The 576716-nt window shown below is 41.0% G+C and overlaps 3 protein-coding genes across 8 annotated transcripts; 2 read left to right on the forward strand and 1 right to left on the reverse strand.

Moving 5' to 3' along the window:
• The first annotated feature begins 5220 nt into the window (after positions 1-5220).
• LOC124613164 (venom serine carboxypeptidase) lies at positions 5221-140224 on the forward strand. The gene is made up of 7 exons (XM_047141794.1): positions 5221-5625; positions 27212-27395; positions 47659-47805; positions 65722-65796; positions 118235-118401; positions 131136-131381; positions 139723-140224. The coding sequence occupies exons 1-7, from the start codon at positions 5308-5310 to the stop codon at positions 140023-140025; spliced, it is 1440 nt and encodes a 479-aa protein (XP_046997750.1). The 5' UTR covers positions 5221-5307; the 3' UTR covers positions 140026-140224.
• Positions 140225-190041: 49817 nt separating this feature from the next.
• Positions 190042-346218, reverse strand: LOC124612241 (guanine nucleotide-binding protein subunit beta-5). Of its 3 annotated transcripts, none has more exons than XM_047140316.1 (11): positions 346017-346218; positions 330970-331081; positions 285549-285678; positions 277578-277714; positions 264692-264810; positions 237826-237952; positions 218910-219053; positions 205269-205409; positions 205083-205179; positions 197855-198021; positions 190042-190310 (listed from the first exon to the last, which is right to left on the reverse strand). In XM_047140316.1, the coding sequence occupies exons 3-11, from the start codon at positions 285670-285672 to the stop codon at positions 190299-190301; spliced, it is 1068 nt and encodes a 355-aa protein (XP_046996272.1). In that variant the 5' UTR covers positions 285673-285678; positions 330970-331081; positions 346017-346218; the 3' UTR covers positions 190042-190298. The 3 variants fall into 3 exon arrangements, with proteins under 3 accessions (XP_046996272.1, XP_046996273.1, XP_046996271.1); XM_047140317.1 differs by lacking the exon at positions 346017-346218 and adding an exon at positions 331166-333835; XM_047140315.1 differs by lacking the exon at positions 330970-331081.
• Positions 346219-347473: 1255 nt separating this feature from the next.
• On the forward strand, positions 347474-450636 carry LOC124614037 (bromodomain-containing protein 3-like). Of its 4 annotated transcripts, none has more exons than XM_047142866.1 (4): positions 347474-347578; positions 351862-351967; positions 405952-406209; positions 442277-450636. In XM_047142866.1, exon 4 carries the CDS (start codon positions 442290-442292, stop codon positions 446367-446369), a length of 4080 nt encoding a protein of 1359 aa, XP_046998822.1. In that variant the 5' UTR covers positions 347474-347578; positions 351862-351967; positions 405952-406209; positions 442277-442289; the 3' UTR covers positions 446370-450636. The 4 variants fall into 4 exon arrangements, with proteins under 4 accessions (XP_046998822.1, XP_046998819.1, XP_046998823.1 ...); XM_047142867.1 differs by lacking the exon at positions 347474-347578 and adding an exon at positions 347618-347848; XM_047142863.1 differs by lacking the exon at positions 405952-406209.
• The last annotated feature ends 126080 nt before the right edge of the window (positions 450637-576716 follow it).

The raw sequence follows: 576716 nt of genomic DNA on the forward strand, positions 1-576716 counted from the left end.
GGTTACGCAGGCTATCTGTAACTGTGATGTCAGAACTCCAACCATCAAGTTGGAGGCGTATAGTATGTGTAATGTGCTCTTAAATTAAAAAATATTTTTTTGTATTCTAGTTTTTTAGCTTGGCATTCTTAAAATATGCGAAAGTCCTCATTCCTATTAATTGTACCAACAACCGATATGAACAAGACTCAATACCGTGTTATACAAATTTTCAGAGCAGTATCAAACTGGATATTCCTGATAGCATATTACATAGTGAGTAAGTTATCATTCAATTTTTTACTTTGAACTTTAATCTTTACAATAACATGAATTACTATTGTCTTGCACCTGTCGACACGTGGAGTTCATGGCACGAAACGTCAGCGGCGGAATAATGGACTGTCTGGTGCCTAGTGACGTTCGTCTGCTCTCACTTGCTGCTCTCTAAAACTTATAGCGCCTTCTCAAAACCCTGAGCTTGCTGAAACAAGCAGAAAAAGCAACACAGATAAATTACGTACTGTAAATATTTTATTGGAACGTTTTTCACAATCAGAGAATTTTTCGTGATTCTTGAGTTTCTCCCGGCGTATTTGATAATCAAAATATCCACGGGTGTACTGCCGGTCCACAGTGTCCAACGGGCATAATATTTCGGCGATCATACATGTCGCCATCATCAGGTGAACTGACGGACTGAGCTCCTGTGAACGTGCCGGCACGCTGAGAGTCTACCCCAGGAATTGGAACATCTGAGAACTGTATTTCGAAAAAATGGGTACTCAGAGTGGCAGATTCAACGTGCCCTCCGCCCACCCACTACAGCACAACCTGTGGAGATGGATGAAATCACGAGGGAGGAGGTAGGCACTGCGTTTATTCCATATACAGGCGCACTCTCGGGGAAAATCACCCGCATTTTGAAGAAATACCGGGTCCGAACTGTGTTTTGTCCTCCGAATAAAACTCGTATACTGGTGGGGAGCGCCAAAGATGACCTCGGTTTGAGGAAGGCCAGGGTGTACCAAATTCCGTGTCAATGTGGCAAGTCGTATATTGGTCAGACGATGCGTACCGTCGAGGATCGATGCCGTGAACACCAGAGGCACACTCGACTGATGTATCCGAGCAAGTCGGCGGTCGCTGAACATTGTTTGTCGGAAAATCACGCTATGGAGTATGAACGCACGAGGATTCTGGTACAGACGTCGAGATACTGGGACAGCATTGTTAGAGAGGCCATCGAAATTCGCACCAGTGACGACCTCATAAACCGTGACTGTGGCTATAATCTTAGCAAGGCTTGGGAGTCGGCGATTGGGTTAATCAAGAGTAAATCGAGCAAACGTACAGTTGTGACGACCACGGCGGACAGAGCCATTACTCCGACGTCATCTCAGACGCCGTCGCAATCTGTTCCACCGCGCGACCGTGGCGCGGGGCGCGGACAGCGGAGGAAGCACGCCGCGGGCGGAGGGTATTTAAATCTGCCGCCGCCGCGACCGAACCGTCGACCGAACCCAGTTCCCTTTGAGCAGCCATAGCGTACGGATCTCCGTGCCGGCACGTTCACAGGAGCTCAGTCCGTCAGTTCACCTGATGATCGGGACATGTATGATCGCCGAAATATTGTGCCCGTTGCTCACTGTAGACCGGCAGTACACCCGTGGATATTTTGATTAGAGAATTTTTAGTTTAGCTCTTTTTAACTAGCTCGACTTCACAAGCATACTCTTATTTTATCCTATGTAGCTCTATAGTGTGCGAGATGTGAAGCTTCGGAATCTCATTAGAACTGGGCAAACGTGTTGTCTTCGGTCTTGGCTTCCTTGTACTGAGGGCAGCTACTGCGTCAAGAAGTTTTTAAAAACCAATTTTAAACTCTTCTTTATGCAGCTATTTGAGCCACATTTCAGCAAAACAATGCCTCACCATATGTAGTGACAAGAGTGCGAGCCTTCATAAAATTAAAAAAAAAAGTTGGTGTCATTGCTTCTCTGACCGGCACGTTCCCATGTGCGCGAGGTCACTGACCGATCATCCAACTGTTCAAAATGGTTCAAATGGCTCTGAGCACTATGGGACTTAACTTCTGAGGTCATCAGTCCCCTAGAACTTAGAGCAACTTAAACCTAACTAACCTAAGGACATCACACACATCCATGACCGAGGCAGGATTCGAACCTGCGACCGTAGCGGCCTCGCGCTTCCAGACTGTAGCGTCTAGTACCGCACGGCCACTCCGGCCGGCCATCCAGCTGTATTTGTTCACATATTAATTACGAGGAGGAAGATTCACAGGAATATATCCAGGTCCTCTTTGATTAGGAGCCGCGATATTTAGAGGTTCCGACTTCCGATTGCACCTTCGCTACATTATTGAACCCTGAGATTCAGATGAAGTGTCCAGTTCTGTAATCCTAATAATTTGTGTAACGTCATGTACTGGTACTGCATCTTTCTCTGTTCTGCAATTCCGCAAACATTACATCATTATCTAGATGATACCAGTAGTCTGTGTAAGGAAGAGCCTTCATACATTTATTTATTCAGGGCGACAATTATTGAACTACATAAAATAAAGCCGTCATGACTTCTGAACTGTTTGCGTTAAGACTTTCAAACTGCACAGTTGGCCACGGGGCATAGTAGGAATTAGTTTGTATGCGACTACGAAGCCCACTTTCATTTGGGTGGCTTCGTCAATAAACAAAGTTGGTGCATTTGGGGCACTGCGAATCGACATTTCACGATCGAGAAGTCTCTTCACACTCAAAAGGTGACAGTGCAGTGGGCAATATCCAGTCACAGAATAATCGGAGCTATATTCCTTGATGGCACAATGACTGCAGAACGGTTCGTGGTTTCTGAAGATGATTTCATCCCCATTATCCAAAGCAATCCTGATTTCGACAAGATGCGCTTCATACAAGACGGAGCTCGACCCCATCGAAGCAGTAAAGTGTTTGATGCCCTGGAGGAGCATTTTGGGGACCGCATTCCCGCTCTGGGGTACTCAGGGGTCTCGATTGGCCACCGTATTCTCCGGATCAGAACACACGCGACTCCTTTTTGCGGCGTTATCTTAAAGACACAGTGGGGCATCCACAATTTCGCTATTCGTCTGCGCCACACCATCGCCAATGATGGCACGTATATCTAACACGTCATAACCTAAATCTGAATATCTGTAGTGACGTTTACATGTTGAATAAAGTGTGTGCACGCCGTAGTTTGTAACTAATTTACGTTTATTTTTCATTTAGTTCAATAATTGTCACCCTGTACATGCATTTATTTTACATGACAAAATTAGATTATACAGAACTTTTCTTATATCTAGGTTACAAATAACAATAGTAATACCGTAGTAATAACAGCAACGAAAGTAGTTAGTCATGAACATAATCATTACAGTAATATCAGTCTATTAACATTGTACTTGAATTACTAAAAAAATGGCAATGCCGATAAGAATTAAATCTGGAGAGCCGACTATAAAGCATAAACCAAGAAGAAAAACAGCAGTATGGCTGACGAAGTCTGTTGCATATCATGACGATGACTATGGAAATGGAAATGAGCGTATGGCATCGCTGGCCGGGAGGCCCCATTCAGGGAAGTTCGGCCGCCAAGTGCAAGTCTTACTTCAGCCGACGCCACATGGAGGTGATGAGGATGAAATGATGATGAGGACAACACAACAGCCAGTCCACGAGCGGAGAGAATCTCCAACAGGGCCAGCAGCCGAACCCGGGCCGGTTGCATGGGAGGCAAGGACGTTACCACCCTGCTAAGCAGGCGGACGATGAGGGCTATAATATACCGAGAATGAGTTCCGCCAATGATAGCAGATAAAGTTGTCGTCTCCTCTTGAGTACACTATTGTTTGTAAACAGAAGGAAGTCAATGAGTATTTGGTATCTGAGATATATAGTTGACATGCACAACGATATGAAAAAGATTTTGAGCGTATCATGTTTCGTATTGCAGTTATGGAATGGTAATTGGCGTTTTCTTATCTAGTAAGGTGACTGAAAAATCGATGAAGAATATAGAGATACAGAACGGCCAAAAATCACATCCCTCGTCTAAAATGGGGATAAGAAAGACTAAGATTATGAAACAACACATGTATGTCATGCAGTCATTCATGGTTAGGTTAAGTCGTCTCGAATTTTCACTGTTCCTGCCATATCGGCCAGCTAGACGTTCACTTAAATTTTTAATTGCACGCCAGGATCAATATTTCGTACATGTTATGACAGTTTACGTATTCATCTAGAAATACATTGTGGCCGTTTATTGTTTTTTGGTAGGATAACTGGGTAAGTTATTATCACCATGAGTAGGAGCTTCACTAAAACATTATCTGATTGCCTACAGAATTTTTGAGGATTTCAGTTGAGATCTAACGACAGAACTGCTTTAGTAGACACAGAAGGCGATATAAACTGCCGACGTATTACAGTTGAGGTCATCATGTCCTTTATTTTGCCCTAAACTTTTAACCTGTTGTGCATCAGTCTGTTTCTCATCCTTTGATTTCACTTATGTTCGGCGATGTATATCAGTTACTTTTAGCCACTTTAATAGATCCATTGTTGCTAGAGTTTGGTCAACTGTTTCCTTGGACTGCTCCTCTTCTTAGTGCTCAGAGCGAAAACCGACTGATTCCATTGCCTATTTGAAGTACCGCTGTATTATGCTCAGTAAAGCAGTTTCAACGTGTGTAATAATCCGAACAGTGATATCACTTATTATACAGAACACATAAAGAACGTATGCGTTGACATATAGAGCACTGCCAATTTCACAATGGAGAGAGCAACTAAGGGAATAACATTCTGGACGAAGAACTTTGGGAAAGAAGGCAGAAAAATACCGATTTGTGTTTTATTCTTTTATTTATCTTTTAAAAGAAAAAGTAATTAACAAAAGAAAAAGAAGCTAACACAATATTACATGAACCTGAGCGTGTGGTTATCTGTTGCAGCATTGAAACCTCACGGCGATTTTGACACCATATGTTAGAATTGTTGAAATAAATGCAATGTTTCTGCTCAAGTGTAGCTATATCATGCTACTCTGTAACATGTGTGTAGCAAGACATTATTTGAGTCAACTATCAGCACGCACCCCTTGAACTCTTGTGAATTGCTAGTGGTTTTTGTTTTACCGCACGATGTGTTGGCAGCACTGAAGATGTGGAGCTACTACTTGGGCGCAGAGTCGATATTGCCTGTCAGCTGTTTGCTGTGTCATGCGGAGGTACTTGTAAAGCGTCGTAACAGGAGTAACAGTGCGTTCGTCGGTTGTGGTACTATGGCACGGACCCAGGAAGTTGTTTATGGCGTCTGTTTCGTTTTAGTTAGTTTTTGTGCATTTCATGTAGACTCTCTTTTCAATGTTTATCCGCGAATTCTAACTCGCCCGGTTGAGGGGGATCCAGGAGAACCACTTTTTCTCACCCCGCTCATTGAAGAAGGAAGAATAAAGGAGGCACAGCGGCTTGCTTTAGTAGGCGTAGGCATTAACGAAGGATGGACCGAAAATTGCCATAGAATCAAGAGTTATTCCGGTTATTTAACGGTCAACAAAACGTTCAACTCCAATCTTTTCTTCTGGTTCTTCCCTGCTGAGGTAAGTAACACAGCCACATCTAAGTAGCAGTGTGAAGAAAGTGATATTGTTAGAAGTAACATGGCCTGATGTAAGATTTGTTAGTTACAGTTTAAATATCGTGACAAAAATGTCATGAAAAATGTTGGGATGTTCTTTCATTACCGAACGTGACTGTGTTTTTACGCTATTTTTAATTTGGCGCTGTTTTTTTCCACTTAGCTTACATTTACATTTTGAAACTGTGAATTATTTTTGACTAACCGGCCCTATTATGGTGGGTGCCGTATGTCGTATCATTGAACAGGACAGGTTTTTCATTTTGTAAATTAAATTCGTTATAATCATTTTAATTTATTTAGCGTGGGTTCTTTGTGAAACATTGTACTCTGTATAAACTAAACGAAACACGTTACCGTGTTCTGCAAAACTTTATTTTAGTACAACATAGGTTTAGTGCTGTGAGCCTGTGTTCCAGTGCTCAACTGGATCAGTTTTTAAAAAATTCGTGGGATTTTATAATATGGCTGTAACACAATTGCCTCCTGTAATTATTTTTACGTTCATTCACTTGATTTAAACCTTCCAGACTAGTAGATCCTTTCCAGCTGAAACGAAAGACTTATCGTTGTCTAGATCTACTTTTTAAAAAACTTTATCGATTAGGGGAATTACCTAGAGGCGTAGAACGATCGAAATGCCACGACAGTCAGCACACTGGCTCGCATAAGGATGAAATTGTTCATGTCTTCGGTTTTCTTTGTGTAGGCTTGTTTCATCTGCAGGGAAGCTTTTTAAATTTGGAACGGCTCGTACTTGCCTCCTGACGTCGCTGAGACAAAACTCTAAATGCTCTTCCTTCCGAGTGAGTTGGAGAATTATGCCTTTCGTATTAGAGTGCAAATTGAAACTTCATTATTTTAAACTTCTGTGGTGAGGGAAAAAATAATTGGTTGGTAAAATTTTAGTTCAAATGGCTCTGAGCACTATGGGACTTAACTGATGAGGTCATCAGTCCCCTAGAACTTAGAACTACTTAAACCTAACTAACCTAAGGACATCACACACATCCATGCCCGAGGCAGGATTCGAACCTGCGACCGCAGCGGTCTCGCGGTTCCAGACTGTAGCGCCTAGAACCGCACGGCCACTCCGTCCGGCAAAATTGTAGTAACTTTCACCGTAGGCGATTTTCCCATTTCTAAATAGTTAGTAATCCATGCAGTGATTTTCAGTATACGAATGTAAAATTTCAAACGTATGAGCGTTACATTTCCCAACTACATCGTACATTAGTGCATCAAGCTGCTAAAATTGTTAACAGCGGCTACCTTCAGGTATTACTTCTGAGCTACCAATACCGACATTGCAAAAATATACGAATTCTAGAAGTAAGCGTCTCTCGCGTAACTCTGTTAATCTATGCTAATTATCATGTACCGCTACACAGGTGATGGGTTTTTGCCAGTGGCTAAAGAAACAGCGTAGCTTGTCTTTGAGTGTGAATGATTAGTTTTATTGTGTGAATGAAAAGTGGTTGCATGAGCATAGTTTTATATTTTTATGTTTAAATATATTTTTATGTTTAAAAGTGAGCAAGATAATGATTCCTGCTATATATTTGTCCGAGGGATTTCTCGATGCTATTCCTGAAAATAGGCTACTGGCCTAAATAGTTTTGACCCAGACAGGTGACCTATTCTAATGCGTTTGTGACACATACCCGCATCCAGAGGTAGTTGCGAGAAAATCCGTGTTTAGTCAGTCAGACATTTTCATTATGGAATGCGTGTCAATTTTCAGACCAGTAAATTGTCAGCGTGATATTGGTCTGGCTTTCAATGTGAAATCTGCTCGTTGCGTGACCTAGATATGGAAAGCTATGCAACATCGTTAGAAAAAAGAAAGCTATATGGCATTGTTGGGTGGGGATTCCTAAGGGATTCTACATCTACATAAATAGTCCGCAAGCCACTGTACAGTGCATGGGGCAATTTTGTTTCCCACTAGCTGACAAACGCGGCGTGCCTGAGTATTCAATTTGCCAAATTTTTCTTAGAAACGGAAAAATAACTGTTTTTGTAGTGTAATAGCAAAAAAATTCATTTCCATGTGTTCGTGGAAAGCACCTTTGAAATTATGAAACAGTCTTTCAGAGAAATTTGTATATTGTGCAAGTACAGCTCCTTCGCGTGTCTACTCTGTGATATTGTAAACGTCTCTATGGCAACGCCTCTTCTTACGTCTATAGACGGCTATTGTTTTGCCTATAGCCGTCTACGCTTCCCAGCTGAAAGCGGTCAAAAGCGTTGTTAGGTGTCAGGAATTTCCTTAAGCTGGCTCGACTGTAGGAGTGTCGTAATAGTAGAGAATAAATATATTAAAACTTAATGCACTATGCGGCAGCGTTTCACGCGTCTCAATGTTTAGGTCGTCATATCTCCCGAGCTATATGTGTTAACATTAGCTACGGTCGCAGGTTCGAATCCTGCCTCAGGCATGGATGTGTGTGATGTCCTTAGGTTAGTTAGGTTTAAGTAGTTCTAAGTTCTAGGGGACTGATGCCCTCAGAAGTTAGGTCCCATAGTGCTCAGAGCCATTTGTTAACATGATATAATTTTGTAGGTACATTTAGCAGCTTATGTGGATACTGTCTACGAAATTTGTTTGCGAACAGTTATTAGCACAGAAGTAATTTAAACGTGAAGCATGGTGCGCCTTTTTTTCACGCATCGCATTTTTGCCACGACAGCGATTGTTGCATGACAGTAAGGGATATGTATACCAAGTTTGGCTGAAATTGGTCCAGTAGTTTAGGAGGAGATGTGGGACATACAAACGTATGTACATACATCCATTTTTAATCTATCTATGGATTCTGTTCGCATACTGACTGTGTACATGCACTGGAACGCGTTCTAGATTCTCATCTATTTCTCATGACCCCTACGCAAGATGTACGTTGGTAGCAGAACAGTGGTCGCACAGTCATCTTAGAATACAATTTCTCTAAATGTAACCTGCAGGATTTCGAGATAATTACGTCGTCTTTCTTACAGGGACTCCCATTTAAGTTTTACGAGCGTTTCTGTACATACGCGTATGAGCTATATCGACCTGTAAGACCCTAGTGGCGCGTCTTTGAATTCGTTCGATGCCTGCTGTCATGCCTACTTGATAAGGATTCCATGCATTACATTACTCTAGAATTTGTCGCACTAGCGTTTTGTATGCGACCAACTTTACAGATAAACTTTCCCATAATGTTTCCAACACATTCTTCCCTGATACTGATTTCACTTTGTCCCATTTTATATTCTTCCTAAATACTCGTACGGTGTGACGTGCTCAAGATGTTCACCACTCAGATACAATAGCGTTCTTCCTCTTTGTTACAGGCGTTGCCTTACATTTATCCACAATTAGTGAGCTGCCATTCATTACACAAAATAGAATTTTTTTCAAAGTCTTTTTCCAGTTCTTTACGATTGTCCAACGATGAAACTTTAAAGTATATAATGTGCCCCATTAGAAAACAATGTTTATAGCGCTGCTAATCATATCTAATAAATCGGTTATACAGGGCGTTCGGAAACTCCCGTTATAAACCTCTAGGACATGTAGATGGGAGAAAGGAGATACCGGTAATATTTTGAAGAGGAACCTATGGACAACAACGTTATCCAGTGACGCTGCAGAAAGGGAACCCACGCCCGGAAACGTCACCCAACAATGCTGCAGTGCGTCAAAGCTATAGGTGCTGGCGCCTGTAAATGTATGTACATACAGTGTGATTTTGTGATGATATTACATACTTTCTCGGATGATGGAGAAGGATAAATATATCAATTGGAGGTGAGGGCCCCTAGTCCAGAAAAGAGAGAGTCGAAATTTACAAGCAAAAATCACTGATACGTGAGACAGTGGAATACGTGTACTGGTACTGTTGTTTCGAAATTGTAGGGTAGGCAGCTATCAGAAGTGGTAGTATGGACCAAAACAAGAAAAGAATGTCTGGTAAACATCGGCTCTAAAATGCGTACCTGAGGAGCTATGAGCACTTGTTCATCTTCGCTAGTGAGAAAATACATCTCCTCTATTACACAAGTGCTCACAGCTTTTAACGAATATGTTTTAGACCATATTTACTAAGCTTTTTTCTATTGTTTTGGTCCATGCTACCACCTCTTAAAGTTGCCTACCCTACAATCTTAGCAACAACAGCACCGCTACATGTAGTCTACTGTCAAAGGTATCAGAACGATCTTCGCTTATAACTTTAGACTCGTTCATTTCTGGTGCAGGGAGCCTTATCTCAAGTTCCTTCTCCATAATCCTCGAAAGCTTATCATCATCATGGAATCGCCCTGTATATACATACATTTATAGGCACCAGCGCCTACAACTTTGGTGTTCTGTAGTGTTGTTGGATGATGTTTCTGGACATGGGCTCATATTCAAAATATCATGTACTCGGTACCCTCTACAAGTCCTAGAAGTTTGTAACGCAAATTTCCGAGCACCCAGTATTTATGGTGTCCCTCCTAAGAGTTGTCAGGTGCATTTTGTCCAGTGTTTCAGTAGATATTTGCAAGGTCATTTTTGCTGTGTAGCTAGTAAGCCCAAACAAATATGCTCATCATATTTTTCATGTGATGTTCATTGCTGAAGGAAAGCATCTTATTTGTTTCCCATTATGAAGAAAATTATTTTTAAAGCAGAATTTAGGTGCCAATTTGGTAGACCATTTCCAAATTAGTCCAGCGGAACATTCGTCTTATAGATATGTATTAACAAGGACAGTAAAACTCTAAGAACTTTGGCAGCGACATCACCGTCCTGGCCCGCACTGACTGCTATTGACTAAGAGACAGGATACCATGGAGAGACAACACAGCAACCAGAGTGGAGCAAATAGAATAATCCCTACAATGATTACGGAAGTCAAAACAAAGGGGTATGGTACATGTAGCGCATAAGTAAATTACAAAACCTCGGGTAAAATAACAAATTCACGTAATGTTAAACCCAGGGAAGTTCTATCTGTGCTGGTTTCTCAACATAAATGTACAAAACCACTACCAATAATATTTTTAATAGTACTCATTTGAAATAACATATATTTGTAGTTTCATTGTCTTTGTTCATGCTGTTGTATACTCCACAAACATTAGGTGTGATTTCAAAAAGAAATTTGGCAGTAGCTTATCTTTAATGTTCACACACATACTATTCAGTTTTCAGAACAACAAATTGGCTCCAAAAAATATGGCTCATAATAGTGCTGCTTTGCAGCACAAGGAGCACTAAATTACTTGCCACAACTTCTCAGTGTGTACTTGTATCTCTTTGGCTACTGCTGTGCAACAGAACTGTTCAGTTGTAGCTGGAGTACTGGTTATTCTTAGTGGTTTACTGCCACTTTTAATAATTATTGACAGATCAAATATCACACTAGACTAATCTGGGGCCTCTCTATCAAATGAACACACAAAATTACACAACTTTAGAAATCATTTGCTTTGTAATGGGAAACAGATGCTTTCCATCAGTGCTGGGCAACACACAAACATGAAATGCAGTATTTTTTATTTTTTGAATTGTCTCCAGCAACACATTGCAAAAATGGCATTGCAGGTATCTGTCAAAACACCAGAGAGAAAATGTGCCCAGTGACCCTTAGGAAGGACACTATGCAGGGTGTTCCAGGAGGAATGGTTGGTGTTCAGGGATATGACAGGAACGATCATTCAGAGTGAGTAAGTCTACTAAATGGTACCCCATGGGGTATGACTGCAACATTTCTGAAAAAATAGCAAAATTAATACTGAAGTTTAAAATGAAAGGGGTTGCAGTACATGGAGACCACAACATAGATATTGGTAAAGATTCAAAACCAAAACAAGAATTAAAAGAAACGTTATTACAGTGTAATATGAAAATAATAAATATACCTACGAGAGTGACTGATCAGACTGACTATCACTAATATTGAAAATAGTGAATGCAAAGGAAAAGTTCTGCAAGTAGTAACTTCTAATCATCATGGGTTAATGTTTTGTATCTACAAACATAGGAGCTCCTAAACAGATGTAAAACAAGTCAAGAGAAGTCAGGATTACTAACCTTCAAAACATGAACATTTGTAAAATAACACTGAGGAAAGAAGACTGGTGTGAAACGATGCAAGCATAAAGAACAAATGAGAAGTATGATACATTTCTAACACACTAATGCTTCATTTTCATGCAGTCTTCACCAAAATGACCTGTCAGAAACACCAGGGTCACAGTAACCAATGGGTTATCAAATAAATAAGTGAATTCAGGATTAGGGGGTAAGAGCGTGAACAACAGGGAACATGGAGACACATAAACAGCATTAGAATCAGTACAGGAAATAAATAAGAGAAGCAAAAACCAGCTCAATAAACAGCTATAGCAAATTCTGACCACATAAGTAAAAGAGCATGGCACACAATGAATACTGAAAGATGCAGTCAAAAGAGTGTTATAACAGAAATTTTTTTAACTTGTTGATAAATGAGAAAAATGTAGTTACAGATGGAACCAAAATGCTAATTTACTCAACAACAGTTTTATATGTGCTCTACAAAATTTAGAGGAGGAAAGAAATCATCAGGAGTTAATGCATCCTAGAACATTTGGGCAACCATCCCACTCAATGTGTCTGGAAACAGGAACAAAAACAGAACTCATAAAAATAGTGCAGGAATTAAAATCCAAAAAGTCTGAAGTAAACGATGAAATATCAGAGTATTTAATAACTACAATATTAGGAAAAGGCTAGACTGCTACGCAGTATAATGATGACATGTTGAGTTGCAGAGAGGCACACCGAAAAGACTGTTATGCATTTAGCTTTCGGCCAAAGCTTTCTTCACACACACACACACACACACGCGCGCGCGCACGTTGATACTTCACACGCACCTGACCACCATCTCCAGCAGCTCTGATCAAAATACATCTGTCATGTTCAACGAAAGTAACTATCTGGAGTGAGGCAGGGAAGAGGGAGGAATACCAGGGCTTAGATTACTTATCATCATGCCCTGAAGTGAGGGACATCCACCCAAGATCCTTCCCACCCGTCTTAAGCCAGTGTTCCTTTGCCCTCCCAACCTCCACAACACTCTAGTGCACCCCTTTTCAACACTGCCAAACTGTGCCCAAGAGCATGGTAGACCATTCTTTGGCATAATATGCAACTGAAAATAGCATGCTTGATTTCAATGGCTGCTTCAGAATACAGGCCCTCTGGATCTTCTCCTCTAGCACCAGTTTCGCTGAACTGCACAGGTGGGTGTTATCCTTAAAACACATTCACCATCCCAAAATTATCCCAGCCACACCCTACAATAATCTACTATCCCCACCCCCTCCATCCAACAGTTCCCACCTCTCTATCCTGTCACCTAATCCCTATTCATGACCCCTCACATTCAGTGCTTGCCACTCTCTGGCAATGCATCCACCTGTCTTTCCCCTTCCTCTCCTTTTCTGCTCTGCCTCATAGCCTCCCCACAATGCGACTAGCATTTTGTTATGCCTCCATCTAGTCCCTGCACACTCTGCCAGACAATGTTCTTCTCTCCCCCCACAAATACCCTGCTATCCATTCCCTGCCCCACTCCAGATTGCAGTCTTGTGTGTGAAGTGTGCTTGCATGTATCTATGTGTGTGTGATTTTTTTTTTTTTTTTCTGAAGAAGGGGTTGGTTGAAAGCTAAATGTCTAAACGTTGTTTCATTGTGCCTGTCTGCAACTCGGTGTGTCATCTTTACAGTGAGTAGCAGTCTATCCTTTTCCTAATATTGTTGATGTTCCAACCTGTAGTTTCCATTATTTTAAATTATTTAACAAAGCAAGCAAATGAAGAAATAATAGAACCTCTTTTGGATATAGGAATCTGCTCATTTAGAGGACACACATTTGCAGAAAAAATTAAAAATAAGCAAAGTAGTACTAACGTATAAGAAATGACAGATGACAAGGAAACTACAGACCAATATCTTTAATCTGTGGCAACTCAAATATGCTAGAGATGAATACAATGTATTGTAAGATGATCACATTCCTAGAGAAACATAATATTCTGATTCCAGCACAGCATGGCTTACAAAAATCGAAATTCACAGAAACTGTCATCTCAAGCCTAGTAGAACCTGTTGTAGATTCATTAGACAAAAGAAACACTGTATCTGTTATGTTTCTGGATTTGTCCAAAACTTTTGACACAGCCACCCATAACATGCTACCTGAAAACATGGACATGCAGTGCAATGGATAAAATTACACATCAGCAAAACTGAACAGTATGAGGCAGCATAAACTGGATGCATATTTGAGATCAGGTATATTATGTACAGTGTACCTCCAGGATCTGTACTTAGGCCACCTCTGTTAAATCAATTTATAAACAATATTGAAGTAATTGAGAAGGATCAAAAAATACTATATACTGATGACACAACATTAGTGAATACAGGAGAAAATCTGGAAACACTAGAAAGAGGTGCATTTATGTCAACAAATAACACAGTACAGTGGCTCATACAGAATGACTTAATTATAAATCTAAAAAAGACAATGTTCACCGTGTTCATGAAAGAGAAAAGAAAGATCACATTGATATATGTTTGGATGAAACAAGACTGGAAGATGTTTTCTCTATAAATTTTTTGGAAATTACAGTTGACAATGAGCTCCAATGGAGACAACATGTACACAGTATGTGTCAAAATCAGTCACCTTAATACCTATTGTGAAACAGATTGCATATTATGTTAACAAAAAACTTCTATGTACAGTGTACTCGAGTCATACTTAATAGTACAGAATTACTGTTTGGGGTAACTTCAGTAACAATAATACCAGATGGTGTTTAGAGTGGTACCCTGTGGGCTGTATGCGTTTAAAGATGCTGAAACATAGGTATGTCCATTAAATGGTGCAGTTGCAGAGTATGCTGAAAAAATAATAGTTGCGCTTACTGGTACCAGGTGAAAATATGGGCTGTAAGCAATCAGAATGTGGTATGAGTGCAGGAAAATTATACAACACTGTGCAAACCTTCCAGTGCCTGATGGACAAAGTTACACATGATTTGGACATCTGCTCCGAAATGAAGCATCTGGATCACTAATGGGAAATCTTAACTCGCTTTCGTTCAAATGGTTCAGTCATTAGCCTACTGAACTGTTTGTTTGGAGCACCAAAAGTTCAGTTCCTGGGTCATACTATTAATGTCCAAGGAATTTGTCAGTCAGGGTGCCATGTCCTTTTCAATACAATACCATTAAGAACCTGAGGGAGGAAATATTATGAAAATGCTATGTCATTATCAGCTACAATGTATATCAGTGAATTCTCTTTATACTTTGGTTTCATTTTTGTGCATTGAGTTTCAGATACTGTATGGTTAACTAGAATTATTCACATTCTCTCTTGTGTATTATAAATATATTCAATAAAATATTCATTCTAAAATGTAGCAGTCCTGTCACATTCATGGTGATCCATTTTGATCTATGATCTTTGCAAACAAGGTATGTTTCCTATTGGATGGGGGGGGGGGGGGGGGGAGGAACTCGACAGATCTTGTGATGTGAAATCTACAACTTGCTCCCTCACTACTGCACACACCCCAGGGAAGAATCTCAAGCATCAAAATCCAGACATTGCATTAGTAACAGGAGTAAATAAAATATCTTCCTTGTTTATAACATTCAACTCCTGACAAGGCTATCTACTTTCTTAAAGTAAAGTATTTTAAATTATCAGGAAGTTTCTATTTCCTTGCAAGGTAAATGACAAGATGGTACATTGGCTGCTTCAGGAGAGTGGAAGCCCCCCAAACTCCACAAAAGATCTCCAGCTAAACTTGTAATACCAGCCCTCCTGGAAGAAAGTATATTGTGGAACCATCGCTTAACCACAGCCTGGGGAATGCTTCCAGAAGGAAATTTTCACTCTAGAGTGGAGTGTGGACTGATATGAAACTTCCTGGCAGATTAAAACTTGCAGGAATCCTAGTCTTATTAGTTTTGCAGGAGAGCTTCAGTGAAGTCCGTAAGGTAGGAGATGAGGTACTGGTGAAAGTAAAGCTGTAGGAATGGGTCATGAGTCATGCTTGGATAATTGTCGGTAGAGAACTTGCCTGTGGAAGGAAAGGTTTCAGAATTTGACTCTCTGCCAGGAAGTTTCAGTCCCAATGAGTTTTTGTGATAAACACCCAAATGGGGCTATTTAAATTTTTGCAGTTGCCCTTTGGCAGTGCATTCGCACCTGCAATTTTTTAATGCTACTTATCACGGTTGACTGCTACAGTTCCTTCTTGTTTGAACTATTTAGACAACATAGTAGTTCCAGGTTGTACTCCGATGAATGCCTTTCCAATCTCAGGAAATTGTTTCAAGTGCTGTCAGATGCTGGGTGAAAGTGTGATAAAGACAGTCTGCTATTTCTTCCAGAGTGAGATCAAATATTTGGGACATGTTATCAACTCAGGGTATCCACCCTTTGCAGTCACACTTACCACCATCCAGGACCTCCCAGCTCCTAGGAATGTCAGAGAAATCCAAGCTATGTTGGGTATACTAACTTATTACATTAAGTTTGCGCCAAATGCTGTGCATATTGCAGCTCCATTGCATCGTCATCCATGGAGTGGACTAGGGAGTGTCAAGCAGCATTTCAGACCTGAAGGACACTTTGATTCGCACACACATAAACCACCATAGTAAACAAGGAAGAAAAACCTAAGATTTTTCTACCAGCAACAATTCACTAATAAGTTAAAAATCGGTATGTAACTAGGGAGACACCATGGGAAGTTGGTAGTTTTAGGTGGGAGGTACTGCTGAAACTGACACTGGAGATGAAAAACCCAAAACACTCATTAATGTAAACTTTGAAAAATGCGAAAATAGTACAAAAACTATTTGTATCTTCCCTGAACCAATGTAAGTAAACTGATCTCCACAATACCCACCAACCATGAAACTACTGCATTAGCAGTGAAACAGTCTCTCAAATTTCATTGTAATGCTGATATTGTTTGGTCATCCCGGTGGTCGATGCCAAAGGTTTTTTGGGCTCTGGTGGAAGTATTTTCTGAGAGGATTCCAAAGTCAGTGCATGGACATGTCTACCCAGAATGCGGAGGCCAATAACGTGTTACTACAAGAAGCACAAAACAGAGTGTTAGGCATTTTCTTATACACCCAAGAAATCTTATGAAGAGTCCACATTAAGAACCCTAGTGATTTAACAGCAGCTTTTAGTTTGCAGCGCAATTGGAGGGAAGAGATTTTGCCAGGAAGCAGTGGGTAGATTACAGTGTATTTACTCTAGAGGTCAAATGTTACTGGTGTGGACATAAGGGCCATATGCAGAAACAGTGTAGGCAACCAGTGCTACTCATGTGGGGAAGTGAACCACCAAGCATTGGATTGTTGAAGTAGGAAGAATGGGAAGTACTGTTGGGAGGAGCGGCCATTAAAATCAAATGAGAATGCTTTGACCGTTAGAAAGCAATCCCAATAGACCATAATACTGCACAAGTTAGTGTACAGATGGAATGCTGCTCAGTGGGCTTATTGAGTGGTGCAGAACAAAGGTTTCTTGTAGACGGGGGGGGGGGGGGGGGGGGGCACATACGCATTATCAGTCTGAACCTGGTGAGCAAGAGGTTGGCAATAATAGTTTGGAGTCACGGGGTACGACAGTACTTGATTTTACTATTGGGAAAACTAAGTTTACAGTGCATGGAAGTTTTTCCGCATGTGGATGAAGGATATTCAGTAATTCTAAGGCTAGATTTTCTTGGCAAATATTGATGGGGTTTTATGACTAGGCAGGCAGAAGTAAACTGACAGACTAGACCCTACTGTGGCATCCTTTTGTTTGATCCATTGTGGCCCTCACAGCGTGGGCTGTTGGGAATTGATTGGGGGGGGGGGGGGGGGAGGAGGAGGTCTGGGTGCTAGTGCCACTGACGAAGCAGTGGCCAGAGCTTCATGTTATGAGCTCCTGTCTGCAGCTCAACATTTGTCTCGTGTATAGCTGGAAACCTTGGTCATAAAACCAACCATAGGGTGTGTACCCACACCCAGGGGTGGACATCTTCTTCCAACAAATGGAAGGTCCACAGTTGTCCACCTGAATCCGGCAAGGTGCAGGGGGCCCACCTCCTATGGCTGGGGCTGCTGGCACTGTAGTGATGGTGATGGTGCTGCATCAACATCCATTGGCTTCCTGTCTAGTGCCAGCAGAGCAGGATGGGAGAGAGGTGAAGGCAGCTGAGGCTGCAGCATCATTCTGGGCATTGAATCTGCAGATGAAAAACCTGCAGTAGGGTGATGCAGTCAACACAAATGAAACTGATTCTGATGGCACTTCTGCAGCCCTGAGAGACCTTGCACAACATATAGAGCAGCCCAAGGTTTTGTTGGTCATGCCTCATTCCCAGTGCCAGTGTCTGCTGAAAACTCTGAAAATGACTAAATCATGTACATTAAATTTATAGTGCTGCAGAGGCTGGGCAGACTGCTGGATTGCATGGCTGGCAATGGTAGGATGAGATAAAGAGCACTAAAACTTGCTTCTACATAAGGGAATATCTGGTTCATCTGTTGCTTGAAAGTTCAGTCGGGCTTGGCTAGCACTTGGATGGGTGACCATCCAGATCGGCTGAGTGCTGTTGGTAATTAGGGTGCACCCAGCCCTTGTGAAACCAATTGAGGAGCTAGTTGACTGAGAAATAGTGGCTCAGGCCATGAAAACTCGCAGTGGTTGGGGGTGCTGTGTGGTGACCCCATGCCCCTCCCTATCTGCATCCAGTGATGCCCATCAGCTGAGGAAGAAGTGTGGCCAGGCGGTACCACTGGGCCTTCTGAGACCTGTTCAGACAGTTTTATTCATTGACTGAGGCCTTGCAGAATGTGGAGCCTTGTTGGTCTTGCATTTCTGCAGACAGACAGATTGAATGTGACCATGCCTGCCACAATGATAACACTTAGCATCATGGCAGGGGCACTCCTGATGGTTGTGTGCCATGAAGCTCTGAGGACAGGATTTAATACTGTTAGCTTGCTGCCCAGTACACTGCTTTTGTTTGTCACTGCCCTGGCTGAAACTTTGTGTGCCATGGTGTGCAAACTACAGATACACCCTATGTACCATTACTCAGAGCTGCACAAATAGCAGCAGAATCAGTCTACCACTGCACTGTCATATGAGTCTTGATGCTCTATTAATTCCAAAACCTGTTGCAAACTAGATTCGGGATAAATAAGAATCTGTTCGCATGTGCAAGGATCTGACACATTTTGAGTAATGGCATCCTTAATCATGGCATTACTATAATAATGTCCACACTCTCACTGGAATTTGTGATGGCGTGTAAGTCCTTGAAAGTCAGGCACCCACTGCTCATGTGTCTGATTTGGTTGCCTGTGTAAATGAAAGAAATTGTTACATGCAGCTGTCACATTAATCTGTTCATCATAATGTTTGTCTAGTGCAGCAATTAGTCATTTATAAGGAACACTTTCAGGGTGGGCAGTGGAAAAACATTTGCTGGCTAACTGGTAAACAGCGACTCTGGTTGTTGCGAGAAAATAAGGTTGTCAGTCCCTACCTTTAGTGTGATGTGTTGTGAAGTGAGAGTTGAACTATGTGCAGTACTCTAATCGTTCCTCTCATATAGAATCAAATGCATGGAACGGTGGTAAGGAAACAGATGCTGCGTGCTGTGTTGGTGCTGTGGGAGCTGGGGGTGGTGCTGCTGTGTTTGCGTGTGTTGCAGGCAGTGTAGGTATCATCTACCTGGGTTGCTGCATCAGCCACACCTGAAATTTAACTGTCTGTAGACACTGGAACACACTAGGCAACAGTCTTGTCGCCACATCTTTGGTCGTCCCAGTGGTAGATCTCAGTGAGTTGGTGGGTTCTAAGACAGAGAGCAAAATAATGATATGTACACCTTGTGTCTGATAATTTCTTTTACTTGATTGTATGGCAGCCAGTCCAGAACACAATCCAAAGTGAGTCCTTGAGAAAGGCCAGTTCAGTATCCACAGTAACAAAGGAGGCTAACTGACAACACTTCAGCAGACTAGACTCCAGTGCAGTGTCCTTTTGCTGGCTCTGAGGTGGTGCTGGCAGTGCGGGCTGATGAGAGCATGTCTTGGAGCCGATCGCAAATTGGCCGTGCGGTCTCATGGTTTACTGCTAACTTATAGATATGAACTGGCATGGGATGGTATAAATAGTGATGATACCACAGGTATCAAAATTTTCACTTAACTTATGTAACTAAACTGGACTTTGACATCACACACACTGAAAAACAGAGGAAAAAAGTTAATCAGATACTCCTGTAAGAAACACCATCATTAAAAAATCAAGATTTTTGGAAACAGAAACAAACTAAAAACATCAGTAAATATAGAAATAAATACAACCAAATAGCACACCTTCCTCACCTGCATATCCCCCCCCCCCCCCCCCCCAAGAAACCTCTTCTCATCCATTCCCTATTTTTCAATAACCAGAAGCAAGAAAACAAAAAACACTTCAAAAAATATTACACAACAGAAAATACTTAAAAACATAAAACTGCCACTACCAAACCCAGTGCCCCATGCCCAACCACTGCAAAAGAAAATGTACAAACAACCCCACCCCCCATCCGAATCACCAAATACAACAAAGAAGAGAAAAAAAGCACACACCAAATAAGCCCACCCCACTCCCCACAAAAATCAACTGACAACCTTTGGCCTAGACATCATTCCCATAAGCTACATAACACATTTAAAAGGACAGTACCCCCTGTGGGTCCGAGGGTTAGAATAGGCCTGAAGTATTCCTGTCGTAAAAGGAGTCTCACACATTTCGGCCTTCATTTGATGGTCCCCCTGCAGCATTTGACCTTCATTTTCAAAATTTTCCCGAAGAGCGAGCCAATTGGAGAAGGGGCCCTTACATGGTTCATAGTGTTCATCATGCACTGAGACCTCTCGCATCCTTCGTAAATGTGGATCTGCACTTCCACTCATTCTCCAGCTGTTGGCCAACATCACCTTGCTGGATGTGTTTTCCTCCATCCTCTGTGCAGTATCACTTTCTGCACTGTCGACAATAATAGACTTCCTAGCTCGTTTGTGCCTGATATCCAGCATAGACTTCCTAGCTCGTTTGCGCCTGATATCCAGCACTGTAGCCAGTCCGTTGTGGTGGGGCCGCCATGTACCCTGTTGTTTGTAGCTCCCTGACCACACAGGGATCGCTCTGCTGATGCCTGCGCCATTAACTCGTCACGTATGCCAAGGAGTAGATGGCCATCAACCTGGGGAATAGGCAATGGCCATCCTGCCATGTGGCCTTTGCTGTGGCTGGGTGGCACCTGTGGGGAGGGCCCCTGGTTGGAGTAGGTGGCATCAGGGCAGATGACACACTAGAAGTGTAGTACGTCATCTCTTGCTGGTGGTCAAACACCAGCACTCTCTAAGCGGTCAAAGTCTAACTTCCACGCTAAGAAATACAACCCCATATCGCTCCCCCTCCCCCCTCCCCGGCCACACCATGGGAGAAATGCCAGGCTAAGGATGGCAGCGAAGTTTATTCATCCCGGCACTTGTCAGTGAAACGTCAGTTTTTTGTGAAGCATTAAGAGGACAAGTTTGGGGAGGTGGAGGGCTTGTCCAAAATGTGGTCAGGGTCGGTCTTGATCAAAACAGCATCCTCTGCCCAGTCACGGGCACTACTCACCTGTGACAAGCTGGGGGATGTTTGTTTCCATCATGCCCCATAAGAGCTTAAATATGGTCCAGGGTATCATATTTCACAGGGACCTTCTTTTGCAGTCTGACAATGAGCTGCACACCAATTTAGAGCAGTGAGGTGTCCATTTCATCCGGCACATCCACCGGAGTCTGAAGGATAATCAGGTTGCCACTGATGCCTTCATCTTGGCCTTCAAGGGTGACACATTACTGAAGAATGTCAAGGTGATGGTCTACCATTGTGACGTAAAGCCATGTATCCCTCCCCCCAATGCGGTGCTTTAAGTGCTGGAAGTTTGGACATATGTCTTCCCACTGTACATCCAGTGTCACCTGTTGGGATTGTGGATGTCCTTCACATTCCAATACTCCATGTGCCCCAGCTCCCACCTGTGTCAACTGCAGAGAGCACCATTCGCCTTGCTCATCAGACTGCAGGATTCACCAGAAAGAAAGAAAAATAATGGAATACGAGACCCTGGACCAACTGACCTACACTGAGGCTAAGAGAAAATGAGAGGCTACATCCTGTGCATATCTTCCATTCCGCCACATACAGTGGGCAGTTGGCTCTCACAGCCGTCAGACTCCACTTGCCCCCTTGATTGGTGACACTTCCCTCCCTGTTGCTCCCCCCCCCCCCCTCCCCCGACACACACACACACACACACACACGCACCCACCAACCATCGGGGACGTCAGTACCCACTTCACAGCTGGACAAGCATGTCTTCTTCAGCTCCTCTTGCCAGGAAGGGATCCTTTGGGTCACTCCCTTCCCAGGTTCCTGCCAGTGGCAAAGCTGACACCCGCCAATGGCTGAAGCAACCACAGGTAGCCAGTCGTAGGGCTTCATGGTCCTCCTCAGTCCCTGACACTGAATCAGTGATGCCCTCCCAATGGGACAAACCTAAAGAGCAGCGAGAGAAACCTAAAAAGAAAACGACCCCCAAGAATCAAGGCACTGTGGTGGTGTGTGTGGTGGTGAGGATGAGGTGGAGATTCTGGTGTCCACTGAGGACTTAGATCTCGCTGGACCCTCAGACACAGTGGCTGTCGATCACTCAGGTACTCATCTGGTGTCAGCAGGTGACCCTGAGGCGTAGACTGCTTCATTGAGTGTCTCATGCCTTCCCAGTCTCGCGATCACATAATCATCCAGTGGAATTATGGTGGTTTATTCCTCCACCTGGCTGAGCTATGGCAACTGTTAAGCTTTGCCCTCTAGGAAACCTGTTTCCAGGCAATGTGGACCCCTGCCCTCTGCAGTTATAAGGGATATTACAGGAACCACAGGGACTATAATAGTGTGTCTGGTGGAGTTTGCGTCTATGTCCTGAACTCAGAATGTAGTGAACCTGTGCCCCTTCAAACCCCTCTTGAAGCTGTGGCTGTCAGGATAAGGACAATGTGGGAAATAACTGTCTGCAATGTATATCTTCCTCCAGATGGTGCAGTTCCCCTGAACGTATTGGCTGCACTGATTGATCAACTTCCTAAACCTTTACTACTACTACTGGGAGATTTTAACACTCATAACCCCTATCGGGTGGCGCCATGCTTACTGGCCGAGGTAGGGAGGTCAAAAATTTACTGTCACATCGCTGCCTGTACCTCTGCCTCTTACATACAGGTGCCCCCACACATTTCAGTTTGGCACATGGCACATATTCGGCCATTGATCTCTCAGTTTGCAGTCCTGGCCATCTCCCATCTATCCACTGGAGAGCACATGACGACCTGTGTAGTAGTGACCACTTCCCCATCTTCCTGTCACTCCCTTGGTCTCATGCCCACAGACACCTACACAGATGGGCTTTAAACAAGGCAGACTGGGAAGCCTTCACCTCTGCTGTCATTGCTGAATCTCCCCCACATGGTGTCATCGATGTTGTCATTGAGCAGGTCACTACAATGATTGTTTCTGCAGCGGAAAATGCTATCCCTTATTCTTTAGGGTGCCCCCAGTGAAAGACAATCCCTTGGTGGTCGCAGGAAGTTGCTGAGGCGATTAAAGAGCGTCAGCGAGCTCTACAGCAACATAAGCAGCATCCTTCCTGAGAGCACCTAATAGCCTTTAAGCGGCCCCGTGCCCACATTTACCAGCTTATAAAATGATGGAAACAGGAGTGTCGGGAGAGGTATGTCTCGACCATTGGGTGCCATACGTCACCTTCCAAAGTCTGGATGAAGATCAGATGTCTTTTTGTGTACCAGACCCCAACAGGTGTCTCTGACATTAACATCAATGGCGTGTTATCTACCGATGCAAACGCAATTGCTGAGCACTTTGCTCGAGCCTCTGTGTTGAAGAACTACCCCCCCAGCCTTTTGCACCCTCAAACGGTGGATGGAAAGGAAAGTCCTCTCATTCACTACACGCCACAGTGAACTCTATAACACCCCATGAACGCCCCATTTACGGGGTGGGAGCTCCTCAGCGCACTTGCACATTGCCTCGACACATCTCCTGGGCTAGATTAGATCCACAGTCAGATGATTTAACATCCCTCCTCTGACTACAAGTGACATCTCCTCGGCATCTTCAACCGGATCTGGTGCAATGGTGTCTTTCCATCGCAATAGCGGGAAGCACCATCATTCCAGTGCTCAAACCAGTCCAAACCTACTTGATGTGGATAGCTACCAGCCTAAGCAACTTTTTTTGTAAGTTACTGGAACGTATGGTGTGTTGGCAGTTGGGTTGGATCCTGGAGTCACGTGACCTACTGGCTCCAAGTCAGGGTGGCTTCCACAAGGGTCATACTACCTCTGATAATCTTGTGTCCCTCAATTCTGCCATTCGAACAGCCTTATCCAGACCCCAACGTATGGTTGCCGTCTTTTTTTGACTTGCTTAAAGCATACGACATGACCTGGCGACATCATATCCTTGCCACATACAATGTCGCTCCATACTTTCCATACCCGAATCGGTGCCTCCCATAGTACCCCCATATTCAGGAGAATGACATTCTGTAGTGCTCCGTATTGAGTGTCTCTCTATTTATAGTGTCTATTGACGGTCTAGCAGCAGCTGTAGGGACGTCGTTCTCACCTTCTCTGTATGTGGATGACTTGTGCATTTCGTACTGCTCCTCCAGCAGCGGTGTTTCTGAGCGGCGCCTACATGGAGCCATTCATAAGGTACAGTCATTGGCTCTAGCCCACAGCTTCCAGTTTTCAGCCATGAAGTCATGTGTCATGCATTTCTGTCAGCATTGTACCATTCATCAAGAACCAGAACTTTCCCTTAATGACTATCCAGTCACTGTAGTGGAGACATATCGATTCTTAAGACTGGTTTTCAACACCTGATTGACTTGGCTACCTCACCTTCGTCAACTTAAGCGGAAGTGCTGGAAGCACCTCAATGCCCTCCGCTGCCTGAGCAACACCAACTGGGGTGCAGATCGCTCTACACTGCTGCAGCTCTACGGAGCCCTTGTTCAATCCTGCCTTGACTAAAGGAGTCTGGTTTACGGTTTGATGGTGCCCTCAGTGTTGCGTTTACTCAACCCAGTGCAGCACTGTTGCATTCGCCTAGCAACGGGAGTTTTTAGAATGAGTCTGGTGACCAATGTCCTGGTGGAGGCTGGAGTCCCTCCATTGAAGGTTAGGCATGCACAACTGCTCACAAGTTATGTTGCACACATTTGTAGTTCTCCTGCACATCCAAATTACTGTCTCCTTTTCCCAACCATGGCAGTTCATCTCCCACATTGGCGGCCCAGGTCAGGGCTTACGATTGTGGTTCGCATCCGGTCGCTTCTGTCTGAACTGGAGTCCTTCCCGTTACCACCTCTCCTCGAGGTCCATTCATGTACACCTCCATGGTGTATACCTAGGCTGCAGATTCTTCTGGACCTTTCACATGGCCCTAAGGACTCGGTCAACCCTGTCGCTCTCCAGTGTCACTTCCTCTTGATTCTTGACATGTACTGGGGCCATGAAGTGGTTTACACCACTGGCTCGTTGGCTGATGGTCACATAGGTTTTGCGTATGTTCGTGGAGGACATAGTGAACAGCACTCCTTGCCAGATGGCTGCAGTTGTTTTCACTGCAGAGCTGGCGGCCATATCTTGTGCTCTTGAGCACATCCACTCTTGCGCTGGCAAGTCATTTCTCCTGTGTACTGACTCGTTGAGCAGCTAACAAGCTATCGACCAGTGCTACCCTCGCCATCCTTTGGTAGCGAACATCCAGGAGTCCATCTATGCCCTGGAACAGTCCAGTTGTTCAATGCTGTTTGAGTGGCCCTCAAGACACATCGGAATCCCAGGCAATGAACTTGCCGACAGGCTGGCCAAGCAGGCTATGCAGAAACTGCTTCTGTAGATGGGCATCTCGAAAACTGACGTGCATTCTGTCTTACGCTGCAGGGTTTTTTGGCTTTGGGAGACTGAATGGTATAACAGTACAAACAACAAGCTGTGTGTCATTAAGGAGACTATGAATGTGTGGAAGTCTATCTCCTCCGTCACGAGTACCTATCTCGGTGTCGCTGTGCCTCACCAGCCTTGAAACAGTGGCTTCCCACACTCAAGTACTCACTGCTTTCCTTCCTGTTTCACACTTCACCTTCCCAGACTGAAATTCATGAACGTTTGACTGACCAAGTGACTGTTCGACTGACTGACAACTACACACAAACACTCGTCTCATGAGCACAAAACCATACAGAAGACTATAACAAAAATAAGTCATAAAAACAATTTTGCATATCATAAGTCTCCATTTTTCAAACGACGTATTCCTCCTAATTGATCCTCACAGTTTGTCTTCCCTACAGCCCCACATAAAGCTGTCACTGATGTGGAAAGAAGCAACAAATCACATATTCTTGCCCCACTTGTGGTATTTCACATAATCGGAAATAACTGCCTAGGAAATGAATGGTAAAGGACATGTTCCTCATTTCTTAATAAAACATTTTGCTGTTAAATTTCACCAAGGGGTCAATATTGACAATTAGTACAAGAAGTAGAATGATCTTGAAACCTACATTACAAGTAACAACACAACTGACTTGCTGGATTTAGAAATTTGCCACAAGAGGGGGCCACCTTCTTCGTAATGCCATCCTCTCTCTCTCTCACACACACACACACACACACACACACACACACACACACACACACTTTCGAATACACTGCGCATCTATGGCATCAGAAGCCATATCATTATGTATGTCAAGAGTAATCTCAGTATCAAAAGTACATTTGGTCTAATAAGCTTCTAAAATGAACAGAAATATTGTTCTCATTCACCACGTACATTTCTACTGACTTTTTGAATTGCCTTATTTTTTCTTTCATTAGGTACTAAAGGCCCTAAAGTATCCCAGTAAATGGTAAATGTTGGCTGCATTATGCTCTTCTACACCAATAAACTAGATCACTTACCATAATTCAGATGCTGGAGAACAATTTGTTTTATAGATTATTTGAAATCTCTGACACATATGGAATGCAACAGTGGTATGAGAAACTTTGGCTACTCACTCACATAGGATCTGTGCCTGCTACTACAAAAGTCTAGGCTGATGATAAAATACGTTTCCCAATCAGTTGCCCCTTCCTTTTGAGATGTCTCATACTTTTGTAAATTTGATTTTTATGGTGTACATAGAAAAACAAATATTTCACTTCATCCGCTTCCACGATAATGTACACTATTCAGGTAATCTCTTTACCAGAATGCTTTGATGTGTCAGCTTCTCACCTTGTGACTAAATTATCTAATAAGTTCTAATTCTCTCAATCAGTGGTAACTTTCCATGATTTGTTTCAGACCAATTCTGCAACTGCGCCAGTGATCCTGTGGTTACAAGGAGGGCCAGGAGCTTCATCACTTTTTGGTCTCTTTACTGAAAATGGACCATTTTCAATCACTCGAAGGAACTTCCTGAGGAGAAGGAAATATTCTTGGACTAAAACTCATTCTGTCATATACATTGACAATCCAGTTGGGACAGGTAATCTGTGACTTCTTGAACCAAAACACTATTTAAGTCAGCATAAGGACATACAGGAAATAGTAATATACACATAAAAAAAATGTGTGTGTGTGTGTGTGTGTGTGTGTGTGTGTGTGTGTGTGTGTGTGTGTGTGACACCTGTGGAATGGCAGGGCGGTAGGTTGACAAAGAAGTAATTATAAATCCTTTCCTGAGCTTTTTTATCTCCCAAAGACACGTCTGGGGGAACCAGACTAAGGTCACAGGGGACCATATTCAATGAGTAGTGTAACTTCAAAACAGTTTTGTTGTCCAAAAACTGCATCAAACTCAGTGCTGTGTTTCCCCCAGGGGGTTCACAATTCTTTTGTGAGTTCATACGTGGCACACATGGAGTCCCGACACCCCAGGGGCCTCGCTGTTCTTTGGTGGGTTTGTGCTTGGCTATCATAGAGCCCCAGCCTTTGCAGCATCATTTCCCTTCAATGCTGCACGTTTATCCTCTTGCTGTTCTTTTGGAACATGTGTGAGATGTTTTGGAAATGTGTTCTGCGCATTCAGTAGCCAATATCAGAACAATCTCCACTGTTTTTCATTCCTTTTTTTTTTCTTTCTTCATTCGCCTTCTCCTTTCCTTCCTCCGCCTCAGTGTTAGAGATTCCTCTTTTTCTTCTTCCTCCCTGTGTCCCCCTGAAGGCCAGCCCAAGTATCTGACACATAACAGATGACTAGGTAACGTGTACTTCCCAGCCCAGGGTTGACAGGTAGGATTTGCCAGACCCAGAGAGGGGTGACTGCCTGAGCTGCTACCTGCCCAAAATGCCAATTGGTTCCTCTGTCAGATGTCCGGGAGGTGTGACCTGAGGTGTGAACAGTCACCTAAGGTAGGTGCGCCCCCTTCTGAGGAGGGTCACCAAGTGGGAGGAGCGTGCCATCAGAAATGCTGGCAGTGATGGGGGGGGGTTTCACAATGAGCCATCCATCATTTTCACAGTCAACGTGTACCAAACATAAACTGAATGAGGCTAACAATTAAGACTCTCCTAGCTTCACCACTGTTCCTCATGGTTTCACATATGAAGACAGTCAATCCTTTGCTATGGTAAATCTGTTTACTGTTCAGAAAGGTGTTGATGCAGTTGCTGGAACCTGTGAACTCCTGCTCTTGTTTTTGAAATTGCACTTTTCATTTGGAGACTACTTCAGATTCTCAAGCACAACAACTGCCTCCATCTTTGCTACTCCACAGCTATCCTGTTTGTGTTGAGACCCATCAAATACTGAATTCTTCCCGTGGTCTGACTAAGGCAGAAATCCAAACATACCTCTCTGATCAGGGTGTCACTGCAGCCTATCAGGTGATGAAGGTAGATGCCTCCTTAGTGCCCACATGCACTCTGTTTCTCACTTTTGACAAAGTGGTGCTTCTATCAAAGATCAAAGCAGGTTATGAAGTTATCACAGTCAGATCATACATTCCTAACCCAATGCACTGCTATGAGTGACATCTTTACAACCACACTCGAGTGTCCTGTCGCCACCCAGCAAAACGTGTCACCTGTGGTAAGGATGCTCACAAAGGCATTTGTCCTCCTCATTTTCCCTGCTATGTCAACTGCAGTAGTGACCATGCTGCTTCCTCCCAAGATTGTCCTGTATATATCAATGAGTGGGCTATCCAGAGCGTGAAGGAAAAAGCACCTTACCCAGTTGCTTGGAAGTTGTTGGCTAGTCAGAAACCTTGCATTCTACCATCCCTTATTTACAGTATTGTTCTTGCTGCTTCCCACTCCACGAGGGACATGGCCATCCAGACATGCAACCTCATATTCAGCATTCCAGTTGTAAAATTGCCCAGTGTCATGGTAGCAGCCCTGTCTACTCCTCCAGCTGTGCAACAAGACACCAAACTTTCACCTTACGGGGTGAAGTCAGCTGCTACACAACGAGCAGGCCGGAGAGGACAGCAGAAATACTCCCACAGACTTCCTATGTCTGTCCAGCCAACTAACACTTGAATCTCTCTCTGCCAACTACTGAGGCTCCAAGAAGTCAAACAAAGGCAAACCATCTTCTCCTTTGCCGACTTGGAGATCCTCTTTGAAGGTGTCGCCATGTGATACCCTCACCCGGCCACCGTCCGTGTTTCCGGTGCACACTGCAAACCATTTCTTTGTCCTGGACTCCGCAGACCAACAGAAGGAGAATGCAGATGCCTCTGTAGATATCATGGAGCAGGATCCTTCAGCCTCTGTGCCCTGTAGCAGTGAGTATTCGAAGGGTGGCACTCGCCAGCCGCAAAGGTGACAATCTTTCATTTTTTCCCTCCTCCCCTTTCCTCGTTGTGACTCACCTCCAATGAAACTTTCGCAGTATTTGACCCAACAAAGAGGGCTTATGGCGGCTCTTAGAATTGCAACATCTGCTTGTTCTCTGCCTCCAGCAAACAAAATTGCATCATCACCACTGTTTTGAGCTCACGCAATTCTTCCCAGTCTGCTTTGAACTTCTGCCAGAGGATGGTAATCCAGGTCATGGGGGAGTCATGCTGCTCATCTGGGATGACATTCATAGTCAACCCATCTCTCTGACTACCCAGCTTCAAGCTGTTGCAGTTCATCTTTTTCTTCTTCACTGGACTCTTTCCCTTTGTACCATTTGCATACCTCCATCATTGGGTGTCACCAGGACAAACCACCTCCAGCTTACTGGGCAACACCCTCACCCCTTTCTACTGCTCAGTGTTTTTAATGTGCACCATCCCCTTTGGGGTTCTCCCAGAACCTGTCACAGATGTGCCCTCTTGGTTGACCTTCTCAGTCAATTTAACCTGATCTGCTTTAACACGGGAGCACTTGTGCTCCTTCCAGACTCCATGCACACTTGTTCCCATTTGGATCTCTTCCTCTGCACTGCGCAGCTTGCCTATCATCTTGTGTAGTCCATTCTCTCTGACACGTACTCAAGTGACCATTTCCCATGTGTTATCCATTTACTGAATTGTATCCCACCTATGTGCACACCCAAATGACAGCTTTCTAAGGCCAACTGGTGGCTTTCATTCTCTCTGGCAACCTTTGAAGTAAAAGATTTCCCCAGTTGTGATGACCACGTGGAATATCACACAAATGTTATCCTTAATGCTGCAGAACATTCCATTCCTCACACTTCCTCTTTACCACGCCATCTCCCAGTCCCTTGGTGGACTGAGGCATGCCGTGATGCAATTTGCGCATGGAGATGTACCCTGCGCATTTTTAACCGTCATCCTACAATGGCTAACTGCATTCATTATAAACTGATGTGTGCAAAGTGATGTCACATTCTTCAGGCTAGCAAAACAGATAGCTGGATTTCATTCACTTCCTCTGTCTTGTGGGCCAATCTCCAACAGCTCTCTGGGACCAAGATCCATTCACCAGTTTCCACCCTGACAGTGGCAGACAGTGTCATCATGGACCCTATTGCTATCTCCAACACGTTGGGCTGCCACTTTGCAGAAATTTAATGCTCTTCCCACCATCATTCTGCCTTCCCCCATCGGAAACGAGTGGAGGAGGCTTGAGTGATACCCTTCTCTTCTCAGAATTGTGAGTGCTACTATGCCACCTTTACTATGAGGGAGCTAGGGCATGCTCTTACTTCATCCCGGTCCTGCGCCCCAGGCCAGACGTTGTTCACATTCACATGTTGCAAAACCTCTCTCTTGCGGGCAAGCTCTTCCTAATTCACTCATACAAACGCGTCTGGGCAGAGGGCGCATTTCCCAGACACTGGCGGAAGCCACTTTCATACCCATACCTAAGCCCAGTAAGGACACACCTTCCGTCTAGCTACCATCCCATTTCCCTCACTAGCTATGTTTACAAGGTGATGGAATGTATGATTCATACCCGGCTAGTATGGTGGCACGAGTCTCGCCATTTACTAACCACTGCACAGTGTGGATTTAAAGCAAGCCGTTCTGCAGTTGACCAACTCTTCACTTTGTCCACCCACGTCATGAATTATTTTCTGCAGAAATCCCAGACTGTGGCAGGGTTGTTCAATTTGGAGAAAGCCTAAGATACCTGCTGGAGGACTGGTATCCTCCATACTCTCTAAACATGGGGCTTCAGTGGCCACCTGTCTCGTTTCCTCCAGGAATTTTTAAAAGAGAGTGTTTTCAAAGTACGTGTGGGTTCTGCCTTGTCGGACACCTTTTTCTGGGAAAATGGTATGCCTCAGGGTTCTGTCCTGAGTGTTGTTCTCTTTGCTATTGCCATTAAGCCTATTATGGCCTGTCTCCCACCGGGCATCACTGGCTCCCTTTTCGTTGACAAATTTGTGATCTGTTGTAGTTCTCCATGGACTTGTCTCCTTGAGCGGCATCTCCAGTGATGTCTCGATCATTTTTACTCGTGGAGCATGGACAATAGCTTTCACTTTTCCACTGACAAAACAATTTGTATGAATTTCTGATGGTGCAATTGGTTTCTTCAATCATCCTTAAACCTTGGGCCTGTTGTTCTTCTGTTTGTTGACATTACAAAATTCCTGGGGCTCATGCTCGATAGGAAACTTTCTTGGTCCTCCCACATGTCTTACCTGGTAGCCCGCTGCACAATGCTCCTCAGCCCTACGTGTCCTTAGCGGTATTTCCTGGGGAGCACATTGGACCACACTCCTCCATTTGTATCAGTCCCTTGTCCATTCAAAATTAGACTGTGGGTGTTTCGTTTATGCATCTGTATGTCTGTCCATCTTTTGCTGTCTCAATACAGTCCACCATAATGGCATCTGTTTGGTGCCTTAAACACTAACCTGGTGGAGAGATGTATGCAGAAGCTGCCGAACTACCACTTTCATACCCCTGTGACTTTCTCCTCAGTAGATACACATGCCATGCCTGGCCACCCATCCCATGCCTCCTCCTTCGATGGCTCCTTTGATCCCCAGTATGGGGTGCATCCCTCATCTCTGTTACCTCCTGGAGTTCGCTTTCGGCCCTTGCCCCAGTAGCTTAACTTCAAACTACCTGCCACTTTCCCGATGTGTGTGAACCCTTTACCACCTTGGCTTCATGCGGCAGCCTGTGTTCATCTTAGCCTTCATTCATTTCTTAAGGACACTACTCCAGCCTCACTTCATTGCTGGAAGTTTCACAACCCTCGCACAGATCTTCATGACAGTACCTTTGTGTACAGTGATGGCTATCAGACTGACCGTGGTTGGCTGTGTCTTCGTCATTGGCACTGACGTTTTTCAGTATCGGCTTCTGGAACACTGCCCAGTATTTACAGCAGAGCTCTTTGCCCTGCCTCAGGCCAGGCAGTACATGCTGGAGACACAGGCTTTTAAATTGTCATCTGCTCTTACTCTCTGTGCTCCTCAGAGCCTCAGTGCACTGTACTGCATCCATTCCTTAGTGCAATGGGTCCAGGAAAGCTGTCACTTGCTTGCTCTTGATGGAGCCACTGTGATGTTTATGTGGGTTCCTGGTCACCTCGGTCTGATGGGAAACGAGGTTGCTGAAGCTGCTGTCAAGGCTGCAGTTCTGGTACCTTGGCCCGTTAATTCTTCCATCCCCTACAGTGATCTCTGTGTTAGCATCTGTAAGCAGGTGGTATCGCTTTGGCATCACCATTGGTCCTCCATTCACGGAAACAAGCTCTGGGAAATTAAACCTTTCCTAGCAGCTTCAACGACCTCCTCTCGGGTCTCTTTGGTGTGAGGAGATCATTTTAACTTGGTTTCTTATCGGGCACTGTCTTTTTAGCCATCGTCATTTGTTAAGTGGTGCTCTCCCACCACTTTGCCCTCATTGCCCTCAACCTTTGACAGTTCACTATTTCCTGATGGAGTGGTCTTTTTTTAAACCACTGTATGAGTTATCAGCCTGTTTAGCGAATAACGTGCAGGCTGTTGACCGTGTTTTACTTTTTATCCATCATAGCAATATGGCAAAGGACATTTGATCTTTAGTTCAGGCTCTCCATTTCTCTGTGGCATATTTTATGGTCCTTATTCCACATCCCTGATTTTAGCTGTCTTTCCTTCCATCAGTTGGATTTAATGAGTAGTCATTTTTAACTCCTCCTCCTCTCTCTCTCTCTCTCTCTCTCTCTCTCTCTCTCTCTCCATGTTCTACTATTCTGGCATGGGCACTTATGACCCTAGTTGTTTTTGCACCCTAAAACTAAATGAAACAAACCAGGCTCTGACCTATTGCAGCCCATTCTTCCTTCATTGGCTGCATTTCCTTCTGTGTCCCTCCTTTCCCATCCTCACTGCCCCCTCCTCCCCTCTCTGTGTTCTGATTTATTTTGATCTGGCTATCTGCCTGGTTCCCTGTATTCCTTGCAATTTTGTTTCTCTTACCTATTCTTTTTCATCCTTTTTGGAATTTTGCTCCCCCCCTCCCACCTTCCCCTTGGGGTTTGATATTTGAGATCACTCCTAGTGTGAGCCATTTGGAGAAGGACTTCAACCCCAGCATCTGCAGAATGGATTCCCCCCCCCCCCCCCACACACTCACACACACTCACACACACACTTCCTTCCCCTCTTCCTTCCTTGCCGTTGTGTCCCTCCACCCCACTGGGTCACCAGCATGTGTAGGCAGTCCTTGTTACGTTGTGGGGCTGTTATGTACCCATCTGGCTGGGCCCTGACACACAAGGATCACACTACTGATATTTGAGCTTTTGCCTCCCCATGTATGCCAAGGAATGGTTGCTTGTTATTCTGGAGCATCAGAACTCCCAGCAATGGCTGCTGTGCCAGTTGGCCCTTGCTGTAGCTGGGTGGTGCCCATGGGGAGAGTCCCAGATTGGTGTGGGTGGTATCTGGGCCGATGCTTAGCAGATGAAGCATATCAAGCTACAAAAATCTGACTTTCCTCAAATGGTCATCTCTCCAAGTGGTGTATGTTCATTGAATGCTTCTTCATATGACACTATAGCCTTCCCTTCCGTGGTTGGTCATCTCTCCAAGTGGTGAATGCTCATTGAATGCGGCTTCGTATGACACAGCAGCCTTCCCTTCCTTGGTAAGCCCTGGGAGTAGGGTCAGGCTCGCTGTCTAGGGATGAAACACTTTCCCCACTACTAGGCCTTTATTAGGTCTGACAGGAACACATTCACTGCCACAAAGCCATTGTTTTTTGTGGAGAATGTTGAGGACAAGTTTGGTGAAGTGGAGTCTCTTGGTAAGATGCAGTCGGGCTCCCTGTTGATCAAAGCATCTTCTGGTATCCAATCTGCATCTCTTCATTCTTATGATCATCTTGGTGATGTCCTGGTGTCTATTACCCCTCACCAGTCACTGAATATGGTCCAGGGAGTGATTTTCCAACATGACCTGATCCTGCAAACTGATGAGGAACTCCGGGCTAATCTGGGGTGATGTGACATTCACTTTGTTCGACGTGTGCAGAAGTGTCATTTCAAAGACAACTGCACCGGACCTGGCACTTTTATTCTGGCTTTCATGGGAGATACCCTCCCAGAGAGGGTCAAGGTCATGTGTTACTGAAGTGACATGAAGCTGCACATCCCGCCACTCATGAGGTGCTTTTGGTGCTTGTATTTTGGGCATATGTCTTCCTGCTGTATGGGGAACCCTCTTTGTGGTGACTGTGGACAGCCAATCCAAGAGGGAAGCCACTGTATTCTGCCACCTGTGTGTGTAAATTGCAGTGGCAGCCTGACTCCACACTTGCCAGATTGCCCAGCATAGAAGAGAGAAAAGAAGATCCAAGAGAACAAGTATCTGGGTCACCTGTCTTCTGCAGAGGCTCGCCAAAAAATATAACTGACTCCACCCAGTGTCATTTTACCCCCTGTTACATACTTCCCCCCTTATGTCCCTTCATTACTTCAGACCCATCCCCCTTTTCCTTCCCTCTTGCTGCGGTTTCCATGCCCTTCCCTCCGAGTATCGCTCTCCCTCCCCCGCCAAAGAAGTTTCCCGCTTCTTGGGCATCCAATGGTGATGGAGTTCCTGCTCAGGATCCATCCCTCCCAGCATCTCTCAAGCCAGAAGCCAACTGCCACAACTCGGCCATGAGATGCACTACCTGTGTGCCCCAAGGCCGCTCGATCTGTTTTGGCCCCTGGGTCTTGCAGAAGCCTGCCCACCCAATGTGCCCTGCCCTCCTCAGCCCACAAAAGAGGAGGAGGAGGAGGAGGAGAAGAAGAAGAAACATAAGTCCCAGGACAAGCCCCCTCCCTTATGCCCTGAGAGGTGCCATCTCCCCTCTCACAACCTTTGTGTGAGCTCTTATTTACGGATGTCGTGCCATCCTTGTTGGTGATGACCACTGACAGAATAATGTGACATCCTCTCGGCTACCTTATGTCTAACATGGATTCTCATCACATGCTAATCTAGTGGTATTGCAATCAATATTATCATCACCTACTGGCAATACACCACCTTGTTTCCTTTTATTCTACATTCTGTCTTGCTCTTCAAGAAATGCACTTCCGTGACGACCACTCTCCAACATTCTGTGGTTATTGGGTGTTCTGTTGGAATTGTGGTTACCCTGGGATAGCATCTGGAGGGCTCTGCAATTTGGATCGCAGTGATGTCATTAGCGGTTGTATCCAAGAGTGTGAATGACCCCAACCATCACATTTGCAGTGTCTATTCCCCACTAGGCAGGGCACTTTCTTATGTTGAACTGCTTATCTTAATCCAAAAACTCCCACCCTGTATCTCCTCCTCATGGACTTCAGTGCACACCACCTCCTGTGGTGGAGTGCCACTTCAACTGGTACAGGTCTTCTCATTGACCAACTTATTACAGTCTTTGATTTGTGTCTTCTCAATGACAGTTCCCCTACAAATTTCAATGCTGTTCATGGCACCTTTTCTGCTGTTGATCTCACGATCTCCTCTCATGGTCTTGCGGCTTCCATGCATTGGTCACCCCAGGATGTTCTTCATGACAATGACCATTTTCCAATGATTCTGTCATTCCCCTGCCACCAAGAGGCAGACAGGTCCCCACATAGGGCATTCTGCAGAGCAAATTGGCCTTTGTATATGTCTGCTGTGCGCTTAAACACCTGTCTCTTACATTACATTGCATTGCTGTGGTTGCGCAAGACGTTTCTGATACTATGCTTCAAGCCGCTGAAACTGCTATCCCCCTATTCACAATTTCCCCTTGTTGACCAGTACCATAGTGGGCCAAGGACGTCAGTCACTATCCAGGACTGCTGATGGGCACTGCAGTGGCTTAGACAACACCCTTCACAGATCAACCGTATCATTTTTGTGCATCTCCGAGCTAAGGCCCACTACCTTTTTAAACGGAGAAAATATGAATGCTGGGAGTGCTTGTTTGCCTCTTCATCGCAGGTTTGCTCCAAGATCCGTAGCCTTCTGGGCTGTCAGCAACAATCAGCTGTCCAGGGTCGTATCCTACAGGGTGCTTGTGTACTGATCCATTGGTCCTTGCAGAACACCTCGCTACACATGTTGCAACAGCATCAGCGTCTTCTTCCTATCCTGGTACCTATGTCCAGCAGAAACGATGACTTGATGAAACCCCTCCTCTGTTTCAACCCTCAACAAGCTGAAGCCTGTGGGAACTGCTCACTGACTGGTAATTCATGCATGCTTTTACTTCTTCACATGACACAGCCCCAGGCCTGAATTCCATTCACAACCGGATGGGCCAACACCTGGACATTACCCAGAGGTAAGACCCACTCAGAGTCTTCAACCGCATTTGGCTCTGAGGTGCGTTCCCCTTGCAATGGTAAGACAGGATAGTTATCCCTTCCTTAAGCCTGTGAAGAATCGAACATCTCTCGATAGATACTGACCAATTAACCTGACTGCCATTCTTTGTAAAGTGCTTGAGAGGATGGTTAACTTCAGATTATGTTGGGTACTTGAATCTCAGAGCCTACTGTTCCCATATTACCGTGGCTTCGAGGGAGGACAGTCTACAACTGACCATTTACTCAGATTGGAAACAGCAATCTGACAAGCTTTTTTTAACCACCAACACCTTGTGATGGTCTCCTTTGACCTACAGACGAGATACGACACAGCTTGGCACCATCACATTTTTGTTACCCTCCATGACAGGGTCTTTTGCAGTCCCCTTCCAATTTTTATCCGCAAGTTTTTATCCCACCAGCTCTTCTGGGTTCGAGTTGGCACCTCACTTGTCACCCCTTGGACCCAGGAAAACTGTTACCCCAGTCTTGTATGTTGACGATTTTTTCATTTGGTGCAGTTCCCACTCAGTAGCATCTGCTGAATGCCAGCTCCAAGGTGCCTTCTGATGGGCCTCTTTGTGGGCCCTTTCCCATGGCTTCCGTTTTTCTTCCTTCAAAACTTGGGTTACACATTTTTGCTGTAGACCTACAGTAAAACCTGATCTTGAACTTTATTTAGGCAGCCAGTGCCTAGATGTTGTAGTTCAGTCCCATTTCTTGGGTGTTCTTTGTGACATAAAGCTGACATGGCTGCCCCATATTCATCACCTGAAAATTACATACTTGTGGAAGCTTAATGCTCTCTGCCTCCTGGCACACACGCCTTGGGGTGCAGATCATGCTGCTCCTTTACCATGCTCTGGTTTTGTCCAGATTAGATTATGGTTGTCAGGTTTATGGCTCAGCGGCTTCTTCCACTCTGAAACTACTTGACCTGTTCATCATTATGGGGTGCGTCTGGCTATAGGTGCCTTTTGCACTAGTCCTGTTGACAGCCTCCTCTATGAATACAATGGAGCCAACTCCTGGTTTCTTACACAATTGCCATCTCATATAGTCTGTCTCCTGTACCCGTCTTTGCAAACAAGGGATGTCTTCCTCCTGATACCCATCTTCAGATGGGATTGCCAGTTGGAATGTACTTTACTTCCCTCTGTCGGGATCTCAATCTCCAGCCACCAGAAAGTACTCCATGTATTTCCTCCTGCAACCCCCAAGGGTTAGGACCAACCTATTCCAGGGTCCTAAGGTCTCTGTCCCCCTATGATATAATAGTGTCCTGTACGTTCCATCCTTGAGGAGTTCCAGGGTACTACCATCTTATACACTGATGATTCTAAAATTGTAAGTAAGACAGAATACACTTTTTCATCTTCTACTGGCATGGAACGCCATTTACTGCCAGAATCATGCAGTGTGTCCCCCTGCGGGTTCGGGGGTTAGAATAGGCCCGCGGTATTCCTGCCTGTCGTAAGAGGCGACTAAAAGTAGTCTCAAATGTTTCGGCCTTATGTGATGGTCCCCTCTTGGGTTTGACCTCCATCTTTCAAAATTGTTCCGAAGAGCGAGCCAATTGAGGATGGGCGCCTTACATGGTGCACTGTATCTGTCGTGCATTGAGGCCTTTAGCCATCTTTCTCATCGTTGCAATGGTGTCCAGCTCGTTTTCCATCTCTTGGGCGAGGATACGTCCATGGGTGCGATTTCCACGCTGCACTGTGCAGTGTTGTTTTTCGCTGCGATGACGTCCTCGTACATTTTTGCACCTAAGATCCAGCACGGTAGCTAATCCGTTGTGGTGGGGCCGCCATGTACCCTGTTGGTTGTAGCCCCCTGACAACACAGGGATCGCTCTACTGATGCCTGCGCCGTTTACTCCCCATGTATGCCAAGGAGTAGATGCCCATCTCCCTGGGGCATCAGGACTCCCGGCAATGGCCATCCTGCCAGGTGGCCCTTGCTGTGGCTGGGTGGCGCCCATGGGGAGGGCCCTTGGTCGGAGTAGGTGGCATCAGGGTGGATGAAACGCAATGAAGTGTGGCACATCATCTCTTGCTGGTGGCCAGCCACCAGCAGTCTCTAAGCGTTCGAGGGCTCATTTTAAAGGGAACGTTTATGACCCCAAATCGTTCCCATTCCTGGCCACACCATGGGAGGAATGAAAGGCAATGAATGACAGTGACACGTATTCGCCCCGGTATCTCGTCTGTACCAGAGCTGATGGGTAATCCTTTGTCTCCGTGAAGCCTCAGTTCTTTGTAGAGCATTTAGAGGACAAGTTTGGGGAGGTAGAGGGCTTGTCCAAAATGCGCTCTGGGTCGGTTTTGATAAAAACGGCATCATCCGCCCAGTCACGCAGGTTACTTGCTTGTGACAAGTTGGGGGATGTTAATGTTACAATCACACCGTATAAGAGTTTAAATATGGTCCAGGGTGTTATTTTCCATAGGGACCTACTTTTGCAGTCTGATGACGAGCTGCGCGCCAACGTAGAGTGTAGAGGTGTTCATTTTGTCAGGCGCGTTCATCGGGGTCCGAGGGACAATCAGGTTGCTACCAGTGCCTTCATCTTGGCCTTCGAGGGTGATACATTACCGGAGAAGGTCAAGGTGATGGTCTACCACTGTGACGTCAAGCCCTATATCCCTCCCTCGATGCGGTGCTTTAAGTGCTGGAAGTTCGGCCATACGTCTTCCCGCTGCACTTCCAGCCTCACATGTCGAGATTGCGGACGCACATCTCATCCCAATACTCCATGTGCTCCGCCTCCCATCTGTGTCAACTGTGGAGAGCCTCATTCACCTTGCTCACCAGACTGCAGGATCTTACAGAAAGAACGCAAAACCATGGAATATGAGACCCTGGACTGACTGACTTACACTGAGGCTAAGTGGAAATTTGAACGGCTACATCCCGTGCGCATGATGGCATCTTATGCCTCAACTGTCACTCCTGCTCCAGCTCCTTTAGCTGCACCACAAACAGTCAGCTCTGAGTCAGAGGAGCTCACCTCCCCCCTTGACGATGGGGGCCCCTTCTCTCGCTGTTGCTCCCACACCATCTACCTCGGGAGCAGCACCCACTAAACCATCGGGGACACCAGTCCCCACTTCTAAGGCAGAGAAGCGTAAGTCTTCTTCGGCTTCTCTCGCTCGGAAGGGATCCCTTGGGTCACTCCCTTCCCAGGTTCCTACCAGCGGCACAGCAGACACCAACCAGTGGCTGAAGAAGCCACAGGTTGCTGGTCATCGAGCTTCGCGATCATCTTCGGTCCCGGAGACTGACTCCAATAAGCCCTCTCAACAACGACAACCAAAGGAACAGCGAGAGAAAACGACATTGAAGACCCGTAAGACCAAGACACCTGCGGTGGCACCTACTCCACCGCTACCTACAAGCTCTGCGTCTGAGGATGCGGTGGAGATTCTTGCGTCCACTGAGGACCTCGATCTCGCCAGGTCCCTCAGACGCAATGGATAGCACTTGCACGGGTGCTCCATCAGAGGCAGCAGGTGACCCAGAGGCGTAATCTGCCTTCCCAGTCCCGTCACGCCTTTCTCAGCCGTGGACAATTCCATCCTCCAGTGGAACTGCAGCGGTTTCTTCCACCATCTAGCTGAGCTCCGACAACTTATCAGCCTTCACCCTTTCTTCTGCATTGCTCTTCAAGAAACTTGGTTTCCAGCAATGCGAACTCCTGCCCTCCGTGGCTATCGAGGTTATTATAAGAACCGGGCAGCTTATGAAAGGGTGTCTGGTGGCGTCTGCATATATGTCCTTAACTCTCTTCACAGGGAGTCTATCCCTCTACAAACAGCTTTAGAGGCTGTCGCTGTTCGGGTGTGGACGCCACAGGCTGTTACCGTCTGCAGTCTTTACCTTCCACTGGATGGTGATGTCACGCAGCATGTCCTGGCTGCGCTGATAGCCCAATTGCCGCCACCTTTCTTATTACTAGGCGACTTCAACGCCCATAACCCTCTGTGGGGTGGGTCAGTAGCGACAGGTCGAGGCGCCACCATTGAGCATTTATTGGCACAGCTCGATCTTTCGCTGTTAAATGATGGTTCCTTCACACACTTCAGTGTGGCGCATGGCACGTACTCTGCCATTGACCTGTGTGGTAGTGACCACTTTCCAATCTTTCTGTCACTGCCACAGCGTCAGTCTTCTGGGCGCCCTTGCAGGTGGGCAATGAATAAGGCTAACTGGGACTTGTTTTCCTCCACTGCCGCTATTGAGCCTCTCTCTAATGATGGCATTGATGCGGTGGTTCAATCGGTCACCACGGGCATCGTTACTGCCGCCGAATCTTCCATTCCCAGTTCCTCTGGGTCCCCTTGGCGGCGGACTGTGCCTTTGTGGTCGCCTGAGACCGCTGAAGCGATTAAAGATCGCCGTCGGGCGCTCCAGTGTCACAAGCGACATCCCTGCATTGAACACCTCATTACCTTCAAACGTCTGCGTGCGCGGGCCCGCTGCCTTATCTGCCAAAGCAAGCAGGAGTGCTGGGAGCGGTATGTGTCCACCATTGGCCTCCATGTCTCTCCATCGAAGGTCTGGGCCAAGATCCGACGCCTCTATGGCTATCGGACCCCTGTCAGCGTCCCTGCGCTCTCACTGAATGGAGCAGTTTGTACAGATTCCGACAAAATTGCCAACCGCTTGGCAGAGCATTTTGCTCTGAGTTCCGCTTCTTCCAGTTACCCCCTGGCCTTCCGCTCCATTAAAGAGCGGATGGAACGTCGGAGCCTTTCTTTTCGCACCCACCATTCTGAATCCTACAATGCTCCATTCAGTGAGTGGGAATTTCACAGTGCCATTGCCGCTTGCCCTGATACCGCTCCTGGGCCAGATTGCATCCACTGTCAGATGCTGAAACACCTTTCAGTGGACTGCAAGCGACACCTCCTCGACCTTTACAACCGTCTCTGGGTCGAGGGTGAGTTTCCGTCGCAATGGCGGGAAAGCATTGTCATCCCCGTTTTGATACCGGGCAAGAGCCCTTTGGAGGTGGACAGCTACCGCCCCATTAGCCTCACCAACGTTCTTTGCAAGCTTCTCGAAAGGATGGTGAGCCGGCGCTTGAATTAGGTACTGGTTTCTCGGGGCCTTCTGGCTCTGTCTCAGGGTGGGTTCCGTAACGGCCGCTCCGCCACCGACAATCTGGTGAGTCTGGAGTCGGCCATCCGTACTGCCTTTGCCCGCCGTCAGCACCTGGTCGCTGTCTTTTTTGACATGTAGAAGGCGTACGATATGACATGGCGTCATCACATACTTTCTACGCTTCATGGATGGGGTCTTCGGGGCCCTCTGCCGATCTTTATCCGAAATTTTCTGTCGTATCGTACCTTCCGCGTGCAAGTTGCGGCCTCCCATAGTTCCTCCCGAGTCCAGGAGAATGGGGTACCACAGGGATCTGTCCTCAGTGTCTGCCTGTTTTTAATCGCAATAAACGGGCTCGCTGCGGCAGTGGGAAATTCTGTCTCCGCTTCCCTGTATGCTGACAACTTCTGCCTTTACTAACGCTCTACTGGCATTGCAGTTGTTGAACGTCAGCTACAGGGCGCTATCCGCAAGGTGCAGTCTTGGGCTGTAGCGCATGGTTTTCAGTTTTCGGCTGCCAAGACCCGCGTTATGCATTTCTGCCGGCGCCGAACAGTCCATCCTGAGCCGCGGCTTAATCTTGCCGACAAACTCCTTGCTGTGGTGGAGACCCACAGGTTTTGGGTGTAGTTTTTGATGCCTGGCTGACTTGGCTGCCTCATATTCGGCAGCTTAAACAGGCATGTTGGCGGCATCTAAATGCTCTGAGATGCTTGAGCCACACCTGCTGGGGTGTTACGGCTCTACCAGGCGTTAATCCAGTCTCGTCTGGATTATGGGAGCCTGGCTTATTGCTCAGCATCCCCATCTGCGCTGCAGGTACTGGACCCAATCCTGCACAGCGGAATATGCCTTGCCCCTAGTGATTTCCAGACCAGCCCAGTGGACAGCATACTTGCGGAGGCAGGTGTCCTTCCATTGCGGTTCAGGCGCCAAAATTTACTGGCCACTTATGCTGCCCATGTTTTTAGCTTGCCCGGGCATCCGAACTATCGTCTCCTGTTCCCGCGATCGGTCGTCCATCTGCCAGAACGTTGCCCCCGGTCAGGTTGTACGATCACGGTCCGCGTCAAAGAGCTTCTCTCCGGGCTTAGGGTTTTCACTGTTCCACCTCCTTTTCAGGCCACTTTGCGTACACCCCCATGGTGTGTTCCTCGCCCTTGCCTTTGGCTCGACTTGGCACAGGGCCTGAAGGACTCAGTCCCTCCAGAGGCCTTCCGCCGCCGCTTTTATTCCATCCTGGCCACGTATCAGGGCTCTGACATTGTTTACACTGATGGTTCGATGGTTGCTGGTCGTGTCGGTTATGCGCTAACTTTAGGGGACCATTCCGAACAACGTTCCTTGCCGGCTGGCTGCAGCGTTTACACTGCTGAGCTGGTCGCCATCTTTCGAGCCCTAGAGTATATCCGCTCCTGCTCAGGTGAGTCCTTCGTGATCTGTAGCGATTCCCTGAGCGGTTTACGAGCTCTTGACCAGTATTTCCCTCTTACTTGTCTGGTGATGGCTATCCAGGAGTCCCTGCATAGTCTTGCCCGTTGCGGCCGCTCTGTGGTCTTTGTGTGGACCCCCGGTCATGTCGGTATCCCGGGCAATGAACATGTTGACTGCCTGGCGAAAGAGGCCACCAGGCAACCATCTCTGGATGTTGGCCTCCCAGTGGCTGATTTGCGAGCGGTCCTCCGCCAAAAAGTTTTTGCGCTTTGGGACGCTGAATGGCGCGATCGTATCACGCCCAATAAACTCCGTGCCATTAAGGAGACGACGACTGTGTGGCAGTCATCCATGCGAGCCAACCGCAGGGACTCAGTCGTCCTTTGTCGGCTCCGCATTGGCCACTCCCGGCTGACACACAGTTACTTACTGCGTCGGGAGGACCCTCCTCTGTGTCGCTGCGAGGCGACTTTGACAGTGGTCCACATTTTGTTGGCCTGCCCCCTTTTAGCTGTGGTCAGGCGGACATTTGCGCTGCCTGATACGCTCCCTGCCCTTTTAACTGATGACCCTGTTATGGCTGGCTTAGTTTTAAGTTTTATTCGGGCAGGGGGTTTTTATCATTTAATATGAGTGTTTATGTTTTATTTTGTTATTTTGTGTTGATTCTGGCCTTTGGCCTACGGTCTTAAACTGAGTTTTTAATGTGTTCTCGGTGGTTAGCTTTTCCCTTTTTATTCTATGGTCGGCCAACCACTGCCACACTCCGTGTGATTTTAATTTGTTATGTCTGTTCTTTGTCTGAGCTTTTCTTGTCCTGTGTTGTCTGTTGTTTTTTTACTCTGTGTGGTAGTTTTTAAGTTTTGGAACAAGGGACCGATGACCGTTGCAGTCTGGTCCCTTTAATCCCACAAACCAACCCATCATGCAGTGTGTTCACAGCAGAGCTGTTAGCTGCTAGCCCTCCATTTTGTTACTCAGGTCTCCCTCCACAGTATTTTAATATGTACCGACTATAGCCTAATGGTACTGTCGTCATCCTTTGGTGTTGCTATCCATGACCTCTCTGCTTTTGGCCATGACACCTATGCAGTTGTCTTTCTCTGGGTTCCAAGTCATGTGGGTGTCCCAGGGACTGAGCTGGCTGATCATTTGGTTAGAGAGGCAGATACCCTCATTCCCTTTTGTGATTCCAGGTGCAGATATGCATTGCCTCTTCGAATCTCATTTTGCCAAAAGTGGAATGACATCTGGTGCACTACTGTTCTCAGTAATAAACACTGCTCAATCAAGGAGACCACTGCAGTTTGGCTCTCTTCCTTCTACTCTTCTCAGGAGGAGTCCATGGTCTTATGCTGTCTATGCATCGGTCATACTCGGCTCACTCATTGTTTTCTGTTGCGTAATGAGTCACCCCCACAATTTGGTTGTGGAGCCAGACTGGCGGTATCCCATATATTGGTGGAATGTCCCCTTCCTTTGGCCCTTCATGTTAAGTATTGGCTTCCAAACTCCTTGTCTTTAATATTAGTGGACAACTCACAGATGGCTGTACTGGTCCTCAGAGTTTCCTTTGTGAAAGTGGTTTTTATTTTGAGTTATCGCGTTTTGCTTTCCTCCTGGAAAAGGGGCACTGTGGTTGTGGTTGGGCCTCTCTTTGTGTTCCCTGGGTCTGGAAACCATGACCACTCCATCTTGCAAAGACTGCTCATTTATCCCTCTGTTTTTGCAGTTTTTAGATTTGACCTACATTTTTATGCCTTCTGCTGTATGTGTTTTTAGCTTTCTTGCTTTATACACTCCTGGAAATTGAAATAAGAACACCGTGAATTCATTGTCCCAGGAAGGGGAAACTTTATTGACACATTCCTGGGGTCAGATACATCACATGATCACACTGACAGAACCACAGGCACATAGACACAGGCAACAGAGCATGCACAATGTTGGCACTAATACAGTGTATATCCACCTTTCGCAGCAATGCAGGCTGCTATTCTCCCATGGAGACGATCGTAGAGATGCTGGATGTAGTCCTGTGGAACGGCTTGCCATGCCATTTCCACCTGGCGCCTCAGTTGGACCAGCGTTCGTGCTGGACGTGCAGACCGCGTGAGACGACGCTTCATCCAGTCCCAAACATGCTCAATGGGGGACAGATCCGGAGATCTTGCTGGCCAGGGTAGTTGACTTACACCTTCTAGAGCACGTTGGGTGGGACGGGATACATGCAGACGTGCATTGTCCTGTTGGAACAGCAAGTTCCCTTGCCGGTCTAGGAATGGTAGAACGATGGGTTCGATGACGGTTTGGATGTACCGTGCACTATTCAGTGTCCCCTCGACGATCACCAGTGGTGTACGGCCAGTGTAGGAGATCGCTCTCCACACCATGATGCCGGGTGTTGGCCCTGTGTGCCTCGGTCGTATGCAGTCCTGATTGTGGCGCTCACCTGCATGGCGCCAAACACGCATACGACCATCATTGGCACCAAGGCAGAAGCGACTCTCATCGCTGAAGACGACACGTCTCCATTCGTCCCTCCATTCACGCCTGTCGTGACACCACTGGAGGCGGGCTGCACGATGTTGGGGCGTGAGCGGAAGACGGCCTAACGGTGTGCGGGACCGTAGCCCAGCTTCATGGAGACGGTTGCGAATGGTCCTCGCCGATACCCCAGGAGCAACAGTGTCCCTAATTTGCTGGGAAGTGGCGGTGCGGTCCCCTACGGCACTGCGTAGGATCCTACGGTCTTGGCGTGCATCCGTGCGTCGCTGCGGTCCGGTCCCAGGCACCTTCCGCCGACCACTGGCGACAACATCGATGTACTGTGGAGACCTCACGCCCCACGTGTTGAGCAATTCGGCGGTACGTCCACCCGGCCTCCCGCATGCCCACTATACGCCCTCGCTCAAAGTCCGTCAACAGCACATACGGTTCACGTCCACGCTGTCGCGGCATGCTACCAGTGTTAAAGACTGCGATGGAGCTCCGTATGCCACGGCAAACTGGCTGACACTGACGGCGGCGGTGCACAAATGCTGCGCAGGTAGCGCCATTCGACGGCCAACACCGCGGTTCCTGGTGTGTCCGCTGTGCTGTGCGTGTGATCATTGCTTGTACAGCCCTCTCGCAGTGTCCGGAGCAAGTATGGTGGGTCTGACACACCGGTGTCAATGTGTTCTTTTTTCCATTTCCAGGAGTGTAGTTTGATCGCTCTGACTGGATCTGCCCACTTTTTCTGGATGCCTCTGTCTTACAAACGTATCTTTTGAACTGTGGGACTGATGACCTCACTGCTTAGTCCCATAATACCCCCCTCATCAAGCTATTAATCAGTGCCGTGTGAGTTAGAGCACTGTAATGGGATAGGACAAAAGCCTTTGATCGCCATACTGCAGTCTACTTTTTTCACAGTGCCTCAGTCATAATTTTAGCATGTAAAGGTAGTAATGCTGAATTTGTTACCTTTGGATGTAAATTCATGTAAAAAATTGGTTTTTAGGCTGATTCTTTTCCCTGATTTTGCTGCTTCAGTCATGGTATTGGAACATGAACACGCTGACTCAGTTGGTACACTCCAGTGTCTGTAATGGTCTTTTGACAAAAACTTCGTTAGCATGTTGTCCTGTCATTCTTGTGACTGCACAATTGCCAAATATGTGAATCAGTGTTCACAAGAACAAGCACTGTGACACAACTGTTGGGTGATGGTTGGTCAACTGATTCAAAATAGTTTGTAGTTGAGACACTTAGTGCAAGAATCTGTCATCCCCATCGTTTAATGCATAGGAAAAGAATGTTATTGTATGCAGGAGAAAAATAGTTATTAGCACTGATTCCAGACAACAGGAGTCATTAAGAGAGATTAACCTTACAACAGGGAGGAGTGTAATCAATGAACATTTTGTACCAAATTCCATTTAGTCAAATACAGATAGATTTCTGATGATGTGTACCATTTTGTCATGTTATTCGAACACAGTCTAAACTATTACTTTTATGTTCTGTTTGTTCAGGATTCAGCTTTACTGAGAATGATGCTGGATATGCCAGGAATGAAACAGCTGTTGGAAAAGATCTTTATAATGCTCTAGTCCAGTTCTTCACACTTTTTCCAGAACTTCAGAAGAATGATTTCTATGTCACTGGTGAATCATATGGTGGTAAGTAGAAATGTCATTCAAAATTATCACAAAAATATTTGTATGTGTGTTTATTGTGTGTTTTTTATTATTTTCTTATTACTGTTGGTAATGAGCTTAGTTGCTGATGGTTTTGTACAATGAACGGATAATTAGTGATAATGTACATCCATGTAGAATTTATTGTCCATTTGTAAAGAACTAGCACGTGGAAAAATGCACAACTGGCTGCTGTTTTCTGGCACATTATTTCCCATCATACGTTAATATTTCAAAACTAGATATTAGAGTTTTTGGGATTCTGAGGGATGGAAATAGTGTAATTTCATATCTTACTGATTTGTGCAGCTTTATACTATCCTCTCATTACCTATTAGCAGACAGAACATTATTTCCCCAGGCATTATAAATGGAGCTCATCAAGAGTTTCATTGTAAATAAGACAAAAAAAATTAAATTTCAGTATTTATATGTGCTGTGGCTTTCATGGCTGGTATGTTACGTTGCATTTCCCAGTGACAGGCTGTACTCAAACAGACCTGCATCTTCACCCTGACAAGGCTTCTTGAAATGCATGGTTCTCTTCTGATGGCTGGGTATTGTACAGAGTCATAATAACTGACCACAGCAGAAAACAAGATGTCCAGTGTGACTCCAGGTGAAATGTTGATGACGGGACCTGGCCTGTCATCTCAGCATGTGTTTGTGAGACTAACTGGCTTCATATAATTTTTCCTCCTTTCAGGAAAGGTAAAATAAATTATATTTAATTCCACACTATACGCAGCCTCAAAGTAAGACACTTGTATTACATTATTAATTAGAACAAGATCATGCTACTGTGATCTGAGGTAGGAAGAGGAGAGAGGGCAGGTGTAATTTAGAGATTTCCTGACAATGTCTGCTTGCACTCACTACTGCGAGTCAATACTTATTACTTATTCTGGCTTTCTTCCGTCTCAAAGTGACTTGATGCATCTGTCTGTTGAGGTGGTATGTGAGTTTGATTGCTGAATTTGTTTGTGTGTGCGGTTGGGGGGGGGGGGGGGTGGAGAAGGGGGCAGCAGCAACTGCGCCATCCCGCCTCCACTACAGCCCTATCCTCCCCCTCTGGACACAACTTTGACTCAGAAGGGCAAAATGTCTAGATATAGACCAACCAGAATTTGCTACAGTGCATGAATGTTGAGAGACAATTTGATTATTTGTGAAGAACTTAAAGGTTTAAATGAAATCTGTGTAACACTGTTAAGTGATCAGAATATTTTTAGATCAAAAATGCTTTTATAAATGCTGATACTAAGGGGAAAAGAGCATTGTGTGTCCAAAGTGATGATGATTTGGCTATGTAGGTGAGATCATCATTGTTAACATGACCTGGTGTACATCTAAAATATAATATTCTGGTGTCGGAAGGTGCGGAGGTTGAATGTGTGCCAGAAGGGATGGACCTGGGTGTCCACTGCGGGTCTCTGTGCTCTGGCACATGCCCGCACCATGACCCTCACCATTTGAGTGTGCCACTCCGTACCACATGAAGTCGCCTGCCAATCGCATTTCCCATCGTCATGTATTTAGGCAGACGCGCAGTGCTATCCCGGGAATCCTGGCACTCGCTGTAATGTTTGGAGTGCTTCTGCATTGTTGTTGTCTCGCCGTGTTTATCACCTCAATTCTTGCTTGCTTGCCTCGTGTTGTGTCCTGGTCGGTCATAGTGTCTGTCGTCCTCTACTCATTCGTCTGTCCCGTGCACCACTTGCTGGTTGCTCACAGCTATAACATTGGCGAAGATGTAAAAGGTTTGGTAGCATGGAGGCTAAGTTGGTCTGTCTCCTGGAGCAACAGCAGCAGCAGCAGCAGCAGCAATAATGCCAGTTATACGTCATACAACAATCCTTGTGCCCCCAGGGGGTTCACAAAACTTTTGTGGATACGTGCGTAGTGAGCGTGGGACCCCAAGCTAGTGTGGTCCTCTTTCCTTTCTTGGCTGCATACCTTCCTTTTCCACATCCTTTCCCATACCCCATCTCCCCCCCTTCACCACCACCTCTTCCATTCCCTTTCTCCCCCTCTGGGAGTATGTTTAGTGCCTACGTCCGGAGAGGGACGCTTGAAACTGTCAAACAGTCTCTCTTCTTCGCTTTCTCTGCTGGCAAGTCTCTGTCCTTCCTTTGTCCTTCTCTTTTCCTTACCTCTTCTCTTTACCCTCTTCTCTGCTGTGGCGCTTGAGACCTCTCTTCTTTCCTTTTCTTTTCTTTGTTCGTCCCTTTCTCTTTTTCCCCTCCTGTGCGTGTCTGAAGGCCAACACACGCATTCCAACATGTAGCCGGTGATGGAGTAATACGTAATTCCCCGCCCCGGGTAGACAGGTAGGACACGTACGTACCCCCTGGTAATGGCCAGGCCCAGGGAGGGGTGATTACCCAAGCTGGTACCTTCTGAAAGTGCCGATTGGTCCCTCCGTCCATATCTCGGGATGTGTGAATAATCACCTAAGGCGGGAGTGCCCTCAGAGAGGGCCCCCACAAGGAAGGAGTGCACCATTGGAGACCCCAGTAATCATGGTAGATACTTCCGCAATGGTTTCCTCATCATCTACTGTGTCTGCTCACAAGCGAATGTTAAATGAGTCTCAGCCACGGACAATTCTTCCATCAGTGCCACAATTCCTTGTTGTTTCTCGGTCGGCTGAAGGTCAAGACTTCTCCACAGTCAACCCTTTCATTATTCAGAAAGGTGTGGACGCAATTGCAGATCCTGTAAAGTCTTGTTCCCGATTACTAAATGGCACCTTGTTGTTAGAAACAGTCAGTGCCCTCCAGGCACAAAAATTGCTGCGTACTTCACTGCTACACACCTTCCCTGTCCTGGTGGAAGTGCACCACACTTAAAATTCATCATGTGGGGTTGTTTATACATGCTCCCTCGATGGATTGTCCGAAGAGGAAATTCAAAACTACCTGTCTGACCAGGGCGTAACGGCTGTTCAGAATCATGAAGAGTGTTGACAAGGCCTTGGTTCCAACCCGTACTGTCTTCTTGGCATTTGACAGAGTTCAACTTCCATCAAACATAAAAGCGGGCTAGGAGATAATTTCCATTCACCCTTGCATCCCAAACCCTGCGTGTGGCTATCGTTGTCAGTGGTTCAATCATACCAGCCAGTCATGTTCCAATCCGGCCAAATGCATTATGTGTGGCAAGGATGCCTATGAGGGTGCTTGTCCACCTCCATCCTCTCGTTGGATCAACTGTATGGGTGACCACGCTGCTTCCTATAGAGATTGCCCCATTTTCAAAGACGAACGGCTCATTCAGGAAATCAGAGTGAAGGAAAAGGTGTCAACATTTGCTGCTCGAAAGTTATTTGCCAGTCGAAAGCCCACTGTGCCTCATGCAGGTAAATACAGCACTGTCCTTGCCTCTTCTCAGCCTACAAAGGAGGCAGCCACGCAGACTTGTGATCTCACTTTTAGTGCCACGGTCGTCAGATCGGCCAGCGCAAAGATTGCCTGTTCAACCTCCCCACTATTGCTCACTCTATGGCTCACCCTTCACTGGGTTCTGCTAAATCACGAGCCCTAAAATCAGACACCCGGACTTCCAAAAAAGAGCCCACTCGTGAAGATTTTTTACGTACCCCGACTTCACAACCATTGATTCTTCCTTCATCTCAACATCCTGTTTCCAAGACGGCTAATAAGAAAACCAGTTCCTCTCCTTCTCTGCCATGGCCTGTCTCGTCTATAGCACCACCTGGCGGTAACTGCCCTCAGCCGTCTTCTGTGTCGCCAAGGCGCACTGCTGGCGGCCGATCAACCAGCCGATCGCTGGTGGCAGGAGCTCCTCCTGAATAACTTATGGATCAGGATCTTCTGCCTTCGGCTGAATGCCGTTCCATGCTGTTGGCTACCGGCTCTCAGCAGTCATTGAGTTGAGGGAATCCGTGGTAAGATTATTAGATTATTCCCTTTTCTGTCCACCCTATGTCCATTATCCATTGGAATATCCACGGCATTAGAGCCAATCGGGACGAATTGTCAATCCTCTTATGATCCTACTCTCTGGTCATCTTCTGTCTTCATGAAACAAAGCTGCATCCCCACGATCGCTTTGTTTTCCCTCATTTTCAGTCAGTCCGATTTGATCTCCCCTCTGTTGATGGCACTCAGGCACATGGAGGACTCATGATTCTTCTCCATGATACTGTCCATTATCACCCAATTCCCTTAAACGGTTTCTTCAAAGCTGTTACTGTCCATCTTTCCCTTTCAGGATACACTTTCTCTCTTTGTACTGTATACATTTCATCGTCCACACCAATGGCAAGAGCTGGTCTCCTTCATCTTCTTGGTCAGTTTCCGCCCACCTATCAATGCCCACCACCCGCTTTGGGGACCTCTGCGTCCTTGTCCGTGCGGCTCACTATTGATAGACGTCTTCCACCAAGTGGATCTTGTTTGCCTGAACACTGATGACCCTACTTTTTTGTCTGCCTCCACGACAAATTTCTCTCATTTATTTGGACCTTTCAGTCGGTACTGTTCCGCTAGCTCGGCGCTTTGAATGGTTCGCTCTTGCTGGTACACACTCGAGTAGCCACTTTCCATGTGTCCTTAGATTGCAGCCACAACTGCCATATATGCGCCCGAGACGCTGGTAGTTTGCCCAAGCCGACTGGACACTTTTTTCATCTCTAGCGACATTCGATGACCGTCACTTTCCTAGCATCGACAATGAGGTCATTCATATTACAGAAGTTATTCTTACAGCTGCAGAACGTTCAGTACCTCACACCTCCGATTGGCCCCAGCAGCCCCCAGTTCCTTGGTAGAACGAGGCATGCCATGATGCAATACGTGAGCCATCCTACTTTTGCCAACTGTATCCGCTATAAGCAGTTCCGTGCGTGATGCCGTCACGTCATCTGCGATAGCAAGAAGTCAAGCTGGGACTTCTTTACTAGCTCATTTAACACCTTCACTCCCTCCTCGGAAGTTTAGAGTCAGATTCGACGGTTATCTGGTGCACCTAGTTTCTCCCCGGTCTCAGAGCTCACTGTAGTGCATGATAACTTTTGCTTTCTCCTCTCGAAATCGCGAAAGCTATAATTCTGTTTTCTCCATGCGGGAGCTCCAACACGCACTCTCTTCTTCTCGCTCTTCCGCCCCAGGACGAGATGGTATCCACATCCAAATGTTGCTGCATTTATTGTACCAGAGTCTGCACTACCTCCTTCGCCTTTATAATCTAATTTCGACCAACAGTACTTTTCCCAGAAGATGGCGGGAAGCTATCGTCGTTCCTGTTCCGAAACCTGGAAAGGACAAAGATCTCCCCTCTCGCTATCGTCCCATTTCTCTCATGAGCATTGTATGTAAGGTTTTGGAGTGTATGGTGAATTGCCGGTTTAGCCTGCTGGCTGGAGTCCCGAAGTCTTTTAACACCTGCCCAATGTGGTTGCTGAAAGCATCATTCTGCCATTGACCATCTTGTTGCTCTCTCCACTTATATCATGAACAATTTTCTCCGAAAACGCCAAACAGTAGCAATATTTTTTGGTCTGGAGGACAGGCATCCTCCACACACTGTTCTCTTGGAGCTTTCGAGGTCGGCTGCCCCTTTTTCTTCATGAATTTATCGCAGAGCACATATTTAAAGTGTGGGTGAACACTACTTTCTCCCGTATTTTCTCGCAAGAAAACGGGGTACCCCAGGGCTCCGTGCTAAGTGTTGTGCTGTTTGCCATTGCCATAAATCCAATTATGGATTGTCTCCTTCCCGATGTCTCAGGCTCCCTCTTTGTGGACTATTTTGCGATGTACTACAGCTCTCAACAGACCAGCCTTCTTGAACAATGTCTTCAAGGATGTTTCGATCGCCTCCACTCTTGGAGCATCGAAACCAGCTTCCACTTTTCTCCCAGTAAGACCGTTTGTGTCAATTTTTGGCGTCATACAGAGTTTCTTCCACCTTCCTTTCATCTACGCCCTGTCAACCTACTATTCGCGGACATCGCAAAATTCTTGGGTCTTATGTTTGATAGAAAACTGTGCTGGTACTCCCACGTTTCCTATCTTTTGGCTCGCTGTCTGCAATCCCTCAACACCCTCCGTGTCCTGAATGGTACCTCCTGGGGAGTGGACTGAGTGGTCCTTTTCCGCCTCTATCGCGCCTTAGTGTGCTCGAAATTGGAGTATGGAAGCATAGTTCACTCCTCTGCTAGGCCGTCTATTCTTTGGCGTCTCGACTCTGTCCACTACTGTGGATTACCTTTAGCGTGTGGAGCTTTTTACACCAGCCCTATGGAAAGCCTTCATGCTGAGACTGCTGAACCTCTGCTGTCCAATTGGCGAGTTGCTCTTCTGAGTCGTTATGCTAGCCATCTGTCTTCTATGCCTGCAAATCCAGCCCATGACATTTTTTTCGACACCTCCTTGGATTTAAGGTATGCAGGTCACCCTTCCTCTCTACTACCACCGGGAGTCCGCTTCCGTCAATTGCTACATTCTCTTTCCTTCCACTGTCCTAAAACTTTCTTGACAACCTGGGGTGCAGCACCGCCTTGGCTCCGACCCCGGACCTGCCTGCTCCATGACCTTTGGCAGTTTCCCAAGGATGGTACCCCTTCTCTTGTTTATCATCGGGCATTTGCTGCTCAATGCGCACAAATGAGGGATGCCTTATTTATTTACACTGATGGCTCAAAAATATCATTTGGTGTGGGGAGTGCCTATATTGTTGGTGACACCCCTAATCGATTTCAGTTTCCCGACCAGTGTTCAGTTTTTACTGCGGGGCTTTACGCTATTCTCCAGGCTGTCCAATACATCTGTCGCCATCAGTGGATAGAGTATATTACACGCTCAGATTCGCTCAGCTCTCTCCTCAGTATCAAAGCTCTCTACCCTGTCCACCCTCTGGTCCAGTGGATTCAGAACTGCCACTTGGGGGCCGTCTGTGGCGTTCCTTTGGATCCCAGGACATGTTGGTATCCGTGGAAACGAGGCGGCCAATAAAGCGGCCAAGGCTGCAGTCTCTCTTCTTCAGTCTGCTGTTTGCATGGTTCCCTTTGCCAATCTACAGAGTGTTTTGTGTCGCCGTGTTACTCTTTTATGGTATGCACATTGGTCGACACTTCCCAATAATAAATTGCAGGACATGAAAGCCCTTCCCTGTGCTTGGACCTCTTCCTCCCGAACTCCTCGTCGTGAGGAGGTAATTTTAACTAGACTCCGGGTAGGGCACTGTCTTTTTAGCCATCAACATCTTTTAAGTGGTGAACCTCCCCTGCTTTGTCCCCACTGCTCTCAACTGTGGACGGTGAGACACCTTTTACTTGAGTGCCCCTATTTTACTCCGTTACGCGCCCATCTACAGCTGTCGCCTGATATATCTTCCATTTTAGCAGATGACACGCGCTCAGCCGATCGCATTCTCGAGTTTATTAGCGTCAGTGAGATGAAGTCAGTCATTTGAAGCTCTTTTTGGGGACAAACAACCCCCCTTCTGTAGTGGTTTTGTAAGCTTTCCTCCCATTTTTTTTTTTAGTTTTGTTCCCATTGCTGCTGGTTTCCAGTTTTTTTTATTTTTTACCTTTTCCTAAGTCACAGACCAGCCGCTAATGACCGTAGCAGTTTTGCACCCTAAAACCACAAAAAAAAAAACAACCTTGCAATCCTGCGTCCGGCCATCCTGATTTAGGTTTTCCGTGATTTCCCTAAATCGCTCCAGGCAAATGCTGGGATGGTTCCTTTCAAAGGGCACGGCCGACTTCCTTCCCTAATCTGATGAGACTGATGTCCTCGCTGTCTGGTCTCCTTCCCCAAAACAACCAACCAATCCTTGCAGTTGCTGACGGACAAAATAACGGCATGGGATGCCCTCCTGGACCAGCTGCTGGGTGTCCCAGTTTCTGATGCTTCCCCATGCGCACTATCGTTTACACCCTTTAACGTCACTAAGGAAGATGGGGAAACATACTTGCATCGTCTGAAACATTATTTTACAGCATTTCAGGCCATGGCCGACTCCCTACAACGGCTGTCATTTTTGTCCTGGGCATCACCAGGCACTTTTTTCTGCTCTGCAAGTTGGCACCATTGTCAGCCCCCATGGCTCTTTCCTTTAACAAGATATATGTGCTGCTAACTAACTACTATTTCCAGTGATACCATGTCTAACAACACTACCACAACAAAGGTAAAATTTAATTATGATTGTAGTGTTGCTCACACTGTTAAATATTGCATTTTCGGGCAACAACAAAGTTATATTATGTGGCAGGTGTCATTAGAGCACAGTTAATAAAGTCATTTCATGAAATAATGGATAAACTAGGCACTCATCTTTTCATGTTTCCCACGCTGGTCTCGTTGTGAACTCGTGGCTCAATCGTCAAAAATCTAGATATTGATGATTCCAAGCTCGGATACAAAGAGGCCTAGGTGTTATTTTGCGATATTCAAAAGTTTTATAGATGTGTTTCATAAACCATTCTTGAAGATTAAACTTTTGCAAGTTAGGACAATGGTGATGTAAAAAAGTAATCAGCACTCCGAATTTAAGTTACACTTCCTTTTTTATTACTTTTGTTGCAACATCACTTCACAATATGAAACATACTTGAAAATATCTTCTTCACTGTTAAAGTTCACATTTCATAAACTGACTACAATTTGCATCTTTTCAACATGACGACCAAGACTTGACTCTAATAACCACTTATGCGCCCAAAAATCAGAGTTACAAGTATGTCAAAGATCATAGTGACAAAAGAAAGAATACACATAAGAATAATATCATTGCAATATAAACATATTGATGTATCAAAGTACCTCTACATTAATGAAATCAAATCTGAATGTTGTCACAGAAATATGTTAACTGTTTTACAGAAACACAGTAGAATATTGCTGGTATCGAGAGGTTGAGGTGAGGTGCTGTAATGATTACGTAATTCAAGTACCATTACACATGTCATGGCACCTTGGCTTAAGTTCCACCAGTACCATAAACCATTCTTGGGTTACGGACTTGCAGGATCTCAGCTGCAAATGTGACTTCACTTGCACCAATCACTATTGCAAGGCATTGTATACAGACTCCTTGATTCACGATGTTGTCATTCAACTGGCAACTGATCCAGGGGTCCGCACAGCTGCATTGAAACTCAATAACCCCTCGCTGGAAGACATTGTGTGCATAGCCAACTCCTTTGAAATCGCACAAGCAGCGGAGAAACATTGTGGAGACTCCTCCTTGTAGGACATCACTATGGCTTCAGAGCTGCTGGTTGCCCCTTGTCGGTGGTGCTTTCCCACCCATTCTTGTGCAGTCTGTCCCCATCACACGCTCTGTCAGAAAGATGGCCATCTCCAATCTGTTTGCCTGCAGCTGCTCCATGTGCTCCCGCCCCTCACCCATAGGGCATCAGGATTCCGTGCATAGGATGTGATCAGTCGTTCCACTAGACACCCCATTGACGCAGAAGATGTTTCTTGCGCATTGCATTTTTATTGTGGACATTTGTTTCCAGGTCGATACAGGGGCCACCATCTCCTTGACCACTCTGGCGACTTATACACGCCTGGATTCCCTGGAGCTGTCTCCCACCTCTTGGCAATTGGTCGTGTATGGTGATGGTTCTATCTCCCTCCGTGGGCAGTTCTTGGTCTTGACCACCTATAAACACGTTCCCCAGCTCTTGACCCTTGGTTGACCATCCCTCGACTTCAAACATTTGTGGACTTGATCCTTTTACAATGTTTGGCTTTTCGATTTCTGATTAAGTTAAGTTCATTTCCACTGCAGTCCCTTTCCTGGACCGGACAGTCTGTGCTCATCCTGTGCCTCTCTGTTTGTCTGACATAGGGTGTGCTTCATACTTCCAGGTGCACATTGCTCTCCAGCCAGGTGCTCAGCCACAGTTCTTCTGGGCTCGACCCATTCTGGTGGTCTTACGTCCAGCAGTCAAGCAAGAGCTCGATCGACTGCAGGCTGCTGGCAATCTCGAGCCTATGAAAGCGAGTGCTTGGGCAACCCCGTTAGTGGTGATCAGGAAACCCAATGGCTCCGTTTGCCTATGTGGGGATTTCTAAGTTACAACAATGCGCTGTCCCTGGTGGAAACTTCTCACCAAACATGCACTTGGCGAGTACTTCTCTTAGACTGACTTGGCGGAGGCTTACCACCAATTACCCTTAGATGAGGAATCCCAGAAAATCAATGTCATAAACACGCCTTTCGGATTATATAAATACAAGCCCCTTCCATTTGGTATTTCCTCGGTGCTGGCCATTGTCCACAGGTACCTGTAACAGCTCACACAGCCCATCCCAGTTTGTGTCAGTTATCTCGATTGCATTGTGGTTGCCAGCTGTACACACCACGAGCATTTGCAAAACCTTGGTACCTTATTTCACGCTGTGCAGGCCACAGGTTTATGCTGTTGGCTGGAAAAGTGTAGTTTCTTTCAACCAGTCTAATACTATGGGCAATGGCTCAGTAAAGAGGGCATTTTTCCGTTGGATCACAATGTCATGGCCATAAACTCCCTTCCCTGCCCCAAGGATTTATCTGATCTCCCAGTTTTTCTTTTTTTTTTTTTTTGGGGGGGGGGGGGGGGGGGGAGGAAGGTTAATTACTAATTAAAGCTTTTACTCCAGGCTGCTGACATTGCACAGCCCCTCAATTGTTTGCATTGCAAAGGGGTGCCTTTCAACTGGACTCCTGCCTGTTATCAAGCTCTTCTCCGCTTAAAAACTATGTTCAAGTCCGCCCCTTGCCTTACTCCCTTCCCTTTGGACCACCTCTTGGTTCTGGTGGCCGATGCTTCAGCCTATGGTATTGGGGCCGTCTTGGCTCACAGGAATGATGATGGCTCAGAACAGTCCATTGCATATGTGTCCAAGATGCTATCCCGAGCACAGAGGAACTATTCTCAAATTGAGACAGAGGCTCTGGTGATGGTGTTTGCCATTCAAAAGTTTCACATCTACCTGTTTGAGACGAAGTTCACTCTCCTCATTGATCACAAGCCTTTGGTTATCCTATTCAGCCCACTTACGTTATCCGATATAAACCCATCTCTCAACAATCCAATGCAGATGCCTTGTCGTGTCTCCCCTCAGGCCCTGATCCTGAGTTCGACCAACAGGAAGTTCTCTGCTTTCACATTGATACAGCCTGCCAAGATACACTGCATGGATTTCCCGTAGCAGCTGCACAGGTTACCTCTGCCACACACCGGGACTCCGTTCTGTAGCAGGTTCTCCGCTATGTGACCCATGTTTGGTCCACCTATCTGACTCGCTGGTTGAAAACTGAATTCATCCCGTGGCGGCACCTCTCCCACAGGCTCTCGGTTGTAGCGGGTGTCCTTCTCATGGCTTCAGAGGCTGACACCTGTCGGGTGGCCATCCCACTCTAATGAGCGTCATTGGTCACTAGAAAAATTATTTAAGTATTCCTGATAAGTGCAGAAAGAGCAAACAAACAGGCAGCCTCAAATATTCTGCTGGAAAATTGATTGTAACTACTGTTCCCTAATCTTAACAGGTTCTCTTTCCTTCATAGTATTAAATGATTTAATTAAATCTGTCCTTTGGCGTTACTTTTGAATATGAAAATTGAAACTGACTTTTTGATCAAAAATAAAATATTTGGTACTGTGGATCTTAATTACTGTCTTCTTGGCTCGAAAAGAGTAAATTATTAATTTTGCAGTAATGTGTGGCATCTTCGGAGTGCAATCGAGCACACCCAAGGTTAAAGTAGTTCTTAGCAGCCAGCGTAAGAAACAGCTTTTCAAGATCTGCATCGTAATGTAGCTCTCACCCCTGTGGGTCCGGGGGTTAGAATAGGCCCGAGGTATTCCTGCCTGTCATAAGAGGCAACTAAAAGTAGTCCCTCCCCCTCAAGGGACGGTTCCACAACTTACATTTGTGGTCATTTTGGTTTTTCGCTTATTCTTATTTCTTCCTTCCTTTGTTTGGTTCCTTTCTTTGTCCTTCTCCCTCTCACTCTCTTCCTTGCCTCCTCCTCCTTGCCTTCTTGTCCACCCTCTGGTCTCCGCCTCGACGTTTGACAGTCTGTCCTTTCTCTACCTCTCTCCCTTTTTTTTCCTCTTCTTCTTTCCTCCCTGTGCGTGCCTGAAGGCTGACCCACGCGTTCACACGTGTAGCTGGTGACGGGGTAATGTGTAATTTCCTGCCCTGGTTAGACAAGTAAGGCACGCACGTACCCCCTGGTAAAGGCCAGGCCTAGGGAGGGGTGATTGCCTGAGCTGACACCTTCCGACCATGCCGATTGGTCCCTCCGTTCATTTCTCGGGAGGTGTGACCTGAGGTGTAAACTTCACCTAAGGCGGGAGCGCCCTCTGAGAGGGTCCCCACAAGGAAGGAGCGCGCCATCGGAGATGCTGGCAATCATGGGGGATTCCTCCGCAATGGATTTCTCTTCTTCTTCTTCTTCTTCTTCTTCTTCTCTCTCTCGACTTCTGCCCAAAAACGGAAACTTGACCAACCACCAGTGACAAAAGTACTACCACCTGCCCCAAAGTTCCTCGTAGTTTCTAGATCTGGGGACAGAAAGGATTTTTCATCTGTCAACCCTTTGGTTATTCCGAACGGTGTAGATGCCATAGCCGGATCTGTCAAGTCTTGTACCAGGATGCGTAACAGTACCTTGTTGTTAGAAACTGAGAGTGCCTTTCAGGCACAAAAACTGCTTCGGGCCACACTCCTGTACATGTTCCCTGTCCGGCTCACCGTACTTTGAATTCATCGCGTGGTGTGGTATATACTAGATCACTCGACGGATTGACTGACAAGGAGATTCAGTCTTTCCTCGCTGAGCAGGGCGTGGCGGCTGTCCATAGGGTCATGAAAAAGGTCAACACTTTTCTTGACCTTTGATAGTGTTCAGCTGCCGTCGCGCAAAAAAGCGGGTTATGAGGTTATTTCTGTTCGCCCCTATGTCCCGACATCTATGTGCTGCTACCTACCAGTGTTAGCATTTTAATCACACCCGCCAGTCTTGTTCTAATGTGGCTAAATGCGTCACTTGTTGCAGGGACGCCCATGAGAGTGACTGTCCACCTCCGCCTCCTCGTTGCGTGAGCTGTCAGGGTGACCATGCAGCGTCCTCCCGCGACTGTGCCATCTACAAGGATGAACCCTGTATACAGGAAATTCGGGTCAAAGAGAAAGTGTCCACCTCGGCTGCTCGCAAGCTATTTGCTAATAGGAAGCCCACGCTGCTCCCAGCGGGGAAATACAGTACTGTCATCGCCTCTCCTCAGACTACCATGGAGGTGTCGACGCAGACATGCGATCTGACCTTCAGCACTACGGTTGTCCGTTCAGCCAGTGCTAAGATCGCCCGGTCAATGTCTCCTCTTCCTCCTGCCACCCCTAAGACACAAGCACCTTCATCAGCTTCTGCCAAGACTAAGACCCCAAAGTCAGATGCACGGGCCTTCAAGAAGGAACTGTCCCGTGAAGACTTCCTACATACCTCGAACTCCCAGCCATCGACCAGTACTTCGACTAAATGACCTTCCAAGAAGGCTCATAGGAAGCAAAGTTCTCCTTCTCCGCCATGGCGCATTTCTTCTCCTGCGCCACCCAGCGGTTGCCGCCCCAGGCCGTCATCCGTTTCGCCTGGCCGCACCGCTGGTAGCCGAACATCTGGCCGTTCACCGGTGGAGGAAGCTCCCCCTCCCGGCCATCTTAACAAGATGGCCGACGAACCTATTGAACAAATGGACGATGACTCTCCGCCTATTGATAGCAGCGGCAGTGCTCGCTCGAAGCCAGGCCCTCAGCGGCCTTCGAGGTGACTCCTTCTTGCTTCTCCTTTTCCTTTTTCTTCTCACGATGGCACTTCTTCATTGGAATATTCACGGCATTCGCTCCAACCGAGAGGACTTAAAGTTGCTGCTACACTTGCACTGTCCGCTCGTAGTAGCTCTCCAGCAAAGTTGCTGCTACGCTTGCACTGTCCGCTCGTTGTAGCTCTCCAGGAAACGAAGCTATGCCCGTGCGATCAAATTGACTAGGCACACTATGCCTCTGTGCGTTTTGACCTACCCCCTGTGGCAGGTATTCCGGCTTTTGGGGGGTTATGTTGCTGGTCTGGGATGATATTTACTATGATCCCATCACATTGCACACCGACCTGCAGGCAGTTGCCGTCCAAATTACTCTTCCCACTTTTACATTTTCCATTTGTACCGTTTACACTCCATCGTCGTCTGCCGTTACCAGGGCAGACATGATGCAAATTATTGCTCAGCTGCCTGCACCATTTTTGTTGACTGGAGACTTCAATGCCCAGCATCCCCTTTGGGGCTCTCCAGCATCCTGCCCAGGAGGCTCCCTGTTAGCATACCTTTTCAACCACCTCAACCTTATCTGCCTCAATACTTTTCTTTCGGAGATAACTCACACCTATTCCCATTTAGACCTCTCTATATGTACTACCCAACTTGCACACCGGTATGAGTGGTACGCACTTTCTGATATGTATTCGAGCGACCACTTCCCTTGTGTTATCCATCCCCTGCATCATATCCCCTCTCCATGCTCAACTAGTTGGAACATCTCCAAAGCAGACTGGGGGCTCTTCTCTTCCAGGGTGACCTTTCAGGATCAAACCTTCGCAAGCTACGATAGTCAGGTCGCACACCTCATGGAAGTCATTCTCACTGCTGCTGAATATTCCATCCCTCACACTACTTCTTCTCCACATTGCGTACCGGTCCCCTGGTGGCCCGCAGCATGTAGAGACGCTTTACGTGCTCGTAGACGTGCTTTACACACCTTTAAACGCCACCCTACGAAGGCGAATTGTATCAATTATAAGCGATTACGTGTGCAGTGTCATCGTGTTATTAAAGAAAGCAAGAAAGCCAGCTGGGCTGCTTTCACAAGCACCTTCAACAGTTTTACTCCTTCTTCTGTTGTCTGGGGTAGCCTGTGCCGGCTACCTGGCACTAAGGTCCACTCACCATTTTCTGGCTTGACGGTCGCAAATGACATCCTTGTGGCCCCTGAGGATGTCTCCAATGCCTTCGCCCACTTTTTCGCAGAGGTTTCGAGCTTCGCTCATTACCACCCTGCCTTCCTCCCCCGAAAACAGACAGAGGAGGCAAGGCCACCTAACTTCCGCTCCTCGAATCGTGAAAGTTATAATGCCCCATTCACCATGCGGGAACTCGAAAGTGCACTTGCCCAGTCACGGTCCTCCACTCCAGGGCCTGATTCTATTCATATTCAGATGCTGAAGAACCTTTCTCCTGCGGGTAAAGGTTTTCTTCTTCGTACTTATAATCGCATCTGGATTGAGGGTCATGTTCCCACATGCTGGCGCGAATCTATTGTTGTCCCGATTCCTAAGCAGGGAAAGGACAAGCACTTGCCTTCCAGTTATCGACCCATCTCCCTTACCAGCTGTGTCTGTGAGGTGATGGAACGAATGGTTAACTCTTGTTTGGTTTGGCTGCTCGAATCTCGATGCCTACTTACCAATGTACAATGTGGATTTTGTAGGCGCCGCTCCGCTGTTGACCATCTGGTTACCTTGTCGACCTTCATTATGAATAACTTCTTGCGGAAGCACCCGACCGTGGCTGTGTTCTTTGATTTGGAGAAGGCTTACACCACCTGTTGGAGGGCGGGCATTCTCTGCACCATGCATACATGGGGCTTTCGTGGTCGCCTCCCTCCTTTTATTCGTGCCTTTATAATGGATCGACAGTTCAGGGTACGTGTGGGTTCTGTCCTGTCCTACACCTTTTGCCAGGAGAATGGGGTGCCTCAGGGCTCAGTGTTGAGTGTCGCTCTCTTCGCCATAGCGATCAATCCAATAATAGATTGCCTCCCAGCTGATGTAACAGGCTCCCTTTTCGTGGGCGATTTTACCATCTATTGCAGTGCGCAGCATACATGTTTCCTGGAGTGCTGTCTTCAGTGTTGTCTTGACCGTCTTTACTCCTGGAGTGTCGCCAGTGGCTTCCGTTTTTCTGCCTAGAAGACGGTCTGTATTAACTTCTGGCACTACAAAGAGTTTCTCCCACCATCCTTACGTCTCAGTCCCGTAGCTCTCCAATTCGTGGAGACATTAAAATTTTTAGGTTTTACATTTGATAGGAAACTTAGCTGGTCTCCACATGTCATATTTGGCTGCCTGTTGTACCCAATCTCAAAATGTCCTCCGTGTTCTCAGCGGTACGTCGTGGGGAGAGGATCGAACCGTCCTACTTCATCTATATTGGTCGATCGTCTGCTCAAAGCTGGATTATGGGAGCTGTGTATACTCCTCTGCACGGCCGTCCATCTTACGCCGCCTCGACTCTATACAACATCGGGGGTTACATCTTGCGATCGGGGCATTCTATACTAGTCCCGTCGAGAGTCTTCATGCTGAAGCCGGTGAATTGCCACTAACCTACCGGCGCTATATACTGCTTTGTCGGTATGCCTGTCGGCTATTGTCAATGCCCGACCACCCATCCCCTTATTTTGATGACTCTCTCGACTGTCAATACGGGTTGTATGTATCTGCCCTGCTACCCCCTGGAGTTCGCTTTCATCGCCTCCTTCAGCACCTTGATTTTTCACTCCCTGCAACCTTTCGAGTGGGCGAGTGCCAAACGCCACCTTGGCTCCAGTCTCTGGTTCACGTTCACCTTGACCTCAGCTCGCTCCCAAAGGAGGTTACCCCAGCTTCGGTACACCGCTCCCAGTTTGTCGAACTTCGTTCGAAGTTCATTAATATGATCTTCATTGATACAGATGGCTCTAAGACCAATGACGGTATTGGGTGATCTTTTATTGTTGGGGCACACAGTTTCCAATACCGGCTCCATGGCCATTGTTCGGTCTTCACAGCTGAGCTATTTGCCCTCTGCCAGGCTGTTCTTTACATCCGCCGTCACCGACATTCTGCTTATGTCATCTGCTCTGATTCCCTGAGCGCCATCCAGAGCCTCAGTGATCTGTATCCGGTTCACCCTTTTGTACACCAGATCCAACGTTCTCTTCAGCAGCTGGCGGACGACGGTTCTCCGGTTACCTTTATGTGGGTTCCTGGCCATGTCAGTACCCCTGGGAACGAAGGTGCAGATGCCACGGCCAAGGCTGTGGTCCTCCAGCCTTGGACAGCTTCTTGTTGTGTGCCTTCATCTGATTTTAGCAGGGTCATTTGTCAGCGCATTTTATCGCTGTGGCATGTCGCTTGGGCTACACTTACGGACAACAAGCTTCGGGCCTAGAAACCTCTTCCCACAGCTTGGACAACCTTTTCATGCCCTTCTCGCCGGGAGGAGGTCGTTTTGGCCTGGTTATGAATCAGTTGTTGAAAGAAAGAAATATAAACCTTACAATGTACTTTTATATGGCCTACTAAGATGACATTTATAGAAAACTATATAGTTGCAGAATGCAGTAATGGCATATTGTTAATCACAATGTTTTAATCTAGAACAGATAAATCTGAAATCTGGAGGGTAATAGTGTGACGTATTTGATACATATTTGGGTTATAATTCCTGTAGCTGTTTATTTGCAGTTCCACGTTTTTCATTGTTATAGTATATACTTCATAGTACTGACTCGTATAAGCAAACAACACAAGGAAAACATATAGACAATAACATTCAAGCAAAAATCCCTTTCAAAATATATTTGTTGTTGTACTCCCATGTCACAGCTGCAGAATAAAAACAAAATATAACATTTTATTGTATCACTAAAATGTACATTCTATGCCATATGAATGTTTTCTTTGATGGAAAAATTTTGAAGTGTCATTTCACATAAAAATCATGTTAGTGTAAATGTGATACTCTGTTATGTCTTTTGTGTTCTTCTTAATCATCTCCTCTTAGAAATTAGTCTGTGTGTTTATTTATAGTTTCTTATCTATTTTCAGGGAAGTATGTCCCTGCTGTATCATATACAATTCACACTCAGAATCCAACTGCAAAACTACAAATTAATTTCAAAGGTAAGTAGTAATAAGCCTTCTGTTTTGCAGTATGCTATTATGCTTCCTTCCACACACACAATACTTTTGTGAGTGCTTGCTTGCCTATTGCAAGACCCCAGCCTTCACAGTGCTACTTCCCTTTCTGTGCTGCAAGCCTATATGTCCACTATCCCTTTCCCCCTCTGTCTTTCCATTGGATGGTCATCCTGATGCAGGCCCCGCTTGGACATAAAACCTGATTTAGGATCCTAGTTTTCCATTTCACTTCTGGCACTCTCTACATCTTTTCATTAATAAATATATGGTCTTAATTGTTGGGTTCAAACTTCCACAATTTTTCCAAATTTTTCAGAAGTGTGGATCGCGCACGGAAGACCACCCAGTGTGGTGTCTGTTCCACCTTCGTGCCTACCTTTCCAATAAGGTAGTATGTCAACACCCAGCCTGGTACACATACCATTGTGTGTTTGTCAAGTACCAGCACAATGGTAACCCTCTGACCATGCAAAGATCACACTGTTGGTGCCTGAACTGGAAACTCCCCATGCATACCAAGGAGTATGTGCCTGTCATGACTGGGGCACTGGTGCTCTGATTACTGGCCCTTCAGTCATTCCTGAGGCTTGGCAGCACCCATGGGGAAAGTGCTCGTTTGGAGTGGGTGGCACCACGGCAGATGACTTGCATATGAACTGGATGAAGCTTTCTCCCACTGGTGGTCATACGGCCTCATCACTCTTCAGAATGAAAGAGCTCGTTCAATGCGGAGACACGCGACCCCAAAATGTTTCCTTCCCTGGCTATACCTTGGGAGGACTATAGGGCTAAGTGACAAGCAGAGAAATACTCCCTTCCCATCCTCCCCCCCCCCCCCCCCCCCTCCAAACGTGGTTTGCACAAAGACAGACAAAGATCCTGTTTTGGCTACAAAGCCTTTAATCTTTGTAGAGAATATAGAGGACAAGTTTGAGGAAGTTGCAGCCATCTCCAAAATGAGGAGTGGGTCCGTTTTGATTAAAACATCATCCACTTCCCAGTCACAAGCATTGCTTGCTTGTGATAACTGGATGACTTTCCAGTGACTGTCACTCCTCTTATAATCTAAATATGGTTCAAGGTATCCTTTTTCCATTATGACCCACTATTGCAGTCTGATGATGAGCTATGCACCAACCTGGAGTGATGGGGTGTACATTTTGTCTGTTGTGTTCATAGGGGACCAAAGGACAATAGGGTCGCTACTGGCACCTTCATCTTGGTCTTTGAGGGCTAATCATTGGCTGAAAAGGTCAAGAAGACAGTATACCAATGTGATGTGAAACCTTATGTCCCCCCTCCACCTCCTCTCCTCTCATGTGGTGCTTCAGATGAATGAAATTTGGGCATCTGTCTTCACATTGCAATGTCAGCTCAGTCTGTAGGACAGTGGATGATAGTTGCATGTGAGTGTTCCTTGTGCCCCTCCCCCTGTCAGTGTCAGTGGTGGAGAGCACCATTCTCCCTGCTCACCAGACTGATCATCTTTCAGAGAGAAAAAAATAACAAATATTCAACAGCTGTGGGGTCTTCAGTATCACCCTCCTTGTATGTTGAAAATTTTCACTTGTACTATTGTTCCTCTAGTGTGGGTGTTGCTGAACACTGACTGCAGGGTGCCATTTGAATGGTTCAGTCACACTCCCTCACCCATGACTTTCGGTTTTCAGCCACCAAGGTTCTTGTCGTGCACTTCTGTCAATTTTGTACTGTTCATCCACAACCAGAGCCTTACCTTGATGATCAGTTACTCAATGCGGTGGAGACTTATTACTTTTTGGGACTGGTTGGCATGATCGACATGGCTTCTCATTTCCACCAACTTAAACAAAGGAGCTGGTTATACTTTAATACACATTGTAGCCCCAGCAACATTGGCTGTGTTGCACACTGCTCTATCCTTCTGTGGCTTTACAAAGCCCTGACCCTGTTCTGTCTTAGTTATGGCAGTATGGTACATTGTTTGACACTGCCATCAGCATTGCAATCAGTGGATCCCATACACTACTTTGTGGTCTGACTTGTAACAGAAGCCTTTTGAACTAGCCCTGTGAACAACCTAATAGCAGAGACTGGGATTCCTCCACGCTGGATGAGGTGCCAATAACAGCTACTCAGTTATGCTATACACATTTGCAGCTCCTCTTAGCATCTGAACTACTGTCTTTTTTCCTAGTTGGGAGTTCCACCTCCCACAACAGAGACTCGGAACTGGGTTCCTAATTGCAGTTAAACTACAGTGTCTCTGCTCTGAACTCACTGTTCCCACTGTCACCTCTTGTCAGGGAACATTCGCGTATGCTCCCATGGCATGTACCTTGACTTGTCTCGATTTATCCTTTGAACCAAACGATTCAGTTGACCCCATGATTTTTTGACACCTGTTACTGGTTGTCATCAAAGCATTTCCGGGATTCAGAAGTGGTTTACACTGACAGCTCAACAGTCCCGATGGATGAACCATTTTGCATACACACATGCAAGGTGCAGTGAATGACGCTCCCTTTCAAATGAATGTAGTGTCTTCTCTGCTGAATTGGTGACCATCAAATGGGACCTTAGCCAAGCTTGTTCTTGCACCAGCAAGATGCTCCTAATCTACAGTGACTTCTTGAGTAGCTTTTGGGCTATAGGCTAGTACTACCCTTGTCACCGATTAGTCACTACTATCTGGTATTTTCTTTCTGACCTCCATCAAGTGGGGTGGCCAGTCATCTTTATGTGGACCCCTGGACATGTTATGATCTCAGGAAATGAACATGCCAACTAGTTGACAAAGTTTACTGCAAGGATGTAAATTTTGGAAACTCTACGCCTTCAATTGATGGCAGTCTGAAACTTGGAATGGTCTGCCCTCTACTCCCCAAACAAACTGAAGGTCATAAAGGAGACGACAACCCCATGGCAGTTTTCTCTTCATGCTTGTCACAGGGAATCCATTGTACTGTGTCAGCTACACTTTGGCCACACTTGGCTGACCCACAGCTGCTTCCTCCGATGTGGGGACCCACCTCACTGCTGGTGTGCTGCCCGCTTGATGGCGGCCCGCATCCTACTTTACTGCCCAAATTTGGCCTCTCTGTAATAATATCTTAAACTTTGACATGCTACCTCTGATATTAGTGGACGACACCAGGGTAACTGACTGGGTTTTACATTTCATCAGTGAAGATGATTTCTACTCATCTCTGTGAGGTGGGGCATTTTGGCCTCATTGACCACTTGAGGGGCTGGAGGGGCACACCTCACCTGGTCTGACCCAGGGGATTCCTGGTGGCCCTTGCTGGCTGGTCTGGCCTGATTCGTACCCTTCCCACCTTTTTATTTTTCTTATTCTTTTATATTTGCTTTTTTAAATGTTTTGTCTTTCCTAAAATTTTATCATCTTGTCTGCTCTGCTCATTTTCTTGTGGTAACAGTGGTCAAGATAGAGCTTGTTGGAGAGGGTGCATCTTCCACCATATACTATGCCCTGGGAACCTCCAACAGCATTCTGGGCAGACAGCTCACCCACCTTACTCCCTCTCACTCGTCTCCTATTTCTTGCTTTAATCTCTGCCTCATTGTATCTTGATTATTATTGGCCTTCCCAGGATTTGCCTTTTGTATCCTTCCTCCTAGAATTATTCCTGGTTTGTTGCATATATGATGAAGGGATTGATGATATCACAGTTTGATCCCTTTAACTAAAAAAAACAAAAACCAATACATTCATATGATCAGTGTTATGATCTACAAACTTGCTGATTCTATTTATACTGTGACACATATCAGAATGGGTAAATGAAACCAAATATTCACCTTGTACCTCTTCAGGGACCTAGGGATTCTTCCTTCTGTGCCTACACATTTACTTCCCAATGGTCTTTGTGGTTAATAATAAGAGTGAATTTTGGATGAACTGTGAAATGCATGATGACTATGCTTGGAAATAAAACAAAAGTAGAATATGCATCCCTATCTAGAGTCCAGGATAGAGGCAATATACAGACATTGGGCTGTGTTCTGTGTAAAGTTACATAAATGCTTTGTTTGAAGTATCAAATGAAAACAGCAGTTAATAATGTAATACGATGAGTGGGAGATTGACACAAGTCATTTGTTTTAAGCTCACGTGACAAAATGGTAGTCACCTTCCTTCAAAGAGGCAGTGAAATAGCGTTTATGTGCTGCTTAGATATGTGTGGAACTGACATGCTAAGGTGTGTTGACATGCAATTGGAATCAATGGCAGAGACAAGCTATTTTGCATGAATGTCTCCATGATGACCCTTAAAAGAAGTAGTTAAAAAATTTCATGGTGTAGCAACAGGACTGTCCAGTATGCCTAGAAGGAATGGAGTAATACTCACTGCCATGTAACATGATGTAACAACAATGATTTTAAAATTATTTCAACTGATAGGGATATGAGAAAAAGTATCGTGCTTTATCAGTGACAATCAGTTTCAAACCCAATATGAATTGTTGCTGTCAGTGGCTGCAGGTCCATCTCAGCCAGTCTCTAAGCAAATACTGTGAAGGGAACTGGATGCAGTTCACATCTTAAGTTGGATACCTCACAAAAGGCCATTACTCACAGCCATATGGAATGCTGCCTGTCTTCAATGGGCCCAAAAGCACAGACTGGACAGTAGCTAATTGGGTGCATGTATTGTCGTCTGATGAGTAAAGATTTTGCTGCTTTTCAAATGATGAAGGCCATCAATTGCACTTATGGCCCACCAGGCTGTTTAACCTGCAGTGTTTGATGGGTGTAGTACAGGCTGCAAAGGATTGTGATTTTCTGGTGGTACTTTTTTACCATCAATTTGACCCACTCATTCAGTTTACTGGAAACAAGGATGTCTATTTCAACATTCTCGGTAACCAGGTGTGGCCCTTATTTCTGCATATTCATGGTAGGTATGCTGTGGACACTCCCATCTAAGATACCAGCAGTGTTCACAGGGGTGTAAGCATAGGTTACTGATTTGACAAGCACTCTGACACCATACTGCACCTTGACTGATCTGCTAAATCACCTGAATTTAATCTCCTAGGTCAGGCTGTTCCAGCTTGTCGGCTCTGTTGTGAGCCACGGAGCACTCCCTGCTCCAGGAAGCCGTGTCGCTCGCTGTAACCATTGAAGTGGGCCGGCATGCCGGCACGTGGCACGGCTGGCTGAGGCAGGTGGCAAGGCAAGCGTTTTGATGTGCCAGCTGCGTCTTACAAGATCGACAACCTCATACTCTCATTGTTACTCCTGTCCTACGTTTGAAGAACTTCCTTTCACATGCCTGTAATCTGCTTACATTTTCTTCATTATCCATGTTTCAGATGCATAGGTCAATATTGGGATTTAGTGACTTATATACATCACTTTGTTGCTGTTTTGTGCGACGTCTTTGTTCCAAATCAGGCTCCTAACACTTCGCAGAAATGCTTCTGCTGTATACCACATTCACTGATCTCTTTCTCATTTCTTCCACTTTCCTCTATCACACTTATCAAATACTTGACACTTTCCACAGTCTTCAATAGTTCACCTCCAGTCCTTATTCTGCATTGGTCTATCTTTCTTTTTAGTTTTAACCAGAACCTCACATTTGTTTACATTAAATCTCATCCTATACTGTCTCACATATTCTTCTCAAGCATCCAGCTGTTCCTGAATCTCCCCCTCCTTATTACCCCAGATCATAAAGTCATCTGTGAACACTGCTGGTTTCATCTTGTCTTCTCCACAGTACATTTCGTTCACTCTGTTTGTTGCCTCTTTTTCCATTTTTCTTGTATAGTGCTGCCCCGTCCTTTCTTGTCCTCTCTATAAAATTGCTTCTCTATATCGAGAAAGGCCATCACAAGGACTTCCCCAAGTTCATGGAGGTGCTACTGGAGCTGCTTCACAACAGATGTGAGGTCTACAGTTGACCTCCAATGTCTGAAGTCATTCTGTTCCTCTCTGTTCTCGACCCTTTTTCAGATTCTGTTGTCCAAGATCTTTTCATATACTGTGGCACAGTTTGGTATGAGTGACTCCCATGTAGTTTCTACAATCCTTACTATTCCTTTCATGAACATAGGGACAATTAGTGCTCTCTTTCAATCTTCTGGAATCTTCTTCTGATTCCACACCACCCTCATTACATCTACGTCTACATCCATACTCTGCAAGCCACCTGATGGTGTGTGGCGGGGAGTACTTTGAGTACCTCTATCGGTTCTCCCTTTTATTCCAGTCTCGTATTGTTCGTGGAAAGAAAGATTGTCGGTATGCCTCTGTGTGGGCTCTAATCTCTTTGATTTTATCCTCATGGTCTCTTCGCGAGATATACGTAGGAGTGAGCAATATACTGCTTGAATCCTCGGTGAAGGTATGTTCTCGAAACTTCAACAAAAGCCCGTACCGAGCTACTGAGCGTCTCTCCTGCAGAGTCTTCCACTGGAGTTTATCTATCATCTCCGTTACGCTTTCGGGATTACTAAATGATCCTGTAACGAAGTGCTCTGCTCTCCTTTGGATCTTTATCTCTTACATCAACCCTATCTGGTACAGATCCCACACCGGTGAACAGTATTCAAGTAGTTCAAGTATTGGACGAACAAGTGTTCTGTAACATACTTCCTTTGTTTTCAGATTGCATTTCCTTAGGTTTCTTCCAATGAATCTGTCTGGCATCTGCTTTACTGACGGTTAATTTTATATGGTCATTCCATTTTAAATCACTCCTAATGCTTACTCCCAGATAATTTATGGAATTAACTGCTGCTTCCTGTTGCTGACCTGCTATATTGTAGCTAAATGATAAAGGATCTTTCTTTCTATGTATTTGCAGCACATTACACTGCTTCTACCTTGAGATTCAATTGCCACTCCCCGCGCCATGTGTCAATTCGTTGCAGATCCTCCTGCATTTCAGTACAATTTTCCATTGTTGCAACCTCTCGATATACTACAGCATCATCTGCAAAAAGCCTCAGTGAACTTCTGATGTTATTGACAAGGTCATTTATATATATTGTGAATAGCAATGGTCCCACGACACTCCCCTGCTGCACACCCAAAATCACTCCCACATCGGAAGACCTCTCTCCATTGAGAATGACATGCTGTGTTCTGTTATCTAGGAACTCTTCAATCCAATCACACAATTGGTCTGATAGTCCATATGCTCTTACTTTGTTCATTAAACGACTGTGGGGAACTGTAACAAACACCTTGTGGAAGTCAAGAAACACGGCATCTACCTGGGAACCCGTGTCTATAGCCCTCCGAGTCTCATGGACAAGTAGCGTGAGCTGAGTTTCACACAATTGTCTTTTTCGAAACTCATGGTGATTCCTACAGAGTAGATCTCTAGTCTCCAGAAAAGTCATTATACTCGAACTTAATACGTGTTCCAAAATTCTACAACTGATCGACGTTAGAGATATAGGTCTATAGTTCTGCACATCTGTTCGATGTCCCTTCTTGAAAAAGGGGATGATCTGTGCCCTTTTCCAATCTTTTGGAACACTTCGCTCCTCTAGAGATCTACGGTACACCGCTGCAAGAAGGGGGGCAAATTCCTTCGCGTACTCTGTGTATCCCTCTCTCATCTGCTTCGATATCTACCATTTTGTCATCTGTGTGACAATCTAGAGAAGGAACTACAGTGCAGTCTTCCTCTGTGAAACAGCTTTGGAAAAAGACATATAGTATTTCGGCCTTTAGTCTGTCATCCTCTGTTTCAGTACCATTTTGGTCACAGTGTGTCTGGACGTTTTCTTTTGATCCACCTACCGCTTTGACATAAGACCAACATTTCTTACGATTTTCTGCCAAGCCAGTACATAGAGCTTTACTTTCGAATTCGTTGAACGCCTCTCGCATAGCCCTCCTCATACTGCATTTCGCTTTGTGTAATTTTTGTTTGTCTGCAAGGCTTTGGCTATGTTTATGTTTGCTGTGAAGTTCCCTTTGCTTCTGTAGCAGCTTTCTAACTCAGTTGTTGTACCACGGTGGATCTTTTCCATTTCTTATGATCTTGCTTGGCACATACTCATGTAATGCATATTGTACCATGGTATTGAACTTTGTTCACTGATCCTCAACACTATCTGTACACAAGATGAAACTTTTGTGTTGAGCCATCAAGTACTCTGAAATCTGCTTTTTGCCGCTTTTGATAAACAGAAAAATCTTCCCACCTTTCTTAATATTTCTATTTACGGCTGAAATCACCGATGCTGTAACCACATTATGGTCACTGATTCCCTGTTCTGCATTAACTGTTTCAAATAATTTGGGTTTGTTTGTCACCAGAAGGTCTAATATGTTATCACCATGAGTCAGTTCTCTGCTTAACTGCTAAAGGTAGTTTTCAGATAATGCTTTTAAAAAATTTCACTGGGTTCTTTGTCCCTGCCACCCGTCATAAATGTTTGAGTCTCCCAGTCTGTATCTGGTAAATTAAAATCTCCACCAAGAACTATGACATGGTCGGGAAATCTACTTGAAATATTTTCCAAATTTTTCTTCAGGTGCTCTGCCACAACAGCTGCTGAGCCAGGGGGCCTATAGAGACATCCAATTAACATGTTTGAGCCTGCTTTAAATGTGACCTTCACCCAAATTATTTCACATATCGGATCTCTGTCGATACTATTGCACTTTTTATCATTATAAACACGCCTCTCCCTTCACCCCTTCACTGTCCAGCCTGTCTCTGCAGTATACATTCCAATCTGAGTTTAGAATTTCATTACTATTTACATCTGGTTTCAGCCAACTTTCCGTCCCTAGTACTGTGTGGGCATTGTGACCGTTTATTAATGAGAGCAGTTCTGGGACCTTTCTATAGACGCTCCTGCAGTTTAATATTACCACATCAATATTGTTATTCCCTGTTGCTTTTTGCCTACTACTACCTTGTCACATCTCAGGAGGCGTCTTGTCGGGCCTAGGGAGGGAATTCTCTAACCTAAAAATCCCACATGTACTCCGCTACCCTTGTAGCCACTTCCTTCGTGTAGTGCACGCCTGACCTATTCAGGGTACACTACATTTCTCCACCCGATAGTGGAGGTCGAGAAATTTGCACCCCAGATCTCTGCAGAATCATCTGAGCCTCTGGTTTAAGCCTTCCACTCGGCTCGAAACCAGAGGATGATGATTTGTTCTGGGAACGATACTACAAATAGTTAGCCCAGATTCCACCCCGCGAGCGAGGCCTTCACCAACTCCGCCAGCCACCTGTACGAACTGAGGAATACCTCTGAACCCAGACGGCAGGAGTCATTGGTGCCAACATGAGTAACAATTTGCAGTTGGGTGCACCCAGTGCTCTCTATCGCCGCCAGCAGGTTCTCCTCCACATCTCGGATGATACCCCTTGGCAAGCAGAGAGAGTGAACACTGGCCTCCTTCCCCAACCTTTCCACTATTTCCCTAAGCGGCTCCATCACCCGCCTAACAATGGAGCTCCCAATCACTAATAAACTCCTCCCCCCGTGTGCCTGCTCGGACCTTGCTGAAGGAGCGGCCACATGTTCACTCACAGGCAGAGCGTGCAATGCCACACGGCCAGCCTCTACATTGATCCTCCACCTTGTGCGACGCGAATGCCGCTGAACCCGCCACTCCCCTTGGGGGGAGGGTGACCCAACCACACCTGGTACCCGTGAAGATCTCTTGACAGCAGGGACCATGGATGAAACATGTAACACCTGGGGTGTACCATGCGATGCACCAGACTCCCCACTGCCGCTACACTCAGAGGCAGCAGCCTGAAGATGGCTGACCGCGGCCATCAGCACGTTCAGCTGTTCGCGAACAGTGGCCAGCTCCTCCTGCATCTGTACACAGCAGTCACACATCCTATCCATCCTAAGAAATCAACAATTTACTGTAGAGAGTTAATCAACTTTTAACTAGACTGCTAATTCACTGAAGGTGGCTGATAGCTGACTAAACTGTGGTTACTAGACACTTCTTGTTGGAAACAATGAAAATAAGCACTACCTGTCTCTGGACTGTATTCAAAACAAACACGAAATCTATGGAACACTATTACTAGTACTCAAAAATTAAAGCTTCCTAAATGCAAAAACACATGGAAAAAGAAGTGACAAGTAAGAAAAACACAGTCAATACTTAAATTTACGTAGCTTGCTGCACAGCAGATGTGAAGCAGACGACAGTTACGATGACATGATACAGTCTGTTTTTCAGCCTCCCCTGCTGCTTTCACCATTTCGACACTTATTTCCTGTATACCTGGTGCCTTTCCTCCTTTCGTTTTGTCCAGTGCCGTTTCCATTACTTTCTATATCAGGTCCCCCTCTCCCCCTAGAGTTTACTTCCACCTCCTTTACTATATTATCCTGATGTCCAAGTCCATTTGGATTTACCAAATGCTTAAAGTTCTCCTTCCACATTATCTTCAGTGTCTGTCTGTTATTAGCCTCATTCCCATTTCTATCGATCATTGGTGCTCCCGCTCACAGATCTCTCCTCCTATTTTTGATCATTTGACATAGCACTTTCTTGCTGCCTGCACTATCCTCCTCCATCTTTGTCCACTCTTCCATCCACTTTCTTCTCTCCTCAGCCACTGTCTTATTTGCATCTGTTCTTTATACAGTGAAACCCATATTTTACGTTTTCGCACAATCCAGACTTAAAAAACACTAATCGAGGAAAATATAGAATCAAGAAAAATTTAAGATCCTCACAGTACAAGCAAAAACACATGTAATTAGCATATATGATTAAAAATCACAATCCTCTCCAGTACTTTGTATAAAATCTGTCTAAGTGAAGGAAATTAAATGTACAATACAATATTTATACAATAATTTGTGGTAATCAATTTCATCAGTTCTTAAGAAATCACAGCTGTGTAACAGCAAGTAAATTCTCATAAGAAAATTGAAATCGTTGTCTGGGTACAGGTTCTCGAGCTATTGTTTGACATGCTACGACCGCAAATTATATGTTCAAAACACACATTTCTGAGAGATCATCCTTTGTGCTCACCCAGTAAAAGGCAAAAATTGATGGAAATGTTGAATCAAACCAAAAGCTAAGTGGTTAAACCATAAGCATAAATGTGGACATTTGCTTAATGACAAACTTTGTTACCATTGCTGTTACTGTTTAATGCTTTTCTTACAAGCTGCACTTCATATACTCGCCACCATTAAAGTGTTATTTTGGGCTTGATGAGAGAAACAATCATGGAAAAAAAATGAGTTTACCTCCCCAATTAGAAGTTGGCTCACTGGATGTCTGTATATTGTATAAAATGTAAATTTGAAAGAAAGCACAGGTGCTACAGTTTCGCTTCTTGCCCTCTGACACTGCTGCCAATCTTTGTGATCTACCGTCTGTGGTGCAAAGTATATATGTGAGTAATGTATGTAGTTGTTGCAAATGAATCGTGTCAGATTTGAACACGAAAGTCTTTAAAATGTGCTCTTGCAAAACCCTTGTTCTATTTCTGTAGGACATCTCTCACAGTACATCATTTGCATGAAAAATATATTTTCATCTCTCCAAAAAATGCTTTCACCCCTACCTGCACTCACATTGTTGAAGGACCACTCCCCTCTCTACACATCCAGTAGGTGAGCTCACTTTATACGTCAGTATGGTGTGTTGGTTGTGCTGGCTATCGGATGACTTAACAAGTCACCAACCAGAAATAGGCAACATTTCCTCAATTACGACTGAGGATATTCTTCCAGACTCAGTGACTGAATTTAAAAGGTTGACAGTTGGTTTTGTTGTTGAATACAGTACATCGGAAATACGTGCAAAAGGATGATTCAGTTATAAGTGGCTCTGGGAATGGTGGTAGCTCAGCCCCTTCATCATATATTGGCTTGGTCTGGAACACTTCACTTTGACTGTCCTGTTTATCAATTGCTGCTGCAACCTAGCAGTAGTTGTATCATAATTGTGCGGTGAAGCTAAATGTTGCAAGTTGTGTTGGCCACACCGATTGTGGATTATGTCAGCATTTCCTCTCTCTTATCTCCCATCTCCAGAGTGGTATAAAATATTCCCTTAATTCTGCCACCACCTGCGGTGCAAATCATCTATCTTTTGTGCCACTTATAACTTGTTCAGTCACATCACATGTCAATAGGAAGAAAACAGGATGAAGTCAAGCGAGACGTTGTGTAAGAACTTACAAGGGAACCTCCCCATCGCACCCCCCCTCAGATTTAGTTATAAATTGGCATAGTGGATAGGCCTTGAAAAACTGAACACAGATCAATCGAGAAAACAGGAAGAAGTTGTGTGGAACTATGGAAAAATAAGCAAAATATACAAACTGAGTAGTCCATGCCCAACATAGGCAACATCAAGGAGACTGTGAACTCAGGAGCGCCGTGGTCCCGTGGTTAGCGTGAGCAGCTGCGGAAAGAGAGGTCCTTGGTTCAAGTCTTTCCTCGAGTGTAAAGTTTAATTTTTTATTTTCAGACAATTATTTTGCGAAGCTGCACAGGTACACAGAGCAGTATTGTTTACGTGATCGTGTGTCAATTATCAAAGTTCAGGCACTCACACATAATCAACTTCGCTCTCCAAAACTCCAGGACATGTTCAGATTTGCTTGGACATATGCAGGATTTGACGGTCTACACACGGAAAAATTTGAAAACGTTAAAAACATATGTTTTGACGGAGCACAGGGAAAACTGTGTGACTGTGAAACTGTTGCATTCATTTGTTGCAGTTTCTGACACGTTTTCATCACTTTTTTGGGAGTGATTATCACATCCACAAGAAAACCTAAATCGGGCAAGGTAGAAGAATCTTTTTACCCATTCGCCAAGTGTACAAGTTAGGTGGGTCGACAACATATTCCTGTCATGTGATGCACATGCCGTCACCAGTGTTGTGTAGAATATATCAGACATGTTTTCCTGTCTAGGAATCGCACGGTTTTGCGGTGCGGTCGCAAAACACAGACACTAAACTTATTACGGTGAACAGAGATGTCAATGAATGAACGGACAGATCATAACTTAGCGAAAATAAAGAAAGTAAAATTTCACTCGAGGGAATACTTGAACTGAGGACCTCTTGTTCTGCAGCTGCTCACTCTAACCACGTGACCATGGCGCTCCTGTTCTCACATTACCCTTGATGTTGCCTATGCTGAGCATGGACTACTCAGTTTGTATATTTTGCTTATTTTTTCATAGTTCCACACAACTTCTTCTTGTTTTCTTGATTGATCTGTGTTCAGTTTTTCAAGGCCTATCAACTGTGCCAACTTATAACTAAATCTGAGGGGCGTGCGATGGGGAGGTTCCCTTGTTAGAATGGGGGTAAACCTTACTAGGAAGAAACGTAAAATCAGGGAATTTTTAACATTGATCTTATGGGTTTTTCACAGGGGCTACAAATTTATGGTGTAAAATTGTAAATATCGGAGAATGTAAAATTGAAGTTCCACTGTATTCTTGTCTTGTTAATTTGGTCATCTCTCGGAACAACAGTCAGAAGGTCTAGTTTTTCCTTCCCACTATCCCCTTGACTCTTTCATTCTACCATGGTGTCTTCTTCCACCATTTTCTGCCACTTGTCCCTCTGCATACAGCTACTGCAGCTTCTACCATAGCACTTTCAAATTGTTCCCATTCCTCTTCTCCTGTTTGTGGTTCATCTTCTGATCACCTTTCCCTTATAATCTCCTGATATTCTTCCTTGACTTCCTTCTCCTTCAGTTTCTGTACTCTAATTCTACATTACTCGTTCTGTCTTTCTCCATTCCTTCACGATTCTCATGCTCATTACCATTAGCCAGTGGTCAATATCAGATGCCTCAGATGGTAGCACCTTTATATCCATTACAGTCCTCTTTGTTTCCCATTTATAGTGTGTGTAATCCATCAAACATTTCTGCACTAGATTCCTGCTGTACCACATTACTTTGTGGTTCTTTGTTCCAAAACTATGAGTTACCTACCCTCCTAAACCATTCCTCCATCAGAATTCCAGCAATCTCTGTCCTCCTTCGTTTCTACAGGTACTTCCCCCTCCTCCTGCTCCCAGTACATTTTCATACTCTTGACTTTCACTTCCTACATGTTCATTCAAGTCTCCCATGACTACTATCCTTCATCCATTTAACTGCTTTTGTAGTTCTTCCTCAAAGTCCTCCTCCTCTTGAGATGTACAGCCCACTTGAGGGGCACACACCTGAACCACCTCAACACTTTTTCCCTTTCTCATTATTGCGATCTTCATTATCCTCACTTTTCCTGTACCTGTTCTTTTAGACCATACCTCACAACAACTCCCTCTCCCTTTTGTCTTCCTTCTTTATTTCCATTCTTATATGATCTGTAACCTTTCCTCAGTTTTCCTACTGCCTTCTGCTTTCTGTCTTGTCTCTCCCATGCCTAAAATATACATAGCTTTCCTCTTTCCACTGTATCAACTCTCCCTTCCACCTTTCCTGTCAGTGTTCCAATGTTCAGAGTTCCAATTGGTAGTCCATTTGCTTTTCTGGGTCATTGTCTTTTATATCCATCCTTTCTGACGCTAGTTCCCTTGTTCAAAGCTGGCTGTTGACCCACTGTTGGGTAGCTATGCCTATCACAACTTCACCAGAGCCCCATAGCCATCAATTTTTGAAGTGTCTACAGGGCCATGACAGCTACCGTATTGGTCCCCACTGTACTTCTCCCCAGTTGGTAATCCCCTGGTTGGCAGTGTTACCTGCCTCCCATGACATGGACCAGCAGTTGGTCTTCTGTTTAATATGTTTAATTCTTTACATAGTTTGTGGCTGTCTAATAACAAATGAATAAGTTGGTGTATCATGGAAATAAAATAGGCTCTTTTATACCACAATAGGTGACAGAATTTGGCTTGAATAATATTATCAGTGCATGTAGGTGGCATGATTATTCTAGCTGTAAAACTGTCATATCTGTGACATTCATAACTGAAGTTTAGTGCTCCGTGGACTTCAATGTTGGTCAGACATGTTCGTGATCTGGCTATGTATATAAAAGTGTCAAATAAATCTCATTTGTTCACTTGCATCACATGTGCATAATTCTTATTGTGGATGCCATTTCAACACCATAAATGCAGAATATATGTCTATTGTTAGTTTTACTGGCTGTCAGATCCAGATGGTTGTTTTTCTGTATTTCAGTGGTGAAGTAAACTTTGATCAGGTCATTTGTATTAAATAGTATGTAGACTTTTTCTTGTGAAGTTAAAGGTAGCACAAATGATCCTAATGCCTTTGCACAGGAGCTCTATCATATGCATCCCAAAATTTTTAGCACTGAAATAGAGAATAACTCTACTAATGATCTGGACCTGACAATCACTACAACTAATAATAGATTTATTTTCAACATTTATGGAAAACCTATGTGCACCAGTGATATTATTCATGCAAATTCTGTCACCCAGTGCAATATAAAATAGGCTTTTTTTACTGCCATAGTACACTCCTGGAAATTGAAATAAGAACACCGTGAATTCATTGTCCCAGGATGGGGAAACTTTATTGACACATTCCTGGGGTCAGATACATCACATGATCACACTGACAGAACCACAGGCACATAGACACAGGCAACAGAGCATGCACAATGTCGGCACTAGTACAGTGTATATCCACCTTTCGCAGCAATGCAGGCTGCTATTCTCCCATGGAGACGATCGTAGAGATGCTGGATGTAGTCCTGTGGAACGGCTTGCCATGCCATTTCCACCTGGCGCCTCATTTGGACCAGCGTTCGTGCTGGACGTGCAGACCGCGTGAGACGACGCTTCATCCAGTCCCAAACATGCTCAATGGGGGACAGATCCGGAGATCTTGCTGGCCAGGGTAGTTGACTTACACCTTCTAGAGCACGTTGGGTGGCACGGGATACATGCGGACGTGCATTGTCCTGTTGGAACAGCAAGTTCCCTTGCCGATCTAGGAATGGTAGAACGATGGGTTCGATGACGGTTTGGATGTACCGTGCCCTATTCAGTGTCCCCTCGACGATCACCAGTGGTGTACGGCCAGTGTAGGAGATCGCTCCCCACACCATGATGCCGGGTGTTGGCCCTGTGTGCCTCGGTCGTATGCAGTCCTGATTGTGGCGCTCACCTGCACGGCGCCAAACACGCATACGACCATCATTGGCACCAAGGCAGAAGCGACTCTCATCGCTGAAGACGACACGTCTCCATTCGTCCCTCCATTCACGCCTGTCGCGACACCACTGGAGGCGGGCTGCACGATGTTGGGGCGTGAGCGGAAGACGGCCTAACGGTGTGCGGGACCGTAGCCCAGCTTCATGGAGACGGTTGCAAATGGTCCTCCCCGGTACCCCAGGAGCAACAGTGTCCCTAATTTGCTGGGAAGTGGCGGTGCGGTCCCCTACGACACTGCGTAGGATCCTACGGTCTTGGCGTGCATCCGTGCGTCGCTGTGGTCCGGTCCCAGGTCGACGGGCACGTGCACCTTCCGCCGACCACTGGCGACAACATCGATGTACTGTGGAGACCTCACGCCCCACGTGTTGAGCAATTCGGCGGTACGTCCGCCCGGCCTCCCGCATGCCCACTATACGCCCTCGCTCAAAGTCCGTCAACAGCACATACGGTTCACGTCCACGCTGCCGCGGCATGCTACCAGTGTTAAAGACTGCGATGGAGCTCCGTATGCCACGGCAAACTGGCTGACACTGACGGCGGCGGTGCACAAATGCTGCGCAGGTAGCGCCATTCGACGGCCAACACCGCGGTTCCTGGTGTGTCCGCTGTGCCGTGCGTGTGATCATTGCTTGTACAGCCCTCTCGCAGTGTCCGGAGCAAGTATGGTGGGTCTGACACACCGGTGTCAATGCGTTCTTTTTTCCATTTCCGGGAGTGTATGTTGATTTATTCACTTGCTGTTAGACAGACAATACATATGTAAAGAATTAAACGTATTAAAACAACTAGCCATGGCAAATCAGTATACTGAGAGTTTTGTCAGGGAAAAAGACAACAAAATAAAGAAAAAGAAACAGAGCCCAGGAGGCAACAAAAAGTAACAAACATTTTCTTACCATAGCCATCACTGCACATAAGTACCCCACCAACGTAGTTCAAAATCAGATTTCCCAGGTCATCACATCCAATCCTGGTACTGCTGATCGCTCTGATCAACACTTTCAGCACGCCACAGGTGACTCAGTGTTATCCTGGTCCAGAATGTATTGCTCAGCTACTTCGACAGGGCCATGACTTCCGAAAACCATGCCCTGAAATGAGATCCATTCTGTTTGAAATCTTGCCCACCACACCTAGAATAGCTATTTGTCACTCTTCCAATCTCCATAGTTTCTTGTCAGACCCTAAGTTCTTTCTGCAACCATCTCTGTACCCTATGGCTCGTACCCCTGTGACCGTCCCTGCTGCAAGACTTGCCATATGCACACTCCCCCCCCCCCCTCCCGCCCCCCCTACTGCCAACTATAGCAGCTCTGTAACTGGCAAAACATATACTATCAAAGGGAGAGCCATGTGTGAAATGACACATGTCATATACCTACTGTTACATAAACACTGTTCGGCCTTTTACATCAGCATGACTACCATCAAATTATCAATTAGAATGAATGGGTATAGGCAAAGGGTGTAAACTGGTGACACGCAATAGCTTGTTGCAGAGCATGCTCTACAACACGATAGTCATGACCTCAGTGCCTGTTTCACCACGCACACTATTTGGATTCTTATTTAACATGCATGGGCAATGTTACAATAATTACATTTAGATTATTGATACACAATATATATAGATTACATGCTATTAAGTAAAAGATCATTTAAGTATATTTAACATAGCATTCCTGAGGTCAAATCATGTCAGCACCATACTGTATGGGTACTTCAATATAAGCCTTTTTTTAACTCATTTTTAAAAATTCTACCAGAAAGCTGTTTCAGGTTGTTTGGCAGAGAATTATAAAATATTGCTCCCTTAATGAATGGGCTATTTGTTGTTAGATTCAATCTTCTGCTCACCATATGAAAGTCTTGATTTGTGTCTTGTATCGTAATCATCGATTTCCATATTCCTGTTTGTCGCTTTTTTGTCTTTTTTTCACTAATAATATTGATTGACGCATATATACTGCATAGACAGTCATAATATTAAATTTAATAACCAGGTTTTTGCATGAAGTTCTGGGTCTAACTTATGCCATAGTTCTTATTACTCTTTTCTGCAATACAAATACCCTTCTTATATTGTATTGGCTACACGCACCCCACAATGCAATTCCATAAGATAGATGGGGATACACCAACCCAAAATACGCTATTTTTATTGCTTCAGTATCTAGATATTGAACTAATCTCCTTAGTAAATACAGACTAGATGTTATTTTACCACAGACATGATCTATTTGCTGATTCCATGAAAGTCTGTCATCTATATATATCCCCAGAAATTTACATTCTGAACAGGTATTTTCCTGAATGTCCTCATTTACAACATTATTTTTATTTGAGCTACTTGTCTTAAAATAAATTAAATTAGTTTTGTTAATATTGACCCTCAGGTTTTCTTTTTCAAAATGTGTTTGGGTGTTTGGGTTTTTTCAACAAAATTCTGTACCACTGAATTTAGGCCATCATTACTATGTGCCCAGCAAACCCCAGAGGTGTCACAGTATACATAGTAATATGATGACTGGTGTCTAATACTTTTGGGAAATCATTCACGTAGCAAATAAACAAGAAGGGGCCCAAGATAGAGCCTTGTGGCACACCAAAATTTACATTTTTTATCTTTGATCTTCTTTTTTCGATTACCTCTCCATTATCATACACAACTTCTGTGCATTGTTGTCTATCTTTAAGGTAAGATTCTATTAAAAGCAACAGTTTCCCACTGACACCATTACAAGCAAGTTTACTTAAAAGAGCACCATGATGGACTCTGTCAAATGCTTTGGAAAGATCTAACAACACTCCTGCCATTTTGTAACCCTCATTTATTTTCTCCATCTGACAGTGTACAAACTGTACTGCTGCAGATATGGTGCTCCGACCACTTCTAAAGCCATGTTGGAAATCTCCTATTGAGTTATTCGTATTATAGTGCTCGATTAAGACTTCTAGCATTATTTTTTTCAATTAATTTACCAAACACTGAGGTTAAGGCAACTGGTCGGTAGTTCTATGGTTGCTTTCTTTCCCCTTTTTTAAATAAAGGTTTAACTATAGCAAGTTTCAGTTTCTTCAGAAACACACCTTCTTCCAATACACAATTTATTAGATGGACTAATGATTCGGCTAACTCACCCTTGCGTTTTTTCAGTAGAAAAGGAGAAAATTCATCCCATCCAGCTGATATTTTATTTTTTAGGCTGTCAATTAGCTGTTACATCCTTGATGGTTACTGTAGTTAGCTTACAAGAGTCCCGTTCCTTTTCCATATCGTATTTAAACTGCCTCTCCTGTTTCATGCAAGTATCATTTTCAGTAGCATCTATAAAGTAATCATTAAATATATTGCTAACTATATAAGGATCAGAAAAATCATCATTATGTATACTCAACTCTATGTTATTAATTGTAGTTTTTGAATCAGTGTTCCTCATATCATTAACTACTGACCAGCATGACTTTGAGACACAATCAGAATTTCTGATCTGTTTGCTAATATATTCTGCTTTCCTTCTCCTTAGTTCCTTGCGATACTCATATTTATATTTTTTATAATCCTCTTTATATAAATCAAGACTGGTTTCTCTGTGTAGCTTATACATATACTCCATTCCTTCTTTGAGTCTTTTCATTTTTTCATCCAGTTTTACATGTTTGACTACTTCCCCCAGACACCAGTTTCTCAGAAATCCACAGGTGGGAACAAGGATTCTGTTATAATAACTAAATCATTCATGAAATAAGGAACCATTATGTGCAGTATGGCCATAAATTCTCTTCCATCTCAGAGGTTTTGGTAAAAGGGAGACTGAAGCATATTTAGAGTGAAATATTTGGATATTCCACTTTTATCGCCTTTATTTGTGGGTTGATATTAATAAAGCTTATTTCAGTCCATGAAATAACTTTTCTTTGTCTTTAATAATATTAGGAAGAGGATAGATTGCAACCCACTGTGAAGGTGACCCATTGAGTTGCCGACAGGTATTACAAAAAGATCCTGCACACCCTGCCAGACAGCACTCTTCTCTTTCCACACCCATATTCTGCTACTCCTCCCCCTTCCCCATCCCACTCTACATTGCTATTCAGATGACTGTTCCATTCCAGTCAGAGCTGCTGGTGGAAGTAGTAAAGTGTGTGGGAGGTGTGCTTTCAGTCGTGTGTGTGTGTGTGTGTGTGTGTGTGTGTGTGTGTGTGTGTGTGTGTTTCCTTTGCTGAAGAAGGCTTTCGCCAATAATTATACTGTTTAACAGTATATTATTATCTGTCTGCAATTTAATGGGTCACCTTTCCTTATATTGTTGATATGCCAACCTGGAGTTTGTCTTTACCTTTCTTTTGTTAGTTAGAAATGAAGTGAAATATGTGGTATGCTGCCAACAGTTTAATACAAAATTCAGTACTACTGTCATAACTAGATGAATTACTCCTTCTTAAGAACCTTTGTCATCATTGTACTAGTATTGTGTTGATATCCTTTGACAGTTTTAACCATGGAGTCTGAACTATTGTAGCATAAAACAGCAGTAAAATAAGGGTCTAAACTGTCTCGTTTACTACATTGCTGACCTCAATGAGAGCATTTGCGCAGTAGTTGTTATAGTCTCAGTAATACTCATGAGCAAGCAGACAAGTCTCCACTCCATCTAGCCAGCTATGTCACAAGATGCGTCTGTAGGCTGTTTCGCAACATTTGTACTGGTCCTTCCATGGTGTTCGCTTTAAATCAGTGGTGACAGTGTGCAGATACGTCCGGGCAGCATTTATTTTTAGATAAAAGAATTAACGCTGTACGGAATACAGATGAAGATGCCTTCTTCTAAAACACAGAAGGAGGCAATCATTTGAGATTAAGTACAGATGATGTGCACATGAACAATACAACATTGTCATGTTCTTTGGAGTGTACAACAATAGCTCTGTCATATCAAACTGAATCCAGAAGCAGCTAGCCATCATGGTTCTTCTTTTTCCCATGAATTCTGGAATTACATTAATGTAGCACTTCATAAATCAGGATGCTGTAAGGATCCACAAAGGGGGGAGACCTTTCCCCTCCTGGGATCTGGGTAGAGGTCTTTTTATTCATTTCAGAATTCTCTTGAATTTCTGGCAATCATTGTCTCTGAATCCACAAAACTGCAGAGTTAATATTGTGAACTGCAACAAGAAATATTACTGCTTAGCAGTCATTATATGTCTTGTCACTATGTTCATGGGAAATTACACTAATTCCTTGGTGCTACTATGTTTTGCACTGTTCTGCAGTCAAGATGGATATAAATCTGTAGGTAACTGTGCAGAAACGGTGTCTCCAGTCTTTTCCACTGCTTACTTGTTCAGCCCTTTCCAAGCTGCAGCGTGGTGGAGGAATGTTGTGTGTTTCAGGGAATGGGGATCTTGGCTTGACCACCCGGATCGCAAGGATGGTTTAAGCCACTAAAAAAAAAAAAAGAAAACAACCCCTCAATATCAAGGTGTCTGGCGCACTGATGAGATGCATGGCTGTTGAGGTGGAACAGTCATTAGCAGGCAACCTCTGGGGAATCTGCCACACCTCAGTTGTAAGGCTTACTCAGGCATTCGTGGCTCTGTCTGAGTGCACCCTTTTTCCCTAGCTGCACGTGGGACCGAGATGGAACCATCGAAATCATCTTCTCCTCCCAGTAGGAGGGGTGTACCACCTGGGAGTATTCACACCCAATCCCCTAAATGAGTGAGGGAGGCTAGTCCTCCTGGCAATCTGTATCAGTTGAATTATAGTAACGGGGCTCAAGGAGTCATAAATGAAAGTGAGTGAGTGGTCATTAAGAGGACGGAAGGGAAATTTGAAAAAGTGTCCCCCTTCTATATCCATAAAGGCTTGGAAGGACTTGCTGGAAGCCTGAAGTCTATTAAGTGGCAGTGAAATGGTTTTCTACTGGTTGATACTAACAAGGCAAAGCAGATGGAACTACTTACAAAGACCAAAAAATTGGGTGGATATGATGTAACTGTTGAACTACATAACTCCCTTAACTCTAGCAAGGGTGTGGTCACATGCCATGGCATTATGGGTATCGACATAGCCGAACTGAAACAGGACTGGGCATTACAGGGGATAGTGGACATAGTGCAAAGGATGCTTAGGAATAAGGGAGAATTTGAAAAGACTGCCACCTTCATTGTGACCTTTAATTCTCCAATGTTGCCTGACCACACATTGGCATGTTTCCTCTGACTTAGGATTAAGCCTTAAGTGCAGGTGTTTTGGTCACACAACACTGAGGTTGAGGGTGAAATAACTTGTGGGAAATGTGGAAAGGCAGCCCATAAAGCTGGTATTGACTGTACATCTACAGCAGTCTGCGTTAACTGCTCTGGGAGCCAACCAGGCTGGAGCTGAGACTGCCCTGTTTTTGCAGAGGAACAAAAAATTCAGGAACTAAAAGTCACCAAGTGTATCTCCTATGCAGAAGCTAAAAAGGAATATGAGGCAACGAAACCTTTCATCTTTACCACTTCTTATGGTTCCGTGGCGCAGAAACCTGTACCTAAGGTCGACACCTCAACACAGATGTCGTCCAGTGTGCAACCATCCACCACCAGCACCTGTACTTTCATGTGTACATGCCAAGGGAAAGTGACTAAGGATAAAGCAACCCAAGCAGTTGCCACAGAAAAGACCAGCAACAGTTCCTTAGTGTGTGTCAAGAAGGTACACGACAAGCAGAGTGCGTCTCAAAAGCACCCTTTCCCCTTCATCCTCAAAAGGACAGGGTGCAGGGAAAGGTTCATGAAGTTTGGGTCAAAAGCTGTCCCGAGGGCCATCAGACGTCATTCTTTCATGTCTCACTGATGAGGAGGACATCATGGAGTTAGATGCCTTGGATCCTGGCAGGCCCTCCATTTCCCCTCGTTCTAAAAGTGCTTTACCTCCATGGTGCAAAAACAGGGGTAAATTAAAACCACATTAATGAAATGGCTCCCATCCTACGGTAAAACTTGCAGGGGTTCAGGATGCATGTGGAGGAACTCTGTGTCTTATCTCAGGGTAGACCACTATGCCTGTGTCTCCAGGAGACTCATTTCCATCAATCACACACTTCTGAGCTACGAGGCTGTGTACTCCACAAAAAGGACGACATGAATGGAGAGAGAGCTAAAGGAAGCGTAGGTATTTTCGTCCGTACCAACTACCACTCCTCACCTCTCTCCCTTACAACTACTTTACAAGCAGTTACCTTATCAGTGCACGTGTCATCCATTGACGATTTTTTCCCTTTACTTGGCTCCACGTGATGCACTTGAAGAAGAGATCCTAACTAACCTTTTTACACAGCTCCCTTCTCCTTATTACCAAAATGATCTGCCACGCTGCTGCAGCATCCATTCCATGGTCCACAGAACAACAGAAGAGGCAACTTGTCCCTTGGTGGAGCACCGAATGTCACTCTGCAATCAGGACCAGGCAAGCGGCTCTGCGTAGGTTGAAGTGTTGGCCAACTGCAGAGAATCTTGCAGCCTTTGGGGTGGTGAGGGCAAAGTGTCGCCGAATTATTAGAGAGAGCAAGAAGGTGTCATGGCAACAGTTCCTGAACACCATTAATCAGTTCACCAAAAGTTTCATTGTGTGGGAGAGCATCAGGAGAATTTCTGGTAGGCAGGTGCCCCATGGCTGCTGTAATGGGGAACAGCACTGTCCAAACCAGTCCGTGAGACATTGCCCAGGGTATGGTGGAGTATTTTGCCACAGTTACGCAACAGCCAATCAGAATCCAGGTTTCCAGTGCCATAGAGTGGTTGCTGAGAGGTGTAGTTTGGACTTCCAGTCCACCTCTGATGAACATTACAACTGCCCATTTTCCTTGTGTGGAGCTGGATTCTGAATTGTCTGCAGCTCATGACACATCCCCTGGTCACGACAGGATCCATTGTTGTGGCACTTCACAAAGCGAAACAGAGATATCCTCCTCACACTTTTTAATGCCATTTGGGTGTCAGGCCCCTTTCCCGACTTGTGGCGTGAGGCAGTTTCAATTCCTCTTTCAAAACCTGGGAAAGACTATACATGCCAAAGTAGTTACCACAGTGTTTCCCTCACTAGCTGCATGGGGAAGACCTTGGAATGGATGGTCAGCTGCCACCTTGTCTCGATCTTAGAATCCAGGCAACTCCTTAGTCGCTTTCAGTGTGAGTTCAGAAGTTATCGCACCACCTTTGATAACCTTGCCTTTCTGGAGGTGGCTACACAACAGGCTGTCCTATGCTGGCATCATCTTCTAGGTATATTTTTTAGACACCGAGGAGGCCAAAGATACTACTTGGAGGCATCTTATCCTGGAGCGGCTTCCCGAATTGGGTTTTTGTGGTTGTCTTCCCATTTTTATTCTGGTCTTCCTTGCACCACGATATTTTAGATACCAAGTCAGTGATGTCCTGTTTGATTGCTTTGAACAGGAGGATGGTATCCCTCAAGGTAGCGTTTTATAGCTATTACTAGCATTACATCCATAGTGAAAAGTCCTGTCCAGTGTTCTTTGTTCACGGATGACTTTCCTATGGTTTGCTCTTCAAGCCTCACAATGACAACATGTCAGTTGCAACTAACTCTTCAATGTTTGGATGAATGAGCACAGAAGAGTAGCTTTAAATTTTCCACTGAGAAGTCTGTGTGTGTGTGTGTGTGTGTGTGTGTGTGTGTGTGTGTGTGTGTGTGTGTGTTCTTTTTAACTGTTCTCGTTCCATTTTAAACTTTCCTGAGTTGGGGATGAGGGACACTGTCCTTAGTTTTAAAGACACAGTTTGTGGGCCTCGTATTTGACTTTAAGCTTATGTGGTTACCACAGATTAAGGACCTGAGAAAATTGTCACTTAAGGCTTTAAGTATTATTTTCAAAGGTCTTAGCCACAGTACATGGGGAGCAGACAGGACTTGTCTGTTCTGGTTTTACAGGGCATTTGTGCAATCTCAGCTCAATTATGTGTACATGGTGTATGAGTCTGTGAGAGCCTCTTATTTAAAGATGTAGGACAGGGTACACCATGAAGGGATTCGGTTGGCCTCTGAGGCATTCACAACAAGCCCCATACAAAGCTCTGTGGAGAGGCTGGTGAACTGCCACTTGACGTCCGGCGACGGCTACTTATGGTGTGCCAGGCATATAAAACACTGTCCTCACCATACACACCTGCCTATCATACTGTTGCTCAGCTTTCACTGGAAAGGCTTTTTCATAACTGGCAACAGACCCTATAGGATTTGTGCACAGAATTGCCTTCTAGAGATGTGAATGGCCAGTCTTCATGTTTTACATCATGGTGAGAGCAGATTTCCACCTTGGCTTTTCAGGCGGTCCAGACTTATTTTAGACTTGATGAATTTTAAGAAAGACCATACGTCAGATTTAACGTTTCAGTCTCTGTTTTTTAACATTTTAGATATGCATCACAGTTTCACAGTAGTGTACACTGATGGATCCAAACAAAGGAATTCCCTTGGCTGCTCTGTCGTGTTCGCTGACCATGTCACCAGGATTCGTTTTCCTGATGAGTATACTGTTTCACCAGTGGAGCTCCACGCAATCCTGAAGGCACTTGAACAGATGCATCATATTCGGGGCAAATGGTTTCTCATTTGCTTTGATTCCCTTAGTGCCATACAATCATTACAGAACCTGTACCCAGCTGAGGAGTTGGTCAGGCTGATATATGACCAACTGTATTTGCTCCAATGGCAGGGTAAGCAGGCGTCATTCTACTGGGTGCCAGCTCATGTAGGGATATGTGGAAATGAACAGGCCAATCAGGCTGCCAAGGAGGCCTGCAGAGGACAGGATGTGGCAAAGTGTCCTATTCCCTTGAAGGCTATTGTTTCTGCACTACACAGGAAATGCATGCAGTTGTGGAATGAGGAATGACTGGCAGTGATGGCCAATAAGCTGCGGTCGATGAAGTCGAGAGGATCCCCCACTTGGTGATTCTTGTGGTGTGCACATCTCTGTCCACCATTTTTTAACGGAGTGCATTTTATATCCTGATGTAAAGAGCAGAAGCATATATTGGTGGGGATCTGCCCTCTGTTTTAGCTGATGATGAGACAAATGTCACGAAGGTTTTGAAATTCTGTGATGTGTCTGGACTCTGGCCTAAAATTTTAGGCTGGAGGTTTTAGTGTGTTGCAGAATGGCTGACATCTTTTTTTAACTTTTTTATTTTTATTAGCCAGCACTATCCATCTGCTGTATTGTTTTAGCTCCTTATACCACTTTCTTCCTGTGTCGTTAATATTTTACTACTGGTGCAATACTTCGTTCCTTGGTTCTGTGTGGGTACACACATAGTTTTCCAGCTTTTGTCACCTGTGTTTTATGTGCTGTTTTAGCTTCCTGTTTTGCGTATTTTACTGACACTCGTCTCAGTCTGTTTTCGTGCAGGTGCTAAAGACATTGCTGTCATGCGCCCACACAAACATGTCTATGAAGTCATTCAAATCAGTCTAAACTGTGGAAAACGAAAGTTCTCATGCATATAGAGAATGTGCTTCCTGTAACAGTTTTCTTGGGAAAGAAAAGTGAACCGTACAACTTTTCCTGTGTAACTGCACAAAGCACATTAAATTTTCGAGAATCCCTCTTCTGTTGTAAAACTTCATTGGTTGTTCTGTACCCCATACTCTTTCCATCTTGCCAAGAACGAAATTACAGAACTCCTGACATTGTTGTTTGTCACCTTCACAAAGAGCTTGCACTAGTTGAATTTTGTACAGTTTCATGTGTAAATGTCAATGCGACACACGCCATATGGACATCGGGGGCATATTGAGCTGCCGAGCTGCACTGCGAACGAATTCCTGCGGACCCCTTGTGAAACTATGGTGGATGCGTTAAACGTCTGTCAGACACTCGGGGATGGCCCGGCGATTTGCCTTTACACAAACAACCTGTTTCTTGGAATTGTCCATACCATCATCTAATGCTCTGTCCCCCTGCGGGTCCGGGGCAAGAATAGGCCCGAGGTATTCCTGCCTGTCGTAAGAGGCGACTAAAAGGAGTTTCAACCGTTTCGGCCTTCTATGTGATGGTCCCCCTTGGGGTTTGACCTCCTTTTTTCAAAATTCTACAGGAGTACGAGCCTTTTGGGGAAGGACACCTTACATGGTGTACCACTGGTCCTAAGTGCACTAAGACCTTGGCACTCAGCATTGCACCGGCGTTGTAACCATACTCACTATTCCTCAAATTGGGCCTAAACGCCTGATGGGTTGTTCAAGTTACGCCCATAGTGCATCTCCATCTGCACCAGCGATCATGATGGACTTTCCATGGCACCAGAAATCCAGCACGGTAGCCAGCCCGTTGTGGTGGGGTCGTCATGTACCCTCTAGGTTGTAGCCCCCTGACAACACAGGGATCGTACTGCCGATACCTGAGCTGCACCCTCCCCACGTCGGCCAAGGAGTAGATGCCCGTCTCCTTGGGGCATCAGGACTCCCGGCAATGGTCATCCTGCCAGGTGGCCCTTGCTGCGGCTGGGTGGCGCCCGTGGGGAGAGCCCCTGGTCGGAGTGGGTGGTATCGGGGCGGACGTTTCGCAGATGAAACGTCAACACGTATCAGGTCGCTCTGCGGCCGAGTCTTTCAAAAGAAAAGGTACCGTTTCTAGTTCTGGTTCTCATGCCCTTTCCCCCTTGGCCACTCCATGGGAGGAGGGACAGGTCCGCCGGCTTGGGGCGAAGTACTTCCCCCGCTATTTGGTCTGTTCTCGAACCGATGGGGGGACGTTCGCAACCTCCAAGCCCATGTTCTTTGTTCAGCACATTGAGGACGTCTTCGGGGAAATCGAGGCTCTCAGCAAGATGCGTTCGGGGTCCGTCCTTATGAAGACCACCTCCGCCACACAGTCGGCGGCGCTCCAGGCGTGCGACCGCCTAGGGGACATCCCAGTATCCATTGTCCCACATCTGGCACTAAATAGGACGCAGGGGGTTATTTTTCATCGTGACCTCCTGCTACAATCTGATGAGGAGCTCAGGGCCAACCTGGAGCGCCGAGGCGTGCATTTCGTCCGGCGAGTCCAGCGTGGCTCCAAAGACCGTCGCGTCGACACCGGGGCCTTTATCCTCGCCTTCGAGGGGGACATTCTCCCGGAGAAGGTAAAAGTGATGTGCTACCGGTGTGACGTGCGACATTACGTCCCGCCTCCTATGCGCTGTTTTAGGTGTTTGCGCTTTGGGCACATATCACGTTGTGAGGCTGAGCCCCTTTGTGGCGATTGTGGACGTCCTCTTCGTGAGGAACATACATGCACCCCACCACCCCGGTGCGTTAATTGTCCTGGCGTCCACTTGCCTAGATCCTCAGACTGCCCCGCATATCAGAAGGAGAAGAAGATACAAGAAATCAAAACTTTGGATCGGCTCTCTTATTCTGAGGCCCGGAAGAAGTACGACGGCCCCCATCCCATGCCATTGACCACCTCGTTTGCCTCAGTTGTGTCCACTCCTTCCGCGGTATCCTCACCCCTATCCTGTCCCCCCTCCGCCTCCTCCGCCCATCTGGGGGCTCTGCCACCGCCTCCCAAATCCCTCCCTTCCAAATCCTCCTCCCCCGTGGCCCCCACCCCCTCTGCCCCAGGGGCCACCCTTCCTCCTCCTCCTCCTCCTCCTCCTCCTCCACGCCACCTGAGAAGCGATCCTCTTCTCAGGCGTCCATCGGGGAAACGTTCCGGACCCCAGCTTCCGAGGTCCGGCGTTCCAAAACGGACCCCACGCGTGAGGAACTTCTTCGGGTCCAGCCCACCATCCCTGTGCCTCCTCGGCCTTCCAAGAAGGCCTCCAAGAAGAAGTCTCTATCCCCCTCTCCACCCCGGCGCGTTTCGTCCGACGCTCCATCCGTGAGTCGCTGCTCCCGGCCGTCCTCAGTTTCGCCGGGACGCTCTGCTGCCAGGCGTTCCGCCGGCCTTTCGTCGGCAAATGATGCGGCCCGTCCTACACAACCAGGGACAGTGGCCGCAGCTGGCGACGAGTCGATGGAACCGGATCCGCCTCCCGTCGGTTGTAGCGTAGTTCCCTCGCAACCTGGCCCTCTGCGGCCGTCGAGGTGACCAGCTCTTCCCCCGTCTCGTTCCCCCAACCTTTTGACTAGCGATGGCGTTGTTTCATTGGTACATAAGAGGTATTCGATCTAATCGGGAGGAATTACAACTGCTCCTCTGCCTGCACTGTCCGCTCGTCCTTGGTCTCCAGGAAACAAAGTTGCGCCCGACTGACCGTATTGCCTTTACCCACTATACCTCGGAGCGGTCTGACCTCACCCCTGTGGACAGTATCCCAGCTCATGGTGGGGTCATGTTGCTCGTTCAGGACGATGTTTAATACCATCCCATCCCATTGACCACCCCACTCCAAGCAATAGCTGTCCGCATTACTCTTTCTGCTTTTACTTTTTCAGTTTGTACCATCTACACTCCACCATCATCTGCTGTTAGTCAGGCTGACATGATGCACCTGATCGTTCATCTTCCCCCGCCGTTTTTATTGTTTGGCGACTTCAATGCCCATCATCCCCTTTGGGGCTCTCCTGCGTCCTGTCCAAGAGGCTCACTCTTGGCGGATGTCTTCAACCATCTCAATCTTGTCTGCCTCAATACCGGCGCCCCGACTTTCCTTTCGGACTCTACTCATACCTACTCCCACTTGGACCTCTCGATCTGTTCTGCCACTCTTGCCCATCGGTTCGAGTGGTATGTCCTTTCTGACACCTATTCGAGCGACCACTTCCCCTGTGTTGTTCGTCTCCTGCACCACACCCCATCCCCACGTCCTTCGAGCTGGAACATACTGAAAGCTGACTGGGGACTGTACTCCTCCCTGGCGACCTTTCCGGACCACGATTTTCCCAGTTGTGACAGTCAGGTCGAATACCTGACGGCTGTTATCATCAATGCTGCCGAACGTTCCATTCCTCGTACTACTTCTTCTTCACGTCGCGTTTCCGTCCCCTGGTGGAACGAGGCTTGTAGGGACGCTATCCGTGCTCGACGACGTGCTTTACGCACCTTTCGCTGCCATCCTACGTTGGCGAATTGTATAGAATACAAACGACTCCGAGCGCAATGCCGTAGAGTCATCAAAGACAGCAAACAAGCTTGTTGGGCCTCTTTCACCAGCTCCTTTAACAGTTTCACTCCCTCTTCTGTCGTTTGGGGTAGCCTGCGCCGGCTGTCGGGCATTAAGGCCCACTCCTCGGTACCTGGCCTGACCTCAGGTAATGGGGTCCTTGTTGATCCTGTGGCTGTCTCCAACGCCTTTGGCCGCTTTTTCGCGGAGGTTTCAAGCTCCCCCCATTACCATCCTGCCTTCCTTCCCAGGAAAGAGGCAGAAGAGGCTCGGCGACCTTCCTTCCACTCGCTGAATCTGGAAACTTATAATGCCCCCTTTACTATGCGGGAACTCGAACGTGCGCTTGCACTGTCCCGGTCCTCTGCTCCGGGGCCAGATGCCATTCACGTTCAGATGCTGGCACACCTTTCTCCGGCGGGCAAAAGCTTCCTTCTTCGTACCTACAATCGCGTCTGGACCGAAGGTCAAGTCCCCATGCGTTGGCGTGACGCCGTTGTTGTTCCTATACCCAAACCCGGGAAGGATAGACACCTTCCTTCTAGTTACCGCCCCATTTCTCTTACAAGCTGTGTCTGTAAGGTGATGGAGCGCATGGTTAATGCTCGGTTAGTCTGGATTCTTGAATCTCGACGACTACTTACTAATGTCCAATGCGGTTTTCGTCGCCGCTGTTCCGCTGTTGACCACCTTGTGACCTTGTCGACATTCATCATGAACAACTTTTTGCGAAGGCGCCAAACGGTAGCCGTGTTCTTCGACTTGGAGAAGGCTTATGATACCTGTTGGAGAGGCGGTATCCTCCGCACTATGCACAGGTGGGGCCTACGCGGTCGCCTGCCCCTTTTTATTGATTCCTTTTTAACGGATTGAAAGTTTAGGGTACGTGTGGGTTCCGTATTGTCCGACGTCTTCCTCCAGGAGAACGGAGTACCTCAGTGCTCCGTCTTGAGCGTAGCCCTTTTTGCCATCGCGATCAATCCAATTATGGATTGCATTCCACCTAATGTCTCAGGCCCTCTCTTTGTCGATGACTTCGCAATCTACTGCAGTGCCCAGAGAACATGCCTCCTGGAGCGCTGCCTTCAGCGTTGTCTAGACAGCCTCTACTCATGGAGCATGGCAAATGGCTTCCAGTTCTCTGAAGAGAAGACGGTTTGCATCAACTTTTGGCGATATAAAGCATTCCTTCCGCCATCCTTACATCTTGGTCCCGTTGTTCTCCCATTCGTGGACACAACTAAGTTTCTAGGGCTCACGTTGGACAGGAAACTGTGTTGGTCTCCACATTCTCTTATTTGGCGGCCCGTTGTACACGTTCCCTTAATGTCCTAAGAGTTCTTAGCGGTTCATCTTGGGGAGCGGATCGCACTGTCCTGCTTCGCTTGTATCGGTCCATAGTCCGATCGAAGCTGGATTATGGGAGCTTCGTCTACTCGTCCGCTCGGCCGTCCCTCTTACGCCGGCTCAACTCCATCCACCATCGGGGGATACGTCTTGCGACCGGAGCCTTCTACACTAGTTCTGTGGAGAGTCTTTATGCTGAAGCTGCCGAGTTACCATTGACCTACCGGCGCGACGTACTGCTGTGTCGGTATGCCTGCCGGCTGTTGTCTATGCCCGACCACCCCTCTTACGAGTCCTTCTTCGCCGATTCTCTCGACCGTCAGTACGGGTTGTATGTGTCTGCCCTGTTGCCCCCCGGAGTCCGCTTCCGTCGCCTGCTTCGACAATTGGATTTTGCCCTCCCTACCACCTTCAGAGAGGGTGAGAGCCTGACACCACCTTGGCTCCAGGCTCCGGTTCCTATTTATCTCGACCTCAGCTCACTCCCGAAGGAGGGTACTCCGGCTGCAGTGTATTGCTCACGGTTTGTCGAACTTCGTGCTCGCCTTGCCGGTCACACCTTTATTTACACCGATGGCTCCAAAACTGACGATGGTGTCGGCTGTGCCTTTGTCGTCGGGGCTGCCACCTTTAAATACCGGCTCCTCGACCAATGTTCCAGCTTTACGGCCGAGCTTTTTGCTCTCCATCAGGCCGTTCAGTATGCCCGCCGCCACCGTCATTCATCGTATGTACTCTGCTCTGACTCACTCAGAGCTCTTCAGAGCCTTGGAGCTCCCTATCCGGTCCATCCCTTGATTCAACGGATACAGGAGTCCCTCCATTCTTTCGCTAATAATGGTGGTTCTGTCAGCTTTCTGTGGGTTCCCGGACATGTAAGAGTGCCTGGGAATAAGGCTGCGGATGCTGCAGCCAAGGCTGCAGTCCTCCTACCTCGGCCAGCCTCCTATTGTGTCCCGTCATCTGACGTTCGTGGGGCTGTATGTAAGAGGCTTGTGTCGTTGTGGTGGGATGCTTGGTCATCCCTCCAAGGAAACAAGCTCCGGGCAGTAAAACCGCTCCCAACTGCTTGGACAACATCCTCCCGACCATCTCGGCGCGAGGAGGTCCTTCTGACCAGGTTGCGGATTGGGCATTGCCGGTTTAGCCACCGCTACCTGCTCTCCGGTGATCCAGCCCCGCAGTGCCCTTGTGGTCAGGCATTAACAGTGCGCCATGTTTTATTGTCGTGTCCCCGTTTTAGTCAATTTCGTGTTGTCCTGTCCCTGCCATCTACTTTACCGGATGTTTTAGCTGATGACGCTCGAGCAGCTGCTCGTATTCTGCGTTTTATAACTTTAACTGGCTTGTCCAAAGACATTTAACCTTTTTACTTATTTTATCTGCATCTTTGTCAGGTACTTCTGGTGTCCCCCCATCCCCTTGAGTTTTAGCAGATTCCATTTGCTCTAACACCAGTGACTGGGCGCTAATGACCTCAGCAGTTGAGCGCCCTTAAACCCTACCAAAGAAAAAAAATCTAATGCTCTATGCTGTAGGAGGTTCCACACCATACCTGGTATGAAAGTCACTCGGAGCAGTTATTATTAACCTGTACTGCGCAAAATGTAGAACACAAAATGCTTTATGTTGTCTCAACATCATTTTTACTAGACGTAAAGTGGGTGCACACTGATACTGCCTAGCCGGAACCGTGTAGAACTCGAGAGTTTGCTCCTTCCAATAGTACATTGTTCACACACACATCTCAAATATCATAATAGTTAGGATTCTTTTTGATTCACTCTGTACTTTCCTGTCATCCATCCCAAATTCCCATATGGACGCCTCCTTCCCTTAATGCACAATGGAATTACAGCAGTAGTTTACCATTTGTCTCCAGAAAAAGAACACCCATGATGGCTTTCTGGTTCTTGATTCAGTTTACGTGATAAAGCAGTGGCGGCTCATGCAAAGTGATACCAATGTGCTAGAATGTGGTGGCCTATAGTCTGTAAACTTACAATGGAAGTAACCATAAATAAATTAAATATGTTAATTTTAGGTACATAAATTGAACTGTTTAAAAATATCTAAATTTTATAATTAATAGTTTAACATTGTAAGGAATAAAATAAAATTGAAAAAAGATCAGTCTCAGTGGGAACTGAACTGGGGTCTACAAATTACCAGTCTACACTTTAGACCAATCGCTCACAGTGGAGTTATTACAACAGGGCTTTAAAAATCCTTCATACTCTACACTTCCACAATATGCTACGTGCAATTTCAAACAAAAAAACTGACCTGATACTGTGAGCAACGTAGCACCTGTAGTGCTGGATGGGATGATGTCACATCAGAGCAAGCACAGTAGAAAACAGACAACTGCATCAATTCTCTGAGTTGATCGCAGTGCAGTTGACTCGTTTCAATACTTGACACTGGTTTCTAGTTCTCATGGAGAGAGCACTACAAAACCTGTTTTCAGCCATTTTATTTACACACCAGCAAACATTTGAAGAGAAATGGTGTAATTTTAGTGTGATTTCTGGTTCACATTCGAAATGAAACGGTATAATTTTGGCACATATCTACAATGGGCTGTAGTACATTAGCACAGAATAACTGGCTGCCATTGTGACAGAGCTATTGTAGTACACTTGGAAGAACACTGCTATGCTGTATTGTAGGTGTATACATCTATACTTAATACCAAACATTTCAGTCAAAGAAAGAAAATAGCATTTTCTGCACTAGACGAGGAAGAAGAAAAGTATGAAATTTCAAGGTTGAAATGATGTCTCTTCAGGTTTTAGTGATGGATGCAACACAGCGTCACATGCAGTCATAAAGTTGCAAATTCTGCTTTCCAGTTGGCATGCTGCATAACAATGTGACGAACTGGAGAGATGAGGATCACCTTTGTGCAGTCCCAGGCTGCTAAGTCGGTTCTACTGGTGAATATTAAGATGGTTTTGGGAGGTTTTTCACATTCATCTAGTTGTTGTACACTGTATGCTGGCCTCAGCCTATACTTCAGCTAACAAAGCAAAAAAATGTAGTTTTCAAAACACATTCACTTCAGCTTCAGCTATGTCGGTTAACAGTAAAAAATAAAACTAATGATAGTAATGCAATAAGTTCATTAATGTTAATAGATGTGAAATTTTGTAAGCAAATAGTTCTACAAGCCATCGGATTTGCGTACTCCTTTTTTAAAGTTTATTCCCTGTTCCTCCTCTCCAAAGGGTATTAATGTGGCATTTATACAGATGTCCAGCATTATTTTCTCAGTCATTCCAACCTTTTTTCATATTTTATAAATTATAATATCCAATTTAAAGCTAATATGTAATGGGAGTACGAATAAATTATTTTTGTTAGTAATTTCTAGTTTAATTTCGTAACCCATTGGGTGGCCTCAATTTAACCACAAGAGAATGTTATTTCAGATCATTCAATCAAAAATATGGCATAGTATCATGCACATAGTATTCAGATATGCTTACTGTTTAGGTACCAAAGTAATTTACCTTGCAGATACTAAGATAACTATTGATATTTTGAGAGACAGTAAGTTCTGAGTACTTCTTGTCAAATTTAGTTCATGGGGCGGGACACATTTTCAAGCTCACCAAATCGCTTATGTCAAAACAGCAAACAGAGTGAGGTGGCACAGTGGTTAGCACAGTGGACTCGCGGTCGGAGGAGGAGGAGGAGGATATTAGTGTTTAACGTCCCGTCGACAACGAGGTCATTAGAGACGGAGCGCAAGCTCGGGTGAGGGAAGGATGGGGAAGGAAATCGGCCGTGCCCTTTCAAAGGAACCATCCCGGCATTTGCCTGAAGCGATTTAGGGAAATCACGGAAAACCTAAATCAGGATGGCCGGAGACGGGATTGAACCGTCGTCCTCCCGAATGCGAGTCCAGTGTGCGAACCACTGCGCCACCTCGCTCGGTCTCGCGGTCGGAAGGACGGCAACTCAATCCCGTGTCCGGCCATCCTGATTTAGGTTTTCCGTGATTTTCATAAACTGCTCCAGGCAAATGCCAGGCTGGTTCCTTTGAAAGGGCACGGCCGACTTCCTTCCCCAATCCAATGAGACTGATGAACTCACTGTCTGATCTCCTCCCCAAAACAACCTCAGCTCAAAACAGCAAGTTTTGAATCTTGCCCCCTCTTGGAAACTGTGAGTGACTGTGCTATCTGCTACAAATATAGAACAAAATGCATTTTCATCTGCTATCTCCTCCTAACCTGATGGATACATTCCAACAGGATTTTCAGTAAAATTCAATGCAATTATTTTGTAGATTTAAAGGCTTATTCCTACACTATCTGTTCTTTATAGGGCTGCGCTGAAACACCATAATTCTTACCATGTGAGAAATGTTCAAAAAGTAATAGAGAAATAAAAATCTCGTGTGTTGTGTTTGTTTCTTACAATTGTTTTGTCTTTATGCTGGTAAACCCGTGTGAAAAATATTGGTGCAGTGTTAAGCATATTGGATATTTCGTCTGTTGTTAGCTGTAGTAAGGTTATTTGTGTTTTGTAGTATCAGTGATTATTGATTGTGTATAAAAATGGAGCAGAGAATTTGTATTAAATTTTCCTGTAAGGGGGGAATGAAGGGGATTAAAATTCTAGGAATTTAAATATTGCTTTTGGCAAGTCTGTTATGAGTAAACAAAAGGTTTATGAGTGTTAAAAGTGTTTTGAAGAATGTCATGAAGATATTGACAGTAACAAGTGTCCTTGATGCTCCAGCACATCTTTCATATTATGAAAAGGTGAAAGAAACGACTGTGTATGATCACTGAATCACAGTCCGAGACGTCACTGATGAAGGGATATCAATTGGGTCATGTCATGAAATAGTTTGATGTTTCAGGTAAATTTGTTCCAAAATTGTTGAATTTCAAAACAGAAAAACAGAGAGATAGACACAGAAGTGAATGTAAGTTGCTGAGGAGTCTCCAGGTGAAGTCAACAACAATGCAGAACTACTGAAAATGGTAATAAGGTGTGATGAAACATGAGTTTACAGATATGATGATGAAACTAAGAATCAGTCATTCCAGTGGAAGCATTCCAGATCACTGTGATCAGGAAAAGCTGGACAAGTGTGGTCAAATTTGAACATTATGCTCACTGTGTTCTTCAGTTTGAACATTATAGTGTACCATGAGTTTTTGGCACAAGGTGAAACAATCCATCCAAGTTTTGTTAATATAAGAGAGCTTTCTGCCTTGCTGTCTTAATTCCTTTATTTGTTTTATAAATGATAGAGCACAGCAATCAGTTGTCTGTTTTTGCAGGTTTTATTTTGCAAATCCAGATTTTGGCTAGTGCCTAGCCATTATCAATGCACTATTTTCTAGTCTCAATGCGAGTCAGTTCCCTGTTGTTTGAGCATCAGTCACAGTTCTTTGAATCTTTATTTGTATCAACAGTCAATTACATCAGTTTTCTCTTAGAATCTTTCTTCCACTTAAAGATCTCTTCCCCATAAATTCCATTTCATGCAGCATCTTGTGCAAAACATCTTTGTGCAAAGGAAAATTTGATTTTTTTATTTTACAGCGATAAGTAATTTGCATAATGGTTGCACTATTTTTTAATTTATGTAAAATTCCATCATTTGTTGAATTACCAATCCGTAAAGCTGTTTATAATAATGGGTTTCCTCCCAAAAATCTTAGCTCTCTTTCTTGATAATTCCAGTAAACCCTGTGGTATATTTTGATGTAACTTTATAATGATCTGATTGTGGTGAGGCTGACTTTTGTATAAATGGCAGCCCTTTGATAGGAACTGACAATATTAGCCAATATTTCTTTGTGCTGACTCTTTAATTCAAGCTGTCATTTTGTTAGAGATGACTGAATGATATTTTCTCTCTTCTTCATACTGTGTTCATTTTCTTGCAAAGTAGTATGCTTATCCATTACTTGTGAACAACTAAGTATATCGTTAGAAAAATATATCTAAAAAGAAAGATGATGAAACTTACCAAACAAAAGCGCTGGCAGGTCGATAGACACACAAACAAACACAAACATACACACAAAATTCTAGCTTTCGCAACCAATGGTTGCCTCGTCAGGAAAGAGGGAAGGAGAAGGAAAGACAATCATTAATAAGTATATCGTTAAATATATAAACTGAACTAACTGACACCGGTAACTCCAATCACATGAACAGATCAATGTAAATCACTGTAGACAGCACTACACTGCCAGACAGGAAATGGACAACTGATCCTTGTATGGCAGTCGCAGGGTTCTTTTGGGAAAGGCCACTTCCTCCACCAAGAGCGCTGTTTGTCCATTCGTTTACAGATAGACTATACCAAATGGGTTGTGATCTCTGCTTTGCTTTGGGTTGCTCTTTTTTTTTTGTCCTTTTAAATGAGTGTAGAGACTAATCATGATCCATCACAGTGTTCGAGTATGACTCTCACACCACAAGATTGGATCTGTGATTTCCTATGACTACATCAGTTCTGCTACCACAGAAGCACACATCACAGGTGTAGGCTCCTAGCCCTGTGAGAGAAAGGTGAAGATTTTTCCTCCTCACTGCTCCTCACCCATCATGTGCTCAAAGTTCTCATTTGTTTGTGCTCGTGACCTACTGCAACATAACATTATCCACGGTTGTGTAGTTGCAGCTGTAGTCTTCAGCCGGAAGTCTGATTTGATGCAGATCCCCATGCTACTCTATCTTGTCCAATTCCCTTCATCTCAGTATAATTACTGATGCCATTGAGGGAACAAGATGCAACCAGCTGCAGATCATAGTGCATGTTGGAACAAACAGTTCCTATCGTCTGAGCTCCAGTGTCATACTTTGATCATTCTTGCTACTGGCAGAGAAGGTTGAGAATACCATCATCGCTGCAGCGTTTGAACGCAGTTTCTAATCTGTGGCATTGTCCCCAGAACTGATCATAGTACAATGGTTCAGAGACAAGCAGGAAGCTTGAATCACAGAATGTGAAGTTTCTGTGACAAGCTACACGTATACTTCCCAGACTTCTGCCTTATGGTTCCCACTAAATGGGTCAGGTGTGCACTACACATCTGAGACTGTTATCAATGTAGCCGACTGTGTGTGGAGTGAATACAACAATTTTTTAGATTGAAACTCTCCATCCAGCCCAGATAATGATAGCTGTACAAGACACAGAAATATTAGTGTAAAATTCAAAGAAATGCCTCCTTCTCTCCACTCCTTCTTTCTACAAATAGTACTGAAATCCACTGCTGAAGTATGTGCGACAAAATGCCAGAGTCTGAAGTTCTCCTAAAAAGCAGTGGAGCTCATGTAATACTAAGAACAAAAAGCCAGTTTCAACCCAAAATTGGTAGTGGTGAGAATTTTAGAGAAATTTAGAGTATCGGGAGGATAGGTTAATGGGAAATTAAGGTGGTGTATTTTTCACAGTAGGCAAGAAAGTCAAATCCACCAAGCTAGAAGTTGAAGCTGTATGCAACATTGTTCAGGCAAGACTCCAAATCAAGGGTGGGCAGAAACTTATAATTCAACACTTCTATCAATCAGCAGACTCGCCCTCAGATGTGACTGGGAACTTTAAACAAAACTTCAGTCCACAAGTTTGTAAGTTCCCCCATCATCACAGGAGCTTTAATCATCCAACACTCAATCAGGATAGATAGTTTTCTTAGTGGTGGGTGTGATAAGACATCCTACAGAACATTTCTGGTTACCTTCTCTGAAAACTACCTAGAACTGACAGTCTGAAACCCGACTAATGATGGAAGTATATCGGATTTGACAGCAAATAGACCTGACCTGTTTGAGGATGTCCACATTGAAACTGGTATCAATGACTATGAGGCAATTTGTAGCAACAATGTTTACCAAAGTACAAAGTGCAACAAAAACAAGAAGAGTTACATGTTCAGCAAACTAGACAAAGAGTGTCATATCTCAGTGAGGAGCTTGAAACTGCTCGCTCAGAACATGAGCCTATAGAGGAACTATAGCTGAAGTTTAAAAGAATAGTTGACCATGCACTTGATAAACCTGTGCACAGCAGAACAGTTTGTGATGGGAGGGACCCCAACGGTGTACAATCACTGTAAAGAAATTTCTTAAGAAACAGAGACTACTGCATAATAGATATAAAACAGAGTAGGGCTACATCAAGCAGAATCCAGAATTGAATGTAACAATATTATGAAAAGGATAGTTGCTGCTCACCATATAGTGGAGATGCTGTGTCACAGATAGGCATGACAAATAGACTGTCACAAAATAAGATTTTGGCCAACAAGACTTCTGTCAAAAATAGACGACACAGACACTCAAACTCACTCACACACACACACACACACACACACACACACACACACACACACACACACACACATGCAAATGCAACTCACACACACATGCAAATGCAACTCACACAAACATGACCACAGTCTCTGGCAGCTAAAGCCAGACTATCAGCAGCAGCAGGAGCAGCGCATGATGGGAGAGGCAACTGGATAAGAAGGCTGGGCTGGGGTGGGGATTGGCAGGGATAGCAGGGTAGGGTGGGGGATGCCGAAGTCATGCTGGGGAGCATGCAGAGATAAGGTGAAGAGGAGATGATGACGATGATGATGATGATGGTTTGTGGGGCGCTCAATATCGTTGTCATCAGCACTTGTACAAGTTCCCAATATTTCCATTTCCAAGTCTCAAATAATGATGAGATGAGATGAGGACAACACAAACACCAAGTCTGCAGGCAGAGAAAATCCCTGACCCGGCCGCAAATGGAACCCAGTACCCCGAGATCCAGAGGCAGCAAGGTGGAGACAAGTTAGGGCAGCTAGGTGCTGTCGGGAGGGAGGAAAGGGGGTAGCGGAAATGGAGAGAAGAAATAAGACTGGGTGTGTTGGTGGAATAGAGGGCTTTTTAGTGCTGGAATTGGAACAGGAAAGGGGCTAGATGAGCGAGGGCAATGACTAATGAAGGTTGAGGGTAGTAGGGTTACAGGAATAAGAAGTATTTTGCGCGAGAGTTCTCACCTTTGCAATTCGCCCCCAGGGAGCTCGCCACACTTTGGCGGCTTCATGTTTGTCCACCACGGGGCCCCAGCTTTTGCAGAATTTTTTCCCTTCTGTGCGGCATGTCTATCCTCTTGCTATTCTTTTTCCCCTCCATTGGGGAACATGTCTCGGGTATTATTGGGAAAGTTCTGTGTTCTGTTACTGACGTACGAACAGTCTCACCTTTGTTTTTTGCTCCCTTTTCCTTTCTTTGTTTCCCTTCTCCTCTCGTTCCTCCACTTTGGTGTTTGAGGATCCTCTTTTTTCCTTCATCCTCCCTGGGCACTCCTGAAGGCCAGCCCACATGTCTGACGCATAACAAGTGACTGGGTAACGCTTAATTCCCAGCCCCAGGTTGACAGGTAGGGTTCACACATACCCCCTAGTGCAGCGCAGGCCCAGAGAGGGGTGACTGCCTGAGCTACTACCTTCCCAAATTGCCAATTGGTCTCTCTGTCAGGTGTTCAGGAGGTGTGACATGAGGTGTGAACGATCACCTAAGGTTGGTGCACGCCCTTGTACAGGGAGCCCCCAGTTGGAAAGAGTGTGCCATTGGAAACTCTGGCAATCATGGGGGATTTCCTCGCAATGACTCATTCATCTTCCCACTCGAAATCTACAAAGCACCAACGTAATGAGGCTAACCATTCAAAGACCCTGCCCACTACACCACAGTTCCTCGTGGACTCACTTACTGAAGATGGTCAGTCATTCGCCATGGTAAATCTGTTTATTGTTCAGAAAAGTGTTCATACAGTTGCTGGCCCTGTGAAATCCTGCTCCCGTTTACGGAATGGCTCTTTGCTTTTGGAGACCACTTCTGATGCTCAAGCAAAACAACTGTTTGCTGCCACACTTCTCCACAGTTAACTTGTTTGTGTTGAGGCCCATAGAACTTTGAATTCTTCCCATGGTGTTATTTACACCAGGCTGCTCAACAGCTGAGGCCAAAATCCAATCTTACCTCTCTGATCAAGCTGTCATTGGTGTCCATCTTGTAATGAAAAAGGTTGATTCCTCGGTAGTGCCCACCTGCACTCTCTTTTTCTCACCCTCGATAGTGGTGCTTCAGTCCAGGCTCAATGCAGGTTATGAAATTATCACCATCCAGCCATACATTCCGAAACTGATGTGCTGCTACCAGTGTCATTGTTTCAACCACACTAGAATGTCTTGTCTACACACAGCCAAATGTGTCACCTGTGGTAGGGATTTGCACGAGGGTGATTGTCCACCTCCTCCTCCTCACTGTATCAACTGCAATCCTCTCAGGATTGTCCAGTGTATCGTGATGAGTCGGCTGTTCATGAGATCCGGGTAAAGGAAAAGGTGCCTTACCGAGTTGCTCACAAGTTACTGGCTAGTCGCAAACCCTGTGTTCTCCCATCTGGTACCTATAATTCTGTTCTTGTTGCCCCTCGCTCCATGAAGAACATGGCCACGCAGACTTGCGACCTAAAATTCGGGTCTGAGGTTGTGAAATCGCCCAGTGCTCAGGTAGCATCACCATCCCCCAGTCCAGCTGTGCAAAAAGCCATCAAACTCTCACCTCAATGGGTGCAGCCACCAGCTACACAACTGGTTGGCTGGAAAGGACAGAAGGAGTACTCCTGTGAAGACTTCCTCCATTCCTCTAGCAAAAAACCGCCTGAGTCCTCCTCTATACTGAAGGGCTTGAAGAAGTCCACCAAAGGCAAACGGTCTTCTCCTTCGCCAACTTGAAGATCCTCATTGACAGTGTCACCATGTGGTACCCTAGCCTGGCTGGCCTGTGTATCACCGGTGTGCACCACCAACTGTTTTTCAGCATTAGACTCCACAGACCGACCGCACAAGCATGCTGATGCTTCTGTGGACCCCATGGCGCAGGATCCTCCTGCTTCTGTGCCCTGTAGTAGTGACTCTACACTGGCTGTCACCCGACATACATCTTTGCCTCTTCATGACTGTCTTCCAATGGAACGTTCGCAGCCTTCAGTCCCACAAAAAGGATTTATGGCTGTCCCCTTGTACTTTGCCTTCAGGAAACGAAATTGCGCCCTCACAACCGCTTTGAGCTTTCACATTACTTCCCAATTCTTTTTGACCTTCCCCCTGAGGTCGGCATTCCATCTCGTGGGGGCGTCATGCTGCTCATACCAGATGACATCCATAGTCAACCCATCTCCCTGACTATCAATTTTCAAGCTGTTGCAGTTTGCCTTTTCCTTCCCCGCCTGACTTTTTCCCTCTGTATCATTTATGTCCCTCCATCATTTGATGTCACCAGGACAGACTTCTGTCACCTTACTGGGCAGCTACCTCCCCCACATTTGCTACTCGGGTACTTTGATGCACATCATCCCCTTTGGGGTTCTCCCAGGACCTGTCAGAGAGGTGCCTTCTTGGCTGACCTCCTTAATCAAATTAACCTCTTATGCCTTAACATTGGAGCACCCACTTTTCTTTCCAATTCCTCGCACGCCTATTCCCATTTGGACCTATCCTTTTGCACTGCCCAGCTTGCCCATCACCTTGAGTGGTCCGTTCTTTCTGACACCTACTCAGGAGACCATTTCCTGCGTGCTCTCCATTTGCTGACTTCTACCCTATCCACGTGCATGCCCAAATGGCAGCTTACTAAGGCTGACTGGCAGCTTTACTCCTCACTGGCGACCTTTGAAGAACAAGATTTCCCCAGTTGTGATGACCAGGTGTAATATCTCACCAACGTTATCCTTACTGCTGCAGAACATTCCATTCCTCTCACTTCCTCTTTACCACGTTGTGTCCCCGTCCCTTGGTGGACTGAGACATGCTGTGATGCCATTCGCGCACATAGACGTGCTCTCTGCATTTTTAACCACCATCCTATGGTGGCAAACTGCATTCATTATAAATAGATGCGAGCAAAGTGTCATCGCGTTCTTCAGGATAGCGAATGAGCTAGCTGAATTCCATTCACAAGTTCTTTTAACAGTTCTACCCCTTCTTCTGTCGTGTGGGCCAACCTCCGATGGCTCTCTGGGACCAAGATGCATTCACCCATTTCCATCCACACAGTAGCAGACGAGGTTATTGTGGACCCTATTGCTATCTCCAACACCTTGGGCTGCAATTTTGCAGAAGTTTCGATCTCTTCCCACTATCACCCTGCCTTCCTCCATCGGAAACAAGTGGAGGCGGCTTGGCTGATACCCTTCTCTTCTCCAAATCGTGAGTGCTACAATGCCACCTTTACTATGAGGGAGCTCAATCATGCTTTTTGTTCATCTTGATCCTCCACCCCAGGTCGGATGCCGTCCACATTCAGATGTTGCAGTGCCTATCTATTGCGGGCAAGCACTTTCTGCTTAACACATACAACTGCATCTGGGCAGAGGGCACATTTCCCGGATGCTGGCATTAAGCCACTGTCATACCGATACCTAAACCCAGTAAGGACAAAAACCTTCCTTCTAACTACCGCCCCATCTCTCTTACCAGCTGTGTTTTCGAGGTGATGGAACACATGATTCACGCTCAGCTGGTATGGTGGCTCGAGTCTCACAATTTACTGATGAAAGCACAGTGTGGATTTCGAGTGCAGTGTTCTGCTGCGGAAGTCCCAGACTATTGGCCATTTGGAGAAGGCCTACAACACCTGCTGGAGAACTGATATCCTCGTTATTCTTTACATTTGGGGCTTCCATGGCCGCCTGCCCTGTTTCCTTCAGGCATTTTTACAAGATTGAGTTTTCAGGGTGTATGGGGGTTCTGCCTTGTTGAACACCTTTGTCCAGGAAAACGGTGTGCCTCAGGGTTCCATCTTGAGTGTCGTCCTCTTTGCTATCGCCATTAACCCTGTCATGGTCTGTCTCCCACCAGACGCTTCCAGCTACCTTTTTGTTGATGATTTTACCATCTATTGCAGTTCTCCACAGACCTGTCTCACTGAGCAGCATCTTCAGCGGTGTCTTGATCATCTTTACTCCTAGAGACTCGACAATGGCTTTCACTTTTCCACTGACAAAACAATCTGTATGAATTTCTGGCATCGCAAGTGGTTTCTCCCACCATCTTTACATCTTGGGCCTGTTGCCCTTCCATTCATTGAAACAACGAAATTCCTGGGGCTCATGCTTGAGAGGAAACTCTCTCAGCCCTCCCATATATCTTACATGGCAGCCCGCTGTACACAGTTTCTCAATGCCCTACATGTTCTCAGTGGTACTTCCTGGGATGCCGATCGAACCACCGGACCCTTGTCCATTCGAAACTCGACTATGGGTGCTTTGTTTATGCATCTGCATGCCCATCCCTCTTACGCCGTCTCAACACTATTCACCATCGTGGCATCTGTTTGGTCATGGATACCTTTTACACCACCTAATTGAGAGTCTGTATGCTGAAGCTGCTGAACTACCACTGTCCTACCGTCATGACTTTGTCCTCAGCAGGTATGCTTGCCGTTTGTCTGCCATGCATGGCCACGCATCCTATGACTCCTTCTTTGATGATTCCTTTGATTGTCAGTATGTGGCTTGTCCTTCTCTGTTACCTCCTGGAGTCCACTTTTGGCATTTGCTACAGCGGCTTAACTTCGCACTTCCTGCATCTTTCCTGGTGGGTGTGAACCCTTCACCATCTTGGCTTCATGAAGCGGCTGATGTTTACCTTGGCCTTCATTTGCTTCCTAAGGACACTACTGCTGCCTCAATCTATTTCCTTCAGTTTTACAACCTTCACCTGGTATTTCACGATAGTACTTTTGCATACACTGATGGCTCTTGGATTGACCATGGGTTTGGGTGTGCCTTCATTATTGGCACCCGTGTCTTTAGATATAGGCTTCCGGCACACTCCTCAGTATTTACAGGCGAGCTCTTCGCCTTGTATCGGGCCACGGAGTACTTCCAGTAACACTGCCTATCCAATTGTGTCCTGCGCTCAGACTCACTCAGTGCCCTTCACAGTCTGTGTGTGCTGTACACTGCCCATCCCTTAGTGCAGCAGCGTATGACCCCAGTTGTTTTGCGCCACAAAAGAAAACAAACGAACCTTTGCAATTCAGAAAAGCTGGTGCTGGTGGGAAGGGTCCATATTGCACAGGCTGTGATGCAGTCATTTCAATGAAGAACATCGTGTTGGCCAGTGTGCTCAGCAGTAGGGTGGTCCAGTTGTTTCTTGACAACAGTTTGTCAGTGGCCATACATGGAGACACACAGCTTGTTGGTTGTCATGCCCACATAGAATGCTACTTAGCTTGTGGATCAGATGACTGGTTTCACATGTAGTCCTGCCTTTGATGGGATAGACGATGTTAGATTGTAGTAGGTGGTTGTAGGAAGACATATGGGACAAGTCTTGCATCCAGGTCTATTACAGGGATATTAGCCATGAGGTAAGGGGTTGGGAGCAGGGGTTGTGTAGGGATGGATGCGTACATTGTGTAGGTTTAGTGGGCAGCAGAATACCACTGTGAGAGTTGTGGAAAGGATAGTGGTCAAGACATTTCACATGTCAGGGCGCGACAAGAGGTAGTCGATATCCTGGTGGAGAATGTAATTCAGCTGCTCCAGTCATGGGTGGTACTAAGTTATGAGGGAAATGCTCCTCTGTGGCTGGATGGCAAGACTTTCAGAGACGGTGGGTGACTGGAAATATAAGGCATGGGAGATTTTTTTTGTACAAGGTTGGGAGGATTATTACAGTCTGTAAAGGCCTCAGTGAGACCCTCAGTATATTTTGAGAGGAACTGCTCTTCACTGCAAATCTGAAGACCACAGGTGGCTAGGCTGTATGAAAGAGACTTCTTGGTATGGAATGGGTGGCAGCTATGGAAGTGAAGATATTGCTGGTGGTTAGTATGTTTGATATAGACAGAGGTACTAATGTAGCCATCTTTGAGTTGGAGGTCAAGAGCTAAGAAGGTAGCTTGTTGGGTTGAGTAGGACAAGGTGAAGTGAATGGGGGAGGTACTGAGGTTCTGTAGGAATGTGGATAGGGGTCCTCACTCTTGATCCAGATCACAAAAATGTCATCAGGGGGCATTTAGGAAGGATTTCTGTAGATGGCCCATGAATAGGTTGGCATGGGATGATGCCATGCCGGTGCCCATAGCTGTACCCCAGATTTGTTTGTAGGTAATGCCTTTAAAGGAGAAGTAATTGTGAGTGAGGAATAGTTGGTTATAGTGACTAGGAAAGAGGTTGTTGGTTTGGAATCTGTTGGGTGTTGGGAAAGGTAGTGTTCAATAGTGTTAAGGCCATGGGCATTAGGGATGTTAGTATAAAGGGAGGTGGCATCAATAGTGACAAGAAGGGCACTTTGTGGTAAAGGAACAGGAACCGTCGGGAGGTAGTGGAGGAAATAATTGGTATCTTTTATATAGGAGGTTAGATTCCAGGTAATAGGCTAAAGGTGGTGGTCTACGAGAGCAGCCATTCTCTCACTGAAAATACAGTTACCAGCTACAACGGGGTGTCCTTGGTGGTTGGGTTCATGGTCTTTGGAAGCATGTAGAAGGTAGGAGTGTGGGGAATGGTAGGGGTAAGGAGAGAGATGGACTGTGGGGGAGAGGATCTTGGACAGGCCTAAGGATTTCGGGAGGGACTTGAGATCCTGCTGAATTTCTGAAATGGGGTCACTGTGCCAGGGTTTGTAGGTGGATGAATCTGGCAGTTGGTGGAGTTCTTCTGCTAGGTAATCCTTGCAGTTCAAAACAGTAGCAGTAGAGCCTTTGTCGGCAGGTAGGATTATAAGGTCAGAATCAGTTTTTAGGTGGTGGTTGCAGTTCTTTCTGTGGATGAAAGGTTAGCTTGCATGTTGAGGGATTTGGGGAATGATGGTAATGCAAGACTCAGGTCAAGAAATTCTGGAAAGTTATCAGGGGGTGATCTGGGCTCAGTGAAAATGGATCACAGTTGGCTGGAGGAGTGAACTGAGTCAGGCAGGAATCAGCTTTGATCATTGGTCGAGTCTAATTGGTAGGGTTGGTAGTGAAAAAGTGTTTCCACTGTAGGGACCAGGAAAAGGGTAGAAGTCATTAACAAGTCCTGCATGATTGAATTTGGGAGTGGGACAAAAGGTGAGACCTATGGAAAGGACTGATGTTTCTGTGGAGCTAAGGCTTCTGGAGGAATGGTTCATGATAGTGTTTCAGGTCTGTTTAGGTTCTGGATTCTGTGTGGTGGGGGGAGTGAGTTTTGGAGGATACGGTAAATGTAGAGTAGGTCTACAAGACAGGGTTTGTTGGCTGTGAGGGGACACGGAGGAGGTTTGGAGATTGTTGCAGGTGGTGGGTAGTGGTACTCAAAGGTGGGAGTAGGAAGTGAGCACAGTGGAGAGCTTTTTGAGGTGGCATTGTGCATGTTGCTCTAGTTCCTGGAGGGCAAGAGTTTCACTGTGTGTTATGGGTTCCAGGAATTTGGGATTGCATAGAAGGAGAATATTACGGATGGAAAGAAGGTATTGCAAGGAGGTCTGAGCTTGATTGATATGGTCTTGCAGGACTATGTTGATGAGGGCTAAGGATCGGTGGATTCTGAACAGAGGGAGGTAATTTTGGAAGGAAGGGTGACAGCCGGAGATGGGTACTTTGATGGTAAAACCATTTGGGGGATTTCATGAGTCATTAACAATGCAGCAACAGTACGTGGGGCTGGGTTCTGGCTGGGGATAAGGAAACTTTTCTGCATTGACACATATGGAAGGAGCAAGGATCCATGGTGGTGGAAATAAACACAAAAAAATACATAAATGACACAGAATTATGTCCAAAAAAATTCGCAAAAAGACACCCAAATACATGGGAAAAATCGTGAAACAGGGGGAAAATAAATTAAATCTGAGGGAGTACAATGATGCTGAAAGGCGAAAATCCACCAAAATTGCCATGAAGTTACAATAAGATCAAAGAAAAGATACAAATAAAAATATATTTTACTGTGGGTTGCAGGTCTGAGGGTGGATGAGTGTGAAGGAGGGGGATCACAGATGTGACTGAATGAGGTGAAATTAGTAGGTGCAAACTGGGATAGAATGATGGGGGGTGGGGAGGGGATGGTAGGACGAGATAAAAGATCATGTGGCACCAGAAAGTTGGAGGAAATAATGTGCAAAAATACATGTGAGTGATGCAGGGAGAGTGATCAGTTTGAAGGTATAGGATTAATGATATTGGTGGGAGTAATGTGGTAATGTGGGACATAAGATGCCGCACCAACAATCGGTGTAGTCTTGTAACTGTCTGTGGTGCGTGGCCGATACAGTAGTGTGGTTCATAAGTAGAACATGCAGTGAGATTTGTAAGGCGACAAGAGGAACACAAGGAAGAAGAGAAAGAAGGACGGACATTGAGTATAGTGATGCATTAGAAAATAGTAACAAAAGAAAACGGCACTGGGTTAGGATGGAAGAAAAGCCATAAGGCAAAATCAAACAATGGAAAATCCAGGATGGAATGTAACAATATTATGAACAGGGTAGTTGGTACTCACCTTATAGTGGAAGTGCTGAGTCGCAGAGAGGCACAACACAAAATTGTCAGAAAATAAGCTTTCGGCAATATATCCTATGTTCCTGTAACCCTCCTGGCCTCAACCTTGGTTAGTCATTGTCCTCATCCATCTAGCACTTGCCTGTTCCCCTTCCAACACTTCACAACCCTCTATTCCACAAACGCATTCAGTCAGCTCTACCGCACTATCCCTCCCTCTCCCTGCTCTAGCCTCCTTACCCCCACCCGTTGCCCTTCCCACCATGCACTGTGGCTGCTGCTCATGGTGTGGATTCAGCTGCCAGAGAGGCTTTGGTCGTGTGTGTGTGTGTGTGTGTGTGTGTGTGTGTGTGTGTGTGTGTGTGTGTTTTATTTTTGACAAAGGCCTTGTTGGCCAAAGCTTGTGACAGTCTCTTTGTTGTGCATATCCACAGCTTAGCATCTCCACTAAATGGTGAGTAGCAACTATCCTTTTCATAATATTGTTAGAATAGAGCTACAGACAGAGAGATGCCAAATAAAATGCATTTGTCTGTGAAAAGCCTTCAATAAGTACTGTAGTGGAATAATAAAGCTCTCTCACAATGCAAAGATATCCTGGTCGTGTGTGGCTGTGAAACCACAGTAAGTGTCCAGACACTTGTGAATGAGAAAAACTGAAATTGAGAATAGCAAAACAAAAGTAGAAATGCTTACTTCAGTTTTCAAATGTTCCTTTACAAAGGAAAGTCTGGGAGTATTGCTGCAATTTAATTACTATTCTATTACAAGAATGAGAGATAGATATGCGACTTGGTGGCATTGAGAAACAGCTGAAGTAATTAAAACTGAACAAAGCTTCGGGGATAAATGGTATCCGTATCAGATCCTTTACAGAATTAACTATAATATCCACAGATTCCTCGAATAAAACACTGTACCCAGTGGATGGAAGAAAATACATGTCAAACCCATCTACAAGAAGGGCACCAGAAGTGACCCATAAAACTACTATCCAATATCCTTGACATCCATTTGATGTAGTATCGTAGAAGATACTTGTATTCTGAGAACTCCAAAAACATTTACAATGTTAAACGCATCTGGTGCTTTCCACACCAGTCATTTATCAAGGCAGTCAGATGGGTGCAGTGTTTCTGGACTTTCAAAAGACATTTGACCCACTACCACACATACACTAATTATCAAAAGTACAATTATATGGGGGCACAAAGATACACAATCGGATTGAAGATTTCTTGGTGGGGAAGACACTTATCTTGGATGGAGAGTCATAGACAAATGTAGAAGTAACGTTCAGTGTGTTCCAGGGAAGTGTTTTGGGATCCTTGCTGTTCATGTTTTATATTAATGATCTTGCAGACAATGTCTGTACTTACCTCAGACTTTTTGTAGATGAAGTTATCAGTAATGAAGTACTGTCTGAAAAAAAGTTGCACAAATATTCTGTCAGATCTTGGTAATATTTCAAAGTGGTGCAAAGATTGGCAACTTACTTTAAATGTTCAGAAATTTAAAATTTTGCACTACACAACATGAAATAATATAGTATCATATGACTACAATGTCAGTGAGGTAAATTTTGAATTGGTCAACTTATGCAAATATGTGGTTGTAACAATTTGTTGGGGCATGGAATGGACTGATCACATAGGCTCAATTGTAGGTGAAACATTTGCCAGGCTGTGGTTCATTGGTGAAATACTAGAGAAATGCAGTCAGTTTACAAAGGAGATTACCACAAAAGACTTGTGCAACTCATCCTCAAATATTGCTATATTGTGTGCGACCACCATGAAATAGAACTAACAGGTGGTGTTGAACGTATACAGTGGAGGGCAGCACAAATTATCACAGGTTTGTTTGACCCAGAATTTTCACAGAAATGCCAAAAGAACTGAAATAGCAGGTGCCTAAAGGTACACAAACTATCTTACAAAAGCCGACTTAGAAAACTTGTAAAATGGAATCTAGGAATATACTAAAACTCCCTGTGATTGCTCCTACAGGAATCATGAAGAGAAGATTAGACTAATTACAGTACACACAGAGGTGTTTAAGCAGTCATTCTTCTTGCGCTCTGTAGAGGAGTGGAATGGGGAAAAGCTCTAATAATTGATAAATGGTATAGTGGGAAGTACCCTGTGCCATGCAATGCAGTGGTATGCAGGTACAGATGTGGATGTAGTCATTTGAAGTTGCTTATCCTATTCCAGCCTCGATCTCCACAATGTTTTCTCCCTCCTCATCTAGGCTCTTTGAATTAAGACTTTTATAGCTGAATTCTGAATGATATAAAAATTGAGCATAACGTTTTGCTCCTTCTGTTTGGTCCTCAATAACTTCAAAATTTTGAAAAGTGTGCTCTGGTAAACATTGTCAGAAGGTTGTGTGTGTGCTTTTCTTGAGCCCATTTTCTGAAATAAGTTGTGTTGTCAGTATTATCCAGTAATAGTGTGCTTCCAGATGTTCTGCAGAGTTGTTTCCATTTTATGCACAATATTTTGATGACACGGCAGAGCAACCAGAAGCTTACTATTAATCAATCATGCTGAGAAAACCTGAGAAATTATAGTATTATCCCATGTGTTCTTACATTTCTGCTGAACCCAAATGGATCTTCCCCAGATTGCCCCATTCACATCAGTATTTCGCAGTGCTATCATATTTGGTTGACAGCCAGGCCAGCTTTACACCACTTTAATTTCCTATATTTGTTTGTCATTTTCCTCCTCATCTGTTTAGCAGATCATTATTAATTAACTGCTTTGTCAGCTGGGATGGGGGGTGGGGGACATGTCTCCCTCCACAGATGTGCCCCCCCCCCCCTCCCACTTGCTTTGACCTACTTGCTGGCAAGGTTTTCTGCCTCTTCCTAGATTTCCTAAAACTGCTTTTATTCTTAGCACTTTGTGTTGTGGGTGTCCTGTCCTAGTAACATACTTTCATTTCTTTCACTTCCTGTTATCAATAGTGTTCGCCATGACCTCTGCAATACTCACACCTGTCAGCTCAGACATTTTTTGTTATTGGAGTTATTACATTTTTCTTGATATCCAAGGGAATTTCGCTTGTCTCGTGTATCATGCATACAAGGTGGTTCTTAGTTCTACCAAGGATGTTAATAATTTGGAGATGTGCTCTACTCAAGATGCCTCATTTCAGTGCTCTGTCTACTTCTTCTCACAGTATCACATCACCCATCTCATCTTCACCCTACCGTACTCTTTCTACAGTATTGTTGTAAAGTGCAAAAAGTTTATCTACTGAAACTAATTTTGTATTGTTTTCTAATTTCAGGTATGGCTATTGGTAATGGTCTGTCAGATCCTGAGCATATGCTGAAATATGGTGACTACCTCTATCAACTAGGATTGATAGATAGTAGGGGCAGAGATTTATTCCATGAAAGAGAGGAGCTTGGAGTGAAGTATATTCAAGAAAAGAACTGGGATGCAGCTTTTCACGTAAGACTGTTACTTGCCATCCTTATGCCTCTAGTATGTTTTCTGTTGCTATAATTGTGGCATTAGCTTTTTATTAATCGTAGTTATTGTGATATCCTAAGTTTTATTGTTATCCGGAGTCCAAATATGTTACTGTATGTCAGCAAATTAAAGGCTCTTGAATGATGTATATTGTGACACAATGTTACAGTATTAGGCCAGTCTATAAAGAAACTGTTGCTGAAAGAAAATATTTTATTTGTATAAGACTGAAATATAAGGCATGGGGAAAACTGTGAACCTATGAAACTGAATTTAATCTTTTGAAACAGGATTTTTTCCTCTTCTTAATTCGAATCAAAAGAGCTATTGGTTCTTAAAGTGCATATCCAACACAATATTTCTGTACAACTTCTTGATGTAATACAACTTTGATGAATGCAGTCCCAAGTATATCTGCTGCCAGATACTATCATTTGTAACTTTCCTAATTGTTTTTTTTTTTTTTTTTTACAAGGTTCATATTGCTCACAGATCTGAGAGACAGAACTAACATTGAAAGTTTCAGACTGAGGAAAGACAGGCAGGCAAAACACCTTCCTCATTGAAAATGTTCAGACTGACAAAAAGACACATCATGTTGATCCTAAACTCCTAAAAGAATATACATTGAATAATGTGATATGAATAATGTGATACTAGAGTTTCAGGGAGAGCATAAGGGAACAATTAACAAGAATGGGGGAAAGAAATACAGTAGAAGAAGAATGGATAGCTTTGAGGGATGAAGTAGTGAAGGCAGCAGAGGATCAAGTAGGTAAAAAGACAGGGGCTAGTAGAAATCCTTGGGTGACAGAAGAAATGTTGAATTTAATTGATGCAAGAAGAAAATACAAAAATGCAGGAAATGAAGCAGACAAAAAAGAATACAAACGTCTCAAAAATGAGATTGACACGAAGTGCAAAATGGCTAAGCAGGCATGGCTAGAGGACAAATGTAAGGATGTAGAGGCTTGTCTCACTAGGGGTAAGATATATACTGCCTACAGTAAAATTAGAGAGACCTTTGGAGAAAAGAGAACCACTTGCATGAATATCAAGAACTCAGATGGAAACCCAGTTCTAAGAAAAGATGGGAAAGCAGAAAGGTGGAAGGCATATATAGAGTGTCTATACAAGGGCGATGTACTTCAGGGCAATATTATAGAAATGGAAGAGAATGTAGATGGAGATGAAATGGGTGATATGATACTGTGTGAAGAGTTTGACAGAGCACTGATAGACCTAAGTTGTAACAAGGCCCTGGGAGTAGACAATATTCCATTAGAACTACTGACAGCCTTGGGAGAGCCAGTCCTGACAAAACTCTACCATCTGGTGAGCAAAATGTATGAGACAGGCAAAATACCCTCAGACTTCAAGAACAATATAATAATTCCAATCCCAAAGAAAGCAGGTGTTGACAGATGTGAAAATTACCGAACTATCAGTTTAATAAGTCACACCTGCAAAATACTAACACGAATTCTTTACAGACGAATGGAAAAACTGGTAGAAACTGACCTTGGGGAAGATCAGTTTGGATTCCGTAGAAATATTGGAACACGTGAGGCAATACTGACCCTACGACTTGTCTTAGAAGCTAGATTAAGAAAAGGCAAACCTACGTTTATAGCATTTGTAGACTTAGAGAAAGCTTTTGACAATGTTGTTTGGAATACTCTCTTTCAAATCCTGAAGGTGGCAGGGGTAAAATACAGGGAGCGGAGGCTATTTACAATTTGTACAGAAACCAGAAGGCAGTTTTACGAGTCGAGGGACAGGAAAGGGAAGCAGTGGTTGGGAAGGGAGTGAGACAGGGTTGTAGCCTCTCCCCGATGTTATTCAATCTGTATATTGAGCAATCAGTAAAGGAAACAAAAGAAAGATTCGGAGTAGGTATTAAAATCCATGGAGAAGAAATAAAAACTTTGAGGTTCACTGATGACATTGTAATTCTGTCAGAAAGAGCAAACGACTTGGAAGAGCAGTTGAACGGAATGGACAGTGTCTTGAAAGGAGGGTATAAGACGAACATCAACAAAAGCAAAACGAGGATAATGGAATGTAGTCAAATTAAATCGGATGATGCTGAGGGAATTAGATTAGGAAATGAGCCACTTAAAGTAGTACAGGAGTTTTGCTATTTGGGGAGCAAAATAACCGATGATGGTCGAAGTAGAGATGATATAAAATGTAGACTGCCAATGGCAAGGAAAGCGTTTCTGAAGAAGAGAAATTTGTTAACATCGAGTATAGATTTAAGTGCCAGGAAGTCTTTTCTGAAAGTATTTGTATGGAGTGTAGCCATGTATGGAAGTGAAACATGGACAATAAATAGTTTTGACAAGAAGAGAATAGAAGCTTTCGAAATGTGGTGCTACAGAAGAATGTTGAAGATTAGATGGGTAGACCACATAACTAATTGGAGGTATTGAATAGAATTGGGGAGAAGAGGAACTTGTGGCACAACTTGACCAGAAGAAGGGATTGGTTGGTAGGACATGTTCTGAGGCATCAAGGGATCACCAATTTAATACTGGAGGGGCGCGTGGAGGGTAAAAATCGTAGAGGGAGACCAAGAGATGAATACACTAAGCAGATTCAGAAGGATGTAGGTTGCAGTAGGTACTGGGAGATGAAGAAGCTTGCACAGGATAGAGTAGCATGGAGAGCTGCATCAAACACGTCTCAGGACTGAAGACCGCAACAACAACAATGTGATATGCCGCATTCAGTTTGAACTGTATTCACTGGTGTAGTGTTCTTACTGGTTTGATGAACCATTTGACCAGGACAATAAAAATTGTTTACATGTTGAGGTCCAAATGCAACATTTATTACTCTTTGTGATACATATTAATAAGCAAATATATTAAGCAATTGAGTTTTTAAATCATAAATGGCATGGAAATGAAGTTCTTTCTGCAGTGCTTGAAGCACTGGATGTGAACTGTCTTAAAAAAATAAATTAAAACATGCACTCGGTTATGTTACTTTTGTCTGTCATGAAATGGAATATCTGAATGCACAGTTTTCTTAAATTGGGTTCCAAAGCCATTAGAGATCTATTGAAGGATAAATCCATTTTCTAATGATGTATACTATCTGCAGGAAATTGGCTGTATTATTCCTCTACTGCTTCTGTGTAGTTGCAGCTTTTGAAGCAATTTTCATGTGAAACTAACATATATATTGTAGTAAATGTGTAGCAGAAATAATTCAAAACATCAAACGTCTTGCTTGTGAGACATTCGATATTTGATAGGTGGTTTATTGCATCTATATATTCTATGTAACGGACAACCTACATGTTACATGATTTCTGTTGCACATTCAAACTTTTACAAGAGTTTCACTTGTAAATGGCTTCCAAAGTTGGCCAATAGTGAAATAATAAATGCAGTTTTGCAAAAAGTACAGGAACTTCGTGCAAAGTGCTGTTATCCATCCTTCACTAGTATAAGTTAGTTTTGGAAACTATTTACTATTATTAAGGTGTTCAGAGAGAGAGAGAGAGAGAGAGAGAGAGAGAGAGAGAGAACATGCTGGGTCTGCTGTTCTGAATCCATCCAATGTCAGCCTCTACTTGGATTCGACACACTAATTGTATTTTTAAATCAGGATCCATAATAAGACTAAACTGTTGGAATCATTTAATCTCTTATCACATTTACAGTTAATTTGAAATTTAGTGGCGCCTTCTTTGACACTGGCCTCAGTCTCACTGAATGCCAGCTTCACACCTTGGTAAATATAAAGCCAACTAAGAAGCAGCAGTAATTACACTTTGACAATTGCCATCATTTTCATTCCTCCTCCTCTCCACTGAAGCTTTGAATCCAGATGGCAAAAGTTGCAAAGTAACCATTAAATTGGACAGGTTGTACTCAGCAGCGTGTCGTGCCAACAGTGGTCAACTCTTCTTGGCCATAGTTAGGCAGTGGCCATTTATTCTGGCTGAAGGCTGGTTGGTGGTCATGCTGTGCAGAAATTTCAGAACTGGTATATGACATGCTTGCTTTCACATATGACCCTCCCTCTGATGGGATAGAATAAACCTGTTACAGGTTTAGAGTAGGATTTACTGCGTGAGTGAAATGGGTAGGTCTTGCACTGGGGTCTGCTACAGGGATCTTACCTCTGTGGCAAAGAGTTGGGAGAAGTAGTGGCAAAGGGATGGTGGGTGAGTGGGTGGTGGAATACCACTTTGAGGGATGGGAATGACTGTGGACATGATGGTTTGTAGCTGAAGCCATGCCGAAGAATGTGGTTCAGTTGCTCCAGTCAGGGATGACACTGGGTGATAACAGGGGCACTTCTTTGCAGCTGGTTCTTGGAGGTGGAGGCACGATTAACTGCGTATGAGAATAGGGTGTGGAAAATCAGTTTGCAGACAATGTTTATGGGATAATGCATGTCTGTAAAGACCTTCATGGGATTATCATCCAACTGGGTCCCTCTAGAGGGCTCGCTGCTTTTTGGTGGGTTCATGCTTGGCTACCATGGAGCCCCAGCCTTTGCAGCATCTTTTCCCTTCCACACTGGATGTCGATCCTCTTGCTGTTCTTTCTCCCCTCCCTTGGGAAACATGTCAGGGCTGTTTGCAGAAATTTATTCTGCATTTCGACAGTCAGTATCAGAATATTCTCCCCTGTTTTTCATTACTTTCTTCTTTCTTCATTCATCTTCACCTATCCTTCCTCAACTTCAGCATTTGAAGTTCGTCTTTTTCTTCTTCCTCCCTGTGCACTCCGGAAGGCTGGCCCATGCGTCTGATGAGTAACAGGTGACTGAGTAATGCATAATTCCCAGCCCCGGGTCGACAGGTGGGTTTCTCGCACGTACCCCCTGGTACAGGCCAGGCCCAGGGAGGGGTGATTACCTGAGCTACTACCTTCCCAAATTGCCAATTGGTCCCTCTGTCAGGTGTTCAGGAGGTGTGAACAAACACCGAAGGTGTGTGCACCCCTAAATGAAGGGGCCCCCCAGTTGGAAGGAGCGCACCATTGGAGACACTGGCAATCATGGGGGATTTTCTTGCAATGAGCCAATTATCTTCATAGTCAGGGGCTATGAAACAAACAGAATGGGGCTAATGATTCAAAGACCCTACCAGGTGCACCACCGTTCCTCATGGTTTCATGTACTGAAGACGGTCAGTCCTTCGCTGCTGTTAATCTGTTCATTATTCAGAAAGGTGTTGATGCAATTGCTGACCCTGTGTAATTCTGCTCTCGTTTCTGCAATGGCACTTTGCTTGAGCAGGCTACTTCTGATTCTCAAGCACAACAACTGCTGCTTGCATCTTCGCTCCTCCATGGCCCTGTACATGTCGAGGCCCATAGAATGCTGAATTCTTCCCTTGGTGTTATTGACATTAGGCTGCTCAGTGGTCTGACCGAGGCAGAAATCCCCAACCTCTCTGATCAGGGTGTCGTTTCAGTCCATCAGGTCATGAAAATGATATGTGCATGCTTAGTGTCCACATGCACTCTTTTTCTCGCCCTTGATAGAGTAGTGCTTCCATCCAAGATCAAAGCAGGCTATGAAGTCATCACAGTAAAACTGTATGTTCCGAACCTGATGTGCTGCTACCAGTATCATCATTACAACCACACTCAAAAGTCCTGTCGACACCCAGCCAAATGTGTAACCTGTGGAAGGGATGCTCATGAGGGCAAGTGTCCAAGTGTCCACTTCCTTCTCCCCGCTGTATCAACTGCAATGGTGACCATGCCACCTCCCCTTGTGATTTTTCCATGTATCTCAATGAGAGGGCTGTCCAGGAAATCTGAGTGAAGGAAAAAGTGCCTTACCTGGTCGCTTGCAAGTTATTGGCTAGTTGGAAACACTGAATTCTACCATCTGGCACCTACAGTACTGTTCTCGCTACATCTCACTCCACGAAGGACATGGCCCGGCAGCCTCAAATTTAGTACCGTGTTTGTGAAATCGCCCAGCATCATGGTAGTGTCCCCATCTCCTCCTTCAGCTGTGTAACATGCCACCAAATTTTGGCCCCATGGGGCCAAGTCACCAGCTACACAGTCGGTGAGCCAGAAAGGACAGAATGAATACTTCCATGAAGACTTCCTGTGTCCCTCGAGCCATCCAATATCTGAGTCTTCCTCTGTCAGCTGGAAAGGCTCCAAGAAGTCAAAGGCAAACGGTCTTCTCCTTCGCCGACTCGAAGATCCTCTTTGACGATGTCGCTACATGATAGCCTCGCCCGGCCAACTTCCATGTTGCTGGTGTGCACCACCAATCATTTTTCTGCCCAGGGCACCCCAGGCTGACAGAAGGAGAATGCTGACACTTCTGCAGATCTTGTGGAGAAGGATCCTCCTGCCTCTGTGCCCTGTAGCGGCGAGTCTTTGAAGGCTGGCACTCAGCAGCCGTCGAGGTGACATGCCTTCATATTTTCCTCGTTATGACTCTCCTCCAATGGAAAATTTGTGGTCTTTGCTCAACAAAGAGGATTTATGGCTGCTTTTAGAGTCACAGCGTCCATTTGTCCTCTGCCTTCAGAAAACAAAATTTCATCGTCATGACTGCTTTGAGCTCTCACATTTCTTCCGGGTTCATTTTGACCTTCCCCCATGAGGACAGCATTCCACCTCGTGGAGGAGTAATGCTGCTCATACAAAATGATGCCTCAAGCTGTTGCAGTTCACCTTTCCCTTTCTCAATTGAACTTTTTCCTTTGTCCCTCCATCATTTGATGTCACTAGGGCAGACTTCCTCCAGCTTATTTAGCAGCTACATCACCCCTTTCTATCGCTCGGTGACTTTGATGTGCACTATCCCCTTTGGGGCTCTCCCAGAACCTGTCGGAGAGGTGCCCTTGTGGCTGACCTTCTCAATCAACTCTTCTGCCTTAACACGAGCACCCATGTTCGTTTCAGACTCCATGCACGCCTATTCTCATTTGGACCTATCCTTCTGCACTGCCTAGCAGGCCCATCATCTCGAGTGGTCCATTCTCTCTGACACATACTCGAGTGACCATTTTCCATATGCTATCCATTTGCTGACTCCTACCCCACCTACATGCACAGCTTACTAAGGCCGACTGGAGGCTGTACTCCACCCTGGCGACCTTCGATGAATAGCATTTCCCCAGTTGTGATGACCATGTAGAATATCTTACAAATGTTATCCTTGCACCGCAGAATGTTCCATAGCTCACACTTCCTCATTACTGCACCGTGTTCCGGTCCCTTGGTGGACAGAGGCATGCCATGACACATTTCGCACACCGAGACATGCTCTCTGTTTTTACCATCATCCTACGATGGCAAACTACATTCTTTATAAACAGTAGCGTGCATAGTATTGTCGCATTCTTTGGGATAGCAAGAAAGCTAGCCAGATTTCATTCACTAGCTCTTAAACAGTTCCAGTCCCTCTTCTGTTGTGTGAGCCAACCTCGAACGGTTCTAACGGCTCTCTGGGTCCAAGGCCCTATTGCTATCTCCAACACCTTGGTCCGCCATTTTGTGGAGACTTCAAGCTCCTGCCTTCCTCCATTAGAAATGAGCAGAGGCGGCTCGGATGATACCCATCTCTTCTCAGAATCATGAGTGCTATAATGCCGCCATAACTATGGGGGAACTAGATCATGCTGTCACTTCATCCTGATCCTCTGCCCCAGGACCAGATGATGTTCACAGTCAAATGTTGCAGCACCTTTCTCTTGCGGGCACATACGACCGCATCTGGGCAGAGGGCACGTTTCCCAGATGCTGGAATGAATGAAGCCACTGTTAAGGACAAACACCCCTTCCTTCTAGCTACCCCCCCCCCCCCCCATTTGTCTCACCAGCTGTGTTTGCGAGGTTATGAAATGTATGATTCATTCCCGACTGATATGGTAGCTTGAGTCTCGCAATTTACTAACCACTGCACAGTGTGGATTTTGAGGGCGCCATTCTACAGTTTTCAATCTCATGACTTTATCACTCATGTCATGAATGGTTTTCTATGGAAATCCCAGACTTTGGCCATGTTTGTCGATTTGGAGAAAGCACGTGAGACATGCTGGAGGACTGGTATCCTCGTGTACTCTCTACACATGGGGCTTTCGTGGCCGCCTGTCCTGTTTCTTTCAGGAATTTTTAAAAGACAGAGTTTTCAAGGCACTTGTGGGTTCTGCCTTGTTGGAAACCTTTATCCAGGAAAACGTTGCACCTCAGGCTTCCGTCCTGAGCATCATCCTCTTTGTTATTGCCATTAACCCAATAATGGCCAGTCTCTGCCAGGCATCTCTGGCTCCCTTTTCATTGACGATTTTTTCATCTATTGCAGTTCTCCACAGATGTCTCTCATTGAGCAGCATCTTCTGTGATATCTCTATCATCTTTACTCATGGAGAATTGACACTGGCTTTCGTTTTTTTCACTGACAAAACCATTTGTATGAATTTCTGGGGGCACAATTAGTTTCTTCCACCATCTTTACATCTTGGGCCTGTTACTCTTTCGTTCATTGAGACTATTAAATTTCTAGGGCTCTTGATAGGAAACTTTCTTGGTCCTCCCATGTGTGTCACCTGGAAGCCTGCTGTATGCAGTTCCTTAATGTCTTACGTGTCTTCAGTATTACTTCCTGGGAAGCAGATTGAACCACCTTCCTCCATTTGTACCAGTCCCTTGTCAGTTTGAAACTAGACTATGATTGTTTTGTTTACGCATCTGCACATTTGTCCCTCTTACACCATCTTAATACTATCTGTTTGGCCACTGGCACTTTTTACCCTAGCCTGGTTGAGAGTCTGTATGCAGCAGCTGCAGAACTACTGCTGTCCTACTGCCATGACTTTCTCCTCAGGAGATATGCATACCGTCCATCTGCTGTGCGTGGCCACCTGGCCTCCTCCTCCAATAACTCCTTTGATTGCCAGCATGGGGCGTGCCCCTCTTCTCTGTTACCTCTTGGAGTTCGCTTTCGGCTCTTGCTCCAGCAACTTAACTTCATGCTACCTGCAACCTTCCCGTTGGGCGTAAACTCTTCACCATCTTGGCTTCGTGCGGCAGCACGTGTTCACCTTGGCCTTCAATTGCTTCCTAAGGACACTACTTCAGCCTCACTCTATCACCTTCAGTTCATAATCTTCGCATGGAACTTCGCGATTGTACCTTTGTGTACACTGATTGCTCTCGGACAGATCATGGTGTCGGGTGTGCCTTCATCATTGGCACAGACAGTTTTTCAGTATCTGATTCTGGAACTTGCCCAGTATTTACAGCAGAACTCTTCACCCTGCATCAGGCCACACAGTATCTGGTGACATAGGCTTGTAAATTTGCAACATCTGCTCTGACTCTCTGTGCCCTTTAAAGCTTCTGTGTGCCGTACACAGCCCATCCCTTTCTTGATGGAGACACTGTGAGATTTGTGGGTTCCTGGTCATGTCAGGCTGACAGGAAATGAGGCCACTGACACTGCTGCCAAGGCTGCGGTCCTTGTACGTCAGCCCACTAGTTCTTACATTACCTCTAATGATCTCTGTGTTGCCATCTGTCAGCAGATGGAGTGCCTTCATGGGATCAAGCTCCATGTTATTAAGCCTCTCCCAGTGGTTTTGATGACCACCTCTCACTCTTGCTGTGAGGAGATCATTTTAGCTAGGTTTCATATTGGGAACTGTCTTTTAGCCAACTCCATTTGTTAAGTGGTGCACATTGTGCCCAACTTTTGACTGTCTTCCATTTCCTGACCGAATTTCCTTTTTAATCACTTACTTTTCTTGTTTGTGCTTGCCATCTGAGTTACCAGTCATTTTGGCAAACAATGAGTGGGCTGTAGACCGTGTTTTACTTTTTATGTGTCTTAGCAATATGGTGAAGACCATTTAATTTTTAGTTCATGACCTCTGTGTCTCTATGGTATATTTTATAGACATTTCTCCACATCCCTGTTTTTAGCCGTCTTCTCTTCTGTCAATTGAGATTAACATGTAATCATTTTTAATTCCTCTCTTTGTCGTTGTGTTCTACAGTTTTGCTGTGGTCGCTTATGAGCGTATTTTTTTTTTGCGCCCTAAAACAAAACAAACAAACATCATACTGGGCAAGGGAATCATTATCACTACAAATACACCATGCATGGGTGCACTGGCTAAATGGGGACAATTTTTTGCTGTCAAAGGGGTGACAGCTGTCAGAATGCAGATACAATATATGTTTTTCCATTACGCATATGACACACACACAATCATAGAATAAATTTGAACTGTAGAACATGTAAGTCACTGTTGTGACACGGATAGCCCAGTGGTAAGGCATTGGGCTTTTATTTAAGAGGAATTAGCCATCTAGATCCAGATTTAGCCTTCCAGCAATTTCTTTAATTCACTAAAGGTGAAAGCTGAGTTGGTTCCTTTGAATGGGTGTGGCTGATGTCATTCCACTTCTTCCCTAACCCAAGCTTGTGCACATTTCTGAAGATCTTGTCATTGACTGAATATAAATCCTAATCTTCCTTCCTTTTCTTTCACTAATAGGGTTATGGTTCGTCATTTTAACCTCAGGGATAAAAACAAAATAAACCAAGGCTGAAATGTGACTGAAGGAGTGCTGTTCTTGTTACTCTCATTGATATTTTATGTTAAATATAACTAATAAATTTGCTCAGAGATTCAGTAGGGCAATCATCTTGGTCTTGTTGTGAACATAAAAGTCGCCCCTCACAACAGAAAATTAAGAAAGATACCAAGTTAGAATTAAAAAAAAAAAAAAAAAACTGGTTAGTCCGTAGACACCATTCAAAAGGAAATACATTGTTTGAATAGGAATGCTACTGTGTGAGGAGTACAGATTGCAGGGATACTGCCCATGATCTTTGATGTGCTGTTCCTTGTGGGCATAGACTTTTTGGTGCAGTTAAAATTCATGTATTTTATGCACTAATCAAGAGAGATGTTCAGTTGGAGTTTTCCTTCGGAGATGCAATCAAAAGTGTAGCTAAAGTGACATGAAAGTTGTCTTTGTGCAAGACAGGTGCAATAAAGTTATGGTCCTCTTCTAAAATATTGGAAATGGCAAAACTATGTTTTACAGCACCTTGAGGTGACTGATAGTCCTAAATTAGTAAACACAAATGTGTTTGTATTAAAAACAGCTAATTTTATTAGTAAAATGTTGAAGGTTTTTTGCAGTATAACTTCATATTATAGAAATGCTGCAGACTGTAACTGATTGATGAAATACTACTTAACAAAGGAATAGAGCTAGATGATTGTAGTTTTCCATTTGTGTAGTCAACAGCTGACATGAAGCAAACCCATTTCTGTCAGAAATGGGATTTCCTTCAGTTCCATCCTCAAATGAATAAACATGTTGTATCTTTAGGGAACTATCAGGAGTAGCTTTCTTTTGTCCTCACAGGATCGACTGTTATGAACAAATCTTCACTACCTAAGGTGAAGAGCTTTCATCGACCTGAAGTCTGATTTGAACACCACAGTGGTTTTTTTTTGTCTGTCTGGTACACATATCCTTTGAGTTTCTGTCCCTCAGGATGGTTAAAAAATAAGTTCAGGTAACATGAAACTAGTCATAATTTAAATAAAAAGAATTGAATCTTGCAACTTTGACTGTTTCTACATCAAACTGGCTAACACATGTTGCTGGCCATTATTAACTCAGCCTGCTGCTAAAGCACAGCACTTTACTAAGCACATTACTATCCTACCATTGCCTTACTCAGACCACTACTGATTTACCAGGCAAGGTAAAGAGGGTCCTAAGGTTTAACATGGATTCCAAACCACAGTGCATCTCAGCAATTTTTCATATTATCAAGCATTAATAGAGGTGAAAGAAGTAATGAGTGACAAATAAAAACTCTGGAACTAATTCGGGATGAGACCCTAGAAATCTGGATCCATAGTCCTGCACTTGACAATTGAACCACCAAGCCACGTGATGTTACCCCTGCAAAATGTGATATGTACATACATCATTTACAGTAACATATTCCACAATACAATTACAACTTGTGTATTATCACAACATTGTGATCGAGCATTTATTGCATTGCTGATTTAATGAATAACACAGTAAGCTTTCCTCCCATTATGCACTTGGTTTTGCACATCAGACTTACTCAGCTCTGCAGTCAGTTTTTAATTCATTAATCATGTTCTGTAGATCTACAGTGAGTGAAACGTGCAACGATGTAACAAGAAGTCTCTAAGGAAGAACTGAAACACTTCAAGACTGAAAAAGCGGGTAGTTCTATTTAATGTTTTTCTATCACAAGTCCATGGCTTCATGAAATTTTTGTTCAAATGATAGTCCAGTTAAAGTTTGATTGGAGAGATACGGAAATGAAAACAGTACATTCTGTAAACATTCCTTGCAACAAAAGTTATTGGATTTTTGTATGTTACTGTTGCTTTTTCCCCTCATCTTCTTGTGTTACTCTTAATCTACCTTCATGTGTGAATGTTTCGACATAATGCCTGAGTACTCCAGTTCTTTTCATACTCTTTTTTTCACAAGATGAAGAAACTTGAATCTTGTAAAACAAGTGTTTTGCTTGCATGTGTACCTGCTGCTGCTGCTGCTGCTCAGTATCAGGAACGTTATATCTCTTCATTTAACTGGAGAAAATCATGTTTTATAACTAAGGATTAGAGCTAACCATTTGCAATGTTTTGTAATTTGCATGTGGCTTGACTGTAATATGTTTTTAAAATTTGTTGACAGGTATTTGATGCACTGCTGAATGGTGATTTGCTGTCAACGGGAACTTTATTCTACAACTTGACTGGATTCTTAAACTACTTCAATTATCTTAGTGACAAACCACTAAAATATGGAGGTGATATAGGTGAATTCGTGCAACTAACTAAAGTAAGACGTGCTATCCATGTTGGAAATCGGACATACAATGATGGCACAAAGGTTGAAGTGTTTCTTAAGGAAGATATCATGCAGTCTGTTAGACCATGGGTTAGTAATCTTTTCTTTTTGATTTGGTGCATTATAAATGGTTGGTGAAAGCCTGTGACCATAAAAACGATGGGTCTGTTATGAAATAACTTTTCTGTGTTGTGGCCTTTTTACTATACAAATCAATTTTTATCGTCCATTTAACATTACACAATATGAGCTGGTAACTGACAGTAGCACAACTGAAATGGTTGGAAGACCATATCAGAATTTTTGTTATGGAATATACCCAGGAACCTCTGGTTCTGAAACATAATTTTGTTATTGCATATATCTATTTCTCCCGAGTGTCCTAGTTGGGTTGCACCTCATGGCTTGTACACCTGCCAAGGTTTTATTTCTGGGCCTTATCCCTTATATAGCTTGTATATTTCCTGCTAATTAATGTTTTAATTGCATATGACGTACATCCATCTGCATGTCAACTATAGTTTAAAATCTAAAGTTTACCACAACTCGAACATCTGCAGCAACAGATGTACTTATTCATGTTACTATTAAAGCATATACAGTATACTCCCAATTATTCAGAGTAATGGGGAGAAGATGCATGAATAAAAGATACATATTCAACACTTTGAGGACTGGCAGCATAGACACACTCTTGGTCCAATGGACCGGCCATTTTTAGCGTTTTTTTAAATGTCACTGGCACATTTCTGTTTAAGATATCTTGAAACAGAAAACATATTATGAAAGAACAGTCTTTAAGGTTTATTTTAAACATTTATTTTAATTACTTTGGTTGATGACAAAATTAATAACAAACATAAAATGTATGATCTTGATTTCACAAAAAAATGTTTTTTAGTTTTGTGTAAATTCGCAGTTAATTAGCTTCAGTGTGAAAGATTTCGAAGCATTCTGGCTTGCAGAGTGGTACACTGCAGTCTGGACACCACCAGCTGGTTTCCTTTCTAGATGCTATACCACTAGATTTTTTTGTTTTCACAAAGCAAACTTTACACACTCAAGTTGGACACTCCTTCTCAGTGGCTGGAATTTTTTCTGCAAAGTGTCGTCCTAGAATATGTTGCTGTGAGTTTCACTAGGAACATTGTCTAGTGCCAAATTTGTACCTTTGTGAATCAGTTCTTCACCAATTTGTCATATAAAAGTGGAAAAATGGCAGCTCTTTCTTTGAGCAGGAGTCCTGGTTTCCTGGTATAAGACAAATACATTTGTTGCACCCTTTATAAGCATAAGGAAGAACAATTTCTTCCGCAACTTCATCTGTTTCCTCCTAAATACATAGTAAGAAATCATGTGATCACTCCTGTCAACCCCCATTTTCTTAATATTATAGTCAAGAATGGCATCTGGTTTTGATTTTACTTTGTATGAACATATGTGTCAGAGCTGGTCATTTTGTGCACAGTGGACAGGCATAGTACATCTCTTGTGTTTTTCCACTTCAAACAAAGCAGATGATTTCACCTCATTGACACACACATACCTTTTCAGTTTTTTGGAAACAATTTCATTTGGTAGTTCTTTCCAGTTAGTCATGCATGTACCAAGTGCTTTCGTTTTATGTTGCCACAGAAAATTGAATACTGCTGGTGAACTATAAACAGTGTGGCCTTTTCCCAGGTAATCTGCTAGAAACCTCTCAAGTAATAGTATTATGGAGTTGTCTTGTGTTCCTTTCCTAGCATATACCTCCAATCTAAGAACATAACCAGTTTTGGAATTGCACACAATAAACATCTTGATTCCATACTTGTCAGGTTAATTTTTTATGTAAACCCGAAATACCATTCTTCCATGAAAACGACACATGCCTTCATCAATAGTAAGGTTTCCAGATGGGTAAAATGATTTTTGTGATTCTAATAAAAAATGATCCAGGATAGGCCTGATTTTATGCAGGGGTTCATGCTGAGATTGACTTTTCGGAATGTAAGTTGCATTGTCATTCAAATTCAGGTTTGGTAATATTATGTTGAATCTGTTTCTGGCCATAATAGAACCAAGAAAAGGGGTTGAAATAAAATTGTTGGTAGACCAGTGATCTGTTAGTTTTTGTTTTCTTTTTTTTCACAAGACACACAAAAACAAATTTTGTGCAGTTTTACTCCCACCCACGAATTACAAAAACTGTGAGGCTTTACCCTGGAAGCTGCTTTGAGTTAGTCATAAACAGACTTTGCATATCTGTTTGTTGTGGATTTTGTGTGTTTCATTATGGAATCGGTGAAAAAGATGAAAAACACATTGAGAGAAGTGAAATTCTCATGAACAGCGGCCATTACTCCACTTTTCTCTACAAATTGTGGCACAGTAGCCTGATCGTCAGCAAATTTCCAACCTAATTCGGCATCAGTGGGTTTTTTCCATGAAATTTGTTGCCTCTTTGTTGGAGATGCAGACAGCTGTGCTGCAGCCAATGGTTGTGTTGCAGAGGATGTGCTTTGATCAGTAAACACTGGCTGCACAGATGCAGGCTCATCAGATTCCTCTGCAAGATAGACGAGATGAACATAAATAAATTTTCTGCTAACTGAAGCAACTCGAGCAATATAAGTCGTAATAATAATACTGAAGAAAAACTGCACTAGACAGCTCCTTACCTGTATCTGAATCCTCTTCATTCTCTTCACATTCAGACATTTCTCACTAAGACTCAGAATCTTCCACTTCTTCTTCTTCTAAGGCTTCTAAAATTTCTTTCTCACTCAGATATTTGAGAGAAAAATTAACAATAAATGGCAAACAGTAATGAGAATGTTTGAAACTCATGGCTACACCAATGCACAATACTGCAGCGTGTCATAGAAACTGCTATGCATGTCTAGCTGTTTCTTTTAACATAGTGTTAAAACCAGAAAACAGAGGGGAGTAGCAGTCATGGTACATACAGGCAGGTGTTCCACATAGCACTAACACAGTAGCCAGTCTGCTTCCGAATGGCTAATAGGCTGTGAGCAGCGTGCAACAGCCGCCCAACATATACTCGGGTGCGGTAGTTTCGAAGCAGTTCCGTAGCCCTACCTATGCTCGGGGTTGGTTGCCAAAGTGTTAAACATATATTGTTTGTTTGAAAGTTTATCAAAGTTCTGTGCATAGATACTGCAGGCCTGTCTGTGATTTCAGTCTGCTTCTGAGAGGAGTTGACATTTTTTTGCATGGCATTTTGAATTTCTTGCAGCAATAATGTCATTGTACTGAAACCCCCCTGGCGCACTTAATTTATAAGAGTATAAACACATTGCAATGTGGTACAATGACGGACAAGGTCATTGTGTTCTCTTCTTTTTGTTGTGAAGCAGCAATCTCAGTGTGTGGGAAGCCAGTTCATATGCTTAGATCTTCAGTCACTCATTCAAATTTTCTTTATCGACATCTTCAAAACCACTTAAATCCATTGCCATATTCATTATTTGTGCTGTCATCTTTGCTTCATCCCTGAAACTATGAAAATCATTTTCTTCTATATGTGGGAGAATTTTCCTCAATGATCGAACTAGCATATGTGGCTTGATTTCCCGCCAGGCATCAGAAATCTGGTATTCTTCCAGAATGCCACCAAATCATCATCATCAACTAGCATTCTCAGTAGACTAATCCAGTAGTGCCATTTATCGATGCTGTTGTGCCTTGGTGTATCGGATGTATAATGGCTGTCATATTAGGAGGTAAAAACTTAGTTAACCATCAGATCATCAGATACGAGAATCATCTCATCAGGATTTGAAGGGGCATTATAAAGCAATAGAACAGCCTTCTGTGCCAATTCTTTCTCTTCTAGAAATTGCCGAACTTATGGTACAAAATGTGTTTTGAACCAGTTTTTGAAAATTTCACTATCCATCAATGCTCTGTTTAGGTTGTAATAATGGACAGGGAGCTATGCTGCTGTGATAACCTTGGATCCTCCCCCTCCACCACCAACACCACCACCACCACCACCACCACCACCACCACCACCGCCCACCACACCACCATCACAATCACTAGTTGTTTACCTTTGTGGTTCCCAGAGGTATTAGCAGTGCACAAAATTGTAATGCAGTTTTTAGATGACATGTATCTTAGAGAATAAACTTTGCTCTTAAAAGCAAGGGTTCTGGTTGGTAGACATTTCCTATATAGAAATTTGGTCTGGTGTGGAATTCTCTTCTTCCACAAATTTCTAGAACTCTTCCCAGAAGGAATCAGCTGCACAACATTTGAACTAAGCTGTTCTTCTTGCACCTTAAGTTTGTGGATCCCATTATGTCGGAATCTGATTAGCCATCCAGATGAGGCAGCAAAGTCTCCCCTAACCCTACAGCTTCATGAAAAAATATAATTTTTTCAGCACACATCATGCCAAAACAGTGACACCTTCTGCTCGTTTGTTTTGCTGAACCATCGCAGAAAAGTAGGATCTAATTCATCCAGTGTAGATCTCTTCATACTTGTTTATGCAGATAGTCCATAATTAAAATTGCATTTCCTGCCAAATTCCAGTATTTTCTGCTTATTCCTTTTAAGGTCTTAACAGGCTGCATTCCAGTACCATAAACAACACTTAATTTTGCAGCAGTTTCCCCCTTCTCAAATCTCTCAATCAATTCTAATTTCTGTTACAAATGTCTTTTAACTTGTAAATCTTAGACTTTCCCGGCAATTCATTGTCGTCTCATTTGAGACTGGCTGTTCTGGTGGCAGTCAGCATCTTCCTAACAAGATATTTCGATGCCATAACTTGATAGTAGGAAAAGGGAGAGAAGGAAACGTAGTAGGTGAATATGGATTGGGGCTAAGAAATGAAAGAGGAAGCCGCCTGATAGAATTTTGCACAGAGCACAACTTGATCATAGCTAACACTTCGTTCAAGAATCATAAAAGAAGGTTGTATACATGGAAGAAGCCTGGAGATACTAAAAGGTATCAGATAGATTATATAATGGTAAGACAGAGATTTAGGAACCAGGTCTTAAATTATAAGACATTTCAAGGCGCAGATGTGGACTCTGACCACTGTAGATTAAAACTGAAGAAACTGCAAAAAGGTGGGAATTTAAGGAGATGGGACCTGGATAAACTGAAAGAACCAGAGGTTGTAAAGAGTTTCAGGGAGAGCATAAGGGAACAATTGACAGGAATGGGGGAAAGAATTACAGTGGAAGAAGAATGGGTAGCTTTGAGAGATGAAGTAGTGAAGGCAGCAGAGGATCTAGTAGGTAAAAAGACGAGGGCTAGTAGAAATCCTTGGGTAACAGAAGAAATATTGAATTTAATTGATGAAAGGATAAAATATAAAAATGCAGTAAATGAAGCAGGCAAAAAGGAATACAAACCTCTCAAAAATGAGATCGACAGGAAGTGCAAAATGGCTAAGCAGGGATGGCTAGAGGACAAATGTAAGGATGTAGAGGCTTATCTCACTAGGGGTAAGATAGATACTGCCTACAGGAAAATTAAAGAGACCTTTGGAGAAAAGAGAACCACTTGTATGAATATCAAGAGCTCAGATGGAAACCCAGTTCTAAGCAAAGAATGGAAAGCAGAAAGGTGGAAGGAGTATATAGAGGGTCTATACAAGAGCAGTGTACTTGAGGACAATATTATGGAAATGGAGAGGATGTAGATGAAGATGAAGATGAAATGGTAGATACGATACTGCGTGAAGAGTTTGATAGAGCAATGAAAGACCTGAGTCGAAACAAGGCCCCGGAAGTAGACAACATTCCATTAGAACTACTGACAGCCTTGGGAGAGCCAGTCCTGACAAAACTCTACCATCTAGTGAGTAAGATGTATGAGACAGGCAAAATACCCTCAGACTTCAAGAAGAATATAATAATTCCAATCCCAAAGAAAGCAGGTGCTGACACATGTGAAAATTATCGAACTATCAGTTTAATAAGTCACACCTGCAAAATACTAACACGAATTCTTTACAGACGAATGGAAAAACTGGTAGAAGCCGACCTCAGGGAAGATCAGTTTGAATTCCGTAGAAATATTGGAACACGTGAGGCATTACTGACCTTACGACTTATCTTAGAAGAAAGATTAAGGAAAGGCAAACCTACGTTTCTAGCATTTGTAGACTTAGAGAAAGCTTTTGACAATGTTGACTGGAATACCCTCTTTCAAATTCTAAAGGTGGCAGGGGTAAAATACAGGGAGTGAAAGGCTATTTACAATTTGTACAGAAACCAGATAGCAGTTATAAAGAGTCGAGGGGCGTGAAAGGGAAGCAGTGGTTGGGAAGGGAGTGAGACAGGGTTGTAGCCTCTCCCCGATGTTATTCTATCTGTGCATTGAGCAATCGGTAAAGGAAACAAAAGAAAGATTCGGAGTAGGTATTAAAATCCATGGAGAAGAAATAAAAACTTTGAGGTTCGCCGATGACATTGTAATTCTGGGGCGGAGGGAGGGGGGGGGGGGGGGGCGAAATCATAGAGGGAAACAGAGATAAATACTCAGAGGGATGCAGGTTGCAGTAGTTACTCAGATATGAAGAGGCTTGCACAGGATAGAGTAGCGTGAGGAGCTGCTGCATCGAACTAGTCTTTGGACTGGAGACAACAACAACAACAACAACAACAACAACAATTTGACATTTTCATCAGGTGTTTGCTGATACTGGCTGCCTGGCTGACCAGGTCCTATATTTATGTCTGGTTGGTGCCTGGAGTTCTGTCTGTCATCCTTTCTGGATTGTGACCCTTCTTTGTTTGGTCCATGGCAACAAGGCACGCTTGCATACTGTTCTAGGTGTTCACTATTCAGTCTTTGCCCACTGCGGGTGTCTTCAAGGTGGTGGCTGCCTCCTGGTGTTCCGTGTTTGGTCCATACCCATAAAGTGCATTTCATGTAATCTCACATTGCTGTAGATGTTCACTATATCATCTGCACCCACTACAGCCATCTCACACAGTAGTGTCAGCCTCGTGCTGTTCTGTATTATGTCTGCTCCTGTGAGGATCAGTCCTGAGTTTCACGTTGATGATGATCACTATTTCATCCGCTCCCTCTGTGGCAATCTCCTGCAGCATGGGCCACCACCTCATGGTCCGTATGTGGTCTGAGCCTGTCATTTATGCCTTCAGTTGTCCTGGGAACATTTTTTCCAGTGTTTCCATAGCACTTCAAAAGTGGATTCCAAGCAGTGCTGAGTTGGGATTCTGCTTCCTGATTGATTAGATTTTCTGCCATTGTGATTTCAATTGATTCATTGATGACACTATCCCAGAATCTGGGGGTTTGGGCTGGACCCTGGTTTTATCACAATCCATGTGTGTTCATGCTCCAGGCAGTGTTCTGCCATTGTTCATCTTGTGGCCTGCCTTAGCCTAGTGCATATTTGATGTTTCTTACATCTTATGTCCACTGTTCTGGTGGTTTGACTGATATGACATACTGCATTCACAAGGTGTGTGGTAAATGAATACCAGGTTTTCTTAATCGCAGATAGTCCTTGACTCTTCCAAGAAGAGCCCTGATTTTGTCGGCCAGTAGAACACACTTTGGATTTCATGTTTCTTCAGGATTCTGCTGATCTTAGCAGAGATGGTCCCTGCATACCATACAAAAGCTACCCTCCTGGTCTCCTCTTCTTGTTCCTCAGGCCCCCTGGTGAATGTATTGCTTTACAGATATCCCTGAACAAATATCTGTTGTCGTTGAGTGCCCACTGAAGATTTTATAATTATGTTGTCAAGCTGTCAGAGTTGGAAAGTGTCTTGGCTTAGTGCACCAGTGTTCTAAGTACCCTGGTCTTCTGTTCTGGGTGAGGGCAGCTGTCAGCCAGTAGATAAAAGTCAGTGTGTATTGGCTTTTGAGACACACTGTGCCTGAAGGTGCCATCTGCCTTCCTCTTCACCAGGACATTTAGGAAAGGAAGCTGACAATCTTGATCTAGTTTCATGGTGAACTTTGTCAGGTTGTCTTGAGCTTAGATTGTCCAAGAATTTGTCAAGTCGTGCTGGGACATGCTTTGTGAACACTTACATGCTGATTAATATCAGAAAACTGAGTTTGGTCTTTATTTAAACGGAACGGGGTGGCCGATGACAATGAGAATACTACTCCATTGCTTTGATGCGGTTATTTAAACAATGAAAAAGGCACTTATTGTCATGTAGTAGGTTGTTTATTGCTGTTTGCTAGAGAAAAATGTTCACTTTTTGTTTTAGATGCATGAACAATCTGCAAAGCAGATAATCCGTACATGAATAATCGGGAGTACACTGTATTTAGGTTAACAAAAAATGTTTTGTTCCATTGAGTTCCATTAATTTTGTTCTTTATGAGGTACAAGCCCTATGTTCAAAATTGCTCCATGAAGTCCACTTGTTTCTGAATTTACTGTTAATTTACAATGTTTCTATTCCTGTTCTAGGTGGAACAACTTCTTGGACACTATCGTGTGTTGATATATAATGGTCAGCTAGATATTATTGTGGCCTATCCACTTACGGAAAGCTACCTGCAGGTTTTGAAGTGGGGAGGTGCAGAAGAATACAGAAATGCTACACGTCAGAAGTGGCTTGTAGATGGTGAAATTGCTGGATATTCCAAGGCAGCAGGAAATCTGACTGAAGTGCTAGTGAGAAACGCAGGTCATATGGTTCCTACAGATCAGCCTAAATGGGCAATGGACCTTATCAATCGATTCACTTCTGGAAAACCTTTCCACGAATAAGTGGCAATAACATTCATGAAGAGCGAAAATTTTCATGAAAACCAAATTTAAAAATATATTTTCATTATAGCTAATGGCAGTTTCTATGTCATATGTCATCAGAGAACATTAATATCAGTTATGCTACCATAATAACAGATATACTGTAATCATTGTACATAGAGCTGGAATTTAATTAAATTTCACTCTGATTATAAAAGTTTCTTTATTTAGATACACGCAGTTTGGTATTGTTTTGACAAAAGTTGTGCCTGTATATACATAATTTATAAAGCAGTAACATAACATTTGACAAAAGCAAAACTTTAAACTTTAAACTTTCATTAACAGATTACTCATTTTAAATATAAAAATCTTCCGTAAGTTACAGTACAACACTGCAGATGTCAGTACACATACGACACAAAACACAACAGAATTACATACACTCAGCTACAGTGTGTTAAAAAGAAGATAAACTGCTGATAAGTAAGGGAGGTTTTACTTTATTATTTGCTGGTGTTTAGATGTAGCTGCACAATGTGAAGCTTTTGGCTCAACGCTAGGTCTCATTCAACCAACAGTATAGAGAAACTTGTATACAAATAAATAATTGCATATTCATACATGTAATATATTGGATTACAAAAAAAGTTAAACAGACGTGTAATAAAAAGGAATTGTGTCGCCATGAAACCCAGAGATACATGCTATATGAGATTACACATCTGATTCAAACTAAACAATTTTACCATTACTGCCTTCAGGTGATATGAAAGGCGTCTGCTTAATCCTTTGACTGCTGAAGATGCGCCACCTGCTTGGCGTGCTGGGGCGCCATGGCCTGTGGCGTAATCAGTCTACCTGCACTGCGTGCCTGTCTGTTGGAGCCACCGCCGGGACCGGATTGGCCCGCGCTGCTCAACCTGCCCTGTGCTGAATATTTCTCGGCTGAATACGACTCACGCTGAGCCTGTGTGAATTTTTGGTGAATTTGAGCTGTAATATCTCGGACGATAGTTTTTGTAAAGAAATCAAATTTGGCCATCTTGTACAACTTTTTGCATTCTCTTAAGAATAATAATGAAAAGAATTTTACAAGCCATATTGAGTCAGAAAATTGTAGGTAAATCGGCCAAAAAAAATAGGCATCCGAAAAAATTTCGAAGTTTGGCTTCTTGCGTCTCCTGAACTAATGCTATCACGAATGTGAAACTTGGCATGTAGTAACCTAACAACACAAGGTTCTTAAACATAAAGTTCCATTTCCATAGCACTCTTCAGTACAGAGTGAATTAAGAACAAAAATGAAGATTTTGTAAAAACGTCAAAAATGCGGTATTTTCGTTCAGATTTTGCTAAAAAGAACTATGCTCCATAAAACATACCAAGCTGTACAACTGGAATAAAAGTAGAGTGCAAAAATCAGGCCCAAAAACAATGTAAACGTTGGGTTAGCACGTCTAGTAGTGTGAACGCATGATGACAATGAAATTTAGTGTGCAATAGATTGACTGCACAATGATAAGGAATAAAAATTGTTATTCCCCTACTATTTTCCAATAATCTACAAATTTGTCAAAAAGATGTTGATTTTTATGAAAAGGTGAAAGCAGGTTGTATTCGATACTTCTTTTTCTAATACCGTTTTCTATTAATACTCCAAAGCCAGTCTCATTCGAACAAAAAATTTTTAAGCCCTGCACTCTCCACAGAACAATGAGTTTAATTTTCACTATCGGCTAACAACAGAGGCAAAGTAGCAAGAAAAATCGCACTGAGAAAAGAGTTTTAACTTTGGCATATTGTTTCTCGTTGATCAAAGGCATTTAATAAATCAGTTATGGAAAACATGTTTTGTAAAGTAGACAGAGTGTGATCTACATTTGTACTACCAAGGGTAAAAGAATATAAATCTCCATGTTAACATCTTAATAATTGAAATGTATCGTACGCAGATTAATGTATGGGTTTTGTTATATTGGCGCAATGTACTTGGCGTAATTACATTTGCCACAGTACAGATATTGTGCTATCTCAATCACCAAGTCTGTTCATTTGCCAGTAACCTGCTACATATGAAGAAGTCAGGCTTAGTTTGAATAATTTTACCCCTGTTGCATCTATTTCCCATCCTTCTTTACGACCCGGGATTTGGACCGGCACTGGCGAAGTTAAAAATAAATTCATATATATTTTGAATATAATAGAGGGAAACATTTCACATGGGAAAAATATATCTAAAAAGAAAGATGATGAGACTTACCAAACAAAAGCGCTGGCAGGTCGATAGACACACAAACACAAACATACACACAAAATTCAAGCTTTCGCAACAAACGGTTGCTTCGTCAGGAAAGAGGGAGGGAGAGGGTAAGGAGTCATTCCAATCCCGGGAGCGGAAAGACTTACCTTGGGGGGAAAAAAGGACAGGTATACACTCGCGCGCGCACACACACACATATCCATCCGCATATACACAGACACAAGCAGACATATATTTTTTTATATTTTTAACTTTTTTTAGTAATTCATTCAGAAGTGTCAATAAATTTTTTCAGGTTTAGTTTCCAATGATTAGTAATGCTGCTTTGTATGATAAGTCTCAAAGCAGGGTGCAAAACATAATGGAACGTTGCAAGTTTTGCATTGGTATCTAGTTTCCCAGCGCACTTTCTGTTTCGTGCAAACCATGCATCTGCACATCAGAGTACTTTTCTGCGAATGTTCACTCACAATAACAGTCGGGAAATGTCTCCCTGTGAATCGCAGAGGATTCTTGTCATCGTAGTGCCTTCCCCTACCAGCTTTTCTCCGTTCTGTAGCATATTTTTCTACTCTGTTCTGTAGCATATATTTCTACAATCTCCCTTATGAGATAAAGGTGAATCTCTGTGAGTGCCATTTTTCGCCCCGTTACCGACCGGTAGAGAGCATGAGCATTTAGAATGCACAAATCCAGAATGTGAAAAAATATTTCTTATACCAATTCAGTCTTACGCACTGATCCCACTGAGCTCAGTAAAATGTCATAACAGTCAACTGCACCCATACTCAAATAGTTATATACAATACATTGCGGTTTCTTTATTTTTTCGCCAGTATTTCTGTCAGTCTTCTCTGTTTCAACCATTTGTGTTGTGTGACTTGTGGTCAACATGAACACCTCTCTCTTATCACACCACTTGATAGCAAGGACCTTGTCAGTGGACCTAAACTGAGTTTCTCCTCATTTTAATTTCTTCTGTAGTTTTGGTATGTTGTGCCTGTTGTTAGGAACAGTGCTACATGCGGCTGTTCCATGGTTGTAAAGCCAGAGGAACTGGTCCTGGCTGGAGTACCAGTTATCGACATATATAATATGACCCTGTTCGAAATACGGTCCCATAAGAGTTGTCATTACATAGTCATGTTTTCCCAAATTGTGGAGCCCAATTTCTGTTGTCACACCTGTATATATAATAAAATCTAAAATATACCCACTCTGACAGTCTCACAGTACAAATTTCTTTATTCCGAATCTACTTTGCTTGGTTGCAATAAATTGCTTAAAAGATAATTATCCTTTGAACAGCAAGAGACTTTCATCTATACAAAGCTTGTGATGTGGGCAAAATGAATTACGAAACGTCTTACGAACTTTGTTAGCAATGTCGGATAATTCACACTCACTGTTGCTCTTAGTGAGCATATCCAAGATTTCTTTTTCTGTGCAACCACGGCGATGTGACATTTCTCACGTAGAAAACAAGAAAACTGACGAAAATACAGGAATCTTAAGTCAAATTCTGCAAAGAGCGAACACAGCAACAAAGATATATGCACTCTCAAATTACGCAGTCAGACCACTGAACAGCTACTAGAAGAGCAGGGCAGAAAGACAGCTCTGGTTGTATACATGTCCGTAGCGCTCAGATAGCTGTGTCCCAGGGCGCCTAAACTTGTCCCTATTGGTGGGAAGGCCAGTGGCGCAGGACACGTAAACACATCCTTAGCGCTGTACGGAAGACCCAAGGCCGCATATATACACGTCAGGCATGCCAGGGGAACGATGAGGCATGATGAGTTAACACGTCCGCATCAGTCAAAGGGTTAAAATGAAGTACTGAGATTCACCAGGCACTATTTTGCGCATTTATTCGGAGTTAAATCCAAAACCTCTGTCTTTTCTATAACATAGACTGCTACTTAATGTAAAGAAGACACATCAGTTGCAGAGAGGTTTGCCTATGTCAGTAAAGGTGCACCTACAAGCAAGCTCACCTCACTTACACACAACCGCCAACTCCAGCATCTCGGGCCGAAACGCTACATCATGTGAGATGCAAGCAGCAATCTGGTGGAGTGTGCAGGGAATAGACTTCCAACAGGCCCAGCGTCAGGAGGATGTGGGGCAGGGATGTGGGGAAAGAAGGAACAAGAAACGGGAGGAGCAGGGAAAGATGGCTGGATGTGTTGGAAGGGGGCTGCAAATAAGCAGGATGGGAGACACGAATGGGGAGGAGATGATAGGACTGAGGAGGTGGAAACTGTTGAGTGGTGGGTGTGGGGACAATATGTTACTGTAGTTTGAGGCCGGGGTAATTACGGAAGTGGAGAATGTGTTGTAAGGACAACTCCGATCTGTGCAGTTCAGAAAAGCTGGTGCTGGAGGGAAGGAGCCAGATGGCTCAGATAGTGAAGCAGCCATTGAAATAAAGTGCGTTGTGTTCAGCTGCATGTTGTGCCACAGGGTCGTCTACTTAGCTCTTCATCACAGTTTGGCAGTGGCCATTCATTCTGGTGGACAGGTGGTTGGTTGCCATACCAGTATAATGCAATGATAGCAGCAAAGCTGATGAATGACATGGCTGCTTTCACAGACGGCCCGACCCCTGATGGGGGTTGAATAAACCTGTGATAGGACTGGAATAGGAAGTGCTGGGCAGTTGAATTGGGCAAGTTTTGCATCTGGGTCTTCCACAGGGATGAGATCCTTATACCATGGGGTTGGGACTGCGAGTGGCATAGGGATGGATTAGGATGTTGTGGAGGTTGGGTGGGCGATGGGACACCACTTTAGGAGAGGTTGGAAGTGTCTCGAGTAAGATGTCCCTCATTTCAGGGCACAATGATAGGTATTCAAAGCCCTGGTGAAGGATGTGTTTCAGCCATGGAGTGTCCCTTTCGTCACCCAGTACCACCCTGGACTGGGACAATTGAACAATAGCCTTCGCCAGGGCTTTGAGTACATATCACCATGGCCTGAAATGAGAGACATCTACCAAGATACTTCCCATGCATCTTAAAGTGGTGTTCTGTTGCTCATCCAACCGCCACAACATCCTAGTCTATCCCTATGCCGCTCCCAACACCAACTCCAACCCCTTGCCACTAGTATCATATCCCTGTGAAAGACCCAGGTTCAAAACCTGTCCAATCCACCCACCCAGCACTTCCTATTCCAGTCATCACAGGTTTCTATATTTGACTATATTACATTCTCATGGAGATAAGGTGGAAATCATGAGTCTTTTGTCATGGAATATGATGCTCTGCAGTACCTAGATGCTTTGCAGCAGGAGTAGGCTGTCTCGTTACAAAGTTTGGCCTGCCTTCATCTTTCGTCTCAATTCTTATTCCCATCAGACATTACATTTAACTGTTTACCCTACAGTTCTCTAAAAATTTACTATACTATGCCTTTATCTATAATGTATAAAGGTATATTATCACTTGAAACATTTTCACAAAAGCATTATGCCTTCCAACTCAAGAGTGAATTTCAGAAGCCATACTTAGTATAATAAATATACAGGGTGATTCATGGAGATATGCAAATATTTTAATATGTATTCTAGAAGTAAAACTAAGGAAAAAGTTCATATAAACATAGGTCTACAAATGTTTAGTTACAGAGTTACAGCTAATAAAAGCTTTTGCCTGAAATTTAGCAACTTTGCTAATATGAAGCCACTGCAAAACTGTACGAGGTTAAAGTAAAGCACGATTTCAAGTTAGTTTGTTGACATTGGTCTGGTGAATCTAATAAAACATGTCCCAGACTTGTATCTCCAGTAGTTTTCCAGAACATCCAGAGAAGCTAAGATTATTATACAAGTAAATTTGTTTAATTTCCATTAAGAACATGGAACGTTTGTCATTGTTGGCAACTGTTAGTGAGTGGTTTCAGTCGTTTCCTAACCTTGAAACAGAGTTAGTTTTCTATATTGTTCAGTGAAAGAACATAACAACAACAGTGTATTTAAGTGAAACCACATAGTAACTGTTGCAGTTTGTAGATTATTTATGAAATGGGGATGTCTTTCTAATTTACAACAGAGGAATACGCCAATCTGGTGTTTATTTATGTCAAATGTGACGATAATGCTATGGCTGCAGTTAACGAATATCATGTACGTTATCCAACTCTGAGGATTCTGAATGCATGAACCATTAGCGGAGTATTTCCAATGTTACGGGAGACAGTTTCTCTACCTAGCATTCAAAACCAGTACACAATGTATCTCTCAACAATTAGACATTTCACAATCTAAGGTATGGCGTATACTAAGGTACAATAATCTGTATCCTTACCATAAACAAAAGGTGCACCATTTACATCTGGGAGATCCTGCTCTTTGCTTGGAGTTGCGCAACTGGTTAAATACTAATCGACAGTTACACAAATATATTTTATTTACTGATGAGGCTCAGTTTACTCAAGATGGTAGAAACAATTTACATTACAAGCATGTATGGTTTGAAGGAAGCCCACATGTAACAATGCAACGCAATTTCCGGCAGCAATTTAGCATAAATGTGTGGTATGGTATAATCAACACATACTTTATTGGACCATTCATTTTCTCTGGATGTCTTAACTGGTGGGACATACTTACAATTCCTTCAAGAAGAAAAGCCATGCTTGCTTGAAGACGTTTCAGTTGCTACACGATTGCAAATGTATTTTTCAACATTATGGTGCACCTCCACATTTCACCAATGCCGTTGCTACACATTTAAATGAACATTTTTCCCAGCAATGGATTGGTCGTGGTGCTACACATTTGTGGCCAACCAGATGGCCTGATTTAACACCAATGGATTTTTATGTATGGGGATAGATGAAAGACATAGTTTATGCGGACAAAGTCAATACACGTGAGCCATTACTTGCTCACATTATAAATGCAATAGGCAAAATTAAGAACAACCCTGTAAAACTGAAATGAGCAACACAATCTGTTCATACACGTGCAGCTAACTGCACTGAACTCAGTGAAGACCTTTTTGAACATTTATTGTTAATGTATTGTGAAATTGTATGTAAACTGTACAACTTATTTAACACTGAGCTTTGTTCTTTCCAGTTTAACATGAATTCATGTGTGTTATGGTATTAATAAAAGCAGACTATCTGACACATTTATACAGTTTCAGTTAATGTTATTACCAACATTTTTCCAAAATTGAATTCTCTACAACTTCTGTTGAGAACTTTGTGCAATTGTCTGGAATTTAAATAACAAATTGGGCCCAGTAGTTAATAAATTAAAAATTTTACAAAATTACATCTTTGCTTCTCTGGATAATTACTTACACGTCTGGGACATGTTTTATTAGATTACCAGCTCAAAAACAACAATATAAATGGAAACTGTGCTTTAACCCCGTAAACATTTGCGGACCTACCTGTTTGTTTATAAGAACTTTTTTCTTTAGTTTTACTTGTAGAATAACAAACTATTTGCATGTCTTCGTGAATCATCCTAATGTTAAAGTGTTCAATGAGCTGGAAATACAGGGTGCGTCAAAAAAAAATGTATACACACTTTGAAGCATCATAGAAAATTTATTCCCCGTTCTACAATGTTAAATTTCTGGAAATGGAAAACTAAGTCCAATTGGAAAAATAAATGCACTTTGCGAATGTGATTAATGTTCAAACAGGCGGCCTTCAGCGTCAATACATTTCTGAGTACAAGGCACCACTGATTCCAGACATCGTACCAAAGTGTCCAATGAGTTTTCTGGGCACACCCCCTGAATCTCATTCCAAAGTGTGTCCAGGTTACGTGGTTTGCATTAGTACACCTCATCTTTTACTGTGCCCCATAAGAAGAAATCCAGCGGCGAGAGGTCTGGAGAGCATGCAGGAAACTCGATTGGTCCCCTGCGTCCTATCCACTGGCCTGGCTTATTGTGATCCAGATATGCTCGTATGTCCCTATGATAGTGCGGCGGGGCACCATCTTGTTGGAAATAAAACTCATCATTACCATATAATGCACGAATGGCAGGGAATATGGAGTCAGCAAGCATTGTTAGGTACGTTTCTCCAGTAACAGTAGCTTCAAAGCGGAAAGGCCCAGCGAGTCCCCTTGCAGACAAACCACACCACACATTTACACCAGGCAAATTCACTGCCTTTTCAACTGTAATGTGAGGATTATCTTGAGCCCAGTACACACAATTGTGCCTATTGACAGTTCCATTGAGTTTGATTTGGGCTTCATCCAACCAAATTATGCTACCCATAAATCCCGGTTCACGTCTCACCATCTTGTGAACCTATTCACAAAATTCTAACCTACGATCTGGATCGTCGTCACTTAGCTGTTGCACCAGCCTTGGAATGTACACACGAAACTTGCCTTTCCTCAGAATGTGTAGCACACTACTAACATTTACATTACTCTTACGTGCCGCTTGCCTTGAAGATTTTTGAGGCGAATGCTGAAGCAGTTCCAAGACCGCAGTTGTGGAATCATCACTTGCAGCTGTACGAGGTCACCCTGATCGACCTTTACGCACATCACACACTGTTCCATGAATTTCGAATTTGTCTCGTAGACATGTAATTGTTAACCTTGAAAGTGGTTCTGCACCACACTCACTTCTCCACTGTCTTCGAACCGCAGCTACATTCTCAAACTTCGAGTACCACTTAATTATCTGCTTCCGCGCTTCAAAGCTCAAACGCACGTCCGCCATGTTGCAGTTACTTCCCTGCCACTGCTGCCACCCGTTTAAGAAACATAACATGACTTTCTCACATATATTTAACCTTTTAGAATGGGAAATAAATTGTCTAGGACAGTTCAAAGTGTGTATACATTTTTTGACGCACCCTGTATATATAATATGCTGAAAGAAAAATCTACTTAATAACTTGGTGGTGGTGCTTAGTGTTTAACGTTCCGTCGACAACGAGGTCATTAGAGACGGAGCACAAGCTCGGGTTAGGGAAGGATTGGGAAGGAAATCGGCCGTGCCCTTTCAAAGGAACCATCCCGGCATTTGCCTGAAACGATTTAGGGAAATCACGGAAAACCTAAATCAGGATGGCTGGAGACGGGATTGAACCGTCGTCCTCCCGAATGCGAGTCCAGTGTGCTAACCACTGCGCCACCTCGCTCGGTCTTAATAACTTGCTACAAATGGACACAGATGTAAAATTGCCAATTTTAAGGACTACAAGCTCCTTTTTCTGGCTTAAGAAGGAAAAGATTTGAGAGAGATAGTGCATAAGGTTAAGGATTTAGGAAAGAAGACAGAAGAAATGGCACTGGGTCAAGGAAGGCTTAGCAGACATTATGAGGGCGCAAAAACTGGTTGTTTGTGTAAGACAGAATTGGAAGTGGAGAGAAAAGAAGGTATCAATGGGAAAAGGACACTAAAAGAAACTAAAACAGAATTATTACTATAAAAGAGTGTCAGTAGGGTGCAGGTACCCACTTTGATGATGGTAACTGCTGGGGAGATTTGAAGAGAAGGCACTTACATTGGCCCCAGATCAATGGAAATGCTTTTTTTAGATACCTGGCTGACAGCTTTATTAGATGGCTTCACGGGAGGGAAAAGCTTGATGTTTTCTTGGACCACCCAAACTCATGCCATCCTAACATTAAATTCACCATGGAACTGGAGTAGGATGGACTACTCCCATTCCTAGAGGAAGGCAGATGGTACCTTCAGTCACAGTGTATACCACAGACCCACTCACAGCAACTTGTCCCTGCAAGCCAGCAGTTGCCACCATATGGCACGGAAAAATGGTGTACTCAGAACTCAGGGCTACCAGCCACAAACTCTGTCAGATCCTGAAAATTTGGTGATGGAGATAGAAGACCTATGATCTGTGTTCTACAAAAATGGATACTCTTCTTGGGGTGTTCAGAAGGCACTGCACCATTTCCCCCACCAGAGGTTCCTGAGGAGATACAAGAAGAAATGAGGAAGGTTGCATATTTGCCATATGTTGGGCCAATATCTGTCAAAATCAGCAGAATTCTCCTCGAACGTATCACCAAGAGCGTGTTCCATTCACAGACCAAGATTAAGGCTTTGCTAGGGAGTGTGAAGGATGGCCGGGATCTGCCAAAATCGGGCATTTACCACATCCATGTGAATGTGGTGGCTTGCATCAGCCAGACAACAACGATAACTGTTGACATCAGGTGCAAAGAACACCAAAGGCAGACCAGACAGAGGGATCACCAAGTCAGCAGTCGCTGAGCACTGTTTGGAACTGTCATTCTATGAGTTATAATGACATCAAGATACTGGGATGGGATTATCAGAGAATCTATTGAAATTAATGTCATGGAGAATCTCATTAACCATGACACCGGTTTCCAGTTGAGTTCTGCCTGGAATCCAGCACTCAATCTTGTGAGGAGGCAACATCAAGACCCCAGGGAACACAAGTATGAAGATAGATAGAGAAAACCCCCAAGTACATGTATCAAAAGAATGCACATGGAATAGTATCTCACACAGTAGACCCAATATCTGAGGACATTCTACCAAGGTTTGAGCAGCAATTTGAACACCAGTGGCTAGAAAAGAACTCTGCAGCTGCTCACGGTGAGCACAGGCCTGGCAGAGTGCCTGACATGGCATGCCACAGTAACAGAATGTCCTAGATCACAGGAGGGCTTAAATGACAACAATTGGAAAATAAAATGTCCAGCATGACTTGGACATCATTCAGAACTTCATTCAACAAGACTGAATGGATAGAAATGACAAAGTATGTGGACAGCATTCAGAACTGCCACAGCTAGAAGGAAGTACTATAGTTGCTGCTATTGGTCACCGCATACCACATCCTTCTATTCCACAGAATAATTTCTATTACTATAATGTGTAGGAATTACTAATCACACCTATATATCTTATGTATTTTTGTCATAAAAAATCATAGAAATGTAACAATATGTACAAATTAATTTGCAATATGAATGTAAAATGACTCATTCCATATCATTATGATCTGCCTTGCAAACTGATCCATGGAACAATTAACTAACTCCCTACTCCACCCCTGCTCCAAACCCCTTGCCTCATGGCTCTTATCCTGTAATAGACCTAGATGGAAGACCTGTCCCATACATACTTCCACAACCACCTACTCCAGTCCACTCACAAGCATCACCTATTCAATCAAAGGCAGGGCTACCTGTTAAAGCAGTCATGTGATCTACAAGCTAAGCTCTGACCACTGTGCTGTTCTACATGGGCATGACAACCAACAAGCTGTCTGTCCATGTGAATGGCCACCAACAAACTGTGACCAAGAGACAGCTGGACCAATTAGTTTCTGAGCGCACTGCCCAACACAATTCACTTAACTTCATTTGAATGACTGCTTCATAGCTTGTGCCATCTGAATACTTTATACCAACACCAGCTTTTCTGAAATGTGAGGGAGGAAATCTCCCTGCAATATACCTATGTCGCTCCCCTCTGCCACAGCATCCTTTACCTCCATCCCTCCCCATCCCTCTTTCTTACCTCCACCACCCAGATTGCTACCCAATGTAAATGAAAGAATACATTAATAGCAGACTGCTCTTTCTCTGGCACCAAGCTGATTAATTTTGATGAAACTTGTCAAAGCACATGGACACAGTTAAAGTTCATATACCGATAATTCACCAATGGAGTACAAAGATAAGTAAGTATTGTTAAAGTTAAATGCATAAAATACATCATATGCCATGAAAATGTAGGCACAGTATTTCCTTTAAACCATATTAAAATTGGTGAAAATTTATACATAAATGACAAAAATTCTACATTAACCCAGATAGTCCTGAATTATTTGTTTTTCAAAATTGATTTATATCTTATCTACATTCATTCACAAGGTTGTAAGGAAGAAAGTAAAAACAATTTTGAGTATTTATTTTTATTTAGTATTTCCAAAAATGGGTGTCCTCCTAGGACGTCAGGACAATAAGGGAACATGTTTTTAAAGTTTATGACATCGCACAATTTACTTGTTTTGGTTTTATACTTTCAAATAAACATAAATAAATTTGAATTATGGGCTAAAACAGCTAATAAAAACAAAAAAATAACCTATACACATATTTTATGCACTAGTATGATAAGACAAAAAGCAACAAACATGAAGTGGTTCGTCACATTTTATGCACATAGTAGTACTTTTTTGTGGCAAATTATACATTTCAGCTGCTTCTTCTTTTTTGTTATCTCATCCGTTGGTAATTCAGCAACATAATGTTTTATCTCATCAAATCTAAAATCTAGTTTTGCCCTCTTAATAGGACGTCCTCTGCTGGTAGTGACTCTTTTGTTACTTTCAAGAATTGTGACAATTCGATGATGAAATGTCAGATGATCTATGGGTTCTACATTGTGCTTGTAAAGATCCCAGACATTTTGCTCTGCAATGTCTATAAAATGTGCAATGATCAGGAAATACCACTTTTTCCCTCTTATAGAGCATCTATATAGGGATACATTTTGGTCAGCTCGATCTATGCCTCCCATATGAGTATTGTAGGAGTGTAGGTTGAGGCATGATAACCCTTTCCTTTTGTACCCTGGAAAATCTTGCAACAGAGCGTAGTGGTTGCACTCTGTCAAAGTTGGTGGCTACAGTAACAACATTGTCGTCATTCCAACGTACAATGGAAATCCCGGATGCTGAGTCAGAACAAACTTCATATGATCCTCTATTTTCTTTTATCATTTTATCTACAGATGATAGAGTACAATTCTTAACTCTGTTTCCTGTTGCTTCCACACCCCTCTTTTTAGGTCATGTAATAGTTCAACACTGGTAAAGAGGTTATCAAAGTATATTCGATATGGAACATGTGCAAGTAAGTGGTCAACGTAAGTCATTACCACACCATACCCCATACCTTTCATTTCATTTCATAATCCTTACTACATGTGCCAGCTCCTTGGTAGGGTTCGAGCCAAATAATATATCCACCACTTGTGCCTCCACACCAAAACTTGAATCCGCATTGGATTGGTTTCCCTTTTATGAATTGTTTGCATCCGTGACTTCCGAAGTATGGGACCATCGATTCATCGTCAGAATGATACCACACGTGAGGCGCAAATTGTTTGAATCTACCATTCAGCATACACAGTAATGATCGGATTTTCCCAAAATGGTATGATTTATCTAAATTGTCATTGTTGCATACATGCAAATTGGAAAAGATAAAGTCAAATTGATCTCTGTACATGGCATTTGTGACTGTCTTTATCTGATTACCAGTACATTTTTCTGTGTGACACTGTCACATATCCACTTAGCGAAAGTATTGCAATAAACACAAACATCTCATCTTCTGAACAATCACCTAGTATATTTCTCTTGGCTGCGTACTGATTTGTGTAAGTGACCATCATTTGAAGCACTTCGTTATCAAAAAACTGTTGGAAGTATTCAAGCGGTGTTCGCCCTTTCTTCATTGCAACTGTGAACATCAGAGGCCATACTGGTGCTGGATTACCTATTTCATCACTTTTGCAGTTATATTTCTTGAGGTTTAGAACTTTATTCTTTGATAGCTTTGCTGGTTCGTTTGTGGTTGTTGCTGTTATTGTACTGCTGGAGAGTCCTGGAACAACATCAGAGGTAGAGGATTGTTTCCTTGTTGCATTCACAGCATTACCATTGTTAGAAATGGCCAAATCACAAAGCGCAGTAGCTTTGAGCTGACTTGCTGGTAATATATCTACACTTGGATTTTCTTCAGCAGCCGAATCTTCATATGTTACGTCATCTGTCAAATTTAGAGGAGGGTGTAATGTTACATTCACACCAGTATTGGGTATTTCCTCACCTTTTGATTCTAACATTTCCAAAAGTTCCATCAGTGTACATCGTTTTCTGTGAATACAAAATAACAACATATTCCTCTGATGTCCTTCTAGAAGGATGGTTGAAACCATTATTGAATTACAACTAATGAAAACTTTAAATCTTAATATAACCCATGAATAATATAGGTTAATTCTTTAAGATATTATATGACAAGTTTAAGAATTATTGACACAATATGAAAGAAAATATACATACCCATCGATGACAAGGTCAGTCAGTTCGTCCATGGTAAAATCGGCCCTATTTTCAAGACACAGTTTCTCACTCATTATGAACGACAGTGTCAAACTGACTGTCGCAGCGCGCAACTGACTCTGCCTACTTCATATAACAATGCATCACAGTCCGATGCAACAATGCATTATTCACAAAAATAAATAATTTCAACAGTGAGTGACGTCATCCTTCCAGAAGGACGTCAGGATTATCTGGGTTAAAGTTGTTTTAAATGGCAACACCGCATAATGTAGAACTCTGGAAGGAACACATGAGTATCTCACCTACATTCTTTAAATTATTCTTTTCTGTTATTTGTATGACATTTCTCCCACTTCTGCCAAAACTGGCAACTGTTCTTAAGAACAGTTCAATTGCTAGTAACAATTATTTTGGTCTCCTTAGGAATTCTGGAGAGAACACACAAGATCTACGGCAATTATTTGTCCAGGTTCTTGTGAGCTGATTGGATGCAGCAGACTGTTGTGCTTCCCGACAGTAGTTTTTCTTTTATGACTCAAGTCAAAACGTACTTACACCTCATGGATTAGGAGTGCCATTGTTAATAAGAAAGTCAACATGCAATGTGATGTAGAATTTCTTTCCCCAAAGTACATGGTACTTTACATAAGCATTCCATGTCCAGTGATTCTTCACAAACTCTGATATCTAAGCTTACAATCCTCACTATTCTCATTTGTCCACCAATGAAGGATTCCATGGTGCTGCATCTAATATGCTCCCAACTTCTCCAGCACTGTCATACCTCCTTTTCAACAACTGTAATCCTGTCTTTAAGTTTTGCTCCCTTCTGACATTTCTGAGAAACTTTTACACATAGGTTTCATGTTCCATTCCTTGCAGTAAGATGACAAGAACCCCTCATCTTTGTGGATTTCATACTGATTTCTTCCAAGCTGGCTGGCGTCCTTGACAACTCATCAGGTACTGGCTCTTTCTTGTGTGGACTGTACAGGATTTCAAACTGAACTCTGGTGATAAGTCACCAACATGTAAAGTGAGAGTCTCAATTTGATCATTAATAATAGTAACAGTGCTTCTTTTTGGTATGTCACAAATATTTATTTCTGTGTGCAGAGTACAGTATGAAGCAACGAAACTTGCAAATTTGAGAGGTCAATAAAATAAAAATATCTTTTTTGTTTTTCTAGAGAACTAGACATTTTATATTAAACTTTAAAAAAAAAAATTTCATCCAGCAAATGATGCCCCATATTGCCAATGGACCGATTTACTCAAATTCTGGAGTTCTAGTTGACCTTCCTGAGTATGACAGATATGCAGGCTATTGTGTGGTGCGTACTCTCATGCTAGTGTGCAAGGGTCCTTGGACAATCAGTGTAAGCAACTGATTTCAGATAATAATGGGCCAAATCATATGTATGTTGGCCACTGATCATTCCTCAAGCAAACTTCATCGACAAATCATACATTACAGTTCACAGTGTGTGCCACTGCCCCATTTTGCTGAAAACCACATACCTCAAGATAAATTTTTTCAAGAGTGAGCAAAAAGCAGTTTTCAATCATGTTGACAAATCAACGAGAATTCATAGTTACTGCACACTTGTTTTCTTCAAGAAGTGAAGACCAATGATCCCTACTCTTGACGATATACGCCAAACAGTTACAAAATCTGAGTGAAAGAGCCCTCTCATGAAGTTGTATGGCACTGTTAGTATTCCAGTAGTGTAGAGACAACTTTTCGAGCAATTCCTCACACACATTTTGGCAAGTAACAAAAAGTGGCAGCTAACATTCAACAAGTTCTTTCACCACAGCCAACGTGAATTAAAAGAAATGGCGGTCATCATGAAGAATTTGCCTCACAGAATGATCGGAAAATTAAAGGTCAGTTTCACATTTGTGTGCTGAGAAGATCGCAGAAATAAGTCTTACTCCTTCATTGTTTTGTGGTGATTTCATGGACAATGGCAATTCCATTTGTCCTCTTCTTTCCATATTTGCAGTTGCCCTAAAGTGCCCAACAGTGAAACAGTTAAATGCCAGCCACGAATAGGACTTCAGGTAGGGATATTGAAGTGCATGAAAGTGCAAAGAGTGGCAGCAGTTGACCAGCTGTTAGAAAAGAAGGTCTTACCGACAAAAACATACTGCTCCTTTGACCAATGCATTGCACTAGTGACACAGATGTTAAACCAACTTTACATGCACTGGTTCGAATGTGACCATCCCCACCAAGGCTGCCTTCATGGCACTTCATACTAATTAGCAAATTTTGTTCCTGCAGCCTGTACACGTGAAGTTTTGAAAACTGCAGTATGATCAATGGTACTGTTCTGACACAGAATATTTCATTTTCCATTTTGTCACTTATTTGCACTGGCAAATGTAACAGGTTTTACTTTTTATTCTGACTTTCCCTCAAATTTCTCATACAGCTGGAAACTCAGTCCATATTTGGAGCTGTCATACTCAGTATAAAAAGATCAGTAGATAAGTCAGGCTGCTCCTTCAGCTATGAATGCTGAGATTTACAACTGATGAGTCATCTGTAGCCGATACATCCTCTGATCTGTCATATACAGCAATTATTATCTCTGAAAAATAATTACAATCAGTCTTAATTATTATTGACTTTAGCTCTTTCAATCATCAACATGTAATTTTACCTCCAATATCTGGCAGCTTCTGGCGACTAGAGGAAGCCTAACACATCCCCTTCATCATTGGACTTACTTGGATGTGCTTTGCCAGTTTTATTTTAAGGATAGCCGGCTGTGTCTATCTCCCCAACTTCTTCTCCGAAGATATAAGGCTGTTTGGAGGAATTTTTCTCTACTCTCAAAATGGTTCCGTACACTCAAGATACTTTCACATCAATCCCACTATGTTTTCTCTTCCACAAACAGAACACCATATAATAGTTTTCACATAAATAAACAATATTTGTAAGGCCAATGACTCGAGGACCGTCAGAACTATTAAGTACTTTTATAATAAATGCAGTTCCAGAAATCTCTCAAAGTTCTCGCAAACCCACCATCAGAATCTCAAGAGAGTAAGTAAGTGTCTTTTTCTTTTCTTATTACATAATTCAACTGTTCACAATAATGTGATGTACACATACCAATGTAATATTGTCATAATAAACATTAATTGTCATAGTTCTTACATATATAAGCATATCCCTGTACATGCCTATATGCAATGTGGAACCGTCACCGTAACTAACAATTTGTGCATGCTTCCTTATGTGCATGTACTTCTTCCCCCGTACAACACTTGATGGTTCTCGCATAATCTCAAACTGTCCTTTACCTGTTTGTGTCTTTGTGTGTGTGCATATGAGTAGTCGTGTAGCCTGATTCTTCGGCCTACTAATGTAATATAAGTTGACAGTTATGGTAAACCACGGAAATCGAGAAGGACTTCAGCAATAGAAGTGTATCCTTATGGAAAGAGGGAAAGATAAACCAGTACTCATTAGAGAAGTAAGAAAGGAAAAAGTCGAAACGGTTGCTAAGGTCGAAGAGTGAAATAAGATGGCCCCAAAGACAGGAAACCCTTCCCACAGCTCTTCCCCAGGATCCCTACTTCGCCGGTACTTGAGTAAGAAGCTGGAGGAGGTATGATGTTAAACGTCTCCTGCAGTCAGACATTCTCACCTTCACCTTTGGAGCCCCGAAGAAAATTTGAGCAACCCCTATTGAATGGCAAATGGTGAAGAATCAGTCACACTTGTTTGCGAGGGTTGTCTGAAAGGTGTGTGTGTGTGTGTGTGTGTGTGTGTGTAGTTGCCATGTTTGTACCTGCAGTATCCACCCCTTTCAAAACTAATACAAACCCTCCTCTCTGCATTACATACTACAAAAGGTATAAAATATTCTGTACTAAGTATAAAACTATCATATTATCACAAATATATAATTATTCATACTGTATCACATCCTCCATCTATCTAACATCTTTCACAGTTTTTTCACCCAGGTTTGCATAAACAAACTGGAGAAAAGATTACTCTCCAAGAATAGCTTAGGCCAGAATAAGACCTAACTATACGCTGGTTGGCTAGGCAAAAATATGACCTAACTATATTGGATGGCGGGAGAGACTGACTGGTTAGGCAAAAATATGACCTAACTATATGCAGAGACTGCGTTGGTTGCTGTTGACATTACAATCATGGCCGCAGGACAGGTCATGAAGACCAGCAAGGACGCCCTTGGAATAACCAAGGAGGACATCATAAAATGTCCTAGCAGGCACAATTCCCTACCACCTAACCACCGAAAATGATTTAAATATTTTCAGGTACTTAGCAGGTCCAATTCTCCACTGTTTTTGTTAATTTCTTATCCGTTGCCATTCATCAATACTGCTACACACAGGTTTGTATGAAAAACTGGTGAAGAGATTACGTACAAAGACTAATTTAGGCAAAAATAAAACCTAAATATACGTGGATGGTGTTTATATTATATTATGTATTATGCTTCCTCTAAATCTCTATCTATTGTTAAACTAATATTTCTTAGTAACAGCCTTAGAAAAAATTAAAACCTCATTATTATCAGATTTGAGGTCCTTGATGACTAGAGCCAAGCATTCTGTCGACTCACATTTACATTGGGACTAGAGTGGGGCCTGTTGCCAACTTACATCTACATCAGGTATTAAGTATTTTGGAAGTAAATGCGGAAATGTCTAATCGGCAATCCACTGCAGGCAAAGCTGCTGACTAGAGCAGAACGTGCTGTTGGCTTAGATACACCGAATAACCTTTTATTTAACATTACCCTGTTGACCAGAGCAGAGCGTGTGGTTGACTTACATATTAAGAGACATTAGTCCTGATTCGATTTAACAACAGGGAATCACAGTGTCCGTAAAACAAGCAAGACTTTGTATAATGACGAGATCACTGATTTGCTGCAAATCCTGCTTGTCCGCTACAAGACGAGTATGCAGGACTAGCTAACTAAATTATATGACAGTATAAGAATTTGAGAATGGAATACAGGATAATATAAGATTTGAATAGAATTCGGTGTAAGAAAAAGAATATGGAAGTAACACAAAACACAACTCGGGATCCGACGGTCGTCACTCCACCCGTTAACACAGAACATTAATGTACCTGGGGTACATACGTGACCCCACCTGAATCTGATATTAATTTCACTTGAGCAAGTGCAGACCAGTACTTCTTGTTAAATTTTGTGTGAAAGTTTCCCCAAGGCAAAACAATCACCACTTTACTAGGTAACACAACATCACGTAAAGTTATTCTATTTTCTACTTCAGCCTGGATAAATTTGAATCTTTTCCAAAAGTCACCTATAACCGTGGCTGGTTTTATTACATTTGGAAGAAGCAATAGTCAAAACATTTCTGGAGATTATACTCTCAGTAATTTCTCGATCTATAATTAACTCAAAAGGTTCTGTCAGACTACTTATCATCATGTCAAAGTTGGCTCGTTTTTCCTTAAAATTTCTCTCTATGTCATCAACTCGAGTGTTGACACCTGCAATTTGCGATTGGACAATAGGGATCATCTTATCCTGTTTTTCTACACTGTCGTTTAAGGTGTGCAACCTTTGCTTTACCACATCGAATGTAACATTGCATACATTTTGAAGTGATCCAAATTCTTCGACAGGTCCCCTTTCTACATTATTACATTTATCTTCAATGTCAAATTCTAATTTTTTAGTTAATCCTGAAAGCTTTTGACAATGTTGACTGGAATAGTCTCTTTCAAATTCTAAAGATGGCAGGGGTAAAATGCAGGGAGCGAAAGGCTATTTACAATTTGTGCAGAAACCAGATGGCCGTTATAAGAGTCGAGGGACATGAAAGGGAAGCCGTGGTTGGGAAGGGAGTGAGACAGGATTGTAGCCTGTCCCTGATGTTATTCAATCTGTATATTGAGCAAGCAGTAAAGGAAACAAGAGAAAAGTTCGGAGTAGGTATTAAAATCCATGGAGAAGAAATAAAAACGTTGAAGTTCGCCGATGACATTGTAATTCTGTCAGAGACAGCAAAGGACTTGGAAGAGCAGTTGAACGGAATGGATGATGTCTTGAAGGGAGGATATAAGATGAACATCAACAAAAGCAAAATGAGGATAATGGAATGTAGTCGAATTAAGTCAGGTGATGCTGAGGAAATTCGATCAGGAAATGAGACACTTAAAGTGGTAAAGGAGTTTTGCTATTTGGGGAGCAAAATAACTGATGATGGTTGAAGTAGAGAGGATATCAAATGCAGACTGCCAATGGCAAGGAAAGCGTTTCTGAAGAAGAGAAATTTGTTAACATAGAGTATAGATTTAAGTGCCAGGAAGTCTTTTCTGAAAGTATTTGTATGGAGTGTAGCCATGTATGGAAGTGAAACATGGACGATAAATAGTTTGGACAAGAAGAGAATAGAAGCTTTTGAAATGTGGTGCTACAGAAGAATGCTGAAGATTAGATGGGTTGATCACATAACTAATGAGGAGGTTTTGAACAGAATTGGGGAGAAGAGGAGTTTGTGGCACAACTTGACAAGAAGAAGGGACCGATTGGTAGGACATGTTCTGAGGCATGAAGGGATCACAAATTTAGCATTGGAGGGCAGCGTGGAGGGTAAAAATCGTAGAGGGAGACCAAGAGATGAATACACTAAGCAGATTCAGAAGAATGTAGGTTGCAGTAAGTACTGGGAGATGAAGAAGCTTGCACAGGATAGAGTAGCATGGAGAGCTGCATCAAACCAGTCTCAGGACTGAAGACAACAACAACAACAACAACAACAACAATCCTGAAGTTGTTCATCCTGTCTTTCGTTAAACTCAGTAAATAGTTGTTCAACCTGAGTATTCAAAGAACTGGCGAGTTCACTCTCTAAATCTAATTTCAGATTTTCTACCTTATTATTTAAAGAGTCAAATTCAGTCTTTAACAAAGCTATATTAGCTGCTTGATTGTTCAAGGTTTCACTTTGGTTACTTAAAATTTCACTCTATGCATCTAACTTAAGACTTTAATCACTTAACTCTTGTCTTAAAGAAACATTTTGAGTATTTAAATCTGCTCTTTGAGCATCTAACTTAGCATTTAGTTCTTTTCTTAAAGCCACTGAATCTGCTCTCTGGGCGTTAAGTAAATTCACTACCTCAGACCAGTCTGGTGCCTCTCTACTCACTGTCATAGCCATGGCTGGTTCTGAAGTTTCCCCTGTTTTTTGAATGCTATCCATATTCCTATTGATTTACGACCTACTGGTCCTCTAAAACAACTTCCCCTCTAAATGTGCTAGCTACAGTACTATAGTCTTTGAACAGTTTCTTCTCCTTCTAATTTTCTACTCGAACAATTATTGTTGTTCACTCACCCGGCGTAGAGTTTTATACTGTGTCGGTAAGCATGTGCAGCATCAGTACTGGTGAATAGCACACACACCGGCAGCATCGAATGTTGGTTGCGGCGTTGGTGAGTGGACGCAAAGTCAGCAATGGTGAATGGCAGCTGTTGCAGTCAGCATCGGTGGCGGGTTAATGCTTGGTGTCGGCTGGTTAGTGCGTCCACATCGGTGGCTGGTTACTGCATGTGTGAGAACTGCTTCTTCCCCACACCCAAATCTTCTTATACAAAGTATTTTCTTCGTCTTCTATTGTGTAGTATTTATTAAATCATTCACCCCTTTTTCCATTTGGGCCGCATCCAATTCTGCAGAACAATTTCTCAGTCTTGTTACTATTGGTTGTTATGGCAACTCCCAGTATCTTCTTGTCTCAGTCTCAATGTACTTAACAAATTCCTCCTTTTCGAGTCCTGTCACAGTCGCCATGTTCTGGCGGTTTCTGGTGATTAGAGGAAGCCATGTGATGCTGGTGTGCAGGACTGACACGTTCCCTTCATCATTGGACTTACTTGGATGAGCTTTTTCCGATCTTCTTTTCAGATAGCTGGTTGCGTCAATCTCCCCAACTTCCTCTCCAAAGATATAATGCTGTTTGGAGGTATTTTCTGTACTCTCAAAATGATTCTGTACACTCAAGATACTTTTAAATTAGTCCCACTATATTTTCACTTCCACAAACAGAACACCACATAATAGTTTTCACATAAATAGACAATGTTTCATTAGCTCAATGACTCGTGGACCATCAGAACTATACTTTTACAGTAAATTCAGTTCCAGAAATCTCTCAAAGTTCTCGCAAGCCCACCATCAGAATGACAAGAGAGTAAGTAAGTAAGTAAGTGTCTTTTTCTTCCCTTATAACATAATTCAACTGTTCACAATAATGACTGACGTAGCACCATCACGGAGTAAGGCGTGCTAGCTCCTTGTGCTGGGCATGTAGCTTCTGTGGTGAGTGTGGCAACCACAAACCTGCATTGATCAACTGTCCACATTGTAGCATTATCTTGATACAAATCCACCCTGCGCACACACAAAACTGGCGCGAGGTAGACACTCTGCCGCCTCTCACACTTGTACGTAAAATATCAGGTGTCCGAGACAGTGGAAAGCCGAGGGTCTGTAGAACTGGTATCGAAATTCTCGAGGCACTACAAATACGCTGCAAGTAGTTGCAAAGTTACTTCTGTCCTCCAGCATTGCTTTTTAATGTTACTCCTGTACAGACTACTAATCATTATTCACTACGTTCTTTCCGATGACTGTGTGCTACCAGGTTCTAAATATATTCCTCAAGTGATTAATATTAAGTGAAAGGCATTGAAGTTAAATAGAATTTTATATAACCATAAGGAAAAGGCAGATTGCAAGTTACTGTAAAGAAGACACATCCAGTGAGAGAGAGAGAGGTGGGGGGAGGGGGGGGGGGGGGACGGAAGGACCAACCTCACACTCAAGCAAGCAGACCTCATGCACACACGACCACCCCAACTCCAGCATCTCTGGACAGAATGCAATATCATGTGGGACACAAACAGCAATCTGGAGGGGGAAGGGGAAGGTGTACCGCTGGGGAGAAAGATGAACACTGTCTGATGGAGTGGGAGTGTGCAGTGACTGGAATGCCAACTGTCACAGCATCAGGAGGTTGTGGAAAAAGGAGCAAATACAGACAGGACAGGAGTAGGGAAAGATGTGCGGATGCATTGGCAGAGGCCTGCAAATAAACAGGGGAATGAGGGGAATGGGGAGGGGATGATAGGACGGGGAGTGGGGGGGGGGGGGGGACTGTTGGGTGGAGGGTGTGGTGACCATAGGTTGAGATCGGGATAGTTACAGGAGCAGAGAATGTGTTGGAAGAATAACTCCCATCTGCACAGTTCTTCAGAAAAGCTGGTGGTGGAGGAAGGATCCAGATAACTTGGGTAATGAAGCAGTCATTGAAATCAAGTGTGATGTGTTAAGCTGCATATTGTCCCACATGGTGGTCTACCTTCCTCTTGGCCACAGTTTGACAGTGGCAGTGGCCATTAGTCCTGTTGGACAGCTGGTTGGTAGTCATACCAATATAATGCAATGATAGCAGCAGAGCTGGTAAATGACATAGCTGCATTCACAGGTGGCCTGGCCCCTGATGTGGTAGAATAAACCTGTGACAACTCTGGAATAAGAAGTGCTGGGTGGGTGGATTGGACAGGTTTTGCACGTGGGTCTTCCACAGGGATATGATCCTTGTGGCAAGGGGTTGGGTTGGGAGTGGCACAGGGATGGAATAGGATGTTGTGAAGGTTGGGTGGGTGCTGGAACACCACTTTAGGACAGTTGAGAAGTATCTCGGGTAGGATGTCTCTCATTTCAGGGAATGATGATAGGTAATGACAGCCATCGCAGAGGATGTGGTTTAGTTGTTTCAGTCTGAGGGGGTACTGAGTGACAAAGGGGACACTTCTTTGTGAGAGAAATGGCTTGGGAGATCTGTTTGTGGTCTAGGTCTAGGGATAGTGCCTCCTGTGAAGGCCTTGGCGAGTCCCTCAGCATACTGAGCAAGGGAGTTTTTATAACTGCAGATGTGCCATCTCCAGATGGCCAAGCTGTATGGGAGGGATTTTTTGGTGTGAAAGGGATGACAGATTAATACTGCAAGTACTGCTGGTGATTGGTGGGTTTAATGTGGCCAGAGGTGCGGATGCAGCCAACATCTAGCAAGGTAGCACTCTGGGTTGAGGATGACCATGTAAAGCAGATGGGAGAGAAGGTGTTGAGGTTGTAAAGAAGTGAAGATGGGGTGCCTTGGCCCTGAGTCCAGATCATGAAGAATCGTCAATAAACGAACATGGGCCAGATTAGAGGTTTGGTGTTTCGGGAGGCTAGGAAATTATCCTCTAGATGGCCCATAAAATGTTTGCATATGAGGGTACCATGCAGGTGCCCATGGCTGTGGTGCAGATTTGTTTATACACCTTCCCTTCAAATGAGAAGTAGCTGTGAGTTAGCATAAAGTTAGTTAAGTGTATGAGGAATGAGGTAGTGAGTTTGGAGTCTGAAGGACTTTGGGAAAGGTAGTGTTCAACAGAGGTATGACCACGGGCATGTGGGGTGTTAACGTATAGGGAGGTGGCATCAACAGTGATGAGTGGGGATCAAGGAGGTAAAGGGGTGAGGATGGTGGAAAGTCCTTGAAGGAAGTAATGGGTGTCTTTGACATGGGAGGCTAGATTACAAGCAGTTGGTTGGTTGGAGATATTGGTCAATGAGGGCTGAAATACTTTTAGTGGGGGCACAATAACCAGCCACAATGGGGCATCCAGGATTGTTGAGTTTAGTGGATTTTGGGGAGCGTGTAGAAGGTGGGTGTGCTGAGTGTCATAAGGGTGAGGAGGGAAATTGATTCAGGGGAGATGTACTGGGAAGGGCCTAAGACTTTAAGCAGTGATTGGAGATTGAGTTAAGCTTCTGGGATGGGATCACTATGGCCGAGTTTATAGGTGGAGGAGACAGATAACTGGTGGAGGTCTTCTGTGAGGTAGTTACTATGATTCATAACATTGATGGAACCTTTCTCTGCAGGTAGTGTGATCAGATCAGGATTTGTTTTACAGTTGTGTATGGCTGTGAGGAAGGGACCTGGGGAAGGATGGTGAGGCTAAATTGGAGGCAAGGAATTTCTGGAAGGTGGTTAGGTGGGAGAGGGGGGGAGGAGGGATCATGGTTGGATGGTGGTATGAACTGGAAGAGACAGAGTTCAACATTGGAATTAAGGTGGTTTTAGTTGAAGAGATTGGCAGCAAAGAAATGCTTCCATTGCAGGAATTGGGAGGAGCAGAGTATATCTTTGGCAAGTCCAGCATCGTTAAATTTGGTTGTAGGGCTAAAGGTGAGGCCTTTGGATAGGACTGAAACTTCTGAGAGATGGGGGTTTTGGCGGAAAGGTTAACAACAGTGTTACGGGACTGTTTTGGCTGTGGATTTGGTGGAGAGTTGGTAGGAAGTTTTGAGGGATTTGGCAAGTTGAAAATGTCAGCTATGCAGGGTTTGGCTGCTATGAGGGGTTGAGGAGGAGGAACACTGCGGGTATGATAGGTTTTAGATAGTGGTGCCTCAAGGTGGCAGTAAGATGTCAGCAGGTTGCGTAACTTATGGAGGTGGTGTCTGGAATGCTCCTCCAGATGCTGGACAGCAAGGATTCAATTTCAGAGATGTGATGTATGGAGTAGGGATTGCATGGTAGTAGTAGTATCTTGCGAAGAGACCAGAGGTGGTTCTGGGGTGCCAGTGCTATGGAGCTGTGTTTTTGCAATAGCAGGTTTGCGAGGGCCAGGTATTGGCAAAATCTGAAAAGGTGTAGGTCATTGTGAAAAAAGGGGTGCGATCCAGAGAAAGGATTTTTACAGTTAGGCCATTTGGGGGGACTGCATGGTTTAGGCAGCATTTGAGAAACAGGATGTCGGACTGGGTTTCAGCCAGGTAAAGGTATACTTTTCTGGACTGGTGCAGAAAGGTGGAGCAAGTGTCCATTGTGGTAGGAATGATGTAAAGGAAATGGGAAAGATGCAGAAATGGGCAAAACAGGTGTTGATGGCTGTGAGACAAGCTGGATAAGTCAAAAGACACACAAAGATGAGTAACCCACAACTATTTCTCATTTGAAGGGAAGGTATATAAACAAATCTGCAGCACAGCCATGGGCATCCCACATGGCACTCTCCTATGCCAACTTTTTTATGGGCCATCTAGAGGAGACCTTCCTAGGTTCCCAAAACACCAAACCCTTAGTCTGATTCAGGTTCATTGATGGCATCTTCATGATCTCGACTCAGGGCCAAGGCATCCTATTTTTGTTCCTTCACAACCTCAGCACCTTCTCCCCCATCTGCTTCATGTGTTCTTCCTCAACCCAGCGTGCTACCTGGCTAGATGTTGATCTCCTCCTCTCTGATGGCTCCATCAGCACCTTTGTCCACATTAGATCCACCAACCACCCACAGTACCTGCATTTCAGCAGCTGTCATCCCTTCCACACCAAAAAATCCCTCCCATACAGCCTGGCCACACAGGGACGGTGTATCTGCAGTGACAAAAACAACCTTGCTCAATATGCTGAGGGTCTCACTAAGGCCTTCACGCACAGGCACTATTCCCCAGACCTAGTCTGCAAACAGATCTCCTGTGCCATTTCCATCCCCCCCCCCCCCCAAACCCTCCCAATACCCCCAAGAACCAGCCACAAACAAGTGTCCCCTTCATCACTCAGTACCACCCCGGACTGGAACAGCTGAACCACATCCTTCGCTAGAGCTTTGACTACCTATCATCATGGTGTGAAATGAAAGACATCTACCCAAGATACTTCCCACCCCTCTTAAAGTGATGTTCCATTACCCACCCAACCTCTACAACATCCTAGTCTATCCATATGCCACTCCCAACCCCAAACCTTTGCCACTAGAATCATATCTCTGTGAAACACCCAGGTGCAAAACCTGCCCACTCCACCAACCCAGCACTTTCTATTCCTGTTCTGTCACAGGTTTATCCTATCTCATCAGGGGCCGGGCCATCTATGAAATCATCATGTCATTCACCAGCTCTGCTGCAATCATTGCACAGATTTTTATATTGTTATGACAACCAACCATCTGTCCAACAGGATGAATGGACACAGCCAAACTGTGATGAAGAGCAAAGTAGACCACCCTGTGGCACAACATGCATGGCTGCTTCACTACCCAAGTTATCTGGATCCTTCCCTCCCCCATCAGCTTTTCTGAACTGTGCACATGGAAATCATCCTTAACACCAGATTCTCCTCTCCTGTAATTATCCTGACCTCAGCCTACTGTAACATACTGTCCCCACATCTTCCACCAACAGTTTCAACCCTCCTGTCCTATCATCTCCTTTCCATTCTCATCTCCCACCCTGTTTATTTGTAGCCTTCTGCCAGTGCATCCACCTGTCTTTTCCAGCTGATTTCCTTATTTGCTCTTTTTTTCCCTACCTGCTGCCTCACAACCTACCGATGCTGCGCCTGTTGGCATTCTAGTCTCTGGCGCACTCCACCAGAGAGCTTTCATCTCTCTCCCCACCCATACGCCATCTCTTCCCTGCCCTCCTCCAGATTGTTGCTAGCATCCCATGTGATGATGTATTCCGGCCAATGATGCTGGATTTGGCGGTCATGTGTGCATGATGTGTGCTTGCTTGTGCATGTGAGAATGGTGTGTGAGTGTCTCTCTTCTACTGATGAAGGCTGTGGCCAAAAGCTGTGTGTCTTTTAATTAGGCCTGCCTGAAACTTGTATTGAATCTTAGTATTCTGTCATTCTTTTCTTTTCTTATATAGAAACTGATGAGTTATAGACACTGCCAAAGGTAAATTACCGTATTGTTTTGTGGCAAGGATAATGTTTCGATACATCGTTAAATATCCATATGAAACAAAGTAAGAAATATGCTCTTCAATTTAGTAATTCAATTATCGTCACCCCTTTTGTTATGGAAGTGGTAGCGTATGGTTGTATGCTTGTATCCATCATACCAGCATTGTTAAAAATGTGTATTTTAACTGGTCATTAGAAGTGTTATAAAAAGTTATTAGAAAAGGAATATTTATCTGTATGGTTATGAGGTCAACTCCTATCTGTTCATCATTTCACTCGCTGCCGAAATCCTGCAACAAGAGGTTCGGTGCAGACAAGAATAATTACGTGGTATCCAGAAGAGAGTTCCCGCATCGACTTTATCTCAATCAAGACTAAACACAATGCAATTAATGTGAAGATCAACAGTTTCAATGGTTGCAGTGGTTATTTGGTACTGCACTGGAAGCATCAGTATGTAATGCAAATCTTGTTTATTGACCTTCTATGATATGATATTAAAGGTCTGTTGATATTGCTATCAGTTACAGTTCACTCAAGATTATGCACAAATTCATAAATCACCTTCAGAATTTCTTTTCAACTATTCTTTCCAATCAATTTTTCCAATTATTCAAGCAATTATTAACCCATTTCCATTGCCACATACAAATTCAGACTTGACGAGTCTTCTTTACAGTATGTAGCAATCTGTCTTTTCCTAACTTGTTTATATTCCTACCTGGAGTTTCCACTGTTTGATAGAATTTTGTACAGAATTTTTTTTACATCTTTGACAACAGTCAGCTAGTTCCTATTAACATGGACTTGTCAATTTTTACAAAACTAACTATTGTGCTGAAGCTGATTATCTCCTAATTCTATCACTGATCCTTTCCATGATCATCCAGTCAGCTAGTTCCTATTAACATGGACTTGTCAATTTTTACAAAACTAACTATTGTGCTGAAGCTGATTATCTCCTAATTCTATCACTGATCCTTTCCATGATCATCTTGCGCATGTGTGTGTGTGCTTTTCTGAAGAAGGCTTTGGCCTAAAGATCAATGTGTAACAGGCTTTTCGTTGTGTGTCTCCGCAACTTATAGTAAATCACATTACGTTTATTGACATCATCATCATTTATTTATATTATTTAAATAAACAAAAATGCTAAATCAAATCAGTTAAAGAAAAACTAATCCTGCAACCATATACTTGAAAATTTTTCAGAAGAAAACGTTGACATGCAGGGTGTATATGAGGACAGGAAAAAAATTCCCAGGGTTTTTTCAGGTTAAAAATACACTTTATCCGAGGGTAAAGAGACGCCTTTCCCGTGTTAAGTGACAGTATATTTTCCCTTGGAACTGTAAAACTTATCAACCTTTGAATGGGTACGGTTTTATACACTAGCATAGAACTTACCGGCACCTTGGGGGGGGGGGGGGGGGGGGGACGTGTTTCGGACAGAGATTGCGAAGTGCTTTTGTAAGCCAATCATAGCTCATGTCAGATATACTCGCCAGCCGATGACAGGAGATATTCATAGCATAGGGCACATGATGTAGTCAGCCAATAGCAACATCACTATTAAGTAGCGTGAACACACAAATAGGAAAAGTTAATGGTTTAAATTAATATACACAGTGTAGCTACAAGAAAAGCTAAGATTTCACATATAATATTGGTCATTTTTGCATGTGTTTCCCTTTAATATACATCAGACAAATGTGCCAGTAAATTTTAAATAATGACATAAATGTCAGGTCTTCTGGGTTCGAAATTCTTCTATGTGGCTGCCCCTCAAAGTGTTAAGCTTTAAATGAGAATCAAACGCTCTGTGATTTCAGATATTGAAAGCATATTGCCACACTAACATAATTCATCTTGCATGAAATAAAATTTACTTGGTAAGTAATGCTTTTTAAACCACATTTTGCAATATTTTCCGCAACCTGTTAGAATTTGTTTCAGCAGTGGTCAGAGAGCACCAGAAAACAGGCGGTACTGTGCGTGCACAGCTACAATGACTTAGGAAGCCCTTATGTTGAGATATCTTACATTACGTCATAAACGAAAAAAGACATCAGAGGATACTCCAAGAGTATCAGAATTTTGTAAACCATACTAAAATGTATAATTCGGCTTAAAGAGCACATTCGTATGTCCAGATTCACAAATAAGTAGGCCCCAACTTGATATTAAGCTTTTCAGTGTGGTTTTCGATATGCAAATTTTCTTGGAATACCAGTACTGTATTTTCTCATGTTTGTTTCTTTATTATGGCATAAGGTCGTACGTGCCAGAAGATAAAAACGTGCACTTGAAATTCAGCAAACATTTGACACTAGCCGACAGAGTTTCGAATTAATTGATTGTCTCTGCGGAAAAGATTAATAAAAGCCAATTGCTTTAGCAAATTGACGAAACTAACTTCATTAGTTTACAACCCAATTAATGATTGACTGCCAAAAACATCAAAATAAGAAAAAAAAAAAAAAATCAGAAAACTGAAACTAAGGACATATTTTAGCCTTCCACAATTATGTGAATGTATTTTAATTCACTTGACAGCTCCTGCCCAGGGAAATCCATTTTGCTTTCATTTGACATGAGCTATAAATGAAGCGAAACAGCAAAATCACTAAACATAAACAGGGTCATGGGGAGACTACACCCCTGCCCACAACAACTCAGACTGCTCTGTGCATGTGCGAATCTGGCAGTTTTAGGTGTGCCAGAAAAATTTTTTTTGGCAGCATCTGGCTGCTTGTTGCTACTGCCAATAAAGCTAACAGCCGTACTTCAAATAGCCAGAAGGCGGAGAAGGTACTGTTCACATGCGACTCAACTGCGAATGCACATAAGCCTGCTGGCAACTGCTCAAACGTATGTATGTAAACTGTTGTGATGCTGCGCTCATCAGAATCAGTTTGTTGTTATGAGGTATTGCATAGCCTTCGTCGTAAGGCCTCTGACACATTTTGCTGTTGGCAGACGCTTGTGTGTGCACTGTGTTTTATTGTTGTAAATGGCGCATTTCCTTTGCAACCTAAGGTTTATTTTGGTTTTTTCCTCTCGCCATGTTTTATTGCTGCACATTATACTACAGTAGCGAAATACAGTTAAAAAAAAAAAAAAAAACAGCTCTCACCAGCCAAAACTACAGAAATTTAACTTAAAACTAAAACATTCCTGGAATTCTAAAAAACTCCCAGGTTTTTCCCAGGGTGTATACACCGTATCATGATACTGAAGTTCTCTCCAAAGATGACATCCCACTGATCCACAACATCTCACTATAGAATGAAGATAACTGCTGGGAGTTTACTTTTGAACATAGAAGACAAATTGCTAACAGCATACACTTGACAACATCCATGTCTCCTGCTAGCACAGGGTGTTGCTTTCCCTATTTATGAAGGAATTTGTATCTCTCAGGATACCTACATGGCTGAAACGGTATCATTCCAGATACACAACAGGCTCTTTGCAAGTCAGCATTAATAATAATAATAATAATAATAATAATAATAATAATAATCCTATGGTTGAAACAAGTACCTAAGGCTGTGAACACAAGTCTGTGGATCTGTCGCCATAAGAGTAGTTAGCCTAGCTTGAAACTGCAAAAGGCTAAATGTCTTTCCTTCACATCTCTCTAGAAGTATTTGTCCTTCATACTCCCCAGAAGCTGGCTGGCAGCTTTCATCACAAAAACTCCCTTTTCCCACAATTCTGAAGCTGTCTCCAAGTCCGGTGCTACAACACACTGTGGGTATCCATCTTCCACGCTGCCCCAATGTAGTGCAGTGGCATGTTCCGGCCGCCCGCCGGCATCCAGAAAACATGCATGTTCTGGCCTAGTAGCTGAGGCACCTCACACAACCGTCAACACCGCTGACATCATCTTCGCTGCCGTTTCCTGCCACCGCCGTCCAACGTGAAGCACCCATCGATGACCTACCACAGCCACAACAATGGCTCCTGTAAGTTCGGCACTCAGTTTTTCTTCACTGCCGCCTCCTTGCTGTTGAGTGTAGGCCATTTTTTTGTGCTCTCATTGTAAAGTTTTCGGTGAGCTCTAGGTGTCCTACAATTGTAACCATGCCTCAAACCCATAGTACTGCCACTAGCAAAGGGTACTCCCCACCTATGGCAAACAAGATCCAGTAGCTACCCCCCAAGCAGAAATTGATAGGTTAATGTTAAGGGAGATAGAATTGACAGAAGAATGCCAAAAATTGCCTCAAATCCAGTCTGCCAATCTAAGTGCGTCAGAAATACACCCTGCTGCACCGCAAATGACAGCTGCAAGCACCTTAAGCAGCACAGTATCCCAACCACCCATTGCAACTTTGGCTAACAGTTTCCCTGCAGTCAATTTCATCCAGACATTTATAAATTCATTTCTACAAACTGTCTGAAATATAGGCCACACTTGCGCATGGCCAAACGATTTCCTATTAATTGTACTCCACCTTAAATTGTCAGGTGATGCCCATACCTATATCGAATCAGTTCACACCCTTAGGGACACCACCTCTTTTGCCACATTAGAAGCTGGATTGAAAGAGATATTCTGACAGACATTACGCCTGCTATTACAGGGACAAGTTGTCCACCCTCCACAAGAAGCAAGGGGAGAACGTAGAGGCATTTGCTGACCGACTCCGTGCTGTGGCTTGCTGCACTTACATGCTGGGTTCGGACCCCGTCTGTAACAAGGTGTTAATAGAGCAGGCGGAAGCCCGCCCAATTACATATTTATACAAGGAATCGACCTGTATGTTGGAGGAGAGGTAAAGATAGTATCACTCACCTCGTTGCATGATGCCACATGACTCGCAATGTTGTGAGAGGAGGTAGCGCATTTTATTGCCAGTTCAGTGTGTCCGAACAAACAACCGTGTCCAATTTTCAAATACGAGCAGGCATGCCAATGCTGCCGAGAGGCAGGACATGCTGACGCGCAGTGCCATGCACCTTATTGTTCTCAGTGTGGAAGAATAGGGCATATGAGTAAAAACTGCCCACAGAACCTGGGAAATGGAGGCCCCTCGCACAACCAGCAGAGGGAGCAATTCACCAACAATCCATCACGATCCAAAATCAGCTGGGAAACAGACGGGGGCAACAAGTCGCGATGCCAGACTGCACCCCCTGTGAAATTCATGCACCCAAGCCACCACAGTGCCGCAAATGAGGCTGCGAATATCCACCTTAACGGCAAAGTTCGAGGAAACAATGTAAGAGTGCTTGTCAACACAGGAGTGCAAACCAGCATATTATTGGTAGGATATGGGGACAGACAAGTGTTAAAACCACCCCATCACAACATTAACGGTCTGAGTGACGAGATAATAATAGCTGCTGGGCATTGCCAAGATCAACTGAAAATCGGAGCTAGCCACTACCCTTTCCCACTGGACATGAGAGGCCCCTTGCACAGAAACCGTACAGAATACCATATCACCTCCAGCCTGTTGTGGAGGAAACTATCCAAAAGCAGCCAGAGGCAAGGATAATACAAACCTCTGCCAGTCGCTGGTCGTCCGCAATCGTCGTGGTCTCAAAGAAATCAATCAATGGAGAGAAGACCTACTGTCTTTGTGTTGATTTGAGAGCAGTAAGTAAGGTAACCTCTCCTGATACTTACACTCTCCCCCGTATCGACGAAACACTGGACAGGTTAGGAAATTGCAAATACTTCACTACCCTTGATATGAAGAGTGGGGAGCACCAAATACCAATTGCACCACATGACAGGCCAAAAACAGCGTTTGTAGTTCCCTCCGGTCTATATGAATTTCTGAGAATGCCATTCGGGCTGCACAACATGCCAGCCACTTTCCAATGCTTTGCCGACTTACTGCTACAAGGACTCAAACCCACAATGTATTTAGTTTATCTAGATGACACGACTGCCTTTTCCAGAACCATAGATGAGCATGTTACAAGGTTAAGAAATGTTTCGTCTAGACTAAGAAGTGCCAATTTAAGTTTAAAAATAGAAAAATATTCCTTTGCTGAGAGCCAAATACAGTATCTAGGACACATTATTAGTGCTGGTGGAGTAAAGCTGCACCCCCGTCTAATTGAAGCAATTAGAACATTCCCTTCCCCTAAGAATGTCAAAGAATTGCAAAGGTTTTTGGGACTCAGCAGTTATTATAGGTGTTTTGTAAAGGACTATGCCACAATAGCTAAACCCCTCACCCACCTGTTGAAAAAGGATGTACCCTATCAATGGACCACTGAGTATGAAGCTGCTGTGCAGCATATCAGAGATTCTCAGACTAGTTCCCCCTTATTGATCTATCCTGATTTCGAAAAACCATTCTTTCTCACCTATGATGCATCAGATTTTGCAGTGGGGGCTATCCTGAGTCAAATTATTGACGGTGAGGAAAGATCACTTGGCCCGTCAGCTGAACCAGGCGGAAATTAATTACAGTACTACAGAGAAAGAATTGCTGGCATTAATGTTTGGAGTCAACTGTTTTAGATGCTATCTTTACGGGAGAAAATTTACAATCGAAACAGATCATGCAGCACTTCAGTGGCTATTAAGTTTAAAACACCCTAGCAGCCATCTCACTCGCTGGGCCCTGAAACTGAGTGAGTATGATTACCAAGTGCAACACAAAGCTGGAAGATTGCACCAGAATGCTCCCACCCAGATTTTGTTACAGAGCATGAAATTCTATACCGCAAGACCCCCCCCCCCCCCCCCCCCCCCCCGGGTAAACATATAGTAATACCTAAAGACTTACAATCCAGAATTATTGTCCAGTGCCATAACAGCATCCAAGCTTGCTAGCTTGCTACAGTGGATGAAGAGCCACAAACGCCCACATTGCCACGAAGTATTGGTGGGACAAAAGATGGTGAGATGTTGCCAAGTATATAAAAAAATTGCCTACCATGTGCCCAAAGAGCACCACCCTCACGAATCAAAATTCCCTTACGATCTCTTCCTGAGACATCAAAACCCTTTCAGTTTGTGGCTTTGGACGTAGTCGGGCCACTTGCTGTAAGTACACAAGGAAGTAAGTAAATCCTATCCACTATTGATAACTTTTCCCGATACCTTATTTTGGTACCCTTCGCTGACATGTCAGCTGAAACAGTAGCAGGAGCTTTTGTAGATCATCTTGTCCTTCCTTTCGGGAGCCCTGAAGGCATCATAACCAATCAAGGAACCAATTTTATGTCCGCCTTATTTGTCCAAGTTTGCAAATTGCTGAGAATTAAAATATGGAGAACCATCCCTTTTCACCTCCGTACATGGCAAGTGCGTACCATAGCCGTTTCCACGAAGCCACTGAATATACCCCTTATGAGATAGTGTTTGGCCGCCCTATGGAATCTCCCTTTGAGATCAATAAATTACCTCCAGGAATCGATCACACAGCTGTTAAGGGGCTAGCCCGCCGCCTTACGGCCATCTGGAAGAAGGAACAAGGCAACAACTGCAAGGTACCCAGGAAGCAGATGGAAGGAAGAATAAAAATACCTTAAAAATGCCTGCCAAACCCCCCCCCCCCCCTGTATAAACCTGGTGATTTGATTTGGTTTAGCTAAAAAAAACCTAGTGTAAAGAAAGAAGAGTGAAGAAACTTGCCCCTCTGTATGATGGACCATAATAAATCATTCCGCTCACTTCCCCTGTTAATGCAGAATTACAACTGCCCGAGCACAAAGCGATCATCCATTTTGATAGGCTGAAACCCTATTCAGGAACTATGCCTCTTCCACCACCTTCTGAGACAAACGCTGGACCTTCAGCAGGTTCTTTTCCCCCTGAGAAGCAGAGAAAATGGAAAGTTCCGCCACCCCCAACTCACCCTAGATATGCTCTGAGATCTAAACACCCATATGCCCTTAGATCCAGGGACTAAACACTAAGGTACTGCTTCATACTTAAGAGATTCACAGTTATATCAACCAAAAGAAAAAGTAACAAGGCTTAAGTAACTGTCTCATTGCTTTCCTTTACAAATGAAAATTCTACCCATACAATATGTATTTTATGCTCCCATACTATGACAACTAAGATGTCGCCCTAGCCTCCCTCTCTGAAGAGGTTACCAGAGCTTTACCTGCCAGCCTGTTCTGCAATGCTCGCCTAGCCTAATTAATACCTAGTTTAACCAGTATTTTATTTATGTTATTGTTATTCTGTTATTTATGTGTTACTACACGCCTAATGGTCGGACAGCAGCTCTATTTTCAGTACCAATACAGTCAATTCTAAATAAGAGTGCTGTATGAAGAAGTGATTGCATTACATCTCTACCTTTTTATTCTAAAGATTCTTTCTCTGAAATGGCATCATGCTTCATTAAGTAATTTTCCTGTTTGAACACCCACAGTGATAATTAATAACATGGAGTACTAACTGAGAAATTTGCTTGTAACGAAGATACATAACCTGTCACTTTGGCAGCAAAAGAAATGTTAGATAAGTCAATGATTATTCCTGTACCGCAGCTACTGGAGGACTCTTTAAAAAAACAGTTATGTTCGCAGATGATACAGGTATGCTCATAAAGGGTCCAAACATTTCCATATGCAACAGTTTGTAGAATAGCAGAACAGACTTACAACTGCTTCACAGCAAACACCGTAATCTTACAAAAACTTACACAATTCCAAACAGAAACCAGAAGTAGAGATCAGTGGCAATCACTTACATGGCCTGCATACACAACAGTGACACTCTAAACTTCTACCATCCCTCACGGTCGCCTGTTCTTTTCCAGTGTAACTCAGAAGGTAAGTTTGGCTACTCTGGGTTACTACGAAATTGTTAACACATGCGCTCCGCCTGTCAGCATCAGCTGGACCTCTCAACGTGAAGTCGCACGTGTGGTGGCCATAATGCGAGGGGTGGAATAACTTCAAACACCTGACACTACTACTACTACTTCCCCGCCCCTCCCCAACCTGCGCTGCCCAAGTCGCACCGGCTGCCATTGCCTGATCCCCCCCCCCCCCCCTCCCTCTCTCCGTACGCCGACCACGCATCTGTTAAAGGGAGCTTATGCATATTAAAATGTAATATCTTCAATATCAACCGATGAATAGCAACTTATCACAGAACAGTACCATCTTCTTACATAATACCTATTGCAAATGTGATTTCTTCCATCATTCGGTCTCAATATAACTCTTGAGGGGAGTTTGGAAGCAAGCAACCTCCAGCTGATGGAATGCGAAGCTGAAACGCATCACAATAACGAAGACGGTCATTATGGGGGTCTTCCGTGCACTGCCATTTAGTTTGGTGGCGCTTTGCATTACTGAGCCTCCTATGAAGTATAGTACCACCATACCACCTTCTGTCTAGCTTGACACATCTCAAGAACCGACTACCTACTCCTTTTCCAAATTCTCGAACAGTTTGACCATTACGTGCCCATCACAGCCTATTCAACCCATATATATCGATTCACTCGAGAAAGGAGTTAGAATACTACTTGCAACAATCACTAATTCCACTCTAATATTACTAATTTATGTGAACTGGATTCTGTAAATGGTTAATTGAAATTCCCCCAAGGACTCGTTCACTCAGGACACACCAGAGCTGTTACCGTTGCACGCGACACGTGCAGCTGCTCTGCAATCTCAGCGCTACAAGCACAACTGCTCCGCAATCTCAGTGTTAACTTGAAACCTGCCTCTCTTGCAGCACGTCCACACTACCTGCTCAACCATGTACTGGGTTTGATAAATTGTTTTACCACTCAGTTTTGGCAGCACCATAAAAACCATATGTGCATCTCCACCAATAAGATCCCTAGGCTTCGAGCCTTCGCCACAGAAAAAAAAAAAAAAAAAAAAAAAAAATTATATATATATATATATATATATATATATATATATATATATATATATATATAATAGAGGGAAACATTCCACGTGGGAAAAATATATGTCTGCTTGTGTCTGTGTATGTGTGGATGGATATGTGTGTGTGTGCGAGTGTATACCTGTCCTTTTTTCCCCCTAAGGTAAGTCTTTCCGCTCCCGGGATTGGAATGACTCCTTACCCTCTCCCTTAAAACCCATATCCTTTTGTCTTTCCTTCTCCTTCCCTCTTTCCTGACGAGGCAACCATTGGTTGCGAAAGCTAGAATTTTGTGTGTATGTTTGTGTTTGTTAGTGTGTCTATCGACCTGCCAGCGCTTTTGTTTGGTAAGTTTCATCTTCTTTCTTTAGATATATATATATATATATATATATATATATATATATATATATATATATATATATATATATATTCCGGTAAGGCTGTTCTGTCACTACAACACGATGCACCACCGGGACACTAAAATAAGTACATTCTGCCAGTGAACGGTGCCTAACCTCTTCTTCCCCACCCAAATATATATTAGAGAGTCAGTATTATGTGCATTTCGTATGTTTAGAAGTGTTGAGCGATGTCCGGCCCACTATGCGTTGCCAGTTGTTAACTGATTAATAATTGATACCAATAACTTGCATTTTTTCTCCCCTATGGTTTTATGTTAGTTTTAAGCATTTCATAATCATTTTGCTGTGCAGCAAAGCCCTTGCTATACTCTATATGTTATATCATGTATGTATTTTTATAATTTATGCCTTTGTTTTGTTCAATATGGACATGTAATTTATATTTATGACCCCAGTATGTAAAGGCCCACCACAGTCCTCGATTCTGTATATGTTGCACTATAGCAACACTCCCATAACGTAAGATTCCCCTTCAGTTGTGATACACGATTTTGTGAGTTAGTGATTCCGGAATCCCATTATGCGCCATGTTTGTGCCCAGAGCCAGACTGGTATATTTAAAAGAAAGTGAAGTGCCCGAATTATCTAAGATACTCAACAGAGAAGAGGTGAATACGCCCCTGTTGAGAAGAAGTGCACTACCCTCTCAGTGAAGAGTGGAAAGAGAAATAGATTTTGCGTTAGAATTAAGTTCACCCAAGTCAGTGAAGAATTGTAGTTCGCACCCCATGTGCATTTTGGACTTTTAAGAGTTTACCCAGACAAATACAAGTTTCATTATTGTTCACCCTACTTCTTACGAAGTAATTTAGTGACGAAGTGTAGAAATTATGAGCGAACACAGAAATTGACACTGCTACCATTTGCAGACAGTGCTCCGCTGTGTGAGTGAGAGACACCCGGTTGTTTATTCAAACAATCACTCCCATGACATTATATGATTGAAGCACCTGCTGAAATAAGCACTAGATTGTTCATGATTAGCACCCATGACATGACTTCATCACCCAACCGCGTAATGGGTTATCTTGTTGGACATATAGTTAGCAAGAGACTTTCACTCAAATGAATTAAAGTTTTCATTGTAGAATGTCACAGTAGTTCGCACCACTACTTTTTTGTAGCTCACCCTGTTACCCCATGAATTTTGGGAATTTTGTAGTAGTTAATCCCCACGAGACATAACCGCTCCTATGGAGACAGAGCACAGTTCCTCCCTCGCCCATACATTGCACTGGGTTGCTACCATTTCTCTGAGTTGCTCCTCTATTCGTTCCAGCCTCAATCATTACTTTGTACCTCCCTCTTTCAGGGCCGTGTGCCTTACATGATGCAGTTAGCACCCGCAAACTGCCCAGCTGATCGGTTTATTCTTTCAGTTTTCGTTTTCATAACCTGATCACCTACCTATCTCTTTCATCTATACTTCATTGACATTTCACAAGGCTCACCTTCATCTGCACCCTGGTTGGTAGCCAATGCTACTCAGACATATTGCCTCCCCCCCAGAGGGAGGAAGAAAAACTCTGCGACAAGTGGATATATCACTGTTGTATCATTCTTATTCTGAAACCCGTTACCTGAACTTGTTCCTGATTATACCCAATTCCTTTTTCTTTAACGTGAGCACCCTTCCAGTTCGCCGCAGGTGGGCCACTCGGCATAAATGGCCAATATGTCGGGCTACCCTGGCATCGTGATTGTGGAGGTATGCCCATGATTATACCCGAAAAACTCTGTGTTAATGCAACATGATTTTCCCATTGGTCAAATCCCTTTTCCTCCTAAGCCACAACACCCATTTTAGCAAATGACTTATGAAACCACTAAATACTGCGAATTCCACCTACACATCTAGTGCAGGCATTGATTAATGCAACCCCACATTTTTGCACTCATGCTGATCAGGATGACGAGTAAGCCTCCTTTCAGCACGACCATACCCCCCTCCTTCCCTCACTACTAACTGATACCCCTGCCATTCTTTGGAACCGCCAGTTTAAATTGGCCAGTGACATTGTGCAGATGAGTCTGTTAACCATTGACTTTTCACCTGTCGTTACAACCTCAGGTATTTAATTACTACTTCTTCATTCACTGTAATACTTCCCTTTCGTAACATATCTCCCAGCTGGAGCTAACATCATTAGTTCATTGCTATAGGCAACAGTATTTTATACACTGTACCCCACCCAGGAGCAGCCACTATCGTATGTTACGAATACTTTCGAGCAACCCAGCCCTACCGTGTGCTACTCAACGGTACTATTTAATAGCTCTCACTGTGATATCACTACCCCCACCGAGGAGGTGTCTGCACACTTGTCTTACACCCATAACGTGCGACTTCCCCCTCTCCTCTGGTATTTACCAGAGCAGCTGATGGTACTACTGTCACCTGACAATTGGTCATCTCTCCCCAATCACTCACATTCCCAACTGGTCCAATCTTTAACTGACCTGGTAAACAAAGAGTCAGGGTACATTATGCTAGACCGTGCCACTGCACTTATCATGGATTGGCACCATTTCTAGTATCTCAGTCATATAGTTATTCCTAGTTCTGTATGTACCCCTTTAATAATTATCCTAATTGGTTTACCCCTATGGGTAGCCTTCAGAAAAGGACTTTTTACGCAACTTCGGTCACCCCTTCCTGCTGTCCCCGAACAGCAACCTCCTGGGGAACATCAAGCTTAAGTCTCGTAATGGGAGCAGGAATGTTTCTTGTTGCCCCATACTGTGAAAAATAGCCATGGTCTGAGTGCCATGTGGATAGAGAAGAAATAGAAATTATTAAAATACCTAAAAAAGGCTTGGCCATTCTCTAGACGTAAGTGATATAGTGCCCACCATGTGCGTGTGAGGTGATGCAAAATGTTAACCCCATTCCCCCTCTTGTGATCTATGCATCACCCCTTCCAGAAACCCCCCACTTATATGCTCTGGCGGAAGTTTCAGTGCGCCACAGCGCACCGTTGCCAGTCGCAGCCAGCGACCTTCGCCGCTGCAGCTGATCGCTGCGCCTTGCGCCACCATTCGCAGCGCCTCACACCACCGCCACTGTCCAAATTTTGTCATGTAAGATTTCATTACCACATTATTGTCATTTTTTCAATGCAAATTATAAAAAAAGAATCCAGAATGTATTGTTAAAATTATGTAAGGCTGTCCTTCGCAGGAGCCCCATAGTAACTGACAAATTGCCCCCCCCCCCCCCCCCCATGCATCACTCCTGCGGAGGGGAGAAGGGTGTACAACGGGGGCCAATACTGAATGGATTTAATAGTATAAAATTTGATTTTTATTTTTCACTTGATGTCTGTCAATGCCTTCTGCCTGGCGGCTAGTTGCCGCAAATCAGTCATGTTGCAAAACCGGACAGAACCACTTTGAAACCCACGTGTTGAACCATCAGCAGCTAAACTCATGTGTTGCTGACGAGGTAATGCTACCAAACTGCGCGTCTTTGATTTTGCCAAACAATAGGGAGGTTTGGAGGTGGTTGTGTGGGGGTGGAACTGCGGCCAGCCACTGGGAACAGACATGCCGTCTGCTCTCTTCTGTTGGCAGCTTGTGACCTGACCAGATGCTTTCCTCTCCTGCTCTCTTGGGCAGCAGCCCATTCAATTTTGGGGGCTTCTCTAGGCCTACCTTTCCTTTTTACGGTATTAACATACATGCATTTAAAATATGTTTGATTTTTCACCTCAACGGGTTCCCACTGCTTTCCCTTCCTCGCTAATCTGACACATTAACAGTGTTTTGTGCAGTCTCACAGGAAAAGGCGTATGGTTCACTCTTCTTTGTCAAGAACACTGTTACAGAGAGCACATATCTCAATATGCTTGAGAACTTTCTTTTCCCACAATTAGAGACTGATGCAAACGACTTCATTTACCCGCAGGATGGCCCACTGCCACACTGGCATCTGGAAGTGAAATCAAAGAATTACTGAACGATGGATCGGTTGCACTGGACCACATGATTCAGCCTTACATTACTGGCCTCCAAGGTCACCAGACCTGACTTATGAGATTGTTTCTCGTGGGGTTAATAAAAGACTCTGTTTATGTGCCTCTGTTACCTACAACAATGAATGAACTGAGACATCGCATAACAGCAACTGTTGAAGCTGTAAGTCAAGACATGCTCACTGCTGTGTGGGTACAATCTCAATACTGCATTGACATATGCCATGGATTTAAAGGGGGGCATATTTAACATCTATTACAAGGTGTGAAAAAATCTTTCTGAATTTCCCTTTCATAAAAAAATCATTAGTATGTTAATTTCATAAATATAAGCATGCCAAATTGGATGCTTCATTTCGATACACTCTGTATTGTGCTTTATCTTCATAGGCATGTAAATCAACATGGAAACGCACAGTTTGCTTCCACAAACCAATCAAAGCACAAGACATGTTACATCATGCAAACGATTTCTGGCTCCAAAACGAAACACAGTGAATGTTCATTTCAATATTTATTCATTATCCATTCATTTCGTATAGGCCATCCTTGGATTACATTATTTCAACTGTCTTGCTTTACATGTTCTGTTGTTTGTCCAGAGCTCCCGCATTCGTTCTCGGTGTTGCTCCTTGCTCCTTTGGGTCCAAGCCTTTCCTGTTTTTAGTTTTGGCTTTTCTTGGAAACCCTGCCAAGGCATAAGTTTTTCCCTTGAGTGGGACATGCTCCAAGATGTCATCATGGGTGATCCCAACTTCTTTAAGATCTTTCTCCACCTTTGTGAACCAGGCCCATTTTGTTTTCTTCTCCTGAAAGTAGGTGATCATATGATTGGTGAGTCTTCCAAGGCTCTTTCGGGTCATATGTCCATAAAAAATAATTCTCCTTTTCCGGATGGTATCGGTTACCTTCTCTATGAAGGAATACAGTTCATGATTATGACGCCTTCCATATTCCCCATTCTCTTTGATGGGACCGAAGATCTTTCTCAAAATCTTCCTTTCCTTGGCCTCCAGTTTTTCGATTAGGTCTTTTTTCGTTCACTACTAGGCATTCAGAAGTGTACAAGACCTTCGAACGTATAACACTGCAGTAAAGCCTTAGCTTCTTTCTCTGATAAGGTGGCTGTTATCCATTCTCCAAGATATATAAACTTTTCAACTCACTTAATTTTGTCTTGACCCACTACAAGCTCCCTTGGTAATGAATTTATGTTCGTTATAAACTCTGTTTTCTCAAATTAGATTTGGAGGCCAGTCTTCTGTGCTTGTACGTTAAGCTCATTAACCTGTCTCTCAGCTGTTTCCATGGAATCAGAAAAAATTACGAGATCATCTGCAAAAGTGAGACAATCGACTTCAAGATTTTGTTTCTTGTAACCCAGCCTGACACCATTTTTAATTCCTTGGTTTTCCAGTTCTTAGCACCACTCTCAAACCACCTTCTTGAGGGCACAGTTGAAGAGCAGAGGTGAGAGCCCATCTCCTTGCCTCACTTCACTCTTTATTTCAAAAGCTTCTGATGTTTCTCCTCTAAATTTCACTTTTGAGGTTGTGTTGGTTAGTGTTTGCTGGATTATAGCTTTGGTCTTCTTGTCTAGGCCAAGTTGTTCTAGAATTCTGATCAGAGTTTTACGACCAATCGAATCATATGCCTTTTTGAAATCCACAAAGATCACAACAAAATTTTCATTCCTGAGCTTCAGGCACGAAAGGATGGATTTGAGTTTCATTATCTGTTCGACGCATGATCACCCCTTCCTGAAACCTCCTTGATACTCTCCCAGCTGTGGGTCTAGCTGTTCTTCGGTCCTAGTTTGCATAGCTTTCGACAGAATTTTATAGGTTGATGATATGAGAGAGATACCATGATAGTTATTTACATCTGTTCTGTCACCTTTCTTATGAATAGGATGAATTATAGCCATGTGGCAGTCTTTCAGTTTCCCAAATCTGGCTGTTAATTTCTGTTAGTTTATCTACTGCTTTATCACCTATATACGTCAAAAGATCAGCAATTATAGAATCTTCCACCGGTGCTTTGTTGTTTTTAAGTGAATGAATAATTAGCTTGATTTCCTCTTACATGGGCGGTGATGAATTTGGGTGTACTTCTACAGAGTCAGTAAAGGGAAATGTGGAGTTTGGAGGTTCACAATTCAGAAGAGCTGTAAAGTAATTTGCTAATATCTGGTAGTTGTTTTTATCATTGTGAACTAGCTTCCCATTTGGAGCTTTGGCGTGTAGGCTTGGAGGATTGTACTTAGTGAGACAGGCCTTAGAAGTTTTGTGTATTTGTCTCCTGGAAGTCTTGTTTAATTTGTGTCAACTGCATTTTCTCAAATGTATGCTTCACTCCCCATATGATATTTGCAGTGTGGAAGTTAGTTTTATTAGCTTCATTTTTCTTGGCATTCCATCTCTGCCACGCATGCTGTCTGTGTTTCACTGCTGCCTCACAATGATTGTTCCACCAACCATACTTCTTCAGTTTCAGAAGTGGAACAGCTTCCTTTTCAGTTATGACCAGGATTTGTTGCAATTCTTCCCAGCACTCTGGATCTAAGGATTCAAGTTTACGAGTGAATTCTGGATTGGGCATCAGCTTTTCCATATCAAAACTGTCTATCTTCTATGCCAGTGTTTTTTTGGAATTTCTTGGAATTAGCTTAATTTTAATCTTTGAAAGATAGTGATCTGAATCCAAATTGGCATTCCTCAGAACTTTAACATTCTGGATCTCTCGTTGTGCTTTTTGGGTGATGGCAATGTGATCAATTTGGTATTCTCCAATATTCGGATTTGGGCACGACCACATTTTATGTTTTCTTGGCAAGTGTTTGAATGCTGTTGATTTCATAACTAGGTTACAAGCTTTGCACAATTCCACGAGACTCTCTCCATTGCTGGAGGTTTTTTTATGCGCTGAGTAATTTCCAACAATGTCTTGGAATTCTCTCTCCTTGCCAAGTTTTATTCATTCATTACTCATTACACGGCCTTGCTGTGCTGGTACTGTGAACGGCTGAAAGCAAGGGGAAACTACAGCCGTAATTTTTCCCGAGGGCATGCAGCTTTACTATATGATTGAATGATGATGGCGTCCTCTTGGGTAAAATATTCCGGAGGTAAAATAGTCCCCCATTCGAATCTCCAGGCGGGGACTACTGAAGAGGATGTCGTTATCTGGAGAAAGAAAACTGGCGTTCTACGGATCGGAGCGTGGAATGTCAGATCCCTTAATCGGGCAGGTAGGTTAGAAAATTTAAAAAGGGAAATGGATAGGTTGAAGTTAGATATAGTGGGAATTAGTGAAGTTCGGTGGCAGGAGGAACAAGACTTCTGGTCAGGTGACTACAGGGTTATAAACACAAAATCAAATAGGGGTAATGCAGGAGTAGGTTTAATACTGAATAGGAAAATAGGAATGCGGGTAAGCTACTACAAACAGCATAGTGAACGCATTATTGTAGCCAAGATAGATACGAAGCCCACACCTACTACAGTAGTAAAAGTTTATATGCCAACTAGCTCTGCAGATGACGAAGAAATTGAAGAAATGTATGATGAAATAAAAGAAATTATTCAGATTGTGAAGGGAGACGAAAATTTAATAGTCATGGGTGATTGGAATTCGAGTGTAGGAAAAGGGAGAGAAGGAAACGTAGTAGGTGAATATGGATTGGGGCTAAGAAATGAAAGAGGAAGCCGCCTGGTAGAATTTTGCACAGAGCACAACATAATCATAGCTAACACTTGGTTTAAGAATCATGGAAGAACCCTGGAGATACTAAAAGGTATCAGATAGATTATATAATGGTAAGACAGAGATTTAGGAACCAGGTTTTAAATTGTAAGACATTTCCAGGGGCAGATGTGGACTCTGACCACAATCTATTGGTTATGACCTGTAGATTAAAACTGAAGAAACTGCAAAAAGGTGGGAATTTAAGGAGATGGGACCTGGATAAACTGAAAGAACCAGAGGTTGTACAGAGTTTCAGGGAGAGCATAAGGGAACAATTGACAGGAATGGGGGAAAGAAATACAGTAGAAGAAGAATGGGTAGCTTTGAGGGATGAAGTAGCGAAGGCAGCAGAGGATCAAGTAGGTAAAAAGACGAGGGCTAGTAGAAATCCTTGGGTAACAGAAGAAATATTGAATTTAATTGATGAAAGGAGAAAATATAAAAATGCAGTAAATGAAGCAGGCAAAAAGGAATACAAACGTCTCAAAAATGAGATCGACAGGAAGTGCAAAATGGCTAAACAGGGATGGCTAGAGGACAAATGTAAGGATGTAGAGGCCTATCTCACTAGGGGTAAGATAGATACCGCCTACAGGAAAATTAAAGAGACCTTTGGAGATAAGAGAACGACTTGTATGAATATCAAGAGCTCAGATGGAAACCTAGTTCTAAGCAAAGAAGGGAAAGCAGAAAGGTGGAAGGAGTATATAGAGGGTCTATACAAGGGCGATGTACTTGAGGACAATATTATGGAAATGGAAGAGGATGTAGATGAAGATGAAATGGGAGATGTGATACTGCGTGAAGAGTTTGACAGAGCACTGAAAGACCTGAGTCGAAACAAGGCCCCCAGAGTAGACAACATTCCATTGGAACTACTGACGGCCTTGGGAGAGCCAGTCCTGACAAAACTCTACCATCTGGTGAGCAAGATGTACGAAACAGGCGAAATACCCTCAGACTTCAAGAAGAATATAATAATTCCAATCCCAAAGAAAGCAGGTGTTGACAGATGTGAAAATTACCGAACCATCAGTTTAATAAGCCACAGCTGCAAAGTACTAACACGAATTCTTTACAGACGAATGGAAAAACTAGTAGAAGCCGACCTCGGGGAAGATCAGTTTGGATTCCGTAGAAATACTGGAACATGTGAGGCAATACTGACCTTACGACTTATCTTAGAAGAAAGATTAAGGAAAGGCAAACCTACGTTTCTAGCATTTGTAGACTTAGAGAAAGCTTTTGACAATGTTGACTCTCTTTCAAATTCTAAAGGTGGCAGGGGTAAAATACAGGGAGCGAAAGGCTATTTACAATTTGTACAGAAACCAAATGGCAGTTATAAGAGTCGAGGGACATGAAAGGGAAGCAGTGGTTGGGAAGGGAGTAAGACAGGGTTGTAGCCTCTCCCCGATGTTGTTCAATCTGTATATTGAGCAAGCAGTAAAGGAAACAAAAGAAAAATTTGGAGTAGGTATTAAATTCATGCAGAAGAAATAAAAACTTTGAGGTTCGCCGATGACATTGTAATTCTGTCAGAGACAGCAAAGGACTTGGAAGAGCAGTTGAATGGAATGGACAGTGTCTTGAAAGGAGGATATAAGATGAACATCAACAAAAGCAAAACAAGGATAATGGAATGTAGTAGAATTAAGTCGGGTGATGCTGAGGGAATTAGATTAGGTAATGAGACACTTAAAGTAGTAAAGGAGTTTTGCTATTTGGGGAGCAAAATAACTGATGATGGTCGAAGTAGAGAGGATATAAAATGTAGACTGGCAATGGCAAGGAAAGCGTTTCTGAAGAAGAGAAATTTGTTAACATCGAGTATAGATTTAAGTGTCAGGAAGTCATTTCTGAAAGTATTTGTATGGAGTGTAGCCATGTATGGAAGTGAAACATGGACGATAAATAGTTTGGACAAGAAGAGAATAGAAGCTTTCGAAATTTGGTGCTACAGAAGAATGCTGAAGATTAGATGGGTAGATCACATAACTAATGAGGAAGTGTTGAATAGGATTGGGGAGAAGAGAAGTTTGTGGCACAACTTGACCAGAAGAAGGGATCGGTTGGTAGGACAAGTTCTGAGGCTTCAAGGGATCACCAATTTAGTATTGGAGGGCAGCGTGGAGGGTAAAAATCGTAGAAGGAGACCAAGAGATGAATACACTAAGCAGATTCAGAAGGATGTAGGTTGCAGTAGGTACTGGGAGATGAAAAAGCTTGCACAGGATAGAGTAGCATGGAGAGCTGCATCAAACCAGTCTCAGGACTGAAGACCACAACAACAACAACAACAACAACAACAACAAGAACAACAACTCATTATTACCTTTAATATTTTATGAATGAGTCTGGGGTGACAGCCAGATCTAATACAGAGCCTTTTGTCCAACTTAGGTTAAAAGGTGTTAGCTTGGTTGAGAGTTATTGAAATCAATGGTAGTGATTCCCTAAAAAGTTATCATAGCATATTCTGATTAAAACTGCTTAGTAATTGACTGTTCAGAAAGTGGACTAGTAGGGGCTACTCAATCTTAGATCTTTCTTTAACTCTATGTGCTCCTGTATTGCCAGTTTTGTTCGTACATGCTGAGCCTTGCCTAGCAAGGCCCACGGCTGCCTGCACGCCAACAATGCTGTGCACACCCCCCCCCCCCCCTCCCCTCCCAGAAATCTGTTAATCACAAAATACTCTTAATTGAGTATACAAGGGCAGTACAATTTAAATTCTTCTGCTTTATGTACATTGATGGAAAGACAGTGCTGTTTGCATGCCACTACATAAGCCATGTCATAACTGCATGAGAGCTCAAACTGTGATTCCAGTCAGAGATGCCGGAGATGGCTGCCGTGTGTTCTCTCTCTCTCTCTCTCTCTCTCTCTCTCTCTCTCTCTCTCTCTCCTCCCCCCCCCCCAAAAAAAAAAATCCTTTTCCGATGAAGGCTTTGCCTGAAGGAGGCAACTTAATGAGTCATTAGCAAGCAATGTTTGCCATAATGGATGATATTCCTACCTGGAGTTTCTATTATTTGATATAACCTTAATTATTACTTTTTATTATAAACACATACTAAGTATGTAGCTAATGGCAACTAACTGTCAATGTAGCTATTATTATTGTGATCAACTACATTGAAATTTTTGGAGTTTATTATTTTTCTGAGAACAATTTACTTACTTACTTACTTACTCCATGGCACTACAGTCCTCCGAGGACCTAGGCCTCCTCAATCACAGATTTCCAATCGCCTCGGCCTTCAGCACGCCTGCGCCACCTCCACACTCCCACTGCTCTCAGGTTGGCTTACACATCTTCCAGCCATCTCACATGCGGTCGTCGTCTTCTACCACCAGGATGTCCCATCATCATCATCATCATCATCATCATCATCTGCGGGAGCCTTTCTTTTGTCATATGCTGGACATGTCCTAACCACCTTAGCCTTATCATTTTGATTGAGGTTAGCAAATTAGGTTCTTTGTACAGAGCCCTTATTTCTTCATTAGTCCTAATTCTCCATGTCTCACCTTCTTTTACAGGACCAAAAATCTTCATTCCCATATATTTAGATTCTTCTCCAAAGTCTCCATCAGTAACCATGTCTCACTGCCATACATAAGAACTGGTTTGATCACTGTTTTGTAGAGTATCAGCTTTAGTTTCCTGCTTTCTTAGAACAAAGACAAAGTGTATACTGCAAACCAGACCAGATAAACAAATATTATGGTTTTGAAAGTATTCTTGAACTAATCATCAGACATAAGTGAGAGAAAAAATGTTCTTCTTTACTCTTCAGATGGCTATAGCATTTTAAGCAGGCACTTGTTGAATTTCTGACAAGAATAAAGGCAGACATAAATAGTACACAGGAATATTCCGTGTAGTAGACTCGCTCAAGATAAACACCTTTAATGACTGATGTAATTTTATTTAGTTACTACATCCATTTAAAACAGTACATTTCACACTACTTTACACATGCAGAAATTACATTTCTTCAAGGTACGAGTAACTACACTAATCCAATACATAATTAATTTGGTTTCTCACTCAGTGGGGGACTAGTATTTTGAAGCTCAGACACACAAACATGAGACTTTGGATTATCATTATAAACTTAATAAATGCAGATCATCTTTGGTTTGGTAGTAGGTATTCTAATGACTATGCCCACACCTGAAATAAGAAAACATATCATAAAAACAAAATTTTGCTGAATATTAAATTAACACAATACTGTCAATTCACATCTAAAATAAATTACACACAGCTGCAATAATAAACTTTTTCTTATCTGGTTAAGTCAGTTTAGAGTGGCGTAAGTTAAATTCATTATCTGGATCACTATTACTGCCACACACAAATATGCTCTAATGACCAGTTTGGTAGCAAATACAGAAAGAAGATCTTAGTGCTTTCCCAACAGAAGAAGCCGTTGGAGACAAGCCGTGAAGGTAGTCTGTGAAAAATTCTGAACACAATTCCTGGATCACTAAACAGAGTTGAGATACTAATTAAAACAAGTTACTAATACATAACTGTAGTAGAAAAATGCTGTACCTTAAAAAGGCTGAGGGGATGGGAAAAGATAAAAACGTGAGGATGATGTTTACAACAGAAACTCCAATTAAAATGAACCAAAAAGGACAGAATATGTTTAGTTTGTGTTTTATGGAGAGAGATCACTACTGTACATCTCTCTGAGCAGTAAACTGCTGTGGCTACAGTGAAAGAAACGCAGAAATTACAATGGTGATAGTAAACTGGCCTTACTGCTGCAGTTTCTTTTCAGACATTTCATAACTGAGACAGATGTTTCTAGTTAAAACAAAGAGCAGACAGTCACACACATTATTTCACTTTGTTCATAATTCTGTAGATTACTACTTCTTGGATAAAGAATGACAGGATAACCATCACCCCCAAACAAGTATTTGCCACAATATATACAAGTCTTCATATATGCTGTCACTCTCCATTCAGTCTAGATAATGCCAAGTGTAGGAGATCCCAAAGTACTAATGTAAGATAAAAAATCTACAGATGAGAGTATTCAAATCCTAATGGTCACCTGCTGAAGCATTCACAACAAATTGCTAGAGTTTGAAGTGTTCCTGTAAAGCAATGGAGTTCAGATAATACTAAGTACAGAAAGAAGGTTACAACCCAAAATTGATAGCAGTGAGAATTTTGGGAACAATTTAACAGTATATCAAGAGGACAGGCTAATCATGGTGGTGTACTTGTCAAAGTAGACTAGCAACTCAAATCCACTGGGACAGAAATTGAAGCTGATTGCAATATTGTTTGGACAAGACTTAATATTAATGGTGGTCACCATACTTGCCCCCAGATCTACATCTTACGTACCATATGGTGAACTGCAGAGTGTACCTTGTATGTAACTGAAAACATTACAGACAACATCAGCTCACTAGTACAAATATTACCCAATCATACTGTTATCATCGTTGGAGGAAACCTTAATCATCCACCAATCAATGGGGATTATTACAGTTTTTAAGTGGTGGACATGACAAGAAACCTTGAAAACAATGTAAGTGCCTCCTGTGGAAATATATTGGATCTAATGGCAGCAAAGAAGAGTTGACCTCTTTGAAGATGCACACACTGAAACTAGTATCAGTGATAATGAGGCAGTTGTAGCAACAATGATTACCAAATTACAAAGATAAACTGAAACAAGAAGAAAGATCACAGCTCACATTTGAAAGAATAGTTGACCATTTCCATCATAGTTTGTGATGGAAGGGCCCCTAAATGGTACAGTTACTGTAAAGGAGCTTCTAAAGAAACACAGACTACTGTGCAATTTGTGTAAAACAAAGCATAGGGATATATAGAGATGCTGAATGAAATCCTTTTGGCTAGCACGAGGGAAATGTGTGAAGAAGCTGTCAATGGCTACTGTACTGGAGTATTATTGAAAGATCTTTCACAAAACCTAAAGATATTTTTGTCATGTGAAAAGGCTATAAGTGACACCACAATAAGTGTCCAGACGCTGATGGACGGAACAGGAACTGAAAACAAAGGAAGCAAATCAAAAGCACAAATACATAACTCCGTTTTCAAATGTTCCCTTACGAAGGAAAATGTAGGATTATTGCCTCAATTTAATTCCTGCATCACTGCAAAGGTGAGTGATGTATATGTCAGCAGTGTTGACAAACAGCTGAGATAACTAAAATTGAAAAAACTCCGTGGCCCAATAGTATCCCTATCACATGCTATACAGCATTTCTGACCAAGTTAGTCCCGCTTCTAATCATAATATACCATAGATCCTTCGGATAAAAAAGGTACCCAGTAGCAGGAAAAAAACAAGGTAATATACATCTACACCATGTGATCAAAAGCATCTGGACACCACCAAAAACATAAGTTTTTCATATTAGGTGCACTGTGCTGCGATCTACTGCCAGGTACTCCATATCAGCGACATCAGTCGTCATTAGACATCATCAGAGAGAGCAGAATGGGGTGCTCCGTGAAACTCACGGACTTCGGTCAGGTGACTGGGTGTCACTAGTGTCATATGTCTGTACATGAGATTTCCACACTCCTAAATCTCCCTAGGTCCACTGTTTCCAATGTGGTAGTGAAGTGGAAACATGAAGGGACACGTACAGCACAAAAGTGTACAGGCCGACTGTTGTCTGGCAGAAACTGCCGACAGTTGAAGAGGGTCGTAATGTGTAATAGGCAGGTATCTATCCAGACCACCACACAGAAATTCCAAACTGCACCAGGATCCACTGCAAGTATTATAACAGTTAGGCGGGAGGTGAGAAAACTTGGACTTCATGGCCGAGCAGCTGCTCGTAACCCACACACCATGCCATAAATGCCAAACAATGCCTCGCTTGCTGTAAGGAGCATAAACATTGGACAATTGAACAGTGGAAAAACGTTGTGTGGAGTGACGAATCACATTACACTATGTGTCGATCCGAATGCAGGGTGTTGTATGGCGAATGCCCAGTGAACGTCATCTGCCAGCGTGTGTAATGGCAACAGTAAATTTTGGAGGTGGTGGTGTTATGGTGTTGTGTTTTTCATGGATAGGGCTTGTAATACTTGTAGTTTTGCATGGCGCTATCACAGCACAGGGCTGCACTGATCTTTTAAGCACCTTCTTGCTTCCCACAGTTGAAGAGCAATTCGGGTAAGGGGATTGCATCTTTCAACACGATCGAGCACCTGTTCACAATGCACGGCCTGTGGTAGAGTGGTTACACGACATTAACATCCCTGTAATGGACTGGCCTGCACAGAGGCCTGACCTGAATCCTATGGAACACCTTTGGGATGTTTGGGAACACGATTTTTATACCAGACCTCACTGACTGACATCGATACCTCTGCTCAGTGAAGCAATCCATTAAGAATGGGCTGCCATTCCCCAAGAAATCTTCCAGCACCTGATTGAACGTATGCCTGCGAGAGTGGAAGCTGTCATCAAGGCTAACTGTGGACCAACACCATATTGAATTACAGCACAACCGATGGAGGTCACCACGAACTTTTAAGTCATTTTCAGCTGGTGTCTGAATACTACTGATCACATAGTGTGCATGGGTAGCAGAAGTGATCCACAAAACTACTGGCCATTAAACTTGACAAGCATCTGCTGTAGAATATTGGAACATATTTTGAGCTCTAATGTAATGAGGCATCTCTACTAGAATCATCTCTTTCATGCCAACTAAAATGGATTCCACAAACATTGACCACGTGAAAACTGGCACTTTTTTCACACGACAGACCGAAAGTCAGGGACAAAGCAGTCAGCTATGTTTGTTATTTCTTGACTTCCAAGAAGCATTTGACTCAGCAACACACATGCACTTATCAAAAGTATGATCACATGGTGTACGAAGTGAGACTTGCGATTGCATTGGAGATTTCTTCGTGGTGGTATCTTGGTTGGAAATACATTGACAAATGTAGAAGTAACTTTAGGTGTGCCTCAGCAAAGTGTGTTGGGACCTTACTGTTCATGTTGTATATTTATGACTTTAAAGATGACATTCACTGTAACCTCTGGCTTTTCATAGATGAAGAAGTTATCTGTAAGAAGGTGCTCCTACAAAAACAAAAAGCTGCACAGATATTCAGGCAGATCTTTGAAATGATTTCAAAATGATGCAAAGATTGGCAAACTTGCTTTAAATGTGCAGAAATTTAAAATAGTGCACTTTACAATATGTAGTACCTTAGAACTACAATATCAATTAAGCACTATTGGTATCAGTCAACTGATACAAATATCTGGATGTAACAATCGCATAAGCTCAGTCATAGGTAAAGCATATGACAAACATTGGTTCATTGGAACACTACTAGGAAAATATAATTCTTCTACAAAAAGAGACTGATTACAAAACACTTGTTCAACACATCATAGAATATTGATCGAGTGTGTGGTATCTGTACAAAACTGGGCTAATGGAGGATATTGAACACATACAAAGTATGGCAGAAAGAATGGTCACAGGTTTGTTTGACTCATGGGAGAACGTCACAATGATGCTGAAAAAGCTGAACTGGTAAACACTTGAAGATAGACACAAAATATTCCCGAAAGCCAATTCACAAAGTTTCAATAACCAGCTTTATGTAAGAAATCTAAGATTATACTACAACCAGTTCTAGGTATGGCAAAGACAAAATTAGGCTAATGACAGTGTGTACAAAGGAATACAAGCAGTTGTTCTTCCCATGCTCCACGTGGTGATTTGCAGAGTGCAGATCCAGAAGTAGAAGTAGAACTAGGAGCAGAAGCAGAAGCAGCACAACAACATGGTGAAATGGACATCTCCTATACTATAGAATGAAATAGTTTGCTAATTATTTGCTCTTGTGTGAAAAATAAATTCACCATAATGTTATAGAACAGAATGCTGCGGTAAGTGGTACCCAAAACATGCATTACAACAGTGCTAGAGATTAAGGAGTTACCAGTTTCCAGTGTTAATGGTCACTTCAGTACAAATAACGTTGTACAATATTTCAGCAAGATGATGCACAACAATCTGTAAAGGCCACATATTTTTATTTTACATATGTCTGCTTGTGTCTTTATATGTGCGGATGGATATGTGTGTGTGCGCGAGTGTATACCTGTCCTTTATCCCCCCCTAAGGCAAGTCTTTCCGCTCCCGGGATTGGAATGACTACTTTCTGGGACTGGATCAGACTCTGAATGTGGCTCTCCAGCAGGGATACGACTTCCTCAAATCCTGCCCTGATATGAGATCCATCCTTCATGAAATCCTCCCCACTACACCAAAAGTGTCTTTCCGCCGTCCACCTAACCTTCGCAACCTCTTGGTTCATCCCTATGAAATCCCCAAACCACCTTCCCTACCCTCTGGCTCCTACCCTTGTAACCGCCCCCAGTGTAAAACCTGTCCCATGCACCCTCCCACCACCACCTACTCCAGTCCTGTAACCCGGAAGGTGTACACCATCAAAGGCAGAGCCACGTGTGAAAGCACCCATGTGATTTACCAACTGACCTGCCTACACTGTGAAGCTTTCTATGTGGGAATGACCAGCAACAAACTGTCAATTCGCATGAATGGACACAGGCAGGCAGCGTTTGTTGGTAATGAGGATCACCCTGTGGCTAAACATGCCTTGGTGCACGGCCAGCACATCTTGGCACAGTGTTACACCGTCCGGGTTATCTGGATACTTCCCACTAACACCAACCTGTCAGAACTCCGGAGATGGGAACTTGCCCTTCAGTATATCCTCTCTTCACGTTACCCACCAGGCCTCAACCTCCACTAATTTCAAGTTGCCGCCGCTCATACCTCACCTGTCATTCAACAACATCTTTGCCTCTGTTCTTCCGCCTCGACTGACATCTCTGCCCCAACTCTTTGCCTTTACAAATGTCTGCTTGTGTCTGTGTATGTGCGGATGGATGTGTGTGTGTGTGTGTGTGCGCTAGTGTATACCTGTCCTTTTTTCCCCCTAAGGTAAGTCTTTCCGCTCCCGGGATTGGAATGACTCCTTACCCTCTCCCTTAAAAACCACATCCTTTCGTCTTTCCCTCTCCTTCCCTCTTTCCTGAAGAAGCAACCATTGGTTACAAAAGCTTGAATTTTGTGTGTATGTTTGTGTGTCTATCAACATGCCAGTGCTTTCGTTTGGTAAGTCACATCATCTTTGTTTTTATACACACACACACACACACACACACACACACACACACACGTTATGGAGGCTCAAAGAGTTACTGGAAGGGATAGAGACAATCCAACGACGGGCACTGTCTTTCGTCACAGGATCATTTACTCAATGGTGTGAGAGCATTATAGAGATGCTCAAGAGCTCCTAGTGGCAGACGCTACAAAAGAAGCACGAAGTGTGCATCACGAAGAGATTTACTGTTGACATTTGAAGAGTGTATGTTCCAAGAAGAGTTGGGCAACATATTACTTCCTCCCACATATGTCTCAAGCAAAGACGACAATGAGAAAATTGGAAAAATAAAGAGCTCATATGGAGGTTTAGTGACAATCATCTGTCATTCTTTCTGTGTATCATTCACGAATGGAACAGGGAGACAGAAAGTGGTTCCAGAAGAACTCTCGATCAGAAAAAGTAATGTGGTTTGCGAAGAATAGATTTCATGTAGCTGTATCATTTAGTATAATGGAAGATCAAGCATAGGTCAACTATGAACAAAAGCGATGTTACCTCTTGCTAATATCCTGTTACAATTTAATAGCAAACACCACTCCACTGACCTGATCCTTACAAAAATCAATGCTATCCACCCAAATAGTATGGAATAATCTTTGTGCTGGTAACCTTTATGCACGTAGAAGCATTATACATGTCCTATTATCAAATCACACTATGTGAGTGAAGGCACTAGAGAAAGGAAGACTGTGTATGAGGGATCACCAAATTGAGCAATTTTGTTCTTCAGCTTGTAATTTAGGCAGAGCTTGAGAATTGAGACAGTTATATATGGCAAGAGCACAAAAAGCACATGTTTGTGTGTTGAAGATGCATGTAACATAGTGGCTGACATTGGGTGGGACAGGGGACAGGATCAGCCATAGTGGACAGACTGATTTCCATATAATCTGAAATGGTTCTTTGAAGCGCCCACAGGTTCAAGGAAGAGATCCTTCAACCTTTTGTTCTATCACATTTTGGTGCCACAGGTGCATTCTTACATTTTAAGGGTGACAATACTCATCCTTGAAGATTCTCAGATGGGGATGACAAACACGAAAATAAGGATAATATTAAAATAATTTGGCTACCATTCTGTCCAGACTTGAATCACGAAAATAATGACAGTGATTGGCTCGTAATACGTACCGAAACTAGATCAGGACCTCCCATGATTGATCTGTAGTTAGAGCTAGTTCGTCATAAGAAAGAGCGAAGTTTTCCTCAAGTATTATTCTTGTTACACTGTGACTCAGCTATTTTCTCTTTCTTAGCATCTGTTATGGCTGCCTTGTCCACTGGCTTTGTTTGTATACTTACACTACTTACTGACAAACAGTGTTTAAAAACTAGCACTAGTATTCAATTTTGATGGCTTCAAAAGCATCAACATTTTTGGAGCTTAAATGAACTAAATACATAATATACACAGATTTAACAACATGATGAAAATTCTTAAGAAATTAGTCCTAAAATTTAAAGTAGAATAAATTTACCCGTAAAGTATAATCCCAGCTTCCGGTAGAAAGAGCTGTTCCATCAGGTGACACTTGCAGGCAAGATACCCTGTTCTCATGACCATACAACAGAGTCACTCTTACACACTTTAGTGAATCCCAGACATTAACAGTATAATCATTATATCCAGCAAATAGAAGCCTCCCTAAAATCAAACAAAGAACAAGATGTGTAAGGACATTTATATGTTGGGCTGTCAGAAAGGCAGAAAATACGCTAAAAGTAATTTCACATCTCCGCTGAAATTACAAGTGGCAATACAAAAAAAAAAAAACTTTGGTAAATATAAATTGTAAGAATACTCCTATAATGAACTGCAAAGAGGACTGAACATATCGAAATGTAGAGGTTACAATGTTAACGTCTCTGGGGTAAAAGGAGTGGATCTTCCTGCAATAAAGATTTTTTCACTTTTGTATTTTGGGTAGGCCATCACATGAATTTCCAACACTAGAACAGATATCTTCCCTGCATTTAGTAGTACACTGTAATATGATTATTAACATTTTGTTGATCAACAGAATCATATTTATGGTTTACATTTAGTAGTTTCAGTTACTGAGTCACTATACCTCTTAGTTTAGAAGCCTTACGGTTAGAGCATTTAAATGTCAGGAAGTCGTTTCTGAAAGTATTTGTATGGAGTGTAGCCATGTATGGAAGTGAAACATGGACGATAAATAGTTTGGGCAAGAAGAGAATAGAAGCTTTCGAAATGTGGTGCTACAGAAGAATGCTGAAGATAACATGGGTAAATCACATAACTAATGAGGAGGTATTGAATAGAATTGGGGAGAAGAGGAGTTTGTGGCACAACTTGACTAGAAGGAGGAGGAGGAGGAGATTACTGTTTAACGTCCTGTCGACAACGAGGTCATTAGAGATGGAGCACAAGCTCAGATTAGGGAAGGATGGGGAAGGAAATCGGCCGTGCCCTTTCTAAGGAACAGTCCCGGCATTTGCCTGAAGCGATTTAGGGAAACCACGGAAAACCTAAATCAGGACGGCTGGACGCAGGATTGAACCATCGTCCTCCCGAATGCGAGTCCAGTGTGCTAACCACTGCGCCACCTTGCTCGGTGACTAGAAGAAGGGATCGGTTGGTAGGACATGTTCTGAGGCATCAAGGGATCACCAATTTAGTATTGGAGGGCAGTGTAGAGGGTAAAAATCGTAGATGGAGACCAAGAGATGAATATACTAAGCAGATTCAGAAGGATGTAGGCTGCAGTAGGTACTGGGAGATGAAGAAGCTTGCAAAGGATAGAGTAGCATGGAGAGCTGCATCAAACCAGTCTTAGGACTGAAGAAGACAACAACAACAACAACAACAACAACAACAACAACAACTGTTAGAGCCCAATGAAGTGCTGTTTACGACGTGTCCAAACTTTTTAATAATAATTTTACTCGAATTACAAATGTTTAACGCTTGTCCCCTGCACACTGACTTGTCACAGCAGTGTTTCCACTCCAAAATACACTCCTGGAAAGCTTCGTTTGGAATATGCAGTGAATGTGATGAATTGTTCTTAATGTTACTATTGTTGTCAAAATGACATCTGTTCAGAACTGAAAACTAGGTTAGAGACCAATAAATAATTGTTCAAGATCATGACCTGCCATCAGCCTCTTTTAAACAATGCCAACATACAACAGATTCATTGTATGTCCTCTTTCTTCACTACCTTTTTGGTACTTACATTGTGATGCATTTGTTTCCTTACATGCTGATCAACACTTAATTTACTCTAGCACAATGAAGCTACATTACTGTCAATCTCTGCCCATCACAGCAACATTATAATCATTATTTGTCATAATATTTCATTGGCAGTAAGTTTAAATACAACTGTAGATACTGCCTACAGGAAAATTAAAGAGACCTTTGGAGAAAAGAGAACCATTTGTGTGAATATTAAGAGCTCAGATGGAAAACCAGTTCTAAGCAAAGAAGGGAAGGCAGATAGTTGAAAGGAGTATACAGAGGGGCTATACATGGGCGATGTACTTGAGGGCAATATTACGGAAATGGAAGAGGACATAGATGAAGATGAAATGGGAGATATGATACTGCATGAAGAGTTTGACAGAGCACTGAAAGACCTAAGCTGAAACAAGGCCCCATTCCAACATTCCATTAGAACTACAATCTGGTGAGCAAGATGTACGAGCCAGACCCTCCGACTTCAAGACGAATATAATAATTCCAATTCCAAGAAAGCAAAAGTTGACATGTGTGAAAATAACCGAACTATCAGTTTAATAAGTCATGGCTGCAAAATACTAACATGAATTCTTTACAGAGGAATGGAAAAACTGGTAGAAACCAACCTCGGGGAAGATCAGTTTGAATTCCGTAGAAATATGGGAACATGTGAGGCAATACTGACCCTACGAATTATCTTAGAAGAAAGATTAAGGAAAGGCAAACCTACTTTTCTAGCATTTGTAGACTTAGAGAAAGCTTTTGAAAATGTTGACTGGAATACTGTCCTTCAAATTCTGTAGGTGGCAGCGGGAAAATACAGGGAGCGAAAGGATGTTTACAATTTGTACAGAAACCAGATGGCAGTTATAAGAGCCGAGGGGCATGAAAGGGAAGCAGTGGTTGACAAGGGAGTCAGACAGGGTTGTAGCCTCTCCCCGATGTTATTCAATTTGTATATTGAGCAAGCAGTGAAGGAAACAAAAGAAAAATTTGGAGTAGGTATTAAAATCCATGGAGAAGAAATAAAAACTTTGAGAAACTTCCTGGCAGATTAAAACTGTGTGCCGGACCGAGACTCGAACTCGGGACCTTTGCCTTTCACGGGCATTGCGCTCTGCCAGGAAGTTTCATATCAGCGCACACTCCGCTGCAGAGTGAAAATCTCATTCTAAAAACTTTGAGGTTCGCCGATGACATTGTAATTCTATCAGAGACATCAAAGGACTTGGAAGAGCAGTTGAACGGAATGGACAGTGTCTTGAAAGGAGGATATAAGATGAACATCAACAAAAGAAAAATGAAGACAATGGAATGTAGTCAAATCAAATTAGGTGATGCTGAGGAAAGAAGATTAGGAAATGAGACACTTGAAGTAGTAGATGAGTTTTGCTATATGGGGAGCAAAATAAGTGGTGATGATTGAAGTAGAGAGAATATAAAATATAGACTGACAATGGCAAGGAAAGTGATTCTGAAGAAGAGAAATTTGTTAACATCGAGTATAGATTTAAGTGCCAGGAAGTCTTTTCTGAAAGTATTTGTATGGAGTGTAGCCATGTATGGAAGTGAAACATGGACGATAAATAGTTTTGACAAGAAGAGAATAGAAGCTTTCGAAATGTGGTGCTACAGAAGAATGCAGAAGATTAGATGGGTAGATGATGTAATTAATTAGGAGGTACCGAATAGAATGGGGGAGAAGAGCGATTTGTGGCACAACTTGAGTAGAAGAAAGGATCGGTTGATAGGACACATTCTGAGGCATCAAAGGATCATCAATTTAGTATTGGAGGGAAGCGCGGAGTGCAAAAATCATAGAGGGAGACCAAGGCATTAGTACACTAAACAGATTCGGAAGGATGTAGGTTACATTAGTTACTCGGAGATGATGAAGCTTGTAAAGGATAGAGTAGCATGTAGAGCTGAATCAAGCCAGTCTCTGGACTGATGACGACAACAACAACAACAGGTAAATGAGCATATTATTTGGTTTTTAACTAATTTTGCTTTCTGACATACATACACAGGTTTTTATGGCCAGTAAGATACTGAACAAAATATTTGTTTGTATAATGCTTAATTATACAGTTTTTACTAATTTCTATACTTATATAATTAATTTTAAAGTCTATTTGCAAACTTGCTAAATGAAGTGCCTCCTTAGATGCTGAAGTTTATCTGCGCATGACACAAGCTGTACCCCATCATCAGCAAAACTATAAGGTAGTTCAGGTACATTCCCTCATATATATTCCTTAATCATTTTCTCAGTTCAAAAATCATTAATACTCATCTGGCTGTTGAGAATAGTTACACGATATGGAATTATCCTGCTTGACTACTGTTTCAGTTCTGAATTTCCCATTGTCAAGATGAAATCTGACATATATTATTCAATTTATTAACGCAGATTGAAGCAATATCTTGTTCCTCATGGGGTGTTACTATATATTTTGTTGAAATTGGGTTAAAAGTTTTCTCAAAACCTCATTTCTTCCAGTTTCAATAGCTTCTGTACAAACACAGTCATTTCCTGTGACTTTTTACTTCTTCATAACTCAAGCAGTTTTATGTATCTCATCTAACACAATCCTTGTGATGTCATTTTGCTTTCATTATTAAGTACCTATGTTCTCGATTCACTTCTTAAACTATCTACTTGTTCTTGTCTTTTTCTACTTTCGACAAATATGCACATTCACCAATGGATGATTTCCATCACATTTTCCATTACTTCTCAGTTTTCTGTGGATTGCACCAATGATTGAATATTATGCTGTTGCAGCCAGTTTAATGTCTCACAGCCAAGAGGTCCAAAGACAATCCTTAGACCAGTTCAAAGAGAAACATGTAAGTATTTTCTTCTTAAGCCTTGAGAAATGTGTAATGCTCATTTAACGTGGCAGTTTACTATATTGTCTGGTGTCAAGTCTCCAAAAAGTCAAGCGCACAGATTAGCATTAAAAAAGGGAAAAATTCTTGTGATGATAATGAATTTTGTCTTTTTGGTATTTACTGTGTTCTCATAATTCATCAACTAATTGTAGACCATCTATATTATCAACAATTAGGACTGCATTAAAAGTGTAGCAGATGACTATTTTCTTTTCACTTCAAAATTCATATTTTCACATAATCTTTTAAAAATTTATGCCAAACAGAGAGTGAATGAAATTTGAGGTAACATATATTCCTGTATTACTCAGCTTTTAATTTGTGTTTAGATGAATGTATCACATTTTAACAGCACAGTTTGGTTCCAATATAGGTTTCTGATGCAATGGATGCCCTGGTCTGTGACTGTGGGGCTACATAACTTCATGATGCTGAACTTGATCAAAAGATTTTTGTGAGGCACACACCCTTTCTTTGATTGTAACAATTCTGGACAAGCACCTCTGTTGTGACATGCAACTTCAATTGCTCCGAGTCCCTGCATAGACACAAATTGTAATTCACATACACCTCTTTCAGATTTCTTAAGTATACTTTAGTATATTACTGCCACTGATGTTTTTAATACATAACTTATCAGATTGTGTCTGTACTCCATGCAGAAACTTGCTGTGGTTTTCCATTTTACTGACAGGTGAGCCAATTAAACAGATATTACTTTCAGTTCCTCCAATGGATGAATGTTTCGACATCTTTTTCCCAAATACAATTGTTCTCCTTACTGATAACAACTATTCAATTGTCTTGGTTTATTCTTATGTTAAGTTTTCCCTTCTTATACATTCCAGTGGACTGCTTTGTTATTCTGATGTTACAGTCACATTCTATTTCAGCACATTCACATTTAAGTCCTCTTTTTACATTCTTAGCTCTGATATTAGTAGACTTTGAGTAAGATTAAAGATGAATATGGCACTAGCTTAAAAATGAATGTGTGTAATTAGAACAACTGTGAAATGATGGTTTTCATCTTTACCAAAAACTGAATCATACAGATGCACCTGCCATCATAGCGTTTGAAACACGGTGTCTAGCCAACATAAGTTTCTATTTTGTTTCCTTCATATTCTTTATTGTTTTCGATTGTATGTGTTTTCAAAATTTCCTGTTAACTTCTTCCATCCTTTTGGAGACATTTTCAAATAGATGAATTCAGTTATGCTTATTTTATCATGATCTATTACCACCGCTCTTGGACTAGTGATTAACATTGATCCCTCTGGATCACGCAGTCCTATTTGTGATTCCTGACTACATCAGAGATTTTCTTTATTGCAACTAGATTTTTATGTTGTCCCCTTCGTTTCACCTACTCTTCATGCGATGCACAAGTTGCTAAAGTGGTGTCAAATAGAAAGACTTGCACCAGGTGGCTGAACAACCTTAGACGGAGTCTCCTAGCCAATAACACCAAATGAACCTGTAATATCTTTTGCTGTTTGCATAAGTGCCTTCATTACATAACAATGTCTTTTTTTTCCTTTGCCATCATAGTCTTAATTTACTAAGTTGTTTCATGTGTTGCTTGATTTTATTTGAAGTCTTTAATAAATTATCATCAGTACATATCATGAATTATTTGTCTGTATGTGAAGGGTAGCCTCAAGAATACTGTACGGACTTTTATGCAGTTTTCACTGATAGATAAGCACGACTGACAAGGATGGGTTGTGTATATAATTTATACACCTGATTAGTCACAGGCTGTAGTTATTTAGTGCTACCTGTGTGAAGCTGTGTCAAGTCACTATTATTTTGCATTTCAGATTAATTGTGTAATGAGAGTTTCTTTCGACATATCTCTGTGTCTATTTTCGCTCTTGATCTTACTAGTCTACGATCACTTCAAATTCTCAAGCAGTTTAAGACCACCACATCCCATACAATATCCTTACAGACTGATAAAATATAATCAATTTTAATCTCTGTTCCAATTGGTCTTTGCCATATCATTTACTATTTGCTTTCATCTGAAAGAATGTTTTAAGGAGTCTCAACATACTGTATTACAGTATCATCTCTTCTGGTTTAAATGTCATATCAAAAGTATCACAATGAAGGTATTTTTCTTGTCCTCCTTTTTTTGCATTAAAATCTCCTTTTATCATCTTGTAGTGCATGTAAAAGAATCATATACTGCCACACAGATGTACCTCTGCTCACTGCATATCATAGTCCATAGAAATTAGCATGATCACAATAAGACCACCAGTAATTGCTTGCATGAAAAGGTTTTCTGAGACACAATACATATTGATAAAAAGTAATGGCATGATACAAGTACACTCAAAATGAAGTGATGGGATACATTGCATTTTTCGGCAGGGCACCACTCAGGCAGGTTGTGGAGATGTTACAGAGCAGATTACATTTAGCTGGGGTTAAATAGGTAACTGATATGTCTGCTATTGTTCCTCGCTGGGGAATAGTACAAGAATCTCCTGTATACAAGTACAGTAACAGCCCAGGGGCATACAGTACAATGCATAAGTACTGATTAATATAAAAAGGTCAAACTAACTGTCATGAAAGTCACTCACCACTAACAGAGAAATCCACAGAATTAACACCAAAGATGATGCTCTCTTTGGAGTACACAGCAACTTCTTTGTCTGCCCTCAGATCAAATAAACGACACTGAAAAGGTAAATTTCATGAGTTTCATCCCCACAATCCCATTTTAATGTTTCAATAAATGTACTTTGGGAAATACCAAAAACACTCACTGTTGCATCATCTGAACCAGTAGCTACAGCATCTCCACTTGGATGAAATTTCACACTATTTATGTCTGACTGATGGCCTTCAAATGACTGAACACACTGCCCTGTTCGCATATCCCATATGAGAACCATCCGGTCACAGCTCTGTGAAATGAAACAATGATTCAGAGGGGGTACTTTACAAAACAGTTTTATTGGATGGACATGCTCTTTGATTCTCCTGCTTGCCGCATGCAAATAACAATTAATTTTAATCTTTTTAAGATACAAACTGATCCTGTAAATTCGGAAGCTATTGGTAATTGAATTGAATTTTAACATAGTTCTACTTGTATTACATGCAAATCAATTATACACATATGAGATGGTGTATGTCAAATGTGTATGGATGCCAGGGAACTGCAGTTGCATACTGGAATTGAAAACTATGATGTGCAGTGTGCTGCAGTCCACACTGCAGTAATCACACACTTCAGTTATCATGGGTTCCACAGTTTAACTTTTTCTATAATTTTGATACTATACAGCTGGTTGTAGAAATGCCAGTAAAAGTCGTGGGTTCCAAGAATATGTCCCACAGCCGTAACAACTAGTATCAAGGCTAAAGAATAATTATCAAGTGTTTTTGCCCACCGAGAGCCAACATACACTGTCATCATACTATCTGAATCCTATATATGCCAGTTAATATAATCACAATTTATGTCTAATCTCAATTAGCATACACACTATTTCCTGAAATAATACAAGCTGTGGATCCACATAAATTTTCTCTGAAAAAAAGGAGGGGATTGTGGATTAGTGGGTTGGTTTTGATACACTATGTAGAAAAATAGTGAAGTGGATACAAGTTCAGAGTTGACATACCTTGTGGATGACAAAGGCATTTTATAATTTATGTCAATTGTGAGTAGAATGTGTGGTGCTGGATTTTCTCTTTGAAGCAAATAACTATACTTTAGGGATTAGTGTATACAAGCAAGCAGTAAAATCAGTGCTCTAAACAGAAAGTTGCCACTACTACATTAGCTATCCTGGAATTGATATTTTGTATTTTCCTGTAAGTGGTGTTCCAGCACTGTAAACCTCTCAGGTTTTTTAGGCATGAACGATTAATGGCATGCTTCCGGGTGTTCAACTGAGTTGCTCTTTCCATTTTACGCAAAATATTTCGACGATCGATCCAGCCATCTTCATCAGGTGCTGCGAGATTTCCTGTTATGTGCACTAGCTGCCTGGACTTCAATCACACTGTGAACTGTTGTCGGGCTCATGCTGCTATTTATAGCCAAATTGGGTTCCCCATACTCCCTTCACCCTTTGACTGTCTTTGGTTTTATCAGAACTCACTCTAATATTCCATAAAACGCAAATTCTCTCAGTATTCACCACATCTGGTGGATTTGATGGCCAGTGAGGTTGGCCGCAAGCATCATTTAAATTGAAATCTTCATCCCTGTTTACTATGTTTTCCGAGATCTTTATTACGATAGACCGTTAATTATACCATCATAGAAACTAGGCATTTGCACCACGATACTTGTCTCATTTCATGATTATATTTAAGGTAGTGCTCAGTGACAGCTGATCTGCTTGGTTGTGTTAGCCAAGTTTGTCGCTTATGTTCCTTGCACCTTTCCTTGACTGTTCTTACAGTAAGCCCCATGAAAGACATGCAAGGAATTAAAACATAACCCAGCTGTTGGACACCTACATCACCTTTACCAGTACATAGAATACTTTTTATCTCAGTTGATGGAAGTGAAATTTACTCAAGCTATCATCATTCATCAAAAAGAAATTCGATGCTTAAAACTCTGGTCCCCTCGAACACTTTCAGACAAAGATAGTCTTGGCAAAAAATTACAACACCTACAAACAGCGGTCCAAACAAATGGGTTCAGTTGAGGAAAGATGCAAGGAACATCAACACAGCAAATCAGCTGTCACAGAAATGAAAGACAATGAGATCAAGTCTATGGGACAGCATAATTAAGATATTCATCAAAATAAACATTTCAGAAAATGTAATAACAGGGGCAGAAGTTTCAGTGTAAATAATGCTTGGAGTCCAGCACTTGATTTTGTAAAATCTTGCTAGCCATCAAATTCACCAGAGCAGGAAAATGCCGAGAGAATTTGTGTTTCGTGTAACATCAGGGCAAGGTCAGAAAAACAATAAGCACAGAGGGCTTAGGGAGCACAGGGAATTGAACTCAGCTATAAAAAGTGGCACGAGACCAACAACAGTTCACAGTCTGGTTGGAGTTCAGGCACTGAACACACAAAACAGCAAAACTCACAGCAACTGAAAAAGACAGATAGGTCAGTCATCAAAATATTGTGCATAAAATGGAAACTACATCTCGGCAGAACACCCGGTAGTACAACATTAATTAAATAATCAGACCATCAGTCAAGTAGTGAATGCACTCTTATCACTATACTATCTATACTTTCCAGTTTATGAATAGATGAATACTGAATAAGTTTTATTGAACAGGAACAAATGGTTTTAGCATTTTAGTGAACTGAATTACAACAGCACTAAGTAAATTAATGGTTGAGATGACACAGTACATGGAAAAAAAAGAGAAAGAGAGAGAGAGAGAGAGAGAGAGAGAGAGAGAGAGAGAGAGAGAGAGAGTAGAAATACAATCATGGGATGAATTATTAATTCACTCAGCTTCGTAAGAAGCTGTGTAAACAGAGGTCAAAAATGAATTGGGCTTTACAAAGCAAGATAGCAAATACTGTATTGTCAGCGACGAGAAGAGAAAACAAAATACTACATAACCGACAAAATGTCAAATTTGTGTTTTTCAGTCAGTTGATATCCTTGACTCTCAGTGCAACTTTTCTGGCCAGGCAGGATTCTGAATTTTTAATTACTCACTCACAAAGAAAATTAACTAAAATAATAACACATATGTGGTACATATACATGGAAATACTGTATAACAGCAAAAGAAAGAAGTAAGAATAACCATAGTGTTTTGGGTGTAGTAAACAATACCATGTAAATGCCAAAGCATGTGCAGCCATAACACAATATTACTGCTTAATACTGGACATATCCCTCCCAGTGTTCGAAAGTGGTTCCTTGGTTGTAGCTTCAGTTCGTGAAAACACAGCGCTTTACAAGACAGTTTTTGTTTTTTAATTGGGGAAGAAATAGTATCTTGGCTGAAATTAGCATGTAAAAGCAGATATTCCTTCCTGAGAGTGATTGACAGCAGTAAGAAATTTTCATTATTTACCTCACATTAACCATTAAGACTATGAAACTTAATAGTACCACAGCTCCTTTATTGTGATATAAATAAGAACATCAGGCTTTGCTCATTTTATGTTTTAGTCATTCCTGGCATGGATTTTTAGAATATCCACTTAATTGTAGGTGAGAACAGTAGTAACTGTGAAAGTTACATGGATGGAAGAAGAATTAATTTCATCTACAGGGTTCTCAGTCATTTTTCCTAGACCATATAACGACACAGATAATTTTTCTTGTGATTATTGTTAATAATAATAGTACTGATATCATTGTTGTTATAAATACACGAATTTGAGCTTCAACTTTGATCTTCTTAACTTGATTTACAAATTTTTTTTACCTAGAAACTTAGGCAGCTGTATCCAAGAATGCTCAAAATGATACAGCAGTCACAGTTGCCACTGGGGACAACAGTACTACTTCACATTCATCGCTACACAATTGCATCTGATTGCTTACCAGGAAATTCAAGTATCTTATGGAAAGATTACGGAAGCAAAGAAGTTGAAACAGGAGGCCAGGAATTTTATGGCAACTTACGCAGTGATGGGAAAAATAGCCAATAAAATTCTGAGAACATACTGGATATAAAAAAAGAGTTGAAGTGGCAAAACTTAGGTCTGACACATAGTTTCAAGTTTGTCAGAAATCCTTTCTAAGGAAGGCCTTCAGTTTTCTGCTAGTGATAGGTAGGCATTATTTGAATGATTCTGGAAAATTATGTCATGGCACAGGGAAAGATATATGTAATCAATTTTGTGGACAAAATTTGAAACAAACGTCCATGGAAGATCACTGGCAAATCCAGAAGAAAAGGCACACAGATTTATCACTTGAGAAAAAGCGGTGGAAAAACAAAGTATGCAAGAAGATATTTCTCAATATTCTTGAGATTTGGGATTAAAGAATGGACTGTTCAGTATTGGCTTAAAATTCCACACATGGGATGACCAGAAGATAACCTGCGTAAAAGAATACTGGCTTCTGAAACAGCCCTCACATTACTGCAGGAAATGCTCCTCCAAGCTGTACCCTGAGCCTATTCTATAATGCAAACAACAACTGTATGCAGAATGAGATTTTCACTCTGCAGCAGAGTGTGCACTGATATGAAACTTCCTGGCAGATTAAAACTGTGTGCTGGACCGAGACTCGAACTTGGGACCTTTGCCTTTCGCGGGCAAGTGCTCTACCAACTGAACTATCCAAACACGACTCACGACCCGCCCTCACAGCACAGGAGATGAGGTACTGGCAGAACTGAAGCTGTGAGGACAGGTTGTGAGTTGTGCTTGGGTAGCTCAGTTGGTAGAGCACTTGCCCGCAAAAGGCAAAGGTCCCAAGTTCGAGTCTCGGTCCAGCACACAATTTTAATCTGCCAGGAAGTTTCAACATCTGTATGGAATCTAAAAGGAAAAATATAATATGGAGAGGGTTCCACCATTAAGTTGGACCACATTTGACTTGGTTTTCAAAGAGGGTAATCTTCGATTATTTTCTTCCAAGAAAGCCCAGCATGACTTTCATTCTAATTACAGGCTCGGAGACTTGAGCAAAGACATGTGGAAGCAGCATACAGAAAAGAAAGAGCAGCCATGGCTGCAAAAAGATCGCCAGTGGAAGCTGTGCTCAGAATACAACATTGACTTACAGGCCACGAAATTAGCTCCATTTTTACATGCAAGTGCAGTTTATCATAAAACAAAATCGGCTGTTCACAACTTTACAATGTAATAGGTTGCATCAACTTTTGTCTTGTGTATAGTGGGCACACTGTTCAAAACGATTAATGAAAATCTCACCAAAGTCTTTATATTCTGATCGCTGCACACTTCAGAATGGAAATGTGATATTATCAAATGCTCTCTTAAGATTAACTATTGATACATAAGTTTTGATTAGACAAAAGTTTTTGGAGTAAGGTCACACTCAGATGGAATGTAACTCAGTCCACAGTGGCATCAAGTGCAAGATGAAAGGACATGAAGTTACACTTCCTAGCAAATATGCCTTGGTATCTGAAGAGGCGAGACGGAAGCCTTGACCCTTCGAAGTCTCTTACAGTGATTCACCAACTATGCAGAGAAAAGTTTCTGGCTGTATGACTCAATTAGGCCTGAAAGAGTTGTAAAAAATGAGCATACAGTTACAGACCTGAGGGTATTGCAGGACCGTCCTAATGGTGTTATTTACTACACATACACTTTTAATTATGTGTGCTGGGAAATACCAAGACGTCTGAGGGAAATTCTTGGACATGTGGGCTTCCTGCGACTATACAAAGAAGACTGAAAATCAGAAAGCCAAATGAGATCAACTTAACATCATTAAATCATTCTTCCTAAGGATTGTCACGGCTATTAAGACAATATCCCTACGAATCTTCAACATCTCGAATGTTACTGTTTCAGGAGTAATAAATGTTACTGTTTCAGGAGTAATAAATGTTACTGTTTCAGGAGTAATAGTGCAGCGTAGTTCTCTGTTGCTGCTTCAATGATGATTGGCACATGAAGATATGAACAAACAGTACAAAACTACACTATAACATCAAAAGTATCTGGGCACATGGCTGAAAATGACTTACAAGTTTGTGGTGCCCTCCATCAGTAATGCTGGAATTCAATATGGTGTTGATCCACCCTCAGCCTTGATGACAGCTTCCACTCTCACAGGCATACGTTCAATCAGGTTCTGGAAGGTTCCTTGGGGAATGGCAGCCCATTCTTCATCGAGTGCTACTCTGAGGAAAGGTATCAATGTCGCTCGGTGAGGCCTGGCACGAAGTCAGCATTCCAAAACATCCCATAGGTGTTCTATAGGATTCAGGTCAGGACTCTGTGCAGGGCAGTCCATTACAGGGATGTTACTATCGTGTAACCACTCTGCCACAGGCTGTGCATTATGAACAGGTGCTCGATCATGTTGAAAGATGCAATCACCATCCCCGAATTGCTCTTCAACAGTGGGAAGCAAGAAGGTGCTTAAAATATCAATGTAGGCCCGTACTGTGATAGTGCCATGTAAAACAAGGATTACAAGCCCCCTCCATGAAATATACAACACCATAACACCACTGCCTCCGAATTTTACTGTTGGCACTATACACACTGGCAGATGACGTTCACTGGGCATTTGCCATATCCACACCTTGCCATTGGATCACCACGTTGTGTACTGTGATTCATCACTCCATACAATCTTTTTCCACTGCTCAGTCGTAAAATGCTTATGCTCCTTACAGCAAGCAAGGCGTCGTTTGGCATTTACTGGCTGCGATGTGTGGCTTACGAGCAGCTGCTTGACCATGAAATCCAAGCATTCTCACCTCCCATCTAACCGTCATAGTACTTGCGGTGAATCCTGAGCAGTTTGGAATTCCTGTGTGATGATCTGGATAAATGTTTGTCTACTACACATTACAACTCTCTCCAACTGTCTGCGGTCTCTCTCAATCAACAGACAAGGTCGGCCTGTAGGCTTTTGTGCTATATGTGTCCCTTCACGTTTCCACTTCACTATCACATCGGAAACAGTGGACCTAGGGATGTTTAGGAGTGTGGAAATCTCACATACAGATGTATGACACAAGTGACTCCCAATCACCTGACCACGTTCGAAGTTCATGAGTTCTGCAGGGCACACCATTCTGTTCTCTCAGTGTCTAATGACTACTGAGCTCACTGATATGGAGTGCCTGGTAGTAGGTGGCAGCACAATACACCTAATATGAATAAGTATGGTTTTGGGTGTGTCCGGATACTTCTGATCACATAGTGTATGTGAGCGATGTCTGTACCTGAAGTTGCTTCTGTGCAGACTTTCAAGAAATGCAAAAGCAAGGCATTTTCAGTCTCTACAAACATTACACATGGGTCTCCTGCATTAATGTAACTCTTTGCATAAATATGTATCCTGCATTATCTCCGTAGCTGGGTTTCCATATTAAAATGAGAACTTTCTTCAAGTAAACTTTTAAAAACATGTCCTTTATATGAGCAACCTTCTACATTAAAAGGGTACATGCTCTCTCTCTCTCTCTCTCTCTCTCTCTCTCTCTCTCTCTCTCTCTCTCCCCCCCCCCCCCCCCCCTCTCTCAATAAATACCACAGTTCTTTCTGTCTTCTCTTCTGCAAGTTTTCTCTTTTATGAGACTGATATGCTCTCATTCGTTTGAGAACAAAACAGGACATGCAGATGAAAATACAGAATGAGTGTTAGTCATGTCAAATATGACACCATGATTATTACAGTACAAGCATACCATTACTCTTGGGTAAATATGACAGATGAAATTTACATACATTTGCAAGTGGATTGTGTTTTGTTATAATTGCACCATAAATATTTCTCTAGATGATTTTATCCTACACAGAAACCTTCAGCCTTTCTATATCTGGTCTTAAAGCATGTCACATCCATGACCTAAGTTTGTCTTGCACTAAGACAGCTCTCATCTCAGTAATGACTTCCGATTCCTCATTAAATTACAGAAAACTTGTAATCATTTTTAATGATAGACTTAACACTGAATGAAACTGGCCACTGAATGTATAAAACTGAGTTTTTGGAATCATTAATGAGAGGGGTTGATCATGCATGGTGATGGTTAAGGTGTCATGTTTCTCTTCACTATATCAATCCTGTCATGGATTATCTCCATATAACTGACTGAATATCGCCTGAACAACTACTTACCAAATCCATTCATTGTGAGCACAACAGTATCTGTTCTTATACCAGTTGTTTACAATGTTACGCACTTGTTGGGAGTTGGCCTCACTTACAAATCTGTACTTATTATCAAAAATATTTGATTAAGATTCAAGTGAGGAAGTGAGTCAGATTTCGAGGTTTTTTGAGTAGATGGCTGTGATGGTTAGCGGCCTTGAAATGCCCAAGTGGTCTTTCAGCAGTCAATCCCATGCAGATACATAGTGAACTGTTCAAGAAACTGTTGTGACAGTGCCACGACATTTAACAGTGCCGCCATGACAGTACGCGCAAACGGCGATAGAGGCACTCCGCAACTCGGCTGAGCGCGGGAGCGCCACCTAGCTACGGACGGCACCGGCCGCATGTCACAGCACGGCAGTCGAATAAGAGATACTGAGTTGTTATCATGTAACCAGCTATTGTTTCTAAGTGAGTGTGTTTGAATATCCAAAATTATTGGTGATTAAAGGTTAGAACACTTTTTGGCGACGAGGTCGGATATTTTCACTGCGTTGTGGATTTGTGTGTTCGTGATGGGGCAGACATGGAACAGCTTATGCAAGCGCTCATTGGACAACAAACACAGCTGACGGCTGCTATTCAGGCACGACAAACACAGCTGATGGCTGCTATTCAGGCGTTGTCGACGTCGCTTACTCATCGTCTGTCTTCCTCTTCTCCACCTCCATTCCCTCCTTACGACATAGCCGCTGAAGATTGGGAGGATTATGAGAAGCGTTGCGGCAACACTTCTTGGCTTTCGGCGTTGTCGACGCTCCTATGTGTAAGTCGTTATTTCTATCTTGGATTTCCCCACAGATCTATCAGCTGCTATCTCAGTTAGCCCCTCTGCGGGAACCTGCCTCTCTGTCCTTCCAAGAAATGTGTGACTTATTGTCTAACTATTACCGAAAAAACACCCACGTCGTTGCCGCCCACGTGGCGTTCTACCGGTGTCGTAAACAGCCCCATCAATCTTACCGGGCTTGGGCGACGGAACTACATGGTCTGAGTAGGAAATGTCAGTTTGTCACAGACACTCATCATGAGTCTTATGCTGATTCAATGGTTAGGGATGCTATTCTATGGCTTGCTCCTGATAAAGAAGTTCGGCAAAGTGCCCTACAACTGCCAAACCCGTCGTTGTCGGAAGTTCCAAGCATCGCTCAATCCTTTGAAGTGTCTCACGCTGCTGGCGCGCAAATAGACGCGTTGTGTGATGTAGGCGCTGTACACTCAACTTTCGACACGGACAATTTGCCTGTTTCACAGGAGAACGAAGATGTGGCGGCGGTTCACTCGTGTAAACAACGTCGCGTTGAGCCGCAACGCTCGCAGCGAAAATAGCGACCACAGAAGCAGGTTCATTCCGCACTTCCTTCTTGTCCACGTTGTTTCTTACAGCATGACAGGGCCGCATGTCCAAAATGTTGGGCCACATGTAATTCATGTAGGAAAAAAAGGTCACATTGCTTCTGTGTGTCAGTCCCCTAAAGTTCCTGTCGACGAGGACGAGGCATCGGACCTGGATGTTAACTGTGTGCTTTCTCAAACAAATAAGTTGTTTGTTACTGTTCGTGTTCTGGATAAAGACATTCGCATGCAAGTGGACACTGGCTCTGCAGGAACTCTCATTAATTCTCGCACGTATTTGGAGTTGGGCTCCCCTCCCTTGTCTCCAGTTACGCGAAATCTGAGAACTTATAATAAACAGAAAATTCCTATCATTGGCCAGTTTGATGCTTCCACTGCCTAAAAGTCTGTTGTTAGGCCCCTCACGTTTTATGTGGTGGATCATGCGGGCACTGAAAACCTGTTCGGTTATGATGCTTTCCAGTTGTTCGGGTTCTCCATTGATGATGATGTGCACCTCGTATCTGAGGATATTCCGTATCAACAGCTGGATGGATTGTGTTCTGAATTTTCGTCTGTGTTCTCTGCTGGTTTGGGCCATGCCAAGGATTTTGAAGCCCACATTACTCTTAAACCTACAGCTCGCCCTAAGTTTTTCCGGGCACGCCCTATTCCAGTGGCGTTGCGTGCACCTGTCAAGTCTGAGATAGACAGGTTAACAGCTTCAGGGATTCTCCTTCCTGTTACCTCCAGCGAATGGGCATCGCCAATTGTGGTGGTTTCTAAACCAAACGGGAGTCTGCGATTGTGCGGCGATTTTAAAGCCACTGTCAACGCTCAGAGCCTCATTGACACTTATCCTCTTCCCCGTCCTGAGGAGTTATTTACCAAGCTCGCTGGGGGCCAGTTCTTTTCCAAACTTGACTTATCAGACGCGTACCATCAGTTGCCGTTGGATGCTTCTTCCAAGGAATTTCTCGTCATCAACACTCCTTGTGGGTTGTATCAGTACCAGCGGTTACCATTTGGCGTCGCTAGTGCGCCGGCCATTTTTCAGCAGTTTTTGGAACAGCTCACGGCTTCCGTTCCCGGCTGCATAAACTATCTGGATGATATTGTTGTCATGGGGGCCTCCACTGAGGAGCACCTTCGCAATTTGCGTTCACTGTTTCGGGTTTTGCATTCGGCTGGGTTGAGGTGCAATCTGGACAAGTCACAGTTCTTCCAACCCTCCATTGTGTATCTTGGTTTCCACTTGTCCCGTGAGGGTATACGTCCTCTACGTCAGCACGTTGCGGCCATTAACGCTCTACCCCGGCAGTCTACGGTCAAAGAACTTCAGGCGTTTCTAGACAAGATTGCTTATTATCACAAATTCATTCCATCCGCGGCGGCGGTAGCTCATCCTCTGCATCAGCTGTTACGCAAAAACGTCCCTTTCTGTTGGTCCAACAAGTGTGAGCAGGCTTTTGTCCGCCTGAAGGCTCATTTGCAGTCGGCGCCTTGTCTTGCCACATTCCGTCCGGGTCAGCACTTGGTTCTGGCGACTGACGCATCACAGTATGGCCTAGGGGCTGTCCTCACCCATCGATATGAGGATGGGTAGGAACGACCCATCGCCTATGCTTCCAAGACCCTCAACGATGCCCAACGGCGTTACTCTCAAATCGAAAAGGAGGCGCTCGCTATCATTTATGCTCTAAAAAAGTTCAGCGTTTTTTTGTATGGTTCTAAGTTTCATCTCATCACTGACCACAAACCGGTGGTCTCTCTGTTCAGCCCTTCGGCGTCGCTTCCGGATAAGGCAGCTCACCGCCTGCAACGTTGGGCCTTATACTTGTCTTCTTTTCACTATGAGATTCACTATCGCCCCACGGCACAGCACGCCAATGCTGACGCATTGTCGCGATTGCCGATGGGCCCCGACCCGGTTTGCGATCGTTATGAACTACTCTGTTTCCACATTGATGAGGAAGAACGTCGTGCGGTCGAGGGTTTTCCACTTACAGGTTCGAGGGTCGCGTCGGCTACTGCGCGGGACCCGGTCCTGCGTCAGGTGATCGGTTTTGTTCAACGGCGTTGGCCGGACAGGACCAAGGGCCGGGCATCGGATCCCCTTCGCAACTACCGTGCCTTGCGCCTTCGTTTGTCTGTTCGTGATGGTGGTGTTCTTCTGGCCACGGATGGCGCATCTCCACGGGTCGTGGTGCCAACCTCTCTTCGCAAAGATGTTCTCAAACTGTTGCATGAAGGGCATTGGGGTATTTCTCGGACTAAGTCCCTGGCCCGCAGGCACATTTATTGGCCCGGGATTCGGACATCGCCCACATTGCTGCGTGTGGTCAGTGTGCTCAACAATTGGCTGCACCTCGTACAATGCCCTCTCCGTGGCCTGATCCGGCGCAGCCATGGGAACAGGTGCACGCTGACTTTGCCGGCCCCTTCCTCGGGACTTATTGGCTACTGTTGATTGATGCCTTCTCGAAGTTTCCGTTTGTTGTTTGATGTCCGTCGCCCACCACTGCGGCGACAACGCTGGCTTTGTCCAAAATCTTTGTGCTAGAAGGTCTTCCGTCCACAATCGTCACGGACAATGGCCCTCAGTTCTCTTCGCAGGCCTTCCGTGATTTTTGTACTGGACAAGGGATTCATCATGTTACAGCACCGCCCTTCCATCCGCAATCGAATGGGGAGGTCGAGCACCTTGTCGACACTTTCAAAAGCCAGATGAAAAAATTCCTTAGTGATTTTTCCACAGATGACGTTCTGCTGCAATTTCTGAGTTCTCATCGCTTCACGCCTCTGGGTGATCGCAGCCCTGCTGAACTCTTGCATGGCCGCCAACCGCGCACTCTACTGCACCTGCTTCACCCTGTCAGGCCTTTTGCTGTGTCCCCTAGTGCGGGAAAATACTCGGTGGGCACCGACATGTGGGCACGAGGGTATGGATCTCGCCCTAAATGGATTCCAGGGGTGGTCAAGGCTCTTCGCGGCCGCCAGCTTTGTGAAATACGTATGGACGACGGCATGGTTGTTCGCCATTACGACCAGACGCGCCCACGAGTGGTGGCCACGCCGGTGCCACCACCCCTTCCTTCGCCTCCACCAGCCCGAGAAGCCAGTCCTGTCGCTGCTGCCGATCTACCGTATGTGTTGATGCAGCCGACGTCGCTACCGCTTCCAAGTACGCCGGAACCGGCCCCAGTTGCGACGCCACCTTCTCCGAGACCCATCTCGCTGGAGCACACCCCCAGGTCCACGACACCTATGGATGCTGCTCCGGAGTTTTCACCCATCATCTCGTCCAGGAGGCACGTTCCACGCACGAACGTCCGTCCTGGACATTTTCGACCATACTCTCGTGTCTCTCCGCGGGATCTTCTCGGGGCCTCACAAGAGACCATGGATGTCTCCGCACTGTCCATGTCTCCAAGGGAGTGCGTGTTTTTTTTTCAAGGGGGAAAAGTGTTGTGATAGTGCCACGACATTTAATAGTGCCGCCACGACAGTATGCGCAAACGGCGATGGAGGCGCTTCGCAACTTGGCTGAGCGCAGGAGCGCCACCTAGCTACGAACGGCGCCGGCCGCATGTCACGGCATGGCAGTCGAATAAGAGATACTGAGTTGTTATCATGTAACCAGCTATTGTTTCTAAGTGAGTGTGTTTGAATATCCACGCAATTATTGGTGATTAAAGGTTATAACAGAAACAACTGTCCATTTACTGGAACACTGTGCAGGAATTGGTGTTCTATAGGTCTTGAACTTTGGAATGAGTAGAGTAGTCCGAGGGTTGATACCTGACTGTCTTGCAAACTTCCCACACTAATGCTGGCTGCTACCATTCTTTCCCTCTCAGAGGCCTAAAACTTGTTGCTACATTCTCAACACTTTCAGTTCCCAATAAGCTTTGATCCCAGTTGAGCGAGCTATAATTGGACCGCTCTTAATGACATACATTCCTGATCCTTTCCATCAAAACAAAGTTACCCTGCCTAAGCCCCATTGGTCATGTACAGATATCTTGGCAATTTACAAAGTTAACAGTAAGCAAATTTCAGATACAAAATTTGAATTGCTGAACTACAACGGTGTGTTTGAAACTTTTACTGTGTAAAACAGAACAAAGCCCTGAAGTTTGGGCATAACCTGAACAATAAATGCAAACTCTTCAAAGTATTCACTCCACGTCTGTTGACTGAACAATTTTCACAACTTAAAATTTAAAACACTCTCACATTAGTGAGAAATACTTATGTTACATAACAGGTATTTTATGTTTTAAAATTATGATTACCCCAGATACAAATGTATTGCCAGTCTCAGAGGGAGCAAGATCAATGGCCATTACATCTCCATTGTGACCATGGAAATTTTGCAGCAACTGTCCTGATTCCACATCCCACAGCGCACATGTAGAATCTCCACTCCCTGTCAGGATCTGCAAATTCAAAATGGGACACTGTAATATTCTATTTTGGCCATGGAAATAAGATGGACATTAACTTAGGGCATAGTTTCACCTTATTACAAGTAACAATAATATGGAATAATAGAAGTTCTGTATCCTCATGAAAAGCATTTGATTTGTAATGTTTAGTACACTCATGCATAGAAATTACACCTGTTAAACCATTTGTTTCATATTATAAGTGTTTACTAAATGTGGAACATATGACAGAAAGTGGAACCATCCATCTGAGTTGAGCAGTGTGATATCTCTAAGACACTGCTGCTACTGTGCAGAGATGTTGGTCCAACCACCACAGAATATGCAGACAGTTAATCAAGACACCTCAAGGAACCATGGTACTTAAAACTGACAAGCGTCATAATTGTGAAGTAATACTGAACATTCCTAGAAGAGAAGAGATGCATTGTTCTTTCACATCATGTATAACAAGTACCCACATTGTTTCTGAATGGACGTAAACCTAGGAAGATGCCATAAGTTATACTAAAGCGGTGATGTGTAGTAGCAAACAGCATTTTTTTCATATCAGCTTATTTGTGGCTGGATTCTGAGTCTGTTTCGTGAGATAAGCGAATACAGTAACCAGATTACACCTGAAGTGGACGAGATTATTTTTGTTTTGGTAGGGTCTACATGACACAAGTAAGTAGGAAAGACGTTTTTTAATTTTTTTTCCTGACACTTATTGAGGTAAAGACTGATAGGAAGGAAGTAGAACTTTTAATGGGATCAGAAATAAATTAATTAAAAACAAATCCTGACCATTTGTGAGGCCATGACAACAAATTTCTGACAAGATGCAATTATAATTTCTTCAGTGCTGGCAAATTAGTAGTGCTGACGGAGACAAAAATTTCAAGAATTTACTGCAGAAAATCTCTCAGAGGAGCCTTAACCACAGAGATCGGGTTCCTAAGTGGTGGATCAGGCAATGCGCATCAGCAGCTCCAAATCGTTGAAGGGTAGGAATGACATTAAATATCTCTCGCAGACCAAAAGTCCACAGAGAAAAATGTGATAGAAAATCCAGCTGTCATTGGCCTATCAGGCCACTAATGGCTAAAAAACATGCTTTCAAAGATGGGAAATAGTGGACATAATGCAAGCATACCCAGCAATTCTCAAGATTTGGTACAATGAACATACAAACGCTGACAGGGAAGGTGGCTATTTGTGGAAGTGATGAGTGGAAGGAGACTTGAAATTCTAAGATTGTCAGAAACCAGATGGAAGGTTAGAGGAGGTAGGGAATTGAGGAATGAATATAGGTTGTGCTGGAATAGGCATGAGGTAGAAGGAAGACATCGACTGGTAGTACTGATAAGAGGAAGATTAAAAGAGGAGGTGAAGGGAATAGGAGACAGGATAATGATAGTCAGAGTGAAACTGCAAGGAAAGGACATGGAAATTCTCCTCATATAAGCACCATAAGATGCATGCTCCATTAAGGAGAAGGATGACTTTGAAGAGAAAATGCAGAGACAACTAACCAGAGAGAAGATCATGGTATTGGGAGACATAAATACATGGAAAGACAAAGGCTTGGTTTAAGAAGAGGGAAAGTCCTAATGTAATGTGATACACCGTCATTTCCCAAGTAAATCTGTGATATGCTACACAACATGCGACCAGGACACAAACAGAACAGTCACAGATGTCAAGGTAATACATTCCGAAGCCTTATATAGTGATCACTATCTTTTTGTAGTGATTATTTGAGGGATTAAAGAGGAAAAATGGGCAGAAAGAAGGGTAAGAGTGTGGAAGCTGAAAGGAAAGAACTGCTAACAAGAACTTCATTAGTTGCAGAGGAATAGGAGGAGGGGGGGGGGGGGGGGCTGGAAGTGGCAGAAAATACGAGGGTTGGAACTTAAATAGAGGCAACTATTTATTCACAACTGATACAAAAGAGTTACATGTTTGCACCTGTTACTGTCCTTCAAAGTAGTTACCAGTGTTGTGTAGAACCCATTGCCAGCAATGTGGATGGTGCAGTATACCGTTAGCAGAGCCTGTTCTGTAGATGGTGCGAAAGGAGTGGTCTAAAGTTATGGTGATTCTCATGTACAACTGTGATGGTCTTATTGTAACACATTACTTTCCTCCACGGCAGACTGTAAATGCACAGTATTACTGTTCATTTTTGGAGCATCACCTGCGACCAGCTTTGTGAAAGAAGCGGCGACACTTTCTGCGCAACCCACCCATCATTTTGCACAACAGGGTGTGCGTGCATACAGTGCAAGCTGTGGATGCTCTGTTTGGTCGATGAGACTGGGAAGTACTGTACCATTCACCATACTCCCTGGACTTAAGTCCTTGTGACTTTGATATGATTCTGAAGATGAAGGAACCACTTGTGGCATTCGCTACAGGACTGTTCCAGAGATTCGACAGGCAGCACATCGCTCCATTCATACCATCAACGGAACAGGCTCTGTTAATGGTACACTACGCCTTCCACATCGCTGGCAACAGGTTTTACACAATGCTGGTGACTACTTTGAAGGACAGTAACGGGTCCAAACATGTAACTCTTTTGTATCAGTTGTGAATAAATAGTTGCCACTATTTAAGTTCTAACCCTTGTTATGTGCAGAAGAACCAGTGATTTAAAAAGGTGCAAATAAACACTCTGGTGGAATGATAGTGTGACGGAGGAAAAGTTGCAAACAGAAACAAAGTATTCTGTATTGGTTTCAGTAGAGAACAGAGGAAGTAAGAAGAAATTGCCGATAAGGAGGTGGCCGAGAGAGTTGTTACAGGGGACAATTGAAAATGGATGGAAGAGTGGACAAAAATTACGGAAGAAGATGGTTAGTAGTAAGACAGTTCTCCATGGAAGAGTTATGGCCAGGAAGGAATGCATAATGTGAAATGTCAAAATGATCAATAAAGAAGTAAAGCAAGTTGAAAATGTACAGGAAATCAAGGATGTGTGGAAGGAATATTCTGAAGAGCTACTAAATCCCAATGAGAATATAGAAGAGGAAAATGAGGAGCCTGGTGATGTACAGGACATGAAGATCGACCTAGCCTGAAAGGAGCAGAGGAAGCAATAAAGTCAAAGGAAGAAAGAAAAGTGCCTGGACTGGGTGAAGTAAGTGTGGAGATGGAGAGAGGAAGTAGCATTTTTGGAAAGCTGTCACTCTGTCAGGTCGTGAGAACAGTATGGAAAGAAGGAAGGACATCCAAAGACTGGAAAAAGGGAATCACATAGACATTATTATGAAAAGGAAAGTTGCCACTCACCATAAAGTGGAGATGTTGAGTCGCAGATAGGCAAAACAAAAAGACTGTCACAAATAAAGCTTTCGGCCATTAAGGCCTTCACCAAAAATAGATCTCTCTCTCACACACACACACACACACACACACACACACACACACACACACGCGCGCTCGCGCACGCAAACGCAACTCACACACATGACTGCAGTCTCAGGCAACTGTGGCCACACTATGAGAAGCAACACCAGTGCATGATGAGAGTGGCAACTGGGTGGGGGTAAGGAGGTTAGACGGAGGATAGGGAAGAGGTGGTGAGGGAGAGGGTAATGGCAAAGGAGAGAAGTAGAAAGACTGTGCGATGGTGGAATGAGGGCTGTATAGGACTGGAATGGGAACATGGAGGCTGGATGGGTGAGGACAACGACTAACGAAGGTTGAGGCCACGAGGTTTATGGGAACACAGGATATATTGCAGGGAAAGTTCTACCTTTGCAATTCAGAAAAGCTGATGTTGGTGGGAAGGGTCCATATGGCACAGGCTGTGAAGCAGTCACTGAAATGAAGGATGTCATGTTTGGCAACGTGTTCAGCAACAGGGTGGTCCACTTGTTTCTTGGCCACACTTTGTCGGTGGCCATTCATGTGGGCAGACAACTTGTTGGCTGTCACGCCCACATAGACTGCAGCATAGTCGTTGCAGCTTAGCTTGTAGATCACACAACTGGTTTCACAGCTAGCCCTGCATTTGATGGGATAGGTGATGTTTGTGACCATACTGGAGTAGGTGGTGTATGGGACAGGTCTTGCATCTAGGCCTATTACATGGGTATAAGCCATGAGGTAAGGGATTGGGAGCAGCGGTTGTGTAAGGATGGACGAGTATATTGTGTACGTTCGGTGGACCGCGGAAAACCACAGTAGGAGGGGTGGGAAGGATAGTGGGCAGGACATTTCTCATTTCAGGGCACAATGAAAGGCAGTCAAAACCCTGGCGGAGAATGTAATTCAGTTTCTCCAGTCCTGGGTGGTACTGATTAACGAGGGGAATGCTCCTCTGTGGCCAGATGGTAGGACTTTGGGAGGTGGTGGGTGACTGGAAAGATAAGGCACAGGATATTTGTTTTTGTACAAGGTCAGGAGGATATTTACGGTCTGTGAAGGCTTCAATGAGATCCTTGGTATATTTTAAGATGGCACGCTCATCACTGCAGATGTGATGACCTGAGTGGTTAGGCTGTATGGAAGGGACTTCTTGGTATGGAACGGGTGGCAGCAGCCGAAGTGGAGGTATTGCTGGTGGTTAGTAGGTTTGACACGGATGGAGGTACTGATGTAGCCATCTTTTAGGTAGAGGTCAACATCTAAGACGGTGGCTTGTTGAGTTGAGTAGGACCAGGTAAAAAGTGGAGGAGAAGTAGTTGAGGTTCTGGAGGAATGTGGATTGGGTGTCCTCACCCTTGATCCAGATTGCAAAGATGTCATCAATGAATCTGAACCAGGTGAGGGGTATAGGATTCTGGGTGTATAGGAAGGATTCCACTAGATGGCCCATGAATAGGTTGGCATACGATTGTGCCATGCGGGTGCCCATAGCAGTACCTCGGATTTGTTTGTAGGTAATGCCTTCAAAGGAGAAGTGGGTGAAAATATAGTTGGTCATGGCAACTAGAAAGAAGGTTGTTGGTTTGGAATCCGTCAGGCGTTGGGAAAGGTAGTGTTCAAACAGCGGTAAGGCCACAGGCATTAGTGATGTTAGTGTAAAGGGTGGTGCCATCAACAGTAATGAGAACGACAGCACTGTGTGGTAAAGGGCAGGAACTGTGGAGAGTTGGTACATGCACAACACCACCTCAAAAAGCTCTCCACCATGGTCACTTCCTACTCCCACCTTGGAGTACGACTGTCCACTACGTCTACAACAACCTCCAAACCTCCTCCATCTACCCTCATAGATGACAAACCCTGTACAGCAGACCTACTATGTTTATCCCACCGTCCAAAACTCCCTCCCACCACCAAACAGAATCCAGTACCTAAACAGACCTGAAACAGTGTCATGAACCTTTCCTGAAGAAGCCTTAGCTCCACAGAAATATCAGTCCTTTCCAAAGGCCTCACCTTTTGGCCCACTCCCAAATTCAATTATGCAGGACTTGTTAAAGACCTTCTCTCCTTCTCCTGGTCATTATGGCAGAAACACTTTTTTGGCGCGAACCCTACCAATCAGACTTGACTTGCCTGACTCGGTTCACTCTTCCATCCAACTGTGATCCATCACCACTGACCCCAGATCAACCCCTGTTAACTGCATCTGCAGTGACGAGCAGTCCCTCACAAAATATACCAAGGGTCTCATTGAAGCCTTCACAGACTGTGATTATCCTCCCAATCTTGTACAAAAAACAAATCTCTCATGCCTTGTCTTTCCAGTCACTCACCACCTACCAAAGTCCCACCATCCGGCCCCAGATGAGCATTCCCCTTGTAACTCAGTACCACCCAGGACTGGAGCAACTGAATTACATTCACTGCCAAGCTTTCGACTACCTCTTGTTGTGCCCTGATATGAGAAATGTCCTGCCCACTATCCTTCCCACCCTTCCCACAGGTGTATTTTGGTCCACTAAACCTACACAATATACTCGTCCATCCCTACACAACCCCTGCTCCCAGCCCCTTACATCACTGCTCATACCCCTGTAATAGACCTAAATGCAAGAACCATACATCCTCCCACCACCACCTACTCCAGTCTGGTCGTAATCATCACCTATATGACAAACAACAAGCTGTCTGCCCACATGAATGGCCACCGACAAAGTGTGGCAAAGTGTGGCCAAGAAACAAGTAGACCACCCAGTTGCTGAGTGGCTGGTGAACATGAGATCCTTCATTTCAATGACTGCTTCACAGTCTGTGCCATATGGATCCTTCCCACCAACAACAGCTTTTCTGAATTGCGCAGGTGGGTACTTTCCCTGCAATATATCCTACTTTCCAGTAACCCCCCTGGCCTCAACCTTCATCAGTCATTGTCCTCACCCATCCAGCCTCCCTGCTCCCAATCCAACACTATAAAGCCCTAATTCCTCCACCACACATAGTCTTTTTACTTCTCTCCTTTTCCGCTATCCCCCCGTCCCCCATCTCTCCCCTGCCTGCTGTCTAACCTCCTGACTGCACATAGCTGCTGAACCCTCTCTCCATGTCGTCCCTGTGCGCTCCCCAACAGCACTGCACTATCCACCACCACCCCTACCCTACTATCTACTATCCCTCCCCCTGCCCGTCCCAGCCTCCTCTTTACTTCCACCCAGTTGCCATTCCCATCATGCACTGGTGTTGCTGCCCCCAGAGTAGCTACATTTGTCTGGGACTGCAGTCATGTATGTGTGAGTTGCATGCATGTATGTGTGTGTGTGGTCTATTTTTAACGAAGGCCTTACTGGGTGAAAGATTTTTTCTTGTGCCTATTCTGGTACCGTGTACCACAGAATTTGAAACCGTACCAGACGGCATGGAGGTCGAAGACCCCTAGAGGTGTCTGCACCATTGCACCATAAGATGTGGCGGCATGCGCCTCCTGGTCCACATTTAGTGTGAGGGCGCCGCAGTGGAACATGTGGTCATAGCACGCAATAGCGGCACCCCTGGTCATGTATTTAAGTGCCTACCTCTTGCTCAGCCAGCCAGTCTAATCTTGCGTGCATCTCTGGACATATCGCCTTGCCTTAGACAGTGTATTTACTTATTGTTTTGTGTATGAGTGGACGTGGTTTCTTATGATTCTGTTGTTTAGATCTTATTGTTATTCATTAGGTCCTTCGTTGGTCGTGTCCGTCTTCTCCCATTGTGTTGTTGTTTGCGGGCTGCTCCGTGGGTCCCGCCGCACTTTCCGTCATGTCAATACTGTGACTGTTCCGGTCGCAGTTAAAACACCTATCTGCAACTCAGCATCACCTCTCTATGGTGAGTGGCAACTTTTCTTTTCATAATATCGTTACAATCTATCCAGGATTTTCCACTGTCTGAGTCATAGAAACAGTTTTTAAGAGAAATTGCAGGAAGCTGTTAAAATCATAGGGAGTTATTCTGATGTGCCATGCTGTCTAGATATGTTATAAGATTCTGGAAAAAATAGAACAAAGGATAGCAGGATAGAGAGGAACAATACGGGCTCACACCACGAAGGTCCACAGTGGGTCTAATTTTTAGTGGAGGGCAGCTCCACAAGAGACACTACGAATATTGTAACGATCTAGTAACGGTGTTCCTGGACACTGAGAAGACATATGCGAAAATAAGCAAGGATCTGGGAAACCCTTCAGAAATAGGAGAACTGAGAGGCTGATTATGAGAAGAATAAAGGAAACATACCAAGGAAGTGTGTCTGTGTAAAAGTAGGAGGAGAGTAGACAGATGGGTAAGAACAGAAAAAAAGCTGAAGCAAGGGAGCGTACTATTCCCACTACTTTTCATCGTCATTATGGATGAGACAGTGGCACAGAGGCAACGTAAGCAGTAGATGAAAATGTGAAAACAATGTTGTTTGCAGATGATTCAGTGGTGTGGGGTAATGGAGAATGTGAGGTACACAGAAGGAATGAAGGGAGATCCAGAGTTTAACGTCCTCAACGAGATCATTAGGGATGGAGCAAAAGCTTCGGCAAGGGAAGGATGGACAAGAAAAATGGCGATAACCTTTTGAAGGAACCATTCCAGCATTTGCCTTAAGCAATTTAGGGAAATCACAGATAGGTAAGTCTGGATGATGGGATGGGGATTTGAACTGTCCGCCTCGTGATGGCAACAATGAGGAATAAGAGGAGAGTAACAATGGATATAAACAGAGACATGATTTTTTATTTTGCGGCCAAATTTGGCGCTATTTTTTTCAGATTCAGTGTTACATTTCTGTCAATTTCAGTGTTATTTTTTTCCAATTTTGCTGTTTCGTTTCCATTTTTGGAGCTACTTTTGAAGTCGCATCATAGTTAGTTATGCAGGAAATTAACTGTCATTAAGGAAATAAGAAGCCAAAATGCAATTTTAGCATTCAATAACTATAAATTATGATTATTGGTAAACTGCCATCCTGAAATTTACAACATTTTTCATACAGGAAAATAAAAATTTCATGATACTTTGCAAAAATTACTGATTTAGTGATATTTCATAAAAACTGCATATTTTGCATTATTTCACTAATATCAGAAGGCAAGTACTAAAGAAAGTGGAAAGTTTCAAGTATCTGGGGAGTGTAACAGAACACAGCAGGAGGAATGATTAGGAGATTAGCGAAAGGGAAACGGAAATCGATTGCTTTCAGCAGAGTGTATGAAGCCTGATATGGAGCGAATATGTACAACCAAAAAGCATGCAAATGCTTGCCCATAACTTAGGTATTCATCAGAAATGTGAACAATGAAGAAAAGGCAAGTGAGAAGGATACATACTGCGAGATGAAATTTCAAAGAAGCATGGCAAGAGTTACTAGAATGGATAGTGAGGAACGGGATGATGTGGGAAGGCCATGCAAGAGATCATAGCAGAGACAGGATTTAGACAGTATGGGCATGTTAAAAGAATTTGAACTGGCAGCATACTGTGATAGGCTCACTCATGAAATGACAATAGGAGGCAAGACACCTAGAGGAAGACCAAGAGATGTGTCAATCGTTGGAGTGAAGCAATGCGTGAAGAAGAGGCAGAAAGACTGGGACAGGGTGGAAAGAGAAACATGGTAGTAGGACAGGAAAAGATGGAGAGGCTTACATTCCAATTAGACTGGGCCGGGGGCTGCAAACTCTAGAAGATAAAGAAGAAGAAGAAGAAGAAAATGATGATGATGATGATGATGATGACTGTGCAAGGGTTGAATGAAAAGTAACGCCTCCACCTTCGTTAATTGGATGTGGATGGGAATATTTTACTAAATCAAACGCAGAAATAATCCTTAAAATGTGATCTTTAATCACCAATATTCACTTTTCCACATAATAAACAGCCAACTGGATAAATTTCAGCCAACAGTTAACAAGTTTTCTGAAGCCGTCACGGAAGAAGTCGACACACTGTTTCCGCAGCCACAGTCTCGCAGTTCTCTCAACGTCTTCATTAGAGGCATAACGATGTCCCCGCAGATCGTCTTTCATTATCGGGAACAGATGGAAGTCAGACAGCACTAAACCTGGACTGTACAGAGGATGCTTGTGCGCTTTCACTTCAGGAGTCAGCAACCGGGGTACCCATCGTGCACTGATCTTCCAATAGTCAAGCAAAGCAATAATGTGACCCATACCTTCTTGTGAAATGCTGATTGTGCTTGCAGTTTCTCTGAGTGATACGACGATTGTTCTGAATCAATCTGTCAACATTTTGCTTGTGAAACTCAGTGGTTGCTGTCACAGGACGTTCAACTATTTATTTGTCACACAAGTCAGATGTTCCTGTCTTAACATCTTTAAACCTACTCGCTCAATGACGCACAGTACTCACATCAACACAATCACCATAAACTGCTTTCATTCTCTGATGAATCTCCTTTGGGGCGACACCTTCTGGTGTCAAGAATTCAATGACTGCACATTGCTTAAATCGCATTGACCAACCGTCTGTGCAGGGTTCCATACTTTACACTGTTACAACACAACTGTTCAATGCTAAGGCTTCCCACCAACTGGAGCTGTAGAGAAGAGTCTACGGAACAAGCCAATACCTGCTGCATACCAATTCTGCCAACTGTTGAAGAGTCACCAAGGTGAAGGAATTACTTTTCAGTAAACCCTTACAAGGCAATGTGATTTGAGAACACAAGAATGTTTCAATTTAATTTATATTTTATTTTCCTCTGTTCCTTAGTGTACAGTTGTTCTGCTTGTTACAAGAAAAGCTCATGTATGGTCTCCATATATTGTATTAGCAAAAATTAAAACTTGTCAACTTTAGGTTTCATTATTAAAAACAGTGTAGCTTATGGTGCCAGGTGCCAAATACATCACTGCAGTACTGTTTTATTAGAGAAACCTGTTAATGATACTACAGTGCTATACTAAAGATTTTCATTCAATCTTGTAAGGCCCTATTTAGATTAACTATCCTTAGTTTAACCCTTATTAATTTGAATTTACAAACTCATTAACATATGCTTTTTGAGCACTATAAAGTAAATGTTTCTATGAAACTTTTCAGAGCCAGCTGGTGATTGTGGTTTTGAAAAATTGGTGTACCTTTGTTATGCATCACTCAAAATGCTTAAATAATAAAAAATTATTAGGCCATGGCAAAGACCCAAATGGGAACATTAAAAGTGACTTGCCAAAGTCAAGCATTCCCTCTGACGTCCACACTGACAGATGAAAGCTTTTCTACTTACCGGCAAGGGAGCCAGTAATGACAGTACACCTTCATCTACATCGATACTCTGCAAGCCATTGTACAGTGCATGGCAGAGAGTACCCTTTACCACTACTAGTCATTTCCTTTCCTGTTCCACTGGCACTAGAGCAAGGGAAAAAATGACTGTCTATATGCCTTTGTATGAGCCCTAATTTCTCGAATCTTATCTTTTCGGACCTTATGTGCAATGTATGTCAACAGCAGCAGAATTGTTCAGCAGGCAGCTTCAAATGCCAGTTCTCTAAATTTTCTCAATAGCGTTTCTTGAAAAGAACGTTGCCTTCCCTGCAGGGATTCCCATCTGAGTTCCCAAAGCATCTCTGTAACACTTATGTGTTGTTTGAACCTACCGGTAACATAACTAGCAGCCCACCTCTGAATTCCTTTGATGTCTTCCTTCAATCGGACCTGGTATGGGCCCCAAACACTCAGGCAGTACTCAAGAATAGGTTACACAAATCATCTTATATCTTGCTGCAGTCACTCAACTTTGATACCTTAATGTACACCACAGCATCATCAGCACCCAACTGCTGATTGCTGCCCACCCAGCCTGCCAAATCTTTTTTGTATACAGAGAACAACAGCGGTACTATCACACTTCCCTGGAGCACTGCTGACGATATCCTTGTGTCTGATGAATATATGCTGTCAAGGGCAACATACTCGGTTCTATTACTTATGAAGTCTTTGAATCACTCACTTATCTGTGACTTTACTCCATATGCCCATACCTTCATTAACAGCCTGCAATAAGGCACCGTGTCAGATGCTTTCCAGAAATTTAGAAATATGGAATCAGCCTGTTGCCCTCCATCCATAGTTCGCTGTATATCATGTGAGAAAAGGACAAGCTGAGTTTCGTACAAGCAACACATTCTAAAACCATGCTGATTCATAAACATAAGCTTCTCAGTCTCAAGAAAGTTTATTATGTTCAAACTGGGAATATGTTCAAGGATTCTACAGCAAACTGATGATAGGGTTATTGGTCTGTATTTTTACATGTCCATTCTTCTACCCTTCTTATGTACTGGAGTCACCTGCACTTTTTTCCAGTCACTTGGGGCTGTGGTGGGTGAGAGATTCATGATAAATGGAAGCTAGGTAAGGAGAAAATGTCAGAGTACTCTCAGTAAAACTGAATTGGGATTCCATCTAGACCTGGTGATTTATTTGTTTTCAAATCCTTTCAGCTGTTTTTCAATGCCATGGGTGCTTGTTACTATGCTTTCCATTGGGAGTATGTCCGTATCACTCTGCATCTGCCCCAGGAGCTAAGACTTGTATGTGGATTTTAAAAATGTTTCATCATGTTAGGCAATGGACTTAGATGGACTCTGAATTGACCAGACTTCAGACTAAACCTTAATGTAGCAGAAGCACTTCAAACATTTAATACTATTCATTGTGTACTATTGATATTTATTATTACGGGTAGTGAATGGATTATTTTGCCATATTTAGGAACCTTATTACAACAGAGCCATTTTCTCAAGAACCCTTTTAGTGCTGGATTTTGCTTACATCACTGTAAGTGTAATTTCTCAGTCAGAACATAAAACTCTGTCATGTGCAAACTCTGAAAGTGAACACTGAGAGAAGGACAAAACATTTCAGTATTTACTAGGAGGAGGAATACAGCAACTTTACTGGATTAGATTTCATTAAATGTAAATAACGTTTTTTTCAAACACATCTAGTATTCTGTAGAATGATTTACCCTTTATGTAGTCAGTTGCTACATGACAAAAAGCATTTTAACCACAGAGATGTAATGGAGGAGTAGGGAGATATCTGAGTCAATGTATTTTCCTGCTGTTTTCAAGTGGCAATGCCATTCATCTAGGCTGTCCTGCTACAGTGGGACAAAACACTGCTCTTAATGAAAATCATTTATGAACAGTAAAAAGTATGCATTGTCACACCCTCCCTCCCTCCTTCTCCCTCCCTACACACTCCACTTGACACAACCCCTCACTGTAGTTGGGCTGCAACACATTCCAGTGTAGATGTGTCGAGAGATATGGGGCATGTGCACAATAATAAGCTGCAACACTAACATCCCAGTGGACAGCTGTTGCCATAACCGGTGAGTAGTCACTGCGTTTTTGAGTGTATACAAGGTTGTTTACATGAGTGTCAGTTCTTATCAGTGACTGACAATTAAGTGCAAAGTTATGCTACAGTGATCAGTATGATGGGGGTTTCTCAGAGTATGTACTGAAATGTTTTCAATGAAAAATAATGGTTCACTACACGATTGCGAGCTGTAATAACCATTACAGGCAACATAAAAAGGTATTTCCAAAGAACGATGAGACAAAACAAAAAAGACTAAATGCTTGTAACACCTTGATTCATTTTCAATTACTTATGTTTATGTGTGCTCAATACATTTTGCCAATCCTGATTACGAAAGGTATTTGAAATCCAAGTTTAAGCCTGATGTTTCAACTCTATATCACCCATTGTCCAGAATTAATTTGTGGGTAGTAACGAGCTTAATAATGAGAGAAAAATTCAGGCACAAAAAAGAAGTTACCACAAAGAAGTAGCAAGCAATTTAGAGTTAAACATATCAGCAACTAATGAAGGAACCACTGGTAGAGAAAACGTTACATATGAAAACAAACAATACTCTAAATGTGATGATACTTGTTTGTGCCAACAACTGGAAATTGTGGAAAAAAATAAAAGAGCTTTGGCAAAAGAATACACATTTACAGGCTATCTCTCTTGTGTAATGCTGAGTTACTTACAATACATCCTTTTCAAAAAGTGATTGAAGGTTCTTGTTCTGACTATCAATAAGTGGTTATGAAAGGTTGGTGTACTGGGGAATGACATTCCCTAGCTTAGTGACTATTTCAATGATGTATATGTGCCTGGCAGCCACTCAACACCTGAACTATAAGATGACTGCTTAATTTTTTTTATCTTTCCATAGTTTGTATTGCAGCCAATACCTTCAGGTATCTTATTATTACAGCTTCATATACTTTCAAAATTATTGCTTCATGATCATACGAGCTCATCTGCAGAAATGTGCCAGACGTTCTACTTCTTGAAACTAGTCCTTTTCATGAGATAGTATGATGTATTGGCTGTAAGAGGAAGAAATGGATGGGTGGGTGGGAGGGATGGTGGAGTGCGTTCTTCAAGATATATGATATTTGAAGCTTTCTGCTGCTGACTGTTAAGTGCACATTTACGAACACAGTGTTGTAACAATGAGAGATTCAGCTACCAGGTTCCAGCATAAGATAGATTAAGCATCTGTACCAATTTTTATCAGCAATTCGTTGGTGGAGAGCCATAATGCTTTTGTTCTTGCAGTGCAATATACGACACCAGTCTGGGTGCATACTGGGCACAGTGGTGAAAATATTATGTTTTACTGTGTATCTGCATCATGGTATTGAGCTTGACGTTGCACTGAATTTTATTTGAACATTAAGCAGAAAGTACGAAATCATTTGTTTCAATTTACCTTTTCTACTACAAACTAATTTCAGTCACGGACAGAACTATTTTAGACAACAAATCATAAATTTAATACTATAAATGATATCCACTGTAATTTTTGTACCTCAGATTCTTTTTCATACTGCTCATTCTTGGTGTGCCTTGGTTTTATTCTGATCTTAACTTCAAATGTTCTAAATTTCTTATTACTGGTTTAATACAGAGGCCGCCTCTTTTTCAACACTGTGGTTCAACTGGACTAGGCCGTAACTCAGAAGAGAGAGAGAAACTTGCTTGCTTAAGGTATAGCTGTCTGGACCAAAATGATAGCTTGCAGACTGACATGGAGTGCTTCACTACCCGGTTGAATAACATTCATCATTCTATTGTCTGTTACTAGTTTCTACAGTTCTATTGTCTGTTACTGGTTTCTACTGATTATAAGTTTGCAACAATATTACATGGCATGCAGAAGTACACCTGTTTCAATTTTAGAATTATGTATCTTAGTTGTTAAAAGTTAATAATAAACAGAAAATGAGGGCATATTTCCTCAATGGGACGTCTGTACAGTTTCAGAACAAAGTAAGGCTTAATCACAAATTGTCTAGCATACAACTGTGTCCATAAATGTGATAGAAAATTTTGAAAATGGAAAGACACACATCAGTTAATCCCATTCCCGAGTTAGGCCTGTAAAGAGATCTGGAAACACTCCAGGTGGGAACTGAGGTATTTTAACTTTTCTCTTTAACGCTTCTGAGAAATCCACTACAGGATTCGGATCTCACTGGCCAGCCCATGCAGTAGATATTTTCACCAGAAAGTTTATCCCAGGAGCAGGTTGATGTGGATGGAAACTACAGTACATGATGATGAAGTCTGTACCACGGTTGCAGTATTTCAATTTTCTATTCTGTGTGTCAACAGCAATTTTATTTCTCACAATAGACCTGTGAAAATCTGTAGGTCCATCTGCGATGATGATTACATTCACCAAGGTTTCACCATCACCATATTAGTCTCTTTCCAGGTTGTTTCTGTGATTGTGCTGGTTACCATTACCCTTCTACATGCATGTTTGTGACATGAATCGTTTCAGAAGAAAGACCAACAATAATTGATTGTATTCTAAATTTCAGTTTAATTTAAGCCAGGAGTCCGAGCATTGTTATCTGCTGTGTTTCAGATGCCATGGATGAACAGGGCAACTAGTGTTTTATAAGCCTGCTGCTTACAGAGTCTATACTGATTCCACAGAGCATAGGAAGTTCTTCTGCATAATCAATGTAGCATGTTCTCAGGAATCCCACTTGGCCCAGTTACTTTTCCTCTACTGACAAGGGAAACTCCCTATCGCACACTCTCAGATTTGGTGGTAAGAGGGCTCAGTGGACAGCCCATCAAAAATTAACCACAGATCAAGCATGAAAACAGGAAGAAGGCGTACTGAATTGTGAAAAAAAATAAAAAAAGCAAAATAGAAACACAGAATGATTCAAGGATAAGAAGTGCAATATGGAGCAGCCTCACTGAGAAACGGCATCGTGGATAAGTCGTCATGTGTTGGACTTGCAAGTGAGCAAGCCGTATTCCAACTTTCCCACACGTCTTTTTTTTTTCCCCCACTGTTTGCTGTATTCAAATATGTGTCTGTATCATGGTGTAATGTCCGTTTGCAACAGCAAGGTGTAGGGTAGGGACCTATAATGACAGTCAATCCTGCACAACTACTCTGTTAGCAGCTAAAAGGAAGTGCTTTCAAATGGGAACTGCAAATATTTGGTGACAAGTCAACAGAATCCTCCACATACATGGCATTAGCGACAGTATGTGTGTCATATGAGAGGAATCTCTTATCAATGCACCTAATTTATATGCTTGGTAAGTGAGTGAGATATGCCTCCTTGCCCGATTCAGGTGTTCGTACGAATGTGAATGTGATCACTCCCAGGCAAATGAAGAAAACATAATAGTTTGTCACATAAGCTGCAGTAAATGAATGCAACAATTTCATAATCACACGGTCTCTCTGTGCTCTCTCAAAACATATGTTTTTAACATCTCTGAAGTTGCGTAAACTTTGCAGGCTTTGACTCTTGAATTTCTTTGTTGTAACATAGTTCACACCTGTTTATTTCTTGTTTTCGTTTCTGTGAGATGTCTATGTGGTATTTCACCTGCTTTCACTATTAATCACATTTAATGGTGGAGGTAATGTATTCTTACCACATGACTCATATTCTATAACCAATGTATTTTATGACAACTGCCAAGACTACAAAGGAGAACAAGCATTTCAATGACAGGACGAACAGCTCACAATAACGCGAAAAAAAATTTAAAAAAATAAAAATAACTGGCGCAAGGCAGTTTTGGTTCACAGTCCAACACTGTGACCACTTAACCAGGATGCTGTGGCTTGTTCAGTTTTTGATGGGCTATCCACTGGGCCATCTTACCACTAAATCTGAGGGGGGTGTGATGAGGAGTTCCCTTGTGAATGAATTTTGTTGATTTCCTATTCTGCACTCACTTAGCTCAATCCTGTCATACAAGCAATTGAAAGGACGAAGTATAGTGAGATATTTCACAGTCTATCAATTTTGCAAGAGCATATTCTATATTTCAGCCTTCAGTATTCTGCATTTCAGCCTTCTTGTTGTTGTCCTCCATTTTGGTACTCATATAAATATTAAATGACAATACAAGTGTTTTTAAATATTACTGACTTTATGCAAGACCAAAACTACTTTGGAGTTTTCATCAAATTGTTAGGCAAAATTTTGATTTTGAATTACTTCTTGCATTATTTGTCTCATTTCATTTAGTTGTAGTTTGCCAACAATGATCTCAGGTGGTTTAACATTTGCAAAGAAGCTTTCTTTTTGTTTATAGCAACTTACTAATAAAGGTATTGATCCAGATTGGTTCTCTCTTATACCTCGCAATCTTGTTAATTGAATACAAAACCTAAGTTGCAGATACTTTACTATGAAACTGATTAGTAATATTTACATAATACCATAAATGTATATGTGAGTGCAGGCTTTCTCGGCGAATTTCATATATGAAGTCTTCACGGGTTGTCAGCTGAGTCATCGTCTCTTAGCAACGTTTCGATGGAATGCGTCTCCATCATCTTCAGGCCTGAAGATGATGGAAACGTTGCTACGAGACGACGACGCTACTCGGCTGACAACCTGTGAAGACTTTATATACCTTAAATGTAATCACAACAAACTTGTAAAATGAGCATATTCCACACTGTGTGGTATATTCACAACTTTGGTCGTTGGAACATGATATAAATAAATAAAATAAAATAAATGTCTAAGTTTCATTGTCCAATATTCTTAGATATAAATACTACATATTTTGCCACCAGAGTTGAATGTTTCATGCTAACCATGCAGATAATCTACAATCTGCCTCTCCCCACACTTGCTGTGCGGAAATATGAGCTTGCCCTTTTTTTTTTCTTTCTTTTTTTTTCCGTCATCAGACTGGTTTGATGCGGCCCCGCCACGAATTCCTTTCCTGTGCTAACCTCTTCATCTCAGAGTAGCACTTGCAACCTACGTCCTCAATTATTTGCTTGACGTATTCCAATCTCTGTCTTCCTCTACAGCTTTTGCCCTCTACAGCTCCCTCTAGTAACATGGAAGTCATTCCCTCATGTCTTAGCAGATGTCCTATCATCCTGTCCCTTCTCCTTATCAGTGTTTTCCACATATTCCTTTCCCCTCCGATTCTGTGAAGAACCTCCTCATTCCTTACCTTATCAGTCCACCTTATTTTCCTTTCTTAAGATTTTTTTAATACCACAAATCTTTTATGCTGTAATAGCTTTATGGCGACCGATTGCCTCCTCAAGATGCTTAAGCCTCAGCAGTCAACCTGGGATGGTGTTGATCAAGCAAGCACCTGCGCAGTCTCTTGTTGATGGAACACAATATTGTGCATGACAAGATTGTGCATCTCTTAATAAAGGTTTTGAAATGAATTACTCTTCTACTGAACATCTATACTAATTTTCCTATATTTCCATTTCTTCTGGCAGAATAACTAAAGTTCCAGAAGCTTGTCACTGAACCACACTGTAAAATGTTGTTTACCTTGCTGAGAAGTTTTTAGAATTATGAAACATATTTTATACACATATTTTATACACATATGTTATGATTTTTTTGAAGACCGCAACTTCCCTCTGCTGATGAAAACCCATGTGGCATGCATGAGGTGTGAAATGGTTAATTCCTTAATGCACAAATAAACTGCAACCAAAACAAAAAGGCTTGAAATTATTTTGAAGAGAGAATCATTACTAATGATTTCCAATGACAGTAACAGTGGTCAGAACATGCAATATATAGTCTGTTGGAAAGGAGACAGTTATGGTTATTCCCCAAGTCTACCATCTATTCCAATTCACATTATTCTATTTAATATTTCATCGAACAATATTGTGTTGAAAACACATCACACCCTTATAATATGGGTGAAACATTTCACATTACGGCTAATAACTCAAACAGACAAAATTAATATGACATTAAATGTCAGATTTTTACATTTCCAAGGCTGATTGTGCAATTGTTGAAGAAAGACAGAAATGGAAATAAGGAAAACTGGACATTACCTGCTGATCAGAATTTGGAAATGTGCAGCAAGACATGTAACTTGTGTGAGTACCAACTGTTTTTTTCTTTGTTGAAACATCTTCCTCAAGGCTCAATGGGTATACTGTTACCTTGTTGTCTAAACCTCTGGAAACAAAACACAAAAATATTCAAACAACTATGCACACAGCTACATTCTGAAGCTGTTTTAATCCTATCAAGAAAACTGTACAGCTGAATGAAATATGTTTTAATACTATTATGCTTCCATGACTGAGTTACAGTATATATGACCTTAAGAGTAAGATGTAACTGCGAACTTATCAGATGAACTGGTCACCAGCTTTTGTGGTGGGGAGAATAAGGAACATGTGACCATGCAAAATAGAACACCATATTTATAGTGAGCATGAAGTAACCATAACAAGTACCATGACTTGTGCACGAACACCATTGCTTATAGGGAAACACTATTTTAACAAGGTTGACTTTACAGTGGTGCAACTTTCCATTTTCAAACCTCTGTGCATTCCAGATAAGTAAATTACACTGAGAGTAGAATAGTCTAACATTACAGTATAACATTTTAAAATAAAAACAGATAATGTCTTGTTGTTCTGAATAATATATTTCTTACTGGTTAATTGGTTTATTTGTCAGTTTTGTTTCTCCGTGCTAAACACAAATTTTGCTCTATCATTTAAATAAAACTGGCTTATTCTATGCACATCCAAAGAGTTCTTTGATGTTCTAGCTCTCACACTAACACGAGCTATAGAACACCATGATTGTTCCTTAGAAATTGAAAAATACAATACCACGACTGAATACACATGATGACATATGAAAGCCAAAAATATGTAGTGCAAAGTCATTTTAATAAAAGCAATATCATAAGATATGACTTTCTTAGCTACTGTCAAGTACTGCATGAGAAGACTAAAAATTGAACGTGAAAACAAAGTGAACAATGAAACATGTAATGGGACCAAACTCCAAGGCTGGAGAACGTAATTTACAGAATTAGTATTTCACTCTGCAGCAGAGTGTGCACTGTTTTGAAAACTTTCTCAGTGTAGCTAATATTTGATATTGATTTCTATTCTTATTACTTAGTCTTCCACCTGGAATTAGGAAACTATAAGGTAGTATGATGAATATTTTGAATGTTGCACTTTGGAACAGTGGGTTTTTGAGTCTTATTAGCATTTCTCGTGATTATGGCTGATTTCACCTGCCATACTGGAGATTACCTTTTCATTTTAGACATAGCTAAGCACGTAAAGGATGCATAAATGTTTGAATTTCTCCTACTTTTCATTAGGTTGTCATCTATCTTTCTTTTTTGGTCAATCTAACACACATTAGCCTTGTTACACAATCACCTGCCACATTTTAAATGAAATTTTTTAATTTGTTTTAGATTAGATTCATTTTCCTTTCCACAGGCTCAAAAATGAGATGATTTTCTTTGGTGTGGAACAAAACAGACTCACTACCCTGATCATCTGTCAGGAGGTTGTCAAAATAGGTGAATACATTAAGTAAATTGGCACTGCTATTAGTTACAGAATTAATAACTGTCAGAACAAAACATAGTTATACATTTTTAATAAATTTATCATACACAAAAAAAAACCTAATCTTGACTGACTGTAGTGCCCAAGTGATATCAGAACTGAAATATAACAGACATTTGTACTTAAGCTGGTCTAACCGTCTCTGTTAAGATATTCATCTACAGAGTAGATGTTCTTATTCCTAGTGTTGATACTACGTGTTGAGCTATTAGTTAGAAATAGAGATATATTACTTGCAACAAATTTAATTAAGAAATAAATATACTGAGAAGCAGTGGTTAGAATACAAAGTTCCTTGGACATGTTTCTACATGATGTTCTTGAATTTACAAATGAGTCATATTACACACTTTTTCATGCTAAAAACTTTTTCGCAGTTTGATGAGTTACCCCAGAATGTGGTCTCGTATGGCATAATAGAAAGAAAGTAAGCAAAGTATGCAAGTTTTTTTTTTTTTTATATTCTTGTCTGCTACCTCTGTCATCATTCTCACTGCAAATACAGACTTGTTTCGGCACTTCTGCAATTCTGTGGTATGCCCTTCCCAACTTGAATTTATTATCAAAATGTAATCATACTTAAATCATCTTTCCAAGTCTATTACCTGACCAATTGTCTATTTTCATGTCAATCCTAATAATTTCAAACATGCATCCCTATTACTCATTGATCAACTCTGTTTCTAAAGAGTTATCACTTAAGTTCATCTACTTCAAAACTGGTAATGCACACAAACTGTAAACTTCCCTTTTCAGACACATCAGAAGATTAGCTTTAAACAATATTTAGATTATTAAAAGCACTTCAGACCATTTTTGCTCTTCCATTTGCTATCTTGTCCTTGCCTTCAACTTTCATAATATAAAAACTGATCAACTGGTCCTATGAGTCCAGTGCTAATTTGTACAATTTTCCTTTCTCTCAGTCTATTATACATTATCATAGCCTTATAATAAATTATTTTCACACCCAATTCCAGACTATCAAGTCCATCCATTCAATGCTGATTACTCACCAAGTGGTAGCAGAAAGAAACTTGTGGAATGACATATAATTGATGGCTTTAGGGTAATGGGTTTCTTCTTGTGACAGAAGAGAGGAAGGGGTTGAGATAGGCAAAGTTCAGTTTCCAATGGTAAAGAAATTCATCTATTCTTGCCCTTGCAGTAGGCTGGGCATCCACCCAGACATATATTTATAACTTACTGTTAGTATAATTCACTATATATATTTAAAAAAAAGCTGTATTGTCCAAACTAGGTAGGAAAGTTACAGCCGTCTGACCATGGTATTTCTTGTAATTACATAGTGTAGCATTACCATCATGACATATGGCAAAGTCACACATCCATAGTATATTATTATACTGATGACATTACTGTGAATATTTTAAGTACCACACGAACTAATGAACACAAGAGGCCACTTTTATCACTGGAATAATTTTTAACAAAACCTCAATACATTTTATTCAGCAAAGTATAATTAATTGTACTAGTAACATTACTGTAAGCAATTTGAAGTTACATTACGTAATCTTTTTTCATTAAGAATAATGACAAGTCATGTAATGCATGCAATACTGTGGCAGGAGACTGTAGCTCTCTCTGCTGGTATAGAAGTACGTTTGCACTCTGTAAAATGTCACTGTCTAAATGTATCTTTGACTGTGGTCTGTCTTTGCATTTTTATAATGGCTGTGTTTACATCCGTGGAAGGAAAACTACATTTAGTGCTACCAGACACATAACACAATATAGTGTAACATATCACTTTGTTAAAGTGATGTGTTGCACACGGTATTTAGGACCAATGAATTATAATCATCGAATCATCGACTGCTGAAAAAAATTTATTTTATGTAGTATGGAAAGCACAACATGTGTTGAGTGTGAGGTTTCTCCGTATGCGGATGTTGCTGAATGGCAATGAAGACAACACTGCTACTGGAAGGGGCAATGCTGGCAGTGGCTCGCGTTTGGTCACACTGCCTGTTCTTAATGTTTTCTATGTGCAGTGGATCCCTGCCTTGGAGTTGTGCTGGCCTCCATGAATGAAGATGGCTGTGACAATAAAAAACTCATGGAACAAAAGAAGTTTGAGAGTAGTGTCTGCTACAAATTTTGACTCCGATCAGTGCGAATACATTTGACACACACTTGTCAAACAGACAGAGAACTGTTGGAAGTAGTTTCTCAAGTGTAAAAAGCTGTTATAATATATGTGTTTTACGAAAGAAGAAAATTCTCTCAATTAGTAATACACAGAGTAGTAATAACAAAAATTTGGCAAGACACTTGAAAAAAATTGTTAATTTTCCTTGTATTAAGTATGGAAGGCATTGTCCTTGGCAACTACATCACCTGTGAAGATTACTCGATGCAGCAATCATTAACAATACTGCATTTGAAAAAAGTTTGCGAAGAATTGGGCTCCTGAGAAGACAATTTTAAATTCTTCAGCACTAGAAAAGAAAAGAAGAAATTTAAGTTGCCGAGAAATCACTATTAAATTACTCAACAACAATTACAAAGGAGAATAAAATACGAGTGTGAGATCTGGAAGGTTGATGATTCTGGAGTTGGTGGCTGTTTTTTGAATCATTGGTTCCATGTCATCCCATGCCAGCTGGCATCAGTTACATTGGCAGAACATAAAATACAGTTACACTGGCAGCACATAAAATACCAGTGTCAACCACTACCATGACAATTCTCATTGCAGCTTTCTCCCTGTGACAATCTAGCTTTGCACTGGCAACTCATCATATCGAGTGCAACTGCAAGAAGTCATGGGTGATCTGTACTTGAACCAAAATAATGCATTTTGGGTTGGTGGTGGTGTGTGTTGTGAGAAATTAGAAGTGAGTAGCTGGCCAAAAAGTCTGTGTTACTGGTTTTAGAATACTGGGCCAACAGACAACTCGTTAGCACTTTTTACATTGATTATTCAATTTTTCTTTTAATGTCTATGATAAGAGCGTATGTTAGTCTGACAGAATGGTTCCAGCTGTGGAGCATAAATTTTAGGCACAAATGGAGGAATATAAGCACAGAGCTCACTACTAAGCTCAACACTTCAATTGTGAATCTAAGTGCAAAAGTAGATATCATGAATGCTAACCTGAAACAGCATGTCTGGGAGTCTTGCAACAAGAAACAAGAGCTAAAAACAAAAATAAAAAACTTCCAAACAATTTTATCCACTTCACAAGAGGAGCTACATACAGAGATAAACCAGCAAATTGATCTTGTAAGAAATGAAGTTTTGGAACAGTTTAGGGAGATAGATCAGAATTTTAAACAAACAGAAGAATTAAATGAGCCAAAGTTTAAAAAAGTAAATGAATGTATTTCATGGATGCAGTTAAAGTTACACATGTCAGAGCAGGGTAAAGATTTGGACATAACAGCTTTACCAGACTCGGCACTTTACCTGACGCGACTTTTGCAACTTTGCACAAATGTGTGAATGAATTAATTACTCAAAAGATACAAGAAATGATAAATTCATTGGTCAGTACACCAGTGTCCACAATTGGTTTAGAAAAACCAGAAGGGGAAGCATGAAAGTTTTGGGAACGTCTCAGTAAAATCACAGAGAAATGATGTAAATGAAAATTTAATGAAAGTAATGGGCTTTCAACAGAACTAGTCTGAAGAATTATATGTAGAGATTTAAGATTTATTTACACCCACACCCATGGAGATGGCTGTAATATTTCATCTAGAGGGCATCATTATACATTACTGATGTGATGTCTCTCTCATATGGCCTGGTGTCCTTTTGTTTGAACTTTTATTTAATTAAGAAGAGTATATAAGGATTTTATTTACACTGATATTAATTTATGTACTTACCTCAGGCAATACAGTGATGGTACTTATTTATTTGTTTATTATTCCAAGAAAAGAGGAGACAAGAAAGATGAAACTCAGAATATTGAGAACCAATTAAGAAAACACGCAATGAACAGATTGTGCTAATATAATAAAAATTAAGTAGAGCCAGATTTTAAATTAAAGACTTAGTGTTAGTGGGAGGCTATCAGCCAAGCTAAAATATGAAATGAGAAACACACAAATTTTTTGACTGATATGAAGGCCCTTATAAAGTAGTGGGTATATCGCACCCGAAAGCAGTATTTGTTGTAGACCCATTGAATGAAAACGGCCTCTACAGTGTAAGTACAGTAAAGAAGTATTATGTTGTTGTTGTTGTTGTTGTTGTTGTCATCAGTCCAGAGCCTGGTTTGATGCAGCTCTCCATGCTACTCTATCCTGTGCAAGCTTCTTCATCTCCCAGTACCTACTACAACCTACATCCTTCTGAATCTGTTTAGTGTATTAAAGAAGTATATCACAAAAATATTAAGTAGTAGGATAAATGAACTACTAGCCACTGCATTCTGAGATATTTCTCTCATACTCTATTGCAAACATTTTTGAGTTTGGTACAACAGTGGCTTGAGTGGTGTCTGACAACAACAAATGGATTACTAATAGGTATGGACGTCATTACATATCAGCCACATCAAATCTGACGGGGAAAAATGAGGACTGAACCTCAGACTCACATTAAGTGGTGTGCTAACATCTGAATGATTAAAAACATGAGAATACAGTACTAATATCTAAAGCAAACAGTGCACAGAAGCAGTAAACAGAGTTAATGGTCAGGGTGACTATGATCACAGAGGAGTGCATGGGCATTTACTAGAAGGACACACTGAGGTCTATGAAATCCAATTCAAACAACAGGACTGAGACAGTCTTTTTTTTTAAATAACTGTTTAATGTAGTAAAAAGGAAAGAATATTAGGCTGGACAGTGTACCAGTATATAAATTAGGGGAATGATTGGATGTGTGGGTGTACCAAAAGAAAAGAATGACCCACACTAAAAGGAGAAAATAGAGAATATATATTGGGACACTATCTCCATCAGGAGTTTATATATGCATGTAGGAGTTGGCCCTCTGTGGAAGGTAGTGTATGGCCAGTGCCTACAGAGTTAGGATGTCAACAATTAGTTTGACTTACTCCTAAGTTGTGAGGGATAAATGCACTTTACTAATTTCAGTAACTCACCTGGAAGTGCAGCTAATACATGAATGATATGAAGGAGTGTGTGTGAACTTTCTGTGTATTAGTAATAATGCCATAAGAGAAATCTAATAACTAGGATAACGTATGGTAGCTGCTCATTAGAAGTTAGTAACTCATCAGGTCCAGTGACAGAAGGGAATGAAGCCAGCTGACAGCATAAGGGTGTGTACCGAAATGCATAACTGGTAGTGCTGATTGTGGCATACTAAGAGGAATCTATCTTTTACACGTACGAAGTTTCATATGGCTTTGTGGTCAAGTAGCAGACAGCTTATTTGTAAAGAAATTTTTTACCAGGGGTATTTACAATTTTTGGTTTGTGTTTGAAAATCATCATGGTTGGGTTCATACACTACTGGCCATTAAAATTGCTACACCAAGAAGAAATGCAGATGATAAACTAGTATTCATTGGACAAATATATTGTACTAGAACTGACATGTGATTACATTTTCACGCAATTTGGGTGCAGAGATCCTGAGAAATCAGTACCCAGAACAACCACCTCTGGCTGTAATAATGGCCTTGATACGCCTGGGCATTGAGTCAGAGCTTGGATGGCGTGTACAGATACAGCTGCCCACGCAGCTTCAACACAATACCACAGTTCATCAAGATTAGTGACTGGCATATTGTGACGAGTCAGATGCTCGGACACCATTGACCAGACATTTTCAATTGGTGAGAGATCTAGAGAATGTGCTGGCCAGGGCAGCAGTTGAACATTTTCTGTATCCAGAAAGGCCCGTACAGGACCTGCAACATGTGGTTGTGCATTATCCTGCTGAAATGTAGGGTTTTGCAGGGATCGAATGGAGGGTAGAGCCACGGGTCGTAACACATCTGAAATGTAACGTCCACTGTTCAAAGTGCCGTCAGTGTGAACTAGAGGTGACCGAGACGTGTAACCAATGGCGCCCCATACCATAACGCCGGGTGATACGCCAGTACAGCGATGACGAATACACGCTTCCAATGTGCGTTCACCACAATGTCGCCAAAAACGGATGCGACCATCATGATGCTGTAAACAGAACCTGAATTCATCCGCAAAAATGACGTTTTGCCATTCGTGCACCCAGGTTCATCATTGAGTACACCATCGCAGGTACTCCTGTCTGTGATGCAGCGTCAAGGGTAACCGCAGCCATGGTCTCCGAGCTGATAGTCCATGCTGCTGCAAATGTTGTCGAACTGTTCATGCAGATTGTTGTTGTCTTGCAAACGTCCCCATCTGTTAACTCAGGGATCGAGATGTGACTGCACAATCTGATACAGCCATGCAGATAAGATGCCTGTCATCATGACTGCTAGTGATACGAGGCCGTTGGGATCCAGCACGGCGTTCCGTATTACCCTCCTGAACCCACCGATTCCATATTCTGCTAACAGTCATTGGATCTCGACCAACACAAGCAGCAATGTTGCGATACGATAAACCGCAATCGCAATAGGCTACAATCCGACCTTTATCAAAGTCGGAAACGTGATGGTACGCATTTCTCCTCCTTACACGAGGCATCACAATGTTTCACCAGGCAATGCCGGTCAACTGCTATTTGTGTATGAGAAATCGGTTGGAAACTTTCCTCATGTCAGCACGTTGTAGGTGTCGCCACCGGCGCCAACCTTGTGTGAATGCTCTGAAAAGCTAATCATTTGCATATCACAGCATCTTCTTCCTGTAGGTTAAATTTCGCGTCTGTAGCACGTCATCTTCGTGGTGTAGCAATTTTAATGGCCAGTAGTGTACATACTTTTGTAGTGGAGGTTAGCTTCAGATGAATTACGTAAGAATGATTCAAACTAGAAAAGAAGTCAACATATCTTAAGCTCATTATGCTGAGCATATACATGGGAAGAGACAGTAGGGATTACATATGTTAGTGTATTAACCAATTCCAGATAAATCTGTTATGTGTAATGGCTTAGCCAAGGATTTTTTGACAAGATTTGTCCATATATTGGTTAAGTATTTTTGTGGATTTTATTAAGGAGATGACATCATTTGACTGACACGTGGCATATATGGTTATCATATCACTTTGTTAAAGTGATGTGTTGCACAGGTTATTTAGGGCGGATGAATGGTGATCATTGACTGCTGAAGAAAATTTATTTAATGTAGTCTGGAAAGCGGGACATGCATGCTGAGTGAGGGGTTTCTCTGTATGTGTATGTTGATGGAATGGCAATGGACATGGCATTGCTACTGGATGTGACGACACTGGCAGCAGTTCGCATTTGGCCACAGTGCTTGTTCTTAAACTTTTCTCCATGCAGTGGATCTCTGCATCAGAGCTGCACTGGCCTCCATGGGGAAAAAGACAGAAGTGAATAGCATAAACAAGTCACGGAACAAAAGTAGTTCAAGAGTAGGATCTGTTATGAATGGTGACTCTGATCGTTGTGAATGTACTTGAAATACACTTGTCAAGCAGACGGAATTGTTTGAAGTTGTTTTCTGAGAGTAAAAAGTTGTTATAATATATGTTGTTTATGAAAGAATAAAATTCTCTCATTTAGTAGTGTATTGGGTTTCCAACTCTCAGCAGAAAGCTAAAAAGGAGAAGACTCAGCAATATGAGGCATACATGGTACAGATAATGCTGATTTGGAGAGAGAAAAAGATTTTCAAGTCAACATGTAGATAATGAGAAAAAGGTGTCTTGACAAGAGCTGCCTACCCTCCTGCTACCATACTGGATTATTCAGCAAAAACTGCTACAGAGATACCCAGGAGACATTTCAGTAAGTACTTAGAAAATGAAATGTTACAAAATGTGTTCCTATTCTCAGTGTGTGATGTGTGCTTTTTTTTATTTTACAAGTCTCCTTGTGTAGGACTAAATTGAGGAGTAAATCTCCATGGTCCTGGAATGTGTCGGTACAGGAAATTACAACAGAAAAGTAATCATAAAAAATAAGAAACTCTTCTCTTTAGATTTGAATAAGCAAGATTTTTGCATTCTTGTGGTAGCTTACTGAAAATGGATGCACCTTTCTGTACAGGAGTCACAGAATACAGCTCAAATGCAGATTGGATTTCTGCCCAGTATTAACTGAATGATAGTTGCTTATTATTGGGAGTATGCTGATGTTTTAACCAGAAACGACATTAGAGAATGTATGTATTGAGAAGTCAATGTCAGACTACCCACACTAATGAATATGGGTCGACATCATTTATTGCACAAACTGCCCATTTCCAAATCAAAAATACCCTTTGAAAATGGAGAGAGTTACCCAAAATATAATGCTTTACTCATAAGCAAATGAAAGTAAGCAAAGTAGACTACTTTTCATGTCAAAGTATCACTTGCTTCATATGCTGTACTGATAGTAAAAATGGCAGCATTAAGTCTCTGAACAAGATCCTGAACATGGGTTTCCCATGACAGTTTACTATATATCTCAACACCTAGAAATTTGAACTGTTCGTTCTCACTAATCATATGCCCATACCATGTAATTAGAATGTCACGTGTTGTAGAATTGTGTGTTAGAAACTGTAAAAACTGGTCTTGTAATATTTCTGGCATTGCGGCCATCATATTCAGACACAAGAAGCTCTTCTTACAGCAGCTAAGAAGGCGGTAGTTGCAAGATGACGTAATGTGGTGTGAGGCACCAATGACAGGTGGTTTGTTAGGTATGGGTATCATGAGAAACACCACCTAAATTGTGGTCCCTCTGCACGATTCGCTACTGCATTTGGAAGTTGCATGCCAAAGTGACTATCTTCTATTATTAATATTAGACAAACTAAACAGCATATTTACTTGCATTTCACATTTAAAGCATTGCTCAAAAGCATGCTATCATTCCATTATTTCATAAGTATTAATAACCAGCAGAATAATAAACAACTGTGAAACAAAAAGGCAGACAACGCACTTTGGTGATCTTTGGATCATGCCTAAGTTGGGTTGCGGTTCAGCTGTAAGATCAGAGCTGTTTCAGCAGTGACACAGGGCAGACAAGTTGTCTGCCGTGGTCAGTGTCAGTTAAGATTTCATTAGTAACCCATGGTTTTGTAGAAATACAGCCGGTTGGGAAGCCTCGGAGGACAGACATGTTGTCTGCCGCGGTCTGCGCTAGTTAAGACTTGATTATCAATGCATGGTTATTTGGAAATATAGTTGAGAACAGCGTGATACTAATTATGGAAATATGCAGTTCATCAATTTGTTGAAGAATAGAAACCATTTGTGACTCTAAAGTGGAATGTAATTGTGCAGTTTCTAGTGTTCTGACAATCATAAGCAAGTGGCATCCCATATAAACAAACTGACTGGAAATTTAATTATTTGTAAAATAACAGTCCCTCGGTACGAGTTTCTTACAGCTTCAAGATAATGGATTCACGACCTACATGCTGTTTTTTGCACATGGGACAACAACTATAGAAGACTGCAGATTAGTGAACATTTACTAGAACTTATGCATTCCACCCAGGCTGGTGGAAGCAAATAGGCACCTCACGTGTGCTGCAGTCTTAGTACAAATGACATCAGTGATGTGTCATCTGTGGTAACACAGAGATGGTAAGAAAGAGAAAAATATTTTTGAGGTAAGGGGATTATCATATGCATATATGTATATCCCCCCCCCCCCCCCCCCCTTTTTCAACTTGCCATAGTCTTACTGTGATTTAGCGTTAATTTATTTTCTGCAAGCCCTGAACTTAAGCCTTGAATTGAACTATCTGAAACAGTGCCAATGCACTGAAGATCAAGATCAGCAAACAGAAATATTTTAAAATCACCTGTAATACTAGATGGCTTATCATTTATATAAACAAGGAAAAGGAGTAATACTATACATGCAGATTTTCAATGTGTAAGTCTGTGTGTGTGTGTGTGTGTGTGTGTGTGTGTGTGTGTGTGTGTAGAGGGAGGGACAAATCTCTGTTCCCAATAGCACAAAATAGTTTTTAAATATGACACTCACATCACTAATGCAACTGTAAGTAGTGTAAATGAAATCAGACAATGGAAACTCCAGGTAGGAGCATCAACAATGTAGAAAAAGAATCACCTGTAATACTAGAAGGCATTTCACTTACATAATTGCATTCCGGCCCAAGATGTTGGACTTGGTGGTCATGTACGCATGAGGGTGCGTGCTTGTATGTACGAATGGTGTGCGTTTCTCTTTTGCTGATTAAGGCTATGGCTGAAAGCTTTATGTGAGTGTCTTTTAATTGTACCCACCTGCAACTTAACATGCCTTTTTTATTACGGTAAGTAGCAATCTGTCTTTTCCGACATTTTAAATGTAATTAAAATGCACAAAGTGTAATGATTTAAAAAAGTGTTTTACCTTTCTACTTTGTTGGTATTGTTTTTTTACAGGTATGTGAAAATTGCTATGGGCCAAAACTGGCCAGTAACCTAATGTAATATAGGACTCAATAAAGATAATCTTATGTAACATATTTGACAACCTATGGTGGATACTTAAAATGGCTCGAGCATTCAAAAATTATGTTGAGACTGCAGAACGACACACGAAGAAACTAATGGAGCCTTAAGATAAGTTAGGATTAGATGTCAGAATAAAAATGTGTGTAATCAAAAATACATGATGAGCCAAGACATACATCCACTATCCACCATGAGACTAAATGCCACCTGGTAGCAATGCTAGCATTGCAGGCATGCGATGTGGTAAGAGTAGTATAGAAGTTGAGCAGGGATGAATGGGGAATCATTCTGGCAAAATACATGCCACAAATGGGGAAATCTACTGACATAAGTGACTTTGACAAAAGTTTAATGAGCCTTCAGCCTTACTGCAGTTACTATTTATAGTTTTCTGTTCCTCTCAATCATATCTGGGGTGTGTATTTTCAGTTAATAATAGAATAATTATTGATCCTTTTGTAGAACATTGTAGAACCTGCATGTTACTTAACTAAGTGTGATAGCCTCTATTATCCATACGGTCGTAGAAATTTGGAAATTTGTGGTAAGGTCTTATGGGACCAAACTGCTGATGTCATTGGTCCCTAAGCTTACACACTACTTAATCTAACTTAAACTCACTTATGCTAACGATGACAAACACACCCATACCTGAGGGAGGACTCAAACCTCCGACGGGGGAAGCCGCGCGACCTTGACAAGATGCCTCAGACCGCTCGGCTACCCCGTGTGGCCACACGGTCGTAGAATACTCATTAAATTCCAAAGGACTGCCACCAGACAGTATAACCATTGGGCATAATACCAATTTTATTTCATATGTATCTGTGAAACAATGCAGCACACTATGAAGGGGAGATTGTTACAGCCTGATGCCTGGGAATGAGTATTTTGGAAATGGCGAAGCTGTTCAGCTGTTCTCGTGCTGTTATAAACATCTATATAAAGTGGCTGGGCAATGGTAAAACCACAAGTAGGCAACAGTGTGTTGGACATCAACATCTCACCACAAAACATTAGGATTCAAGACTTGTTCACTCTGTAATGCATGATAGGTGGCGATTTGTGGCAGATCTGATGAGAGAGTATGTGCAGAAGTGTTTCAGAGCATACTGTTCATTGCACAATGCTGAACATAGGACGTCGCAGCAGATGACTCCTATATGTTTCCATGTTAATTCAATGACATTGTCAATTATGACTGCAGTGGGCAATGGATCATTGAGACTAGACCATGGATCAATGGAAATATGTCACCGGATTGGATGAATTATGTTTGTTGTTACACTAGGCCAATGGTTGTGATTGGAGACACTATTATCCATGTGAGCAGGGGCTCAAAATCTGCACTATGCCACAGGTGCAGGCTGGTGGGGAAGTATTACACTACGGGGGACATTCACCTGGGCTTCTATGGGACCTGTGGCAGTAATCAAAGGCACCATGACAGTTATGGACTACATTAAAATTATTGTAGACCACTTGCATCCCTTCATGCTTGATGTCTTCCCGACGGTGATGGCATCTTGCTACGTGATAATTGTCTGTCACAATGCCAGAATTGCGCAACACTGATTTGAGGGACTTGATAGTGAACTCACATGATGTGATGGTCATTAAATTCCTCCCATCTGAAACCAATGGAAAACATCTGTGACACTATCTGGTGACAACTTCTAGCCCACAAATCATAGGCAGAATATACTACGAGTTGTGGGAGACAATTCCAGACACATCTGAAAAATTGCAGAGACTTTTTATTTGTATACTGGATGGTTCCATTCTTGTTGAAACTACGCTTCCTGCTAACAGGACTGCGAAACAATGTGGAATGGATGCATTAAAATATTTATTTTAATGAAACACATAGAGTGAAGATGTACCTAGTATAATATGAAGCTTTTTTTACACAAACATATTGAAATTAAAGTAGTAACCTTTCCCATTTCAGCTGAATTGCAGATGTAGCCTATCACACAAGTCCTTGACAAACGAACTAAGAACAAATTTATTTCATATCTTCTATAAGCAAAACGAAACTACTCTAGGGTTTAATGAAAATAAACACTACTAGTCCTCAGGCGGCACAACGGTGGGGATGACAAACTTGGGGACAGTTGTTGTCAATCAACTGTGTATATATTGTTGCTGATGGAAATGGTGGTCATTTCACAGACTGCTGTAAAACTTTCCTGGACATATTTTGTGTTTTGAGTAAGGGGATTGTGACATTAACCAACAAACTGAAGGTGGGTCAAGTGTCATACCTCTGTAATGGAAGTGGCTCATACAACTGCAAATATACCAATGATGATATTTTACTGATATAGCAGTATATATATTGTCTATACCAAGGGAGAGGAGTCATTATCATATAAGTAAGTCCTATAAAGAATACTTCAGCTGTGATATTAGTATCAGTCACTTAATACAAGGCATTTAAAGTCAAATTTCCAGACACCAAAGTTAAAGAAATGTAATCTAAAAGGATATTTTTAAAATGTTTTCTGAATCCATTCTTTGGAGGACAAAGGTCAGATACTTGTAAGAAATGTGACTTGTTGAAGCTTGAGGTGAAAAGATACACAAATAACAGAAAAGCACAGAACACACTGTAACTGCGTCATAGGAAGGCAGAAAGTGCAATGACAAACATGAAGAATGATGAGACTTCTTCAGGTATGCCTGGAAGTAACACTAGTACATTAGCAACTGATCTGCAACAAGTATTGGTTGGTCCAAGTCTTGGACACTGTGATATGTTATACTTACACCAGTTTTAATGTTACGAATTCTATGTTCATGCTCATGACAACAGTGAGGAAATAAAGTGTTTGTGGAATGTCGGTGAAGGATCTCATAGAGCTAAAAGCACAACACCAAGTCCATTCCATGTCCTGAATTGCACTAAAATGCTGTTGTGTAGCTGGTAACAAAAGGAAACTTGTAGCTTGGTGTGGCAACTGATGTGGATAAAAGATAAACTGTGTCTTGTGGCCTATTTGACTGTGTAAACATAAGTATCTGGTTTTAGGCCACTGTTCCCAATCTTGTGATACAAATTTTGGCTTAATAGAAAATTGCAAGAAGATAGTTAAGTGCTAACAACATGTACATGATGATTCACAAGAAGAAATTAATTCAGCACACCGTTCTTCACCACTCAACACACTCATAAGGGAGGTTAAAAATTTTATTGACTTCCGACTGCTGCTGAGAGTTATCAACACTATGACACTGCACATTAGTTAAGTTGCAAAGATTAAAATCACCTCACCTTGAATAGTGCATATCAAAAATACATTCACTGACACTGAACAGTGAAAAAGTGTAAAAATTCTAAAGAAAGGCATAACTATTGACTTCATAAGACACTTATAAGAGTCGAGGGACATGAGAGGAAAGCAGAGGTTGGGAAGGGAGTGAAACAGAGTTGTAGCCTCTCCCCGATGTTATTCAATCTATACATTGAGCAAGCAGTAAAGGAAACAAAAGAAAAATTCGGAGTAGGTATTAAAATCCATGGAGAAGAAATAAAAACGTTGAAGTTCGCCGATGACATTGTAATTCTGTCAGAGACAGCAAAGGACTTGGAGGAGCAGTTGAACGGAATGGACAGTGTCTTGAAAGGAGGATATAAGATGAACATCAACAAAAGCAAAATAAGGATAATGGAATGTAGTCGAATTAAGTCGGGTGATGCTGAGGGAATTACACTCCTGGAAATTGAAATAAGAACACCGTGAATTCATTGTCCCAGGAAGGGGAAACTTTATTGACACATTCCTGGGGTCAGATACATCACATGATCACACTGACAGAACCACAGGCACATAGACACAGGCAACAGAGCATGCACAATGTCGGCACTAGTACAGTGTATATCCACCTTTCGCAGCAATGCAGGCTGCTATTCTCCCATGGAGACGATCGTAGAGATGCTGGATGTAGTCCTGTGGAACGGCTTACCATGCCATTTCCACCTGGCGCCTCAGTTGGACCAGCGTTCGTGCTGGACGTGCAGACCGCGTGAGACGACGCTTCATCCAGTCCCAAACATGCTCAATGGGGGACAGATCCGGAGATCTTGCTGGCCAGGGTAGTTGACTTACACCTTCTAGAGCACGTTGGGTGGCACGGGATACATGCGGACGTGCATTGTCCTGTTGGAACAGCAAGTTCCCTTGCCGGTCTAGGAATGGTAGAACGATGGGTTCGATGACGGTTTGGATGTACCGTGCACTATTCAGTGTCCCCTCGACGATCACCAGTGGTGTACGGCCAGTGTAGGAGATCGCTCCCCACACCATGATGCCGGGTGTTGGCCCTGTGTGCCTCGGACGTATGCAGTCCTGATTGTGGCGCTCACCTGCACGGCGCCAAACACGCATACGACCATCATTGGCACCAAGGCAGAAGCGACTCTCATCGCTGAAGACGACACGTCTCCATTCGTCCCTCCATTCACGCCTGTCGCGACACCACTGGAGGCGGGCTGCACGATGTTGGGGCGTGAGCGGAAGACGGCCTAACGGTGTGCAGGACCGTAGCCCAGCTTCATGGAGACGGTTGCGAATGGTCCTCGCCGATACCCCAGGAGCAACAGTGTCCCTAATTTGCTGGGAAGTGGCGGTGCGGTCCCCTACGGCACTGCGTAGGATCCTACGGTCTTGGCGTGCATCTGTGCGTCGCTGCGGTCCGGTCCCAGGTCGACGGGCACGTGCACCTTCCTCCGACCACTGGCGACAACATCGATGTACTGTGGAGACCTCACGCCCCACGTGTTGAGCAATTCGGCGGTACGTCCACCCGGCCTCCCGCATGCCCACTATACGCCCTCGCTCAAAGTCCGTCAACTGCACATACGGTTCACGTCCACGCTGTCGCGGCATGCTACCAGTGTTAAAGACTGCGATGGAGCTCCGTATGCCACGGCAAACTGGCCGACACTGACGGCGGCGGTGCACAAATGCTGCACAGCTAGCGCCATTCGACGGCCAACACCGCGGTTCCTGGTGTGTCCGCTGTGCCGTGCGTGTGATCATTGCTTGTACAGCCCTCTCGCAGTGTCCGGAGCAAGTATGGTGGGTCTGACACACCGGTGTCAATGTGTTCTTTTTTCCATTTCCAGGAGTGTAACTGATGATGGCCGAAGTAGAGAGGATATAAAATGCAGACTGGCAATGGCAGGGAAAGTGTTTTTGAAGAAGAGAAATTTGTTAACATAGAGTATAGATTTAAGTGTCAGGAAGTCGTTCCTGAAAGTATTTGTATGGAGTGTAGCCATGTATGGAAGTGAAACATGGACGATAAATAGTTTGGACAAGAAGAGAATAGAAGCTTTTGAAATGTGGTGCTACAGAAGAATGCTGAAGATTAGATGGGTAGATCACATAACTAATGAGGAGGTATTGAATAGAATTGGGGAGAAGAGGAGTTTGTGGCACAACTTGACAAGAAGAAGGGACCGGTTGGTAGGACATGTTCTGAGGCATCAAGGGATCACAAATTTAGCATTGGAGGGCAGTGTGGAGGGTAAAAGTCGTGGAGGGTAAAAGTCATAGAGGGAGACCAAGAGATGAATACACTAAGCAGATTCAGAAGGATGTAGGTTGCAGTAAGTACTGGGAGATGAAGAAGCTTGCACAGGATGGAGTAGCATGGAGAGCTGCATCAAACCAGTCTCAGTACTGAAGACCACAACAACAACAACACTGACTTCATTCATACCCAGCTTTCAGTGCTGCAAAATATTCCATGACAGTCTGCTTGCTATGGTAGCCTTTAGACCATATTACCAAGGGCAATTTTTCAGCCATTTCTGTAATGATAATGCAAACTGATTTCTCTTTCATATTGTTTGTCATGTTCTAAGAAAATTATATTTAGGTATGTATTATGGCATGATATCTCTGTCTGACTAGCCCATTTAGTATGAATAAGATAGTGTGTAAGATACCTTCTGCTCTCAAGTGTTTAATTCTCTCTTTCTGAACAATTCAATGCAACTTTATCTCAATTTGCAATATAGTTTATACATATATTTTTTTGTTATATCTCAAAACATTACTTTCAGTCCTTAGCAATTTAGAATGTTAGATCTTCAATTTATTGTGTACACTCTGTTTATTTGCACATCCATCTCACACTGACCTCCCCAACTATTTTTCTGCTGTAAACACAACAAAACAAAAAGGACAATGGATAAAAAACAAGTAGGCATAAACAAACTGCCTACATTCTTAACACGATGTATTCTGGCATTGAAAAGCACTCAACAACTTGAAGCTGATATGACCATCAATTGATATGGTCCAATGAGCGTGGCATGCTGTTTTCTTCCTCTATCCTGCCAGTTACAGGGAGAACTTAAAGGTTTACAAGCATAATAATAGGCTACATTCACAGAAGGCAAATGATAGCTTACAACATCAAGAAAGCGCGCTATTCAAACAGAAACAGAAATTGCTCAAATATGCAACATCCATTGTGCAAAATGAATAGAACATTACAAGAACTTGTGATACAAAGAAACATGCTACACAGAGAATAGAGACGATGAAACTGAAATAGGATGCATAGATGATTTATGTATGGATGAACTAAGATAAGCCCTCAACTCTACAAATAACACGAAAGCTCCTGGTATAGACAGCATTAACTCTGAACTGCTAAACTGTGGAGAAGTAGAGCTATTCCAGAAGCATGGTCACAAGCAAAGGTAATATCGATGTTTAAACAAGGAGACGAAAACATAACAGCTAGGACCTTTCTGATTCTTTAAAGTTTCTTAAGAGCAGATTCTTACATAAATTAATTAAAAAGCTAATAACATGTCAACAGCAATCCTATGCATAGCCAAATAAGGACAATATAAGTAATGCTATATTTTGGGAAATGTTAGGATGAAATAAATCTGTACATTGTATTCCTCTTGCCTCAAGTAAAGACAGTAATTGGTAGGAATGTTTGAAACCATACTATTACCTTAAAATCACTGAAATACAGTTATAATCGTTGTCTATACCAGATGTTTTAAAGCTGATGTTATTTGAAAGTAAAGAACAGAGTCAAACTAAAATAAGTTTTACTAAGTAACTGCAAAGCATTATTCTGTCTGCCAGGGTCATTCTCGAAAGATTGTTATTACTGAAATGAAGCACATTTTTATTTAAGCTAGGAAATATGCTAGGAAGAAATTATATTTGATATTTTATGAATAATCCACAAACATGTAATATGTATTGATATTATTTACATATTTGATTATTTTCATTGTAAATTAGACTGATCTGTAATGAAATTCATACATGTTGTCCGTTCAAAAAATTCTGGAACGTTCGTAATTTCTGTTGACAGAGAGAAACTGTGGGAATTAGGGAGGAAAAGTGAACATCCACAACATTTAATAAATGTTTTAAATAATCTGCGCAGATACATGGTATTGATTTTAGATGTAAATGGTACTCTAACACAGACTATAAGCACAAAGGAGATAGACAAGGGTGCAAAATTTCACCCATCCTTTTAAACATTTATTTAGATTATGCAATCTGGAAATGGAAGGAGATTTTTTAACAAGGGAATTAAGATTAACAGAAATTTCCAATTTAATTGTCTTTTATATGCAGACAATGCCACACTGCAGGCTGAAAACGAAGATAACGTACAGAGGGGAATACATTTATTAGGTATGATTTGTAAAGAGTATCATTTGACAATATTAGGAAAAAAAAAAAAAAAAAAAAAAAAAAAAAAAAAAAAAAAAAAAAAAGACAAAAATCAAAAGAAAGCATGTTGTGCAACAAAAGTTCTGATTTTTTTAATTATTATTATTACTTATTTATTTTTTTTTACAACAGAATAATAGACAAGGTTTAACATTTTCACCATTTAGATTGCGGCATCACATATGACTATAACAAAGACGTAGAAAAAAATTAGCCAAGTTCTAGCACATATGTGGAACAAATGAAATGCACAAAGGAAGAGGAGTGAAATTTTATAAGAAAATTCTTGTTTATAGAAGTGAATTGTGGGTTATACATAAACACTAAGAAATTTGCATCCAAGCAACAGAGATGAGATATCTAAGAGCAGGAAAGGGATGTGCACAAAAGCCAACAGATTTGGAAATCAGGAAATAAATGAATATATTTAATATCCTCAATAAAATAGAAGAAAATGGAAAGACTGGAATGAACACCTGAAAGAATGTATGAAAAAGATTAGCTCTCCAAATGAGAAGATTTAAGATAGCTGGGAGAAGTCAAGGAAGGTGGAGGAAGCGATGGGTATCATAAAAAAAGAAAAACACTAATGTTTGAAGTGAAGATGATGATGATCCAAATCACAGTGCAAACTAAAATGATTCACATACTCATGTCATTTCCAAAGGTCAAAACTTGCTTTAGTCTTGCAAAGCAAATCACAACACTGATTGAGGATTTAAACCTTTTGACTCATAATATGACACCTTTTCACTGAACTGGCAACCTATACACTATACAACATAATCTGCAACAATTTTATGAATCATCTTAAGACAACAAGAGTTTTCACTTTACAATCTCACATGTCAGGATATGATTTTTCCATCCAACTGTGCAACATAGGTTAAATTTTTGGACTATTTATTTTCCTATTATACAAAATCCTTTTTCCACAATATTGATAGAGGTTTTCAAGGATGACAGCAAAGAGCAGAGTTATTAGTTTTGAGATTGGGAATACTTGTGCAGAACGACTAGATAATTATAAGTGAAAATGACAAAATTCCAATATTACCACTGCTTTACTGATAATAAAAAGTCATGTTAATACATTTCTGTAATAGCTCTGTTTATGTGCATATTTGCGCAAAGTCGTATATTTGAAAACGTTGTTTAAAGTGGCATCTCCCAGCTTCTACATCGACGAGAGACTGTTACATAATGTTCTATCACATCTGTTAAAAAAGTGCAGTTCAAACAATATAACAGGTAGCAACAATTCTTGCTAGATAGTCCACTTCAGTCACATCAGGCATCTCATGTCCAAGATTTTTCATATGACCACATGATAGAAATCTCCCAAATTTTAGCATTAGTGACATTTACTCTTCCCACTCATCACTACGTATGTCTACATATTCGCCATGCTTGCCACCCATACAATCAGAGATTCTTTTGTGTCCTTTTTTCAGTGCTTGCCTGTTAATGTGAGGTGACAGTTGAGCTGTTTAGCATGCCCCTGCGATGCTATACGTTTGATCCCTGGTGACCTACAGATAAGGCAAGCTCAAAAAAAGATTGAGGAAATATTAATCTCATACACGGGAAAAATCTTATTTAATAATCACTAATGGCAATGGACCAATAAAACATGAAAATATGCTTACCACACCACACATGGATATTTTAATGAAAGTGGTCATCTATCCACAACAGAAAGTAGCGGTCACTGGAACCATTGAGTTTATTACCATGAAGCATCCACATGTGAGTTGCCCACTGAGATAAGTAAAAGAAAATTTAATAAATAGATACGAGATTATATGAGGGAGGTTTGGTAAGTCTCAACATAGTCTCCTTTGGGGGATATACACTTGCTCCAGCGACTTTCCACCTTTTTCATCTCATCCAACCAATAGGCTCTGTCAAACTCTGCAAAATACTCATTGATTGCAACTATAACTTCCTCATTTGATGTAAATTTCTTCCCAAGCCAGGTCAAAATTTCAAATTAGGGAACAGGAAACAGTCACTTGTGACTGAATAGAGTGGATGAGGAACCAATTTAATGCCCAAATCACACTGATGTGTGGGATGCTGCATTATCCTGGTGAAAAAGTACTTTTTTTGTGCCAATTTTGTTCTTCCTTTCAGCCAAAACAAATTTCAAACGAACCAACAATGAAGCATAATAGGCTCCAGTTATGATTCTGCCCTGTTTCAAGTAATCTATGAGGATTCTACCTTTGGAGTCCCAAAAAGCAGTGGTGATCACCTTACCAGCTGACAAAACGGTCTTTGCCTTCTTCGGTGTACTTTCGCTAGCATTTGTCCACTGTTTTGAATCTGGTGTGTAATGATGGATCTATATTTCATCAACAGTCACAAATCGGCACATAAAAAGTCATGCAGATTGCAACTAAGCATTGTCTTGAAACGTTGTGCCAGATGTGCTTTTGATCAACTGTGAACAGTCGTGGTGCCCACCTCACACACACCTTCTTCACAGCCAATTCTCCATCTCACAAAGCTTTATTTGGCATTGCCGTATCATGGACTTTTTCATTGGTTTCCTTTGTAGGGACCTCAAATGGGCAGCTGGAGTGGGCTTTGTCTTTGGTGCATGTAAACTCACATTTAAATTCATTAATCCAAAAGCAAATGGTCTTCAATGATGGTGCAGAGTCCATGCAAACTTTATCCAATTCTGTTTTGCTCTGTGTGGCAGTCCACCAACTCAAATGAAAATGTTTGATAACAGTACAAAAAACAGTTTTTTTTTCATTTTCAATCACAGTTGACTCACTGACCAATTGAGATGGCTTTCAACACTGAACTGTATGCTGTACATTGTTGAAATTCTTAATACGACCCTTGGAATAATCAAGCTTACCAACCATGACGGTACAACAAAAATGCTGCATTCTTTCTCAGAAATTTACCAAACTTATCAAACTACCCTCATAATTGGGAAATCTAATATTGGCACATTAGTGACCACAATAGAAGCATAATCATGAGAATAAATTACAGACACTGCCAACGACTGCAAGAGTGGTTAGTGGTTTGAAGAAAGAACCCAGAAAAATACGTACGAACACCAGTAGAATCACAAAAATGCATAATGGGAGCAACTAACTGACTATAAATGTTACAGCTATGGAATTAGCCACTGATGAAAGTTAACAAGCATTGTGGCGCCACTGACTTGGTTACTGCATCACCAGCTCATTCTTACCCGTCTCACATGGAGCGTATGTGGAAGGCGACAGCAAAACTGGCTGGCAATTCTGAGTCCAGCTTGCCCACTGTACTTAGTGCTAAAGTGGAGACACCCTTCTATATGACAGCATGCCTCGTCTCATCAGTCGTGTGGCAGCAAGTATTTACTCTCCCATCTCCTAATGGCATGTTTTGTCTATCTGAAACTTGGTTCTTTCTCCCAGTGTAGGAATATCACCGGCCAATTGCAGCAGACCTTGTGAGTTCCGACTCGCAATAATTCTCTAAATAAGTTAAACAAACTTCTACTGCTGTGGATTTTATTATAATTAACCTATGAAACTGTGGCATGGGGAGGAAGGCAAAAACACTCTCCCATTCCATGACAGGGTTCTAAACCTGATGAATCAAAGAGCATGTAGACGCACATCCCTGGTCCCTTTAAACAAACTCCCATGTTGTGAGCCAGCTAGACAAACCTCTCCAAGGCTGCAGAAAATTTCCCTCACTGTAATAAAAGGGAACACTGCATGTAAATTAGCTGGGCAGTTATTGGTAGTACTGAGTACAGTCTGTGGTTGTTATGCAGCATTAAACAGTTGATTACACTGACTGTGAGGATGTGCATATGATACTATGAAACATGTTACATGATAGTTTGGTGGTAAGTTGCCACATAAAATTACTGCTAAATTAATGCTGAGTACCCTTCTCTTAATTACAGAATTTGCAACTTTTTATACAGGCTAACAAATTAAACAAAATTAAAATATATTCTTCGTTTTACCATCTCACAAGAGGACCTTGTGGACTGGTCCTTTTATTCATACCAACTGAAACACTGTGCCCAGAGATGAATATCCTAAAGAACTACAATACATTTAAATAAGACACACACACTCAGTACACAGCACTGAATTCTATGTAAAGTCATTCATTTGAATCACAGTAGTAGCAACACTTTTTTGCTTTTATTGAAAATCCATGTTTATTAATAAATATTGAAAAAATTGCTTTTAGTAAACACAAAATCTTTTTATTTTTAATTACTAATTGGATGAAAAATGTATGTCATAACAAAACAAAACTTTGTAAAAAATCTGAAACATCAAACAGAAAATAAAATACTTTTTTTTTATTTCCAGAGTTTGAAGAGTATTATTAATGCAGATAATTTTATTATATTACAATAAGAATTTCACAAGTATGTATTAAATTTTAATTTATTTTCAAACAAGCAATAATTAAAAATAAAATATGTTGTTTTTATTATATAGTATGATTCAATATTTGTTAATTAACATTGATGATGATGATGAGTCCCATACTTCTTTACAGAGCGTAGGGGAGCGACGCGGGAGAACCGCGCCGCCTTACTAGGCAAGGTCCTAGTGGAGGTGGTTTGCCATTGCCTTCCTCCGACCGTAATGGGGATGAATGATAATGATGAAGACGACAAAATAACACCCAGTCATCTCGAGGCAGGAAAAATTCCTCACCCCGCCGGGAATCGAACCCGGGACCCCGTGCTCGGGAAGCGAGAACGCTACCGCGAGACCATGAGGGGTGGACAATTAATATTACCATTTGATATTAAATATACAATTTGAATACAAAAAGTTGCTACTACTGAGATTTGAATTAGCAACTTTATGATCTCAAGACCATAGCAGTACACACTAAACTATCGGTGTCTATGTTACTAAAGAAAAAAATGTTTGGTACTTAACCACACTTGTGAATAATAGATACTTCAAAGGCAATTTTCTATTTTCTTTCTTTCTTTTTTAAATTAGGTGATGTTTTAGGAGATTGCTGTTGGGGCATTGATTTCAAATCCCATACAGTATGGGCCAAATCGAAGAGGGTCAGTCCCATTGTCAGCTGCATATTTATTTTTATGATACAACTAGTTACTATCAGTCAAATAATGATTGTATAGTCATATTATAAAAAAAAAGTGTTTAACTGAGGCAGTAAAGTACAGGATACACTTTAAACTCCAACAGAGTTGTACGATCTCTCATAACAAATAGTCAGGTGTCAGCAATAGTGAATTTAAAAAGTTTTATACTGTGCTGCAGATATATATGATGTCCATACACATTATAGCATATATACACAACAGGTCACTAACAACAAGAAAGAGCCATCTACTACTTATTCCACGCTTAAAGAGATGCAAGGATTTAATACCCAAAGACAGCACATACTGGGTAATACATGCAGATTCCAAAAAAAAACAACTGAGGCCACAGAAATAAAACAGAAAATGAATTTATCAACAACCATAGATCAAATGTAAGTCTTTTCAGCAAAATAATTTTAAAATAAAACTGGGAATTTCATAACTGATCAAAAGCTTTCCCCAATGTAATTTCAATTCTTATAACCTTATAAAAATACTTAAAATTGGATATTGCAAGTTTGAATTGAGGCAGTGACGTATTTCCTTGAAACTTTGAGCTTCTGCCTGAATTACAAAGATTCCAAGAATAATTAGCAGTATGAAACTACTGAGATCATGTTTTACAATATATACTAAGGGAAAACAAAGAAAACTGCATATTAAGAAAATCAAAAGCTGAAATAATTTAAACCATCCATTACATTAAAATCTTTCCAAAATATTTAGGGTATTCACCATAACACTTACCACACATGCAGTTTCAGTGAATCTTTATTACAGTTCACTATATTTTCGGTCCACATAAGACTAATTATGAAGATCCCTGCACTGGTACCTAGATCCAACAAAATATGCCAGTGCTCTACTTATATTGCATTACCTTCTTTGAAAATTTATGTTATCTGGTAAACATATTCCTACTCCTACATAAAACGTCTAGATTCTCAGAATCAAGCTGTATGTGTTCTAAAGACATAAATTTAACAAGACAAGGTAATGTAAGTTTTTCACAATGAGTGTCAACACAAAATTATAACTGTTACCACCAACCATCTTGAGGCATAAATGTGTCAGTGTATACAACGCAATTATCTCTGCTTTAACATAAGACTCATTTTTATGAAAAATCTCTCTTATTGTGCATCAATTACTGTTACACATTTCTGTAGTCTGAAAAAAAATTATTTTTATTTTCCTGCTTTTTGCTTTTGTTTGTAATGAACTCTTGTTTTGAACAGCATAAAAATATATTTTTTATTTCATAATATAACTTGAGTGCAGCATGAAGTTTTTTAAAAGGTAATGACCAAGAACAGCAGAAATTGTGATCACCACGCGTGTTTGTAAAACAGTTAACTTCATAAGCAAAAACAATGAAGAAAGGAGATAACATTTAAAAAAGGAATGAAAATTGAAAATACCCAATTCCATTTCCAAATTGCACTTAGAACAATGTCAAAATGAAGGGGACTGAAAACTTTTCATGCAATCTGTATACACATTTATCTTTTCTTTATTTTGCACCAGTCTTATTTTATGCTCTCACTATGCCATTTCAACAATTGATAGTGCACTGTTTTGCTTAAATGGTATCATGCTATAGTTTAACGGCATTCACTGGCTATTACTTAAAAGTTACATTAAAGAGAATAGCATGCAAGTAAGGAAGCCAATGCACTCACCAAGTGAAACCTTAATGCAGGCCAAACAATTGAGAGAGGGGAAAAAAAAAAAAAAAAAAAAAAAAAAAAAAAAAAAAAAAAAAAAAAAAAAAAAAAAAAAAAAGATTAAATTTCTATTTCCAAGGTAGTGATTTTGTTGCAGCTCACCTAAAGCACATATCCATGCTTACAGTTCCACAACATCAAAGGAAAAAATGATTTTCTGGAATAACATAGCATGCAACCAGCTAAACCTGTAACTTACCCACATGCAACCAAATTTCCTGATGGAGCATATGCACAAGCCATCACCCATGTAGTAGGCATTGTAACAGCATGTTCTTTGTTAGTTGTAAATGCATCCCATATAATCATTTTCCCATCCTAAGAATTGAATTGAAAAGAGACATATGGCAACATAATGCTTACAATTATACTGCAATGAATGATGTGAATATATATGTGTGTGTTTGTGTATGTTGTATGCACGCACCCACATGCACAAGCACCTGCGTGCGCGCCCACACGCACGCACACGCACAGAGGGAGGGAGGGGGAGAGGGGGAAAGGGAGAGGGGGGAGGAGGAGGTAGAGGAGTGGGAAAGGGAGAGGGGGAGGAGGAGGTAGAGGAGTGGGAGAGGGGGAGGGGTTGGAGGGGGGGGGGAGAGAGGAGAGAGAGAGAGAGAGAGAGAGAGAGAGAGAGAGAGAGAGAGAGAAGGCGCATGTGTATCAGGATGAAACATAAGGATTGAAGCGAAATTCCAGGAAATATTCTCAGGCTATCAACCAAGTAAAGTTATTAGTTTTGAAAATTTGGTTTTTTGCCCAAAACCAATGTGCCTAAAACCAGCCTTTCTTGGTAGATGGGATGAGAAAATTTCATTAATTATACTTGCCATCGGAGGTTATAGTTGCACAAATTACACATTGACTTGTTACATGTAGGCAGTTCTACTATTATCTAATATACAATAATATAGAGGCTGATCCTTATGAATCAAGTATACATGGTTACAGATTAATTATTACTCTTGAAGGTATGGAAGAAGAAATTTTATGTTACACATTTTAATTTTTCCACCAGGTATGCATAAGAAGCAATAAAATATGACTTCACTTTTTAAAAGATTTGAGTGATGAAACATTTTCAATGCAACCCCAAAAAATTGTATTTTTGTTATCCATCACTGTAAAGATTCCACTGCAAAACTGAAGAGTTCAAAGCTTTTCCATACTGTTGTATTGGTTTATGCACAAAATCAGGGCTTAAAAATACAAGAGATGTACCTCATGCTAATCATATTGAAAGATACTTTCTGTCTAGGCAGACATCCAGAATTTAAACTGCTTGTGCGTTATCTGTATGTTCACTTAATTAGTTGGTTCTTCTAGTACCAAGCAACCATTCTTTGGTTTCAGTAGAGCAAGAATCTGCCATTCCAGTCTTATAATGAGATGACAGAAGTATTATGGCATGTCCTATATTACAGACTTCAGTGCAACCTTCACAAAGTTGATATGGATTTGCTGTTTCAGGAGAACCCACAAGTACTCAGCAGAACTGACTGTTTTATAAGTTTTTGGCAAACTTACTGTGTGACATCTGGGCTGCAACTTCAATACATTGTGAACCATAAAAGCTGAAGTTATCCGTTCTGTGTCAGAATATAATCTTTATAGGGTGGAACTGATTAAAGCATTGTGGATTTGGGAGACTGTGGTGTGGAATCAATCTATTTCAAGGTCAAATGGCTCTGGAAGAACCAAATGTAGTATGTGGGGCATTAGTTGAGTTCTTGGGGAACAATGTGAATAATACAGATAGTTCTGAAAGGGCAGTGTTTTAAGTTTAACTGGTAAAAAGTACAATTATAACGAATATACTAGATACTCCTATGAGAATTAAAGTATGAGCTCAAAAAATAGAAGTGTTTAGGAGTTTCAAGTACCTAGGGGAATGCACTGAATGGAACAACCTTGAAGGGAAAGCAATGGAAGCACGAAGGACCAAAATGGAACTAGCTTCCCAGAAAACCAACAACATATTCAATAAGAAAGCCCTCTTGTGGAACACCAAAATAAGACATTATAACACAATAATTAAGCCAGAAGCACTCTATGCAACAGAGACACTAGTCATGGGGAGAAAAGGGCAAATGGAGAAATTGGAAATCGAGGAGAGGAAAATTTTGAGGTAGATCATGAGTCCCAAATTCCAAAATCACAAACAATACTAAACCCAACTGGTTTAAGGAAGCGGAAAAGGATTTGAGAGATCTCCAGATTACCGAAGCCATGTTAAAGAATGGTTCAGCCAAGACGCTGACCAAAGACAAAACTAAAACGTTCCAAATTAAGATCAACACCAGGAAACTGATTCAGATATCAGAGGAGGAAAGAAAGAAGAGATCAGATAGAATAAGAACTATTTGGAGAAAAGGAGAGCACAAGCATCTAAGAAGTGATTGATCTTACATACCCCAAAGATGGGTGATTCGAAGTGGGAAAAAATAAATAAATGTGACGTAAAGTCATGCTGAAGACAGGTTACCATTGTTATAATAATCAGTAGTTCTCTGTTCAGGCTGACTGGGTCACTGCAGTAAAAGTCAAACATGAGGCAAGGAATGACTTTATTGTGATGTGCTTCAGAATTTACCCACCATCATAAATCCACGAGTGATCACTGCACGTTCATATGGTACTTCAAGTTGTATGTGAAACAAACACTGACAGACTGCAAACGTTTGTTTCACATACAACTTGAAATGCCATATGTATGTACAGTGATTGTTCCTGCATACCTGAAGGTGGATAGATTCCAAAATGCATCATTTGAGCAATAAGGATATTCCTTGTCTGATGTTCAACTTTTACCATTTTGACCCAGTCAGCCTGAATGCAGAACTACTGATTGTCTGACGACAGATAACAAATGACAAAAGAAATGTATTTTTCATGTACAATACAATTACAAATCAACAATTTTTGGATTTTTTCTTTACTTTTACCGTGAAACCTTACTTCTTGCCAAATTTCATGACTGTAGATCAATGGGAAGTATCCTACAGGCTTTGATGAGTGAGTGTGTGACATCAAAATATGTGACATAAATGGCCATACTTTTTTATTGCATTGACTTAGAAGCTTCTATGTTTTACACTGCCAAGGGACTGTAGGCCTTAATATGTGGTATAACCTCCAATTGGATAAGTCTATTAGTTACTGAGAAAAAGGGTTCTTAATAGATGATTGAATAGACAGTGCATCAAATAAGAAAAGACAAAAAAATTTCATGTGCAATATAATTACAAGTTTACAATTTTCATATTCTTTCCTTTGGTTCACTGTCAAACCTTCCTTTTTGCCTACTGGTTTCAGTGAGGTAGTTTGCCAATACCAAAATATATGACACAAATAGTTGTATCTTTTGACTGCACTGACTTAGAAGCTTCGATTTTTTACATCGCCAAGGGGCTGATGGCCTTAGTATGTGACATAAATTTCAACTTGATTTGTCTGTCTTTTCCTGAGAAAAAGGGCTTTTAACAGTCAGCTGGACACGCAGGCAGACAACAAAGCGATCCCACAAGCATTCTGATTTTACCAACTGAGTTACAGAACCCTAAAAAGGAGAGAAAAACCTAGTCATACAAATGAACCATTGTGAAACCACATGTCTGGTTGAACAAAACTGGAAATGAAATGATTCAGGCCATGAATGAACAGAACTGGGAGCACTGTTTACTATTTGGTAGATAATTTCTAATGCAGTTCTTTGTTTATTTTTTAGGGGTTTTCAAAAAGGTTTTCGTTGTTATCTGGGAAATGATTTTATGAGGTATTATCAAATATATTTATCTGGAGTAAAATTTAAGAAAGGGAGGGATTAACTTAAAAAAAAGGATAAGAGTGATAGACAGCTTTATTACTATTACATTTGTATGTTTCCACACCAGTAATTAACTGTACAAGTAATTTCATAATGGTCGGACATTTCTTACCTTCAAGAGATGAATTTCTAAGTAGTGGAGAAAAATTGTGTCTTGAAATTTTAGCCCTGGATAGCTGACACCAGTAGGAACCAAAATTACTAATGTTGTGTAGGTCGACAACGCACAATTTTTAAACTACGAAAGCTTGGCACCACACATGCTCCGATTAACCTAGGGAATGCCCTGTTGCTGGATGCTCTGGACAACGTATGACCATGAATGCTTTGCATGCCAGAGATCGTGATGTATCTAAAGTGGTCTGCACACTCAGTGGTAGCGTGCCAGCCTTCCACTCTCGGGGTGCCTAGGAGCGAATCCGCCAGGGACTCAACACATCCATTGTAGTTTCATGATAAGACGTACAGTGAACAAACCCATCAACAGCTGTTAGTTTGTGTACAGTAAGTCTTTTACAAATTGTGTCTGCCCTGAAAAGGGCCTTTTTTGTAGCTAGGACATTGTTTACTTAAAGCAGGTACTTGAACTGGTGACCCTCTGATGCGACACAAGCTTGGTATGTCGAACTCTTTCAAGGATTCCTGGCATTGCCCTGATGTGATTGGCAGCATGTTGAATGTGATCCATTAATTCCTCTTTGTTTCTAGATGGTTCACTTCCGGGCGGGTGAAATAGAACCTTGAAGAATCCCCACAGGAAAATGTCCAAAGACGTGAGGTCTAGTGATTGTGGGGGCCATATCCTACGGGCACCTCTGCCAATTACTCAGCCGTTGAAGAATTCATTTAGATATCCACGCACAGCATGACTGTTAGGTGAGGGGGCCCCATCATGCTGCAAGCACATGCGTAACCGTATGTCCAGGGGAACATCTTCCAGCACGTCAGGTAGAGTTTCTTGCAAAAAGCGAAGGTAGTTTGCCCCGCTAAGTCTATGAGGCAGACGGACCTGCTCAATCAGATGGTCATCCACAATGCCTACCCAAATGCTGAGCGAAAATCATTCCTGGTGTCCATGAACGTATGGGACATGAGGATTTCCCCTTGCCCAGTAATGAACATTTCGAGAGTTGTAAAGGCCATCCCAATGGAAGATGCACTCGTTAGTAAACAACACAACAGCGGCAAAGTTGGGATCTCATGCAACACATTGCAGAAACCACCGGCAAAACCCTAGCCTGTGTTCATAGGCCACCACAGGATTTAGGTCTTGGACACGGTGGAAACTAAATGGTCGCTGGCCGTCATCCCTCAAAGCCTCCCACATTAACCAACGAGTGACCCCCATGTTGTGTCCAACCGCTCGAATACTTGTCGTAGCTGCTTCCTCGAAGTGCTCGAGAATAGTCTCTTCAAATGCAGCATCTCATCATGTTCAAGGTCTTCCAGCATCACCATGATATCTCGCTAATGAACCTGTTTCGCCAAGTCGCTGGTGAACTGCTATAAACGTATGTGGGTATGAGTGGTGTCTTGCTGGGTACTGTTCCTCATACAACCATCGACCTTTTTACCTTCGGCTAATCCGTAAACAAAAACCTTATCTCATTGTTCTCCAAATGAATAGTGTGCCGCCATGCTTACTATATGACTAAATCACAGGTAATGTGTATGCTCCATAGCGAAGCTTACATGTGAATGCCTCTGACGTGAGGTAGAGACAAACAGCACAACCTATTCGACACGTGTGCATATCATGTTGGGGCAGTGACGGGGCAAGGGACGTCTGTATGTGGGAACCGAAAACCATAGCACTGACTGTAAACCGATGAACGGCAACAGGGCAATACCATGGCCAATCGGAGTGTGTGGTGACAAGTTTCCGTAGTTTAAAAATGGTTCGTTGTCAACCTAGACAACATTAGTAATTTTGGTTCCTACTGGCATCAGCTATTCAGGGTTACAATTTCATGTCACAGTTTTTCTCCAGCCTGTATAAAAGTAGCAATAGCTCTTTTGAATTTTTAGTTCCTTTCTCAAGGAGGAAAGAAGAATAGGTTCGCGAATTTTATGAATGAGGGGCAGTTCACTCAAAGAGTCCAGAAAGAGAGGATTCCACCTGTTTCGAGGATGAGAATCGACAAAAATATCTTTGCTCTTCCACAATGAATGTGTTTAGAAATTTTTATATAACTCCACCCATTAAAGTCTAATGGCATAATGTTCTGGGATAACTGAAAGCTAAGAAAGAAACTCTTAATTTGAGTCTACCTGTCATATCACAGAAAACTCATCAAGAAGATTAGAATTTAACTTCCCATCAGTGACAAGGTCATTAATGAAAGAGCACAAGTTAGGACTGGTCAAGGATGGGTAAGGAAATTAACCAGGCCATTATAAAAGGAAGCATCCTGTCACTTGCCTTAACTGATGAGGGGTAATCATAGTGAACTTAAATCTAGAACCTCAGACAGATTTGAACATGTTCCTTTCAGATTTTAGTATAGTGCCTCATCCAATATGCCAATTCACTCACTTTGCTCAGAGACAGACATTTTAACTGCACCAATATGTTGATCCCTGTTTCCTCATTTGAATGTCAGTCACCTAATCATCAGTTGTTTATGTCTCACAAACCAGTAAGGAAAATACTACTCTTCAGCATCAAATGTTAATATTGATTCATTATTGATGCAACTTTAAAAGCTGTTATCACAAAGTAGAACTACACCAGAAAATTATAGCACATTTCACTATTCAGTGCTAAAGCTATGTTCACTGTTCTCTTCTCACTTTTCATATTAGGAGGGAATTGTAGCTTATTTGATAATTGAAAGATGCCATAAGGAACATAAAATACATTCCTGGGTATGGAACTACTGTACACAATGTTCTCTCATTATTGTCTGCCTGCCATTTATGTTCTCGAAATGGTAGGTCTTAATACGTTACAATGTTCGACAAGTTCACTGCATATTTTAACACTAGGATTACCACATCAGTTACTTAAAAGACATCATTATTTTTAAATATAGGAAAATGCACGGAGTATAGATATTTATGTATCAAACTACTCGCAGTCAAGAATATGAAGGCTTAGATATACATTTAGGAGATAGAATCGAGTAACACTGACTTCAAGCAAATCAGGAAGCACAAGGTTGGAGAAAAGACTGAATGATAGTGGAATTGCTAAGTAGGCACAGAAACATCATATCAGAACAAAGCAGAATGAAAAATAGTAATATTTCTTTGTGATGTTTAGAAGTTCAGCTATAAACTTAGTCTTATGTATTCATGGTAAATTAAGTAGTGCCAGTGATATGACCAGCAGTAGAAAGTCAGATGACAGCCGTAGTTACATTCATGAAAAGAAAACTAATGAATAAAGTAGATATGCAACAGTTAAAAGAATAGGAATGCAAAAGGTTACACTATAAAGTTATATTTCATACAAAATGCCAATAACGGAAAACAGCACTGATTGACAGTCTGTTGTGCCTATCAGCATCTCCGCTATGTGGTAAGAAGCAACTATTCTTTTCATAATATTGTCAAAATACCAATAAGGTTTCATGACATCCAATGTGATAGGGAAAAGTGGATTAAAAATTCTGAAAGAGTGGATATACAATATGAAACAGCAGATCAACAATCTAAAGCAGTGGACAAACACAGACCTGTAGTCTTCTTAAGGCAGATACAATAACATTGTTTTTCAGATGAATTTTGTCTCTCTTGTCAAACAATAAAAATCCAATGTGAAACAATGATCTTATTATGAAAAGGATAGACTGCTACTTATCATATATAGGACATGTTGAATGACAAACAGGCACAACAAAACGACTGCTAAACAAGTAAGTAAGCTTTCAGCCAAAAGGCCTTCTTCTGAAGTAGATCTCTCTCTCTCACACACACACACACACACACACACACACAAACACTCTCTCTCTCTCTCTCTCTCTCTCTCTGTCTCTGGCTGCCAAGGCCAGACTGTGAACAGCAGCACATGATGAGAGAATCAGTTACGCAGTGAGGAGGAAGAGGAGGCTGGGAGAGGGGGAGGGATAGCATAGTAGGGGTGAGGGACTGTAAAGTGCTGCTTGTGGTAGCACACAGGCATGGGGTGAGGGACAGTAAAGTGCTGCTTGTGGTAGCACACAGGCATGAGGTGAGGAGACAGTAGGGCAGCTAGGTGTGGTCAGGAGGTTAGACAGAGGGGGAAGAAGAAAAGAAGATAAGTACAAAGACTGTGGGTGTGTTGGTGGAATAGATGGTTGTGTAGTGCTGGAATGGGTACAGGGAAGGGGTAGATGGGTAAGGACAATGACCAATGAGCGTAATTCAGAAAATCTGGTGTTGGTGGGAAGGACCTAGATGGCACAGGCTGTGAAGCAGTCATTGAAATGAAGCGCATCATGTTGGACAGTGTGCTCAGTAACTGAATGGTACAGCTGTTTCTTGGCCACAGTTTGTTGGTGGCCATTCATGCGGACAGACAGCTTGTTGTCATACCCACATAGAATGCAGCACAGTGATTGCAGCTTAGCTTGTAGATCACTTGACTGGTTTCACAGGTAGCCCTGCATTTGATAGGATGGATGATGTTTGTGACTGGACTGGAGTAGATTGGGGTGGGAGGATGTTTGGGTCAGGTCTTGCATCTATGTCTATTACAGGGATATGAGCCATGGGACAAAGGGGTTGGGAGCAGGGGTTGCGTAGGGATGATGGACAAGGATACTTTGTAGGTTCGGTGGGTGGCAGAATACCACTGTGGGAGGGGTGGGAAGGATAGTGGGTAGGCCATCCCTCATTTCAGGGTACAACGAGAGGTAGTCAAAACCCTGGCAGAGAATCTGATTCAGTTTCTCCAGTTCCGGGTGGTACTGAGTCCCAAGGGGAATGTTCGTCTGTGGCCAGTCGGTGGGATTTTGGGTTATAGTGGGTGACTGGAGAGATAAAAGCATGCGAGATTTGCTTTTGTACAAGATTTCGAGAATAATTACAGTCTGTGAATGCCTCAGTGAGACCCTTGGTGTATTTCAAGAGAGACTTCTCATCACTACAGATGCGATGGACATGGGTAGCAAGGCCATACGGAAGGGACTCATCCAGGTATTCTTTCACCTAATGATGTTTATTCTCCCTGCACAGAGGTGTGATACACACAATCTCTTGGTATGGAATGGGTGGCAGATGTTGAAGTGGAGGTACTGCTAATGGTTGGTAGGTTTGGTATGGAAAGAGGTACTGATTCAGCCATCTTTGAGGTGGAGGTCAACATCGAGGAAGGCGGCTTGTTGGGTTGAGAGGATCAGGTGAAGTTAATGGGGAAGAAGGTGTTGAGGATCTGGAGGAATGTGGACAGAATGTTCTCACCCTTGATCCAGATCAGGAAGATGTCTTCAGTGAATCTGAACCAGGTGAGAGGTTTGGCATTCTGGGTAGTCTAGACAGCCTTTGAATAGGTTAGCATAGGTTCGTGCCATGCAGGTGTCCATGGCCATACCCTTGATTTGTTGTAGGTGATGCCTTCAGAGGAGAAGTAATTGCGGGTGAGGATATATTCAGTCATGGTGACTAGAAAGGATGTTGAAGATTTGGAATCCATCAGGCATTGGGAAAGGTAGTGTTCAATAGCGGAAAGTCCATGGGCATTTGGGATGTTAGCAGGAGCAGAAACTGTGGAGAGTTAGTGGTTGAACTGGTATCTTTTATATAGGAGGGGAGGTTGTGGGTAATAGGTTCAATGTGTGGGTCTAAGAGAGTTACGCACAGTAATCGGCCACAATGGGTCTATGAATCTTAGGAGTGTGGGGAGTGGTAAGAGCAAGGAGAGAGATGGACTCCGGAGAAAGGTTCTGCGATAGGCCTAAGGATTCGAGGAGAAACTGGAGATCCTGCTGCATTTGTGGAATGGGGTCACTGTGGCAGGGTTTGTAGGTGGATGAATCTGACAGCTGGCAGTTCTCCTGATAGGCAATCCTGTAGTTCAAAACAACAGTAGTGGAGCCTTTGTCAGCAGGTAAGATTATAAGGGCAGGATAAGTTTTTACGTGGTGGGTTGCAGTTCTTTCTGCAGATGTATGGTTGGCTTGCATGTTGAGGGATTTGGAGAATGATGGTAATGCAAGATTTGAGGTCAACAAATTCAGGAAAGTTAACAGGGGGTGATCTGGAGGCAGTGAAGGATCACATTTGGATAGATGAGTGAAATGAGTCAGGCAGGATTCAACATTGGTCTTTGGTCGAGTCTGACTGGTAGAGTTGGTGACGACAAAGTGCTTCCACTGTAGGGACCAGAATACGGAGAGGTCTTTAACAAGTTCTGCAAGATTTAATTTGGCAGTGGAGCAAAAGGTGAGGCCTTCGGAAAGAACTATTTCTGTGGGGCTGAGGCTTTTTGAGGAAAGGTTCATGACTGTTTTTCAGGTCTGTATATGTTCTGGATTCAATAGTGTGGTGGGAGTGAGTTTTTGAGAATGGGATAAATGTAGTGGCTCTGCAAGGCAGAGTTTTTCAGGTGTGATGGGATGTGGGGGAGGTTTGGAGGTTGTAGTAGAGGTGGAGGTGGTGGATAGTGGTAGTCCAAGTAGGGAGTAGGAAGAGAACAGGGTGGACAGCTTTTTGAGGTGGCATTATGCATGGTGCTCTAGTTCCTGGAGGGTAAGAGTTTCTATGTGCAATAAGGGAGCCAGGAATTTGAGATTGCATAGCAGGAGAATTTTACAGATGGAGGAAGGTATTACAACGAGGTTTGGGCCTGACTGTCATGATTTTGCAGGACTTTGTTGATGAGGATTAAGGACTGGCAGAATCTGAACAGATAGAGGTCATTGTGAAAGGAGAGGTTGCAGCTGAAGATGGGTAATTTGATGGCAAGGCCATTTGGGGTCTATAAACCCAACCAAACAGGACTCCCCATTGTGGATAGTTACTGTGCCCCCACAGAGAGAAACTCTGCTCTCCCAGACCAACAACTTCAGCCCATTACCCACAACCTACACTCCTATATTACAGATACCAACCATTTTCTCCACCAACTCTCCACAGTTCCTGCTCCTTTACCACCTGGTGCCCTGCTCATCACTATTGATGCCACTTCAGCTTACACTAACATCCCTAATGCCCATGGCCTTACTGCTATTGAACGTTACCTTTCCCAATGATGGATTCGAAGCCTATAACCTCATTCCTAGTCACTATGACTGACTGTATCCTCGCCCACAATTATTTACACTTTGAAGGTATAACCTACAAAAAAATCCGAGATATGGCTATGAGCTGTCTAGAGGAATCCTTTCTTACCACCCAGAATCCCAAACCCATCATCTGGTTTGGATTCAGTGATGATGTCTTCATGATCTGGATAGCGTGTGAGGACACCCTATCCACATTTCTCCCGTCACTTGAACTGGTCCTCCCTTAGCCAATAAACCACCTATCTTGATGTTGACCTGTTTCTCAAGGATGACTACATCAGTACCTCTGTCCATATCAAGCCTACCAATCACCAACAATACCTCCACTTCAACAGCTGCCACCCATTCCATACCAAGAAATCCCTACCATACAGCCTAGCCACCTGCAGCCATCACATCTTTAGTGAGAATCAGTCCCTCTCAAAAGCAAGGTTCTCACTGAGACATTCACAGACTGTAATTATCCTACCAACTTCATACAAAAACAGATCTCCCATGTGTTCCCTCTCCAGTCACCCACCATCTCCTAAAGTCCCACCATCTCCAAAAGTCCCACCATCTCCAAAAGTCCCACCAACTGGCCACAGAGGAGCATTCCCCTCATGACTCAGAACCACCCGGGACTGGAGCTACTGAATCACATTCTCCGCAAGTGTTTTGATGTCTCTTTGTGCATTGAAATGAGGGATGTCCTACACAATATACTTCCCATCCCTCCCCCCACAGTGGTTTTCCACCACCTACCAAACCTACACAATATCCTTGTCCATTGCTACACAACTCCTGCTCCCAACCCTTGCCCAATGGCAAACGTCCCTGTAATAGACCGAGATGCAAGACCTACCCCATAAATCCTCCCACCTACACCACCTCCTCCAGTCCAGTCACAAGCATTGCCAACCCCATCAAAGTCAGGGTACCTATGAAACCGGACATGTGATCTAAAAGCTAAGCTGCAGCCACTGTGCTGCTTTCTCTGCAGGCATGACAACCAACAAGCTGTCTGTCTAAATGAATGGCTGCCAACAAACTGGCCAAGAAACAGCTGGACCACCCAGTTGCTGAGCAAGCTGTCCCAACACAACACTCTTCATTTCAATGACTGCTTCACATCCCATGCCATCTTCTCTCCTTTTCCACTGCCCCCTGCCTCCTCCTCCATTTAACCTCCTGATTGCACTTAGTTGCCCTACCCCCTCCCAATCTCATCCCTGCATGCTCCCACAAACAGCACTTTACAATCCTCCACTCCTAACCTGTTATCCCTCCCCCTCCCCACCCCAGCCTCCTCCTTATCTACCTTATCACCCATTTGCTTCTCCTACTATGGGCTGCTGCTCACAGTCTGGCCTCGGCAGCCAGAGCCTGTGGTCGTGTGTGTGTGTGTGTGTGTGTGTGTGTGTGTGTGTGTGTGTGTGTGCGTGTGTTGTCTATTCTAATGAAGACATGTTTGGCCAAAAACTTTGTCTGACAGTCTTTTTGTTGTGGCTATCTGCGACTCGACATCTCCACTACATGGTGTGTAGCAACTATCCTTTTCATAATTTTGTCATTATTCCATCCTGTACTTCCCACTGTCAGAATAAGGCCTTTTGGCTGAAAGCTTTCTTGTTTAGCAGTCTTTCTGATGTTCCTGTTGGTAACTCCATATTTCCACTATATGGTGAGAAGCAATTTCTCCTTTTCATATTATCTCTTTTTGAGTGTTTTCTAGTGTCAGCAATTACAGAATTGCTGTTGTTCTCGTTGTTTGATTATCGTAGTAATCCTGCCTAAGGTTAGTAAACACATGTGTACAAGAATATATCCTCAGCATCAAACAGTCCACAACCTAAGAAGACTTGGAAGTAAGCCATCCAATCATGGATGATGTTTATGGTTTTTCCCACTGTAAAATTGTGCATCACTTTATTTACTACAGTCAAAAGGGACACAAATGGCAGCTATTCCAAAGGTACAAGTCATTTAACACACACACACACACACACACACACACACACACACACACACACACAGCAAAGTTCACACTTCAAGTCATTTATAAGTTTTACCTGAGAAGATGAGACAATGTGACGCTTATCTGGTGACCAGTCAGAACACAGGACCTTTGCTTGATGCCCTTTGAGCAAACGTCGAGGTTTGATGTTGAGATAATTTATCACCTCCAGTCTTTCAGCGACAGTTGACACTAAATGGAATGTGAGTAAAAGCTATTAATGCCATGAAAGACACAAAAAATGTTGCAGTGAAATTTACTATCAATGCTAGAAAAATATTGTTACATCATGCATAAGAGAACGTGGTACATGAAGTAAATAAGTATCTGTAGGACAAATCATTAAAAGATTTCTGGGAGACCAGTTTTTCCGACACAGTACAAAATGTTCTAGGAACGCCTGAATCCTGATTCCATGAAAATGTACTAAAAGCGAATGTCACAAAGGCACAGATAATGGAGTTTGTCTCTAAATGATCAGAAATGTGTCATGTAAAAATAGCTCACAATAATCAATTGAAGACAAAAATAAGCCATGTGGACATCTTGGGCCTAAACCTTGACAAAATTTTAAACTGGAAGACAAATAGACTTCTTGACAAATAAATTAAAAACACTACCTCTTGCAATAAAATTTAACAGAACAGATAAAAAATCTACTCACCAACTGGCAGCAGGAGAACACACACAAATAAAGGTCAAGAAAATTTTCTACCTTTTTGAGCCAGTGACTCTTTCTAGCAGAAGGGATGATGGGGAAGGAAGAGGGATGAAGGAAAAAGACTGACACGGTTTAGTAAATTGGAAGAATTTGTAAAACTTTCTCAGAACACTGGAACAAGAGAGACTTACCAGACGGTATGAGAAGGAAAGACAGATTTTTGGGGTCTTTGCCAGTAATATGCAAGCCATAGACTGACAAAATGTCGTGCAAGAGGTAATAAGAGACAAATGCTAAGCGCATTGTATGTGGTAGTGGTGGGGGAGGGGTGCAGGGGAGGAAAAATTCAAATGTCAGAAAATAAAAGATACAGAAAGCTAAAAGGGAGTGAAGAAAGGAATAATTATTGAGAAAAAATGCTGAGACTGAAGAAATTAATGTAAATTAAGGCCAGGTGAGTGGCGACAAGCAAGGACATGTAATGCCAGTTCACATGCAGTTCTGAAAAGCTAGCATCTGAGGAATGAATCCAGATGGCTCATGTAGTGAAACAGGTACTGAGAACACAACAGTCATGTTGTAGAGCATGATCTACAAGAGGATACTGTATGTTGCCAATGTAAACTCTCCATCCATGTTCACTAATTCAACTCTCTGTCTACGTCCATTCATTCTGACTGGTAACCACAGTGGTAGATCCCTTATATGCTGGAAGGATAATGATGAAGTCATCGTTTTTTGCGGGACAAGAGGCCTGGAGCTCTGCAGAGGACAAGTTTGGGTCACGTTGAAGGGACCTGACGAATGATTGTGAAGCAATGCTGGACATTAGGAATCCTTGGAAGGCTTGTAAGAGGTGATTTTGTGGTAGTGGTAATGGATCAAGTTGGGATCATGTTCAGTACTGTTCAATGTAGGGTTCAATGTCAGGTTTGTTGTTGGAAAGGTTTTGGGATTGGGTTGCGAAGTGATATTTCCAGTTGACATTACGTGTGAAGGAAAGTCATCCCTTCACCACAGCAGCATGATCAAATGGAGGTCTAGGGATGAAAGTGAGGCCCTTCCATAATACAGATAATTCAGGAGGGGGGAGTATCTTAGATGAGAGGTTGACAACACTGTAATGATGTGGCTGGTTCTTGTGATCACGAGTCACCATTGCTCTGAGAGGCAGTGGTTAAGGTTGATGGATGTTAAAGAAGATTGGCCAAGTCTGGTGGTTGATGGTCTGGCTGTTTAGGGAGCTGGAGAGGGACAGGAAGGGAAACACCACTGTTAAGGTATTTTGGAGAATGTAGGATAGCTTTTTGAGGTGACGTTTGGTCTGTTGTTGCAGTCTGAAGTTAGCTTGGCAAATATTACCATCCTAGAAAACACAGTAGGGGGGGGGGGGGGGGGAAGATAATTGCAGAATTTTGTAGGAGATAGTTGGATTGGATGAGGCATATAGGTCACAAATTAGTCGTGTAAGAGTAAGAGGATGTTGTATTTGAAACAATAAAAGGGACTGTTGTAGATTATGATTATGTCCAGAAATGGGGATTTTTCAATGTTAGGCATTTGAGTGTAACTCCCAGGAGCAAGCAGGTTTCAAGAAATAGAATTTGGGTCCTTAGTTTTGATATTGAAAAAGCACATTTTCTAGAGAACTGAAAATAAAATATGATGGGATTCATCATGCAAAGAGAGAAGGGTTTGGAGTATTGGAGATAGTGGGATTAGCAAAAACGAAGCAGAAGTGGAAAAAATGAGAAAAAAGGAAGACAAGCAAGAAACAAAATTGGAAAAATGTAGAAAAATTCATATGAAAGTAGTAGAAAAGACAAGGGTAAGCTACAGGCTTCGGTTCACATTAAACCTACTAAAGAAAGTACTGTTCTTACATTTTTACAGTTGCCATCCTTCCCATATCAAACATTCCCTCAAATACAGACTCGTCACTCAAGGCAAACACATTTGCTCAGATGCAGACACTTTACAGCAGCACACCACAATTATCAACACAGCCTTCACAGGATGTAATTACCCCAACAACCTAGTTCTGAAGCAATTTCCAGGGCCATCACATTCAATTCTGGTACTTCTAATCACTCCAAAAAACTGCTTAGGAGCATATCTCTCATCATTCAGTATTATCCTGTATTAATCAGCTGCTTCAAAAAGGCTACGACTTGCTAAAATCACACCCTGAAATGAGGTCCATTCAACCAGACATTTTTCCCACCACACCTAGAATATCTTTTTATCACCCTCCCCCTTCCACCAATCTCCGCAATATCCTGGCCATAACCTATGCTCCTCCTTGCACCTACTTCTCTACCCTTTGGCTCCTACCCCTGTAACCGTCTTGATTGTAAGACTTTCCCTATGCATCCTCCTATCACCACCTCTTTAACACGTTCGCTGCAGTCACCAGAGCGGGCCGCAAACGCTCTAGGCGGACACTTGTAAGCACACATGATCTGAGAGCTGAAATCATAATCCTGCAAAACCTTAAGTTCATGTTGTGCATGTATGTAATATTGACAGCGAATATAAAGTTTGCGCAAGGCGTGGTGCTAGATACAGAAACACAAGTACGCTTCAGCTGCATGCCAATCATGTGATAAATGCCACATGCTGTCTGACACTTATAAGTGTCATATGCATTTACTGCAAACAATTCTAACAATGCCTCTGATTTATTGCAAACTGGAAAGAAAATGCAATTCAAACAAGCAATAAATCTGCTCCATTGAGAAAGAATTAGCGTCTGAAAACACCAAAAGATTTATCAAACGGAGAAAAAGAAACAGGACTCATCTGCAATGTGGTGCTATGGAAACCCAATCCTATATATTTAAAAAAAAAAATTTGGAAGGTGTAGAGGTGATGGTTTTATAGTAAACCTAGCAAACCACAAATAAGTCCACATACTGCACAGAAACCTCATGTTCTGAGCAATCAATGTAACAACATTTTACTTGGCGATCAAATAAAACTAACACAAACACTTTACAAATCAAACATGAACAGATCTTCCTCAGAAGATACGACATCCCATTACATTAAGGATGTGTAATTGTGCAGCAGTTCAAACAGAATCCAAGTTTGTTTGGACACGTTATGCACACGTATGGTGTATCTGTACACTTGCCCTGTTCCACACACATTGTACATCACTTCCTCATAACTTGCTTCTCCCCTTCTGTTGTGTCCTGCTTTTGCACGCATGTGTCTTTACAACATTTGTTACACACACCTTTTGTAACATCCATTGGTGGAATACACTCTTTATTATTTGTATTCTATAATCATATAATGTCATTTTATGCCCTGAGTATTTATTATACAGATAATGTGAATTGAACATTAGCATGTCACCTACATGGAAGAATAGTTCCTTTGGCCAGCGGATAGTCTTTCGTTCACATAAATAATACGACAAAATCTGGTCCTGCCTATCAGTTCCAGACATACAACTATTATATTTGATAATTGGCAGCGGTTTTGAGACTATTTGCTGGCATGCATTTGGCACATGTCCCACTGTATTAGGATATTCTGTGGAAATATAGGAGACCTCTCGTCTATCCTTCCATTTGCCAATCATTACGCCATCCAAATATTGTGCAATAGCGTCTCCTTTCCCCAGTTTTTCGCATACGTCTTTATGGATATTTTTCCTAACCCTTAGTGCCCTGGTGCAATGTGTTTTTGCATTCAACAGGTTTTAGCTAAAGCAAAGCTGTTGTAAAAATTGTACATGTGAATGTGGTGGTCAACATGCTGCTTCTCTTCCAACAAATGTAATACTATCTTTTCAGCATGCCCTTTTCCCCCCTTTTCACCACGCATCCCCATGTGCATAGCACATTTATTTACAAAACCGTCTGGATTATTTAGCATGTACAATTTGATGCCATATTTTTTCCTTTTGTTCTTCATACATCACCTAAATGACAGTCATCTCCTCAAAGGATCATTGATTCATCTAAAGATAGATCCCTACCTGGATAATACACCTGACACATTCTGTTGTTAAAATAATTCAATATAGGGCGTACTTTATATAGTCAATCATCTGGTTTCAGTTCTCCTGACTCTGGATTTTTTGCAAAATGCAGTGAGCGTAAGATGAGCAAATATCTGTCTCTCCCCATACTCATCGCTATTCCTCTATTTTAGAATGGCAGGTCTTTCTTCCAGTAGTCTTGTAATCTGGCATATTTGACATTAACCATATGTAATGAAATACCCAGGAAGACTAGTATATCTCCTATAAATACAGGTTTCCAATTACAAATCCTAGAGCCCTCTTTCGTATTTTCACTCGCAAACATATTGTGTGCGTTTCCATTCATTTCATCAACTATGAGTTGCAGTATGTCATCTGTAACCAGTAGCCTAAAGAAACCCATTGGCATGTTGCCAGCAGGATTTATCTGCAAATATTCTGCTTTTGTAAATGGATGATACTGCATCCCATGTGGTTCTTCATGCCAAGTTGCACCTGGTTTGCTTGCTTCTGCGAGCGCGGGTTCTTTGTTGTCGGCGATTTCCACATCCTTGTCATCGGTATCGTTCACTAAACATATTCGACAGTTCTGCTTCCACACTGTCATCACTATCGTATGTTTCTGTAGTCTCCAAATTACAGCCACCCTCCTCTGGTTCGTCTCCTCTGAACTCAACACCACTATCTTCTTACACACTCAGTAACTCATGGTCAGTATATTATTCACTCTTCCTACTCTTTTTTGGGTTAGAAGGCCCCGATATTAGTTGATTCGCCACCATTGCAAACAGTGCATAACACAGACAACTAAAGACAAAAGCACAAAACTACAGACTGGAAAATTTTATGTGATATTTCATAGGTTGCTTATACTAACATGAGTGCACAGCCAAACAAACTAAACCGAGTACTCAGCTAGCGAACACACCACTTAAAAGCGTCAGCTGCACTGGTGTATTGATCGCGGAAACACTTCTAAGTGTCAGGTGCAGCGAACATGTTAACTGGAATAACACGCACTGCCAAAGGGAGAACCACCTATGAAATGACCCATGTTGTGTACCAGCTGTTACATAAGCACTGTTTGACCTTCTACATTTGTATGACCACCAGCATGTTACAGTGCAAGACATTTTGTCAGTAAGCTCTCAGGTTTTCAAGTCTCATCTGTTGCAGTCCTCAACACTCGATCTTTCCTTCTCATCTCATTAAGTAAGTCTCCCTTGACCTGGGGTTCTGGGTGACTTTTCCAAGCTCATATAACAATACGATATGATCATCTACAAATAGCTGGATGCAACATAATGTCAATCTTAGGGGAGTGTACAGGAATTATATTTTCCAAATACTGTACTAAGCTACTGCGTACTTCACACAACTTGAGTCACTGGTCTTAACCTCACATTACAGATATATTTAGAGAGAACTAGTGCATTATGTAACTGTAGGTTCCTCAATTTAAATACTGTAGTGCAACTTGGTGTGTATTTGTGTAAATCCTTTGTTAAGAGAAGCGATTCAAAATTCCTGCATGTTAGAATGTGAAGTGAATGACCTTTTCAATTGTTTAAAGGAATTTTTTCAAGTTTTTACTGAGTGCAAGACTGCGCTAGATGCTCTATGACTGTAGCGCTTCATCTTTGAGAGCAAATCTAATGACAGCACATGCAACAAATGTAATCTTTACCTTCATTTGGACACTCAACTAGTACAGACACATATAGTGATTGCTGTCATTACAGCTCACATTAATTTAAAGACATTCATATGGTGGAATTGATGTCCAATAAATATTATTTCCATTTTTTCTGAGTTACTACTCTCTTGTTTTCACAGCATAAATCAGCTGTAGGCTTAATGAATAATATGCCCATTTTAATGATGTCTTTTGTAATATTTTCATCTAAATGTACTACTAATCTTTTTTAACAGATATGTATAATCAGTGGATTCATATCTCTGCAATGATTTGTTAAAATAGTAATGATTTTCTAATGTTGAATAAGACACACTATTTACATAAATAATGTACCATGAAGGAATCATCCAAATGGGATGGAAAGTGATAGATGTAATGTGCATGTACAGACAAACAAACTGTAACAATTTCAGAAAAAATGGAAGATTTATTAACAAGAAAAAGCTTCACAAATTGATCAAGCCAATACAACATTGGCCCACTTCTGGCCCTGATGCAAGAAGTTATTTGGTTTGGCACTGATTGACAGAGTTGTTGGATGTCCTTCTGAGGAATACTGCGCCAAATTCTATCTAAATGGCATGTTAGATCGTCATAATCCAGAGCTGGTTGAAGGGCCTTGCCCATAATTCTCCAAATGTTGTCAATTGAGATCTGGCAATCCCGCTAGCCAAGGCAAGGTTTGACAAGCATGAAGACAAGCAGTAGAAACTCTCATAGGGTGTGGGCAGACATTAGCTTGCTCAAGTGTAAGCCCGGAACAGCTTGCCATGAAGGACAAAAAAATAGAGCACAGACTATCGTGAATGTACTGCTGTGCTGCAAGGGTGCCTTGGATGACAACCAAAGAGGTCTTGCTACTAAAAGGAATGGCATCCCAGATCATTACTCTTGGTTGTCAAGCCATATAGCGGGAGACAGTCAGGCTGGTAGCCCACTGCTGTCCTGGGCTCCTCCAGACACTTTCTCTTGAAGAAATTATCCAATTTATCTGAAATTCTAATCATTTGTTTGTCTGTACGAGTACATCACCTCCATCAATTTCCCTGGGTAATTCCTCTTTATTATTTACGTTTTCCAAAATGCATTTCGAGAAATGATTCCCACTTTCAAGTCCATTTTTCTCTGTGTAGCTTACGATTCCACTTTTCCTAATGTTTCTGATGTATGAGGTTCTGCATTATTCTACTGACTTTACTGCAACATACAAAAAATTCAAAATTCTTTACTGCAATATACAAAAGTGCACAATTATAAGTGTCTGGGTGTTGAATTTGGAATACTCAAAATACTGGAAGTAATAGTACGCAACTTCAATCTAGTTGGATAATTATCAGTAGTGCTTTTCATGAATTGTAAATATACTCAAATTGCAATCGTTAAAATTAGAAATACAATGGAGTACTTGCAAATAAAAAGGCTGTACTGTGCAGCAATACCAGACTGATCAGTGGGGTGAATTCTGTAAGATCATTTTAGTCAGAATGATTAGACTTTGTGACAGCAGTTGGATATTTTCAGAGTAGTGATGTGGTAATGTGCAGGTAATAATGGGGAACTTACATACGGATATTTTCCCCATCAGAAATCATTTTTTTCATTATTTACTTGTATGTTAAGAAATTTTTCATTTACAAAAATTAATACTATTTGAAATGTAAGATTTTACATGCTACGTCATTCAGCTTCTGTCTTTCTTCTTCAAGCTTTGCTTTCAGTGCTTCTGCCTCTTTCGTTAAAGACTCTATAGTTTCAACTGGACTGCTGACTTTTAAGTCTGCATCAGAAGCCATTTTTTCCTGAAAAGAAAACAAAAGACTATTATTATTTGTCGAACGTTTCTGAAAATGGGCAACTTACTTGAGAGAACAAGTAGGTACACGACTGTGACACACACACACACACACACACACACACACACACACACACACACACACACCATCACTGTACAATACAACAATTGTGAGTAGAAGAGAAAGTATGCTGACTCCCCACGCGTTAGCACAGCTAGCATATGATGGGTGGCACGTCAGCGAACTGTGAGCAGCACTGTCATTCGAGACTTGACACAGTTCATTGCTGTATAGGATTGTGTATTTTATCAGTTTGCTTATGGTGTTGTGTGGGAAATGCTGAAGAGTTGCAGTCTGCTGTTATAAAGTGGTGTTCGGGCTTTTATTCACTTAAATGAGAAGAGGAGGGAAAAAAGTTCACACGTTAGTCCCAGCAAACAGATCAGGTTAAAGAGAAAGTAAAGACAAATATGTTTCAGATATCTAAAAAAATGGAGAATAATTTTTAAAATCACTGAGAGCAGTTCCTCCAAAATACGGACCTGACTCAAAATCAGCTAGTGTGTGGCTCATGTTTCGTAGAGGAACTTCTTTATAAAACTTTATTGTTGGCACCACACAAGGTGAAATTAGAGGACAAAAAGACTGTCTCTAAAAGCTGGATCTGTTTCCCCAGCTATTTCCTTTGACCGTAACATCTATTTAAAATATTACACAAAAGAAAATGGAAGTAAAACACTCACAAAGAAAAGTTGTAGTCCAGAATACTGTAAACCAGAAAAAGTTGTGGTATGTGCCGCTATTTCTTCAATTGATGAAAATATCCAGAATTAATCAATGCCAAATGCAATAGTAGTTTCAGTAAAAACAACACAGAAGTGTAAGAAACTGGAAATTGAGTGATTACGTAATAAACTGAGAATGCCAAAATAAACCTACTGTGAAAGCAGCCCGCAGATTAAAGGAGTAAGACAACTCAATGAGAACTTTTAAAATCTATATCATCCTAAACTCAGTAAGAATCATAGTTGACACAATATGAAGGAAATGGTAACTGATAAATACACTGATAAGCCAAACCATTATGACCACTGCCCACTGCAATATTGGATGCTGCCTGTTAGTGTTACGGGCATGTCACACCGTAACAAAAGTACGTAAGTGGGGCAGACACGGACACAACATCACATTAGCAAAAAAGGGGGATGCAAATGGGGAAATCCATTGAAATAAGTGACTCTGACAAAGGGAACTTCATTATTATGCAGAGCCTGTGAATGATTATCTCAAAAACGGTGAAGCTGACAGAAAGTTCATGGGCTACTGTACTGCTGTGAGTATCTACGGAAAGATGTAGGACAGTGAAACTTCCACTAGGTGCTAAATGGTTTGAAGTCTATGACTCTTCACAGAATATGGGGCTCATAGGCTTGTCTGCTCTGTAAAGTAGGATAGATGGTGATCTGTGGCATTTCTCCCAAAAGAGCACAATGCTAGTGCACACTCAACTGATTGAGAGCACACCGTTCATCATACATTGTACATTGTTGAACATGGAGCATCTCAGCAGGCCACCCCTACATGTTCACACGATGACCCAATGACATTGTCAATTATGATTGCAGTGGGCACAGGATCATCAGGATTTGAATGTCGATCAATGGAAATGTGTCAGACATTTGGGTGAATCACATTCTTTCTACACTAGTTTGATGGTTGTCTCCACAAACACTGTCACTGAGGTGAACAGCAGCTTGAAATATGCAGTGCGCCACAGACACAGACTGGTGGGAGCAGTATTACTGCTATGGGAGACATTCTCCTGCACTTGCATGGGACCCTTGGTAGTAATCTAAGACATGCTGACTGCTGCGAACCACCTGCTTCCCTTTATACTTGATTTCTTTCCCAATGGCAGTGTTATCTTTCAGCAGTGTAACTTTCCATGTCTCAGAACCAGAACCGTGCAACAGTACTTTGAGGAGCATTATAGTGTAGTCACCAAATTCTCCTGATGTAAATCCTATGGAACCCATCTGGGTCACAATCGAGTGTCATCAAATCGTGTGCATATGAGCAGTCTGTTATTTACACAAATTAAATGACCTGTGCACATACATCTAATGCCACATACCTACACAAACCTACCAACAAAGCGTTGGAACTCTGATACACAGAATCAGTGATGTATTTCATTCCAAAGATGGACAAACAAGCTAATAAGCAGGTGGTCATAATGTTTGGGCTCATCAGTGTTATAGAAGACTACAATATGTTAATGTGTGTGTTTTTGACTCAGAATCTTATTAAATGGTATAAAATACAAATATGTAATTAATACACATTCTGTGCAAGCAATTGGGAATTATTACAAGATGAAAAATAAACACATAGGTGTGCTGATTTTTCACGAAAATAAGTTCCAAGAAATCCTGCAGTTCAGTTACACTTAGCTGAAACTTGATGATTCTGTTAATTTAGGGAAATATACTCCAGAAAACTGTAAGAGTAAACTTTCAAAGCATGCTCTTTTGCTCCATATCACGATTCAACTTTCGCAGTGTATTCAAGTCACAACGTAGCTTCTGGTGATGTCATGTTGCAGACACTGATTCAAGTGATTATCCAGCTTGAGCAAACCAGAACAAGAATTATTGCATCCACTTCTGATGACAGTCAACCAAATAAAAAGGTCTGGTGGTATCTTCAAATTGGTGGCATAAAAAGCAACATGTTCTCTATTGAATCCAATTGACGAAATCAGAAGAATATGGACATTTTCAGACAACACTCATGTAATAAAATGTGTAAGAAATAGTTCTTGTGGTTTTATAATTGTATTTCTTAATGCCTTGTGTGTCACTTATAACTTTTATCAATGAACTGATCAACAGGATAATTGCCCTGAATTCAGGAAACTGAAAATTTGTCACAAATTAACTTGAATTCAGTTGGATCTGATGGCATGTCAATGAAAGCAAGTTAAGATTAGCTCTGCATTGTCTAGTAACTCAGTAGCCAACAACACAACATTCTTGAGGGGAAAATATGCTACAAGATTACATAGTAGTGAGTCAACAAAACCTAAAAAAAAAAAGTTGAAGTCTGCCGGGAAACTAATCTAAACTAGCGGGCATTTGATGTTCACTGAGGTATGTTAATGAAACCCACAAATTTTTCAGTTCATTACATAAGATACTGTTCATGAACCATGTTCATGTGTTGCGACTGCCACAATAAGATGTTATCTTTGGGTCACAAGCTTGGCAACTGACGCCGCACCACAGAGCTGGTTAACTAGGCGAGTCGGCACACACTCTTCTACTTGCAATGATACAATGGGAAATTTCAAGTCTGTTATCAGACGTTACCGACTTTTCTACCTTACATAGATTATGGTATAGAAGACTTAATACATTGTTCTACTTTAGTGAATCACTCAAAAAACTAAAGAAGAGGAAGGACAATATTGAGTGCATTAGTTAGCAAAAAAGGAATAAATCCTTACTTTGAGAGATAACAATGTTTTCATAATACTTTCAAGTGAAATACTAGTAATTATTTCATACTATGTGCCTCTGACTGGGTTTGTCTTCAGTCCAACGACTGATGCAGTTCTCCAAACTGGTCTATTCTGTACAAGCCTCATCATGTTTGCATAACTCTCACAAACGAAATGCATTTGAATCTTCTCACTATATTTATGCCTAGGTCTCCCTCTACAAGTCTTATCCACCACAATTCCCTCCACTACCAAACTGACTATTTCTTGCTGCCTTACAGTGTGTCCTACCAACCAATCCCCTCTTTTAGTCAAGCTGTGCTACAAATTTCTATTTTCCCCCTCATTTCAATTCAGTACTTCCTTATTAGTAGGGACAAGGAAATGCTGTATCTATTTTTGGCAACACTCAAATCTATTTCTTTGTTTGTAAATGGTCAGATGTACAAATTTAAAAGACTGTCGTGCGATGTCCCTGAAAAGAAGCCTTAGTGCTTTGAAATCGACTTTTTATAAAAGTAGTGATTTGCGAGCTTTGTGTGTGGAATGTTTGTCCTTGCAAAAAAATCACTTTCTTTTCCAAAATTGTCTTTGCTCGTTTTATTCTTTGGTTCTACTTATGCTTTCAACAAATGATTGTTTCTGATGAGAAACAGCTGCATATCTCCACCGGTGAGCATAGTGCTTCTCTAAGGTGTTTCTTTACATTATTCTTCTTTTCCTACCCAATTCAATAAATACAAAATAAGCAGAATATCAATTTCAAACTTTCATGGGCATTAATAGCTGCGTGGACCACACTTGATAACACTACAGATAGAACTGACAAGGCATATTTACCATAGACGTAGAAACAAAAATAACTATTCGCACGTTAGGCAAAGAATTTCAGTATGGTCGAAATACGTTGTCAGGTTTCGTTTTCCGGTCACTATAGTGCAGTGGGTATACACCATATACTGACAGTTGGATGCCAATATAAACAAACTATAACCATTAGCAAAAGAGAGGAGTGGTGTGGCGAAAGCAGCCCTGCCTCCCTTTTGCAGGGCTGCCAGCCTACAACCTTTTCTGCGAAAACAGAACTGACACATGGTTACAGGGATCACTGATTCCTTCTGGCTTGTGAGGGTCGTAATCAAGCTACATGATACAGGTTTAGTCTCTTCACTCAATACAAAGTAAGAAAACAAAACAATGAGCAATGCATAACACATAGCATTCAGTAATGGTTATAGCGCAATTGCTTCCTGATGGCCGTGTCGTATACGAGTTAGTTCAGACCCAACCTCTAACAGTACTTAAGGCAACTATAGTTTAAAACATCCGCTGCACAAAATGTCCACGTTAAATGTGTCCACACTATACCAGCTTTTGGACTTTGCATAACAGAGAAAAGTAAGCATTTCTTTGTTCTAAGATGCCCATGTACTTTGTCATATTACATGGCTTGTACTTTACGCAGAACATTCAACTGCACACAATTGGAATGCAACAGAACATCAAGTGTATAGATAAGTCTTTGCATGCATGCACTATTTATTTTGCAAACACAATCTTATGCATATTATTAATTTTATGTACATAAACGGAACTGTTTATATACAGATGGTGCCTCACAAAAGATGTTTGCGTGTCATGCAGCAAGGCCTCTGGCTGCTGCCACCGCCGCCGTGCCCGATTCTCCGACACTAATCTGTCGGTAGTCAGATGCGCGCGCACTTCCCCTTGGTTAAGCATAAAGAATATTGCCGTTTGATTAACATAATGTACAGCAGGTGCTCAAAATGTCCCTCTGGGTAAGAACAGTCTGACATCTCCTGAACACATTAGCAAACACTCGACGAATTTTGGCTGCCAAAATCTGGGAAAATACTAGCCGAACCCCATCTTCCAATTCTTTGAGAATGTGGAGATTGGTTGCATACACCATGTCTTTTAAAATTCCCCAAAGATAAAAATCACATGAAGTTAGATCCAGAGAATGAAGAGGGCAGTAAACCATCATCATCAAAAACACTTTGTACTGCTATTATAAAAGTATTGGTGAGGCGTGATCTTCCATTGTCCTGCATGAAATAACCATACATCTTTCCATTACATGTTAGTTCTCGAGGCAGGGAGGGGGGGGGGGGGGGGGCAGTCACATACCTGTCAGAATGTATTGTTTCATGGGAAAAGATTGGTCCAGTAATTCAACTTGCACTAACTGCACACCACACTCCTGTTTTCGCATCGTGCAGAGGTTATTGATGTAATTCTTGTGGATTTTTGGAGCTCCAACATCGGATGTTCTGAGAATTTATGTACCCTGACAAATGCATCCATGCTGTCAGAAAAAGATCTCAGGATCAGCTTCCCCATCGTGTACAGACCGTAACAGCCAGTTGCAATAACGGCGTTGAGCAACAGTAACCAAATTCCTCAGCCGATGGACTACCGTTCTTTTCTATGGTTTCAATTTCAGTTTGTGCACAGTTCTCTGAGCAGATGCTCTTGACCTACCATTCTGAAGTGCCAAAAAGTGCAAGGATTTTCTCGGACTTCTTCCCAAGGCCTTCCCTATCTCAACTAATTTATTTTTGGTTAAAACACTAGGTTCTCTAGGCCTTCGTTTGTGTAACACACATCCAGTCTTTTAAAAATTTTTCACTAATCTGTGTTTCATCAAATCATTGGGAACATGTATAATGGGTAATTTTTGTTTGAATTCAATGTAACTTTCCAGATACAATTCTGATTCTGCATAGTTCAACACAAGAAATACTCGTTAATCCTCGTTGATCCATACCGAATGGAACCTCAACAGGAAACTCAAAACAAAACATCCGAACACTCAATCACAAAGTATGGAAGACACGCACACAGTTTTTCTGTCTGGGGACCAGGCCCAGCGACATATGAGCAGGGAAAGCCCAGACTCAGTGCAGTTACAACAATGATTTCTAGCAACAATATTTGAAGAGATTAAACATCACAAAAAAAAAAAAAAAATAAAAAAAAAAAAAAAATCAAAACACCTATACATTCAGTTGCACTGTGTAGGAAGCACATGAAAAGTATTGGTGTCCACGAACAATGCATAGTGACTACCGGCAGACACATCGGCAACAGGCAGCAGATGTGTCCCACAACCTGCAGACCCCTCCTGGGCACCTTTCCTGAGGCATCCTGTATTTAAAGTCAATAATGTATAGTTTTGAAATGTGATGCTGTAGGAGAACACTGAAGATCAGTCAGGTTGAATATTGAATAGAAGTGGGAAGACAAGAAATTTGTGGCACAACTTAAGCAAAAGACGGGATCGGTTCATAGGGGACATTTTGAGACATCAAGGGATCACAAGTTTAGTATTAGAGGGAAGAGAGTGTGTGTGTGTGTGTGTGTGTGTGTGTGTGTTTTGTGGTGGTGGTGGTGGAGGGGGTGGGGGTGGGGGGGCGGCGTTGTAGAGGGAGACCAAGAGATGAATACAGTAACCAGATTCAGAAAGACGTAGGTTACAGTAGTTATTCAGAATTATTCGCACAGGATAGAGCAGCATGGAGAGTTGCATCAAACTAGTCTTCAGAGTGAAGACCACAACAGCAACAACTTATAAATTAATACTGCAAGGAATAAAATAAAAAGACAAAAAATTGTAGGCATCTACAGGAATCCAACCCAGGTCTGCAAATTAACAGTCTATGCTTTAGACCACTCACTCAGGGTGAGTCCTGACAAAGGCACTTTAAAAATCCCTAATACCCTAAGCTTGCATCATATGCTACAACAATTCGAAAGAAGCAGGCTGACTGCAGTACAATTTTACTGCCGCCAACTTACATTTCACGGAAAGACCACAAAGATAAGATAAGAGAGATTAGGCCTCGTACAGAGGCATATAGGCAGTCATTTTTCCCTCGTTCTGTTTGGGAGTGCAACAGGGAGAGAAGATGCAAGTTGTGGTACGAGGTACCCTCCGCCACGCACCGTATGGTGGATTGCGGAGTATGTATGTAGATGTAGATGATACTGGCCTTTTGAATTTGGTAATCAGAGGATTGATAACCGGATGACCCACAGTCCAGCCATTCTGAAAACATGGGCTTTATTTTTCAATAAAATACCTTGCTACATTGGGTATCATTTCTGGCTAATCTTAGCTTCATCTCATCTCTTGAGGACATAGTGAATCTCACTGTTGCCTGCCTCACTGATTTTGGAAAGTGTTAATTCATCTGGCAGTCACAACTTAATGCAGAAAGCCATTCATTGTTGTATAGCTTCAAATTTTAAAAGTTGCTAATTGCTCCATACCGTGATTCAGAAATACAAAGTATATGAAATTTGTAGATGATGATGATGATGATGCTATTTGGTATGTGGAGCACTCAACTGCCTGGTTATCAGAGCCTGTACAAATTCCCAATCTTTTTACTGTCCAGTCTCGCCACTTCCCTCAATGATGAGGGAGCAGAAAATCCTTGAGCCCCAACCAAGAATCGAACCCTGGATTCTGTGATGACAAATTTTTAGAGAATAGTGTCTCGCACTAGACTGGATGTCCAGATCCAGTCTCTCACAACAACAGATAGGAAAACGCATTCTTCTTGCCACCCGTGTAGTCAAGACTTTGCAGTGCTATCGCCACTGTTTGGCAACCCTGTTGTCATAACAGTGATTTGCGGGTGTGAGACTGATTGATCCAGCTAAATTTGGTTAACTTTTCCTTGCTATATTGATGAGATATTCTGAATAATTCCCACTTAAGATATAACATTGAGTTAGTAAAGTAATTTTTTTTTTAATTCCAAAAAGGTTGTTCCATGCATAAGCTACCCTACTCACTCTCATCTTTTATCTTGCAAGTAATCTACCTCAGGTATGATTATGGCAATGAAAGTGTGTTCACTGCAGCAATGCCTTTCAGCATAGTAAATTGTTAAGTGCTCCCATTCTAAAACGGTAGCTGCTTTCTACATCAGTTATAATTTTTCTGCAAAATCTGTTTCTTACATTATCTTTCGTTTTTACTTTCACTGAGCTGTTAACTGTCACAAACTACATGACAAATCTTAATACTGAGTGATAACACTCCTGGTAACATCACAAGAGCAGCCACAGCAGTCTGAATGTCGAATACTGCATTACATCACCAACAAAACTAGAGAAAGTATCTGAACAGCTTCAAATCAACTGTCAGTGACACAAAACTGTATTTTGTTCATCATCTTTGTACCAAACAAGAAGGGATAAATCATAGCTGCAATGAACAAGCCTGTCAGTATGCATTACCTATGGTATATCTGTAGGTGAAAAATATATGAAAGTCCACAACTGCGTATTTGCCAGTTATGTTTCTGCTTCAGTAGTCATACGTTCAATTTTTCCCTGTGAATCCACAATTTGATTTATTACTCTGTGGCATCCATGTATTAGTCTACGATCCAAAGTATCTCCACACAGGTGGTATTCCTGATGTTCGAGTTATATATGACACTAGACTGGAAGTAGATACGGTCCATTTGGGTCAATAGTGTGTGGTATCTTATTGTTTATTGACATTTCAGTTGGTTCCATCATCTTTCGGGTGTGCACTCGGGACAGCGACAATTCTTCTTGTGATATTTCGGCTAGAAACCTCCCAGCCATCTTCAAGGCGAGTCAGAGACTGAGTTCATAGCGTTTGCGCATGCCTATTTATACCGAGAGTCACGTGATACAAAGCTGCTGAGGATTGAAAGCGCATACGTCAAAGATATCAAAAGTCGCCACTACTGCGCTAGTCATAGATAAGATGTATATAGCAAAGATAAAGATGTAAGTGCAGAGTGCAAATGTTTATCTTTGCTATATACATCAATTCAAGAATCACATTTCAGTTGGTTGTTTTTTGGAGTTAAAGGGATCAAACTGCAAGGTCACCAGTCCCTTTATCCTATACGTATCAAATCCAGAAGAATTCTCCGGCATAATCCATATCACTTCAGGCAGGGGGCTTACCTTCATAGTCTCAGATGCTATTGAATTTAGCATATGTTAAAATTCAGGAGTAAGTAAGAAACACTTATTTCTTTGTTTTCTCGAAAAAAATTCCTGCCCCAAGATACAGACCTCCAAAGATAACACTGCGAACACCATTTTGAAGACGCGAATTCCGCAATTTTTTTTTAAATGCTGTATCTCTGTAGCAGTTCTAGATATTTTGTTAGAGTGTTTTTATTTGAAAGACGTTTGCTTTATGTTTACATGGTATCATCATTTTGGACATATCTGTCAAAGTTCTTTTACTGTCAACTTTTGAATTTTTTTCATAAATTTACAGTTTTTTTTTTTTCAAAAATGCAAATCCAGAAAAGTTAAGTACCATGTAGTACTATACTCTCTGTAAAGGAGAGCTTCCACTTTTAAGTTGGACAGGTTTTATTTTAAAAAATCTTTTTTTTCTTTTTTTTAACTTTCAAGGGTAATGTATGTCTTCACTAAAGTTGTTTCTTACTAATTTCTTTGTTACAACATTTATTTCTATTGTCCTTGTTAAAGTTATTTCTTATCACTTTCTTTGTTGCAGTAATTTCTTTTCACTTTCATTGTTGCAGATATTTCTTACACTTTGTTGTAGTTTCTTGTCAGTTTCTTTGTTGTGGTTGTTCACTGTGGGTTTTTGTATTGTAGTTGTACAGCGCTAATTTGTTTACTGAAGAGGCTTCTAAGAAATCTGAGACCATCCATTGACTTCTGTGTTTTCATGAGGAATTTGCCAGTTGACACAGCTGCAGTGTGTTTTATGAAAAGGACTGTTTGAAATGTCTTCAGACTGGGGCCACAGGAGAGTGAAGTGTGCTGACTATTTGCATATCCATAAAAAGAGTGATATACAAGACAAACAAAAAACCAGACTTTGTTCAGGTTGGGAATAAGTGTTCTCATTTGAAGTCTCTGTTTCAAAGTGGAGATGTTTCCAGTGACAATTTTTTGTGTTCTAAATGTATCTGAACACAGTGAAGCCTCCCATGGTGCAGATTTTGCATCAATAGAGGATAAATTAAATACCTTGAATCAGTCAACTACAGAGGTAGGTGTTAATCCTGTTAAAAAACTGTGGTCAGTGAAGTAGAGTCATAAGCTCTACGTATCAAGAAAGCGTAGAGAAATCACTAGAGCTATGGATGAATCACTACAGAAAAACTGACCACACTCTTCAAAGTAGAAATTCCATCTTCAGAAGAAAATGAACCAAAGCACTCTTGCACCTCTTGGCAGGATTTTTCACAAATATTAATTCAGCTGTTGATTACTGTGCATCCTACAGCGAAAAGGTGCAAGTTTTAACTATTATTCCAGAGAAATTTTCATAAAAAACAATTTTGAACCGCATTCCGTCAGTGTCAAAGTACATGGTACACAAATCAAGAAATGTGAGGTCTGTAAAAGGAGTCTTTGGAAGACCACATCCCTATTATGGTCATCCTGTAGAAGCAACTCAAGTACAAATAGTGCAGTCATTTCATCTGGAAGATAAAGGGGACTGTTCTCACCAGAGTGCCAACCAAAAACACACTATAACTGTAACAGTTGAAGGTCAAAAAGTTGTGAAAGTGAAAAGGTATATAACTCACACTATTAAAGAAACTTTTGCAATTTATAAGAGCAACTATACAACTTCACATACTGGAAGATCAAAATTTTATGCACTACGACCTAAGTAGGTAGTTTCACACCCACCTAGAGATGTCTGTTTGTGGGTGTACTGTGCAAATTTTAAACTTTATGTGGTAACTTTGGAGAACATACTGGAGCATGTGACATATGACACCTTTGTTGGGCATGTGAAGTCATTAGTAGTCTGTGACGTAAAGCGAAAGACTTGTTTGTTTCAAGAATGTGGTGATTGCCGTGGAAAGGGAGGACTACCTTAACAGGCACTTGACCTGGAAGACATAGCAGATAACTCTACAGAAATTACATTTGCAACATGAGAGGAAAATAAATTAATTAAGAAAACTGTTGCCTTTGACAGTTTCATTGATGAATTTGATAAATGGTCAGTGAAAGCAGTCACACACCAGCATCTGAAGGAATTGCAACAACAAGACACTATAGAAGTGAAAAGGTGTGTACAGTCTGAAGAACTATGTTTAGTGCTTCACTGTGATTTTGTTGAGAACTGTTCTGTAATTCACCCACAAGAAGTACAAGGGTGTGGCTGGAGTAATGACCAGGTTTCAATTTTTACAGGAACGACATGACTCAGCACATGCTTTGCTAGCAATGCACAAAATTCTTCTACTGCAAGCAGGGGTAGAGAAGATCATCATTATTTCTGATGGTGCTCCTAGTCATTTTAAAAATTGGTACCAGCTTTTTGAATTGAGCAAGTCGCTTGTGCCAACTGACTGGGTATAAAGTGCTACTGTCACAGGAAAGGGCCTTGTGATGGTGTAGGACGCCTGCTGATGCATCATGCTACAAAACATATTCTTTCCAGACCAAATACAGCTATGATTCAGAATGCTGAGGATTTTACGAGAGTCATGAAATCTTACACATCCACAGCCCTCATTCTTTTGCCCAACAAAGAGGAAATCAAAGAATTCTGTGAGCAAAAAAAAAAAAGTTCCAAACAAACTACTCCTGTGAAACGAATGCAGAAGACACATTTTTGGACACAAAGTGATGGGCGAACTCATATTGCATGCACTTGAAACAGCAAGAAAGAAGAAATTTCATTCGTTTCGCCAACACCTCAGAAACAGCAGGATAATATTCAGATTCACAACCTGAGAAGGAGGATATTCATGATGTGTATGTATGATTGTGACTGGTGGGTCACAAAGATTACAGACACCAGTTATGAGTTAAACAAAACTGTAGTGAATTTTATGCTACCACTTGGACCAGCTGCTGGATATAGGTTTCCAGTTTAAGGACAGCAACAACACCATCAGTGCTCACTTACTGTCCACAATGTTTTAAAGACTGTAAGTGCTCCGTTCCTATTGGTTCAACAAGAAGGAATCACTAAAGGAAGATACTAAACCAGTGGAACACATTTTTAGTTCATTGACTGGCTAATTTCAGTACAAAACAGAGTGCAAAGAAGTTGTATAAAGTGAAACCTTTGGACCTTTCACATTCGTTTTGGAACCACTTAAAATACTTGAACAATGAGTCTCTTACTCATCTCTCAAAACTTAAATTATGTTAAATAAGGCTAGGTTTTGATTTTTATGAGCCTGTTATGTGATAATGTGGTAATAAAACAGGTTTTATGTATGGCAAAAATTTGAATTGTTTATAAAACCTGTTCAACCTAAAAGTGGAAGCTCTCCTTTTCAGGGAATGTAGAACTATATGGTACTAATCACCAGAAAATTTAAAAAAAAGAAAAGAAAATCAAAATTTTATGGATTGGTATTTTTGAAAAAAAAATTTTTTCCCATAAACTATAAAAAAGTTCAGAATGCTATAGTAAAATAAATTTGACAGATAAGTGTCAATAGAGGATATCTTTGTAATCATAAAGCAATTATCTTTCAAATAAAAAAACCAACTAAATATCTACAACTGTTCCAGAGATAGAGCATTTGAAATTTTCTTCGAAAATTTTTTCCAAAATTCACATCTTCAAAATGGTATTCACAGTGTGATCTCTGGAGTGATGTATCTCTCAGCAGAAATTTTTTTGGAGAAAACAAAAAAAATACGTGTTCCTTACTTAGTCCTACATTTTAACATATGCTAGAATCAATAACACCCGAGACTATGAAGGTAAGATTTTTTCCTAGCCTGCCTGAATTGATATGGACTATTTCCTCAGAGGAAGGTTACAAAAGGCAAATTCTGGGAAGTCCAAGTGTAACAACGATTCGATAAGACAGAAAAAATTAAGAAATAGGAGATGAGGAAGAGGGAGTAAGGTGGATGAGTCACTCTCCCCACAGTGCAGTTGGAGGTTCCCAGGGCTTACTATGCAGTGTGAGACACATTATCTACATCAGACCAGCAGTACCTCATGCTCCATTACCCCAAGAAAATGATCAGCACACACAAGATAACAAAATTTTAGGAAAGACAAATCACGCTGAGAAAGTGACTCTGTGGGTACCCTGGGCTGGAACAGGCAAGGGGTGCTCCTCCAACTCCTCAGGCTATCAATGATGCCAAAGTGCCCCACTTCACAGAGAGGAACCAGTCCAGTGACTTTGGCATCATCCACTAGCACCATGGGTAGTATGTCAGGAAGTTTAAGATAATACCGCAAAGCAGCCAAATTTGAGCAGTCTGGAAGGATGTGGACCAATGAAAGGGGAGGCACTGCATCAGCAGTATGGTGGGTCCTGATGTCAGAGAATGTGGCGAGGGGTCAGTCAACTGCGGCCAATGTACAGCCAATAAAGGATGGTGGATTCCCTACGAGAAGCACGAGGGGAAAAGTGCTACGGGGCCTTGATTTCCTTTATTGCCTTCAGTTTGTTCGAGGATACCAGGGCAGACCACTATGAGTTCCAGACCACCTACAATTTATGGTGTAAGTTAACTAAAGGTTTAGTTCTAGGACCCTCATTTCCAAAATCAGCATCCTGGTAACCAACTTTGTCAACTGGCTGGCACATTCATTCCCTGAGAACACAATACATCCAGTGGTCCAAACAAAAATACCTGGCCATTCAGCTTGATGGATGTCACAAAGAGGATCGTGGATAGTAATGACTAATGGGTGACAAGGGTAGCACTGGTCTATAGCCTGAAGGCTGGTCAGGGGTTGCTGCAGATTAGAAGCATCTTGTCAGTGCAAGAACAAGCATGGCTAAGGGCTCGTTTGATGACCACCAATTCAGTAGTGAAGACACTGAATCCATTTTGGAGGGACTGCAGTTCACTGCACCTTGTATGTGTGTATGCAAAACCGATTCGTCCATCAACCATCAGGCCATCAGTGTAAATACTTTGAAACTGGAAACGCATCAAGGCAGCCGGGAACAGGCAGCGAAATATCATGGGGCACTCAACTAAATCTTTTGGTCCAAAGAATAAATTGAGACAGATTCAAGGTCAGGGTACACACCATGGGGGTGTACGCGATTCCTCCATGACAAGAGGCGACTGTGGGGCATGTTCGAGTACAAAGCAGACACACTATACATGAACTGCATTTGTGGCTCCAGTCTTGGGTCTTTGTTGCAGGAGGTGGATCTCCCTACTTGAAAAAAGGCCATGGTAGTTCAGATACTTAGGGGAGCTGCAAACATCGAGTAGCTGTTGTTGGCACCTGATCCCTAGTGGAGGGACCCCAGCCTCTCTGTGAGTACGCTGTTCACAGGCAAGTTTCAAAGCTCCTTTTGCAAGTCAGACCCCAGAGTAGTGCACTGGGTCCACTGACTGCAATGCTGAGGGCGATGTCAAACAATGCCTCATAATTAAAACAGAATATGATCACAGCTTTGTAAAGCTGCTGAAGAGTAGAATAGTCTGTGCCCCAGCTGGTGTTACTGAGGCAGCAGAGTGCATTAAGGTGTAACCAGCACTTTTGCTTAAGTTGGCAAAGATGGGGAAGCTGTGTCAACCATGCTTTGAAGACCAATCCCCAATAGTGGTAAGTCTCTACCATATTGGTAACTGATCATCGAGGTAAAGGTCTCGTTGTGGATGAATACTATGACATTGACAGAAGCACATGATACAAGTCTTGATGGCTGAAAATCGAAAGCCATGGGTGAGGACCGTGACTGTGCCTTTCAAATGGCGCCCTTCGGTCAGCATTCAGCAACACCCACACTATAGGAACAACAGTAAAAGCAAAAATCGTCAGCATACAAAGAGAGTGATACTGAAGACCCCATAGCTGTTGCCAGACCATTGATAGCTACTAGGAAGGGAGGGACCTCACTCTCTTGGATATGGGGGATTCTGTGGGAAGCACTGACTTGAATTCAGAAATTAAAGTGGTTCAAGATGTTCAGAACAAAAATCAGAAGCACACCATGGAGAGCCCAATCGTAAGATAGTGAGGGCGTAGTGTTGCCATGTGGTGTCATACCAATTTTGTACGCCGAAGAAGGCAGCAATAAGGTTCTGACATCAGTCAAAAGTTGTCTGGATGGCAGACTCCAGATAAACCAAATTATCAGCAGTGGAACAGCTTTGGTGACAACCACCCTGGGATGGAGCCAGAAAGCCCCGAGACTCAAAGAGCCAATACAGCTGCTCGCTCACGATGCATTCAAGCAATTTACAGAGAAAGTTGGTGAGAGTAATTAGGCAATAGCCATTCATTTCTAGGGGTACTTACCCAATTTCAGTATTGGGACAATTATGCTTTCTCGCCATTGAGATGGCAGCCAACCCTCGCTCCTGATACAGTTGAGGATAGTAAGGAGATGACACTGACAATCCCCTAGTAGTTGTGTGAGGATTTGGTTGTGGATGTGGTCTGGCCCTGAGCACGGAAAAGCCTCAAGTAATCTTCAAAATTAAAAATCACAAAAACAAAAAATTAGAATGATACTAGATACATAAACGGAATGGGGGCACTGAAGAATTCCCACTCACTGACTGGAGCATTATATGACTCATGGTGGTGTGTGGTGAAGGATTAGTGCAGTCCCTCCACCTGCTGTTTGAAGACACGAAAAGCGAACTGATAGTTCTCAGACACAAAGGCTTGGGCATAATGCAGAACAAAATGTTCGACGACTGCGTTGGGTCAGTGAAGGGACTGCAAGGGACTGGTACTTGTGGAGGCTCTAATCTTTCACCAAACCTGTGAAAGAGGGGTTCTTGGTTCAATGGTTGAAACATACTGTTCCCAGCATTCTGGATTTCATCATTTTATTAGGTGGCAGACCCAAGCATGTAGTTTTATTAGGTGGCAAACCCAGGCAAAGAGCCATTTAAAGGCAATGACGTGCTCAGTCGATGACTGCCGGTTATGGCATTGGAAAGCCTGCCTACTATCTTTAATGGCCTCTGTGATTTCCGAGGTCCTGCATGGCACTGTCTTTCATTGGGGGAGGGGGATGGTCCCAAAGAAAAGGGGATTGCTAAGTCGAGTGGAAAGAGAATGGCTGCAGTTGCGTTCTGGACAGTTGCGTCAGTACCTCCATGTACCAAGGAGCTAAGAACGACAGTGAAAATGAGAGCTTCCCAGTCGGCATTATTGAGAGCCCATCTGGTGGGTGCCCAATGGAGTGATGCTGAGGGAGGAACAAGAAGACCAGGAACTGGTCACTGCCACACAGGTCATTGTGGACTCTCCAGTGGATGAATGGGAGAAGACCCGGTTTGCAAAGTGCGGGGAACTGAAAAACATCTACATCTACATATATACTCCACTAGCCACCAACCGGTGTGTGATGGAGGGCACAATTCGTGCCAAAGTCATATTTTCCCCCCCTCTGTTCTACTTGCAGATCGCACGAGGGAAGAACAACTGTCTGAACACCTCAGTATGAGCTCTTATTTCCCTCATCTTTGAATAGTGATCACTACGCGATTTGAAAGTTGGTGGTAATAATATATGCTCTACACCCTCGGTGAAGATCGGATTTTGGAATTTAGTGAGCAGCCCCTTTTGTTTAGCGCGCCGTCTATCTGCAAGTGTGTCCCACTTCAAACTTTCTATGAGATTTGTAACGCTCTCACGATGGCTAAATGTACCAGTCACCAATCTTGCCGGTCTTCTTTGGATCTTCTCAATCTCTTGAATCAGACCCAACTGGTAAGACTCGCATACAGACAAACAATACTCCAATACTGGATCATCATCATCAGTGTTCTGCCTAAAGGCAGGTTTTCGCATGGTAGTTCTCCAGGCTGTCCAGTCTTCTGCCATCCTCTTCAGGTCTGCATAATTTCCTCTCCCCTTTATGTCGTCTATCACCTTGTATCTCCTTCTTCCTCTCAGTCTTCTCCCACAAACCAATCCTTCCAAAGCATCTACTAGCAAGCACTCCCTTCTCAATGAATGTCCCAACCAGTTCTTTTTCCTTTTTCTTACAACCTTCAGCAGACATCTTCTCTCACCAACCCTTTCCAATACTCTTTCATTACTCACTCTTTCCATCCAGCTTATTCTCTCCATTCTGCTCCACATCCACATCTCAATTGCTTCTAACCTTTTTTCATCCTCTCGTCTCAGTGTCCATGTTTCTGCCCCATATAGTGCCACACTCCAGACAAAACATTTGCCAAGCCTTTTCCTTAGTCCTTTATCTAATTTGCCACATAAGAGTCTCCTCTTTCTGTTGAATGCCTCCTTCACTATGCCAATTTGAGTTTTCACCTCCTGGTGACATTTCAAGTCTTCAGTTATTGTGCTTCCCAGATATTTAAATTGACTTACTTGGCTAATGGTAGATTGTCCTATTTTAATATTGGACAGTCTGCATCTTGTACTGATGACCATACTCTTTGTTTTTGCTGTGTTTATTTGCATCCCATATTCCACACAAGCTTCATTCAGATCTTTGAGCATGTTATTCACTGTCCGCTCACTTTCTGCCACTAATACCATCTCATCAGCAAATCTTTCCACCAATACATATTCCTCTTTTCCGATCTAAACTTTTCGCAATAATCTCTTCAAGGTGTACGTTAAACAATAGTGGGGAAAGGCAACAACCTTGTCTAACACCTCGTCCAATGCTGCTTCCTTCTGACATTTCATTTCCAATCTTTATCCTTACTTTCTGGTGTAAATATAGATTCTGTATCAGTCGTCTCTCTTTCTAATCTACTCCTTTCCTCTTCAAGATATCCATCAGCTTGTTCCACTGAACTATGTCAAAAGCCTTTTCTAAATCTATAAAAACAGCAAAGATTTCTCTGCCCTTTTCCATATATCTTTCCCTTATAGTTCTTAGCAGGCCAACAGCATCTCTTGTTGCTCAAGACTGGATGAACTAACGTATTTTAAGCTATTTCCTTTGTTGAAGAAATGCATCACTTCAGGATTCTACCAATACACCGCAATCTAGAGTTCAAATGCAGTCAACACATATTGAGAAACTTCACCATCAGGAGGGGAAGAAATATTACTGATGGTAAAATTCTGAGCTGCCCTTACCCAAACAGCCACAGCCTCCAAAGTAATATTAAGAGGCACAAGTTCACTATTTACAAAGTCCAGAACGTATGTGCAAACTCCACCTGACACCTTAACATAGTCAATGTGATTCTTAAAATATTCCTGGTGGCCATGAAGAGCACAGGAACACGTTGCTGGAAACCAAGTTTAATGCAGAAAGCTGGGACATGCAGGGGAGGGGGGCCTTAAGAGATGTCCAGCTCAGCCATGTGGTGGACAAAACTGTTAAAATTCCACTGGACAATCATGCTGTTGGTATACTGTGAGGGTGTGAAGGCACCCAGGAGGCAGGTTATGCTCTAGGATTGCCTCCTGCCACCAGCTGTACAAACACACACAGATTCTGAGACACATAGTGTGGTGCGATTTGGAGCCTTAGGGGCTACTGAGATCTCTACCTCGGCTACAGAAGCAGATCATTCGGCATCTGGTGGTGTGGGGGCCACCGGAATCTCATTCATCTTGGAAGACATTTTTTAATCTTTCTTCTCCATAGGGAATTTAAATGACTCGGAGGGCTTCTCTGAATTAATTTCAGGGACTGAAGAAGATCGTGAAGCCCTACAATCAGCAGCCTGTGGCTCTTTCAGCCACTGGCTTGTATCTGGTTGCAGACTGGCAGAAACCTTGGAGGTGGTGTCCCAAGGGATCCCTTCCTGGTATGAGAAGACAGAGGAGTGTGATTTGCTTCCAGCTGGGGGATGGAGATTGACATCTCTGTAGGGTGGGCAGCCATTGCTCCCAAAGTGGATGTGAGGGGAAGCAGCAGAAGGAGAGTGCTCAACCATCAGGGGGCAAGCATGATTGAGCAGCTCTGAGGGCCTACTGTAGGAGGCACAATGGCTGAGATTACCACTGTCAGAGAGGCAACATCATCATAACTGTAGAATATGTCATTGTCATGCGTGCAGGATGTAGACATCCACGCTTTCTCTTGGTACGCTAGTCTATCCAGTGTCTTATATTCCTGTAATTTTATTCTGTCTCTGAAAGATGTTGCAGTCTGGTGAGCAGGGAGAATGATGCTCTCAGCAGTTGACACAGCTAAGGGAAGGATACAAGGAACATTCATGTGCAACTGTCAACCACAATTTCTAATTTGAAGCACCAGATTGGGGGGGGGGGGGGGGGGGGGGGGACATATGGTTTCACATCTATATACCATCACCTTCATCTTTTCAGGCAGCAAATCTCCTCCAGAGGCTAAGATGAAGGCCCCAGCAGCAACCCTATTATTCTTTGACGCCTATGGACATGACAAACAAATTGTGTACACCTAGTTGATCCAAGTTGGTGCTTAGCCCATCATCAGACGGCACGAGGAACTCATGATGGAAAATAATGCCTTGAACCATATTTGGAGTATTATGGGGATTGGTAGTCACCAGAATGTCACCCAGCTTGTCACAAGGGAGCAAAACCCGTGGCTGGGGAGGGGACACTGGTATAATCAAAACTGACCCACTTCTCCTTACAGTGAAGGCTGCAACTTCCCAAACTTGCCCTCTATATTCTCTACAAGGAATAAAGGCTTTGTGGCCAAAAGAGAATCTCTATCTGTCCTTCCACAAATCAGGTATTTGGGGGAGTATTTCCCTGCTTGCTGCATAGCTCTAAGTTCCTCCCATGGCACAGTCAGGGAAGTAAATATTTTTGGGTCGTATATATCTCTCTGCACTGAATGATTTTCTTTCCTTCTGAAGAGACTGATGGGGCCGTATGACCACCAGTGGAACAAAGCTTCATCTGCTTCATATGCAAATCATCCGCCATGGTGCCACCCACTCCAAACGGGGGCTTCCCCCCATGGGCAACAACTAACCTCAGAAACGGCTAACTGGTTAGTCATCTGTTTCTCAGAGTCCCAATGCCCCAGTCACAATGGAAAAATATTCCTTGGCTTACATGGGGAGTATCCTGAAGCACCAACAGAGCAGTCCCTGCATGGGCAGGGGGCTATCACCATCCAGATATTTGATGACACCGTCCCATCCCCCCACCCCCTCCCTGCAATGGAGTGGCTATAGTGTTGGGTTTTAGGTGTACTACCTTTTTGGAAAGTAAGGAGTTCTAAAGTGGAAAGGCACATAGTTGGAACACACACCACATTGTGTGACCTTCACTGTGTGATCCGCAGTTTTGAAACATTTGGAGCAGTGGTGCCAGGTCTGAACGAGGAAGACCATCTGATGGAATGGTGAAGAGGAACAGGGATGGTGGAAGTATAGGCTTGCAGCACAGAAAGGGAAGTGTACTGCAAAGACTGGAACCCTGTGGTAGCCAAGCAAGTACTCACAAAAGAATTGTGAGCCCCTGGGGTGGGGAGTGCCATTTTGGACGAGGTCTTTTGCAAACATTTTTAGTTTTGTTAAAGTAAATTCTCACTGCAAGCCGAACATGTGTGCAACTCATTTGGATTTTTCAATTGGCATAATGCACAGATTTTGTTACTGAATTCCATTCTGGCTATTTCCAGAGAGGGAGGGGGAGGGGGAGGGGGAGGGGGAGGGGAAGGGGGAGGGGGAGGGGGAGAGGGAGAGAGAAATGAAACACATCATTAGTCCAGTGAGATCTGAATCAGCTACTACCCTTGCCTTAGATCACAAGATAAGTTTGGCACTAGAGAACAAACACAATGCCACTTCATTTAACTGTTATTGTTCTGAAGGCAGTTAATGCAGACAGTTTTTATCATGAAATAGAAAAGCATGGAATTATCATCCTAGTGTCAAAAAATTAAATTCACAATCTCATTTACAGGTGATGACTATTCAGATTGCTACATCAGTATGAAAAAAGAATATTACGAGAACTTATCAGGATCAATCAGCACCAGTCCTAGAAGTGAGTGAATGATCATAAGGTGTCAAGCATTGCCAATCTCAACTCCACTAGCAATATGGAGAACTTCATGGGAGCTTATAATCTCACAGCTATTTACAGCCTGCTCCAGCCAGCCCTCAGTGGAGCTGTGCTACCAGACATTGATTTAAGGGACAGCTTCAAACCAACTGTCAGTTTAATTTTTTGGACCTAGGATGGTAGTTCTGAGCTTAAATGTCAACTGGTTTTGTATTTCATGTTGTAAAGTGTCTGCATTGACTGCCAGAAGAGTAATGGCATAGACCTAAATGAAGCAGTGTCATGTTTGCTCATCTCTTGTTCAAAGACAAGGATATTTGCTGGTTCAGATCTCACTGGACTACAGAGTGTATCACTTCAGTTTTTTCCCCTCCTGGAAATAATCAGAATGGAATTCAGTAACAAAATGGTAAGAAAACCTTTGCACTACACCAACTGAACGATCAGCCTATTTTTATTTTTTATTTTTAAGTGCCAATGTTCTTCTACAAAGCAATAAATTTCATTCATTATTAGTGTGTTATTGTTGTTATTATTACTGTTAGTCATTCACTTGCAAGAGATTTCCTATCCCTATTTGGTACAGATCCATATAACCAGTGAATCTGGAAAAAAAGGAATGTTGGCTATTTTACCACACAGAATATGCAACATTAGAAAATATCAAGGGATAACACTAAATAAAAACCAAACGCATTTGCACCTACATTCTAAGTACCTGTATAAGAAGAGTATGACAAACATTTCCCTATATAGCTATCCAAAGCACAGCTAAGAATTAGCAACATCACTGCAAATATTTAGCAACCCAGCAATGACGTAGTTACCTCCACGTGTGGTCTTGAATTGTTCTGCCAAATTCACTTTGAATTTCCTTTCCATTTTAATGACTTGTGCTATATAATCCCCTTGTAAGATGAGAGACAGACAGAACATTTAATTTTTGGACTCCAGAAAACCTGTACTTCATAAGTAACAGCTGTTCTTATCTTTAACATTGTGTTATGAGGTTAAGCGAGCAATATTGCGATGCGAGACACCTGCTCCCAGTAGTGTCTTTCACACTTGGCTTGCGGTGCAGTGGCTGGTGAGTTCTCACTTCTAATTGCGGTACAGATCAGTGACTCTAGGTTATTATTTTCCGTTTTATTTAATCCAGCTGCATATTGCTAGAAGAAATTCTTTAACAAAATCTGAAGAAAACATTTACACATTAAGTCCTCTCAAGAGCTCGACTCAGCAAGTTGGTTAATGGTCATAGAGGGCTGCTGTGTCTTCCTTACTATACAGTCGTCTCTGAAGAATTTAGACTCTACCGTCAACAATATGAATTTTAGTTTTCTTTGTCACATAGGACCTGCACGTCACAGGAATAGTTTTGAAGTGAATGTAGTTCTCTGTGCTAAATCTGTGAAATAGCATTTAGGCTTCCCTGTAGATGTTTGCCGACACTGACCTTAGCAACTTCCTTCCACTCCGGCTAACCTCAAAAATGGGCAATTTTGTTGGTTTAAATCTAATTGAATACCTTAAATATCACTTCTGATAAGTGTTAAATTCTCCAGGAATCCATATCTGGATCCCAAAATGAGCAGTGTGCCTGTGTTGCTACAGAGCATGCACTGCAAGCTATTCACATAGTTTATCGCATACATTTACTGTAAGAAATTAAACCACAAGGGTAAAACTCATTACACCACAGTTACTGGCCGTGGCTTAACAAAAACATACAAAATTTGAAGAAAGAAATTGCATGAAGTATTGTTTCTAAAAGGAAAAGAAATAAGATACAAAGTATTAAGAGTAACATTAAACAACACAGTAAGGTTGTCAGGTTGGACAACAAACATAATTAATTTTAAGCCATACTCACATCTTGCATATTAGTGTGACACAGTACTTGTCATATAAAAATGGGCCGTCTGCCTCAATTTCTATCAAGCATTAAATGCAAATCGTATACATCTTTTGATGAGCATCAGTCAACAACAGCAGACCTAAAGCAATTTATACTCTCCAAAGCAATCAGGGGTGGCTGAAACTTTCGACAAAGTGCGAGGTAGCGCATCTCCACGGTGGCAACCACTGTCAGGTGCCAGCAAGTGGGCCACAGAGAGCTCTGACCCATGCAGCATTCAGAGGCAGACAGTTTGGCAAGAAATCATTCACAAAAATGTTATTGGATGCGACTGTTATTACTGGTGTGTCACTAAGTGAAATTCATTGTACCTGTGCTAGCTTTACATTATAGACTTCAGCATTCAGATGTAGGCGCTATAAAAATTTAGGCAATGAGCAGTTTCAAATGTGAGAGATTTCACTCAGATGATGCACTGTTTGCCACTACACCACGGGTGTCGATGTAGCATGATAACCCGAACAGATGCAAGACTTCCTCCACGAACTGCCACAGTTTGCAGTGGTGTCAGATTGTGCAGATAGCTGGACTTAAGACTATTATCAGCATGGCCAGTTATTTGTCCCACGTTGCAATCAGCATGGACTTAGACTCTGCAATGGCCAGCCACCATACATGTTCTACACCAAAGAGTGTACACAGGGATCACAGCTGCCAACATCTTCTTAAACCGTTTTATGAGGGCGTTAGAATGTGGGTGGTAGGCAGTTGTCATCCTTCAAGTGAGGTCAGGAAATGAAATTACATTTGATACTAGTCATGGTTGGAAAACTTTTCCACAGTCAAAGATCATCGCATTGTGCCCCGTGCTTCAAAATGATCTCTTCTACAACGAGCCTTGCAATATCCAGAGTTTCAGTGACAGTGTAGTGGATGAGGTAGCCAGTGCAGTCTATTATCTATTGATTCCCTAAGAGGTCAGTTTTCATCAGGTGTAATAGCGCTGCTGCAGACGAAACTGGTATTAGATGCCCCAGAGGTAATTGAAGCATGTGCTTCCATCACTGGCATACTTTAGGTTGGCTCACATAGTGTCTAATGGGTCAACGCAGACCTGGCCAGTGATACCTGCATCTTTTCCTGTCTAGTCTTCGAGAATCCCATGTGAGCAGATGTTGGTGTGTTGTGGAAATACTTCAGGATAGTTGACCGTAGATGAGCTGGGATACTGAGCAACCATTTCCACCCCACTGGATCATAGGTCTTCTTACACAATTTTCTGTTAATTAATTTAAATTCTCCTGTGGTCGGTTCTTCCTCCTTTGGAGCGTCTATGGTTTTCCACATTGTTGGATATTTCTCTGGTCTGCAAAAATGTCTTAATGCAATGATGACAGATTTCACCCACACTCCTGAGTTCCAGCAAAGGAGTCCTTCAAATGCAATCAGTATCCTTGTGTTTGCATTCACTTTTCAAAGCCTCAGTTCCTATCTCGCCAGTCAACTCAACAGATCCTTCAGGCTAGTGAGCCAGCACAAAGAATGGTAGTCCATCCCAATGGTGGATATTTTGCCACATACATATGACTGGAACTTATTGATGGACCACAACTGCTATGCACTGTTTCTCAGTTGTTGAGTAGCTCATCTCGCACCTTTTCAGCACCCTCCTGAATTTGCAGTAGAATTGCACCTCTCTCATAACCAGTACTGTTAATAGGAAGTTCTGTCTCAGCACTCATCATCATCATCATCATCATCATCATCATCATCATTATACAATGTTAGGACAGGAGATGTGTGTACCTCCATAAGGAGAAAGAAAAATCTTTCTTCCACCTCGTTTCAGGAAAATTTGGTGCTTCCCTGCATTAGTTCTTGGAAGTGATATGTCTTAGTCAGAAGTCCTTTATGAATCACTGGCAGTATCACTACACTCCAGTAAAACTTCTTACTTCACAAGTGTGTCGAGGAGTCAGAAAATTTGTGACTTATTTTCTCTGGATTGCAATGGACTCTGTCATTAACTAAGTACCCAAAATTTTTATTTCTTGGCTGAAGAAAAGCCACTTCTTTGCCTTCAGGGACTAATATGTTCTGCAAATGTCTTTGAGAAAAACAACAATGTAATCGAGATGCCAAAGACACATAGCCCATTTAAGGTGTCAAAGCAGGTTGTCCCACTAAACACTTTAAGGTGGTTGGAACATTACGTACTCAAAACAGCATAACTCCGAACTCACAGAGGCTGTCAGGTGTTATGCATGCAGCCTTTTCACGGTCAGCCTCGTCAAATACGATTTGCCAGTAGCCTGTTTCCATGTCCACAGTTGAGAAATACTTTGCTCCATTTAAGCAGAGTGGACATCACAAGTATGCGGCACTGGATAGACACCTTCTTTCGTGATTGTGTTCAGTTGCCAGTAGTCAACGCTGGAATGCCATGTGCCATACTACTCCTCCACAACCAATACAGGAGAGGGCCAAGGACTCTCTGAAGGTTCAGTAATGTCATCTTGCACCATCTTACCCACTTCCTTGTCAATTGTGCATCATTCAGCTGGAGACACCCAGTAAGTGTGTTGATATAGTGTTTTATCATGGTTCGCTTGGTCTGTCTTTTACTCATTCAATATTTGAAAACATATGGATGTTGGCGCAGGACATCTAACATTCACCAATGTTGTTCCTTGGTCGGGCCACATTCTATTGGCACTTCAATAGTAGCGTCCTCGGTCATGTTGTTGTTGAGGTAGCGGAACAAGAGTCTTTATCGGTGGTGCTCACCTTCTCATCCTGGACTGATTCTGCTGTTCCTTCACACACCTTTAGGGGTGTGCTACGTTGAGTATGACAGTTACTGATATAATGTTCTCCTGAATCATTGCAACCGTCATGATTGCTGCTGATATGCAGTTTTCCTTTGTAAGTCCGAGTAACTTTTGCAACCAATATACACTTCAGAGTTTAACTGAGATAGACAAAAACATGGAAACACCAACAATGCCTAATAAGGTGCAGGGACCCCAGTAGCATTGAAAACAGCTTCCACTCATTTTGGAATGGATAAGTGCAAATATTGTATGATTCTCATGGTAATCTTATAGTGTTCTCCCTGCAAAGTGGTGGCATGTTCAGATAACAACGATGGTTCAAATATGGCAACTGTGATGGCCAGGGAAGATGCGACAAGTCATCCTCATGCTCGCAAAATCAGTCCATGACAATGCAAGCTCTGTGAACAGGGGCTGTCATTTGGAACATGGCATCACCATTTGGGAACAAAACATACCATTGGATGGACCTAAGCAACCAAAATGGTCACATAATAGATGGTAATAATGCAACTTGCAGAGTAACCATTGGGCCCATGAAATACCATGCTATACCGAAATCACCACCGAACCCCCGCCATGTTTCACTCTTGGGACTCGAACTCTGCGAGAAGGTGGAAACTGTGTGAAACAAGACTTCTCTGACCGAATGACTTTCTTCAATTGCTCAGTAGCCTAGGTTTTATGGCTTCAGTACCACGTTTTACTGTTACTGTCATCTGGATCACTGGTGAATGGTTTTGGCATTCAAGATCACCCAGCACTTCCCTGCATATGGAGCTCCCTTTGTGCAGTTTGGTTCTGACAGGGTTCATGAGCACAACATTCAATTCTGCAGCGACTTTTGCAGCTGTTGTCCTCTCATTTGTTGTAACAATGCTCTTCAATGACTAACTGTCATAATTGCTCCACCCACACACCTTCTTCCACATTGTGACTTAGTGAATAATGTTTTTTGATTTTCCTTAAATGCGATATAAATCTTCAATATGGTGACCCTTGAAACACCAATCACTTCAGCTATATTGGTCATGGAAGCACCAAGCATCCATCATAAAAGCATTGACAATTTGCCCATGTTTGAGTTCACTTAGCTCCAACAAAATGCACTCACAACTACACAGAATGCTGTTTTGACCATGACTGACATTTTCAACGTACTGAGGACATTGCAGAGATGCTATTTGCAGTCAAATACATCAGCGCAACCTGTAGGATCTGCTAGCATCTGCATTTATGTTCAACCACGCATTTGCCATGGAGTTTCCATATTCTTGTCCAACTCCTGTATATCAACAACTGGAACTTGTCTCACTGACGATGGTGAATAATCTCGTCTTCCATGGCAGACAAATGCTCAGGGCAATTTTTGTTGTTTATGGAATGGCTTTATCAATGTGAAATTCTGATTTTCCGCAATTGACAACTGCTTGTGATGCCTGCAAGAAGTTCCATCAGATAATAACATTATGATTACAGTCTGTAAAATGACAAATTTAAAGTGCTATGTTCTGTCACTGATTGCTATTCTTGGAATACACGCTCCTATCAGTTGGATGTGCTTCTCATTCGTGACTTTCAGCACAATTGCTTTTATATCACAGAATATATTTTTCTTTAGCTGGCTACGATAGGCTTTCAACATTAAAGTAAATAAGCCTCAGTTGACTAGTGCCCACATAGATTGGCTGTCCATCTTCACTGATGTGATGCCCAGCCTCCAAAGGGAGTTGCCTCACATAGTTTTCCTGAACTCGACAGCAAGGTGAGTGGCTAGTACCTCCATATAGCACTGAGGAGTTGCTACATCAATCTAGCGAGTGACCGCTTGCAAGGTACAGCAATGAACTTCATCCAGCAGGTTCACTATAATCGCCTGCATCTGACTGAAGTGAATATGGTGGTTGTGATAACTGACAACTTGCAGAATAATAGTTGTCATGCCCTAACTCTCTGCAGTAACATACACCATTTCTAGGGCATCCAAAGTGAAAAAATACTGGCAGTTTGTCCTCTGCCCTCTAAAAGTTTGGTGTTCTGTAGGGTCTTATACTTGGCTAAGGAGATGGTTGGATCTGCATTGGTCAGATTCTGGGTCGTCTTCTGATGGCTGCTGCGTAAGTCCATGTTCACCAAGTCTATTCTTCATGGCAAGTTCAACTGGCGGCAGAGATGGCTGCTAAACATTTCTCAACATTCTCTATTACATCCCGATACACTGTGTGATCAATAGTATCCGGACACCTGACCGAAAATGACATACAAGTTCATGGCGCCCTCCATTGGTAATGCTGGAATTCAATATGGTGTTGGCCCACCCTGAACCTTGGTGACAGCTTCCACTCTCACAGGTGCTGGAAGGTTTATTGGGGAATGGCAGCTCATTCTTCACGGAGTCTGCACTGAGAAGAGGTATCGGTGTCAGTCAGTGAGGCCTAACAAAAAGTTGGCATTCCAAAACATCCCAAAGGTGTTCTATAGGACTCAGGTCAGGATTCTCACTTCCCGCCTACCTGTCGTAGTACTTGCAATGGATCTTGATGCAGTTTGCAATTCCTGTGTGATGGTCTGGATAGATGTCTGCCTATTACACATTATGACCCTCTTCAACTGTCAGCAGTCTCTGTCAGTCAACAGATGAGTTCGGCATGTACGCTTTTGTGCTGTACGTGTCCCTTCACATTTCCACTTCACTATCACACCAGAAACAGTGGCCCTAGGGATGTTTAAGAGTGGGGAAATCTCGCATACAGACATATGACAAGTGACACCCAGTCACCTGACAACGTTCAAAGTCTGTGAGTTCAGCGGAGCACCCCATTCTGCTCTCTCACGATGTCTAATGACTACTGAGCTCACTGATATAGAGTACCTGGCAGTAAGTGGCAGCACAATGCACCTAATATGAAAAACGTATGTTTTTGGGGGTGTCCGGATACTTTTGCTCACATAGTATACAGGGTGTTACAAAAAGGTACGGCCAAACTTTCAGGAAACATTCCTCACACACAAATAAAGAAAAGATGTTATGTGGACATGTGTCCGGAAATGCTTAATTTCCATGTTAGACTTCATTTTAGTTTCGTCAGTATGTACTGTACTTCCTCGATTCACCGCCAGTTGGCCCAATTAAAGGAAGGTAATGTTGACTTCGGTGCTTGTGTTGACATGCGACTCATTGCTCTACAGTACTAGCATCAAGCACATCAGTACGTAGCATCAACAGGTTAGTGTTCATCATGAACGTGGTTTTGCAGTCAGTGCAATGTTTACAAATGCGGAGTTGGCAGATGCCCATTTGATGTATGGATTAGCACGAGGCAATAGCCGTGGCGCGGTACGTTTGTATCGAGACAGATTTCCAGAACGAAGGTGTCCCAACAGGAAGACGTTCAAATCAATTGATCGGCGTCTTAGGGAGCACGGAACATTCCAGTCTATGACTCGCGACTGGGGAAGACCTAGAACGACAGGGACACCTGCAATGGACGAGGCAATTCTTCGTGCAGTTGATGATAACCCTAATGTCAGCGTCAGAGAAGTTGCTGCTGTACAAGGTAACGTTGACCACGTCACTGTATGGAGAGTGCTACGGGAGAACCAGTTGTTTCCGTACCATGTACAGCTTGTGCAGGCACTATCAGCAGCTGATTGGCCTCCACAGGTACACTTCTGTGAATGGTTCATCCCACAATGTGTCAATCCTCATTTCAGTGCAAATGTTCTCTTTATGGATGAGGCTTCATTCCAACGTGATCAAATTGTAAATTTTCAACATCAAAATGTGTGGCCTGACGAGAATCCGCACGCAATTGTGCAATCACGTCATCAACACAGATTTTCTGTGAACGTTTGGGCAGGCATTGTTGGTGATGTCTTGATTGGGCCCCATGTTCTTCCACCTACACTCAATGGAACACGTTATCATGATTTCATACGGGATACTCTACCTGTGCTGCTAGAACATGTGCCATTACAAGTATGACGCAACATGTGGTTCATACACGATGGAGCTCCTACACATTTCAGTCAAAGTGATCATACGCTTCTCAACAACAGATTCGGTGACCGATGGATTGGTAGAGGTCGACCAATTCCATGGCCTCCACGCTCTCCTGACCTCAACCGTCTTGAGTTTCATTTATGGGGGCATTTGAATGCTCTTGTCTACGTAACCCTGGTACCGAATGTAGAGACTCTTTGAGCTCGTATTGTGGACAGCTGTGATACAATATGCCATTCTCCAGGGCTGCATCAGCGCATCAGGGATTCAATGCGACGGAGGGTGGATGCATGTATCCTCGCTAACGGAGGACATTTTGAACATTTCCTGTAACAAAGTGTTTGAAGTCATGGTGGTACGTTCTGTTGCTGTGTGCTTCCATTCCATGAATCATGTGATTTGAAGAGAAGTAACAAAATGAGCTCTAACATGGAAGTAAGCGTTTCCGGACACATGTCCACATAACATATTTTCTTTCTTTGTGTGTGAGGAATGTTTCCTGAAAGTTTGGCCGTACGTTTTTGTAACACCCTGTATATGGAGTGGACATTTGTACTTGCTATTCCTTGTGTGCTCAGTCTGAAGTTTCTGACTTGCACAAACTGCTGTCTCTCTTCTCGTACTACCTGGTGCACGAGAGAGACAAAGTCACGACAGAGTCTTCCACTACTGCTACAGGGATACCTTTGGGAGTCTGTCATTGCCTTTCAGCTGCTCTTTTCCGTCGTATTTCCTCGATGCACTGGCACAGCTTCATGAATTCCTCTGTTGTTGTGGTACCCTTTACCAGAATAGCTAGGCACATGTCTTCTGTGATTCCCTTCATCAAATTGAGACTCTGTTGGCTTATATCATACTAGACTTAACAATGTGGCATATGGCCAAAAAATTCTGTAAGACTGTCGTTTCCTCATGATGTTGGGCTCTGCTCTTGAACTGTTCTTTCACTAAGCACATCTGCTGCTGATTGTTGTCAAGGACTGAAAATTGTCCCACCTATTGAGCTTATCTTCATTGTTCTTGAACCACTTGTGTGGTGACTCATCCACCATCATCATCATCATCGTCATAAACTAAAGGCTATGCTTTGTCGATTTAGTCATGTCCCTCTCTCCATTGTCATCCTCTTCAATTCTTCATGCGATTTTATCCCCATATCTTCTTTGATGTTATTAAAATACATTGCTCTTGGCCTGCCTCTTGGTTTTTCCCCCTTTTAGCAGTGTTCGTCTCTCATTCACTTTTTGTAAGACCTGTTCATTACTTTTTTATCTACCCAGCTTGTTTTCGTCATTCTTCTCCATATCCACATTTCCACAGCTATCAGTCTCTCTTTCCTCTGCCTTTTCCAGAGTCCAAACTTCACATCTGTATGTTAAGACACTACAGATAAAAGTTTTGGCAAACTTTTTAGGCTTATATGATTGTCTGTTAGTAAATTCCTTTTATTTTGGAAAGCTTGCTTTGCCAAGGCTATTCTCTTTATATCTGTGATACATTTACTGTTGTCAGTGACTGTGCTCCTCAAATAACAGAAGTTCTCAACCTGCTCTAGATCATCATCTTCTAGTTTAATATTAACTTTACCATTTTCTTTTATCTTCCGTACTACCATCGTTTTTGTTTTCTTCTTATTTATTTTTAGATTAAATTCTCTTAGGATTTTGGCAAATTTTAGCAACATAAACTCCATTTCCTTTACCGAGTTAGCAAGTACTACTATATCATCTGCAAAATGGATACAATGTATTCATTCCCCGTTAATTTTAATTCCTTTGGTTATTCTTTTCGATTTTTCAATGGTTTTTCCAATAAATAAGTTGAACAAATATGGTGATAATGGGCATCCTTGCCTTAGTCCTCTCCTTATTTTTGCTTTCTTCTTCACACCATTCACTTCTATCTCTGCTTCCTGCCTTTTATACAAGTTCCAGATTAATCTTCTGTCCCTCCAATCAAGATTTATTTCCTTTATTGTTCAGAATAACAATTTTCAATTGACCATGTCAAATGCTCTTTGTAAAGGTAAAGAAGGTTCTCCTATTAACTCCAATTCATCTTTCTAATACCATCCTCAGAGATAGTATTGCCCCTTTTCCGGATCTGAAACCAAATTGGTCTTCTCCTAGGTTTGCCTCAATTTTCTTTTTATTCGATTTTTTAAATTATGTTTAACATTATTTTGGAAGTGTGAGATAGTAAGGAGATAGTTCTATAGTTCTCACAGTCCAGAGCATCCAAGTAACAGTAAATATTTACCAAATGCATTATTTCATCCCACCTGTTTTGTTTGGTGATTCAGCTGAATCCTTTCAGCCATTTTGTCAGGTCCTGACCAGTGTCTCTGGAAGACACCGATGGATGCCTGATGTGCAGCTCACTTACTGCTGTTTTGGAAGCCACTGGTCTCCTGAATATACGGACCTTTAGAACAGTGTACTGCTATTATTCCAGTTCCTGTCCATGTAGGCAACAACTTTTACTTTGCCTAACTCTATAGATAACGTCATAGATATTTTGAAGTACCTAGCATCTCCACCAGTATCATGTTGCAACCACACTCAAGTCCCAATGAGTAAGCAGGATTGTCAATGAATGCAAGAATTAGCACTATCAGCAAATTTATTGCAGACACCAGTTAACAGACTGAACTTCCATGTGGATGGAGAGTGCTGCTGTTTATACAAACACCGAGTATTCTAGAACATGCAAACATTGCAAACATAACAAATTCCATAAACCTTCAAGAAATGATAACTACTAAATAAGATATATTTGCTCGTGATCGGATTTGAACCGGTGACCTAGAACACACCAGTCAGCAACACTAACTGCTACTCCATCCTAAAAGTATCACAGCTCGCAGCAATATTTTGAGACTGTGTTAACAGTTTTCAGACTACTTCAACACTTCATCAACAGTAAAAAAATCTTTAACAGCTAAACATTATTACCATCTGGAGTAATACTTGATGATACAGTAGTAAGACAGTGCGTATTTGTTTCCACATGAAATTTGTCACAGGAGTTGTAAACCAATACGCACCCGCTACTTTAGAATGTGGTGATAATTGTCAAAATTGTAAACAACCCACCAATATGATACGAAGTGACAATCAGACACCTAAGGTAATTTGTGTAAGGAAGGCTAACTTACAAATATCAAGTAAGAATTCTTTGTTCAACAGTCATGGAACTGATTGTTTCACAATGTAGTGCTGTCACTTCATGCAGAAAGTGGTAAGTAAAGTTTCAAATGTACAGCACAAATACTCCACACAGTTACAAATTTTTGCTTGTCCACTTGCAGAACTGTCATTGAAGCAGAGCTAACTAAATTAAATATTTATTTGACTGCCTCACAATGTGATATAGATATGGTAATCCTATGTTCAAAGAAATTGTATTCTATTAGCATGCACATTTAACGCAAACACCACGGAGGGAGGGGGGGGGGGGGGGATAAATAAAAATCATTGAATGGAAGATCAAAACAGTTCACATTAAGGCAATTCTCTTCAAATAAAAAAAGATGAGTGGGGATTTTAGTAATCTCCAAGCTGGTAAAACATGATGTAGCTTCTACTCTCAAATTTTCACTCTTGATACTTGCAACTCTAAACTTTTACTTTTATTTCATACGTCGGTTTTAACTTTGTTCTACCAATGCTTCTCTCTTACTCTGCAAGGATCACATATGATTTGAAGGACTGTATTACTTATCAAGTTGTAAACACAATACAAACAGGTGAAAGAGTATGAGTACCACCAGGTTATTGACACCTATTTTAATTGAGCATCATGTTATCTGACAATGAGAATACTACAAAAATATCAGGAAAAGTTTTCCCAGTTGGTTGTGGAATATGTAAAGTTTTAAGGCAGTCTCCTAGTCTCTTTACAGGACAATATAAAACTTTGACAAGACAATAGTTAGGTCAACTGAGGCAATTTGCAAGATTTTTAGAGGTGCAAACCTTCAGCTGAACTACCTTCCATTGTAAGCTGGACTGTTATTTTCTATGTTATGACAAAGGTAAACAAGATCCATCTGGAATAAAAATGTTGTTGATTGCATTTTAAGTCATTGCGTCAGATTAGTTTTCTGTTTAAATACTTTCTGGAGAGGGGAACCACAGCTCAGAGACATTGTGAATAACAATAAAATTCAAAAGCCATTCAAATTATCAAAAAAATTATAGCAATTAAAACATCAAGAATGATGAGGTGTTGCCAAAAGCCACATAGCTGTATGAAAATGTTTTATTCCCAACTACTGCTTCCACATTGGTATACACACACCTTCACATTTACATATCAAGAATACAAATCACTGTGAGAAATTTGAAATGGTCATGATACAGAACCATAGCATTGGTATTAAACAAAAAACAGTGACAAGTACTCACAGTGCTTATATTTCCATAATGTAGATCGACAATTACAGAGTCCCAGCTTTCAGGAAGTTATCCACATTAAGAGTCAAACCACATTGGTGCACTGTTGTAATAAAATTGAATATATGCAAAAGATGCTTTTCAAAACATACAAATCATGATTGCTGATGATGAGCCAGGCCAAAAAAAAAGGGGGGGAGGGGGGGGGGGGAAGGGCAGAAAAAAATAATGTAAGAGACTACTGTGAACGGGGATAAAATGCCTATAAATCAACTAAAGCCTAGGGAAATCACTAAAAGCACATAGGAAATATCTTCTGCAGAATAATACTCTTGTATGGAACGAAACATCGAGAATGGTAGGAATCTGAAAAATATCTTACTAGATAACACCCTGTAGGATATATTATAAGATGCGGTAGATACCAGCTGTATATAACCAATCAAGTAAAACTTAAAATTCCATGTAAAGTGCGCACTTCTGCCATACTGCTAACAGGATGATGTGTCATAAACAGACCATGGAGGCTAGCAATACACTGGAAGGCAGAAGGCTTCAGTGCCAAAGAGAGAGGAAAAAAAAGTAAACACATGAACTGCTTCAAGAAGGAAATTATAACTAGGAAAACAACCGAACGCTGGGAACTGCATTACAGAACTTTCAAAAATCTGTAGTTTATTGTAGGTATAAAACAAAAAATACAACACAATCTAGTTTACATCAGTATCTCAATATTATAAAATTACCAGAGTAGTACTATTTGAATATTATACAGTTGCTACATTAATGTGAATCTCATCCAAGCAGCTACTGGTGACAATTCAGATAATCAAAATTCGATTGGAGTTTGTAGTGTCTCAATTCAATCTGATTGTTGAAAGTGGCATTTCTGAGATGTTATTGCCACAGCTTTGCATCCAAAGCCACAACATTGTAGTTATTACCAAATGAGGGTGCTATGTAAACAGCCAGCTATCTGGGATAAATTCATCTTTTGAGAACTGTCTAATTTTTTCAGTAAAAAATACTTCCTGGTGTCCACCTACTCAGTACCTTACAACAGGAAAGAAAGATTTGTGACTGTCAGAGAAGAACTACACAGGAACTGGAATGTGGAGGGGTTGCTAACTGGGAAGCAGTAAAAGGACTGGGAGAAGGAATTCTATATTTTAAAAAATGTGTGTCAGCTATTGGACATTAATGGAAGAAAGTAACTGATAAAAGTGGGCATAGAAGGAAACAACAGATATCTGCCATAATCAAGAGACTCAAGGTAAAAGGGACCGACAAGAAGAAAAAAGAACTGTTGCCAAATAGTTTAAATTTGAGTCCAGTGTAGGCCTTCAAGTCCTGGAAAAATAGGAGAGTTCCATCTTATTACCACCCTCAAACAAAATACAGGCCTTAGTCATGCTGCAGACTTTGAGGCTCTACGTGAAGAATTCACAAAGGAAGTTGAGGAGTAACAATGGGCACAGTAGGTGACAAGTCCAGGGAGGGATAGGGTGCACGCCAACGTACATTTTAAGTTATTCCAGTGTCATTTTGGGCCATATATAACCAAAATGGTAGCAAAGCTGAAAGCTAGAAATTCCCTTAACTAGAAGAGAACAGATTTGCACCTCGCTTTAAATGTTCACACAACAAAGTAACATAGTATATAATGACTACAATATCAATGAGCCACTATTATAAACAGTCAACTCATACAAATAGCCATGTGTAACAATTTATGGGGATATGAAATTAGAATGATCAGTGGCAGACTGGCTAATTGATAGGATACTAGAATAATGAAATCAGTCAACTAAGGAGTCTGCCTACAATCATTTGCGCATCTCATCTTAGAATATTGCTCAGGCATACAGGACCCATATCAAAAGAGGACTAATATGGGATACTGAATGTATACGGAGAGGGGCAAACATAAATGATCAAATGCCGGAAAACCTGAAATGACAGAAGTGTCACAACAGCCATCTGTTATGCCATAATTGTCTACTTGCAAAGTTTCAATAACCTGTATTATATGTGGAATCTAAGAATATACAACAGCCTCCTACATATCACTCCTGTAGATACCCAAAAGACAAGTTTAGATTAATTACAGCTCACACATATGCATTTAGGCAGCCATTCTTAGCATGAAATGGAAGAAACGCAAATAAAAGATATAATGAGAAGTACCCTCTGCCACCCACTTCATAGTGATTTGTAGAGTATGTATGTAGATGTAGTACTTCCACCACATCTGGAGGACATTCAAGCACCAGAAAGCACTTGGAAATTAAGCACAAAGGAGACCTCGTACTGTGGTCATAGTCACAGAGCCATACTGACGGAAGAGCTCTTTTTGTGCTAAACACAAGGAGGTAAGAAATTACCACAGATGTTAATGATTTGGTAACAAAAATGTATGTATCAAGACCATTACAAAAGATACAATTTCTGATGGTTACAGTGTTATGACAGTTTAATTATGACCGAATACATACTAAAGGAAATGAAACAAATGTTTGAACTATACAAGATCAACGCAATTCCACAAGTCTAACTAAGATGGGGTAGTCGCAATATTTCTAGGCAGCACAATCAAGACAGAATCCCATGTGCAGTGCAAAACAATTTAAAAATGCTTTTCAAGCAGCAGCAGCAATGCAGTTAAAATTTAAGGCAGTGAAAGGCTGACATTAGGTCCATATCAATTACTAAATCCTGTGTACGGTTTACTTATTAAGTTAGACATGTTTTTACAGAAAGCCACTGAGGAATCCCCATACACTGCAATGATAAGTGATCTAAATTTAAAACCATGACTGACAATTACCACACAAACAGTTTTCATGATCTAATAGATGCAATCTTATATGAGAGTACATAGTCCAACAAGATTTTATCAGACAGCATATACATAACACACAATGTAATTTCAAATAAACCACATGTTTGTGTGTGCGGGTTTAAAATCAGTCGCGGGAAGTAATTAAATGCAGCGGTCGGACGGCACCAACAAGTACCTGTTGGGCAATCCATAGATGTTTTAGTGAGTGTGTAAGGAAGAACCATGGAGTTTATATGCAGCTCTGTGCTTATTGTGTCACTGACTATTGTTATTAAAACAAGAACAGTTGAAAAAGTACTCTTGTAGATTCTTGACACAACCTTGTTAGAGGCAAGACTCATTTTATGATTCACGTTAAGAAAGGTCATGGTATCCAAGCCAACTTCCTTTTAACTGTAACTCAATTTGTTTCTAACATCTGACGAGAGACTTGCAGGAAGTTACATATTCATGTGGAAAGTGAGATTTTTATTGTGCATGGAGGTCAAATACATTGTTAGCTGACAAAAAGTAAAGTTTGTATGTCTACTTATTTCATACGTAGAAGGAGTCTAAAAATTCCTTTACCTAGGGTTATTTGATGAAGAAGAAGTCAAGAGGGTTTCCAGCAGCCGGCTATTCAGTAAAGAACAGTGGCTGCAAATTCCAAGTCACCTCGTAAAGAAATGGAACGTGGTTTGGGGAAATAAGCCGATATAACCCAGATTCACACTCACACTTTAAGTTGTCAGAACGTTAGAATAGTTGAATTGCTAGACACAACTCGGAGCAAAATGTTTTTTGTAGGTAAGTTAACTAAACCAAAAACTTGTAACCAAATTATAATTTTTACTGTTGTCAGAAGATTTGAGAGAAATTCATCAGAAAATAGATCCAGGGAATATAACCTCTATTGTATGTTAGGTTACAACAGCAGAACTCCACCTATCCAAACAAAAATTATCAGAGTTTCTGACTATCTGAAGTTAGAATGTGCGAGTTTGGTTTCTGCTTACCTAACTATTTTTTTTCTTTTTCTTTTTTCCTCTCTTCGAGATTTAGAGTCTCCTAACAGTCATCCAAGGTTTACACGACACAAGCAGGGTTCTACTTTTACACTAGTTGATCTGTCAGCTGTATTGGTATTAAAGGATGCATTGCCATTCTAATTCTTGTTCTTATTATGCATATAACAGCCCTTAATGACATTTACATTTGGAGAAACTATTCTCTCCTGCTGCACAAAGAGTGCTCCTAACAACTGTCTTCCTGCAGATGTTAAAGTCAACACATAAGAATTTCACAACATCAGCTTCACTGTTGTTTTGCATACCAGTTTTAGTTGATGACCACCATTCAGTGTCCTACAAAGTTTTATGTCCAAGGAAATCTAAGTATTCAAATTGACATGCATTGCGATTTTACTTAAAAATTAAAAGCAACAAAACAATTAAAAGAAATAAAACATATTACTAAAGGCATGAAACTGAGCCATTGCTAATGTGTATAAAATATCAGCTTTAACCATCAATGACTGGAGAACAAACAGAAAAAAATTCTGATACATTTGCAGAACAATCCACATTTGATTTCGGAGGGGGGGGGGGGGGGGGGTGAATATTGAAGCAACAGATTTTCATGAGAATAGATAAAGCAGTACATGCCAAGTTTCATCAGCAGTTCAACAGAGGTCTGTGTATCTTATGGTGGGGGAAAAAAAAGTTCAGGTGAGAGTAGGGCTCACACACTGAGGGTTCTCTACCATACATGTATACTGTGATGTGTGTGGCAGAAGGTACATCCCATCGTACCAGTTATTAGGGTTTCTTCCCATTCCATTCGTGTATGGTGCATGGGACAATCATTGAAGGCATCTGTGCATGCAGTAATTATTTTAATCTTATCCTCATGATCCCTATGTGAACAATACATAGAAGTTGTAGTATATTCCTTGAGCCATCATTTAAAGCCAGTTCTTGAAACTATGTTAACAAACTTTCTCAGGATAGTTTACGTCTATCTTCAAGAATCTTCCAGTTTAGTTCCTTTAGTATCTCTATGACACACTCCCATGGATTAAACAAACCTGTGACATTTGTGCTGCCCTTCTCTATATATGTTCAATATCCCATGTTAGTCCTATTCGGTACAGGTCCCACATACTAGAGAAACATTCTAAGATTGCTCACATGAGTGACTTGTAAGCAACCTCCTTGGTAAATTGACTGCACTTCCCCAGTATTCTACCAATAAATCAAAGTCTACCACCTGCTTTACCCACAACTGGGATTATGTGATGATATCATTTCAAATCCCTACAAAGTATTACACCCAGGTATCTGTACGAGTTAGCCAATTCCAACTGTGACTCATTGATATTCTAATCAGAGAATACCTCATTTTTGTGAAGTGCACAGTTTTACATTTCTGAACATTTAAAGCAAGGTACCAGTCTCTGCATGACTATGAAACCTCATCAAGACCTGACTGAATGTTTATGCAGCTTCCTTCAGAGAGATTCATTAGAGATAACTGCTTCATCTGCAAAAAGCCTGACGCTACTATTAATATTGACTGCAAGGCCATTAATATACACCATGAACAGCAAGGGTCCCAAACCACTTACATGGGTTACATTCAAAGTTAATTCTATATCTGACAATGACACTCCATTCAAGATAACATGCCACATCCTCCCAAAAAATCTTTAATCCTGTAACAAATTTCACTTGATACCCCATATTGCACTTTTCCCAATAAGCATTGGTATGGTACTGAGTCAAATGAATTTTGGAAATCAAGAAATAGGCCATCTACCTGAGTGCCTTGATCCAAAGCTTTCAGTATATCACGTGAGAAAAGTGCAAGTTAGAAAAGTGCAAGTTAGGTTTCACATGATTTAAGTTTTCGGAATCCTTGATGGTTGGCATGGAGAAGGTCATTCAACAAGCCTCATTATGTTTGAGCTCAGAATATGTTCTACTCGATGACAAGGATACTGAATGGTAGTATTTTGCATCACTTCTGCTATGTTTCTTGTAAATTTGTGTAACCTGTGCTTTTTTCCAAGAATTGGGCACTGTTTGTTGTTCGAGGGATCTACAATAGATTATAGTTAGAAGAGGGCTAAATCAGCCAGAAATTCAGTACAGATTCTGACAGGGATTTCATTGAGGCCTGGAACTTAGTTCAGTTTTAATGATTTCAGCTGTTTCTCGACACCACTGACACTAAATTTATTTCATTCATCTTTTCAGTGGTACAAGGATTAAACTAGGGCAGTTCTCCTGAGTTTTCCTCTGTAAAGGAACATTTGAAAACTCAGTTAAGCATTTCAGCTGCCCTCAATTTCAGCTGCTGTCTCGTTCGCTAGGGACTGGACAGTAACTTAGGTGCTACACTTTACATGTGACCACAATTTCTTTGGTTTCTGTGAAAGCTCAGTTGACGATAATCTGCTACGGTAGTTATCAAAGGCATCATGCACTGCTCTCTTGATGCATTTTATTCAGCATCTGGCTACCTATAGCATTACTCTTTGTTTTACAGATATTATGCAGTAATCACTGCTTCTTTAGAAGTTTCCTTACAGTGATGTATACCATAGAGGTTCCCTACCATTATGTGCTGTCCTGCTGGGTACATATCTATCCAGTGTGTGGTCAACTATTCTTTTAAACTTAAGCCATAGTTTCTCTACATGCTTCTGTCCTGTGCTGAAAGTTTCAAGTTCCTCACTGAGATATGACAGTACCGATTTTTTATCCAATTTACTAAACATATATATCTTTCTGCCCGGTTTAGTTGTTCTTTGTACTTTGGTAATCATTGTTGCCACAACCCAATCACAACCACTGATACCAGTTTCTAAGTGGACACCCTCAAAAAGGTCAGGTCAATTTGTGGCCATTAGATCCAATATATTTCCATAGAAGGATCCAATTACCATTTGATGCCTACCCCTGATACCGAGTCTTACCCAAACAATCTCACATGCGGCTGGAATTTCTATCGGTGGTGACAAATACACCACCACCACTTCCCATTTGCCTATCCTTTCGATATACACTTAGATTTTCCCGAACAATCTCACTGCTACCAATTTTATGTTTCAACCAGTTTTCTGTACCTAGTATTATGTGAGGTTCACCATTTTTCATGAGCACTTCAAACTCTGGCATTTTGTTGCGAATGCTTCGGCAGTTTGCAATTAGTATTTTAATATCCTCACCTGTGAGAGGCATTTCTTTCGACCTTACACTGATACTTATGTGTTGCTATTGTTATCTGGAGTGGATGGAGATTTGCACAATCTATGAAACCCTTGCATACACCCCACACTGTTAGCTACCTGGGTGGCAGCCTCTGACATTTTGTGCACACCTGACCCATTTAGGAGTGAACTGCTTGAAGATATGGCATTTAAAGGTGTATGTGAAATGCCTTATTCACATGCAGTAATCGCTCCTGGAAATTTGATGATGGATTCATTCTGAAACGCATCATATGAGTAATAAAGTCATTCCTCGCCTGACGCTTGACTTTTACCATTACGACCCAGCCAGCCCAAATGCAGAACTACTGATTGTTTTAATCGCAAGTTTGATGTCGGATAAAAAATGAGAAAAGAAATATTTTTTGTGTGATACAAGGGCTATTCAGAAAGTAGGGAACATTTTGGCATTAAAAAACCAAGTACAAGAAATACATTTTATTATATACATCTGAAAGAGCAACTGACATACTACTTTTCCACATAGTCACCAAACACATTGAGGTACTTATCATAGCAGTGGACAAGCTTTGAAAGACCTTCGTCATAAAATTCTGCCGCCTGAGACTTCAGCCAGTGAGTCTCGCTCGCCTGGAGATCTGCGTCATCATCAAAGTGCTGCGTTGCAAGCCAGTTCTTCATCTTGGGAAACAGGTAGAAGTTGCTTGGTGCAAGATCGGAGCTGTAGAGCAGATGAGGGAAAATTTCCCATTTGAATGAATTAAGGAGTTCTTTAGTGCGGTTTGCAGTGTGAGGTCAGGCATCGTTGTGCAAAAACAAAATTTTGGACATCAGCTTTCCTTGGCGTTTGTTTTCAACTGCTCTTCTAAGGTTGCACAAAGTCTGACAGTACTGGGCAGAATTTATGGTTGCTCCACATTTGAGAAAACCAATAAGCACACATTGCCTATCCCAAAACACTGTCACCATAAACTTCCTTGCTGACAAGGTTTGCAAACATTTTCTTGGTTTTTGGGAGGACCTTGTGTGCCCCTACTCCATGGACTGTAATTTTGTCTTGCAATCAACTTATTTCACCCAAGTCTCATCACCAGTTACGATTCAATCCAGTAATGAATCACCATGTTTGTGGTAGGTCTCCAGAAATGTCAACGTTGCCCCCATTCACTGTTCTTTATGGTACTCTGTAAGCATTTTGGACACTCATCGTGCACAAAATTTGTGGTAACCTAGCTTTTGAGTGACAATTTCAAACAACAAAGTCTGTGAAACTTGTGGAAAAGAAAGCGAAAGCTCCATTATTGTGAAGTGACGGTTTTCACAAATCGTTTCATCAACTTTGGCAACAAGATCATCACTCAGAATGCTCGGGCATCCACTCTTCTCTTCATTATGAACGTTGGTTGGCCATTTTGTTACCGAATGCACCATTTCCAGACGAAACATTCACTCATTACATTGTTACCATACACTTTGGACAGTTCACAATAAATTTCTACGGGTTTTAGGTTTTTTGCCAACAAAAACCGTATCACAGACCGCACCTCTGAACTGACGGGATTTTCGATTGCAGCGCACATGTCAAATTCGAATATCGAAAAAACCAGACGCGCAGAGACATTCCCGCCGTCACAGATGGATGCCAACTGAGCTGCCGAGCATGCACATATCATAATATATGTGATCTGGGCGCACCTAGTGGCATCACACGGAAACATTCCCTACTTTCTGAATAGCCCTTGTATATTTACAAATTTACGGTTTTTTGATTTTTTCTTTACTTGTACTGTGAACCCTTGCTTCTTCCCAAATTTCCTGATACTAAATCAACAAGAAGTACCCTACAGATTTTGATGAGTGTGTTTGACTGTACCAAAGTATGTGATGTTAATGGCCATACATTTTCACTGCACTGAGATAGAAGCTAACATTTATTATACTGCCAAGAGACCATAGACCTTAGCAAGTGACATGAATCACAACTTGAAATGTCCACTCGTTCCCGAAAAAAGACATGTTAACATACAGGCTGATAGCAGATGACAAAAATATATATATTTTTTTCATTTGATTTGATTACAAATTTACAGTTTTTAAATTTTTTCCTTTGGTTATACTGTGAAAACTTGCTTCTCACCAAATGTCATGGTCCTAGGCCAATGGGAATACCCCATAGGTTTTGATAAGTTAGTCATGAGTATTAAAATATTTGATGTATCTTTTGATTGCACTGATTTACAAGCTTCAACGTTTTACACCACCAAGGGACCATAGGCCCCAGTATGTGACATAAATGTCAACTTGATATGCCTATCTGTTCCTGAGGAAAAGTGTTTTCAACAGTCAGTCGGACGGACAGACAGACAGAGAACAAAGTGATCCTGCAATGGTTCCGTTTTAGCTGACTGAGGTATGGAATGTTAGAAAACCACCTAGTAAGTGCAGGTTAGCAAGAAGCTAGCAACGTATTGCATAGGAGCTGTCGTTTTTTTTTGAAGCATATCAAGACTCAGATGAGAAAGAGAGTTACACAGTGTTAAACTGTATACGGCTGAGATGGGCTTAAATTTAAAATTAGCATCATGAAATGACAAGAGTTCTGCAGCCGCTAAATAGAATAAAGATTGAGTGGCTGTAATGATGTGTGATAATGCTTCAGGCACTCACCATTTATCACTTTTACTCATTGGTAACTTTACCAAGATGAGCTCTAAATAAAATTGCACCAGACTGACTCCATGTCTGCTCCAATAATCATCGAAGCATGTGGAGGTCTGTCTGTCTCTTTTGTGAATGCTTTCATTATTAGATTGCCTTAAAATACCTTTCAGTTAAGAGGTGGTTTTTCTCTTGTTGGAAAACCCTATGTCTCACCCAGTAAGAAGTGAGGGTTTCTCTCCCATTCAGCATCACATGTCTAATTCAAAGGAATCACTGAAATTGTTTCTGAATCACCTTTGCAAGAATACATACATGCCATAAACATAAAATTACTCTGGGTGATTGACAGTTGGGATGCAATTCAAGAAGAAGACTCTACAGACAAAGTTGGGATTACCCTTGGCTGTTCTGGGATTAATATCAGAAAATTGTGGTTTCTGTATCAAATAAAATTATGCCTTCCCTATTGAACAAAGAATTGTAAATACAGAGAATAATAGAAAACGAATAGTAAGAAATATAATATAAAGCCAAGGCAAGAACTAAAAATTACATAGAAAGATAGAGATCAAGAGAATCCAAGGCATTTCCACAATTTAGAGAAAGAAGAAGAAAGTATATAGTATACCAACAAGAAAAACAAAATCCAGCTTCTTCCACAACTTACTTGAAGAGCACATAATCATACTGTTCAGGAGAGCAATTTTAAAGATTGAAATCAAATTTCATGGGTAGTAATGGTTAAAATTAATAAATACTAACGTCATTTGGAGGATCGTTATATACATAATATTTAATATAAGCTGATACCTTAAACATCGAAATTGCAGTTTTACTGGCATAATATCTGAAGTAATGTCGTGGATTACAAGGGAAAAACTAGCTGCTCTTATGTAGCATTATAGAAAATATTGCAAGTAAAACTAATTTTTGTTCAATGTTATTTGTCACAGTATTTTGTAATGAAAAACAATATTTGAAACAATAAACATATTTCTTTTTAAATAATGTATCTTTGCTATTTTAACAACATGTAATAAAGTGGTCCCAACATGCACTTTTCAGCCTAGTGTAAAAGGTATGTGTAAAACACACTAGCTTCTTGAAAACAACACTCCTTCAAAACATGGAGGTCCTGATACTTTTCTTCTTTTGATATTGCCAGAGGGCCTGAAAGAACAAATTATTATTATTAATATTATTATCATATAAAATTACCCTAAAATAATATTTTACTTAATTTTTATATTTTACCTTAGTAAGCAGGAGATGTACTCTCCAGGCTGCTGATCTTGAAGTTGCTGTGAAGCTCTCACCACCAATGAAATGATAGCTACATTATAAGTTTCTCGATGTTGAATGAGGCGGAGCAGTTTTTTTTGTTTACTACCCCACCAAAGGGTCTTTTTAGCACTTTCTCAAATTTTTCTTTTGCAGAAATGATTAACAATTTTTTATAAAATCTTGATTGGCTATCACAACATCAAAAGGTTTAGGTCTCCATTGAGCTTTAACCACTATTCGCACCTAACCCATCGGTACTTCTACAGCTGCTTTTATATTATAAATTATATTCTTACCACACTCCACGAAAGTGTCCTCCAATAGGAAAAGTTACTTTCACTGTCTTCAGAAGTTTTAGTTCACTCACAGGATAATTAAGATAACTTGGAACAGTGTAATTCTTATTCTGGCCTGAACGTGAATCATAAAAAATTAAATATGTTTGACTTTCTTGTCCAACAATTCTGTCGCACAGAGATTAAGAAAAACAACAACAAAGGTGTAGAACAACAGAATTCCATTTGACAGCTGATGAATTTTTATGGAGTAAACAACTGCCTTTTGCAATAGAGATAATTATGGTGGTACTTCGTAAGTACAAAGTTTGCTTCGGTTTCATTAGAATTTTGCCTTCTTAAACACGTATTTCTCTTTCTGGAATAAAAAGTTTCAGCTTTGACTTTGTGAATCTTGTGGTCAATGGTGGTGATATTAATTTCTTTCCAGGCTTGTTTCTTCATATCATTACCTAAATTTTCAGATACTCTTGCATTCAGCACTTATCACAGAGTGTGTGCACTACATTGAATTGGATGCTGATTATTGTTCTATACATCTGACATGAAATGTCACAATTTGGGTATTTTTCCTGGAACATTTTGTGTATTTTTTTTCACTGAAAGTTCCTTTGGGAGATAAAATATCCTGGTTTTGTCATTACTGCAATGACTTAATCTACCCTAAAATGAATCAGTACGATTATCAACTGCCTTTTCTCCTCCTTCCTTAACTTTCTATGGCCTATTTCCATGCTTACCCCTTCCATCACGAGGAGAGACACACAACTTCATTAATCTTTTAACTGTCATTAATCATCACCTTGCTATTCCAAACACTGTCATGAAGGCTTTTCTCCATAGGAACTTCATACATAATGGCGTCACATTTTGTTCTCACTCTGTAGTTCAAACTACACCCTCGAAGCTGTGCATCATCATTCTGCCTTGATTGCCTTCTACAAACTGAAGGTATTGTAATGAGGTCTGTCAGATGCAACTATCATTCATTCCAGTCTTCCAAATAATTAAATTTTCTTATAATATTGGATCTTTGTTCAGCACTTCTTCAAACACTAACTTACAGTTGCTGTCTTCTCCTAGTTCCCTTTTCTAACATTGTTAGAATCTGAAGATCTCCATCTTTTATCCTCAGACGAAGTATTTGTCATTAGGTGTAAATAATGAACAATTATAACTGAAATCAATCGCTTACAGCTACTGAATTACTAAACAGAATGTCTCAAACTATAGCAACAGTTTTTACTAGTACAACAATTCACAATAAAGGAAAATTCTATGTTACTTGCTGTTCGGATTTCTGGATGAGATCACTGACAAGTTTAACTATGGTTTAAGTAGTGTTAAAAATCATGTCTGTTCATAGAGGCAGGGATCAATCAAATGCTGAAAATTATAGATCAGTTACCGTCAGATCGGTCTTACATAAAACAGTGCAAATTGTTATAAGACAGACTAGGAAATTCTATTTTAAATATTCTGAAAGAGGCAAAGCAGCAAGTGAGCAAAGAAGAATTAGATATATGGTCCTTGACCTTCCAAAGGCATTGGACTATATTTGTCACAACAAAGTTGCTATGGCGTGGGGTATATACAGCAGACATTGCAAAATTATTTGTGGAAAATAAAGCATAGTGCTCAAACTTTCAGTGTAGACGCATCCCACTTCAAAATGAGCCTCCACAATTAATGAAGATGTGTCTGATTGTCACCTGCCATATGACCAATAGCCAGAAGTGATGGTCTTGGATGCCATTTCTTTTCAAAGCAGGATCCTTTTGATTGTTTTCCATAGCACCATGACAGCACAACTGCACGTTGATGATTTTCTATACTCCATTTTGTTGCCCTTCATGGCAAGTCATCCTGGGCTTGCATTTCAGCAAGGTGAAGCTTACCCCCACACAGCGAGAGTTTCTATTGCATGTCTTCATTCTTGCCGAATCCTATGTTGGCCTGACCTGTTCTCAACTGAGAACATATGGAGCATTACAGGCAGGGCCTTCCTACCAGCTTGAGATTCTGACAATCTAACGCACTGATTGGACAGCATTTCGCATGATATCCCTCTGGAGGACATCCAACAATCTATCAATTAATGCCAAGCCGAATGACTGCCTGCATAAGGGCCATAGGTGGGTCAATGTGTTATTGATTTGCTCAGTCTGTGAGGCTCTTTCTCTTAAATAAATCATCCAGTTTTTCTGAAATTGTAATCATTTGTTTGTCTGTACATGTACATCATATCTACCAGTTTCCATCCCAAGTGGATAATTCTTTTGTGGTGCCTTTTTTTTTTTCTCTTGTGGTGTATAAAACAGAAGAGAGTATAAATTAACAATGATATCCTGGAACCAGTTGATGATTTTTTTGTGTATAGGGCAAATGACTGCAACAGCAATATGGACAGTAAAAGAATAAAAATAGCCTGAGAGCTTTTGGTACACTAAATAAGATTTTCAACAAAAAAAACTTATAAAATATCTCAAAAGGAAAGTGAGAGCTAACTGATGTGTTGGTGGAATGTCTATGGCGAATGGATTAGTTTAGCATGTGGCAGATATTACAGACCAGGCACTGCCTCATGGTCAAATGCATGAAAGACATCATTAGTTCATTCAATCGTGGTTGCCCAATGCATGAGATACTCCACTTCTGAGGTCAAGCTGGCAATGGGCTTTTTGGGTGCTACTGTATTACGAATGTACCATAACAAAAACTTGATGTCAAGGAGTCATCAGATCTATTTTACACCATAAGTGAAAGTTATGAGAGGCAGACCTACTAGTATAAAATGAGGTGGAAAGTATTGTGTTGCCACTAGAGAATTAGTAACAGCAGAATAGGTGGCCAGAAGAGATCAGTAGCTTCATACATGGACTAGTCGTCAGATGTCATCTGAGTGACAAATTCATCAGGGTTGACTGTGAAGTGGAAATGCAAAAAAAACACCCCCCAGATAATGTCCAGTGATGGTGATTTCTTTTTTTCTGTACAAACGGTATCCATATGAAATCAGTAGAAGGAATCATCTGTGACTTCCAAAGTGCTACCAGCAGTCCAGCTAGCACAATGACTGTGTGTAATGAGTTAAAAAGAATGGGGTACAATAGTCGTGCAGCTCCTCATAACCCACACAATTCAGTAGCCAATGCCGAGTGACACTTGAGGTGGTATACAGAGCAATGCCACTGGACAGTGGATGACTGGAAATGAATAATCTGGAGAGAGGAGTCAACACTATATACCGTGGCAAATCAAAATGACGGGTTTGGGTTCAGTGAATGCCTGGAGGATGTTACCTGTCATCATGTGTAGTGCAAAAAGTGAAGTACAGAGGACGTAGTGTTATGGTATGGGGGTGTTTTTCATAGTCAGGATGTGGTCCCCTTAGGTGGAAAAATATGAACACCTTTTACAGCACTGTGTACTGCATAGAGTAGAGGAACTGCTCAGAGAGAATGACTGACTGTATCAGCATGACAAATGCACCCTTTCATAAAGCAGCAGTGAGCCAGTGGTTTGAGGATAACACCATCCCTGAAATGGACTGGCCTAATCAGAGTCCTGACCCGAAACCGATGTAACACCTCTGTGACGAGTTAAAACGTCAATTTCACTCCAGACCCCAGTGTCCCACATGCCTACCTTCTCTGATTTCAACTCTTGAGAAAGAGTGGGCGGCCATTCCTCCACAGACATTCAGAGACCTCACTGAAAGTGTCCCCAATAAAGTTCAAGTCTTCATAAAATTGAAGGGCAGACACATCCCATATTAATGTACACTAATAGATGTCCAGATACTTTTGATCAGATGGTATGCTCCAAATTTTTGCATATGTCAGGCTCTTGCAACGCTGTCCCATTTGGTACAAGCACTCACATGCCTGACTGACTGGTTGTCCAAGCATCAGCTGTTTGCCCACCACTGCCTGCAGGTGAGCACCCAATCTGGAATAGTCAGGCTTACAACATCCACAGATGACCTGTAACTTCAGCAACAACACTGTCCTCAAATTATGTGTAATGGTTTGAGGAAAAATCCAGACATGGAGATGCTTGTACAGCCACAGCCACATCTGGAACACAATCCTGTGAGATTTACACACCTTGCAACCAGGTTTGATCAAGTAATAAAGACTGTGCATGGTGACAGAGCACTCCTGAATCAAGGTATGTCCTCCATACTTCTGGTGTCTCCTGGACTAAATGCCACAATATAGCTCCTGTCATCAGGAATCATCTCTAATTCAGTGTGTTCAATGCATTATAAGTGTGTACGGCAGCTGTAATTGTAAACAGATTCCATCAAATGCCATGTTGCCGAAACTCTTTCCACAATTTCAAACTTAACTGCTCTCTTCTACCACCATTTCTCTACACAAGCTCTCTTCTATCACCATTTCTCTACAACGGGCCAACGAAACTTTGTGAGATCACAGTCAATATTACTAGCTTGAACTTGGTACACTTACTTGCATACGTGCTATGATGTATCATGCAGCGTAACTTGCTGTGACAGTGCGAGAGAGAGACAAAGATATTGTTTATTACTCTGTGGCGGACAGCGCTCACATAATTATTCTTAGGATATAGTTTTTGTTTGTTCTTGTTAAGAGTAATTTTAGTAGAGGAGAGCCATTCTTGTGATGTAAAAAATCGACGCCATTGCGAGTTTTTGATTCACATTGTAAAATATAAGTGCATATGGAAGGAAATCAGTTAATAGAACAATAAAATATTGTTCATTTCAAGAAGGTACGTCTTATTATACACCCAGTGATGTACTGCTATTGTGATATACTAATAAACACTAGTTGAGAACAATTCCGACGGGAGCGTTCAGTTCTAGTGAAATAGTTCGATGTTTTCTTCGGAAAAGAAGTCACTTCATGGATCATTCAAATCCACAATAGTAACTGGACATTTCTCAGAACTAAAAGCAATCTTATTGCTATGCAACAGACCCCCGAAGAATATTTCTCCGTATTTTGGTTACCACTTTCAGCTCAACACGGTATCTGCAGCATCTGGAGCAGATTTCTACAACAGCGGAAGCGTGTAATCGCCATCAGTTTCACACACCGCCGTGTGTACGCTGTATGTATTTACCCACAACAGTGAACATACAGTTACTCACACAAATAGAAAGACAATACTAGGTGGTGTGGGGAAACATTTCAGTATAATGGCCCTGTAGAGCTAAACAGTAATTAGCCTAGTAAGAAAAGGAGTCGTTACAGTGCACTTGAAAAACATCACTAAATACCTGGTTCAGCCTCTTAAAGCTGTGAACAAAATACTATAAGCACCTTAATGCTTGGCATTACCTCGAAGGTAGTGATGGTTGATGCTGATGATCGATCTATGAGAGATTAGCAAGCTCAGTAATGCACTAATCTAAGAGGAAATCTTGTCTGAAAATGATAGTTATGAAGCATAAAAGATGGTCAGATAATGCTACCACCAGCATACAGCAACAGTCTAGGAATCATCATCTGAATGATGTAATAAACTGATTTTTTATGTACTTCGTTCACAATATTTCAACCTCTATCAACATTTAAGTGGTCATGTGGCCAGCATGTTTGCCTAATTTGACTTGACTATTCTTTTCTTCTTGGATCATGTGAAAAGTATTGTGCAACAAGCTCACGCCACTTCAGAACTTAGGTGATGCCACTTTGAACAACTTTTGTGAATATAACACTTTTTGCAAGTTGTGCAGATAAAATTAATACAAAAAGTTTCTACCTACATTTACATCATTATCAGAAAACCAATAGTAGGTGCACTTGGTTGACATCTACAAACAATGATGTCCTACTTTTGTGGAAGAGCCCAACAAGCCACTAATATTGTTGTAGTGTGGCAAAGTGTTTATGTGCTGAGTAATTATCTTTAGTACAAGCATTCAGACTAAATCATACTCAACGGATTATCAATAATGGAAGAAAACATGAAAAGGTACAAGAGAGAGAGAAGGCTGTTTAGGTAAAATCTGAGTCAGATTACTGAACCTTATTTCTCTTGAATACAAGTCAATTTGTCTCACAAAAGGGGATTAACAGAAATCTCATTTTGTGTATTTGCTTCAGTTTTTATAGGGAATTAATAATAATTTCTCTCTCTCTCTCTCTCTCTCTCTCTCTCCATTTTTCCTCAACAGATTAAAAGATATTCAGCAGGGTTCGTTTAAAGTTATTTGTTCACTGTTCTGCAATACCTTGCACCAGCCAAAATGCAGCCCCACTGTCAATGCTGCTCTCGCATGGGACGAGTTGGCTGATGTTCGTAAGCAGCTGGAAATCTTCCTGACTACTGTCAAATGATTGGCAGCTGCTGAGAATGTATGTATTGAGCTCCCTAGAGTCCTGCATCTGTGGTACCGGAACCAACAGTACCTAAAGTATTACCCTCTTGTGTGTATTCTGTCTCCTCTGCAGAAAATAGGATCTGTCAGTACTCATCCGCTTGACTGTGAGTGGCGTTTTAATGGTAGATCTAGGTGTTCTGTACAAGTCGGCAGGGGACCAGGGGGATTCAGGGTGTTGTACCGATCCCCTAACCAACAAATCTGAGGCACTGTCTTTCACTGATTCTAAAACTAAGCCAGTGGGGGTCATTTCACCTGTTTTGTCTGGTGTCTGGAGGAGACAAACAAAAAAGGGCAGGGGTCTATTAATTGTCGTCAATTCTAAAGGACAATGAATGATGGCATCCCTTAGGGAAATGGCAGCAAGGGACAAGATAAGACATCAGGTGCACTCAGTGTGTATGCCTGCTGGCCTCATTCAAGACGTTGATGAGGCTATTCCAGCAGTCACTGAGGCAATAGGGTGCAACCAACCGCAGACTGTGCCGCATATTGGGACAAATGATGCCTATCACCCAGGCTCAAAGGTCATACTTCGATCATTCCAGCGACTGGCATTGAAGGCTGAGAAGACCACCCTTACACAAGGAGTTTCAACGAAGCTCATAAATTGCAGCATTGTCCCCAGAACTAATCATGGTCCTTTGGTTCTGAGTTGTATGGAAAGACTGAACCAGACTTTGAAGGTCCTGTGATGAGCTAAGCTGCTACTTCCTGTGCCATAGGGTTGATGATGATTCAACTGTGAAATAAACAACATAGGCTGCTACCCAGGTGGCTGCCTGTGTGGGGTGCACACAAGGTGGTTTTTTTTTCTTTTTCTTTTTAGATTCGGTGACTCTCCATTCAACACAGATAATGATAGCTGTAGGAAGCCCAGAAGTATCAGTGTAAGAGCAAAAGAAATGCCTCCAATGTATGATGTATTAAAATTCTAAGTAGTTAACTGCCAAAGCATTCGTAACGAAGTGCCAGAGTTTGAAGTGCTCTTGAAAAGCAATGGCACTCACATAATACTAGGTATAGAAAGCTGGTTGAAACATAAAATTGACAGCAATGAGATTTTTTGGGAAAATGTAAGTGTATATTGAAAGGATACGCTAATGCAGAATGAAGAGGGTGTATTTGTCGCAGTAGACAAAAAGGTCAAATCCATTGAGATGAAAATTCAAGCTGCATGTGACATTGTTTGGGCAAGGCTCAGTATCAGGGATGGGCATAAACTGGTAACCGGATCCTTCTATCATCCACCACACTCACCTCCTGATGTAACCAAAAACTTTGCACAAAACCACAGCTCACTTGTATGTACGTTCCTGAATCATACTGAAGTCATTGATGGAGACCCATCATCCAACAATCAATTGGAGAAATTAGAATTTTCTTAGTGGCGGGCGTGACAAGACATCCAGTGAAACATTACCAAATGCCTACTCTGAACACCACCTCAAAAGATAGTTCAGAACTCCACTTCTGATGGAATTATATTAGCTCCAATAGCAACAAACAGACCTGACATCTTTGAGGATGTCCACAACGAAACTGGTATCAGTGACCATGACGCGGTTGTGGCAACAATGATTACCAAAGTACAAAGGACAACTGAAACAAGCAGAAAGATATACATGTACGGCAAACTACATAAAAACTCAGTAGTGTCATATCTCAATGAGGAGCTTGAAACTTTCAGCATAGGGAAGGAGCATGTAGAGGAACTACGAGGCAAGTTTAAAAGAATAGTTTACCACACACTGGATAGATATGTACCCAGTAGAACAGTTCATAATGGGCGGGATCCTCCATGGTATACAGTCACTGTAAAGAAACTTCTAAAGAAGCAGAGACTACTGCATTAGAGGTGTAAAACAAAGCATAGGACTATTAACAGATGCTGAACGAAACACGTTTGGCTGTCAGAGAGCAATGTGTGAAGCCTTCAATGACTAGCCCAAAGAAATTCTGGACGCACGTAAAGACTATTAGTAGCACCAAAATTAGTGTCCAGTCCTTAAGGAATGAGACAAGAACTAAAATTGAGGGTAGCAAAGCAAAAGCTGAAATGCTTAACTCTGTTTTTAATTAATTAATTAATATGTTTTTCCAAAAGAAAAAACAAGAGAATTGCCCCAATTTAATCCTCGTACCACTGAAAAGATGAATAAAATCAGTATTGATGTGAATGGTGTTAAGAAACAGCAGAAATCACTAAAACTGAACAAAATTCCAGGGTCTGAAGCAATCCCTATCAGAGTCTACGCTGAATTTGCTGCTGCTTTGGGCTCACTTCCAACTACAGTGTATTGTAGACCCCTCGGAAAAAAAACCGTGCCAAGTAGCTGGAATAAAGCAAAGGCAGTCAGGTAGATGCAGCACTTCTTGATTTCCGAAAAGCATTTGACTCAGTACCATACCTATGCTTGTCAAAATTACAATCAAATGGTGTATCAAGTGAAATTTGTGACTGGATCAAGAACTTTTGGTAGAAAGGACACAGCATATTATCTTGTGTGTGTGTGTGGTTTGAGGTTTTCGGGCGCTAAACAGCATGGTCATCAGCGCCCAAACGCATAGAAACAGGAACACATGCAGTGAAGGGACGAAGACGGACAGCGAACAAGGAGAACGGCTAAAAGACACAGACCTGACGCTGTTACAAATCCTCACATACAGAGGCAAAACAAGAGGAGAAGAAACACACTAAAAAAGGAAAGGAAACACAAGGAAAAGAGAACAGAAATCGAAGTGAAACAAGTAGGTAATCGTGACTGGCGGACCTCTTACCTAAAGCCTGTGTGAGCAAGTAACCCAGCAGCACATTAAAATCCTCTCCCTAAAATCTGAGGCAACAAATTGGACAGGACACAAAACCGTAAGACCTTAACCACAGTCGTTGCATCGTCTTGCAAAATAGAGGGCAAATCCGGTGGCAAGGAAACCACCGCCCTCTGGTCAGAGAATAAAGGACAGTCAAGTAAAATGTGGCGGACAGTAATCTGGACGCCACAAGCACTGCAGATTGGGGGGGTCCTCCCGCCGGAGTAAAAAACCGTGCGTTAAGGGACTGTGCCCGATGCGGAGGCGAGTGAGGAGAACCTCATCCCTCCTGCCTGACTGGTAGGACGTACGCCATGGCCGCGTGGTGGCCTTGACCAGACGCAGCTTATTTTCACCGACTGCCAGCCACTCCACTCCAGCATATTATCTTAGATGAAGTCATCATCAGATGTAGAAGTAACTTTGGGTGTGGCCCATGGAAATGTGTTAGGGCTACTGCTGTTCATGTTGTATATTAATGACCTTGCAGACAATTTTAACAGTAAGATCAGATTCTTTGCAGATGATGCAGCTATCTGAAATGAAGTACAATTTGAAAAAAGCTGCATACATATTCAGCCAGATCTTGATAAGATGATATAGTGGTGCAGAGATTGGCAACTTGCTTTAAATGTTCAAAAATGTAAATCACAACTGGAATCAGCAAACTCTTACAACTACAACTTGTGCAACCCACTCTATAATATTGCTCAAGTGTGTGGGACCCGTACCAAATAGGACTAATGGTGGATATTGAACATATACAAAGAAGGGCAGCATGAACTGTCACAGGTTTCTTTGACAAGTGGGACAGTGTCACAGGTATGCTGAAGAAACTGAACTGGCTAACTCTTCAAGACAGAGAAGTCTACTAACAAAGTTTTAAGAACCAACTTTAAATGAGGACTTTAGGAATATAGTACAACCTCCTAGGTAGGTATTGTAAGGATCTTGACGACACGATTAGAATAATTACAGCATGCAGAAAGGCATTCAAACAACTATCTTCTTGTGCTCTGTATATGACTGGAACAGGAAAAAAACCCTAATAACTGGTACAATGAGACATATCCTCTTTCATGCACTTCGCATTGGTTTGTAGACTACAGATGTAGACAGTAACATGGTGATAGCCTGACAGTATAGCCAAGCAAAAAGAGTTAATTTTAAGATCTTGTCGACATCATTCAACATGGAATACTAACTCGGCTAGCCAACATCAAGGTATGAGTTATGATCCCACCATTCAGCATTTGGCTGTAGTATTTTCATACAAAATGATATTACATAAAATACATATTATTATTATTATTATTATTATTATTATTATCATTATCATTACTGTGATATTCAGAAATATGACTGGTTTGATGCAGATTTCCTTTATTGTACAAATCTCCTCATGTCTATATGACTATCACAACCTACATCCATTTGAACTTGCATGCTGTAGTTAAGCCTTGGCCTCACTTGGGAATTTTTACCCTCTGCTCATCTCTCTATTGCCAAATTAATTATTTCTATGCCTCAAAATGTGCGTTATCAAATCTTCCTTTTTCTCACTCAAGAGCCTCTACTCTCTTCTTGTCTGAACTGTTTATCATTTGTGTTTCACTTCTCTACAACACTACCTCAAGACAAATACTTTTATAAAAACTTCCTAACTCTCATATTTATATTAAATTTTTAACAAATGTATCTTGTTCAGAAATACTTTTCTACATATTGGCTTCCCGCATTTTATGCCATCTCTACTATGACCATCTCCAAATTCCAAAACACTTTAGCTGCTTTAAGTAACGAATTCCTTAATCAAATTCCCTTCGCACCATTTGATTTAATTAGGATGCTCTCCACTTCCCCTTTTATTGACTTTCATCTTATAACCTCTTTTCAAGACACTATCAATTGTATCCACAGCTTTTGGAAGTCGTTCGCCATTTCTAACAATTATAAGTCAAAGGCAAACCATAAAGTTTGGAATTCTCCTCCTTGAACTTTCCAAAATGGCTCTTTGTTTTCCTTTGTTGCTCGCTCTAGGGGCAGATTGAGTAACATGAAGGATAGGCTGATCCTGTCACTCCTTTTTGAATTACTGCCTCCCTTTAACATATTTCAACTCTTAACTGCAGTGTGCTTTCCATAGTAGCTGTAGATTAACTTTATCTCTGGTAACTTCAAATGTTCAAAGAATGCATTTCAGCTAACACTGTCGAAAGCTTTCCTTACACATAGCTTAACACAAAGGTAATATTCACCATACAGAGGAGATGATGAGCCAGATTCACGTAAGCACTACTCAAAAACACATCACCACTGTATCTGACTTATTATTACATCCTGGACTTTCCATTGTTTAACACAAAGGTAGTATTTGAATGTTTTGATGGTTTCCTTTGAGAGTTTCAAGTCTTCCGAACAATGCTATTTGACACAACCCACGATTAAAAGTGATATGAGTAAATAATTTAAGACCATTATGTTCATGATCAATGACTGCCACAAAAGACATCTACATATACATGACTACTGTGCAATTCACCAAGTGCTGGGCAGAGGGTCCATAGAACCACTTTCAGACTGTTTTTAACATTCCACTATCGGACTGCGCGTGGGAAAAATGGACACCTAAATCTTTGCATGCAACCTTCGATTTCTTCTATTTTATTACAACGCTAATTTCCCTCTATGTAAGTGGGATGCCAGGAAATTAACTTCGAATTCAGAGGAGAAAGTTGGTAATTGACATTTTGTGAAAAGATCTTGCCTCAACAAAAAAATGCCTTTGTTTTAATGACTGCCATTTCATCTAACATATTATATCCACTACATGCCCAGTTTTCGAGAATACAAATTGAGCTGTCCTACCTTGAACTTTTTGGATGTTCACTGATAATTTGTCATGCGCCAATTCTCCAGAATACGGGAGAGAATCTTACTGTAGTAAGTCTGTTTAGCACATTTTTTGCTTTTGTGTGTGTTTTGGCAATAAAATGTAGTGTTGTTGTTTGCCTTCTCCATAACATGTTTTATGTGATGGTTTAAACTGAAACTGTTCGTAACTGCACCCACTATGTATTAAGTTGAATCAACATGCTTTAAATTAGTGTCATTTACCATGTGATTGAAATTTCACAATTTCTTTTTAAGTATTCATTAGCAGCTAACACTTTTTATTGTTTAGGGTATCTGCCACTTTTAACACCACACAGGTATTTACTGTGTTATCATTTTGCTCTTAGACTGTAAATGACAGCATCATCAACACACAATCTAAGACAGCTGCTCAGATTGTCTCCTAAATCGTTTATGCAGATTAGCGACAGCAGATGGCCAGTAACACTTCCTCGGGCCATGCCAGAAACCACAAATTTGATTTGTTTCCATGTTATCACCCCAAATGCGGTTTGATCTGAATGGCAGAATCGGCAAACTCATTAGAGACAGAGCACAAGCTCACATTTGGGAAATGGGAAAGGGTTAAGTCCAAGAGTAAATAATTTGGACTGTAACCTCAACTATGCGACTAAGGATGACATCTGGCATACTGCTGGAAATGGTCTTGACATTTATGTGAAGATTTTTACTATTCCAGTGATTCGACATGTGAAGAATTAAGTGCTCTGCTGGATGTGTGAAGGCACTTACTCAACTGAGTGGGGGAGAGGGGGGGGGGAATTACAAATGCATATGACTGATTTGTCGCCCCTCACATGATCATGCCACACATGGCAGTATCCTTGTGTTTTCTTCCACATTTCTGCACATATTACACCTCAAACCCCCTGCAAATGTCATAATAATTGACTATCTCATACCAAAATATACTACTGAATTTTGCAAATTTCCTACAATAATTCATTAACCAATTTATACAACAAACAGCATAAAAGTTAATACACTTTCATTAATGATGTTTTCAACAGTTTAACTAGAGGAGAAACCTTTTGTTTCAGTCATCTCATCTTCTATTCATTTGCAGAAGTTTACCTAACCTCAGAATGACTGATGAGTCTCACATCTCAAATGGTTTAAAACTGTAATATTATGAAATGATCAATTTTCTTTTGGGACCTTCCTCTAGTAATTGTCTCCACATTTGATTTTAATATTAATTTAAATGCAAATATGTTGCTTAAACATTATTATTCTTATACTTTCTTACTAATACATTTTTGCACTCCTTTCTTATATTAAACCTATATCTAAATTTCATGGCTTTAAAATGTGTTCAATTTCATCAACTCTGGCATTATCCTTCTAAGAATTGTTGACATTTCACTTTGTTTACTGCTAATCACATATAACATCAGTATACTACACTCTTCCACTGTAAGTTAATCCAACAAATTCCCCATTTCTACATAGTATATCACTAATCAAGTACTTCTGCCAATTAATTTCTTTTATTTCTGTCATTATCACAAAACTTATCTAACTGGCAGAGTCGTACCGTCTCTATCACTACCAGTACCAACAGGAACAGTATGACTCTGCCAAAGCTGTGGCCTACTTTACACCATATTTTAAATATGTGCAATGATAACAAGATGATTTTGTGTATATTTTTTAACGATGCCACTATGGCTTTATTATATTAGTGCATGTTATTAAAAAGATCTGAATATGGCCACTGCTGATAAAAACTGGTAGTCTAAGGTCCAAAAGATTTGGATCATTGCCGGAAATAAAACAAATTCATTCTACACTTCCTGGACCACTGTTTTAATCCATGACCATGTCACAACTTGGTAAATGTTTCTGTTAATGCTATAATGTGTTCAAAGTTCTGAATTCTAGTGTACAAGCTGAAAGATAACACAGAAACCTTCAAAAGTATGTAACTAGACCTGAATATCATTTCATCATAGTGGTGTAGACTGGAAATTAAATATGTGACGCTCCTGACACTGGCACTTTTAAAATCAGATGGCTAAAGCTAAGTTTGAAAACAACTACAGATACTTCACATTAGGCTACAATGTACTGTGTTCTGTAACATTATGACAGACAAATTTTTACTCTTTAAATATAAAAAAATGCCAGAACCAAGTCAAGCTGTGTTATGAATTTATTCCGAACCAACTAGTAGGCTGGGCAAAATTGGAAAAGCTTTGACGTTGAGGAGACACATACTACTTAGAGTGCACAAATATAAAACAGAATTTAACTTAACTGGGTTAAAACTCAAAACTACATACCGCTTCGATACAAACGGAATTTGTTGACAGTTATTGAAATCTTGGGCTATTACTAAGATTCTGTCATGCGCGTAACTAAATGAAAATGTTTTTACGTGCATATATTCAATAGCACATATTTAATTAGAGATTACCTTCAACAGTGATAAATCTTAAATCAGAAGTAGGTTATGAACGCAGTTTTAAACTAGTGTTTGCCTTCTTTTGGATAGGTCAGTGCACAAATTAAACTTCATGCCCAATGTGGTCAAGGGCCACATTTCTATGTCATTTCTCCGCACATTTTGTGCTTCAAAATTCGTACACCATTTTGTCAACCAATGCAGTAGGACCAACTGAAACTGCTGAACCTCCTTGGTGTCATACAGATGATTTGTTAAACGAACAGATTGTCAAAACTAGTAAAACGAGGGTGCAGTAGGTAAACTGGATGCATAAACAATGTTTATCTCATTTCAGTGAACTTATCGAATTTACAATTTCTCATAAACTATAGTAATATTGTAAATTATGAAACTAAAACTATTTTCCTATCCCAAACGGAAATAGGTATAAATCTACCAATTATTTCTTATCCACGACAATGAAAAAAAAAAATGCTTTATTATTATTACTGGACTGAAAGCTTAGTGACTATTGATTCACCACACCTACACAATATCCGACCCGCAATGTGATTATCTTCGACAGAATCGCACACAACCACTGATATAGATCTCTAGATAAGTCGGGAGAGACAAGCAAGCGCAGAATTACTGTTATTTTTGTCAGTCGTTCCACAACCTGGCACACTGTTTTAATAGCTTTAATATGCACCTGAGAATGAAACTGCGCCAGGATTCCAACAATGAGTTTAAAATAATTCAAAACTTGTCTGTTCACAATTATAACATCAAATACGTGCCCTGAGAAAAACTATACAGCTACTAATTTCCTGTAATTTTTTCATAAGTCGTTAAGAAATTGACACGAGATATTTGACATGGCTGACAACGAAATTTCCGTTTAATATTAAAAATCTCAAGTACCTTCTCGTGAAAGGAAATTGCAACTAGAGGGTGCAATGTAAAAATTATGTGAAACGTAAAATTTTAACTTCTTTTAACTACAAATAATTACGAAATATAAGAAAACTTTTTGCACGCTACAACAAAACACTCATATATGTTTTCTATTGTCGAGAAATGCAGTCCAACTTCCCGTAGCAAGGACGACTACATACGTATAACGAATGTTGTTAATGGAAAAACGGTACCTTTCGAATTTATGGACTCAAGCTAGTTCGGAGATGTACGCATGAAGTTGCTGGCCTGATATCTCCCCTCGTTCTAGCCATATGAAGTCACAGTAGTTGAGTAGTCAATTTCTGTTTCAGTACTTGTTTGTAGAAAACGAAGGGGAAAACAGTTTATTGGAAAAGAGGTGGTTCATTCTGTTGGTGGTCCTTGCCCGAGGGTAATTTCGGTTTCCTGTCTCATTAGCTATTCATAAATTACAATACGTCGTATTTCACGGTATATACCAAACAAACGCATGGCTTGAAACATCATATTTTGATCTTCGCGGTAGTTTTCACTTAACATGGCCGCCAAACAGTTCCCAATTTATAGTCGCTGTGGAGGCGCTTCAATACGCGATGCTAAGGACCAACTTCAAAGAGACTATAACAAAATACTATAATCTCTGGATTATAACTGTAAGTAACTATAACCTAAAACACTAGTATTTAATTTTACTGTGTTTATATAGAATGTAGGTCAGAAGTGCCGATAATTTACACCGTAATACGATCTTCGAAGGTGCTTAAAATGCAGCAGAGTGAAGTACTGGTGTAAAAATTGTTATATAATGCAAGCTTCCCCTATAAAGCGGAGACCACCTGTGGTTGTGGTTAGCTTTTATTTACAGCAAAATACGGTGGAAAACGTGTATATTTCCTGCAACCTTCATGTACTCCGCTTCAGAAGTTAGTATTGTTTGAGGTGAACGTAATTGTAACCCATCATTGCTGCAGTAAAGTGATGTTATGCGTAAATGAAGTTTGGATGTTGATGGTAAACACTCGAGCAGCAATCACAACTCTTCCGATTTGTTTGATGTTCGTGGTGTTTCATGTGGGAAGCAATGATGCGGAAGTGCTAAATCTGTGTATGTGAAATAAAAATATGGTGGAATTTAGTGACGAAATTAATTTACGTGCTGTTGTAAAATTAACAGGGCTTATGATTGTGTATGATTTTATGCATTACAGGCGATCGTATGACTTGTTTTTCTATGTAATTCGAAAGAGAAATTGTTAGTATCAAATAGAAATATTCTAAATGATGTTCCATTGCTTTGTTATGGTGCCCTGAATGCGAATTTATAGCATTTTCATTGCTGTCCGATTCTGTAAACAAACAAGGCATAGCCGTCAACGCGTCTTAGGGTTGCGTTGCTATTATAACTTGTATGTAAACGTTAATAACTGAATTGTTTAGTGGAGTGCAACTCTTTTTTTAACTCGTATGGGGGAATTGTTAATGGTATTATTGAAGTTACCCATGTTGATGCGTTTGATGTATTAATTCAACAATTGTTTTGGATAATTTGGAGCTGTTTTGTTAATCTTTACTGATTGTATCGTGTGCTGGCGTTGTTTTTTTTTTGAAGAGATGCATCACAAGTGATATGTTTATGTTGGGGAATTATATAGATTGCCCATTGGCCATTGTGTTCTACACACGATTTAGGTGACTGTTAATGCTTTCATTTGTATATGTATTATAATTAGTTGGTTTGTTTACTTGAGACATCGCTTTATATTCAGATATTATGAACTATCTCATTAGATGCCCAACTACGTTTTATGCGCAATTCTAAACGCCTTTCTTGCATATAATATTTTAATTGTTTGAAGAAATTAAAATTATTTGTTGTCATACTGAAAACACACCAAGTAATAATTTTGTCAGAAGCTAAACATAGTTGTATTTAAAATAGGCGACCTTGAATTTGTTAAATTGTTGTTCTTTTGGAGTGTTGTCACCATTATTTGATGTTGTATGAAAAAAATTATAAAATAAGATAAAGTAATAACTCTTTTCGAAATTTCATTGATTTGTAAGATTTTGTTGTAAGCTTGTGACATTCTAACCAGTAAGAAATACAGTATTTATCACCACTGAGACTCATTTTGAAGCCAGTTCCATTGGAGATATGCAAGTTGATTCTTCAGGTTTTGTTTGTGTGCTGTTTCTCAGAAATTTTAGTGCAGTGCTTTTTCCTGTATTTCATTGGTCCTCATATGCATTTGTCTTAAAGATAACATTACATTTCCATTTTACATCACTGGAACTGGAGGATACAGATGATATCTTATAAATTCAAGGTCACTTTTGATATATTGCTTTATCTCTTTCTTGATGTGATGGTTTATGTTCTGATGTATGAGCCGCTTAACATAGGGTGCAACTATTTGCAATAATGAAGTGTGCGATTTCCTCTCTTTGTTTTTGTTGGATAGGCTGTATTTCTCTGTTTTGATACTCAGTTTTAGTGTAGTTTGTGTGGTGATTAATCATGAGATTTAGCATACGATGTCTGTTATTGTAGAGAAGTAAAGTGTTAAAATGTAGTCAGTGGCCCAAGTTTTGTTAGTGCTATTGTTTTGGCCATATTATGAAGCATAATCTGCTCCCGCTCTCCCTCCTGAAGTACTGTGATCCCCCTCAGATGCACAGTGAAAGGGGGGGGGGGGGGAGAAAAGAAAACCCAGTCAGTTTGTGTTAAATATGAGATGTAGTGTGCATGCTGTCGAAATTAACTCCCTGTAGTTGTGGCAACAGGGAAATGAAAGGTGACACCGAGGCCAGCAGATTAAATGCCAGGATACAGTTTGGGAAGGGCAAGGGCAGGGGTGTCAAAACAAAATCATTGCACGTGGATATCATGGGATACAGGAACCGTACTAGCCCAGTGGTAACGTACTTGGTTTCAATATCCAACATGTCTTGCAACATTTAACAATTGCTCCCCATTTGTGGGCATAGGGATGTAAATATAATACCGTCTTTGAGGTATTGAGGAAGAACTCCAGGAGATATTGGATTGTGTCATCACCAAAACTTCCATTACACAATGACCACCTATATACATTGCTTATGGAATTACAATTGGAATGTTACTCTGTCAATAAGAATATACTCTAAAGTGAAACACACACAGTGTATTGCAGTATTTCAAATGTAAAACAGGCAATAAAATTTTGTGGATAATTTTTACAGCAAATGTTCAAAATTTGCTTCCCCTTCAGTAGTGTTGATCCCAAATATGCACAGTCTTACAGTTCATTGCATAAGCAGGCCATTCGTCTTTCCACCTTACTTGTCCTCCTCCCTTCCTCTCCACCCCCACTCCCCGTCCTCAGTCATCAACAACTATATGCTACAGTGACAGTTATGAAGTCCGTTGCAAGTAATGTAAGATACAACATTTGCGTACATCTCTCTCTCTCTCTCTCTCTCTCTCTCTCTCTCTCTCTCTCTCTCTCTCTCTCTGAGAAATTTGTATGGGATATAGAAGGATGTGTGGGGTACAGATCATCGGCTTTGACCAGTGAAACAGGAAACATGTTACACGTGACTGCAAACCGTATGGCGGCTATAACGTGACATAATTACCGACCCCCCAACCCCCCGGCATAAGCTACAGATCAGTCTGTCGCCACAACCAATAATTAATTAATTTTTTTTTGAGCATCACATTTGTTGGTTTCACTAACATACTAACTGCTACCTTTTAACCTAAACTATGTCTTGGGTTAACTTACAGATCAGTTTGTCATCCCAGCCAGCAGCTATTAACATTACTACAGTGGTCAAAGCCAACAACTCATATGAAGGTTTCTCTTTACCCGTTCCTATGTAATACAAATAATAGAATGATGAACTCCATTGTATATTGAAGACATTGAGCAGTGGATAGAAATTCACAACTATACAGTGTGCAGCCATCATTGCTATTTCCAATAGTGGTAATTTTTTGTGAGACACTGATAAATTTGAAAGTTTGCATACTTTCTTGTGTGTTGCCTAAAGATCAAGAGTGCAAATCCTTACAGACAGTAAAAAAAATATGTGAGATATTGTTACCATATGCCATAAGCTAAAATGTTTACATTTTTCAAACAATGGAAAATGGGGTGGAATGTAACAATATTGTGAAAAAGAAAGTGGCTACTCACCATGTAGCAGAGATGCTGAGTCTCAGATACGCACAACAAAAAGGCTGTCTATAGCTTTCAGCCTTTGTCAAAATTAGATGACATACACACTGACACAAACACAACTCACACACGAGTGGGAGTTTTTGTGGGGGAGGGGGGGGGGCGTGCATGCGTGCGTTCATTCGTTTGTCACCTAATTTTGACAAAGGCCTTACTGGCCGAAAGCTGTATTTGTGAAAGTTTTTTTGTTATGCCTATCTGTGACTCAGCATCTCCGCTATATGGTATATTTACATTTCTGTTATATAAAATGTTCTGTCAACTTGAGGTTCAGATTGTTCGTTCATGCTTTACTTTCTTGTATCACTGATCTTCCTATTTAGGCCTTCTGTAGACTGAGCTTGGAGAACTTAAAAGTTTAAGGTCCTCACTGCGTTAACATGTATAGTAAGTTTGAGAAAAGTATTATTATTAATGACATTCTTGCTACGTGGTTGCAGTATTTAGGGGAGAAGATGGAAATTAGAGGAGTTAACTATTTTAAGCTGAGGCTTGTAATATAGACAGGGTGTGTATAAAATTTACATCGCCTTTCTGGAAAATTGAGTTAGAGGCTAACACCTATGTGCCTGCCTTCTGTTTTCTGGATGTGTTGCAGCCATAGAGTCACATTTGCAGTCATCAATCATTCTTCCACTCTGTTTTACTCCTTTTATTTTTCATGGTTGTACCAATCATTTTCGTGATAATACAGTGTTCTTTCTTGGTTTCAGTGATAGATGGTAGAACAAGTATCAGCCTCGCAGACGGGATTCTTCGTGCTGCGAAATACATCCCTGTGTCTCAAAGCTTTGTAGGCTGAATATATCAAGTGTTCAGGTAAGAGAATTTAACACCTTTGCTTGCAGTTTCTCTTATTAAGTAGAAAACATGGTATGTGGTAGCAACTGATATGAGTTGTATGGTTTTTGTGTTATCAGACTGCTGTAAGTAATTTATGTTTCCTAGCTTCGCTGCTTTGTAAAGAGCTGTGTTACTGCATTTGTAGGTCATTATGTTCCATCAGGTTTCTATAGGTGTTTTGATCTATTTCCTATCCCGTACTGTGATAAATTTGGGCGTGGGGAGAATTTAAGAATATATTGACAGTCAGTTACGGGAAATGGAGGTAGTGTGTTTGTCACCTTGGACAAGAAACTCAAATCCTTTCAGGTAGAAATTGAAGCTGCAGGCGAGACTGTGTTGGCAAGACTTAGTATCAGCAGTGGGCATAAAATGGTAATTGGATCCTTCTGTCGCCTACCACACTCCCCTCTCTAATACAACCGAAAACTTTAGAGAAACCCTCATTTCTCTTGTACATAAGTTCCCCAGTTGTACTGTAATCATACGGGGGGGGGGGGGGGGGTCTTTAATCACCCAAAATCAACTAGGAAACTTACAGTTTTCTTAGTACTACCTAGAAGACTTAGTTTGGAACACGACTCATGATGGAAATAGATTTAATACCAAAAATGGACCTAACCTCTTTGAGGATGCCCACTGACCATGATGCACTATCACAGTAATGATTACCAAAGTACAAAGGACAACTAAAATTAGTACAATGATGTATGTGTTCGGTAAACTAGATGAAAAGCATTAGAATCCTATCTCAATGATGAACTTGAAACTTTCAGCATAGAGTAGGAGCATGTAGAACAACTATGGCTCAAGTTTGAAAGGATAGTTGATCATGACTGGATACATAAATACCTAATAACACATTAACACTCCATGATACACAGACACTGCGAAGAAACTTCCAAAGAAACGGAGAGTACTGTGTAATAGGTGTTAAAAATATCGTAGGGCTGTGTGTAGAGAGATGCAGAGTAAAGTACGTATGGCTGTGAGAAGAGCAATATGTGAAGCCTTCAGGGACTATTATAGCAGACTACGGTTGAATGATCTTCCACGAAACCCAAAGAAATTCTGGTCATATGTAAAGGTTGTTAGTGGCACCCATCATTAGTGTCCAGTCTCTCGCGAATGAGAGAGGAACTGAAACTGAGAGTAGCAAAGCAAAAGCTGGAACGCTTAATTCAGTTTTCAAATGTTCCTTTACCGAGGAAAACCCAGGAGAATTGCCCCAATTTAATCCTTGTACCACTGAAAAGATGAAAAATAAGTGGTGGTTTCAGTGGTATTGAGGAATAGGTGAAATTATTAAAATTGAACAAATCTCTAGTTCCTGATGGAAGACCTGTCGGAACCTAAACTGAATTTACGGTGGAGTTAGCTCCTCTTCTAACTATAATCAGTTGTAGATCTCTTGAACAAAATGCCATCCCCAGTGTGGAACAAAGTGGCGATCTCACCAATTTACAAAAGGAGTGATCCATGAAACTACCTTCCGATATCCTTGACACCATTTTGTTCAGAATTTTAAAACTTATTCTGAAGTCAAACATAAAGAGGTGTCTCAGAGAAAGCTCCTCCGTGCCGACCAACATGGATTCTGAAAACACTGATCATGTGATACCCAAAGGCACACTTGTCTCACATGGCATACTGAAAGCTTTGGATAAAAGCAGTCAAGTAGATGCAGTATTTCTTGATTTCTGAAAAGCATTTGACTCAGTACTACAACTGCACTTGTTGTCAAAAAATATGATCGTATGGGGTATCAAGAAAAATTTGTGACTGGATTTGGGGGGGGGGGGGGATCACCATCATTTGTAGAAATGATTTCATATTTTCCCCAGGAAAGTCTGTTAGACTGTTGGTGTTCAAGTTATATATTAATGATCTTGCAGACATTATTAATTGTAACCTCAGTCTTTTTGCAGATGATACAGTTATCTATGACTACTGTCTGAAAGAAGCTGCATAAATTTTCATTGAGAAGATTTAAAAGTGTTGCAAAGTTTGGCAACTTGCTTTAAATATTAACGTTTCTGATCTTATGCACTTTACAAAAATGGGGGAGGGGCATATCATTCTATGACTATAATAATGGTGAGTCGCAGTTGGAATCAGCCAACTCATATAAATAACCTGATTGCAATACTTTGTAGGGATATGAACTGGAGTGATCACATAGGCTCAGTTGGTGTGAAGCAGGTGGTAGTAGATCTTGCCTTGCTGGTAAAGTACTGGGGAAGTGCAATCAATTTTCAAAGAAGATTACTTACAAATCTCTTGTGCCATCCATTCGAAAATACTACTCAAGTGTGTGGGACCTTTACCAAATAGGACTAACAGAGCATATTGAACGTATACAGAGAAGGACAGCATGAACAGTCACAGGTCTTTTTGGCCTGTGGGGGAGTGTCACAGAGATGCTGAAGAACAGGGCTTGCAGGCTCTTGAAGGTAGATGTAAACTATCGTGAGAAAGCCTACTACCAAAGTTTCAAGAACTGGCTTTAAAGACTGACTGTAGAAATGTACAACTACTGCATACATAATGCTCACTTGGGATTGTGAGGACAAGATTAGATTAAATGCACCATGCACAGAGGCATTTAAACAATCATTCTTCCTGCACTCCATATTTGAATGGAATACGGAGAAATCCTAATATCTGGTACGATGGTACGTACTCTCTACACTGCACTTCAGTTGTTTGCAGAGTATAGATGTAGATGTAGATAAACTGAAAGTATTTGGAAATTTATGAATTCTTAATTTATACCTGTCTTGTAGCTTCCACGTATAGTCTAATTTTTATTTTGAAGATCATTGTTGATAGGTAAAGAGTGGACTCGAATGTGCCAAATAAAACATATGTATTCTATTAAATTTCCAATACAGAATGTAAAAAATGTAGCTCTTTGCAGTACAAGGAATGGTACTTGTGGTTTCCTTCTTGAGTTTTTCAGCTGACGTTACATGATTTTGATTTTTCTAATGTTTCACCAGCATGAATGACTGGCATTGTCACAGCTTCATTCTCCATTGCTGGTGGTAAACTAGAGTTGAGCTCTCGGCTGGAGATTACATGTACCCCTTGCGCCAATTATTTGTGAATTTCTATGACTTTTCTGAACAAGCGAGCATGGCTGCCCTTCTCTCCAGCAAGAATTTCTGTGTTTGCAAATTTTATTATGTGGCTGGTCTACACGGCCCATGCTCCGCCATGGCCAATTTCTTCACCTAACCCAACCTGCAGTACAGTTTACGTTTAGAGATCCTCGTGTTGATGGATCATCCTGTCATTTCCACAGTCTTTTTCCACATGCACATGGTATGAGGTATATGCCTGACATTGCAAGTGGGGTCCCTTTTGCCCTTTGCCAACGTGAGAAACACTTTGATCTTTTTGTTAGATTTGTAATTAGTCTTTTTACTTTGTATGCACAAGGATTCTGTGCTTGTCACCCTGGGGATGTATGGCAGAAAGGCCATACCCATTATAAATCTAACACTTAGCAAAACGACACATCGGAAGAAGTAGTATGTGATATGACCTTTCTGCCGTACAGCCCCAGGGTGATGCACAAAATTGACCTTGTTTTCTACAAACATGGCATAAAGATTATTTAGAAATCGAGAAAGATGATAAAAGAGTGTCTCATGTCAGCACAGGACAAAAGGGATCAACTTCCAATGTCAGGAATAGACTACATACCATGTACATGTGGAAATGACTTAACAATCCATCAACATCAGCACCATCATACATTAACAGTATTGCAGTTTGGGATAGATGAATTAGATGAATAAATCAGCTGTAGAATAACATGCTCTGTGTAACACCAGCCACAAAATTAAATTCATTGACACAGAAGACCTCACTGCGGAGAAGAGTTCCCAGGCCTACTTTCAGGAAAGCCATAAAATCGGCAAACATGAAAATAGCTTCAACAAGAAAGAAGAAAGCTTTGAGATAATGGATGTAGATTCCAGTGCTGCTGTGAATGACCATTGCAGATAGCAAAGGAGAACCACAACAGTAATGACCAGAGAAAAGTCCTCAGACATTGGTGGGACAGGTACATACAGTCTCTGACCATGACCTCAACTACAGTCTGCCACTAGCAATGTAGGATGAAGCTTTGACAATACCAGCCACTAGTGCTGACAATGTATCACAAAAATCATCAAACAAACATCGACCAAAGAACCAAGACAGAAGCCAACAGGTGATATGTCAACAAGTGACCACGAAAGTCTCAAATTTGTAATGCAATAGATGTCCCTTTTTCTCAGTTTTTGAATCAGGGGAAATGGGTGCCATTGTAATAAATAAAAAAACTGTTGACGTAGGCTTTGGATTTAGTGTGTATAGAACTTGAGAATTATTTGTTCGCCAAAATAAGAAAAATGTCTAAGGTAAAAAAAAAGGGAAAAAAATGTTTATTTGTATTTGTATAAGTGTGGAAACGCATGGGGGGGTACATTTAGCTCTGAATTGCAGCTCCAGCTTTCCTAAGTATTATTCCAAAACTTGGCACCTTACTTCAGTTGACCCTTTTTACTGACTTCTCATTACACTTGGAGAGAAAATTTTTGAGCAGAACACTATTAATTACCAGTGAACACCATCTAAAGTTTAGTGTTTACACTCTTGTTATTAGCAACTGGGGAGATATTTATATCAGTACTGCAGTCGAAGCCATATTCAGTTAGAATGACATTGCAAATTGTGATTATAGTTCTGCATCAGCTGTTTAATATTGCAGAACCAATGAAAATTTGTTCTGGACTGGGACTCGAACCTGTATTTCCCACTTTGTCACAAGCAGTCACCTTAACCGCTTCAGCTATCTGAATATATAGTGTGAGTACAAGGGAGTGTAAACACCGGGACAAATGGAGATTCTGGCAACTCCTGGAAGGTGTTGGGATAGCCTAAACATCTACGGCAACCACTCGCTACAAAGCCGCGAAACCTGGTTTGAGTCCCAGTCCCACACAAATTTTCATTTCATCTGAAATATTCTACAGCTAATGTGGAACCATAATCACAGTGATAAAGTGTGTATAAGGATGATGATGGCAATAAATTATGAAATATGCATATGATCTGTAATATAGGCTGCTTGATAAAAATCTGCTATATGAAAGATTAGAGGTGAGGCCGTGTGATCTTGGGTAAACCATTTTTATTTATCAACAACCTCTTTAACGTAACAGTGATACATTGACCATGTAATTACCACTATCGTGAACCTAAACAGTGAGAATGATCAGCTCTTTTACATATTTTTAATTGTGATTAGCATAATAATTATGTTGCTTACTGTCAAGCAAATTTGTTTTGTTTTTCCATTGTAACAAAAAGAAATGTAAAGCTTGTGCTTACTCACTCCTTTCCCTCCTGAAACGTCTAGTGAATTTATCATCTTTCTGACATTTCCAGTTGGACATTTGAGTGCTTCAGCAGTTTTCTACCAATCACATTTCTTTTCCTTCAGCATTGGTGTTGTGGATCTCTTGGATTCCAGAAATATTTGTGGTACCTACAGTCTACTGTCGGCAAAATTACATTCTTTTCATTGCTCATACAACTCGTCTCAATACCAGAAGTAGAAGAGATAGCAGAAAAATGCTTTCTGTACAGCTAGTGCTGAAGCCACCTTATTTCACATAGTAGAATGTCAAGAAGGAAGATAGGGTGGAGGAGGTGCAGAAACAAATAACCACACCTTGTGAAATATAAGTTAGGTCTTTGACATTGTGGAAAAACTGCATAGAAAGCAAACAAGCAATGGAAGTAGGTGGAGATGAAGTAAATGTTTATTAGATCTTAAAGCTAGGAGGACAATAAAAGCCGCACACATTTAGGAGGACCAGTTCCTATCCAAAGTCTAGAGTGGGAAAACACTGGATCGCTATTCAGGAGTAGAAGGATTCAAATCCTTGCACAGCCATTCTGCTTTTAACTTCACACAATTTCTCAAAATCAGTCAGTTAAGTACCGAAATGGTTTCTCTTACAAAGCAGTTGTCACCACCCTTCTCATACACTTGAGTTAATTTTCTTTGTTTAATTGTGTTGATAACAGGAAGCATTAAATTCTTACTGTTCTTCCTTCCACAGCTATTGATTAAGATACCGGTAGCTAGAGCAAGGAAAGGAACTGATAAAGAGAGATTGCTTTGTCATGTGCTTCCCCTCCTCAGTAGCCATATAATCACTGCCTTGGTGTTCAGTAAGATACAAATCCACAAATTTAAATATTAAAGTAGAGTGTTCTGTTAGTAATCTGGGACATAATCATTTGGTTTGTATTGTGCTTCTGTACTGAAAAGGGATGTTTCACTTTAAATCCCCACCTCAAATCCTAGATTTGTGTAAACTTAGTTTTATACGAAATGTAATGTCATTTGTTGACTAACTTATTGATCTAAATATTTAGAATCACAATTACCTGTCAGACTGTACATTTTTTTAAATAACTTTGATTCTATATGGAACAGAAAACAAGTACTTAGCATCCTCCATGGCCATATATGTTGCAAGACAGTGAGCAGTTCAAACCAGTCTTTTTGTTCACAGCTATTTTATTTTACAAAGGCTGCAGTTTAAAATACTAATGACTTTCACAGGTTTGCTGCTGTGTGTTGCATTTGGATTTTTCCCTAGTACTATTTTCTTACTCTTGGGCTGTTCCTGCTGTATATTTTCCATTCTTCCTGCTGTATATCTCCCATTCTCGCAATCATCTTTCCCACACCTTTGCTAGTTCCCACATTGAGCCACGTCATTTCTACTCTGCTTTTCTTACACTTAGCTTTCTTACCATTTTCCACTCCAGTGTCTCTCCCCCCTCCCCCCCCCCCCCCCCCTTCTTCCCAATCTCACTGTACTCCCTCATGTTTATTGTTTGCACTGTGTGTGTGTGTGTGTGTGTGTGTGTGTGTGTGTGTGTGTGTGGAGATGCGCAGTCAGTCATTAACATGGTGAAGAAGTATAAATTTGGTTTATGCACTGAACTAGTTGGATATGCTGTGGGCACTCAGTGTCATAGCAGTTCGAAATCAGTAAAGATTGAAAGATGTCAAAGTCACTAGCATTTTTGTGCGTGGTGTCTGCCAGCCTTAACAAACAATATTGTGCAGTAATAACGTTGTTGTCATTGCTGAACGTTCTACACCACTATGTAGTTGCCATTGTTGAATGTCCTGTCTCATTTTATTCTTATATGTTCAGACCATTTATACCTGCTTACTGTACAGCTTTGCAAGAAGATTAGTCAGACCCTTTGGCAAATTAATGACCAATGATTTGAATGTATTCTGAGGCATTTCTAAACACTTGTTTAGTCAGATGCTGGGCTATTCGTCAGTCATCCCCTCAGAAAATATGAGCCACAGACAGTTAAAATACAATAACACTCAGAACACAGTTTATACGATTCACAAACAGGTGACACACATGACTTACCTTTCTTAGGTAAAGTGATGACTCTGGTGACAGGAGGAAGGGCATCTGGTCACAAAAGTTGACATGAAAAGAAATTTGCTAAATCATGAAGGTTAGGTTAAGTTAAAGTTTTGAACTGTACAATGATATGGACACTAGGAAAGAGAGAGAGATATTCGGGCCATATAGAACAAATGTTAAAATGTGCGGCTGGGACTGAAAAATAAACTGTATATTAAAATTGTTTTAAAAACCTAGTGAAGCCATTATTGGTCCACTGTTGGTACTACTCTTTACCCATCACAGTTTGTGTGGGGTGGGACTACTGCTTGTGCCCTTCTTTAAAATCAGCTAATCGAAAATCCACATGATATATTGTGTTAGTGATAAAATTTCAGGTACATTAAGCAGGCACACATTCATTGCAGTATAAGCACCACTTTGCTCCTGAAGATGCTTCACAATAAATTATTGCAGAAACTAGATCATCAAAAAGATAACTTCATCTTATTCACTTCTGTTGTACCAAGGCAACTCACAAAACGACAGAAGATTCTTGAATCTTCAGTAATCTCCTAGTACTCACCATATCTCGACATATACTGTTCTCTTGACCTATTGAGAGAGCAACACAGTAGGTAAGACAACACGCTACAGCATGTACACATAACAAGGGGGCAGGACGATGTGTTCTGTGCAGAGAGAAACAGAGAATACTCTGTGGCATTGCCAGAGTCCCTGTCTGATGCCTCACACTCCGTCACCTACCCTGATAAGTTGCAATGCGGGGGTGAGCACTACATCTGGCCACTGTTTCTGTTTCTGACTCTTTACATATTCAGAAAACTATCATTATTGCTTCTTAATGTAATGCTGTAGTGTTTACTTTATAACATCCGTAATGAACACTATAGTGGCTAAGTAACTCCACTATACCTACAGTAACATGAAAATAAACGCTAAATGTTCTGCACTCACCCTGATGCACATGTTCGAGACAGGCACATCAGTATGACGCTATTGGCTGGAGCAGCACGTGGTGTGCTGCTCGATGCCACTGTGCATCGTACATTACTCACCTTTGTAAGTGCACACTACTCGAGTACATCCTTCGACCACCCAGATTTGGGTCTTCCATGATTTCAGTAAATTGCTTCAGGGAAATGCATGCATGATTCCTTAAAATGAATGTTATCAATTCCCTGCATCAGTATTGTCCAACCTTAGTACGGGGTAAGTCTCTTATGGCCTCAAATTGATCTTTTAGAGTTGCTACTTCGTGGTGAAAGGTAGTGGTGAATTTTATTGTTTTGAAGTGACATAGACATTGTATTCTAACTGTAAAATTGCATAGATGAAATGGTGGTACTCACCAGTCATTGTCTTTCATGTAATTTTATAGTTTTTGAAATAAATTTTCTTTTTGATGTAATTATAACATAATTAGTGTTTGTTGCTATGCACTTTTTAGTAGAACCTTTTTCAGAAGTAACATGATTTAAACATAAAAAGAAAGTTTCAGCTTCGGTTGATTTAGATGAAATATTTACATGACCATATATATTGAGAAGTTATTTTCAAGTAATAAGTATTTACATCTTTTATGGTGAATTTTTATAGATTTCTACTCATCGTTGTGACAAGCACAGCAAAGAAGAAAATTGCACTGCTAGTTTGCTTAATTAATGGAAGTAGGAAGTCTTTGTGCCATTGGTGTGCTGTCTCTGCCAACTGCCAATCTTAGCAATAAGAAAATAATATCTATGGTAGCACTTTTGTAGCCATAGATGGCCGCCTTGTTTGTTTATGTTTTGCTATGTTTGGGCTGTGTGAGTGCTATAATGAATGATGAAGCACTTTCCAGTCTGCCCTGGGAACTACATGAAACACCTTGGAGTGGAAGGTTCACTATGTTCAGTGTGAGCATCACAATACCTTCTGCAACATTCCTCCACATAGGACAGTCGATGAACGGGTTGTAGCTTACTTCCTCTCTTCATACTATTGTCAAAAACCTGCCAGGTTAAGGTGTGCACATTGTCTATACCATTTGTTAATTCGTTGCTTGCTGCACTCCAAATCACTGAACTAGTAGAAGCCAGGAGACAAGGTTTTGCTTTGCCTCTGGCCCTTGCCATTTACAGAAATCAAACTTAAATAATACCATGTGTACTGTTGTAGTAGCCATTACACAATGATTGTCTTGTTTTCCCCCGAGAGGGCTTTGTTCTGTTGACTAGAATGAGAGTCTGTTGAATGTGGATGTAGTACGAGATGGGAACTTCTGTTAGCTCATGAAGAGTGCCCAGATGGAGGTTTTAATGCTGTGGCTATATTCTAATGCCTGCAGACAGTGCAAATAAAGTTATTGCAGATGTTGACAAGCTTTGTATCAGTTGTTGAATGATTACAATCATGTGGTTAGTCGTTCTTCCCTTTTGCTAATAACTACCTGTCTCCAAACTTTGGTTTATAATTTACAAAAGGCAACCTTTGTTTTCAAATAAGCTATCCATTTGAATCAAAGAAACAGTCATATAACAGAGTTTCATCGTAACACCTTGCAGCACAGCTGGTGTGATTTATTGTTCAAGACTGAACGGTCCCAGAAATATGCTTTACAACTATTAGAAAGTTTCAAAAAGATAATGAAAACTGATATGTAGTTTAAAAATGAAATAGTTTATATTCATAAGTACCATCTTATAGTGAGCTCTTGATGTTTATGCACTTAGTTAATGTCTTTTTGTGCAATTAAAAAAAAAAAAAGGACCAGAGGGAGAGTAATAAGTATAAGTTCTTCAAAAAATTTTGTAGGAAGAGCTGCCAGAATTACTGTGTTTTAACCAGCTGATTGTGCACTGTCCGCAAAGAATGGAGGTCTAGTTTGGATCCCTGCCAGCCGTTTTTACTTTATTGTGATAGTTCATTTTACTATACTCACAATTACAGAGTGACAACACTAGTTGTGGGACATTAGAATTGATCTGTTGCTTCTGTGAAGAAATAAATGTGCTGCAAAGAACTTCTCAAAATTCTTTTGTAACAAGCTATAAACCTGACAAAAGATACTGAGTCTGAAGATCTAGAAAAAATAAATAAACAAGGTTTTTTTGTGAGGAGTTGCTGAAACTTTATCTTTCACTAAAAGCTGGAAAGGTTTAACTTGTAACAAATGTTGTTCCTTGAGCAAGTATCTCGTCATTCAGTTTTGTATGCCATACAAATTTCTAATTTAATAAAAAATAAAGTATGCTCTGTGTATATTAAACTGGCAGCAGATTTATGTAAAATATCAGACCATCAAGTGAGGAACTGTCTTTTCTTAGAATAATGGTTTGACCTTTTCAGTTTTGAATTTTGCATATTAGTGAGAGGTGAAGTATTGCTGTAGTAGTGAGGCACAAGTAGAATTGGTATATTTGTCAAAATACGAGTAAGTGTCAAGGTTTGATGCCAAGATACATCTTTATGCACGGTAGTGTTCATAAATGGCAGAAATGTGTAGCTGTTTTTAGTTTTTCATCTTGTGAGTAGGAACAAATATGTAATCTTCGAGATTTTAGAAATTGTTGATTTAGTGGAGTGCAAAAATTTGTGCAGTGAACTTAATTTCAGCTGCACAGTGTCATATGCTTCCTCAGCTGCACGGTGTCATACACTTCTTGACAAAAAAGTGAAGCACGCAGAATAGGATGAGTAAAACAAATTTAAAGTTCACAGGCTGAGAGAGGCTAGGTGGTGGTACTTGTGTGGTAACAAAATCAAGTCAAATGTACAAAGAACTTTGCAGTGTGAGTCCACTTACTAATATGATGATGCACCCTCACTGGCCTGGATGATTGCACTGATTCAGTTGGGAAGGTGGTCATAAACCTATTGTGTCCTCTCCTGAGGCAAGCTGACCCACAACTGTTGCAAGTGGTCCATGATGTCCTGGATATTGACACTGGGACTAGTTGACATCTGAGCTGGTCCCACACATGTTCTTTCGGGGACAGATTGGGGGATCTTGCTGGCCACGGGGCTACCTCAACATCATGCAGAGTGTTCATGGAGACATACTGTGTGTGAATAAGCGTCGTCCAGTTGAAAAATGACACCACAATACTGTTGCATAACATATCACATGAGGACTCAGGATATCTGTGACATGTACTGTCATGCCTTCAGAGTTCCTCAGTCACTACCTGCCATGACCTGAAGTCATACTTGATGGCTCCCCACACTATGATGCCAGGAGTAACACCACTGCATCTCTCCAGAACATTGGAAGACGGTGGTCATCCAGAGTAGTGTAGAACTGCGACTCATCGCTGAACGCAATGTGACACCATTCATAAGCAGTCCACGCTTCCCAGTCACAGAACTACTCCAAATGCAGTTCTTTGTGTGGCGGTATAAATGGCAGCCTACGTATGAGACAGTAATTCTTTAGTCTGGTTGTCCTAATCTCTGACCAGTGGTGTGGGATGACAAAGAATGTTGTGGGGTGGGGTTCATTACTTGTTCTCAGATGGCAAGTGTGGATATGAAGGGGTTATGAAGTGCTTGGTGCACAGTGTGGTCATCCTCCCTTGTGATTGTCAGGTGTGGTCAGTCAGAACCTTGATGCTGAGTATGCCTGCCCTCATATTCCCATACTGTCCAACATGTGGCCTCTCTCACAGTGAAATGTCTGGCCTCTGTCATATTGAAATGTCCCATAAATCTGCGTATTGCATGATTTGATCAGGCAGCGAAATGGAGACCCACAGTGAAACTCCTTTCAAACTCTGTCAGGTGCTCATAACACTATCTCACATGAGTATGCATCATTTCCTTGTACTTCACAATTATCACATAATGTCTTACACTGTTCACACATCTTGTATTTAGTTCCCCGCCCAGTAACAACACTAAGCACAAAAACTGATGCATACTGGTGACCATTCTAGCTGTCCCATAGAATTGCAACTCTGATCACTTACATAACACGCCAATGGCTTATGCATTTACGAAGCTACATTGGCGTGTGACCATGTTGTCTTGGGAGCTTCACTTTTGACAGGTGGTCTGTTTTTTCTAATACTCCTTTAAACTTTGTCTTGGATGTGTGAATGCTTTCTTATATTACGTATTGGTTAAAAATGGGTCTGAATTAATCAAGTGCCTCAATTGGAATATGTAATACAAGAAACAGAAAGATATTATCCGTTGCTTTAGTTTCTCATAACACAGATACCATATAGGGGGATCTTAACTATTTCCATTTAATTAAACAAAACTATTCTTTCCTTTCTACAACAACAGGGAGACAGATGTCTTAATTCTGTGTTACAGTGCCCTTTTAGAAGCTGGATGAAGTACTCCGAATAGTACCACCACTGTACCCAGATATACCGAACATTAAGCAGTTGGGTAGCATGAAAGAATGTTTTCATATATGGTGTACTAGCTGACCTGACACATTTTCCTTTTCAAATTTCAGTAAATTTGTTTGTGATCTTTTGAAAAGCTGTTGGAAATTTGTAAACAAAGTAGAAATGAGAAAGAACCATTTTTTTTGAGTGATCATTATTTCAATGGGAAATTTCACATGTGAGATGAATTCTGCCTGCATTACAATGTTGAAGTGCTGGAAATGTGTAATGTACCTGGAATGTAATCAAGAAATGATAACTGTCTTCATTGTTTGAAATATGATGGCATATTGTAAAGCATTATATGACCAGCATTCGAACACATGCTGCAACCGACTGTTCCACCAATGTAGAATGATATCGTGGGATTTCCACTGGCGATGACAACAGTGACTTCATATATTGCGCATTTTCTCACAAGCGTCTTATTGGCTTGGTTTACAGTTTTTTGATTATCAGATGATATGAGATTCAGCATGATTTTGAAAATTCAGTCAAATTGTGTAGATGAAAAACAGTTTTTAGTTATTCCACAATCAGTCTTTTCACCGAACTGTTCTGTGCACAATGACTATTCTACTTCTTGTGGTGAATTGCGCTCGAAATAAATCTACAGAAATTTATAGTCTGGATCCGAAGGTGGCAGTAGTGAAACTTCTCAATGGTATGTTTTTTTGACCTCAATGGTATATTTTTTTGACCTTAGACCTGTCAAGATAAATATCTAATCTGTATAAATAAAAAATAAATGGTGTTCGTTAGTAAGTGCATCAATTCAGAACGGCTGGACCGATTAGGCTAACTCTCCATAATAGCCCGAATAAGGTTTTAGGGAAACAAAAAATTGGAAAAGTTGCCTGGAAAATTTTAAAATTCTGAAAAACCTGAAAGTGCTTTTTTCTGTGGTAGTTTATACAAAACTCAAGACCACTCATTATTTGAAAGATGTATATGTGTAGTTCTTTGTTTGCTCTGTCCATTATAGTCCTGGAAGAGTTCTCAAAAAAGAATTTGGGGCAGTTACAAAGGAACCCTGGAAAATTTGGAAAAAAACTGCAAAAATCACAATTTTTGTATGCACTGACAGTAGGAACAACATATTTGGTTGATTCTGTTTTTCTTTTCTTGATTGTCGTTCCGGAATGGATATAACTCAGCTGAATGTTTTCAATTGAAAAGAAAAGACCTGGGGAAAATCTGGAAGAATGCATTCCAGCATAAATTTATTAAAAAAAGAATTACATTTGTTTTTACTTGTAAATTGTTTTACAGTCCATCCAACAATCTAGTTATTTTATTTCTGTTCCAATTCCAATTTACTTCACTACTGTGTGCCAAATGTTGTTTGACAGCTGATTGTCAAATTGTGACTCAAGCTAATCGGCCACAGAGTGATGAAAAACTGGTTCAGTTGTTTATTTTCAGTTGAACAGTGATTGTATTGTAAGTTCATCGCAATTATTTCGTGAAATGATTTAGGTTTCATTGTTTTATCTCAAACAAATTTTCACATTTGCCTGTTGTCAATTTTGAAGTGACAAATGGATATACAGTAACAACAGAGTGAATCAGTTGTCTATTTTCAGGCAATGCAATGCAGTGGGTGAAGTGAAGTTGACTGGAATCGATTATAACAGACATATTCAGCATGTACAGAAGAAGAAAGAAAAAATGGGAATGTGGATGATATGCATTGAATGAGACATCATCCATCAGTAGAAACAATTGCGCGACAATGAATTTGAATAATTGCTTAAGAAGAGAAACAAAAGATATGTTGAATACTTGTCGAAGTGCATTCAGTTACAACATGACAGTTGATGACAGTGCAGACCAATCTGTTGCTAGAGGATGGATGATTGTTGTGTGAATTGAAATACAGAAGAGAGAGGCCTGGATTATGTTGCACAAGTGGCAAAGTAAAATTGGCGCTATTAGTCACACCACCACAGCCATAGCACTCATTGGTTTCTGGAACAGGAACAGATTCCACAAATTTCCTAACACAAATCCAGAAAAACAACATTTGCTTCCAAATGACTCAGTGAATGTAGTTCGGGACAATTTCATGCCCACTTTCAAGATAATTGCAGTACAGTCATCTTGCACAACATTCGACACTTTCCATTAATTTGATTACTCGACAGCAACATTATTATTATTATTACAGGATGTTTATTGACACCCCACACGCACACACACACACCTTAGCAGATCCAGGATGAAATATATCATCGAGAAGGTTGACTGTTGCCACAGACTATAAATTTCTGCAGATTTATTTCATGGGCATTTCACCACAAGAAATAAATCATCACCATGCACAGAACAGTTCAGTGAAAAGACCAGTTGTGGAACACATGCAAACTTTTTTGCATCTACACAATGAATTGATTGCATTGTTCAAACCCACTCTGGACTGCATTCCATCTGATAATCACAAAATAGTAATTTGAGCCAGTAAGATGCCTGCGGGATAACACCCAAGACATTTAAATTCTCCAACAATTGAGGAAGTTGCCATTGTTGTCAATGGTGAAAATATGAAATCCCATGATATTGCTCTACATTGGCAGAACAATCAGCTGAAGAGTGTGAACGAACACACTGATCATATGATGCGTTATATGCCATCATACTCTGCAAACCACGCTGCGAAATGCATGGCAGGGGATACATTCTATTGTATTAATTATTAGGATTTCTTACTACGCCATTCATGTATGGTGCACGGGAAAAATGATTGGTTTAATACCTCTGTGCATGCTGTAGTTATTGTAATTTTGTTGTCGTGAGCCCTTGCGAGCGATACATATGAGGTTGTTGTAAGTTCCTAGAGCCATTTATTGCCGGTTCTTGAAACTTTGAGAGTAGACTTTCTTGGAATGTTTACATTTGTCTTCAAGAGTCTTGTCAGTTCATATGAGAAAAGTGCAAATTGGGTTTCTCATGATCGATGTTTTCCTTATCCATGCTTCAGTTCAAGATATCTCATTCTGCTTGAGCTGAGAACATGTTCTAAGATTCTACAAGAAATTGATGTCAGGGATATTCGACAATAGTTTTGTGGATCACTTCTACTACCCTTCTCATAGACATGTGTGGGCTGTGCTTTCTTCCACCTACTGGGCACGCGTTTTTGTCTGAGGGATCTACGATTCATTATTGTTAGTTGCGAGGCTAATTTGGCAGCAAATTCAGTAAAGAAACTAATTGGGATTCCTTCAGACCCTGTAGTTTTGTTCAGTTTGAATGATTTCAGTGTTTCTTGACACCACTCGCACACATACTGATTTCATTCATCTTTTCAGTGGTACAAGGATTAAATTGGGGCAATTCTCCTGTGTTCCTAGGTAAAAAATGAAAACAAAGTAAAGTAGTTTAGCTTTTGCTTTACTACCCTCTATTTCAGTTCCTGTCTCGTTCAGTAAGAACTTTGCATTAACTTTGGTGCCACTAACAGGCTTTACATAGAAACAATTTCTTTGCGTTCTGTGAAAGATCATGTGACAATATTCTGCTACGGTAGTCATTGAAGGCTTCACGCATCACTCTCTTGGGAGCCAAGCGCATTTCGTTCAGCATCTATCTATAGTTCTACTTGTTGTTTTACACCTCTTACACAGTAGTCTCCGTTTCCTTAGAAGTTTCTTTACAATCATTGTAGACAGTGGAGGGTCCCTCCCATTATGAGCTGTTGTACTGGGTACATATCTATCCACTGTGGTCAACTATTCTTTTAAACTTTAGCCATAGTTCCTCTACTTGCTCCTACCCTGTACTGAAAGTTCCAAGTTCCTCATTGAGATATGACATTACTGATTTTTTTATCTAATTTACTGAACAAATATATCTTCCTGCTTGTTTTAGTTTGTCTTTGTACGTTGGTAATCATGTTGCCACAACCACATCATGGTCACTGATACCAGTTTTATTGTGGACATCCTCAAAGAGGTCATGTCTATTTGTTGCCATTACAGCCATAATATTTCCATCATGAGTCAGGCTCTGAACTATGTTTAGGTGGTTTTCAGAGAAGGTATTTAGTAATGTTTTACAAGATGTCTTATTGTGCCCACCACTGCCGGCCGGAGTGGCCGAGCGGTTAAAGGCGCTACAGTCTGGAACCGCACGACCGCTACGGTCGCAGGTTCGAATCCTGCCTCGGGCATGGATGTGTGTGATGTCCTGAGGTTAGTTAGGTTTAAGTAGTTCTAAGTTCTCGGGGACTTGTGACCACAGCAGTTGAGTCCCATAGTGCTCAGAGCCATTTGAACCATTTTTTTGTGCCCACCACTAAGAAAATTGTAATTTTACCAATCGATTGTTGGATGATTAGTCTCCATCAGTGATTGCCATATGATATCTTTGCAAGTGAACTGAGGTTTTCCCTGAGTTTTTGGTCACGTTCTGGTCACATCACATATTTCCAGCTTTTCAATGTTGTAATGTTGATAAAATTTATTTTGCGTATGGAATTTTCCATTGGCATAACTGATCAGCCAGAAGAATACTATGACTATCTACCTAATAGCCGGTATGTCCACCTTCGGGAAGGATAACAGCAGCAACACATCATGACATGGAAGTAATGAGGCCTTGGTAGATCGCTGGAGGGAGTTGGCACCACATCTGCACACATAAGTCACATAATTCCAGGGAGGGGGCGATGAACTCTGACGCCACATTCAATAACATCCCAGATGTGATCGATCAGACTGAGATCTAGTGAGTTGGAGGGGCCATCGCATCATTTGGAACTCACCACTGTGTTCCTCATCCCACTCCATCACACTCCTTACCTAACAAGATGGTGCATTGTCTTGATGGAAAAATGCCACTGCTGTCGGGAAACTTGATCGCCGTGCAGTGGTGAGCATTGTCTGCAGCCAGTGCACAATGCTCCTTGGCCATAATGGTGCCTTGCACGAGGTCCACTGGACACTGATGTCCACGTGAACGTTCCCCAGAGCATAGTGGAGCTGCCGCCAGCTTGTCTCTTGTCTCACAGTACATGTGTCAAGGAGCTGTTCCCCTGAAAGAAGGTGGATTTGTGCCCTCCCATTGGCATGATGAAGAAGGTATTGAGATTCATCAGATAACGCAATGCTCTGCCACTGTGTCAGTGTCCAGTGTCAATGGTCACTTGCTCGTTTCAGTTATAGTTGCTAATGTTGTGCTGCTAACATTGGCACATGTGTGGGTTGTTGAATGCTGAGGCCCATCATTAGGAATGTTCGGTGCAGTGTGTGTTCAGGCACACTTGTACTCTACCAAGCATAAAAGTCTGATGTTTGTTCTGCCACAGTTTGCCGCCTGTCCTGTTTCACCAGTCTGCCCAGCCTATGACATCCGACAACTGTAATGAGGGGTGGCCACCCAACACCACAATGTCTAGACGTAGTTGCACTTTTGTTTTCCCATGTGTTGAAGAGGCACACCACAGCACTCCTCTAACACATGACAAGTTGTGCAGTTTCCGAAATGCTCGTGTGGAACCTCCGGGCCATCACAGTCTACCCACAGTCAAACTAAGATAGGTCGCACGCCTTCCCCAGCACACTCGCTGATACTGCATGCACTGTGCTTGTGTGTGACTAGCAGTCATTCCTCACCAGATGAGAGTGGTATCACCTGGACAGGTTTATACTAATTGTAGGTCAATGGTCATAATGTTCTGATTGATCAATATACTTCTGAATATATTTTTCTGCAAATAGAATATCCATAGCCACAACCATTAATAAACACCATGATCACTCAAAACTTTTTCGTTTTTACTTTGTGTATCTGTTTCCAATAGCTTTTCACAAATTGAGAAAATGATAACAAACAAATTTATTGATATTTGAACATAACAACATTTGTCAGGTCAACTAGTATAATGATGATAATTAGTATAGTATAGTATTGATGATGATATTGTTGAATAATAATATTTTGTGGTGCAAATGTCGAATGACGTGAATGTGTGTGGTGTGGAAGTGTCAAATGGTGTGATAGATGATTGTGTTGCAATTGCCTTGAAAGTGGATGTGTAATTGTCCCAAACCATATTTGTTGTGCCAAATGAAGTTATTTGGAAGCAACATAATTCTGGATTTTTGTTAGGAAATATTTGGAATCTGTTCCTGTTCCAGAAACCAATGAGTGCAATGGCTCTGATGGCAGGACCAATGGCACCAGTGTGACTTTGCCACTTTCACAACACAATCCAGGCATTTCAGTTATGTATTGCAGTGACTTACTATATGAGCACACAGTGGTACCTGATGCAGTTGCTGCGGATTGGGCTGCATTGTAATCAGTCCTATTGGAATACAGCGTAATGAGCATTCCGAGCAACATTTTTTTGTCTTCTTGCACAATTATTCAAATTCATTGTTGCACAATGGTTTCTATTGGCCATTGATGAATCATTCGATGTGTATCGTCTTTATTTGCATTTCCTCTTTTTTTCATGTGCATGTGCTGATTCCATTCAGTTTCATTTTGCTCTTCTCATTTGTCTGCAGTTTGATTAGTTCGAAAATTCATTTTATTTATAGCATCTAGAGTTCTGCAACCTAAACTGCTCCTTTGGTGGCATTGCAGTGTGATCAGATTGTGTCATTTCAGTTCAATCATGTCAATTGCGACACAATGTGCATTGTCAATAATTACAATTCTGCTGAAAATGGACATCTGATTCACTTTGTTGTTGCTATATAAATGTTTGTCACTTGTGAACTCACAGTATGTCACAGGTAAATCTGTAAATTTGTTTGATGTAAAGCAACAAAACCTATTTGTTTTACAAAACAATTGTGATGAACTTGCAACACAATCACAGTTTAACTGAAAGTAAACAATTGGATCAATTTTTCGCCACTATGTAACCAATCGCTTGATTCACAATTGAAGAACAGCTGTCAAAAGATATTTGCACGCAATGTAGCAAAATAAATTGGAATTGCAATAGAAATAAAATAACTACATTTGTTGAATGGATCACCACACAATAAATTTAGGCTGGATTCAGTTCTTCCAGATTTTTTCCAGGTTTTTTTAATTGAAAAGATACAACTGAGGTATTTCAGTCGCTGGAGCATAATGAAGGAAACAAAAAAAGACCTAATCAAATATGTTGCTCTTCTTGTCATGTATGATTGAGAGTGCATACAAAAACTATAATTTTTGCAGTTTTTGTCTGAATTTGCTAACTTTCCTTTGTAACTGTCCTGAATTCTTCTTTTCATGAAAGTATTTCAGGACCACAAAAAAATTATGTTTCCATCATTCATATCATGAGTTATGGTCTTCAATTTATATAGAAATTCGGTATTTTTTTTTTTTTTTAAAAAAAAAGCATTTATTTTTTTGTATTGATCAGCTAACACTTTCGTGTAGTTCTCTTGTTGTCATGTCTCGCTACAGATTTATAGTTGCAGTCATTTGCTGTTAATGAACTGAAACTGCTGTATATTAATTGCATTGCTAATAGTGGATATGTTTATTGGATCTTTCACGTCCCACGCTACTAATATTTTCTCAGTATTTCTCCCAGAAGTCACACATACGTCCTTCTGTTAACGTAAATGTTCTGCTAAGACCCCATGTGACCTGAGACTGAAATGGATAATTTGAAGAAAAAAAAAAAAAAAAAAAAAAAAATTGTACAGTTAACACACACATACATAAAAGTAAGTGGACAGTAATATCATTTTTCAAAAAGTACTTCATAAGTAGACCTTTTTGGAGACAAACTATTGACTTCTGTTGAAGCCTGCTACATGTTCTCCACATAACTGAACCAGCATGTAGTAATATGGATTAATAAATTCTGTAGTCAAAGAAAAATATACTTTGGTCTATTGAAGTCCATAGCACCACCCTTACTTACATTTGGGAGAAGTCACTAATCTTTGTGCTCATTAACATCTGGCTGGATATTTGCACAGTTCCCTAATAACTACACCTCATATTAAATTTTGAGGTTATAACTGATGTTAACTACCATATCATTAATTAACATCTTTGTTCTTTGGGGCTCAGCTTTCGTTAGCTGAGCAGTGGCTTTGGGGTTCCTGAGTGGGGCTGGTATGCGCTGCCAGTCCACTATCACTGTAAGCTCTGGACATGCTTCAGCGACTACCATGTATTGCGGTGTTGGAGTTTTGTATGTCACAGGGATCTTCGCTTGACCACCTGGATCGTGAGGATAAGAAAACCTCTCTAAAAAACCCTTGATCTCAGGGTTGCTGTGCGTTGAGATGTATGGCTGTTGAGGTGGAACAGTTGTTAGTGGGCAGCCTCTGGGGAACCTGCTGCATCTCAGTTGTATAAGACTTAATTGGACATGCGGGGCTCGGTCTTAGTGGATCCTTACTTCGCAGCTGCTCATGGGATCAAGATGGAACCCTTGAAATTCTCTCCCTATCCTCCCATTGGAAAGGGTGGCCCACTGGTAGGTACTAACAATCAATCAAATAAGAGGGCTTGTGTAGCCAATCCTCCTGACTCAGAAGTTCCTTCCAAAAGCTTTGTCTGTAGTAACAGAATGCATGCTGGTAATCAGAATGTGGTTTTATTAGTGAAAAGAGAGGATGATAGCTTCGAGAAAGTTTTGCCTTTCTGTATTCAAAAAGGCTTAGAGGGCACTGCTGGCACTTTAATATCGGTCAAGCAGTTGCATATTGGGACTCTGTTGGTAGAAACTTCGAGTTCCCAACAAGTTAAGAACCTCCAGAAAGCTCAGTGGCTTGGGGAATATGCCATTGAAACTGAGTTACACACAACCTTGAATTATAGCCAAGATGATGTGACATGCAGTGATCTGACAGACAGTCGCATTGAGGTGTAGTCAACGTGTAAAATGTTGTGAAGAGGGGGGATGGGAGTCCTCTAAAATCCGTCTCCTGTATCCTGATTTTCAGTATCAAAAACTTCATGAGTGCGTTAAGGCAGGTTCCCTTCGCCTAAACATGCAGCATTTTGTCTCAAACCCAATCCACTGTTTCAAATGTCAGCACTTTGGACATACTACTCCTGGAGGTAAGAGAAAAGCCATTTGTGGCAAATGCGGTAAGGCCACCCATGAAAAAGTACCGTGTTCATCTGCTTTGAAGCATGTGAATTGCTGTTGGGCTCACCCTGTCTGATGTCAAGGCTGAAGAACAGAAGATTAAAGAGCATAAGACTGCGAATTGCATCCTCTGTGATGAGGCCAAAAAGATTTTTAAAGCCATGCTACCCCAATTATTTGCTACCTCCTCCGCATAGGTTCGTAAACAACCAGTCCAGAAAGCCAATGATGCTGCAGCATTTACTTCGAAGTCTGTCCACTGTCCCTCCACACGGACCTTCAGAGAAGACTGGTCACTGACGGTACGGGACCCCCTGCCCCCAAGCCCCCAAAGATTCAGTGTGGTCCACTGTCCAGTGCTGCCACTACCACTTTCACTGTTCGGACTCCAAAGGTTGCTCAGACCAAAAAATAAAAAAGTCGAAGGCAAAGAATTGTCCACTGATGGAGACAGGAAGTACACAGTCCGACAATGTCGACATCATGCTCTGACGTCTCTTGAATCTTCTTCAGATGCAGTGGATACTGAGGCAGTCATCTTGCCTCAAGACTTAGCCTTCACCCATTAAGAGCTTCCTTCCCCAATGGAAAGTCAGGATGAAAGTACTATCTCTGTGATAGACTGCTCCCATTCTACAGTGAAACATTAATGGGTACAGGATACATGGGGAGGAACGGAATCTTCTAGCTCAGGAATGCTCCCTGCGCCTGTGTTTGCAGGACACATTTTAAAACATCTGAGGCCCCTGTACTACGGGACTATATGCTCTGTCGCAGGGATGATCAGACTGGCCAAGGGTGGGGTCAGTGTGTCTGTCAATAATGCACGCCACTCCTCTGCTCTCCACATGACTACTGACCTGCGAGCAGTTGCTTTGAAATCATGTGAATTGGAGGGTCACTGTATTTACCTCCCCAAGATGCAATAGTCTGAGGCCTCCAAAGATCTTAAGGAACAACTCTCCTGACCATTTCTCCTACTGGAAGACATCAGCGCCTTACGTCTCGTGGGACTCGACGTCTGCCTGCTGTTGAGATCAGGTGTTGGAGAGCCTCATGATGAATTGTGAGCTGTGCACTCTGAACGCAGGTTCTCCAACTCATTTCTGTGCTGCTGTTGGGTAAGTCTCAGTCATTGACCTCTCTGTCTGCTCTTCAACCCTCATGGACTCTATTCGATGGGAAGTCATTGGCGACCTTCATTCCAGTGACCTCTTCCCAATTCACCTACTGAATGGAATGTTACCTGAAAAGAAGCCGCTAGAGTGGATGGTCAGTAGGTTTAATGGATGCTGTTCAGCCAGCCGTGTCCAGGAATGGGTGGCCTACGTTACACAAGTGATCCATTGTGCCACTGTCTTATCCATCCCTAAATCCCCAGTTCATCCTAGGAAACAACCTGTAACTTGTTGGATCAGTAACTACTACTCAGCAATCCGCAACAGGTTTTTGGCTCTTTGATGGCTTTTAAGTACCGCCAAACAGCAGATAACCTCGCGGCCTTTCGGGTCATGACAGCCAAGGCTCAATGTGTAATTAAGGAGAGCAAGAAAAGGTCGTGGCAAGTGTTCTACAAAAGTATGGGAAGCCCATGGGAGGATTTCTGGTAAACACAGTCTTGCACCAATAGCAGCAGTGCTGAAACTTGTCCAGAGGTATTGCTCAGATGATGGCAGAGCATTTTGCAGAGACTGTTGCTAATGCCAACCAGGATTCGGCAGTTTATCGCTACAGTGTGACTGAGATGGGCAAGCAGGACTCCAGATCCAATAATTCTGAGTTGTTCAGTGGCCCTTTCTCCATGCGGTAGCTGGAATCGGCACTGTCTGAGGTTCATGATACTGCACCCAGTCACGACCAAATCCTGTAATGTGTGCTTCAGAATTTGCCATCAGTGTGAAAGGGAATGTATTTCAGTAAATGGTTCAGATGGCTCTGAGCACTATGGGACTTAACATCTGAGGTGCCGGGATGGTTCCTCTGAAAGGGCACGGCCGACTTCCTTCCCCATCCTTCCCTATTCCGATGAGACCGATGACCACGCTGTCTGGTCTCCTTCCCCAAACCAACCAATCAACCAACCATCTGAGGTCATCAAAGCCCTAGAACTTAGAACTACTTAAACCTAACTAACCCAAGGACATCATACACATCCATGCCCTAGGCATGATTGAAACCTGCAACTGTAGTGGTCATGCGGTTCCAGACTGAAGCGCCTAGAACCGCTCTGTCACACTGGCCTGCTGTATCTCAGTAGTTACCGCAGTTTTGCTTAACAAGCAATGTAGGAAAGACCCTGAAGCAAATGGTTAACTGTTGTGTGGTCTGTTTATTAGAAACCATTTGATTCCTCATCCCCTCTCAGTGTAGATTCCAGAGATTTTGGTCTATTGTTAACAACCTGACCCCACTAGAGGTTGCTATTCAGCAGGCTTTCATTTGTAAACATCTCTGTCTTGGCATATTCTTTGATATCAGTAAGGCATACGACACTACTTGGAGACACAATATTCTCGCACAACTCCATTAATGGGACTTTCTTGCTCACCTCTCCATCTTCATATGATCTTTCCTGTCTCAGCAGTTTTTTAGGCCCCGAGTTGGTGACATGTGGTTAGATTGTTTAGAGCGGTAGAATGGTGTCCCTCTGGCTCTTTGTCATAACCATAAACAGTATCATGTCTATGGCAAGGTGTCCTTGTACAGTGCTCCTCCAATGTTGCAATGGTGACTCATCAGTTGCAACTTACAGTGCAGAGGTTAGAGGAGAGGGCTGCAGAGACGGATCTTCATTCTGCATATGTGTGTGTGTGTGTGTGTGTGTTAATTTTAGTTGTTCTCGTCATATTTTTAATTTAACCGTTTGCATATGAGGGGTACCGTTCTACATTTTAAAGACTCAATAATGTTTCTGGACCTCATTTTTTTCTACAAAATCTTGTGGTTACCACACATGAGGGACGTGAAAGCCAGAGCCCTGAAGGCACTGAAAATCTTTAAAAGTGTCTTAGCCATAGGTCTTGGGGAGTGGAATAGGGCTTTTGTGCATTCACATCTTGCTATGTGTGCGCGGTATGGATTGACCAGACTTTCTTATCTGAAGATCATTGACACTATACACCATGAGGGTATTAGGCTGGCCACGTGTGCTTATAGGACCAGCCCCATACCCAGTGGTGAACCACCACTTACAATCCAACGGCAACTCCTCATGGTACGTCAGGCATGTAAGTTCCTCACATCTCCAAATTCACCTGCATACCATACTGTTGCTTGTCTGCCTCTGGAACACTTTTACTTCAATCATCTACAGGCAACAAGGCCATTTGGGATCTGCGTGTGGCATGTACTGGAGTCACTTGGTTTGGAGCAAGTAAAACCTCAAATCCAGTTTTTTAACTGTTTGCCATCCTTGTTACTGCAGAGGCCCAGAGTAATTTTAGGTTTAGTGCAGTACAGGAGAAATTGCCCTCCTGTGTATGTTTTTAATACATTATTTAAGTACATTTTAACCGAGCGACACAACTTTACATCTGTATTTATGGGTGGGTCGAAGCAGGGGGACTCCTTTGGTTGCTTTGTTGTTTTCCCTGATCGTATCCTTAAGGTCTGACTTCCTCGAGACATTACTGTTTTCAGTGTCAAATTACATGCAATTTGTGGCCACTGGAGCAGATGGGACATGGTCCGGGAACTAAATTCCTAATCTGCTCCAGTTCTCCGAGTGCCCGCCACTCTCCACAACACTTGAACCCAACCGATGAAGTAGTCTAGGATATCCAAGAAGTCCTCCTCCACCTACATCAGCTTGGGGCATGTGGGTATTGCAGTACACAAAAGGCCAGATGTAGCAGCCAAGGCGGTGTGTTGCGGTTCTCAGTTAGTTCGGTGTTCCAACCCCCTGCATGCTATTGCCTCGCTGTTGAGATAAGTCTTGCTTCAATAGGAGATGAGTGACTGTAAGTGATAGACAGTAAGCTCTGTCTAGTAAAGCTCACAACACAGCCATGGCATATCTCCTTCCAACCACACCAATGGGACAAGGTCCTCCTTACCCATCTTCGCATAGGCCACAGCCCTGCAATGCAGGGAGCCTTCAATGTGTGGTGCTTGTGGCAAATAGATCACTGTGCGCCACATATTATTAGACTGTGTATAATTTTCAGATCAGAGGGTAGCGGCAGATTTGCCGACAGGCCTGCCCTCTATTTTAATTGACTTTTCCAACGAATGTATTAAAGTTTTGTGAACTGTCCCACATTTTTCCCAAGATTTTATGGAGATGGTTTTAATTTGTTGCACTGTGACTGTCTCGCCCATGTTTTGCGGTCAGCCAGTCACCTTTGCGTGTGGTCGTAGGGTTTGCGAGTGGTGTGATGGTGTGAGTGAATGCAGATGAGGTAGGAGTTAGTGCATGAGCGTTGTTTTGTAGGTTTTAACCTCACTGTGTGCAACAACTTTAGCAGTTTTATTCACACTCGTTTCTTTTAACCCAGCGTGAATGAGGCAAGAAATTATTGCACTGGCTATGAGGTGGGTATGAGATACCCGAAACTCTGATGACGAATTTTTTATACTACACTCGTGTATTAAGTTTTTTTCCCTTGGTATATTAATAGTGGTGTCTATTAAACAAGATGAGTAAGTAAAATACTATAAGTTATAAACTTTTTTTTTTTGTGAAATAGTGAAGTGTGTATGTTTTGTCAGAAAAAGTAAAAGTTTCAGAAGTTTTAACATTTTTTCATACAAAATTTGAACAAAATTACAGTTTCTTTGATTAATTAACATAATGATATTATCTTCTAAGTATAAAATGGAAAAAGAAAATAAAAGGTCTTATGAGATCAATTAGCTCAGCACCAACTTTACACATTCTCCGCACATAAAAATAACTTGCTCCATACATATTGGCTTCTCACACCTCGAACAACAATGTTGTGTTTTCGTGTCTTCTCCTCCTCCTCCTCCTTTTGGCATCGACACCAGCTTTAGTCTCAGTGTATTTTCTCTTATCACCTGTCAATTGGTCTGTTTTTCTCATAGTGTAAAGTTGACATAACCAACACAACTTTACTTTTTTTAGATACGTAGGGCAGCAATGTAACATCATTCCGGAACCCAAATCAAGAACTATATACTTCAGTTCCTTTTTTCAATATCTCAGATACACTTGTCTTGTTTTCACGGACTGTGCTGACAGAAGTCAATGAACATTCTTTCAAGAGATGGGTCATAAGGGGGTTACTAGTAAACCAATTATCGAACATCAAATTTCTATTTGTTTTCGTTATTGGCTCCACTAAACAGTTTACAATATCATATTCTTTATTACTAAGCTAGTAAGGTCCAGGTGGTTGTTTTTCTTAGTATATGTCCAGTTTGAGGATATAGAATGTCTTATGCTGTATTTGGCTGGTTGTTTGGCATGTATATATGGAAAGGACATATCCCTCAGAAAGGTAACAGCATCTCATCAATAGTAAAGTTATCAGATGTCGTATAGTGTTGTTGAATATTTTTAACAACATTATCAAAAATATCTCTTGTAGCAGCCAGATTGTCAATCTTTTTCCTTTCATCCCAGGTGTTCTTATTATCAAATCTCAAACAATTTTGGAGGAAGTAAAACCTCTGCAGTGAAATTGTAGTCCGAAAGATTACAACTCCTGTACCATCTGTACACCACAAATCGCTCCAAGTTTTGTCTATTTGAGTGGTTTAGGCCTGCTATATACAAAAGTTCCATAAATGCCTTCAAATCCTCCAAAGTTGCATCGTTCATGTGGCACTGCTCTATATTTTCTGGGTATTTTCCCCTGTTTTTCCTTATTTGATTATTTATATGTGTACATATAGTATTCAACATACTGTTTGTTATAAAAAGACTCTTAAATTTCAGTCTCGACTTTGGCATGTTTTTCAGCACCTTTTATGTCTGGGGAATTGGTAATAATATTTGCTGAACGTATATGAACACTGTGGTCGGGACAATCCTTCATACATTTTGTACCATCTTTGGACGTACAAAACATCCCACATACCTCAGGTGACTGACTAGGAGCTCCTAACGCAGATTTTGGCTCTTCTCTGAATCATCCAAAATACCCTCTTTCTCCGGATCACTTACTTCACTTCTTTGAGAAACTGTCAGTCTCTTCTTTGCTCTCAGAGTCACAGGAACTAGAATTTGAACAGGTTTCTAAAACTACTTCTAGTAGTTCTTGTAGCTGACATTCATTTTCTTCAGAAGACATCTTGAGAAATATAAAATCTAAAAATAAATCAAAGAATACTATAAATAACTATATATCTCATAAACTTTGCTGACAGCTTAAAAATGTAACACCGACTGCGGGGTCAGGTGTGAGGTACCCTAGCCACCTTTGCAAACTAGCCACCTTTGCACACATGTATCTCCCTCTGATGCTGGCTCAACAATAAACTCAACACTGCATCTTGCCCTCCTCTCCCTTACCTCCAGCTACTGTGACACAAAGATTTGTGTGGCAACGATGACATTCAATAATCAGCACTTCAAAACATCTTGGGTATGACATACCCGACCGTATTCACATCAGGTTAAAACCTGTCAAGATGCTGATAACTTCAGCATTGAGTGGCCATAAAGTCTAAACGAAGAAACGCCCCCCCCCCCCCCCCCCCCCCCCACACACACACACACACACACACACACACACTAATGACTTCGACATTTGTGGTCCACTTGAGTAACTGTTGTGGTCCACTTGAGTAACTGTAAAGGCTGTTCATCCATGACTTGTTCTCCATCTGTCAATAAATCCTCATTCTACTCGTAGATCATACTAGATATTCTCATGTTTGTGGTACTAAACTGAAGCTTTTCAAAAACAAATTGGTACATTTGGCTTGAATCATGATGTTGAGAGTATCATATGAGTGCCACAAGTTATGTTACAAGTGACACTTGTTTTCGGGTTTATGCTTTAAATCAAAACATACTGTGATCCTGCTATCAGTAGATGTCCACGATATATGAGTTCCCGTCCTTTTGTAAATGGATGTGTCCATGCTTGCTTTCATCACTGGGAACAATATTTGGCTAAAGGATTTGACGTAAATTGTGACTGTCTGAGAGTGAAACAATTTCAGCATTAATTTATGTATAGAATTTGAATGAAATTCTGTTGAATTCCAAATCTTGTTGCATTTCACTGCTTGCAAATCATTTCACCAAAAAGAAGATATGTTCTCCATTTTCCTTTGTGGAGAAATATTTGAAAACAAAACATGTTATTTCAGCTGTCACAGCTGCCACAGACATCATTGACATACAACCTGAAATTCTTAAATTTTGTGTGAGTTTAAATTGACACCTGCATGTGTGTTTTTATGTTTTACTGTATGTCTTCTGCTCAGTTTAGATATTTTTTAATATTGTTGGCAGATCTTGAGAGGAGGAGGAGGAGGTCTGTGCACTCTTTATTTAAATATGATACAATGTATACTGGGTGTTTCAGCTAAGCTATTCACCTCAGTTATTTTTGAAACTGTTTAAAATACCATAATAGTTTTTTCTCCCAAATAAATTGGGAAAAGTTCCCACTAAAGTATGTTTTTCTCCATCTTGATAGTGTAGCTGTTGTAATTTCTGTTGCTAGTGTCATAGCTCTAAAAGATATGGATTCGGCAGCATTTAACTCTTCAAAATCAGGTTCAGAGTAATTACAATATTTATAGCTTTGGGTTTATCTGTTTTGAACTTAAAACCAGTTGCTGTCGTAAGTGGACGTTCATGATTTCATATAGAAATAAGGAAGTATGTCACATTAGATAAGGAGGAAACAGTGTTGCGCCACCATGAAACCTTTATAAAAGGGATTCAGACGAAATGTAGATGTCAATCTGTCTGCATCGTTCATGTGTTTTGAGTACTGGTTAGTTTGTGGGAAAAGTCTTTCACGACTCACGATATATGATTTGGGAGCTATTGCTCATAATCCATGTTAGCTCCAGAAAATTGAAAGTTTCTCTGGAATAAGTGAGCCCAGCATTTTTTGAGTCTTGTACACCTAACAGCTTCCATCTGCTATACTCCATTCATCATCAGAGTAAACCTGATGTAAACATTACATCATGTATTCTTCTGTGTTTGCTTGAATTTCATTGGATTTCATTTCATGTGGAGCAGAAGCCAATCTGTGACTAGTACAGTCAAGTACAATCGTAAGGATATGTTTTATGCTGTGTTACACACACGTAGACTGAGCACTAATGCAGGACTACAGTTTTACTAGCGTAATAAACTTGGACAGCACTGAAAAGCCAGTGGTCGAACTAACCAGTAATGATGTGAGCAGTTGCAGTTCAGACGTAAAAAGATATGAACTAAGACACAATATAGCTTAGAATGTCATTTAATTTTTTAGAGAGAATGAAATAGTATTCGGCCAAACTCCAGCACTACTGCATGCTTCTTAGGTGACCAGTCGGAAAGCTCTCATTCTCACCTGACATGATATTGTAATTACAAAAAAAAAGAGTGATGAAAACTTCTAACTTAAACACATGGTAATTTTTCTGAGCAAGCTGTGTGTGATTCAAAAGCATACTGCAGGGATTTCACTGTACTGTTGAATACTGAAGCCACTGAAGGTATTAATTATAGTCAGTCATCAGATAGTCTCTTAGCTCCTTCCTTATGTGAATCCGAGAAATACACTTCAGTTCTGGAAGTGCCATCTGCTACGTCGATAACAAGCGTATCAACAACAGAATCCATGAAGCCAACCATGCGCCACATTATCTCCTTTTCGTTTACCATATGATGTGCCCTTCTACATCCCGCCAGTGTTCAGCAGTGACATGTGAAAAAGCAGCAAGTGTTAGTTCCAGTACATCTGGCAGCTTAACAGTCTTGTTACTTCTTGGGCGAAATCCCAAAACGTGGCTACAGATCAGTTCTGTTGGGTTCATATTGTAATGGTACAGTTGCTAATATAAAAATGCAGGATTTGTATGGTGCGCTTGATGCTGTGAAAATGATTGTTTTTCATGTTTCTACGACACTTATCTACATCTGTGATATAAAACGATGGACGTAGTCGAAATAAAGTGTATTTGGTTTTTCATTTTTGCCTTTAAAATTAAATTGTTATGTTTTCATAATTTAAGCAACCTTTATTAACAGTTTTTCATAAAATATCTATAATTAAGAATTTATATTTGAAATGAAAACAGGAATTTCATGTGCATTATGTAATTAGCAACAAGATGATGTGCATTATTCATTAAAATGATGATGAATAATTACAAGATATAGGTATTTCAAATTGGGGGAAAAAAAAGAAGACTCAGGCGAGATTTGAACCAGTGAACCATGAATTGCGGTAAGTTTTCGGTCTATTATGCTGCTGATTACGCCATACGTCCAGTGTGTATTTGTGTCTCAACTGCATCGAATGCAGCCCCTCAGAAAACTTGAAAGCCAATTATGTCTGTAAATTTATGAGAAACATTCAGAACAATCTATTTCTTGGCACTTTTTAACCATGTTCCACACGCGTGTTTCACTATGGAACAGGAAGCAGCCTTAGCCCTTTTTATACTGTGTGTTAACAGCATGACAATCTGAGCTCAGCTGTGCAGAGGTTGTGACTGTGCACAATTTTTGAAATAAAAACTACATAGCAAAAGCCTGGAGAAGAAAACCATTGATGGCTGTTAATACATTTCAATATCTTAAAGTTTAATTTAACATAACTTAGTAATAATACATCTAAAACAAAGGTGCAACGTACTTCCAAAAGTGTAACAACCCCAGTGTGTGTGTGTGTGTGTGTGTGTGTGTGTGTGTGTGTGTGTGTGTGTGTGTGCTATGGCTTCTGACCAATCATCGCATTTCTGTTTGTTTATGTCAGGTTTATTCTTATGATTAACAGAGTATAGTAAATTAATCTAAGGGATTGTAGGAAATCCGTGGAATCTTGCCTCATAGTTCTGATGAGCAATCGAGAAAATAAGTTCTGTCTTCAAAGAACTCGGATACCAATGAAGCTGCCTTTATAAACTGTGGAAAACTCAATCTAAGAATTATACATTAATGGTCCACTAAAAACTCGCACTGAATGAGGCAGCTGAACATCAGACACAGTCAAGTGTGTGTATTTTTGGCAGGATAAATGGAAACTACATGATTGGTTCTTATTTTACAAACAAACTTTAACAGGTCGAATATACACACAATTACTTACTGAGTGCTACCGGCTCTGTTATAGGAAGTAGTACTTAACAAATACATAGATGTATGCAGTACCTGCAAGATGAACATTTGTCTCACTGCTTGTGGCTAGGAAAGTGCTCACCCAGCTCTTTCCTTATCACTGAATACGACATGGAGGCATTATCAGTTGACTTGCACATTTGCGTGATTTGATGTCACTGGACTTTTTTCTCTGAGGTAGAATTAAACAAGATGATCTAAGATATCGTATTGTTATAGCATGCACAGTGACACTGCAAGGAGTTTGTTCAGGCTGTCCAGAAGTTTATGCACCAGCGACTAAAGACTTGTATTGCAGTTGACAGTGAACATTTTATGACCTAAATGGAACTTCAAGGAAGTGTTTATGAGTGCATACTTTTGTGATTTCATTTTTGTTGCTGATGTAATTTTGCAGTGTAATTGTGTGTCTTGCTTTTACACACATGGTGTGGGGCTGTTATTGTTTTATCCTCTGCTGAGGTGTGATGAAACACACTTTTTCAAGTAACTAAATAAAGTACGCTTCTGAGAGAGAATATCTTCCCAGTTTCATGACTGAAAACTGTCTATTCTGGACTGTATCTTGAGAATCAGGGAAGAGAGTTCGACAGGGTCCTACTGTATGAGGAGCTTGTAGGCAGCAACTGGTGACCACGATGAAGCAGTGCCTTATGAGGAGCTGTTGGAAGCGCAGCAACAGCTGTGGCTCGTGGCAAAGGCGTCACCGCTGCTCGGCAGTGTCCTTTGTGGAGACTTGAAGCAGTTCTTTATGTGGGATGTGTCTGGCCTTGTGTGGGTGGAGCACAGATCTATGTAGTTGCCCAAGAAAGGATATGGCACATTACCACATGAACACATTACCATTACCACATGAGCACATTACCGTGTGGATGTAAAATAGTGCCCGCTGATTGCAGCACTGCGTGTTGCGACATACACACCATGTATTGGCGAAGCTGGTGCTCCAGATGCTGTGGCAGCTGCTGGCAGCTCGAGTGTATACCCTGCTGTGCGTTGTCTATTTACTAACAACTTCATGGGTGAGATAGTGGCAGTACTTGGACCACTAAACATAGATGGAAGTGTGGTGCTCGGATTGTGCAGGGGGCAACTCTGCATACGCCACATACCCCCCTCCTTAGAAAGAGATGGTGCAACCAGCTCAAAGAAGCGATGCGCACTTGGGAGGAGCCACACCACAGCTTATAGCTGTGCACTGCAGTGAAATAACAATGCAATCAGCCGATACGTAAACATGTGCTTGAGAAAGGGTGAACATGTGGCTAACAACTTTAACATAACCTTGCATCCCACAAGCATTGAACAGAAGCAGAATATTATACAAAAAAAGTACCCCACACATGGCACGAACATTTGAACAAGAATGCAAGATACAATGATCCAGACTACTGGGTGTTTGAGGACCCATGACAATTGGTACTCGAGAATAGAAGAAATGAAACTCCCAAGAAGGTGCTACACTGGACCCGGAAGATCACACGATGCGATTGGCAGCACCAGCTGGAACTGTGAAATTGGCAGCAGCCCCGGCAACAACTGGAGTGGCCATGGCGATGCCAGCGAGACCAACTGGGCCAGTGGCAGCAGCAAAAGGAGCGGTCGCAGCAGGGCCAGCATTGAACGCTGACATAACAGCTGGTGTAAGCGTTGACAAGGCTGGTGATTTCAGGAGGGTAGGCTGCGACAGGACTGGTGACAGACGGACGGATGACTGGCCAGGACAACATATGAGACGGCTGGCGATTGAACAGGACATTCAACGACATGAGTGCTGGCCAGGACTGCTCCAGTGACGCATGAACTGACAGAACCTATGGTGTTGCAGACAGACATGGCGATGACACCAGGGCTGGCTTTGACTCTGTCAGCACTGGCAGAACCAATGCTGGTGACAAGAGTGTTGCTGGCATCCAATGACGTTTCAGGCAAGGGCTGGGTTGAGAGTGACAGAGCTGCTGCAGTAGATATCTGGGAACAAAACATGGAGCATTGCACGGTACGACAACATTGTAAACAACCTGACTGAAAGTGGACCAGCTTGCACACATAAAACACTTGGATGCACTCTTTGTACACTGGTCATGAAGGAGCTCACTGGAACACTCTGAAAAATGCTGTCCGACAATAACAAAAGATTGGGCATGTTGATTGTTTGGCCGGAGGCAGCTGACACAAGAAAAGTACGTAATTAATCGCTCCACTAATAATCAATATTCTGTTTCCTTCGGATGAGAGTCTGGGAAAAAGTGACAACACAAACAAAAGATTTCTGCACCCACACTGGCAAGAAAATGACCATTGTCTTGTGTACCTTGTATGCCGAAGGCCGTTAAGTGCAACTCCCAACTGTTGACGGTACAAGTTGCAGTCCTCTTTCTGACCATCGAAAACACAAAAGTTGGTACAGGTGCAGGAACGGCGTGCTGAGTTACGCTCTGTATCAGTTTCTTAATTTGCACTACTGTAACCAAACGAGTTGAGACAGTGACAACTCCTTCAATGAGACAGACATGATAATAGAAAATGACACTCAAACTTAACATGAAAATATACTGCCCATGAACTGAAACTTGAATCTTGAAGTACTGAAAGCAATGGAGACCAAGAGCAACACTGAAGAGAATGCACATTTATACATCACAGGAACATGCCACGTGAACCATGCAGAAAATATGACAATGACTAAGAAATGTGATTCACAAATGTGCATAGACGGAAAAACTTTCTATGCTGTAGGGATCACAGAATGTGGTGAACATCACTGCCTATGGACTAAAGCAACACAAGAAGCCTGAGATGTTGCCCTTTTAGAACGAACTAGTACGTAAGCAAAAATCACTTGAGTTCCGAACCACTCAACCTAAAAAACAAAATGCCTGCTCTAACAAAATGAACTAATACACAACCAGGAACACTAAAACAGATTGGAAGATCAAAACACTAGTGCTTTTACCTTGTCACCAATGTCTGTGGCAACCATAAGAACAGAAAACAACCACAGCCCTTTAGAAACGAAAGCTGTAAAATACACCAGGAGTGATGAAACATGCTTTTCCAGTACAATTTTTATTACAGTAACTAAATAACGTATACTTCTGAGAGAATATCTTCACAACTTGATAAATGAAAACTGTCTATCCAGGGCAGTATTTCAAGGAATAGGGAAGAATGTTTGGCAGTGTCCTACAAGGTGAGAAGCTCATAGGCAGCTGCTGGTAACCATGGCAAAGCAGTGCCTCGTGAGCGACTGTTGGAAGTGCAGCAGCAGCAGCTGTGGCTCATGGCAAATATGGCACGACATTTTGGCAGGTAGCAGGAGTGGCAGTGGTCACGGAAGGTGGGGTCTGTTGCAGAGGTTTGAAGTGGTTCTTGATCTGTCAGTCAGGGACGTCTCTGACCTCCTGTGGGCAGAGCACAGATCTATGTAGCTGTCCGAGGAAGGATACGGGCAGTGCTACATGAGCATGTTACCATGCAGACGTAAAATAGTACACACCAATTGCAGCACTGCATGTTGCGACTCACATTGTCATGTAGTGGCGAAGCTGGCACTGTGGATACTGTGGCAGCTGATGGTGGCTCGACAGTGTATAGTGCCTTGCCTCATCTGTTTACTAACAACTTTGTGAGGCAGGGACCATTCCTGCACTGCTAAACATAGACGGAAGTGTGGTGGTCGAACTATATAGTGGGCAGCCCTGTGGCCACCACATTTATTTAACAATTTTTACAGCTCAATTTCCATTTTTAGAAATATATTCAATATCTGGCAGAAACAAGAGCAGAACTGTTACAATAGTTAACTGGTGAATCATCCATAGACGCCACAACATTTGCCTTCCAGTTTGTGTGGCAGTCCAATCACATGTAGCCAATTATGATTGGTATCAGTTTTAAATGAAACTTTTGCTCCCCTGTTCTGCTTATGTAAGTAGACTATTTCGGCTGTGTTAAGTGGGAGTGACCCATTAGCCTGAGGTGATAGTTCTGCATAGCAGCCTGGACTTCTATGTAAGACAGCAGGTAGTTTCATGTTCAAAACAGATAAACCCCCAATTTCTAAATAGTGTCATTGCTCCGAAACTAGTAATTGGATTTGCAGAGTGAAATTTTTTCAGTTAGACTCTTTTACGACTACGATACTAGCAATAGTAATTACTATATTTCTCTTTGAAAAAGTGAACTTGGTCCCCATTTCTCTGTAGTTAATATTACTATGAAAATTGGCTGTATACTGTTTAGCAAAGAGTTTTTCGTAATTTATTTAGGTGTAAGAAGAACTGCGGCATCTTAACATTAGAACAGTGAAACAATATTGAATTCAGTTCTTAACATCTTTCACCAACCTTTGTGACTTTTCCTCATTTCTTTACTTCTGACAGTAACATACTTACTGCAGTTTGAAGAATTTTCACAATTTCATAAAAATTTCTTGAACCATACCTACAAAAGTGGCAGGAGTCAGTTGACCGCTTGTGCACCTTCTTTTTAGAATGTGGCTGTTCTCATAATTACAAAGGTATCAGATTTGCTTTTGTTTTCTCAACCTGTCACTGCCTTAAATTATGCTGCATACATTCACGGAAAGATTTCCATGCTAGACTTTGTACTGTAACTTTTCAGTCACATTTTTTATGTCACTCTTCACTCCACTTATCAGTTAACCCCGCCACCCTCTCCCCTGTAAGAGACATTTTAACTTATTTTATGTAAGTGTGGTCGTACTAATGAAAATAATTTGCATATTCGATGAATAAAGATATTGAATCAAAAAGTGACTTGTCAATTCAGATAGCGATTGTCTGTGAGAGACAACTAACAAAGATAGACTGTGGAAGAGTTTTCATTGGTAGGTGTCTCCCCAACTCAGTTCACTCCACAACACTCTCAGGAGTCAACTGGCATAACAGTGGCAGTGGCTGTACTCTCTCGAGGGAGTCTCAAGTGGCTTAATCTATTGCTTTCAGGGTGTGAAATTAGGGTGGTTGTTGCCTTCATGGCGGTGATGTTGGAATCGGGCATCAAATCCCAGCCCTGCCAGATCATATTTACTTCTGGCAGAACTCACCGCCAGAAATGTTCTTCAGGAATTTGCATTATCATTGCGTCTTGCGAGATACGTAGGTTGATAAAGCTGTTATTTTATTTGCACCTGAGTCTGACACCCGTTAGCTTGGGGAAAAGTAATATTAAAAAAGTGAAGTTCGCCTTAGAAAAATTTACATTGAAAATTTATTATAATGATGTAGGTTAAGTAGTTTCAACTTAAACTAGGGCTATTGTGTGGACATAAAATCTGTTTCTCAAAAATAAACAAAAGAGTGAGTGCCAGTATTTCTTAAGTGGATTGTGTACCACAGAGTAAAATATTAAAATTTGTATGTTGTCCACCCATTTTCCTGTAAATGAATATTAACCCTCTCTCCTTTCGTACAATATTTATAACGTCCATAGGATGCTGTTTTTCATGTTTGGATGTTAAATATTAAGTATATTTTATTTTATGGTCAGCAACTGCTACTGTTCCATCATCTTTTTAAATACATTGTATGACTTTGTGATTGTTTACCAAGATGGTTTGGGGTGTCATCACTAGGGCCCGGATTTCAATGACAATTCATATTTTTTTTCTGATCTATAGGGTGAATTTTAGAACAATTTATACACAAATCTAGGCATTTTAGCGTCGTAAAACGTATTTTTATTGTGCATATAAAGTCATATTTCAACAAATTTTAGTAATAGGTCATATTGCGGCTAACTTTTAATATAATAGGTCATATTTCCATCAACTTTTGCCAAAAATGCATACACCGTTTTTCTCGTATCTTAGGGGACTCACAAATAAGAAAATGAACATGTTGCTCACAAGACAATATTTAACGTGCTATTATGAAAGATAAACAGATAAATTAGTACACAGCTTTATTTCTCAGGACTGTAGCAGAAAATCGGTGTACCACAACAGTCATTTCGTGAACATAAAACATTGTTGTGCAGAGTCGACAATATGCTCTCGGAGCCAACAAAGGTGGCTTCTGCCGTAATAATCATCGCAGTCGCGCAGGTGTTCCCAGTAACCAATTTGAATACAGCCTTTGCCTCGTTCAACATGCCTAAAGCAAAGTGCTCCGACAGCATGAAGTTGCGAGGATATGTCCGAGAATTTGGAGAGAAGTTCTTTAGTACTGATGGGAAAATATTACTTTGTAAACTGTGTGAAGTTAAAGTTCGTGCAGAAAAGCACTTTAATGTGCAACAACACTGTAGTACCGCTAAACACAGCAGCTGCATGAAACGAAGTGCTGAAAATAACAACAGGCAAACGCTGTTATTTGAACAGACAGGTCAATCGTCAACCGTGCAATCATTTTGCAAGGATTTGTGTGAGATGATGGTGTCCCATTGGAAAAGCTGAAGAATCCACACCTCAGACGGTTCTTGGAGAAGTATACAACACATCAAGTACCAGATAAATCTACACTGAGAAAGAACTATTTATCCGTATGCTACAATGATGTGCCCAACAAAATACGAATTACTATTGCTGAGCAAAAGATCTGGCTGTCGATCGATGAAACGACGGATATTAGTGGGCAATATATTGCAAATGTTGTTGTTGGTGTTCTAAAGTTGATGGCCCTGGAGATATGTACCTACTAACGTGTGAAGCTCTTGATAGAGTAAACAATTCGACAATTGCAATTTTGTTTGACAGCTCTCTGAAGCTGCTGTGGCCGAATAGTGTGAAAAGAGACAACGTTTTGCTGCTTATAACATATGGTTCTTCATATATGGCTAAAGCAGCCAAAGGGCTTTAGATTCTCTACGCCAGTACGGTGTACGCCACTTACCTTGCACAGAGTTGCCAAAGAGGTGCAATCAAATTACCCTGACATGTATAAATTAATTTCCTGTGGCAAGAAAATCTATGTGAAGGTTCTGCTATGGGTGCAGAAATTCAAGGAACAAGCGCCTTCAACGCCCCTCCCACCTAAACCTGTCCTTACACGATGGGGTTCTTGGCTTAATGCTGCTGAGTATTACTGCCCCAACTACACCCAAATAAAGACAATCTTCTGTGAGCTTGATAGCAATGAATCAAGTGCTATCACAATTGTGAAAGAAGTTTTTACAAATACATTGTCTCGAAACTTGGCATATGTCAACGCCAATTTTTCAGTGATATCAAAAGCCATCAAACGACGGGAAGCTGTTGTCACTCAGCTATGTGAGGCCCTGAGTATTGCGCAACCTGGTTGCCTTCAAATATGCTCCAGTGACGTCTTGTGAAGTGGAGAGGAGCTTTTCCAGGTACAAAACTATATCCTCAGCAAAAACCGTAGATCTTTGACAATGGAAAATCTGAAAATGCACCTTGTGATCCGGTGCAACTTTGCAGATACTGAAGATTGACATATGGTATTAAATAATGTGAAACACTTTAAATACTATGTAGAAATAAAAACATTGTTTTACTGTTTTGATAGTGATCTTTTCACTGTACTTTGTGTTTAGAAAATGAAACATTCATGCATTCAAAAAATAGGTGCAAATTAGCCACAAACCCTATAGAAAGAAAGAACTGTACTTAAATATTTTTAGAAGTGAATTTTGTATTACTTTATGGTGAATAAAAAAATAAATAAACAAACAAGAATGCTTGAAATAAACTTCTATTAAGTCATATTTTATTTTGAAGGTCATATTTATGTAAGTTTTAGGTCATAAATGCTTGCATATTTCACTGTTTTTTAGGTAATTAAAACCCAGGCCCTAGTCATCACCAATAGGTCACAGGACTTTTTGTGTAATTTATCACTTATTGTGCTTTCTTGTATATATATGTGTGTGTGTGTGGGGGGGGGGGGGGGGGGGGGGTGAATCTGTGTTCACTTACACTCATTTTCCATTTTAAATGTTTCTTCCACTTACAAAGTTGGAATCTTGCAAGTGGTAGTCGTTATTGATGAACACTATTAAGACATTCACGGAAGTTATGTATGGCCTTGTAGGTAGTCGTGGACAGAATTCTGGTGACTTTGTGTTATATTGTGTTCTCTAATTATACCCGGTAGCTATAAAGGGTTGTCTTGTTTCAGAACATGCACAAGATTCCAAGCAGTGTTTTGTGGAAATAGCTCTAGCTAAATTTTTTGCTGTTTGCTTCTTATGGATGTGTAATTGTGCCTTGATTTCATCTAATCTTTCTGTGATTATAAGAACTGTAGTGACCAGTGCGGAGTTCAATCTGAGAAGATTCATGCCCAGGCATACAAACCACAACAAATTTATTAATAGTGACATAAATGTACACTTCTCAGTCCTGGAACAATAGTAAGGATGGAACACAAAAGTTCTTGATGAATAACCAGTTCAAGGAATAGTAGCTGACAAGCTAATTTTGAAGGACCACTGTGAGTCCAAGCACACTAGTTAACTGTGTTTCCTCTCCAGGGTGCCAGATCGTAGCACCAACTCTGTGCCGTGACACTGAGAAGGCTGATGCAGCCAATTGCTTTGTGGGTGGCTGTCTCCTGTTGACATGCTGGCTACGACTCTCTCCAAGGTTGGTGTGAGACTGCAGGGTGATGGACACCTCCCAGAATAGAAGAACCACTGGTGTGGTTGGCATAAAGCGAGAGTGCACTACCAAGGTGGACTGCCATTCAGTGGTTGTGCTTCGGCATAAATACTGTCGCAGCACATAGATAGGGCACAACCTGCTTGCAAACATGTGAACTTGCAGAGGTAAAATAGTGCCCAGCGGTGCAGTCGTGGATGTGCTGTACTGGTTGTGCATCACGATCCTCTCTTGGTGGCGGCCAGATTCCGTGGACAGCAAATCAGCTAGTGTTGTTGCCATCTAGAACAGGCATTTGGGCTGGCTCCTGGAGCCGAAGCTTTGCCAAGCGCGCACACACTCTCTCTCTCTCTCTCTCTCTCTCTCTCTCTCTCTCTCTCTCTGTGTGTGTGTGTGTGTGTGTGTGTGTGTGTGTGTGTGTGTGTGTGTGTCGGGGGAGGAGGGGGGGAGGGCTGAAGAACCTACATCATGTTCCCCCTTCAGGAAAAAGATGTGGCAAAGCCATCTTGTTGTTGTCACTTTTATTTTCACAAGTCCGTCTTGATCACACAGATTTCCTCACACTTTATTACCGGTTTCGGCTTACCGCTATCTTCAGATTTGTTGTAAATATAAATATTGAGTAAGCATCGGTAATACTTGTATGGATTTAGTCTTAGCTAATTGAACCTGGTCGCTTACTCAGTATTTACATTTACAACAGATCTGAAGAAGCCGGTAAGCTGAAACCGGTAATGAAGTGTAAAGAAATCTGTGTGATCAAGACAGACTTATGAAAATAAAAGTGCCAAAAATAAAATGATTGCGGACTCATTTACAGACTTTATGTCTTCAATTGATATCTTGTTGGTTGCGGAACCTGCATTCTGCCCCCTTCCTGTCGTGGGGAGAGTTTCTTTGGTGCCCATGCAGTGCTGAAAAATGCTGTGCCAACATGGGAGTGATGCCTCTCCTGGGCAACATGGGATTTCCAGGTTTTGGGGGGGGGGGGGGGGCACTTTTGGCAGCTGCAACCCAGTCTCCTGTATCTGGGACCTGAGGCGACTTGACCCGTCAGCATCAGTATCCCCTATTGCGGACATCAGTATTCCCTATTGCGGAGTATGCTGATGAGCATAGAGAACAACAAGATAGTGAGAATGGGAAAGGGAACAAGGCAAACTGCTGAGGTCACTTGTCAATGTTGGGAAAGAATATTGTGTCCGGTAGCATTGGAGACGAAAGCGTGATGGTGACAGTTGCTAGGAGATGAGTGCGTGAGGAAGTACAGTTCCAAGTGCAGAAAGAAGTGGGTCCAGTGTTCTAGTGCTGTGCCAGGTGTGGGAAGCTGTGGCGGTGCTGTCTGGAAGCAGTAGACTCTGGAGATGCTTCGGGTATGGCAGCTATGCACCTTCTAACGGTTTGGACGACAGAAAAGTGTGAAGTGTATGTATGCAACCTGCCCACCTCCTCTATATGACTTGACGTACTTAGGAGTGCACAGCCGATCTTATTCGCTAGTTAGGCGGGTGCTGGAATCTCTATAAACTTCTCCGGAGGATGATGTTAGTTAAGGAATATTAAAAATTCTCCCTCAACTTGTGATATAAGTAGATACTCGAAGGTTATTTTTCATTAACTAATGATGTATTATAACTTCATAGTAGAACAAAATTCTCATTTCGTACATAAACTTCTCGTAAGTCACTTGTTATCGTCTCATGTCAGAAACAAAGTTAATCATTTTTACAAGTGAGTTGGCTTAATAACCATGACTCTATCACAGGATTCATAAAATACATTTTGCTAGCTAGCAAGGCTGGAATAAGAGTTTTTAAGAGTTCATTTTTTACTAACAATAGCCACTGACACTATTATCTCAAGAGTTACAAAAATACTCCTTGGGCCTCTCATACGCACTCACTAAACATCCATGGACTACCCGAAACGTACTTGTTGGTGCCATTCGACCACCATGTCTACATTCTTCCTGCGACTGAATTTAAACCATCACACACAAACATATGACGTGCAGTAGATAGGATTCCGCCCTCTCACACTCATATCTAAAATATCATGTGTTCGAGATGGGAGAAGGCCGAGTGGCTCTAGAATTTACACCGAAATTCTCGAATCACTATATATCTCTCCCCTTTAAAAACCTATACAAACCGTTCCATTAATGTCACATCTCACAAAAGGTTTAAAATACTCTATACAAAATAGAAAATCTATACACTATGGTATATTAGTTGTTCAACTAATCGCACAATATTATATTTTCTACAAACATAATATTCCATTCATTTCAATTTCATGCCGATACCACTTTCGTTTTGTGATTCACGTGGATAGTTTTCTACTTGATTGTCGTATTCGGTTTTCTAAGTACTAAAATTATGGGATAGATTTTAGGAATAGATGACAGAATAGTTTAATATTTTAAAGGAATTCGGTGCAGGAAAACTATTTTGGAAGAAACACCAAAAACAACTCTGGATCCAACGGTCGTCACTCCACTCGTTAACACAGAATGTTAATTTCCCTGGAGGGACATACAATTTCACATCTTTTACTTTTTGTTCCGGTTATTCTGACTACATAAACTCCAGTAACTGGCAATAGCGGTAAGTGCTGCTTAGTCTGTAATGGAATAAAGAATGTGTTGGAGATGAGTGATACCTCAGTGCCTGAATCTATAAATATGTTAACCTCGGAATCTTCCATGGTTCCTGCTATTACAGGTTGTGTGATATTGGTAGCTAAGCTGTGTTCCTCAAGCAGCAACCATTCCTTTGTGGGTATTTTGTGGGTAAAGTTAACATACTTATGTGGAGCAAGGCCTCATAATGTATCTCCACGACCTGGGCCCCAGCCCTGGATCCAGATCGAACTACGTTTTCCTCATTACTTCTAATTACTGGCTGGTTACTAAAACGAGATATCACATCACCATTTTGTGTTCTGTTACTCGGTACAAATTCCTGAGAGTCACTGGACCTAAATTTCAAGGTGGATGCTTTTTCTGATAATTGTCGTCATACTTTTTTTTTTTTTTAAATTATTCCCGCTACCCTTTTTGTAGTTTGGATTTTCACTTTGGTGTAAATTTTCGTTGCGGTCCTTATTTAATGCGTCAAGGGCATCAACAAAAGATAACAACTCCTCTATGTTTTCCAGCCACTACATAAGATATCCTTCCTCGCATAGATCAGTAATCTAATTAAAATTCACACTAATCCTTCGTCTTCCATCAGCTTACCTAAATACCTTGCGCATGTTAGATGCAAATCGAAATACTTCCTCATAGTACTCCAAGTGTTATTGTAATATTTTGGGTCCCAAAGATCAGACATTAATTTTTCCTGAGCTCTTGCAGACCAATATTCTCTTTAAATTTCTTTTGGAAATCTGCCCAAGAAGAAAAGTTCTCAGTATTTACAGTCCCCCATTCTGCAGCTTCCCCTAAAAGATAACCCACAGCAAATTCAATCTTTTTAGAATGTTCCAAATTTTTTGGTAAAGCTTGGTTAAACCTTTTCAAGAAATGTGTCGGATGTATACCTCCACTGGGCTTGAAATTAGGGAATTGTCTCGATAACCCCAAATTAGCTCCCCATTGCAAATCAGTAACTACTTCGCTAGTTAACGCAACATTAGGTGACATTACCCTTTTTTCTACTTTGTCCTGGATAAGCCTGACTTCTCTCCACAGGTCATCTATGCCCTCCCAGTTATCAGTAAGTTCTGAAGAAGCAGTAGGCGATACATTCCCGAATGTTATTCTCTCAGTGACTTTCTGGTCTATAATTTCTTCATCTTGTTCCTCTAGACTACTTACATTTATGATATCAGAGCTTGCCATTTTCTCTTTGAAGCTTCTTTCCACATTGTCTACTCGTGTACTTAAACCTGTAATTTGCGATGGGGAATGACAGGCATTAATTCGTTCAGCTTATCTGCATTCTCTCTTAAAAGTATTCAATCCCTGCTTTAACATTACATACATTTTCAAAGGACCCTAACTTTTCATTGATTTTGGATTCTACAGTATTACATCTGTCTTCAATGTTAAATTCCAACTTTTTCATTACGTCTAGGAAATTGTCATTTTGTTTCTGACTAAGGTCAGTAAACGTTCGATTTACTTGACTGGTCAAGGAACTAGTCAGTTCATTCTTTAAATCTATTTCTATATTATCTGCTTTATTATTTAATGCATCGAATTCAGTCTTCATAGCACCCATTCCTTCACATAGATTACTAAATTCTTTACTTTATGAATCGACCGTGGCATTTAACAAATCTAAAATTTCGCTCTGAGCCTTCAATTGAGCATTTAATCGAGTACTTAAAGCTTCACTCTGGGCATCTAATCGAGAGTTTACTGAGCCTATTTCTTCACTTAGAGTCCCTTTAAATTGTATACTCTGAGCTTTAGTTAGATTTACCAACTCGGACCAGTCAGGCACTTCAATGGTAACTTTCATAACCATGGCTGGTTCTAAAGTTTCCCCAACTTGCTGTATGTTATCCATACTTTTCCAAGCTTTAAACCTTGTGAGCATTTAAAAATTAACTTTAAGTATAATGACCACACTGCTAAAGTTCACTCAACAGTTTGTATCACTTTGTACAAAAACAATAAAGTTTTGTTTTATGCTCACCCGGCGTAGAATTTGCGGCGCATCTGTGAGCGGATGTGGAGGCAGGTCAGCACCGGTGAACAGCAACTGGTGCCGGTGGCGTTGGACATTGCTGTCCACGTCTGTGTCCCTGTGATTTGTGCCTGAACTGTATGCTCCCCGCACTGGATCTTCTTAGTCGAATCATTCTGGGCGTCTCTCTTCTTGGTGTAATACGTCGAGATTTTCTCTCCAGTTTTTAACCTTGTGACTCTCTCATGTCTTCCCTTTTTTTTACATTCACAAGTTCTCTCCATCCGGTATTTGGGCAGAATCCAGTTTCTTAAAATGGTTATGTACGGTTGCTATGGCAACACTTGATATCTTTTTCTCTTGTTTTTGTCTCAAAATTCATTTTTTCTCCGGTCCTTCCATACCGGTCGCCACATTCTAACGGTGTGGACGACAGAAGAGTGTGAAGTGTATGTATGCAACCTTCCCACCTCCTTTATACGAGTTGACTTACTTGCGTGTGCGCAGTTGATCTTCTTCGCTAGTTAGGCGGCTGCTGGAATCTCTACAAACTCCTTCTCCGAAGGATGATGCTAGTTAAGGAATATTGAAAATTCTCTCTCAACTTGTGAAATAAGTAGATACTCAAAGGTTACTTTTCATCAACTAACGATATATTAGAACTTCATACAGAACAAAATTCTCATTTCTCATGTTAACTTCTCGTAAGTCATTCATATCATCTCACGTCAGAAACAAAGTTAATCATATTTACAAATGAGTTGGCTTAAAATCCATGAATAGCAATGCACTAATAATAGCCACTGATACTATTATCAGAGCGTTACATAAATACTCCATGGTCCTCTCGTATGTACACACTAAACATCCATGGACTACCCGACAGGTACTTGTCGGTGCCCTTCGACCACCGCGTCTACATTCTTCCTGCTACTGAATTTAGACCTGCACACACAGACATGTGACGTGCAGTAGGTAGGATTCCACTCTCTCACACTCATATCTAAAATATCATGTGTTCGAGACGGTTGAAGGCCGAGTGGTTCTAGAATTTACACCGAAATCTAGGCACCTGCCACATTGTTGTCTAGTGGTATGTGGGTCAGTAATGTTGGTGCAGGTTGCATGACAAAGCACACTGAGAAACACTGTTAAACTGGGGAATGGGAGAAGGTCTGTACAAAAGTGGCTGAAAAGGAAACATTGCAAACATGGGACTCAGTTCCAGTGCTGTTGCAGTGCATCATCCCCACAAGGGATGCCGACCATGGCTACATCGTTCCAGGCAAAGACACAGATCGGCGGCATCAGGCACAGCCTAAGCAGAGCAATAGCTGGGTGACAGATGAGGTCCAGCGCTGCGGGAATGAAACTGTAGCCTCTTCACCAACTGATGTGTGGGCAGAGCCACCCACAGGAGAAGAGCCAGCCATGGTTTTAACATGCAGAGCTGCGTCAGGTGCCACCGGAGGATAATGTACACCAGGTGGCGAGCAAGACCGGATGCAGTTAATATGTACCTTATTCTTATTGTCAACTGTAGCAATCATTGCCGAGCTTGGCATGAAAAGATTCACTCTCAGGTAGACGAATGACAACAATTTTGTGAACACTGATATAAATGTACACTTCTCAGTTCTGAAATAATAATAATAATAGTAATAATAATAAGGATTGCATACAAAAGTCTTAATGAATAACCAGTTCACGGAAAAGTAGCAGAAAGTCTAATTCTGTAGGCAGAATTGTAGAATAACAGTCTCCGAATACGAGAACACTAGCTAGCCGTGGTACCTGTCTGAGATGCTCCATTGTAGAAGCCAACTCAGCTTAACGGTGGTGAGAAGGCAGCTCCCAGTTGCTTTGTAGACAGCTGTTCGCAGGCTAGCGTTTTTGCTACAACTCGGTACAAGGTTGGTGTTGAACTGCTGGGTGATAGTTGCTTTCCAGAGTGGCTCTTGATTTAGGAACTGTGAGTGTGGTCAGCGTAAACCTTGTGTGCGCCCCTGAAGTGATCTGCTGTTCCGTGATTGTGTGGCAGCATAAACACTGCCACATTGCATGGGTATGGTGCAACCTGTTTGCAAGCATGTGACATTGCAGAGGTAAAATAGTGCCCACAGTTTTATCACCATAGTCGTGGATGCACTCTGTGCTAGTGATGCAACAGGCATGGCACATCTTGTACCGGCTGCTAAAAATAACAAGTACAACACGTTGTCCCCATGTGGTTGTTGTCCAGAAAGTTTATTAACTTGGGAGGCGAGCACAGACGGTGTTCAGCTTGTAAGCACTTGGGATTGTTGCGGCAGACAGCACTTGAAGCTTGGCCACCTGCTAGTTGTGGATGTATGTTTGGTAGCTGAGGTGGTCAGCGAGTGGTTGTGTATACAGTATCCCTTCTTCCTTATGGAGATATAGCAGAGCCATCTAGATGGCAGCCGAAGAGGTTGGCAAATGGCAGCGGATACGGCCTGAATAGTTAAATCTTTCCTGATTGGCTTTTGGCAGCTATAGATGACTTGTTAAATTGTAGCTATTCCCCATTTTTTTACATAAGCTGATAGGATATCCGTAAATAAACTAGGTAGCTGTGGTTTTAGTGCTTTGCCATATAAATCTTTGTGGAAATGTAATTCTTACGTAACTTGAAGTATTGGTGTCCTTGGTATTTTTACGTTGTCAGTGTGTAGTTGCTATTTGCTTATTTGAAATAAAAAGTGCTGTTTGCTTATTTGAAATTAAAGAAAATTGTATGATGTTTCAGTATTTTGGCATTGTATTGTTATAGGCCAGACAGTAAACTTCAGGGAGACTTAAGTTCTATATTTATTATCTTACAAGTTAGCATCCGTCTTGAAACTATTAATTGGTCTGCACCTAATTATATTCTTTTTTTTTTCTCATTTGACTATGTTCATTAAAGAGCAAGGTAATTTGACATACCAGTGAGCTAACACTACTGTTACTTGCTAAAACTGGTGATAGTTATCTTCATATTTGGCTGTACACTTCTAGGAATTGCAGCATTTTCAAACTAGATTTGAGTTTTACGTAGCAAATAGTGCTATGGAAAAGATACATAAAAATTGTGACTCATTTATTCACACACAGCAGATCCTGAATTTTCATATGTTTCTGATAAGACAAATTACATGTTACGTTATTTACTTTTTGCAAATACAGAAATTTTTGCTGCTTCGCTTTTTGTGCTCTATAAGCATTGTCCTTCCCCAAATGCGCGAATAAGTGCAGTTTCTACTCCAGATCTGTAAAATAAATTCCTTAATCAGGTTAATAACAATTCTGATTTGCAAAATTGTCTCTTCGGCTCTAGACATGTGAATTTAATATATTAGACTAATACTGTAACCAGGTGGACATTTTAAAGCTCACGAGTTGTTGCATAGTTAACGAAACTAAAATTTTACCTCAGAGGATAAATATAAATAAGACTGTTGGTTGCTTCCATTTTAATTTGGAACCTGGACAGAGGCAGCTTAAGCAAAACTAATCAGGATTCTTTCAATGTTGCTGGCTTGTTCACTTTGTGTGATCCTAATACTTGATGATCTGGATTCAGTAACATCTGCTTGTGAGACTGTGTGACAATTTAATAATGGCATGATAGAAAGACTGTCACATATTAATGCATGTTTGAATGCTGAATTTAACATTTTGCTCTACCAGCCTGAGCTATGAGAGACTGTATCAAAGGTTTCGGTCTGTTTATTGTCTTCATGTATGACCGGAACTTCGTTTTCAAGTTGATCTTTCATTAGGATCTGACTATGAAAATTGATGTAGCCTTTATGTATAGTTTCCTCATAGGTGCATAAGTTGCCCTTAAGTTTTCTCATATCAGTTTCCCTACATCGTCTTTCGTAGCAAAATTTCAATAATATCAGTATGTGGGAAATTATCTGACTATAGTCCAATTAAAATTACTTGACATTTGACATCTGTTATTTGCCACTACAATGTTGCCAGGTGCGGCTCAGTTACAGGTGACACACAAACATGGTGGGTCACTTAACAAATGTTGTTAATAAGTAATGCAGAGCAATGTTGGTAGCAGCTGTCTTAATATAATGGAAATGCAAGGTGCTCTGTCAGCAGCTGATCTTAAAAATCAATGACTGAACTTCTGCAGACAATGCATTTTGTGCCCCTGAATTTAAACTCATGTCCTAACCCCAAGTACAGCTGTGTGGTGTACAATGTGAGGAAATGGCGGCCAACAATCTCAGACAGAACGAAAATCTCAGTCACTTTGTTCACAACAATTAAAGCTAACATCTACAAGCAAACCAAAGGAAATTTCAATTTCACTGCAAAAAGCAAACTGTAATTTCTTGCTATCACTGTTCGCCTGAACTGTCCTTGCACTGGCTACAGGAGCTGCCATGCTACCAGCTGGTGAGCAGTCCTGGTAGGCCTTTGTTTGCAGATTATCAGTGACAGATTCAGATTCCAAATGGATGAAGAATGATAGGAAAATAAATAAGAGCAACTAAAACCGCCAATACATTGATGAAAATGGCACAGCAAAGTAAAAGAAATTTTAAAAAATTACACTTAAATGAATGAACTGAATAAAAATAATAAACAAAAATTGGTTTGCAGTTGACAAGATTCGAACCAACGACCTTCTTGTACATCACTATGCCACTACACTGTGTTAGATTCCTATATTTGTGACTTTGACCATACAGTTGCAGTGATGGATTGGAGCCTTCAAAAATTTGGCTGCACACAATTTTGTGCGAAGCTTATTTAATGTAAGCTGACCTTTGTGATGATGATAATTGAATATGTCACACTGAATCAGGTCTTCTTCGGAAGGATTCAGTTGCATACAGTTAATGCTGGGTATGAAATGTGTATGTTTAGTTAGCTTTGTTGTGTGTCTTTGTTGTTTTTGTTGTGGTTACAGTTAATGCTGGGTATGAAATGTGTGTGTTTAGTTGGCTTCGTTGTGTTTCTGTGTTGGTTTTGTTGTGGTTATCATGTGTAATGAAATAAAAATTGCCAGACCCAGGATTCAGGACGCAAACATGTCAAGAAAGAAAGCCAATCAAGGAACTGAACGTGAAATGACCAATTGCTGTGGCAGTTTGGCAGCAGTTAAAAGTTCAGGCATGAAGTTGAGCATCCTGGAGGAAACTCCCTCCAGCACATGAAATGTCAACCGTCAAGTAATTTTAATCGTGCTATAGTACCATCGAACCAACATTTTTCATTACGTAACTTATTGCATTACATATTTATGTAGAATGTGGTTAATTATATGTGTGCACATTAACAAAACTCGTCTGTGTTTGATTAAAACTGTTTTTATTCATATTTCAGATTGGTTGTAACTGGTTGTCTTTTATGTATGCCAAACCACAAATACTGTCCTATATTTCTACCTTTAGTAACCATCATCACTGTAACAGTATTATAGTTACTAATTCCTGTATGAAAATATTGTCAAGAATATCAAGAATGTTTACAACGTGGTGAGGCTGTGATGGTAGTTGTTTTGAGGCAATTGTCTGATTTGTTCATTATTGCATCTTGGTATTCTTTTTCATTTCCCCTGTAACGTAAGTATAATATTCCTATCAAATGCAAGGTAAATTAAGGTTAGTCTCTACTAATACTGTACAGTCATTTCCATGATATTGAATTTAGGCTATCTGTGACTGACTACAGTTTGTATGTCTGAATCTATCAGCCAATAGGAACAATCTATCAGCCAATAGGAACAAGTGATTAATCACAACTCCACCACTGTTGGTTATTCACCTGGTTCACAGTTGGATTCAATTTGGACCTCACTTGGCCTATTTTTTCTATTTATTTCCACCGTACACATTGTGTTTGAGCTGCCTATATCGAGAAATGTCTTTCTTTACCTCTGTGGCTTTGCCAAAGGAAGGGCAGCTGCTTGAGGAGAAGTGGCAGGGACAGCTGGCTCATTCTCATCATCAGAATTAGGCAATGCCTCAAACATATTTATGGTTATTAATGATAAGAATTGTATGCTAGCCTACTGGTCATGTGCCACATGGAACTTTTCCTGCTAAATTGTCAGCCAGGTACTATCAGTTGCAGCTTGATGCCTGATTGTGAAGCTCTCATTGGGCAACATCAGCATTAAAATTTTAGCTCAAACAGACAATAAGTATAAACAAGACTGTTAGTTACTTCTATTTTAATTTGGAGCAGGGAAAGAGGCGATTCAGGCAAAATCTAATCAGATTTCTTTCAAGGTTGCTGGCTTGTTTGCTTTGTGTAGTCTTAATACTGGGTGACCTGGCTTCTATTACATCTGCTTATGAGACTGTGTGTCAGTTTAATGATGGTGTGGTAGGATGACTGCATGTTTGAATGCAGACTTTAACATTTTGTCTTACCAGACAGGTCTACGAGAGATTGTATCAAAGGTTTCAGTCAATTTATTTCTTTGTGTAGGACCGTAACCTCATTTTCAGGTTGATTCTTCATTAGTACCTGACTATTGAAAATTGATGTAGCCTTTATGTATAGTTCTCCTCATATGTGCACAAGTTACACGTCAACAATAGCACACTACCCACCACTGCACTACCAGCATAGTTTGCAGTGATCATACAAAGTTAGCAATGCAGCTTCCACCAGTTTTCAACATTTCCATTACGTTCTCATAGTGGCCACAATCCTGAAACTTATTTACTAGTGAAAGTTATATGTGAGCCTCTATCTTTCTAATATAAAAACAAGTGAAGATACTAAAAGGAATATGCAAGTCATAAGCTAATTGCCATTCTTCCCCACACAGAAACACGTAATAAAATAAACTTATTATTTGCTTCTGTACCATGCACAAACCAAGTACTGTGGATGCTGTAAGTAGAAATAGATTTCTGGATCACTTATGCCAGCTATATTCCATTTGCATTTCCATTTCCATTGCTCCTTCGCACATTGTATAACAACACACTGCATTCTCTGAGAGACATAAACATTTGTTAAAATGCTGGAAATAGCACTCACCTGATCACCTATGTTGTTTTCACAATTGTTGGCTTTGTGTTTTGTGTTGTTATTTTCGTCTCTGCAGTACACTTTTGCATTCTGTGCGTCAAAGAACATTTTATTGATTAAATTGCTTTTTTCAGTTCTTTGTAATTTAAGGGCCATTGTTACAGAATCCACGATGGAATGTGGGTCATAACATTCATACGATCATTTTGTTGTTCTACAGGGCACTGCATGTGTGTGCTGGGCTGTGTTAATGTATAGGTTCTGTCAGCTGTTTGTCGTTCAGTATTTTCTCCTTTGTGCAACAGAATATGCGCTCTTTTAAATAAATAGGCTCAACAGATCTACCTGACATGTAACTTGAGTTACCAGCTCCTTTGAATTGTTGATGTAATAGCTGGTTTTTAATTGTATTATTTTCTATTTGCTTGTAATAATAATTAAAAGATTTATATTTCCATTTTTACGGAGAAATTCATTTTCATGGTTGCCACTAAATTTGAAGTAAATAGGAAGTTATTGGTGAGTTGTTGAAAATAAGATAAGTTAGGAAGATATTGATGGATTCTTCTGAAAATAAGAAGGTAATCATAGCTTGATCAGAATTTTTTTCTCCTTATTTGAGGTTGTTTGTCTTAGTTCAGAGTTTACACACAAGTAGTGTTAGTCTTGTTTAGAAGGTTATGTGTATCAGTCACATTGTGTTAATGATTCCTTTCCCATTGAAAATTGTGCATTCTATGGTAATTTCATATTGTCTTGTTGCTGACCCAAAAAAGTTTCAATGTATTAAATAGATGCTTACTTTAAGAGCACATTCTTAAGACTACAGAATGTCATTGTTTTCTTTCAGAAAACCCTTGCTGAATTTGATAAATAATATATGAGATAATGAAAATGCCTAGCCAGTCATATAGAAAGGTAGAAGGGAAAGCTGAATTTTGTTAATTTATTCATGAATATAATTGTGTGATTTCCAATTCTTTTTAATTGTAATATTTAAGGTTGACAACAGTTTCTCACGTGAATATATTAAAAACTAGTCAGTTACTGACAAAAACAAGAAAATTACTTGCATAAAACATCCTTCAAAAAATACAAAATTCGCCGAGTCATTGAGTTAGTCAGACCTCAAAAAGAAATAGTATAACTTGAGTCATTGTTACCTATTGCATACCTTTTATCCAAGAAATCATTCATTGCAGTTGTGAATGTTAGCTGAATGTTGGTAATTCTATTTTTACTCATTTCAGTTTATTTGTTGTAGGGTCACTATTCGAAATCATCACAGTGGATGGCAGATTTTTGTTTACTTTCTCGACATTTGAGAGATTTGTAGGTTATTGTATTGACTGCAACTAGCCAGTGTTATTCAATTTGTAGGGCTCTTCTCATCATGGGAAGCACATCAAATTAAAAAGCACATACTATTAGAATGTCACAAGTAACACATCCCATCGGAAACTTTGTTACTGCGCTAACATATCATCAGTTGTTCTCAGTTATTGATAATGAAAACGATTCCATTTCTTGACGACTCGCAGGCAGAATTGGTTGCGGTGCCAGTAGCGGAAGCTTGTGTGAAGTACTGACCAGGAGGAAGGTTTGGCGGGAGATGCTGTAGTACTTGCCAGCCACGGGGCAGGTGGGCCTCGTTGCGTGTGCCATCATGATCCGCGGCGAACGCTCACAACTGCTGCTGCTGACTGGCCAGTCACAGCTGTAGTTGGACATCCACACGGTGCTCTCTCAGAAAAACCTACTGCGTTCACATCTGTTGTCTGCGGTTTACAATTAAGCAGGTGATTGCTATATCTCAGCACTAGTTTCTTTATCTTTGCGTGCTCACCATTCCCATCACCTTTGCCCAGTTTGTGATAGAACTGTTCATGTAGTTTAGTCTGTTTATTGCCATAGGATTTGGAATATGTTCTAATGTCGTATGTTACGGTAAACAATTACAGTTCTCACTAGTCATCAGTATTTCTTTGTAGAGCTGTACTTTTTCATACTGTTAATGGAGAGAACTCACTACCATATTATTTCATTATATTGTCATTATCTTGTGTGTGATTACTGTCATTAAAACCTAACCTTGTTTCTTGCTTCGTTCTGCAGACTTTTTGCACTAATGCTGTGCTATTTGTAGATAAACCATAACTATTTTTCTTTACAGGTTGGATTTTCTGTGCATTCTTACATTTTTTTAGTATACTCTGGTGTTAACTCTTTTTTTTTTTAAATAATGTCATCCACAGGCCTGCCGGTTTGAACTGTGTTTGTGTAGGTGTCACCTACCTTGACCCTGGTTTTTTTATATGTATGTCAGTTGGTAAATATAAAAACCCTAATTTTGACAACAACAGAACTTGCATTAACATAACCCATTTCATTGGTTCTCTTATTTCTCATCATTTTTTGTTTATAGTTTCACGAAGAATTTCAACGTTCCATGTGTCTAGTATTTAGAGAATGTATTGACAAGAAAAGGTTTCTGGACTGGGTGTCTACCATAAATATTATTTGAATGTGTCAGGTAGTATTAAATGTTTATCTTATGTTATCATTTTCTGTTATTGGAGTTGAAAGCAGATGTGCAACTGATTTGCTCAGTATAAGTATATTTAAAAAAAAAAAACCCACACCTTACATATCGGAATTGCATACATGCTGAAATTATGTTTGAATCAGTACACAGAGCAAAGTAAATGAAGGGAAACAGTTCTGTTTTGTTATGAAGGGGAAAAGTTAATAAAAATTAAGTGATTTTATCCAAATATAGGGAAGAGATTGTTTTCGCAAAGAGTTTCGGATGCTTAGCAAATGCAAACATCATCTGTAGGGGGACACATCAACTGTTGTAAGTAATTGTACATAACACTGCATATTAATGGTTACAATTATCATTACAAGGCATCATCTCTAGTTCATCTTCTGTTGTTTCAGTTCTAGGCTTACAGCTCACTTAACTTTGCACACAGTAGTATTGTTTATGACTGATATTTCAGTTTTTGAATCTGAGCGAAGTGTTTGAAACACTGTACTCATATTTGGGAGGATCTGGGTTCAGATGCCTTTCCGGGAGTCAAAGATTTAGGTTTTGTGTGGTTGCATTTAATTTGAGTAAGTCAAATGCTACGATGTTTCCTTTGAAATGGACATGGTCAGTTTTCTTCTCCTCTCGTGTTCTATTAGTGACCGTGTTCAGCGTCTGTTAACCACATCATTAATGAGACATTGAACTCCAAATTTCCTTCTTTATCCTTTTGGTACAAATAATACCGTTTCTTGTACAAATAATACCATTTCTTGATCCTCCCTCTCGTTTTGTACTAGATGTATAAAAAATTCTTTGGGAGTCTTTGGAGATTTGAACTGTGTGGCCGAGGAGGGGCATCTAAATACTTCATTCTTTAATCATTTTCATGTGACTTTATCAATCAGCACCAATCTATTGAATAAACTTGCATTCTATATAAGCTTTGTTCTCTTACCTGTTCATGTGACCTGGCTCACAACACAGCAGTGAGAACCGTCTGGCTCATGGCAACATATGATGGGAATGGAGGGGTGGGGGGACGGGAGGGGGGAGAGGGGTCAGAACAATATAGCCCCACAATGAGTGTTAATTCTGTGGCCGATAATGTCATGTTATATATAGCTGTATCATTTCACTGTGGCTCATTAATGCATTTTGTCGCAGATTTAGTTTTTAATACTGTTGTACAGGGTGGGGCAAATGAAATTGGACCAGAGAGCAGAGTTCCAGGGTACAAACACAGGAGAGGAAAGGAAATACAGTACTAAACTGACTGTAGCATGTGACGTCTGCCTGCTTGCTGCCCCCCTCCCCCTCCAACTGCCCCCGTGTCGATGTACTGCGTTGATATACTGGCTGAAAAATGGGGGGGTGGAAGTCAGACACAGACTACTTTAAATGATGTAACCATCAGGTGCACAGTTACGTTTTACAGTTGTTTACTTTTGCTGTTCAACCCCCCATATACACATTTAATATAGCCAGTGCACTGTTGTTTAACTTTCGATAAGCCTCATTAATAGTTTGCAGGTGAACATCCACATACTGCTACAATAGTTTACTATTGAACATATACAAGCAGTAAAAACCTAACCACACAGTTCTTCTTTAAGAATAACAAGGTACGTATGGAACAGACACTGTCATTGTTTTAACACACAGCCTAATTGTGTTACACTTATTTCATGGATGCATTGTTGATCTAACAAATACAGGTTCCTCGTCTGAATACAGTACATCTGTCATTTCTTCCATTTTTCCATTGAGGGTTAATGTATTAAGGGTGCCAATATTTAGGTTATTTTTTAGTCCAGTTGGTTTCATTATCTTGTACTGATGAATATCATCAGGTCTCCCATCATTTGCACCAGTACTTGAAGAAGCAGTGGGGTCAAATCCTGAGTGGTTCGTTCCAAGGCTCGTCTGTGTTTTGAAAGCAATATATGAAGACTTTCCTACTGGCTTGCTAGGCCTAACGTAAGCAAGGATTTTCTGTTGGTGTTGTCTCGCTTAGCCTTTGGAGTTTCTCCTCCACCACAAGGCAGTGGTTCCCTTCTCATTTAATCCCCAGAAAGGAGGGTTGCCTCATCTGCCAGCTACGCCGTTCCGAAGTCTTCCTTCTCCGCCGTTGCTGCCATTAAGGTCTTCACCCGTAACCCTGGGCATGGGTTCCGTGTTATACCCCACGGGATTGGGTCCCTGCCTGAACTCAGCCATCCTAGCACTCCGGCCTACTGAAGTGTAGGATGCCCATCCCCGCGACGTGGACGTGCCAGGCAGGAATTACCCCAGTGGAGGAATAGGGAAGGGCATCCTACCTCCCTGGAGCCAGGTTAATGATTGTGTATGGTGCCACAATCAAAGGGCTGTTAAGAACCCTTTTTCTCAGAAACAGGTAGAGGTGACAACTTCAAATTTATGTCACATATTAAGACCCATGGCGTTTATGGCAATTCAATTAAAAGAGTTGGCCATTTATGTTGTATATTTTAATACTCAAAAACTCACTCATCAAAACCTATCCTGTTGACCAACAATCACAAGAAGCAATGTTTCACAGTACAAATAATGTCAATTATCTGAAACTTGTTAAATTGTAATAATATAACATAAAAATGTGTGTTGCCATTTGTACACGCATAAATTGCATTCATCATCCACCAGAAGAGCAATAGATGAACATTACTGCATGCAAACATAAAATGTAAGATGTAATCACGTTTTAATAAGTAAATAAAAATGTTATGTTATATCTTCTCTCTCTGCGTATATAAACTGAAGTCCCCTGCTTGCTTCTTTTTATATCGATAACAGGGAAGAGTCGTTGAGATTATCGATTCCCAGGAAGGATGAACTATATGCACACATAATTAAGTTTGTACAGAACACTCAGTGCACGAGGCGCCCCCCCCCCCCCCCCCCCAAAAAAAATAAAATTAGTAAGCTTTGATAGGGTCAAATAAGTTGCTAGCTCTTGCTACTTAGCTGTCCAAGTTGTTGTCTGCAGCAGCATTGACAAAGCAACTCTACATGCTATTTTTCCATTGCTGTTGGTGTAGAGACTGAAGAAGTGTGTTGGACATAAGCGGGCGGTCAATGACACATGGAATATGTAAAATCCTGACCACCAACTTATTTTGTTTACCGTTTGAAAGTCACTTATTGACAATGCGTATCCAAAAAGTATGCAATTCGGTTGATGATTTTATTTATAGTGAACTGTCTGCGCAGTTTTGGCACTGTCCCTGCTGCTCTCATATGTCCTTGCTTTGCAAGACGACTTCAGGTGCCCTAGTATCTTCCAAGGTGTTTTGAAACACTGTTTACATGATCGAATTGTGATTTAAGGTGGTGTTGGAATGGGTTGAAATGTTCCAGTTTTCTTTACTTGATAGAACTTTCTTAAAATTCATTTTCATGGATTTTGTATATTGCAGGAATGTTATGACTGATTAAAATCAAAACTTTGTTTTATCATCGAGAGTAACTGAACATTTAGTAAGTTGAAAATAAAAATTTGGGAGTAATAGAAAATGCTCAATTATTTAATTAATATTTCGTTTCTCTCTCTCTCTCTCTCTCTCTCTCTCTCTCTCTCTCTCTCTCTTTTGTGTGTGTGTGTGTGTGTGTGTGTGTGTGTGTGTGTGTGTGTGGGCGCGCACGCGCCTTCTGTAGTGTATATGTTGAGGAGGCATAACAATTCACATTCTATGTGATGTTCCAGTTATTGGTCTGTATGATGTAGTACTAAACTCAGAGCTATTGTACAGAAGTTCCATTTTTCTTAGCAGTAATTTACATTGTACTCTGGTATAAAATACAATACACATTGATTGGTAATACATTAAACTTGTCAGTTGTACTATCTGTCACAATTATAAATTCTTCAATTTTTCATTGTAATGAAACCGAGTGGGTGCTTGACCAATTTGCCAAACATATAAGCTTACCTCTTTTGAGTAATTTGAGAAATCATGGCAACTACTAGTCATTGTGTTGGTGGGAGCTACATAAAAGTAATTGAATATGTTTGTTACCACAAGTCAATTTTATCGTTCGCGTAAGTAGATCCCCATTAATATTTCAATACTTCATCCGCTGAAATATTAACCGCATAAGTTTCTTTGTTAAGAATATACAATTAATGCACAGTATTCTCTCTTCAATTTCCACCTACTGCAACCATGGTGGATTGTAAGCTAAATGATGAATAAAAGTTCGGAAGGAAAATGATATTGGCACACCTATAGGTAATGTTTTGTGTGTCACAGTTTACAAGTTGCTATGAGCTAGTCGGGTATGTTTATAGAAAAAGATGTATTTCCATAGCGAAATATGGCATTCCTTTCACAGTATCCTCAGAAATGCTACCAACATTAGCTACATTTGGATGGAAGTGAAAATTTTTATGGCCAGCAGTAAGACTGTTTTCAAGGTAAAAAACGTTTTTTGACAATTTTTTTCAAGTAAGTTGATTTATCCCGGAAGGATGATTTCTTAAAACTTGTGAGCAAATGATAATGCCTTTGCCTTGTTTGGTCGTAGGGCACTGATTCATGAAACTGTTTTTGTTAATGATTTGTTTAATGCATGAAATGTTGGACCCACATCACATCTAACATAACAAATTGTATAAAAATCATTTGAATTCTCTTTAGCCATTAATTTTTTCCCTTCTACCAGTCAACAAATGTAGAACCTCATCTTGCACAAAGCTTTCTTACAGAAAATTCTTCATGTAAACTATAAGGTACTCATTTTTCTGTTATGGCTATGCTATCAACTATTTCATATACATTTAATATCATTTTTCAATGTTTTCATGTGTCATTGCAGTTTTCGGATTACTCTTATATAGATCTCCTTCATTATAAATACCTAGAGGTTTGAATTCATCCAGCCATAAAAGAGCCAACTCCTTATAATTCATGAAAAAAATAAAAAATAATTACTGCATTATATCTCAGTATATCCTACATAAAATTTCACGCAACAAAAAAATGCTCCCTTGTCCCTTTTACCCATTGCATGAACAGAAATCATTTATTATGGTAAAAATAAAGTTAAACCTTGGAACATCTTAACATAGAAGTATGAGTTATTGCAAATTGGACAGTGATACTATGATGTTCAGTGGCTGCATGTACATTGTGTCTAATGAAGGAGTCCCCACTACAAAATTAAATGTCTGAAAAACTAAGATTGATACAGTGCAACAAAAGGTATGTTTATAGTGAAAGCTGTAAGCGTTTTATATAGAAGTTTCAGAATGGTCATAAAGCTGCTTACAGATAGCACTGTATGCTGTGCAGCTTGTACAGTGTCTGTGTGCTTAATTAACCTTGTCTTCGCAGTCACATCACAATCTTTACAAATGACCACCATTCACAGTATGGAAGTGGTGCAAATGAACAATGAAATTTGCATCACATCCTATAATGTTTCAGTGGAAATGTATGCAGATGCCACACAGATTGTTCAAGTTTGTACAATGTGGTGGAATGGCTCCAGTAGGCGTGATGTGGTCTGGCCTTATCTTGAATTAACCACTCGGTGCCTGGTCGATCATCCAGCACTAGCTGTGTGATGACAGATTGTTCCAAAATTCCAGTGTAATATTCACTGGTGATCGTTTCTCACATGAGAAAATGGACCAGTAATGCCTATGCTGCACTCTGCAGCCCAGACAGTTATATGGGGAGAATACAGTGATTTCTCTTCACACAAATGAGGATTTCGGAAACCCCAGAATTGACAGTTTTGTTTATTTACTAGTGAATTCGGATGGAAGTGTGCTGCATCTGTGAACCATATGCAGTCAGCTTCAAATCCTTCATTACCAGTCGTGAGAAACTGGTTTGCAAAGTCAGCTGTCTTTTGAACAGCTCGTACAGGCATGGCCTGATTGCTTAGCGTTTTGAATGTAATTATGTGCAGTGTCTGTCTCAATATTTTCTGCATGCTGTAGTGCTTAAAACCAATCTCTGCTGCAATTCTTCAGATGGATTTCATTGGATTTTGCTAAATAATTCTAGAAACTGTGGTGACATTTTCAGGAGTAACTACTGTTTGCATGGGGGCTAACATTCTTCGCCCGATCATCAGCCATGCTGCCTGTCCATTGCAATTTGATGAATATCTTGTGAATGATTTTTGCACAAGGACTTGTTGGAGCATTAAATTCTGTTTTAAAACTGTGCCTTTTTTCTGTAGGACTGTGTTCTAACCGTGGTTTACCAGTAGCAGAAAAACCCACTCTTCATTGGAATACCTGTTTCATCCTGTTCCTTCAGCACACTAACCTCCTTTTGCTTTTCAGGCTGTTTTGAAACCTGTATAACTTGTGCATAAAATTCTTACAGCTTTCATAATAAACATACTGTTTCTTCCACTCATCTATCCATCTTAGTTTTTAAGATATTCGATTTTGAAATTGGAGCTTCTTTGCTGGGCACTCACTGGACATCCTGTATATGCTGTATACATTTTGCTCCCAGTGTTTGTGAGAATTTAAATAATGAAGCCTGCCTTATGTTCTGGTGCAACCCAGGGCATTTGATACCTTTCCTACTTGAATAAACATTTCTTTTAAGAACAGAGATTTGACATGGGTTCTAATAGGTATGAGAAACAGTGCTGATGTACATAACCAATATGTTTTTCCATGGCCTTTTTCAGTCATCTGATATCTTTCCACAAAACTGTACCGTATGAAACATTTGATAAGACCACAAACTTTCTTGATGTGCCATTGTCGTAATTCCTATTTATTTTCAGTTCTAAGTATATTTCGATCTTTCTTTTAACTTCAGCATTATGCATGTGTTTTTATTGCTCATAATAAACAGGCAAACAAAAAGACCGCTATACATTTAAACTTTCGGCCAAAAGACCTTCTGAAATAGATAACGCGCGCGTGCGCGCGCACACACACACACACACACACACACACACACACACACACACACACACAAAAAGTGATCACTGTCTATGGCTGCTGTGGCTGGACTGCAGACAGCAGCTGCACCTGGCAGGAGCAGGAATCTGTTGTTAATCCATCCTGGACTTTCCATTTTTTGCTTATAGCGGATCACCAGACTGTGATAGTGTACAAAAAGACTTGTACTTTTTACTACAACAGTATACTGTTAATGGGAAGTAGTATGGAACCATGTCCAGTTGTTGTTGTTGTGGTCTTCAGTCCTGAGACTGGTTTGATGCAGCTTTCCATGCCACTCTATCCTGTGTAAGCTTCTTCATCTCCCAGTACCTACTGCAGACTACATCCTTCTGAATCTGCTTAGTGTATTCATCTCTTGGTCTCCCTCTACAATTTTTACCCTCCACGCTGCCCTCCAATACTAAATTGGTGATTCCTCAATGTCTCAGAACATGTCCTATCAACCGATCCCTTCTTCTAGTCAAGTTGTGCCACAAACTCCTCTTCTCCCCATTTTTGGTCAATACCTCCTCATTAGTTATGTGATTTACCCATCATCTTCAGCATTCTCCTGTAGCACCACATTTCGAAAGCTTCTATTTTCTTCTTGTCTAAATTATTTATCGTCCGCATTTCACTTCCATACATGGCTACACTCCATACAAATACTTTCAGAAACGACTTCCTGACATTTAAATCTATACTCGATGTTCACAAATTTTTCTTCTTCAGAAATGCTTTCCTTGCCATTGCCAGTCTACATTTTATATCCTCTCTACTTCGACCATCATCAGTTATTTTGCTCCCCAAATAGCAAAACTCCTTTACTACTTTTAGTGTCTCATTTCCTAATCTAATTCCCTCAGCATCACCCGAGTTAATTCGACTATATTCCATTACCCTTGTTTTGCTTTTGGTGGTGTTCATCTTATACCCTCCTTTCAAGACACTATTCATTCTGTTCAACTGCTCTTCCAAGTCCTTTGCTGTCTCTGACAGAATTACAATGTCATCGGTGAACCTCAAAGTTTTTATTTCTTCTCCATGGATTTTAATACCTACTCCGAACTTTTTTGTTTATTTTATTGCTTGCTCAATATACAGATTGAATAACATTGGGGATAGGCTACAACCCTGTCTCACTCCCTTCCCAACCACTGCTTCCCTTTGATGTCCCTCGACTCTTATAACTGCCATCTGGTTTCTGTACAAATTGTAAATAGTCTTTCGCTCCCTGCATTTTACCCCTGCCACCTTCAGAATTCCAATCAACATTGTCAAAAGCTTTCTCTAAGTCTACAATTGCTAGAAACGTAGGTTTGCCTTTCCTTAATCTTTCTTCTAAGATAAGTCGTAGGGTCAGTATAGCCTCGCGTGTTCCAACATTTCTATGGAATCCAAACTGATCTTCCCCGAGGTCGGCTTCTATCAATTTTTCCATTCGTCTGTAAAGAATTCGTGTTAGTATTTTGCAGCTGTGACTTATTAAACTGATAGTTCGATAATTTTCACATGTGTCAGCACCTGCTTTCTTTGGGATTGGAATTATTATATTCTTCTTGAAGTCTGAGGGTATTTCGCCTGTCACACATCTTGCTCACCAGATGGAAGAGTTTTGTCAGGGCTGGCTCTCCCAAGGCTGTCAGTAGTTCTAATGGAATGTTGTCTACTCCTAGGGCCTTGTTTCGACTTAGGTCTTTCAGTGCTCTGTCAAACTCTTTACGCAGGATCATATCTCCTATTTCATCTTCATCTACATCCTCTTCCATTTCCATAATATTGTCCTCAAGTACATTGCCCTTGTATAGACCCTCTATATATTCCTTCCACCTTTCTGCTTTCCCTTCTTTGCTTAGAACTGGGTTTCCATCAAAGCTCTTGATATTCATGCAAGTGGTTCTCCTTTCTCCAAAGGTCTCTTTAATTTTCCTGTAGGTAGTAACTAACTTACCCCTAGTGAGATAAGCCTCTACATCCTTACATTTGTCCTCTAACCATCCCTGCTTAGCCATTTTGCACTTCATGTCGATATCATTTTTGAGACGTTTGTATTCCTTTTTGCCTGCTTCATTTACTGCATTTTTATATTTTCTCCTTTCATCAATTAAATTCAATATTTCCTCTGTTACCCAAGGATTTCTACTAGCCCTCGTCTTTTTACCTATTTGATCCTTTGCTGCCTTCACTATTTCACCCCTCAAAGCTACCCATTCTTCTTCCACTGTATTTCTTTCCCCCATTCCTGTCAATTGTTGCCTTATGCTCTCCCTGAAACTCTGTACAACATCTGGTTCTTTCAGTTTATCCAGGTCCCATCTCCTTAAATTCCCACCTTTTTGCAGTTTCATGTGCAGTTAAGATCCCATACCTCACCAGTGTTTGTATGCATCTTTTTCGAGACCATGCTTCACCTCCTGCTCTGCTTCTACATTTTTCTGTTTCCAATCTCACATTTACAAGAGTTTATTCACCTAATGCAGTGAGGAACTCTTTGAATTAAAATAAACCAGGAAGTTCATGAACCAACAATTTTCCATGCTTATTTCATTGTTACCTCATTGACCATGCATGCAAATACTTTGGGAATAGTTTTAACCATTGTGCAGTTTTAACCATTGTGGCACCTAGGTTTGTTGTTTCTTCTATCAGATAACTGGCTTGTCTCCCTCATTGCATTTGCCATGATCTGTCTGACTACTCACTTCAGTGTGGACTTGGAAGCAGGTTTGTAAACTTCCTTAGTGCAAAAATTACAGTAGTAATTAAGATTTCAAATTCTACTTATCCAGTTTTATCTTAATACTAACAGATAAGTGATACAGTTAAGGTTGGACAGATAATTATCGAGTTACAAAAAGACATGATTTAAATTGTCAAAATTACTATGAAATATTCAAGCTAGGATCTGATTGTTGAAAAGGGATTGTTTTGTGATTAGCATTGGATGAGAAGTTTCTGTTCTCTGACTCTTGGATATTTTAGAAAAATTCCAGTGATTTAGACTTCTCAAATTTTGAACGATAGAATAATGGTTCTAGTTGGCACACTTCTTCAAAAAGATAAAAGCTGTTTTAGAGAAGGATGTTTGTGTAGTGACAATATCTTTACAGTAAAATGATTTTTGGGCAAAATAAAGAGAATTTAATCTTGAACCATGCATTGTTTTTATAGATTTTGAGAAATCTTTCAGTCAAATTGGTTGAAATATGGAGAATAAGGAGTGACTAAGGCTTCCCCAAATCTCGTAAGATAAATCAAATATTTATATTGTGAAACAAAAATTGTGCGAAGTACAGGAGCAAAAAGGGCAGGTGAGAGAGGCATGTTCTATTTCCGGCATTCTTTTTGATAATTATATTGAGAGTGTTCTTAAAAATTAGAAATGAAATTATCCACAAATTAGATAAACACACTAATCTAAGTGCGTCACTATTTGCAGATGAAATCATAGTATTACAAGAAAGTGAAGGTGGTCTACAGCTAGCAGTACATCGACTGACAAAATATATACAGAATACAATCGTATTACTTAAGACAAAAGTTATGGCATTTCAAGGTAAAACACAGTTCAGTCAAAGATAGTAATTAACAACAATAATTAACAACAAAATAATTAAAAAGGTGCCGTTTTTTAAGTATGTAGCCTGTGACACAAAGTATGATTTTGTAACAATTTACAAGCAAAGCTGCACTAATTTTAAATGCTTAACTACAAAGCAAAACTAAAAATACAAAAATTAAATTTTATAAAAGAATGGTGTTACTGTTGTATGGAAGCAAGAGTTGGACAAATAAAAGGAAAGATGACAGCAAACTGCAAGCACCAAACATTAGATTCTTTAGGGAGTGAAGAGCTGCATAAGGAGAGAAATTAAAACTTCCGTAAGAAGTTGAATCTGTATGCTGTTAATGGAGAAACAGGGAAAACAACATGTGAACAGAAAGAGATGCAGAAGGCTACCCAAGAAAATCCTGAACCTATCTGAACTGAAGGAAAGATGTAGATCACCAAGGAAGGTGGAAATAAACTATGTGAAGATGTAACCAGATGATTAAGACTTGTATGTAAGATGACATTGTCGTCAACTGTAAACACAGTAACTTGTAAAACTGTGTGAATTAAGGAGGAGGAAAAACTGCATGTTAAATTGACTTTTTGTTTTACTGTCCACATTGGATTGCAGTTTTTTTAGTGTAAGCAGTAGCCTTCTCGGTATAACAGTCTTAATTCCTTCAGTGATCCTCATTTAAGGTACCGGCAGCCTTCTGGATTTCTGCCTGTGGAAAATGGCTAGTTTGCTTGTTCATGTTCTTACAGTAAATCACATACTACAGAGTTACTCCAAAGGTTCTGATTTCTATTATCAATCAACATTGTGGTACTTAGTCAAATATGTTTTTAAAATCTTGGGAGATTATAACTGATATTATTCCATACACACTTATACCTCACCTTACAGCCTAGATACATTGTGTAAAATTTAGCAGTAATGCGATAAACCGTATAACGAACCGAATCAATAATTTTTATACAAACCCATACAGATGTAATTTGATCTGTTCCATTTCTTTATAAAATATTTAATCTGTAGTTCATAGAGCATTTTTTGTTTCTATTTCCTATAAAAATGCCTACTTGAAAATGAAAGTACAAAACAATGTAGTAATAAACAGAAATTGAAAAAATAAATATGTAAATTAAAAAGAATCACTTGCCGATATTTAAACACACAATAAAAATGTATTTAGAAACTGTCTTCATCTAATGACAGACATTAACATGAAGAATGACTAAGCTATTATATTCTTCCGTCCTCACTCTTTGCTAGTGTTATTGACTGAGCTTAAAATATTTGTGCATAGTAATCTGCCTTGCCCTGCTTTCTTACAGGCAATGGCTAAGTTTACTCCTTGAGAAACTTTAATTCTGAGTTCTTCATTGGAATCATTTTGAAGAAGGATGTTTATTTACTGCTCAAAAGTAAGAAAACACATTTGACAAGTTCTTTACATTAGCTGTAGGCACACAGCAGGCTGTGGCTCTTCATCACGTGCTCGTTCTGTTTCTAATTAGATCAGTTCATCATTTGAAGAGATTCTTCTCTGTCATCATCTACATGGTCAATAAGACCATTTTCCTCCAAACCAAGATGGGTTCCTAATTTTAGAGAAACAACTTTAGGTTCATTATTTTTTATGCGTTCTGGACAGACTTTTTTCCAAACTTGGTTCAATGTGGTTGATTTTAATTCCATCCATGCTTCACTAATGTCTGCACTGCCTTAGGTGTATTTTTTCCAAAACTGTTTTATTCAAGACGCATCATCAGTTTGGTGTATAAGCAGATAATTTTTACCGAGCTCTGGAGCATTATCCTTGTTGCTTAAATATTTGTCCTTCAGCCTTTTTTTGTTTACTTCTGGGCGAAAGTAATTTTTAAAATGGTCTTCAAAGAGAAGTTTATCTCATCCTACCTTTCTTGTTGTATCTTCAGATGTAAGGCAATTGTTTTTTGTTCAGTCCTATGAAACACTTTGGATTTTAGGAGAGAGATACTAAAAGTGGTTGTAACTTAAAATCACCTGCAGCATCAAGGAGCAAAGTTAACTGTTCATTTGATATTTTATACCCAGATGCCAACCTTTCACATTTTGAAATGTAAGTTCTTTCAGGCATGTGCTTCCTACAGAATCCTATCTCATCTACATTGAAAACTTGTTCAGGTCAGCATCCACCTCTTTAATTAATTCTTTTCAAAATGTTGGGATATTATTTAGCTGCATCATCATATGCTATAGTTCCTTCACCTCTCATTTTTTTAGTTGTGCAAATTGCAGAAATTTTTGAATTTTTTCAAACCATCCTTGGCTACTTTGAAATGTTAAGTATTTCACAGATTAAAGTGTTTCGTTGTTGTGCATTGGATTGATGGCTACAGTCGATGTACGATCCGACATCCTGATGTGTGTATATATATCAACTTAACCTCATAAATAATTTCTGGTCACTATTCCCAGAGTTAATTACTTTCTTGATCCTGTTACACAGTACCATAATGCTATGCTGCTGGACCACTACTCCTAGTTGCCATGTGCAGGTGCTGGAAGAGAGCTTTAATGTATCCAAGGTACTAAATGACACAAACAGCTTAGGGGTAACTCTCCTGTATTTTATATCCATTGTTTTTGGTATACATCCTAAATTACAATGATGGGTGTACAGATCTTGTAGCTTATGACAGCCTATTGCAACATACAAGCATCTTGCTTCGGCATTAACAGTCGAATGAGTCAGTTCTTACAGCGATTTTTTTTTTTTTCAGTTCATCATTGTGCACATTCTTGCGTGCATTCTTTTGCTCCTTTAGCTTAAAGGCTCCATCGAGCTGTGAAATCCAAAGAACAAACGAGCCTCCACAGTTGGAGAAAATGTGCAGACACTGTGACACCTTGCCGATGTCTGTACCTGGCAGTTTTCGCATCCTGTCTGTACATACATTAATAATAATAATAATAATAATAATAATAATAATAATAATAATATCTCCCCCAATGTAATGTCCCAAAACTTACAAACTACTTAAATTACATTTTCAGTTACAATGAACATCTTTCATCGACCTAAGAGGGTAAAGGTGGAACTTTATTCCGTATAATCTCAAGTTACATACAGATCACACCCCCTATGTAGACAAAAGATGTTGTGAAACTCAATTTACATAATTAATTAAAATCATTTTGTAACTTACAATTTTTGTAAAATTATTTTCGTTACTAAACCTACGATCTCAAATGACCAAACTCAGTTTTATTCCTTCACAATACTGAATGTACATGCATATTTCTTAGCTCAGTCATTTCATTTTATGATTAATTGCTTTACCAAGGATTGCATTTCCCCTTTGAGTATGTCTTTGTCAAATATTTGTGCTTACTCATTTAAAATCTAATGTGTGTTTGCAATGACCTCATTTCTTTCTTAACATAACTGTTTCTAATTACTAGTGAATATTGATTTAACCACTATATTGTTTCTTGTATTCCAGTCTAGTAAATTACTTCCACCTTGCACACTTTATTGTACTACCACCACTCTCCAACAATTTGGCACACAAACTGTCACATTTTCATAGTTTAAGGAAGCCCATGAGAGATATTTGTCCTATTCGATGAGGCTTGATCATTATCTCATTACCTTTATTCAAGGTTATTCATGTTACAGTGTTTTTAAATGATGGTTTTTAACAGTACAAATTTATTGAGGTAGACAGGGTTAAAGTCTTTATTTATTATAAGGAATGACATTCGGACATTTTAATCTACACCATTCTCCACTATCTGTGATAAGTCATACATGTACGGAAATGAAAATTCCAAGAATCATCATTTTTCAGGTAAGTCTATTAATTGTTGACTGCTTTGGAGAACATTTCAGCACTGTGCAGCTTCATATTCCTGTAAGGGCTGCATTCACACCTAATGTAATGGGCTGGTACTGTATAATATATTTTTTAATCTTTTCGACTTGAGTTTTCCCCTCATCACCTTTCTACAGAAGTAAACAATACAGGTCATTCCTTCCATGGATTTACCTGGCCTAGGCATACCCCTTCCTTTCTGGGGGTTCACCTACCATTTTAATCTCCATCAATACCCACCCAAAATCCATTAAGTCTCTGCTTAAATCTTTAACAGTATGCACAGCCTCCAATGGCTTTTCTTTATACATTTTAATGCAGTAGTTTCTCTGTAATACATCGACACAGCTGGATAGTCCAAACATGTGTTTCCTAACTCAGTCTTCTTTAACAACTTTGACCTATTTCTCCGTGCACTGTTATAAGTTACATATATGAACATATCTAATACAAAGACTGGTGTCATGATATTCTTCCCATGTTTGTTACTTTATTTGTTACTGTGCCCTTCGCTAGATAGTCTTCACCTACTTCTAAAAACTTGAGATGAATGAGTGGGCTCCAAAGTATCAAACATACTTTTTCATCCTTTCAGATCAGCACTTTTTATTCATATGTTAGTCCATCACACTTGCCTTCACTTGGTGAATGGTTTCTGTTTCCATGCTTTCCCCTGTTTTTGTGATGTGGCTAACATACGTATTACTCAGTAGCTAACCTTCCTTACAAAAGTCATAAGACCCAACCATGATATGTCATCTTAAAGTAAAAAAAACATCTTATTGTACATAAATTGTGTAATACATGAGTTTCAGTGCACAAAATCATTTACTATAACTGTAATACATTCTGTTTTATCCTTGTCTTCATTTCTTTAATTTTCTACAGTATTATTTTAATACACTATGTAATAGGACATTTTATAATCTAAAACTTCTACTTTAGTTTTTAGCAGTCATTAAATAAAAAGTAATACAGTTGTGGAGCTTCAGGTAGTTAACAATAAATTCAAATTAATAATATAATAAACTAATAAATGTGACTAAATATATTTGTACTATCACTTACAATATTCCTTCAGTGTCCAGTTTCAGTAGAGTGAATATCAGATTTAATATGCAGCATTGTCATTGTGCATGTGAGTAATTTGTTCAACATTAAGCTTATGCTCTGCTGTGTAACCAGTGATTATATATAACACAGCAGATGAAAATTGATGAGCACATAATAACTTCCCTTGTATTATGTAAACTGTCAACTTTTTTAATTAAATTCTTCAAACAGTGGAAAGTCCAGGGTGGAATAGTGACTCTGCAGCCAGACACAGTGGTCTTTTGTGTGTGTGTGTGTGTGTGTGTGTGTGTGTGTGTGTGTGTGTGTGTGTGTGTGTGTGTTTTGCTATCTAATTCAGAAAAAGGAAATTTGGCCAAAAGCTTATGTGTTTAGCTTGTTTTCGTTGCGCCTGTCTGCGACTAACCATTTCCACTACATTGTCTCAATTAAATTCTTTTTGTTATTGAATCGGTAAATAATGAAATAAGGCTAGCTTCACCTTATGTACGTAATTAAAGTAAATAAAATAAATCAACTGTATCAAGCAACCTTTGGAATAAATAAATCTTCTCATTAGCTCTAGGACTGGCAACGTGAGGCATACTACATCTGTAATGATTCACATTGCCGTCTTGATTAACTCCTATAACTTCCACCCAGGTTGGGAGAGAAAGTGCCTCATAAATCTTTTCCACCTACGTCTCTGTTAATTAGTTATTACACTTCTTCTTAGTAAGTACAGTGCATCTGTGTAACAAATGATCGCTGATATATCAAAGAGTTCACTACTAATAAACTTTCCTCCTCCAATAAAAATAAATGACTTGACAGCTTACATAATCAGTAATTATTACATGATTCTTCCCTGCATTAATCCATAAGGCACACATACTTTTGCTATAAACCACACACACACACACACACACACACACACACACACACACACACACACACACTAGCGTTATTGTAATATACTGCCTCCAAGTAAGCTGCTTCCACAGCTCAAATATTTGTCATCATATTCATTGTATCTTAAATATTTTTCAAGCTCGGGCTTGGTAGCCATATATATCTTGGTATATTCACTCACTTAAATGCTACTTCAAATTGACTCAGAGTCGTAAACTATTTCCACATTTGGAACTCCAATTTACTGCTTCCTGTTGTATGTGTTTAATCGTAAATGGTGTGTTCAAAAAGTAATGCCTCACAATTCTTCGTGATGTAACTGTTTGTCACAAAGTGGTTGAACCATTTGTGGAGGGGGGTTGGGGGGAGGGAGGCACCTAGTGTTTTCCAGCAGTTGGTTGCTTAATTTGCCTTCATGCTCTGGGAGGGTTAGGACATCTTCTTCCGCAAACCTCTATGTAGTGGACACCTCAAACTTACTGTGGAGAAAACTTTAGTGCAGCATTATGTGATAAAGTTGTGCGTGAAGCTCAACAAGACGCCACTGGAAACTTTCGGAATGCTTAAGGAAGCCTTCGGAAAGAATTGCCTTCCCAGATTGCAGTCAAACAGGTGGCACAAGATGCTTAGAGGAGGTTGCCGATGAGGCCTACGCAGGACCCCCCGTCAACATCGTGTACGGGTAGCCGCATGACTCGTGTGCACCAGTTACTGAATTCAGACTGTCAAACAAGTGTAGCTATTATGTTGGAATTATTGGTCTTGAGAAAACGGTTGTTCGTGAGATCGTATCGAAAGACTTGACCATATGGAAGATTTGTGCAACACTTGTGCCTAGAGTTTTGAACAATGTGCTAAAGCAGCACTGAGTGGAATTGTGTGAAAAACACAAGCTTTGATCTGTCAAAGCTACTAAATGACATAAACAGCTTTACGGTAACTCTGTTTTATGTATTTTACACCCACTGTTTCTGGCATACAGCTTCAAATACAGTGATAGGTTCTAACGCTTTAGATGACAAGAATCGATGTGTAGCTGATTTGCCAACTTCACACTTCTCTCACATCGGTTGACTTACTAGGTATGCACCGCAGATCTTCCTCTCCTGATAGTCGGCCACATCGATCTCTATAAACTTCTCCGAAGAATAAAGCTAGTTAAGGGAATTTACCAGTCTCTCTCTCTCTCTCTCTCTCTCTCTCTCTCTCTCTCTCTCTCTCTCTCATGAAATAAGTGGATACTCGTGGAAGACTTTTAGTTTAGTCTTGGTATATTTCAGCTTCCACAAAGAACAAATTCACCATTTCTCACATAAATATTCGAAAGTTTGCAAATCAATCAATTCATCTCACATTAGATACGATTAAATACATTTACAATAGCGTTGGTTTAACAACCACATAATTTATGAATATCTCTTGCTTCTAGCAAGTCAACACATGAATTACTTGAAAGTCTAATCTCATTTCTTCATTTGTCCTTAACAATCATCACAGTCATTAAAAGCACAGAATAATACATAAACACTTTTTGTTCTTCTCTACACATACACTGAAACACTATGGATCATACAGCAGGTATTTGTCGTCTACAATTCGCTCATGACTGTTTTTAGACCTGCACACACAAACATGCAATGCACAGTAGGTCGGATTCATCTCTCTCACACTTCTGTTTAAAATACTGTGTGTTCAAGACGGAGGAAGGCCAAGTTGTTCTAGAATTTACGCAGAAATTCTCGAAGAACTACATATCATCCCCTCTCTCCCCCAGATTGAACACGCGATATTTTATGTACAATCATTATGTACATTTATATCACATAAAATAACAATTCATATTTCATCAGTATACCTTGTTCTTTTCATAACCATGAATACCCTTTTTCTTGTTATTTAGGTATTCCTTATTTTTTTCATTTTACTTTAATTATAAAACGTGAACATTTCAGTCAATGTTGGACTTCGTTTTCTTATATCTAGGAATCGTGAGGACTAAACCTTTAGTTTCCAATCATAAGCTGCAGGTGGTCATGACACTTGAGTACTTTATTCTTGTTTTTAATTCCTTGTACTATTTTTTTCCTTAGTACATACTAGCATCATTATTTAAAGTAGTTTGTAGTCTGGAAGAACTCTGGGCAAGTGAAAGTGTTCCTTTTTGACACTTGTAAATTCACATAAATCATAATCATGCTAGTGATATACAGAATTCAAACTTACCAAAATAATTCCTATTAAATGTGTGACTTCTGTCACGATGCTGTCTTTTTCCCCTAGGATCAGTTCCTATACCTTACATGTGGGTTGACTCTGAGTTCACTTGCTCCTTCCGTTCTGGTAGGTGTGCCCCTTTATAAAACATCCCTATTCATCAGGCCACAGGTCATCCTACCTCCATGTAGGTACGCCAGCCCTATATCCTTAGCAAATGCTGGGTTCATCGTCCTTATCCTTTATGAGTAGGCGTTATGGTTCGTTGCCCTAATATACATCTTTATGTACACTACAATTAAATATTTCCTGGTAAAAATAAAAATATATTTTACACTTTAGTCTCACTTCTTAGTACCTCATTTAATGCCCTAGAGTCCTCCTCTACTTTTCAACTTCTATAATCTTAGTAGATACCATGTCTAAACATATTATTCATATCATGGTAGATACTATGTCTACCTATTTTGTTCAAGCCCCACTATCCTACTATTCATCAATTTATCTGAGTATTCGCTACACTGATTTTTCTTGAATAAGCATCATAATTTACTCCAATCTGGCTTGCGTTCTCCTTCATTACTCTTGCTTCCTGCTTATGCATACTCGTTGTAAGATGATCATAGTTTTTCTATTCTTATGTAGATATGCGATATGGAATCTTCATTGTTATATATATGATGGCTTTTCATGTAAATAGGCTATGTAGAACCGTCATAATAAAAAAAGTGTATGCATCTTTCTAGATTGTACATATATCTTCTCCCCTACAACACTTGGCAATTCTTACATCCTTCGGCCTTTTTACGTGAAAATAAGTTGTAGGTTATTGGAAACCACAGAGACTAGGAAGAACTTGTACGATAGAAGTGTATGAATATGGAAAGAGGGAAAAAATAGTTAGGTCCTCAAAAGAGAAGTAAGAATGGAAAAAATAGAAATGATTGCTAAGGTTGAAGAAGAGAAAGAAGACAGCCCCAAAGACAAGAAACCCTTTCCAGCCCCCCTTCTCCAGGATTCCTACCTTGCCGGTACTTCAGCGAGAAGCCGGAGGAGGTATGGTGTTAAATCGTCTCCTACAGAAAACACATTCCCACCTTCATCCTTGAGGTCCCCAAAGAAAATCTTAGCAACCCTGTGGAAACGGCAAATGGTGAAGAACCAGTCACACTTGTTTGCGAGAGTTGTTTAAAAAATGTGATGTGCCTTCTGTGTTAGCCATGATTTATCTGTTGGTGTAAATCATGCTCTTATTTACACAAGCCACCCTTTTCAAAATCATCACATCTCATAAATGGTATAAAATATTCTATACAAAATAGAACATTATATGCTATAGTATCACCATTATTTAATTATTCATCCAATATTATATATTCTGCTAACGTAATATTCACTTTTGTTCATTAAGACAAATATTCATTAGGAAATACAAATTTGAACTCTGGACCGAATACTGCAGTACATCTGTCAATGCAGTTGCCCTAGGCCAGCACAGTGAGGACAGAAACCTCGTGTAGAGCAAAAAGGCAAAAGCTGGCTTGACTAGATTACATTCTGCGTGAGAATAGTATTCCCATAACTGAGGGAGATAAGAACTGACCAGACACTTAATATATCCTTTCCCAAGGCTGTGCCAAATAAGTTGGGACATCTAACTGACTGTAACAAGAAAATCTCTTACCAGGAGCAATTTTGGATGACGTAATAACAAATGCTCGTTGGTATGTTTCTTTCCCAACCGAGGACGATGCAATCAACAATTCGTGGGGAGTTAGAGCTTGTTAGTAGTCTAAATGACTGGAACAAGTAAATCTCTTACCAGGAGCAATTTTGAATGACCTAATAACAAATTCTCACTGGTAAGGTTTTTACCAGTACCTCTAAGTGTGGGAGGATAGAATAGTTTAAGAGTTTGGGGGAATTCAGTACAGGAAAAACACCAAAAACAACTCGGGGACCTGACAGTCATCACTCTGCCAGTTAACTAAGAATGTTAACGTCCCTGGGAGATACACAACTTTATGTCTTTTCATTGTATTTTTCCTTTTCTGGTCCAGTTGTTGGATCCACTAAAAATAATGTCTTGGGGTGGACTACCATTTGTACTCAGTAAAGTCCTTCATATTTTTGGAAAAACTTAAGAGTTTCTTTCTTTAGGCCAGAGCTTTGAAGATGTTGTTTTACTAGAACTAGGTCATCAACCCCGTATTGAGGTTCGACAGCTTTCTCATTATGTCTACTTACTCGTCCTCGAACTTTTTCAACTAAATTTTTATAAACTAATTCCTGTTTAAGTTTGTAATCGTCATTAGGCTGTTCAGGCTAAATAAAACATTAATAAGAGGTTCCCCTACAGAGGGTTTGCCTATTGCTTATAAAGATGTTAATCCAGTTGTTAAAATAAGTTCAGAATCTTTACTTTTCGTTGCCCATAAAGTATGTTTTTCATGGCAGTAGGTGCGGCATAATTTCCCAATTTCTTTCATAACCCTTTCACACGGATTCGAGGACAGGCTATAGTTGGATATTAACACTTGGCAAATATCTTCCCGCGCTAGAAATTCTTTAAATTCATTACTCACAGACTGTGGTCCATTATCTGTGAGAAATCATTTTGGTTTACCTACCTCCAGAAAGTTTTGTTGCAAACAGTGTATAACTGATGGCGTATTTGCTTTTTTTTTTTTTTTTTTTTGATAGGGTATAGCTTAGCATACTTTGACCAGCACTCCACGAGGGGCATTTGAGAAGTCAATGCAAAGTCTGAGAGATGGCACCACCGGCGTGTATCGAATTCATGTTTAGTTAGTAACATCTTTGGAAAGAACGCACACCAAGTTTCAGCCCTGTTAGTCTATTTCTTTGTGTTTGGCATTCCTGTGAATTAAGGAAGTCGAGTGGATAAAATCCATGATATGGTGATGGATGACAGAAGAGTTAAGGTGCGTGAGATTGGTAGTGCTGTTGGCATCTCGAATCAATGGGTACATAATATTTTGCATAAACATTTGGACATGAGAAAGCTGTCCGCAAGATGGGTTCCGCGATTGCTCATGCTTGACCAAAAACGGAATCATGTGAAGTGTTGCAAAGATGGTTTGCAGCTGTTCAGGAAGAATCCACAGGACTTTGTCGTTTCATCACTGTGGATGAAACATGGATACATTACTATACTCCTGAGACCAAACAATCATCTAAACAATGGGTTACCAATGTAGAATCTGCACCAAAAAAGACGAAGACCATTCCTTCGGCCGGAAAGGTTATGGCGACTGTCTTTTTGGGATCGACTATGTGTAAAAGGGTAAAACTATTACAGGTGCATATTATTCATTGTTATTGGACCGTTTGTAAACAGCTGCAAGAAAAACGCTGGTGATTGAACAGCAAAAAAGTCCTTTTCCATTACGACAATGCACCAGCACACACCTCAGCAGTTGTGGTTGCAAAATTATTGGAAATAGGATTCCAACTAATTTCACATCCCCCCCCTATTCTCCAGACTTGGCTCCCGCAGACTACTATTTGTTCCCCAATTTGAAGAAATTGCTGGCGGGACAAAGATTTTATTCAAACGAGGAGGTGATTGTAGAAACTAATAGCTATTTTGCAGACTTGGACAATTCCTATTATTCAGAAGGGATCAACAAATAAGAACAGCGTTGGACGAAGTGTATAAGTCTAAAAGGAAACTGTTGAAAAATAAAAAAGGTTTACCCCAAATACGTAAGTAGTTTTTATTTTTGCACAGACTTAGAAACGCCCCTCGTATGATGACCAAAATGTATGACACTCCTCCCTTTCCTTTCAGAACTGGGTCCAAAAAAATTTGCTGCTGTGAGATCATGTAACGACTTGGGAATAATCTGATACATTTTGTATTTAACATGAGTATTATTCTCTTTCACCTTCTTACAGATTTCACAGGTTCCAATTAAAGATGATATTTTATGCCCTAGCTTCTTAAAATAGTAAAACTTATTCATATGAGCTATACACTTTTTTATTCCGAAGTGTCCATATCCTGTATGAACATACCACACCGTTTTGTCTTCCATTAACTGTGGAATACATACGCGCCAACGTTGCGATTTCATACTATTTCTCCAAAACAAATTATGCCCTATAATTTTCCACTTCCTTGCTTGATTAGGAGGTAAGGAATTTCTGACACACATAGCAAACATTTCTGTAAAATAGGGATAATGATGGGTGTTTTCTGTTATTCTTTGAGGCATCTTTTGTACCCTGATGTGCGAATATTCTACATCATAAAATTAATTGCAAAAATTATGCCGGGTCCTTCTGTACATTTAGTTCTTCCATGCCTGCTGGTAACCTAGGCAAAGCGTCTGGTACAATAGTCCCAGAACCTCTTACATACTGTATCCTGATGTCATATTCCTGTAGGAACAACATCCATCCCATTAATCTACTATGTAACAACTGACTACTCATTAAAAAAGATAGAGCTTGATGATCTGTATAGACATGGATTTCTGACCCCCATACTAGTATACGTAATTTTTGGATGCTTCATACTATTGCCAATTGTTCTTTTTCAGTGGCTGTGTGGGTTAATTCATGTTTACTAAGACTACAGCAAGCAAAAGCTAAGGATCTATGATTTACATTATCTAGGCCCCACTCTCCTTGAAAAAGTTTTGCTGTGATACCATAATCAGATGCATCGATTGAAATTTTAAATGACTCACCCATACTTGGGTACTCTTTTTACATTTTCAAATGCATCATTTGCCTCTTGATCCCAAACCCACGGTATTTCCTTTCTTAATAAACTTAAAATTCTTAGGTTGTTCAGTTCTTGACCTCGTATATACCATCTATAGTATCCAGCCATTCCTGTAAATCCCTTCAACTGTCTTATGTTTCTAGGAAATGGACATTCTTTAATAGCTTTTATACATTCAGGATCCGATCTAATCCCCTGCACCCCTACAATATGCCTAGAAACTTTGGCTCTTGTTGCGCAAAGTGCGGTTTAGACAGTTTCACTGTAATACCTTATTCTTTAAATTTTGTAGAGTCTTACTCAAGGTTAGACAATGTTCTTCCCAGGTAGCTGAGTTTATGAGGATATCATCTACATATATTATTAAATCCTTCAATAATTCTCTTCCTAATGACTCATCCAGAGCACGTATAAATACAGATACTGAGATATTTAGTCTGAACAGCAATACATTGAAATGATACGATTTACCATCAAACAGAAACACTGTATACTTTTTTGATTCAGGATGTAGCCTATATCCCACCGTCATGTCCATTGTGCTAAAAAAACCTTGCTTTCTCAAATTTGGATAACAATTCATCGATGTTAATTGGTGTGTCTCATTCTGTCTCTATATGCTTATTCAATGTACGCATGTATAGCACTAATCGCACATCTCCTGTAACCTTTTTTACCACTACTAAAGGGTTATTTATTATGCTAGAACTACATTCTATTATATTGGTGTCAGTCATTTTGTCAATTTCCTCCTCAACTGCTTCTTTCAAACCACTGGTATTGGATATGGCTTACAGAAAAATGGGGTGCACATCTTTGATTTTAAACTTACATATGTAATCGCTGATATTACCTGGACAATCAAAAATTACTGCTTCATATTCCATTAGAATTTTATATAAATCTTGTTTTTCGTCACTGGTTAATATTAGAGACTCATTTACTTTGTTTTGTACGTTAGCTCGATGTGATACATCCTCTACATTATTGATCTCTGGTGACAATCATGCTGTAGCAGTTAATTGTAAACATTGACACTCAATAGTTTGTTTTGAAATGTAATTATCGGTCACAAATGGTATCCAACATCTACTGTCATCTTTACCAAAACAAAGAAGATTGTCCTTAAAATTCAATGTGATGTTAAATTCTAATAAACAGTGTAAGCCAAATAACACATCCCTATTAATATTTTCTACTATTAAAAAGTGTTTGACGAAATGGGATATTTCCAGTGTGGTAGTTCACTTGTATTTCGTGTTTCACAACCTTACTTCTCGTCCCAGTTATACCGACTATGTAAACTCCAGCTACTGGTAACAGTGGTAAGTAATGTTTAGTCTGTAATGTGTTAAAGAATGCTCTAGAAATGAGTGACACCTCACTCCCTGAGTCTCTAAATGTGTTAACTGTAGAAGTCTCCATTGTTCCTGCTACTATTGGTTGTGGATTATTGGTAGTCAAGCGTGGTTCTTCCAGTAATGACCATTCTTTTGTAGATGTTTTGTGTGTGAAATTAACATACTTATTATGAACCAGACCTCCTAGTGTATCTCTACGACCCAGTTCCCGTCCCTGTATCCAGAGTGCACTATGTTTCTCTCATTATTAGTAATCACTAGTTGGTTACCAAATTGGGGTACTACTTTATCACTTCGTGCTCTAATATCACTTGGCACAAATTCCTGTGAAATTACTGGACCTAAATTCGATGGTGGATGCTTCTTCAATTATCATTGCCTTTATCACTGGTGCACTCTAGCTAAGTTGGCCTCATGTCTTTTAAAATTATTAGTACTATTCCTTTTGTAATTCTGATTTTCACTTTGGTGTACGCTCTCGTTGCGGTCTTTATTTAAGGCATCAAGTGCCTCCACAAAGGACAACAATTCTTCTACTGTTTTCCACTCACTACATAATATATCTTTCCTCGCGTAAATGGGTAATCGTCTTATTAAAATTCTCACTAACCCCTCTTCTTCCATTGTCTTATCCAAGTACTTCGCTCATGTTAAATGCCAGCCGAAATACTTTCTCATTGTTCCCCACCTATTATTGTAATATTTTGGGTCCCACAAATCTGATATCAGTTTTTCCTGCACACTAGCGGACCAGTATTTCTTCTGGTAGTCCCCCAAGAAGAAAAGTTCTCGATGTTTACAGTACCCCACTCAGAGGCTTCCCCTAAAAGGTACCCCATAGCAAATTCAGTTTTCTTAAAATCTTCCCAGTTCTTTGGCAAGGCATGGTTGAATCTTTTCAAAAAATGTGTCGGGTGTACATCCCTGTCCGACTTAAACTCACAGAATTGCCTGGATAATCCTGAATTGGCCTCCCATTGTAGATCAGTCATCACTTCACTAGTCAATACCATGTTAGGAGAAGCCACTCTCTTGTCCACTTTATCCTGGATAAGTTAAAATTCTTTCCACAAGTCACCTATAACCTTTCAGGTATCTGAAAGTTCTGGAGAAACAGTAGGCGACAAGTTCCCGGTATTCTCTCGGTCAGTTTTCGATCTATAGTTCCTTCAAATTGTTCCTCCAGACTACTTATATTTACTGTATCAGAGTTAGCTATTCCCTCTTGGAAACTTCTTTCTGTATTTTCTACTTGTGTATTAATGCCTGTAATTTGCGATTGGAATATTGGTATTAATTTGCTATTCTTAGCGATGCTCCCTTTCAGAGTACGCAGTCTCTGTTTTACAGCGTCAAACTCAACATTACACACATTTTCAAATGACACTAACCTTCCACTAAGTTCAGATTTCACATTATTACATTTATCTTCAATATCAAATTCTAACTTTTTATATCAAATCCTGAATTTGATCATTCTGTTTCTGACTGAAGTCAATGAACAGTTGATTTACATGGAGGTTTAAAGAGTTAGTTATTTCATTCTTTAATTCTAATTTCAAATCCTCTACTTTATTATTTAAATTGTGAAATTCAGTTTTTAAAGCCCCCATGCTTTTGCGTAGCTACCAAATCCTTTGCTTTGGGATTCTATTTTGGCATTTAACAAATTTAATTGAGAATTTACTGAGCCTAATTCTTTACTTAAAGTAGCATTTTGAGCAGTTTAAGCTGCACTCTGGGATTCTAGTTTGGCATTTAAAGTCGCAGTTAGTTCCTTTCTTAAAGCCGCTGAATCTGCACTTTGGGCTTTGATTAAATTTACTAATTCAGACCCACCACGACCACCACTCACGAAATAAGTGGATATTCGCAGAATGCTTTTGGTTTAGTCTTGGTATATTTCAACTTCCACAAAGAACAAATTCACCATTATTCACATAAATATTCGAAAGTTTGCAAGTAAACCAATTCTTCTCACATTAGACTCTATTAAATACATTACAATACTGTTGGTTTAACAACCACATAATTTATGAACATGTCCTGCTTCTAGCAAGTCCAATACATGAATTACTTGAAAGTCTTATCTCATTTCTTCGTTTGTCCTTAACAATCATCACAGTCACTAAAAGCACAGAATAATACATAAACACTCCTTGTTCTTCTCTGCACATACACTGAAACTCTATGAATCGTAAAGCAGGTACTTGTCGGCCGCTGCGTCCACAATTTGTTCGTGACTGTTTTTAGACCTGCACACAAACATGCAATGCACAGTAGGTCGGTTTCGTCTCTCCCACACTTCTGTTTAAAATACTTTGTGTTTGAGACGGAGGAAGGCCAAGTGGTTATAGAATTTATGTAGAAATTCTCGAAGCACGACAGGGTGAACAGATCTCATCGTTTAGGACAGCCTATTACGACATACATGCGTCTTGCGTGGACATTAGCAATCAGGAAACTCAGTTCGTACAACAATTTTTTCTGTTGTTCATCATTTTTTCCATTCTTGCGCACCAAATTGTGACATCCAAAGAACAAACGAGGCTCCACAACAGACAGAAGTGCACAATTGCTGTCACCCCTAGCCAGTGTGTGAACTTGAAGTTTTTCAAACCATACGGCAATGTCATTTCCCACAGTGAGATGTCTCGACACTTACAAACGACATAAACTACTTTTTCACTTATGACGAACATCTTTCTTCGGTCTTTAGAGGATAAAGATGAAACATGTTATTCCAAAGAATCCCATGTTACACCCCAAGATTTATCACTTTTCTCCTTCTTTAATTTTTCAAAAATACTTTTAGCTTTTTCTTGGATAATTGTGTGGCTCATTGTTATCCTTTGTTGAGTATTGTCTTCAATCCATATGTACATTAATTTTTCCATCACGGAGTTTCGAAAGGCAGTTGAATCTGCAGCAGATTGCAACTGCATTTCTATTTATTCTTTTCTCTCTCAAATACTTTGAACAGTGGACTTCACCATTTCATTACAGGTGGTAATTATTTTTTTGCCGGCTTCTATGTGACATGAAACTTATAATTTGACAGACTTTCAGCTTCTATTTTTATTCGTACCAATATCCAATTTCATATGTTTCAGTGGCATTTTTTCCTAAAAAAGGAATTACTATATTACAAAAATTAATTTATTAATTATGTATATGAAGAAAATACAGTTTTTGTAACAAACATAAAAAAAAAGTTTTGATTAGCTTGGTTCCGAGAGTTCCAGAGCCTGTACAGAAAATTGGAATAGAGATCAACAAAACATCATTTCCTCCCTTTTTATTGCTCATGAAAACCACACAATGCATGCTGTACCACCATACAGCGAGAGCTTCAGAGGTGGTGGTCCAGACTCCTGTACACACCGGTAGCTGTAATACCCAGTATCACGTCCTCTTGCATTGATGCATGCCTGTATTCATTGTGGCATACTGTCCACAAGTTCATCAAAGCACTGTTGGTCCAGATTATCCCACTCTCAACGGCGATTTGTTGTAGATCCCTCGAGTGGTTGGTGGGTCATGTTGTCTATAAACAACCCTTTTCAGTCTATCCCAGGCATGTTCAATAGAGTTCATGCCTGGAGAACATGCTGGCCACTCCAGTTGAGCGATGTCACAATCCTGAAGAAAGTCATTCACAAGATGTGCACGATGGCAGCGGGAATTGTCCATGAAGACGAATGCCTCGCCAATATGCTGCTGATATGGTTGCTCTATGGGTCAGAGGATGGCATTCACATATTGTACGGTTGTTACAGCACCTTCCACATAATGCCACCCCAGAACAGCAGGGAACCTCCACCTTGCTGCACTCGCTGGACAGTATGTCTAAGGTGTTCAGCCTGACCGGGTTGCCTCCAAACACGCCTCCGACGATTGTCTGGTTGAAGGCATATGCAACACTCATCAGTGAAGAGAATATGATTCTAATTCTGAGTGGTCCATTTGGCATGTTGTTGGGCTCATCTGAACCGCGCTGCATGGTGTGGAAGTAGCAAAGAAGGACCTCGCCATGGACGTCAGGAGTGAAGTTGCGCATCATGCAGTCTATTGTGCACAGTTTGAGTCGTAACATGACGTCCTGTGGCTGCACGAAAAGCATTATTCAACATGGTGGCATTGCTGTCAGGGTTCCTCTGAGCTATAATCCATAGGTAGTGGTCATCCACTGCAGTAGTAGCTCTTGGGCGGCCTGAACAAGGCATGTCATCGACGGTTCCTGTCTCTCCATATCTCGTCCATGTCAAAACAACATCGCTTTGGTTCACTCCGAGATGCCTGGACACTTCCCATATTAAGAGCCCTTCCTGGCACAAAGTAACAATGCAGACGTGATCTAACCGCTTTATTGACCGTCTAGGCATGGTTGATCTACAGACAATGCGAGCCTTGTACTTCCTTCCTGGTGGAATGACTGGAACTGATCGGCTGTCGGATCCCCTCCATCTAATAAGTGCTGCTCGTGCATAGTTGCTTACATCTTTGGGAGGGTTTAGTGACATCTCTGAACAGTCAAAGGGACTCAGTCTGTGTTACAATAGCCACAGTCAACGTCTATCTTCAGGAATTCTGGGGAGCGGGGTGATGCAAAACTTTTTTTGATGTGTGTAATTTGTACATTCCAGATATGCTTAAAATTTAGCATTTAATTCAAACAAACAAAACAGGAACTAATACATTAGACCACTGAGTCACTGGAAAACAATCAAGTGATTACACAGTAAATAACATAATTACCAAGGTAAAATATAATAGAGCCACGTGAAGGGATAAACTGAAACTAAACACAGCATTGCTATTGGCATGTAATAAACTTAATGAACTAAACGGAGTACCACTGTTGGCTGTGTAATGTAACATTGTGGGCTGTAAATCAAAAAAGTATCTAAATTTAAAAAGACTGTTACAGCAAAATGCCATATAAAGAGTGCCCATATAGCAGGGTATAGGTGTAGTCAGTGAGCAGTGTATGTGTCATACAAGTGGAGGTTTTATATCAATCATTGCGAATTTTTAAAGAAAAGCTCTTTGTTTTTAAGCAGCATTATTGTATTTGAACTTACAGTATGATTCAGTCTGCTTGCATCAAATCGACATTAAGGATATAATTTATTGCATCTGTGTATGACATAAAAAAAAATGTTCTGCAGTGTAATAAAGGAGGAGAGGCTAATATGGAAGAACAACATAGCAAAACGTGCTGATTGACTTTGATATAGTATTGCTTCTCTTCCAACTGTAACACTGTGGGTTCTTGAAACAAATGAGCATCAAAGATCATTAGCAGGTGCAAGGAGTTGCACTCTGCTACAAACATCAGTAGTACTTCATTTGCGGTGAGTTAAACATAACAACACAGATCACAGCACCTGAAGGAGGTGACTGACACAGTCATTTTAAAATATTGTGTATAATTGGCATCAACAACTTGACGGGAATACACTAAAGTACACCACTTATGAAATGCATGTCATTTATATACTTCCAGGATTACGGAAATCATTTCTGGAACAGAACATTTAAGCTCCACATGGAAGAAAAGGAAACCCTAATAAATGGTACAATAGGAAATACCTTTTGTGTTGCAGGGAATCGAGGTAGATGTTGAAAGTATGAGCAAATAAGAGTGGAACTTCCGGTGAATTTAATAGCCCAAGTTTCTAATCTGTTGATAGTAAAATGTACAGAAGAATGGAGACCGAAAGTAAACAGACTTGAGGTTTGACCCAGTTTTTCAAAGGAAAGACAAAACAGTTCATATTTTTAGTCTTACTTCATGCTTAGTGATTGAAAGGTGATTGTTGTAAATTAAAGTATTTGATTTCTCCTTCATGCTGCTGATAGACCCAGTGAAAATATGGCATTATAAAGATTGAAGAGATGAAACGTGGTTATGAATGAATAATTAAAACTATCTATAGAAGCCAAGAAAAAGTAGTGGATGTACAAAACAGTGGCGTAATATTTCAGGTAGAGTGTAATTAGAGCAGAGGCATCGAGTGAACAGTTCCAGGAGCAGTAACAGCTAAACATTGAATTTTCTGTTTGAAAAGTAGAGGAGAACCCAAGAAGAGACGTAATGCAACTTAGAAAAATATTCTTCAATTAATAAATCTAGCTGTGTCAAACATTGGCCTATAATTTTGAAAGCTTTTTGAATACCTTGGTTCAAAGATCAGGACTGTGTGAAGACTGGAAAACATGAAAAGCAGACACTATAAGTATTTGAAATATAATCTTGAAGAATGATGTGAACATCATAACAGTGACTTCTCTGTCATATGACTAGAAGAAAAAAAAATAGCAGAATGTACCAATGATTAAAATATATAATACGGCTTAGTAGGTATGGAAAAATGAAGACATTGGTATCGGACACAAAGAATTGCACTCCAGCATCAAACTGATTAAAATATTTTTGGAGAAATGTTTATGTGAAACAGTAATTATTTAAAAATAACTAACTATTCATAACTAACTATTTAAAAATAACAAAATTTGAATGGTTTGAAAAAATCAGCCAATTAGTTGCAGGTATACTTTTTAAATTTCAATTTAACGGTAGTCAGAACATCAGATTATTCAAAGCATAGTATGCATAGTAATGAGATTGCATGTGCCCATCCAATTGCATTTTATTATCTTTTGTGTAATTTACCCACTGACTGAAGGTTTCTGAGCCAACAGATTATTTTTTACATCTATCTATTATTGTACTGCACTGATAGCTTTCGGCAAAATACTTTCCATTAGACTTATGTTTTTTGAATCATTAATTCTGCTTGCCGACACAGTTAAATTAAAGACAAATTATAGTGTCTCCCTCACGTGCAATCTCATACTATATATATTATGCTTTGAAGGATCTGATTTACTGACTGTCGTTAAATTGGAGTATTAATCTATCACCTCTGAACCAATCTATTACCAGTAGATATCTGGCACTACTATACATTTTCAGTGTACTATAGCACTTAGCATACCATGGACAAGTGCTGCCATTTGTGAAATTAAAGTTTAATTTGTGTAGCTTTCACTTGGAGTTGAAATAATTTGAAGTTATATATACATGTGTTAGTGTGTGTGTTTGTCATTCTTGGAATCAAATGCTAAGTGGATTTAGTATCCAACAGTTGAGTCACTAATGAAAAATTTAGGTATGGATGATACCTTTTTATAGGGACTAATCATTTCTGTGCTTATGGAGGAACAGTTCTTGAAATGTTTTCTGCATTTATTTTTGTTGACCATGACACACACACACACACACACACACACACACACACACACACATCATATTTGGAGTTAGTTCTTGTCATACTTGTTTATATTTATAATTGGTTTTCTGTTATGGTTGTGATGAACTGGTTAAGTGGTGAGAACAATAATTATTCATGTGTATATTTTAAATAGAAATACTGCAAATAGCATTAGAACAGATCCAGAGTATCCCTCTGAACCACTTCTACACAGTAATTTGCTGATGTTGGAATCCTGTGTTACCATTGTTTTATATGGAATGTAAATTCTAATGTGTCTAGGTATCTTAAAAGTGGAAATTTGCGCATTTGGTCATACGGGTTTCTATACGGTAGTAAGGTCTTTCTAGTACTATTGTCACCATGAATTTTGTGGAATGTAATGTAATGCACTTGTGATGTTACAGGTAAGTGCATAATTAGAGGAGAGCTGTGGTGGGACATGTTGCCACCTTTATTATTAAGCACAAAGGAGATTGCACTTGTTAACTTGATTAAGTTGCAGATAATTTTTTCTTATAATCCATTCTTTTACACTCTACAGTGATAGTTGGAATGTACCCAGGACATTGGCACACAATCTGGTGATCATAAAACGCATGAAACCACGAGTTTCCTTCTTGCCAGACAATGCCTGGCAATAAAGTTTTCTGTTTGCAACAGATTCCAAAGCTTAGTGCCATTATGTTATGAAATTTAGTAACTTTGCTTGGAGTCAGGTACTTAAAGCTGTTTATCAATATAATTTCTTACTTTTGTTGCTACTTGAATGTTACGTTTCATAATCAAGGAAATTTAAAAAATGAATCAAAACTGATATGATTACCACGGGACACAGTCTGACCTTGGTGCTAAACTGTTTCACATATCAACATTCAGAGTATAAACACTTTCGACATCAATAATGGTCTTAAACATATTGTAGGATGTGAGGGATAGACACATGGGTGAGGCATCTGTTGTAGGATGCCAGGGATAGACACAATGGCAAGGCATCTTGGCAAATGAGCAACTCGAACTGTGATTTTACTTACATACCATTGTCCAAACAACATGCCATTGGTGAATGGTCAGTGGAGTGTACCAATAATTAACTAGGATTGTTTGGGATGTATCATCACCCATTACTCAATTATAAAGGTTTTTTGTGTTATACTGTTTGTTCCTCCTAAGAGCCATCAGATACATTTTCTCTTATGCCTCAGCGGGCATTTGTGATTTTGTTTTCGTGATATAAAACTGGGCCAGGCCGAACAAATACTGTTCATCACATCTTTTTTTTATCAATTAAAAACTTACACAAGATGTGCCATTCCATGTTGCTACATCAAACTGTATAACCATAAGAGTACTGTAAACCAATATATCATAGGGTGGAATTTTCTCCAAACTTAACCACAAAGTCTTGAGTTGTTTATTCAACAAGATGCCTCACTGATATGTTCATCATGGCCGTCACTGGTGCCCTTCTACTATATGTAAAATTGTTATTGAAAGTGATAATATTATTAATGTTGGTAAGTCTAAAATTATTGATGTCCCCCATGATCACACTGTGTTCCATTGTGGTCATGTTTATTTTGCTTCAACTGATGTTGAAGTTAAACATGGTCAAGCATGGCTTATAATTGCTACAGTTCTTGTGAATTCAGCTGAACATTCATTAGCTATAAGTTTGTTGAGCTTTCCACTACATTGTGTATTGGCCTAGGACTTTAATGTTGACATAGTCTGAAGTAGCAACATGGACTGATACATCTGACCTGCCTTATGTGTATCTTGTCTAAAGGTAATACCGTTCCCATGTTTATAATTGGCCGGACATGGTATTTGTAGGAGTGCCCCCCTCATCACCGCATACCACCCTTAACTGGAATATCTGAACCATGCCCTTTGTCAGGGCTTTGACTGTCTTTCATCATGCACTGAAATGAGGGACATCCCACCCAAGATCCTCTCACCCCTCCAAAAGTGATATTGCATCAGCCACCCGACCTACACAATGCCCTAGTCAATACTTATGCCACTCCAACTCCCAACCCCTGGCCACAGGGATCATATCCCTGTGGTAGATCAAGGTGCAAAACCTGTCCAATCCACCCACCTAACACTTTGTACTCCAGTCCTGTCATAATATTGTCCTACCCATCCAGAGGTGGGGCAACTATGCCATTACCATCTCTGCTGCAAACACTGTGCAGCATTTTATGTCACTGTGATTACTGAACAGCTGTCTACCAGGATGAATGCCCACTGCCAAACAGTTGCCAAGAACATTGTTGACCACTTAGTGGCACAACATGCTCAATTTATCACAACATGATCAATTTCAATGCCTGCTTCACAAATTGGGCCATCTGGATCCTTCCCTCCACTATCAGCTTCTCTGAACTGCACAGATGGGAGATATGCGTTGCAACATATCTTTTACCTGATCATATTGGCCTCAATCTCCAGTAACTATTGTCCCCACACCTTCCAGCCATGAGGTTACCCTTCCTCCACTCCCCATTCCCATGCACAACCATGCATCACATGCCTAGCCCATGCACCTATCACACACCCCTTCCACATTCCTAGCTGGCAAACTGGCTGCCTCCCTCTGAGCCATCCTAGTCCCTCTCCCTGCCTCTCACTACTCTCCCCCTCTAACCACCTACTCAACACAAGGTGTGTGTGTGTGTGTGTGTGTGTGTGTGTGTGTGAAGGATAGCTCTGAAAGCTAGCAAGTTTTCTCTCTCTCTCTCTCTCTCTCTCACTACGACTGAACACTTCTACTTTTCAGTAAGTGGTCTCCTTCAATTCAAATTTAATAGGTGCTACCTCTTGGCAATCATTTTTCTTTAATTATTAAATTGTGTTGTATGAAAATTGTATGTTTATTATTCCCTGTAACATAGTATACGGATAGATATGGTAATGATGTTTTAGTGTCATTGATTGTTGTTTGATATAAAAACAAATGTTTCTTATGCATGTATAATTTTACAAAGTAATCATTTACTAGATTAGTCACTTGGTTTCAGTTGCAGTGTGCCAAAATAGTTTTCTCCACTTGCATTCTGATTTTAAGAATTCCATCTTATTGTGTTGTCTCTTGACCGGCTGTTTTGAATGAATAATGGTGTACTTTTTTCCTGATTGATTACTGCAAGTGCTCTGTGTATTTATTCCCTATGATCCTAATTTGTACAACTCTGACTCCGAATTACTGCAATGACATTGATGAATTATCACACTAAAGATAATGTTCTTAATTGTAGAGCATCGGGTAATTCCTCTTTGTTTTCATGCTACATTTAAAAATGGGCCGCATTGCTGATGCATTGTTCTCTGTCGGAGACATTTTGGTATTATATAAAAAAATATATATATATATATATATTTTTCTTGTTTTCAGGCCTGACCTTGGGATGCAGCCAATAGAATCACTGCCTCATAGTAACAGGGAGGCAAATAGCAGCAAACAAGATGTGAAGGAACCACCACCTCGGGAGGAGGTTCGCATTGAACCTGTAAATGGCGTCGTCCAGCCTCCCGTTCATCCACCACCAGATCGGCCGGGCCGTGTCACAAACCAGCTGCAGTTCATGCTGAAAGCAGTATTGAAGGCAGTATGGAAGCATCAGTTTGCATGGCCTTTCCACCAACCAGTGGATGCGAAGAAGCTGAATCTTCCAGACTATCACAAAATCATCAAACAACCAATGGATTTAGGAACAATCAAGAAGCGTCTCGAGAACAATTACTATTGGAGTGGGAAAGAGTGCATCCAAGATTTCAATACTATGTTTACAAACTGTTATGTTTATAACAAACCTGGTGAAGATGTAGTTCTCATGGCACAGACATTGGAGAAGCTCTTCTTAACAAAAGTGGCTGCATTGCCAAAAGAGGAAGTTGAACTGGACCCTCCACCACCTAAAGGAGTCAAAGGGAAGAAAGGCCGAACAGCCGGTGCAACAGGCCAGCGTGGAAGACCATCTAGCAGTGCAGCTAGTGCTACTGTAAGTTCCAGTATATCAAGTTCAGCTGCCACAAGCCAGGCGGCTGCATCTTCAGCACCACCAGCAGCTAGTTCCACCGGTTCAGCACACCTTCCCCTAGTGACAAGAGCACCCTCAACAGTGCCCGGCAGCACAGCGACAACCACTGTTCCTATAACAAGTGGATTGTCCCATGGTACACACAATTCACTTCCAAAGCAAGTGGCAGCACCCACCAGTGGTTACATTGCGCAACCTGCTGTGATGTCTCAGATGGACAGCCAACCACAAACTGCTGCATCTATACAGAGCCAACCTGCTGCAGTTGTTCCACCAACACCACCTGCCAAGGTGAAGAAAGGAGTGAAGAGAAAGGCCGATACGACAACACCCAGTGCGAGTTCTTACGATCCCATATATCAGCCGGCGGAACCGAAAGCAACAAAGATGGCATCGCGGAGAGAATCGGGACGGCCGATCAAGAAGGTGGTGAAGGATTTGCCACTCTCACAAGCACCACGGCAGGATGATGTTCTTCCTTTCCATCAGGCAACTGTTCCACATGCTGCTTCAGGTGTAAGTTCAATAGTGAAGACTAAGGACAAATTGAGTGACTCTCTAAAAGCGTGCAATGAGATATTGAAAGAACTTTTTACAAAAAAGCATTCTGGTTATGCTTGGCCATTTTACAAACCAGTTGATGCTGAATTACTTGGTTTGCATGATTACCATGACATCATTAAGAAACCAATGGATTTAGGCACAGTAAAGCAGAAAATGGACAATAGGGAGTATAGGACAGCAGCTGAATTTGCTGCTGATGTTAGGTTAATATTTACAAATTGTTATAAGTACAACCCACCAGATCACGATGTAGTTACAATGGCAAAGAAATTACAAGATGTGTTTGAATCAAGGTATGCGAAAGTTCCACCAGATCCTGTTGGTGGTACAAAAATGGAAACTGCTTCATCACAGTCATCTGATTCAGAATCTAGTTCAGAGTCATCTTCAGAATCATCTGATTCAGAAGCTGAAAGAGTTCGAAAATTGGCACTTTTACAAGAGCAATTAAAGGCAATGCAAGATCAGATGCGAAAGTTGGTTGAAGAAAGCTCAATGAAAAGAAATAAGAAAAAGAAAGATGAAAAAGAGAAGAAGAAAAAGAAGCCAGATAAGCATGCACCAGTTGCCAAAGAAACCAGACCTTTACCTGTTACAGAACCTGTAGTACCTAGTATCCCAAGTGCTCCTTTAGGAACAGCTGATGTGAAACCAACGCCTGAGCTACACCACACTGCTCCTAAACCAGCCGTGCCGCTTACTCCAGCACCTGCACCAGTTGTTCCAGCCCCAGCACCTGCCAAAGCTACTAAAGGAAGAGCAGTACGTGGAGCGGGAAAGGCACCTGCAGCCAGTGCTCCTTCTCGACGGCCTAAGGCAAATTCTAGGTCAGCTAGGGGCAAGAAAAAGGCTTCAGCTGCACCTGCCCCCTTAGCATTTGAGTCAGAGGATGAGGACAGTGCAAAGCCAATGTCTTATGATGAGAAGCGCCAGTTGAGTCTTGACATAAATAAATTGCCTGGAGACAAGCTGGGACGTGTTGTGCATATTATACAGTCTCGTGAACCGTCATTACGCGATTCAAATCCTGATGAAATTGAAATTGACTTTGAAACATTGAAACCATCCACACTTAGAGAGCTCGAAGCATATGTTGCATCTTGTTTGAGAAAAAAGCCTCACAAAAAAGTTGCTGGAAAGTCAAAAGATGAACAGATGGCAGAAAAGCAGCAGGAGTTGGAAAAGAGGCTTCAGCATGTATCTGGACAGTTAGGTTCAGCTAAAAAAAATGCCAAGAAGGATGAACACAAATCTTTGGATGTAGGAGGACCAACATCAAATCTTTCACAGTCAAGTTCGAGTAGTTCCGATTCTGATTCAAGTACATCTAGCCTTTCTAGTAGCTCTTCTGACTCAAGTGACTCAGAGGGTGGTTTTCCTGGGTATTTGAGGGGAGGGAAGCATAAGAAAACAAAAAAAGAAGGTCATCAGAATCTGCAGAAACCTGCGTCAGAAGCACCTGCTGCACCAGAAAGTTCGGTGATGCCACCAGTTACTAATTTGAGTATGTCAACCACAGGACAGACAATTCCTCAGAATTTGGCTCGGAAACCACCTACGCCTGTTAATAATGCCACCACTAGTAATCAGCAGGCAGCACCTGTCACAGACCCTTTAGCAACAGTGGATAAGCAGCAACCATCTAATATTTTGCCTCATTTAGTTCGGCCTCCAATGATATCCCCCACATCGGCAAAAAAAGTGAACCCAGGTTTCTCCAACACAGCCAAGCCCAACATTCCCATTTCTGATACTGCTTCTGCTGTTCCAGTTGCAGAAGAGCCCCTTTCCTCAATTATGACATCACCTATTGTACCAGTGTCAGACACGTCGTTACCTATTCCTGTCACCTCCGACTATGACAAAACAGCTGTGTCACAACCTGTGTCAGTACCACTGATGAATACTTCACCAACTAATCCACTTTCTCAGTTTTCCCAGAACATAACACAAACCTCAAATATCACTCACACATCACAGACTGGTATTTATCCTTCATTTGATATGAATATGACCATGTCTTCACCTAATATAAATTCACAGCAGCATTCCACCAATGGCTACCCTCACATTGCCAATATGTCAGCTATGCCGTCTGTTAAAATGGAACCCCAGACCTCACCTTTGGTAAATTTTAATCATTCAAACAGCCTTAATATGCAAACTGCCATGCCATCAATATTTGATCCCCTCCCTGTTACAAATATGCCTCCAGCTGCACCAGACCACCTCCCGAAAAAGGAAGATAAACCAAATGCTTCATCTCTACCTCAGTCTCATGTCAACAAACCCATGAACGACAGTTTGATGAATCACATTGTGAAAGCAGAAAAGAAAATATCCCCAGAACCTACAAAATCTCCTGTATCTAACTTTGCTTCTGCTTTTAAGACTACAAGTTTGAAAAATTCAAGTTCATGGTCGTCTCTTGCCCAAGCTTCATCGCCACAAAACATTGCTGCGCCTAAATCATCATCCATAAAAACTACAGTGAAGGAAAGTTTCCAGGCCTTCAAGAAACAAGCAAAAGAAAAGAAAGATAGGGAACAAGCTTTCAAAGAACAAGAAGAACTTCGTCGCCATAAAAAGGAACAAGCCGAGAAAGAGAGGATGAGGCAAGAAAATGAGAAAAGGAAAGAACATGATGACGATTCACTAGAGAAGTCAAGAAAAACCAGTGATAACCAAGTTTCTCGACAAGAAGAGATGAAACCTATTGATGACACTGAGGGTGCAAATCACCAGTCTGTGGACAAAGCGGCTGCTGAAAGGGAGAGACAAAGATTAAGGGAACAGGAACGGCGCCGCCGAGAAGCAATGGCTAGGCAGATTGACATGAACATGCAAAGTGAGCTAATGGCTGCATTTGAGGAGTCATTATAATGACATGAATTTATTATTATTACTCTATGTAATTATTGGAAATTTGTCAAGGACAGTTCCATGTTTCTACAAGTAATTGACAAATAAGAAATCCTTGCAGGTTTTAAATAAAATTTCTAAATTAACTGAACAAGAAGATATTATTAAAATGAATATGTTTTATAGCTCTGTTCATTTGTATAAGTGATATAAAGTGAACTTATGTGTGTGATCATGTAGATACTATTATTTAAGAGTGTCGTATACTTAATATTGATGTTATGTGGTTAGACCGTCAAAAATATCTTCAGAGTTTGTAAATAAGGTGGTAACATGATTATGGTTATGATAATTTATTGATTGGCGTTTCCCCAGTCTTATGTGTGAAATATGTATATTGTTATTTTCTTATTTCCCCACCAGATCATTAATTTTTAAAAATCATTGATAGTAATAAACTGCTTTGATTTATTGTTACTTGCCTAAGTCACAACATTTATTCTGCTGACATGGTTGAATTTGATCGTGCTCGGGAAAGAAGTAAAAATATATATATATCTATATATACAAACGGGAAAAAAAGAAGAAACTAAGGACAGCTGCACTTCTTCAGCTGTATGAAACTTTTAGAAACTGTGCATTCTCCAGTAAACTTGCAGAAATGATGACAAAATATTAATTTATTTTGAATTGCTGGTACGAAATTGCGTATATAAATTCTTTCGCATAACTTTTAGAGTTGTGAGTAGTGTCTTACCTGTAATAACTTATTTACTTCTTAACACTTGCTTACTCTATTATTTAAGGGCAGTGTAATTGCCTCAAGGTAATTCTTACATTTCTTCAGAGATGACTATTTTTTAAACTTTCAGCTGATGTAAGATGTTTGTTTTTTGACTGGTGTAACATGTAAGCAACTACGTGTGGTCATGTGATTGGCCATAGTTGGACATCCTTTCTTGCAACTCCTTTGTAAATACTTGAGATTAACTTGTATGAATGTTGAGTAAAGTGTCTATTGTATAATTATTTCCATTGATAGAAATTAGAAGGTGATTTATTTTGCATTTCTTCCTTGATTTGCATACTGTTTTTTGTATATAAGGGCTATGTAGTAGACTATTATTGTACATCATTCATTTCAGAGAGTTTGAATATTCGAGGAAAACACAAATATTTTATAGTTGCCAGTTTTACATCTAAGAAGGTTATCTTCTTTGAATCTTGCACAACAGACTATTTTAAATTTTTAATTTACGTGCATGCTCTTCTATTTGATTTGCCGCCATGTATGAAGCAATATTTCATCCAGAAGGACAGAATAAACTGTAAGATGTGTATCATTTATATATTCTCAGTATGTTTGTCATGCTATTTGTAAAATAAAAACTACACTTATTAATCTGGCCTGTATTTCATATTGAAATTAATGGCAAGATATTGTGTTTTAGCTGCAGAAATTGGTATGAAAATTGAAGTTGTAAATTTTGATGTTGCTTAGCTAACTATTAGCGAGTTACAATCAAAACATAAACAACCAAAATATAGATATTAGAATGAAATGTGGAGTTTGATCTAATGAGATACATAAGATGATAAACTTCCAAACAGCATTGTCGGTTTGTAAAGATGTGTGTTGTTTTTGTCTGCAATTTTCCTTCTAATACCCATATTCAGTACCAGTCAGGAAAAGTGTTTTATTAAAGAGCAGAAGTTTTCTTTCGTGGGAGATCAGTAATTTAATGATCTCTAATCAGCCTCATAACCTGCCCAACAGCTTAAAAGAGTGAAATAAATTACAATTGTAAAAATTCATGTTCAGTTTATTGCTTCCAGTATGGCAGTTTGTGCTATTTCTTTGCTTAATTTGATGTTAGAATATTCATTGTACTTCTCGAAACAGCATTTTCAGAAGAACCTTTCTAACTCTTACCAGCATTGAAATCAGTCAAAACAATTTGCCATTAATGGAGAATAAGTCATAAAACATGACCTCATACTCCATGGATGTAGAATTTAATTATTTACATTGGTATCTTATTCTTCCATTTTCATTTCAGATAGTGTTATTTATTCTGGCACAGGGGATACAGTATTTTATTGTAAATATACTTGATAGATAATTAAAACAGTAGAAGAAAGATTTTTTTTTCTAAAGAAGCTTGGTTGTATGTTGGTTATATATGTTTATATATAAATGATAACTGTACTTACGTCAGTATTTGTGTGTTAGTGACTCTTGTAGCATATGAATCCTCTGTTCTGTTTTCGTTCTGTAGTACCCTGTTTGAGTTCACTGAAAATGGTTGTAAATAGACCCACTACATGTTCACATATGTGAGCTATAGCAACTACTTGCGTTCTGACTGTTCAAGACTTCACTTTCCATTCAGTCTTGTTAAACTGTCTGTATTTTGGCCCCTTCTAATGACAAAGTTGAAAGTACGTCACGTTGACATTCTTTTATTTTTTCTGTGTAAAACCAATACTGTCAGCAGTAGAGCCATATGTGAGATTATGCATAACACTTTTTCAGTCATTCTTCCAATATCAAAAATGATAAGGGGAGATGTATATCTTATGTAACTGCTGCTGACATGTGGCATTACATTTAAAAGCAATCTTCAGCAAGCCTTTAGAGAATGTCAACTAGTAAATAAGTTCCCACAGGTAATAACGTGTGACAATTAGTACTTGTATTGCTGATTCTTTAGTAGGCAGTTTGTAGTTTTATTGTAGACATTGCATCATGCAATAAGTGTAGTATATAAGAGAATGATAAATCCAAATTTTTATGTTCATTTCTTAATTGCTATTGTGGGATGATGATTTGATAGTTTCTGTTCTGTGATGTGAGCAGGTACTTCACCTCATTATGCTAGAAACCCTCGCCGCCCCCTCCCCCCAATCCGTTTCTCCCCCATTCCCTACATTAACTGTCTTCTTTCCACCCTTAACAGAAATGCATGCTTTTCTCCACAATTCATTATCCTGGAATTTATTGGTGTGTGATTGATCATGTTCATATATTTTGCAAATTAAGAGTACACTGATACAGTGTACTGAAAGGAAAATTCACTCGAGGAAATTTTACAGTTATGAGATAGAAGTGCTGGCTAGTACTCACCTTCAGGGGATGCAATATTTATAACTGCCAGTAATCACACATAAAAGTACACAACACTATCCTAGCTTTTAGTTGAGGAAGTGGAGGTAACTTAAATTCACCCTGAGGTCCGAATAACCTGCCTTGCCATTTTAACCTTACACAACTTATTCTGTTCTCCTCCCAACGAAGAAACAAATAGTTCTGAAAGCCAGAACAGTGTCTTGTACGTTAATGTGTGTCTGTCTGCAATACTAAATATTTCACCTTGTGAATAATTTATGTGGTTTCCTATGTACTTTCTTGCTGTGGTTTCGTGGATCATAATCATGTTTTCATAGACATGCTGTATGTTACAAAAACCATTACTGGATCAGCAAACAATCTTCTAGTACTTTCTTGCTGAGAGGACAAGAAAAGAAAAGAAAATACTGGGTCAGTCTCCTTAATTTTTGTATTATTGAATGTTTTAGTTTACTTACATAAGGAAATGTCACGGTGAAATGAAACTGTAACAGATATGAAAATAGTGTAGATTGTTATCCAGACATGAATAGATTTCCTCATTTTTGTTAACATATCATTCATTCCTGAAGTATTCTCCGAGTCTTACACCCATTTTCACATAACATTATAAACGAGGTTTCCTGCCTTAAAAAGGCTAATCTTCCTGGCCTCAGGTGAAGAGTTGCTCACATTGCATTTTAGCTGTTGGCAGTTAAACAAAGAATACCTGTTTTAAGATCAAGGTGAATTGTATGGTAGGCAAGTTGTCCATTTTTTCTCATCAAGTTATAACAGTAGTGGAAATAATATTTTCTGTTCGAAGATTCAAAATGTAATGCCATTATGTAGCTCTGATCATAGCTCGCAGATCCCCCTTTTATTACCAGAATTCATAAATTAGGCAGTAAAAAATATTAATGTATGATATTTTTGTACCAGAGCACTGTTAAGGCTTCTGTTTTCCAGTGATGGCCTAGTACCCCATACCTGTCTTCATATAATTGCCCTTAGTAACTGCTCTAAGTTAAACATGTACCTGTTGTGGCATGTATAATACAAACTTTACTTAAGAAGAAACCTCTGTTTCTTGTACATGTTGAAATAAATCATAATTCCTTGTTGTAATATGTCCAGGTTTCTGGAGGCATTTTCTAAAAATAAAGCTAAAAAAATCCATAGATTGTATGTCTAATAGTGCAGTTGTTGCCATTATTTCTAGTGTAAATCAAAGAAAGAAAGAAAGTCATTGCTATAGTAGTAAAAAGATGGTATATATTGCAGTCAAAGATTGGAGATTTCATCTAACACTGCCCATATTTTTAGCAGGAAAGTGTATTGGGCAAATGTTTGTTCTGCCATTGCTGCTGCAGTTGCTACAGGTCTGTTGAGATCGAGCAGAGACTTGGCTTCTATACCGGTGCAGTCAACAATAAATGATAAAGCGGTCTATAAAGCTCTGATCAAGAAAATTTTTTGAGTATGTGTGAAGAGAGAAACTCTCAAAAGAAATTTTCATATTAATGAATTAGCCGTCTCTCTTTTGTTCCTCCACTGGCTCTCACCCCATACTTCTGTCTTTTTTTCTTATTCAGGAGTTAAATAATAAAATTTGGATAATGACCTTTTCACATTAATCTATGTCTGTTCCAAATATCCAAAGGCCGTGGGAAGTTAAAAAATTGTCAGTGCCAAGTTTCTGATAGGCCTACATGAAATAGACCTAGCAAATTATATACTGAATAGCCTATAACTGGTACTCATGTAATTGTCAAAGAGTAAAGGTTGTGTGTGTGGAGGGGAGGGGACATTAGATCAGGAAACTGTAACACTGCAGTAATTACTTCGTTGGACACTTGTGTCTATTTAGTGAAGCAATTTAAATTAACAATATCAGAAGAAAAATGCCCAGAAGATGAGAGGAAATGGAATACTTGCATATCTTTGAGCAATAAGTAAATGAAAGCAGAGAGTAAGTGGTTGTCACAGGGATGGGGTCATCAAAGTTTTAGGGAAGGTAGGAGTGCAGAAGTTGAAATTGAAGACGAAGAAAATAAAGACGGCAAAATAATTACTGGTATGAGATGTGGTGTTAAATGTGTTCTAATGTAAGCTGTGGAAATTGCTTTGGAAAGTGAGATGTGAAAAGCTGCTCCCTGAATGTATTCTGTTATTCACTTGGGGTAATGCAATGCCTAAATTTGTTTAATGATTCACTTTGGTGTACACTTCACGTTAGTGTAACGAGCATGTTCACTTTACCAGGCCTACATATTTGATTCGTCCCACTGTCTGATTTTATTCTCGTTCTCTCCACATGCACTTCGGTATCCCTTCATCATCTTGCAGGAAGCATTGATAATACAGTGACCATAATATTTTTCTGATATAACACTACTTAGCTCGCAAGCTGTATCAGACTTCCTGTGTCCTTTGAGTCATTTTTACATGGTTCGCTCATACAGTTTTCTTCTTTGCAGTGAGACAAAAATTTTGCTTTTGAATGGATTGTTATTCTTTCTCTTCCACTAACATGCAAATACAGTTTTATCTCTGACATATCTGTAAAATTAAACAGTGAAAATCCATGTTGGATTATCTACAATGTAGGAGAAGATACATTGCTACTTACCGTAAAGATGATACGTTAAGTTGCCGACAGACACAATTAAAAGACGCTTACACATGAGCTTTCGGCCATAGCTTTGTCAGAAAAGGCAAGAGACACACATATCATTCATTCATACAAGCAAGGGCATCTCACGTACGCATGACTGCGAACTCCGGGAGGCTTTAGCAGAATGCATACACGTTTCTCTTTCTTTTTCTGATAAAGGCTGTGGCAGGGAGCTCATGTGTAACGGTCTTTTAATTGTGTCTGTGTGCAACTTGTGATCTTTACAGTTAGTAGCAATCTGCCTTTTCCTATGTCGTATCTATAAAATTCTCAAGGTTAGACTCACCACAACTGTTTTTGTCTGTAAAGGTTATGCATACATCATTAATACTGCTTACCATTTCTATTTTGAGGCATGTGTTCTTTCACTTCTGAAGTAAGTCAGCTAATTAATTGACCAACATCTGCAGAATACATTCTGTCTATTGCCTACCTTCATACAGGTAATGATGCAGATGGATAAGGTTAGATAACGTTTTTTGAAAGGTATTACACACTCGTGAGTCAAAACATAATGAGCGCTGCTCACTGCAAGATTGAATGACACCTAGTGGCATTTCAGGTGCATGCATGGCAAGGAAAGTATATATGTAACCAGGTAGAGATACATGGAGGATCATTCTAGCAACAGTGCAGCCCACAAATGGGAAAAACTGATAAAAACCACTTTGACAAAAGAAAGGCCTGGTGCCTTGGAATGAGCCTCTGTGAAATGACAGAGCTGTTAGCAGCCTATTGTCATGAGCATCTCAGAAATGACAAAGCTTTTGGCATTTTGTTGTCAAGAGCATCTGTGGAAAATTATTGAAGTACAGTGAAACCACAAGTAGATGCCACGTTGTTGGATACTGACCTCTCATGGATGTTGGAGGCTTACCCCTTCTGTAAAGCTCGACAGGCAGCGATTTGTTGCAGAGCTGATGGAAAAAGTACAGTGCTGCTGCAGGCACAAATGCTTCACAGCACACAATGCAGTGCACATTGTTAAACCTGGGGCTCAGCAAAAGTCAACTCCTAACTATTCCCATATTGACCCAACAACATTGTCAGCTACAATTGCTGTGGTCACAGGACCATCAAGATTGTACTTTTGATCAGAAGAAATACGTTGCCTCCTCTGGTAACTTATGTTTCTTTTCACATGTGTTCATGTTCAGATTACTGTCAGCCAGGCAAACTTGTGTGTGGAACATGCATCACAGCAATATGCAAAGTGGTGGGGGAAGTATCATGCAATGACAGAGAGAGAACCGGTATTCCATGGGACGAATGGTAGTAATGAAAGGCACTTGCTTGATGTCTTTCCTTATGACAGTGTCATCTTCCAGCAGGATATTTCCTAATGACAGTGTCATCTTCCAGCAGGATAACTGCCATGTCACAAGGCAAGAAACATGCTACAGGTGTTTGACAAGCACGATGGTGAACTAGTGTTGATATCTTGGCCATCCAGTTTGCCTGATCTGAACCTGGTGGAACTCGTGTGAGATACAACCGGGTGCCAATTTTGCACCAGCCCATAATTTATGGGAATTTCATAATGTGTATGTCAACATTTGGTGCCACGTACGTCCAAAAGCCTTGCCGAACACGTGCCATGCAGAATTGCTGCTGCATTGCATTCCAGAGGTGGATCAACATGCTATTAAGCAGGTGGTTATAATGGTTTGGCTGATCAGTGTGTGTGTGCAGTGGCTGATAAACAAAATCAACCAAGGACATGAAGCTGAATGGTATCAACCTAGTGTTAAGCATAGCTGTCTGGACTGCACATGTGGACAGTATTCCTTTTGGAAACTTCAGTGTCTCTACCATACATCTCTGCTTCTGAAGTTCTTACACTTACAACAAGGACCTATTAATGTGGTTTTAAATTCATCACCTACCTGTTCAAGAAATTGTCAATCATTTGTTGTCTTGGAAGTGAGATAAAATCAATAGTAATCGACTGCCAGGGGACACCAAGACAAGATTCTAACATAGATTATCGTCCTCATGTTATATTGAGCATTGCGTAAGCATGAGTCTCAGTCACTGATTCTTGAATTGTTCTTGTTTAGTTCAAGCTATAGTTGTCTAACAATTAGTTCTGTTGCATTACCTGTTTATTAACATCTGACAATTGTCTATTTCGCATTATCTTTTAGCTCAGTAGAAAAGTTCTACTCTTGATCTTCCTTTGCTCCGTTATACTTCATTTCTTGTTTTTATTGTGCTGTAAGTATGTAATTTTACTTGCTTTTCCAATACATCCACATAGATTGAATATTTCAACTCAGTTGCCTTGATTTTGTAAATTGTTGGACCCATTTCTGTAGGATCAGTGTAATTGGATTGTGTTGCATTCTTATGTGTAACTCCTGGTTAGCAGTTAGAGACTTTCCCTCCCCCTTATAGTTTTATGTCTTTGTCTTTCACAGGTTTTTTCCCTCTGTTGCTTAAGTAATCATTGCAGTCTCAAATTACTTGTATTTGCTTAGACTCCACATGGCTTTCTTGTCACGGGGGGACAATATTTAGTTACAGCATGTGTTCATTAATAACTCTACTGACACCAGTTTCTGTGAAGTTAGGATTTTCTGTTTCATTAATTGGTCAGTACTGGAGGAATGCTATACAGGGTGTTTCAGAACTCACCAGCAAATTTTTGGGTATGGATTCCTCATATAACTAGAAGGGTGACTGGAGAGCAGGTTATTTGCTGTAAATGTGTTCCAGGTAGAATTGTCCTTTGAAGCCATATTATTACTACTACTACTACTACGTATTTTTATGGCCTGATTGGACTACTTTAAATCATTTTCTGGTCATCATTTTGGTAAGTGCATATTTCGTAACTTCCGAGTCGCCCAGTATCTTTTCATTCATTCTGATCTTTTCTCATCTGTTTCTGGTTTAAATCTTATTTTTCTTTTTTTCAGTTACTTGAGCTTTTCTCTTTTTATTTTGCTGACCATCCGGGCTTATTTTTAGTTATTCCACATTCTCTCTAATGTCATTGATCAGGCATACGTGTTGTTTCAGATTTCAGAGTTTCTCCATAATTCTTATTGTTAATGTCATTTCTGGTGTCCTTATAATGTGGGCAAGAAAGAAATCCTCATCTTACGTGAAGGGTCTGTAATAGACTCCAGTTCCCTGTACACGATTTCATTTGGCGCTATCCTCCATTGTCCTCCTTGATATTTTTTGTTTATACATGTTCTAGCAATTCTTCTTTCTGCTTTAAGGATTTTGTTTATTCTGTTTCTCTGAGGCTATATAATTTTTCAGGCTTTCAGTGCTATGTTACATTGAAGGTCCTGTTGTAATTCTCTAGGCAGCAACAAAGTACAAAAGGCATGTGTCCACTAACAAGAAAAATTCTGCCGGTTGATTGCAGAAGCAGCTTCCACAAGTTAGTGGCAACAGTTTCTTGCATGTTCTGGAAGCTTTCCTGAACTGGCAGAAGTTTTGTGTATTCACTATTTGCACAAAAATGTTAGTATTGAAAAAGAGAATGGCACAAATACTTATGAACTGAAACAAATGTACCACGGGAATCCAAAAGCATATATAATTTGTTACGGTCAGCTGTGGAAGGGCGAAATGAATTTACTAATTACTTTGTTTCGCCAGAAGGGAAAGTTTTAGACAGTGGACACACATTAAAATTTTTATTGATTTTTTACTTTTAGCATAAATGTAAATGCATTATGTCTGTAGTAAATACTGTTTGCAAAAATCAAAGAGGAGTATAAGGCGGATCTCTTTGTGATACAGCTTGCAGCATTTTTTAAATCCTATGTCTGTTGTGCAATAGACAAGAGATTTTTAAAAATTGCATATAACTTTCTCAGAATTTTTAAAATCTGAACGAAGTGCTTTGATTTTAGTTCATTCAAGAGTTGTTCTTGATAACTGAAATATGTACACCTCCTTATCCATCTTCTCACCCAAACGTATCTTTTTTTCCTATCTTTTTGTTTTTGTCAAGGTTTTTCTTCAATAATAATAGTAATATAAAAGTGATGGTGCTTTTCTGGTTCTTAAGCATGACACTGTAAACTTTTACTTGCCTATCGTACAATGCGACTAGTGGAAACACTGCTGAAAGTACTTGCAACAAGTGCCTAAATTAATTTGCCCAAGTAACCACCAGCAGTAAACTTGCACAAGTTTTTGTTCTGATGTAAACACCTCAGCAAGCGCAGAAGTTATGGTGCTTGCTAATGGGCACATACATAAACGTCAGAGGAAGGAAGGGCAAACAACATCCAGTGAGTCAATGCTTAGTAAAACTCTCTACCTGTAGAGTTGGACTGGTCAAATACACTTAATGCATTTTAGTGTGCTACTCTAACTTCTTGTTATTTTTAAGTAATTACCAAATAGAAATGCATTGCAAATATAGTCATTACAGATCTATATCTGACAAATGTAGTAAATTTTAAAGACTAGGAAACTGTAGTAGTAATCAAAATTAGTGAATGCAAGCTAAGTCAATCTTTTCGTGCAAAAAACTAAAGCAAACTATGAGAAAAGACTCAAAGCAGATATTTTCCATTTCCATTATTATGCCTACTAAGGAGCAGCATCAGTCCGTAAACATAGAAAGTGAATTTAAACATACACAGAGAAATCCAAATACAATAGATGTCTGTCTGTTCCAGTGAATTGTTTACTGGGGACAACAAATTAAATTTTTTGACTAGTTATTGAAAGCATCACCATTATTGACACAAAGAATGGAATAAATATGCAAAGCTGATAGTTTCTGGTATTTGGAGCATTTGTTTTCATAGGAAGTTGAACAGTTATTACAAGAAAAATGGAAAGAGCAAACAATGGAAAATCCAGGATGGAATAACGACTATATGAAAAGGATTAGATTGCTACTCACCATATTGTAGAAATGTTGAGTCACACACAGGCACAGGAAGAAGACTGCTAAACAAGTAAGCTTTTTGACCAAAAAACCTTCTGAATTAGGCAACACTTAACACATTTGTGCAAACGCAACTCTCACACGCACACGAGAGATTTGTGTGCGTGAGTGTCTAAATCTCCTTGATGTGTCCATCTGCGATGTGAACATTTTCACTAGAGTAGCAATCTTATCCTTTTCATAATATTATCAAAAAAGGGAAGAAGTAGACTCAGTTCACTGTTGTACAAAAAGCATTAACAATCTAAAATTTCTTAAGGAACAATCCTATTTTGCATATTAGTTTCTGTTAACATGGCTACTGGGGCATCAGATGACCATATCAACAAAGGGAGAACATGTCAACTTAAATAAAGCTTACATCTGTAATTCTCCATCATCTGTGGACAGCAAAGAAACAATTTGCAGTTAGAGCAGTTTTGTGTATGTTGTGAGCATACCACTGGACTGTACATTGACTCTAATGTACGGTGTGCATCTGTTTGGAAAGTTCATCACAACATTATTTAGAATACTTATATGGTAATTTATATGTCTTGAAGGATCAAAAGCGGTGGCATTCTGTGGATACATGACCCTAGTAACAAACCGAAACTAGCAGTCACCAAAATAGTCAAGCTAATCCATTCACATCCTCCTAACTAATCTGTGAAGCTCTGTGGAAAGGCCATAGTGATTTGTGAAAATTAAGCCGCAAAAGAACAACTGAAAATGTTTCTACATTTTCTAAGTTATTCTGTTGTGGTTTTGCATTCGCATTAGACACACCAAATATGTTTAATGCAAGCATTATGATCCAATATGTTGGACATAGTGATGCATTCATGTTTATCACTAAATTAACTGGTGTCTGAATTGCCCATTTCATTGAATGAGCTATAATCCGAGATCATCATGCTGAATCACTGTGTGTGGTCCCAGTCACAACATTTAGTACACAGTTTTATTCTGACACTACAGTGAATATGATCTACTGAAATGGATAGAAGCAAAATGCAAAACCAATTGTGCAATAATAGCACACCTCTTTCTTCAATCATTTAGGCTATGTACTGATACTTGCCTGTTATAGATGCCCCCACATATCACATGCACTTATTTGTTAACTGTATTATTTTTGAGATCATACTTCTTGCCTTTCCCATTGCACACACAGTGTTGGCCATCCATTTATCTGCCTCAATGTGACTGGCAATACACACAATCAGTCACTTGGACAGCATCTTGTAACCCACTTGGCCATGAGTATTCAGTGTGTACCATGAATTACAACTGATTGTTTTTATCATCCACAGTCACTTGTGGTCCACAGGATGAATGCTGCAGGTTTTGTCTTCATTAGTTAGTAGCTCTGTTACAAGTACCACTGGAACACTCTGCTCATCAGTTCACTCTACATGTGTCTTCAGGCAGATACTACACTGTTATTTTGTAGTGGTGGAAGTGAAAATACCGTTTCTTTTCCTAGGAATCTACCATGTGTCTACAGCATGAGACCAAGTGGCAGAAAACTTTCTCACAACTTGTAGTTTGTAAATGCTCATGTGCACCAAATCTAGGTGACACAGTAACTGAAGAATGCAAAGTTACTGTCTAAATAGGGTTGTTTACAAATAAAATGAGAAAAGCTTTGTATTACTGCTCTAGAGCAGCAAGTAGTGCGGTAGTGTATCATAAAGACTGCAAGATGTTTCAGGAATGATGTTGGTCATTCCCAATGGTAAATATTCACTTCTCTTTACAAGACACATAGCATATCAATGATATATTGAAAATGCATTTTTGAACATAAATATCTGCCATTATACAATCCATTATTTCTGGAGAACCTGCGAACAGCGTGCAACATCTAATTGGTCAAATACCATGAACCACACACATTTGTGTTAGTGAAAACATTCACCTTGCATACCATTTGTGTGTGTGTGCACACTTGTAAATTTTTGGTAAGATTAAGATGTATAGGCATGAATTCAGAGTTCAATGGAAAAAGCAGTGATAAATTGGAGCTTTATTAAGCACAAAACATAAACTTGGTAAGACAAATTACATTCAGCTTGCTGATGACAGCGGCAATGAGACAGATGTCAGTTTCAACTCATTGACCACAAAGTTCAGTTAATGTCCTCTACACTGGCTAAAAACTGGGATGAAAAATTGACCATTGAAAGCAGGTCAATGACAAAACCTACTGGCAAATTAAAACTGTGTGCCAGACTGAGACTCGAACTCGGGACCTTTGCCTTTCACGGGCAAGTGCTCTCCTGGTGAAGTAAAGCTGTGAGGACACGGTGTGAGTCGTGCTTGGGTAACTCGGACAGTAGAGCACTTGCCTATGAAGGGCAAGGCTCCTGAGTTCGAATCTTGGTTGGGCACACAGTTTTAATCTGCCAGGAAGTTTCATATCAGCACACACTCTGCTGCAGAGTGAAAATTTCATTCAGGTCCATTATACAGAGGGCATTCAAAAAGTTTTGCACAGTTGTCTCTAATTTTTTTATTTTTTGCGGGAGGAGAATGAAATTTTTTGTGATCGTACTTGGAAGATTTAGCTGTACATTGAGCTTACTCAACATAGCCTCCATCAGCTGTGACACATCTGGCCCAACGTTCTTTCCATAATGTAAATGCACTTTGGTAAAATTCTGGGGATTGACTTTTACACCGTCAGGGCTGTATGGAATTTGGCATTATCATGATTTAATCTGATGAGTTGACCCTGAAGCTGCTGTCTGTGGGTCTTGATGGCACATCGCTGCTTGTCCAATGACAAACAGTAACAGTCCCAGTTAATTGTGGAGCCAGCTTCCAAAAAGTCAATGAAAATGACACCACACTGATCCCAGAAGAAGGAAACCATCACCTTTCGGCCTGCTGTTCATGAAAGTCTTGATTTCTTCTTCCGAGGGGAACCCGGATGCCACTGCTCCTTGGATTGGGTTTTGCTCTCAGGTTCGGACAAAAACAACCATGTTTCATGCTGGGTAATGACACTGTCAAAACACTGTTTCTCACTCTTCAGTAAAGGTCTTCGTGAGACCATCGCACACATTCTTCCTCATTGTTTTCATTTCTCTTGTCAATAACTTAGGCACCCAATGTGCATAGATTTTTCTGTACCCCAGTGACTTTACCAATGATACCACACTACCTAATGACAAATGAGTCATTTCAGCAAGCTGTCGTGTCGTCACACATCTGCCATTTTGGATGATTTGATCAATTTTCTCCTTATTTACATCACTCACTGCCATCGATGGTCTACCGCATCGTGGCTTGTTCAGGAGAGAGAAATCACCTTCTTTTAAACGTCTGCATCCATTGCTGGATACTACTGTGATCCACAGTGCTCTCCCCATAAACAGGGAGCAACTTCCTGTGAATCGATGTGGCAGAGTCATCGCCGGTCTTGAAGAGGAACTCCCATCACCGACCGTTGTCGCAACCTGACATCTACTTCACGGTGCAAGTGCATTATGGCTCACCTTTAAATAAAAGAAACTACTTTTATATACCAACTTATAGCTAAATGTTCTAAGCATGTTGACAAAAATTTCATTCTACTCCTGCAAAAAATAAAAAAATTAGAGATGACTGTGCAAAACTTTTTGAATGCCCTTTGTATTTCATTTGATAAGCATTGTACAATTCACTAGCAGACAGCAGTTTTGCCAATTCAGCTGTTAGGTTTCAACCAAGGTACTGAAGTTTTGTGGTGTGGTGACTTAGTAATGCTATCCCCAGGGCCTAGGATTTGTGACAGAGAAACCAATACACAGAGTCTGAAACTCAGTTGTGATAGAACTGAACAAGATGCATTATCCTGTTGACATTTTTTGTGCACTTCCCAAAGCTTTTGTGTGTTTCATAAAAATTTACCAAGGAAATTAAAATGTTAATGCACTAAAAATAAAACTAAATAGAGAGGAAACATAGAAAGATGTCCTTCAACATTCAGCACTTGTGTTTGTGACCTACACAAATTATTTGCTTATCATATTGAAGGGCTCTTCTCAAAAACTGTGATGTTTGTTGATACTATTATAGTGATAAAATGCACGAGTGCATCAATACTGGGCACAGCTAGAAGAACAGCAGGGTTGTAAATGGTTCACTACAAACAGTAAGCTCTTTAAAAAAGTCATATCATGCAATTTAATATGGATGAAAATTACATGTACCAGAAGTAGAGATAAATGGTGACAAGTTCAGTGAAACTCTGTGTGGAGCTCTTGAGCATCCTGATGGATAATAAACAGGTAGACCAATGGAAAGCTTTGCACTCGTTAAATTAACCTGCTGGTGACAATGTTGGCATACTTTCACTCAGTACTGTACTTCTGGCATAACGTTTTTAGCAATGCGGATAAGGAAGTAGTATTTGCAGAAGGCTGCAGTAGCAGCACTGTGTGAAGTTGATACATGAATATCCAGAAATCTCTTCAGGTACCTTACTAGTCTTACTCCTGTGTACCAATGCATTTTCTACCTAATGGTATTTGTGGTTGATAAATAAATGATTAATTTAAATTGTGAAATTCACAACCATAATACTGGAAGTAAAAATAATTTTAATGCAGATTATGTTTTGTCTTGGGTTCAGAATGGAGTTTAGTATTTTGGTGCAAAATTCTGGAGAAGTTGGTGGTGGACATCAAGCAGAAAACTGGAATTTCCATGATGCATCAAAAAGTATCTTAATGGCCATTCCTTTTAAAATGTATTAGACCCTTTTTTTTTTTACATTTATGAGACAACTTCCTAGTGTCCCCTGTAATGTTACACAAAGTAATTGAGAAGTAATTCCCATAGTTGGCATTGGGAGTAGTTTCTGAACAGAAATAGCCTGATTGTGGTTCTGCCACTTAATGTATAACAACTAGTTCCATATTCTTGAAAGACTCTCTGTGATGGATTTTTGTAGAACATGATGTTTGGATGAATAAATGTGAATAATGTAATTTAAGTGACTTGTGAGCTAAATAACTTAAGACTGGATGGAGAAGTTATACAGATACATTGGAAATATTCATATGCTGCATGCTTTCTATTAATTAGGGGAAACACATTACTTTAAAAGACTTTCTATTAGTGGTATGAGTAAACATCCAGTGCCTGGGAGAAGTCTACAAGCGCATAAAGAGCAATTCCAGCATTTCGGGTGGGATATCTAGTATTTTTGTGTTTCACACGTAGGAATCAAAAGTCATTTGAAGTCAAGTTACAGTTTTAAGCAACAAAACGACTCATTTTAATTCTAACAAATATAGTGTTCAGATATACATTTTGAATTCTCTGCCATATAATAAATAAAACTGATGTTATGGGTGGGACAAGAATTTGACATGGAACTGAGCAATTTTGACATCAGAACAATAATTCTGCTGTTAGTGGTCACAATTCAGCCAAACCACATTCAAATGAAACTTATATTCTTCTATTAAAGAAACATGTAGTTATGATAAAAGAATTACTAAGTTGCATCAATGCATGACAGTATATATGATCTGTCACATAGTATGGGCGGTACAAATTGTCTCATGTATGATTTACATCTACATCCTCATGGTCACTCTGGAATTCACACTTACGTGCCTTGCAGAGGCTTCATCGAACCATTTTCATACTACTTCTCTACCATTCTGCTCTCTAATGGTGCATGGGAGAAAGGAACACCTAAATCTTTCAGTTCAAGCTCTTATTTGTTTATGATGATCATTTCTGCTTACGTAGGTGGGTGTCGACAAAATATTTTCTCATTCTGAAGAGAAAGTTAGTGATTCAAATTTCGTAAATAGATCTCACTGCAAAAAAAATCGCCTTTGTTTCAGTGACTGCCACTGCAATTCGCATATCATATCAGTGACACTCTCACCCCTATTGTGCGATAAAATGAAACGAACTGCCATTCTTTGCACTTTTTCGATGTCCTACGTGGTAAAGATCCCATATCATGCAGCAGTATTCCAGCAGAGGATGGACAAGTGTAATGTAGGCTGTCTCTTTAGTGGGTTTGTTGCATCTTCTAAGTGTTCTGCCAACAAAGCACAGTCTTTTTTTCGCCTTCCCCACAATGTTATCTATGTGGTCTTTCCAGTTTAAATTGCTCATAATTGTAATTCCTAGGTATTTAGTCGAATTGACAGCCCTTAGATTTGTGCGATTTTTCGTATACTCAAAAGTATCGGATTTCTTTCAGTACCCATGTGGATGACCTCACACTTCTCTTTGTTTAGTGCCAATTGCCACTTTTCGCACAATACAGAAATTCTCTCTAGATCATTTTGTAATTGGAATTGATCGTCTGATGATTTTACTAGACGGTAAATTACAGCGTCACCTGCAAACAATCTAAGGGGGCTGCTCAGATTATCACCTAGATCAGTTATGTAAATCAGGAACAGCAGAGGGCCTATGACACTACCTTGCGGAATGCCAGATATCACTTCTGTTCTGCTGGATGATTTACCATCTATCACTACAAACTGTGACCTCTCTGAGAGGAAATCATGAATCCAGTCACACAACTGAGACGATACTCCATATGCATGCAATTTGATTAATAGTCACTTGTGAGGAACGGTATCAAAAGCCTTCTGGAAATCTAGGAATATGGAATCGATCTGAATCCCTTGTCGACAGCACTTATTACTTTATGGGAATAAAGAGCTAGTTGTGTTGCACAAGAATGATATTTTCTGAATCCGTGTTGGTTATGTATCAATAAGTCATTTTCTTCAAGGTGATTCATAATGTTCAAGTACAGTATATGCTCCAAAATCCTACTGCAAATTGAGATCCGTGATATGGGTCTGTAATTCAATGGGTTACTCCTTTTTCATTTCTTGAATACAGGTATTAAATAGGATATTAAATTGCAGTTCGCAGTGCAAGTAAGTACATATTATTTAAGATAAACTGCAATATGAAAAAAGCACAAACACTTACGATAAACTCAAACAGACTTAAAAGTTCTAGTCAAATGAGAACTATCTTCTGTTGTTCATCAATGTTGGAATGCCAACTTTCTCTTCAGTACAGGCCTATCTTCAATAGACTCATCCTTCACTGCAGACCAAATCCAAAATTTGCCACTTTTTTCCTAGTAAAGTAATATTACACTTTTATTATCTACATCCTTAACTCTGCCATGTATGGCCAAGTCACAAAAGATTTTGTCCCCATCAATGGAAGAACAGCTTCAACAAAATCTCCAACACTGATGTTCAACTGATCACTTTCTTGTTGTTTTAATCCTGGCAGAGTAACAACAGACTGCAACTCTGGTTTTGCTGTTGCCGCAACTTTAAGCAGACCTTCTTTGATGCAGGAAAAATAATGTAACAAGTGCAACTTGGGAATAAGACGGACTCCAATAATCTCTCTCCCAACATTTTCTACTATTTTTTTGTGAATATAAATCACTCTAGTTGTCTTCATGCAGTGTCTAACACAATCAGCAAAGTTCTCTGCAGTTTGCGCATTGAAACTTGGATTTCACCCTGTTCCAGATAGCTCTCTTTACAGGTCCACCTACACCATCAACAGCACCCTTGCCATGTGCTGTGGCAAAAAAAAAACTTGACCCTGTGACCAATATGCACTCTTGAGTTTCGTCCTGCATAGCAAGTTTATAATTTTCTGAAAAATAAATTTTCAGGATTACTACGTTTGGCGTGATGGATGACTCCGATGATGTCCAGAAGTGGTATGATTGTTTTTGCTTCACAAAACAATGGTAGGTGAACACTGGTAACTGGTGTGCAATTTCCTAGAGTATATGTTGTACATTACCAGTTTCAGCAACAACCAAAACCCGTATATCTCCTTCTTTCCATTGCTTCCAACATAATTCCTCATAAATGTCACTGTCGCTTAAAAGATTAAGTAGTCTAGGATCACTGACTTGCAATTTACAATTACCACAATTTTGTGCCATTCACTTTTCATTGTCTGTACTACAAACTAATTTAGATACTACAAACTAATTTAGAAACCAGTATTTGGAAGTTCAACATTTAAACATTTTACAAGAAACTAAATATTTGCATGGTAATTACAGATACAGACATTAAGTTCCATTTTAGATGTTGGTAAAACATGAGTGGGTGTAACATCAAAAAAATTTACTTTTTTCACCACAGCTGAAAGTCAGCTTTAAAAAGTTCATACACTTCCATAGCTGTTTTCAACATTATTTTCAAAGAGCGAGGTGGCGCAGTGGTTAGCACACTGGACTTGCATTTGGGAGGACGACAGTTCAAACCCTCGTCTGGCATACTCATTTGGATTTCCTGTGATTTTCCTAAATTGCCGCAGGCAAATGCCGGGATGGTTCCTTTGAAAGTGCATGACTGATTCCCTTCCCCATCCTTCCCTAATCTGATGGGGCCCATGACCTCGCTCTTTGGTCCCCTCCCCCAAATACCAACCAACATTATTCTGTTCTGCACATTACACTTCTCTTTGATAATTGTACCTGGAACAACCAAACAATCTCTCTTTCCTGGTAGTCATCTTGAGATATCATCTCTTAAGGAAAATAATTGGGTCTTGTGAAATAAGTTCTTTAGTATGAACTTTAATCCCATGCAGTGGTATTTCCGTCCTGGAAGAAGATTCAGTTTCTGGATATTCTGATAACGTCTTCACCACAGTTCTCCTTTTATTGGGGCTCATATGCAATATTTTCTTTGTTCTACTGACTGCCTTTCCTAGTGAACTTGCTGACTTATATAGTTGAACTAGTGAGTTACAGGTCTGTCCTTTCTTCCTTATTCTGTAGTGTTGTTTTCATTGTCTTTCACTTTGTTTCTTTAATTTATGAATTATTGGATTGTCAGTCATTACTGTTCTTATCATTTGCCTTCTTTTCGTATCACACTTCCTTTCATTTTCTAAATGCAGCTGATGTGCTTTTCTTTAATTTATGAATTATTGGATTGTCAGTCATTACTGTTCTTATCATTTGCCTTCTTTTCGTATCACACTTCCTTTCATTTTCTAAATGCAGCTGATGTGCTTCCTGATTGTTCCTCAACTTTTCTCTAAACTTTTGGACTCTAGCCTTTGACACCATTGTTGCTATGTATTGTAATCTCAAATTTAGTTGAAAATTATCTTTTATTGTGCTGTTTGGCAAAAAAAAATTGCCCAAGACATGTACCTTCATTCTAAAACAATATTCCATTTAACCTATTTTCTGACATAGCTTCAGACATTGTAGAGAATGCACTCATAACAGACAAATCTCATTCTTAACATACTTTAATTTTACCAAGAATGTAACAGCTGAGTCCTACATGTAAACTAGCTTACTTTCACAGTGTTCTCTTGTGCAGACATTGTAGAGAATGCACTCATAACAGACAAATCTCATTCTTAACATACTTTAATTTTACCAAGAATGTAACAGCTGAGTCCTACAAGTAAACTAGCTTAATTTCACAGTGTTCTCTTGTGCAATTACATAGAGTACATTTGGCAAAGAAAACTTAACGATGTTTTAGTTTTACAGGTGGGTTAATTTATATTGAAATCAAAATAATTAATTTTGAAACAATACTCACATGAAGTGAACTTCCAATGCACCAATCTACTTCTTTCTGCCTTGCTGTTTAAGAATATTGTGACTTGTGCTCTCAAGAATGGTCCACTGGACTACAAACAAGGTTGCAATAATACACTGTTCCAGTATTTTTCTTCAGCAGGAAAAAGACAATAATGGATGGTAAAATTTACATGTTCTACAATGAACGTTTTGTAAAATGATAATTGTATGATAAAATATAATTTTTCAGCTTTATTTTTCTCAATTTTGGAAACTACATCTATATAAATATATTTTCATTGAAATGGTCCTGTTTTTCTGGAACTGCTCTAAATAAGGACTGAGCATTGCAGATTCACTTCTGAATTTGCAGTATCAGAAGAGACAAAATGGTTTTACATATTTAACCAAAAAGCACAAATGTGCTACTACTTGCACTATATAAACAAGTATTGGCCAAGACTACACATAAATGTTGGGAGATGAATCCAATGGAATATTTTATTGAATTCTTCATATAGACTGTTGGTATCACCAGGAAAATGTCTGTTAGGGCACTCATTTTACTATGTGGATCATTGCCTGAACATTACTTCCATCACACCTACTGCATTTGCCCATATACTTACTCCAGATCAGAATCTATTAAAATGTGGCCACACCTTCATAGCATGACGAAAGTGTGGAACTTAAACAGTAGGGTTGTTAATAAGTTTTGGATATAGGTTTTTATGTCTTGCTACTCATGTTTCTATCCAGTGTCTCACTTGAATCCAGTGGAGAGCATTTGAACTCTTCTTCATATACTAGTCTTCTGAATTTGAGGAGTTTCCTACGCACTGAAAGTAAATCTTTGTGAAAAGGAATTGAGTCACTTTTAGAGACTTACTGACAAAGGTAGAGAGCTGCCTATAGATGAAGGTGAGCTGGACAGATATTCAACAAACATGTAGGTGTAGATGTGACTGTGCTACTAATGATTCTCATAGTTGCATTCAAATAAATGTCAATTTTCTTCAAATGGCTGCTGCAGAACCAAACTGGTACGCAGTATTCTGCTGCAGAGTGAAGCAACACAAGGGATGATCTGTGGAGAACTAATGTATTTGATCCCCATGTGCTACCTCACCAGCTTCACTCATATTTGTTCCTTGGCTGTTTTGGAAAGCTGTTTATGGTGTGTGTCAGTGTTATGTTTAATGTGTTACCAAAGTATTTTGCCTTATTGTTGTATTTTACTACATCAAGAGGACCAAACCATCAGTTGAACTTTGCTAATGTTAGACAGGTATGGAGAAAATATGTACTTATGTTATAGAAACAAAAAGTCTAAATCGCCATCTCTTAAAATATTCATAAAGTTCAGTGATGCTGTTTGCAAGGTTTTCTTCACATTGAGAAAGATCTTCACTCTGGTATGAAATCGTGGGGATATCTGCGTACTGGAATTTCCAGCAGGTCTGCTGCGCAGAGGCTAAACTACACAAGAGCAAGAAACAAGTCTTGAAGCAAACCATCACTGATTGACTGTCATCTGCTCGTCTTTTGACCTTGGGGTTGTAATGAAGTGTGATACATAGCGGGTTGTAGTTTATTCTTAAATGTCTCACTTAAAGCTCATTCTTGACACCTTGTAATTAGGCTGTCATCGGGTAGTTTGTGTCTATCGTCAAGCATGTCAGTTCAGTACTTCCAGTATGTCCATCATGCTCTCCTATGCTTCAAACAAACCTTGACCATCCATGCTATCCTTCATCGTATACACTCATTATCCTCAGTTAGTCCTATTTGATACCTTTGGGTCACATGAATGGTTTGTAAGCAATATCCTTCATAGACTGAATGCATTTTTCTAATATCTTAGCAATGAACTGAAGTCTTCCAGCTGCTTCACCTATGACTTCATCCATGTGATTACTCCATTTCATATCCCTACGAATACTGCCATCTGAGCATTTGTATGAGTTCATGGATTCCAACTATGACTCACTGACATTGTAGTCATAGGATACCACATTTAGTTTGTTTTATGAAGTGCACAATTTAACAGTTCTGAACATTTATAGCAAGTTGCCTATCTTAGCAACACTTAGAAATTTTGTCAAAACCTGACAACATTTGTGCAAAAATTTTTCACACAGTACTTCATTATAGATTACTATGTCCTCTCACTGCTCATTTACATTCCTCTTTGTAATCTGGTAATCATCGTTGCTACAACTGCCTCTTTGCACTAACAGCAACTCCATCGTAGACATCCTGTAAGAGGTCAGGTTTGTTTGTTGCCATTAGGTTCAATACATTTCATCATGAGTGGGCTGCTGAAGTATCTGTTCTAACCCTTATTTCCCATTAGTTTATCCTTTCAAAATGCACTTAAATTTTCTCCAAAAATCTCATTGTTATCAGTGCCAGCTTTTTAGCAATTTTCTTAGCCTAGTAAGTATTATGTGAGCTCCATTGCATTTTATAATCACTTGGAACTATAGCACTTTGCAAATGCTTTGGCAATTGATTACCAGGATTTAAGTCTCACTGCATTTAGGGGGGTTGGCCCTTCCTTGGATCTTACACTAATAATTCGGGGTCTCCTGCAGTTATCATTTTTGGCATTCCTCGAGAGTTGTTTAATCTAAAAAAATCTCTTGTGCGCACCCCAAATCACTCAGTTACCCGGTTACCTGCCTCCGATGTGAAATGCACACCTGACACATGAGGGGCACCCTACAGTTATCAAATTTGTGATGCAAGGCTAGGAATTTACAGTCTGTCTTCGTAAAGAACCTTTGAGGTCTGTGGTTCAAGCCTTCCACTTATCTCCGAACCTGAGGGCTATGATGAGTTCTTCGGAATATGGTGCAGATTGTGAGTTTTATTGAAATTCACTGAGGAAAGCTGGTCTTCTTAACATTCCGTGCATCACTGGATTGATCAAAGTATGATGTTGAAACCCAGAGGACAGCCATTGTTAATTCCAACATTCACCACAATCGCCTGTTATTGTACTTTGTTCACTCAGTGGCTCCTAGAACTGCCTCTTCAACATGTTTAATGAGCCATCCAGGCATACACATTGAGTCTAAAGGTAATTCTTCCCATCCACTGTTGCCATTTCCCTAAGGGGTACCATTTTTAACCGGCTTTTGAATTTGTCTCTCCTTCACATTGGACAATAAGAGCTATACCAATAGGTGAAGTACATCTCACAAGCTTTTTAACAGATGTCTCACTGGTAGTGTTTAAGTTTTGTTGGCAAACAGCACCTCAGACATGATGGTTCGGTAAATGGATGTAATATCCTGGTCCTTATTTCCCTTTTCAGGGCTCTAGATCTTACATTGACACACAACTTCCAGTCAGTTAAGTGAGTGATGATAGACCCTTTACTCTATAGAAGAGAACGTACCCCTGTGAAATGGTTGCAGAGTATGGACAAAACAAAACTAAACTAAACGCTGTCCAAACAGACCTTGGAAGGCCCAAAGGTACCGACCAGCTGCTGTGTCATCCTGATCCCACCTGCGTCACTGGATGCGGATATGGACGGGCATGTGTTCAGCACACCGTGTTCCCGGCCATATGTCAGTTTATGAGACCGGAGCCGCTGCTACTCAGTCAAGTAGCTCCTCAGTTTGCCTCACAAGAGATGAGTGCACCGCACTTGCCAACAGCACTCGGCAAAATAAGGTAACCCCTATCTGCGCAGCCATCATGGTAGCTCAAGGGACACCAGTAGTGGCGGCCTGAATAACCACCACATGGTATAGCAGGTGCAGCTCAAAAGCTGAAGCTTATGCACAAATGCCTATGTAACTTAAAAGCTACATCAAGCAAGTCTGCATAATATCATATTAACAGATTATGTAAATACAACCAATAATTTGAGAAATGTAAACATTCGAAGCCAACAGTTTCTCATTAGAATAAGGGAAAAGAAATGCTGCATAAATGGAGGATTAACCAAAGCAAAAATCAACCACTTGCTGCCAGAAGGAAATCTCATAAAACAAAAAAGGGTTAAAAATGTAGCATAGCGAATGTCACTATAATACTGAAAATGTAAAATACACAATAGGCTTCACTTGGAAATTATGCTTCAGTTCCCTCACAATATGATCAGCAATATTCTTAAAAGTAAAATTTTCTTTTCCTTCTTCCATGTCTCAGAAATTGTGGGATCTGGGGTAGTAACTTGCAGTTAAGGTTTTCTCTTCCTTTGTTCTTTTCGTTGTGCTATTGGAGTAGCTAGCAGTTCCAGCAGCTCTCTCAAGCACAATCATTAATGAGATTTTTGCTTCCTCATTAGCTTCTTCTGATATAAATTAAATGATTTAGCATGTAATTGTGTGCATGCAAGCAACGAGAACACTCAAAGTGCCCATATCAGCAAGTGGCAGGCAACTGAGGTGGACTCGTTCAGGACGAAAATGCATTTCTATGCAAATACCACTTTATATTACGTGAGCTCTACTTGAGGTACCTATAGTATCTCTGGTACACGCCTCTCCATAGCCCTCCCAATGCACACATTAGCAGCAGCTTCCACTCACATGGCAGCAGTCAGGCCAATTTCCAGCTGCTTTCAAATAGCAACTAATTCTTCTGTGCCCAACAACAGAATTCACAATGGGTATGTATTGTGGCTGGTGCAGTCTTTTACATAAAAGTAAAAAATTAATTTAAACTAAGCTTGCTGACTCTCTTTTAATGTATGGGTCTGTTACGTTGCAAGTATTATAATATCCCTCTGAAAACTGAGGTGATCAACATTCAACAAAGAGATTTCTGCATTTTTATTACAATATTCTGTCAGGATCGCAATTGTAATTTCATTAATAACTACATTTGGCTATTCTATCCAGAGAAACTCACATAAAGTAGAATCTGCTGATGGAAAAAGCCAAACTTGTTATTAATGAAATTAAAATTTGTACCCTGATGGATCATTGTAATAAAAAGATAAAAAGAAAATTATTGTGGACTCTTACTCAAACTGTATGTCTTCAATTGACAAAAATATTTCTATTATGACATGTGAAAAATCTGGAACCAAATTTACTGATTCTCTGAAGCTATTTGGATATTTTGCCCCCAAGCTTATAGTCACTAACAAACTCAAAAATAGTGAAATATTGTGATTAATACATCAATAAAAGACAAAACTAAATGTAACACAATATGATAGTTACGTGTTATAGTAAGTGTAACTCACACGCAATAATTTACTTCAAAATGTGTTATGCACAACACTTGTAATTTCTGAAAATTCTTAATATATATATATATATATATATATATATATATATATATATATATATATATATATATATATATATATGTGTGTGTGTGTGTGTGTGTGTGCCTGCCTGTGTCTGTAAATGTGTGTATGGATATGTGTGTGCGTGTGTGTGCGAGTGTATACCAGTCCTTTTTTCCCCCCCTAAGGTAAGTCTTTCCGTTCCCGGGATTGGAATGACTCCTTACCCTCTCCCTTAAAACCCACATCCTTTCGTCTTTCCCTCTCCTTCCCTCTTTCCTGATGAAGCAACTTTGGCTTGCGAAAGCTTGAAATTTGTGTGTTTTTTATTGTGTCTATCTACCAGCGCTTTCTCGTTTGGTAAGTCACAGCATCTTTGTTTTTCATATATATTTTTCCCACGTGGAATATATATATACAATAAATTTTATTAAAATACATGTTGGTTTTTGAAACAGCACATATAAATAATATCCATCACATATCCAAGAATCATCTTTACTGATGGTGTGATTATTGTAATCAAGTCTAGAGGAGAACCTGCAACATCTGACAATGTGAGTAATTTATACCTGATTCTCTCCAAATGGACTGTTTCTGGATTTAAATAAACACAGTACAAGCAATTCAGTACTTTACAAGGGCTGATCGCACCACTGGAAATTATGCATGCAGGCAAGTCAGTAAATGAAGCAGAATATACTTAATTCTTAGGTTTTTATGTTGATAAGAAACTGAACTGAATGCTTAAGAGGAAAAGAGACACTGACTTAGTTAGGTACAGACAAATCCTCTATGGAAAAAAAACGTCACTTCAGAAATCATGTAAGTAACATGTTCCTTGTTTTTCACTGATAAAGTGTACTAAAAGAGTAAAGCTAACTTGTTCCACATCATAGCAAGAGGTTTCAATTATGAAACAAGCTAGTAATTGACCAACTATGCCTTGAAACAGAGTGGTTGCCTTTGAACATACCTTTGCTTGTGTTTCTGGAATTTTAATCATTGCATTCTTGTAAGTTTGTTTGATTTAAAGAGGAAAATTGTTTCTGTTGGTAGTCATATTCTATTTGTTGTTGTCATTTTTCTGTAAGTCACCTGATTAACTATGATTTACGCAGAATAATGGAGAACAGCTTCACTGAGAATAAAGGTATTTTTTATTTTTTTTTTTTCTCAAATTGCACAATATCATCTGAGCTACAAGTCCTTGAACAAACCTCTGTATATATTATTCACAGAAAAATGATAACAATTCACAAAAACCAGATATTTTTGACAATCATCATCAAGTATTTCACATCACTTGATGGAAAAGGGCCACCTCCAGACTTTTTCATGCATTACAGACTTCAGCCACATGCAACATTGTTGTTCCTACATATTGATCTTTCCTTATGTTTTGACAGGCAAAAAAGAACATCCTTGGTCCATCAACCATATATTTTATGTAAACTGAAGAGGGAGAAAGTAAAAGAACTAATGATATCAGGTACATTCCAACTGTGTGTGGAATCAGTGGTGACGACTGAAAATTTGTGCCTAACAGGGACTCAAATGCAGGATCTCCTGCTTACTACACAGTTGTGTTAACCACTGTGGAACTTGGATGCACTGTTTATCACAAATATGCAGACTATCTCAGCACACTCCCCAGCTGACTCACATTCCCATCTAGTGCCACCTGTCCACTGTCCCCATACATGTCCTCCATGCTGGCTAATTTTAGATTTCCACTGGTGGTTGAATGTAAATGTGCATCCACACTGAAGGCTCTGGATTCATTACCAATTGAGGCAAATCAGTTATATGAATGTGCGGTGTCTATGTCTGGATGCCACAGTGGTTAACACAACTGCCTTGTAAGTTGGAGATTTCAGGTTCAAGTCCTTGTCCTAAATTGTATCAAAGTGAAGTGGAAACTTGAATGTGATGATGTAGCTCTAGGCGCTAGGCACTGTGGGTCCCATGTAGTGGGATATCCAAAAGAACAGACGCCATGCATTCATATCATCATATATTTGCCTGGCTGCATGTCACACTCATTTAATTTTCATTACAGTCATAATTGTGTCTTTTACTCCAGCATTTTCTGATCGATTTACTGGTTATCATAGTGCTCCTAGTAATTCTGAACATTCATGTTTCCATTTCTCAGTGAACAAACCTCTATAATTGCACCATGTACCATTGAAAGTCTAAGTATCACTGCCATAAATTGAAATTAGTAATACACAATGATTGTAAACTTCCCATTTCAGAGGACTCTCATCGCAGTTCAAAGCAGTCTCCCTTATCAGTAATTTGTGAGTGTACAGACATATAAGAATTTTGTGAACAGATGCAGTGGATTGTTTGAGTAGCAATTTTTAATGTAAGAATTTCCTTCTTTGATGAAAATAGCTGTCCCAAGATATGATACTAACAGAATGGATATAAGCAGTGTATTAAGCTTTTGCAGTTCATTGATTATGGAGGTTATTTTTATAAGAGGAGACAGCAGTAGTTAACTTTTGCACAAGATTCAGAATATGAAGCTTACAATAAATACTGTTTGTACCAAAAGTAAAATGATCATCCTGGGCTCTAAGTGACCTGCCCTCCTCTTTTAACCTTTCCCAACTTGGGCCCCCTCTTCTCCCAGAGGAAGGAAACCTTGGTTCTGAAAGCTAGGATAATGTAATTCTTGGCCATACTGATATTTTGCGTGCTGAAGGTAAGTAGGCCTACTGGCCAGAAATGCCAGTTTATAATTTTAAAGGAAATGGCATCTGGCTTAATTGACTCCTCAGACTCAACTGTATTTATGTTCTATTATATCATATTATCAATTTTGACTCCTACTGTCCCATCATCTGATGTATCTGAGAACTCCAGCACATTAATTACAAATCATGTATGTCTTCCTTGGTAATCTGTCTATAGATCTCATCAACATTCACAGATCATATCAATTTCCACCCAGTCTCCACCACACCATCACCAGTAGCAAAACTATTAAGAGGAATTTATGTATGTATATATGAGCTTACCACTAATATTGGTGTCTGCCCATATAATAGCCATGCTGTTCTTAATACTTCTCATGTTTCAGTATGACTTTTTTTTATTACACCTGCCTTTTTGGGTAGGTGATTTAAGTATTTCTACTTTGAAGAGCATAGCCTTTCAGTTTCATTCCATGAACAGCTAGCATCAAGTCTCTGATTGGATGGTGATCATGTGTGTTCACATTGCAATTCTTGAAACAAGGAATATTATTACAACAGACTTGGCTTATAATCCAAATGTAATTTTATGACCTGTTTTTTTTTTCATAGTAAAGGCAAATTTGGATGTCTTTTGGATGCATGTTTAATTCATCTGTACAAGAATCTCTGCTTTGTCTTTTGATCTCTGTGCAAATAATTTTCATTCAAAAGCTCTGGATTTGGTATCTTTTTTTATTCAACAATGCAGTTATGTAGCTGATACTTCAGTTAAGGACTGACTTAAAACTTTAAATACTGCATAACTGAAGCACATTAGTGGCAAAAAAGTTCCTGGGGACTGCAAATGTCTTATGTGAGATGGACCTTGAATAGTCTGAATTTTGACAAGTCTTCTTTCTATAAATCTCTCTTACTATTACACACAAAAATTGATAATCATTAAAATGAGTAATTGGTCTTTACTAGTGGAATGGCAATTTCTGTCTATCATAAAGCTAAACTGCATATGAAATGCATACACCTGATATGTTTGCTACAGCTGTTTGAGTAATGTGGTAAAAAAGGAACTGTAATCATGTATGTAGCTTGATGTAGCAACTTATGCTACAATAGAACCATTGCACAGTCATGTTCAGATGCAAGTAATTGTTACTGTTTTTGGTCTATAGATTACTATTAACATAAGCTGACCATGACTGAAGTAATCAGTTCTGGTGGGGTCAAATTTGAGACCAACCTGATGAGACTTTTTGAGTTTGGCTTACCTCAACTTTCTACCTATTTGATGGAAATTATTAAGAACAACAGTCAACATCATCATGGGGTGTCACTTATCACCTGTCGTAGCAAATATGGTCATAGAAGATTTTGAGGAGAAGGCCTTGGACCAAACCCAACTAAAACCAAGTGAATTTCTCCATCACCTCATCTTGCTGCACCCCAACATATAATTTATCGTATATGTGGGATAGGATGGCTTCCTTCTGTTTCTTGATGTCCTGGTGAAATGGAAACCAGATGGCAGGCTGGAATACAGTGTGCACAGAAAACCTACACACTCTGATCTGTATGTAAATACTTCCAGAAGTCACAACTCCCAACATCAAGGTATTTTACGTGTACTTGTTCACAGGGTGTGAGTCATTTGTGACTTGAGTTGAAGCACCCAGAGACAACATTCTGAAGGAATAGGTACAATAACAAACAGATAAGGCTTTGTGCATTTAGAAAGGATGTAACTAGGAAACAACAGGAAGAAAAAAGGGAGCAAAATTCACTTGCTTGCATCTCATTTGTTGGCAATACCTCCAGAAAAGTCAGTGGAATCTTGGAATGATGCTCTGTCACACTACTGTTTTCAGCAAAAAATAATCTAAACCCCCAAAAACTAGGGGTCTACCAAAACCTGTGCCAATTAAGCAAGGCATACTTTGAGGAAAGTGTATGTACAATAGAAGAGAGGTGCTGTAAACGTAGATGCTGCACTGAGTTACACCAGATTACCAAATCAGCCATGGCCGACCATATTATAAGAACTAGCCATACTATAGATTACAACAAAACTAAGATACTTAGGCAATCTTCTTCTTTCTAGAATTGTATTATTAAAGAGGACTTTGAAATTAGAGTCCAAGACATTTAATTAACATAGGTAGGAGCCTACAGCTGAGTCGTGAAAAACTTTTCTGAGCAAATAAAATGAAGGGGTTCTCATACAGTGAGATCTGCACTCATCAATGATAGCACAGAGACTATAGGCCGCAGTTCACAGCCAACCACTGTTGCCCCTGACTGCAGTGACTGTGTGGACAGTGGCAGGAGCAGATTAGTTCCTGATAACCACTTGAAGATGGCAACAAATCTGTCCACTGAAATATCACGGAGAAATTATGATGTGACCTAAGAAAGATATAATATGCCGTTTGAAAACTGCAAAAGAGCAACCATATACTGTGCTGGAGTTTCTATTAAAGTTAGTGTTAGAACATAAAAATAATATATGAGTATCTAGAGAAATGTTTACTGCCCAAAGACACACTGAAAGCAATGTTATGTTGTGACAGAACTGCCATTTCTGTGTACCTTCCAACGCAACAGTAGGGAGTATACACTCCTCATATGAAAATGGCTGATTTTCATCTTGGTCGCATTCCATGGTGCTGTTCATAGCTAATGTATGTATGATGCCACCTCTGTGTGGGTTGCAGACCCCAGGGTTTCAAGCTGGTAACACAGGTTGGAAGATACCTGTTATGAGAGGTGGCTCATTGGAATTCGTTCACAAAAATGAGATCTTGATATGAAGCTGTTTCCTGTGGAAGATACTCATATACAAATGATACACCTCCTTATTAGTGCGCAGTAACATGTCATGGCAATGCCTTTTGGGACACCAAACATGTTGGTGGGTCATCGTGATTCATTACTGTTTATCTGATGCCCACTATTCAAAAGATTTGTTAGAGGTGTTATCAAAGCACAAGCATCTCATACAGTTTAGCCTCAGATATGTTCAGTATGTCTGATGCCAGATGACCCACATGTTTGTGGGATGTTCAACACAGTTTAGAGTGATGGCCTGATGTGTTCTCTTGTTGAAGGAACAGTTCAGGTGAACAAACAGTTGCACATGTTCGACCAGTGGGTTCTCACAAGGTTTTGTGATTAGAATCTTTGTCAACTGCATCAGTGGTACCATTTAATCCCATGTAATATCCTCTGTGGGAGAATACATACATGGCCTAATGGTACCCTACTAGCGAGGGGGTAAGCATTGCTTCATGTGATTTTCGATATACTCGTAGCCTGTTATCAGTGTGTAGTCACCTGTACCTTGACCCATCAATCCAGATGCTTGTGTTACATTCCCATGCAACTGTTACAAAAATTTTTGGAATGATTGTAGCTTTAGCAATACAAAATGAACTACAATTTATTTTGCTTCACAAAATGCAGAGCAGCAAAGACAAATTAGAGACAGGCACATTTAAGCTGAGAGCATTGGAAGTAATAGACATGAGAGAAGAGAGACGGGAAGAGAATAAGGAAGCGATGGAATGCAAGTAATAAAGACAAGTGGAAAAAAGTGGCATGTGGGATTGAGAAACAAAATGAAAAAGAAGCATAACTGAGGGAATTATAATAATAAAATCTTGAGTGAAAATATTTCAATAAAAAAAAGTAGCCTATGAGCATACATCAGCTGACAGAGATGTTGGTCTTCCTATAAGGACGTATAATTGTGTCTCAGGACTTGCCTAAAATTACTATCTACTTTAATTTCCTGAGAGTATTATGCAATGTTGTTTTTAGTGACTTGTATATAATAAATGCATAGGTTCCCATTTCTGTTTAATCCAACATCTTGTGCTTGAAATTCACTTCTACTCATTCACATGGCATAGTAAGTGTCTTTATCTCATTACTTGAGCAATATAATAACTATATGCCTCTAAGGCAAGAGAAATAAAGAAAATTAAGTTTTGAAGCGTGATTATGACTTGGTGATTGGAGACGGAACATAAGCTCAGACTGGATAAAAATGAGGCAGGAAATCAGCCATGGTCTTTTCAGAGAGGCCATCAAGCTATTCACTTCAGTATCCAAATTTATAACTGCCCACATATGGTGTGAATGTTATCATAATCACGATGCATCAACATAAGCTCAACAGTTTAATGCATAAAGCCTGTTGCACTTAAGACTTCAGGTGGTTCATGTTCAAACACTGTTCCGAGCTAGATAACTGAGATAGGTGGTACAGTTGTTAACATACTGGATGGTTCAAAACTGCATCTGACCATCTAGATTTAGGTTTTGCATGATTTCTCTAATTTGCTCCAGGTAAGTGCTGGAATAATTCCTTTTGAAAGGCCATGGCCGATTTTGTTCCCTGCAACATTCTGATCTTTTACTCTGTCTCTAATGACCTCAGTGTCAAGGGAATGCTATACCCTAATCTTCCTTCCTGAGCTATATGGTTGGCAGACATGATATAGGCACCATAAGTTATGAAATTGCCCAGGAAAACTTTAGATCCCAAAGACAATCATCCTGAACTATCTGTAAATGTTGTGGATTACATTGTAGTGGGACTGACAACATTTTGAAAAAATCTGTTTTATTCACATATTTTATGTACTTTCCGATGGAATTCTTCTTTCGCAAGCTGCTTGCTCTTCATCTTACAGGCAGTCTGCACCACCTGTGTGTCAATGCTGTCACCTGTGTGTCTCCATCATCACCTGCATCAGTGTTGTCACCTCAATTGCTGCCAGTGCCAGTGGTATTATCCTGTGTCCAAGCTGTAGTCATCCATCATCCCTTGCATCTTCTACTGACTTTGCTCCTCAACGTATTGCCCAGTACTGATTATTGTTGTGGCTAGATATGAATTTCCCCGAAAACCACCACCTCCACCATCCAAATAATTTACACTAATCTCTATTTCACTCCTTATTCCTTGTCCCCCAACAGTTGTTCCCACCTTTCTCACTTACTCCAAGACTGGCGTTGTCCCTTAGTTTTTTTTATACATCCTCACAACTACCAAATTCACCAGCTTTTCCGTTTACAGCTTTTGGTGCAATAAAGTTCATGGCAGCTCCACTACAACCACCACCTGGATGCACCTACCAACAGCTGCACAACTCTGATCTTCACCAGCAATGTCAGCAACAACTTCACCAACACCAGAGTAACTCTTCCATCTCAAACTGTCAATTCTCCAGATTCAACACTTCCACCAGCACCTGATGTAGCAGTGCCAGACCAGCATCCACTAGAGCGCCTAGAGCTACATCATCACATTCATGTTTCCACTTCATTGCTTCACTGCTTCTATTAAGGTAACTCTTTCCCATGGAGATTGTAGCAATTACAGAAGCTCATATACCCAAAATCTGCTACCCCTGCTCCACAAAAAACTGTACATAAAAAAAAGGAATTAGAAATGCCATAGTCTTGTACCAGCTTCAGTTTCTGATCCAAGAAGATCCCGCACCCAGGCCCATACTGAGACCATGGTGCGTTTGGTCCTTCCAAGGGTGGAAGCACAGAGGGGGCACAAATAGACTATTAAGAATTAACCAGGAGATGTACTTGGTTCTCCTACCCCTCATGTTTCTATCTTCTGCCTGCAAAAAGAAGACTGTCCCTTGACCCAAGTCTGTAAACATATACTGCTGGCACAGTTTCATTTCATCCAAGTAACATAATAAAGAAATGACTAGTAACAAACATGCATTACATGGGCTATAAGTCAACAGTGCACTTGGTTCACTCAGCTACCCTACCAGCTACACAGTTAGCTCATCTTCAACAATGGAGTTTTTTCTACTTTGCCCCAGTATTGTAGGGTATCAAAGAGTGGTGAGCTGGTGCTGAAGAAAATATGATACACTGTGTGATCAAAGTATCCAGACACTTGGCTAAAAATGACTTACAAGTTCGTGGTGCCCTCCATCGATAATACTGGAATTCAATATGGTGTTGGCCCACCCTTAGCCTTGATGACAGCTTCCACTCTCACAGGTGTATGTTCAATCAGGTGCTGGAAGGTTTCTTGGGGAATGGCAGCCCATTCTTCATGGAGTGCTGCACTGAGGAGAGGTATCGATGTCAGTCAGTGAGGGCTGGCATGAAGTCGGCATTCCAAAACTTCCCAAAGGTGTTGTATGGGATTCAGGTCAGGACTCTGTACAGGCCAGTCCACTATAGGGATGTTATTGTCATGTAACCACTCCAGCACAGACTGTACATTATGAACAGGTGCTCGATTGTGTTGAAAGATGCAATCACCATTCCCGAATTGTTCTTCAACAGTGGGAAGCAAAAAGGTGCTTAAAACATCAATTTAGGCCTGTACTATGATAGTGCCATGCAAAACAACAAGGGGTGCAAGCCCCCACCATGAAAAACACAACCACACTATAAAGCCATCGCCTCCGAATTTTACTGTTGGCACTACACACACTGGCAGATGACGTTCACCAGGCATTCGCCATATTCACACCCTGACATTGGATCGCCCCATTGTGTACCATGATTTGTCACTCCACACAACGTTTTTCCATTGTTCAATCATCCAATACCAATTTAGGTATCATTTGGCATTTACCGGCATGATGTGTGGCTTATGAGCATCTGCTCGACCACGAAATCCAAGTTCTCTCACCTCTCACCTAACTGTCATAGTACTTGCAGTGGATCCTGATGCAGTTTGGAATTCCTGTGTGATGGTCTGGTTAGATGTCTGCCTATTACACATTACAACCCTCTTCAACTATCAGCAGTCTGTCAGTCAACAGATGAGGTTGGCCTGTACACTTTTGTGCTGTATGTGTCCCTTCACGTTTCCGCTTCATTACCACATTGGAAACAGTGGACCTAGGGATGTTTAGGCATTTGGAAATTTCGCATGCAGACATATGACACAAGTGACACCCTATCACTCATCACGTTCGAAGTCTGTGAGTTCCGTGGAGTGCTCCATTCTGCTCTCTCACGATGTCTATGACTACTGAGGTCGCTGATATAGAGTACCTGGCAGTAGGTGGCAGCACAATGCACCTAATATGAAAAATGTATGTTTTTTGGGGTGTCCAGATACTTTTCATCACATAGTGTATTTGACATATCAATAATGGAGATTTCTGGGTGGAGCAATGCATAAACTAAGGGAAAGCCATCCACTCATCTACAGTGGAGCAATGCATGGAGCACAAAAAAAAAAAAAAAAGGCCGGCTTTCACACTAGCTTTCAAGCACTAGCTCTTTTTCTAACAACAGTACACACATTCACAGACACACAACCATACAGACACCTAATGCTCACTCCCATGGCCACTGCAAGATACATTATGGATACTCGATTATTGAAAACAGTTGCCTGAGCTGTCAGAGTTGGGTGGTGGCAGGAAGGAGGCAAGGAGGAGGTAATGGGAGAGGGCAGGTCTTTGGACAGATGACTTTGTGGTCATGCCTCAAGGTGAAACAAGTTAAGAGAGTACAGTAAAAAGGGATGTAGGAGGAAAGGGAAGAGAGGGGAGGGAAGAAAAGGTGAAGATGAAGAGAGAGAAAGGGAGGAGAGAGAGAGAGAGAGGGAGAGCAGTCTGAAAGGGGTAGAGGAGAGAGAGAATGCATACATATGGGAGTGGGGGGAACAGGAAGAGCAGTGGGAGAAGGCCGTGCAGGATCTGGAAGGAGAAGGAGTGGTGTGGACAAAACAGAGTAGGGAAAAGGCAAGGCGAGGCAGTGGGAATGGGTTAGCAGAGGTTTAGGCCAAGGGGCTGTGACAGTGGAGGATGTGTTGGAGAGACAATTCCCATCTGCATAGTTCAGAGAAGCTTGTGCTGAAAGAGAGTATCCAAATGGCCAACTTATTGAAGCAGCTGTTGAAGTCATTTGTGTTGTTGTGTGCAGCACATTTGGCAACTGCATGGTCAAGTTTGTAGTTTGTCAGTATCCATTCAGTGCAAGCAGACAGTCGGTTATTTGTCATGCCCACACAGAATTATGTACATTAATTTCAGCATAGCTGATACATTATGTGGTTACTTCTACATGTGATTCTGGCTTTTATTGGGTGAGAGGTGCCTGTCACTGGACTGTGATAGCATGTGTTGGATGGGTATGTGGGGCAGGTCTTGCTCCTGGGCCAGTTGCAAGGGAATAACCCGTGGGTTGCAGGATTGGAATAAAGATGGACAAGGATATTCTGTAGTTTGGGGTGTGTGGCAGAATGCTACTTTGGGGGGCTGTGGGTGGGATATCCCTAATCTCAGGGCACGCTGAGAAATAGTCAAAGCCCTGGGGAGGATGGGGTTGTGCATTTCAAGGCCATGGTGACAGTGGGTGACAGAGGAATGCTGGCTGGTGATTGGTTAACAGGTTTACTGGTCTCAGAGAAGAAGATGGTATGGGAGACTTGTTTATGAATGAACTGGATAGGACATTGTCTACCAGTAAAGGCTCAGGTAAGATTATCAGTATATTTCGACAACTCCTGCTTTCCACTACAGATGTACCATCCATGGATGATGTGGCTGCTGAGGAAGAGTCTTTTTGATATGGAATGGGTGACAGCTGTTAAAGTGGGTATACTGTTGGGGGTTGGTGTGCTCGGTATGGGCAAATGTATTTATGGAGTCATCTCAGAGGTGGAGATCGACATCTAGGAAGGAGTCTTTAAATGCTGAGAAGACACAGGTGAAGCTGATTTGGGAATAGGTGTTGAGGCTATGAAGGAAAGAGCAAAGGTTGTCCTTACCATGAGTCCAGATTGAGAAAATGTCATCAATGAATCTAAACTAGACAAGAGATTTTGTGTGTTGATTGGACAGGAAGGATTCCTCTAATAGCTTATAAATAAGGTGACGTATGATGGTGCCATGCATGTACCTATGGCAGTACCATGGACCTGTTTGTAGATTCTGCCTTCAAAAGTGAGATAATTGTGAGTCAGGGTGTTTTTGGCTAGGGGTGTTAGGAAAGTTGTGGTGGTTTTGTATCAGGAGGACACTGGGGAAGGTAGTGCTCCATGGCTGCCAGGCCATGGGCGTGGAGGTTGTTGGCGTACAAGGACGTCACATTCACAGTGACCAACAAGGAGTTGGGTAGTAACAGGACAGGAACTGTGGAGAGGTGGTGAAGGAAGTTAGCAGTGTCTTGAATGCAGGATGGGAGGTTACAGGCAATAGTTTGAGGTGTTGGTCAATACGAGGTGCATTCAAGTTCTAAGGCCTCCGATTTTTTTTCTCCGGACTGGAAAGAGATAGAAACAAGCGCATTCTTTTAAAATGAGGCCGCGTTCATTGTCAATACGTCCCAGAGATGGCAGCACCGTATGGCAGATGGAATTTTACCGCCAGCGGCGAGAATGAGAACTGTTTTAAATACTTAAAATGGCGACGTTTTCCTTATTTGAACAGTGTGCAATCATTCGGTTTCTGAATTTGCGTGGTGTGAAACCAATTGAAATTCATTGACAGTTGAAGGAGACATGTGGTGATGGAGTTATGGATGTGTCAAAAGTGCGTTCGTGGGTGCGACAGTTTAATGAAGGCAGAACATCGTGTGACAACAAATCGAAACAACCTTGGGCTCGCACAAGCTGGTCTGACGACATGATCGAGAAAGTGGAGAGAATTGTTTTGGGGGATCGCCGAATGACTGTTGAACAGATCGCCTCCAGAGTTGGCATTTCTGTGGGTTCTGTGCACACAATCCTTCATGACGACCTGAAAATGCGAAAAGTGTCATCCAGGTGGGTGCCACCAATGCTGACGCACGACCACATGGCTGCCCGTGTGGCATGTTGCCAAGCAATGTTGACGCGCAACGACAGCATGAATGGGACTTTCTTTTCGTCGGTTGTGACAATGGATGAGACGTGGATGCCATTTTTCAATCCAGAAACAAAGCACCAGTCAGCTCAATGGAAGCACACAGATTCACCGCCACCAAACAAATTTCGGGTAACCGCCAGTGCTGAAAAAATGATGGTGTCCATGTTCTGGGACAGCGAGGGCGTAATCCTTACCCATTGCGTTCCAAAGGGCACTACGGTAACAGGTGCATCCTACGAAAATGTTTTGAAGAACAAATTCCTTCCTGCACTGCAACAAAAACGTCCTCGAAGGGCTGCGCGTGTGCTGCTTCACCAAGACAACGCACCCGCACATCGAGCTAACGTTACGCAACAGTTTCTTCGTGATAACAACTTTGAAGTGATTCCTCATGCTCCCTACTCACCTAACCTGGCTCCTAGTGACTTTTGGCTTTTTCCAACAATGAAAGACACTCTCTGTGGCCGCACATTCACCAGCCGTGTTGCTATTGCCTGAGCGATTTTCCAGTGGTCAAAACAGACTCCTAAAGAAACCTTCGCCGCTGTCATGGAATCATGGCGTCAGCATTGTAAAAAATGTGTACATCTGCAGGGCGATACGTCGAGAAGTAACGCCAGTTTCATCGATTTCGGGTGAGTAGTTAATTAGAAAAAAAATCGGAGGCCTTAGAACTTGAATGCACCTCATAGAGGCAAGGGTTCATTCTGTGGGACCATTGTGCCCAGCCACAATGAGATGACCAGTAGGGAGACCTATGGGGTTGAGTTTGTGGAGTAGGTAAAAGGTAAGAGTGTGGTGGGGTTGCTGATACAAGGAGGGAGATAGATTCTGGTGTCAGGTTCTGGAATGGACCTAAGGCCTTGACAAGCTGCTTGAGATCATGTTGGACTTCTGAGATGGGATCATGGTGGTAATATTTGTGTGCGGTGGTGTCAGCCACATAATCAATATGATTCATGACCACTGTGGTGGGGCCTCCATCTGTAGGAAGGATAATAAGGGCTGGATTGTTTTTTAGGTTACAGATAGCAGTGTGTTCCATAGGAATGATGTTGGAATCACCATGGAGGGATTTAGGAAAGGAAGGTAAGGCCAAATTAGAAGACAAGAATTCCTGAAAGATTACCAGGAGATGACTGGGTGGAAAGGGAGGTGGATTATGTCTGGAGGGGGGTTGGAACTGCTGCAAACCATGTTCTGTATGGGGTTTCGGTTCGCTGTTGTCAGTAGGGTATGTGACAAGCAAATGTTTCTACAGAGGAAAGGAAAGAAGTCCTTTACAAGTCCAGCATTGTTGAAATTAGGTTCAGGGCTTAAAGATGAGGTTTTTAGAGAGTAATGAGACTTCTGCAGGGCTCAGAATTTTGGCAGAAAGATTAGCTACAATGTTACAGGATGGGTTTTCAGGTGTAATGTGTTTTGTGGAGGATGGAGGAAGTTGTTTTAGATATGGAAGGCAGAGTAAATCAGCACGGCAAAGCTTGGGAGCTATAAGGAGTTGATTGAGGGGGTGGATTTAGTCAGAGTGGAACACTTTTTATTGGCTGTATGTAGTCCATTGTGGCCATAAGACAAGAGTAGCTGGGACAGCTCCCTTAGCTGATAGTGGTATTGCTGTTACAAGTGTTGGTGGGAAAGATTTTCAATTCCATTATTCAGAAAGTTGGACTCACAGAGTAAAAGGATTTTGCAAAAGGAGTAGATGTTGTCAAGTATGGTTTGAACTTGGATTGTACAGTTATCGCCTCATCGTGCCCTTTTCCTACTCTCTTTTGTCCACACCACTTTTCTGTCCAGATCCTGCACTGCCTTCTCCCACCACATTTCTTCACCTCCTCCCCCACCGATGTTGGCATACTCTCTCTCCCCCTTTTGACTCCACTCCCTTGTCTCTCCCCTTTCTTTCTCCTTTCATGTTTTTACCCCCTCTCCTCCCCCCCCCCCCCCCAGGCCCCCTCTCCCCCTCTCCCTACATCTCTTTTTGTTGCACTCTCTTTACCCTTTTCATCTTGATGTGTGACCACAAAGTCATCTGTCCAAGGACCTGCCCTTTCCCTACTACCCCTGCCTTGCCTCCTTCCCTACCAACTCCCCACCTCGATCAGCTCAGGCAACTGCTTTTAATAATCTAGGATCAATAATCCATCTTGTAATGGCCATAGGAGTACACATTGGGTGTCTGTGTGTGTGAATATGTGTACTCTTGCTAGGAGAAGATTTAGTACGTGAAAGATCGTGTGAAGACTATTTTCTGTTATGTCTTTCTGTGCTCCACACATCAATCTGTCATAGGTGAGTTGTAGCCTTTCCCTTATTTTACATAATGTTCAACATTTTTGATACAATAGTAAGTGAATTGGGAAACGTATCTACCGTATTTACTCGAATCTAAGCCGCACTCAAATCTAAGCCGCACCCAAAAAATGAGACTCGAAATTGAGGAAAAAAAATTTTCCCGAATCTAAGCCGCACCTGAAATTTGAGACTCAAAATTCAAGGGGAGATAAAAGTTTTAGGCCGCACCCCCAAATCAAAACAAAGTTGGTCCATTGTAATATGAGACACAATTTAGGTCGAATGAATGGCGATACAGCTACAGTTGTTTGGTTCGAGTCGTAAGCTTAGAAGTTAAGCTTTACCAGGTAGCCATTGCTATGCGTCAGGCGCTCTGTCCGTATTATATGGGTACCCTTCCTTTTTCACGTGCTTCGTCTAGTTTGAATTCATTGCTTATTTTTCTTTGATCTGATAAGTGCCGTTCTCTTTGTTATAGGTGTTTACGCCACTCTAAACTGAAAATGCATTACTGTACTGTGTCATGCATTGTTTGTTGCATTCTGATAATGAGTGTTTACGGCCTGTCGCCGCTCGCGGCATGGCTTGCTTTTGTGCGCGCTACCGGCGCTTTTTTAAAAAAAAGAAGATAGAGGAATCGTCTCATTAGCAAAACAATGGCAAGAGACTGCTATTTGTTGTTACTTACACTGCTGCTTTCTTTGATAATGATCTACAAGAACCAAATAATAGACTGCGTATGATAGAAAATGTTCTGAACGAGAGTTTAGTGAAAATTTTTCTCCGTTGAAAATCTTTGCAGATGCCTCTTTAGTACATTGCATTCTGCACAGAAATTAGAGTCATCGTAGATTTAAAAATCTAGTCAATTGCTGTGCTTCATTTCTGACTGTATCACTATTAGGCTTATGAATAATATGAATATAAACATGACATGATATGTATATTCTTCCGCGTTTGCTGTTGTCTCACTCTAGTTTCATAGTTTATTAGGCAGACAGGATTTAAATGAGATAGCAGCAAACATGAAACAAATGCATGGCAAAATGTTTATATTCGAATTATTCTTATGGCGAAGGGAACACTGCATGTGATTCACAATTCATAAAAGTTCCTGTTAGCAACCATCTCTTCTCACAGGTAGGAAAAAATTCAGAACGTAGAGTTGGCCAAATTGACAAACGTCCCAAACAGTCTTGCCAGTCGGATTTTCGTAGTACATTGAAATGCTGCTACATTCGAAGATGAACAATACGGAATTTGTATTTACTTCATTGTATAATGTATGAAAATGTAGTGGTCGAAACTCGGGGCAGAGAAAAAATGCTCGTCTTTCACCTACTTTTAATTTATTTACTGACGCAGAGGTTTTGGCGCCAGAATTTATCTTTGTGCCTGCAAAGCATGCCTGTGCAGCGCTACATATATTTGACGCCAGAAGTTAGTTGTGGCGGCACCTACCAAATTTTTCAGAACTTCCACTTACTTTGCACTCGATTCTAAGCCGCAGGTGGTTTTTTGGATTACAAAAACCGAAAAAAAAGTGCGGCTTAGATTCGAGTAAATACGGTACATATAAAAAATCATTTCTTCCCACTTTAATAAGCTGTTGTGAACATCTTAATTGAGAGCAATGAATATTATTTTGAGAAATATGTGGCAGGTTTTGGTGCCAAATATAGCAGAAATGTCAACATATCAGAGTTAATTAATGAAAAAATGGTTCAAATTGTTCTGAGCACTATGGGACTTAACATCTGAGGTCATCAGTCCCCTAGAACTTAGAACTACTTAAACCTAACTAACCTAAGGACATCACACACATCCATGCCTGAGGCAGGATTTGATCCTGCGACCATAGCAGTCACACGGTTCCAGACTGAAGTGCCTAGAACTGCTTGGCCATCGCAGATGGCAATTAATGAAATACCAGCTTTCAATTTCCAGTATAAGGGCTAGTGAAGAATACTGACACAGCTTCTCCTTGTAATATTTTGAAGTTTTTTATGTAGTGGTTTTGAGATACATATCCAAACAGTGAAATGCATTTGAGAATGTTTGTGACAATTCCTGTGACTACAGCACCTTTTCAATATAGTTTCAGGAGTTTAAAGATGATGAAAAGACCACTTAAGGCTGAGTATAGGTGAACCAGACTATTAAATTCAATTATTTTGTCAACAGAATATGACAAAACTGCTGAATTGATTTCAGTGACATAATCAATGAGTTGCTTCACTCAGTGTCAATGGAAATTAATATTATATCAAAAACTTAATTTCTAGAAAGGAATGTGTTCTCAGCTCTTAATTATAACAATTTTGCTTCATTGCTTGATGGGTGTCGTGTCAGATAATGTTGTGGAAGCTGCACACTATTTCAACAAGACAGCTGATTGTCACCTTCAGGTGCTTACTAATGTGTTACTACAGTGGCTCATCAATATATATGTTGACTTGCTAGGAAAGTGCAGACTCCATGCGGTGGGGCTATAATGTCATTATAGGTGAATATACAGAACAGCAACATCCAGTGCTCCCTGTCAGAGAAACAAGCCGTGGTATTTACATACACAACACGGGAAAAGCACAGCTGCAAATTGTGGCACAGTGCATGCACAGTCAGAGTGTTGGCACCCAGTTTAAGTGTGCGGACTCTGATTCTCCATATCAGTGCTGGTTCCCATGCCTTGCTGAGTTGAAATCCCATGTGTCTATTAATCAGGCCATGAATTATACATATTTTGGCTGCTTATTTAATGATGATGTCTCAGTTTGTGGAAGCAGACTAAAGGATCTTTGTCTCTCTGCAGTTCATACTGTGTTTCATGTCAAGACAGTGTTCAGCAACAGCAGACTTTTCTGGCTGACCCAATCTCTTGTGACATCTATGTTCGACACATCTATCCTATCCTATCCTATGTGGTGCAATATGTGTGGCCAGTTTATGATTTCCTATGCTGGGGATTTTATGTGTCCCTGGTGTCCTTACACCTATGCCATCTTTAACAGAATCCAGCATAGTTTGCACTCCCATTGGAGGCTGGAAGACACATTATATTTGATGTTTCTTGAACAGCCTGCCAGTCTTACCAGTCTTAAAGTATATGCCACCAAAAGAGGGTAGAAAAACCATACTCATGGAGTCCTCTGTTTCTTCTGGCTGTTTCTCTAGCCCTATGAACAAGAGTCTGTAATACACCACTGCATCAAGATGGGTGATGGCAGCCCGTAGCTTGTAGATGCAGGTCAGTGTGAGTTGGTTTAAAAAACACACTGTGGCCTAAGGAACCGTCGTGGTGGTGGTTAGTGTTTAACGTCCCGTCGACAACGAGGTCATTAGAGACGGGGCGCATGCTCGGGTTAGGGAAGGATTGGGAAGGAAATCGGCCGTGCCCTTTCAAAGGAACCATCCCGGCATTTGCCTGAAACGATTTAGGGAAATCATGGAAAACCTAAATCAGGATGGCTGGAGACGGGATTGAACCATCGTCCTCCCGAATGCGAGTCCAGTGTGCTAACCACTGCGCCACCTCGCTCGGTAAAGGAACCGTCGTCTTTTCTGTGGACCAAGACATCTAAGAATTGGAGGTCTCCATTTTTATCCACTTCCATGCTGAAGCAAATGCTTGGATGGAGGGAGTTAAGGTGTTCCAGAAATGCAGGAAGCATTGCTGCTCCTTGTGGTCAAATTACAAATGTGTCAGTCACATACCTCCAGAAACATTTACGTTTTGACATCACTGACTGAAATGTTTTCTCCCTCAATCCTTCCATAAAATGGTTAGCTACTATAGCAGACAAAAGGCTACACATAGCTACACCATCAGTTTGCTCAAAATATTGTTCATTAAATAAAAAGTAAGTCAAGGTGAGCACATGCTTGAGTAAATGGAATATATCCTCCTCCAATTTAGTTCCTGTACATTGTAATGAATCCACCAGAGGTACATTGCACACAATGGGGTATCTTGCACACAATGGGGCGAAGCAGAACTCCTTCCTTATGATGAAGTAAATTTTGCAAGCAAAAGAAATGAAATGTTTTCCTTGTTAGCAGGTAAAAATCACTATTTCTCTGTCTTCTCTTAGGGAACAGAGAGCTTTCCTTTCTTCAGTGTTGATGTTCGGCTTGGATGCAGCCATCCTGGTTATGGCCCTGCAAGCCTCTCACCTTACTTTTTCAGCAGTCTCACTCGGATGTTTCAACACAACTTGCTTAACGACACTCATATAATCCTTGATAGGCAAGGTCTTTGGAGTGGGCACAAAATTTAGTCCCTTTTGCAACACTGATATTACATCATCACTCAGTTGTTTATCTGTGAAATTAAACACAGTGGGCCTACATGGGTTATATTCTTGCAATGACTGGGTTGTAAGATGATGTAACTTTGAAGTTTGATGCAACATAGCCTGGTGTCATGTAATAAAGCGACCATGTAGCACTGTCCACCAACTCCCAGGAATCTGCTGACAGATGTGATGAGATATTCAGATGTAGTGAAAGCAAGCTCCTGGAGATTTTGTCTAATGCTCGCCTAGTCTAACGAATTCTCTCTCTCACGAATGCCATGCTGGCTCACTGATGGATCCTCTTGGTGGCTGCAGAGTCTATATAATGAGCAAACTTGGCAAATGTCAATATTGTTTGCTGGTCTTGGCATCTCAATAAAAATGTAAGAGAGCACAACAGTCTGTTTCTCTTGTTGCATAATTTATCAAAGTCGTGTATTCTATTCATCATCTCCTCACCATAGAGGTACCAGATGTGATATTTAAGACTTACCCAACATAATAACTGTTTCATTGGTTCATGTACATTGTGTCAGATAAATTGTGGAAGCTGCACAACATTTCAATGAGATAGCTGCTCAAGTGCTTAATGACATGTTGCTGCAGTGGCTCGCCAATATATATGCTGACTTGCTAGAAAAGTGCAGATGCCAAGGGTTGGGGCTATAACATCAACATAGATGAATATAGAGCATGGTGCCATCCAGCACCTCCTGCCAGAGAAACGAGCCAGGCTTTTTGCATGGGCAATGCAGGAAATGGGCAGCTGCAAATCGCAGCCCAGCATGCCTGTGGGCAGAGTGTTGGCATCCAGTTTAAGTGTGCAGACTCTGATACTGTATCTGTGTTGACTCAGGTTTGTTCATTGAGGCCAATGATGGATTCATTACAATTTATAGGAACTAAGTTGGAGGAGGGCATCTTACATATATTCAAACATGTGCACACCCCAACTTACTTTTTATTTAGTAAACAATGTTTTGAGAAAATTGATGGTGTCGCTATGAGTAGCTCTTTGTTTCCTATAGTAGCTAACCATTTTATGGAAGACTCTGAGGAAAAAGCACTTCAGTCAGTGGTATTGAAACCTAAATGTTTCTGGAATTATCTGGACAACACCTGTATTATTTGGCCACATGGAGGAGCACACTTCCTGCATTTCTGGAACATCTTAACTCCCTCCATCTAAGCATTTGCTTCAGCATCGAAGTGGATAAAACTGGAGACCTCCAATTCTTAGATGTCTTGGACCACAGAAAATAAGACAGTTCCTTAGGCCACAGTGTGCTTCGTAAACCAACTCACACTGACCTATATCTATGAGCTATGAGCTCAGTTCCAGGGAGCTTATCAACAGAGCTTAGCCGTCCTCACTCTGTGTTTCTAAAAAATTGGTATTCTGACAGATTCATAATGCATTTCAATCTGTATGTGCTAAAGTTCAAGAAAAGCCAGAAGTAATGGAGAACTCCACAAGGATGGTTTTTCTACCCTGTGTTGGTGGTGTGTACTTTAAGATTGATAGGCTGTTCAAGAAACATCAAATAAAATGTCTCTTCTGCCCTCCAGTATAAGTACAAACTATATTGCGTTCTGTTAATGATAACCTAGATCTAAGAAGACCAGGGACATATAAAATCCCATGTCAATGTGGGAAATCATACCCTGGCCAGACATGTCATACTGTTAAGGATAGGTGTGCTAAAGATAAACATTACACTGGATTATATTAGCCAGAAAGGCCTGCTGTTGCTGAGCACTGTCTTGACATGGGACACAGCATGAACTAGAGAGAGACAAAGATCCTTTCATCCGCTTCCATGTACTGAGACTCCATCATTAAACAAGTTTCAAAATATGTGGAAGTAATGACTTGATTAATAGAGACATGGGATTTAAACTCAGCAAGGCATGAGAACCAGCACTGGTGCTACTAACGCATCATCGGCCACAGACAAACGAATCCAGGTCAACACAGACAGAGAATCAGAGTCTGCACACTTAAACGGGGCACCAACACTCTGCCTGCATGCATGCTGGACAGCGATTTGCAGGCACACTTTTCCTACACCATGCATGCAAAGACCATGGCCTGTTTCTCTGGCAGGGGCACTGGATGTTGCCGTTCTCTGTATTTGTCTGCAATGATGTTATAGCAACACCCCTTGGCACCTGCACTTTTCTAGAAAGTCAGCATATATTGCCCCAATTTAATCCTCATACCATTAAAAAATGACTGAAATAAATATTAGTGCCAATGGTTTTGAGAAATAGATGAAATTGTTAAAATTGAACAAAAATCCAGGCCCAATGGAAACCCTATCAGATTCTATACTGAATTTGTGGTTCAGTTTGCCTTTCTTCTAACTATAATCTATTGTAGATCCCTTGAACAAAAGATCGTGCCCAGTGCTTGGAAAAAGGTACAGGTCACACCCATCTAGAAGAAGGGTAGTAGAAGTGATGCACAAAACTACCATCCAATATTCTTGACATTGTTTTGTTGTGGAATCATAGAACACATTCTGAGCTCAAACATATTGAGGCATCTTGAACAGAATGACCCTCTCCATACCAACCAGCATGGATTTTGAAAATATCGATCATGTGGAACCTCATTCGCACATTTGTCACATGACATACTGAAGGCTTTGGATCAAGGCGACCAGGTAGATGCAGTGTTTCTCAGTTCCCAAAAAGCATTTGGCTCAGTACCACATCTTTGCTTATTATCAAAAGTATGATCATATGGTGTATCAAGTGAAATTTGTGAATGGATTGAGGACTTTTTTTGGTAGGGGGCACAGCATGTTACCTAGGATTGAGAGTCATCGTCAGATGTAGAAGCAACTTCAGGTGTGGTCCAGGAAAGTGTGTTGGGATCCTTGGTGTTCATATTGTACATTAATGATCTTGCAGACAATATTAATGGTAAAATCAGGCACTTTGCAGGTAATGCAGTTATCTATAATGAAACAATATCTGAGAGAAGCTGCGTAAATTTTCAGTCAGATCTAGATAAGATTTCTTTCACCATAATGCAGAGACTGGCAACTTGCTCTGAATATTCAAAAATTTAAAAATTTTCACTCCACAAAATGAAAAAAAAACATAGTATCCTATGACTATAATATCTGTGAGTCCCTGTTGGAATCGTCCATCTTTGTAGGGATGTGAAAGGGAACGATCACATAGGTTCTGTCGTGGGTAAAGCAGGCAGTAGGTTTATTGGTAGAATACTGGGGAAGTGCTGTCAGTCTACAAAAGAGATTGCCTACAAATCACTTGCGTGACTGGTTCTAGAATATTGCTCAAGTGTGTAGGACCAGTACCAGATGGTACTAACAGGAGATATTGAACATATACAGAGAAGGGCAGCACAAATGGTCACAGGTTTGTTTAATCATTGTTTAATCAGTGTCATAGAGGTACTGAAAGGAACTGAACTGACAGACTGACAGACTCTTGAAGACAGACATACAGTATCCCAAGAAAGTCTATTCACAGAGTTTCAAGAACTGGCTTTAAAAGATCACACTGCATGCACAGAGGCATTTAAACAATCATTCTTCCCATACTTCATACATGAATGGAAGAGCAAGAAAGTGTAATAAGTGGTACAAGGGGGCATACCCTCTCCCATGCACCTCACGGTGGTTTGCCGAGTATAGATGTAGATGTAAATTGGTGAGCCACTGCAGCAACACCTCAATAAGCACCTGAAGATGACATGCAGCTGTCTTATTGAAATATTGTGTAGCTTCCACAATATTATCCAATGCATCACCCGTGAACCAATGAAGCAGTTATTATGTCGAGAAAGTCTCAAACTATAACAATTTTTCTTTTATTTACTATTAATAATTTATGCACATTAATAATTTATGAGGAGACAATGAAATATGTTCTTTATTATACATCATAATAAAATACAGTAGCTTCCATATACAGTAACATGTAGATTTTGTTTTACTTTCAGTTTTCTTAGGAAGTTTACACAGTTTGACTTTTTTTTACAACAATGATACATTTCATTTGGTGTGTGAATATTTTTCGGTTATATAACTCACTTGTCATAACACTTAATTTTTGTTCAACCTGCATAACAAACTATAAAATTTTGTAAATATTTGTGGATGAAAAATTGCAGAAAGTTAGTTTTTCTTGTGGGTGGAGGGGGTGGTGTGCAGTATGCAGCTTAGACAGCTCTACCAAGGTGAAGAATCATCTTGATATGGCTCTGTTCACACCAAACAGATAACTGAATATGCAGTCTGTTTTGCTAAGCCAGATCAGACCACCTGTCATAAATCCCATCTTGCCCAGATCCAAGATTTATGCAACAAAATCACTTTCCTTTCCTATCAGTTCCTTGTCCCCTTATTCTTATTCTCGAGTCCTGTCAAAAATATCCAGCATTACCTTTGGTTTACATACATTCCTCTGATATCCTCTTCCCAGATAACCCCAGTCTCCATGATGTATTCCTAATTTCACTACTGTCATAAAATAGAATGAACTAGTGATCCCAAAACCAGGAAAATTCTGTGCATCTACAACAATTCTGGTGCTTCTCACCTTCTTAAAATATTCACTGAATCATTCATCACTATTGATCTTATCATTATTCAGCATGCACAGGAATGAAATCAAACCATCAAGAGCAGTTTTCCAAGAATATTATTGATAATATTTCTCTTCTGCACCCAAACAATTCCCCCAATGCTTCACCTGCAATTGGAGTCATCATCTGCTTCATAACAACCATCCTCCAGAAATCCATCCTTCCCAACATCCCCCATATCATATCAAAAATAAACTACATCTACATCTACACTCTGCAAACCACCATGAGGTACATGGCCGACGGTACATCCTATTGTACCAGTTATTAGGATTTCTTCCTGTTCCATCAACATATGGAGTGAGCAAAGAGTGATTATTTGAATGCCTCTGTGCATGCAGTAATTATTCTAATCTTGTCCTCATAATCCCTAGGTGAGCAATATGTGGGGGGTGTAGTACATTCCTAGGGTAATCATTTAAAGCTGGTTCTTGAAACTTTCTGTTAATAGTTTGTGTCTGTCTTCAAGAGTCTGTCAGTTCAGTTCCTTCAGTACCTCTGTGACATTTTCTGACAGATGAAAGAAACCAGTGACCATTCATTCTGCCTTTCTCTGTATATGTTTTATATCCCCTGTTAGTGCTATGTCACACACATCTGAGCAATATTCAAGAACCAGTCACATGCGTGATTTGTAAGAAATCTCCTTTGTAGACTGATTGCACTTACCCAGTATCCTACCAATAAACCGAAGTCTACCACAAGCTTTATCCACCATTGAACCTATGTGATCATTCCATTTCATATCTCTACAAAGTGTTACATCCAGGTATTTGTATGAGTTGGCCAATTTCAACAGTTACCCTTGTTACTCATGCCATTTTTCATGTGAATGTAAAGACAATCTACTTCCAAAACCAATCATGTTTTGTTTTCAGTGGACTTGTCACATTAGTTTAGCTAATTTTTTTCCTTCTTTCATTTCTGTCAGCTAAATAATGAATCTCATTACTCTCATGCCTTCCCGTCCAAACCCAACATCTTCTTCACACATACACATACAAGTACAGCCCCCACATTTTATGATGCACAGCACTATTCTAACCCCAATACTCTCATTGTTTTTTGCCTCAATTCCATTTGGGCACAATGATCAAGAGCTGTTTATCTGCAACCAGTGATGCCTTCTGCACTACAGCATAACCCGAAGTATGCAGATGCAGAAGCTTCATCAGTATCATCATCTGGCATACCTGCAGCAGCAGCATCAACATCATATGAAATACCTGCAACAGTGCAGTCAACATTATCAATGAATGCAACAACACAACAAACTCCATCCCATCAATTTGCTATGTATCAGAGTGAACCACTTCTTTGATGGTGTTGTGGTCTTCAGTCCATTACCATACTGGTGATTTCTTGATGTGTCATTATATTTGCTATCAATTGATCCCTGCTTTTAGTCAAGTTATGCCATAATTTTTTTTAAACCAGTTCAGTGCTGTACCTTCTCATTAATTCCTTGATTTACAAATGTTATCTCTGACATTTCAAAAGCTTGTATTTATTTCTTATTGTCTTGTTTCTTTTCTGTATGAGGCTACACTTCCAGCAAATACCTTCAGAAAAGATTTTTTAATACTTAAATCAATATTTGAGTAGTGACTTGCCCCAGCTTTGCATGGATAGGACTAAGTATCTACAGCAGAACAAGTTGTCTGGCATAGCAGTTTTATATTATATACACAATCCTTCCTCATGAATTAGTCCCTACAGTAGTTCCTGAGATTAGCTCAAGCATTCAAACCGAAAAACATGGTGGAGGCTAATTTATAACATGCATACAGTCTGGTGAAACTTTTCTGCTCTGTGGAAATATAGTAGCTGTTTAATTTACTGCTTTTCTTGTCAGATACCACCTGCTCTGTAGCAGACTAGCCCACAGCTCTCCTCACTGCCGTGAGATGTCACTACAAATGCCAATTAAATATGGCTCAGATAACAACACACACATTACAAACTCATCATAACCGTAATTACAAATTATATACACAAACGTTACTTGTGAACCAGTCTGTCTATTAGTGAAAACCATGTCAAAATCCCTATAGTGGTTCCTGAGATTATTCTTCACATAGTGGCAGGAAAATGTGCTACAGGACTTGAATTTACACTGAAGAGCCAAAGAAACTGGTACATCTGCCTAATGTTGTGTAGGGCCCCTGCGAGCATGAAGAAGCGCCACAACATGACATGGCATGGACTCAAGTAATGTCTGAAGTAGTGCTGGAGGAAACTGACACCATGAATCCTGCAAGACTGTCCATAAATCCATATGAGTTTGAGGGATTGAAGATATCTTCTGAACAACATGTTGCAAGGCATCCCAGATATGCTCAATAATGTTCATGTCTGTGGAGTTTGGTGGCCAGCGTAAGTGTTTAAACTCAGAAGAGTGTTCCTGGAGCCGCTCAGTAGCAATTCTGGATGTGTGAAGTGTTGCATTGTCGTGCCTGAATTTCCCAAGTCCATCAGAATGCACAATGGACATGAATGGATGCAGGTGATCAGACAGGATGCTTACATACATGTCACCTGTCAGAGCTGTACCTAGATGCATCAGGGGTCCCATATCACTCCAATGGCACATGACCCACACCATTACAGGGCCTCCGGCAGCTTGAACAGTCCACTGCTGACATGCAAGGTCTGTGGATCCATGAGGTTGTCTCCATACCTGTACACGTCCACCCGCTTGATACAATTTGAAACAAGACTCGTCTGATCAGGCAACATGTTTCCACTTATCAACAGTCCAATGTCAGTTTTGATGAGCCCAGGAAAAGCATAAAGTTTTGTGTCATGCAGTCATCAAGGGTACACGAGTGGACCTTTGGCTCCAAAAGCTCATATCGGTGATGTTTCATTGAATGGTTTGCACACTGACACTTGTCAATGGCCCAGTACTGAAATCTGCAGCAATTTGTGGAAGGGCTGTACTTCTGTCACATTGAACGATTCTCTTCAGCTGTTGTTGGTCCCATTCTTGCAGGATCTTTTTCCAGCTGCAGCAATGTCAGAGATTTGATGTTTTGCCACATTCTTGATATTCATGATACACTAGTGAAATGATCATACTGGAAAATCCCCACTTCATCACTACCTCTGAGATGCTGTGTCCCATTGCTCGTGCACCAACTGTAATGCCATGTTCATACTCACTTAAATCTTGATAACCGGCCATTGTAGCAGCAGTAACTGATCTAACAACTGCACCAGACACTTGTTTTTTTATATATGCATCACTGGCCACAGCACTGTATTCTGCCAGTTCACATATCTCTGTATTTGAATATGGATGCCTATACCAGTTTCTCTGGTGCTTCAGTGTGTGATATGTATAGATATTTACAAATTCAGAAATATCTCTCATGCTGCAGCCAGTCTGCAGTTTAAATCCTCTCTATTTCAGCCACAATCAGCTATTTTTCTGCCCAAATAGCTGAACTAATCTGCTACATTTAGAATCCCTTTCCTAACTGAATTCTCTCAGCATCACCTAATTTAATTGGACTACAAGCTATTACACTAGTTTTACTTTTGTCACTGTCCATTTTATAACCTCTTTTCTATACATTATCAATTCCATTCATTTGTGTTTCCAAGTACTTTACTGCCTTGGACAGAATTCAATGCCATTGGCAAACATCAACATTTTAAATTCTTCTCACTGAACTTACGTTCCCTCTCAAAATATTTCATGGTTCCCTTTTTTGCTTGCACAGTGTACGGATTGAATAACATCAGACACAGGCTACAACACTGTCTGTCTCCCTTTTCAACCACCACTTCCCTTTCATGTTCTTCAGCTGTTATAGCAACAGTCTGGTTTCTGTACAAGCTGTTAATGACCTTTCACTTCCTGTATTTTATCCTTGCTACCGTCACAATTTCAAGGAGTGTATTCTAGTCAACATTTTGAAAATCTCTCTCTAAATCTGCAAATGCTATATTCTAAGATAAGTTTCAGGATCAGTGCTGCTTCACCTGTTCTTACATTTCACCATAACTTAAACTAACATTCCCCACATTTGGTTTCTACCAGTTTTTCCATTCTTCTTTGAATAATTTGTGTCAGCATATAGCAGGTATGAGTTATTAAACTGATAGTTAGGCAGTGTGCTCAGTGTACAGATTGAATAACATCAGACACAGGCTACAACACTGTCTGTCTCCCTTCTCAACCGTTTTTTTTTATATAGGCATCACATGCATGTGAGTAGACAACATTCCATTGGAACTACTGATGGGCTTGAGAGAGCCAGTCCTGACAAAACTCTACCATCTGAAGAGCAAGATGTATGAAACAGGCGAAATACCCTCAGACTTCAAGAGGAATATAATAATTCCAATCCCAAAAAAAGCAGGTGTTGACAGATGTGAAAATTACCGAACTATCAGTTTAATAAGTCACAGCTGCAAAATACTAACACAAATTCTTTACAGACGAATGGAAAAACTAGTGGAAGCCAACCTCGGGGAAGATCAGTTTGGATTCCGTAGAAACACTGGAACACGTGAGGCAATACTGACCTTACGACTTATCTTAGAAGAAAGATTAAGGAAAGGCAAACCTATGCTTCTAGCATTTGTAGACTTAGAGAAAGCTTTTGACAATGTTGACTGGAATACTCTCTTTCAAATTCTAAAGGTGGCAAGGGTAAAATACAGGGAGCGAAAGGCTATTTACAATTTGTTCAGAAACCAGATGGCAGTTATAAGAGTCAAGGGACATGAAAGGGAAGCAGTGGTCGGGAAGGGGTTAGACAGGGTTGTAGCCTCTCCCTGATGTTATTCAATCTGTATATTGAGCAAGCAGAAAAGGAAACAAAAGAAAAATTCGGAGTAGGTATTAAAATTCATGGAGAAGAAATAAAAACTTTGAGGTTCCCCGATGACATTGTAATTCTGTCAGAGACAGCAAAGGACTTGGAAGAGCAGTTGAATGGAATGGACAGTGTATTGAGAGGAGTATATAAGATGAACATCAACAAAAGCAAAACGAGGATAATGGAATGTAGTAGAATTAAGTCGGGTGATGCTGAGGGAATTAGATTAGGAAATGAGACACTTAAAGTAGTAAAGGAGTTTTGCTATTTGGGGATCAATATAACTGATGATGGTTGAAGTAGAGAGGATATAAAATGCAGACTGGCAATGGCAAGGAAAGCGTTTCTGAAGAAGAGATATTTGTTAACATCGAGTATAGATTTAAGTGTCAGGAAGTCATTTCTGAAAGTATTTGTATGGGGTGTAGCCATGTATGGAAGTGAAACATGGATGATAAATAGTTTGGACAAGAAGAGAATAGAAGCTTTCGAAATGTGGTGCTACAGAAGAATACTGAAGATTATATGGGTAGATCACATAACTAATGAGGAAGTATTGAATAGGATTGGGGAGAAGAGAAGTTTGTGGCACAACTTGACCAGAAGAAGGGATCAGTTGGTAGGACATGTTCTGAGGCATTAAGGGATCCCCAATTTAGTATTGGAGGGCAGCGTGGAGGGTAAAAATCGAAGAGGGAGACCAAGAGATGAATACACTAAGCAGATTCAGAAGGATGTAGGTTGCAGCAAGTACTGGGAGATGAAAAGGCTTGCACAGGATAGAGTAGCATGGAGAGCTGCATCAAACCAGTCTCAGGACTGAAGACCACAACAACAACAACAGTTAGGCAACATTATGAAAATGGTAGACTGCTACTCACCATATAGCCATAAAGTGGAGATGCTGAGTCATAGACAGGCACAACAAATGAACTGTAAACAAGTAAGCTTTCAGCCAAAATCCCTCCTTCTGAAGTAGCCAAAAAACACACACACACACACACATTAACACAAACACAACTCACACACACAGGACCACTGTCTCTTGCCACCAAGGCCAGACTGTGAGCAACTGTGCGTGATGGGAGAAGCTATCAGGGTGGTGAGGATAAGGAGGAGATTGGGGTGGGGAAGGGGAGGGGTAGCAGGGTAGTGGCAGTGGGGATGGTTAACATGATTCAGTTGCTCCAGTCTCCAATGGTTTATCTCTCCAATCATCCACCACCTCCAAAAGTCCCATCATCCAGCCATAAAGAAGCATTTCCCACATGCCTTAGTCCCATCCAGGACTGGAGCAACTGAATCACATTCTCCACCAGGTTTTGATTTCCTCTCATTGTGCCCTGAAGTGAGGAATGTCCTACCCACTATCCTTCCCACCTCTCCCACAGTGATATTCCATCACCCAATGAATCTACACAATACCTTCATCCATACCTACTCCACTCCCACTCTCAACCCCTTGTCTCATGGCTTTATATCCCTGTAATAGACATAGATGCAAGACATGGCCTGTACATCCTCCTCCCAACGCCTACTCGAGTCTGATAAGCATCACCTATCCCATCAAAGGCAGGACTACCTGTGAAAGCAGTTATGTGGTCTATAAGCTAAGTTGCAACTACTTTTCTGCATTCTACGTGGGCATAACAACCAACAAGTTGTCTGTCCACATGAATGGCCACTAACAAACTGTAGGAAAGAAACAGCTGGATCACCCAGTTACTGAGCATGCAGCCCAACACAACATTCTTCACTTCAATGACTGCTTCACACCCTGCACCATCTGGATCCTTCCTACCAACACTAGCTTTTCCAAACTGTACTGGCGGGAACTGTCCCTGCAATACATCCTATGTTCCTGTCACCCCCTCTGGCCTTATCCTTCATTAGTCACTATCCTTCACCAACCCATCTCCTTCCCTGTTCCCACTCAAGCAGTACAAAGCCTTCTATTCCACCAATGCACCCACAGTCTTTTTACTTCTCTCTTTTTCCACCCCCTCCTTTCTCCTGCTCACTGTCCTCTGTCTGCACCTAGCTGCCCTACCCTCTCCCAAACATGTTTCTGTATGCTTCCACAAGCAGCACTTCACTGCACACTGCTCTCTCCCCCCCCCCCCCCCCTTCCCCACACACACACACCATTGCCCTGCCATTCTCTCCCTCCCCACCCCAGCCTCCTCCTCTTTACCTCCACATCCCAGACTTGCCTCCATCTTGTGCTGTTGCTCACAGTCAGGCTCTGGCAGCCGAGACAGTTGTCCTGTGTGTGTGAGTTGTGTTTTCAATGTCTGTGACTCAACATCTCCACTGTATGGGGATGAGCAACCTATCCTTTTCATAATACTGGCATTACTCAATCCTGGATTTTCCATTGTTTGATAGTTCAATAATATTCACACCTGTCAGCACCTGCCTTTTTTGGAAGTGGAATTACTATACTCTCCTTGATGTCTGAGGTTATTCAGACCATGTCATATATCTTGCATATCAAATGGAATAGTTTTGTCATGCATGGCTCTCCCAAATACCCTAATAATTCTCAGGAAATGTCATATGCTCCAGGGGACTTGTTATGATTTGACCCCGTCAGTGCTCTAACAAATTCTTCTCACAGTATCATATCTCCTATCTCATCTGTACCTACTCCATCTTTCCTTTCTATAACATTGCCTTCAACTTCATTTCCCTTGTACAGCTCTTCTATATATTCCTTCCACTTTCCACCTTTTAGGTTTCTGTTCTTTGCTTACTTCTGTCCTGCCATCTGAAAAAAAATGTCAAATGTGTGTGAAATCTTATGGGACTTAACTGCTGAGGTCATCAGTCCCTAAGCTTACACACTACTTAACCTAAATTATGCTAAGGACAAACATACACAACCATGCCCGAGGGAGGACTCGAACCTCTGCCGGGATCAGCCGCACAGTCCATGACTGTAGTGCCTTAGACTGCTCGGCTAATCCCGCGCGGCCCTGCCCACCATCTGAGCTCTTGCTATTCATACACTGCCTTTCTTCTCTCCAAAGGTCTCTAATTTTTTGTGGGTGGCATATATCTTTGCTGTAGTTATGCATGCTTCTACATTCTTGAATTTTTTGTCTAGCCATTCTTCCATTGCCGTTTTGCTCTTCCTGTTAATCTCATTTTTTAGATGTCTTTATTCTTTTGTCTGTTTCATTTGCTGCATTTTTATATTTTCTCCTTTATCTGCTGGATTCAGTATCTCATGTATTTTCCAATATATTACATATAAACAAATTTTTAATTTCAGAATAGAGAAAAGAAGAAGACATAATAGTATCAAAGGAAGTTGGATAATCTGTCTATCAGTGCAAATTAGAGATGAAGACTTTGAAATGAAACATCAAGCTCTAGTATCTCATTTGGCAGCCTGTTGTTCTAATTTAGCAGTCCTTTTGATGGTGACTTTCCTGACAGTCAGGATTCTCATCCATCCTGCTAAGTATAGTGGTTAGGGAAAGAGAAGATGTGAATTGTTCAGATTTGATGTTGCTGAGCTAATGCACTTTAACCCGCACCAGAAATTGTAAGTCCAGAAACATGTAGATTAAGAAACATTGTGACAATTCTGGAACATAGGTTGAAGATCAATTTCTTTGAGTTTTTGGAGTATGGCTTGATATTTACCTCATCTCCCCAACAATTTAAAACAATGCCAGCATGGCGGCATTGGCTATTCTCTCTTTGTGTTGACTTCTTCTCCAGAAAGGCCCCTTTAAAAATGCAAGTCCTCATTGCGTTAGGATGCAGAGATTAGAACATAATTTGGTAGTAGAATGAAAACTTGCAACTTCTGCATATTATAACTTTTATTAACACAATACTGGGAGAGTGCAAATACACACGTCAGCTCAAAAGACTGACAGATGCCAAGATCAGTGAAAAAAAAAAAAAAAAGGTGAGGTGCATAAAATAATTGATAGTTTAGCTCAATTTTCTGTCATCTTACTCATATATGATCATAGATCCCTAAGATATCTTTGCTGCACAGAGATTTATTTATATGTGTAGACCTACACAACTGTCCCCCCCCCCTCCCCCCCCCCCCCTTCCTCCCAACTGTATACTGGTGTGATCCATATCACTGGACATCAGTGTACAGTGGTGGAGCATTACACTATGTGCACCTTTTTTGTACTTTAAACTCTTGGCTCATCAGGGTACTGAGACCTTTATTTGTGGCCAAGTTTACCTTGTTAATTCCTGGAATGTGTCATTATGTAAGTGCATTTTAATTCATAGTCTGTAGTTTGATTATTGGAATCTAACCACTGCTATTGGGGCTGTGTCTAGTGCACTCACCTCATGTGACATATGCTGCGTGCACACGTCACTTTGTTAGCACTTTAATTAAGTTGAGTTATCCATGAGTGTTCTACAATTTACTTATTTACCCAAAGACAATATAAGTGTTCATCCCATAGCTGCAATGTGGTGTGCTGAGGCTTGTGAACAGCGGGACCATGTAAGCTGTGGCAAGGAGGTACATCATTTATGGCCCAGGCATTTTTTCCTTTCGTAATCTATGTGTTACAGTGGTTGAACCAGGCCCACATTATCAACATCCCAAAAGCACTTGAATGGGTTCGAAGTGAGTCTACAATTCTTTTATTCATTTCCATACTCTTTCTGTGGTAGAATGTATTGTTGATACCCGAGTCCACAAGGGATATAAATGTTCATTACTGCCCAACATTGGACACATTTTTCATCAGAATACATGGAATTACAGGTTACAAACCTTCACAAAATGTTTGTAGCACATTTACAGTTATTAGTTCACATATGCAGTCGTGGAAAACATGTTCAGCTTTACATTGTATCACAGTTTTTACACATCATCATTGTTAAGATGACCTAAGTATCTACATTTTAAAATATATTGACATGCTGGATTTGCATATTTGTTATGCAGTATGTGTACATTTTAATATAGAATTTACATTTCTTTACATAAATATTGTACAAAAATTTACATAAATGCTGTACAGAAATTATACATAGAAGACAGTTACTATTACATATATTTCTTGTGATTTTATATCACGTAACATCTTTAAGTTTTTTCATTTCATTTTCATCACATTTTGTTCTCAGGTATTATCTGTTTGAATATATGCTTGTGAAAAGTCAGTATTCATAGTTTCATCTTACTTCAATGTTATACAGGTTGTCATTTTTTCAGTCTCATTTTCCGCTGTTGATGAAATATTTGCACGCAACATTATCACATGATGTCCTTGAGTTTTGTGTTCATACATTGCATCTGATGCAAGTATCCATCATTATGGACGCTGAGGAAAAAAAACTTCATAACATGAAATCACAATAAGCCTCTATAACTACATTTAGCTAAGCCTCTGACAAGTTTAGTAGGATATATCTACTGATCCATAGAAATTGTTATGGACCAGAAGAAGCATTCATTTTTACTTCATTACTGCAATTCTTCACTCATTATGAGAGAACTATTGAGTACATAATTTCATGAATATCTACTTGTATTAATCCACTTACTTCTTGTTTATTATCTACTGATACATTCTGACTGTACAGTATTGTGTTATACAAGCTTCATCATCAACTGTAAACAGTGTACTTCAGTGTCATTGACTTATACTTCATTTTGCTACATGATATCACTCTTGTGTATTCTGCTCTGCATGAATATGTCTCTATGAGAATTGTGCCAGTGAACAAGTGTAAAATAATGTTGAGACAACTTGTGTTTGTGTGCAAATGTATTGCAATAACTCTTGCTTGGCTCTCTTGTCAGTCACACAGACTTGAAGTGCTTGGTCTGACCCATTTTCAGTTGGTAGCACAAGACCTTAGTTCAACCTTTTTATACATCTGGCATGCTGTAGTTTTTTCATACACGCATTCATCTCATTGCACTCACTCATATGTTGTTATTTTTTTTTTTGTTTTTTTTGTGTAGCCCTTATGCTTTGGAACCAAACACCTGACTATCATATTCCCTATTTTATCCAGGATGTGACTCTGCTTCGCTCGTTAGAAGGACGCTTAAATACTAACTAAAAACTAATGCATAGTTTCTCACTGGCTAATAATGTATCACACTTTCAATATTCATATTTTCAAAATCTATCAGTACACAGTTTACTCTTTATCAGTTTTTTACGAGTTGTGAGAGTGTATGTGTTTATGCTACAATTGTCATTTTGACTTACCTTTTTGCAACTGGAAAGAAAAGATTTGTCATAGATGGGGCATAAACCTATCTCTTGTAGTATATTCAAGACTTAGTCTATATTCTTTCGTTCCTCATATAGATATCATCTTTTGTGCAGCATGTAAACGGCCACTGGTATAAACATAAATGGCTTGTATATAGTATCATAGTGGGCTAATCTTAGTTTAGTTCTGTAGTGTGGATGTTTTATTTTCTTAGTAGTCAACTCATATTATAAAGTTTTCTCTAAGTGTAGATTGCTTGCTGTTTCTTTGATAAGTTATGACCATTGTCTGGTGGTGATCTGTCAGTTTACATTGTGCTGTGCATATGTGTGGAGGTTGTCAACCTTAAACAGAGCTACTTCATATGTGCAGTTCTGACCCCACTCAACTTCACCACTTACGTATGCTGCATCTTAATTGCATGCGTACTGTGTGTTTAAGCCTTACAATGTCAAATTAAATAATTTTTCACACTTGATGAGGATAATGTTTTCTGAGATTCTTTCGACTGTAAAGATACAATGAAAATCTTACATAACTAAAACTTACATTCTAATAAGGCAACACACATGATATAGGCAAAATGAAATCTTTCATAATACTAAACATCAATCGTAATAAGTGTATTCAAGTGGACAGTATGTCATATCTTATATACATTTATACACATTGCTCCTAGCCATGCTTGGTCATTGTCAAATTCTGTTTAATGCACATATTCACTTAAATCCTTGTGTGGGCAGAGCCCTTTTCCCTTACCACTGTTTAAGTACACTAACTTATAGACTCCTAGATGAGGGGTTTTTGATATAACAAGCAGTCCTATGTACAGCAGGTGCCACTTGCATTTCATCTTACCATACTTTGTCGATTTTGGGTGAGTCCTGAGAGTACTTGTTGTCCTGCATGGTACTCTATAGTGTGTTCTAATTTCTTATCATACAATCAGTTTCTGTATTCTACCTTTTCTTCAATGCTAAGCAGTGCCCACAATCTTCTCCTCATGCAATATTTCCTTCATATGGTCCTTGGGAAGGTTTTTCCCAACCGTCTGCTTGTCTTTTACCAAACAGAAAGCCAGTTGAGCAATGTGGGAGATTGTTAACAACTTTCTGGAATGGCGTAACACATACGATCTACCTTGTGTGTTGTGAGGTGTGTAAGTCTGGATAAATCTGTTGAATTCCTGAAATATCCTATCTATGGAACTTGCTGCTGGGTGAAACCTGGATACAAGTATGTATCTAATGCTGTGAGTGTTCATGAACTTTTTCCAGCAGTTACCATCATCAGTATTTCTGGCTTGCCTACTATGGGCAGATAATCTGTTGTAATCCTTCTGGTGATGATGTCCACAGTTGCTGATCATACAGCATACAATTTGATATACCTGTAGAAAGCATCGTATAGCAAAGCAACATATCTTGCACCTCCTTTCACTTGTGGATACAGTCTAGTTGCATCCAAGGAAACTACCTCCAAGGGTCTTTTAGGCAATACAGGGTGTAGTTCAATTAGCCTTCTGACTGAAATCAAATTTCTGTATTACCTGCAGAACTTTTCATATTAAATTTGGATAGTAACAATAAGTGCTTACCTTACTAAGGCATTTGGAAATGCCATAGTGTGTCCAAACATTGCGAGTGTGTAATATAAAGTCATTAACATGATCCTCTGGTAAGCAAATGCACCACTGCCTTTGATGTTGGTGGTATCCTGTGAAACAATACACCTTGGTAAATAACAAAAAAAAAAATGTCATCATTGTTCTGAGCAGTTGTAGCCTTACCTTTTGTCATCTGGGATCCTTTTGCTACATTTGCTCCATGCTTTTACACATCCTAATGTAGTATGGCTGTTGTGTTTTATCTTTGACCAACAGAAATGTGATTTCTGAATTGTTCTCCACAAATTTCAAGAATTTGTCTAGACCTTGTGGAAGCCTTGATAAGGCATCAGCAATTACACTTTGATTACCTTTGACATACAAAATTTCAAAATCAAATTCCTGTAAATATAAACAACACCTAGTGATCCTCCTATGTATGAGTTTGTAAGTGAGAGGGAAGGACAAAGGCTGATAGTCAAATACACCTCGGTGTGCTTTCACCACAGGTAATATCTGAACTTTTTGAATGCCCATATTACTGCAACAGCTCCCAGTTCAGTCATGGAATATGCTCATTCAGCTTCGGGCAGGGACCTACTAATTACCTTGGGGGTAAGTTCCCCATTTGTGTTGGTGACTTGGAATAAACAAGTCTCCAGCACTTGGGAAGGTGCGTCTGTACACACACAAAAATCATGTCAGGATGATGTAAGATGTTGGCATTCAAAAGAGCTTCTTTAATATTGTCAAAATCCATTTCACATTGCTTGGTCCTTATCCAGGGATGGTTCTTCCATAGAAGATTCAATAGAGCATCATTATTTAAAAGTTGATGAGTTACAAATTATCTGAAGAAAGATACTAACCCAAGATATCCCTTCAACTGCTTCTTATTTTGAAGTACGGGGCAGAGTTTGATAGCAGTGAGTTTCTTAGGGTCTTTAAGTATGCCTTGAGGTGATATCATGTGTCCAAGGAATTTAACACTTTCCTTATTAAATTGTGACTTCTTTAGGCTGGCTATGACTCCATATTCTGAAAACCTATACAAGACTTGAGCCAAGAGCCTTAAGTGTTCTGACCATGTGGGGGTTGCAATCAGTATATCATCAACATACACAGTAACTCTATTTAACAATTCAGGTCCTAAGACATGATCTAAAGCAGAAGTAAATATGCCTGCACTGATGTTTAAACCACAAGGGAGAACACAGAACTCATAGCTTCTGCCCCCACATACAAAGGCAGTGTACTTACAGCTATCTTCATGTATTGTAATTTGCCAGTACGAAGTCAGAGATCTTTTATGGTGAGGTACTTAACTTTATGGAATTTTGGAAGTTGTTCTTGCAGATTGTCAGGCCACCCCCTGAGAGGCACAATAATTTTATTTATTCCTCATGCATTGAGCACAAGGCGGACACTACTGTCTGATTTGCTAACAGTGAAAATAGTGCTATGGTATGGAGGTAAGGATGTTTGTATTATTTCCCAGTTTAGCATTCTATTGATCTCTTACCTCACAGTCTCCTTCTTGGCCCATGGAATGAAGTAAGATGGGAAGCAGAAGGTTTCGTGTGAGTAGACACCCATTTTGTATATGTATCCTTTGATTATGCTTGGGCAGCATTCAAAAACATGAGCGTATTGTAGTAAAAGCTTCTACAACTCTTCCTTTTGTTCTTCCATAAGACACACTTACTCACTTACCTTGGCGTGCATGATCTCAGGGCCTGTTTCCTCTTCCTGTGATTGCTCAATTCCCTGTGTGTTTGCAAACATGATGGTAGGATAGAAGAATTGTATTTGAACATCAGCAGTGTGTTTTGGTTTGTTTTCTTTAGCGTTTGACTTGTTTAAGTCTACTGAATATTGTTGGTCATTTACAATGAAATGACACTTCCCCTTACCAATGTCAATTTCTCTCTGGTACTTCATGAAGGTGTTCATGTCAATAAGGTAGTTTAATATTAGCGTTTCAACCACAGGAAAAATGCATTCTAAAGAGAAGCTATCAATTTGAATAGGAATCCATGTCTGGAATTTTATGCATTTATACTTACCTCCTACAGCTATTTGGATTTTAAAATTTTGGACTGGAAGCATCAGTATGTGCCTTTCTTTTTGTAATTGATCAAACAGAACCCTGTGAAATAATATTCATGGTAGCTCCAGGGTCCAGTACTTGGTACCTCTAAACCAAGTATTTGTGCATTGATTACTGCCTATACTGTGTCTTCATTTTCATCTACACAGTTGGTAATGTATTCTTGACACAGGTTATTTTTGATACCACTACAATTGTCATATCTAAGAAAACAGCTTTTAATTAGATCCCTCGCCCCACCCCTATTACTGGTCATCGAATGGGGGGGGGGGGGGCTATTGAGACTGGTTCAAGTTTTTTAATTACTCTCAGCACTGATCTCATCATTGGGGTAACATTAACTATGTACACATTATAAAACTGGTTTCACCAGTCAGTATCTTGCAGACCTCTCGATATGAAATTTTGTTGCCCCTGGTTGCTATTTGAAATGTAATTTTGATTGTACTGGTTATAGTCAGGTGGTAGCAGATTACTTTGTTGCCTGGTTGTTTTCTGCCCTTGCCAGTTGCTATTTGCTTCATTGCCCCCAGTCGGCAGTGCATTGTACGTTTTCTGACTATAACCTCTTTGGCCATTAAATCCTAATGGATCGAAATTCTGTCCTTGGTTATTTTTATATCCTCTTTTTTTCCCATTACCACATTGGATCCTGTTGGTATTGCTGTAAGAAGGATACGGCTGCCAACTGTGCTGGTTATTATTGTCATTCCCACAGTGTTGATTGTTAGTTCATGTAGCTTCTGCCTACGTACTGTCATTTTGTGGTTATGCAGACCTCTCTCTGTAGGTAAAATCAATGGAATCAGTAACTGAGAGGAAATTCTCTATATCATACTCAGGAGTGATGATCAATTTCTCACGTATGTTAGCTGGTAGTCGCCTTTTCAAAATTTTTAGAAAATCTACATGTGATATTGGGTTTGTCCAGTAACAAGTTTTATTTAGATACTTCTTGAAGTACCTTCTGAGCCCTGCATGCTTACTGTTGAATGGTGCCACATTAAACACTTCACGCCTCAATCTCTCTTGTACTGCAATGGATCAGAATTTGTCTAGGTATGCCCTTTCAAACTGTTTGTAGGTGTGACATTTTTCCACCATGTCAGTGGCCCACAGCAAAAAATCATCTTGTGTATGACCTACTACAAAGTATATCTTCTGCACTTCAGTCCAGTTTCTTGACAAAACGTTCTGGAAGGCTCTTATGAATGTGACTGGGTTTGTTCGCTTACCTTCAGAAGAAAAAATCAGTAACTGCTTATGTCATAGTAAGCCTTCATCCATGAGCAAAGTAGAAAGGCATGCAGCACTGTCCATTGCTGGCATGAGACGTTTTGATGTATCAGATTGTGTTCTGAATACCTCTGCGTGACAGGGACAGAAGTCGGCAGTGTCCGCTGCATGTTGTAGTTGCATCTGACAGGTTAGGGTTCAAGTGCAGATAGATGTTTGGATTATCTCTTCCGTCTGTTGACACCGGACAGCTTGGAGTTGAGTGTTCCCTTTCCTTTTCAGTGTTACTAACAATGTTAGTCCACAATTTTTCCTCCACTATTTTTGACCTCTGATCTATTTCAGCTCCATACCTTCATCACTTCCTTGATCACATGTACATAATCCTTGTGTTCTTGGAGTGCGTTCTGTATCAGGATACTGCCTCTTGTTTCATGAATGTCTTTATCTATCCTTTCTTACTCCTTTCTCATGAACTGAGTATTTAAACTCATGCTACCTAGTTGCAATGACAGGTCTTGCAACTGTTCAGGTAGACGTTTGTACACTGTTTGCAACCCTCCAATGGAACTTCTGAGTGTATTTATATTCTGGCACAATTGTGATTGCTCATGCTGCATTTTTGTCTGAACTGCAATACCTTCTTCACCTTTTCCATGAACTGTTCTTGTGTCTCAGCCACTGATGACATTTTTTGTCTTAAATTATTTATATCTTATGACAAATCAGTGAGCAATTCTGTTTTTAGATCTTTCCCCATACTTACAAGTTTATCTGACAATTCATTTGAAAGATCAGCATGCAAATCTTTTGCCAAGTCATTGAAATGTTGTGCTATGTCAGTTTTGAAAGCATTAAGAATTTGCTTTTGCTGTTCATGTAATTCCTTTTGTGTGTCTGTCTGCTGTTTTGTAAATTCATTAAATTTTTCGTTTGTTGTCTTGAAATATCATTTAATGTTTCATCAGTACTTTGTTTGAGTGTTTGTTTCTGCTCTTCCTCAAACTCATTCTTGAAACCTCAAACTCATTCTTGAAGTCATTGAAGCTTTGTTTAAATAACTATTGTAACGTTTGAATCATGATCGAGGTTTCTGGTGTGCATAATGCAACCTGTCCAATCATTTTTGGATTAGGCATAAGTATGACAGGCAAAGAAAGTTTTAATAAGTCCATGCTGCCACGCATTACGTTTTGACCAGGGGACAAAGACTACCTGGAGAAAATTGTGACCCTGTCTCATCCACTGTCATCATTGTATCATTTCAAATGGTAATTTTACTATCATCTGAGTCCATGTTAATTGAAAAATGTAAATGGTCATTGTCACTGCAACCAACGTTTTCAGCTTTGATTTTGTTTGTTGCCACATCCATGTCAGCAACATTTTGTGCCTGACTATTCAGCAATGGACTGGCAACAATGTGCATAGCCTGTGTACTCATTTTTTTATAATTTTGCAAAATGACAAAGTAAATGAATACTTTTGAAAAGAAAGTATTTTGTTTGTAATAGTGAAGGTACCACTATGAAACCTATTCAGTGGTGCCTTATTAGCATGTATCAAAATACATTTTCAGTGTAACTCAATTGTATGCACATATTTCTCTCCCTTAAATTCATTTTCTATCCAAAGGTTTATGTATTTGCCAAGGCTGCTTCAATTTGGGAATTGGATTAAGAAAGGTACTATGATCACTATTGGCAGAGATGCTAACAAGAGCAGTCATGCACAGAATGGATCGTGAATTTTCCCGCCTTTTTGTTGGCCTTTTCACTACTTCCAGAATTAATTCTCCAATTGATTATGTTTATTCTTTTGCACATAATGTGACTTTCAACCTTGTTTTGATAATATAGTAGTCACATTCATGAAACAGAAAGACAGCAATTAGTATAATAGAAAATTTACAAAATTATAAAATTATTTTAAATTATTACAAACGTGCTAACTCTCTCCTGATGCAGCTTCCTAGTATAAATCACCAGATATAGTGGTTAGGGAGAGAGATGTGGACTGTTCAGATCTGACACAGTTGTGCTAATGCATGCTTAGCCACAGAAATGCACACAGATATGGACGCGTGCAGGTTAATAAACATTGTGGCAGTTCTCGAACATAGGATGAAGATTAATTCCTTTGAGTTTTTGGTGTACAGCTTGATATTTACTTCATCTCCCCAATAATGTTCAACAGTGCCAGTGTGGCTGTGTCAGCTATTCTCTCTTCATGTTGACTTCTTCTCCAAAACAGTCCATTTAAAAATGCAAGTCCTCGATGCATCAGGATGTAGAGATCGGAACGTAACTTGGTAATGGAATAAAAACTTATGAATTCCACATATTATAACTTTTATTTAACACAATGTTGGGAGAGTGAAAGTACACACTTATTTGTAATACCGGCTCAAAAGACCAACAGACACCGAGATCAGTGAAAGAAAACAAATAAGGTACGTAAAATAATTGGTAGTTTAGCTTTCAATTTTCTGTCATCTTACTCAGATATAATCATACCTCCCTACAATATCTTTGCCACATGCAGATGGCATGAATATTTATTTATATATGTGGGCCATTTAAAGAACCTACACATACAGGCCTACAGTGTTAGCAATTTATGTGCTATTCTTATATTACATTTAATTGATCTTAGTTGGTTAGTCACATAGTTGTGCTTCTGCTGTGGTAGTATTACTCTATCCTATTTACATGACTATGTTGTTACAGTAACTAGTCATATTTACATTTACATTTTTAACTTGATGTAACAGCAACAATAACCAGTTGTGATCTATTCTACTATGTATGAGTGCTGAGTAAGTGCATGATTTTGATAAGAGTTTATATTTTCAGATTTCATATGTTTTCAGAGTGTAGCTGGGGTTATTGTGTGTGTTGGTGTTCTGATTTCCCATAGTCAAGTATGACCATTTAGTTTTTTATTGGGATAAACATTATAAAAACACCATAAGCATGTATCAGATCTTCAAAGTATGGGCCTAATGCATGCATTAACACATAATTCATTAAAAGAACTGTGCTCTGATTCAAAATCATTTGTGTCTACTGTATTTGATGCAGTATCAGATGAAGATATTGATGTGATCTGCAAAGTTTCGCTGCCAGTGGCGCCGACCACAGACACCGAAGGCAGTGTGTGGACTGATTCCTAAACTTGTAGAGGAGGAAGTCTGTGGACAAGTGAGGATGCAGGCAATTGCTGTTTATTCTTCAATACTGGTCTTACTCTCTCTGGCAAAACAGTTTGTTGATGACTTAGCACTTGCTCATGCCTTCTGATCTGGCTGGAGTGTTTGAGAGAGTGTTGTTGTCTATCAAGCAGGGACTGGTTTAGATCTACATCTACCTCTACACTGCAAGCCATTATGGAGTGCATGCCAGAGGATGCTGCCCTTTATACTGCTTATACTGCCCTTTACACTTCTTCCAATACCATTTGCTTATAGAATGGTGGGAGAATGTTTGCTGAAATGTCTTGGAGCACTGTAATTATCAGCATTATAGTATTTCTTGTTTATGATAATTGGTATGCTACTGCTAGTCGATGGTTATGCCCAGATGAATTTTAAAATACCACCTGCACCTCTGCAGTGGAGACTGTGCATTGTCAGGTATTCTGGCAAGTGAACTGTCATATGGTATGTGATGTACTTATGGACTGCATACCAATTCAAATGCTGGATGAGAAAACCATTTAAGGTGTCCCTTTATATGGGTAGTGCATGACTCTATTTAGAATTGTGGCTATGTATAGTCTCAGAGTTGAGCTGCACATGTCTGCTTTCGTGCCCAGCAGCTAAACTTGCTGCAAAATTTGTTATAGTTTCTGATAATGCCATCTAATTATCTAAGCATTGGCATGTAATCTGAATTATTAAGTCAAACAACTTTCAATAAAAGTATTTAATAATAATAACTGAATTGGAATACTGAGAAACTCTGCATGTTCAAAAAACTAAATTTTTCAGGATACACGAAAAACTTTCCAGATCTTAAAATTGTACTGAAATTCCATTTCTCTTCTCATTTTTCATTAAAATTAATGTAGAAGTAAGAGTGCCAATGCACTGTAAGAAATATTGAACATTTTCTTGACAGTAAGGTAAAATTTATGTAGTAAACATATGGGCTTTCTCAATATTTTGTAATAAATAGGCATAATCATTATTTTACTCATATTTTATTGTTAATATGGACAAAAATCAAACAGATTATGCCTATTTTCCATTCTCTTTGGTATTATACTCCATGCACAGTTCATTCTTTGACACATGTTTGCCAATTGCAAAAGTCAGAATAGAAGTTCTGAATGATTTCTTATTTTGGTGGAAATGGTTGAAATAGCTGAAGGTCATGTATTTTCTTCCCACTGATAGGCACATAATCTTGATAAGCCTGAGTTACAGGACTTGATGGAATTACAAATGGATCAGCCAGATGGGATGTGTGCTGTTATGCTCCACAAGTGAATGGCCTAACTTTAACAATACCAACAATGTAGGAAAAGATAAAGTTCAAATGGCTCTGAGCACTACGGGACTTAACATCGGAGCTCATCAGTCCCCTAGAACTTAGAACTACTTAAACCTAACTAACCTAAGTACATCACACACATCCATGCCCGAGGCAGGATTCGAACCTGCGACCGTAGCGGTCACGCGGTTCCGGACTGTAGCGCCTAGAACCGCTCGGCCACACCGGCCGGCAGGAAAAGATAGATTGATACTTAGTGTAAAGATGACATGTTAATCTGCAGACAGGCAAAATTAAAAGACACTTGCATATACACTCCTGGAAATTGAAATAAGAACACCGTGAATTCATTGTCCCAGGAAGGGGAAACTTTATTCACACATTCCTGGGGTCAGACACATCACATGATCACACTGACAGAACCACAGGCACATAGACACAGGCAACAGAGCATGCACAATGTCGGCACTAGTACAGTGTATATCCACCTTTCGCAGCAATGCAGGCTGCTATTCTCCCATGGAGACGATCGTAGAGATGCTGGATGTAGTCCTGTGGAACGGCTTGCCATGCCATTTCCACCTAGCGCCTCAGTTGGACCAGCGTTCGTGCTGGACGTGCAGACCGCGTGAGACGACGCTTCTTCCAGTCCCAAACATGCTCAATGGGGGACAGATCCGGAGATCTTGCTGGCCAGGGTAGTTGACTTACACCTTCTAGAGCACGTTGGGTGGCACGGGATACATGCGGACGTGCATTGTCCTGTTGGAACAGCAAGTTCCCTTGCCGGTCTAGGAATGGTAGAACGATGGGTTCGATGACGGTTTGGATGTACCGTGCACTATTCAGTGTCCCCTCGACGATCACCAGTGGTGTACGGCCAGTGTAGGAGATCGCTCCCCACACCATGATGCCGGGTGTTGGCCCTGTGTGCCTCGGTCGTATGCAGTCCTGATTGTGGCGCTCACCTGCACGGCGCCAAACACGCATACGACCATCATTGGCACCAAGGCAGAAGCGACTCTCATCGCTGAAGACGACACGTCTCCATTCGTCCCTCCATTCACGCCTGTCGCGACACCACTGGAGGCGGGCTGCATGATGTTGGGGCGTGAGCGGAAGACGGCCTAACAGTGTGCGGGACCGTAGCCCAGCTTCATGGAGACGGTTGCGAATGGTCCTCGCCGATACCCCAGGAGCAACAGTGTCCCTAATTTGCTGGGAAGTGGCGGTGCGGTCCCCTACGGCACTGCGTAGGATCCTACGGTCTTGACTTGCATCCGTGCGTCGCTGCGGTCCGGTCCCAGGTCGACGGGCACGTGCACCTTCCGCCGACCACTGGCGACAACATCGATGTACTGTGGAGACCTCACGCCCCACGTGTTGAGCAATTCGGCGGTACGTCCACCCGGCCTCCCGCATGCCCACTATACGCCCTCGCTCAAAGTCCGTCAATTGCACATACGGTTCACGTCCACGCTGTCGCGGCATGCTACCAGTGTTAAAGACTGCGATGGAGCTCCGTATGCCACGGCAAACTGGCTGACACTGACGGCGGCGGTGCACAAATGCTGCGCAGCTAGCGCCATTCGACGGCCAACACCGCTGTGCCGTGCGTGTGATCATTGCTTGTACAGCCCTCTCGCAGTGTCCGGAGCAAGTATGGTGGGTCTGACACACCGGTGTCAATGTGTTCTTTTTTCCATTTCCAGGAGTGTAGTTTTCAGCCACAGTCTTCAAAAGTAAAAGAGAAACAATCACCAGTCATACACACAAGCAAGCACACCTCATGCATACATGACTACCACCTCCATCATCTCGGACTGGAATGCATCTATCACTTGGGATCTGGAGGAGGTGGAGACGTAGAAGGGGAAGGGATAGTAGTGTACAGGTAAGGGGAGACACGAATGCTGTCTAAAAGAGTGTACAGGGAGTAAATGCTAACAGGTGCAGCATCAGGAGGTTGTGGGGCAGGAAGTGGGAGGAAAAGGAGCAAAAGAAAGAGAGGAGTGAGGAATGATTGATGGGTGTGTTGGCAGAGGGTGGCAAACAAAGTGGGTGGGAGACAATAATGGGGAGAAGATGATAAGACACAGTGGATGGAAACTGTTGGGTGTAGGTTGTGGGGACAGTATGTTACTGTAGGTCGAGACCAGGATAATTATGGGAGCAGAGAATGTGTTGTAAGGATAACCCCCATCTGTGCAGCTCAGAAAAGCTGCTAATGGAGGGAAGGATGGTTTGGATAGTGAAGAAGCCATTGAAATCAAGCAAGTTATGTTCAGCTACATTTTGTGACATGGGGTGGTCTATTTTGCTCTTAGCCACAATTTGGTGGTGTCCATTCATCGTGGTGGACGGGTGGTTGGTAGTCATACCAATGTAAAAAGCTGTGCAATGATTGCTGCAGAGCTGGTAAATTATTTGGCTGCTCTCACAGGTGGCCCAGCCCCTGGTGGGGTAGGATAAACCTGTGACAGGACTGGAATAGGAATTTCTGGGTGGGTGAATTGGGCAGGTCTTGCAGCTGAATCTTCCACAGGTATATGGTCCTTGCGGCAAGGGGTTGGAACTGGGAGTGGCATAGGTATGGACTAGGATGTTGTGAAGGTTGGGTAGGCAATGGAACACCACTTTACAAGGGGTGGGAAGTATCTTGAAGAGGATGTCCCTCGTTTCATAGTATGATGACAGGTAATCAAAGCTCTGATGAAGAATATGGTTCAGTTGTTACAGTCTGGGGTGGCACTGGGTGATGAAGGGGACACTCCTTTGTGGCTGGTTCTTGGGGGTGGTGGGAGTATTGGGGGTGTGATGGGAAATGGCACAGGAGATCTGTTTGTGAAATATGTTGGGGGATAGTGCCTGTCTGTGAACACCTTGGTGAGACTCTGAGCAAAGAAGTCCTTGTCATTGCAGACATGCTGTCCCTAGGTGGCCAGGCTGTACAGGAGGGATTTTTTGGCGTGAAAGGGATGACAGCTGTCGAAATACAGGTACTGTTGGTGGTTGGTGAGTTTAACAAGGACAGAGGTGCAGATGGAGGCATCAGAGAGGAGGAGGTCAACATCTAGGAAGGTGTCCACTGGGTTGAGGAGGAACATGTGAAGCAGATGAGAGAGAAGCTGTTTAGGTTGTGAAGAAAAGAAAATAGAGTGTCTTGGCCCTAGGTCCAGATCTTGAAAATATTATCAATGGACCTGAACCAAACTAGGAGTTTGGCATTTTGGGAGGCTAAGAAGGTTTCCTCTAGATGGCCCATAAACAGGTTGGCATAGGGGGTTTCCATGTGGGTGCCCACAGCTATGCTGCAGATTTGTTTTTATACCTTCCCTTCAAAGGTGAAATAGTTGTGGGTTAGTATAAAATTAATAAGGTGTATGAGGAATGAGGTAGTGGGTTTGGAGTCTGAAGGACTTTGGGAAAGTTAGTATTCAATGGTGGTAAGACCACAGGCATGAGGGATGTTGGTTTATAGGGAGATGGTGTCAACAGTGATGAGTAGGGATCCAGGAGATAAGTGGAGGAGGATGGTGGGAAGACAGTGAAGGAAGTGGTTGGTGTCCTTGATGTGGGAGGCTAGATAATGGGCAAGTGGCTCGAAGCAGTGGTCGATGAGGGCCAAAATTCTTTCAATGGCAGCACAATAGCCAGCCACAATGGGGCATCCAGGATTGTTGGGTTTGTGGATTTTGGGGAGCATGTAGAATGTAGGTGTGTATGGTGTCCTTTGTTTGCAGGTGGGATGATTACAGCAGACTTTGTTTTGTGGTTGCTTATGGATATTCTTTCTTCTACTGAAGGTTTGATGTTCTGAGGAAGGGACCTGGGGAAGGATGGTGAGGCTAAGTTGGAGGTAAGGAGTTCCTGGAAGGTAATCAGTGGGTGGTTAGGTGGGAGGGGTGGAGCATCACCTGTCCATGAGGATCAGCAGTCACTGCCAAACTGCGGCATAGACCACCCTATGGAACAATATGCAGCTGAACATGACACACTTGATTTCAATGGCTGCTTCACTACCTGAGCCATCTGGATCATATCCTCCAACACCAGCTTTTCTGAACTACACAAATGAGAATTATCCTTACAACACATTCTCTGCTCCCATAATCATCCCAGCCTCGACCTAGAGTAACATATTGTCCCCACAACCTCCACCCAACAGTTTCCACCCACTCTGTCCCATCCTCTCCTCCCCATTCTCACCTCCCATCCTCTTTGTTTGCCACCCTCTGCCAATATAACCATTTATTTTTCCCCGCCCTCTCCATTTTTGCTCCTTTTCCTTCATCTCCCTGCCTCACAAACTCCTGATGCTGCACCTGTTAGCATTCTAGTCCCTGCACATTCTGCCAGACAGCATTCGTCTCTCTCCCCACCTGTACACTGCTGTCCCTTCCCCTTCCCCTTCCCTTTCCCCTTCCCCTTCCTTTTCCCCTTCCCCTTCCCTGCTCCTCCAGATTGCTTCTTGCACCCCACGTGCTAGTTGCATTCTGGCCCGACATGCTGGAGGTGGCAGTCGTGTGTGCATGAGGTATGGTTGCTTGTGTGTGTGAGTGGTGTGTTCTCTTCTTTCAGTGACGAAGGCTGTGGCCGAAAGCTCTATGTATATCTCCTTTAATTCTGCCTGTCTGCAGGTTAATGTGTCATCTTTACAGTAAGTAGCAATTTATCTTTTTCTACGCTATTGACATTCCTTCATGGAGTTTCCTTTGTTTGATTTTAACAAAACCAAGGCATTCATGTGAATAGCTAAACTGCATGAATTGCATTACATGAAAGTCCTGTTTACTTCTTCTTTGTGCAGCCCTTCCTTGAGTTTCAACAGAAATAGCATTCTTTCAATAGAATTTTGGCCACCATTCCTTAAAATTTAGGACCTCTTCCATTTTTTGTACTTTCACTTCAAACTTCACCTTTGTCATTGATTCTATTATTAATATTCTTTCAGAAAATATGTTCTATCTACGTTTCTAATTTTTGTTTTTTCCGTGTTGAAATCTCTATCATACAGAATGTAAGACACTTATTGGAAAATAATGGGTAATGAACTGAAATCTGCCACAAGCATCAAACAAAATTTCACCATTGCATGGTTTTTATTTTTTCCTTCACAAGAGTCGAAAGACAAGTGAGGTTGTGTAGCATGTGTTCATTTATATAATCAAAAGAAAATGAACAAACTTCACTGGGCTCCTTTGTGCTATTCCCTCACGGCAGAGGTGAAACCTGGGATTTCCACTCTGTAAGTAATGCATTTACTGAAAGCTGACACAACTAAAATGTGTCTTGTATTGGTATCTGGCACTATTGCAGTTTCTGCATAAAATTAAATGAGAGGCCTGCTATGGTAGAATCAGTTTCAATTTTCACTTTAATTGCATGTAATTTCTTGAATAAATTATCAGCACACTTCTTGTACACTATTACTTCAACTGTAGCTGACCTTTGTAGTGGACCAACCTCCACTAACATTATCTTTTTATATATATATATATATATATATATATATATATATATATATATATATATATATATATATATATATATATATATATATATATAGAAATAACCAATACCATGTATACTCTCGAATCTGGTATAGGTGAACATTTTCAGCTGCTTAACTGAATGAACTTCATATCATTTTGTATACAATGGGTTATGTTTCAGGCTAAAATGTATAAAAATAAATTAAAGTGTTACAATCGATATGTACTAACAGTTAAAATTACTCTTCTTTTAAAAATATTTGAAATTACAAAATTTCTGACATACTTAAAATTCATTTTATTAATTGAACAATCTAATGTTAATTATTAAATTTGAGCCAGCCGGTGTGACCGTGCGGTTCTAGGCGCTTCAGTCTGGAACCGCGTGACCGCTACGGTCGCAGGTTCGAATCCTGCCTCGGGCATGGATGTATGTGATGTCCTTAGGTTAGTTAGGTTTAATTAGTTCTACATTCTAGGCAACTGATGACCTTAGAAGTTAAGTCACATAGTGCTCAGAGCTAATTATTAAATTTATTTCTGGATTTATTTATAAAATAATGATATAATTTGGTAAAGATTCTTCTCCTGCCAAGAAAGTTTGTAAACTCTTTTGCTTTGTAAAGTCTTTGGAAATTGTGAGTACGGCAGAATATAAGTAGTGGTGGGCATCCCTCTGATGAGAGTACATGTATTTTGCTGATCTTGTCAACAACAATGTAATCAGTGGTTTTTATGAAAATGGAGACTGTGAAGTCAGTGTGGTATAGAAGAATGGGGTAAAATGAAAAGATATTCATAGCAACAGGCAAGTCTTCATCAGTTATATCATCTTCAGGAACCTGTTAAAACATAATTACAGCCACAAGAATGTACCCCTATACATGACAAGAATTAGAGCCAGCAACAAGAAGAGAAAATCAAGAAAAGAAAAAAGTTCTTCTTTTGTATATCTTATGCCTCTCGAAGCTTTCTAAACCTTTTGCAAAGATGTAGAACTTTACTGGTGATGTGTGAGAGGGTAAAGGTGCATTTACAAAGAGTTCGCAAGATTGTTCACAACATTGTTCATGGTAGTAATGGACTACCGATGTTTGTAACATGTTGGCAACACAAAATCAGTGTTCCACGGCTGCATTGGCAGAGATCAAAGAAACATTGTTTGTGACCTGCTACCATTAAATTCCGCTACACAACACTAGTGTTTCTTTGCTCTGAGTTAGTGTTTTGATGTTTGCTTTCCTGTGAGTGTAGTAGTGCTGTTATTTTATTTTCCTTCATTTTTGTTTGAAATGTCATGAGACAAAATTTTCCAGCTGATATCACTCTATGAGGCAGAGGAGTGCCTGTGGAATGTACGTTGTGCAAGTTACAAAAATACTAACATCAAACATGATTCATTACAAGAAGCTGCTGTGATGCTTGGCACCAGCAGCAGTAGCGTGGACAAAAAAAATAAATCCCTCTTGTCTCAGTACCGATGTGAGAAAAGAAAAACAGAGGACAGTAAAAAATCTGGATGAGGTACTGACACACTTTACAAAACAAAGTGGTTTGGCTTTAAATATCTACATTTCCTGGATGATATCCAGGAACCAAAGGAGACCTGGGACACAACTGAAGAGACAAACAAGGTTATGCTTGCATATGATTAATTTTATTCTCCTGTACAAAAATTTTAACTGTAATTATTTTGCTATGGAGCAGCTCCTTGTGGGCTCACAAAGTAGTTAGCTAATTTGTTGCGAATTTCCTTGAATGTTTGAGAAGTTCTTTGTGGTATATTTGGGAGTGCAGTAATAGAGGATGCATCAGCTTCTTGTCTCCATGCCCCTGGAATAACTTCACCTGTTTGTGGACAAAAAGAATTGAAGCTTCCTGGTGGGCTGTAATAACTTCTTGACTCTGAATTTCTTCTTAAAAAGTTGTGCAGACACACTGCTGTCATTGTGATGGTTTGTGCCTTCTGTGATTGTAATAGCATCAATTTGTGGAAGATACAAAACACTGAAAACGTAATACCAAATGTGTTTTCCACACTCATCCTTGCCCTTGACAATCTGTAGTTATAAACTCTCTCTCTTGAGTCTCTGTTGTGCCTACCTGGAAAAGCATCATTTACCATGAATATGTATGGTAGTGCCTTTGTCTCTCCAGGTAAACACTCGTGAGGTGGCAAGTTCAGTTTGATTTTGTGAATTAGTTCACATACGGAGGCATTCTTGAAAACACCTCCATCAGAAATCCTCCCTTTGTAGCCAACACCAGCATATAAAAAGTTGCAGTTGGCATCAATTACAGCAAGCAACACAATGCTAAATGATCCTTTATAGTTATAAAACTTGCTCCCACTAGCCACAGGGCACTGTAGAACAATGTGCTTCCCATCAATTGCTCCCACACAAAGTGGAGTGCCTGGCAGAACACACTTTCTTTTGAATGCATTTTTCCTTCGGTAGCTGGCATCTGAAACAAGTAAATTTGGCTTCAGGTTTCGCAAGAGCTAACTCGATATGCAGCAGGTGAAACAGAGGAACCTGCAGAGAAAGATGAAGGGGACAGCACACCACCTCCACAAAAATGGGTCAAGAGGGGGGGGGGGGGGATGGGATGGAAGAAGCAACCCCTTACTTAATGCAGCAGAAATGTTGCATAATATTGTGCAGCAGCAACATCAACATCGAGAACAACATGACTCGGCAACAGACTTCGGAAAATTTGTTGTCACTAAGTTGAAAGAACTAACATCCTATGAAAGGGCGGTGGCTACAAAATGAATAAGTGATGTGCTGCTGTACAAGGAAGAACTGAATACTCTGAGGAAGCAGCAGCATACAGTAATAAACATAGATGTAGCAGGATCGTCAGCTTCAACTTCAACTGCAGATTCCCCTGTCACATTCACTGGCAGCATATCTGATTTGGGTTCTGAAGAAATTATCTTAATGGAATGATGTTAATGTGTAAATAGTAATATAAAAATAAATATCGAATCAATTAAATATGTCGCAACCTCACAAGAACAGTGACACAACTAAAAATGCAATATTTGAGAAAATACTTTTAAAGAATTGTACGAAACCTACAGTGAAGTAATATAAGCTTCTTTTACAGTAATATATTCTTTTATATTATACACAAAAATAATACTGTAATTGTGTCCATATTTTTCAGTGACATAAACTCAAAACTGCCATTTCTGAGTTGTGTCACTTTTCTTGTTGGGGTATGTATTTCAGTATTGTTAACATAACTTAATTATCTTTACATAATCCTTCAACCAAAGATTTATAAACTTCTGGAACTATTTGAGATATGGCTGGCTTTGAAATGTGGAATAAATATGCAAGGCTTTGACAGGAGTCTCCTGATGCCAGAAAACGAAGAGTAACAGCAAGTCTTTGCTTCAGAGGGATTGATTTTCTGAAATTTGTCTCTTTCTTTGGAACAACTGGTCCTATAATATTCAACAACATTTCAAAATTTGACGGTGATATCCTAGTGAAGTCACAAAAGCCAGAACTGTCTTCCAAATTCAGCTCACAAAGCATGTCATTCCTGCCATTTCTTCTATAGTACGTTTTGGTTCACCAATGACTACTTCATCACTTTCTTCATTCATTCATGAAGTGTTATTAATGCAACACAAAATGTCATTAATTCTTCCTCTTCACTTGACATAGCGTATCTCTTAATGTGAATACACAAAGTAAGATGTTTGCTGTCAGTTCACCGTACCAGACTATGCGAATACATATCCACAAATGTTGGTTGCTAGTGTAAACGGGAACGAGAATAATGAACAATGTTGCCAACATGTTGAGAGAAGAAGTTGCATACAGTGTTGTGAATAAAAACACTTTCTGAACTCAGTGTAAACGCACCTTAAGATTACACATTGTAACAGCTATAATTGAACCTTAATTTTGGAGCAATACTAAGTTTTAGGTTATAGCTCACCTGCAGTCATAACCATGTTGTTTTGGTTGCACTCCATCTCTTTTCCAATTTATATATGCTTCATTTTTTATTCTCACTCATTTTATGGCTATATATTACAGAAACATCCCTGCATTCTTCCTTTTCTTCATTATTTCTCGACATTTGCACTAGTACCACCAAAGTCTGACTTTTTACCACCAATAATGATGCAAATCAATTAAACCAAAGAGTGGGAGCCAATATAGATTTTTCCATCTGTTTGAAACAGGGGTTAACGGAAATGTCCGATTCCACCCATCTGCTTTGACCAATGACGTCACCAATATGGTGGAAACGACCATTCACAACAGCTCCCATATCGCGACTATGACGTCATTACATAAACTTGACAACAAACATGGAAATAGATTGAAAAACCATCAAATGCATATTTCTCCTATTATATAATGAAACTAACGGGACAAGCAGAGGAAATTGTGGGTCTTGGGCTGGGGACAAACTAACAATAAACACACACCACTAAACCAAATGATAAAACCAGTGAAATAAACTGACCACAACATTCGCAAAATCAACTAGAAACAGCATCCAATGGAATTGAACATTTCCCTTGACCTATATAGCTCAACAGAAGCTACCGATACCAGTTCATAAACCCCAAAACCTACAATCACTTCCACAATCATCACTACCTCAAAAAAACCACAAGAAAACACCAAATCTGGAATCGAACACTTCCCTTGACCTATATAGGTCAACGGAAACTACCGATACCAATTCATAAACCCCAAAACCTACACCACTTCCACAATCATCACTATCTCAAAAACCACAAGAAAACAGCAAACTTGGAATTGTACACTTCTCTTGACCTCACAGGTCAACAACAACAACACACAAAACCAACTCACAAATACCAGCAACACAACCCCCCTGACACATGATCCATACATCATCTAACCAGAAAAAAACATGAACAAAAGAAAATGAAAATTCACCACATGAAAGCTCGGACACTGCCTACTAGATCGGACACCACAATCACACACAGCCCCCCCCACCCCCCCCACACACCTACTATACACACAACCACATCAACAGAATAAATGACAACCAACCAAACTTCCCAGCCCCCCCCCCAAAAAAAAAATCAAAGCCAAGGGTGGGGGGGTGGGGGGGGGGGGGGGGGGGGGGGAGGGGGGGGGGGGAACCCATACACAGTCTAAAAATAAAAAAACACAACAAAACGAATCGTCCACAACAAAAACAAAAATCCGCAACCACCCCCCACCCACCTACGTCCCCAAACCTCACCCCCCCCCCCTCCCAGAGCCACAGCCAACCCCCCTCCCCCCAAAACCTCACTGACCCATAACCCTAGCTCTGTACGTCTTACTAACAGCCCTTAAGAAAACCCTAAAAAAACAATACCCCTCAGGAACGCTCTTCCGCCAACAGTACTCATCTAAATGAGCCTGAAGATTAGAAGAGCGCCTCTTCCCCCTCCCTATTACAGATTTAACAGCCCCCAGAAAACCCCTCTATAGTATTAGTACAGGCCCCACTCTCATAATTCTTGAACTCTACATTGTGATTAACAACTAAATGATTGTAATCCTCCCAACCCAACCCACTATAAGAAGCAAACCCATCAGAAACTACAGTACTCCCCTGTTCTACATAATCCTGAATCGACCCCACTAGCTCCCTCTTTGTATCGTTTTCCACAACCCTAAACACACACTCAGAAGATGTAATAACGACGACGCTGTACTATTGTACATATAAGTAAATTTTTTTTCCATCTGATTTTTCGATAAATTAGTGCAATTGATGTTCTGATTTCATTTCTTTTTTCTCTCATGCCATTGTGTTAAGAAAACTGTAAACAATTTTCAATGTGAATATTAATGTTTATGTCAAATGCCAAGCAATAGTGTAATAGAAGTGAAATGTAACAAATGTTGAAACTGTTGTAAGATGTTTAAAATTGTAATTGTGTGTCTGGTCCATACGTAGGCAATGTGTTAGGACATGTAGAATGCAAAACCTCGGGTGAATACCCTGTCTGTAAGGGAGCGGTAAAAGGTGGATGGCAGGCGAGCGCGGGAAAATGCACGCAGGCACTGCCCGGCGCAACGGGCTCATCAGCAGTTGTAGTTGGAGTTTGGCATTGGTCTGAGCAACACCTTCTGGAGCGAGGAGGCTTTCCAGGAAGATGTAGTTTCACTGAGCCTCGGGTATGCTGTTCCAACGCCCACACAGCATGGCAAAATTCCATAGGCACTAAATGGAAAAGTATTGTGACGCTAAGAAGAATTAAAGTGCCGATACGTCAAGAGCCATAGCTGTGGTTGTATGTGTGCTCTGTGCCTCAGCATCTCGATGCTCGTCAACCACCGCATCGATGAAAGCAGGTTGAAACTTTTAGTACTTTATTCATATGGACCATAGAGTGAACTGTTCAATAATAACCTAAATTTTACCAGAACTTTCCCCTCATTTAATTATCCTCACAGCTAACCTAGACAGGGTCCTTTCCAAATGTTGTGCAATCCAAGTGTCCCGAAATGAAAAATTAAATTTTGTGTTAATAATAATTACTTGCAGACCTAGTTATATTAGAATGGTGTTTAAAGAATTGTTTTGTTAATGAACCAGTAAGTGAATAACGAAGGTCTAACGAAGTTGAAAGGTAACTTTAATATTGATATAGTAATGAAGTTTAATTATTTCGAGACAGATATAAAGGTATTTAAATGAGAAGTAAATAAGATAAAAAGAGTAGTAACTCATATACTGGAAACTTGAACGCATGATAATTTCAGTAATCAATTTTTTAATATAGTGATCATAACAGTTTCAGGTTCCCCCCTCCCCCCCCTTTATTCATTTGAATTCTGAAGTGTTCCACATTGGTTTGAACAGCAAAAGTTAAAGTCAATATATAAGTCAAAATTTATCAGTGTTTTATCTTTATCAAAATTGACATTTTGTGTGTGGCTCGAAAGTGCTATTTCTAGGGTAACCTATGCCCGATTTTAATCAGATCAATAGACAGTCCGAAGCTTTGTAGTATACATTATAGTGTAGTGTTATGTATTCATGGTTTTTCCATATCAGTACAGAACGTGAAACTATCAGTTCAATAGATTTTTTGTTTCTAAAATTTTACTATATTATGCAGTGTTACTACATGTTGTTTTGCATGAATATACACCAACTTGTACAGGGAAGAAACTCAGTTAATGCCTAATTAGGCTGGCGACCGTATTATTATTAAATTGGTAGCATCTTCAGTGTTGCTTTTGGTACTTACTGACGCGGAATTGCATTTTGAACTTACTTGACGGATGATTGTTATTACAGAGTGGGTGTAAGTCTGATTTGCCCCCATTCAGGTACATGCAGTCAATATCTATATGAAAATCCTGTCTCGTAAGGTGAACCCCGCTCACTTACCATAGTACAGGCTTTAATGAGTATTGTGTGCCCCACGCGCACGTTACAAGTGGCTCCCAGTGACAGGACATCCAGTTGTTTTCAATCACAAATTAAGGTGAATACCGAACAGTGGATGTTCAATGGCACGAATTGCAATAATATTCAGTAAAGTAAATAGCAGTGAACATCAAGTACAGTAGTGAGGTGTAATTTGTGTTCAGTATGGACAAGAACGTAGCCACAGTAGATGTGCCAAGCGTAATGGAAGATGCGGCTGGCAATGACAGCAGTTTACGCGGCCAGACAACAGATGGCGTTAGTGGAAGACAATTGGCGTACATTCAATACCACGAACATGTTAACGAACAGATTGAAATGTCGAGATTGCCTCGAACACACCAAGGAATAAAACAAGAAGTAGAGGATGACTTTGTAGATGATAGTGGGTATGTGAACGAATCCACTGACATGTTTGAATCACCACAGATAAAGAAAGAACCGAAAGAAAATTTTGAAGTAGGATCCGAACACACCAATTACGTAGAACAAAACAGTGTGAAAATTTTAAGCATGAACGACTTATTTGAACAATTAACCAAACAAATTGTAGGACAGAATGATCAGCTTAAAACACACGTTGACGAGCAGCTTAAAACACAAAGTAACCAGCTCAAAACACAGGATGATCAGCTTAAAACACACGTTGATGAGCAGCTTAAAACACAGAATGATCAGCTTAAAACACACGTTGATGAGCAGTTTAAAACACAAGTTGGTCAGCTTAAAGCACAGGTCGAAAAACAAGGAATTAAAATTAGTAAACAAATAGAACAGGTAGAACAAAAAGTGGGTAATTTAAGCTCTGTAGTAAATACTATGAAGTCTGAAATTGACACAATTAATATAAATATGAATACTATGCAGGGGGAAATTGACAACATTAACAGTAGGTTTGATGTTGAAATTCTCAACATCCAAGAGAAAGTAGAGCCTCTAGTCGAAACTAAAGTAGACGAAAAAGTTTTCGGTCTTAAAACTGAGATCGTAAACGAATGCCAACATGGAATCTCACAGTTGAAAAAGGCAGTTTCAGATACTGAAAGAAATTTAGGCGAAAAAGTTATCGGATGTGTGCAAAAGTGTGAACAAAATATATCGAAAATTCAAGGCAAAGTTTTCGATCTCGAGAGTAAAATCAAAGATAGGCCTGGTGTTGTCTATAATGGCACGCCACTTACGAAGCTGTTGGAAGGTGAGGAGTGCTTCGATCCCGCCCAGAAACATAACGGATGGCATCCGTTGGATTTCATCAAAAATTGCGAGCGGATGTTTCGTGAACATTTGTCTGGTCAGGAGAAGATAAACGTAGTAATTAGCGCCCTAGCAGGTGACGCTAAGCACTGGGGAATTATCTTGAATACCGAACTAATGACGTTCGAAGAGTTTAAACAAAAGTTTACAGAAGAATACTGGTCTGAACAAAAACAGGATCATTTGTGGCGCGAGTTTATCACGGCCAAACTTCATGATAACAGGGGCAGGAATTCTTTGAAAGATTTCTGCGAATATTGGTACCGAAAGTTGACACACTTAAGAGGGAGAAGCTCTGATTCTGAAATCGTATGGGAGCTATATAAAAAGCTTCCAGAAGATTCGAAGAGATATGTGGGAAGCAATCATCGTAGCTTCCAAGCGTTTCTCGAAAGGGTCGAAGATGAAGATCACTGGCGCGAAAGTCGTGCCAATTATCAGAATTTTAATAACAGGAATAACCACAATAATGGCGAGAGAAATGATGGTGATGGGTTTCGCATCAACATGATACAGAGAGGTAGAGGCAGAGGAAGAGGAAGAGGGGGTTATCCAGGTCGCGGTAGAGGGTACACCACGCAAAATAATAACGACGCGGGAAACTGATTTCCGCGAACGTTGCGGGCCAAACGGAAGCGGACAGAACATACCAGCCCCGATTTAAGAAATGTTACCGGACTGACAGTAAAAATACGAGACAGCTTAGAGACAGCCGTGGAATGACGCAGCGTGTTGTGGTGAAGCAAGCGTCAGGTGCGTTCGCAGATGAGTCATCTTTGCCGCGCAGAGCGATACATGTTAACAGGCGAGTGGAGCATCAGAGGGCAATGGCCCAGCCTAGCAGAACAGCTGTTCAGAGAGAAGCCGCTAGCAAGGCGGCTGAATTAGGTACAAACACTGCCATAAGAGCTGGTGAATACATTATGAGTGGTAATTCCGTGGCGAAGGAAATAGTGGATGGAACAGTGGATACACAGAGAGGTGCGGTTAGCAGTGTTAGCAGTGAAGTAAATGGCGAGAATGAATTAGCAGAAGTATCTGATTGGCGTGTGCAGATCTACGATCTGTACAAGGGCCTCAAGCAATGTGAGTGGGAGGATTTGAAGAAGGAATATGAGGCGAGGAGGTTAATTAGTGAAAAAGGAAATAGTAGGGATGTCGATAAGGTGACGTGGCATGAATTTGAAGAGGAGAGAGTAAATAGCGCCGTGCAAAGTACGCGTGCTGCCAATAGGACGATGGTTAAAGATAGGAAGGAATTGGAGGATGAAATCCTAAGCACTGATGAGGAAGTAGCTTCTGTTAACGATCCGCCAACAGTACAAGCTGTTACCGAAAGGCACCGTGGGGCAGGGGCAGGTAATTACCTAAGAGTAATTGAAGTCCACGAGGATTACACTAAATATGAAGTAACAGTGGATGTGAGTAAAGCTGATAATGAGGCTGTTTTGCCAAAAGAGGATATTGAGTTAAAATCAAAGCCTGACGAAAATGCAGAGGAAGAATTTAGTGCCTGTCTCAGAAAGCCGGCCGAAGTGGCCATGCGGTTAAAGGCGCTGCAGTCTGGAACCGCAAGACCGCTACGGTCGCAGGTTCTAATCCTGCCTCGGGCATGGATGTTTGTGATGTCCTTAGGTTAATTAGGTTTAACTAGTTCTAAGTTCTAGGGGACTAATGACCTCAGCAGTTGAGTCCCATAGTGCTCAGAGCCATTTGAACCATTTTTGCTTTTATGTTAGAACCTGAAAGAAATCCAGAATGGTCAGATTCTGACGATGGTTCAGGTGACGAGTATTTCGGTACTAGTGAAAATAATGGGAATACAGCTAATTGCAATAATGTACATACTGATGACGAAGTTTCAAAACAGAACCCAGATGTTGAGACTGAACACAGAAAGAAAGAGCCACCTGATGACTCAGTGTCTATTTTGCAAAGAGTTGAAGTAAGCAAAGACTTTGAACTCCATAAACCGAGGAATCCACCAGATATAAGTGGTTGATAGTTCAGGAACGTATCTTGGGACGATGTCACAGGCGACCAAGGTGTGTTGTGGAAAAAACAGGAAGGGGCATGAATTAGAGTCTGGGGCAGATTTATGTCAGACTTTGAGAAGGTCATGAACACCTTACATCATGAATCTACTGGGTTCCCACCGAAAGAAATTTTGTTAGGCAGCAGAAGTAAAAGTTTAATTGAGGAAAAACTAGAGTTTCCACCTTGTACAAGCTTGGGGTTGAGTCAAAAGAAAGAATTAGTCAGAAAAAGGGCAAAGCAAAAAGCTGAATCTAGATCTAAAAGACATGATAAAAACCTGAAAGTTTCAAAATTCAAAATTGGGGATTATGTTCTTTTAAAAACCCACAAAAAATCTAGTGAACTGAACCATGAAATTTCAAAATTTAAATATATTTATAATGGACCGTATATAATACAGAACATTCAACACGATAATGCTTACTACCTGATCTACCCAAAATCCAAGAGACCTTTAGGTGTAAGAAACGTTGTGGACCTGAAACTGTATGTTCCTAGGAGTGAGTGACGTAAGTACACTTAAAAAGCAATCTGCAGTAAATGTGCTGTATATAACGATGAATTTATTCACTCTAAATGTAACAAGTAATTGTAAATGTATGTATACCATTGTCAGTGTGCTAATGTACTTATGTAAGTTTCAGATTACTAAATGTACTATAAATGTAAAGGTGTATGGAAAAAAGGGTTGAAAAGAAAAAGCAAATGCTGCAAGCCAAATAAAAGATGGGACTGCCAAGAATCAAAGTGGGCAGTACGTGAGTCGTGATATAACAACAAAGAGGGCAGATAAATAGTCAAAGGAGAATTGTAAGTGTGGTACAGGTGATGTGATAAAATGGTGTGAAATGGACTGCTCAAATCTGAATAACAGGCAGCAAATGTGTGTAGTAACTTTTCTAAATAGTATTGTGTGTTTATTAATAAATAAGGAAATGGACTGCCTTTGAATGCAAGCAGCAACAAATTGTTTTATAGTGTATTTGTATCTGTTTTGTAGTTAAGTGTTTGTGTTCCAGATTTTGATTTTATTTCTCTGAGAAATTTAATAAGAATAAGTAATTTGCAATTTAAATCATGTTGTGATAGGAGGTTGGACTGTGCCAAAGGCACTTAAGTAAATGATAGGTAAATGTTCTCGATATATTTAAAAGTATAGACCTATATGACGTTAGTGAAAGGAAGTTTTGTGATATAAAATTTTATGATGGTACATTCACTCAAAGACTCAGAACCCCTGTATAAATATAAAGTTCAGTCTTCCCATCAAATTTGCACTTAGTGAAATTTACTGGAAACAGGGGCATGTGTATCAGCAACGACACTGTACTATTGTACATATAAGTAAAAATTTTTTTTCCATCTGATTTTTCGATAAATTAGTGTAATTGATGTTCTGATTTCATTTCTTTTTTGTTTCATGCCATTGTGTTAAGGAAACTGTAAACAATTTTCAGTGTGAATATTAATGTTTATGTCAAATGCCAAGCAATAGTGTAATAGAAGTGAAATGTAACAAATGTTGAAACTGTTGTAAGATGTTTAAAATTGTAGTTGTGTGTCTGGTCCATATGCAGGCAATGTGTTAGGATATGTAGAATGCAAAACCTCGGGTGAATACCCTGTCTGTAAGGGAGCGGTAAAAGGTGGATGGCAGGCGAGCGCGGGAAAATGCACGCAGGCACTGCACGGCGCAACGGGCTCATCAGCAGTTGTAGTTGGAGTTTGGCATTGGTCTGAGCAACACCTTCTGGAGCGAGGAGGCTTTCCAGGAAGATGTAGTTTCACTGAGCCTCGGGTATGCTGTTCCAACGCCCACACAGCATGGCAAAATTCCATAGGCACTAAATGGAAAAGTATTGCGATGCTAAGAAGAATTAAAGTGCCGATACATCAAGAGCCATAGCTGTGGTTGTATGTGCGCTCTGTGCCTCGCCATCTCGCTGCTCGCCAACCGCCGCATCGATGAAAGCAGGTTGAAACTTTTAGTACTGTATTCGTATGGACCATAGAGTGAACTGTTCAATAATAACCTAAATTTTACCAGAACTTTCCCCTCATTTAATTATCCTCACAGCTAACCTAGACAGGGTCCTTTCCAAATGTTGTGCAATCCAAGTGTCCCGAAATGAAAAATTAAATTTTGTGTTAATAATAATTACTTGCAGACCTAGTTATATTAGAATGGTGTTTAAAGAATTGTTTTGTTAATGAACCAGTAAGTGAATAACGAAGGTCTAACGAAGTTGAAAGGTAACTTTAATATTGATATAGTAATGAAGTTTAATTATTTCGAGACAGATATAAAGGTATTTAAATGAGAAGTAAATAAGATAAAAAGAGTAGTAACTCATATACTGGAAACTTGAACGCATGATAATTTCAGTACTCAATTTTTTAATATAGTGATCATAACAGTTTCAGGTTCCCCCCTCCCCCCCCCCCTTTATTCATTTGAATTCTGAAGTGTTCCACATTGGTTTGACCAGCAAAAGTTAAAGTCAATATATAAGTCAAAATTTATCAGTGTTTTATCTTTATCAAAATTGACATTTTGTGTGTGGCTCAAAAGTGCTATTTCTAGGGTAACCTATGCCCGATTTTAATCAGATCAATAAGCAGTCCGAAGCTTTGTAGTATACATTATAGTGTAGTGTTATGTATTCATGGTTTTTCCATATCAGTACAGAACGTGAAACTATCAGTTCAATAGATTTTCTGTTTCTAAAATTTTACTATATTATGCAGTGTTACTACGTGTTGTTTTGCATGAATATACACCAACTTGTACAGAGAAGAAACTCAGTTAATGCCTAATTAGGCTGGCGACCGTATTATTATTAAATTGGTAGCATCTTCAGTGTTGCTTTTGGTACTTACTGACGTGTAATTGCATTTTGAACTTACTTGACGGATGATTGTTATTACAGTGTGGGTGTAAGTCTGATTTGCCACCATTCAGGTACATGCGGTCAATATCTATACGAAAATCCTGTCTCGTAAGGTGAACCCCGCTCACTTACCATAGTACAGGCTTTAATGAGTATTGTGTGCCCCACGCGCACGTTACAAAGACCCAGACCCCGATACCACCCATAAAGCACCATAGGCTTACCCCTCCCATACTTCCTCCTACCAAACTGCGACTCATCAATCTCAACCATTACTCGAGGTCCACCCAACTTAGCCCTGTATTTAATGTATTCTAAACAAACCTTGCAACGAAAAGGATACCAATCAAGGACCGTTCACTTATTTACATGTGCCTCATGCATGCAAAAACTGTGTGAGGACTGATAACAAAAATGGTAACTCATCAACACAATTTCATGCGTACCCAACCTAGACTTCTCGAACCAGGTACCCTGGCGAATGGAGGGCCAAACGTTGTCACACAGGCATCTCCACATATGACCGTCCCTGGTCCGAGATGCCAGAACTTTCATTAACTTCATATACTCGCCACATGCAGTGCACTTCATCAGCTCGGCCAGTAATCCAACCAAACAGCTGCAGGAATTTGATGAGCGACATAGCAGTGTCACCCATCATACCTCACAGCTAAAAACTGTTCACTTTATCGATCCTATCCATTCCTAACAACAACATAAAAAAATTATCTCAAAAACTCAAACATGACACACCACATATAACACTATATTAACGTAGAAATAACCAAAAATTAAACCATCAACTTACTGCAAAATATGCCACTAAACTTCACCAATAACTAGAGCAACAACCGACAATGACAACAACTCAAATGAACCCAATATGATGCACAACCCACAAACCCCACCAGAGGGCACAACTGAACTGCAATCATACACCATCTACAAACACATCACAAGCGCACACTAAAGGAACAACAAAACCGTACCCACAACCTACAAACACGCCACCAGAGAGCACCCCCGACAGCACAACAAGACATCTACAAACGCGCAACACTCGCAAACTGAACTTCGTGCCATCATGACATCACACACCACAACAGACTTGCGTCACGGGTCAAAGATGACGGATGGTATTGGATGCTTCTGATGACCCTAAGACAGTGCTGACAAATTAAAATTTCGAGAAAGCCCATATCTTTTGTACATGTGGGGTTTCTCTTCAATTTAGGCATTAAATTGGCTACATAATAAGATAGAAAATGCCAGAACATATGTGGTTGCACTGTATTTTGATTGGCTTACATGTTTAATGTATAAAACCATTGTTGTTGTTGTTGTGGTCTTCAGTCCTGAGACTGGTTTGATGCAGCTCTCCATGCTACTCTATCCTGTGCAAGCTTCTTCATCTCCCAGTACCTACTGCAACCTACATCCTTCTGAATCTGCTTAGTGTATTCATCTCTTGGTCTCCCCCTACGATTTTTACCCTCCACGCTGCCCTCCAATACTAAATTGGTACTATAGGTGACTCAATTTCAGAAGATAAAGAACATGTTGTTTTTCAGTATTCCCATTTAATTGATATTCTAGTAAATGCTTGTTGTAGATAATATCAGAAGGTTTAAATTGAATTAAATGATTTATTCAGTCAATCAGACATGGAAATCATCAAGAATGGTCACCCTAGGGGATATAATAATAGTTTTCAAATCCAGCCAACCTTTTGTATATGCTTAATTAGAATGGTTGCAGAATCCCCAAATGCTACCTAAACATCAATGGTATATGAAAAACATTGTTCCATTCCATTAGCTAAACACAACTTGTTCACCAACTCATAAACACTTAAAGTGCACTTGTGGTAGTTATCATATTAATACACACCAATTCATGAGAAGATTCTTGTACTCTATACAGCATGAATTTCTAAAAGAGCAACTGAAATAAAGTAAAGATAAGCTTCCACCTCATCTAATGCCCAAAAAATGTTACAGTTACAGCTATTTCTCAAAGTCCCACATGACTCAGAAATTTTTTAAAGTATGAACAGATGTTAAAGTGTTCACACGCCCACTTGACAGCCAGAAACCAGCTCTTTACTGTATTATCAGGTTCACAATGTCTTACCTAAATACTGTCCTGCACCAAACTTGACTTCTGAATCCTTTGCCAGCTCAACAGGAAATGTCTCCAAACTCAACTTCTCAAAACCTTCCCTGTTCCCAAGAACCACTCAGAATGCTCAAGCACGTATCCACTCATGCCAGTCAGACTTGCATTCCTCCACCGTATATGCACAGTTTACTCTGAAAGAATACACAGTGTCTCTTACCAATATATAGGTTGGAGCACAACTACAGAAAAATATAAAGAATTCTAATAACCTGAAATGCACTGTCACGTTTTATAGTTTCTAATATTACGCAATCAAAAGCAAAATGTCTGAAACAGCTGTATCATTAAATGATAAAAGTGTATGATTAAATCATTGGTGTTTTAGATAACATAACTTATTCATCCCCCCCATGAACCATGGACCTTGCCGTTGGTGGGGAGGCTTGCGTGCCTCAGCGATACAGATAGCCGTACCGTAGGTACAACCACAACGGAGGGGTATCTGTTGAGAGGCCAGACAAACGTGTGTTTCCTGAAGAGGGGCAGCAGCCTTTTCAGTAGTTGCAAGGGCAACAGTCTGGATGATTGACTGATCTGACCTTGTAACAATAACCAAAACAGCCTTGCTGTGCTGGTACTGCGAACGGCTGAAAGCAAGGGGAAACTACGGCCGTAATTTTTCCCGAGGGCATGCAGCTTTACTGTATGATTAAATGATGATGGTGTCCTCTTGGGTAAAATATTCCGGAGGTAAAATAGCCCCCCATTCAGATCTCCGGGCGGGGACTACTCAAGAGGATGTCGTTATCAGGAGAAAGAAAACTGGCGTTCTACGGATCAGAGCGTGGAATGTCAGATCCCTTAATCGGGCAGGTAGGTTAGAAAATTTAAAAAGGGAAATGGATAGGTTAAAGTTAGGTATAGTGGGAATTAGTGAAGTTCGGTGGCAGGAGGAACAAGATTTCTGGTCAGGTAACTACAGGGTTATAAACACAAAATCAAATAGGTGTAATGCAGGAATAGGTTTAATAATGAATAGGAAAATAGGAATGCGGGTAAGCTACTACAAACAGCATAGTGAATGCATTATTGTGGCCAAGATAGATACGAAGCCCACACCTACTACAGTAGTACAAGTTTATATGCCAACTAGCTCTGACAAAGAAATTGAAGAAATGTATGATGAAATAAAAGAAATTATTCAGATAGTGAAGGGAGATGAAAATTTAATAGTCATGGGTGACTGGAATTCGAGTGTAGGAAAAGGGAGAGAAGGAAACGTAGTAGGCGGATATGGATTGGTGCTAAGAAATGAAAGAGGAAACTGCCTGGTAGAATTTTGCACAGAGCACAACTTAATCATAGCTAACACTTGGTTTAAGAATCGTGAAAGAAGGTTGTATACATGGAAGAATCCTGGAGATACTAAAAGGTATCAGATAGATTATATAATGGTAAGACAGAGATTTAGGAACCAGGTTTTAAATTGTAAGACATTTCCAGGGGCAGATGTGGACTCTGACCACAATCTATTGGTTATGACCTGTGGATTAAAACTGAAGAAACTGCAAAAAGGTGGGAATTTAAGGAGATGGGACCTGGATAAACTGAAAGAACCAGAGAGTGTACAGAGTTTCGGGGAGAGCATAAGGGAACAATTGACAGGAATGGGGGAAAGAAATACAGTAGAAGAAGAATGGGTAGCTTTGACGGATGAAGTAGTGAAGGCAGCAGAGGATAAAGTAGGTAAAAAGACGAGGGGTAGTAGAAATCCTTGGGTAACACAAGAAATATTGAATTTAATTGATGAAAGGAGAAAATATAAAAATGCAATAAATGAAGCAGGCAAAAAGGAATACAAACGTCTCAAAAATGAGATCGACAGGAAGTGCAAAATGGCTACGCAGGGATGGCTAGAGGACAAATGTAAGGATGTAGAGGCTTATCTCACTAGGGGTAAGATAGATACTGCCTACAAGAAAATTAAAGAGACCTTTGGAGACAAGAGAACCACTTGTATGAACATCAAGAGCTCAGATGGAAACCCAATTCTAAGCAAAGAAGGGAAAGCAGAAAGGTGGAAGGAGTATATAGAGGATCTATACAAGGGCGATGTACTTGAGGACAATATTATGGAAATGGAAGAGGATGTAGATGATGATGAAATGGGAGATAAGATACTGCGTGAAGAGTTTGACAGAGCACTGAAAGACCTGAGTCGAAACAAGGCCCCGGGAGTAGACAACATTCCATTGGAACTACTGACGGCCTTGGGAGAGCCAGTCCTGACAAAACTCTACCATCTGGTGAGCAAGATATATGAGACAGGCAAAATACCCTCAGACTTCAAGAAGGATATAATAATTCCAATCCCAAAGAAAGCAGGTATTGACAGACGTGAAAATGACTGAACTATCAGTTTAATAAGCCACAGATGCAAAATACTAACACAAATTCTTTACAGATAAATGGAAAAACTGACAGAAGCCAACCTCAGGGAAGATCAGTTTGGATTCTGTAGAAATGTTGGAACACATACGGTAATACTGACCCTACTTAGAAAATAGATTAAGGAAAGGCAAACCTACATTTCTAGCATTTGTAGACTTAGAGAAACCTTTTGACAATGTTGGCTGGAATACTCTCTATCAAATTCTGAAGGTGGCATGGGTAAAATACAGGGAGCGAAAGGCTATTTACAGAAACCAGATAGCAGTTATAAGAGTCGAGGGGCGTGAAAGGGAAGCAGTGGTTGGGAAGGGAGTAAGACAGGGTTGTAGCCTCTCCCCGATGTTATTCAATCTGTATATTGAGCAAGCAGTAAAGGAAACAAAAGAAAAATTCGGAGTAAGTATTAAAATCCTTGGAGAAGAAATAAAAACTTTGAGGTTCGCCGATGACATTGTAATTCTGTCAGAGACAGCAAAGGACTTGGAAGAGCAGTTGAATGGAATGGACAGTGTCTTGAGAGGAGTATATAAGATGAACATCAACAAAAGCAAAGCGAGGATAATGGAATGTAGTAGAATTAAGTCGGGTGATGCTGAGGGAATTAGATTAGGAAATGAGACACTTAAAGTAGTAAAGGAGTTTTGCTATTTGGAGAGCAAAATAACTGATGATGGTCGAAGTAGAGAGGATATAAAATGTAGACTGGCAATGGCAAGGAAAGCGTTTCTGAAGAAGAGAAATTTGTTAACATCGAGTATAGATTTAAGTGTCAGGAAGTCTTTTCTGAAAGTATTTGTATGGAGTGTAGCCATGTATGGAAGTGAAACATGGACGATAAATAGTTTGGACAAGAAGAGAATAGAAGCTTTTGAAATGTGGTGCTACAGAAGAATGCTGAAGATTAGATGGGTAGATCACATAACTAATGAGGAAGTATTGAATGGGATTGGGGAGAAGAGAAGTTTGTGGCACAACTTGACCAGAAGAAGGGATCGGTTGGTAGGACATGTTCTGAGGCATCAAGGGATCACCAATTTAGTATTGGAGGGCAGCGTGGAGGGTAAAAATCGTAGAGGGAGGCCAAGAGATGAATACGCTAAGCAGATTCAGAAGGATGTAGGTTGCAGTAGGTACTGGGAGATGAAGAACCTTGCATAGGATAGAGTAGCATGGAGAGCTGCATCAAACCAGTCTCAGGACTGAAGACCACAACAACAACAACATCAACAACTTATTCATATACTTAGGTTCATAGTACTACTACTTTTTGTTCTAGCATTGGGGATTCTTGTAGTATATGTGAAGACAAGGTTTACAGGATAATATGCTAACCATACATGTTATTAATTAGAATGGATTTGATTGTTTTGTCAGTTCATTGAGTAGTTCTAATAATATGACAGTAGTAAATTGTTTTCTTATCCTCCTTCCAACTTTAAGTTGGTTGTTCACTAACCTAGGCTAGTAAACTGAGAGGTGATAATTACATGTAACTTCATCTTCACAGTATTAGATGTTCTTTTTACTATGAAGTTTTGTTTCTGCAATGATATGTGTTAATCCTTTGAAGAACATTCTTAGCATGTATCTACATGTTGTTTAACATATTTTGGGTTTGTAATAAAATCCTTCTGTAAATTGATCAGATTTGAATATTTATTATATGAATATTATTTTCATCATAAGTTAATTAGATTTCATAAATACAGTAAGCAAGCATGTGTAGAATTGCATGTAGAGATCACATGATGGTATCACAATCTCTGAAATGTAAGGAATGGTAGACTGAATTTTGTAGTTCCATTCTGCTACGTTACAACCGTCAGGACTGAAGTGTGAGGACTGTTGAAATATGACTCTAGTATAATTCCCAGTTATGGTATTATGCAATTAATCACCACAAATCAGGCTCTGAACAGCTGCTAAGTTGTCCAATTCTGATACAAGCCATGATGACGTACTCCATTGCCTATGTACTCTCTTACTTGTCATAATTTGGATAATTATACGCTTTCCTTTCATTATTTGCCCAATGGAGTTTAGCACCCATCACTTGTAGCTGTTTGCCTACTTTGTTTCTTCATTTGTTGTCCTCTGTGTCAACGCACTGGCTGAAAAAATAGGTAGTGGACATGCAGTACTGTCCACTGTAAATGATGTAGCCAACAGGTGCACAGTTGCGTTTCACAGTCTTTTACTTTCACTTTTCACAACCCGCCAATAACACCCAGTTATATATGGCCAGTACACTATTGTTTAACTTTCAATAAGCCTCATTAATAGTTTTCAGGTGAACATCCACATACTGCTACAATACTTTACTATTGAACATGTACGAGCAGTAACAACCTAACCACAATGTTTGCAGTTCTTGAAGAGCAGAAAGGTACATATGGAGCAGACACTGTCATTGTTTTTACACATGGCCTAATTGTTTAACACATATTCCACAGTTAAGTTGAAGCATTGTTGTTGATCTAACCAACACAAGTTTCTCGTCTGAAATTCTGCCATGGGCTGACTGTCTTGGGACCAAAAATCAGGCCCTTATTTGTCCTCACAATGACCAGTACTGAAACTACACATTGTTTGAAGTTAAATTTACAGAAATTACGTTTAAAACTTAACTCATTAAATTAACTGAATACATTGAAAAATTCCGTCTTCTAACAGTTTCTTTTACTACAAGAGTTACGCCGAATTATTTGTTTAAATCATGAAATTAACAAAAGTAGTTACACAAACAATACTTTTGACAAAATTATGAATTACTTTGGAATTAATTAAGGACTGGCTTTGCTAACATGTTTCTGACTAGAACCAAATAGATACTTTAAGAATACTATCATTTCATCTTCCAAATGTTTACAATTATTTATACATCAACAATAGAATTTAAGTTATGAAACAATTACTGATTTCACCCTATAACAAAAGATACTAACTAGGCATAATCAAAATAAATTAGAAAATCAATTACATATGTAAAACTATGCACAAATTTAGATCAGGCGTTATATTCCTTAAAACTGAGGGCCAATCTTTCTCTTTTATGAAAATGCAGATTATATTCAAGTATGTTAATGGTATTTAGTCAAAATTGAAAAAATGAATTTAAGTTGGCAGATGGTAAAACAAGAGGGGAAGTAAGAAATATCCCAGTTTGCTTCGTCACACACTGTGTAAATGCTGATGAGGGAAGTCGGTTTCCCCTGGATATAAATAGCCCCCCCCCCCCCCCCCCCCCCCCTGAACCGTGGACCTTGCCGTTGGTGGGAAGGCTTGTGTGCCTGAGTGATACAGATAGCCATACCGTAGGTGCAACCAAAGCTGAGGGGTATCTGTTGAGAGGCCAGACAAACGTGTGGTACCTGAAGACGGGCAGCAGCCTTTTCAGTAGTTGCAGAGGCAACAGTCTGGATGATTGACTGATCTGGCCTTGTAACACTAACCAAAATGGCCTTGCTGTGCTGGTACTGCAAACAGCTGAAAGCAAGGGGAGACTACAGCTGTAATTTTTCCCAAGGGCATCCAGCTTTACTGTATGGTTAAATGATGATGGTGTCCCCTTGGGTAAAATGTTCCGGAGGTAAAATAGTCCCCCATTCGGATCTCTGGTCGGGGACTACTTAGGAGGATGTTGTTATCAGGAGAAAGAAAACTGGCGTTCTACTGATCAAAGTGTGGAATGTCAGGTCCCTTAATCAGGCAGGTAGGTTAGAAAATTTAAAAAGAGAAATAGATAGGTTAAAGTTAGATATAGAGGGAATTAGTGAAGTTCGGTGGCAGGAGGAACAAGATTTCTGGTTAGGTGAATACAGGTTAATAAATACAAAATCAAATAGGGGTAATGCAGGAGTAGGTTTAATAATGAATAGGAAAATAGGAATGTGGGTAAGCTACTACAAACAGCATAGTGAATGCATTATTGTGGCCAAGATAGATATGAAGCCCATGCCTACTACAATAGTACAAGTTTATATGCCAACTAGCTCCACAGATGACAAAGGGATTGATGAAATGTATAGATGAGATAAAAGAAATTATTCAGATAGTGAAGGGAGACGAAAATTTAATAGTCATGGGTGACTGGAATTCGGTAGTAGGAAAAGGAAGAGAAGGAAACGTAGTAGGTGAATATGGATCGGGGCTAAGAAATGAAAGAGGAAGCCGCCTGGTAGAATTTTGCACAGAGCACAACTTAATCATAGCTAACACTTGGTTTAAGAATCATGAAAGAAGGTTGTATACATCGAAGAAGCCTGAGGATACTTAAAGGTATCAGATAGATTATATAATGGTAAGACAGAGATTTAGGAACGAAGTTTTAAATTGTAAGACATTTCCAGGGGCAGATGTGGACTCTGACCACAATCTATTGGTTATGACCTGTAGATTAAAACTGAAGAAACTGCAAAAAGGTGGGAACTTAAGGAGATGTGACCTGGATAAACTGAAAGAACCAGAGGTTGTACAGAGTTTCAGGGAGAGCATAAGGGAACAATTGACAGGAATGGGGGAAAGAAATACAGTAGAAGAAGAATGGGTAGCTTTGAGGGATGAAGTAGCGAAGGCAGCAGAGGATCAAGTAGGTAAAAAGACGAGGGCTAGTAGAAATCCTTGGGTAACAGAAGAAATATTGAATTTAATTGACGAAAGGAGAAAATACAAAAATACAGTAAATGAAGCAGTCAAAAAGGAATACAAACGTCTCAAAAATGAGATTGACAGGAAGTGCAAAATGGCTAAGCAGGGATGGCTGGAGGACAAATGGAAGGATGTAGAATCTTATCTCACTAGGGGTAAGATAGATACTGCCTACAGGAAAATTAAAGAGACCTTTAGAGAAAAGAGAACCACTTGCATGAATATCAAGAGCTCAGATGGAAACCCAGTTCTAAGCAAAGAAGGGAAAGCAGAAAGGTGGAAGGAGTATATAGAGGGTGTATACAAGGGCGATTTTCTTGAGGACAATATTATGGAAATGGAAGAGAATGTAGATGGAGATGAAATAGGAGATATGATACTGCGTGAAGAGTTTAACAGAGCACTGAAAAACCTAAGTCGAAACAAGGCCCCGGGAGTAGACAATATTCCATTAGAACTACTGACAGCCTTCGGAGAGCCAGACCTAACAAAACACTACCATCTAGTGAGCAAGATGTATGAGACAGGCGAAATACCTTCAGACTTCAAGAAGAATATAATAATTCCAATCCCAAAGAAAGCAGGTATTGACAGACGTGAAAATGACTGAACTATCAGTTTAATAAGCCACAGATGCAAAATACTAACACAAATTCTTTACAGATAAATGGAAAAACTGACAGAAGCCAACCTCAGGGAAGATCAGTTTGGATTCTGTAGAAATGTTGGAACACATACGGTAATACTGACCCTACTTAGAAAATAGATTAAGGAAAGGCAAACCTACATTTCTAGCATTTGTAGACTTAGAGAAACCTTTTGACAATGTTGGCTGGAATACTCTCTATCAAATTCTGAAGGTGGCATGGGTAAAATACAGGGAGTGAAAGACTATTTACAATTTGTACAGAAAGCAGATGGCAGTTATAAGAGTCGAGGGGCACGAAAGGGAAGCAGTGGTTGGGAAGGGAGTGAGACAGGGTTGTAGCCTATCCCCAATGTTATTCAATCTGTATATTAAGCAAGCAGTAAAGGAAACAAAAGAAAAATTCAGAGCAGGAATTAAAATCCATGCAGAAGAAATAAAAACTTTGTGGTTCGCCGATGGCATTGTAATTCTGTCAGAGACAGCAAAGGACCTGGAAGAGCAGCTGAACGGAATGGACAGTGTCTTGAAAGGAGGATATAAGATGAATATCAACAAAAGCAAAACGAGGATAATGGAATGTAGTTGAATTAAATCTGGTGATGCTGTGGGAATTAGATTAGGAAATGAGACGCTTAAAGTAGTAAACGAGTTTTGCTATTTGGAGAGCAAAATAACTGATGATGGTGGAAGCAGAGAGGATATAAAATGTAGACTAGCAATGGCAAGGAAAGCATTTCTGAAGAAGAGAAATTTGTTAACATTGAGTATAGATTTAAGTGTCAGGGAGTTGTTTCTAAAAGTATTTGTATGGAGTGTAGCCATGTATGGAAATGAAACATTGACGATAAATAGTTTAGGCAAGAATAGAATAGAAGCTTTCAAAATGTGGTGCTACAGAAGAATGCTGAAGATTAGATGGGTAGATCACATAACTAGTGAGGAGGTACTGAATAGAATTGGAGAGAAGAGAAATTTGTGGCACAACTTGACTAGAAGAAGGGATCAGTTGGTAGGGCATATTCTGAGGCATCAAGGGATCACCAATTTAGTATTGGAGGGCAGCATGGAGGGTAAAAATCGTAGAGGGAGATCAAGGGATGAATACACTGAACAGATTCAGAAGGATGTAGGTTGCAGTAGGTACTGGGAGATGAAGAAGCTTGCACAGGACAGAGTAGCATGGAGAGCTGCATCAAACCAGTCTCTGGACTGAAGACCACAACAACAACAATAAATAGGCACTGTGTCCTTCCTTCATATAATGAGTGACCATGTTAATCATCGGGACTACACCCCATACAAATATTCCTTCATATTTATTTTATTTATTTCTTTATTTTCTAGATGTACCTGGCCACACATTGTTGTAGCTCAGTCATGTTGAATGGAAAAGAAAGAAAAGAGAAAGCACAGTTTCTAATATGTATGGGAATTGGTTGTGTGTCCTAATACCCTCCCACCCCCCTCCCCCCGCCGTCCCTGTCCATCTCCAAGTCTCCCTCTCTTCATCCATTTTCTCTTTCTCCTCTGTATCCATCATCTCCTCCCTCCTTTCTCTGCCCATCTTTTTCTCCCCCTTTCTACATATTCTACTGGCCACTCTCTCTCGCCCTCTCTCTGTCCATCACCTTCCCCCCCCCCCCCCTTTCTATGCCTATCTTCTCTTCCCCACTCTCCCTCCATTTCCTCCTGCTCCCCTCTCTCTCCCCCCAACTCTATGCACCCCCTCTTCCCTCCTTTCTATGACCATCTTCTCCTCCCCCTCTCTCCATTTCCTTCTGCCCCCTCTCCTTATCCATCTCCTTCTTTCCACTTTCAGCACCCATTTCCTCCCATCTCTCTGTCCATCTCCATCTTCTCTTCCCCTCTCTTTCTGACTTTGAGCATTGTTTGTTGTTATTGCAAATTCAGATGTGTGTGTGTGTGTGTGTGTGTGTGTGTGTGTGTGTGTGTGTGTGTGTGTGTTTTATATGTATATGTTTATATATGTCTGTAAAAATGTTCATTAGAGTATTGCATAAAAATCTGAAGTAAATCGGGCAAGAGATTTTTGGTAATAACGTTTTCCCTTTATTTATTATATATTACATATTTTGAAAATAGGTACATAGAAACAGGTGCTTGTTCAAATGCATATTTGTGTCAAAAATTGAATCAGTCGGTGAAGAACTCTCAAAGATTTATGGTTTTGAACAAATGAAAATTTCAGTTTTTATTTACATAGTTGTAAATGTTGTTTTGTTCAAAATTTAAATCTCTGGTTTGTAATTATTATTTCCCCCTTAAGAGTGTGCTAAAAAAAAAACAATTAATTTTAAAGGGATTTTCATGGCATTTTCTTCTGTCTTTTATTTTCTGCCCCAAAAACATCTCATATATTCACTGTGTTCCTTCTTCTTCTATTCTCTCAACTTCTTTTCTGTTTTCTTCTCTTTACGCATTTGGGGAAATTCCTGTTTTATGATTTTTTTTCTCTGAATTTTTCCTCGTCTGTTATGTCTTCTGTGGAGATGTTGTTACTTGAGGTCTTTCAGGGTTTCCTTTACCCAGTTGGTTTTCAGTTTTTTCAGTTAATTAGTTGTCACTATGTAAAAATTTTCTTGGTCAGTCTGTTTTTGGTCATCCAATGTATGTGTGCATAGGACTTTGCCCTTCTTTTCATGATGTTGTGAGTAATCATCTGTGTCTGTTTGTAAAATTCTTTTGTTGCTCTCTTTATCCAGATCCCCTCTTTCTGAACTGGCCTGTAGATCTTTCTCAGTATTTTTCTCTCTTGTTTTTCTAGCTGACTGATTTTTGTTCTTTCCTTGATTACTGTTGGTTCTGATGGCCTCTGGTAAGACTGCTGTATATAGTGTCTTAATTTGGCATTGATGGAATTACTTCTTTTGTTGCAATGGTTCCTTGTAAGTCTGCTTCAACTTTCTGCTTGTGTTATCCTTTTTCCATGCTTCATTACCAGCAGGTGTCTGTCTGTGGATTTTGTGGCCATGTACTGTGCTTTTTGATAGGTGATTTATAGTCCTGTTTTGGCTGAGGTTTTGTAAAGTGTCTTTAGAGCTTCCTTTACGTCTTTTCTGTTATTTGTTATATGGCTATATCATTGGCAAAGGCCAGAAATTTCATGTTGACTGTTCTACCCTTCTGTCTCCCCGTCTTTACCCAATTGACTCTTTTGTACCATGTCATGATTATTTTCTCAAAAACTGAGTTAAATAGAATGGGTGACAGGCTATCTCCTTGTCTCATTCCTGTCTTGATCTCAAATGGTTCTGAGATCTCGCTGATAAACTTCACTTTGGATGTTGTATTTGCTAATGTTTCCTGAATTAGCTTTCTCTGCTGTAGTCTTGTTGTCCACCTTCATTTCTTCCAAAGTGTTGAAGATCGTTTCTTTGTCTATAGGGTCATAGGCCTTCTCAAAGTCAACAAATGTTATTTTGCTGTTCCTGGACTTTCTTGTTGTTAATGTTGTTCTAAGGCAACATATCGGTTCACTGCATTATCTTCCCTTTCTGAACCCTCCTTGGAATTCTCCTGTCTGTGGATCTATTTGAGGTTCTAACCAATGTAACAGGGCTTTGGATAGAATTTTGTATGTCACTGGCAGTATTGAAGTTCCTCTGTAGTTACTAGGGTCATGAACCAAACAAAATCCAATTTAAGAGTGAAAAGTGACAATGAGTGTGGTTTTTTTCCCACTGAAGAACACATGTTATACAACTTCTAGATGTTGCAACGTTTAGACAATTGAAACATACTTGGCAAAAAGCCCTGGGAAACTGGAAGAGCAGAACTAACAACAAATGTTCTGGAATTAACAAGAAATACTCTTCTTGAATTTTGAAACAAGCCCTTGACATGTTATCACCAACCATGGAGAAAAACATTTGTTTGTGTTCCAAGAAGACTGGCATTTATCCTTTCAATAAGGACCAAGTACTTGAATTATTGCCATGTGAACAAAATGGAGAAGGCAGCTCTGTTAATGACAGCATGGTTGATTTATTAACAATCAAAGATGGCCTGATGATAATTTGTCCAAACCAGATAGAAAAAGAAACTAAATGTGCAACCTGGAAGGAGTGTCCATACACATGGCTAGGCAAATTTAGTGGATGAGTAAGAAGATGAAGATAGTGATGGTGACAGTGACAGTGATCACAGATTTGAAGAAAGAAGAAACCACATCTAATCAGAATGCAGAAGAACAGTCTCTTGATCGGGTGTTACATACTGGGGAATGGGTCAAAGGGAAATATGAGAGCCTTAAGGGAGGTTGAAAATCTTTTATTGAGAGAATTACCAAAGTTTTGCATGAAGGAAAAACATTAGTGGCATCATTTTTTAGACAAATGTCCACAGACATAGTGTGTATGTTTTCCCAAATATGGAAGATACTTCAAGTGTTGCAAGTTATGAAAGAACCATTAATAATATGAGGCGTACATATGTTGAAATGACTTTTTATATTCTACAGATTAATTTGTATTTTCAAAAACCATTTTTGTGTTCCTATTGCCACAATGCCTGTTGCAGTAGGGTTCTGTGTTTATATTTATGACAGTCCCTATTGACCCCTTTGATGTGGTGAATATGGACGCTTTTTAATTACTAATTAATACAAATTGTATTAAGCAATTTAAAATATACTTGGTTTCTAGGATGAGTAACAATACTATCTTCCACTTGAGGGATGAAAAATTCTGTTGTAGTTTATATTTCTAGATTTATTATTTAAAAGTCTTAAAATCTGTTACTGTTCATTCCCGTTTAAGGCAGTAACACTTTCACTTGATTCCAGTACCAATTCATGTACTACAAATCCTGTTCCAAAGAGTTTGAGATTTCTTCCTGGAATGGTTATAGATGGTTTCCCCTGGTATATTCTGTAGTTTTCTGAGTCACAGAGTTTCTCATCTGAGAATCATGTTTCCTGTACTGCCAGAATTTTGACACTCAATTAATCCATTTTCTTTTACAACTGTTTGAATTTACCTGGTTTCAGTGGTGTGTACATGTTGAGTTTTCCCATCTAAAATGTTCTCTTGGTCTTGAAGGTTTTTGAGAAGCTGCGATTCTTCTCTTTTGTGGTGCCTGATTCATGGGAGCCCAATGACAAGATCTGTTACTCACTCTTACTGACTGGAACCCAGGGCAGTGGATTCTTTCCCATTGTTCTGTTATTATTACTGGTTTGTGTTTGCCTGTTACACTTGATCAGTCAATACAGGGATGGTTGATGCTGGTTGTGCATGACACTGGAGTTATCACTGAATTATTATTTTAAAAAGAAAGTTTTCTCTATGTTGTGTGATTCTCTTTAGTGGTAATTGGAAAATAAATTTTGATAAGAGGAAATTAACTGGAGTGCTATTAATTAAAAGAAGCATCCAAGTAAAAAAAAGATAAGTTTAAATTATCACATGGCACAGATAAATTTACCACTAACAGATGAAAAATTAATAATTCAAGATTTTGTCTAACCAGCTTTGGTACTGTGGAGTGGACTGACCATGCACATTGTTTGTTGGCTGTATTCTGATCATTAATATTATGTGTTATGCACAGATGTGCTGTTTGGAAATTGAATTTACAGATCAGCTTAATAGTTCTCAGGGATGCATGAGTGGTTGCTACAAATTCGAACATCAGTGATGTTCGGCAGTGGCCAGCAAGTGATATGTCAGCAGTCTTGCAGTTCTCCTAGCTGAAGCATAGAAAAGTTGGCAAGCAAGGTAAATGTTGTTGAAATGAAACATCGGCAAACAATAACAATTATTCATATATTGACAATACTTTTACATAGATAAATACATTACACACCTTGAAAATATCTTTCAGATACAACTGCCTGTTGCAAAATCATTCGAGAGAGTGATCATGAAGAGAGAGCGATCCACAAGAGTACAGACATCAATAGAGGGAGGGTATCAAGAGAGAGCCAGATTCCGCACATGTTTATACACAAGTAGACAACTGAAGGTAACTTTACTATCATTTTTTCTCAGTCTCTTCCCGTTCTGGAAGCCTCTTATGTGGAAAAATGTTCAATCACACTATTTTAAGATGGTTCCCAGTCTGAATAACTACAACAAACATGTCTCAACACTGTCTGTTACACTTATTTAGCATAGTTATATGAGTGTTTTTGAGCAGTCATTCATTAAATGTGTCTGGTAACACAGTTTATTCATCGCCCTGTAGAGTCACATCATGTGTAATTGCACTGTTTATGTGTTGTCAATAATAAATCGCCCCAAAACTGAGTCTTTAGCAAAATTAGTCACAGTTTGTGCTTCACTATACTGTTTTTTGTATATATATTTTTGTAGATATATTTTTCCCACATGGAATGATTCCCCCTATTATATATATATATCTAAAAACAAAGATGATGTGACTTACCAAACGAAAGCGCTGGCAGGTTGATAGACACACAAACAAACACAAACATACACACAAAATTCAAGGTTTCGCAACCAACGGTTGCTTCATCAGGAAAGAGGGAAGGAGAGGGAAAGACGAAAGGATGTGGGTTTTAAGGGAGAGGGTAAGGAGTCATTCCAATCCCGGGAGCGGAAAGGCTTACCTTAGGGGGAAAAAAGGACACACACACACACACACACACACACACACACACACACACACACACACACACATATCCATCCGCACATACACAGACACAAGCAGACATGGAAATGTCTTTTCCCCATAAGGTAAGTCTTTCCACTCCCAGGATTGGAATAACTCCTTACCCTCTCCCTTAAAACCCACATCCTTTCGTCTTTCCCTCTCCTTCCTTCTTTCCTGATGAAGCAACCGTTGGTTCGAAAGCTTGAATTTTGTGTGTATGTTTGTGTTTGTTTGTGTGTCTATAAACCTGCCAGCACTTTCGTTTGGTAAGTCACATCATATTTGTTTTTAGATATATTTTTCCCACGTGGAATGTTTCCCTCTATTATATATATATCTAAAAACAAAGATGATGTGACTTACCAAACGAAAGTGTTGGCAGGTCGATAGACACACAAACAAACACAAACATACACACAAAATTCAAGCTTTCGCAACCAATGGTTGCTTCATCAGGAAAGAGGCAAGGAGAGGGAAAGATAAAAGGATGTGGGTTTTAAGGGAGAGGGTAAGGAGTCATTCCAATCCCGGGAGTGGAAAGACTTACCTTAGGGGGAAAAAAGGACAGGTATACACTCGCACACACACTCACACACACATATCCATCTGCACATACACAGACACAAGCAGAATGTCAAAATGTCTGCTTGTGTCTGTGTATGTGCGGATGGATATATGTGTGTGCGAGTGTATACCTGTCCTTTTTTCCCCCTAAGGTAAGTCTTTCCACTCCCAGGATTGGAATGACTCCTTACCCTCTCCCTTAAAACCCACATCCAAACCGTCATCGAACCCATCGTTCTACCATTCCTAGACCGGCAAGGGAACTTGCTGTTCCAACAGGACAATGCACGTCCGCATGTATCCCGTGCCACCCAACGTGCTCTAGAAGGTGTAAGTCAACTACCCTGGCCAGCAAGATCTCCGGATCTGTCCCCCATTGAGCATGTTTGGGACTGGATGAAGTGTCGTCTCACACGGTCTGCACGTCCAGCACGAACGCTGGTCCAACTGAGGTGCCAGGTGGAAATGGCATGGCAAGCCGTTCCACAGGACTACATCCAGCATCTCTACGATCGTCTCCATGGGAGAATAGCAGCCTGCATTGCTGCGAAAGGTGGATATACACTGTACTAGTGCCGACATTGTGCATGCTCTGTTGCCTGTGTCTATGTGCCTGTGGTTCTGTCAGTGTGATCATGTGATGTATCTGACCCCAGGAATGTGTCAATAAAGTTTCTCCTTCCTGGGACAATGAATTCACGGTGTTCTTATTTCAATTTCCAGGAGTGTATAATGGAGGGAACAGTCAGCTGCTACATACAGCCCACAAATGGTAAGATTGAACCTAGCCATTGTTCATCATCTCTTTCGCATGATTATAAGTTTCATAAACACTTCGAAGTTCCACATTTCACACTCACTTGAGTGCCCCATGTCCGCTCAATAGTGAAACCTGTCATTGTGGCACTATTCACATCATGTGTAAACAGTCACTTTTGCATGTTTCCATCTTAATTACAAGTGAATCCCTGCTACCTGAATATTAGACATTGATATACAAAATACCTAACTATTTATAAAATATAAGCATTTTAAACTTGTTTACATTGAAACTATGCCTGCACAGAAATATTGTGTTGGTATAGAATTTACTCCAGCAGTCTGGTTTAACATTCCTACTGAGTGGCTCATATATGCAAGATCATTGTCAACATATATATGAGGCCACAACCATTCCATGTTGCCTGGTACAGGTGAAATTCAAGGCAAATGAAAACTGATCGTGGAGAACAAAGCAAGAGAGATTACCAAAAAGAGGGAAGCTAAACCTGAAATTTGTGTTTGTGAAATTAAACATGCCTAAAAAATAACACGTGTCAAGCCCGTGTCTTGCATAGCATGATTGGTTCATCTCATGGTCTTACAGAATTATGCTTACAGCAAGGCACTTAATACTACTTTATTACAGTGTTATCAATGTCATGAAGTGTGTTTACAGAAAAATGCATATAGATGTATACAATAAACAAACATCAGGAAAAAATGAAAATGCATAGAAGTTAACTAAATGCTTACTAACAATGAGTTCAAAAATTTCAATCTATTATTTACATAGATCTGTGCATGTTATTATTTCTGCAGCTCATCTCTGGTGCCAAATATGAGAATATGCTATTCATGGAGCAAATACGTCGATAAGAAATCTCCTCATAAAACATTCTTTAAATGACTCAATCAAAGGTTTTTTAAACCTTAATGAAACATTAATAGGACTCAGTAACATAATTGCATAGCCATAGAGCTGTTTACATAAAAGATAGAAATAGCAATACACCTTAAAGTAACTATTTACAGAGTTGTGTACAGTATTTATGCCAGATACTGACAATTTACTTTACTCGCAACATTTCTCAGTTCATTTCAGTTCATGTATATTTTCTGTAAGCACTGAAGATGTCTTTGTTCAGTTCATTAGTGACATTGTCTGAATGACACTTATTAATCTAGGAATAAATATAAAATATATAACAAGGAAATGTAAGAAATACCTTACAGCTAAACACAGGAAGTGAATACCAAGACTCTTAACAATCTCTGCATTAGACTAGTATGTACACTGTATGCACCACTGTGCTTTCTCATTAATTAGTCAAATCCGGTTTATTTCAGTCTCTGTTCTTTTTATAGTCCATATCCTGTCTATCTTAACAAATATATAAATACAAAATCCATAAGATAACGCAGATAATAATAACAAGAAAAATAATGCAAAATGCTGCACACCATTGTTTACATGTGTAAATATGAATTCTTTTCATCCTTGTACATATTTCTTGAGATCATTTTGATAGTATAAGCTTTTGATCTTCCAAGATTCTGGGTAGGCAAGCAAACAACTGCCTTCATGAGGAATGTGTAAAATTTCTTATGGGCTGGTGTACAAAGTTTGCCACTTCTTGTTCTGCCTTAGAAGTAAAGAAGATTTTGGATGTGATCTCTGACTTTATACTCTTGCACTTTGCCAGTCTTCTTATCATAAGCATGCTTCCTAATCTGTGCAGCAGCATTAATGGCATTAATTATTCATCTGATCCGTTCCTCTCTGGATAATTCATCAGCAGAATATTCTGGCAGAGAATTGACCTATTCATTCCTCTCTTGAGTATTGAAGATAATAGAAACTGTCATAAGTTGTGTCATTGTGCGGGGAAGATTGTGTACCACCTGCTTGAATGGTGAAACAAATTCCACCCATTTGGTTTGTTTTTTCATTATGTATATGTTCGTGAATCTATTGAATTCCCATAAAATCCTTACCATGGGATTTGAATCAGGATGGAAATTGCTTATTAATATCTGGTGGATACCGTTTTCCTTTAAGAAGTTTCTCCACATCTTGTCAGTGAAATTTGGTGCATTATGGGATAGAATAGCATCCTGCATCCTGAACCTAGGAAAGAAATCTCCATGGATTCATTTAATGATGGGCACTGCTGTTCTACATCTGCATCTATATCCATACTCTGCAAGCCACCTGATGGTGTGTGGCGGAGCATGCCTTGAGTACCTCTATCAGTTCTCCCTTCTATTCCAGTCTCATATTGTTCGTGGAAAGAAAGATTGTTGGTATGCCTCTGTGTGGGCTCTAATCTCTCTGATTTTATCCTCACGGTCTCTTTGTCTCTTTGCGATATATATGTAGGAGGGAGCAGTATATTGCTTGACTCCTCTGTGAAGGTATGTTCTCGAAACTTCAACAAAAGCCCGTACCGAGCTACTGAGCATCTATCTCTCTTGCAGAGTCTTCCACTGGAGTTTACCTACAATCTCCGTAACACTTTTGCGATTACTAAATGAACCTGTAATGAAGCGTGCTGCTCTCCGTTGGATCTTCTCTATCTCTTCTATCAACCCTATCTGGTACGGATCCCACACCGGTGAGCAGTATTCAAGCAGTGGGCGAACAAGTGTACTGGAACCTACTTCCTTTGTTTTCTGACTGCATTTCCTTAGGATTCTTCCAATGAATCTCAGTCTGGCATCTGCTTTACCAACGATTAATTTTATATGGTCATTCCATTTTAAATCACTCCTAATACCTACTCTCAGGCAATGTACGGAATTAACTGCTTCTAGTTGCTGACCTGCTATATCGTAGCTAAATGATAAAAGATATTTCTTTCTATGTATGCGCAGCACATTACACTTGTCTACAATGAGATTCAATTGCCATTCCCTGCACCATGCGTCAATTCGTTGCAGATTCTCCTGCATTTCAGTACAATTTTCCATTGTTACAACCTCTTGATATACTACAGCATCATCTGCAAAAAGCCTCAGTGAACTTCTGATGTTATCCACAAGGTCATTTACGTATATTGTGAATAGCAACGGTCCTACGACATCCCCCTGTGGCATGCCTGAAATCACTCTTACTTCGGAAGACTTCTCTCTGTTGAGAATGACATGCTGCATTCTGTTATCTAGGAACTCTTCAATCCAATCACACAATTGGTCTGATAGTCCATATGCTCTTACTTTCTTCATTAAACGACTGTGGCGAACTGTATCAAACACCTTGCAGAAGTCAAGAAACATGGCATCTACCTGGGAACCTGTGTCTATGACCCTCTGAGTCTCATGGACGAATAGCGTGAACTGGGTTTCACATGATTGTCTTTTTCAAAACCCATGCTGGTTCCTACAGAGTAGATTTCTAGTCTCCAGAAAAGTCATTATACTCCAACATAATATGTGTTCCAAAATTCTACAACTGATCGACGTTAGAGATATAGGTCTATAGTTTTGCACATCTGTTCAACGTTCCTTCTTGAAAACGGGGATGACCTGTCCACTTTTCCAATCTTTTGGAACGCTACGCTCTTCTAGAGACCTACGGTACACTGCTGCAAGAAGGGGGGCAAGTTCCTTCGTGTACTCTGTTGCTGATTTATTGGCATGCAAATGTACATATTTCAAGGAGAGGTCATACAAGGTGACACTGTATTTGACACCTCCTGTCGTCTGGGGTTGAGGGTCAGAGATGTCAATGGCCACTACCTCACCTTATTTGTTAGTGATAATCGGATGCAGTTTTATTTTATTGGAAAGATTAGAAGTCTTACAACGCTGACAAACTTTACAGGTGTAAAGTAATTTATGTGCACACCAGTGCAGGTTCAGTACACTCAATTTTTCTCTTACACTTCTTCACCCCGAAGTGCCCCCATGCGATATGGGTGTATCATATCACATGTTCCTTATACCTGTCTGGTGTGGAGACACACCATGACTTCAGCTACCTGTGTTGATTGTGAAGAAGCACGTCATTATGGGCAGTAAAGTATGTCACACCTTGTGGTGCGACAACTCGGCAAGCATACATCTGACTTGGGTCCACCTGTCATCTGCATCCTGTACACATATTTAAATAATACTGGCATGTAAAGGGTCTTTCATCAACATAATTTTGAAATTGGATATTTGTTCCACTAAGTCTGAATACTCAGGTAAACCTTGTGATAAACGACAGAGTGCGTCTGCTGCAACATTCTCCTTACCACTTATATGCACGCTCTCATAATCATATTCCTGGAGTAGCAGCGTCCACCATGCTAGATGTTGATGCAACTTTACCATGGATGTACTAATTAAATTTCCTAAAAGACCACACAGCGTCTAATGCTTCTAACTCTGCAGTGGTGCAAGATCTTTCACATTCAGTCAGGACATGACTTCAAAACTGATGACTTTGTACGTTATCTTGCCTTCTGTGTTTTCTTCCTGTAAGAGGGACGCTCCTAAACTGGAACAGGAAGCATCAGTTGCTATTCAGAAATCTTTAGTCACATTGGGGTGATGCAGGATGTTCGCTGATACCAAACTCTGTTTGATATTATCGAACTCCTGCTGGCATTTGCTCAACCAATGCCAAACCACATTCTTTTTCAGTAAATTTAAAAGATCAGGATCATTCGTTCACTGATCAGGTATAAAACGGCGAAAAAATGGTGAAAGTTCAAGGAAAGATTTAAGTTGCTTTTTAGTGGCAGATGATGGGAATTGCATCAATCTTTTCTGGATCACGTTATATGCCTGTGGGAGAAACAGTTTGTCCAAGAAATTTTAATTTATCTCTGGCAAACTTCGATTTCTGTTAAGTTGGCTGTTCCACTGAACTCAGAGAACTTCTTGAACACCCTATCTAGCACATCCAGGTGCTCTTCCCACGTGGGCGTTGCGATAAGCAAATCGTCCTTGCGACTAGCAAATCATCCACATACGAGGGGCATTTGAAAAATCCGTGCAGAGTCCGAGAGATGGCACCACCGGCGCTTATCGAGGTTATGTTTAGTTAGTAGCATCTTTGGAAAGAACGCACACCAAGTTTCAGCCATATTGGTCTATTTCTTTGTGTTTGGAATTCGTGTGAATCAAGGAAGTCGAGTGATTGTCAAAAAATGGGCGAAAAAGAATTTCGTGTTGTGGTTAAACATTGCTTTATGAAAGGCAAAACGCCTCAGGAGACTAAAGAGAAGTTTGATAAACATTACGGTGACTCTGCACCTTCGATTAGAACAGTTTTCAAGTGGTTTCAAAATTTTCGGAGTGGCGATATAGGCACAAGTGATGCTGAACGTTCTGGACCCCCTGTGGAGGTTACGACTCCAGAAATCATTGATAAAATCCATGATATGGTAATGAATGACAGAAGAGTTAAGGTGCGTGAGATTGGTAGTGCTGCGGGCATCTCGACGAACGGGTACATATTATTTTCCATAAACATTTGGACATGAGAAAGCTATCTGCAAGATGGGGTCCGCGACTGCTCACGCTTGACCAAAACCGGAATCCTGTGAAGAGTTGCAAAGATGGTTTGCAGCTGTTCAGGAAGAATCCACAGGACTTTAAGCGTTGTATCATCACTGTGGATGAAACATGGATACATTACTATACTCCTGAGACCAAACAACAATCTAAACAATGGGTTACCAAAGCAGAATATGCACCAGAAAAGATGAAAGCCATTCCTTCGGCCGGAAAGGTTATGGCAACTGTCTTTTGGGATTTGCAAGGGATAATCTTCATCGATTATCTGGAAAAGGGTAAAACTATTAAAGGTGAATATTATTCATCGTTATTGGACTGTTTGAAAACCGAGCTGCAAGAAAAGCGCCGGCGATTGGACCGCAAAAAAGTCCTTTTCCATCACAACAATGCACCAGCACACATCTCAGCAGTTGTGGTCGCAAAATTAATGGAAATAGGATTCAAACTCGTTTCACCCCCCCCCCCTTCCCCCTCCCCTATTCTCCAGACTTGGCTCCCTCAGACTACTATTTGTTCCCCAATTTGAAGAACTGACTGGTGGGACAAAGATTTTATTCAAACGAGGAGGTGATTGCTGCATCTAATAGGTATTTTGCAGACTTGGACAATTCCTATTATTTGGAAGGGATCAACAAATTAAAACAGCGTTGGTCGAAGTGTATAAGTCTAATAGGAGACTATGTCGAAAAATAAAAAATGTTTGCCCCAAACACATAAGTAGTTTTATTTTTGCACGGACTTTTCAAACGCCACTCGTAGTGTTTCTCGATCCAGCAATCCCGGCCCCAGGACCGTGTCCAGGGCAGAGATAAACACGCTGGGGCTTACATTAAGGCCGAAAGAGCAAAATCCTAAATTGGTAAGACCTGCCAGCAAAGATGAAAGCAGTATACTCTCTAGATTCTTCTGCTAGCTGCACTAGCCAGTACGAGCAGTGCATGTCGAATGATGAAAAGTACTGTATCCGATGAAATTTCTGCAATTGTTCCTCTAAACTCTCGGGTCGAGTCCTCACTGGGACTACAATCTTGTTGATTGACCTTGCGTCCAGGACAAGGCACACCCCTGCACCTACTTTGCACACCGCTAAGAGAGGGCTGCTGTCGGAGGAGAAAGATGTTTCGATGATGCGCCACTGACTCATCTTATTGAGCTCCTGCTTGACAGCCTCGCGCTTAGACAATGGGACGGATTAGGTTGCATGTGCAAAGGTCTTATGGGGGTATACGTCCATCCGGTATTCGTATCCTTTTATGATGCCAGGCGTTTTGGAAAAGACCTAAACGTATCTCTTGCCTCTGTTTGTCCAACAAATACGTTGCTTCCTCGTTATTCTGAATGGAGATAGAGTTTACGTCGTACTGCTGGCTATCCTGTTCATCTGGTGCAAGGCTACGGTACCTAGGATGGTCTTGCACTCATAGCATCCTTCTATTTATGATTTTCACTTGAATACCTTCACACAGCCTAGTACACCGACCTTTTGTTTTAATTATGTTCAGAATTTTTAATTCTCCTCCAATACTCAAACGACATTGACCATGGGGAAAGTCGATAGCTGCGTCCCTATCACTCATATAGTCAATGCCTACGATACAGGACACAGTGAGACCTCTCATGACGAGGAACGTGTATCTATCGGCTTTGCCCTCCTATTTAATACCTATTTGTGCCTATATTGTAACTCGTAGGTCTCCGGAGCCAATAGCACCGGATACCACGCAGTTCTGAACTGGTAACGCCGGTACTTTTCGATGCTGCGTGATCAAGTGGAAAAAATTTGCTTCAATAACATTCGTACTCGCACCAGTGTCAAAAATGAGCATTGTACGAATACCTCCAGCTACGGCTTTCACAGCAGCCTGTACGAATTCATGATTCCGTTCGGAAGTTGTTCCTTTATCTGCAAACAACTCCTGCCTCATGTCTTGGTCGTCATTGTACCGCAGTGCATGCACAGGCTCTAGCACGGTTCTACCCCCATTCCGCCCGCGGCTGCCGTCAGGGAGCAAGACTCACAAGGGGATGGCCTCAGACACGGCCAACCGATTCGGCTCAAATTTGGCAGGTCCCTTGTGTACAGCCTAAAACGAAGGACTTTAAGATATTTTGGGTCAACACCCCCTTAATTTTGAGAAAATCGCCCCTAAAATTTATGACGAGCAATCGACTCAAAATTGAAGGGATCGATAGATAATTGTAAATAGAGCATTTTTCATCATCAGGTATGGGGCCCGCAAACGCAAACTTTTCCAGAAATCGAGGAAAGAAACTTTTACAACTGCCGCTTTTGTATTCATATGGTAAACGTTTTTCGCCGACAGTACCGATAGCGTAGCGGCCAAGGTAACTGGCTGGGAATCGGAAAACCCGGGTTGGAATCTCGAAGAAACCTAGCGGATGTTATTCTTTTCGTTTGTATTTTTCCATATCTCAGTTGATAGGGATAGGAAGCTTAATAAGGTAAGTAAATCAATAAGGAATTATAATAATAAGTTAGACAAATTAATTTACTAAACACCGCGAGTTAGTAAAGTACTAAAGTTTTAAGCCTTGTCACATGAAACAACTCCGAGAAAGAGTGCTGCAAATTCCTCACGAGGGATCACAGATAACCAACCGCGCGACGCTTGTTTACAGCTAGGCACGGGACAGAATGCACGCGGGGAGAGTTGCATTGTCCCGGTTGCCTCTTCTTCATATCATAGTTGTGCACCTGGAAGAGTGGAGGTGTCCAGCACGAGCCTAATAGAGGTCAATCGGAAAGAATTGTTTTCCGTCATTAGGCTGCCGCGAATCTCACGGATACATGTAGTGATTTTTCCACCTTTAATGCGCTGAATGAAATACGTTTTGTGAATGAATACTGTGTTCTTCCGTAAGTAACATATGAATACTGTATGTAGTTTGTAGTAATTAGCTCGTCTGTTTATGCCGTAGTAACTAGTTATTGTTTGTTGCGTCATATCTTTCAGGTGCATAATCTGAATAATGGTGGATGTACACCCTTCGACTAGCGCTGTAATATGTAGTTGGGAGCCTGTTAAAGACGATGGCAAGCGGGAAGTTACCGATGCTGTGTTTTGGTTTATAAAAGTGTTGCAAGACAGATGCATTATCAACGCACTACCGGAAGCAGGCAGTTCTGTTTCTCGGCGTTTGAGAAATTTATTTGCCTACCTTAATATTATCATTCCTTATGATTTACTTATCTTATAAACCCTCCTATCCCTATCAATTGAGATATGGAAAAATACAAACGAAAAGAAGAACATCCGCTAGGTTTCTTCGAGATTCAAACCCGGGTTCTCCGAATCCCAGACAGTTACCTTGGCCATTCCGCTATTTTTTTTTTTTTTTATCGTTCTTGTTTTGTTCGATTCACTTGTTCGGTGTTGAAGTCCCATGACACCCGTTCAAGTTCAGTGTTGAGCCGTTAACTCAGTTTTTTATTAGAGAGGGCAGCTAGCCCTCTGACCGAACACGCCGAGCTACCGTGCCGGCGACTATCGCTGCTGTCGGCGAAAAGCGTTTACCATGCGGGTACAGAAGCGGCTGTTGTAAAAGTTTCTTTCCCCGATTTCTGGAAAAGTTTGCGTTTGCGGACCCCATACCTGATGATGAAAATGCTCTATTTACAATTATCTATCGATCCCGCCAATTTTGAGTCGATTGCTCGTCATAACCTTTAGTGGTGATTTTCTCAAAAACGCAGGGGTATTGACCCAAAATATCTTAGATTCCTTCGTTTTAGGTTGTACACAAGCGATCTGCCAAATTTGAGCCGAATCGGTTGGCCGTGTCTGAGGCCTTCCCCTTGTCAGCCGCACTTAGTTTGTCGATGGCGTCGTAGTTGAGGTTGTCACCCCTGCCATCTCAACTATGCGCACATTTTGCCTGTCAGATCGGTCATTATTTCGATTCAGGGTGTGCGCGTTTGACGCATTACCTTGCCCCTGGTAATTACGGTTCCGGTTGTTGTTATTGATTCTGTAACCGTTGCTGTTATTCCTGTTATTGTACACAGGGTGGTATCTGCTGTTGTTCTTGCGCGGTCTTTGCGCATATGATTATTTTCGTTGACCATTTCTATTACGTCACCGTCTGTTGATGTACCGGCATGCGACGCATGACCGTTATGGTGTGAGCCTCGGTTGTTCTGGTAAATGTTGCCATGTCCATTACACCTAACATTTCGTGTTTCTCGGTGCTGGCTGCTACTTCTCACACCCTCTTTTATCAAATCGACACTGTCCAGCACAGAAAGAAAATGTTCTAGGTCCTCGTCCGGAACTATAATTAATTTTTCTCGGATATTAGGTGGCAAGTTTGCCTTTAACACCCAGAGCATGTCTTTCTGTGACACCGGCTCGTCGCACAACCAGCGTAACCCTCCTAGTTTCGGGTTGTATTGTTTCGGCAGAAAGACCTTTTTTCGTAATCTGTCTTGTACTGCTGCCGAACAATATACCTACAGGAATGCCTTTTCAAATTGACTATATGTATTATAATTCTCGACAGCTTGTGCCGCCCACAAGGCCCCATCGCCCTGAATGTGCGACGCTACGAACTATATGCGTTGTCGTTGGTGCCATGTTTTAGGGAGCACATTCCTAAATGACCGGATAAATCCAATCGGGAATACTGGCTTCTTATCTGGTATGAATACTTGAAACTGCCAGTATTTTAATAGGCTCTCATCCATTAAAATGCTCATCAAAGAACTGTTCGCTCCCGTCGCTCTAGGCGATTGTTGTATGTGGGGGTGCTCTCTCTGATACTCTTCTTAAACTGATCCTGCACATTCCGGATCAGATCCATACCCGTCACTCATGTGTACGTCCGGCTGCGGTTCACTACGAGATTGTTGGGGTAGTGTTTACGCAACACGACGAACGTTCTGGATTTGGGTCGTGATTTTTTCACGCCACTTTGGTATTTCGTCCGTCACAACCTGCTTAAGTTGCTCTATCTCGGTGGCTATTATTTTCTTACTTTTGTTTAATTCTGCGGTTTCTTCGCCGCTAGCGCTGGGAATCGCGCGGTCTTTACTTCGGATTTAATCCGATCACCTATAATTTTGTCTTTTTCTCTCAACCAGTTATCGAACCCTTTATTTATAGTCCCACTTTGCTCAGCTATTTTAGCCGTAGCAGCTGGATCCGGTTCGAGAAATAAACTATTTACCACCAGCGCTAATTGCGCCACGGACTCTTCCGTCTTTTCTTGCTCCCTTTGCACTGACTCCTCAATGGCTTCTGAGCAGTTTGCAACAGCACTGACATCACTCATTAATTGAGTTACTGTTTCGGTCAGGTCTTTAGTGACATTTTGCATTGCTGAGACTTATTTCTTAATACTTTTAAAGCCAGCATTTTATTTCGCTGCTAGTGCTTCATCGCTTTCTCTTTCTCTCTCAGTTCTCGCGTTCTCTTTCTTTTGTCGCTTGCGTATCATCGTGTTCACCGTTTTATTCTGTGATTTGCTTAATGAGCGTATTATCGTGTTCTCTTATCCTAGCAGCTTGTGCTTTCTCTTTTCTTTTGCAAATTGTGCTTCATCACATTCGTTCATCAAGAGTGCGATTCTGTCTAATAAAGCTGCAAAATGGCTCTGAGCACTATGGGACTTAACATCTATGGTCAGCAGTCCCCTAGAACTTAGAACTACTTAAACCTAACTAACCTAAGGACAGCACACAGCACCCAGTCGTCACGAGGCAGAGGAAATCCCTGACCCCGCCGGGAAACGAACCCGGAAACCCGGGCGTGGGAAGCGAGAACGCTACCGCACGACCACGAGCTGCGGACAATAAAGCTGCAAAAGGGTGTGCAGTGGTTGCAGGGCTTTGTTCGGTACCCCCTGCAAATTGAGACTGCTCAGTTACATCTGCTGCAGCATTATCTGGTTCAGTTTCTATTGCTACTGAGTCAGATGCAACATTGCTAACACCGGCAACTTCGTTAGTAGTTTCTTGTACAGGGTTCATGTTTGCGAATTTACTAATTTTGGTCACTTCACAAACAACTATGCCTAGAGATGGAATCTTCCTTCGATATAACCTGAATAACTAAACGAAACTTTATAGACACAACAATGAAATTACCTAACCTGCAAAAGAACAAGATAGCTTTAACATAACACATGAAAATTTGATTGCAACTTGCGCGCTGCTTACCGATAGCTCTCATTCTATGCCGCAGTGCAATAATAACTACACTATTCTACGCTGAAAGCACAATAAAATGATTCTTCTGACCACGAACTGAAGAGACTATGCACGGCAGGGCTACTACAATATACTGCGATGGCAAAATGACTGACCGCCTGGCTGACTAACGTGTCATCCTAAGGCACGAGTGGGGGCGGGATAAACACTTGCGTGCTGTGCCTGCAGGTCCAAACTATGTGGGAAGGGAATGTCCCCTATCGGTTGTGTGGGTCCTCTCGGCTGATGGGGGTATTACCTGGGGCTGTTGCGAAGTGGGTCACTTCCGCAACAGGTCCGGCCAACGGGTAGTAGGCCGGTCGTGTGGTTGGTGGCCCAGTCCCTGTATGAGCCATAGCCACGTACTCCAACACTGGGCGCACCAGTGCCAGATACAGCGTGATGCCGTGGCGTGGAGGCAAGGTTGACTAGTCGCACACCGAGATATGTCACAGTTTTGGACCACAGGATGGGGCCTCTCGCGATGTGAAGGGGTTCCAAATTAGGAGGTACCGGTACTTTTGGCCTTGTGAAGGAAACTGCCTCGCTCTTCCCAGTATTAAATTCGAGACGCCACTTGGTGGCCCAAGCACCAAGTGCTTCTCAGCCTTAGGCGGCGTCCCATGTGGTGCACATTCATACTGTGAGTGAACAGGGCAGTATCATCTGTGTAGAGGGCCAACTCCACTCTGTCCACTCGCAATGCATCAGCTGTGAAGAGCAAGTAGAGCAGGGGGCAAAGTACGGACCCCTGTGGTACTCCACCACAGATAGGCCTGACGGTGGATGTTCCTTGGTCTGCCTGGACGTGGGAAGTCCTGCCGGGGAGATACGACCTCAGGAGGACTCCGTGCGACATCGGTACCCCATGCACAAACAACTTGTACACGAGACCATCGTGCCACACGGAGTCGAAGGCAAGGGAGACGTCTAGGAATAACGCCCTGAGCTATTCCCTCATCTCCAGCACCCTCATCGCAGGCTCCAAGAGATGGAGGAGCTGGTGGGACGTGGCGTGTCTGCTGCAACTACTCATCCAGGAGAAGCTGTTCCTGGCTTACGTGTTGAAGGAGCCACTTCACATATAGTCTCTCGAATACCTTCGAGAGGGATGGAAGAAGGCTTATGGGACTATAGTTGGACGACAGCTGGGGCTCTTTGTCCTGCTTTGGGATGGCCATCACTTCCGCATATCACCCGAAGCAAAAAAAATGGTTCAAATGGCTCTGAGCACTATGGGACTTAACTTCTGAGGTCATCAGTCCCCTAGGACTTAGAACTACTTAAACCTAACTAACCTAAGGACATCACACACATCCATGCCCGAGGCAGGATTCGAACCTGCGACCGTAGCGGTCGCGCGGTTCCAGACTGTAGCACCTAGAACCGCTCGGCCACCCCGACCGGCACCTGAAGCAAGTATATGGTTAAAAATATCCGCCAGATATGGATGAAACTCCAGAGAGAGATTTCGGAGTAGTAAGTTTGGGATGCCGTCATTGCCACAGGCGCTGCGGGCGTTAAGCATCCGAAACAGTGAAGCGACCTCTTCGGTGGCAGTGGGGTCAATGCCGTCATCTTCCTCTCTTGCAGCAAGGAAGGTGGGAAGACGTTCCTCCACGAGCTTGATGTGGGCCTCGTCAACAATGTAGACCAAAGGCCTGAAGTTAGCTCCAAAGGTATCCGACAAGGTGCTGGCCTTGGCGTCCGGCTCACATAGGTAGTCTTGGCTAGACAGCAGTGGGGAAACACACTGCCCGCAGCGCAGGAAGCCGCGCACTATTCGGCAAGCGCTGCCACCGTCCAGGTCAAGGGACTTGACAAGTTCTGTCCAAGCCCTGTTGCGGTGTGCTTGGACCCCCGCAGAGATGGCACGTCGCATGCGGTTTATGCAATATTTCGTCACTGGCTGCCTCATGAGTTGCCACTCACGAAAAAGGCAGTTTTTGGCTGCAATGGCTTCTAGAATTGATTGTGGGAAGCGGCGAGACCTAACCTGCGGGGGTGGGGGCGTTCTGGAGTGGCAACGTCTGCAGCACATAGAAGTGCCTGATCTAGAGAGGCAATGGCTACTTCGGCTCCTACCTCCACAGGATCAGGCGCATCAGGAAGGTACGTCAATACCTCGGTTTGAAAGCGCTCGACATCGACCTTTCTGTAGGTCAGTCGGCCGCCGCGCGGGATTAGCCGAGCGGTCGCGGGCGCTGCAGTCATGGACTGTGCGGCTGGTTCCGGCAGAGGTTCGAGTCCTCCCTCGGGCATGGGTGTGTGTGTTTGTCCTTAGGATAATTTAGGTTAAGTAGTGTGTAAGCTTAGGGACAGATGACCTTAGCAGTTAAGTCCCATAAGATTTCACACACTTTTTTTCTTTTTTGGTCAGTCGGCCTGAGTCCCACCGCACCGACGACGTATGTGTCAAAGATCACTCGTACATGATCATATCTGTCCTCGTTGTGACAGACGTAAACTGAACCGCAGAATGGCGATGTCGAGCACATCAGGTTGTCCACAAACTGGGTAAATAGTGGGGTCAAAGGGCCCCAGAATAATGGCGCCATGTGGCAGGGCAACGCATTCCAGTCGGCGCCCGCTGACATTGGTGAGGTGAGAGTTCCATCGAATGGACTTCGCATTGAAGTCCCCTGCGGCGAAAAGTCGCCTCGTCGCCCCCCGCACCCCCCTCCCCCTCCCCTCCCCCTCCCCCCATGGCCAGCAGGCTGTCGAAGTCAGCTTCTTGCAGTACACCCCGTGGAAGCCGGTAGGTTGCCACTAAGGTGATTTTTCCGATTGTGGTGTGCACTATCACACCAGTGGCTTCAAGGATGTCTAGCTGGGGCAATTGCACAGGAAAGTGCCGCAACGACGACCTAACGTATACCGCCGCAAGCAGTCAGCCAGTCGGTGCGATAGCAGCAGTAGTTTGCTGCCTTAACTTGGATACCTGGTTTTAGGTATGTCTCGCAGACGAGGCAGATATCATCTGCCTTGTCGCGAAGAAATTCCCGAAATTTCCCCTGCTGTGGCAGGAGACTGTTAACGTTAAAAACGCAGACGGTCAGGCCATGAATGTTATTATTTGCCATGGGTGGGGGACTGAACGGCGGCCTGGAGGGCCGTCGTGACTGCGGAGACAAGTGTTAGGAGTTGAAACATAATACTATTTAAGGTCTGCAGTAGAGCTTGCAGATCACTGGCAACAGCGCTCGCAGCAGAGGGCGCAGGTGCCTGGGGGGCCAGGGCTCGACTGGCTCTGGTCGTGAGCGGGGTTCTGAATAGCAGGAGCAGCCCGTCCATCCTCAGCACTGGCTGGGGGAGGAGGGGGTGCCCTGGCAACGTTAGGAACAGCCTGAGTACTTTCGGCCAGTTGTGATGGCCGGGAAGGTTTGCGGCGCTCCCCATGGGGTGGAACCTGTTGTTCTGCAGTCTGCCCCTTAGCAATGCCCGCAAAACTAACACCAGGCTGCACTTTCCGTGCCGCCATGCCACGTTTGCGTATTTTAAAAGCACTGCAGTCCCTGTAGCTAGCCACATGCAGCTTGCTACATTAGCAGCATTGAGAGGGATCTTCATGTTTTTTGAAACATTCTTTACTTTGGTGCAGGCCTGCGCACTTCACACAGGGCAAAGCCATGGTATAGTTGTAGGCATATGATCCACGCCCTGATAAGAGTAGCACTGCGGCCTCTTCCCCTTGGTCTGGAGGGGTTCTACCGAAACATGAATGTCTACGATTGACTGGAAGATCTTGCGGTCGTCCTAGTTGTCAACCAGGACAACGAGAAACAACGGCATTTTCTTGTGCATCCTGGGGAACGTCATCTGCTCGATAGTGCGGGTTGTGTAGCCCACATCCGCGAGCTCTTGTTTCACGTGGTTGGGGTCCATCCTAAGGCGGAGGTGGCGGATGACCACCTTCAGAAGTTTGATGGATTGTGCGTGTAAAAATTTAGCGCCTGTGCCCTAACGAAGTCCATAAGCTTCTTATGTTCATCAGTGGAGGAGGTGATGACCTTGCAAAGGTCATTCCAGTAACTTTGAATGACTTCACGTCGACGACCTCTTTGGTCATCCGCCGGAATTTCATGAGGTCCTCTGTCCACTTCATGACTACCGGCGGTGGTCGGGTTGGCTTTCGCACCTGAGCAGCGGGCTCTGCTTCCATCACCTCTTTAGGCGCCTCTGCAAATCGATTTGACGTAGGTAGGGACGGGGGTTGCACTTGCTTGAGCTGTTTGGGCTTGACAGTACGCCTCCGGTTAGGGGCAGTAAAACAGTCTTCAGTGGCTGCCGTGAGCGCCGCAACAGCAGCCTTGTTCTTGTTTTGCCCCCTGTCTTGTAAAGAAGTGGTTGCGGTCGAATCGTCAGTATCTGTGGCATGGCCAGGCGTTTACGCGAAGCCTGTTGTACGTCCATCGGCGTCTCCGCCGATAGAAGTGATTCTAGATTTGCCTCTGGAATATGCAGTGCATCTGGAGCCGAATTTTGTCCTGTACAGTCAGTGTAGCCTTGGTCAGTCTGTCCATGTGGGGCAGAAACTGCCGTAGTAGCGGCTTCTTGGCTGGGATTGACCGATGGGGCAACCAGTGGGGCAGTGGCTACTTGATTAGCCAGTTCTGGTGGCACAACACCCTCCGGGGCCGCCTCCGGCGGGACAACAACATCTTGAGTTGTTGCATCCGGCGGGGCTCCCGATGCTACAATCGCCTCTTGCGTAGCCGCGCACCGCAGGTCGCACGGCAACAGAGGAAACTCCCGTGGCAGCTGGTACGTCCTATAGGCGCGGAGGCGCCTTTCGTCAAAGGCACTCCCCGGATAACCAGTGGGGCGCAGAAAGCTATGCGCAGAAAGCAATGTGTTTTCTCAGTTGTGCGCATGACGTCACGGTGGAAGCAGCTGTGCCAAACAGTACACAGTTCGAATTGTGTGTGATTGTTTTTCTTGTGTTGTTTTGTGTTTGAAGGAGTATTTTGATTGAGTTCTTTCTTCTGAGGTACTCAGTCAACAGCGGAAACATTCGGAATTCGGGAGTGTTAACGGTTTTTGCTGTAATTGGTATTTGATTCGGAACTGAAATAGTTAGCGATAGTGGACAGCAGAATCAACATTGTGTTCGCCAGCTCTATAGTTTATGGTTCGTCCTGTGAAATTCTTATTGGAGAATCTACAAGTGAGTGAGAAAATTAATTTTTACAATGCCAGGCTGTGCTGTAACGGGCTGTTTTTCCTACAACTGGAGCACAAAGGGAACCGACGTAATGTATCACAGTTTCCCGCGTAATGAAACATTACAAAAACTATGGTTGTCGAAATGTTGAGGGAAAGACAGTGTAAATGTTGCGCATGCCAGAATATGTTCTCGCCATTTCGCAGAAACAGATTACTTAAGGGATTTACAGTCTGAATTGCTGAATTTGCCCCAAAAAAGAATGCTCAAGCCAGATGCAGTTCCTTCGCGCAATTTGCCGTGCAGTAGTGCGACTGTCAATGTGTCACCCGCAACAGAAGACAGAACCAAACGGTATAAGAAACGAGAACTACATAAGAAATCTCTGGAAACTCTGGAAAAGCTGTCACCAAATAAGAAACATCATAATAAGAGCACATGAACAGATGACAGTTTTTTTTTGTTTTTTTTTTTTTTTGAGACACAGATAAAGTTACTTTGATGAATACTATAGCGGCTTTAGAAAGAAGGAATGCTGTTCTTACAAACAAGTGCGTGCAACTTCGAGCTCTTAAGTAAATTCATTTCAATGCGATTAAATGAATAGTTTCTGATTTATTTGAGCCGAGGTTTCGAATTTCAAGTGTGTGTCAGTGAGGTTGTGATCTGACATTTTACCGATGTGTGAGGCATAAGCTGCGAAAGAATATAACTCATCAGTTTTAACTGTAATATTTTAGCAGCAGAAAAGCAGTTTAGACATCTCATTTCTGGTATAAACAAAATCTTCCGCCAAAAACTTGACGTAAACGCGTATGCCGTGTCGTCTGCTTGTGAGCGTTTGCTTCCACGCTGACGTCACTAGGCCAGCCAATGGCAGAGCAGAGCGCTTACTGCCCAACCTTATTTAGTAAGTGGCTACTTGATTAGCCAGTTCTGGTAGCACAACACCCTCCGGGGCCGCCTCCGGCGGGACAACAACATCTTGAGTTGTTGCATCCGGCGGGGCTCCCGATGCTACAATCGCCTCTTGCGTAGCCGCGCACCGCAGGACGCACGGCAACAGAGGAAACTCCCGTGGCAGCTGGTACGTCCTATAGGCGCGGAGGCACCTTTCGTCAAAGGCACTGCCCGGATAACCACGGGCATGTGCCAGTCAGTCAATAATGAGGAATAGCTCCGCGGTACAGAGCTCGCGAAAATCCTGTGGGTAATCCGATGCGTAAACCTGAGTCATCTGCCTACCCGTCTTAAGTGGAGGGCCGGATGGGGCCGCCGACATTCGCCTGAGCGGGCTCCGCCGGGCGGCGATCCGCCACACCCCTCGCAGTAACACGATTCTCTTCGTACGGCATCTCGAGCGCGACTCCGTTGATGGCAAAATGCAAGTGACCGTACCTTTTATGCAGAACTGCAGCGTGGAGTGGAGGTGAGGCTCATCATCTACAATACAAATCTTTTTTCCCCTTCAACATCCATTTCCTCAGTACTCAATCGATACAGTTGGTTCATCAAAAATAAAACAAACAAAAAATTAGTACGTTCATGAAATTTAGTTCGAGCTCATAACGTTAGTCGCCAGTTGAATTATTATTTTCAAAAAAGGAAGTTCTCTCTATTTTGTGTGACGGTCTTTTAGTGGTAATTGAAAAATAAATTTTGATAAGAGGAAATTAACTGGAGTGCCGTTAATTAAAAAAAGCAGCCAAAAAAAAGGATAAGTTGGAATTATCACACGGGACAGATAAGGGGTTTGCTGCAGAAATGATGTAACCTATAAGTTTCCTGTTTTTAGAAAAAAGGAGTGACAGTTAAATAAACAGTATAAATTAACTATTACTGCTGCCAAAGTTGCTTTTTTTACTTTGAGTGATATTATTAAATGTAAATATTTGGTCTCAACATGAACTTAAAACTTGCATTTTCGGTGCCAAAATTGTGGATCACACCACTTTACCGCCAAGAAAAAATTGAAGTTTTATTGGTGTATTCCACATTTTTTTTTTTACTTTTATACGTCAGTGTTGATCTCTACGAAGAAAATATGTGTTTATTGGAAGAATGAAGTAACCTATAGTATCATAGTTTTAAGAAAAACGATGGAATTAAAGCTATTTCTATTAAATAATCATTATGTGTTAAAGAAATTAAGCAACATTTATTTCACATTTTGCTACAAACATCAGATGCAAAGTACAACTTCCTTCTTTACTGACAGTAGTCAAAATAATGTAACTTTTTAAGGTAATACTACAAAAATTCCTAGACATTTCTCCCAGTATGCAAGCAATCACTCAGTTTCGCCTTCTTCACTCAAAGATATGTCTTTATCAGATTCTGGAAGTGTAGCCTGTGAATTAATAATATCTTCATAAAAGCCGTGGTGGATGGGAGGAACATATTTCATCAGCTTCCTTAAATCTTTAGCTTTAGCACGTGTTATTGTAAGTTTTTTCACCTCACATAACTTCAAAAGCGTGACGAAACCTGGTTGATATATTTGACGTCCTTTTCTGGTTTTCTTGAAAATCATGGACCTGTATGGCATTTATCGATTTCCTGTTTCACAGGAACGATTTCAAAAGGTTTTTTCTTGTGAAATTTCAGCCACTTTATCTTCAGCCAGATGATTTTGTCACCGTCCATACATATTTTCTTCTTAACTGTTATATCTTTCAAAGGCTTGGTTGTTTTACAATCGTCTTCCTGTAGATAAGCTACTTAAAATTTGTTTCCTTTCGTCTTTGCCACCCCAGTAATTCTAATAAGACTTTCAGCATCAAAAATATATTGTTCTTTCTTCATTCCATTATCTATATATGAGAAATCCTGGTCACAGGCCATGAAAGAGTGTCTGATACAAAATATTTCAGCTCAGTTGTATCGACACTAATCTCTGGATTGTGACAATAATACAGCAATATAAGAGACAGATTGAAACTTCGCTTTTGTCCCCCACAAGTATCACTACAGCAGGCGAATTTCATTACATGCAATTGAAGATTTTTCAGATAATGCCAAATACATCCTCTACCTGCTTGTGCCTCTGTCCAGAAATACGTGGAAGCTTTGTCTTCCACTACATTGTGGATACAGAAACTGGAAGTTTAGGCAATGAAAGATCACTCTGCAAATCAAATGAAGGTAAGCGATAAGATGGCGCAAAGTGAAGTTAACAGATTATGTGAAACGTGTAAGAAATAGTAAAACAAACGGACATAAGTGTGATTTGTGGATTATGGTGTGGGAACTTGTTTCACAGTGAATGTGTTGAACTTACCAACAGTGAAGTTCGCCTGGTAAATAGTTCAAAAGGAAAAATTAAGTTCTGCTGTGGTGCATGTGAAGTTAGTTTACACAAAGGACCTTTGAAAATGGCGTCTACAGCAAAATATCAACAGCTTGTTACTGGAACCAGTCATAGCAGCAGTGAAAAAGTGAAGGTAGGTGACGATATAACAATCAATGATGAATGCAAAAGTTCTGATATGCAAGACAACTCACGAAAACAAACCTGTATAGGACGTGGAGTTGAACTGCTGGAAATAGAAAACAGCGCTTGTAAATAATACCAAAAACCACCTGAATAGCGAGTGCAGTTGAAGGTTTAACAAAAACAGTAAATCAACTAATAAAAGACAGTTCGAAAATGAGAATGCAACTCAGTACAGTGTTCGCCACAAACTGTAGATTAGGAAAGCTAGCATCGCATCTGACAATATCATCTCGCAAAAATAGTGGAAAACCCCGAAAAAATATCACACTGATTGCTAAAAATAGCAACACTAAATGTCTAATAGCAAATCTAGGGTCGACTACGGTGCCTGTAACACACGGCCCTGCTCCATTTATTCGAAATTCGAATGTAAATTCGTCACAACCTCCTGGATTACTTGAAAAACAAACTGAGTGTGCAAACGAAAAGAAAATTTTAACCACAATAGGCGAGTTGGGACAAATAAACGATAGTGAATCAATAACCCACAGTGTAAACCAGAATCGGTGTGAATACTACCAGTATTTTCTCTTACAAAACAAAACCAGGGCAAGAAAACATTGCAACAACGACAGATGGATGTAACAAATCGGAACAAATAAATAGGCCTACCAATATAGAGCTTACAGTCCATGAAGCGACAGAAGATCGATGTGTTAGCAATACTTCTTTGAACAATTCGAAAATTGGACCCAGTATAAATGAAACCAGTCCCTACATCTTAGCCAGACCTTCAGATGAGAAACCTTCACCCAATACAGATACAAATTGGCGTGACGTACAGTGTAGGAAAAGAACTTTTCGATCTACAGATCAGCAAGTCTAATTCACAACACGAAAACAACAAACCAACAACATACACAAAACGAAGCAGAATGCATCTGCACAACCAAAAATGCTGTATGCAACTGCACTAAAGAAAAGTGTAGAGGAAGAAAGACCTCAAGCATCTGCCATAGCATCAGTCTGAAATTTAAGTACTAGAGAAAGAAAAAATCAGATAATAGGCACTGGTGAAGAACAAGGAACGCTATATGGCGAGGAAAGAGCATGGTTTCATTAAAGAAAAGTGGAAAACATCACAACAACTGAAAATGTAACCAAATTCCTTGAGAAAATCTTTCCAGGATATAGCAACTTTAATGTAGAAAAACTGGAAACAAAGGGTGTGAACAGCAGCTTCAAGATTGGTGAGGACTTCCATCTAAAGGACAAGGTGATGGACACAACACTATGGCCAAAGAATATTTGTCAGGCGTTTTTTACTCCGGAGATCGACCAGTGCCCCAGTAAAATAGTGCCTGAAATAAAAACCAAAGGCCCCATAATATCTCACAGAAGTAACAGTAGAGATGATAGTTATATGGCCATAGTTATAGCAGTTGTCAATATACAGTGTTTAAGAACCAAGGTGGACCTTCTATCATTCTTTGTAGAAGAAGTCAAACCAGATGTTTTATGTATCTGTGAACACTGGTTAGATGAAGCAGAAGGTGACTATTACAGAGCCATTGAATATTTGGACATGGTAAATTCATGGTATCGAACTATTACAATTCATGGTGGTGTATCTGTATATGCAAGCAAGACTCTTATAGTGTAAAGGAAATAGACTTAAAAAACTTTTCCACAGACCTAGATCTAGAATTAGCTTCACTAGTGTTAACAGATATTGACCTTATTATTGTCTCTGTGTACCACTCACCAGATGGTAATTTTGAGAACTTTATTGCACAAATGGAAACTTGTTTGTCCTACCTAACATGTCTTAAATCTGAAATTGCACTGTGTGGAGGTTTCAACATATATATAGGTGACGGAAGCACTAAAGAGAGAGTCTTCATGACTTTGATAAATAGCTGTGGGCTTTTTGTTGCAAACCGACTGCCAACAAGAGGTGATGCCTGCCTAGACACAGTTATCACTAACCTCAATATCTGGGACTATAGTGTAGTTGAACCAATGATTGCTGACCATAGTGCCAACTGCTGCTCAGATCACTGCAGCAGATGCAGTACGATATACCAGGGCTACAGCGGAAGACGATAGCCTTCCCTTTTGGTAGTGACACGTGGCTATCCAGGGCCCGGTCTTCTTGTGATCGTACATTCCCGTGACCACTACTGTCAGCCATCATGTACAGTGGCTACATTCCTGCCAAGTCTTCTGCAGTGTCGTGGAAAGAATATCAAACTTCTCGTAGCTCTATTACACGACCTCGTTCAAACCCGGTGAGCTGCTTTGTCGTTTTAAAGGCATTCTTGACTAACATCAACTCATGACTTCTCTCAAAGGTTACAGCGTGGATTTAAAGCAACCCTGATTTGCATCCTCGTAGTGCCGCTACTACTGCTACTGTTATGCAACTGGCGCGAAATTTGAATAGACTTTATCTTTCAGATGTAGAAACATGCCTACAAACTTCTGTTTTCGTCGCACAACTCCTTTTTGATGTTGCAATTTTTTGTGTCAGTGTGTGTGTGTGTGTGTGTGTGTGTGTGTGTGTGTGTGTGTGTGTGTGGGTTTGTGAACAAATAAACATTTATGTTTTTGTTTATGATTTAGCCTGACCATATTACAGACATCACAAATCTTCCCAATTATTATAAAGGGCATTTAGAATGATATAGATTAGCTTAGCACATTTGAAGTCATGGTTATTATTATCAGAAGCGAAATGGTTAAAGGAAGAGGAGAAGATTGAAATGACAGTGACATTGGCTGTTAGGAAAAACTGTATATAAATAGAGAACTCTGCCAACAAAGGGCAGGGACAAATTCTGAGTGATGGGGACTCACGAGAAAGAGCTGCACAAAATGTAAGACAGATGGATATTGTGACATAAGGTGGACCACTAGCTGTCTTTTGAGGTTTGGAAGGAATTTAATTGCTCTGATATTTTGAGGAAGATTGTTCCACATCAGGTTCCTGGTACAGAAAATTATTTAGAAAATGTGGCACTGCTATGTTATGATACAGATATAATTTTACTTTGTTGAGAACGAGAATTCGCCCTGTGCTGTTCAGGTGGTAGAATAAGAGTTGAAGACAAATAAGAGGGAGTGCAATGATTAAAAAGACAATAGAACAGACATAGCATATGAAAGTCTCTATGCTTGTTGGCACATAGCCATGACACTTTTTCATAGGGTAGTGTGATATGGTCGAAAAAGCGTACCTCACAAATGTATCATATACAAGCATTCATCGCCAGTTCCAGTCTGCATGAGCTTCCGT

Source organism: Schistocerca americana, chromosome 4 (assembly GCF_021461395.2).
Source record: "Schistocerca americana isolate TAMUIC-IGC-003095 chromosome 4, iqSchAmer2.1, whole genome shotgun sequence".
Classification (NCBI taxonomy): domain Eukaryota; kingdom Metazoa; phylum Arthropoda; class Insecta; order Orthoptera; family Acrididae; genus Schistocerca; species Schistocerca americana.

What these genes read in the sequence shown, in the direction of transcription:
- LOC124613164 (XM_047141794.1), top strand. Translation starts at nt 5,308, where the DNA reads ATGGCACGGACCCAGGAAGTTGTTTATGGCGTCTGTTTCGTTTTAGTT. An exon ending in CACTGGTGAATCATATGGTG is followed by an intron (nt 47,806 to 65,721) that starts GTAAGTAGAAAT and finishes ATCTATTTTCAG; the next exon opens with GGAAGTATGTCCCTGCTGTA. An exon ending in ACTACAAATTAATTTCAAAG is followed by an intron (nt 65,797 to 118,234) that starts GTAAGTAGTAAT and finishes TTCTAATTTCAG; the next exon opens with GTATGGCTATTGGTAATGGT.
- LOC124612241 (XM_047140315.1), bottom strand. Translation starts at nt 285,672, where the DNA reads ATGGCTTCTGATGCAGACTTAAAAGTCAGCAGTCCAGTTGAAACTATA. An exon ending in GGAAATTTGGTTGCATGTGG is followed by an intron (nt 237,953 to 264,691) that starts GTAAGTTACAGG and finishes TTTTGTTTCCAG; the next exon opens with AGGTTTAGACAACAAGGTAA. An exon ending in TTCCAAATTCTGATCAGCAG is followed by an intron (nt 219,054 to 237,825) that starts GTAATGTCCAGT and finishes TTGAATTTGCAG; the next exon opens with ATCCTGACAGGGAGTGGAGA.
- LOC124614037 (XM_047142866.1), top strand. Translation starts at nt 442,290, where the DNA reads ATGCAGCCAATAGAATCACTGCCTCATAGTAACAGGGAGGCAAATAGC.